The sequence below is a fragment of the Halichoerus grypus genome, chromosome 11 (genome assembly GCF_964656455.1).
Source record: "Halichoerus grypus chromosome 11, mHalGry1.hap1.1, whole genome shotgun sequence".
Classification (NCBI taxonomy): domain Eukaryota; kingdom Metazoa; phylum Chordata; class Mammalia; order Carnivora; family Phocidae; genus Halichoerus; species Halichoerus grypus.
Genome location: NC_135722.1, coordinates 5,613,613 through 6,162,134, shown reverse-complemented (window position 1 = coordinate 6,162,134; position 548,522 = coordinate 5,613,613). Strand labels below are relative to the sequence as shown.

General features: G+C 48.5%; 19 protein-coding genes, 1 long non-coding RNA gene and 2 pseudogenes across 54 annotated transcripts; 13 read left to right on the top strand and 9 right to left on the bottom strand.

Moving 5' to 3' along the window:
• Window positions 1-632: 632 nt before the first annotated feature.
• Window positions 633-3,708, bottom strand: MRPL11 (mitochondrial ribosomal protein L11). The gene is made up of 5 exons (XM_036121518.2): window positions 3,480-3,708; window positions 3,022-3,117; window positions 2,346-2,439; window positions 2,100-2,259; window positions 633-922 (listed from the first exon to the last, which is right to left on the bottom strand). The coding sequence occupies exons 1-5, from the start codon at window positions 3,600-3,602 to the stop codon at window positions 817-819; spliced, it is 579 nt and encodes a 192-aa protein (XP_035977411.1). The 5' UTR covers window positions 3,603-3,708; the 3' UTR covers window positions 633-816.
• A 9,711-nt stretch (window positions 3,709-13,419) lies between these two features.
• On the top strand, window positions 13,420-22,197 carry PELI3 (pellino E3 ubiquitin protein ligase family member 3). 3 transcript variants are annotated; one of them, XM_036121516.2, is made up of 8 exons: window positions 13,420-13,582; window positions 14,726-14,875; window positions 15,410-15,481; window positions 17,517-17,646; window positions 18,293-18,394; window positions 19,184-19,378; window positions 19,700-19,888; window positions 21,193-22,197. In XM_036121516.2, the coding sequence occupies exons 2-8, from the start codon at window positions 14,727-14,729 to the stop codon at window positions 21,760-21,762; spliced, it is 1,407 nt and encodes a 468-aa protein (XP_035977409.1). In that variant the 5' UTR covers window positions 13,420-13,582; window position 14,726; the 3' UTR covers window positions 21,763-22,197. The 3 variants fall into 3 exon arrangements, with proteins under 3 accessions (XP_035977409.1, XP_077913882.1, XP_035977410.1); XM_078057756.1 differs by lacking the exon at window positions 15,410-15,481 and having other exon boundaries at window positions 14,726-14,851; XM_036121517.2 differs by lacking the exon at window positions 15,410-15,481 and having other exon boundaries at window positions 13,421-13,582.
• Window positions 22,198-25,652: 3,455 nt separating this feature from the next.
• On the top strand, window positions 25,653-62,610 carry DPP3 (dipeptidyl peptidase 3). Of its 4 annotated transcripts, none has more exons than XM_036121509.2 (18): window positions 25,653-25,776; window positions 26,833-27,110; window positions 37,369-37,458; window positions 38,002-38,139; window positions 38,606-38,680; window positions 39,297-39,390; window positions 42,246-42,376; window positions 42,489-42,619; window positions 42,695-42,753; window positions 45,994-46,188; window positions 46,366-46,478; window positions 46,800-46,892; window positions 48,299-48,361; window positions 48,459-48,583; window positions 48,698-48,818; window positions 49,927-50,106; window positions 59,090-59,252; window positions 62,063-62,610. In XM_036121509.2, the coding sequence occupies exons 1-18, from the start codon at window positions 25,725-25,727 to the stop codon at window positions 62,233-62,235; spliced, it is 2,274 nt and encodes a 757-aa protein (XP_035977402.2). In that variant the 5' UTR covers window positions 25,653-25,724; the 3' UTR covers window positions 62,236-62,610. The 4 variants fall into 4 exon arrangements, with proteins under 4 accessions (XP_035977402.2, XP_035977403.2, XP_035977405.2 ...); XM_036121510.2 differs by having other exon boundaries at window positions 25,686-25,776; window positions 26,836-27,110; XM_036121512.2 differs by lacking the exon at window positions 25,653-25,776 and adding an exon at window positions 25,791-26,080 and having other exon boundaries at window positions 26,836-27,110.
• A 658-nt stretch (window positions 62,611-63,268) lies between these two features.
• Window positions 63,269-81,771, top strand: BBS1 (Bardet-Biedl syndrome 1). Of its 2 annotated transcripts, none has more exons than XM_036121514.2 (17): window positions 63,269-63,355; window positions 63,694-63,770; window positions 63,870-63,904; window positions 66,507-66,779; window positions 66,894-66,940; window positions 67,082-67,120; window positions 67,240-67,312; window positions 69,154-69,285; window positions 69,798-69,904; window positions 71,420-71,540; window positions 71,705-71,863; window positions 73,188-73,257; window positions 73,693-73,851; window positions 76,323-76,456; window positions 77,420-77,554; window positions 78,214-78,300; window positions 78,524-81,771. In XM_036121514.2, the coding sequence occupies exons 1-17, from the start codon at window positions 63,309-63,311 to the stop codon at window positions 78,608-78,610; spliced, it is 1,782 nt and encodes a 593-aa protein (XP_035977407.2). In that variant the 5' UTR covers window positions 63,269-63,308; the 3' UTR covers window positions 78,611-81,771. The 2 variants fall into 2 exon arrangements, with proteins under 2 accessions (XP_035977407.2, XP_035977408.1); XM_036121515.2 differs by having other exon boundaries at window positions 63,320-63,394.
• A 2,207-nt stretch (window positions 81,772-83,978) lies between these two features.
• Window positions 83,979-84,138, top strand: LOC118554168 (U4 spliceosomal RNA; annotated as a pseudogene).
• A 1,578-nt stretch (window positions 84,139-85,716) lies between these two features.
• Window positions 85,717-93,236, bottom strand: ZDHHC24 (zDHHC palmitoyltransferase 24). The gene is made up of 3 exons (XM_036121508.2): window positions 92,952-93,236; window positions 91,366-91,643; window positions 85,717-88,179 (listed from the first exon to the last, which is right to left on the bottom strand). Exons 1-3 carry the CDS (start codon window positions 93,230-93,232, stop codon window positions 87,884-87,886), a joined length of 855 nt encoding a protein of 284 aa, XP_035977401.1. The 5' UTR covers window positions 93,233-93,236; the 3' UTR covers window positions 85,717-87,883.
• A 910-nt stretch (window positions 93,237-94,146) lies between these two features.
• Window positions 94,147-107,275, top strand: ACTN3 (actinin alpha 3). Of its 3 annotated transcripts, XM_036121502.2 has the most exons (21): window positions 94,147-94,293; window positions 97,918-98,032; window positions 98,204-98,323; window positions 98,639-98,725; window positions 98,808-98,895; window positions 99,372-99,450; window positions 99,535-99,616; window positions 100,358-100,443; window positions 100,769-100,861; window positions 101,336-101,566; window positions 101,693-101,840; window positions 102,919-103,069; window positions 103,660-103,768; window positions 103,865-104,005; window positions 104,252-104,434; window positions 104,898-105,032; window positions 105,128-105,307; window positions 105,708-105,854; window positions 105,943-106,008; window positions 106,745-106,903; window positions 106,987-107,275. In XM_036121502.2, exons 1-21 carry the CDS (start codon window positions 94,147-94,149, stop codon window positions 107,143-107,145), a joined length of 2,706 nt encoding a protein of 901 aa, XP_035977395.1. In that variant the 3' UTR covers window positions 107,146-107,275. The 3 variants fall into 3 exon arrangements, with proteins under 3 accessions (XP_035977395.1, XP_077913880.1, XP_077913879.1); XM_078057753.1 differs by lacking the exons at window positions 94,147-94,293; window positions 97,918-98,032; window positions 98,204-98,323; window positions 98,639-98,725; window positions 98,808-98,895 and adding an exon at window positions 98,939-99,225; XM_078057754.1 differs by lacking the exons at window positions 94,147-94,293; window positions 97,918-98,032; window positions 98,204-98,323; window positions 98,639-98,725; window positions 98,808-98,895 and having other exon boundaries at window positions 98,938-99,450; window positions 99,535-99,657.
• A 145-nt stretch (window positions 107,276-107,420) lies between these two features.
• CTSF (cathepsin F) lies at window positions 107,421-112,432 on the bottom strand. 2 transcript variants are annotated; one of them, XM_078057752.1, is made up of 14 exons: window positions 112,102-112,432; window positions 111,807-111,905; window positions 111,450-111,519; window positions 111,281-111,342; window positions 111,077-111,152; window positions 110,375-110,488; window positions 110,107-110,252; window positions 109,923-110,019; window positions 109,762-109,842; window positions 108,910-109,029; window positions 108,759-108,823; window positions 108,570-108,660; window positions 108,067-108,125; window positions 107,421-107,985 (listed from the first exon to the last, which is right to left on the bottom strand). In XM_078057752.1, the coding sequence occupies exons 1-14, from the start codon at window positions 112,309-112,311 to the stop codon at window positions 107,911-107,913; spliced, it is 1,365 nt and encodes a 454-aa protein (XP_077913878.1). In that variant the 5' UTR covers window positions 112,312-112,432; the 3' UTR covers window positions 107,421-107,910. The 2 variants fall into 2 exon arrangements, with proteins under 2 accessions (XP_077913878.1, XP_035977398.2); XM_036121505.2 differs by having other exon boundaries at window positions 111,435-111,519; window positions 112,102-112,431.
• A 22,688-nt stretch (window positions 112,433-135,120) lies between these two features.
• On the bottom strand, window positions 135,121-137,706 carry CCDC87 (coiled-coil domain containing 87). The gene has a single exon (XM_036121503.2). The coding sequence runs from the start codon at window positions 137,704-137,706 to the stop codon at window positions 135,121-135,123; it is 2,586 nt and encodes an 861-aa protein (XP_035977396.1).
• Window positions 137,707-137,845: 139 nt separating this feature from the next.
• CCS (copper chaperone for superoxide dismutase) lies at window positions 137,846-148,661 on the top strand. Of its 2 annotated transcripts, XM_036121506.2 has the most exons (8): window positions 137,846-138,004; window positions 138,335-138,407; window positions 143,136-143,273; window positions 143,491-143,668; window positions 144,236-144,296; window positions 147,972-148,049; window positions 148,121-148,224; window positions 148,339-148,661. In XM_036121506.2, the coding sequence occupies exons 1-8, from the start codon at window positions 137,966-137,968 to the stop codon at window positions 148,490-148,492; spliced, it is 825 nt and encodes a 274-aa protein (XP_035977399.1). In that variant the 5' UTR covers window positions 137,846-137,965; the 3' UTR covers window positions 148,493-148,661. The 2 variants fall into 2 exon arrangements, with proteins under 2 accessions (XP_035977399.1, XP_077913877.1); XM_078057751.1 differs by lacking the exon at window positions 138,335-138,407 and having other exon boundaries at window positions 137,893-138,004.
• A 14,552-nt stretch (window positions 148,662-163,213) lies between these two features.
• On the top strand, window positions 163,214-179,144 carry RBM14 (RNA binding motif protein 14). Of its 4 annotated transcripts, none has more exons than XM_036121488.2 (3): window positions 163,215-163,677; window positions 169,073-169,183; window positions 171,314-171,474. In XM_036121488.2, the coding sequence occupies exons 1-3, from the start codon at window positions 163,341-163,343 to the stop codon at window positions 171,334-171,336; spliced, it is 471 nt and encodes a 156-aa protein (XP_035977381.1). In that variant the 5' UTR covers window positions 163,215-163,340; the 3' UTR covers window positions 171,337-171,474. The 4 variants fall into 4 exon arrangements, with proteins under 4 accessions (XP_035977382.1, XP_035977381.1, XP_035977379.1 ...); XM_036121486.2 differs by having other exon boundaries at window positions 163,216-163,677; window positions 169,073-170,537; window positions 171,314-172,197; XM_036121487.2 differs by lacking the exon at window positions 163,215-163,677 and adding an exon at window positions 163,802-164,177 and having other exon boundaries at window positions 169,073-170,537; window positions 171,314-172,197.
• On the top strand, window positions 179,135-186,967 carry LOC118554132 (RNA-binding protein 4). 5 transcript variants are annotated; one of them, XM_036121493.2, is made up of 5 exons: window positions 179,138-179,342; window positions 180,148-180,570; window positions 183,782-183,860; window positions 184,191-184,475; window positions 186,530-186,967. In XM_036121493.2, the coding sequence occupies exons 2-4, from the start codon at window positions 180,159-180,161 to the stop codon at window positions 184,465-184,467; spliced, it is 768 nt and encodes a 255-aa protein (XP_035977386.1). In that variant the 5' UTR covers window positions 179,138-179,342; window positions 180,148-180,158; the 3' UTR covers window positions 184,468-184,475; window positions 186,530-186,967. The 5 variants fall into 5 exon arrangements, with proteins under 5 accessions (XP_035977387.1, XP_077913876.1, XP_035977386.1 ...); XM_036121494.2 differs by lacking the exon at window positions 183,782-183,860 and having other exon boundaries at window positions 179,135-179,342; XM_036121491.2 differs by having other exon boundaries at window positions 183,782-184,475.
• Window positions 186,968-208,543: 21,576 nt separating this feature from the next.
• On the bottom strand, window positions 208,544-219,365 carry LOC118554133 (RNA-binding protein 4B). Of its 3 annotated transcripts, XR_004926384.2 has the most exons (5): window positions 219,220-219,365; window positions 218,116-218,539; window positions 211,586-212,262; window positions 209,829-209,990; window positions 208,544-209,236 (listed from the first exon to the last, which is right to left on the bottom strand). XR_004926384.2 is itself a non-coding variant. In XM_036121498.2 (4 exons), the coding sequence occupies exons 2-3, from the start codon at window positions 218,525-218,527 to the stop codon at window positions 211,595-211,597; spliced, it is 1,080 nt and encodes a 359-aa protein (XP_035977391.1). In that variant the 5' UTR covers window positions 218,528-218,539; window positions 219,220-219,365; the 3' UTR covers window positions 208,544-209,990; window positions 211,586-211,594. The 3 variants fall into 3 exon arrangements, 2 of the variants coding, with proteins under 2 accessions (XP_035977391.1, XP_035977390.1); XM_036121498.2 differs by having other exon boundaries at window positions 208,544-209,990; XM_036121497.2 differs by lacking the exon at window positions 209,829-209,990 and having other exon boundaries at window positions 208,544-209,155.
• A 6,690-nt stretch (window positions 219,366-226,055) lies between these two features.
• SPTBN2 (spectrin beta, non-erythrocytic 2) lies at window positions 226,056-263,066 on the bottom strand. 4 transcript variants are annotated; one of them, XM_036121484.2, is made up of 37 exons: window positions 262,786-263,066; window positions 256,027-256,205; window positions 251,198-251,349; window positions 250,579-250,752; window positions 249,650-249,741; window positions 249,410-249,490; window positions 248,994-249,109; window positions 246,824-246,936; window positions 246,497-246,684; window positions 245,602-245,719; window positions 244,854-245,012; window positions 244,234-244,536; window positions 242,990-243,143; window positions 241,898-242,768; window positions 240,052-240,189; window positions 238,924-239,680; window positions 238,117-238,319; window positions 237,647-237,737; window positions 237,267-237,413; window positions 234,818-235,081; window positions 233,408-233,632; window positions 233,012-233,101; window positions 232,396-232,656; window positions 232,179-232,309; window positions 231,737-231,941; window positions 230,856-231,230; window positions 229,930-230,174; window positions 229,701-229,839; window positions 229,334-229,418; window positions 228,882-229,078; window positions 228,380-228,522; window positions 228,211-228,286; window positions 228,074-228,124; window positions 227,626-227,846; window positions 227,194-227,367; window positions 226,567-226,609; window positions 226,056-226,304 (listed from the first exon to the last, which is right to left on the bottom strand). In XM_036121484.2, the coding sequence occupies exons 2-37, from the start codon at window positions 256,181-256,183 to the stop codon at window positions 226,071-226,073; spliced, it is 7,173 nt and encodes a 2,390-aa protein (XP_035977377.1). In that variant the 5' UTR covers window positions 256,184-256,205; window positions 262,786-263,066; the 3' UTR covers window positions 226,056-226,070. The 4 variants fall into 4 exon arrangements, with proteins under 4 accessions (XP_035977377.1, XP_035977378.1, XP_035977375.1 ...); XM_036121485.2 differs by lacking the exon at window positions 262,786-263,066 and adding an exon at window positions 262,116-262,222; XM_036121482.2 differs by lacking the exon at window positions 262,786-263,066 and adding an exon at window positions 261,896-261,997.
• A 14,568-nt stretch (window positions 263,067-277,634) lies between these two features.
• On the top strand, window positions 277,635-378,998 carry TOP6BL (TOP6B like initiator of meiotic double strand breaks). 2 transcript variants are annotated; one of them, XM_078057747.1, is made up of 16 exons: window positions 277,635-277,746; window positions 279,798-279,939; window positions 285,059-285,112; window positions 333,738-333,847; window positions 339,029-339,112; window positions 340,496-340,551; window positions 341,207-341,278; window positions 342,472-342,671; window positions 351,143-351,289; window positions 353,649-353,795; window positions 357,782-357,903; window positions 358,872-358,982; window positions 360,756-360,854; window positions 374,306-374,381; window positions 378,541-378,728; window positions 378,826-378,998. In XM_078057747.1, exons 1-16 carry the CDS (start codon window positions 277,717-277,719, stop codon window positions 378,889-378,891), a joined length of 1,704 nt encoding a protein of 567 aa, XP_077913873.1. In that variant the 5' UTR covers window positions 277,635-277,716; the 3' UTR covers window positions 378,892-378,998. The 2 variants fall into 2 exon arrangements, with proteins under 2 accessions (XP_077913873.1, XP_035977363.1); XM_036121470.2 differs by lacking the exons at window positions 351,143-351,289; window positions 353,649-353,795 and having other exon boundaries at window positions 342,472-342,647.
• Window positions 378,999-379,115: 117 nt separating this feature from the next.
• On the top strand, window positions 379,116-382,239 carry RCE1 (Ras converting CAAX endopeptidase 1). 7 transcript variants are annotated; one of them, XM_036121481.2, is made up of 8 exons: window positions 379,116-379,323; window positions 379,461-379,563; window positions 379,663-379,746; window positions 379,998-380,076; window positions 380,581-380,748; window positions 380,877-380,948; window positions 381,176-381,282; window positions 381,571-381,712. In XM_036121481.2, exons 1-8 carry the CDS (start codon window positions 379,139-379,141, stop codon window positions 381,577-381,579), a joined length of 807 nt encoding a protein of 268 aa, XP_035977374.1. In that variant the 5' UTR covers window positions 379,116-379,138; the 3' UTR covers window positions 381,580-381,712. The 7 variants fall into 7 exon arrangements, with proteins under 7 accessions (XP_035977374.1, XP_035977368.1, XP_035977369.1 ...); XM_036121475.2 differs by having other exon boundaries at window positions 379,121-379,323; window positions 381,165-381,282; window positions 381,571-382,239; XM_036121476.2 differs by having other exon boundaries at window positions 379,121-379,323; window positions 381,220-381,282; window positions 381,571-381,948.
• A 1,808-nt stretch (window positions 382,240-384,047) lies between these two features.
• On the bottom strand, window positions 384,048-481,793 carry PC (pyruvate carboxylase). 4 transcript variants are annotated; one of them, XM_078057744.1, is made up of 23 exons: window positions 481,664-481,793; window positions 476,718-476,755; window positions 410,565-410,914; window positions 407,119-407,254; window positions 406,778-406,962; window positions 406,397-406,562; window positions 406,125-406,270; window positions 405,848-405,965; window positions 405,492-405,643; window positions 403,844-403,962; window positions 401,146-401,308; window positions 398,719-398,901; window positions 388,707-388,851; window positions 388,261-388,350; window positions 387,950-388,171; window positions 387,342-387,498; window positions 386,589-386,829; window positions 386,220-386,469; window positions 385,778-386,022; window positions 385,514-385,693; window positions 385,189-385,437; window positions 384,764-384,904; window positions 384,048-384,670 (listed from the first exon to the last, which is right to left on the bottom strand). In XM_078057744.1, the coding sequence occupies exons 4-23, from the start codon at window positions 407,252-407,254 to the stop codon at window positions 384,422-384,424; spliced, it is 3,537 nt and encodes a 1,178-aa protein (XP_077913870.1). In that variant the 5' UTR covers window positions 410,565-410,914; window positions 476,718-476,755; window positions 481,664-481,793; the 3' UTR covers window positions 384,048-384,421. The 4 variants fall into 4 exon arrangements, with proteins under 4 accessions (XP_077913870.1, XP_077913869.1, XP_035977348.2 ...); XM_078057743.1 differs by lacking the exon at window positions 410,565-410,914; XM_036121455.2 differs by lacking the exons at window positions 410,565-410,914; window positions 476,718-476,755; window positions 481,664-481,793 and adding an exon at window positions 432,033-432,162.
• Window positions 391,660-395,723, top strand: LRFN4 (leucine rich repeat and fibronectin type III domain containing 4). 2 transcript variants are annotated; one of them, XM_036121457.2, is made up of 3 exons: window positions 391,660-392,522; window positions 392,982-394,340; window positions 394,880-395,723. In XM_036121457.2, the coding sequence occupies exons 2-3, from the start codon at window positions 392,992-392,994 to the stop codon at window positions 395,439-395,441; spliced, it is 1,911 nt and encodes a 636-aa protein (XP_035977350.2). In that variant the 5' UTR covers window positions 391,660-392,522; window positions 392,982-392,991; the 3' UTR covers window positions 395,442-395,723. The 2 variants fall into 2 exon arrangements, with proteins under 2 accessions (XP_035977350.2, XP_077913872.1); XM_078057746.1 differs by lacking the exon at window positions 391,660-392,522 and having other exon boundaries at window positions 392,637-394,340.
• Window positions 481,794-492,362: 10,569 nt separating the features above from the next.
• LOC144379494 (small ribosomal subunit protein eS25 pseudogene) lies at window positions 492,363-492,976 on the bottom strand (annotated as a pseudogene).
• A 377-nt stretch (window positions 492,977-493,353) lies between these two features.
• C11H11orf86 (chromosome 11 C11orf86 homolog) lies at window positions 493,354-495,073 on the top strand. Its single transcript, XM_036081048.2, has 2 exons — window positions 493,354-493,688; window positions 494,247-495,073. Exons 1-2 carry the CDS (start codon window positions 493,419-493,421, stop codon window positions 494,340-494,342), a joined length of 366 nt encoding a protein of 121 aa, XP_035936941.2. The 5' UTR covers window positions 493,354-493,418; the 3' UTR covers window positions 494,343-495,073.
• A 12,008-nt stretch (window positions 495,074-507,081) lies between these two features.
• On the bottom strand, window positions 507,082-508,276 carry LOC118534578 (uncharacterized). The gene is made up of 2 exons (XR_004916765.1): window positions 507,910-508,276; window positions 507,082-507,238 (listed from the first exon to the last, which is right to left on the bottom strand). It is a non-coding gene; the product is annotated as an uncharacterized LOC118534578 (long non-coding RNA).
• An 18,895-nt stretch (window positions 508,277-527,171) lies between these two features.
• SYT12 (synaptotagmin 12) lies at window positions 527,172-547,991 on the top strand. Of its 2 annotated transcripts, XM_078057741.1 has the most exons (8): window positions 527,172-527,460; window positions 533,241-533,297; window positions 536,874-537,067; window positions 539,033-539,425; window positions 542,430-542,645; window positions 543,306-543,426; window positions 544,311-544,444; window positions 545,846-547,991. In XM_078057741.1, the coding sequence occupies exons 2-8, from the start codon at window positions 533,264-533,266 to the stop codon at window positions 546,017-546,019; spliced, it is 1,266 nt and encodes a 421-aa protein (XP_077913867.1). In that variant the 5' UTR covers window positions 527,172-527,460; window positions 533,241-533,263; the 3' UTR covers window positions 546,020-547,991. The 2 variants fall into 2 exon arrangements, with proteins under 2 accessions (XP_077913867.1, XP_077913868.1); XM_078057742.1 differs by lacking the exon at window positions 536,874-537,067 and having other exon boundaries at window positions 527,173-527,460.
• The last annotated feature ends 531 nt before the right edge of the window (window positions 547,992-548,522 follow it).

Sequence of the window (548,522 nt, the reverse complement as noted above, 5' to 3'; positions counted from 1 at the left end):
CCCATTTCCGCCCCATCTCCTCCTCTCTTTGAGAAGACAGGAACCCTTGATGTTCTGGATAATGAGAAAAACAAAAGGCCAAGGGGTTCCCAAAGACCTCCCCCAACTTGGGCAGGTGCCTCCTGAAGCTTTGCTTCTTCTGTGGGTCCGCAGCCATGAACTCCACAATAGTTCATGTTCAGCTACCACCTGCCCCAGGACAAGGGTCAGCTTGGTAGAGGGGGCTGAAGTAGCCCTTGGGATCTAAGGTGCCCTGGGCAGTAAGTCTGCTTGGGGCTGTGACTTAGTGCCCACGGCAGTCTGTTTCTGTGGAAGTGCTAAGTCCCAAAGAGATAAGAGAGATTTCTGATGGAGGCACAAGCTAAGCCTCCGTATCCATGGCCCCCACCTGTTCTCTCACCCCTGGGGAGGAGGACCACACAGGACTTTGAATCAGAAGGCTGGAGCTCTAACTCCTACCTCTGCCCCCAATTCAAAACCTGGGCAAGGTGCTCTGCTTGGCTGAGCATGGGATTACACAGAATGAGAGCAGCATGAAGACCCGGCCTCCTTCGGGCAGCTGGTATCTGCCCACGTTGGCTACCATTGACATTGGTCCTCTTCCCCTTGGGTCCCAAGACAGAAGCCAAGGGTGGGTGACAAAAGGTTGTTTATTTAAGCTTGATCTCTTGAGACTGTCATACATGTAAAAATATATAATTTAAAGTCAGGGAAATAATAATCAGCTTGGTGTCGCCTCCCTTCTGCCCCTTTGGTACAGCTTTTCCAACTGGCCTCCATTCCAGCTTCAAAATCCTGGAGTGTGGGGGACAGGGGTCATTTCTTGGCAGCTTCTGCCTGCGCTGCCAAATCTGCCTCTTTCTGGGCAGCCAGGAATTCAGCTCGCTCCTTCTGGAAAGCTGCCAGCTCTTCTGAGCTGAGGCTGCAGGTGCAAGGAAAGAGAGTGAGTGAGTGGCCAGTCACTGCTGGGGAGCTCACGAGTGCTCACAGCACTGTCTCAGGGCCCCTTCTGCCTCCCTGGACTCCCCAGCCTCCATCCCTTTGCCACCCCGCCCCCAACCCTACCTTATATTCCCTTCTCAAAGCCCCACCGGTCCTTTGAGGCCTCAGCTATACCCCAGTCCAGATTAAATGCCCCTTCCTCTGGCCCCCAAACACTTTGTACAAAGAAGTCATCGGGCTGTGTCCCTGTGCCTCCCCACAAGCGGGAGTCAGACTGACTCACCTCTGCACTCCTAGTAAAAGTAAAGATTTGCGAAAAGTCAAGTCTATCCCTGTACCGTGCTTAACCCCCACTTCTCTGGAAACAACCGTTGGCCTCAGCATGGGATGTGACGTGAGCAGCAAGAGGCCCGTGAAGGGACAAGTGCTGCCCCTGCTGTTGTCTGAGTCAGATGCCCCCCCCCCCCATCCAGCATCTCACTTCAAAGAAATAATTCCAGAGGTCATCCTAAACTCTAGGAGAGAGCCCCCTGTTGGCCTCGGGATCAGTTCTGAACTTGCAGCTGGAAACGGCCTTCAGCCTTCCCAGCTGGTCCTTCTGTCTCACCTCTCTTCCTATTCCCCACTATGCTTCTAGCACCATATGCCAGAGCACACTGCACTTCTTTGCTTCACTTTGTCACCTTCTGTCCTTCACAGGATCTTTCCACTTCTTGGAATGCTTGACCTCCTTTTCCAAGTCTCTGCTTAGATGTCACCTCCTCTATGAAGTCCTCTTTGAAACACCAGGCCAAATCAGGAGCTCTAATCTCTGTTCTCAAGACACCTGCAGTTCCTTTTGTCAACAATGACCATCCAGCAGCCTGATGATCCACTTGTGCATCTGCCTCCAGCTCTGACCTCTGAGCTCCTTCAGAGTGGGGCCAAGCATGGCTATCTCGTTCCTAGCGGTATCCAATGTCCGGAACAATGTCTAACCCATAACAAGTACTTAATATTCTTATTCCAAATGGATGAATAAGGCTCCCCATTCCCAAAATCTAAGGTCCTTGACTCAGAAGCTCACTCTCCCACTGTAATGGGCCCTCTCAGCTTTGCCCCAGAGTCAAGAACTTTCCAAGCCCTCCCCTCGCATTGCACCTTCCCAGGACACTCACTCCTTCACCACACGAATGCCCAGGGAACGGGCAGAGCCAACGATGGAGCGAACCACAGAGGACAGGGGCGCATCCTGCAGGGCGAAGGCCTCGTCCTGGGCTTTAACTCGGGCGATCTCATACACATGCTTCAAGGTCACCAGGCCTGCCACTTCCTTCCCTGGGAGGAAGAAACAAGTAGACCTTCAGGTGTCCCTGCTTCCTTCCAGAGCCCCCAGAATCCCGGGTGCCCGTCCTGACCCTTACCTGTCTGCCGGGCCCCCTTCTCAATCCCAGCAGCTGCTTTCAGGAAGTAGGAAACAGTGGGTTGTCCAATTTTGATTTCAAATGTCCTGTCAGGCTTAATAGGAAAGAAAATATGAGAATATGTCTTGTCTCCCCTAACCCGTACCGCCTCAGCCCAGAGAACTTCTAACTTCTGTCCTCCCTTCCCTTGACGCATCTTCCAATGGTGTCCCTCTAACAGACCATGAAACCACAGGGAAAATAATCTGTAGCTACCAGCTTTGTCACCCCTAGTCCAGGCCCAACTCTGCTCTAGAAGCCCCAGTGAAATGGAGAGGCAAAGGGAGGAACTGCAATATGGCAGGATGGGCTCAGAAAAGATATGGTCTAGTCTCCACTGTGTAAACGGGGAAAGTGGGACTCATAATAGGAAGAGCCTCGCCCAAAGTTAGAAGCAGAGTAGCAACCCCAGGTTACCAGCCCCTCAGGAACTAAGGAGAATAGCGAGAAAGAAAAAAACAGGATCACTAGGTGATGGGGATTAAGGAGTGCACTTGTCGCAAAGAGCACCGGGTGATGTATGGAATTGCTGAATCACTATATTGTACACCCAAAACTAATATAACACCGTATACTGACTGACTGGAATTAAAATAAAAACTTAAAACCAAACAGGATCAGAGTCCCGACTGTGCACCTTCACAAAAATCTTGGTGGGCAAAGGAATGCCTTCTTTGATGTCCTTTGTCTTCTCGTTGAACTCCTTGCAGAACTGGTTGATGGAAACCCCTCTCTGGGTGGGAAGCACAGGCGTTAGCGTGGGGAAGACATCCAGGAGATTCTTCTATCCGTTTCCTCCTCCGTCTTCACTTCCTTACGTTCCCATCCTCCTTCTGCTACCCAGATTCAACTAACACTTGACGCGCCAGATGATTTGTATGCATCATCCCGCTACCCTCCCAACAGCCCGCTGAGAAAGGACCGAGGAAGCTGAGTCCCGAAGAGGCCATGGAACGAACGCAAAGACAAAAAGCGTGTGGGCAGCAGAGCCGCGCTTTAAACCGAAGCCTCCCTGGGTCCGGAGCCCGCACCCTCCACCGCGTATGAGCTCCCACCCCACGCGCCTCCCGCTCGGGATTCCAGCCACGGGTGCACCTGACCCAGGATGGGACCTAGTGGGGGCCCGGACATGGCCTGGCCTGCCCGCACGATGGTCCGGATTACGCCGCCGGCCTCGGGCTTCCTGAGGGCCCGAGTGGCCCGATTCAGCTTCGACATGACGCCGGGTTCCTGGCCTTAGTTCACCTCAAGGCGACAGCAAGAGCAACAGCTTCAGGCGCCGCCATCCTGGGTCAGAGGTCAAGGGTCCTCACATTAGGTTTGGGCAGGCGAAGCCAATAAAAAGAAGCGTTGTTTCGGCCCTTCTATCCTCCAACCAGTAAGACAAGGAGAGTAATATGAAGGGGAAAAATCTTTTAACTCGCGATATGCAGATAGGGGAACGCCCAATGGTTCAGATGCACACATTCCTCCTGAAGAGCACTTAGGCAGTACCTCGGACAGCTAAACTGGAGAAGGATCTTAATCCCGCACAGCATTGTGGGCATGGTAGTTTTGACCGCTTATGCAAATCTCGCACGTTGCTATGCTCTGGGACGCCATCTGCTGGATATGATTATAATCCTTGGGTTTGAAAGTAACATACAGCTTCTCAGGCATGAGAATCTCTTTCTGAGCCTGTTTCCTCACCTGTTGTTGAAAGGCACTATGGTTAAGAGTACAGACCCGGGAAGCAACTACCCGGTTGCTCCTCTTGCTGGCTGTGAACTTGTTCAGATTACTTATGTTCCGTTTCCTCTCCCTGTTCAAAGAGGATTATAATATGTAGACATAGCTTTAGGGATTGTTGTGAGGATTGTTAGCAAAGTGTGTTAGAACAATGCCTGGCACCTAGTAAGCATGTGCTATGCACTGTACAACGAGGACAAAACCTTCACAGGGCTGTTGTGAGGCTTAACAGGCCCAGAACATATTTTATACATCATGCCTGATAAAATAAAATAACAAAATAAAAATAAGCCAGCATCTTATTATGTCATTTAATTTTTTTTTTTTTTTTTTTGAGCAGTTGCTACATTCCGGGCATGCTGCTGAGCGCTTGAAGGGCATTATTATCTCATTTAATCCTCACAATGGCATGAGGTAAATTCTTTTATTATACCCCTTTTCAAACGAGAATGTTGAGGCACAAAAAGGAGGTTAAAAATACCTACCCTGTGTGTGACAAGGCTGGGAAATAAATATTGGTATTATCTGATTCTAGACCTTGTGCCATATACCATGATTCTATATTGCCTCATCTAGTAAGAGGAGATAATCTGTGTTAAACCACACTGTAAACTGTGAGATTTTTTGTTATGAATATTTTTGAACTCCGCTAATTAAATGTGATTGTTCCTGCCTCTGAAGTTTATCAAGTTCTTTATAACGCTCTACCTCATTAGCTTTAGCAAGACTCTGGAATCAAGCTGGCTCTTTGATTTACTAGTTGTAAAACCTTAGGCAAAATAATTAATTACCCTGTGTTTTGGTTTACTCACTAATAACATGGGGCTAATAATAGTACCAATGTCCCAGGAAATTAGTTAATTCAGGTAAAGCACTTAGAAGAGAGCCTGGCCCAGAACATGCCCAGCTAGGTATGATTTATCTCTGGGTGCCCCACAATGCCCAGCATTTATTTACAAATTTATTTACAAATAAAGACATAGATCCTTCCTAAATGAAGGAATCAGGAAACAGATGGGCATGGTAGGTGCTCAGAGAGCCAAGAATCCTGCCTGGGACCCTGGGCTCTGTTCCCAATGTCCACTTTCTGTCAATGAAAGGATAGTTTTGATTATTCCAGCTCTTGCAGATTATAAGGAAACAACTCCCTAGTCTAGCTTTGGAAATGTGTGAGGTCAGAGTGTTCAGTGGTGAAAATGCGGTGCGACAGGTGAGTGGGGGTCAGATCATGCAAGTCTTGTCAGCCCTTTGTAAGGCTGTGGCTTGCAGTAGAAGTCACTGGAGAGGGTTAAGTAGTTGCATTTTGAAAGGTGACCTTGGCTTGGGTATGTAGAGGGATTGGAGGAGGGCAAGCCTGGATGCAGGAAGACCCATCAGGCCAGGGCAGGAAGACAGTGGAGAGATGTTGGTGGCTTGGGACCAATTCAAGAGATACTTAGAAGATAGAAATATATTTTAGTCAAGAAATGCTTGTGCAATATGTACTGTGTCCATCTTTATGAATAGTAACTCATGTAAACTTCATTATAATCCTATCAAGTATAGGTGCTATTATTATTCCCCACTTTACAGACTAGAAAACTGAAGCCCAGAGCGGTCAAATCACTTGTCCAAACTTATGCTACTAGAAAGTGGCAGAGTCAGAATTTGAACCCAGACCTTTGGCTCTGGTGCCCCTAACCACTCCCTAGGCTGCCTTGCCAATCAACAGAACTTAGTGCTTGGTGGGTGATTTGTCGGGGGAGGGGGAGAGAGGCATCCAGGGTGATGCTCTGGGTTCTGCCATGGAGAGTTTGGGCAAATGAATGATAAGGTCTTTTACTTTCAGTGTTGGAACATGGGAGCTTTAAGTGTGGGTAGAAGATTGTGAGTTGTGTTAGGAAGTATGGTGTAAGCCTTGACAGTTGGTTTCTCTTTTTGCAATGTCAGGGCCTGGCTTAAGCTTTCACTGAGGAGGCATCCTCTTCAAAGAGACATCCATTTCAGAGATGGCTATCTAAATACATTGTCAGCCACAAGTCTAGATAAAAAGGCTCAGCTCAAGTGCCCTCTCCCCCTGAGGCTCTTTGTTTTAGAGATCTTGGTAACTGAGCACTCGAACTGCGTGATTTTACTCTTCGTGTGCTTTAAATTCCAGCTCTTCTGTTTTAAATTCACCAATAAATAGTGAGCCTGTGAAATTTTAGGCCCCCAGTCAGGACCCCAATAAAAGCAGAACCCAAGGTGCTCCCCCTTCTCTCTCTCCCTCTGCAAACTGTCTGTGTGGCCCCAGGTCTGCCATGCAATTTCCAGGACCTGTGAGTAATAAACCAAAGTTCCCTAATGGTTATTACCGAGGGCATCTTGCATTCACAAACCACAAGGTGGGGCACCTGGGTGGCTCAGTCATTAAGCGTCCGACTCTTGATTTCAGCTCAGGTCATGATCTCAGTGTGCTGAGATCGAGCCCCACTTCAGGCTCCATACTGGATGTGGAGCCTCCTTAGGATTCTCTCTCTCCCTCTGCTCCTCCCCCGCTTTCTCTCTCTCTCTCTAAAAAACAACAACAAACAAAAACCCACAAGGCCAGTCCAGCCACAACATTGGTTGTCAGTAACTGAGACCAGCACACAACAGGGGTGCCTGTGGGCCACCAGCCACGGGGCCTGGTCTGGGAGAGAAGCCTGAGCTGCACACAGAAATGCTGGCATCTGTAGCATAGAGACTGATAGTCCTTGGGGCCAAGGCCAGGAGTGAGCTCACCCAAGGAGGAAAGAAGAGAAGTCAGCATTTAAAGAGGGGAAAGAAGAGAAGAGAAAGTGAGCAAAGGAAACCAAAAAGGAGCAGCCACAGGGTTAGAAGGCCAGGAGATGGGGCATCTGAAGCTGCAGGAGAACAGTTTGAGAAAAAGAAGTGAAGAAGTAGAAATCAAGCTAAAACTGAGCCTGAGCCCAGCAGAAAATGAAGAAGCCTGGACAATACATTACAAGTAGCGGGTTTTACACTGTGACCTCCAATGTACACAGTATAGAAAGATTCACTGGGTTGCAAGGAGGAGGAGCAAAGAGGGATGTGGAGTGACAGGGAGAGAGACTTAGGAGGTCCCAGGTGCAAAGCCTGCAGCCAGCTCTCCAGATGAGTAGTGGACCCCAGAAAAGCAGTTAAGGCCAGGAGTCAATGGGTGGCTAATCCCCTTCCCCAAGGAGGCAGCAAGACCTTAAGAGGGAATAGCTGTGTAGTGACCAAGGCATGCTTGGCAGAAATCCCGTGCACTTGTGCAGCAGAAAGGCTCCTATGCTTGGAAGTGTAATGTGGAGAGAGCAGAGAAGCCACCAGCCCTGGAGATTAAGGCTGCTTGAGCAGAGGCCTTCTTAGGGTGGAGGTCCAGTTGGGCCATCTCATCAGGGACCCGTGTGAACAGACAGCATTGGGTGCCAGTTGTGTCCTCCTGGGGTAAGGGGAAGGAACTCCAAATTTCCACCAATGGAAACAGAGATGAAGTTGAGTCAGAGAAAAGTTCTGTATCTTATATGCAGCAAGTATGAACTAAGATCTGTACCTGTCACACAAACAATGCTCAGCCCTGTTCCTGGTACTCTGGGAGTCCCCCTGGAGCAGCGTAGAAGGGCAGGCAGAGAAGAGGGAGGCAGAGGGAGAAGGAGTAAGCTGAGCTCCCTTCCACTTTTGATTGCAGATATAGGGAGTTAGGGACCTAGAACTGCCCACATACTGTTCACCCCTCTACCTTAGCCCCCGTGTTCAATCTGTCCCGAATCCCACCCACTTCCGTTGCCACGGCTCTCACCAATTCTGCCATCTCCTCTGTGATTGTCATCCCAAAACACACACTTCTCCCTAGCTGTGTGACTTGAGTCAAGTCCCTACAGCTGTCTGGGCCTCAGTTTTCTTAACTGTGAAATAAGAATTAAAAAGTACCAACCACACAGGACTGTTGAGAGAATTTAACATAATTACGTAGACAGGGTACTTAGCTCAGGCCTGACTAAGGCATAGAGTAAGCACTCTAAGAAAGCTAACTACTAGTATTGTCAGCTGGACACTCAGGACAGCCCCCACTATGCCCTCTCTGCCTCCATTCTAGCCCCTCCAGTCTATCCTCTCCAACTCAGCCAGTGTCGGGCCCCGTCTGAAGCTGGTCAGTGACACCTACAGCTTCTTTTCCCAGAGTGTGGGTCTTGGTCCATCTGAAACACTCGTCAAGTTCGGGTTTCTGGGATCTCCCTCCAGTGTCCCAGGGGATCCTGCTGGGACTCATCACTCTTCAAACTAAAGTCTACACTTCATAGCCCCTGCCACCTTCTCCAACCTCATACTCCCTACCTCACTGTCCAACCAACCAGAGTGTACATTTCCCTGATGCCCTGAATGCCTCCCCATTTGTAGATGTACAGACATGGACACTCTTTCTCCCTTTTCCTCCTGACTCCTCTGCCTCCCTATCCCTCAGGAAGGTGTCACTTATGCACTGAATTCTCTCCTTTCTGAAGTAATATCTTGAAGCTCTAAACCCCTCAGCATGTGACTATGTTTGGAGATAGGGCCTTTAAAGAGGTAAGTGAGGGGCGCCTGGGTGGCTCAGATGGTTAAGTGCCTGCCTTCGGCTCAGGTCATGATCCCGGGGTCCTGGGATCGAGCCCCACGTCGGGCTCCCTGCCCAGTGGGGAGCCTGCTTCTCCCTCTGCCTCTGCCTCTCTCCTTGCTCATGCTCTCTCTCTCTCTCTGTATCTCTGTGTCTCAAATGAAAAAATAAAATCTTAAAAAAAATTAAAAAATAAAGAGGTAAGTGAGGGGCGCCTGGGTGGCTCAGTCAGTTAAGTGTCTGCCTTGGGCTCAGTTCTTGATCCTGGTGTCCTGGGATCGAGCCCCCATCCCTACTCAGCAGGGACTCTGCTTCTCCCACTTTATCTACCCCTTCCCATGCTTGTGCTCTCTCTCTTGAGCACTCTTTCTCTCAGATAAATAAATAAAATCTTTAAAATAAAATAAAATAAAACAAAGAGGTAAGTGACTTAAAATGAGGTGATTAGGTTGGGTCCTAACAATCTGACTGATGTCCTTATAAGAGGATATCAGGACACAGACATGCACCGACGAAAGACCACATGAGGACACAGCAAGAAGGTGGCCATCTGCAAGCCAAGAAGAGAATCCTCAAAAGAAACCAGACCTGCTGACACCTTGATCTCAGACAAGACTTTTTAAAAACTAGCATTGGGGCCTATCAGTCGGTTATTACATTGATTTTTTGAGTTCAACTGTCATTTTTAACAACATAGAATGGAACAGAATAGAAAATAGCCAAGTACATCACAAGGAGTAAAGATATGTATTGTCTTGTCACACTGGTGTTTCCCTTGTGTGCCTGTGTGTGCATTGGACCATAATAAAAATGTCTTTCTTACTAATGCTCATGGGCAAAAAAAAGAAAGAAAGAAAGATGGGCGCCTGGGTGGCTCAGTTGGTTAAGCGACTGCCTTCGGCTCAGGTCATGATCCTGGAGTCCCGGGATCAAGTCCCACATCGGGCTCCCTGCTCAGCAGGGAGTCTGCTTCTCCCTCTGACCCTCCCCGCTCTCATGTGCTCGCTCTCTCTCATTCTCTCTCTCTCAAATAAATAAATAAAATCTTTAAAAAAAAGAAAGAAAGAAAGAAAGAAAGAAAGAAAAGAAGAGAAAAAGAAAGCCCCTGTAGTTTCAGCTGGAACAAGTCCTTGCCTGTTCAAATTGCAGAGTGTAAGGCTTTGGTTGAACCAGCTCATCTTATTTTAAACACTTCTATTTTAAAATATCATAAACAAACAAACAGCCTACACGATATAAATGTACAGTTGACTATTATAAAACAAGTACCCAGGTGAGTACCACTCAGTCAAGAAACTGAACAGCACCACGGACAGCACCCTGATGCTTTCCCGCACGAGCTCCTTCACAATTAATGACCACCTTCCTGATTTTTGCGCTATTGACTTCTTTGACTTTCTTTATTTCTAACATTGCATTTCTCTTGGTATACACCTAGGAGTGGAATTGCTGGCTCATGTGGTAACTCTATGTTTAACTGCATGAGGCACTGTTCCTAAGCGGCTGCACCATTTTACATTTCCCTGAGCAGTGTGTGAGGATGCCAAACTCCCCACATCCGGACAATGCCTGCCTGCTTTTATCCCAGTCTATGGGTCATCCTTTCCTGTTTCGTTGCTTGAATTATATTTTTTTGTTGTGGGGAATTAAAGATTTTAATTAATATATTGTAGCAACTCAGTACTAGTCTACCCCCTCTGAGGCTTGTTACTGTCATTTGTCTGATTAGTGTCTGGCTGGGTTATTTTAGTGAAGTCTATCTCCGCCCTCCCCCCCACTTCCCAGTCTAAATATAAAGCCTCTGTGTTGATCCTCAGGAAGTGCAGCCTTGGATATGCCCACAGTCACCCTGGGATGACAGTCATCTGGGCTCTCCCTGACTGACTCTTTCCCTGGCCACACCTAGCTGTTAAGCTCCACTCAATGCTGGCTGAGTCTCTATTGTTTTCAACAATGTCCTGGGACATAAATTGCTCCATAAACTGATCCAATCAAATTTGGTCTCTTTAAAGGAATAGGGTTTGGATCCCCAAATCTACCTGAGGGTTCAATCTTTTCCCAGCCCCCATTCCCACTTACAAGGGGCTCAAAGGCAGAACTCAGCATCTTAGCCCTTCCTGCTTCTCTCCAAATCTCTTAGGCCAGAGAGTTCCTTGTTGTTTTTCCTTCAACATCTTTTCTGAAATAGATACACAAATCTTCTTCCAAACTGTTTATGCCAGCCACTTGTCTTCAGACACTTGAACCCAAGAATTGAAGAAATAAAGATTGTATCTTGTTCCTTTCTTTGTTGCCCCCCCCCCTTTTTTTTTGCAAGATCTAGATTGAAGAGAGAGAAGGCAGGGGTTGAACAAAGGGATTTCAGAACAATACTGCAAATTTTTATCCCACGATAGGTAGGCAGTATTATTATTATTCCCATTTTTTTTAAAGATTTTATATATTTATTTGAGATAGATAGAGAGAGACCAGGAACAAGGAAGTAGAGGGAGAGGGAGAAGCAGGCTCCCCGCTGAGCAGAGAGCCTGATGGGGGACTCCATCCCAGGACCCTGAGATCATGACCCTAGCCGAAGGCAGGCACTTAACTGACTGAGCCACCCAGGCGCCCCTTATTCCCATTTTATAAATAAGGAACATGAGGTCTAGAGAGATTGAGAAGCTAGAGTTCTTGAGACAGAGCCAGAAGTCAAGGCTGGAACTTGGGCACTTGTGTCTCTTGATGGTGTCCCAATTCTCCCTTCCTCTCCCCCACCTGGACAATGCTGGGACCAGGCTCACCCCAGGTTTCAGGAGGCCCCTTGTGGTCTGGCCGTGCTCATCATGCAGCTCTGGTCCCCGTGCACTATACCACAGGAGAAATCTCTGTCTCCTGCAGTACTCCGGAATCTCTCTCAATCCTTCCTCCCTGCACTCTGGTGTCAGATGGTAGCACTGGGGCTCTGATCAATCCTCAGCTACGTGCTTGCATCACTGTGTGACCTGGGGCAAATATCTCTTCCCCCATTCCCCGAGCCTCAGTTTCCTCATCTGTAAACTGGAGACTCTAATAGTTATTGAGCACGTGTTCACTGAGGGCCTGCTCTGGCAGGCAATGTGCTGGAAGCTGGGAATGCAAAGGGGAGTGAGACTGTCCCACTGTCCCCGTGTCCCATGGTGGCTGTGCGAACCTGGCATGGAGGTGGGCACACAGCAGGCATTCAGGGATGGGAGCTCTCCTGTGGTGTAGGATTTGTATGATCTGCTGCTGACAGCCCAGCAGTCCAGCCTTCTCAGTGGTGGCCTCTCAGGGAGCCTCTCTTTGTTTAATGAGTGCCTTTGTCCCTAAAGGACGTGCTGTTAACTGCCTTCTTGTTTCATCTGGCTGCTGGGGCCCCCAAACAGTTGGCAAAGCAGTTGGTATCATGGACTATTTTTAGGTGGGGGAGTTAGTGGGGTGTGTGGATGTGGTGGGGCCCAGGGGGATCTAGGAGACAGGGAGCTTCACAAGCAACAAGATGGGGGGAGAGGAGGAAGGATGCTCTCTCTCAGGAATGTATGGGCAAACTTTCACTTCTCCTTCATGACTGGGGCCAAAGGACACCTCCTCTGTACAACCTTCCTTGATTTCCTCAGTAAATACTCCAAAGACCCAGTTTAAGGGTCTATCTTCTGGTCTTCCCCCAGCCCTTGGTTATGGTTCCAAACATACTGAGAAATAATGTGCTGTAGGGATCTTATCTGATGCATTTCTGGGTCTCTCCTGCTCTGCACCTCTGATCCCCATCCTGCCATTCTTCATCATAACAAGGTATAGAAGTTAGGAGTCCAGATTTTGGAGTCACACAGCTGAGATCTGCCCTTGGTCCCTTTCTAGCAAGATAACCACATCCAAGTTAGGTTTGTACAATTCTGTTTTCTCATCTGTAAAATGGGGGATTATCGTGCCTGCCTCCCAGAAATTAAAGGCCTTATTTTGCTCAAAGCACAGGGCATGGCACCTGGCATAGACTGATAGATCTCTTGAAAGCCCAGGCCCAGAAGGAGCTGCGTGCTCCCAAAGGTCTCCATCCCCTTTGTGGCTTCTCAGGTAGTGTGTGTGCTAGAGGGAAGGAGGGAGGTGTTCCCGGACACCCCGGGGCCCAGAGCCGTCCAGAGGTCACCCAGCGAGAAAGTGGCCGAGCTAGGCTGAAGACAGGTCTGTGAGTCGAGTCAACTGCAGCATTTTCCTCGGCCTCCCTGCTAACGGACACCCCCTCCTCCGATTCCTCTAGTATTTTCCTTCTCTCTTTCCAGCCCCCTCTTCTCTCCTCTAATTCCGCGGGTTCCCATTTGGGAGGCGGGGTCTCAGCCTGGAGGTGGAGAATCCCAGCCAAAGGTGGGGAAAGGGGCCTCACGCCCAGTGCGAAGGCTCCGGCTTGCAATGAGAGAGGGGGCGCCCCTGTCTCTGGGAGAACCCGGAAGTCCCCAGAAATGAGGGCTGGGTCTGGGAGCCTGAACCGGGGGATGAGGCTCAAAGATACCGGAGAGTCCCCGAACCAGCGAAGACTGGCTAGGGAGTTCCTGAGACAGAGTGGTGGGCGGAGCTTCCCAGAGTCTGGGGCGGGGTGAGGGAGGGGGCGTGGTCTCCCCAGAGGGGCCGGGCTCTGTTGACTAAAGTTAAGCCTCGCCGCAAGGGGCGGAGTCTCGGGTGGGGCGGGGCTCCGGGGGGCGGTCCCAACGGGGCGGGGCATCGGGACAGGGGGCGGAGTGTGGCGGTTCGCGTTCGCCCCCTCTCCCGGCCCCGGGTGTCCCCGTGACGAGGCAGCGCGGAGCCGCCGCGGGCCGGGCCCATCCCGCCGCAGCGGCCCCGGGGCCGAGCAGGGGCGAGGCGCGAAGGGAGCGGCGCCGAGAGGGACCGGGAGCGCGGCCAGGTGAGACCGCCGGGGCGGAGGGGGCGGGGGCTGCGCCGGGCGGGCCCCGGCGGGCGCGGGGGGCGTGTTTGCGTGTCTGGGGGTGGCAGGGGGAGTGGGTCCCAGGGCGGGCGTGGGGGGCTGTTTGCGCGCTCTCGGGTCCCGGGTGGGCTCGGCGCCCGTCTGGGCACTGCCCGCGGGGCTCGGGGTGTGCGGGACTGTGTGCGTGCGCGCGCGTGTTTGTGGCGAGGGGCCGCCGGGTGTGTATCTGCGTATGCGCTGGGCCGTCATTGTGCCTGCCCCGGGCGCGGGGCGCGGGCCTGCCCCAGCGCAGTCCCTCCTGCGCGGGGATGTTTTCCAAACAGGCTTCCTGCGGAGACGGGCTCTGCTGCAGCCCCAGCCGGAGGGGGGAGCGCCGCCCCCACAGGCCTCCAGAGACCCGGGCGGCCCTGGGACTGCAGACAGACACCTGGGGGAGGGAGTGGGCGCGCACCCGGGAGGGGTCCAGAGGCCTGCCCGCCGGGTGAGGCCAAGGTGGGGAGACTGAGGCAGATGGATGGGGAGAGGAATGTGGCCAGACAGACGGAGATGGGGAGGAGGGTGGGAAGAGAGACGGTGAAAAGGACAGCCCAGGAGGACAGAGAGTCATTGAGAAAAAAGACAGACAGACAGAGGCCTAGACCTGCAAAGGGGCTGAATGATTAAGATGGATAGATAGATGCCCAAAACCCGACAGAAGGGTTACTCAGAGGCACTGGGCCCAAGAGCCAAATCCAGGAGCTGAGTCTAAGATGAGGAATAAGGGTCCTCTCTAACTCTTGAGGTGTCCCTCTTCCAAGCAGATCCCAGACTGGCGTCCTGGCCAGAAAGAAGCCTCTGGCCACCCCATGTTGGTCCACCGGCTGGCCCCACCAAACATCCTGACCCTCTGAATGTGGGGCCCTCTCCTCTTGGTTCCATCCCACCCATTTCCCTTCCCTGGTATCCCAGCAACCCCGGGACAGTTTAAAGGAGGCAGAGGTGGAGCAGTTGCCATAGCAACAGAGGTGGTGAAAGGTCACTTTGGCCTTAGCCTAGGTGGCCCTGCAGCAGGCCTGAGCTGGCGTTGAGGGGGTTGGGATGGGAGGTTGCAAAATTCTTTTTCTCCTCTCCCACTCTGCCCAGAATGGTGCTAGAAGGAAACCCTGAAGTGGGGTCTCCCCGAACCTCAGATCTCCGGCATCCAGGGAGCCAGGGCTCTTGTGTCCTCTCTTCTGGTGAAGATGCACAGCCAGGCGAGGAGCCCATCAAGTATGGCGAACTCATAGTCCTGGGGTGAGCGACCCTGGTCCAGGTGGGGCAGGGCACCAGGCACCCCCAGGGCAACCAGACCAAGGGCCCCAGCTCTCCCCACATATGACCTTCTGCTGTTTGTCCCTTCTCACCTTCCCAACTGAGAGACAGAATTGACCAAACCCACCTCAATTCCTGTTATTTTATTTTCCCATTTTTTATAAATTGCTGAGAAAACTCTAACTGCCCACCTAAGTTTCTGATCAGAAAAGAAGTAGCACCATCTGCCTTTCATAAAGCACCTAGCGTATGTAGTCTGGGGTGAAGAACTCTGGTTCTCCAGCAAAAATGCTTGGTTCAAATCCTGCCTCTGCAAGTTGCTTAACTTCCCTGTGCCTCCATTTTCCCATCTTACAAATAGGGACGATAATAATACCTCAGAGGGTTGTCAGAGGAATGAATGAGGTGATTTCTGTAAAGCACGTAGGACGGTGCCTGGCACATATCCAGTGTTCTGGGAGGCAGGCTTGTGCCAAGCCCTTTCACGGACATTATTTCATTTCAATCTTCACAAAGATGCTGTGAGGAAGGAGGTGAGGAAACCGAGGCTCAGAGAGGGGAAGTGACTGGTCCAAGGGCACACAGCTGGTAAGTGGCAGGGCTGGGATTTGGACCTAGGTCTTTCTTACTCTAGGTCTAGTGCACTTTGACTAAGCCGCAGCTGACCCTCATGCTACAGATGAGAAACCTGAGGCCAGGAGAGGGGAAGCGATGTGAGTTGGTGGCTAGACCTCACCCCTTCCTGGTCTCCGCCTGACCAGGATCCTTGCATCACCCAGTAGCACTGCCCCCAGGCACAGATCCCTCTTCTTATTCCCCCATCCACACCTCCTTTTGGCCTCTCTCTCTGCCATCTGCCCAGAAGATATTTGATAAGCTATGCTATCATTATGATTATTTAGAAATAATAATGGCCACTGTTTGCTGACATGTATATACCATGTGCTTTTTCCTAATAAGTTAACATTTATCAACGGCTTGCTATATATGTCAAACCCTGTGCCAAGCATTTTTAAATGCTTTATCTCATTTAGTTCTCACAATGAACCTGCGAGGTAGGTCCTGATTAATTAGCACCATTTTACAGAGGTCATGTGATAAGTGGAAGAGCCAGGATTTAAGCCAGGCCCATCTGAGCCCCGAGCCTGTGTCCAGAACTGCCCCACACCCCATAAGTGGGAAGAACTTCTGAGGCCAAAAGTGATTTTGCCCCTCTCAGGGCTGCTCGCAGGAGAAAAACAGCTGCTTGGTGTCCCAAAGGAAGGGCAGATTTTCCAGCTGAGGGCGAGGCCACCGATGAAGGAGAGTGCAGACCTAAGGGTAGAGGCCCTCTTGGCAGCTGTTTTTTCTCAGTAGAGCAGTGAAGCCCCACACTGGCTATAGAGCCACCCAGAGAGCATATTGAAAAGCCCCACTGATAGTCCCATCCCCAACCTACAGAATCTGAATCTCCATGGGTGGAGCCAGGGAATCTACATTTTAACAAGCTCAAGAGAAAACTCTGATTCAAGTGGTCTTTGTGTGTATTTAGCAGCTCTTCATCCTGCTACTCCCTGCTCCAGAACCTTCCGTGGCTCCCTAGTCTCGCAGAATAAAGTCCAGACTCCTAAGCTTGGTGTTCAGGGCCCTTCCGCCAGCTTCATCTGCCTCTACTTAAGCTCACACCCAAGTCACCACTCCCTGATCTCACCAAACCCTGCCAGCCTCAGGCCCTTTGCTTGGGGTGAGCCTTCCCTCTGGAAGGGCTTCTGCAAGAGAGGCCGGAGTCAGACAGACCCGAGTTCAAATCTCTGACTTTTTCACTTACTAGCCTGGGACCTCGGGCAGGTCATTTTACCTCCCTGAGCCTCAATTTTCCTCATCTGTAAAATGGGAAGAAAGATACTTGCCTGGCAGGACATTGCATGGATTCCATTAGTAATTAATAACGTGAAGCACCAGGAACACGGGAGGCTCCACTACATGGCAGTGATCAAGGCTGTGACTCACCCCATCTTTGCCTTCCACAGTCAGTCCCTCCGGATAAAAGCTGGAAGGAAGGTAGAAATTTGACATGTATGGATATATGGAGGTGGTGGCATTGTGGGTCTGTTTTTTCTTTCATTCTGGTTTCCAGTCGTACTTGTGGTGTCGTAAATGACAGTTTGCTGTAAAGGTGAATCCTTTCCAGTTCTTCAAGGCCTAGTAAATGGGTTAGCCCTCTCAGAAACCTGATCTGAGCATTCCTTTCTCCTGCCTCTGGGCCTGTGGTGTAGTTGGTGCCCAGCTTCCTTGAAAAACTCAGGACACCCCTTCTCTTCTCTGCCAGCGAGGGGACAGAACTGACCTGCGATGTGCGCTCTGTGGCACCCCAGGGCCCAGCAGCTGACCAGTCAGGTGTCCAGGAAACCTGGATAATTGAATGAAAGGCCTTTTAAGATATTCTGCCCCTCACCCTACTCCCCAAGCGCACTGATTTGATAACGTAGGGTCTCCTAGTTTCAGGTGGTTGTAGGGCTTATTTATGAAGGGAGACTCTGCCCAGAAGTTGGCAGTTCCTCCAAATCTCTCAGGGGCTCACCTTCTCTATCTCTCTCTCTCTTTCTCCCTGCAACCCTTTCTTTTTAAACCCCTACATCCACAGCTACAATGGGTGTCTGGCAAGTGGGGACAAGGGTCGCCGGAGAAGCCGCCTGGCGCTGAGCCGCCGGCCCCACGCCAACGGCGTGAAGCCCGACGTCATGCACCACATCTCCACACCGCTCGTATCCAAGGCAAGCAGCTTGTCCCAGTGGACCTGGACAGAGGTCCTGCGCTCCCCACCCAAGTCCCAGGTCTTTGGCCTTCCCGGTCCTACCCACCCACGGCCCCACCAGAATAGGGGAGCCCACCATGTCCTCACTCGCTGCCTTGGGCTACCAGAGAAATGGTGCCGAGGGGAGATCCTTTGTAATGTACTATGCGTTACAGTTTGCAGAATGTTTCTATGATGACCAGACCCCAGCCACTGCATGAAAATGATCAGCATCATTTCGAGGCAGCCACAGCTCAGAGAAGGGACGTGACAATCACACAGCAATGACAAAGGAAAAGCCTTTGGCTTCAGAGGACTTGGGTTGAGATACAGGCTCTCCCGTGTCCAGCTGTGTGTCTTTAGGCCAGTTTCTTCTCCCCTCTGAGCTGCGGTTCCCTCCACTGTAAAATGGGCATGATAATGATGTCTCCTTCTTGGGGTGGCTATAGGGGTCAAATAAGGTAACCTGCGTATAGTGCCAGCTGCCCAGTACATCCTCGGCAAGGGTAGAGCTGCGCCTTCGCTGGCCTTGGCCAGTGGGCTTTGGGTTCCAGCCTCTGGCTCCGAGGCTCACACTCCTCCTGGCCACATGCCCTGGGAAGTGACTTCTCCTTTCTCCCCACCAGGCACTGAGTAACCGCGGCCAGCACAGCATCTCGTACACGCTGTCCCGGAGCCACTCGGTCATCGTCGAGTACACACATGACAGCGACACGGACATGTTCCAGGTATGGCTCAGGCCCCTCTGTGCGCCTCTTGGCCACTGGGCCACCAGGCCTCGACGTGCAGCTCTGCGGGCATTCCAGGGTGAACCTGGAAGACTGAAGGCCGTGGTGAAGTTGCTTTGGGGGCACTCAGTGTAATCGACTACACTCCAGATGAAGAAGTGGGATGTCCAAGGAGGGCTGTTGACTTCCTGGAGTCACACAGCAAATCAGTGGCTACATCAAAATTTAAAACCCAGGACCCGACACCCAGGCCACGGGAGGTCATGCAGCTTAGGGGTTCAGAGTGTGGCGTGAGAGTCATACTGCCTGGGTCAGATCCCAGCTCCATCACCTACCAGCTAGGTGACTTTGGGCAAGAGTCACTTAACGTACTCGCTCTGGGCCTCAGTTTCCTCATCTGTACAGTGGGGCCAATAACGTACCCACTCCATGGAATTATCGGGTAGATTAGCGGAGGTATTGTACATGAAGTGCTTGGCATGGTAGCTAGTACATACAAAAAATTTGCTATTTGCTGCTAATGTTTGGGCACTCCCAGACTGGGTGTCACCTTTTCACTGGTCTATCAAATAAATCAACTCATTTTTATTGAGTGGGGGAGACAGAGAAGACCCCAGACCCCAGTGACTGGATTTGGCGACTCCAGCTGAGAGCCCAGAGGGCTCCTCCTCATTGTTTGGTGACCCTACAAGCAGAGCAGCTGCTGGGAACCCGGTGGGAGGGTTGGGAAGCCCGTGGGATTGACCTGCACACATGGCACCCCTGTGCTTGCTCTCCCCTTCCTCACAGATTGGCCGCTCCACGGAGAACATGATCGACTTTGTGGTAACAGACACATCCCCTGGAGGAGGGGCTGCCGAGGGCCCCTCAGCCCAGAGCACCATCTCCCGCTATGCCTGCCGCATCCTCTGTGACCGCCGGCCACCCTATACTGCCCGCATCTATGCCGCTGGTTTCGATGCCTCCAGCAACATCTTCCTTGGAGTGAGTGAGCCCACCCCCAGACAGGGACTGGCACCTCATCTGAGAGTGAGCAGAGGGGTAGGGGAGGGAGGGGCAGCGCCCTGGGGGGATGGACCAGCCCGGCAGTCATCCTAACCATGACCTGGGCTGGCATTAGTGATGCCACTTAAAAAATGAGCACCGTGAGGCTCCTAGAGTTCAGGTGATGCCCGTGGCCATGCAGCGTCCATTCTAGTCCTCTCTGGGCCACCTCTGACCATGAGGGTAAAGGGGCAGCATCCCTGGCTCACAGCCTGCCGGGGGCCACTCGGAGATATGATCTGATCCCACATGTGGTCCCAGGAGCGGGCGGCCAAGTGGCGGACCCCTGACGGTCTGATGGACGGCTTAACCACCAATGGGGTCCTGGTGATGCACCCAGCGGGTGGCTTCTCTGAGGACTCGGCCCCGGGTGTCTGGAGGGAGATATCGGTCTGTGGGAACGTGTACTCTCTGAGGGACAGCCGCTCCGCACAGCAGCGAGGGAAGCTGGTAGGTGGCCTGCTCCATGCCCACCCCCTCCCCTCATCCCTCCCGGGCCCTTCCCCCTGATCTCCTGCCCTCCGATACAAGGGAGCCCCAGCAGGCTCCGTCTGGGGGCCATGCACCACTTGCCCCACAGAGAGGGCCAGACCACGGTCCCCAAAACATAGCCCACATACTGCTGGAGGTCCGTGGGGTGGCGTGTGGTAGAGCAGACATAAACACTGCGGTACCAAGTGACTTTAGGGATGCCGGCAGCTGAAAAAATCACAGCCTCTTACGAGGATGACACTTGGCCCATGTGTGAGCAGTTTATAGCCTAAAGTGTTGACAGTCTGTAACATGTCTCTCACGTTCAGACGGATTTAGCCTTATTATCCTCGCCTAGCGGGGAAGGGCCCTTGGAGGAGTTCTGACAGGTGACGGTGGCACAGATCAGAGAACCAAGGTTCGGAGCCAGGAGAGAGTCCTAGAGAGACGTCGGGGCCAGCCCAAGGTCATGTGGCCAGGCTGCTCAAATGGGCCATGCAGAGCCCTTCCAGCGTATGAGCACATGGGGCCAGTGGAGGCGAAATCTCAGGGAAGAGCACGGCTTCTCTCTCCAGAGCATCGATTCTACCGGGAGAGTTGGGGAAACGTTATTTTTAAAAACTGTGCCTGTGAATTTCACTAGCATTCACTTGTGGAGTACCTACTATGTTCCAGGTTCCGTTCCAAGCGTTTGCAATGGTTGATTCGTGAGAACCACTTGAGATAACGGAAAGCATGGGAAGTAGCATCCATCCTGAGGATAAGGGAATTAAGACCCAGAGAGGTTGAGTTACTCGACCAGGGATGCAGAGTTAGTCAGCAGTGAAGCCAGAATTCACACCCAGGCCGGCTAGCTCTAGAGTCCTTGCTTTTAACCACAGCCATGAGGACAGCTGCCGTGGGCCGAGTCCCCCGTGTTTCAGATAGAAGAGTTTCCCACTGTGCCCTCAGAGGAGAGCCTGGGTCTCATTTTGGTCCAGATCTCCTGATTTGACAGATGAAGTGATCAAGGCCCACGTCCCACTGTGAGGGACAGCGCATGCCTGGGAGCATTGACTTGCCCTCCCACGTGGCTTCTCAGCCCTCCTGGCTCCTCTGCCTCCGTCCTCACCCCTCCTCTGCCCCAGGCCTCCCCTCTCCTCTGCCCTAGCCCCCTGTCCGGGGTGTTCTGTCCAGGGAGGTTTGGTGGGATGGACAGGTGGCTTGGCTGGGGTGATGGCTGCCTGACGGCCAGGGGTTTGGTGCCCTCTTGAGCAGTAAGGCCCTTCTGCTGTCTCTGGCAGGTGGAAAACGAGTCCAATGTGCTGCAGGACGGCTCCCTCATTGACCTGTGTGGGGCCACTCTGCTGTGGCGCACACCAGCGGGGCTGCTGAGGGCACCCACACTGAAGCAGCTGGAGGCCCAGCGGCAGGAGGCGAACGCGGCCCGGCCCCAGTGCCCTGTGGGCCTCAGCACCCTGGCCTTCCCCAGTCCGGCCCGGGGCCGCACGGCACCCGACAAGCAGCAACCCTGGGTCTACGTCCGGTGTGGCCACGTCCACGGCTACCACGGCTGGGGCTGCAGGAGAGAGCGGGGCCCCCAGGAGCGAGAGTGTCCTCTCTGTCGCCTCGTGGGGCCCTATGTCCCCCTGTGGCTTGGCCAGGAGGCCGGCCTCTGTCTGGACCCTGGGCCACCCAGCCATGCCTTTGCACCCTGCGGCCACGTCTGTTCCGAGAAGACTGCCCGCTACTGGGCCCAGACACCACTGCCCCATGGCACCCACGCTTTCCATGCTGCCTGCCCCTTTTGTGGGGCCTGGCTCACTGGCGAGCATGGCTGCGTCCGCCTCATTTTCCAGGGACCGCTGGACTAGGCTCCCCCAGGCCCCGGCTGCCATGCCCACCTGCCCACCTAGGTCCCCCACCTCCTGCAGCCCAGAGGGAGCTCTGCATGTGGGACTCTACCCGCTGGTGCATAGCCACACCAGATGGACGTGTTGGATGGGCTGTGCTCCTCCCCTCTTAACTCTGGTCCCTGAAACCCCTACCCCAGTCAGAATGACGGGGCCCTCAGCACCAGCTCTGTCCTGGGCTGATGGAGGGAAGCCCACCCCTATGCCCTGGCCCTTCCTGGGGTGTCCCACATCATGCCGCCTACACTGTGTCCCTGGGGGAGTGAAGGGGCCATGGGTCCCTGATCCCCAGCTTAGGCTGGCTATGCCCTGAGCCTGCCGACCCAGCTCCAGATATTCACCCTGCTGCTGCCCTGGGTTCCTCTATAAACCTTGCTGCTCAGCTGCCCTCACAAATCCCACGTGTCCAGCATGCGTGCAGTGCCGCCAGCCCCCGCATGAGTGACGGGTGGGCAGCAGGCTGGGGCCGGCATCTGCTGATACCCACTATGGGCTGGACTCCGTGCCAAGTGGGCTCTGGAAACACAGAGACGATCAGACTTGGTTCCCTGCCCGGTGGAATTCACAGTCTAGCGGACGACAGACCAAATTGCCGGACGACAACACAGTTTCCTGTGTCCCAGCAGTAGAGAGTCATCAAGGGCTGTGGAGCAGGTCTCCCAAGCGGGCGGGAGAGTGAGGGGGGCTTGCGTGGGAACTCCCCACCGAAGGGGTTGGTGCTCTGGGCAGGGGGGAGGCTGAGTACAGGCTCAGGTGTGAGGAAGCAGGGACCTGAGTGAGGGGTTGAGCTGCTGGAGCAGAGGCAGTAGTGGGGGCAGAAAGAAGGCTGGAGCAAGAGGTTACGGGCTGCGCTGACGCTGACGGGGAAGATGCTGGATGGAGGCTTTGGAACCTCGCTTGTGGACAGTCAGGAGCAGAGGGAGGAGAGAGGACTTGCGCTCCCAGAGTGCTGGCTGTGACGGAAGGGCTACTATTACCAAGTGCCCACCATGCCCTGCGCGGTGCTACTTCTGCTCATAACTACGTTAATGGAGCACGAACCAGGAGGCTTTGCTGTTTATCCTCACAGTAACCCCGGGGAGGGGGAGGTGTTACCATTTCTGTTTACGGGGAGATTAAGGCACATGCGCCAAGTCACACAGCTAGAAAGTGGCCAAGCCGGGATTCAAACCCGCGACTGCCTGCCAGGCCTCAGCCTGGCCTCCTCCATCACACCGTGCTGCTTTCCTTGGACGGGGGTGGGAGAATGGGGAGGGCAGCTCAGGTCACCGGAACTGCATGTGCAAACATGTGGCAGGGAACACCTTGACCGACCAAGGGGCCCGGTCTGGAGCAGCAGAAAAGAGACATGGGGTGTGAGGACATTGGGCTGAGGCCTGGTGGCCCTCAGTTGCCATGGAGACCAAGTCCGAACTGGACCCTTACTCATCTTGGCTAAGTGGCACCTCTCCCTGAGAGCCAAGGCAGGCTCAGTGTGCTGCTGGGGTTGCTTTCAGACAATTTCTGGGGGGGGGAGCAAGCTAGGGAGACCGGCAGATGGAGGTTCTGGAGTATAAAAAATTTCTGAAAATGAGGCTTCTAAGTACAGGCCTGACCTGGGCATATCCTCAGTTGAAGACAGCCGCTAGAGCCTTAGGGAGTATAGATTCCAAGGGGAGGGCCTGCTGCAGCTCACACAGGTGGTGGGGGCCACAGAGACCAGACCCAGGGCTCTCGATAGGACAGAGGGCTCCTGTGGGTGGTGAAAAGGGGATGTGATGAGATTCCGGCTCCCGGAGCATCACATGCCACAGTGGGGGAGCCAAGATGGGGCTGCCTGATCAGGCAGATGTGAGAATACTGCAACCCCTACACACACACACGCACATACCACTGGGAATCCAGTTCTCTCTTCTGACCCTGTTGGGAGCCAGGTAGGGGATGTTCCGCTTCTGTTTCCAGCAAGGAGAGGAAGGAGGAGAGACAAGCAAAGAGCATGGTACCACCCCAGGGAGAACTTGGAGGTAGTGGTGGAGGGTAAGACAGCCCTGATCTTGGCCCACCTCTGCCCCTTTCCAGCTCTTGGAGCCTCAGTCTCCTCACCTGTTAAATGGAATAGCAATTCTTATATCACCAGATGGCTGTGAATGTACTGAGAGCCCTGTAATACAGTAGGTATTTAATGTCACTTCCTCACCTTCCCTTCCTGCATTGCCATAGGGAAGAACCAAGCCTAGGGATGGTCGTGACTCCAGTGAGTAGACTTCGTATGATTATATGCGTGTGTGCACTGGGGCCAGTGGAGGGGACAGTGTGGTGGAAGTTCTCAGGAAGGCTAGATCCCGGTTCAGGGACACCTGAGGATAGCCTGGGTGTCCTAGGGAAGTCAATGAACCTATTAGCCTCAGTTTCCCCATCTCCTACAATGGGTAAAATGATGATATCCTATCAGGGTTGTTACAAGAATGAAATATCCTCCATGTCAAGCTGTTAACACAGGACCTCGTGTATTAACTGTGAACATAAAAACGCTGCTTGTTTGAGAATGCCAGGAATACTGGGATCTTTTACTAGCCTGAGCTGCCCATTGGTGGCTAGAGAGCACTACCTCCTTTGCTGGTGCCCATCTCAAATTCACCCAAGTCAGGGGAGTATACCCATTTTAAAGACAATAAAAATTGAAGCATAGGAAGAAGAGGTGGGACTTTCCTAAGGACACAGAGAATTTATTGAGCTTGAGCTCCTCCCTGTGATGATAATGGTCACTGGAGCCAACAGCAGCACTGTTGTGTCAAGCAGGCCTTTGGGCACTTTCATAAATGAGAAACTGGCATCAATGGTGGGCAGATGCTGCTGTGAGCCCAGACACAGGTGTGGCAAAGGTAGGGCAAGGAGAGTGTGTGGATTTCAGGTATTCCCTTTCTCCAGCCCCTCTGGGCATAACACTAGGGAGCAGACTGCCCAGTCATCAGTTCACTCAGGGCTACAGCATCCTTCGGAGTGGAGTCAATTGTTAGCTGGGTTTTCTGGCTGAGGAAGACTCAGAGAGGTAAAGTGTCCCACCTAAGGCCACACAGCCAGTAGATGATGGGGGCCTGATTGGACCTTAGATGGCCTGCCTCTGCCCACGCTGACCCAGGCCCCTCTCAATGCTCCCCACTGAGCCCGGGCCTGGTGCCAGCACTTGGACATGCCATGCCCAACCCAGGTCGTCCTCTTGTGAGTCCATCCAGACGTGCAAAGGTGGACCTCAGGCCCAGCTCTGTCCTGGGCAGCCTTTTGGGGTCACAGGCAGCTCTCCCTTCCATCAGGCATCGGGCAAGCACCAACCAACTCCAGGCCCCTCGCCCCTTTGTGCTGAGGAAACTGAGGCTCAGAGATGTTTAGCGGCTGCCTTCCAAGCCCCCGCGAATCGATGGCGGTGCAGTGAAGTACTTGTCCCCGCACGGGGGTGATCGCCTCAGCTCAGGCCCGGCAGCTGGCCTTGTAGGTTCGCAGTGTCCTAAGAGTCTCCACCCCTAACCCTCGAATCCAGTGAGGGAGAGGGAGTCACATCACTTCCAGAGCGCAGGTACCTGCAAAACTGAGGTCCGGGGACCCAAAGGAGAGCGGCGCTGGGGCTCTGTGGGGAAGTCCCTGCCGGTCCGTACTTGACACCCATGCCGCCCCGCACGGACTCGAAGGGACCCTGTCAGCCCGGTCTGCCGGGACTGGGCCGCGCCCAGGCCGGCCACTCAGTTTCCCGGCCGCCGAGCCTGCACCCTCGCGGACAAAGGCTAAGGCCGCAGGGGCCGTCCCGCCGGCGGCCCAGTAGGGCCGGGGAGCGGGGAGCCGCGGGCCGGCGGAGCGCGCCGTGGTGCGCCTATTGGCTGGAGCTCACGCCCATCCGGGCCCCGAAGCCCGGCAATTGGCCGCGGGGGGCGGAGTTCGTGGAGCCCCAATGAATGGGGGAGCCGGAAGCAGGAAGTGAGTTTGCGATGAGAGCAGCTGCTGCAGGTGAGGAGCGGCGCCCGGGTTTCGGGGTCACAATGCGTCATCCTCGGGGGACAGGGCGAGTCTGGACCGAACGCAAGATTATTCTCTTTCTGCCTTTCATCCAGTACCCCTTCCACATTCATCGCGGCCCCGAGGCCGAGGAACCCTCCCGGGCAGCAAAGAGTTAACCCCGAGGGTTGTGCTACTGGGGCGGAGCATCCGGAGTGGTGGGGGAGGCTGGACACTCATTCGGGTTAAGGGAGGGCGGTGTGGAAAATGCGCTGGGTTGGGAGATCCCGGGTCCCAGCGGAACTGTGAGACTTCGGTAAGTTTCGTGGCCTCTCTAAGCCTCAGTCTCTCTGTCTGTAAAATGAGTTTTCTTCCAGCTCCGAACTAATGTGGCTCTGGAGCTCCCCTGGCGAAGCACAGGGAGACGGTGGGAGGAGGGAGGGCCAAAGAAAAGGCATTTAGAAGGATGAGAGTGAGACGGATTGCGCGCCCTCCTGGTGAGGTTGGCCTTATTATCACCCCCACTTTACAGAGGTGGAAACTGAGGCACAGAAAAGTGAAACAACTGACTTGGTTTTAGGAGTCTAGGGTTGAACCAGGTTTGGAACCTGGGTCTTCCAGCTGGTAGCCTGGAACTCTATCCTTGTGAACACAGTGGTGAGTGGAATTGAAGAACTTACAGGAGAATTCTCAAGAGGAGGCTAGGAAGTCAGAGAAGGAGAAGGGGAGCCTGAAGGGCCTGGGCTGGGAGTCTAGAGATGCAGGTCTCTGCTTCTGACCTCTCCCTTGTGTTAGTAGGCAAAGCTCCTAGCCTCTCTGGGACTCAGTTTCCCTATCTGTAATACTAGGTAGTTGAATTCAATCTTTAAGGTTGAGGGGCCGCAGGCCAAATATGACCCACCAGTGTATTTTGTAATATCTTCGCATGAGTCACCTAACCTCTGAGCCTCAGTTAGCGTATCTGTGAATGGGTTTGGGGGAGGATTAAATGAGACCATGAGAGTGCTTAGCTAGGTGTGTAGTTGGTGTGTGGTAAATGATAGCTGTGATGATGGTGATGGTTCTCAGCAGGGCCCATGGCGGACGCCCAGTACATCCTGCCCAATGACATCGGTGTGTTTAGCCTGGACTGCCGGGAGGCCTTCCGCCTGCTGTCACCCACAGAGCGCCTCTATGCCCACCATCTGTCACGGGCCGCCTGGTATGGAGGCCTCGCTGTGCTGTTGCAGACCTCCCCTGAGGCCCCCTACATCTATGCGCTGCTCAGCCGCCTCTTCCGCGCCCAGGACCCCGACCAGCTGCGCCAGCATGCCCTGGCTGAGGGCCTTACCGAGGAGGAGTATCAGGTCAGTTCTTTTAGGTCATCCGGCATTTCCTGAGTGGCTTCTGGGTATGAGGGACCACAAGCAGAGGTACAAAGGTCTTTCTCTGTAGATTAGACCAAGGGCTACAAATACAGGAACCTCTCCTGGAGCCTCAGTCTTCTCATCTAGAAAATGTGCGTGAGGATCTGTACCTCCTAGGGTTGCAGTGACCTGACTCCAAGATAAATAGTGGCTGCTGTGAGTAAAGGAAACAGCTATGGACACTCAGAGATGGTAGAGGAGTGAGTCCAGGCTAGGAATCAGGAGGTCTGAGATCCGAACCAGATCTTTCTCTGGCATGTTGTGGGTCCCTGCCTGTCCCCTGGCTTTTGTTTGTTTGTGGGTCTGTTGGCCAAGTAATGCTTAGATGTATTTGTAGTGCATTGCCGCAATGCAGAAAGGCACAAAATGAAACACGAATGTCACCCGTTGGATGGTGGGGTGTACAGCCTTTTGAGTCCTCTGTCTGTGTATTGCATTCCTACACATGTACATGCACACGTGCACTGGTTCCTCATTTTGTCTTTTATGTAAATGAGATCATGCTCTCCATGTTCTTAGGAGTTCTGCTTTTTTCTTTTCTTTTTTTTTTTTTAATTGAACACCATGTCTTGGAGAACTTCCATGGGGTACATATAAATCCAGTTCATCCTTTTTGTTGACCGTGAAGCACTCCACTGCAGTGTATACCATAATCAATTTAATCTTTTCCTTATTGTTGGACATTTGGATTGTTCTTGATTCTTCCTAGAAATAGTGCCACAGTGAGCATACTTGTGCCCCTGTGTGAGTAGGATCTATTTCTAGAAGCAGCATTGCTGGATCAAAGGCTCTGTACGTTTACAAGTGATTGATGTTGTTAAACCATCTTTACAAAAGTTTCACCAAGAATGTATGAGAAAATGGGCTGTGTTTCTACATGTAAAATAAAGGGATTGGATTGCTTATCTCTGAGCTGAGGCACAGGCTGTTTCTTCTCCCTTTCTTTAACTTAGTAATCACATCCCATTTCTAGACCTTGACTTACTCATTAAAAGAGTTAATGGCTGAGGAAAGTGCAAGCTAAGTATTACTGTTCTCAGTGGGATACTTGTGCTTGCAAATAGCAGAAATCCACCTCAAATTGGCTTAAGTGAAAATAAAAATCATGACTTCCGGTTTCTAGTCCAGCATGTAAGTAGCTTATAAGTCACCAGTCTGTCCTAGCAAGTAAAATGTGGAACTAACTGGTAAAATCAATAACGTTTCTTACGTCCTTAAGAGAAGTGAGGGCACAGGGCTAACTGCTGCCCCCAAATTGGAGAGACAGACAGGTGGGTACAGAGAATCACAACTCACCAGCGTAAAAATTCACGAACAGAAGCCTCCCCCAGAGCCGGTGCTGGAGTCGGAAAACCTGAACTGTGATTGACAAATCACTGGAGGCTCAGTGTGGACAGCTCTGAGAGTTAAAAACTCCAGGAGGACCCACGCAGAGGAGGGGCCTCCACACTTTTGGGAATTTGGGGAATTTTACCTCCAGGATCTTGGTCCTCACAATGAATTTCAGAGAAAAAGCCCCTTGTGCTTCTGGCAGGGGGAGGGGAAAGGGAATCATTTTTGAAAAAATGCCAGAACATTTCTGTTCTTCACAGTTTGCTCTCAGGAGAAACTATATCTCTAGAACCTAGCCTGCTAGGGTTTTATCAGAGCCTAACTGACCTGGGTGGAGGAAAATATCCCATTCCAGACAGTTCTCGTCATCCTGTCCCACCTAAGGGGGAGGGTGGGGACGCGGGACTAAGAAGCACATGTAAAGTTCAGTGAGGTAAAAGCTCACTGAAAGACTGCTGAGACCTAATCGTGGGACTGGAGAATGCTTCTCCTGCTCCCACACCTTACCATCGCATTACTAAAGGCCTATTTACAGCAGTTCCTTTTACCCAGTGCATCATGTCTGGCTATCAGGAAAAAATGACAAAACATACTAAAGGCAAAAAATGCAGTTCGAAGAGACAGAGAAAGCACCCGAAGCAGATTCCGACATGGCAGGGATGTTGGACTTACCAGACCAGGAGTTAAAACAACTGTGGCTGATATGCTAAGGGCTCTAATGGATAAAGCAGACAACATGCAAGAACAGATGGGCAGAGAGATGGAAATCCTAAGAAAGAACCCAAACCGCTAGAAGTCAGAAGACACAGAAATGAAGAATACCTTTGCTGGGCTTACTAATAGTCTCTGTTAGTAGACTTGACACAGCTGAGGAACGACTCACTGAGCTTGAGGATATCCCAATAGAAATCTTAAGAACTGACCAGCAGAGAGAAAAGACTGAAAAACACAGAACAGAGTATCTAAGAACTGTAGGGCAACCACAGGAGGTATAACGAATATGTAATGGGAATACCAGAAGAGGAAGAAAGAGAAAACAAAGAAATATCTGAAACAATAATGATTGAGAATTTCCCCAAATTAATGTCATATAATAAACCATGGATCCATGAAGCTCAGCGAACACTAAGTGGAATATTAAATGCCAAAAAAACTACATATTTTCAAACTACAGAAAATCAAAGTAAAAGTCCTAGAAGAAGAAGCTGGAGGAAAAATGGATCCTACCTTTAGAGGAGCAAAGATAAGAATTGCATCCAACTCCTTAGAAACCACACAAGCAAGAAGAGAGTAGATTGAAGTATTTAAAGTGTTAATACAAAAAGCTACCAGCCTAGGATTCTGTACCTGGTGAGATTATCCCTCAAAAGTGAAGGAAAAACAGATTTTGTCAGACAAACAAAAATTGAGGTCATGTATTGCGGTGGACCTGCTTTGCAAGAAAGGTCAAAAGTTCTTCAGGGAAAAGAAAAACGATAGAGGTCTGAAACTGAAATCTACGTAAGAAAGGGAGTGCATTGGAGAAGGAAAAACTGAAGGTAAAAAAAAAAAACGTACTTTTTTTTTTATTCTTAATCTAAGAGATACCCATTTGTTCAAAATAATAGGAACATGGGCTCCTGGGTGGCTCAGTTGGTTAAGCGACTGCCTTCGGCTCAGGTCATGATCCTGGAGTCCTGGGATCGAGTCCCGCATCGGGCTCCCTGCTCAGCAGGCAGTCTGCTTCTCCCTCTGACCCTCCTCCCTCTCATGCTCTCTGTCTCTCATTCTCTCTCTCTCAAATAAATAAATAAAATCTTTAAAAAAAAAAAAAATAGGAACAGTGTATTTGATTATGCATGCTTATGTTTATCTACATTATATGTAATTTACATATTTATACCTATATAAAACTTATGTGTGCTTTTATATAGGTGAAATAAATGACAGCAGTGATGCAAGGGAGAGGAGACAGGAATTAGAATTACTTTGTTATTATAAGGTTATTATAAGGTATCATGCTATCCATGGGGCAATATAGTGTTATATGAAAGTGGACTTGGATTAGTTATAAAGGCATATTGTAAAATCTAGGGCAACACTAAAAAGTAAAAAAGTATAACTGATAAGCTAAGAAAAGAGAGGAAATGGACTCATGTAAAAGGCTCAGTTAAAACTACAAAAGGCAGAAAAAGAATGGAAGACAAAAATAGGAACAAAGAACAAGGACAACAAATAGAAAACAGTAACAAATATGGTAGATACTAATCCAACCATATCAGTGATCACTGTGAATGACAGTGGTCTAAATGTACCAGTTAAAAGACAGAGATTGGGGTGCCTGGGTGGCTCAGTCGTTAAGCGTCTGCCTTCGGCTCGGGTCGTGATCCCAGGGTCCTGGGATCAAGCCCCACATCGGGCTCTCTGCTCAGTGGGAAGCCTGCTTCTCCCTCTCCCACTCCCCCCTGGTTGTGTTCCCTCTCTCGCTGTGTCTCTCTCTGCCAAATAAATAAATAAAATATTTTAAAAATAAAAAATAAAAGACAGATTGTCAGAATGGATCAAAAAACAAGACAAATATATCTTGTCTACAAGAAGCCCACTTAAATATAAATGGATAGAGAAAGATATACCATGCCAACACTAATCAAAAGAAAGTGGGAGTAGGTATATTAATTTTGCAAACTTCAGAGCCTGGAGAGTTATCAGGGATAAAGAGGGCATTACATAATGATAAAAGGGTCAGTTCTCCAAGAAGACAACAGTCTTTAATGTGTATGTCTAACAGAGTATCAAAATATTCGGGACAAAAACTGATGCAACTATAAGGAGAAATAGATGAATCCACTACTATAGTTGAAGATTTTAACACCCTTCTATCAGACAAATCTAGCAGGCAGAAAATCAGTAAGGACATAGTTGAACTCAACAACACCATCAGTCAGCTGGATATCAAGACATCTATAGTCTACTTCATCCAACAACAGCAGAATATGTATTCTCGAGCTTATGTGGACGATCCACTGAGATAGACCACATTCAGATCTATAAAACACACCTTAACAAATTTAAAAGAATGGAAGTAATACAATGTCTGCTCTCAGATCAAAATGGAATTAAATTAGATACCAGTAACAGAAAGATAACTGGAAAATCCTCAAATACTTGGAGATTAAACAACACACTTCTAGGGGTGCCTGGGTGGCTCAGATGTTAAGTGTCTGCCTTTGGCTCAGGTCATGATCCCAGGGTCTTGGGATCGAGCCCCACATCGGGCTCCCTACTCAGCAGGAAGCCTGCTTCTCCTTCTCCCACTCCCCCTGCTTGTGTTCCCTCTCTCGCTGTGTCTCTCTCTGTCAAATAAATAAATAAAATCTTAAAAAAAAAAAATAAACAACACACTTCTAAATAATCCGTGGGTCAAAGAAGAAATCTCAAGAGAAATTTAAAAATATTTTGAACTAAGGGGCGCCTGAGTGGCTCAGTCAGTGAAGTGGCTGACTTTTTTTGTTTTTTTTTTTTTAAGATTTTATTTATTTATTTATTTGACAGAGAGAGAGAGTGAGCACAAGTAGGGGGAGCAGCAGAGGGAGAGGGAGAAGCAGGCTCTCCGCCGAGCAGGGAGCCTGATGTGGGGCTCGATCCCAGGCACCCCCAGCGGCTGACTCGATCTCAACTCAGGTCTTGATCTTAGGGTTGTGAGTTCAAGCCCCGCATTGATGGCCCAGTGTGGAGACTACTTAAAAATATATGTATTTTTTTACAGGCACCTGAGTGGCGCAATCAGTTAAGCATCCAACTCTTGGTTTTGGCTCAGGTCGGGATCTCAGGGTTGTGAGATTGAGCCCCGTGTTGGGCTCTGGGCTCGGCACAGAATCTGCTTAAAACTCCCTCTCCCTCTCCCTCTGCCTCCTCCACCCCCATGCATATATATATATGTATATATTGAACTAAAATGAAAACAAATTATCAAAATTTGTGGGATGCAGCAAAAGCAATGCTTAGAGGAAAATTTATAGCATTGAAGCATATATTAGAAAAGAAGAAAGATCTAAAATCAATCGTCTGTTTCCACCTTAGGAAAAAAAAAAAGAAGAAGAGCAAATTAAATCCAAAGTAGCAGAAGAAAAGAAATAAAAAGAATTAGAGCAGAAATCAATAAAATTGAAAACAGGAAATCAGTAGGGAAAATTAATGAAACCAAAAGCTGGTTCTTTGAAAAGATCAGCAAAATTGATGTCTTAGTCTTTTGGGGCTGCTATAACAAAATACCACTGAGGGGCTTATAAACAGAAATTTATTTCTCATATGATAGTCCAAGTTCAGGGTGCCAGCTCGGTCAAGTTTTGGTGAAAGCCCTCTTCCGATTTGCACACTGCTGACTTCACTGTGTCCTATCATGGTGGAATGGATGAACTAGCTCTTTGGTGTCTCTTGTAAGGGCACTAATTCCAATGATGAGGGCTCTTGCCCTCATGACCTAACCACCTCCCAAGGGCCCCACCTTCTAATACTATCACTTTGGGGGTTAGAGTTCAATGTATGAATTGGGATGGGGGACACAAACATTCAGACCACAACGATTCATAAGCCTCTGACCAGTCTAAGGGAATAAGAGAAAAATCATAAACTATTAATATCAGAAATGAAAGATGAAACATCACTATAAATCCCATGGGCCTTAAGGAAATTGAATCGATAATTAATAATCTTCCCAAACAGAAAACACCAGGCTCACATGGGTTCACTGGTGAATTACACCAAAACATTTAAGGACAACATTATACAGTTCTCTATAATCTCTTTCAAAAAGAGAGGAACAGAGGGAATCCTTCCTAATTAATTCTGTGAGGCCAACATTATCCTAATACCAAAACCAAACTAAGGCATTACAAGAAAAGAAAACTACAGACCATTATTTCTCATTTACATAGATGCAAAAATCCTCAGCAAAACATTAGCAAATCAAATCCAACAATGTATAAAAAACCAATGACCAAGTAGGATTTATCCTGGGTGTGCAAATCTGGTTCAACATTTGGAAATAAATAATTCGTCACATCAACAAGCTAAAGAAGAAAACCACATGATCATATCAATAGATGCAGAAAAAGCATTTGATAAAATTCAGCACCCATTCATGATAAAACTAAGTAAATTAGGAATAGAGGGGAGCTTCCTCAACTTGATAAAGATAAAGCCTATCCACAAAAGCCCTACAGCTAACATCATATTTAATGGTGAAAAGCTCAAAGCTTTCCCACTAAGATCAGGAACAAGGCATGGAAGTCCCCTCACCACTGTTTTTCAGCATTGTACCAGAAGTCCTAGCTAATGCAGTAAGGCAAGAACAGGAAATAAAACGTATGCAGATTAAGAAGGGAGACATAAAACTGTCTTTGTTCGCAGAAAATACGATTGACCATCTATGTACAAAATCCAAAAGAACTGACCAAAAAATTCCTGGGACTCATAAGCGATTATAGCAAGGTTGCAGGGTACAAAGTTAATATGAAAAAGTCAGGGGATGCCTGGGTGGCTCAGCCAGTTAAGTGTCTGCCTTCAGCTCAGGTCATGATCCCAGGGTCCTAGGATTGAGTCCCACATTGGGCTCCTTGCTCAGCAGGGAGCCTGCTTCTCCTTCTGCCTGCCTCTCTCCCTGCTTGTGCTCTCTCACCCCCTTTGACAAATAAAGAAAAATTTTAAATATATATATATATATACAAAAGTCAGTTGCTTTTAATATACCGGAAAGGAACCATAAGAATTTGAAATTAAGGGGCACCTGGGTGGCTCAGTCATTAAGCATCTGCCTTTGGCTCAGGTCATGATCCCAGGGTCCTGGGATCGAGCCCCGCATCGGGCTCCCTGCTCCGTGGGAAGCCTGCTTCTCCCTCTCCCACTCCCCCTGCTTGTGTTCCCTCTCTCGCTGTGTCTCTCTCTGTCAAATAAATAGATAAAATCTTAAAAAAAAATTATAAAAAAAAAGAATTTGAAATTAAAACCATAATACCATTTCTAAATAGCACACAAGAAAGTGAAATATATAGTATAAAAATACAACAAAACATGTACAAAACTTAAATGAGGAAAACTACAAAGCTGATGGAAGATACCAAAGAACTAAATAAATAGTCCATGTTCATGAATAGGAAGATTCTGTATTGTCAGGATGTCAGTTCTTGGGGCGCCTGGGTGGCTCAGTTGGTTAAGCGTCTGCCTTAGGCTCAGGTCATGATCCCAGGGTCCTGGGATCAAGCCCCATGTTGGGCTCCCTGCTCAGTGGGGAATCTGCTTCTCCCTCTTCCCCTCACTCTGCTTGTGCTCTCACTCTCTCCAATAAATAAATAAAATCTTAAATAAAAAAAAAAGATGTCAGTTCTTCCCACCTTTATCTATAGATTCAATGCAATGTGATTAAAAATCCCAGCAAGTTATTTTATTTTCAACACAATATTGGGGAAAGAGTGAAGAAGAAGAACCAAGTTGGAGGATCAGCACCACTCAACTTTAAGACTTACTCTAAAGCTACAGTAATCAAGATAGTGTGGTGTTGGCAAAAGGGCAGACAAATAGATCAATGCAATAGAATAAAGAGCCCAGAAATAGACCCCCATAAATACAGTCAACTGATCTTTGACAAAGGAGCAAAGCAACACAATGGAGTAAAAATAGTCTTTTCAGCAAATGGTTCTGGAACAACTGGACATCCACATGCAAAAAAAAGAAAAGAAAGAAAGAGAATCTAGACCAGACATGGACCTTACATCTTTCACAAAAGTTAATTCAAAGTGGATCACAGAATTAAATGTTAAATACAAAACTGTAAAACTCCCAGAAGATAACATAGAAAATCTAGATGACCTTGGGTATGGAGATGACTTTTTATGGTACAACACCAAGTATGATCCGTAAAGAAATAGTTGATAAGCTGGGCTTCAATATAATTAAAAAGTTCTGCTTTGTGAAAGACATTGTCAAGAGAATAAAAAATCAAGCCACAGACTGGGAAAAAATATTTGCAAAAGATAATATTTGATAAAGGACTCCTAGCCAGAATATATAAAGAACTCTTAAAACTCAACAGTAAGAAAACAAGCAACCCAATTAAATGGGCCAAAGACTGTAACGGATACTTTCCCCAAGAAGAAATGCAGATGGCAAGTAAGCGTGTGAAGAGATGTTCCACGTCCTATGTCATTAGGGAATTGCAAATAAGTAAAATAATGAGATAACCACTACACAGCCATTAGCTTTGCCGAAATCCAAAACATGACAACACCAAATGGTGTTGCCGATGTGCAGAAACAGGAACTCTTGTTCATTGCTGCTGGGAATGCAAACTCATACGGCCACTGTGGAAGGTAGTTCGGCAGTTTCTTGCAAAAGAAGTCTGCTCTTACTATATGATCCAGCAATCATGCTTCTTGCTATTTACTGAGGTGAAATTCGAAAGGAGGTAAAAACTTATGTCCACACAAAAGCCTGCACATGGGTGTTTGTAGCAGCTTTATTCACAACTGCCAACAGTGAGAGCAACCAAGATGTCCTTCACTAGCTGAGTTGACAAATTGTGATCCACCCAGACAATGGAATATTATTCAGTGCTAGAAAGAAATGAGCTATCAAGCCATGAAAAGACAGGGGGAAGTCAAATGCATATTACTAAGTGAAAGAAGCCAATCTGAAAAGCCTACATACGTTTGATTCCATCTATATGATATTCTGGAAAAGACAAAACCATGGAGATCGTAAAAAAGATCAGTGGTTGCCGGGCATTGAGGGGAGGGATATATAGGGCGGTGAAACTACTCTATAGTATAATGTATCGTATGTAGGAGTGGATATATGCCATCCATTTGTCCAAACCCATAGAGTGTACACCAAGAGTGAACCCTAATGTAGACTGTGGTCTTGGGTGATGATGTGTCCAGGTAGGTTCATCAGTTGTCACAAATGTGCCACTCCAGTGGAAGACGTTGATAATACGGAGGGCTGTTCGTGTCGGGGGGCAGCAGGTACATGGGGAATCTGTATACTTTCTTCCCAGTTTTGCTGTGGATCTGAAATGCTCTAAAAAATAAAGTCTACTTTAAAAAAGAGAGCATTACTGCCTCACATAATTGAAAAGTCCAGGGCTAGCGCAGGCTTCAGTCACGGCTGGATTCAGGGGATCAGGGATACCATTTTGATGCAATCTTCATCTCTCAGCCCTACTTTCTTTCTTCACTCCAACAGGGGAGCTCCAGGGGCTCCAGGCTCCATGATCCCTAGTATAAAAACAGAGGCTCTTTGCCACTAGGAAATGCCTGGGTAGGGCTCTTACTGTCTGTCTAGCTTGAGCCTGGGACTACCCCCGGAGTCAGGGAAGGGAGATCCTCCCTTCCCAAGAGGAAGATTGAGGTCTTGTTGCCAGAGGAAGGGAGACTAAGTTTTCGGCCTGCAAAAGCTATAGAGCAGATGATCAAGGCCCCTCCAGCTCTAACATTGGATGCTTCCAGTTCCAGCTGCCTGGCTGGTTGGGGGCAGAAGACAGGCTTTCTGCAGAAGGAGGCAGAGGCAGTGTTTCAGCAGGGCTTCAGAGCTCATACGGAATGGCCGCGGGAGGCTGAGAGGGTGCTGGGCATAGCGGGAACAAAGGTGGGTGTGTTTGGGGGCTGCTGAGAAGACTGGTTTGGCTGGACACTGGGTGTGTGAAGACTGGTCTGTGAAAGTATGTTGGGGCCAGACTGGGGCCTGCCGGGATCTGGGTCCTGCCCCCAGATTTCCCAGCCTTGCCTATACTGGTTCCTCTGGGTGTCATCATCTCAGGAGGGAACCTCCCTGGGGTGGGGTCCGGTTGTGGGGGGGCTGTGTTTCCGGGTCTCTGATGCCCACCTCCCCCCAGGCGTTCCTGGTCTATGCTGCAGGTGTCTACTCCAACATGGGCAACTACAAGTCCTTTGGCGACACCAAGTTTGTTCCCAACCTGCCCAAGGTGAGTTGAGGGACGGCTGGGGAAGGTGAGGAATTTGGGGCCGGCGGGATGGGAGTGGGGGCCTAAGTGGAACCTTGACCCTGTCACTGCCATGCCTGTCACATATAAAGGGAAAGCAGTGTCTCTTCCTGACTATGCTGACCTGAGGGCGTACAAGGGGAGGATGTATGAACTTAAGTGCTTGCGAAAATGGAGCCTGGTCATCTCATCACTGGGGATGGTGGAGAGGCCCGGGCACGGTGAGTCCCTCACTGGCACTGTGAGCTTGGGCCCATCTCGGGCAGAGGCCACTCTTACACCTGGGCTCTCAGCACTCGCACACACAAGTTGCCTGGCCGTCTTGTTGAAATGCAGCTTCCGACTGAACGGGTCTGCTGTGGGGCCTGAGGCTCAACATTTCTCAAGCAATACCGATGCTGCTAGTCCATCAGCCGCACTTTGAGCCAGGTCTTAGACTGCAGGAGAAGAGCTGGGGGGTGGGTGTGGAAGGTCCAGAAGACAGGCTTGGCGGTGTGGCCGAGCCAATGGCCTCTTCCCCTGCAGGAGAAGCTGGAACGTGTGATCCTGGGGAGTAAGGCGGCTCAGCAGCACCCGGAAGAAGTCCGGAGCCTCTGGCAGACCTGCAGGGAGCTCATGTTCTCTCTGGAGCCAAGGCTTCGACACCTCGGGCTGGGGAAGGAGGTGAGGCCCCCCAACCGTACAGGAGAGTGGAGGGCATCCTTTGGAGTCACCTGGCATGGAGGGAAGGATACTGCATAAGGAGGCAGTGGGCTTCAGTTTTGTCATTTGTAAACTAGGAAGCAAGTTGGATGGAATGCTTTCTGAAGCCCTTCTGGTTCTGACAGCCTGGGGTGGTGTGTGCAGAAGGGAAGAAGAGAAGAGCTGAGAGCTCAAGGGAGCTGAGGAGGGGAAGATGGGAAAGGAGCAAGCCTTCGGGGTGGGCCAGCTGGCAAAAGGCTGGAGCAGAGCTGCAGGAAGGCTGGAGATGGGCCTCTGTGTGTGATTTGTGTTACGGTTTTCTCCCCTGGAAAGAGATGAGAGGGAGCAGGGTGGAGGCTGCCGGGAGGAAGTGCGGGAAGCCAGGGGCTGGGGGCAATGTGTCCCGACCTCGGCAGTTCCTCCTCCCATCTGTCCCTTTCCCCGACAGGGAATCACCACCTACTTCTCTGGGGATTGCACCATGGAAGATGCCAAACTGGCCCAAGACTTTCTGGACTCACAGGTTTGAGGGTTGGGGAACTTGGGACAGTGGGTTGACAGGGCCCCCTCGCCATCGGCACCCACTCCCAGGTTTCAGCTTGGGTCCGGAGACACGGCATCCTGGGCGTTTGAAGTAGAAAAGACTTGGGAATCCTTGTCTAAGAGTTGGCCTGGCTCCAGCGAGGAAGACGTTCCCACACGTGCCAGTGATGGAGCTGCCCCTGCCCGCCCCAGGCCGAAGGCCTTCGTGACAGCCTGAGGGCAGGACAGCGGAGACATCAGAGCTGCTCCGATTAGGTCCTGGAGTCCTTCATGGGGTTTACCTCCCAGCAACAGTTTCCACGTGCTCTGCCTCGCGTAGCCCGCCTCGCGTAGCCCTGGGTCAGCTGACACAGTGGGGTCAGCGCTTAGTAAACTTAGTGCTCAGCGTATAGAGCAGAGCGTCTCGGGGAGCCCGGCCTGGCCTGCCCACCTGCTCTCTCCCCATCGCTGCGGACTCAGGCACGATCCCCCGGACGCCCTAGCCTGCTTTGCCTCTGTACCTTTCTCCCTGGTGTGAACCCGTTTCCCTCCTCCCACCTTGCGGCCCCCTCTGGACTTACTCTTCTTCCCCAAACCCCTGCCCTGGTCTTTTCCAGAACCTCAGTGCCTACAACACGCGACTCTTCAAGGGCGTCAGCCAGGATGGGAAGCCCTGCTACGAGGTGCGGCTGGCTTCTGTGCTCGGCATGGGTGAGCTGCTTCACACACCCCTTTACTCCCTCCTCAGCACTCCTGGCCCGGGGAGGGGGAGGGGGCCGGACTGAGGACAGGGGTTACCGGGCCCCCCAGGGAGTGACGGACCTAATAGTTCCGGCACACGTTGACTGCAGACCTACTAGGCGCCGTGCTCCCTGCTGTGCTCTGCGTCCGGTGGTACCTAGGAGGGGGACACGAGCCCCGGGGCTGGCTGCGACAGTAAAGATACAGGGGGAGACATGAGGACAGGGAGAGGGTTCCAGGCCACTTGGTGGATGTTACTGCCGCAAGCCTCTGACGGTCCCCGTCCTTCAGGCAGTGGCACAAAGGGTAACAATCCGTGTGAACAATGGGAACAGAGGCTGGGCCACCTGCCCCGTAACAGGCTAGAAGAGAAATCCAAACTGCGCATCAGTGAAGGCTTAGTGGAAGAGGTGACGCTATGGGTCTTGGAGGTTCGGGAGAATAGAAAGGGGGAGATGGTGAACGTACTGGAGTCCGCTTTCTAAATATGTCTCAGAGTACCCTCGGGGTAAAGCCCAAATCCATCTCCGAGGGCTCTATCACTCAGAACTCTTCACAAGTGAAGACTCTATCGTACATTTGCCTAAACCAGAAGGGAACTTAACAGGCTTGGGTAATTAAGAATCCCAGAGTAGGATGGCTTCAAGCACAGCTGGACCCAGCTGCTCGGACGGTATTCCGAGAGATTTCTCTCTGTGTCTGGGCTCCGCTCTCTCACTTCATCCATGGCGTGTTCCTCCCACACAGGGCCTGATAGACACCAGCCTGGCCACTCCAGCAGAAAGAGGGCCCTTTTCTCCCAGAAGTTTCTTCAATAAGGTCTGGGAGTGGCTCTAGTTTCTCTATTTTGGGTCCCGTATTTATCTGTGAACCAATCCCTGTGGTCAAGGGACAGATAGATCTCTGATTGTCTGGACCCTGATCCCAAGCCTGCCTCAGAGCCAGGTGATGATGAGGTCAGCCCCTCCCATGCACCTGAATTGGAGGTGGGGGGAGGAGGATTCTCAGAGGAAAATTGGGGTCCAGACCCCTATGAGGACCTTTGCAGCCTGGCCCTCCCTTTTCCACTTGCCAGCCCCCAGCCCCATATCCCTGCCCGCCTCCCACTTAGACTCTGTGCCCCAGCCGTACTTGGTAGTTTACTGAAAACCCCGTGCTGTCACATTTGCTGTCCAGAACTTTGCACGGTCTGAATTGCTTCTCGGCCTTTTGGCTAAGATCAAGTGCAGAACTTTGCACGGTCTGTCCCCTTTCCCACCTCGAAGTCCTCCCTCTCGTCTACACATTCACGTGATGAACACCTGCTCATCACCTTCCCCAGCACCCTGCCCTGTCCTTCCATGACTTTCTCTTTTCCCATCAGCACACCCAGTAATTGCCCAGGCTTTTTTGTTGTTGCTGTTGACTGCGGGCTCCTCAAGAGGAGGAATTGTGTGTTTCACTGACCACTGTCTCCCCAGTGGCTAGCACTTGGTAGAAACTCATCTTTGGTGTGGGAATAGATGAAGATGGCACCCTCTGATGGAGGGAACGGTGTGAGTCCCAGAGCATGGTGGAGGGAAAGTTTAGGGATTGGCACATCGTTGGATTTGACCGAGGAGAGTGAGGCTCTGGAGCCAGGCTGCCTGAGTGCTCCTGGTGTATCTCTCGCTATGTACGGATGACCCCCAAATTTAGGGTTATAAACCCACCTCTTCACGCTCACAGACTCTGCGGGTCAGGAATTGGGATGGGGCACAATCGGAACAGCTTGTGCCAGGTGACAATGTCCGAGGCCGCAGCTGGGGAGACTCGGAGGCTGGGGTGCCATTCCAGGGGCTGGAATCACCTGCAGACACACTCCCACGGCCGGCCGAAGATGCTGGCTGTCACCTGGGACCTCCGCAGGGGCTATGGGCCAGAACGCCTCACGTGGCTTCTTCACGTTGCCCATGTTGGCTGGCCTCCACCAGTGAGCATCCCAAGAGAGCCACCTTGGGTGGCTTGGTGGACACCCCAAGAGAGCCATCTTGGGTGGACAAAAGCTGTGTCACCTTTTATGACCTGGCCTCGGCAGTCCTGTGGCATCACTTCTGCTAGAGTCACAAGTCTGCCCAGCGTCAGGAGGAGGGCCAAGAGCCCCCACTTCCTGATGGGGGATGTCACCTTGGGAGGTGCGAGACACTGTGCTTATCTTTTTTCTTTTACAACATAACCTAGAAATATATCCTACTGCTCAGCGGCAACAAGCAAAACACAACAAATCACCCCAAATGTAGTGGCATAAAACAACATAAAGTTATTCTGTTACTGCTCTGGGGGTCCAAAGTCTGAAACAAGACTCCAGTTCCTTCTGGAGTCTCCAGGGGGCGATCTGTTTCCTCGCCTCTCTCAGCTTCAACTTCTAGAGGCTGCCTGCTTTCCTTGGCTCATGTCCCCCCCCCCCCCCCCAGCATCTTCTCTCACCCTACCTCCTACTTCCTGTTCACCCTCTCATCTCCTTATAAGGCTCCTTACATTTCGGTGATGGCTGTCTCTCTAAATACAGTTTGCCACCCTAGGTCTGAATCTTGCTCTGCCACTTGCTGCCCGTGTGACCTTTGGAAACTTACTTTACTTCTCCATGCCTTAGTTTCCCCATCTGTAAAATGGAGATAACTCCCCCCAGAGTTGATGTCAGGCTTAAATGAGTTAACTATATACATATTTTTTGAAAATGAAAGTTTATACTAATTTCTGTAGGCAGTGGGGAGTCATTGAAGATCTTAGAGTAAGAGTGTCACAGTGAGAAGCTTGCTGGGATGTCTTACGCTAGCCTTTTCCCTGAACGATCCTTCTTCCCTCAGAGCCTGCTCTGCATTCTGAAATGACTTCCAAGCTGAAGAGCTACGAATTCCAGGGGAGCCATTTCCAGGTGACTCGGGGGGACTATGCCCCTATCCTCCAGAAGGTGGTGGAGCACCTGGAGAAGGCCAAGGTAGGGCTGGCTGGGGGCTGAGGGGTGCAAGCTCCAGATCCCTCTGGGCAGCAAAGACAGGCACCGAGACAGGTGGGTGGCCTGAGGCTGACCGACCCCTGCTCACCCCCAGGCGTATGCAGCCAACAGCCAGCAGGAACAGATGCTGGCTCAGTACATAGAAAGTTTCACCCAGGGCTCTATCGAGGCCCACAAGAGGGGCTCCCGCTTCTGGATACAGGACAAAGGCCCCATCGTGGAGAGGTGAGGCACCAGCCTTCACCCTGGCTGCCCCCCTCCTGCCTGCCCCTCTTCCATCTCTGCCCTTTACTCCCCCAGTTACATCGGGTTCATCGAGAGCTACCGAGACCCCTTTGGTTCCCGTGGAGAGTTTGAAGGTAACTTCTGGGAGGAGGGGGGTCAGCTTGCAAACGCTTACCCTGGTGTCCCCTGAAGGTTCTCCCCTCCCCCCTTGTCCATAATAATACAAATAATCAGAACCAGTGTTGATGATTTACCAGGCACTGGGCACTTAGCTATAGGAGCTTGTTTGGACACTGTCCTGTGACAATTACTATCCTCACTTTATGGAAGTGGTTATCGAGGCAGAGCTGGCGAGTGGCTGAGCCTGGCACCTTGGTTCTGAGCCACTTTGCTGCCTCTGCTGTCTCATCCGGGCACAGGCTACGGCTGTTCCAAGCCCAGCTTTGCCACTCACCGGCTGTGTGACCTCCCCAGCTGGGTAAACCCCGTATCTGAGCATCGGTCACTCCCTTCTGGGTGTCGTGGGAAGTGAGGTATTATATGCAGGCTGCTGAGCACAGCGCCAGGCACATAAAAGGTCCTGGGTGAATGGGAGCATAATTAACATCATGCCTGTGAACTTGACTTGGCTGCTGTCATCCCAGGGCAGGTGCGAGGCCGCCTTGGCCCCCCACGCCTATAGCCATACCCCCACCAGGCCCACCTGTTCGAGGCAGGGCATCCAGCCCGAGGATTTAGACTTCTATGCCAAGCCTTATCCTCCCCAGCCCCTGGGGATAGAGTCTGGAAAATCCAACTGCGAGAAGCCGGAGAAATTAGCTTGGGAGGAGAGAGGAAAGCCCCAACAGCTGGTGGGGGGCTTAGATCTGAGCCCAAAGATGCAGGCCCAGGGCACAGGTGGTACAGGGACCAGAGGGGAGGACAGGTGTGCACACCTACAGCTTCCCTGCCTGGGTCCTGATTCTCCAGGCCTTTCCGAGGGCCAAGACCCCAGAACATCCTAAGCAGCCTTGATCTCAGAGGCTCCCCTCTTTACCTAACTCATTGTAGTTATTAGAAAAGTAGTCCAGGGGCACCTGGCTGGCTCAGTCAGTAGAGCATGTGACTCTTGATCTCGAGGTTGTGAGTTCGAGCCCCACATTGGGTATAGAGGTTGCTTAAAAATAAAATCTTAAAAAAAAAAAAAAAGGAAAAGTAGTCCATGTTCACGGTCACAGATTTTGGAAAACATACTAAAGAAATCATCCGTGATTGCTCCCACCTCAAGGTTAAAATTGGGAGTGTACATTGTGGGGTTTTTTTGTTTTTATTTATTTATTTTAAGATTTATCTATTTATTTATTTTAGAGATAGAGTGCAAGCAGAGGGAGGGGCAGAGGGAGAGAGAGAATCCACAAGCAGGCTCCCAGGCTGAGCAGGGAGCCCGATGCGGGGCTCGAGCCCAAGACCCTGAAATCATGACCTGACCTGAAACCAAGAGTTGGCCACACAACCGACTGAGCCACCCAGGCGCCCCTGTTTTTTGTTTTTATGTAGAGCTATAAATGCTTAAAAATATGTGTGTGTGTGTTAAAAAATCCATGTTTGTTTTAAGTAATTGGAACAATACAGAAATATGTAGGATAGAACGTGAAATTGGTCCCCTGTGACACTCCCCTCCAGAGGTCACCACAGTTCACACAGTTGAGTACAGGTCTTTCCAGAGCTTTGTTTAAGCACACGCACAAAACTTTTAATTTATCCAGGTTGGTTAGATTATGCTCTATGGATTGTTCTGCCACTTGCTTTCTTCACTAAATATTTTAGATATATAAAAAAATATATTTTAGATATCTTTTCATATCAGTATGTATAGACCTACCATGTTCTTTTTATTTTTACTTCTTTATTTTTTTAAATAGGCTCCACGCCCAATATGGAGCTTGAACTCATGACCTTGAGATCAAGGGTCACGTGCTCTACCGACTGAGCCAGCCAGACTCCCCCATGTTCTTTTTGGTTTTTATTTTTTTATTTTTCTTTTTTAAAGATTTTATTTATTTGTTTGAGAGAGAAAGAGAGCAAGAGAGCACAGAGGGAGAGGGAGAAGCAGACTCCCCTCTGAGCAAGGAGCCTGACGTAGGGCTCGATCCCAAGACCCTGAGATCATGACCTGAGCCAAAGGCAGATGTTTAACCGACTGAGCCACCCAGGCGCCCCCCCCATGTTCTTTTTAATAGCTGCGTAATATTATAATTTCCCATGACATCTGCTATTGTTACATGACTAACAGTTGCATGGTATGCCATCGTATGGCTGCCCCCTAATTTATTTAACCAATCCCGGAGGTTGCGTTTTCTTCTTTGCTGTTTTAATCATCCTGTCTTCCTGACCTGGTATGCCAATTCCACCCGACCCAGTGGCTCCAGACAGGGAGGCTTTGCCAGGTCTAACCCTTGGCCAAGTTAATCCGTTCTTTGCAGGAGCCTGACCACGCAGTAGTCTAGGCCAGGCCTTTCCAGGGCATAGCTCGTGCAGGGTTCACAGGAATTACACCAAGAAGGGTTCAGTTCTAAGCAGTAAGGGGTCTTGCCTGCAGGACTCTTCAGTACCTCTAATATGCAAATGTACATTAAGAATCTCTAAGAAGTTAGCCTTCGGCTCAGGTCATGATCCTGGAGTCCAGGGATCGAGTCCCACATCGGGCTCCCTGCTCAGCGGGGGGTCCGCTTCTCCCTCTGACCCTCTTCCTTCTCATGCTCTCTGTCTCTCATTCTCTCTCTCTCTCAAATAATAAAATCTTTAAAAAAAAAAAAAGAATCTCTAAGAAGTTAGAGATAGAGCAAATAGTATTATCCAAACTTATTTGACCAGGAAGCTCTTTCTTTATGAAGGCTCTCATAGAAACTACATGTTACGGAGTGCAACTTTGGAAACAGAAACAGAAGCTAGGATCTCCAACCGCATTAAACCTAAAAGGATCAGTCCCAGGCCTCCTGCATAGTATACTGCCTCAGTCATCACCTCATAAGCCAGACGCTCTAGCCTTGCAGGACAGTTCAGTTGCCCCCAAAAGAACATGTTTTTTGCTCTTGCAGTCCCTTCCACTGGGAATCTGATCTTTACCCACCACCCTCTATGTGCTCCCTGCCATCTCCTTTAAGATCCATCTCAGATGTTACCCAGTGAAGCCGCCTCTATATCCCACCCACCCCAGTGACCTCCACAAAGACGAGACCAGGCCTGGGTCCCTCTTCTCCCCACTGGCCCGCAAAGGGTACTGCACACAGCAGACATGTGGTACCTGCATGATGGCCAGAGGGGTCACGGAGTTGAGTGGGGTACGGGACCCCTCCCAAACCCTGCCAGCCCACAGCCCACCTCTCTCCCTACAGGCTTTGTGGCCATGGTGAACAAGGCCATGAGTGCCAAGTTTGAGTGCCTGGTGGCAAGTGCAGAACAGCTGCTGAAGGAACTGCCCTGGCCCCCGACCTTCGAGAAGGACAAGTTCCTCACCCCCGACTTCACCTCCCTGGATGTTCTCACCTTCTCTGGCTCTGGCATCCCTGCTGGCATCAACATCCCCAACTGTGAGCTTCCTCAAGCTGCAACAGTGTCCCCTGAGTCGCCCCTCCCCCTGCACACAGTTGCCCTGGCCCCATGCCCCGCTCCGTTCTCCATCCCAGCCTGGTCCTCTTGTCTAGACTCCTTATCTGTGGCCCTTGATGTTTGCCCCTTCTCCCTGGTTCCCTCCCTACCTTCTCCAGATGACGACCTGAGGCAGACGGATGGCTTCAAGAATGTGTCACTGGGGAACGTCCTGGCTGTGGCCTACGCCACGCAGCGGGAGAAGCTGACCTTCCTGGAGGAGGAGGACAAGGTGGGCACCAGCCGCCCGAGGGTTTGGGGCGGGCCTGGCCTGACGGCTGACACAAGAAGGCGGAGGGCCCAGCGCAGGGAGAGGAAAGAGCACGGCTACCAGCCCGGTGGCCCTGAGACTTGGCCTGTTTGCTCACATGTCAAACTGTGGAGGCAGTCCCTTCCTGCAGGTTGTTGTAAGGATGGGATGGGCCGCGCGGGGGCCCCCGTGGAGCCCGGCAGGAAGGAGGCTACAGGCCCTCGGTTTGGCAGCAGGGGCATCAGCAGGCCGTGTGGCTGTGGTGGGGCTGCAGGCGGCATGGGCCTCTGCTTGTCTCGGCAGGACCTGTACATCCGCTGGAAGGGGCCCTCCTTTGATGTGCAGGTGGGACTGCACGAGCTGCTGGGCCACGGCAGCGGCAAGCTCTTCGTGCAGGTGAGAACGCGCCCGCAGCTCGCCTCCCCCACGATCAACCCCACCAGGGTGACGCTGCTTCCGTCTTTGTCCTCACGGGCTTTGGCTTAGGTGGGGAAAATGGCCCCTAAAGGAGGGAAGTTCCTATCTCACCCTCCCCCGAGATGTCCCAGGAGCCCCAACGGTGCAGGGCCCTCAGGACAGTCCAGCTGAGGTCTCCTTCACAGGAGGAGTGGCTTGGCTCAGGCCAAGGAAGCCTGCCCTGGAGGTGGGACTCCGACAGCCCAGGGACAGGGAGGCTGTGAGGCGCAGTCTCTGCAGGCTCCCAGTCCTGAGGCTGCAGCATGGTCTGTCTTTGGACTGCCATTCCCTAGAACCTGTACCTTTCCAGGTATTAACAGGGAGTGAGTCACTTCTTGCGAGAGCAGCCCCTTCCTGCCAGCCAGTCAGAGTGGCTGGAGCCCCTGGGACACCCACTCAGGGGATACAAAGAAGACAGACAGCCTTTCTGGCAGGCTGAGGAGAGCCCATGATGGACCCCTAGCATGGAGCTGCACAGACGAGATGACCAGCGGGGAGCGGGGCGTTGGGGGGGGGGTAGGGCCAGGGCATCAGAGAGAGCAGGGTTCTGGTTTGGGTCTGCTCCCTGTGAGGTGGGGCACGTCACTGAATCAGGAGGGGCTGGAGGTCAGGACGATTCAGAGAGCAGCTAATGGGGCAGCAGCCTGGCAAACTGTCCTTGTCCAAGCTTTGAAGTCACAGGGAAATGGGGACAAATGTGGCCACTCTGTGTCCTTGCACAAGTCAGTTCTCCTTACTGAGCCTCAGTTGGCCCATCTGTGAAACAGGGACCCTGACTCCTACCATATCGGCCATCATGAGGAATAAAAGCAAAGCCCTAGGGCTTGCCTGACACAGTAGGCCCTCTGGAAACGGGTTTACTGTAAAGAGATAGTGTGCGTGGAGGTTATGTGCTCTGATTCCACGTTGGGGCTCATAGTCTCTGGACTTCATTTTCCTCCTCTGTGAAGTGAGGTAATAGAACCTTCCTGGGGGGACGTGGTTGTGAGGAATAAATGGATGGAGCATGAAAGACACTTGGCACGTGGAGTGGATCGCAAGGCTGATGCTTACTGGAGGTAGAGAATCACGGGCTGTGGCCTCTGCCAGCATGGGGAGAGGGCCTGGGAAGCGCGTAGGGGAGCAGCATCCCAGCTTTCTAGCCCATCCACTGGCACATATCTGGGGTCCAGAGATCCTGGGTCTGGGTTTTCACGTGCTGGGGGCTCTGAGAGGGCAGCCGGGGTCAGAGGACTCTGGTTTGGAGGCGGCAGCACGAGGATGGCGCTCAAATCCCTGGGCTGAAGCACTGGGCTGGGGCAGAGGCACCTTTCCCTCACTTGCCCTATGTCCTGACCCTTCTGCAGGATGAGAAAGGAGCATTTAACTTTGACCAGGAGACAGTGATCAACCCAGAGACGGGGGAGCAGGTGAGGGCGGCCTCGGCGGAGCCCCCAGGTGCTGGGGGGCTGGGCATGCTGGGGTGGCAGCTACTCCTAAGCCTACTTCCCGGGCTTCCCCTCCCAGATTCAGAGCTGGTACCGGAGCGGGGAGACCTGGGACAGCAAGTTCAGCACCATCGCCTCTAGCTACGAAGAATGCCGGGCTGAAAGTGTGGGCCTCTACCTCTGCCTCAACCCCCAAGTTCTGGAGTACGGGCAACAGGCATGGGGGGTGGGCCTCCCTGTGGACAGAGGGCGTCCTGGCGGGGGTCAGGACCCAGGCAGCCTCTGACTGCCCCTGCCACCTCCCTGTCCCTCCCCCAGGATCTTTGGCTTCGAGGGGGCTGATGCAGAAGATGTGATCTATGTGAACTGGCTCAACATGGTTCGGGCTGGGCTGCTTGCTCTGGAGTTTTACACCCCTGAGGCCTCCAGCTGGAGACAGGTGGGAGCCAGCAGAGAGCCGGCAGGGGGAGGCCTGCAGGGGGGGCCAAGGTCAGGATTCTAGGTGTAAGGATGGGACAACCTTATCTACCTAAGAGGCACCTGAAGTGGGTTTAATCCCAGACTCCACTGCTTATGGGGGTAAGTCACACTGTTGTGAGCCTCAGTGTCCCTGTCTGTGCAATGGGAATAATAATCTCCCTGCCCACCTCTGAGGGCGAAATCAGATGAGGTGATTTTATATGACTGCTAATAGCTGACTTGCGTCAGACTTAACTCTGCAACACACAGTTCTAAGCACTTTATCTGAATTAACTCTTTGTTCCCCACGTCAACCTCAGGAGGTAGGTGCTATTATTACTCTCATTTTAGAGATGAGGAAATTGAGGCACAAAGACATTAAGTAACTTGCTGTTAAGTAGCAGAGCCAGGATTCAAATCCAAGCAGTCTATCTCCAGAGCTGTTAGGCTAGGCTGCTCAGTTATGATATGTACTTTGGAAATAGGATAAACAACAGGAATGTTCTTAAAAGTCATACAAGTCTGTTTCGAGGAGGCAGTCTTATGTCATCAGAAGAATACACGTTTTAGAGTCAGGAAACTTAGGTCTGAGTCCTTGATCTCCCTTAATAGCTGTGTGACCCTGAGCAAGTCACTTCACCTCTCTGGGCCTCTGTTTTGTCATCTGTAAACTGGGGTTCATGATGCCCACTTGGTCCCACTGTTGAATGCAAACAAGATTGTAGAAGAGAAAGTGCTTGGTGACCTGGATTGTGGGGGACCCCTGGGGGTATCTGCTATCATCAGGGTGGGGTCTGGAGCAGCAAAGGGCATGGTGGTTGGCAAGGGGGGCACAGGGCTCTGGGACCTGCCTGGAAATGGCCTTCCTGTTTCCCAGGGCAGCCTGCCTTCCCTTAAGAGCAGAGAGGGGAGGATACATTTAAGGGGAGAGGAATAGGCAGAAAAAGACCCACAGGGGTGAGGGAGAATGAAGGGGTAAGAATAACTGACAATTAATGAGCACATACTGTGTATGAGGCTTTGGACCAAGCTTTTGATATGTCTTATCTCAGGGATGTAAATAATTCCTTTCTTCTTGGCTCCGGCAGGCCCACATGCAGGCCCGGTTTGTGATCCTGAGGGTCTTGCTGGAGGCTGGCGAGGGACTCGTTACTGTCACTCCCACCACAGGCGCTGATGGGCGCCCAGATGCCCGGGTCCGCCTTGACCGCAACAAGATCCGGCCTGTGGGCAAGCCCGCCCTGGAGCGGTTCCTGAGGAAACTTCAGGTAAGCGGAGCCCTCTTGCCTTCCAGCCTCACCCTGTCTCCTCCCCTCTAGTACTGCCTCGTAGCCTTCTGATCATCCTTTTGTTTGTTCGTTCGTTCATTCATTCATTCATTCATTCATCAGACAAGTGTGTATACTGAGTGTTACCATATGCCAGGCACTGAGCATAAGTTGTAAGCAGTTTCTTATGTTGTAGCGAACATGTAAACAATAAGCGAATGAGGCGAGAGCTGTAAAGACAATAAAACTTGGTGATACGATAGCAAGTGAAATTGGAGGGGAAAGGAATGCAGAGCCTCCTTAGCCTGGGTGGTCAGGGAAGGCTTCTTGGAGGAGATGACGTTTAAGCTGAAATTTGAGTGCCAGGCAGGAACCAGCTATGAGAAGGTCTGAGAGCAGAAGAAACAAAGCACAAAGTCTGGTTTGGGGACTGGACTGAGCTTTGTGGGTTGAGGGACAGAAGGAAGCCTGGAGCTTAGTAGGTGAAGGACAGTGGTCAGCATGGCCTTGGCTTCCCTCCCACGTAGGGATGCTTAGAGTCGGGACCGTTTGGGGTTCTGATGTCAGTATTAACCAGCCACGTAATTGGGGCAACATACTCTGCCTTGCTGGGCCCCACTTTTCTCATCTGTTAAATGGGATACATTGCCTACCTCACCTGGCAGACAGCAAATGACACGACATACTGAGCAAATAGAATGTTGTGAATCCAAGCCCGTGTGACATTAAGTGTGGTCCACGGACTAGCAGCATCAGCATCACCCAGAAGCAGCCTCCAAATGCAGATTCCTGGGCACCACCCCAGACCTGATTCAGAAATTGTGAGAGCAAGACCCAGGAATCTGCATGTTTACCTGCCTGCCAGGTGAGTCTGACATTCAGCAAAGTTTGAGAACCACTCAAGGCCCACTCTTCACTGCAGTACCTTCCAGTGGAACTGGGTCCTGCCAGCTTTTTCAATTGATAAAAGGCCCAGCCTTCAGTTCAGCAAATACCTCCATGATTATACTCCCACCTATTTCCAGAAAGGATTTAAGGCACTTTTTATTTTTTTTTAAAGATTTTATTTATTTATTCGACAGAGAGAGAGAGAGACAGTGAGAGAGGGAACACAAGCAGGGGGGAGTGGGAGAGGGAGAAGCAGGCTTCCCGCCGAGCAGAGAGCCCGATGTGGGGCTCGATCCCAGAACCCTGGGATCATGACCTGAGCCGAAGGCAGACGCTTAATGACTGAGCCACCCAGGTGCCCCTTTTTCTTTTTTTTCTTTTTTTAAAGATTTTATTTATTTATTCGACAGAGAGAGAGAGAGAGACAGCGAGAGAGGGAACACAAGCAGGGGGAGTGGGAGAGGGAGAAGCAGGCTTCCCGCGGAGCAGGGAGCCCGATGCGGGGCTCAATCCCAGGACCCTGGGACCATGACCTGAGCCGAAGGCAGACGCTTAACGACTGAGCCACCCAGGAGCCCCTCAGATAAATAAAATCTTAAAAAAAAAATCAGTAGTGGTGCCTGGGTGGCTCAGTCGTTAAGCGTCTGCCTTTGGCTTAGGTCATGGTCCCAGGGTCCATGCTTCTCCCTCTCCCACTCCCCCTGCTTGTGTTCCCTCTCTCCCTGTGTCTCTCTCTGTCAAACAAATAAATAAATAAAATCTTAAAAAAAAAAAAATCAGTAGGGGGCGCCTGGGGGGCTCAGTCGGTTAAGTGTCCGACTCTTGATTTCAGCTCAGGTCATAATCTCAGGGTCCTGGGATCGAGCCTCGCATTGGGCTCTGCACTCAGCATGGAGTCTGCTAGAGATTCTCTCCCTCTCCCTTTCGCTCTGCTCCTCGCCCTGTTCATGCACACTCTATCTCTCTCAAATAAATAAATAAAATCTTAAAAAAAAAATCAGTAGATGCAAAATACAATATGGGTCTTAGATCTGGAATAGAAAAAAGGTCATTAATGGGACAACTAGTGAAATCTAAAAATGCCTAGAGTTTAGTTGATAGTAATGTACCAATTTTGTACAGTGTTAACAGGAGAAACTGGACAAGGGGCATAGGCAAACTCTCTGTTCTATCTTTGCAACTTTTCTATCTATCTTGAATTATTCTAGTTTGTTAATGATAATAAGTCACTAGATGAAGGAATCAAATCTGCCAAATCCTAGTCCAGTATTGAACTGTGACTTAGTATTGAACAAGCACAGAATGTTCCATTCTAGGGAGTGAACCAGTTGGGTCTCTGTACGAGAGGAGTCATTCAGCAGGACAGTCACCTCAGCAGTAGCTTTTTTATAGAAGATACGGAATATGGAAGCATTGTTGGTGCGGCTGTTCGTCTTACCAGCCCCCTAGCAAAAGCCAAGAGCACAGCAACGAGACAGCAAGTAGCAAGTAGGGAAGATGAAGGCATTTCTACAAGGAGAGGCTTCTGCCAGCGTCACAAACATGGGCCATTTTGGCCCACCTTGTATTGTGAAAATTGGCAGGGTTGGGTGTAAATCTGTATTTCTGGCTTCTTGGAAGGACTGGCATTAATAGGCTCAAATCCCATGTAAACAACTGGCTGAAACTGAGCAGTAGCCACCACATTTGGGCATTTGGACATGGCATGACTCTCCAGTTTGCCAGCCTCCTCCCTATTATCTGTCCTGCCTCCCATTGGCATTGATGTTACCAGCTGTCTGGTTTAAGCTGGTGGGATCTAATGTGTCGGCTTGATGAATGTGTCTCCGCTACTTTCTGTGTGCTCAGTACTATTGGGAAGAGAGAAAGAAGAGATGTTCTCTTTAACTGTCCCTCTGGAGTTTCCCCCCCATCCCCTGGAGAATCCTTGTAACCCTGGGTCTTACCTGGAGGAAGCCATAGTAGGAGTCCTACTTTGCCACCTTCAAATCAGTACAAGTAAGGATCAGACCCACAAAATGTCAGATATTTGGAAAAGAACCAAATGGAACTCCCAGAAATAAACTGTAACACCGCTGAAACTAAAAATAGGCAGGATAAACAGGTTTGAGATCCAGCTAAAGATAAAAGAAAATATATGGTATGTAGCACAGAGACCAAGATAGAAAATTTAAGAGAAGTGAAGAGTCGTGGGGGACGGTGTGGAAAGGTCTAAGGTACGTAAACAAAGCTCCAAATGAAAGGAGAGTGAGAAGGTGGGAAAAGGCATATATTAAAGGAGATAATGGCTGAGAATTTCCTAGAGCTGATTAAAGGCCCAATTCATAAATTCATCAAGTTTAAGAATTCAGGAAAGAGAAGGAAATTAAGTAGAAAATAGAAGGAGGAGGGGTGCCTGGGTGGTTCAGTTGGTTAAGGGACTGCTCTTGATCTCAGCTCAGGTCTTGACCTTGGGGTTGTGAGTTCTAGCCCCGTGTTGGGCTCCACGCTGGGCAAGGAGCCTAACTTAAAAAAACAAAAAGAAAATAGAAGGAGGAAAATTACAAATATACTAGTTGACACACAGGAGCTGAAATAGAAGTATAGAGAAGACCAAAAAGCCCAAAGTTGGTTTTTGAAAAGATAATGAAACCGACAAACATCTGACAAGATTTGTCAAGAAAAAAAGAGTGAAGGCACAAGTAAGAGTAGAAACTTAAAGGGCACATAACTACAAATATAACAGTAACTTATGGCAATAAAATTCACAACTTTGGTGAACTGGACAACTCCTGAGAAAAATAAAACTTGTTAAAGTCCACTCATGAATAGATGACTTGACCAGTCTATAGCCATTATAGAAATTAAATCAGTGGGGGCGACTGGGTGGCTCAGTCGTTAAGTGTCTGCCTTCGGCTCAGGTCATGATCCCGGGGTCCTGGGATCGAGCCCCGCATCGGGCTCCCTGCTCAGCAGGAAGCCTGCTTCTCCCTCTCCCACTCCCCCTGCTTGTGTTCCCCTTCTCGCTGTGTCTCTCTCTGTCAAATAAATAAAATCTTTAAAAAATAAAAAAAAATTAAATCAATGATCTAAAGTCTTCATACAAAAAATACTAAGCCTACAGAGTTTTAAAGGTGAATCTTTCAGAATATTCAAGTAACAGACGGTATCAATTTTACATAAACTCTTCCAGGTAATAGAAGAAGAGAGAATATTCTCCACCTCATTTTATTATGCTAGTTTGACCTGGATACCAAAATCAAAAATAGTTCCAGAAAGGAAAATATAAATGCCAAAATTCTAAACAAAATCCTAGCAGACCAAATCCAGAACATACCAACGTGGGTTTATCCCAGAAATGCAAGGTTTATCTAACATTAGAAAATATATTTTTGAGGGGCACCTGGGTGGCTCAGTTGGTTAAGCGTCTGCCTTCGGCTCAGGTCATGATCCCAGAGTCCTGGGATCGAGCCCCACATCGGGCTCCTGGCTCAGCGAGGAGCCTGCTTCTCCCTCTCCCTCTGCCTCTCTCCCTGCTCATGCTCTCTCTGTCTCTGTATCTCTGTGTCTCAAATGAATAAATAAAATCTTTAAAAAAAAAAAAAAATATATATATATTTTTGAAAATAACCATATTAACAGATTAAAAGAGAAAAACCATGATCATCTCAATAGATTTTTAAAAAGCTCTTGAAAGTCATTTATATCCATTATGATAAAAACTTTTTTGAAAACTCAGAATTGAAAAGAATTTTTTTTTTAAAGATTTATTTATTTGAGGGGCCCCTGGGTGGCTCAGTTGGTTAAGTGCTGGACTCTTAGTTTTGGCTCAGGTCCTGATCTCATGGTCCTGAGGGTGAACCCCCGCATCACAATCCACACTAAGTTTGGAGTCTGCTTAAGATTCTCTCTCCCTCTCCCTCTGCCCTTCCTGCTTGTACTCACTCACACTCTCTCTAAAATAAAATAAATTGGACACCTGGGTGGCTCAGTCCGTTAAGTGGCTGCCTTCAGCTCAGGTCATGATCCCAGGGTCCTGGGATCGAGTCCCACATAGGGCTCCCTGCTCAGTGGGGAGTCTGCTTTTCCCTCTGCCCCTCTACCCATTTGTGCTTGCTCTCTCTCTCTCTCTCTCTCAAAAATAAATTAAAAATAAATAAAAATAAATAAACCTTTAAAAAAAAAGTAAAGATGGGGAAGGGGCAGCGGGAGAGGGAAAAGGAGAGAAGCAGAATCCCCGCTGAGTGGAGTGCGGAGTCTCGGGTCTCAATTCCATGACCCCGAGATCATGACCTGAGCGAAAACCAAGAATCAGACACTCAACTGACTGAGCCACCCAGGCACCCCAAAAAGAATTTTCTTAACTGATGAAGAATGTCTCAGAAATTGAAAGTACAGTAACTGTCATCTGTTCAAACACTAAAACATTCCCTTTAAAATCAGAAAAAAGACAAAAATGCTCCCTATTTCCACTTCTGATCGACAGTTTGCTGAAGGGCTTAGCTTTTGAGAGGAAACAAGATAAAAAATGTAAAGTTTAGGCATTAGGCAGAAATAAAACTCTTCATGTTGCAGATTATATGACTAGGCAAGTCAAAAGAATCTACAAACAAACCGATGAAATCAATAACAGTTTCACAAGGTTGAATAAAGTCCCAGGAGGGGGGCGCCTGGTTGGCTCAGTCGGTTAAGCATCTGCCTTTGGCTTAGGTCATGATCCCACGGTTCTGGGATCCTGTTGCCTGTCCAGAGGAGAGCCTGCTTCTCCCTCTCCCTCTGCCCCTACCCCACCCCCCGACTCATGTGATCTCTCTTGCTCATTCTGCTCTCTCAAAATAAATAAAGTCTTTTTTTTTTTTTAAGATTTTATTTATTTATTTGACAGAGAGAGAGGCAGCGAGAGAGGGAACACAAGCAAGGGGAGTGTGAGAGGGAGAAGCAGGCTTCCCGCGGAGCAGGGAGCCCGATGCGGGGCTTGATCCCAGGACCCTGGGATCATGACCTGAGCTGAAGGCAGACGCTTAACGACTGAGCCACCCAGGCGCCCCTAAAATAAATAAAGTCTTAAAAGAAAAAAGTCCTAAGAGGGTTTTCCATGGAACTTGACAAGCTGATTGTGAAATTTATTATTTATTTGTTTGTTTGTTTATTTATAGTTTAAGAGTGTGCAAGAGTAGGGGGGAGGTGCAGAGGGAGAGAGAGAATCCCAAGCAGACTCCCCACTGAGTGTGGAGCCCCGTGCAGGGCTGGATCTCACAACCCTGAGATTATGACTTGAGCCGATGTCGAGAGTTGGGACACTCAACTGACTGAGCCACGCAGGTGCACTGATTGTGAAATTTAGACGGAAGCCTAAAGGAGCACCAGTAAGAACCAAGACACTCCTGAGGCAAAACAAGCTGGGGACTCATTCCACCAGATACCAAAATTTATTCTAAGATAATTAAGTTCAGTGTAGCCCTGGGGCAGGAATAGACAAATTGACCAGTGGAACAGAGCCAAGAATCAGCATTGACTCTGGTATGTGACAGAAGGGACACTGCAGACCACTAGAGAGGGAGGGACCATTTAATAAGCCATGCTGAGACGAACTGGATTTCTACCTTCTACCATACACAAAGTCAGTCCCAGCATCAACAGCTTACATAGAAAAGGCAAAATTTTTAACAGAGAAGAATATCTTTTTTTTTTTTTTGAAGATTTTATTTATTTATTTGAGAGAGAGAGAATGAGAGATAGAGAGCACGAGAGGGAAGAGGGTCAGAGGGAGAAGCAGACTCCCTGCTGAGCAGGGAGCCCGATGCGGGACTCGATCCCGGGACTCCAGGATCATGACCTGAGCCGAAGGCAGTCGCCCAACCAACTGAGCCACCCAGGCGCCCGACAGAGAAGAATATCTTTATGACCTCAGAGTGAAGGAAAATTTCTCTAAGCACAAGAAGCACTAGCCATCAAGGAAAAGATCGGTTCCTTTAACTACATCAAAAATAGCTTTTTGGGGGGCCGCCTGGCTGGCTCAATCGGTGGAGCACGTGACTCATGATCTCGGGGTTGTTAAGTTCAAGCCCCACATTGGGTGTAGAGATTACTTAAAAAGAAAGTCTTTTAAAAATAAATAAATAAATAAAATTAAAAATACAAATAAAAATAGCTTTTATTCATCAAAAGTTACCATAAAGAATGTGAGAAGAGAAGTCTTAAGCTAAGATAGGGTATTTACCACATAATGTGTGAACAAAAGGTTAGTACTTAATATATAAAGAACTCAAAAAAAAAAAAAAAAAACAGGAAGAAAAGACAACCCTGCAGGAAAATAAGCAAAACTCATGAACCGAAGAGGAAAATGAATAACACATCAACTTATGGGAAGACGTTCAGCCTCTTGAGCAATCAGGAAAGCACAGCTTAAACCACATGAGCTTTATACCCACCAGCTTGGCAAAAATGGAAAACTGCCACCACCACCTGGCATACAGAGCGGTGAGGACTGCCAGCCGCTGCCTCCGGGAATGTCAGCTGGTGCAGCAACTTTGGAGAGCAATGTGGGCTTGTCTAAGGTGGAACATTCACCTGACCTCCAGACCATTGATTCTCCCGGGGAAACCTGCATCTCGTCCTTCTGTCCATCAGGAGGCGCGCAGGGTGTCCATGGCGATGCTGAATGGCAGACAGCACAAGCTGCCCCCATCATGGGAAGGGATTCACCTGTGGGGTGTTTCTAAGTGGAACAGTGGACAGCAGTGAGAAGGGTGAACTATGGTTGCATGCCCGAACACAGACGAATCTCACATATACCTCAAGCGGAAAAAGCAAATCACAGGACACAAGCAAAAGTTAAAATAACGTGGTCCAGAGCAGAATTCAGGGAACATAAGGGAATGATAAGCACAGAATCAAGGACTATTTATTTCCTCAGACAGGAAGCCCCAGGATGCAGTCAAGGGAGGAGCTAACTTGGGGTGCTTGGCTGGCTCAGTTAGTAGGGCATGCGAGTCTTTTTTCTTTTTTTTTTTTTAAGATTTTATTTATTTGAGGGGCGCTTGGGTGGCTCAGTCAGTTGGGCATCTGCCTTCAGCTCAGGTCATAATCCCAGGATCCTGGGATCAAGTCCCACGTCTGGTTCCCTGCTCAGCGGGGAGTCTGCTTCTCTCTCTCTCTCCCCCTCTACCCTTCCACCCCTGCTTTTTCCCTCTCCCTCTCTCTCAAATAAATAAATAAAATCTTTAAAAAAAAAAAAAAGATTTTAGGGCGCCTGGGTGGCTCAGATGGTTAAGCGTCTGCCTTCGGCTCAGGTCATGATCCTAGGGTCCTGGGATCGAGTCCCACATCGGGCTCCCTGCTCAGCAGGAAGTCTGCTTCTCCCTCTCCCTCTGCCATTCCCTCTGCTTGTGCTCTTATATCTCTCTGTCAAATAAATAAATAAAAAATCTTAAAAAAAAAAAAAAGATTTTATTTATTTGAGAGAGAGAGGGGGGTGAGGGGCAGAGGGAGAAGCAGACTCCCCGCTGAGCTGGGAGCCTGATGCAGGGCTCGATCTTGGGACTCCAGGATCATGACCTGAGCTGAAGGCAGAGGTTCAACTGACTGAGCCACCCAGGTGCCCCAAGCATGCAACTCTTGATGTCAGTGTTGTGAGTTCAAGCCCCACATTGGGCATGGAGCCTACTTAATTAAAAAAATAAAAATTAAAAAAAATTTTTTTAATTTAAAAAAGGGAGGAACTAACTCTTAAGCTGGGTGCTAGTTATATGGGTGTCTTATTGTTTTTTATAACCTATGTGTTATATTCTTTATAACCTATTATTATAACCTAATATGTATATACTATATATTTTGTATGTGTGAAATCATTTTTTTTTTAAAGAGGATGATGGTAATGCTTTCTCTGTCTCCAGTTCAAATGAGACAACCAAATGAGAAACATTAGCTTCACTTTACTAGGCACTTATTATCAGCTAAGCCCTTGATCTGTATTTCTCCCGTATTCAGCACAGTAACACGGTGAGAGAGCAGATACCATCCAGGGTGAGCACAGCCGGCTGGGGCCCCTGGCAAAGCCCCATGGAGGCATGAGGGGTGCCCATCATAGGCACTAATTCCTTCTGCCTTCCCACAGGTGTTGAAGTCCACAGGAGATGTGGCTGGAGGCCGGGCCCTGTATGAGGGGTACGCAGCGGTCACTGATGCGTCCCCTGAGTGCTTCCTCACCCTCAGGGACACAGTGCTACTCCGCAAGGAATCTAGGAAGCTCATCGTTCAGCCCAACACTCGCCTTGAAGGTAATGGACACCGAGCCCTCTTTGATGGACAGAGGCCTGGAACCCATCCCTGGGCTCAGGAAGGGCTACCTGGGGTGACTCCTGCCTCTCTCCCTCCCTGCCCCAGGCTTCCCCATGCCAAACCCTAGGCCCCAAACCTTGGCATCTGTTACCACCACCCCACACATGCAGGGCTGTGCTGCTTATAAGACAGCAACCAGGGGCGCCTGGGTGGCTCAGTCATTGAGCAGACGCTCAGGGTCCTGGGATCAAGCCCCCCGCATCGGGCTCCGCGGAAAGCCTGATTCTCCCCCTCCCACTCCCCCTGCTTGTGTTCCCTCTCTTGCTGTGTCTCTCTCTGTCAAATAAATAGATAAAATCTTAAAAAAAAAAAAAAGACAGCAACCAGAGGTTTCCAGAAGGCCCGCAGAGCAAGGGCTAGTGGAACAAACAGACCCCAGGCTTACAGGGAGGCCAGGCACGTTCCTGGAGGATCAGGCCTGTCGGTGCCTGGGGACAAGGTGAGGGGCAGGTATGAGTTGGAACCCAGCAGGCTGGTGGAACCCAAGGGACAATGTGACTGCAGAGCCCGGGAGAGAGATCAGCAGCCCCATGGGCCCCCTCCCTTCTCAAGTGATGACTCTGTTTCCAAAAGCCTTGACCCTGTCTGCGCTGCACTGTCACCTGTTGTATTAGAGGCCTGTGCTGCGTTCACTTTCCTCTCACCTCCTGACCCATCTTTCCTGACGCCCGTCACGTGAGCCACCTGAGCAGAGGAGGTGCCAGGCAGCTGCTCCGTGACCTTGTCTTCATCCATAAAGCCAGTGTGGATTGTGTGCTGACAATTAGCTACTTCCTTCAAGCTCTTACTGCTTTCCATGGCTTCACTCTTTAAATCCTCCCGACAGGGGCGCCTGGCTGGCTCAGGCAGCAGAGCATGTGACTCTTGATCTTGGGGTCGTGAGTTCAAGCCCCACATTGGGCATAGAGCGCACTTACAAAAATAAAATAGAATAAAATGAATCCTCACCATAACCCAATGAGGTAGTTACAGTTTACATTTTACAGTTAAGAAAACTGAGGCACAGAGACAGAATCATTCAAGGCTTACAGCTCTTTACCAGAGGAGCCTAGAGTCAGATTAAGGGCGCTCCTCACTCCCACAGTCACAGGCAGTTGTGAAGGTTAAATGAAATAATTACCTCCTACTGGCAAGGAAAACACATTTGAAAGGCTTATTTCCAACTCTTTATGTTGCACTCCAGAGGCCCAGGGGATTTGGCCCCGACCCCTGCCAGGCCTCAGGGACCCCTCCTGGCTCACTGGCCTCCAGCTCATGGCCTTTCCATTTCTCCAACACCCTGAGCTCGCCCCACTCCCATAGCCTTTGCACTCACTGTCTCCTCTGCTGGGCACAGCCCTCCCCCAATCTTTGGCTGGTCCTTCCTGTCATTTTGGTCTCTGTTAAATGACACCTCCTGGGAGAGGCTGTCCCTGACCCCTCAACCTAAAGCAATCCCTTCACGCACTGTCACTCTGCTATTTTCCCGTCTGCCTTGCTTCCACATGAGCAGCAAGCACCTAGCATAGGGCCTGGCACAGGAGCTGCTCAATGCATGTCAAATGAGTAAATGGACAAATCATGCCAGACACATCGTAAGTGCTCATTACAACATCATTGCTTTGATTGTCCAGCCCTGTGCGGGCCCTTGGGGATGGAGAAGTGAATCAGACCCAGGCCCTTGCCTCAAGTAGTCCACAGTCCATTAGGAATATGACCTAGGGAGAAATGATCACACCCAGGGAGCATTAATAAGCACCCAAGAGGCCCAAACGATGGTCAGAACACTTAGAGAAGGGAAGACCACATTCCCCTTTGAGGGAATCAGGGAAGGTTCTGAGGAGGAAGTGGTTAAACTAAGCCTGAAGAGCAGGTGGGGTTTTCAAAGGTATGGTGGTGGTGATGATGGTGATGATGGTAAAGATGATGAATAACTTTGGAGGACTTTTATGTGCCAGTCACTGGGTAAAACTTTGCATGGATTAACTCCCAACAACCCCAGGGGGAAGTTATTGCCCCCATTTTTCAGCTGGAAACTGAAACACTGAGGGGCCATGTATTTGCCTGAGGTCAACAGTTAGTGGGCGGCAGAACCAGGATTTGAACGTGTGCTGTCTGAACCCAAAGCCTGTGCTCTTAGCTGAATACACCCCACAGTGCCACAGAGCACAACAAGGCTCTGTGAGTGGGTAGAGCAGTGGAAGTATGTTGGAGGGAAATGCTTCCCGTGAGTATTCAAGGGACCCTTGGAACAGCCCACGAGTTAAACTGGTACCCTTTTGGCTCTGCTGGGTGCTCGAGATAATGATGCTAGTGATAGCTAGCACTTGAGAATTCACTCAGGGCATTATTGTATCTAATCACTGTGGGTACTGTGCTCACCCCCACTTTATCGGTGAGGAAAATGAGGCTTAGTGAGGTTGTGAAACTTGCTCAAGGTCCCACAGTAGATAGAGATAACGCAATTGTTGGACTGTAAGCTCCTGGGGCCCAAGGGCTGTGTGTTTAACCTAACATGGCACCAGAGTATATACTTATTAAGTGAATGAATGAATGAATGAATGAATGCAACAGTTCATTGAATCCTCCCCCTTTAATGCTTCCTTCTTCATAGAGTTACTGTAAGGATTAAATTAGATGATAAAACACTGAATACAATTTTTGGCACAAGATAAGAGCTCAGGAAGAGCTACCTGCTCCTATGATTATGATTGTGATTCTCTGCTTCCTATTAAAACCTTTTCCTGCTGCTTTTTCTCTGTCTCCCCAGGCTCAGAAGTTCAGCTTCTCGAGTATGAGGCCTCGGCTGCTGGCCTCATCCGATCCTTCTCCGAGCGCTTCCCAGATGATGGGCCCGAGTTGGAGGAGGTCCTCACCCAGCTGGCCACAGCTGATGCCCGGTTCTGGAAGTCCCCCAGTGAGGCCCCATCTGGCCAGGCTTGAGACAGATTTATGCAGCTCCTCCCCCAGCTCCATCAAACCAGGGCTGCCAGTGGCCCCCCCCTTCCTGTGTGTGCCAGGGGAGGAGCAGGAGCTCGGACCTTGGTGCTACCTCAGCCGAGGGTGGTGACGCTAACCCCTTCCATTTGTCGGCACTTTCCAATTTACCGAGTGCTTCTCCTGTGTTATCTCATTTGATCTGCTCTGCCCTTGGTAGAGTGGGCAAGGCCCGGCTCCTTATCCTGCTTCCCAGGTAAGGGAATGGAAGTTCTGAGAAGTGACCTATCTAGATGCTACAGGACTCAAAGCCTCTCCCAATCCAGTGCTCTTCATGTATTACTTTTATAACCAGAAAATAAACATAAGAAATCACCACCATCTTTGCGATTTGTGTGAATCCTTGCCTTTGCCACACTTCTCATTTGCTCCCAGCAGGGTGATGGGGAAGGGAAGGAAGGTCAGTTTTAGGTTCCCCTCCACAACAGGATTTTGGTATCACCTCTAAACAACGAGGCACAGCCACAAGGAGGAACGTGGCACAATTTTTACAGTCCTTTGTGGCATTTCCTGTATTTTAAAATACTCCAGGAACCTAAAAACTGGAAACTCTCAATTTCAGTCAGTCCTAGGATTTAATCTCTTAACCCCGTGCTTTGTTTCTCTGAGCCCAGACCTCTAGAATAAGATGGGAAGAAAGGACATGGCCCCTTTTCAACCGGGTTAACCATGAGGAGGAAGAGGGTGTGGTATTAGTTTTGCTCCTCAGAAACGCTAGAAAGGCTGCTCTCCAGGCCAGAGGGTCCTGCCAATAATCCAGAGATCGCAGGGCCCAGAGATTCCGGCTGGGAAGGAGCAAAGATAAATCCTACGAGCTGGGATGAGGGATCGCGCCTCGGCAGGCAGAAACCCAACTAAGGCCAGCGTATCCTGCATGGCGGCCTGTTGGCCCCGGGCCGGAAGGCCGAGCGCCCGGAACCTTTGTACGCGCTCTTCCCAGCACGCTTCCCGAGCCCGGGCTCTTTTCGGCGTTGCGCAGCAGCTGGCCGGAGCCGGTTGCCACGGCGACGCCTGCAAAGATGGCTGCTGCGTCTTCGTCGGATTCCGACAGCGGCAGAGCTGAGAGGTGAAGGCCGGGGTCCTCGAGCCCTCCTTTCCTACAAACGTAAAGAGGGGGGCTTGGCCCCGGAATCTGGGCTCCTGCGCTTCTCAGAAAGCGCTGGCAGTCCTTGAAGGGATCTGAGGGTTCAAACAGGGAAACTGAGGCCCAAAGAGTGAATGAATGTGCGTGTGTGAGTGACTCTAGGTCACTCAGTGAGCTTATGGTGGAGCCTGGACTTGGCCCCAGACGTCCGTACCCCCATTTCAGAGCCCCCTACACACCCCACTCTCAGAGACTAGCTCCCGCAAAGTTTTCTTCCCCTCCCTTGGGACTCAGCCGCCAACTCTTCCCTTCTCTGCCAGCAACGAGGCCAGTTCGAAATGGCTGGACGCACACTACGACCCCACGGCCAACATCCACACCTTTTCCTCCTGCCTGGGTAAGTCTCTGGGACCAGGAGATGGAGTCAAATGACGGTTCTGTAGCGAAGTCTCAAGGATTGGGAAACCCTGGCTTATGGCCCTTTTGTGTTTTCCAGCGCTGGCAGATTTGCATGGGGATGGGGAGTACAAGGTAAGCATATCACCCGGCAGAAAGAGAATTGGGGCGCGGGGAAGCATCAGAAGTGAGATTTCCTGATGGCTCCAAAGGAGTTCAGCATCATCTGGAACCCATGTGTACCCTGAACAAGTACATTTAGTGTTGTGGGTTTTTTTAAATTTGTTTAATTGACAGAGAGAGAGAGAGCACAAGTAGGCAGAGCGGCAGGCAGAGGGAGAGGGAGAAGCGGGCTTCCCGCTGAGCAGGGAGCCCGATGCGGGGCTCGATCCCAGGACCCTGGGATCATGACCTGAGCCGAAGGCAGACGCTTAACGGACTGAGCCACCCAGGCGCCCCTAAATTTTATTTTTATGTGGATGGTGAAGAGAACCTGTTGATTCCATAATACAGACTGCAGAAGGAAAGCAGAACAAATGCTGCTGGGGATTCTGCTAAGACAAAGCCTCTTAATTTTGTTAACTTGTAATTCTTTGCTGGAAGGACAAATCCCTGGGGGGGGGGGCGGGGGCATTGGAATCTGGAGAGAAAGTAGAAGAAAGGGAAGTGAAAGTTTTATGTTTATTAAAAGGGCATAGATTTTAAGATTTAAGATTAGCCATGAAGCTAATCTTCATTGTTGGATGGCGGGTATTTGGAGGTTCATTATATGAATCTCTCTGCTTTTGTATATGACTGAAACTTTCCATAATAAAAAGGTTGAATTTTAAGTTTAAAACATAAAGATAAATAAAAGGTAAATTAATTAATTAATTTAAAAATTAAAGGGACAGGTTTTTAAAAGATCGAGAAATATTTTGGGCTTACAGAAAGGAAATTAAACCTATATTTAGTGTCCATTTCTGGGCTAGACCCTCTTTGAGCATTTTCACATACATAGATATTATTTATTACCAATTTGTTAATGGGAAAATAGATCCAGAGAGGATGAGTAAGCTTAGTAAATTTGTAAAAAGTGGCAGACCTGGGCCTGTCACATTCCCGGTCATGTGTTTGTTCCACTGTTGCTCAGCCGTGGGCAGTGAACCCACAGTGGGCATGCTATTTGGGCCATTAGAAGATAGCTCTGGAATCATACCCTTCGTGGTGAGTACAGTAGAATTCGGTGGACTTTTGACTCCAAATTCCTGTCCATAAAGCATTCTGCAATTTGGCAAGTGTACAGCGAACCCCTACTGTGTGTCAGGCATTGTACGGACACGAAACTAAGAAATGAACCAGTACACAGTCGGGAGGAGATACAGACGCTGGCCTTAGTTTATCATTTATCCATGATATTGACTGAATACCTAGTGTGTGCTTGCCAGTTAAAGGTATAGAGATCACAGCCTCAATAACTAGCATGAAATATAAGATGCTTTTGTGTAATAATTTCTTTAATGGCTAGTTTGTTGATTCCCAGCATCTAGCCCAGTGCCTGGCACAAATTAGGTAGTCAGTAAATATTTGTGGAGTAAATGAGTGGATGCTAAAATCGAATATATGAAAAGTATGGGAGCAGCAGGGAGAGAATGGTGAGATCTATCGGGACGTACCAGGAGGCAGTAATACGTGAACCGGGTATTGAAGGATGAATGAAATGTATCAAGAAGGTACAGAGGGAAGGAGGGGGAAGGCATTCCAGTCAGAGGGAACAGCACAAGTGGAGGCGCAGAGGCTTAGAAGTTTGTAGCATATTTGGAAAGAGTAATTTGGAGTTAGAAAGTGAAAACCAATATAAAATAGTAGTTAAGACCACTGGCTTGGATTCAGACAAACCTAGATTCCAGTCCCATCTCCCCAACTTACTTGAATGACTTTTACCTAACATCTCTGAGCCACAGCTTCACCATCTGTGAAATGGGGCTAATAATAGTACCTGTCTCATAAATTGTTGAAAGGATGCATGTAGTTCCTGGTGTGGCTCCTGGTACACTGTGCATCCTCAGAATCCAGACGTTCTGTGGCAGCCCCCATTCTGGCTGGAGCATAGCATGGATGGGAAGGTGATGGAAAACAAGCTGGAGACCAGATCAGAGAGGCCTTGAAAGCCTCACGCAAGAGAATGGGCTTGCATGGCAGCCACAGTGGCTTGGAGGATGGATTAGAGGGCAGAAAAGAGAGACTGAGGAGCTTGATTCTCCTCTCTGTCCACAGATCACATCCCAATCTGCATGCATGCGTGTGCTTCTTTAGCTCTGTTCCCATTTGGAAGCCAGGCCTCAGAGGCCCAGATAGGAGTTTCTGGCACCCCACTGACTTCAGCCACTCTCCACTGTACAGAATAGTGCCTGGCATGGAGCAGACTCTGAAGAAATGTTTACTGAATGAATAATGAAAACATCATCTGCCACGTAGTCCTCACTAGCACTCACCAGGTTCCGTAATTCATTATCTCATTTGATTTTCACTACAAGTGTCATGAGGTAGATATTCCCATTTTGTGGGTGGAAGACTGAGGGTCAGCAAGTTTAATCAACTTTCCCAAGGTCACACATCTTGCAAGCCTTATTACAAATTCTCCTTGCCCCCCACTTGGTGCACCAGTGTGGCAGTGAATGAATGTGCACTAGTGAAAAGGAGTCAGTGGAGGGGTCTTTAGACCTTGAGCCTGGAATAAGCCAGCCTCTTTCTACAGCTGGTGGTGGGGGACCTTGGCCCCGGTGGGCAGCATCCCCGCCTGAAGGTGCTCAAAGGACCCACAGTGCTGACTGAAAGTCCCTTACCTGCACTGCCGGCTGCCGCCGCCACGTTCCTCATGGAGCAGCACGAGCCCCGGACACCAGCTCTAGCACTCGCTTCAGGCCCTTGTGTGTATGTGTATAAGAATCTTAGGCCCTACTTCAAGTTCAGCCTGCCCCAGTTGCCTCCAAACCCCCTGGAACAAGAGCTTTGGAACCAGGCCAAGGAGGTAAGTGATGTCGGGGATGGGAATAAGAAGGCAAAAATGGCGGCCACTGAGTCATCCTCATTCCCTGCCTGACTGTGGAGCTCACAGGCTTACCCTTTTTCCTTGCTGTCATAGGACCGGATTGACCCCTTGACCCTGAAGGAGATGCTGGAAGGCATCCGGTGAGAACCCACTTATCTGTTCGTATGCTTCCCACCCCTCCTTCAATCCTCCAGCCCCTCTTCTTCAGCCCATGCTCTCCGTCTGACCCCCAGGGTCCTGTTCCTCAACTAAATCTGCCATGATTGCCCCTCTCCTTTCAGGGAGAAGGCAGAGGTGCCTTTGTCTGTTCAGTCACTCAGGTAAGGGCCCTGTGGAGGGCCAGGGCTCCGGAAGCTCCAGGGGGAAGGGAGTGGCTAAGGAGTGGCCTGTGGAGGGAAGTAGCCCAGGCCGTGCAGATGCCAGTTCTCTGTGTGTGCAGGTTTTTACAGCTGGAGCTGAGTGAAATGGAGGCATTTGTGAGCCAGCACAAGTCCAAGTCCATCAAGCGGCAGGTAACATCCCTTCTCTCTTTATTTCCCTGTAAAGAATATGGACAATTTTTAAAATAGACAATGTAACATCAGTGGTAGGTTCTACAACCAAACCCGACTAGTTTCACTTTGCAGTTTCCTTTCCAGCCTGTGCCACACATAATACGGTCACAAAGCTGCAGAGCCTTCTACGTTTCCAGCTGACAGTGGCAGCTTTGAATTGATATATAGTTACACAACTTTATATAACTTTTATTGTCTTAAGAGTAAAGGTAACATATTTTCATTAGAGAATAAAGAGAAGTATAAAGGAGAAGTATAAATGACTATAATCTCACCATCCAGAGGTACTTGTTCTTACCATTTTGGTACATTTTCTTGATAAATATGCTTTATAATTTGCTTCCCTTGAGTACAAAACATTATATCTTGAGCATTTAAATAGTCTTTAAGAACTCTATTCTTAATGGCCCCTTAATTATTTCATTGATTATTAATTATTTCATTCATAGTTTATGTAACTATTCATGTATACTGGATAAGAAATGTATCCCTTTTAGATTCACTTCATATTTTTCTTTTCTTATAATTTTAATGGTTTTATTGATGAACCTATTCATTAAACTCTGGTGGTTACTGACCTGGGGGCTGACCCTCAGTCTAGTCCCAGGGCTGCTCTTTGTATTTTAGAAAGCCTCATGAGAACCCTCCAATTCCTGTAGAAGCCACTTGAACCAAATGCATGGACCAATGCATGCCTCAGTTTTTGGCTAGCCTTAGACCAGTGCTATTCTCTTCTGCTGATCAGCAGCTCAGATCCACAGTTATCAATATCTTTGAGTTCTTACAAAATCATGAAGTGAATTAATTATTGCTTAAAAGATGCAGTTTGGGGGAGGGAGGAAATCTTTCCAAGATATATATGTCATGATTATATAATTGGACACCATTACCATCCATGTTTCTGTAACCTCTTTCCACTAAGCATTGAGAATGATTCCTCTTTTTTAATCTTAAAGATAATCACACAATAAGCAGCTTTATCCAAAGAAATATTTTGGTCCTGCTAAATTATTTTCATAGGAGAAATTCCTAAAAAAGGGATCATCCTCTTCTCTTTTGTTTTTTCTCCAGTCATAATCACAAAAGGAACATGTGCCCACTGTAGAAATTCTAGAAAAGCACAATGAAGAAATTAAACATCACCTGTGATTTCATTGTCCAGAGATAACCAGTTTTTGTATTTATGAGTATTTATTTATGCCTTCTAGCATGTTTTTTTATTCAGATATTTTCTTAAACTAGGATTATACTAACATAACACTTTACCTGTTTTTTTTTCTTAATACATTAGAAGTGTTCTACAAAACATTAGAAGCTGAGGCTTCTTTATTTATTTATTTATTTATTTATTAAGATTATTTATTTATTTATTTATTTATTTGATAGAGAGAGACACAGCGAGAGAGGGAACACAAACAGGGGGTGTGGGAGAGGGAGAAGCAGGCTTCCCGTGGAACAGGGAGCCCAATGCGGGGCTCGATCCCAGGACCCTGGGATCATGACCTGAGCCGAAGGCAGACGCTTAACGACTGAGCCACCCAGGCGCCCCAGTTGAAGCTTCTTTTAAAATGTGATTTTTACATGGCTTTTGATCAAATGGAAACTTGTAATGGACTTAAGCCTCTTTTTTAGAAAGTTAGGTTTGTTGCAATAAACACTTTTGTACATAAAACTTCTCCCACATCTCTGGTACTCTTCCTCCTCTTTTGCCATCTTTCTTCCCTCCTTTGGTATCCTGGGGGTGTCTGTGGGGATGGTGTGTGGGGATCTCCTGGGTGACTCTTGAAGTCCTTCTGCAGACAGTCATCACAACCATGACCACCTTAAAGAAGAACCTGGCTGACGAGGATGCTGTGTCTTGCCTGGTGCTGGGCACTGAGAACAAGGAGCTCCTGGTGCTGGACCCGGAGGCCTTCACCATTTTGGCCAAGGTCAGTGTGGGGCCTGGCCCTCGGCACAGCTGAGGCCCAGGCTGCATTCCCTCCCTCTGTTCCCCTACATCTCCTGCCCGTAGTTCTTGGTAATACATGTTGTAGAAAACTTATAAAATGTAGATAAGCATAAAGAAAATAATACATGTCCAAGAAAATACCACCACCCACAATATCTACTATTAAAGTTTTGGTGTGTCTTTCCAGAATTTTCATATTGAGACACAGATATATAACTTATAAATACATTTTTTTTTTTTTTTTACAAAAATGACTTAGTGGTAGAGGATCACGTAACCTGCTCTTTTTACATACTAGTAGCCCATCATTGTGGGCTTTTGCTACATGTTGCTGAGTTTCCCTCCAGAAAAATTGAACAAATTTAAACTACGACCCACAGTGAGGGAGGAGATTGGGAATTTGGACAAGGAACCAACTCAGAGGAGTTACTTCAAGGTAAGGAAGGACAGGGGTGCCAGAAAACCTGGGATATTTGAGCCTCTCCTTTGCAGATGAGCCTACCCAGCGTGCCCGTCTTCCTGGAGGTTTCTGGCCAGTTCGATGTGGAGTTCCGGCTTGCTGCTGCCTGCCGCAACGGGAACGTCTATATCCTGAGAAGGTAGCCGCGTCGTGGCCTCGGGGCCAGGAGGAACATCTCAGAACCCGGGTGATATTAGGGGCTTTGGAGCTGGTATTTGGGAGTGGAAAGAGCTGGGAACTTCATAGAGAAGGCTGAGCTCACGTGCCTAGGGGGCCATCTGGAGGCTTGCATGATGGGGACTGGCAAAGTGAGAGACTGGGCAGAGTGACTATTACACGTGAGCGGTGCAGTCAGAGATGGGAAGAAGTAAAAATAGCCTCTTGTTGCTGTAGGCTTTATAGGTATGTAACACTTCTCTACGCATTAGGTTGATACTCCTTACAACATTCATCTTCTAATTCAAGAAATATCTTTGAGCACCAACTATGTATTAAGCATTATATAAGGTATCAGGAATGTATTGATGTATTGTTAAACGACATAAACATAATCCCTGTGTGCTTTGGAAAAAATACAAGCTCCATGGGAAGAAATAACGGGGCTAGGGTGATCAGTGAACACCTGTCTGTGGAGAGGATGTGGAAGGTTAAGAAGCAGCCAGTTGTTCTAAAAGTGGGGAAGAAGGGGCACCTGGGTGGCTCAGTTGTTAAGCGTCTGCCTTCAGCTCAGGTCATGATCCCAGGGTCCTGGGATCGAGCCCCGCATTGGGCTCCTTGCTCTGCAGGAGGCCTGCTTCTCCCTCTCCCACTCCCCCTGCTTGTGTTCCTGCTCTCGCTCTCTCTCTGTCAAATAAATAAATAATAAAAAATAAAAGTGGGGAAGAAGTGTTGTAGCCAGAGAAAACTTGAGCAAATTCAAGATGGAAAAGACACTGATGTGTGCTCCTCAAGCTTGATGGGCAAGGAGGAGGGCAGAAAGAGGTGTGTGGAGACCAGATCTGGCTCATGCATGGCCTGTTAGGACATGGTAAGGATTTAGAATTGGAAAATTATTATGGGGTTTTAATCAGAAGAATGATGTGAGCCATTTATATTTTTAAGAGATTGTTCTGCTGGGTGGAGAGTGGATTGGAAGGAGGCCCAGAGACCAGAGGGAGGCTCTCAGATGGGTCATCAGATGGGATATGATCATCAGACTTGGTTATGAAGAAAGGGGAGCCATAGCCTGTGATTGGTAGGCTGGAATTACCCCTTCTTTCTGGATGAGAGAAACTAAGATTCAGAAGCCAGGAAACTGAAAACAGTGCATTTACACAGAGCAGACTTCTCGTGCGTTTCTGATGAGTTGCTAAACTGCCTAAGTCCGCTAGCACCTCATCTAGCCTAAGGTACACTCACTGTAAACTGTTCAGTGCCAGGTTCTCACACAAATCACTGCAGTAAAGGCAGCAGGGAGACCGGGAAAGAAAGCCCACTTCATGTTATCCAAGGTCACACAGGGGCTAAGTGGTAAAGGTGGAAATAATACTATGGTCATCTACTTTTGGTCCAAGGTTCCTTCTGGGATAGTTTGTGGGGATGAGAAAGAGGAGGGTCAGCCAGGGAAGGAGAGGAGGTTTCTCTGGGGCTTGGAGAGTGTGTCTTTATTCCACAGAGACTCCAAGCACCCCAAGTACTGCATCGAGCTGAGTGCCCAGCCTGTGGGGCTTGTCCGGGTACTCAAGGTCCTGGTGGTGGGCAGCACCCAAGAGAGCCTGCATGGCTTCACCCACAAGGTGCGGCTTCCGGGCAAGCATCATCCCCCACCCCCTCCACGTATGTCTCCCTGGTTCCCCTTTAGCAAGGGATTCCTTCTGGCGTCCCTTTCCCTGCAAACTCCAGCCACCCTTTCCACGTTGTGCCCTGAACCCTCCCAAGGTAAGAAGCTCTTCCCTCCCAGGGTAAGAAGCTGTGGACAGTGCAGATGCCAGCAGCCATCCTGACCATGAACCTCCTGGAGCAGCGCTCGCGGGGCCTGCAGGCCGTCATGGCTGGGCTGGCCAATGGTGAAGTCCGCATTTACCATGATAAGGCCCTGCTCAATGTCATCCGTGCCCCGGTGAGCTGCTCACTCCTCTTTGCCCCCCATTCCCGCCTCTGGGGCTTCTTAGCTGCCTCTTCTGATCCCACTCCACCTGATAATCTTGACTTTTGATGTTTTTTTTTTTTATGATTTTATTTATTTATTTGAGAGAGAGCATGAACATGAGCGGAGGTGGAGGGCAGAGGGGGGGCAGGCAGAGGGAGAGGGAGAAGCAGACTCCCTGCTAAGCAAGGGAGCCTGATGTGGGGCTCAATCCCAGGACCTCGAGATCATGACCTGAAGGCAGATGCTTAACCAACTGAGCCACCCAGGTGTCCCTTGATGTATTTCAAAAACATTTGTTGAGCATCTCATAAACACAAGTCACTGTTGTGTGGGGGTAAAAATGATGTCTAAATCCTGCCTTCACGGAATTTATAATCTAAGGTGACAGCCAGACAGAGACACAGCTAATTCAAATACAACCGAGACTTAAAGCAGAGCAGAATACTGACAAAGCACAGAGAGGGCCTGGTGACTGGGGTGGTGGTGAAGGATAGATGGGGGTGGAACTCATGAGTCATTTCCGAGAGCAAGTGACAATTCTACTGGTCCTCAAAACAGTTTGCCAAGTGGATACATGGAGGAAGAACATTCCAGACTGGAAACAGCATGAACAAAGGCTGAGAGGCATGGGTATTCTTGATTAAGGAATCCAGGTGGCTTGATGAGTTTGGACTAGTTTTTCAAACACTAAGTTGTGAGTCATTAAATTAATTTAATGGGTCACAACCAGCAAAAAAAAAAGAAAGCTCAGAGTATATCACATGTGAACTTGTGTGTATGTACGTATAAAGTGCCCTATGTCACAGTATCAAGTTTAAAAGCCGCTGGTTTAGACCGCAGGCTTCTGGGAGACAGGTGAGGTGGGGTTTGGGGAAATGATAGAGGAGAACAGAAAAGGCAGGTTGGAGTCAGATGTGGAAAGCCTTGAATTGTTCTAACAAGGAGGACAAACGCCATTGGAAGTTTTTTGGCAGAAAATAGACATGATCATGTTTGTATTTTTGAAAGGCAGAAATGTGAAGGACAGACTGGGAAGAAACACTAGGCTGAGGGCCTATTAGAAAGCTGACCCCAGAAGCCCGGTGACATTTATTCTGGAACTCTGGCCGTAGCAGTGAGGTTGGAAGGCAGATGAGAAATACAGGGAATATTTCGGAGGCAGCATTGCCCCAGGCCTTAGCTCACATCTCTTCATCATATCATATCTTGGGTCTCCCAAACTTATCACCCCACCCCAGTCTTGCTCTCCTCTCCAAGATATTTCCCCCCCTAAACTCTGGTGTCTCCATCCTAGGATGCAGTGACCAGCCTTTGCTTTGGCCGCTACGGGCGGGAGGATAACACCCTCATCATGACTACTCGGGGTGAGCGGACTCAGACCTGGCAGGGGTTTTCGAGTTAGGCACCAAGGTGACGGGCCAGATCCTGGGAAGCAAGAGGTGGCTGTGAAGCACAGGCAGGCCTGGGTTTGGAAAGCAAGGCCTGCAGACACATGTCCTGTCTGGGGCTGACTCATCATCAGTGTGATTGCGCTACCCACGGGCCAGTGTCTCCAGGTCCCCCCAGTCTCAGAGCTTGCCACGATGCCAGGAACATCACAGTCAATAAGTAAGTGCTGAATGAATGGTAGGACATTGTTAAGACACACTTTATTCCTTCTAGAAACCCAGAATCTCGGCAAGAAGACAGACATGGACAGAGATGGCTCTATCTGAGGCAGATGGTTTGGGGAGGACAGACTGGGAATACTGGGTAGAACTAGGAAGGACAGATCTATTTCTGTCTGTCCACTTTCCTAGGCGGTGGCCTGATCATCAAGATCCTGAAGCGTACAGCGGTGTTCGTGGAAGCAGGAGGTGTGGCGGGCCCCCCACCAGCCCAGGCGATGAAACTCAGTGTGCCCCGCAAGACCCGGCTTTATGTGGATCAGACACTGCGAGAGCGGGAGGCTGGCACCGGTGAGACTCAGACCAGGTCCTTCCTCTTCCTTCTCTGTGGCTCTGAAGCAGCGAGAAACGGGTGAACCCTCCCTGGTTCGTGCCCTAAGCACTGGGAGACCTGAGCAGCCAGGCAGGTCTCCTGCCTCTGGAAGTCCAGAGACAGCCGAGGAGGTATACTCTGCCTACAATACCTGCCTCACGGTAGAAGACGCTGTGGGTGAGGGCGAGCACCCTGTGAATGCAGAGGAGAGAACAGTCGCTTCTAGATGCAGAAATTCTCATGAGAGAAATAGAATTGGACCAGGGTTCTTCCTTTTCCTCCTCGGTTTTATCCACTCTTGCACTCATTCTTCCATTCATTCAATACCTGGGATTATGCCAGGCGTTCTGCCAGGTGCCTTGAAATAGGCTAGGCCCGACTTGAGGAGCTCAGTCTCCCTCGCTAATTTCACGCTGCATGATGGGTGTAGAAGGGGTCTCTGGTGAGGCTCACAGGAGTGAGGAAGTTGGCCTGGGAGCCTGGGAGAGGCTTCAGAGAGAGGTGACATTGGACTTCGCCCTGAAATGATTACAAGTCCACCAGCCAAAAGGGGTGGGGAAAGGAGATCCAGGCCAAGGTGTGAGTAGAGGCACAGGACCCTAGCTGGATTCAAGCAACAGCTGCCGTGTAGTGACAGGCGCCGTGCAGGAAGGCTGGATGGCCAAAGCACAGACTGGCAAGGCAGGTCAGAGCTGGCTCTGGAAGGGCCTGGAATGCAAAGCTAGGATATTGGTTGATTCTAGGTGGTGGGGGCTGGGAAAGATGTCAAACATAAAAATACAGTAACTCAACCATCTCTATCTCATAAAGGGACCTTGCTTATACTTTTAAGGGATAACTATGAGGATAAAAGAGCTAGCAGGCTCTTGTAGCCTAGAGAATCCAAGAGAAGCAATTGAAACATTTGAGAAATAATTAGGAACTTATCTAAGGTGACCAAATATAAAATATACCAAAAATCAATAACTTGGTATATACCAACTGTAACCAGTCAGAAAATATAATGCAAAGTTTCCATTCACAATAGCAAGAAAATCCGTAGAAATAAATTTAACAAAAGAAAATGGCAGTCTAAGAAAGAAAGTTACAGAACTCTCTAGGACATAAAAGACCACCTGAATATTTCAATGATGAGACTTCCCAAGTCTCAGGGTAGCAAGACCCAATGCCTTAAAGCTACTGATTGATTAATTAATAGCTTCTAAAATTAATCTAGGAACATAGTGATGTTACAGGGAAAATCCCAGTAGGGTTTACTTTGAGGACTTGGCCAGTTGATTCTAAGAGTAAATCTAAGAAATTTGGGGGGGATTTAAGAATGAGGGCTGGTCAGCAGAATGACCTTTGAAGCTGTAGGAATTGGCAGGTGTGGTAGGACTACAGGAACCGCCGCCGATCCAGGGCACATCTAGAAAGTCCAAAAACAGACCCTCCTCCATGTGGAAGGTCCATATGTGTTAAAGGTGTCATTTTAGATTAGCGGGGAGAGGAGAGACTGTCCAAAAAGCATGATTAGGACAACTTGCTTCTAGAAAAACAAACAGAATTCTACTTCAAACCAAACACAAACGTTCATTCTGGGTAAATTAAAAATAAGTTGTAAAAGTACCAGAGGAAAAAGGAAAGATTAATGGGTGGGGTACCATAAAGACATAAAACTTCTGAGTGGTAGAAGGCCCCTCACACAAGGAAAGGAACAGGAACAGGCTGGGAAACGAGCGTGCGAAGTCTGGAAGTGTCCCGGCGGGAACAGAGGGGGCGCAGGCTCTGGAGACGGCTTTGAGGAAGAGGCCTCAGGCCTTGGCAAATGACTAGCCGTGAGGGCAGAACCTGGGTAACTTGGTGGATGGGGACGTGGTGACGGAGGTAAGGCGATGAGGTGGGTTTCCGCAGTGCTGAGTGTGAGGTGTTGGTGGGACGTCCGGATGGAGGGGACCATTAGGCAGTTAGCAGCAGGAGGCGGGCCCAGGCACCAAGCAGCGGGAGATGCAGCGCACAGTGTTGAGAGTGGACGTGGGTCGGGCCCAAGTGGGGCCCTGCAGACTCAGTAGTGACGAGTCCCTGCCCTCAGGAGCTCGAGGTTGTTCCTCATTGGGGTGCTCACACTGGGGCAGGGCAGAGGAGGAGGATGGAGAACAAGACTCAAGGGGGTACCAGCCCTTAAGGCAGAATCGCAGGAGCCATCCAGGAGACTGGGCTTGTGCGTGCGGGTAGCGTGGTGGTAGGAAATCAGGAAGGAGGGAGCAGCGTGTGGCCCACAGCATCCTGTGTCACTGGAAGGCCAGGCTATTGCACTCTGTCCTCCCTTTCCCCAATTCCCCGTCCCCGCAGACCCGGCCTTCCTCTTGCGTGTCTGAGCAGCTGCCCACACAGGACACCCCTCTCCCCCACCTCTGCCCCTCCTACCCTCCTGACCTCCAGCACCAGCCCTTTGTGTCCCTCTCCTCAGCCATGCACCGGACCTTCCAGACCGACCTCTACCTGCTGCGCCTCCGGGCCGCCCGTGCCTATGTGCAGGCCCTCGAGTCCAGCCTGAACCCTGTGTCTGTGACGGCCCGGGAGCCCCTCAAGCTGCACGCTGTGGTGAGTGAATACCCAGGTGTGGGGGGAATCAGGCCACCTCAGGGCCAGAGGGGCAGAGGTCAAGGGTGAGTAGGAACCCCTCAGCCCCAGAGCCAATTCTGAGCCCACTAGGCCTTGTGCCTGCTTCTCACCTCCCCTAGGCCCAGAGACCAAGCCGCAGAGTGGGCCATACCCTCCAGCTCCTTTGGCCCGTGCTGTGCCTCAGACAAGCCCCCAGATTTGGGGCAGAGCACGCAAGTAGTCACCTTGGGACGTTTCTTCCCAGGACTGGAGGGACTCTCACAGCAATGGTGTGAGGAAGAAAGCTGTTGATTCCAGTAACCGCGGGCAGCCTGAGGTGTTAGGACTGCCTGGTACAGGGAAGGGAGGTCCTGGGACTGGCCCAGGCACAGCAGGAGGAGCCCCTGCACTCAGACACAAGTGACCACGAGGTCGTCTGGGCTCTGGCCAGTGCTCAGTGCGTCCCGGAGGTGTGCCGTCTGACCCACTGGGTTTCCGATTTCTCTTTCCCTAAAGGAAGTGGATAGATAGAGAGAGGAGGAGGCTGCAGAGCAACTGAGGCTAAGAGAGAGGAAAACGAAGTCACTGTGGCCACCACAGGACGAGAGTGGGCAGTGGAGAGAGCCTGGGAAGACAGGGGCAGGGACAGTGGTGAGTCCACGGGTGGGAGCTGGGGCATGCACCCCCGGGCCAGCTCTGCCTCCGACCGACTTGCTCAGTGGCCTGCGTCAAGCCCCTTCCCCTCTCTGGGCCTTTGCTGATCCCCGTACAGGCAGGAGCCAGCCTTCTGTGCTTCCCAGGGGCCCCTTGATGAGGGGCAGGACAAAGCATTAGAGCAGGTGGGGAAGAAGGTGACACGAGGACATTGATGAGAAGGCCGGAGGGCAGGACCAGGGCACATCAGATTCAGTGCCCAGGGCTGCTGGTTAAGGGCTTTCTCCACCCACCCCACCTTCTCCACAGGTTCAGGGCCTGGGCCCCACCTTTAAGCTCACACTTCACCTGCAGAACACCTCAGCAGCCCGACCCATCCTGGGGCTCCTGGTCTGCTTCCTGTACAACGAGGTGCTCTATGCCCTGCCCCGGGCCTTCTTCAAGGTACTGGGCCCACCTCACTGAGACATGGCGTGAGAAAGACCAGGCCGGGGCCTGAGGAGGTGCCCACCGAGCCAGAACAGATCAGTGGTGAGGGAACTGGCGGGTGGCTACAGCCACAGACCAGGCTGGCATATGACAGAGATCTGGGGAGAATGCCCAAGCCTTGCCTCGCTGCCTGAGAGAGGTCTTGGGGAGCCACACAGAAGGTTCTGGGAGAACAGCTAGAGTCAGGCTCCCACCTGGGCCTCTCTCAGGAGCCTGTTGGTGCTGGGATCCCAGAGCCCATCCTGCCTCACAGCCATACCTGCAGTGGGAGTGGGAGCTTCTTTCTGCCCCAAGGAGAATTTTCCACAGTGAAGGGCCTGCTTTCCCACCAGGGTCCAGGTTTGACCCTAAGTTGGGAGGACCAGAAACTGAGAAAGACTCTGGGACTTGGTTGGGAGTCAAGAGGTCTGGGTTTAATCCTGGACATACATGTGGTCCTGGAGCGTCCACTCCCCTCACTGAACCGCATGCCCCGTGAATGGGCCTGTCAGCCCTGCCCGCCCTGCCCCCTGGATTGTTCAGCTTCTATAGCAGGCATGAGAGCGCCCTGGAATCTGCTAAACACTGTCCAGGCATGAGGGCTAATTTCCTTACCTCTTTGTCCCCAAACTCAGGTCCCCTTGCTGGTGCCAGGACTCAGCTACCCCCTGGAGACCTTTGTGGAGAGTCTCAGTGACAAGGGCATCTCAGACATTATCAAGGTAGGTGGCCCATTGGTACTACAAGGGAGAGGACAGTGAGAGTGAGGTGGACAAGGCCCCCGGGTGGCTGCTGGCTCAGAGTGGGTATCTGCAGCCCTGTCCCCTTTGACACAGCCCTGGTCACCTGTGACTGGGCCCAGTGCAGACCAGGCCAGGCTTGTGTTTGCAGGGGGCAGGGAGGACAAGGGGCCTGCCCCTACTGCCGTGGGTACCTCCTCTGTAGGTGCTGGTGCTCCGTGAAGGCCAGAGCACACCCCTGCTGAGCGCCCATATCAACATGCCCGTGAGCGAGGGGCTGGCAGCTGCCTGACCCCCGGACTGGTGTTGAAGCCCCTGCGGAATCAGGACCAGGAAGATCCAGCCCCTTGCACTGAGCTGGCAGAGCCAGTGGCCCCAGGCCCATTCCCCGAGCAGCAGTGTGCTGGGGCTACAGTTTCCTTCTCCTCTCCTCGAAGGGTCTCCTTTCTCACCACCCTGACTGCTGGGTGACCTATAGAAGCAGGTCAGTGAGGTTCAGCTCCTTCCCCCTCAGGAAATCCCAGGGGACTTCTCTGCATCCTCCCCACTTTTCTCCAGAAATGACACCAGGTCCGAAGGAATATCTCTGAAGTGGTTAATGTGTGATGAGGGGCATAGGCCCAGTCTTCTCCTTTGCTGCTTTCCTTAGTCACATTACTCGTGTGTGGCTGCAGGCCCAGGCCAGAATTGGCTACGGCCTGACCTGGGATAATCAGAGGCTTTTCTTGGGCAACACTGAGCCCTCTGTTGCTGCCTGGGGTTCCAGAGGCTTGGCTGATGCTAGCTCAGCTTACAGGCAAAACACATGCTCTGATCTCTCCTTGTGAGCTAAACAAGGGACCCCCTCTTTCCATTCATGGGGCTCAGGGAATAGCTGCCTCCCCACAGGGGGCTTTCCTGAAATTTGGGCTCAACCAAGGTCTCAGGCCTGTGATGCTCCATGAGGGTTGCCAAGGGAGGAACTGGTGCAGGAAGGCATAGAGTGCCCATGCAGGGAGCTAGTGACTCCCGCCCCCACAAGGCTTCTGAAGACCACACAGCTTCTGCCCCTGACTTGGATTTTATGCCCAGAAAGGGCATCCCAGGAGAGGAAGGCCCAGTTAGAGCAGAGGTGGGGCTAGGGTGCACAGGAGAGGTGTTTCTGGAATCCTGGGGAAGCGGCACAGGAGGCAGAAGCCCGGAACAGCTCTTCTATGCCCTGGAGCCCAGGTCAGTCACGTAAGTGGGAAGTTCACTGGGCAGGGCCATAGTGTGAGAGAATGAGCTGGAAAGGCATGGACCAGAGGCATTGAGTGAGGCTTAACCCTGAGGGAAGGCACATATTTAGACCACAAGGACCAGAGACCCACAATCCTGGCCTTCGGTGCCTCCTTGAGCCCTGGCCGGTCTGCCTGGCCCACTCTCAGCCTCTGTTAGGCTCGTGCTACCAGGGCCGCCCTGAGCCACTTTGTGAGCCAGGAACCCTGCTCTTTGAGGACCTGTATCTTCCTCTGTCTGACCAGGTGCAGCCTAGCATGTGGTAGGTATCTCAGGCTTGTAGGAAGTAACCAAATCCTTCTGGGTTAGTTTCCCCACATGTAAAATGAGGCAGTTTGACCAGATTCAGCTCTAGCATCCTATGAGCTGAGCAGCCTCTAGAGGAGATGAGGAGACGACTCCAGAAAGGGGATATTTAACAGGAGTAACTGCAGAGCTTTTGCCCTTGATACCAAGGGCCCCACCTAACTGCCGTGGCCAGGCAATAGCCTCTGTGTCCAGGACACCAGTGAGGGATTGGGGTGACACAGCTCACAGCCCACTCCCTAACTCTTCCAAGGAATGCATTCTGGGGCCAGGTTAAGAGAAGCATTGGGGGAGGGGGGTGGCTCAGTTGGTTGAGCGTCCTACTCTGGATCTCAGCTCCGGTCTTGATCTCGGGGTGGTGAGATCAAGCCCCGCGTTGGGCTCCGAGCTGGGTGTGGAACCTACTTAGAGAGAGAGAGAAGCATGGGGTCTGGACCAAAGAAAGAGCCCATCCCCCTCCTCTGTGCACAGTCTGGCCACTCGCAGACATAGATCAACTGGATCAGAATGGTGAAGGGTCTCTAGATCAAGCCAAGTGAGGCACAGTTAGAACAAGCAAGAGGTTTAACCTGGAAATGGAAAGAATAATAAAGGGAGTGTCACTGTCAGTCAGAGAGATTTCAACTTAACCTGAAGAACTTCCTGAGAGAGCTTATCAGAGATGGAAAGGCCTGCCCTACAAGGTAATGAGCCCTTTGTCACTGGGGCTGGGCTTCACAGGGTTGTGTGCTGGGCCACATGACCATAGAATCTCTTCTACCCCAATCAAGTGATGACTATGTGAACTTGGAACGAAAAGTGTGATCTGGATTCTGTTCGTAGCTATTCATGATGATGAAAATGGAGAGACTTCCAGCGCCTAATGAGAGTTTGTATGATGTAATACTACATACCGATGTGAACTGTGTCGATGTGGACAAGTATACATAAAGCAATATGAAATCAGGGACAGTGCATGGTACCCAGTGTCCTCACTAGTTAGAGCTTCAAGAGATTGTGGACATTACGGATGAGGGGAGTTGGTATCTTTTACATGTACCTACTTAGTACTATGGAGTTAGTTTATAACAAGAAAATAACCTCTCCCCATTCCCCACTACTGCTCTCTTACTACAATCATTTTCAGTTCTCTTAGCTGTTATTTTTTTCAGTAACTTCTGAGTCCAATCTGGGGCTTAAATTCACGACCCCAAGATCAAGAGTCACATGCTCCACTGACCGAGCCAGACAGGTTCCCCATTAGCTATTTATTTTAAAAAATATGCTTCAGGACACCTGGGTGGCACAGTTCATTAAGCATCCAACTCTTGATTTTTGGCTCAGGCCATGATCTCAGGGTCAGATCGAGCCCTGTGTCAGGCTCCACACTGAGTGAGGAGTCTGCTTAGGATTCTTTCTCTCCTGGGTGCCTGGGTGGCTCAGTCAGTTAAGCGTCTGCCTTCAGCTTGGGTCATGATTCCAGAGTCCTGGGATTGAGCCCCACATCAGGCTCCCTGCTCAGCGGGGTGTCTGCTTCTCCCTCTCTCTCTGCTCCTCCCCCTGCTTGTGCTCTCTTTCGCTCACACTCTCAAATAAATAAAATCTTTAAAAAAAAAGATTCTCTGTCTCCCTCTATTCCTACTCTGCCCCCTGCTCATGTTCTCTAGCTAAGGAAAAAAATATATTTGTTTATACTACTCTTGCTTGACTTGTCATTCTAGACACCACCTGTCGGCTCTCTGTTGTAACAGATGAGGCTTGAGCTCTCCTGTGACAGGACCTTGCTCCCTTCTCTCCCCCGTTTTTAGGTAAATCAATACTCACTGTTTAAATAGCTATTTATATTACTATGTGAAAGTTACCCACTGCAGAGTCAAAATTGGGATATAATTAAATTACTTCTAAATTTTTCGTTGAGTTAAAAATTGCCATTCTTCTGTTTCATTTGCTTAGTTTTTTGTATATACCAATTGTTAGTTCTTCCCCTACGGTTCCTCTTTTTATCCGGACGCTTTCCTTCATCCCCTGGCTCAGTGAGGACTGTTTGCTCCCTGGAACTGCTGCAGAGCATTTCTCCTGATTTTGATCCTCTGATTCCTGAGCCCCATGTCTTCATCTTTCATAGATCTTTTACCCCTCCTTTGGTGACGTATATCCACAAGTACCTTCTCTAAAAAGTCACTAGAGTTAAAAATTTTAAAACATGGTCTAAAGAAATCTTTATTCCATTCATACACGTGTGATAGCAGGTCATAAAATTTGAAGTTGAAAATAATTTTCACACAAGAAAATCATTTTTAAGGCAGTATTCCCTTGTGTTCACATTTTTGGTAATGCTGTTGAGAAGTTCCATGCTATTTTTGCTCCTGACCTTCTCTTTCTCTGAGGTTCTGAAATGTCAGGACGTGCCTGACTGTGTGCCATTATTCGTTGTGCTGTTGGGTGGAGATGTATATCCTTCACTCCCACAAAATTTTGTTTTCTTGAGTGATTTTTTCCCATTTTCTCTGTTCTCTCTGGAATTCTCATTGAACCCAGCACCACCTGATAAATGGTTAATTCCAGAGAGAACAGGATTGATCATGTTTTTCTTCTCTTTTCTCATATTGTCTTTCTATTTTCTGAGGGATTTTTAACTTTCAGCTCTTCTCTGGAACTGTTTTTATTTTTTATTTTTTATTTTATTTATTTACTTGACAGAGAGAGAGACAGCTAGAGAGGGAACACAAGCAGGGGGAGTGGGAGAGGGAGAAGCAGGCTTCCGGCTGAGCAGGGAGCCTGCTTCTCCCTCTCCCTGCCACTCCCCCTGCTTGTGTTTCCTCTCTCGCTGTGTCTCTGTCAAATAAATAAAATCTTAAAAAAAAAAATAATAAAAGATTTTATTTATTCATTTGAGAGAGACTGAGAGAACACAAGCAGGGGGAGGCAGGGAGAGAGGGAGAAGCAGACTCCCCGCTGAGCTAGGAGTGCCATGTGGGATCCAATCCCAGGACCCTGGGATAATGAACCATGCCAAAGGCAGACGCTTAACCATCTGAGCCACCCAGGCACCCGAAACAACACACTTCTAAAGATTTTATTTATTTATTTGTCAGAGAGCAAGACAGAACACAAACGGGGAGAGGCAGGCAGAGGGAGAAGTAGGCTCCCTGCTGAGCAAGGAGCCCGATGTAGGACTCAATCTCAGGACCCTGGGATCATGACCTGAGCTGAAGGCAGCCACTTAACTGACTGAGCCACCCAGGCGTCCCAACAACACACTTCTAAATAACAAGTGAGTCAAAGACGAAATCTCAAGAAAAATTTAAAAATCTTTTGAACTAAATGAAAACGAAAACACAACTTACCAAATTTGTGGGACACAGCAAAGCAGTGCTTTAAGGGAAATGTATAGCATTGAATGCATGTTTTAGAAAAGAAAGATCTAAAATCAATAATTTAAGTTTCCACCTTGGGAAATAAGAGCAAAATAAGTCCAAAGTAAGCAGGAAAAAAAAAAAAAAAAAGAATTAGAGCAGAAATCAATTAAAATTGAAAACCAAAAATTAGCAGAGAAAATCAACAAAACCAAAAGCTCGTTCTGGGAAATCTCATCAGAACCAGCAGGGCAATTGTCTATCTCCAAGCCAAGTGCAAGGTAGAAGCAGGAGAAAAACCTCTCCTGAGATTTTTTTAACCACAGCCAGCCTGAATAGGTTTACACCTAAATTGACAATACCTGGGCGGTCCAAAAGACCCATAGCTGAAAATTTAGTATAAAGTGGTGCAGGATTTGTTTGTCATCAGATGACTGAGAAACACCTATCTTCTCTGGAGGAATTTACTGACTGTTGACCCAATCTCAAAAACAATCCCCTTGATAAAATGCCAAGAAAAAGGAACTCACAGTCAAAACCCACAAATTGCAAGAAAATAAGACATTGTGGGGGCGCCTGGGTGGCTCAGTTGTTAAGCGTCTGCCTTTGGCTCAGGTCATGATCCCAGGGTTCTGGGATCGACCCCCGCATCGGGCTCCCTGCTCAGCCTGCTTCTCCCTCTCCCACTCTCCCTGCTTGTGTTCCCTCTCTCGCTGTGTCTCTCTGTCAAATAAATAAAATCTTAAAAAAAAAAAAAGACATAGCTTTGCGCAGTGGCAGTATCGTAGCCAATGAGATTTATCCGAGGCGCAATTATTGCTAATTGAAAAAAAAAAAAGACATTGTGAAGAGGAGCCACCATAAACAATAGCCCACGTACTCAGGCCTCAAAGACTTAAGATATTGGAATTACTAAACAGTGTAAGATGTGTGTCTTCAATATATTTAAAGCAAAAACAAACAAACAAACAAAACAAAAACAAAAACCCTGAAATATAAGTAGAGAGCAAGAGAGGATATAAAATGACCAAGCAAATCTGAAAAAGAACCAAACAGAACTAGAAACGAGAATAAAATATTTGACACGTAAAACTCATGGGTGAATGGGCACAACCACTTAAAAAAGAAAAAAACTCAATAGATTGGTTTTGCAGCTGAAGAAAGACTTAACTGGAAGGTAGAGCTGGAGAAATTATCCAGAATGCCAGAAACAGAGATAGAAAATGTGAGGATGGAATAGGAAGGTCTCATCAGAGCTTCACTAGGGACAGAGAAAATACATGTAGTGTAAGAATCTTCTAGAACTGATGAAAGACATCAATTCATAGAATCAGGAAACCCAAAGAATTTCTTTAGGGTAAATACAAAGAAAACCACACTTGCGCACATCACAGTAAACTGCAGAATACTGAAGACAAAAAATCCTAAAAGCATTGGAGACAAAAGTATCTTCAAAGGAAAAACAACAGATGACAGTTGACTTAACAGCAACAATGGAAACCAAAAGACAGAATAATATTTTTAACATTGAGAGGAAATAACTATTAACCTAGAATTCTGCATCCAGCAAAAAGTAACTTTAATTATAAAAAGGGTAAAAAACTAAAAACTACAAAAAGTGAGACAAACAGAAAGCACAAAATAAAGTGGTAGAAATATACCCAAGTACATTAATTGCAATAAATATAAATGACCAAATGTTTCAACTGGAAGACAGTCTTGTCTAGATTTTTAAAACTCCATCTACAGGGCGCCTGGGTGGCTCAGTCAGTTAAGCGTTTGCCTTCGGCTCAGGTCATGATCCCAGGGTCCTGGGATTGAGCCCCATGTCAGGGTCCCTGCTCATCGGGGAGTCTGCGTCTCCCTCTCCCTCTGCCCCTCCCTCCCCAAACTCGTGCTCTCTCTCTCAAATAAAATCTTTAAAAAAAAAAAAATCCATCTATAGGCTGATCTCAAGAGACAAAACAATTGAAAGTAAAAGAATACAAATTATTAACATATTTGGACTAGAAGGGAACTTAAGGGGCATCTATTTAAAAAGAAACCCATGCTGGGTGGCTCAGTTCATTAAGCGTCTGGATGTCAATTTCAGCTCAGGTCATGATCTTAGGGTCGTGAAATTGAGTCCTGCATCGGGCTCCATCCTGAGCATGGAGACTGCTTAGGATTCTCTCTCTCCCTCTCCCTCTGCCCCTCCCCTCCCCCCACTCGTGCACTCTCTCTCTCTCTCTCTCTAAAAAAAAAAAATAATAATAATAATAATAAATCTAGGGGCGCCTGGGTGGCTCAGTTGGTTAAGCGACTGCCTTCGGCTCAGGTCATGATCCTGGAGTCCCTGGATCGAGTCCCGCATTGGGCTCCCTGCTCAGCGGGAAGCCTGCTTCTCCCTCTCCCACTTCCCCTGCTTGTGTTCCCTCTCTCTCTCTCTGTCAATTAAATAAATAAATAAAATCCTTAAATAATAATAATAATAATAAATCTAACCAAAAAAGGCATGATCTTTATGAGAAAAAGTATATAACTTTATTGAAAACATTTAATGGACACGCCATGTTCATGAACTGAAAAATGCAATTTCAATTTCATATGGATGTTGATCTTTAGATTCAGTTGGGTTTCATTCACAATCTCAAAGGTATTTTTTATTGGTGGAACTTGACAAGTGGATTCTAAAATGTATATGAAAGAGCAAGGACCAAGAATAGATCTTAGGGAGTCCTACAATAGGGGTGACAGTGGAAAAATAAGTTGTGGTATAGTCAATGGCTCACTATACAGCAAGGAGAAGGAATGCCCTACAGCTCTACACGTTCATCTGGATAAATCTCAGAAACATAATAATGAGTGAAAAGGCAAGTCACAGAAGAATAAACACAGTATGATTCCATTTATATAAAATTCAAAAACATGCAAAACCAATACAAACCTAGGTAATACTATTACAAGGCAAAGCAAGGGAATGATTCAGACAGTACAGTGTTTTCTCCACCGGGGAGGGGCACAGTGGGGACTTCAAAGGAAGTAGTATCCGTTTCTTAAATGGGGGGAAGGAGGGAATTTATTTTATAAATATTTTCTTGCATCTCCTTACTATTTAATAAAAACAATAGAAAGCGGAGGAGGAGACAAGAAGTCGGCCCATGCTTCCGTACAGCACAAAGTGCCAGGCACACCACTTTCCTAACCATTAAGAACTAGCAGTTGAACGTGCCATTTGGGAAAACAAAGAAGTCCTAGCAGCTCAAAGGTTTGTGGGTATGGGCAGGGCCTCTCAGAAGGATGGGCTTCTCTGAGGGTTCCTGGGTGACAAGCCTGCCATGTCCTTGGATGACATCTCCACCACCCAAGGCAGCATCTGTAGACTTTTTCACTTAACCCCATTTTTGGTCCAGCCCCTCACCCCCAACCCTCCCCTGAGACCCAAAGCTTCTTCGAATAGCCCCCAACTGTACCTCAGAGGGGTAGCTGCTTGGCTGCAAGGGGGCCCCGGGGTGGGGGAAGGGGCAATTAGCTGCTCCTCATACAGACTTTGGGTCAGTCCCTACTGTAAGTCCCAAACCCTGCCTTCCATGGTGCCAGGAGAGTTCCTGAGCCTCTCCAGGGCCCTGGGGGTGGGGGTGGGGGGCAGTTTGGCTGCCTCTTGGCCCCTCCCTCTAGGAATTAACTTCCAATTCTCTGCTAAGAGAGGAAATGAGCCCCCCATCCACTTCCCATCTTTCAGAATGTCATCAGGCTCTTTGATCTATTCCTGTCTCCCTTCTATTTTCTTTGTCCTTGTAAATTTATATCTGTTTCATGTCTTTACTATCATTTTAGATTTTAAAAGGAAACAGAGGTAAACCCATGTGTTTAAACCTGCTACATTTAACTGGAAGTCTATTTACTATATTTAAATAAAAATGTTTAACAGGTAGCTTCTGAAGAGTTCAGAGAGGAAGAGCTTAGCCTTCTGAGCACCATCCTGCAGATGCTTGAACATCCACCTGATTTCTCTGCCTCGATTTTGCTACTCACTTTCCTCAGCTGTGCAAGGGTGAAGGAGAAAGCACAAAGATCTGGGTTCAAATCCTGACTCCTCCATTCACTGCCCCATGATCTTCTCACATCAACCGTCATAATTGCTGCCCCCCGGTACCAGAGTAGCCAGAGGGAGGCACAGTGAGTGTTATGGAGAGGCTTCTAACCACAAAGCACTGAACCTGGGAAAGAATGTTGGATTCTCGTTCCCTGGATCACCACACGCCACCTTGGTCTGCTGGTGCCCCAGCCCCCCACACCAAAGCCACAGGAAGAGCCCTGGTCCCTTAAGCCCTCAGGCATTCTGTGGTTCCCATGCGTGACAATCAGAGGAAACCAGAAACAGCAGCCTGGGCAACAGCAAGGGACCAGAAACCCAGAAAGATGGAGAGAGTCCAAGAACCAAGTGGGCGCTTTATTAACCCAGCAAAGGGGTGACTGGGCTGGCCAAGCAGCCCCTTACCAACTGTCCACTCTACTCGGGGGGCCAACAGAGGCAGAGTTGCAGGACCCAAGCCCTGGACACTGGAGTCCAGGCTGGGCAGGGGCAAGGCCAAGGACGGGACGGGAGGCTGGGGATGGGCCCGAAAGGAGTTAGGAGCCTCCTTTCCTGCTACCCTCTCCCTGAACAGCTCCGGCTCCTTCTGGAGTCAGGAAGCCACGAGGCCCGCATCAGCTGCAGTCTGGAAGGTGATCCCATCCCCAGGCAATGGGGAGGCCAGGAAGGGCCAGAGCCAGACGAGGACCCAGCGGGGCCCCAGGGCCGCCTGCAAGTTGTGGCAAGGGCCCAGGTCATAAGAGTGCTGGCCCCGAGCCCACTCCCATGTGGTCTGGCCCCTCAGCAGCAGCATCCCATGGAAGAGCAGCCCGGCCCCGCACAACAGTGCACCTGCCACACACGTGTCGGTCACAAAGGCCAAGGCAAACTGAGCCAGAGACACTCTGCCTGCAAGAAGAAAGCAAGAGGGTCAGGGGGCAGCCATGGGCTCAGCCCTCCCAAAGCTCAGCTCCCGCCCTTCTTCCACTCCCTACCCTCCACCACGAAGCAGGGCTCATTTCCTCTGCTCAGTCAACGCTGAGTGGCTACTCCCGGGCCAGCCCACGCCGGTGACCTGGGCAGACGCAGCCCTCTGCCCAACATCCGACTTGCATTCATCACAAACTTGTGAGCACCTCCCACGTGCCAGACGCGGTGGCAGGCACCAGGATGAACGGTGGACACCAGCTCTGACCCCAGGGAGCTCACAGACAAGTAGTTAAGAGACGACTTCTCAGTTACTTAATTACGGATGTGATGTGTGTTCCAATGGGAAAGTACAGCACCTTCTGGCCCACAGTAGCTACTAAGTATCTGCTGAACTAATGAACTACAGGATGTCATGAAACATTCTGCTCAGTGAAAGACGCCGGACACAGAGGGCACATAGATGATGTCATTTCTGTGAAATGTCCCAAACAGGCAAATCCAGAGACAGACAGTAGATGAGTGGTTACCAGGAGCTGGGGGCCTCAGGGAGGAGTAGGGAGTGACTGCTCAATGGGTATAATAGGGTTTCTTTTTGGGGTGATGAAAATGTTCTGGAATTAGATAGTGGTGATGGTTGCACCACATTGTAAAGGTACTAAATGCCACTGAATGATATACTAAGAAGTGGTTAAAATGATGAATTCCATGTTATATGAATTCTACTTCATTAAAAAAGAGAGGCTATGTGGGGAAATGCCAAGCTGACTTATTAGGAGGCTAAAGGAAGTGGATTTCATCTGCTTTAATTAAGTACATCTTGGGTGGCATCTGAAGGAGGTATTTGGTAGGTGAAGAGGGGAGAAAACATTCTGTTTGAAGGTCCTGAGGCAGGATGGAGAGATGCCTGTGAGACGAGTATGTGGATGGTTCTGGAAGCTCGGGAGAGAAGCCCAGGCCCAACACGCAGATCTGCAGGTGGTTGGCAGTTCCAAGACCCGCCAGAGTGTAGAGTGGGATGGGAGCAGCACCACGCCCTCAGCATCAGGAAACCAGGTCCTTTGGGACCCGATCAAGAAAAGAGAGGGAAACCAAAAATTTAGGAGGAAACCCTGCAGTAATAGTTGTTGGAGATGCCCAGGGTACAGCCTTTCCAGGAGGTTGAAGGCCAGCAGTATTAATGAGGCAGAAAGGTCTCGTGAAGCAAAGAGAACTCAAAAGGGTCCTCTGGGCTTTGTGGCGACCGAGGCATTCTCAGGAAGGGGAGGGGGGACAGAAGCCAGTTTGGAGCAGGTACAGGAGTGAGTGGGAGGTGAGGAAAAGCAGCCTATGAGCCCAGGTAAGTCCTTCAACAAGCTTGGCTGCTAAGAGAAGAGCCAAGAGGCAAAAGATAGGGAGGAGGAGGATGTGGCGTGAAGAGAGGGTTTGTACAGGTGGGAAAAGCCGAAGAAAGCCAGTGGAAGGGGGACTGGGTCAGCAGGAGGAGAAGCAGGCCATAGTGAGGCTTCCAAGCAGGGAGGAAGGGCCAGACACCAGGAGAAGCTGGGGGCAGTCAGCCTGGCTTCCGGATCTGAGGATGAGACAATTCTGGATGTACCCACTGACATCTCATTTTCTGTGATGGATTTCAAGAGAGGTGGAAGCTTGGAGAACAGGAGAGTGGGAAGGTTGGAGCTGCAGTCATTCGGGGGAGCAAGCTTATGAGAAACCAGGATGGCCACCCATGACTGAAGGCCTGTTGGGGTCAGCAGCGCCATGAATGTGGCATGGGACCAACTGCCACCAAGTACCAGCTCTCAGCGACCAGCGGCAGACTCAGAGAAGACAGGAAGGCACCGTGGAAGACAGAGCCAAGAGGGTTGAGATGTTGGCAGGAGAATGGTGGAAATGAGGATTCTAAGCTGGATGTGGGGGCAGTGAAGAGGGAAAGTGTTGACGGAAAGGTGAGGGCAGGAGCTCATGGGGTAGAAGTGTGAGAGCTGGCTAGGAGAGGAGGTGGGGAGCAGACGGAGAGGGGTGAATGGCTCATGGCGTGATTTGGGAGGTGACACGCTTTGGCTTCTGACAAGGTGTAGGGTGGATGTGGGAGTAAGTAAAGGAAGTCAAATGGAGAGAAGGTCAAAAGCTGACCAACTGGGCACTGGGAGGGCCATTAGCCCGGACTTCCAGATGCCCACGATTTCAGCAGGGCCCAGGGCTGGAGAAGGCGATGGCTGCAGAGGGGCGGGGTGCAGGGAGGTGCGGCTGGAGGGCTTGTGTCTCAGTGGAAACAGGGTCATCAAGGAGGCAGAGGAGGGCTGCTCAGGGAGCCAGTGTGGTCAGAGCGAGACAGTGACAAGCCCACTGGGCCTCCCAAGGCCCTTCCCCCGCCCACCCCTCCGGGCTGTAGGGACAGAGCTGGGCTTGGATAGGACGAGACACAGCGACTACTCAGAGTACTCAGAGAGTTTAGTCACTGCAGGACAAGGTTACAGAGGGGACCATGGAGGGGTCAAGAGGAAGGAGTCAGGGGAGAGAAGGCATTTCAGGCGGAGACAACAAAGAGTATAAAAAACAGTGGGGCTTTTATCTCAGGGAGGGGAGGGTGTCAGAAGAAAGAGGAATAAATGTGTCATCCAGAACATGGCCTCTCAGTCAGCCTCCTGATCCATGTCTTCCCCTCCCAGCTTCCGAAGACTGGAACTTCCCTCTGCCTATAGCTTTCACTGGCTCCCTACTGTCCATTCAAGTCAGGGCTCTCTCCTCACACCAGCATTCAGGGAGGGTCTCCACCATCCAGTCTGAACCTACTCCTTGCCCAACCTCCACGCCTTTGTTCTGTCTGCAACCCTCACTTAGAATGCACCCCCACTTAGAATGCACCCCCACTTAGAATGCTCCCTCCCCATCCCAACCCCCCCCCCCAACTCCCACCAGTCCTTCCTTCTCTGCCAACACCTAGAATCCTTGCCTGATTCTCCTAGCCAGAACTCTGTACCTGGGTCAAGGCCCAGTATTTTACTGTACTGCACACCCAGTTGAATCTCAGGCTGCCCTCACCCCCCATAAATGACATTGGAACTGGGATCCCCGGACATCACCAGGAGAACCAGCGGGAAATCCCACCCCCCACCAGAATGGCCCACTGCAAGGGCCTCTGCGTCTGTGGACGCCTCCCAAGCTCCCCACCTGTGAGCAGCATGAGCCAGGGCAGCAGGAGGAGGGCGGCGGTGTGGAGGGGCGCGTGGGCTCGCAGGAGGGCTGACAGGGCAGGGCCCAGCAGCACAGAGACATGCAGCAGGACGCCCGCAGCATGAAGCAGCAGGCACAGGAAGGGCCGGTAGTTGCGGAACCCCACACAGCGGCCCAGGAGGCGGCAGTGGTGATCCCGGCGAAGGATGCAGACGCGGCAGGAGGAGCAATGCCCACTGCGGGGCGGCACCTGGCTTTGGCACTGGTAGCAGTAACTGCAGGGAAGGAACCACAGCGTCAGTTCTGCCAGCAGCTCTGAGCGCCCCCTACCATGCCCGGTCGGCCTCTGAGCCCAGCCTGGGGAAGCAGGCAGGCCACTGCCCTCAGTAAGCCTCAGCTCCATCATACATAAACGCAGGCCGAACACCCCTGCCTGGGCCCTTCCAGTTCTAGCACTGCAGGTCCGAGGGCTCTTGCAGCTCAGACACCCCAGTCCTAAGGCCTTTCTCTGGCCTCTAACATCCAGGGGCAAACTTCTCACTTCCTCCGCGGTCACCACATTGGTCCCAATCACCATGCACTCTCCCCAGGATTACTGCTTGAGACTCTTAACGACTCTCCCTGATTGATTCCAGCTTTGGTTCCTCCTGGTATGGTCTCACCCCAGCAGCCAGGCTGATCCTTAAAAATCTAAGTCAAGGGGCGCCTGGGTGGCTCAGTCGGTTGAGCGACTGCCTTTGGCTCGGGTCATGATCCTGGAGTCCCAGGATTGAGTCCCATGTCCGCCTCCCTGCTCAGCGGGAAGCCTGCCTCTCCCTCTGACCCTCCCCCCTTCTCATGCCCTCTCTCTCTCAAATAAATAAAATCTTTAAAAAAAAAAAATCTAAGTCAAAACCCTACAATGGCTGTCCATCTCACTGCCAGTAAGAAGCTAAACCTTCAATGTCCCACAAGGTCTTTCTATCTCTACCCTCCCTCCCCTCCCTCTCTCACTCCACACCAGCCACACTGGCCTTCTTGCTGTTCCTGAACATGCAAGGCACATAACTGCCTCAGTCTTTGCACTGTCGTCCCCTCTACCTGGAACACTCTCCCCCAGATTCCCACATGGCTAACTCCCCCACATCCTTAAATTAAAGTCTTTGCTCAAATGCCTACCTTGACTACCCTATTTAAAACTGCAACCTGCACACCCTTTACCCTGCTCTACTTTTTGTTTCCATACCACCATCTTCTAACACTCTATATAATTTCCTTATTTATTATGCCTGTAGCTTATCATCTGCCTCCTCCCCCACTGAAATCAGCTCCAGGAGGTCAGGAATCTATTTTATTGAACCTTCAGTGGCCGGAAGAGTACCTTGCACATAGTAGGTGCTCATTAAATATTTGTAAGTGAATGAATGATATTTCTTCTGGATCTACCATCCCAGGCTGTAAAAGAGTGTTCTGGCTCTAACAAGCAGATCCTATTGTAATCTGGTTCTAATATCTTCTGGTTCTAGGGCACCTCCCGCTGTCCAAGGCTCCTGCTTTCCCCCCCCCACCCCCGCGCCAGCCCCCAGATCCCGCGCCCCACTCACGCCCAGCCCTGGCCCAGACCGCGGCCGGCCAGCATCACGCCCCGGATGCTGGGGTCCGAGCGCAGGAAGAGCCCCACGTTGCCCAGCAGGTTGAGCAGCTGGAAGGCGGCCAGCACTAGGTGCAAGGCCCGAGCCAGGGGTCCCAGCGGGGGCGGCCCGGGACCCAGAACCAGCACATAGGCCAGCTCCAGGCCCACAGCCGCGGCCCACAGCGCAGTGAGCACGAGAGGCAGCCGCGCGGGCGCCCCCTCCGCGCTCCCCACCGCCCAGAGCTGCCCCATGGCCTGGACCCACCGGCTGTCGGATCCCGAGTACCCCTCCGCTTCCGTATTGGGGCGGGGATAGTGGCAGACGGACGCCTGCTACGACCAATAGAAGCTCCGAAGGGAGTTTCGAGTCACCGGGAGCTGCCGGCAGATGCAGGCATGTGATTGGACGGCTGCATGAGCCACGGCCAAGCTTGGAATCCCGTTGGCGCTAGAGCCGGGTAGGGCAGCACGTTATAGCCCCGCCCAGCCGCGGAGCCCCGCCCCTCCCGCAGAAGCCCCGCCCCCTGGTCTCGCTAGCCGGTTTGGAGGATTGAGTTGCAGTCTTCGGTGGCGTCGGGGTTTCCCGGCTCAGCACATTCCCCCTCAGCCCCCAGCCGCCCCGATATTAATAGCCCTGCATCGCCTCATCCAGCTGGCCTGGAACCCCTCCCCATGCTCGAGTGTCTCCATCACCCCAGAAAACATTCAAACAGGTCGGCGCCTCGGTGTGTCTGACTGTGAAATGGGGATAGGGCTCTCTGTTTCCCACCTGCGCGGCACCAGGAGAGGGTCAGGAGGAGGCCTAAGGGACCGCTTCTAGAGCGGTCTACAGTCTCTACTATTATCGTTATCTCCGTTGCACACGTGAGGAAACAGAGAGGGCCATGGCTTTCTCACGGTCACACAGCGCCCAAGAGGCGGAGCCAGAACGGGAACCCCGAATCTCCGCCTTGGGATCCACCCCAGCGCCCCCAAATCCTGCAGTCCTCTGGTCCCAGGGCAACCTCTTGCCTGGTCCCGACCCGAGCGCCCTCGCCCCCATCCGGCCCCACCCTCCTCCCCCATATTTAGCGCGAATTCGATCCGGGGCTGGGCCGGGCGCTACTTAACGCGGCCCCGGTGTTCCGGAGAGCGCCGAGCGGAGCGGAGCCAGGAGCCCGAGCAAGATGATGATGGTGATGCAGCCCGAGGGTCTGGGGGTCGGGGAGGGGCCCTTCGTGGGCGTCAGCGGGGGCGGCGAGTACATGGAACAGGAGGAGGACTGGGACCGCGACCTACTGCTCGACCCGGCCTGGGAGAAGCAGCAGCGGAAAGTGAGTGCTCACCCATTTCCAGATGGCAAAACTGAGGCCTGAGAAGCCGGGCGATTTGTCCTTGGCAACTCAGCAAGTCGGGGGCAGAGTCCGTCTAGACCCAGAGCTCGGCCCATCAGTCCTCCGCTGTCTCCCAGAGCTGGAAGAGAGGGCTGGGAGCCCTCATGAGGGGTTTAGGATAACAAGGAGAATTTCTGGGGTCCCACCCCCCGGGAGTTCATTACCCTGGGCCCACTGTCCCACTTCTGCTGGCGAAAAGGGGTTGGGTGAAGCCCAGGAAATCCAAGTTTGGGGGGTGTCGGGAAGATAATCTTTCTCCCCAGGCCCCTGACTCTCTAGTTAAATATCTTAGACCCCACCCTGAGGACTTGCAGCCGGCACCTAGTGGACTTGGGAGTGTGGGGAAGGAGAGAACCATCCCAGACCCCTCCCCACTCTCTCCTCTCTATTCTCTCCACCCTGGGGTTCATTGCCACTCCATCCCAATTGTCAAATGAGGAAACTGAGGCCCAGAAAGGGGCAGAGATAGGACCCAAATCATATACTGTCAGAAAACAGGACCCACCCCCCCACAACCTGAGGGTCTTTGCCCCTTGCTTGCCCCACCCCCACTCCTTCCCAAGATACCCCCCCCAACCCAGGGGCCCTAAGTCTGCTGAAAAGGCCACAAGATCAAGGAGGAGGGGAGCCTGGGTCCCCTTACACAGTAACCTGACTCTCCGGCCAGATGGACACTTTGTGCTGAGGCAGCGGCTTGGGGAAGCTGGAGTGGGGCACATGGGCAGCTGCTGCCCAGGCCCAGCCTTGTAGGGCACTGGGGCCCCCTCCCTGATCTATTTTCACTCCCAGACTTTCCCAAGTGGAGGGGGCAGGACACCTGGGTTCCCAAAAGAGAAAATGATCCGGGCTGGAGTGAGGAGACTTTGGGGAGTGGCAGGCCAGGGGGAGGGAGGATGCCGTGAAGTCATTGGACCCTGCTGAGCATTTGCCAACAGTGTGTGACTCCAGGAAAGGGCAGGGAACAGGAGTGCTCAGTGGAATTTGCAGGATCTGAGAATCCCAGGATTTAGAATCAGAGCGCTTCTACTGGGTTAGATGACAGGAGATGACCCCAGAGTCCGGGAGGCTCAGCTGACTCGGCTGGAGCGCCCCGGGTGACATGCTTCCCCTCTAGTTCCTCCTGCACCTGTCTCCAAGCAGGGCTGCGGTCCTTGGGTCTGGCAGTCTCCCAGTGATGTCATCCCTGCCCCTGGCTCCAGCTGCCATCTGCTTGGCACCCACCAGGTTTCCCTCAGATCCAGGTCCACATGCCCTTCAGGAGACACACACTAGTCTGTGACTTGCCTGCATCATTTAACAAAATATCAGGAATACCCTTCCAACCCAACCTACGGCCACCCACTTCATCCATTCATTCAACGGCTGCACAACCGTAGATGCTCTGTAAATTAATCAGCATCCCTGGAAGTTGGCCATTCCGGAGTTTCTTTCTCCTCCAGCCTGAGCATCTCTGTACTCAGCTTAGCCCCGCCCTACACCTGCCCTTCCCCCTGGTGTCTCCCTCCAGCTCCTGCCTGATGCCTGAGTCCTCTTCATTCAACCTCATCCCAAAACATTCATTCAGTATTTCTTAGGGAGCTCCTACTCGGGGCCAGGCATTGTGTTAGGTGTCAGGACTTCAGCAGGAAACAAAATAAGTCCTCTGCCTTAGGAAGCTTATACTTCAGCAAGGAAGAGTGTTTCTATCCCATCGCTCTGACCCTTCCTGACACCCTTCCTCCCCGCCTCTCCCCCCTACCCCCTCACCCCATCCCAGTCGCCACCTTCTCACTTCTCCCTCCTGCTCTGCCAAGCCATTTGCCTCCACTCTGCCACCAGAAAGAGATTTCTAAAACACGGTTCTGCCCACCTCCCTCTGCCCAAAATCTTCCCTGATGCCCTGTTGCCCTCAGGATCAAGTTGAAACTCCCTGGCTTAGCACCCAAGATCATGCATGACCTGGCCCCTGCTGCCCCTCCGGCCTGCCTCTCACCACTTATACCCCAACACCCCCAGCTTCATTCCAGTGGCACCCAGATAACTGTAACCCCACAGACCTAGCAGCTGTTTCTCACTGCTGAGCATTTGCCTGTGTGGCTGCAAAATGCCCTTGCCTGCCCTTCTCTATCCGAATAACTCCTGCTTTTCCGTTGCAGCTCAGATCAAATATTAGCTTTCCCCAAGAGGTCCCCCACCTGATCTGAATCCCTCTTCTCCCTGACACTAGTCTCTCCCAGCACTTCTCAGACCAACACGACCCTTTGGATTGACTGCGAGCTCCTATAGGGCAGGGACTACATCTTATTAAGTTGTGTTTGTCAAATGGAGGGATGCCCTTTCCTCCACCATGGAAGCCCCACCCAGTCCCGCCTTTCCCCCTGCTTTATCTAGACCCAGAGCATCTCAGACTCCAGGGCTGGAGGGAACTACGGAGAATCCAACTACTTTCTCCTGTGCTTGGGGCCCCATCGAGTAGTGTTCAGCACTCGCTTATACACCTCCAGTGATAGGAAACTCACTCCCTTTCCTCAGCAATGACAGTCCCTGACATATTTAAAGCATCATCTTTCATGTCCAGCTTCTAGGGCAGCTGAAAAGCTGGTCTCAGGAAGGGAAGCTGGGTGAGGGAAATAATTCCAAATAACTTCCAGGGTCATCTTCCAGGATTAATTGCTTTGTGGTGGGGGGAATACTCTGAATTCTAGAATCCTACCAGATTGGAGGAAGAAGGACCTTGGGACATCATGAAGTCTGGCCAGTTAATTATACAAATGGGGAGACTGAGCCCAAGAAAGGGCAAAGGGCATACTCCAGGTCACAGTGAGTGAGCATCTCAGCCGGGCTTGGAGCCCAAGTATAGACTCTACCAAGGACCCCACAGATGATGGCCGAACGCAGGGCTTGAGGGCTTCGTAGATTGGTGGAAATGTATTATCAGGCTTCAGGTCACCCCCACCCCCAATAGAGACAGAGCTGCATAGCAGCCCTCCCGTCCCAGATGGAGGCTGAGGCTGAGGCTGACTCTAGGGAGAGGGGAAGGCAGTCACCTCCAGGCACTGGGTCAGGCTGGTCCTTGCGCCCAGCTGGTCCTCCATGACTTGCAAAGCTCTTGTACCCTCGCGTTCTACTTGGAGGCCAATTCACAACAGCCCTGGGCGGTCAGTGGGGCTGAGAGGACAGTAATACAGGTGCACAATCCCTCAGGCAAAACCCTCAGAACTGGGTAGGCTTTGGTCCAGAATTTTGCAGGCCTTAGAAGGGCAGTTATCACCCTGCATTGGCCCTTGTGTGTCAGAGGGTCCCCACACTTTGGAGCATATGCTTTACAATTTTCTAAAAACCCCTCCAGTGCTTGAGACGGGCCAAAGCTGGCATACCCCAAGTCTAAACTGGGACTGTGTGGGCCCTAGAGTCTATGTGTCCTTTTCCAGGAGAACGAAAGCTCAGGGAGAAAAGGGACTGGGTCCTGGATGCACAGCAAGTCAGTGGCTGAGCCAGGACTTGACTCTGGGGCGGGGGCTCTGAGACCTACCCCGATGTCCCCCAGACCCAGGGCTAGGGTCTCAGTGCTGTCTCTGCCCCCAGACCTTCACTGCCTGGTGCAACTCACACCTGCGCAAGGCTGGCACCCAGATTGAAAACATGGAGGAGGATTTCCGCAATGGCCTCAAGCTCATGTTGCTCTTGGAGGTCATTTCAGGTGAGGAGTGCAAATCAAGGCATGGGGACCCCAGGACCTAGGGGAATCCAGGGAGCTGGGGAAACATGAGAGAACCTGGAGGGGACGTGGTGGGGGAGGGGGAAGTTTGAGGACAATGTCTTCAGCTTCTTCTTGTGACCTTTGACCCCTGACCCCTCCTTTTACACCCAGGAGAGAGGCTGCCCAGGCCAGACAAAGGCAAGATGCGCTTCCACAAAATCGCCAATGTCAACAAGGCCCTGGACTTCATTGCCAGCAAGGGGGTTAAGCTGGTGTCCATCGGTGCTGAAGGTGAGGGGGTGGCAGGGGGAGGCCCTGGGGCTGGGGGAGGGCCGTCCTGACGTCAGCAAGCCACTTCTGGGAGCCTGTCTTCTCAACTGTGGGGTTAACTGTCCTTGCCTCATGGGAGGGACTGTTAAGGGGCAAATGTGCCCTAAGTGCTGGCTCAGGACCCGGGAGTAGCAGGTGTTCATGATTGAACAATGACTAAGTAGGAGTTCTGGCACGGGGGTCAAGGGCCAAGGAACGGAGCAGGGGAGGGAGGCAGCTGGGGCAGCACGGGCCTTGAACGCCAGATGGAACCTGTCCCCTTTCCTCACCCTACAGAGATTGTCGACGGGAACCTGAAGATGACGCTGGGCATGATCTGGACCATCATCCTCCGCTTCGCCATCCAGGACATCTCTGTGGAGGGTGAGTGGCGGGGAAGCTGGCCGGGGGGAGAGGGCTGGCCCAGACCCCTCCCCAGCCGACACTTGCCCGCATCCCCACCCAGAAACCTCCGCCAAGGAAGGCTTGCTTCTGTGGTGCCAGCGGAAAACAGCACCGTACCGCAACGTCAACGTGCAGAACTTCCACACCAGGTCTGTCCGCGGCCGGCATGTGCGCGTGCACGCGCGCGCACGCCCCCGCTGGGCTCTCCCTGCCGCGCGCCCCGCGAAAGGGCCCCGCACAGCCAGGCTCCCGGAACGGTGGCCGAGAGTGGGAGGACTCAGCCCACGTGGAACGGAATCCGGGAGGAGGAGGGAGGATCCCTGAGCGCGCGCGTTGGAGACATCCTGGAAGGGCATGCCAGCCAGGGAGAACTTTGTGAGCCAAAACCTGGCTGCCAAAAACATCCAGATACTGGTGTGGCCCAAGCACAGGGTATGGGAAGGAATCACGATGCGCTTGGAGGAGACGGTCTAGATCTGGTAATGAAGGGCCTCCGATGCCAAGCCAAGGAGTTTAGACGACTGCATTTTACTGACGACGCTGTCCTGATGGGGATGCTCCTGGAGTGAGGGTGGGACACAGCCTCAGCTTGAATCCAGGCCTGACTGCCCTTCTCCCTGTCCAGCTGGAAGGATGGCCTGGCCCTCTGTGCTCTCATCCACCGACACCGCCCCGACCTCATCGACTATGCCAAACTGCGCAAGGTAGGCCTCTGCCGCCCCCAGCCCCGACTCCCCAGCCTCTGCCCGCGGCCGACATTTCACCTCTCCCTGCTCCCTCCCACCTAGGATGACCCCATTGGCAACCTAAACACTGCCTTCGAGGTGTCAGAGAAGTACTTGGACATCCCTAGGATGCTGGATGCAGAAGGTGAGAGGAAGCGAGGACCCCACTTACTGACCAGAGGCATGGTACAGCCCTCACCTCTTTGCCCCTGCTCTTCCCTCCTCCTGGAATGCTCTCCCCCTCCACCTACCCTCTAGTAAAAATCCTTCCTGTCCCAGGCCCCTCTCTCCAGGAGCCCTCTATCCTGCTCCCCTGCCCCTGTCCAACCAGTGGAAGCAGCCTCTCCTGCCTTTTCCCTTATGGCACCACCCTCTGCCTCATATCTCAGTTACTTGGGTCACCTGGGAGCATGGGAGCTCCTTAGGGGCAGGTCCTGCCTCTTGTCCTTCTGCCCAAGCAAGGCTTTAGTCAACTGAGGCAGAGAAAACGTTTTCTGAGCACCCACTGTGTCTGGTGCCCTAGATGTGTGGGCATCAATGGATGAGAACTTGGGGAAAAGACAGACAGATGGACCCACAGAGTGATGGGATGGTTAGAGACACCAGGCAGCGTGGGCTGGTCCTTCTCGGGGGCTGCAGCGTCTGCTCACTCACCTGCTCCCTCGCGCCTTTCTCACCCCATAGAGAACATGTTCCTGGGCCCTGGGGTGATCAGAGAGGGCTTCAGGGAAGAGGCAGACGCTGGGTTTGGGGTAGCTGGCATCTCTGGCTGTGACTAGATGTCTCCACCCCTCCCGTCTCAAGGGAGCTCTCTGCCTGGTTAGGGGCGTGAGCCCATTCTCCAAGCCTGGCTTTGGCCAATAAATACCTCACTGCTGTCCCCTAGACATCGTGAACACCCCAAAGCCTGATGAGAAGGCCATCATGACCTACGTTTCCTGCTTCTACCATGCCTTCGCCGGGGCTGAGCAGGTAAGGGCCCCCCCCACCCCGTTCCCCGCTGCTGCTGCCGCCTGGGCTGGGCGTGTGGACCAAGGGGCCCAACCGTGGTAGCATCCCAACATTTGGAGGTGCTGGGTCCCACGTGGGTGGGAGTGCCACTGTCCCATCTGCCTATACTCAGTCTCTGGGGAACTCAGGAGCAGAGGCTTCTGGCCTGGAAGCTCCCTCCTCATCTAAAAAGATGTGCTGCCCTATTTGCATGGACCCAGGTTTTAAGGGCTTTACAGAGGAAGGCGGGGTTGGGGTGTCTGCAGCGGCTGGTTCTAGTGCCCATCTTTTCCAACTCCCACAACAGGCAGAGACGGCCGCCAATAGGATCTGCAAGGTGCTGGCCGTGAACCAGGAGAATGAGAAGCTGATGCAGGAGTACGAGAAGCTTGCCAGTGAGGTGAGTCTGAGGCCAAAGAAGTCCCTCCCCTTCCTGTACCTGTGCTCTCCCAACCCTGGCCAGCCCAGGCCTGGGCCTGTGGAGCCTCCCTCACCTCACAGTGGCCTTGGCCTGCTCCTGCCTCCTCCTGCAATCTTCACATCTCCTGCCCCTTCTGCCTATCCAAGCTCCTGGTCATTCATGGATTCACTCATTCGTTCATTCCTGAACTCATTCATTCATGCGCTCCCTCGTCCCTTTATCTGTTCACCCATATTTAGGCAATCTCCTGGCCCTTTGCTCTGTGCCAGCCTATATTGCTTCCTGACCAGGCTCAGACATTGACCATCTGACTCCTTCCCTGATTAGTGGGGACCCCCCATTCTGCTTGAGGCCTGGCCTTCTGGCCACAGCCTGGGTGTGGGTGGCGAGGGGTGGGCGGGGTGAGCAGGCCAGCTCAGAACTCTCTGCGCTGCACCTGCCTGGCCTTGGCAGCTGCTGGAATGGATCCGCCGCACCATACCATGGCTGGAGAACCGTGTGGGCGAGCCCAGCATGAGTGCCATGCAGCGCAAGCTGGAGGACTTTCGGGACTACCGGCGCCTGCACAAGCCGCCCCGGGTGCAGGAGAAGTGCCAGCTGGAGATCAATTTCAATACGCTGCAGACCAAGCTGCGGCTGAGCCACCGGCCCGCCTTCATGCCCTCCGAGGGCAAGCTCGTCTCGGTGAGCCAGGCCAGGGAGGGGGTGACCCCCCCATTCTGCCCACATCCTCCGGGTGACATGGGGCTCTCTGTCCCCACCTGTACAATGGGCAAACCATGATGGAAGGTGCCTCTGCCGGCCCCACAGGACATCGCCAACGCATGGCGTGGGCTGGAGCAAGTGGAGAGGGGCTATGAGGACTGGCTGCTCTCGGAGATCCGGCGCCTGCAGAGGCTCCAGCACCTGGCGGAGAAATTCCAACAGAAGGCCTCTTTGCACGAAGCCTGGACCCGGGGTAGGTACACCTCATGGGGCTTGAGTCTGTCCTGGGGTGGGTGGAGACTGGTATGATGATGGTGGGGGTCCTGGCAAAATGCACAGGTCAGGAGTAGGTGTTCTGCTGGGAAGGTGGACCTGTTTTCTAGAACCGCCCTGACTTGCTATGCAGCCGTCACTGCTCCTCTCTGGGCCCCAGTTTCTTCATCTGTAAACTCCGGCCCCTGTCTCCTGGCTCTGGCCTTCTGTAGGTCTGCTCTGATTAATTGGTCATGTAGCATTTTATTTGTACCTGTGGCAGGGGAGTCCCCAACCTTAACAGCACTTATGTTGGACTCAGAGCATATTGATGGCAGAAAACTGCATGAGTCAGATATATCACTCTATATGAAAACATTCATTCTGTATTCTATCAGGGATTTTAATCCTACAAATAAATGAGCCCTGCCTAAAAATAATGAACAAACGTTAATAATGGATTATGGGCATGAAGGATAACAATGGTTTGATATAACAAGAATTCCTTAAGTATACAGCTATTTATGGGACTCTGAGGAGGTTTCTGAATCTTTAAGCCTGTTAGCGTCTCTGCAAAATGCAGAGGCATTCAATAAATAGTAGGGGCTGCGATTATTATTATGGTTTTATTTGTGTAATGTAATTCATTCTCAAAGCACTTTTACATTCATCATTCATTCATCCAACAAATATTTCTAGAAGGTCTCCCAAGTGCCAGGCACTGTGCCAGGCTCTGGGGAAACTGGTGAGCTAAGGAAACCAGGTCGGGGGCTCACTGGGCTCAGAGTTATTGGGAAGTAGTTTGCGATCCAGTAAGACCCAAACTGTACCAGGGCCACCCTGAGATGTGCAGGATCAGGGACGCTGAAGCCATTTACAGGCCATGCCCAGAACAGGAGTTTCACTTAACTTTATCAGTCTGGCATCGCAGAACAGACCCTGAGGATAGGCTGAGCAGGTGTAATCACCTGCATTTCACAGATGAGGGAGGACTCCGCAAGGTCACCCAGCTCAGCTCGAACCCCAGCTCCCGCCGCGGCCGCCGGTGGGTGACCTGAGCCGGGCCTCTCTCCGAGTAGGGAAGGAGGATATGCTGAGCCAGCAAGACTACCAGTCGGCCTCCCTGCAGGAGGTGCGGACATTGCTGCGGCGCCACGAAGCCTTTGAGAGCGACCTGGCGGCGCACCAGGACCGCGTGGAGCACATCGCCGCGCTGGCCCAGGAGCTCAAGTAGGCGTGGCCCGCTGCTGGTCCCGCCCCCCGGGGGACAGCTACCCTACCTGGCTTCTCCCCTCGCCCGCCCTGCTCCCCACTGCCCTCCGCAAACTTCGTTCTCCCCAGTTCTCCCTCCACATCTTTCCCCCTCACCACTTGCTCCGTCCCTCCTCCAGTAACCCTGTCCCCATCGCGGGGTCCACACTCTTCCCTACCCGTGTTCGGCCGGCCCCACCCCCGTGGCCTACCCCTAACCTGGCCACCCCCTTCGGCTTCAGGCCCTGGCCTGCTAGCTCAAAATCTCCCCATCAGCCTTGGCTTTCCCACCTCCTCCTGTAAACCCGCCCCTTCTCGCACAATCCCACTCCCCCTCCCTATCGAAGCTCCCCAGAGGACTGGAGCTGAGGACCCGCAGGCTCCCCCTACCCAAGGAATGTACTGGAACCCCCACTTCCACCCCCCAGGAATGCCTTGCTTCACCCACACCTGCCCTGGCTGCCTTGCGCCTTCACCATCTGGGGCACAGCTTCCAGTCCCAGGAGGGCAGACAGGAGGAAATCTAGGCTGTGGTCTGACCCCCTTGTCATCCCCTTCCTCGCCCCCAGTGAGCTGGACTACCACGAGGCAGCCTCAGTGAATAGCCGCTGCCAGGCCATCTGCGACCAGTGGGACAACCTGGGCACACTGACCCAGAAGAGGAGGGACGCGCTGGAGGTGGGTTTGGGGGCCAGGGAGCTGGGGGCTGGAGACCAGAGGCTGGTGAGGGGCCCGTTGGGCAGGCTGCTGACTCGCCACCCCCGTGGCCCCTAGCGGATGGAGAAGCTCCTGGAGACCATCGACCAGCTGCAGCTGGAGTTTGCCCGGCGGGCAGCACCCTTCAACAACTGGCTGGATGGGGCCGTGGAGGACCTGCAAGACGTGTGGCTGGTGCACTCGGTGGAGGAGACCCAGGTGGATGTGGGGGTTCCAAGTGGGGAGGGGGCCTGGGGGGGGACAGGGAAGCGGGCCTAGAACCCCATCAGCCCTTTCTTTGGGTTCCTGGGGAATGGGGTTGGGAAACCGCAGTTCCCAAATGCTAGGCTGGCAGACAGGAGGCCCGCAGCAGACCCACCGGGTGGCCTGCAGCACACTGTTGCCCTCGCCGTTGCCCGTGGGAAGTGGAGGGTGCTGCTCATGGGTCCTGCCTGTCGCTCCCAGAGCCTGCTGACTGCACATGAGCAATTCAAGGCTACGCTGCCAGAGGCTGACCGAGAGCGAGGAGCCATCCTGGGTATCCAGGGTGAGATCCAGAAGATCTGCCAAACATACGGACTGCGGCCCAGCTCCACCAATCCCTACATCACCCTCACACCACAGGACATCAACACCAAGTGGGACATGGTCAGTGGTGCCTGGGACCTCTCCTTGCTTCTCACCCACTCCTGTGCTTTCTAACCACCCCGGAACCTCACGTGTCCCAAGCTATGGAGACTCCAGTCCACCTTCGGATCTGGGGTCTGTCACAGCCTTTGTGGGGCACTGGATAGGTCACCCTGCCTGTCATGGCCTCTGCTGCAAAATGGCCTTAACAGCAGCATTTTCCTGTCGGGCCCGATGTGAAGTGGAATTAAGCCTGGGGTGTGGACATCTTTATAAAACCACTACAGTAAATCACCGGCCCCATTTTACAGACGAGGAAACAAGCCTAGAGAGGTCGTGTGACTTGCCCCAGAGCTTGTCCACGTAAGCCCAGACCTCTTGGCTCAGAGTAGCCGGGGCTCTGCTAGGGGTTGGAGCCCATGTCCCCTCAAAGCCATCTTCTGGCTCCCAGAGCTGCCCCAGGCACAAGCACCCTTCCTCCCAGGTCCGGAAGCTGGTGCCCAGCCGTGACCAGACACTGCAGGAAGAACTCGCCCGGCAGCAGCTCAACGAGAGGCTCCGGCGACAGTTTGCGGCTCAAGCCAATGCCATTGGGCCCTGGATCCAGGGGAAGGTGGAGGTACGGCTCGGATGGTGGGGCCCATCTGGGGGAGCGAGGCCAGGGCCGGGGCCACAGGGAGCTGGGAGCTCTCATCCTGCCCGGGCCCCCGACAGGAGGTGGGCCGCCTAGCCACGGGGACGGCCAGCTCTCTGGAAGAACAGATGGCTGGGCTGCGGCAACAGGAGCAGAACATCATCAACTACAAGAGCAACATTGACCGGCTGGAGGGTGACCACCAGCTGCTGCAGGAGGGCCTGGTGTTCGACAACAAGCACACAGTCTACGGCATGGAGGTGAGAGGCACCTGCTTAGAAGGGGCGGGGAGGCGGCACTGGCTGGGGAAGCCCGGGGCAGCCATGGCTGGGCCCGGCACGTCTGCCCCAGGAGGGGCCCCGGTTCAGCTTGGCCAGGTCCCCCAGTGCGCCCACGGGGACACTGAGATCAGGTGAGGGAAAGTGACCCGTCCAGAGTCACGTAGCAGTCTGAAGCCAGGCCCGGACTGGCCACAACTGGGTGATCAACACTTAATACACAGTAAGTCATCAAATGTCAAGGCAGGAAGGGCTGCTGGCAGACACTCACGCCCAACAGGGGGAAGACCTGCCCAGGGTCACACATGGGCTGGGAGTGAGGCTAGAACGAGGGGCCAGGCACCGGCCGCCCACTGACTTGGCTTGCCCCCCTGTTCTCCAGCACATCCGCGTAGGCTGGGAGCAGCTGCTCACCTCCATTGCCCGCACTATCAATGAGGTGGAGAACCAGGTACTGACCCGAGATGCCAAGGGCCTGAGCCAGGAGCAGCTCAACGAGTTCCGGGCATCCTTCAACCACTTTGACCGGGTCAGCAGGGGCCCAGCTCTGTGGGGTGGTGGACCTGGGGGCTGGTGGGGTTGGATGACCAAGTCTGATACCTACTCATGCGCCACAGAAGCGGAACGGGGTGATGGAGCCTGACGACTTCCGGGCTTGCCTCATCTCCATGGGCTATGACCTGGTGAGTGCCCCCAACTGCGTTGCAGGAGTCCCATCAGTGCCTCTCCCCTACATCGTGATCACCTACTGTATCCCTCCTACCTTCACATGCATTTCATTTCCCCCTCATCACGCCCACTGGGGCTAGGCAGAATGACCCCATTTCACGCAGGGGCTATCAAAGGCTCAGAGAGGTAAATTAACTTGCTCAAGAACACAGCTAGGGGGGTGCCTGGGTGGCTCAGTCGTTGAGTGTCTGCCTTCAGCTCAGGTCATGATCCTGGAGTCCTGGGATCGAGCCCCGCATCGGGCTCCCTGCTCGGCGGGAAGCCTGCCTCTCCCTCTCTCACTCCCCTTGCTTGTGTTCCTTCTCTCACTGTGTCTCTATCAAATAAATAAAATCTTTAAAGAAAAAAAAAAGAACACAGCTAGGATTGGGACTTGGTCGTATGTGACTTGAAAGCCTGAGTTTGCAATGTTTCTACCCAGAGAAACTGCACTACAGAGAGCTCCAGAGAAAAAGATCAGGGTCAAAGGGCAATAGGGGGCATTGCCAGGGGCAGGATGCAGGCTTCAGCTTAATAGAAAGGACTCCCCCATAAAGCCAGAGCTAAGGCTGAAGCAGTCTATGGAGGGAAGAGAGCACTTTGTAACCCGGGTTGTCAAGCCAAAGCTGGACAGTCCCTAGGAGGGGACATGAGGAGCCTTCTGGCTTTAGCACCCACGATGGGCACGGTGCCTGGCCTCTATCCCTGCAGGGAGAGGTGGAGTTTGCTCGCATTATGACCATGGTGGACCCCAACGCAGCCGGCGTCGTGACCTTCCAGGCCTTCATCGATTTCATGACCCGAGAGACAGCTGAGACCGACACAGCTGAGCAAGTTGTGGCCTCCTTCAAGATCCTGGCAGGAGATAAGGTGAGTCCCAGGTGGTGGAGGGGGCTGGCGGGCTGGGACAGGGAACAGGATCTGTGGGTCCTCAACAACCTTTTCTCCCCCAGAACTACATCACTCCCGAAGAGCTGCGGCAGGAACTCCCCGCTGAGCAGGCCGAGTACTGCATCCGGCGTATGACACCCTACAAGGGCTCCGGGGCTCCGGGTGGAGCCCTGGACTACGTGGCCTTCTCCAGTGCCCTCTACGGGGAGAGTGACCTCTGACCTCAATCCCTACGCTTCTCTACATGAGTCGGAGAGAGGGAGCTCCCTCTGGCTGATCCCATCCATCTCTTGGAGCAAGGGCCTCAGAGAATGGCCAGCCACGTCCTTCTGAATAAAGACCGATCCATGACATTCTCTCCATCTCTTTTCAGTTCCCGAAGCAGAAGCTGGGTCCTCAGGCTCCTGGGCACGACCAGCTGCCCAACCTCAACCCTCCAGGAGTCCCTACCACCCCTCTTTGCCCTTAGGTACCAAGCACTCACACCACAGTGGGGCCTAGGACACCTCTTTATTGCTGTTAGAAAAAGGAAGTTACAATAATTTCTCTAGATGTGGAAAGAAACACTGTCCCCAAATCCAGGGGGAACCAGAAAAGTTAGAGCATCAGGCAGAGGAAAGGCAGGGCAGAAAGCCAGAGCCTGCTGAGGACGAAGCTGGGTTTATGACCAGCGTAATTCTTCCAACCTGCTCCTGACCCGAGCCCAAGGTTCTTGCCCCAGCCAGCTTCAGCTGCCAGGACATCATCCTTTACCCCAAGAGCCTTCTAGCTACCACAAATCAACAAAGGTGCCGTTGGGGAACTTCAGGGTAGGGGTGGGGTGAAAAGGGGTAGGGGTGTTGCCCTAGCCCAGGGCCTTTTGCTCACCCTGAGGTACCCGGTGCCTGTCCCTCAGCCAGCTTGCCTCCTGGGAAGGCGCCTGGACACGCAGGTCAGGCTGAGGAAGGGGCTGCTCTGGTCAGCACCAGGTCCTGAGCCGGTGCTCCTCAGTTCACCACTGCCGAGCTGGCCATGGTGTTCACACCACAGGCCCCGGACCCACGATGCAAGTAGTAGTAACCCTGGCGGGAAGGCAGGGGGGCTGGTGAGTGCGCTAGGGCAAGGTGGGGCTGGGGAGCCGGGGCCAAGGACACAACACTCACCTCCTCGCCCCAGTCAGTGCCCCAGCTGTTCTTGATGGCCCAGAAGGGAATGCCAGAGCCTGGGGAGCAGTGCAGAGTGCAGGGGGTCAGGGGCCCCCAATTCTCCAGTCAGGGCCCCCAGCCCTTTGCACTCTCCCACTATCTGCTGCGGCCTACTGCGAAAGGAGCAGAAAGGCAGACAGGCCGACCTGCCACCCTCCTGGGGACCTGGTGTGGCTCTGGGTGGGGGAGGGCACCCAGCACCACACACACCCCACCCCCCCACCCCCGCCCCGCCTCTAGCAGGTCATTTATTTGTAACAGTTCAACCTTCCGCTGCCTCAGCATTCCCATCCAGAGAGGGAACAGATGACTCCTGCCTGGCCCATGGACCGCAGCAGGGGTAAGGACAGGGTTCCCAGGAATTCCCTCAATTTCCCTCTCCAGAGGTCCTGAGAGGCTGCGGTTCAACCTCTGCCCGTGATCTGAGGGGGGTGGGCAGAAAGGGGGTCAGTGGAACTCACGGTTGCCGTAGCCCACGAGCAGCACAGCATGGTCGATGAGCCAAGGGCTGCAGAGGGGCCGCAGCGGGTGGGAGATCCCGTGGCGGTAGAACTGGGGGTGGGGAGAATAAAGAGTAGGGGCCACCTCCAAGGAGAAGCGGGAAGGGAGCTGGCAAGGGACAGGAAGGGGCAGCCGAGCTGGGGCCTTACCTGCATGCCAAAGGCATTGATGGCGACAGAGATGGGGCCCTTCTTGGCCAGCCAGGCCACCAGCTCTGAGAAAGGCGAGGAACGGCGTCAGGGACAGCCAGGCCCCAGCCCCACCTGGTCTGTCCCCACCCTCACCCTGGCCCTCACTCACTCTCCTCATTCCGGCTCAGCTCCACTGAGTCGTTGATGTAGACCCTGGCCTTCTTTTCGGAGAAACTGCAGGTCTGCACGTGGCCGCGGTAGCTGTAGTCGTCCTCTGTCTCCAGCCCTCCTGGGGAATGGTGGGGGTGGGATGGGGTGGGGAGAGAAAATATGGACCCCCGTGTACCATACACTCGTCTTCTCCTAGCCAGGGGCTACACCCAGCCCCTTCTGTGAGGTCTTAAGGTCCTTGCCCGCCCCAGACCAAGGCCATGCCCTCTGAACAACAGCCTCCCTCTAGAGATGACAAAACAGAGACTAAGGGGGCTGAGGGAAGAATCAGGGAGAAATATGGCGGGGGATGGGACTCGATGCCCAACTTCTGATCCTTACTCATCCCGGCACCCCTGGGGCTCTTCATCTTGGCTTGCTTGTCCTGCTCAGACAAGTCTGCTCCCAGTGTGGCCCAGACCCACCAGGCTCCCAGTCTCCGTACAGCCACCCCAGTCCCTCAGCCTTTCATCCCATGGCCGCTGAGGCCCACCACTGAATTGAACTGCCAGTTTAAGTCACTACCTCCTCTCAAGGGTGAGATGTGTTGCTACCTGACTCAGTGGTATTACAGAAATATGGACCTCCAAGCAGCAAAAACACCAAGACCCCTGCTATGCATCAAGGACTTTATGTATTACCTCCTCACTTGATACTCAGAGCAATTCTATGAAGTGGGCAAGATGAGCCCCATTTCACAGATGAAGTCAAAGAGCTGACTTGCTCAAGGTCTTCATTAAGGGTCAGCATTAAGACCTGAACCCAGTTCATGCTAAGTCCCACTGCCCCTCCCGATCCCATGAATGCATACCCAGAGTCTTTATGGCTGAGTAGGCATTGGAGGGCAAGCCACCCAGGCAGGCCTTGTCCAACTTGTCACAGTCCAAGAGCTCTAGGAGACAGAAGGCTGGTCCTGAGGAGCCCTCTGGAGGGGCTGGGCGGGGGGGCAAGGGTGTAGAGTGGGATGCTCACCCTGCTCAGAGAGGGAGAGCAGGGCCCCCCGTTTCAGGAACCACTGGCCCTCCACATTGCCGGTGACTGAGAAAGCCCAGCAGGAGCCACACATGCCCTGCAAGAGAGGGGCAGAGACGGGCTGGGTCCCCTCTCAACCTCAGTGCAGTCCTCATGTCCCACCATTGCCTCTTAGGGGTCCAACCTGGTCCTTGACTTTGGTGACAGCCCCCTTTTTCCTCCAGTCCCACTCGGGTGGGGCAGAGCTGCTAACGGACTTGTCTAGGTGCATCTTCTTGCCGCGGTTCTCTCTTAGGAGGGGATTCAGGTAGACGGTACGGAACTCCTCCTCTGTGGGTAAAGGTGGGCAGGGGATGGGGGCGGGGGAGAGTATAAGGCAGCCCTGATCAGGGGCCTTGGGAGCAGACCCTGACTCTTCCAGGCTCCATGAGGGCTCTGGACACCACTTCTACCTGTGAGGTCACTGAACTTGGTGATCCCATACTGAGCTGTGCCACGGTCCAGTGCCTGGATCTTCTGCGCTCGAATCATGTTGTTGGAAAAGACAGACATGCGCCACTGGGTTTCTGAGAACCAAGGAGCAGGAGAGGAAAGGCTTGGACCCCAGGCAGATGATAAAAGGAAAGGCACTTGGGTTTCCCTGGGGAGTAGGTGGGCTCTGGATCAGGCCTGAAGCTCTTTACAAGGACAGAACTCTGGGGAGGGCTGGAGGTGAGGAGGGGTCCAGACCTGCAAGTGATGAGGGGGAGGTGGGAAAAACTTTTGGGGCCACACTGAATTGATGGTATCCCAGGAGTGAAGGCATAACCAAAATGGGCTCCAAAGGGCATCCTCAGACAGGGGGTCATGGGAAAAAGACTATCATGCTGGGGAGGTGGAGGCACCAGCAGAGAAAATCTGGCCTTTACCCCTTCCCATTCTATCCAGAATGATGAAGACCCATGCTTTCTGATAAGAAAAACAGATGGGAGAAGGGGCCAGGTACCTGAGGTAGAGGTCTAGTCCTGTGAGGCTGGGCAAGAACTTGGGGATTTAAGGGGTCCCTGAGTGGATGCTCTGCCTCGTGTGTCCTTCCCCTCCGCAACACCAAGGTACCAAGTGGGGGGAAGGTCCTGATCTGACTGGGCCAGGTACAGCCAAGGCTGGGTCCTCACCCTCCTTCGTCTCATATGTCCGATTATAGGTGGTAACGAACTCCTTGAAGATTGAAGCCATTTTCACAGAAAAATCCTGTAAAGGGCACAGGGGTCTTTACAAGGAATCCTTCACAGATCCACCAGGGAGCCCAGGCCAGGGGGAGAGAAAGAGAAGAGGAAATAAAGCAGCAGCCAGCTGCCAGATGGAGATGGGCGCCTCACCTGGGGCAGGGGTTCCTTGTTCAACAGTGGAAGGACTGAACTCAAAGTCTCATTTTCGTCATCTGAATAGGGTTGGAACAGAGAAGAAATCAAGGTTGAACCCTGCGTGAAGTCTGGTCTGAACTATGCCAGCCTCCTTGGGCTCTCCCAGCACCTGTAACCTTCGTACCCACTGGGCCACAGTCTCGTCTCAGCAGCATGTGTTTTCCTAGCTCATCCAGGACTTGGAAGCTGCAGAGCTGAAGGGAGAGGAGGAAGCCAGTCTGGGTGCTGGGATGGGAGCTCGGCCTTGGCCAGATGGCGCTGGAAGGGCCTCATGTGAAGACCACCTCCAAGGAACAAGGCGATCACCCCCACGGTGCAGAGTGAGGCAGTCAGCACCCTGTCATGCCCACTCTTAGGGCATTTTAGTCTCTGGCCCTCCGAGCCTTGGGAAATGACTCAGGGTGGGGTAGTTGCTGCCTCCTCAACACTTGACCCAAACTCATCACGGGAGCGGGGGAATCACAAGAGCCCTATCACTCACCAGCGTTTTCTTGGACACAGGGAGCTGGCACACCGTGGGGTCATTGCAGGGAGGCTCCTCTAGGGTCGCCTTCAGGGAGTACAGCGACCCCTTGCCCGCCTGGATGGAGGGGCGGGTGAGGCAGGCGCGTCCACTCCCTCCCCAGCCCGTCCTTCCCACAGCCCCGCCCTACCCCCGTCCCTTTCCCGAGCGCCAGAAGTTCGTCTCTCCGGCGTCCAGGCCAAAGTTCCCAACCCTCCGACCAGGGCCCCCGCGCACCGGCCCCGGGAAGCCCCCACCGCCGGCGCGTCCTCACCCGGCGGGCGCGACCGCGCACGGCCCCCAGCGTCGCCCGCATCCCGGCTGCCCGGCCGCGGTTGTACATCTCCAGGGCGAAGCGGGCGGGCCCCAGCAGCTCCGGGTACGCCGCCTCCCGGGCCTGAGCGTCGGCTGCTCGGCGGGGCGGGGCGGGAGCGGCGCCCAGGAGCAGCCCCAGCAGCGACAGCAGCGGCAGCCAGGGTGCCATTGCGAGGGCGAAGCCGGAGGCCCGGACGCACCGACCGACAGACGCGCGGACCAACTGACGGGGCGGAGCAGCCCGTGGCCAGAGGGGCCGGCGTCCCTCCCCCTGCTCCCGGGGCGGCGGGGCGCCGGCCAGTGGACGCGGGCCGGGGGCGCCTGCGCACTCGCTTATTTACGCGAGGCACGTGGGGCGCGCGCGGCGCAGGCGAGTCCTCGCCAAAGCGGGGGAGGGGAGGGGAGGGGTGGGCGGGGGAGGGGAGGGGAGGGGTGGGCGGGGGAGGGGAGGGGAGGGGTGGGGTGGGGTGGGGTGGGCACCCTGCAGTCTCGCAGCAGTTCGGTAGGTCTGTGGACACACGGGCCGAGCTGCAGTCTTGGAATAATCCTCTTAGGTCTTAGAGACGTTTAGGGAGGGGAAAGGATGCTGGCCTGGGAATGACGATAGTAACTAACAGTTGGCTTTAGAGGCTCCTCCACTCGCCAGCAAAATGGCAGGTGGGATCCCCTGGACTGGCAGAGCCTCCGGCTGTTGTGGGATCTAACACAAACACGCAAGCATTCGGTAACCACTGAAGCAAGGTGCCGGGTGTAGGACTGTGCTTCGGTTTATTCAAGCTTTCACAGCTGTGTGCCGGGGCCTAGCAAGAAGATAGATGAATAGATGCGTTAGGCATGGTGCTGCCGGCTTGGAGCTCGCACTCTAGTGGAGAGACAGATGAGAAAGAGAAATTGCCCTGCGAGGTGTTCCCAGCTGGGGAGGGAAGCAGGGAAGAGGAAGTTTAAGGGAAGTGAGGAAATCCCAGAAGGGGATGGAGAGTTCGTTTAGGCTTAGAGAGTGCGGAGAACTAATAGTAAATGTCACCCGGTCCAAACCTGACTTGTTACAGCAGCAGAGGTCTATCTAAAAAGGTGAAGTGACTTTCCAGCTACGCAGAAATAAGTGCTGGAGCGAGACCAGAGCTGGCTTTGAGCTCCATCCCGGCTGAGCTCTGAGACGGGATGGCCTGAAGGATTCCAGCAGGTGCTTATCTCTCCCTGCTGTGCAGTTTAAGCTCTTTGGGGCACCATCTGTGTCTCTTACAGGAGACAATCCCAGGTCCTTAATGCGGCGTCTAAAGAAAGCCCCTCGAGTGCCATCCAGTCGGTCCTGTGCTGTGCGCTTGAAATGTCAGCCTCCCTCTGTTTGTTAACTCCTCAGAAGTTCAAGCTCTTGCACACCTCGGAAAACTTCACACTGTTCTTCCCTCCGGCCAATACCCAGACACCTTTCATTTCGCAGTGTAGAGGACACTTCCCCAGGAAGCCCTCCCTGACCCACCCCCACTGCCCCTGGCTGGGCTACTGCCTCTGTACTCCTAGATGCCTGGCTCCTGAACTTCCTCTCACACTGGGCTGCAATTTCCTTTTCACTTGTGTCTGTCCTCCGGTAGGCCAGGAGCTGGTCAGGGCAGGGACCTTGTCGTCCTGTTCACTGCCGCTTCCTCGGCACCTAGCACGGCGCCCAACACACTTACTGCCTGCTTAATAGATGTTTGTTGAATGAATCAATGACTCCTTCGGCAAGCCCTGGAGTGGACATGATGTCACCCAACTGTTATTTAATGCACAGCTTCATTTTCTAGAAAGATAGATGGTGTGAAGCATCCCGGAAATGCCTGCTATCGTTAACCCAGGCCCCCTACCAGCGTCTGTGGCAGGTCACATACCCACGCTCACACACACTTCATCTCCTGAAAGGTCTGAAGCTGAATGAATTAAAAATAGGGATTACTGGGCGCCTGGGTGGCTCAGTTGGTTGGGCGACTGCCTTCAGCTCAGGTCATGATCCTGGAGTCCCGGGATCGAGTCCCGCATCGGGCTCCCTGCTCAGCAGGGAGTCTGCTTCTCCCTCTGACCCTCCCCCCTCTCATGCTCTCTCTCTGTCTCATTCTCTCTCTCAAATAAATAAATAAAATCTTTAAAAAAAAAAAAATAGGGATTACTGAGTCCCCAGCAGAGGCAGTGGACTTTTCTTAGATCCAGGTTTCTGGAGATCCACACTGGCTTTTGCGGGAAACAGTCATCTTTCTCAGAGTTTGTTCCCTGAATGTCGGAACCACCTGAAGAGTGTATGGGGAAGAGGGTGGCTCGTTTTGTCACCAGAGTGAGGGGAGAGAGCGTAACGATAATTAATAGGGGGTGGGATATTTTTTTAAGGTGCACATGTTACCTTGGGCAATTCTCACAACTTACCTTCTAAGTAGGAAACTGAAACCGAGACAGGGAAACTGAGGGGACCCCATGAGAGAAAAAGCTTGGGCTTTTTTCTTTGCTCCTTTTTCTGCACCCCTGACTTACACAGGCCTTAATGTATGTCCTCTGGGTGAAGGTCAAGGAGTCAGTGATTTCTTTTCTTTTTCTTTTTTTATTTCTTTTTAGACATTTTCTTCTTTTTTTTAATTTATTTTTTAATTTATTTGAGACACAGAGATACAGAGAGCAGAGAGCATGAACAGGGGGAGAGGCAAAGGCAGAGGGAGAAGCAGGCTCCCTGCTGAGCCAAGAGCCAGATGTGGGGCTCCATCCCAGGACCCTGGGATCATGACCTGAGCCGAAGGCAGACGCTTAACTGAATGAGCCACCCAGGTGCCCCTCCTTTTTTTTTTTTTTTAAGATTTTATTTATTTTTGTGAGAGAGAGAGCATGCGCAAGTGGGGGTGGGAGGAGTGGGGGGGTGGGAGAGGCAGAGGGAGAAGCAGACTCCCCACTGAGCAGGGAGCCTGATGCAGGACTCGATCCCAGGACCCTGAGATCATGACCTGAGCCGAAGGCAGACGCTTAACTGACTGAGCCACCCAGGTGCCCAAGGAGTCAATAATCTCTTTGGAGTCTTCCAGCACAACAGATAACATCTAAGGAGTGACTGGGCGGGGTCGTAAACTTCTCCAAGACCCCTGACTCCAAATACCTTAACGCCAAGACCCCTGGCTCCAGGTATAAGTGACTTACGGAGGACACCAGACCGCCATCTTCAATAAAAACTCCAGACCCCCAAAGACTCACTCTTCTTCCTTTCCGAGGCTCATGGACATTCCACCTGTTTCTGCTCTCTCTGTGTCTTCAATGAACTCTGCTTTCACCTCCAGCCAGCTCGCGTTTGATTTCCATCCTGTGTGAAGCCAGGGACCCTCTTGGCTGGTCCTGCGGGACCCCCTCTGGGTCCTTGGACGTGGCCTATCGGCACCAAAACCAGGGGCATGCCAACATTCAGAAGCTGGGTAGGAAAGAGGGAGGTAGCAGAGGAGACTGGGAGGAAGTGGACATTGAGTGGGGAGGAGGACTGAGAAGGTCGTGTCCACAAAGTGGGAGAGGGTGTATTTCAAGCAAGAGGAGGTGGCTGGCTGTGTCAAATGCCACCGAGAAGGCGAGTAAGATGAGAGAGACGTGACTTTTGGATTGGGTGACATGTAGGTCACTAGAGACCTCACTAAGAGTGGTGGGTTGAGGGGAGAATTTGAGAAATGTGGACAACGGCTAGAGACAAGGATGTCAAGAAGTTTTGCCATGTAGGAGAGTAGAGAAACGAGGTGATAACTAGCCAAGTAAGAGGCACTGGAAGAGTATCTTTTAAGATGGCAGATTCTACGGTTACGCGGCTGCCTTTGGTTCATGTCATGATCCCAGAGTCCTGGGATCAAGTCCTGCATTGGGTTCCCTGCTCAGTAGGGAGCCTGCTTCTCCCTCTGTCTGCCGCCACCCCCCCCTGCTGTGCTCTCTCTGACAAATAAATAAAATCTTAAAAAAAAAAAAAAAAAGATGGCAGACCCTAGAGCATGCTTACGGGTTGGTGTTAGTGACCAAATGTTAAGGGAGATACTGATGATTCAGGAGAAAGGGGACAGAATTGCAGGAGCAAAGAGATTGGAAGGTGAGGGGTGGTGTATTAGTTACCTGTTACTGTGTGAAACATTATAAAATGAATCACAAGCCTGCTTCACAAGGCTGCAGTGTCCTAGGAGGCTGGCCTGGGGAAGGATCTGCTTGGAAGCTCAGTGGTTATTGGCAGCATTCAGGTCCTTGAGGACTGCCGGACCGAGGCCTCAGTTGTTTGCTGTCTGATTGGCAATCAGTTGTCCTCAGTTTTTGGCCACGCGAGCCTTCCCAACATGGACTTGCTTCCTCAAAGCTAATGTGGTTTTGGAATATAGGTGAGGTTCAGTGGGGTGAGGTCCGGAGCCAACGACCAAGAAAGAATTCTTGAGACGTCTTTGGTGCAAAATAGTGGTTTATTAAAGCACGGGGACAGGACCCGGGGGACAGAAAGAACTGCTGCACTCGGTCTTGAGGAGTGGTGATTATATACTCGGAGTTGGGAAGTAAGGAAAAGGGAGGTTTCTTTTTTTTTTTTTTTTAAGATTTTATTTATTTGACAGAGAGACACAGCGAGAGAGGGAACACAAGCAGGGGGAGTGGGAGAGGGAGAAGCAGGCTTCCCGCAGAGCAGGGAAGCCCGATGTGGGGCTTGATCCCAGCACCCTAGGATCATGACCTGAGCCGAAACGGCTGAGCCACCCAGGCGCCCCTGGAAAAGGGAGGTTTCAAAAGAACTTTCACATGCTAAAGAGGACTAACCTACAAAATACCTACAAGACACCAGAGGCCTTGCCGTTTTGTCAAGTTAAGGTTGTTTTCCCCTCTAGCAAAGTATTAACAATAAGATAGTTGGGAGATTCCTGGAAGAATGTGACACAGGTCCCACCCAGGAGTGGGAGGGGGGGAGGTCGCAGGGTGTCAGCTCATGCTTTGTCTTCAGCTAGCTTTCTGCTCCCTCATCAAAGCCAGTAAGGGGAAGTGAGGATGTTACAATCTTGTAATGATTGTAAATAATCACGTACACGTTATCATGTATCTATCACCTCTGCCCTGCTGTGGTGTACTCTTACCGGTTTTAGAAGCAAGCCACAGATCCCTCTCACACCCAAGGGGAGGGGGGAATGTGGTGTCTCTCCCTCCTGGATAGGGAGGAAGCTGGGGTGTGGGCGGTGAACCCGAGGCAGGACAAAGGAGATAGAAGTGTATGAATACAGCAAGGGAGCCGAGGATGGGACAGCGAAGCAGAAACTGCAACAAAGCCGTGGGTGGGGGTCGTATTTAAAGGAGGAAGGTGAGGGGTTATAGGGGCTTCTCCCTTTTTTGGTAACCGTGCCTGGCTGTAAGTAGCCCGTTGGTCAGTTAGGGCCTATGGAGGTGGGTGTATTCAGCTCAGTGGTGGTTGCTGTGGGCCCTTTCTATATTCCTTTGCTCAAGCCTGTTGCCTAAAAGCGGCCTCTACAGGGCAGACTACACAAAGATGTGAATCCCAGGAGGCTGGGATCATGGGGATCACCTTAGTGCCTGCCTGCCACAGGCGTTCCCCAGGAGAGTGCCCGGCACACCAAAATATTAACAGTAAAAATAATGGCTAACGTTAAGTGAGCACTAACTATGTGCTAGGCCCTCAGTGTCCTCACTATGTACTTGCACTAGCCCATGTAACCCCACAACCGCCCCCTTGAGACAGGAAACACAGGCAACAAGAGAATCAGTAACTTCCCTAAGTTGCAGAAATGGTAAATAAGGGAAGCAGGGTTTGAATCCAGTTCTAATACCAATAAAGATTCTGCTTCTCAAACTGGCCTCTGCAGACCCTGAGGGCTATTGAAAGCCAGAGCATAAAGGGAGCATTGTTCCTCCAAGCAAGCTAAATGGACTAAGGGCTGGGTCACCTGGGAGCAACGGGGTGGGGGAAGGGTGGGAGAGGAATTGACAATGCAAGGTCCCAGGTTCGGCTTCAGGAGGTCTAGGTAAGGAATCTGGAATATGTGATGAATCTTAGGAGCACTCGTGTTTGAAAAAGTATGCCTTCATACATGACTTTCTACACTAAAATGAAGTTCATTTTATTTATTTTTTTTATCTTATTTTTATGTATTTACTTTTAAGATTTTACTGATTTATCTGAGAGAGGGACAGAAAGAGAGCACAAGCAGGGGAGAGGGGCAGAGGGAGAGGAAGAAGCAGGCTCCTCGCTGAGCAGCACCCTGGGATCATGACCTGAGCCAAAGGCAGATGCTTAACCAACTGAGCCACCCAAGCACCCCCTTTTTTTTCATTTTTTAAAAATGTATGTTCTATTAGGGTATGCCCCCAAAATATTTAAGATGGTGTGTAAAATTTGCAGCACGTCTTTTAAGACCTGAGTTTTCAATGAAATGGTAGCTGCTTGCAGCTCATTCTTAAGTCCCAGACTAAGGGGTTTATTTCACTCTCTTCTGCCCCTAGGGTCTGAGAAGGTCTGCACCATTTACACTGAGGCAAATGCTGCCCAGAAATGAAAATATCCAGGAGATGAAGCAATACCCAAGTCATGGCCAGATGGGACAGACCTTCCTAGGACAGGGGAGCGAACAGCGGGGTTTCCTTCCGCAAATGCTGACCTGATTTATGAGAACGATGATTAACAACTGTATGGTCTGAGCACATTCCAGACCCCTCTGAGCCTTGGTTCCCACCATAACAGAAATCTTCTGGGACTGGGAAATGGAAGACAGTGACAAAGGATTAGAAAAGATGGTAAAATCCCAGGCTTTAGAGTCAGATTGACTGACCTGGGTTCTAATTCTAGTTCTGCCACTTCAGATTGGCTCCATGACTTTAAGTAAGTTACTTCACCTCTCTGAGTCTTTTTTTGTAGAAATAGGAAGATAGAACTGTACCTCATTTACGATGAGGGAGCAGAAGGCAAGCTGAGCGCAAAGCACAAGCTGACATCCCGCAATCTCGCCCTCCCAGGCGGCATATGTTTGACGTTTCTTAGGCACTCCTGGCTGCCCTAAAGCTAAGGGAAGGAAAAACAAATGATTAACTCATAGAGCTCACAGTCCCGCAAGATCTGTGTCTCCCTCAGTTTACAAATGTCTTCGTGATTTACAAGAAAAAAGCATTCTTATCAATAACCTAACTTCCAGAAGGAAACTCCCAACTGTCTTTAATGTTAATGCTTTGCTAGAGAGAGCAACAAACTTAACTTGATCATGGCAAGGCCTCCCATATTTTGTAGGTCCTCTTTAGCATACAAAATTTTGTTTGAAAACCTCCCTTTTTCCTTAGCCCCAACTCCCAAGTATATAATCAGTCACGCCTCATAACCCCGATGCAGCAGCTCCTTCTGCCCCCGGGTCCTGTCCCCGTGCTTTAATAAAACCACCATTTTGCACCCAGAACATCTCAAGAATTCTTTCTTGGCTGTCAACTCTGGACCTCACCCCACCAAACCTCACCTATGTTCCAAAACTATATCATTTATCACATCAGTTCTAACCTTCTAGCAAAAACAAAACAAAACAAAAAAACAAACAAAACCAAAAACCACTTGCAGAGAGAATCCTAAAGGGAGGGATGAGAAGTAAGTGTCGAAGCCCAGGTCTTTGGGAGGGCCCCTGAAAGAGGGAAAGATCAACAGAGCTAAGTGTAGACATTTGGGCTTTTAACATACCAGAAGTCTCAAAGGGACATCTGCTGTCCCTGGAAATTTGGAATTGGAAATTTGTAGGGGTATTTTTGGTTATCACATTGATGGGGCTCTTCTTGTCCTTAGCAGATAGGGACCAGAGATTCCTAACATCCTTCAATGTTTGGGATGGATCCACATTACCGAGAATTGTTCCATGTCCTACACAACTTCCTAATGTACCACCGGTCATTTAAGTAAGTGGGAAAAACCTGTTTCTAATTATCTGCACCAAGTACCTTAACGCCTGTTATATGTGTTTTAGTATACACTGAATTATTCAAAAATGCTACTGAAGGGTAAATCAAGAGAATTTTCCTCGTATGAGTCCAGATCTTTACAAAGGGCATTCACCATTTCAGGAGACCCTGTCTCCGGAGCTACTCAGTTCACAACGATGGATTCAGTTATATCTTCTCTTGTGATCCTGACTGGGCATGTACATGCGGAAATGCAGATTTCTTTTTCTTTCTTTTTTTTTTTTTTGATAGAGAGATAGCAGAGCAGGAACACAAGCAGGCGGAGTGGGAGAGGGAGAAGCAGGCTTCCCACGGAGCGGGGAGCCCGATGCGGGGCTCGATCCCAGGACTCTGGGATCATGACCTGAGCCGAAGGCAGACGCTTAACGACTGAGCCACCCAGGCGCCCCGAAATGCAGATTTCTATAGCACAAATTATTTCCATTTTATTTTCCCTTGATTTTTAAAATTATGTGGGTAGGTAGGATAATATCTATAAATTTCATTTCGTTCATTTAACAAACACAGGCCAGTGCATGTTATGCACGAGGCACTATCTAGATGCTGGGGGTGTAGACAGGGCGCCGCAAAATATCTGTTGTTAAATAGCCTGTTGGATCTGACTCAGCTGAGATCCACTGGTAGGCTAAGCTGACTACTACGTGACTTGAGACACATCTTTTCACCTCTCTGAGCCTCAGCGTCCTTGTAGACTGAATGAGATCACGCAGCCTCTCATACGCGCTCCTTGAATGGTAGCTTCAAATTCATTTACCATATAAATCCATTTCTGTATGGCACTCTTATACTAAAACTCGTGTATCTTTCTTAAATAATTCCTCAAACTCCATTGCCTAGCTATGTCTGTAGTTTGAGGCTCCTCCTCTCCCTCCCGGCTCTAAGTTGTCCAGAATCCTCACTGATTTATTCAGTCCGAAATAGCGAGTGATGGGGCTGGGCGTGTGAGGCTCTGGCTGTGGGCAGACCTCCTCCCGCACCCCTCAGGGGCCTGGGGTCTCGGACTGCCGTTGTGACTCATCACCGCCACACGGTGGCGCTCTTGAGGTTCGGTCCTGGACATTGCGAGTGCCGGGATTCCTACAAGAAGTTGCGGGACACTATCCCTGTGCCCGCTCACCTCCTACGCAACCACTGTCTTCCAAAGTACAATCCCTGAGCCGGGGAGGCAGGGCCAGAGGGGAGTCTGGCATCACTGGATGAAAATTAGCCCGAATTCACATCCCCTACACGCATCTAAAAATTAAAGCAGTGTTCTGGCTTCTGAGCTTCACACTAAGCTTCTTGACGTCCACTCTTGGATCTCAAACTTGGCCCAAACTGCATATCGTTTTAATCCCCGCCACACTTCCAGAATCCGCCATCTTAGCATAGGGCATCACTATTCCCCCAGTGGTTCAGTCCACAGGTGGGAAGTGTCCTTGATTCTTCCCTTCCATGTCCCACATCTAACCCATTTTCAAGTGCTCTGGATTCACCTCCCAATATCTCCCAATTTATCCACTTATCTCCATTCCCATGGTGGCCGCTCATGATCAAGCCACCATCATTGCTTGCCTGATTGGATCCACTCCTGCCCCCAGTAATTTACTCTCCATGCGGCAGCCAGAGGGACCTCCTTAAACATAAATGGGACCGAGTGTGGGCTATGATGTGCAGACCAGATCCCCCTTTGTGAATGAACTTGGTGTCCAGCTACTGGGAGTGCTTCCCTCCCTGTCAGCTCCTCAGGGATTGTCGTGCTCCCCGTCCCCAGGCAGCTGCCACCTAATGACAAATCTGAAGGGTCACCCTAGCTTCAGAACCTCCTGCAGGGTCAGGAACAGTATCCACTGAGACTGCATAGCAGCTCAACCTCTCTCTCTGCCCAGTCTTGCCTTTTTTCCCTCTCTTTCCTTGGTGTTGATCCTGAGAGCACCCACTAACAGACATCCTGCCTGCCAATATCCATCTCAGAATCTGCTCCCCGGGGAGCCCAGCCTAAGTGACATCCTGCACTTAGAATGAAATCCAAGCTCCATCCCATGACCTGTTAGGCTGGGCATGATCTGGTCCCTCACTCCTGTCTGAACTCATCTCATGCCTCTCTTGCCACCCCTCACTATGCCCCTGCCACAAGTCGCCCCTTCCCTGTCCACAAGCTAAGTGCTTCCCCGTTTGCACTGTCTGTTCCTTCTACCTGGAGAGACTTCTGCCCTGTAGACATCACATTCCTTCCCAACTGTCCAGTTTCCACCTAAACACTATTTCTTCAGAGTAGGACCACCGCATCTAAAGGAGCCCCCCTCCCTCTATCTCAGAAACTTTTACTGAATCCGAAGTTTTCTAAAAAGTAAAAATTGCTTTCTATTTAACTGAATGCCTACAGAATAAAGTCATTTTGTGAACCATATTGCTGAACTTGATATTCATAAATATTTCAGTATAACCAAGAAGGATTTTTGAGTTATAATCTCTCAACCCAAGACCATCTGGAGTATACAGGATGAGTGCTTAAAAACACCACAGCAAATCAGAATTTAAACAAGTTACATGAAGTCAGATAATTTCAAAAGCAAAACTATAACATTCCTTTCAAAACATTTTGCAGCAAAATATTATTTAATTTGGGACATGGGCGCATTTGAGCAGATGTGACAAGGTATGAGGTGAGGAACTAAGACCAACAAGGGTCAAAAAATGATGCTGCCTTGACCCTTAGTGGGTTTGCTCTGGTATTTGCTGAATGACCAGATGGCTGGCTGGCTGGCTGGCTGGCTGGCTGGCTGGCGATTCTGGGCCCCAGGTCTTGAGCCCCAACTCTTTTCCTGGAGGTGAATTTATCTCAGGGGCCGTCTCTCAGCCTTGAGTGAGCAGCTATGGTCCACTTCCAGGTCTCCCTGGCTGAATCATCAGGCTAAGGGTCAGGGTACCGACCTTTCCCGCCTCCACCCCCAAGTGCTCCAGATCTTTGTGCATAAATTGATTCATATCCTCCCTACTTTGTGGCCAAAATCCCAGGCTACAGCAGCTTTGGAGAGCCTCAAAAGATTCCTGCTACACCCTAACCCCAGAATGACCTTAACTCACTGTTGCACAACTAAGAAGAGTCACCAATCACAGCAATAATAACAACGCAGAGCCAGTGCTTACTCGGTGCGGTGCGCTACACCCTTCGCAGGAATTATCTTTTAATTTAAAAAAGGTCATCTGCAGGTGATCTGAGGCCTTCAGGCCTAGGAGGGGCTGACATCTTAAGACTTCCTCAACGGAAACCACTTAAATCTCTGCTTTAAGCAAGTTGTTATTTTGGAGGGTTTGGTCAAATGAAGTATAGCAATTTAAAATCTGAAACTAGGGCGCCTGCCTTCAGCTCAGGTCACCATCCTAGGGTCTTGGGATGGAGCCCTCCATCGGGCTCCCTGCTCAGCGGGGAGTCTGCTTCTCCCTCTCCCCAACACCCCCCCCCCGGCCCCCGCTCATGTTCTCTCTCTTTCTCTCAAATAAATAAAATCTTAAAAAAAAAAAAAAAAGAGTTAAAAAAAATCTGAAACTAGACCCAAGTCTAGGCCAGTGCCACCATTTGTGGGGTGGGGGTTGGGGGAGCGAGTGCGGGAGTCTGTGTGCAAGTGCTGCAAGAAACCAACCTGTCCGAGGAAAACCAGCATCGGACAGTATGGTGGGACTGGTCGTAGGCCAAGCTGTCCACAGGTGGTGTGGGGTTAGCTAGCGTAGAGACTCTCCTGGGGTCGGGGGGAATACAGACCCGTGCGAAATGACAGTCACTTGGCTTCCATCTGCTGGGGAGAAGGACAGAGCACACCCATCCCCAAGTCCTGGTCCAGAGCCTTGGGGGCCAGGGTCCCTTTCATGCCCACAGTGTAGCTCAGTGCCAGCCTCCTCCCCCCTCCCTGGGAAGCCCTCTGGCCATGCTCCTCCCTGCCCCTGTCCTCAGGCTGGCTCCAGACTCCAGGCAGCAGCCTCCTTCCCCCAGGGCCAAATCCTGGTCCTCAGTGGGTATCTTTCTATAAACAGATTTCCCAGTAACACCTGAGCCAGTCCTGGGCTTCAGGGAGTGCTCCTCTGTCACCAGAGCCTAGCTCTTCTGAGCTCGTGGCCTCTGAGACTGAGAGATTAAGTTGTCTGAGGGCTGCAGCAAAGCTCCCCGAGAGCCTGTGTTCTTGCCCTGAATCGTGCTATGAACCCTGGAACCCAACCATGGTACCTCTCGTCCTCATCTCTAAAACAGGGGCTGATGTTGGTGTGATGCAGGTTAGAAAGAGTTCATGCCTGAAACACTGTCAGGACAGGGCCTGGCGTGTAGTGAACCCTTCAAAACGTTAGTTCTTGTTTTATGAATCTGTCACACTTTTGTGAGTAGCTTTTTTTGACTCGTTTATAGAGACTGAGCAGGTCAGAGTTGGAGCGGACCTTGGAGATGGTCCACAGCCACCGTTTCAGCTGACAGATATAAACCAAGAGAAGCGATCTGCCCAAGTTCCTAAATGGCAGAAATAAGGTTGGTTCAGGTCACTGCCTTCAAGGCAGCATGGCTCTGCGAAAAGAATATGAGCTCTGAGATTTAGGGGATCCTCATGAGCATTAAATGAGAGGATTGTGGGAAACTCCCTACCTGACACAGTGACTTGTCCAGCACATTGTTGGTGCTCTGTAAGGTTGGTTTTTCTTCTTCCCTCGCACACCAGTGCTCTAGTCTCTTCGCTGAGTTCAGAGGTAAGAGCTGACACAAATTAGGAGACTGGAGGAGAGTCTTGGGGGAGGCGGGGAACGCAGTCGGTAGTGGGGACCTCTAGACAGTCAATGAGTACTGGGCCCTGGTAGAGGGAAGGGGGCACCAATGTCAAAAGGGATCTTCTGTTGTCTCATTCTCCCCTCCCCATGTAGTAACAGAAGGACATAGGCTCTGGAGTTGCCCAATCTCTACCACTCATTTATTTTTTTTTTAATGTGACAGCTTTATTGAGACATAATTCACATACCATATGAATCACCCATTTAAAGTATACAACTCAATGGTTTTTAGTATATTCTGAGTTGTGCCTGCATCACCACAATAATTTTAGAATATTTCCATCATTCCAGAATTAGCCCCATACCCATTAGCAGTCATTCCCCACTTCCCCCAGTCTTCCCCCAGCCCTCGGCAACTACTAATCCACTTTTTCCCTCTATGAATTTGCTTATTCTGGATATTTCATATAAATGGAATTATATAGGATGTGTCCCTTTGTGCCTGGCTCCTTTCACTGGACATCATGTCTTCAAAGTTCATCCATGATATAATGTCAGTGCGTGGTGACTTCTTATTGCTGAATAGCATTCGATTGTACGGAAACACCCCATTATAATAATATATTTTTTTAAATTTAAATTCAATTAATTAACATATAATGTATTATTAGTTTTAGAGGTAGAGGTCGGTGATTCATCAGTTTTATATAATACCCAGTGCTCATTATATCACATGCCCTCCTTAATGTCCATCACCCCGTTACCCCATCCCCTCACCCCCCTCCCTTCCAGCAACCCTCAGTTTGTTTCCTATGATTAAGAGTCTCTTATGGTTTGTCTCCCTCTCTGATTTCGTCTTGTTTTATTTTTTCCTCTCTTCCCCTTCTCTGATGGACTTATTTTGCTTAGCATAATACCCTCTAGTTTCATCCACATCAATGTAAATGGTAAGTTTTCATTTATCTGATGGCTGAGTAATATCCCATTGTGTATATATCCACCACGTTTTCTTTATCCAGTCACCTGTCGATGGACATCTGGGCTCTTTCCACAGTTTGGCTATTGTGGACATTACTGCTATAAACTTTGGGGTGCAGGTGCCCCTTCAGATCACTACATTGAGATGCCCCATTATAGATAATGCTGCCATGAACATTCATGTGCAAATTTTTGTGCGAGCATCTGTTTTCATTCCCCTTGGGTGTATCCCTACCAGTTGGAATTGCCAGGTCACGCGGTAACTCCGTGTTTAACACTTTGTGGAACCGCCAGACCATTTTCCACAGTGGCTGCCGTGTTTCACATTCCCACCAGCAGGGGACGCAGGTTCCAGTTTTTCCACATCTTTGTCAACACTTGTTGTCGTCCCTTTATTATTGTAGCCATCCTCATGTTTGTGAAATGGTTTCTCATCGTAATTTTGATTTGCATTTCTCAAATGAATAATGATATTGAGCATCGTTTCTTTGGAGAAATGTTCTCAAATGCTTTGCCTATTTAAAAATTGGGTTGTTGGGCACCTGGGTGGCTCAGTCGGTTAAGCGTCTGCCTTCAGCTCAGGTCATAATCCCAGGGTCCTGGGATTGAGTCCCACGACAGGGTCCCTGCTCAGCGGGGAGCCTGCCTCTTCCTCTCCCTCTCCCTCTGCCACTCCCCTTGCTTGTGCTCTCTCTCTCTGTCAAATAAATAAATAAAATCTTTTAAAAAAATTAAAATTGGGTTGTCTTTTTATTATCGAGTTGTAAGAGATTTTTAAAAAAATATATTCTAGATACAATTCCCTTAGCAGGTATGTAATTTGCAAATATTTCCTCTTATTCTGTGAGTTGTCTTTCATTCATCACCCCATCTAACCCTAATTACCTCCCAAAGGCCCCACCTCCAAATACCAGCACATTGGGGGTTAGAGCTTCAATATATGAGTTTGTAGGGGACGCAAACATTTAGTCATAGCAATGCCCGACTCAGTGGTATTAGGTATTGGGTGAACTTCGTATTAAGCTTTTTAAAAAAGTATAGCCTTGGGGCGCCTGGGTGGCTCAGTCGTTAAGCGTCTGCCTTCGGCTCAGGTCATGATCCCAGGGTCCTGGGATCGAGCCCCGCATTGGGCTCCCTGCTCGGCGAGAAGCCTGCTTCTCCCTCTCCCACTCCCCCTGCCTGTGTTCCCTCTCTCGCTGTGTCTCTCTCTGTCAAATAAATAAATAAAATCTTTAAAAAAAAATAAAAAATAAAAAAAATAAAAAAGTATAGCCTTGGTAAAAGTTTATTTTTTTAAAAGATTTTATTTATTTATTTGACAGAGAGAGACACAGCGAGAGAGGGAACACAGGCAGGGGGAGTGGGAGAGGGAGAAGCAGGCTTCTCGCCGAGCAGGGAGCCCAATGCGGGGCTCGATCCCAGGACCCTGGGATCATGACCTGAGCCGAAGGCAGACGCTTAACGACTGAGCCACCCAGGCGCCCCTAGCCTTGGTAAAATTTTAAACCAATCATTTCTACATGTATTTTAGGTCCCAGATTGATACTTTCACTTTAAAAATAGCCTAGAAAATTACAGATTTGAGATATGAGAGGAGCTACACAAGGCATATGTGGATAAGCATGCTGTTCAAAGACGATTCCTATCTTTAGCAGAGTTTCTGTCAGAGTCTATGAAAAAACACGTGTCCCTGGATCTCCACTTGGATGCCTGGCAGGCACCTCAAACTTAACCTTTTCAGGGCTGAACTCAACATCTTCCCTTACCCCCATCCCACCCCACTCCCACCAAACCCTTCCTCTCCCCATCTCAAGAAGGGCTTCACCAGAGCCCAACCCAGACACACCCAGGAGGTGCACTTGACTCTCTGCCCTCATCCCCACACCCAGTCATCACCAGATGCTGCCAAATTTGCTTCTGAAACACTCCACTCCTGCTCATCATCCCAATGCAGTGGCTGTGCTCCCTCGTCTGCCCACCTCCAGCCTGGCAGCCTGCTAACCATCACCCATGGCGCCGCCAAATGTCACCTCTCTGACTAAAGCCTGTTAAAACCCCATTATTTCTCCGACCTAATTCCCAAACATTCTCCACCTGGTTCACGCCATTCAGCAACACCAGCCTCCTTAGACCCACCAGGCACACACCTACCTCAGGGCTTTTGCACTTACATGAGTTCCCCCCCTTGAATGTTCTTTCCCCAGATATCACAGGGCTCCTCCCACTCCTTCTAGTCTTTGCTCAAATACTCCCTCCTCTGACCCCCTATTTTAAATTGCTACTCTCTGAACTTTCTGTTGCCCTTTTTGCTTTTATTCCCTCATAACATTTGTCATCATAACACATACAATTTGTTTTACCTGTACGACTGCTGTGTCTCACCCACCAGAACATGGGAGAGCCTTGTCTGCATTTTTTTAAGATTTTTATTTATTTATTTATTTATTTGAGAGAGAGAAAGAGCAGGGGGAGGGGCAGAGGGAGAGAGAGAAAATCCCAAGCAGACTCTGCACTGAGCATGGAGCCTGACGTGGGGCTCAGTCTCAGGACGCTGAGATCATGACCTGAGCCAAAACCAAGAGCTGGATGCTCAACCGACTGAGACACCCAGGTGCCCCATCCCTGTCTGTATTTTTTTTAAAGATTTTATTGGGGTACCCGGTGGCTCAGTTGGTTGAGCATCTGTCTTCGGCTCAGGTCACAATCTCAGGGTCCTGGGATTGAGCCCTGCATCAGGCTCCCTGCTCGACGGGGAGCCTGCTTTTCCTTTTCCCTCTGCCATTCATCCACCCCCCTTTTGTGCTCTCTGGCTCTTTCTATCTCTCTGTCAAATAAATAAATAAAATCTTTAAAATTTTATTTATTTATTTGAGAGAGAGAGAGAGAGAGCACAAGTGGGGGGTGGGGGGAGAGATAGAAGGAGAAGCCAACTCCTGACTGGAGAGGGAGCCCCATGTGGGGCTCGATCCCATCACCCCCAGCTCTGTTGAATGTCCTTTTTGTGGGGTCCCACTGTGCCCTTTACTTGCTACATTATTGAAATTATCTTCCCCACTAAACTTTAAACTCCTCAGCAATAGGGAGTAGGTCTCTCTGGTTTCCTCCAGTTTCCCACCTCCCTCCCCCAGGCAGAGCATCTGGCCCTCGGGAGAGGCTCAGGCAAAGGGCTCTAGACCTGAAAGAATCATGCTGAGGGCCTCAGAGTCATTTCTGGGAATCAGGTTGACTGAGAGCCAGATTTCCTCAGGGTACAGGCAAAAATGAAAGTCAGAAATTTGATCATATACAGAATCATCCATGGCCTTCAACTGGGCAGACTTGTTTTCTAGATTTTATGATAAGAAACAGTATAGTGGTTTAAAGTATGTATTTGGGAGTCAGACCCCTGGGTCTGAATTTAGACTATGTCCCTAGTTGTGTGACCTTGGGCAAGTCATATAACCACTCTGTGCCTCAGTTTCCTCATCTGGACTTTGAAATAATAGTAGTACCTACCTCATTGCATTGCCATGAGGACTAAATCAATTACTGTGTGTAAAATGTTTAGAACTAAGTCTGGTGCCTAATAATCACTATATAAGTGTTAGCTAGTATGATTTAAATTGCCTTTTTTTTTCTTTTTTAAAGATTCATTTATCCATTTTGGAGAGAAAGAGAGCGAGCACAGCAGGGAGGGTCAGAGGGAGAGGGAGAGAATCCTAAGCTGACTCCGAGCTGAGCTCAGAGCCTGACTCAGGACTTGATCCCACGACCCTGAGATCATGACTCGAGCCGAAATCAAGAGTTGGATGCTCAACCGACTGAGCCACCCAGGTGCCCCTCTTTTTCCTTTTTTTAAGTAGGCTCCACACACAGAGTGGAGCCCATTAAATTGCCTTTTAAAATAAGCTTAAAAAGTAAGTCAACATGAAGAAAAGGGGTAAATGATAGGACAAGGAAAAGATGGACCAACGCAGAAACCTCAGGGCCAAGAGGGGTGGGGCTGTAGGCTTAGTGGAGTTAGAAACACCTGGGCTCAGATCTGGTCCCCGGTCGCCACCAGCAGCTGTGTGCCTCAGCACTTGGTTTCAGGTCTCAGCTTCCCAGCTTCCCAGAGTGGCCAGATGGCCCAAAAGCCAATCTGCTTGTCCAGTAGATAGATGATTGATTTTTTCCTTTTTCTTTCTTTCCTTTCTTTCCTTCCTTTCTTTCTTTCTTTCTTTCTTTCTTTCTTTCTTTCAGATTTTATTTATTTGTCAGAGAGAGAGCACGCACAAGCAGGGGGGGCTGCAGGCAGAGGGAGAGAGAGAAGCAGGCTCCCCATTGAGCAAGGAGCCCAATGCGGGACTTGATTCCAGGACCCTGGGATCATGACCCGAACTGAAGGCAGATGCTTAACCGACTGAGCCACCCAGGCGTCCCTCCGATTTGTTTTCTTTTAAGTTGTAGTTTGACTTCTGGCCTTGCCCTTGACACTTTATAAACAAACAGACATTTCCTCTTGAACCAACCCTTCCCCCACGTCTACTGCCCTTGCCCCAGCAACTGCCCAGGCCCCTGATCCAACATGTCCCTCTGCCCCTACCACCACCCTCACGACTGCCTTTGTCCCCATGTCTGCCCCTTCTTCTACTTAAAACAAACAAACAAACCCCAGACCCTTTCTGGGGTTTCATGGTGTCAGAACTTTTTTCATAATATCGCTAAGACATTATTTGCCTTTTCTACTCTCACACTCTCCTGAATAGAGAGTTTTCCAGAGGCTACATGACCTCTGGATATTGCAACAGATGTGTGCAGAAACAGGCAGGAGAATCCAGCTCTCTCTCACTAAGCCAGACATTAAAAAGATTTGCAAAAGAGTAAAACTGCTTCACTACTTTTTGTTTGTTTGTTTGTTTGGGAAAAGTTATATTTTATAAAAACATGTTATTTCTGTTCATATATAATGAGATTCATGTTAATGTAGAGTCTGCCTGGGATTCTCTCTCTCCCTCTGCCTCCACTCGTGTTCTCTCTCAAAATAAATAAATAAAATCTTAAGAAAAAAAAAAAAGACGGGGTGCCTGGGTGGCTCAGTCGTTAAGTGTCTGCCTTCGGCTCAGGTCATGATCTCAGGGTCCTGGGATCGAGCCCCACATCGGGTTCCCTGCTCAGCGGGAAGCTTGCTTCTCCCTCTCCCACTCCCTCTGCTTATGTTCCCTCTCTCGCTGTGTCTCTCTCTGTCAAATAAATAAAATCTTTAAAAAGAAAGAAAGAAAGAAAGAATATCCTTAAAGCACCTGAGCACGACACCTGGCAAACAGCTGAGTTTGCCGGGATGGGGTCAGGGGCCTCTGGCTACAGGGAGGCTTGGCGAGGAGCAAGGACCCCCACCACAGCCGGACAGGCAGGGCCAAGAATTTGAAGTCCCCAGACGTGGGTTTAAGTCGAGACTCTACGACTTCGGGAGCAAGTTATATTTAATTGGTTCTCACCCAAATGAACGTGAAAAGCACTTTATCGGGATCACAGCCATGGGCTTAGGTCTGAAACTTTGGGAGAGGCGGTCCTAGGTCTATATATTTCCACATCTGAACGCCTGGTAGAAGGGCAGAATCTACTGAGGGAGTGTTTTGAAGCAGGCCTAAGAGTCTCCATCTCCTGTGGCTTCTCATCTCAAGCCTGTCTTGGGTTTTAAGATACCTTTTTATGCCACTTGAGACCCAGATATCCCAACTAGGCCTGTGTGTCTAGGAATGTATCCTCCCTGTCCTATCTCTGGGCACTAACCCTACCTAGAACTGTCAGTGGGAATTCCAAAGGACTAATTCACAGTGAGGTACTGTTTCCCAAAACTTACTTCCCAGTAATCATAATGGCTATCAAGGAATAAAAGGGTTCTTTGGTCAAAGTTAAACAACTGTATTTTTTGCAAGACCCATCAGAGCTTTCAATATGCTAATATGTATTGTCAGTCTCTGAGGGAATGCAGAAATGCATATGCACTGTTCCCCAAAATTATTTGACCATGGAACCCTCATTCAAGGACTGTCACCCAGAATTAGTTTATTATGCAACACACTTTGGGAAATGGCTGCACAAATTTCCTATCTCGCTCCTCCTGAGTGTCTCTGCTTTTTACAGAGGTTGATGCAGGGCGCCTGGGTGACTCAGTTGGTTAAGTGACTGCCTTCGGGTCAGGTCATGATCCTGGAGTCCCGGGATCGAGTCCCGCATTGGGCTCCCTGCTCAGCAGGGAGTCTTCTTCTCCCTCTGACCCTCCCCCCTCTCATGCTCTCTATCTCATTCTCTCTCAAATAGATAAATAAAATCTTAAAAAAAAACAATAAAGGGGCTCATGCGCTGGTGTTTGGTTAGCAAACTACAGCATGAGGGCCAAATCTGGCCCTGTTTTTGCAAATACAGTTTTATTGGAACACAGCCCTACCCCATTTATTCAACGTATTGTCTATAATTACTTTCACACAACAAAAGCAAAGTTGAGCCTCGTGAGAGAGAACATATCACAAAGCCTAAAATATTTCCTATCTGGCCCTTTACAGAAAAAGTTTGCGGACCCCTGCTGTAGTGTTTCTTGCCTGGGTTATGTGTAACTTCTGGAGAATGCAGCATTATGCCAGGAGAGATGGGAAGCCATAATATAAATACTAAATATAGCATAGCTACCTGGAGGGCCAGTTTAATTCAAAGAGAAGTAATTTCAAGCGTCATTTTTATATCTAAAAAATGGACATACTATGGAGTAGAATGCATATTTTGCATAAATTTCAAAAATCAAAGACTTTATAAAGAAATTGCTCAGGCTTCAGGGCGCCTGGGTGGCTCAGTCGTTAAGCGTCTGCCTTCGGCTCAGGTCATGATCCCAGGGTCCTGGGATCGAGCCCCGCATCGGGCTCCCTGCTCCGCGGGAAGCCTGCTTCTCCCTCTCCCACTCCCCCTGCTTGTGTTCCCTCTCTTGCTGTGTCTCTCTCTGTCAAATAAATAAATAAATAATCTTTAAAAAAAAAAAAGAGAGAGAAATTGCTCAGGCTTCAGGCTAGTTAGCACTGCTTCCCTCCACCCACACACCCTCCCCGACCCCAGTCCCTCAAACCTGACCAAAATGCTTGTGTTCCTCCCTTCTAAGGGGAATTGGGTTGGAAGCGCTTGAGAAATGCTGTTTTATTGGGAAAACAAAGTGGAAGTTAATGTGTCAGCCAATGATGAGTGAAGGAAATCAGAGGCGTTCACAATACCTATGCAGGCAGATAAGCTAGGCTGTGTCTAAGAGCTCTTTTACCATATCTCACAGAATCAGTATACCAAAAAGACACCTGTAGCCTTCTGGGTCAGTCAGACCTGGGCTCGGGTCCTGGCTCTCCCATTTACTACCTTTATGACCCTGGGTAAGTTACCTTACCTATCCGAGTCTTCATTTCCTCAGCACAAAATGGCAATTAAAATATGTACTTTACAAGGTAATTGTGAGGAGTCTAAGAAATCATGTAGGGAAAGTGTTCTGCACAAGGTAAGAATTTAGTGTTAACTACTAACATGTTAGCTGAATTTCCTGAATACATAAAGAGCTCTGAAAAATCAAGAAAAAGTCAAAACCAGTTGAAAAGTGGGCAAAGCACATGGGCATTTTATGGAAAAGGAAATACAGATTTTAAACATATAAAAGATGCAACTTCACTCATAAGAGAAATGAGAACACAGCTCAAATGAGATACTATTTTTCACCTGCTAGATGGTAAAGGTTGAAAAATTTGATAACATTCTATTGGTGCGTGGGGAAAGAAATATACTCATGCAATGTTAACGATACTGCAAATTGTTATCACCTCTGTGGAGGGCAATCAGTAATATCTTATCAAAATTACAAATGCTTATGCTTTTATGTAAATGCTTATACACAATTCCACTTTCAGGAACTTATACTATAGAAATAGTTGCACATTCTAAATAGATGAACAAGGATGTTTTCTAGAGCATTTTGTGTTTGTAAATGTCCATTAATGTGGGACTAGTTAAATAAAATAAAAATACACACAGTGGAATACTATATAGCTATCATGAGTATAAGGCAGCTCTATGTGTATTGATAAATGAGCTCAAGGCATGTTAGGTAAAATAAGAAAGGGGCAAAATAGCAGAATAGTGTCCTACTATTGGTGTAGTTATACACATATGCATGGATAATATATGCCTACATGCTCATATATGCATAGGCTCTCTCTGAACTAGTTCATACAATAGCCTACGAGGCCTTACATAATCTAACCTGCCCCTTCGCATCTTATGACTGCCCTGACTCCTCTCTCCCCCTTGCTCTGTTCCACCTGCACTGGCCACCTTGCTTTTCTGGAACACTCCATGCACCTGTCTGCCTTAGGGCTTTGTAGTGGGTGTTGAGGAAGTTATCCTCGATGTCCACAGGGCTCACTTCTTTTCCCCTTCAGGCCTTTGCTCAAACCTTCCCTTTCCAGTGAGGCCTGCACTGACCACCCTAATTAAAACGACATCCCTCAGTCTTTGTTTCCTTACCTTACTCTCCTTTTTCTTTTGTCTGCAGTATTTACCACCTTCTGGCACTCTATTTTTCAGTGTGCTTGGGTACTATGTTTACGGCTTATGGTCTGTTTCTCCTGAGTAATGTAGATGTTTACAGTTCCCCATGGAGGGGAACTGAGGTATGGGAGGTTGAGACAGGAAGGAGACTTCCTTTTCAGTATATACCCTTGTGTTCTCTGTACCATGTGCTTGTGTTAACTGGTAAAAATGTAATACAAATTTTTAACTCTACCAACAGGATCCTAGAAGTGGTAGTGACAACCTGGACTCAACCCCTTCAACTTATGATGGTCCAGGGGCCAAGCAGTTAGGGAATTTGCCTGAGGTTACAAAGCAGGATTTAAATCCATATCTCCTAACTCCAGAGCCCTAGCTCTTAAGCATCATGTCATAGAACCTCTTGATTTGGGATTCTAATCAGCCAACTTAAATGTAGTGTGATAAATGCTAAGCTGAGGGGTTCCAAAGGTGAAGGTCGGCCTCTGTCTGACATTTCCCATTACGATGAACTCCAACAGATGGTCTCAGTTTTTTGGATGTATGAGATTTCGGCTGCAATGTGCCTGGCTTGAAATAAATGGGAATACTGGGTTTCTGGGCTTGGGGATTCTTTTATGAGCACTTTATAGTCAAAATAAAGTACTAATCTCAGTCCCTTGGTAGTTGGAAGCATAATGTTCCCCAATCCTGCACTCCCAGATAATTTGTCTTCTGAAGCGGTCAAGAGGTCTGGAGGATCTGCCGGGTGTTTAGGGGTTAGGGAGGGATGAGAGGGCACTTGGCCTTGTCACAGAGTAATGGGAGTATTCCCGGGAGTTATTAAAGGCTGGCTGCTGAGCTTCTTGAACAGCCTTGGCTGGTGGGAGGCCTTCCGACCCTGGGTCAGGTGGCGGACCCGCTGCCGCTGCTGTAGGCAGTAGAGCATCTCCACCTTGTCATGCTTCATCTTGTCCAGGTATCGCCGCCCCTTGAAGGTCACTGGCTCCCCAAAGATTAATTCAATCTCCTCCAGGAGGGAAGCCAAAGGAGCCTGCACTAGATTGATCTTCCTGTGTAGACGGTTACGGAACTGATTCTCCTCCAGGAAGCGACTCAGGCCCATGTCAGTCTTCTGGAAGAAGCGGTTGGGGTCAGAGGCTTGTTGCTCAAACGATTCTAGTCTCCCCAGCAACATCTCCCGCAGCTGAATGGGCTTCAGGGCTTGCTCCCAGGCACTCACCAATGAAGGCAGCTGCCTCAAACGGGCGTTGGAGCTGTACTTGATGGCCAAGTCCAGCCGGTCCTTGTTGGGGACCTCAAGCACGGACCACAGGTGCTCCAGACGCTTCTGTAGGCTCAGGATTTTGTAGGGTTCTCCCAGGAGGCTGATCCTCTTATTTCCCAGGCTGTGCCCTAGCACTGTGTTCCAATCCCATTCTCCTGGCACAAAGTCTGGCTCTTCATCTTCCAGTAAGGGAGGTGGGTACTGAATCTTTAGGGACTCTCTGACAGGGGCTATGGTCTCCACAGGAACCTCCTCTTCATACATTTGGAAGATGACATGGAGGAAATCTGTCTCCTGGCTGGTGAGGTACTTGAAGTAGTCATCCACAGACAAGGTGGTTTTCCACCAGTTCATCCATGAGATTTTGTTGGACCACTTCTCCCAGCCTTTGCTTGCTTGGAGTGATGTGAGGGAGGCTGCCTTATCATAGGACTGTAAAATGTTTGCTCCCTGGGAATAAAGCCCAGCTAACTTGGGATTGATGATGCGATACTGTTTTTCTTGACGTAGAAAGGCTGAGGACAGGAAGGCTGACCAGTCTTTATTGGCTGAAGGCTCAACCATGGGTCCCTGGTCAAAAGAGAAGTGGTCAAGAGAGACACGGCTCATCAACTCCTTGTAGACCTCTCTGATGTTATTGCCAACAAAGCAATCAATATCCATTTCCTCGATAAGTTTGGGTTCTAGTTCACCAGCCAGGTGGTTGTATAGGACTCCGGCCCCGTCAACGTGGAAGGAGTCCAGAAAGTTTCTCTCAGAGATCTGCACAGCAGCTGCCTGGACCACAGCCTGATTTCTTAGCTTCAAAGTAACAGTCACTGGCTGTGGTTGAAGTGGAAAGGATTTGGGGCACCGGAGGCCCCACTGCCCAGTGGCTTCTTCCTCTTCGAGGCTCTTCAACATTCTCTGCAGTTCCTGCATGCGATGTGCTGCAGCTGGGCGGCGGGTCAGGGCCCCCAGGAGTGGGGGTAGGCCTGAGTCCAGTGGTGAGTAGTGAGTCCTCTCCAATTTCATGTTCTTTATCATCTGCTTCAGGTCCTCAGCCACTGTGTCCCCTGCCAGCTCTGTTTTGCTTTCTGGAACCAGGACCAGTGGGGTTAAGGGGCAAGGGGGGAGTGGAGGAAGGCCCAACTCATCTGCTAGCTTCCAGCCCTCACGCAGAGAGGGCATGGAATGGCCCCTCCGGAGCTGCGAGTAGAGGGGCAAGTGGGGCGAGCTGGAGGGAGCCCTGCTGGTGGGAGTCACAGAGTCCTTGGGCAGTGACACAATCTGTGCAGAACTGAAGTTGCTCTCTCTCTTCTTCTGCATAGAGGACAGCCATTGGAGAGGCTTTTTCCTCTTCAGCTGGGGGATGGACTTCAGTTCCTTCACTGGATCCAGTTCAGGCTCACTGAGAAACTCCCGCGGGCGGCTGAGTTGGATGAGGTAGTTTAGGTTGAGGTTGCTGCTTGGTACTTGGGCAAAGCTGGTGCTATGAAGCCATGGGATAGGGTAAAGCTTGAAAGCCCCAGTAGGGCCCACCGGGCGCAGCTTATGCATGCCACCGTGGGCTTGTTCTACTTTCAGCAGGGTGAGGAAGTCGGCGAGCAGGCAACGGTAGACCTCAGGGCTGGTGAGAAAGATTGTGCAGTCCCTGGCGAGGCTGGCGGTCAAACGGGTGAGTGTGGCTGATTCAGTGAAGACCCCTCTGCGGGTCGACATGGTCTTCAGCAGGTGCAGGTAGCGTAAGAATAGCTGCTCGCTGCTGAGCAGGACGTAGACCAGGAGCCGCTTCCGCAGTCTCTGGTTGTTCAAGTGGCTCAGACTAGGTTCAGTGGGAGGCTCCCGCCAGCTGCACTTTAGCTCGTCCAGGATGACCTCAGTGAAACGGAGTCGGCTTTCGGTAGGCACGCGCACCGACAGCCCACTGCGGGCCAGCCGCTTGGTCACTTGGCTGCACAGCGACGCCACCGTCAGCCGGGAGACCGGCAAGGGCAACAGCATCGGCACCTCCGGCGGGAGGCGCTTCTGAGATTCTGGGCGCGTCGCCTTGCGGGGGAAGAGCGACAGCGGGCCCAGCAACCGGTGGTAAAACCGCTGAAGCTCGGGCTCCGCTTTATAGGGCTCCATTTTTGCCCTGGAGGCGCGGAAGGTCTGGGCAAAAGAGGCCAAGCGGTTACTAAGGCAACCAGGGGCCGAAGGGCCCGAGCGCGCGTGCGCAGCCAGTACCGACCACCGCCTGACGTCGGAGGGCGGGCCTGACGCGCGCGCGCACCAGGAGGCGGGGCAAAGTGCGGCTTCCGAAGCTCCGCCTCCCCGCGACGCGGTTAGGGGTTTGCACCTCTGCGCCGGAGCAGTTCAGGTCCAACGGGTGGTGGCTGGGTCCGGGATGGCTTCGGACTCCGGGGACCGCGGGACCGCCTGCACGGTGAGGGTCGAGGCCTCGTGTGGGAGCCTCTCTGGGCAGAGAGCCTCGGCCCCTGGGGTGATTGTTAACGCAGAAGAAGGGGAAGGAGTAGGCACCTGGGGCGGGGCCTGGGGCCTCCGCGGGAAACGGGTGCGAGACTAGCAGGGCGCTTGGCGTTAACGTTGGGGGTTTGGTCTTGGACCGATCACGACTGATAATGAGGGCGCTTGAGAAGGGGTCACGTCAGAGCGTTTCCCCAGGCCTTAGGGGTGGTCGTAGGGGAGGTAGTGAAACAGAGTCACGCAAGAGGGGTCCCCGACTCTCATCAGCCAGTCCCTGCCGCCCTTGCAGCTGGAGTTCACAGTGCAGATGACCTGTCAGAGCTGCGTGGACGCGGTGCGCACGTCCCTGCAAGGGGTGGCAGGTAAGAGCCAGAAAAACTTGTGCGGACAGTCTGGAGGCCTCTAGAAGGAGCCGGCAAATCTCTTAGACCAACAACACTACTCCCATTTACAGATGTAGAAATTGAAACCCAGAGATGGGAAGGAATGTCCTCAGAGTCACATAGAGACCCAGAGGCAGAGCCTAGAGTACGATCTCAAGCCTGCCCTGCCAGAGCCCTCTACAGGCTCTGACGCACTAGTGTCTTAATCTCAGGTGCCCAGGGAATGAGGAGCTAGGCTGAGTATAGATAGCCCCACCTACAGAGGGGGTTCCCTGGATAGCAGGCAGCTCTTGCTTGCGAAACTGCGTAATCTTGACAAAACAAACAGCAGCCCTGGCCATGTTCCATCCTAGGCAGCTCCCCATTCTTATAAGCCAGCTAACTGGTCTGGAGGTGACCTTGCACAATCAGAAATATCTGAGAAGGCAGAGCCACCAGCACGGCACTGGGAACTGCCTGCCTTTGATTCTGTTAAATGTTCGTCCAGTCATTCAGCATGTATGGACCAGACCCTGGGGGCTTTTTAGGGAGAAGTGTTCACACATGTTTCAGATACAGTCCCTGCCCTCAGGTAAGGATGAGCATGCAAGCATTGCTCATGGAAGAGCAGTTCTGGGAAGAGAGAAGATGGGTTCTAAGCTGGGACAGTGGTGGCACTTGGCCGGTGTAGGGCAGCAGTAGTGGATAAGGGTATGTGCCCCAGAGTCAGACTGTTTGCCTTCAAATCCCTTCTTTGCCACTTAGCGGCACTTAGACTTCATGCATGGTTACTACTTTTGCCTGTTTCTTCAGCGTTTTAATGGGCATAATAATAGAAGCTACTCCGGAGGATTGTCACGAAGAGTAAGTTGGTTAATACGTGTAAAGCACTTTAGAAAAATCTTTGGCATGCAGTGAGAGCCCACTAAATCTTAGAAATTATGAGAGGAAGGGCTTACAGGTGGCAATCTGATTGGGCAGAAGCATTTGGGGACAGATACTGAAGCAGAGCGACAGAGGGAGAGAGAGAAAGAAATTTGCCCTTTCCAGGAGGCCTGGGGCTTGGGGAAGAGGGTTCTGCTCCTCTAGGAATAAGTGGGAGGAGCTAGCTCCCAGCCCAAGGCCCACTTCCTTGAACCCTTATCACACACCCTAGAGTTCCCTGTGGCCTTACGTTTTCTTTCTTACTGGGCTTTGAGCTAAGCAAGGGCTGGCCTGGGCACACTCTGCACCAGCCGCACTGAATCTTGCTCAGCTGGGGAGCCAGCCTTCTTGGTTCAGGTGCAGTTCAAGAGTTCAGGAAGTGCATAATTATGGGGAGCTGCTCCACTGGGCTCTCCCACTTGAGGAGCAGAGAATCAGACCCCAGGACAGTAACCCACCTGCGTGGAAGTCAGTCCATCAGAAAGTCTTGTCTGCTCTGTATCTAAAATATATTCAGAATTCAGCCTCTCTTTTCCCATACTTTGGCCTTCACACGAATCCAAGCCACCTTACTTCTCCCTGACCCACGCAAGAACCTCATCTTTGGGCTTCCTGTTGCCTCTGTTGCCCCCTCCAATATGTTGCCTCCTTCATACAGAAGCTAAAGTGATTTTTAAAATTATACCTTAGATAATATCACTGCCCTGCTCATTTAGGCCTTTAATAATCCTCTGAGGTAGGTAGTAGTATTATCTCCTTTTGCAGATGAAGCAACTGACTAGAAAACTCAACAGAAAGGTTGAGTAACTTGTCCAAGGCCACACAGCTAGTATGTGGCAGACTCAGGATTTCAACTCCAGAGTCCACACTCTCAACCGCTGTACACTGTGCCTTCTCCCAATGGCCTCCCAGTGCATTAAAATTAAAATCCAGATTCTTTCCCGTTAGGCCTTGCTTGACTGGTCTCCACTTGCAGCTCCCTGTCCTGCTGTTCTCTTTACTCCCAGCTTTAGCCACACTGGCCTTCGTCTCTTCTTAGAACATGTCAGTGTTGCTCCTGTCCATGCTGTTCCCTCTGTTGGAAGGCCCTTACCTGACTACATTCAGGCCTTTGCTTAGTCTCAGAGAGACCTTCCTTGACCAGCCTCAGTGGCTCACCCCCCATTCATTCCCTAACACCCATTTCATGATGACATCTTTCACCGTCTGCATCTCTCTTGCGTGTTTATTTGGCATTTGTATCCCTGCGTTGGAACGCATGCTATTTCATGGGGCACAGACGTCACCTGATTGTTCCCTGCTCTGCTTCCACAGCCTGGAACACTGCCGGTGACAGGTGCTTACTGTCTGCTTGTTAAATGAGGCGAGCAGACAGTTTCTCGCACTGTGTGCTGCACTGGGCCCTGGGAGCCTCCGAAAATCAGCCTTGAGGGCTCAACCGTGCCTTCTCTGGGGCGAGGGGACTGAGCATCAGCTTGGGGGTTGGACAGGCTGCCTTCTAAGCTTTATGACCTCAAGCCAGTGGTATCACCCTCTAGCCTCGTTTCCTCACCTGTCAGATGAGGACGGTATCATCATCCTGATGTGTGTAAGGCAGAGCACAGCTCTTGGCATCCCCTGGAGGCTCAGACCACAAGAGTTCCCCCGTCGTCCTCCCTGTACCTCCTTTGCAGCTATGGACATCCAGAGGCATCTCTAGGTGGACCCAGAGCTCCCGACGCTCCACCGGCTGCCTACTGGCGCAGGATAAAATTTTGTGTGAAGTGAGGGCCAGTTTGGTAACCTGGGGGGTTTCTTCTCACAGAATACCCTGTACTTGTGTGTGGGGGGGGCTGCGTGTGTTCCTCTGGTGTCTTACAAATTCCGCCCCTCCCCCGACAGTGTCCCTGCCACCACCGCAGGGGATCTGGAGAAACCAGCCTGTGAGAGCTTTTGTAGCCACATGCCAGATACTCCTCTCTCGGGTGCTACCTCTCCCTAATCGCCCAGTTTTGCCCCCTTTTGAGCTGGACAGAATCTGAACAGCTAGAGTACCTTGCCCGTACCCTGGGGGTTGTGACTTCTGTCTCTGCCTGATGGTTAATCCAGGAGTAGCCTGGCTTCTCCAGCAGGCTGTGAGCTCCCTGAGGACAAGGACCAGTGCTTTTCCTGACCCTGGCCTCCTCCACGCCCAGCACACATTTGTTGAGAGAATACGGAAGAGGGAAACCAAAGAGGAGGGGGACACCAACAATCATTGTAGCCTTTGGTTCACAGAGCACCATCTCAACAGCGTTAATCGGCTTATTTAACCTTTGTCTTCTGGACTGCCCAGGGCTCCCCTGGGCTTTACCCTGCAGAGCAACAAACACTAAGATCAAAGAGAGAATGGTGTAAGCCCTGCAGGTGAGAGCAGCATTATTGTTCCCAATCCATCGCCTGTGCACTGGCTAAGGGTTGGAGAGTTCTCTTAAAAGGCTTGGGAGCCCTGAATATCTGAATGAAAGAGAAGCCCCTTCTCTTCCTTCTCTGAGTTGGGTCGGTGGCCCCGAAAGCCGAGCGTGTGTCAGAATCATCCCGTAGTCTCTGTGCACACAGGGTGATGTCGGGGATTTGGCAGGCAATTGAGACACACTAACTTTTGAACCTGACCCTTACGGACCACACAGAGCTCCTGCACGCACAGAGGATTATAATCAGTGCAGCGTGCGTTACTCAGGGGAAGAGGGAGCTGCTACAAGAGGACAGAGGAGGGGGTCCCAACCCAGCCTGGAGGGTGGGGGCTGCTGCTCAGGGTGAGCGGTGTCCGGGTAGGCGCCAGAGCTAGGCTGCCTGAGATGAATTCCCAGTTGCACAATTTACTACGCTGCCTTTGAGCAAGATTCTTAAATCTGTGCCTCAGTTTTCTCATCTGTAATACAGGGATAATAGGACCCACCTCACAGGGTTGCTTGAGTGTCTAACGAGCTAATATGGGTAAATTACAAAAAAGCCCACAGTGCACTTGCGGTTGATGTGAGCTCTCACGATGATGGTGATTGATAGCTCACCTCTCTTTTTTGATGTGTATAACAGCTTTATTGACATATAATTCAAATATCATAAAATATTCCCATTTTAAGTGTACAGTTCAATGGTTTTTAATATGTTCAGAGTTGTATGGCCATCACCGTTATCACTTGTACATTTCAGCCCCTCATGAAGGAATCGTGCCCTTTAGCCATCAGCCTCCTATTCCCCCACCCCCTAATCTACTCTCTATCTCTGTAGGTTTTCCCTGTTTTGGACATTTCATCCATAATGGCATCACCTACCATTTGGGCTTTTGTGACTGGCGCTCACTTAACATCATATTTTCAAGGTGTTTCCCTGTGGTAGCCTTATGAACAATTCATTCCCTTTCATCTTTTTATGGCTGAGAAATAATGGATACACATTTTCTTTATCCATTCATCCATTGATGGGCATTTGGGTTATTTTCACCTTTTGGCTATCATGAGTAATGGACTATTTATTGATGGCCCGCTTTTATAAAAACATCCTAAAATAATTATCTATGTTTCTTAAGTTATAAAGAACGCCTGGCACGTAATAAGGACAAACAACACTCCTGGGGGTAAGGAGGCCTTATCCCCACTTTATTTATAAAAATACAGACTCAGAGAGGATGAGGGCTTCACACAGCCAGAAGGCAGCTTCCGAGCTTACCTCCAGCCATGGGAAGGTTGGTGAAGATGAGGATGGGGAATGACCTTCTGTTTCTTCCTTGCTCCCAGCGCAGGGGTGTCAGCCCTCTGCTGCCTTCTCCCCTCTCTCTCCTTCCAGGTGTCCAGAGTGTGGAAGTGCAGTTGGAGAACCAGATGGTCCTGGTGCGGACCACCCTGCCCAGCCAAGAGGTGCAGGCCCTTCTGGAAGGCACAGGGCGTCAGGCAGTGCTCAAGGGCATGGGCAGTGGCCTATTGCGTGAGTAGCCACTGTGGCCCTGGCCTTGGCCTCTCTGGGAGGGAGGTGGCCTGGAGCTGGTACACATATAAACCATAGGATTTGGGCGTTTGGGGTTCGAGTGGCTTTGGGGAAGGCATGAAAGTTACGTGGAGCTCTCTCCCTGCCCTTCCTGAGCTGATGGAGGTGTGGGGCTAGCTGAGGTGGTGAGCCAGCCTGGGGATCTGATACCTTACAGAGAATCTGGGGGCAGCAGTTGCCATTCTGGAGGGCCCTGGTCCTGTGCAAGGGGTGGTGCGCTTCCTACAGCTGAGCCCCGAACGCTGCCTCATCGAGGGGACCATTGATGGCCTGGAGCCTGGGCTGCATGGGCTCCATGTCCATCAGTTTGGGGACCTCACAGGGAACTGCAACAGGTGAGTCATCTGTGACCTCCCCCATGGCATCCTCATCCCCTCACTCGTGCATCCACAATGTGCTGGGGCTGTATTCAGCCACCTGCACACACTTTCACACCTGGTCCTCACAAGTGCCGTGAGGCGTATACACCCAGGCCCAGTCTACAGACAAGGAAACGGAGGCTCAGAGGGTTAAAGGACTTGTCAAAGGCCCCAGGGCACGTGAATGGTGGGGTGGGATTTGAACCCAAATCTGACCTTAGCGTTCCTATTCGTAACCACCTTATTGCCTCTGAAGTGGAAGTGACTCCTAGACACAGAAGGGCAGGTCCCCATGCCATGGTGTTTGTCGTGCTGTGATGCACTTAGTTGCTTCCTCATCTGCGTCTCCCCTGAAAGCTTACTGAGGGCAGGACCCACATCTGATTCTTGGTGCCCTCACCCCAAAGCCTGGCACAGAGTGAGTCTGTTTGTTGAGTGAGTGAGTGAGTGAGCAAGTGAAATAAATGGAGTTAAAGTGAGAGGGTGGGTCAGCTGGCCTGGGAGCCACTGTCTTGCTGCCCACCTGCTACCTTTTCTTCTCAGCTGTGGGGACCACTTTAACCCTGATGGAGCATCTCACGGGGGCCCTCAGGACTCTGACCGGGTAAGTGTCCATCTGGGTGAGACTTAGGCTATGAGAGGGCCTGAAGCCTCAGGCAAGGCAGGCCGCTCCCGGGGCCTTAGCATGCGATTCCTTTTTGGTGGGGTCCCCTTGCTTTATTTTGTTCCATTTAGAAATATCAACCCTTTCTGTGGTCAAGGCCTACCCCCCAGGAGCTCACAGTCCTGTGAGGGAGACCCCTGAGAACCCCGTGGTTGCAGGGCAGAGAGGTGATCCTTGCAGGAGTCTGTAGGAGGCCGTGGGAGCCCAGAGTAAAGCACCGATCCAGTCTGAGCCCCAGGACATGGGCAGTGGGAGGAAGCTTCCTGGAGAAGCTGAAGGTGTGGAAGTTGAAGGTCTTACCTGAACTAAAAAGGCCATTCCTGATGGTGCAACTCCCGGCCTGGAGTTTCACTTTTCACCAGTTTCCCATCGGCAGTGAGTTGCACGCTGCCTTGGTTTTTGCTTATCTGCGTACGGCTTGTTCTGTTAGTTAACGTCGCATTCTGCTGTAAGTTAACTCAGTTTTTTCCTGAGGTAAATTTGGTTATTTATTTATTTATTTTTTAAGATTTTATTTATTTATTTGAGAGAGAGAGAATGAGAGAGAACACATGAGAGGGGATAGGGTCAGAGGGCAAAGCAGACTCCCTGCCGAGCAGGGAGCCCGATGCGGGACTCGATCCAGGGACTCCAGGATCATGACCTGAGCCGAAGGCAGTTGCTTAACCAACTGAGCCACCCAGGCGCCCAATTTGGTTATTTTTAATGTCTTAGTCCAGCATGGAATGTTTCAAACATTCCAAAGTACAGAAACTTGTCCCAAGCTCCTGTGTCCTGTGTCCCCATCACCCACTTTCAACAGTGACCAACTCTTGGTCGGTCCTCTTTCATCTACACCTCCAGCCTTTCTCCATCATTATTTTGAAGCAAATCAAGACATCATTTCGTGTAATTAAGGTAGACTTGTTTTTTAACGAGAGAGACGGGAAAACCAGTTCTTGTAGCCATAGGAGTAGGCTCATTGTAAAAACAGTCAGTGGTGGTCAAATAAATGTTAGTAGAGTCCTGCTGGATTCTGGCCTGCAAGGTCTGGGGACTACGGAAGGCCTGCTTTTTCTTCTTCCTCTTGTTCTTCTTCTTCTTTTTTTTTTTTACAGTTTATTTATTTATTTGAGAGAGAGAAAGAGCGAGCACACATGTTGGGGAGGGGCAGAGAGAGGGAGAGAATCTCAAGCAGACACCCTGGTGAGCGCCCAGCCCGTTGTGGGGCTCGATCTCATGACCCTGAGATCATGACCTGAGCTGAAAGCAAGAGTCCGATGCTTAACGGACCGAGCTACCCAGGTGCCCCTATGGTGCATGTTTCTTACTTCACATACCTGATTTTTTGGACAGTTCTGTGACATTTCAAAGGGTTAGAAGTTTGACTCCTTTCCCCTTCTGCCCTGGGAAGTTGGAGAAGCCAAACAAGTTTTTGTTGGGTCCACTGTGTGGTGCTCTGGTTGTGCTCAGTGTAGCAACGGTTTATTGCTATGCATCAAATTACTCCAAACTTGGGGGTTTAAAACAAAGAAACATTCATCATCTCAGTTTCTCTGGAGCAGGACCCGGGGTGCAGCTTTGCTGGGGGCCTCTGGCTTAGGGTGACTTGTAATCAAGGCGTTGGCTGGGGCTGCCGTCATCTGAAGGCTCATGTTGCTGTTGGCAGGCCTCAGGTCCTCCCTGGCTTCTGGCCAGAGACATCAGTCCTTTGCCACGTGGGCCTTTTCCTAGGGCGGCTCACGACACAGCAGCTGGGCTTCCCTCAGAGCAAGTGCGTGAGAGAGGGCATCCAAGATTGAGCCAAGCCGTTCTCTTTTTGTAACCAAATCTAGCAAGTGACACTAGGTCCAGCCCACACTCAGTGGAGGCACACAAGGATGTAAATACAAGGGAAGGTGCATCGTAGAGGCTGTCGTCCTCATCGAGCCTTGAAAGGTGCTACACAGAAATTAGGCAGGTGAAGAACAGAGAGTGCGAATGTCAGGCACGGCGGGGAAGACCCCATAGGCAGCGCCCTCCAACCAGCAGGGGGCATTTGGGAACTGGGAGCGCTGCGTCTCTTGTGGAGTCGAGATGAGAGGGGTGAGAGACTGCCTTGCCACCTGTGCCTTGGCCTGCTGGGGCCCGGGCCCCTCTCAGGGCAGGGAAGCAGAAGGGGCTGGAACCAGCTGCCCTACCGTCCCCAAGTCCTTGGCAGAGGTGGAGGAAGACTCGAGTAACATCTGGACTGCCAAGGCCACCATGATGCCTGATGAGTTCCTTTGGGATTTCTGCATCTGCTGTTGCCCAGCAGGAAGTGAAGTCAGTGTGGGCATTTACCCCAGAGCCTGGTTGTCCCTTTGCACATCTCCTAACTAATCTCCAAGGTGCCTTCTCTTCTCTCGCCTCCCCCCAGTCCTTCCTCTTCATGCACTGTGCTAGAGGGGTTGCTCCAAAGCACAGTAACCATGGCATGCCCCTGTCCACAGCTGTTTTTGGCTCCCCAGTGCCTGAGGGTATATAGGCCCAGCCCAGCCGCTTGGTGTGACATTCAAGGCCCTGTGGCCCAGTTCTTCCTGGCCAAGTGCAGGGGAGGGACAGGACCCTGCTGCTGGGTCATGCCTTTGAGCCACACTGCCAGGCAGCTCGCTCCTTCAGCCCAGTCCTGAAGATGCTCCTCAGGGCTCGGTATCCCCTCCCTTTCCTTGATCTTTCCTTGATCTTTCTACCAGAAAGGCTACCAGTGCAGGGTAACACAGAGGGCCAGGTGTCAGCACAGATGTCTTTCTGGAAAACGGAATGAAGCAGAGGCGGTGCATCTTGCTGCTTGTCAGCCCCGCCATGCAGTGACATACTTTGACCGTGCATCACAGCAAGGCCCGGCCTGAAGTGTCCGGTTGGCGACGGCTTATTGGCACAGATACGGGTCTCTGACCCGCCAGTAGGGTCTGGTCAGCAGAAAACCTACTCCCCGCTGTACTCAGTCTGTGTTTCATACTCACTGGTCTGTTCGGTGTCTGTCTCCCCACCATGCTTTGAGCTCCTTGAGGGTGGGCACGGCACGCGTACCCCACCCCCATGCCGGCAGCGAATGTCTGACGTAGGTGCTCGGTAGATGTGTTAGGACATTTTGTATTACCTTAAAAGGGAGAAGGTAGGCAGAGCCAGCTTCGGGGTGGGGGGGAACAGGCCCCCTGCTCCTTGTGTTTCTTCTCTCTGTTCCTGGAGGCTGGGAGTCAGGGAACGATGTTGGCTGCTTTCTGTGGTCAGGAAGCCAAGCCTGGCCAGCTTATGCCCGGGGGAATTATAGACTGCCAAGGGCTTAGAGTCAACAAGAGCCTGGAGAACTGGGCTCTCAAAGCAGCAGCGACCGCTTCTGAGGCTGAGATGCAGCGAGGGCAGTAGCCTTGCAGGAGACACAGTGTGGTCCAGTGGGCATGACTTCCTAGGAAGGGAGTCGCTGTCCAGGATTTCAATTCCCTGGAGGGAGCATCCAGTTGCCTTCCTGGTGTCCTAGGTCATCCCTTTATCCTACCAGACTGTACCCAGAGGAGGACACTGGTACTTTCGGGAAGGGGAATCGGATCCTGGGAAGCCAGAAGCTAGCAGCTGTGCCCCATGCGCCCCTCTTCTCTCCCCTGGGTGTCATTGCAGCACCGTGGAGACTTGGGGAACGTCCACGCTGATGCTGATGGCTGCGCCAGCTTCAGGATAGAGGATGAGCAGCTGAAGGTATGGTGGAAAAGAAGGTGGGGACCTCTTCTAACAGGTCGACTGTCTGAGGCTGTTATGTGCCCTCAAAGGTATGGGATGTGATCGGCCGAAGCCTGGTCATCGATGAGGGAGAAGACGACCTGGGCCGGGGTGGCCATCCCTTATCCAAGATCACGGGGAACTCAGGAGAGAGGTGAGTGATGCCACCCCCAGCAGGAGGCTGCGCTCGGCCAGCAATGCGTGGCCAACCCCGGCGGAGCCCGGACCAGCGCCCAGGGCCCGCTCCTGACCACCCGTTCTTCCTCAGGTTGGCTTGTGGCATTATTGCACGCTCTGCTGGCCTCTTCCAGAACCCCAAGCAGATCTGCTCCTGCGACGGCCTCACCATCTGGGAGGAGCGAGGCCGGCCTATCGCTGGCGAGGGACGAAAGGAGCCGGCCAAGCCCCCTGCCCACCTCTGAGCACGGCCTCAGCCTCGGGTTTATGACTGTTCCCCCAGCTGAGCACCATCCGCTTCCAGAGAGAAGGGAGGGAGGCCCTGCTTGCCCGGCCCCAGGAGAACTCGGGTACAGGGGGTGAAGGTCGCTGTAATGTTCCCTTGGCAAATTAAAGTTTTATTTTCATATAGAACTTCGGGTTTTGTCCGTGTCCCAGTGTCCCTTCGTGGGCTTGCTGAACACAGCCCCTTGTGCCTCTCTCCTCCCTTTGAGGACCACCTGTTGGCTTTGGAGCCAAGCAAAACTGGACCCAGATCTACACACGTACTGAGGGCAGCATCCTCCTCATCGGGGTCATAGTGCAGGACCACAGCCGTCGTGTTTCTGTCAAAGCACATCCTGCTTTAGTTTCTCCCTGTGGTTGGACCTGTAATGTGGGACTTTGGGAGCCGCAGGTGGCCCTCTGCCTTGTCAACTGAGTATCAGAGAAAGCCTGTCTGCTGAGGAGAGGGATGAGGCAGATGCACAGGGAGAACCTACAAGTTGTTGGAAAATGTCCGACGCCCCCGAGTGCCCGCTCTGGGCCTTTCCTGAGGCCAGCTGCTTCCTGACCTGGGGGTCAGGAGATGCTCCTGGATTTTCCCCACGCATCCCCTCCTCCTGCTTTTTAAATTAATTCGGCTTGAGTTGATTTTTTTTATTCACAAGTAAAAGACTTTTTTTTTTTTAAAGATTTTATTTACTTATTTATTTGAGAGAGAGAGAAACAGCATGAGAGGGGAGAGGATCAGAGGGAGAAGCAGGCTCCCTGTTGAGCCGGGAGCCCGATGCGGGACTAGATCCCAGGACTCTGAGCCAAAAGCAGTCACTTAACCAACTGAGCCACCCAGGCGCCCATAAGTAAAAGACTCTTAATTAACCTAATAAGCAAAGTGCTTGGTGCAGACCCAGCATGCGGGAAGTTAAGGGAACAGTGGCTGTGCCTCTGAGGCCAAACGGGGCCCCTGGAGGCTGCCCCAGCCAAGCCCCCATCTCACAGGGATGGCCAGTATCCAAGCACTAATGTGCGGGGCCAGGGATTCTGGGCCTCCCCACTTGTCGTTTTGCCCCCCCCTCCACCTCCCACTTGACTTTGTCAAGCTTGCTCATCCATGACAAAACTGTTTTTATAACACAGTGGGCTGTCAAAATACAAACTTTGCCCCTCACCGTGTCTGCTTGGAACTAGGCAGGTGATTTTCCAGATAGCTGGCCTTGCTAAGATGTGCCTGGCTCTGCTCCCATTCCCTAGGCTTGCCTGTTTCTCCCTCAGGGCTGCTGGCTCTGCATCCAGTCCTAGCCCTTGGACCCTGCTCTTTCTTGCCAGCCTATGCTGGTTGCTTTCCAGCTCCCTTAATTCCTGGGAACCAAACCCCTTTTAAGCCTGGGGCCCAGGCTGTCTTTCCCCGCCCCAGATCATTGCAGGAGCTCCTCTTGGACTCTGCCCACAGCCAGCCCCTGACCTCCTCTCACCTTTGTTCTGGAATGACAGCTGGTTTAACCCTCTTATGGCCAAACCTCTTATCAAACCCTACCACTCTATTTCCGCTCTTAAAGAATCAACATCCCCATTAGCTTTTCTCTCTTTTAAACTCTTAACCATGTAGGTTTTCTTTTTTTTAAAGACTGTATTTTATTTATTTTTTTAAGATTTTATTTATTTATTTGAGAAAGAGAGCAAGCACAAGCAGGGGGAGAGGGAGAAGCAGGTTCCCCACTGAGCAGGGAGCCCAATGCGGAGCTTGATCCCAAGACCCCAAGATCATGACTGGAGCCGAAGGCAGACGCTTAACCAACTGAGCTACCCAGGCACCCCAAGATTTATTTTTAAGTGATCTCTCCACCCAACGTGAGACTCGACCTTATAACCCTGAGATCAAGAGTTGCATGCTCCAGGGTGCCTGGGATCGAGCCCCGCATCGGCCTCCTTGCTCCACGGGGAGCCTGCTTCTCCCTCTCCCTCTGCTCCCCCTGCTTGTGCGTGCTCTCTCTCTCTGTCTGTCTAATAAATAAATAAAATCTTTAAAAAAAAAAAGAGTTGCATGCTCCACTGACTGAGTCAGGTGCCCTTTAGCTGTGTAGTTTTTATTTTTTTATTTTATTTTTATTTTTATTTTTATTTTTTTTAAAGATTTTATTTATTCATTTATTTGAGAGAGTGAGAGAGAGCACATGAGAGGGGGGAAGGTCAGAGGGAGAAGCAGACTCCCCGCCGAGCAGGGAGCCCGATGCGGGACTCGATCCCGGGACTCCAGGATCATGACCTGAGCCGAAGGCAGTCGCTCAACCAACTGAGCCACCCAGGCGCCCTTATTATTATTTTTAAAGATTTTATTTTTTTTATTTATGAGAGAGAGAGAGCATGAGCAGAGGGAGAAGCAAGCTCTGGGCTGAGCAGGGAGCCCGATGCAGGGCTCGATCCTAGGACCTCGGGATCATGACCCAAGCCAAAGGCAGCCGTTTAACCGACTGAGGCACCCAGGCGCCCCCTAACCGTGTAGTTTTTTAAACTTTGGTTTTAAACCACAGAACACGGTTCAGACATCTTGAAGGCCCAACTGTGAAGCAAGTGTGGAACTGCGGCTAAAGAGGCCCAGTCCTTCTTAAATTTATAACTGCAGTGAGACTATTCTGTTTACAAACTTAAAAAAGATTATATGTGTTAGCTAAAAATCACAACCCAAAAATCAGGTTTTAGAAACTTTTTCTTTTGAAATTATATTAGAGTAACAAAAAAATTGCCGTGTGGATGAATCTTGAAAACATCCTGCTAAGTGAAAGAAGCCAGTCCAAGAGCCATATATTTGTATGATTCTATTTGAAATGTCTTGAATAAGTAAATCCAGAGTCAGAAAGATTAATGGTCACCAAGGTCTAGGGCAAGGAGGGAATAGGGAGCTAATGAGTAAAGGGTTGCTTTTTTTGGGGTGATTAGAATGTTCCAGAATTAGATGGTGGTGATGGTTTCCCAACCCTGTGAATATACTAAAAACCACTGAATTGTACATTAAAAGGGTGAATTTTATGGTATATGAATTATATCTCAATATTTTAAAATCATGTACATAAGAAAGACAGTAGAGAGTTCACTGTTCTCTTCACCCAGCTTCTTCTAATACTAGTTTATGTTAAGTATAGTGCAGTTATCAAACCCAGTTAATTAACATTGACACAAGCCTAGTAACTAAACTGCAGACGTTACAGATATACGGCTAGTGATCGCTTTCTGTTTTTGGATCTCATCCCGGATGGCACGTTGCTTTTAGCTGTCCTGTCTCCCTGGTCCAATTTGTGACGGTTTCTCTGACTTTCCTTGTCTTCACTTTCTTGGCTTGATACTTCTGATGAGTCCTGGTCAGGTATTTTGTAGGTTGTCTTTCAATTGGGTTTGTCTACATATTCTTGTGATTAGGTTGAGGTTATGTCTCTTTGGCTTGAATACCACTGAAGTGAAGTTGTGCCTTTCTCAGTACATTGTGTTGACGTATCTTATTACTGCTGTGATTTAATGGGATCACTTGGTTAGGGTGGGGTCTTCTGAGTTTCTTCACTATAACCTTAAAATTTTTCCCTTTGCAGTTAGTAAATATCTTGTGGGGAGCTGCTGCCTGGAGACTATGTAAACGTCTCGTTTCTCATCAGACTTTTGCCTACTGGTTTTAGCATCTAAAATAATTTTATTGGCAGGGGGCCGCGGCTGGTTAAGCATCGACTCAGTTTTGGCTCTGGTCGTGATCTTGGGGTTGTGAAATCAAGCCCCGCCTTGGGCTCTGCACTTAGCAAGAAGTCTGCTTAAGACTCTCTCTCCCTCTCCCTCTGCCCCCCACTCTGCTCCCTCCCTTTCTCTCTCTCTCTCTCAAATAAATCTTTAAAAAAATAATAAAAATAGGGGCACCTGCGTGGCACAGTTGGTTAAGTGTCTGACTTTTGGTTTCGGCTCAGGTCGAGATCTCAGGGTCTTGAGATCATGCCCCGCATTGGGCTCTGTGTTCAGCGTGTAGTCAGCTTAAGATTCTCTCTCTCCCTCTCCTTCTGCCCCTCCACCACGTGTGCTTACACTGTCTCTCTCTCTAAAATAAATAAAAATCTGGGGCGCCTGCGTGGCTCAGTTGGTTAAACGTCTGCCTTCGGCTCCGGTCATGATCCCGGGGTCCTGGGATCAAGCCCTGCATCGGGCTCCTTGCTCAGTGGGGAGCCTGCTTCTCCCTCTCCCTCTGCCACTCCCCATGCTTGTGCTCTCTTTCTCCCTTTCTGTCAAATAAATAAATAAAATCTTTATAAATAAATAAATGAATAAAAAATCTTTTAAAGAATTAAGTAAATAAAAATAAATAAAATTTTAAAAATCATTTTTTATTATGGCAAAATAAAAATAACATAAAATTTACTATTTTAACCTTTTTTAAAAAATATTTTATTGGTTTGAGAGAGAGAGAAAGAGCAAACACAAGCAGGGGCAGCAGCAGAGGGAGAAGCAGACTCCCCACTGAGCAGGGAGCCTGATGCGGGGCTGGAACCCAGGACCCTGGGATCATGACCTAAGCCAAAGGCCGATGCTTAACTGACTGAGCCACCCAGGCATCCTACCTTTTTATTATTTTTCCTTGAGAGAGAGAGAGGGAGGAAGGGAGAGAGCGCACATGCCCCCGAGCAAGTGGTGATGAGGGGAGAGGGAGAGAGAGGAGAATTTTTTTTTAATTAATTAATTAACTATTTTTTTTGCCAGAGAGAGAGAGAGAGCGAGCACAAGCAGGGGGAGCAGCAGGCAAAGGGAGAAGCAGGCTCCCTGCTGAGCAGGGAGCCCGATGCAGGACTTGATTCCAGGACCCTGGGATCATGACCTGAGCCCAAGGCAGCTGCTTAACCGACTGAGCCACTCAGGTGTCCCAGAGAGAGGAGAATCTTAAGTAGGCTCCACCCCCAACGGGGAGCCCACAGCAGGGCTTGATCTCAGGACCCTGAGATCAGGACCTGAGTGGAAATCAAGAGTGGGACACTTAAGCAATTGAGCCACCCAGGTGCCCCTATTTTAACCATTTTTAAGTGTACATTTTTTGGCTTACCTGCATTCACATAGTTGTGCAACCAATACCATCATTCATCTCCAGAACTTTCTCATCTTCCTAATCTGAAATTCTGTCCCTGTTAAACACAAACTTGCCATTCCCCCTCCCCCAGCACCTGGCAAGCACCATTCTACTGTCTGTCTCTATGAATTTGACTACTCTAGGGACTTCATGTAAGTGGAATCATACAATATTTGTTCTTCTGTGATTGGCTCATAAAATCAGTTTCTTGATTACGTCTTTTAAATTAGAAAACCAAGACTGATCTGTCAGATTCTCTAATATGTCAACATTTCTTTAACATCACACATATTTTAAATGCCAAATATATTCAGGTTTCCCCAAATATGACAAAAATCTACTTGTGAGCTTAAAAATATTACCACTATGTGTTTCATTTACTTCAGCATGTTTGGTTTTAATTCTACATCTTCCCAGTATTAAGATAGATTACCCACTAAAGGGACACTTTTTCAGCTGAAAAGAAGTTGGGGTTACAGTCCCCAGGACAGGGGCTACTCACCTCTGAGGCCGCACATGTCAAGGCCGATTCTTCCTACACAGTAAGTGTACCTGCTGGGTCTTCTTTAAAGTTGCTGGGGTAACAGGGAACTCCAAGGCCAAACCCTAAAGATGGCATTGGCTTTACAAACTATGGTCCCTAAATTCAGATTAAGCCTGTAAGGTATGTTTTCATAATCTCTTAATTTTATTACCTGATTTAGGCAATAAAAATTGTGTAAGCTGCCTCCTCGTCCCCACTCCCCCACGCTTATAGATTTCTTCTTGATTTGATCAAATTAAACCCAAGTAATCTATTAGAAGCTGGCTTTTCTTCTTCTTTCTTCTTTTTTGGCCATAATCCTAAAGACATTCCAAGGCCAGATCTTTTTCTGGCTCTGAAAATGTATTTACCACAAAGAAGCATCTTTACATAATGAATGAATTCCTTGCTAGTGTTATCAACGCTGCATTTATGTTCTATGTATGGCCATGTTTAATAATCATTCTTACTCGGGGCGCCTGGGTGGCTCACTTGGTTAAGCGACTGCCTTCGGCTCAGGTCATGATCCTGGAGTCCCGGGATCGAGTCCCGCATCGGGCTCCCTGCTCAGCAGGGAGTCTGCTTCTCCCTCTGACCCTCCCCCCTCTCATGGTCTCTATCTCATTCTCTCTCAAATAAATAAATAAATAAAATCTTAAAAAAAAAAAAAAATCATTCTTACTCATGCATATACGCAGCGATGAGCCAGGCTTTGGGTCCAGATCCCAGGTCTACTGCTTTCTAGCTGTGTGACCTTGGGCAATGCCTCTCAGTCTTCTCTGTGAAATGGGGATTACAATAGGCCAATCTCATGGGCCTACTATGATAATCAAATAAGATTGCCTGTGCAAAGAATAGCACCTGGCAAATTTAGTTCATTGTTAACTATTATTATTTTGTTATTCACTCACTGTTCATTCGTTCATTCATTAAGGAATTAAGGAAGAACCTGCAACCATCTCAGGAAGCTTTCTGCTGCTGCTTATTTACATGAGGAGGTAGAGTCTGTATAAATGTAACATTAAATAAGATCTTTCCCCTATCTCTCTGATCTCTTTGTTTCTGTGCTTTTTACGTCAGCAAAATGTACATGTTGTCCAATGTTAATTTATTTGATAACAAACTTAGTACTTTAAAAATTAAATTTGAGGCACCTGGGTGCTTGGTTTCGGCTCGGGTCATGATCTCAGCGTTGTAAAATTGAACCCCCCCCACCCCCCCATCAGGCTCCACGCTGGGTGTGGAGACTGCTTAAGATTCTCTCTCTTCTCTGGGAGCCTGGGTGGCTCAGTCGTTGGGCGTCTGCCTTTGGCTCAGGTCATGATCCCAGGGTCCTGGGATCGAGCCCCGCATTGGGCTCCCTGCTCAATGGGGAGCCTGCTTCTCCCTCTTCCTCTGCTGCTCCCCCTTCTTGTGCTTGATCTCTCTCTCTTAAATAAATAAATAAAATCTTTAAATAAATAAATAAAACTAAAAGTTAGGGGCGCCTGGGTGACTCAGTTGGTTAAGCGTCTGCCTTCAGCTCAGGTGGTGATCCCAGGGTCCTGGGATCAAGCCCTGCATGAGCCCTGCTCAGTGGGGAGCCTGCTTCTCCCTCTCCCACTTCCCCTGCTTGTGTTCCCTCTCTCGCTGTGTCTCTCTCCGTCAAATAAATAAATAAAATCTTAAAAAAAGAAATTGGAAGCAATCTAGATGTCCTTCAACTTGGGAATGGAAAAACAAACTGTGGTAACATCTAGACAATGTCAATCATTGATAAAAAGGAACTAACTACTGAAATAGGCAAGGACATTGATGAATATCAGATGCATTATGCGAAGTGAAAGAAGCTAGACTCAAAAAGCTAAATACCCTATGACACCATTTGTATAACATTTTGGAAAAGACAAAACTAGAATGAAAGATAACAGATCATTGTTTTCCAGGGCCTAGGGTTTGAGGGGAGGTTGACTGTAAAGGAACAGCATAAGAAAACCTCAGGGTGATGGACCTGTCTTTATCTCAACTGTGGTGGTGATTCTGTATGTGTTGTCAAAACTCAAAGAACATAAAAGAAGAGAGATTGTTGTTGTATGTAAATTATACTTTAAAAAACAAAATCCAGCAATTTCACTTCTGAGTATATACTCAAAAGAAGTGAAAGCAGGGACTTAAATAGATACTTGTACACCTGTTTTCATAGCAGCATTATTCACAGCAGCCAAAAGGTAGAAGCAGCCCAAATGTCCACCGCCAGATGAATGGATAAACAAAATGTAGTATATACATACAATGGAACGGTATTCAGCTTTAAAAAGGAAGGAAGTTATGGGACGCCTGGGTGGTTCAGTCAGTTAGGCATCTGCCTTCAGCTCAGGTCATGGTCCCAGGGTCCTGGGATCCAGTCCCACATCGGCCTCCCTGCTCCTACCTTTGCCTGCCACTCCCCCGTGCTTTTGCTTTCTCTCTCTCTCAACCTCTCTGACAAATAAATAAATAAAATCTTTTAAAAAAAAATTAAAAAAAATAAAAAGGAAGGAAGTTTTGACATATGGTATAGCATGGATGAATCTTAAGACATTATGCTAAGTGAAGTAAGCCAGTCACAAAAGGACACATATTTGTATGATTTCACTTATATGAGGAACTTAGGGTAGTCACATTCATACAGGCAGAAGGAGAATGGTGGTTGCTGGGGGCTGAGGGGAGAAGGGAATAGGGAATAGAGTATAATGGGTACAGATTTTCACTTGGAAAAGATGAAAAAGTTCTGGATATAGAGTGTGGCAGTGGTTCCACAACGATGTGAATGAATGTACTTTATGCCACCGAACTCTGTCCTTAAAAGTAGTTATAATGGGGGGCACCTGGGTGACTCAGTTAGTTAAGCATCTGCCTTCAGCTCAGGTCATGATCCCAGGGGTCCTGGGATCAAGCCCCATGTTGGGCTCCCTGCTTGGGTGGGGAGCCTGCTTCTCCCTCTCCCTCTGCCACTTCCCCTGCTTGTGCTTTCTCTCTCTGTCAAATAAATAAATATTTAAAAAATAGTTATAATGGTAGATTTGATGTCATGTATATTTTTACTGCACACACACACAAAACTTGTTTAAAGAGAAAACAAGGGGCACCCGAGTGGCTCAGTTGGTTAAGTGTCTGAGTCTTGATCTCAGCTCAGTTCTTTTTTTTTTTTAAAGATTTTATTTATTTATTTGACAGAGAGAGACACAGCAAGAGAGGGAATACAGGCAGGGGGAGTGGGAGAGGGAGAAGCAGGCTTCCCGAGGAACAGGGAGCCCGATGCGGGGCTCGATCCCAGGACTCTGGGATCATGACCTGAGCTGAAGGCAGACGCTTAACGACTGAGCCACCCAGGCGCCCTCAGCTCAGGTCTTAATCTCAGTGTAGTGAGTTCAAGCCCCAGTATGGGCTCCATGCTGGGTGTGGAGCCTACTGAATGAATGAGTGAATGAATGAATGAATGAATGAAATAAAGAGAAAACAAAACACAAAAATCCTTGTAGGAAGGCCAGTTATTTTGCAAGGAGGTGATCCTCATAGATGTGAAGAATCTTGCTCAAGTTTTCACAAGGCAAATTGTGATTTGAATGAGGATCTAACTCTTTGACCTGGCATAATGGAAAGAATATCGAATTAGCTCCAGTTATCACCACCAGCTTGATGGTGGGCTATTTTAAAAAAATCCCAGATACATCACCAATGTTGAAGTTCTGCTTTTCCAAAGGATGTCTCTTCAGGATCTGAAGGCCATTTCAGGAGGAAGGCTCAACCCGTAGCAGCTAATAACAGCAGACACTAGCCACATGTGGCTACTCAATACTTGAAATGTAGCTAATCCAAACTGAGATGTAAGTGCAGTTGGTGTACAATACACAATGAATTTCAGACTTAGTACAACGAAAAGAATGTAAAATATTAATAATTTTTATATATTGATTACATGATGATAGTTTTTTTAGATATATTAGGTTAAAATATATTGTTAAATTTAATTTTGGGGCGCCTGGGTGGCTCAGTTGGTTAAGCAACTGCCTTCGGCTCAGGTCATGATCCTGGAGTCCCTGGATCGAGTCCCGCATCGGGCTCCCTGCTTGGCGAGGAGCCTGCTTCTCCCTCTAACCCTCCCCCCATCATGTAATCTTTCTCTCTCTCATTCTCGCTCTCTCAAATAAATAAATAAATCTTTAAAAAAAAAATTAATTTTGCTTGTTTCTTTTTCTTTTGAAAGTGGATAGCAGAAAAATTAAAAGCACATATGGGTTTTACATTATATTTCTGTTCCACAGTATTCTGACTCTACACTCTACCAGCATTATAGGAACAAACATAGAACTGCCCCACAATACCCTTAAAATGGCTGTGCTTGCTTGGGTGGCCAGGGGCCTGCTGATACCCAGGCTGGGAATACTGCCAGCAGTTAGGATTTGCAAAAATACCAGAGTGGTATCAAAATGGTACTTTTTTAATTGTAAAAGAATTAGAAGTTTTAAAGAAGAAGAATTAAAAGTCTAATGATACAGAAAAGTGTAAAAAAAATTAAACCCATTTCATCCATAACCAATGTTATTTCTCTGCTGAAAAAACATATGCACCTACATGGAGGATTTCCCCCCCTATAGCTTAGAAAGATGTAACATTATACAATTACATTGTATTTTTCTCCCTTAAATTATGGTCATCCTTCCTTGTCAATAAACTCTGAACTACTTTTAGTAGCAACATAATATTCCATCTTTTTTTAAGGTTTTATTTTTAAGTAATCTCTACACCCAACACAGGGCTCAAACCCACAACCCCGAGATCAAGAGTTGCATGCTCTACTGACTGAGCCAGCCAGGCATCCCCATAATATTCTATCTTAAGGCAATACCTTATTCCCTTATTTACAGACATTCAGGTTGCTTCCATTGTTTGCTACTACAAACAATGCTACAATAAATTTATACCAATATTCTTATTGATGAGTTTTTTTGTAGACTAGATTTCCAAAGCAGGATTACTATGTTAAAGAATCACCACATTGACTGGGGCGCCTGGGTAGCTCAGTTGGTTAAGCGTCTGCCTTTGTCTCAGGTCATGATCTCCAGGTCCTAGGATCGAGCCCCACGTTGGGCTCCTTGCTCAGTGGCGAGTCTGCTTCTCCCTCTCCCTCTGTGATCTCTCTTGCTCTCACTCTCTCTCTAGTAAATAAATAAAAAAAAAATATTCAAGAATTACCACATTGAAAGTTTTGATATTGCCAGAATAGTTCCCAAGAAGGATGTAGAGTTTACACTATCATCAGCAATATGCATGTACTTTTCTCACACCCTTACCAGCGATAGATATAAATCTTTTTTTATTTCCATTTTTTTCAAATTCGAGGGTGAAAAATGTTCTCATTTTCTTAGGAAACTGCATTTCCTTGGCTACCAATGAAGTTTCTTGTTTATTAGCCACTTGCACTTCCTCTCCTATAAAATGGCCTGTTTATATCCTTGGTCCATTTATCTCATTTTTTTTTTCTTATCAATTTGTAGGAGTTCTTTGTACAGTACAGATATTAACTCTTTAGACTCCCAAATTTATATATTCAGCTCAGACCTCTGCCTTGAACTCCACACACATATCTAATTGCTCATTGCATCTCCACTTGGGTGACTTAGAGGCATCTCAAACTTACCATGTCTCAAACTGAATTTCTGGTCTTTCACAGAAAATCTGTTTCTCCCACAATGTCCCGCATCTCAGTAAATGACAATACTGTGCTCCCAAGTTGCTCATTGTCATCTTTGACTCCTCTTTCTCTCACAACTCACATTCGGGTGCATGTTGTGTTAGCTCTACTGTCCAACTACATCCAAATCTGACCACTTCCTCTGAATTCTACTGGAGCCACCCTGATCCATGTCACTATCATCTTTCTCTTGGATTCTAGCAATAGTGTTCTGAACAAACAACTGTTTTCAGCTTTTCGCTCATTTCAATAGCAGCCAAAAAAGGTACTTATAAAACTATGGAAGATAAGCCATAGCAGATGAACCCCCCTGCCCTCTGCCCTCCACAGACTTCCAGCCTCACTTAGAAGTAAAACCCAGGGTTTTTATCATGAATGGATGTTGTACTTTGTTAAATACTTTTTCTTTGTCTATTGAAATGATCATATGGTTCTTATCCTTTCTCTTATTGATGTGATGTATCACATTAATTTGTGAATAGTGAACCACTCTTGCAATCCAGGAATAGAAAATCCAGAAATAAACCCACAATTATATAGTGAATTAATCTTTGACAAAGCAGGGAAGAATACCCAATGGGAAAAAGTCTCTTCAACAAATGGTATTGGGAAAACTAGACCACTTTCTTATACCATATACAACAATAAATTCAAAATGGATTAAAGATCTCAAAGTGAGACGTGAAGCCATAAAAATCCTAGAAGAGAGCACAGGCAGTAGCTTCCCTGACATCAGCCAGAGCAACTTTTTACTAGATAGGTCTCCTGAGGCACGGGGTACAAAAGCAAAAATAAACTATTGGGACTACATCAAAATAAAAAGCTTCTGCACAGCAAAGGAAACAATCAACAAAACTAAAAGGCAACCTATGGAATGGGAGAAGATATTTGCAAATGACATATCTGAAAGAGGAGTCAAAGATGACAATGAGCAACTTATAAGTTGTATAAGTTATAATTGTATAAGTTACAATGTTATAATTGTGTAATTTCTACAACTTATAAGTTGTATGAGTTATATAGCAACTTATACAACTCAACACCCAAAAAACACCTAATTAAAAAATGGGCAGGAGGGCGCCTGGGTGGCTCAGTCTTAAGTGTCTGCCTTCAGCTCAGGTCATGATCCCAAGGTCCTGGGATTGAGCCCCGCATCGGGCTCCCACTCCCCCTGCTTATGTTCCCTCTCTCGTTGTGTCTCTGTCAAATAAATAAATAAAATCTTAAAAAAAAAAAAAAGTTAAAAATAGAACTAACCTATGATCCAGCAATTGCACTACTGGGTATTTACCCAAGGAATACAAAACACTAATTCAAAGGGATACATGCACCCTTATGTTTATAGCAGCATTATTTACATTAGCCAAGATGATGGAAGCAGCCCGAGTGTCCATCGATTGATGAGGGATAAAGAAGCTGTGAGATATATAGATCTATCTATCATCTATCATCTATCCATCCAGCCATACTGGCACTTTGCTATTATAGCATATATATATAATAGCATATATATATAATGGAATATTATTCAGAATGAAATCTTGCCATTCGCAACAACATAGGTGGATCTAGAGAGTATAATGCTAAGAAAAATAAGCCAGTCAGAGGAAGACAAATACCATATGATTTTACTCATATGTTGAATTTAAGAAAAAAACAAAGGAGCAAAGGGAAAAAAGAGAGAGACAAACCAAGAAACACTCTGTCTCTTTTTTTTTAGAGGGAGAAAGAGAGGGAGGTGGGGAGGGGCAGAATCTTAAGCAGGCTCCACGCCTAGTGTTGAGCCTGATGTGGGGCTCCACCTCACAACCCTGAGATCATGACCCGAGCTGAAATTGAGTTGGACGCTTAATTGACTGAGCCACCCAGGCCCCCCAAGAAACAAACTCTTAACTATAGGGAACAAACTGGTGGTTACCCAGAGGAGAGGTGGGTGGGGGATTGGTTAAATAGGTGATGGGAATTCAGGAGTGCACTTGTGATGCATACCTGGTGAGGTATAGAATTGTTGAATAAAATAAACACTTAAAAAAAAGAAATGAAAACCAGTCATTTTACTGGCTACAACCTCCCCTTACATCCTCATGCTCTATTATTTACTCCGTTAGTCTCCAGCTATACTGGCACTTTGCTATTCCCTGAACAGGCAGACATAGTCTTGCCCCAGGACTTTTTGACTTGTACTTTCTGGCTGGAATGATTCCCCTTCGGATGGCTTGCTCTGTCTTTCAAATCTTTAGCACCATCTTTTTTTTTTTTCACTTTTTGCTTTTTTAAAGTAGGCTCCACACCCAGCAGAGCTCAACGCTGGGCTGGAACTCACAACCGTGAGATCAAGACCTGAGCTGAAATCAAGAGGGGGTCGCCCATCCGAATGATCCACCCAGGCGCCCCTAATACCGTCTAACAGTCCGTATGTTTTACTTAATTGTTTATTATCTGTTTCTCTCCACCATAGTATAAACTCCAAGGTCAGGATTTTTGTCACTTTTTTGTTCACTGCTATATCCTTGGTGCTAACCGTTTGGTAGGTGCTCAGTAGAATTAGTAGAATGAACATGTAGGTAGATATTTTCCCGAGTTTGTCACATGTATTTATGTTTTTGATGTCTTCTGCCATGCAAAATATTTTTATTTACATACATCTATTGGTTTTGATTTTTTTTTTTTAAGGCTCAACTTTTGTTCCCTCGGGGACTGTTCTGACCTAATACTGTTTCATTAAACTTTTTATTGTGGAAAACTTCAAACGCACACAAGAGAGATACATCTCATTATTCCTCTTTTGGAAATTCCATAAAGGCAGAGACGAAACTCCGCTTTTCAGTCTCCATCTTCTGCCACGACTTCAGCAACATCAGGGAATGTGTTTCCAAAGAATGAATTAACAGCACGAGGGCTCTCCGGGGCAGATGCCTCTCAGGCCCCTCAGACAGCCCAGCGCAGTCCTGGAGGCGGCAGTTCGCTGACTGAAGGCGGCTGTCCTGGTTTCTTCCGCCAGGCCTGACCCTCTCGTAGACACGCTCGCTGCCACCTCCTGGTTTGGCCTAGGTTGCCAGAATGGGAGGAGCTCTGACTTCCGACCGAACAAAGTTTTTCCTTCGGCCCGCCGATCCCGGCCCCACCCGGGCCAGAGGCCCCGTCTCACCGACTAGGCCTCTCCGCCGCCGACGCTCCCCGCGCGCGTTCCCCCTTCTCCAACCCTTCCTTTCCCCCTCCCCCCGGCAGTGGCGGTTGGTCGCGCGCCGTCGTCCCTTTCCCGCCCCCTCCGCCAACGAGCGGGCTCCAGACCCTCTGGGATTGGCTGCGCCTGAGCGCATCTTCTTTCAGCCTCTCTGATTGGATGTAGGACGCGCGGGATGTCGGCCCCGATTGGCTAGGTCAGAGCGCCTGCGCGGCGGGGTTCTCGGTCGCCAGCCATTCCTGGGGAGGACTGCCGGCCGGTCGGACGTCTCGCCTGTCGCTGGAGGAGAGGTCCCGGCTCTCCGGGAAGGCGGCTGCGGCGGCAAAATGAAGATATTCGTGGGAAACGTCGATGGGGCGGATACAACGCCAGAGGAGCTAGCAGCCCTCTTCGCGCCCTACGGCACGGTCATGAGCTGCGCCGTCATGAAACAGTTCGCCTTCGTGCACATGCGCGAGAACGCAGGCGCGCTGCGCGCCATCGAGGCCCTGCACGGCCACGAGCTGCGGCCGGGGCGCGCGCTCGTGGTGGAGATGTCGCGCCCACGGCCTCTTAACACTTGGAAGATTTTCGTGGGCAATGTGTCGGCTGCGTGCACGAGCCAGGAATTGCGCAGCCTCTTCGAGCGCCGCGGACGCGTCATCGAGTGTGACGTGGTGAAAGGTAACGCGGGGGCGCGCGGGGGCGGGGGCGCGGGCGCGCTCTGGGCACTCTGCTTGTTAGCCACGCCCCTTTCCCGGGGGTCGGTCACGGCGCGGTTGGGGAGGGTGGGGAAGTCCGCGGGAGCGAGGCCTGAGATGTTGGGGGAGCGTTGGGTAGAGCCACCCTCCTCCCCTGCGGTCCAAGCACCATTCTCCAGATGGGAGGAAGCGGCTCTGGGTGGGTTCGGCGGCCAATGTGAGCCGAGCTACGGGGCCGGGGACGCGCCTGAGAGACTTGCGAGTGTACCGGGGGCGCGCCTTCCACTGGTCTCCTGGGCCTGGCACCGAGCGGAAATTGGGAAGTGACGGGCACAAGCCGGATCATGGAGCGGGGAAGATTTCGCCACTTCCCCACTTTCTCTCCAGACGTCGGTCAGAGAGCAAGGGAAGAGGGAAAAGGTGGGGGCTGACGCCCCAAGGCCACCCTCGTGTTCCCTCCCGATGAATGCTCCCGAGCGGAAGGTAACGGGGCCCTTGGACGTTTCTCGGGCTGGGATCTTAATAGCTTTGTGTGGCATGGGTCTACTCATGGGTGTAGTTACTCGTGGGTACAGAAGGGGCCCCTTCCGAATCACTTTGGCCTTTGAATATTGTTAGGTGGGTTAGGCGTGGCAACGCTGTTTTCCAAGTCCCTCAAACTTGGGTTTTTTTCTTTGGGCTCGATTTTACATCTATAAACTGGAAACCCGGACCTTTTGAATGTGGAAGGAGGCTTGTTTTATCAAGGCCTCTTCCTTAGCTTCTACTTGCCAGCCCATGCCCTCGGGGCAGTGTTCTTTTATAAGGTCGGTGATTTTGCGAGGGGGCATACTCTGTGGCTGAGGGGGACATGGAGAGGGGTGCGTGAGAGGTCTTCGTTAAACATTGGCAAAACAGATTTACTTGCTGTTCGTCTTTGCTGGAGTAGTCTAATCTTTAGGGTAGATCCCTAGTTTGCCTTCGAGAAAAATGTATCACTGTAATTTAGGCCCGACTTCCTTTTTGGGACCCAGTTGACTTTTGTAGTCTAGGTTTCTATCCTGTAAGTTCTTTTTCTTTTATGTTGGCAAGGTTTGGTGGGATAGCCCTTGTGGTTGTGGCCAGTTTCTTTTCCTCTGGGAACAGATCAGAGTGAACTTTGCTTTGCCATCTTGAAGCATGCAACCTGGGGGAGCATCTGATGCCCTGCTCCTGGTGTTGGATTCATACCTTCCCTTACCCTGTGTGAAAAGTTTTGGGGATAGGAAATAAATGAGTGCAGGTGCTTATTTCCACCAAGACACTTCATTTGCTCTCCTGGAAAGGCTTATCTTTTGGGCCATTCTTTGTCCTTTTTATAACTGGGAGAGTGTAAAGGGTCATAGTCTCCACTGCTAGGAGCAATTCCTTGCTCTGCATTAATACCACATTCTATTTCCCTCAACTCAGGTTATGCAAGTCTACGAATGTCCGGAATCAGGCTTTCCTACTGGGTGCTCTAAGGCAGGCTGTATGGTGCACTGATTCTTGCTTTTGTTTAGAGTTAGAGTAGGAAGGGCATCTGGCCAGGAAATGGATGGGGGTACATGACTCATTATGAGAGTTTTGTGTTTAATTGATCTACCAAGTTTCTTTTGTGCTTCTCAGGCAAGATGACTACTAGATTGGGAATCTAGAAACTAGCATCTGAGGGGACAGTCTCCATGGAACTCATTGGTCGAGAAGCTTGCTTTCAGGTGGTAGAGAAACCAAAAATTTGCCTGGATTCGCTCTGGACTGAGACCAAGTGACAGTGGTGGGGAGGGTGAAGTGGATCACTGCATGTGGTTTATAGAACTCCTGGCTCACTCTTAGTGAGAAAGTGAAAGTTTTGTCTGTTTTATCCTTTTGTAAACATTGAGTTAGGAGAAATGTGTTAACTGCATCAGGGAGTAGTGGTTAGCTGTTATTGGTAGTTACCGTGGTACATAACAGAGGTCCTGATATACTTTGCTGTAAGAGGCTCTGGGAAAGATTTGACTATCATATTCTCCACTGAGGCTTTTCTGTCTCTCTGGGGTGAAAGAAAGTGAAGTTTTTAAGTTGGGAATGTAGCAGAAAAGACTGGTTCTGGCTTTATAAAAACTAATTTCTTGGGTTGGGAATGGGCGTTCGATGATCGAGTCTTCTGGTGTTGGGCTGTGAGGTCTTTGAAAAGCACAGAAGCTTGGGGTTGCACAGGACCATCAGTTCTGTTTTATTTCACAGAGGAAAAACATAGTTGCTTGGTTACCCCTGAAGCTTAGATATGATTTGATTTATAGAGCAAAAATCTCCATAGCAACAGTGGATTGTAACTACTGTCCATGGGTTACATTCTGTTGGGTGTTCAAAGATGAAGTATGTAAGTTGCTGACAGCTTTAGGAACCATTTAGGCTTCAGGGGAGGTCTGAAAGGCAGAAGAGGAAACGGTTTCCTCTATTTTTTTTTTTGTAGGTGGCCATTTTACCCTCCTGTACACAAATCTGTAGTTTAAAGTTAAGAGATTTCTACTCTTCTCAGGATAGGAAAATTCATTTTTCTGGATTCTCTTAACTTTGATGCTAGAGGAATTGTGATGCCACCAGATCAATAGGTGATCTGTGTAAAACATTGTTTGCTAGTGCCTTTAAATGCAGTGGATTTCTTTCAGTGGTTACTAGCCACTGAACTAGCTCTTCAGGCAGGTGGGTTCCTGGAGTTCTCTAGATTTCTGGTTTTTCATCGTCCTAGGATTAAGTGGGTTCCTGGGCATTTTTGATAGGGCTAGGTCTTGGTTTGGCTACTGGCGGTGATAGGGTTAGCCCTGATGTGATTGAATCAGCTGGACAACCCAAGTCCCACTTCTCTTTATAACGTCTGGCTTAGGAACTTTTTGATGTAAATTGGTTATAATTCTGTCTGATGGCTTTTTTAAAAACCAGTGATAAAAATCAGTGATATAACTCATCTGGGTGGTCAATTGAATTTTACATGTGAAATCTCAGTTTTCAAATTTCAAATTGGTCCGTTTCTTAACAAAACCCAGCTAAATAGGGAGTAGACAGTGGGATGTCCTGTTGCTCTTGTAAACCGTTTGAAGTTTTTGTTTTTGGGTGTTTTTCCCTAGCTTGTTACAGTCTCAGGAATCTGTGGGTGGGTTAGCCAGGACTATAATACCATTCATTAATATTCTCTCATAGTGCCTGGAGATTTTTTTCCATTTACCTTAATCTGCCTACAAGCTCCCATTTTCTGTTTGCCATTGCATTCTCTGGAGGGTCAGCCCAGCCTCTGCTTTTAAGGAGATCTCTGACCACCACTATCTATTTTTAGCTACCTTTACCCAAAGTGGAGGTGAGAGACCATAGGAGAGTTCTAGTACCCTGTGGCTAAGCTAAAAGGAACACTTTTGCCTTAATTGGTAGATAAGAAATCAGGTTCTGACCATGGGGGTGTGAGGACTGAGAGTTGTGATGGTTCATTTTGTTTTTTTTGTCATCTCTGGCAGTTCTAAGTTTGCATATACAAACGGTATGGTAGCTCTTGTTTTTTGTTATTACAAATGAAGGATAATATTCTGTCGGGAGAGAAGCCTATGGTTAAATAATCATAATCAGGCTTAAATAATCATCATAATTCTTTATCATTATATAGCTATTTATATTTTGCAAGGCACTTTTATTTTCTTATTTGAATCTCCTAACTCTGAAGTGGGTAGGACAGATTTGGCAAGTCAGTGATATCAGGATCTATAACTGAGGCTTTTAAGTGCCTAACTCAGGATTCCTTGTGCTATACCATACTTCTGACTTGTTGATTATATTTTTATTTTCATTTGTAAGAGGTGCAGGTTGGTGGCATTGCCTCCCATTGAGAAAAATGACTTGCTCTCTCAGGACAGCTAGAGAGGGCATCCCAGTATAAAAATTTCTAGAAATTAGAGGATACTTATTTCAAGGCTATTTAAAAGGATTTCTTATCTTCAAGAATGGAATTTTAGTGATTTCATTCAGGTAGTTCTTCATTTCCTAAACTGATGTGAGAGATGGGGTCCTGGTACTTGGTACTAAGTAGCCACAGATTCAGATGGGTTTAAGTGCATGACCTTATTTCCCATGAGCATGATCTTGTCATTGTTTTTCATATCCTGCTTGCACCATTGTGGTTTGTGAGTTTGGACATGAATAAGAATTTCTTCCCACTCCTCCCCCTTTTAATCTAATATAGTCTCCTTCTGTGTGGTAGATGAGTAGGACATTGAGATCAGCGTCCTGTCTTAAGTATATATCCCACCACAGCTCATTCAGATCCTGAATGAGGACCTCAAGGGTAACCTGCTTAGCAGAGACTGCAAGCTGCAGTCGTTGCAGCTTCTCACCTTGAAGCTAGGAAACTAGCTCTTTCCTGTAAACAATCGCTCTGTGAACAGGCGTGCAAGGGGTAAGGTATATTTCTGTCCTTTGAAGAGGAACAAGTAGAGGATATGACGTAGCCTGGGGGAGGGGGCTTGAGCCTGAACTCAGCCAGGAGGCTTGATTTCCATTCCCACACCTCATTGGCTTAAATGGGTTCCAGCTTTTCCTGTTCTAAGTTTAAAATTTCTAGTCATGTTACACGGTCCTACCTTACACATTGACTTCTCAGGGATAGACTGGTATAGTGAAGGGGCACGGAAGAACTGAGATTCTGTTCCTGGCTCTGATTTTGATTTAGGGCAAGCCATATAAATTCTCTGAGCATGTTTGCCCACCTGTAAAATGGAGATAATGATCCTTTGCTCTGCTTGCCTCACAGGATTGTTGTGAGGCCCAAATGAAGGCCTGTGCATGGAAATACTTTGAAAATGGAGGTACTCTGAGAAAAGGGGAGATCACATTGGAGGAATTTAATGAACTGTGTGTTGCAGTCTAGCTCTCCCGCTTTAACTGGACCCTGGGCTGAGACATGGGTCATGCTAAGACGTAGTGGTCATTTCTAGTGTTTCAGAGTTAAGCTTCAAAGGTGAGCAGTAGTGTTTGGTGACTTGGGTTAGAGAACACTAAATAATTGAGTGATCCAGGAACCCTTTCTGTGTTTTGGCTGGTGGTTTACACTTAGAGGAGCTGGAAAGATTTTTCTCCTGTGTTAGTTCATCTTTGTTCTTTCTTCTCTCGCCAGAAAGGTAGCAGGGGGAAAGGGAAGAATGGGGAGAAGGCCATAGGGAAAGGTGACTGCTTGGGACAGTCTGGAAGCTTTGTTATGTGGGAGCCATGTTTTATGACATACTCCTGGAGAGGAGGGTTTGGAGGCCTGGAGGTAGCTGGCAACAGCTGGGTGCTGTTGTGTGTCCAGTTTGGGACCCATCAGGTAGCATGCCCTGCCCCCCTAATTGCTAACCCTCTGTCTGCTGCTTTATCAGACTACGCGTTTGTTCACATGGAGAAGGAAGCAGATGCCAAAGCCGCCATCGCGCAGCTCAACGGCAAAGAAGTGAAGGGCAAGCGCATCAACGTGGAACTCTCAACCAAGGGTCAGAAGAAGGGGCCCGGCCTGGCTATCCAGTCTGGGGACAAGACCAAGAAACCAGGGGCTGGGGATACGGCATTCCCTGGAACTGGTGGCTTCTCTGCCACCTTCGACTACCAGCAGGCTTTTGGCAACAGCACTGGTGGCTTTGATGGGCAAGCCCGTCAGCCCACACCACCCTTCTTTGGTCGCGACCGCAGCCCCCTGCGCCGTTCACCTCCCCGAGCCTCCTATGTGGCTCCTCTGACGGCCCAGCCAGCCACCTACCGGGCCCAGCCCTCAGTGTCGCTGGGAGCTGCCTACAGGGCCCAGCCTTCTGCCTCTTTGGGTGTCGGCTATCGGACTCAGCCCATGACCGCCCAGGCAGCCTCTTACCGCGCTCAGCCCTCTGTCTCCCTTGGGGCCCCATATAGGGGCCAGCTGGCTAGCCCTAGCTCCCAGTCTGCCGCAGCTTCCTCGCTTGGCCCATATGGTGGAGCCCAGCCCTCGGCCTCGGCCCTCTCCTCCTACGGGGGTCAGCCAGCTGCGGCTTCCTCGCTCAACTCCTATGGGGCTCAGGGTTCCTCCCTTGCCTCCTATGGTAACCAGCCATCGTCTTACGGCGCGCAGGCTGCCTCTTCCTATGGGGTTCGCGCGGCTGCCTCCTCCTACAACACCCAGGGAGCAGCTTCCTCCCTAGGCTCGTATGGGGCCCAGGCAGCCTCCTATGGGGCCCAGTCTGCAGCCTCCTCACTAGCTTATGGGGCCCAGGCAGCTTCTTACAATGCCCAGCCCTCGGCCTCTTACAATGCCCAGTCCGCCCCGTATGCTGCACAACAGGCTGCTTCCTACTCTTCCCAGCCGGCTGCCTATGTGGCACAGCCAGCGACAGCTGCTGCCTATGCCAGCCAACCAGCTGCCTACGCTGCACAAGCCACTACCCCAATGGCTGGCTCCTATGGGGCCCAGCCGGTTGTTCAGACCCAGCTGAATAGTTATGGGGCTCAAGCATCAATGGGCCTGTCCGGCTCCTATGGGGCTCAGTCAGCTGCTGCGGCCACTGGCTCCTATGGTGCTGCAGCTGCCTACGGGGCCCAGCCTTCTGCCACCCTGGCAGCTCCGTACCGCACTCAGTCGTCAGCCTCATTGGCTGCTTCCTATGCTGCCCAGCAGCATCCCCAGGCTGCTGCCTCCTACCGTGGCCAGCCGGGCAATGCCTACGATGGGGCAGGTCAGCCGTCTGCAGCCTACCTGTCCATGTCCCAGGGGGCCGTTGCCAACGCCAACAGCACCCCGCCGCCCTATGAGCGTACCCGCCTCTCCCCACCCCGGGCCAGCTACGACGATCCCTACAAAAAGGCTGTCGCCATGTCGAAAAGGTACTGTATGCCCCCCCGCCTCTGCCCCCAGCTGGGGCTTAGGGCAAGGGGCTGAGGTTGGCATGGGAGGGAAAGTGGAGCCATTGGCCCCTCCCTTGGTCTTCTCTCCTGTACTCCTGTGGGATGTCCAAAGGCCGAGGGGGTTGATGTCTGTGAACTTCTCTGGTCACCAGGGTTCAGGTGGAGCGTTAGTGCTCAGCCTGGGGTGGTACCAGCTAGTCAGGCTGGGATAAGTGTCACCTGTCTAGGCTAGCCCAAGTGCCATTGGAGCTACTGCCTGCAGGATTGTGGCCCATAGCCTTTCCCACCGTCTCAAGGATCCTTAAGCCTGTTATGTGGTTGTCCTGGCTTTGGTGGGGTGGGTTTGAAAGAGTAGTCCCTTCAGCACTCACTGGCTGAAGGCAAGGTGTATGAGGTGCGTCCACTCTTTGGGAAGTTGGGGACCTTGCTTTTGTCCGCCGTTCTGTTGATAAACAACCAAGGTCTTTCTGTGCAGGGCCCAGGGGGGATAGTTTGTTTGTGGTTTGGGAATGTAGACCAAATCCACCTTGGCCAGTTGAGAAGGGAGGGCTTCAGTGGTGGGCTTGGTTTCCCACTGAGTTGAACCAGGCTTGATTTCTTGCCCTGGATAGGGTGATGAGCCTTCTGACAAAATCTTGTTTGTTGGAGACCAATCTGATCACACCCTCCCTATCCCCATTGGCATCTCCCCCATGCCCACCTGGAGCCCTCCCCTCAATTGTCTCATTCACCAACTGTCTTCTTCTCTCGACTAGGTATGGTTCCGACCGGCGTTTAGCCGAGCTCTCTGATTACCGCCGTTTATCAGAGTCGCAGCTTTCGTTCCGCCGCTCGCCGACAAAGTCCTCGCTGGATTACCGTCGCCTGCCCGATGCCCATTCCGATTACGCACGCTATTCGGGCTCCTATAATGATTACCTGCGGGCAGCTCAGATGCACTCTGGCTACCAGCGCCGCATGTAGGGCCGTCCTGGGATGGGGCACCACAGGGAGGGAAGGAGAGGAAAGGTGGGGTAGGGTGCAGACCCAGGTTATAACCACTGGCCCATACCTCTCCCGTTTGCGGTTTTTCATCCCCTCTGCCCTGTGGGCCTTCCCCAGGAGATGATCCTTTTGAGTGTTCGGCAGTAACCTACTTTGTTCCTTCGCCTCAGCAGCAAATCTTGCTACTGGCTCTAGATCTGCGGTTTCCCCTCTCCCCTGCCTCCCATCTCCCAGGATGGGAATTTCTTTTATGTTTTTATTTTTTCCTGGCTCCCTTTTATTTTTCTGCGCGATATTTAAGGTCGTCTGGATGGGGAAGCAACCTGCAGCTGAGGTCGGCGGCGCCTTTTTCTTTTTAGATGTGAGGGAGGCCAGGAAAGGGTTAGCTTAACCATTTCCTATGCGCCAAGCTGTGCCAGCAGTCCAGGGGACCCTGACTTTGTCCCTCTATAGACTGTGTTGAGACTGAGTTCCTGTCGGGACAGTTGGTTGGTATATGTCCAAATCCCTACTGACCCCCTGATGTTCTAGCTGATGCTGAGTGGCACAGTCCCACATCCCCATCTCCCCAAGTAGGTGGTGTTAGAAAACCTTGATTTTTTTTCCCTTTTGTATGGAGTACAAATAAAACTTGGGGCAATTTGCAGTTTGGAAACCTGGTTGTCATTGTCTTGATTGCACTCAGTTTCAGAGGAGCCAGTTTGACATCCAGGAAGACATGATAGCTAAAGGAAAGGCAGCTGGAGAACCCAGGGCAGATAAGGAAAGGGGTTTGAATGTGGGAATTAGTGATTTTCCTGCTGCCCAGAGGGATTTAGGTCATCATCGTCCTGCTAGTCTGCCATCTTTAGGACTGGAGAGTCCAGACCAAGTTGCTTGGACTTTTCTCAGCCCTTAACTTGAATTGATCACACCAAGATGCAGCATATTTACTGCCCATTTTCCCCTAATTTGTCTCCAGTTCAGAAACAACCTGTGCTCCAGCAGGGTGGTTCTGGGGTATGGCTTCTCAAGTGAAAAGTGAGGAAATGGGCTGCTTTGGTGCTTACAAGTCTAGTGGATCCTCCAGGGGGTGGACTTGAGTGAGTGCTGGAGCTGGGACCCAGAAGGGAGCCAGTGGTGGGGTAGGGGTGATGTCAGCGTCTGGTACTTCCCTGTGGTTAGAGAAAGGAGCAGGGACAATCGGAAGCAGGTATGGGGGATCTGGCCATAGACCTGGTATTCCGCCTGTTGAACCATCACCATGGAGCGTCCTTCCTGCGTCCTGCCAACTTCTGCCACATTGGTGCCCTGAGACTCACTTACCCTGTCTCCATTTGTTAGGGTTTCCAGATGTGTTCTTGCTGGGTTTATAGTTGAAGGTATCCTCACAGATTGGGAAGGGGGTGAGGTACAAGCATAACCCAAGTAGGGATGCTGGGTTAGAGTGAGGAATTGAAGATTCTTTTTATACTTTTATTCTGGGATGGGTGGGCTGGGGTGAGGGGGAGAGGGGCTGTTGAGAGGGCCTGGCAAAAAAAAAAAAAAAGTTCCAGCCAGGGACAAGATGGAGGCTTGGGCTTACTAATAACGAGTGAATAGAAGAAGACTGGCTGGGGATGAACCTATTGATGTTCCTTTTGGAAAGGGGGCTTTAGAGATTCAATTTGGGAGCCTGCTGGGGCGAGGCGATTTTGGGGACTTGTGTATGTCAATCAAGTGGAGTTCAGGTGGGTTCTTTTCTGCCTCTCACTGGTTTCTCGTGAATTTGCCTGTGACAGAGTAGCTTGCCCCCAGATGTTCTCTTCCCTCTGCCCAGCAGGCAAAAGTATATGATCTTTATAACCATGAGCTCTTGTGGATGCTAACTGGGGTAATTTCAGGGGGTTACTGGGGCCATAGCTCTTTTCCTTGCTTCTCTTTCTGCTCACTGCTTTGCCTCCAGGTGCTTTGCTGTTCCTTTTCATTTCTTTACAGGACTGGGAGGGGGAGTTCATAGGTTTCTTGTTACTTTTCTGCAGGGAGGGTGGGGTGATCTGAGGGCCAAGCTAACAAGCTTAGCTCTGGTTATTACTCCGGAAAATAGAGGGTTGGTTGATTACAGGGCTGTGATTGTGGCCTGTGTATTTGTAATATTTCTTTGTCATGTGGCTTTCTGTCTTCCTTTTTCTCCAGTGAGGGTTCTGCCACTACCCCAGTCCCAGGGTTCCTGTGAAAAACAGCTTAATGTGCTCTTGGGGCCAGTGTTCTTTATTGCAGCCCAAGTTCTTCAGAGTGACCTGGCCTAGATGATCACTCTGCCTGTCATCTTCAGATCCTGATGCCCTTGCTGTCTCAGCCCTTAGGTTTTTCGTTGTTTAAGTAGAAGAGACTACAAAGCTAAAACATTTGTCATTCTCTTCTTTCTTGCAGATTGTTTTAAAATTCGCTTCTCCCTCTTTTATTTAAATTATGCCATCTGTGTTAATCCTATAGCCCACTCCTCATACTTTGCTTTTAGTGGATTTCTGAGTTCCTGGGTCCTGTAACTTGGAGATGGTTGGGTTGAGTGAATGGGAGGACAGACATTTAATGTGTGTTTTGGGGTAAGAGGTGGGGAATATGGGCTCCTAGTGTCCTTCAGATTTTTGCACTTCTGCATCTATTACCTCTACAACTTGGCCTTCATTGGAGAAGTTTAAGATGGTTTATTCCTGGAACAACATCACATAGAGGCTTCTAACCTTGTCAGTCTGCTCTCTTCTGAGGTTTGGACTTTGTTTCAAATTCTGTCCGGGGTAGGCCTGGGGCCCCATCCCTTGTACTGGAGGTAATGGGACTGTCCCTAAGAGGTCAGCCTCTGGGTAGGCTGCTTTTCTAGTCATGCCCATCAGCTAAGCTCTACCAGTGTTTGCATAGACTGTTGGTTCTCCAGTCATTTTGTCCTATCAAGCCAAGTAAGCTGACCGTAATAGGGATGACTGAGGTCATAATGAAAATAAATTTCCTAGATTTATGGACTGTATGTAATAGAAGGTTGGGTAATAGAGAAGATAAGATGGAGAGCAGGTGAGGGCCGCCTGGGTGGCTCAGTCGATTAAGCGTCTGCCTTCGGCTTAGGTCGTGATCCCAGGATCCTGGGATCAAGCCTCCTGCGTCGGGCTCCCTGCTCAGCGGGGAGTCTGCTTCTCCCTCTCTCTCTGTCTTACCCCCCCTGCTTGTGCTCTCGCTCTCTCAAATAAATAAAATCTTTAAAAAAAAAGATGAGCAGGTGAAAATTTTATATTCACCTAAGTTTTATATTTATCTTTAGAGAGATCATAAAGGGTAGAATCTAGAGTATTCCAAGAAAAAAAAAGGAGTTCTTAAAATTATTTCAAGTACAGCTCTAAATCATTTGGAATATTGTGTGTCTCTAGTACTGGAAATACAGTGTTCAAGTAGCTGAGCCCTTGTGCTGGCCTTGAATTTATAATCTGGGGAGTAAGGACCTACCTCAATGAACTAGTTACAGTTAAACAATACTAGGGTAGTGGAAGATGAGGAAGAGGCAGTTCCACTAGTTAAAACTTTCTGGAAATGGGATTTGTTTGGTTGGAAAATTGACTTGGCACAGAGAGAATGACTAAGGGTGTTGGCTCTAAAATCAGGTTTCCTGAGTTTGAATCGTGTTTCTATCACTCAGCTGTGTGATCTTGGACATGTCAGGAACTCTGCCTCAGTTTTTTCATCTATAAAATGAAGGTAATAGCTAACATTTATTGAACACTTGCTAAGCACCGTTAAAAGTGCATTTCCTACAGGAATTTCATTTGATCTTCATTGCAATCCAAATGCCATTAAGTATTTTTAAACCTCTTTTATAAATGAGAAGTTGAGGCTGTAGGTTAAATAACTTTTCTTAAGATCACATAGTTGGAAAGTAGATCAAGGGATTGAATCAGTATTTTGAATTAACTATCCAGGACTTTGCTTGTAATCATAATACTGTAGAAGGATCAAATGAGAACATGTGTCAAGTGTAGGACCTCATAAATAGCCACTGCTCTTTAATGCTAGCTATCTCACAGACATGAGTTAGAACATTCTGGGGAGTTGGGTGGCCTAGTGGAGCACACATCTGAGCAAAGGACTTTGGATGTAGGTGTGAGTGAGTGCAGCACATACGAATAACAGTGAAGCATTGGATTTTTTAAATGAGTGGTACCTAGGAGTGAAGTAGGACGTGGACCACACTAGTTTTTGTCACTTCCAGTCTCAGGCAGCACTTCAGTGTCCTGAGATCAGATTCTCCTTGGGTATGGAAAAGAAAGGTATGGGGTAGGAAACCTGCAAAGACAGTAAGGGGAGGGTAAGAGAGTGTAGCTGCCAGTGGAATTGGAGGCTTAGGAAGCTTGCTTGACTGGCCTAGTCAAGGAAGGCCAGTCTGGACATCCCTGGAGAATACTGGTTTTTAATTTGTGCTCTTATTAAACTAATAACTCATTTCTGGACAGGAGCCAGAGTTATTAATATGTATAAATTACATATATTCACCCCTAAGGGTGTGAAAGTAATAGATTGTTTCTTCACATTTGAATGGTTTTCACTGACATCAGTGTTTCTCCCCGTCCCCCAAGTTTGGATTTTTCCCTTATTTCTCTTTCAAGAGTCCAGGCTCCAGGCACTTTTGTCTTTTCAAGATCTGCAGTGAGAATAATGTATATTTATGCTTGGCTTTGACAGATATCAGCTTTCTAGATGACTTTGGACAAGTCACTTTACCTTTTAGGTGCTTGGTAACTTGATCAGCAAATTAAAAATCACCCAAATGGCATCTAAAGTGTTCTGGACACGGTGCTTTTAAAACTCTGCATTCAATTGTTTTGCATAGTTGGGTTGGTAAGGTAGAGGATTTGGACCAGATGTTTTTAATTTATAAACCTTAATGGTTTTTAAGGAATGAGTATTAAGCTTCTTTAGTACTCAGTAAAATAGAGTTGGATAGGTCAACATTAGTATGGAGATGCTTGAACTACAAACAGATCTTTCTACCTAAAGCTTCATTTTTTTAGCATTTGTCAAGCTGGTCATCCTGATGATCAAAAGCTGTAGCATAGGTTACCCCCTGGCTTTTGGGCACCTGCTTTTTCTGTTTGAGGGAGACTGGAAAGCATACTGGGTAATAAGGGTAAAAGTGCTTGTTTTTAGAACTAAGGGTCCATGGTCTTAAGCTGATACTGACTGAAAATCCAAAGTATTTCTCCTTTTGGTTTCCAAAAGAAGTTAAGTCTTGCATTCATTCACCCTTGTGTTAACTTAGTCTACAAATAATTGAGTGTCTACCATGTTCCAGGTGCAGTTAACATTGAGGATAGAGTAGGGAAGAAGAAAAGGTCCCTGCCTTGAACAAGTATTTGATGGGGGAGGGAGGTAGGAGAAATAAATGGAATGAACAAATAGGATTTCAAGTGGTGGTAAGTATTTGGAAAAATAACATGAAGTCATGGCATGGAGTTCCAAGGTAGGGTTGGAGTAGGGGGATGTCTTTAGATGGGCTGGCCATCGAAGGACCTTGGGGAAAGAACATTCCAGTCTGAATGAACTTGGAACAAAAAGGCCAGTGTACTGGAGCATAGTTGGGGTTTGGGGTGTGTGGGGGTGGAGCATAGTGTGTGTGTGGGGGTGGGGTGGGTGTTTGTTAAAGAGATTGGGAGATTCTGGCAAGAACCAGGGTGAGTTTGAAAATTTTCCAGTTGCAGTGGGTTTTAAGAATCAGGTGATGATTTAATGTGCTTTTACTCAGTTGGATGAGCTTGCAAAATGAAACTTACTACTCCACCTTAAAGGCTTTCAGAAGGTAAATTAATTAGATTGAGAGTGTTGGGGGCGGGGCAGGGGGAGGCTGTGGTCAGCAAACTGGCATGGATTGTGATCCTGAGATTTATATTCCCAGTCCTCTCCCCTTTGGGCTTGGAGAGATTCTTAGTTTATAGAGTGAGTGGATCTCATCTGCTTTGGTATTTTGGGAGAAAGTTTATCTCCAGGGCTGTTGGGGCACACAAAATTTGGAAGATCAAACTGAAAGGAGCTGAGAGAATTTCTATACCAGATGCGTTTCCCTGCAGATCGAGTGGTGACCCTCATCTGATGGCTGGCCCCCTTAAAAGGGCACACACACAGCTGACTAACATGGAATTGATTTTCTTCATCACGGATTATATGGCCTTTACTCAGTCTCAGAGTTTCAGTATCAAAATCCACAATGAAAACGGACCACGATTAGTGACCACCACATCTGTAAATATTGTGATGTTTTTAGGTCCTTTGCTCTTCCCACCCTAGAGTAAGTCTTGACCAGATTTCCACCATTTGATTCCTGAGTCATGTCCGGTTTTAAAACTCATTTCCACAACTTTGACTCCTTTCTTTTTATGGCCCCCACCCCCCTTTCTGGGGCTACTTTGGACGGTTGTATGTTATGTCATTTCCACTCATGATCCCTTTCCTCATAGATAACCTCACTGCTTTTAAGTTCTTTCATCCAGCACTTTTCCTCACTCCCGCTTTTAACTCTCTCTTCAAAAGCTGCCTCGCAAAGGGTCATTGCTTGCTCAAAGAATATGGGATTATGTGAAGAAGCCAAAGGATGAGAAAGAAAATGTGATGAGGGAGCCGGACGCTCTGGAGAATGCTATTTTGATTGTATTTTGTTTATAGCTGGATGTGATTAGGCTCCTCTAAGGTCGGTTCTAGGAGTTTAAACCTACAGCTCTGGCTGATGGCGCCCAATAAAATAAAACAAAAAACTTTCGCTGCTCCAGTTTTTTCTCAGGGCGGGGTGGGGGCCTTTTCAATCTCCAAGGTCGCACAGAGAAGCCGTTTCTTCATCTTGGACCCACCCTGGGAGACTGGTTCCTCGCGGGAACTGGTCTCAGCGCCTCCTGAGTAACGCAGCCTCCAACCGGGCCAACTTCGGGGCCGTTATAACCTAATTGAAGCCGCGCCCATTAACCGTTTCCAGAATTCCTTTGACCATCTATGACAGTAGTTTTGATGCGAGGGGAGCTCCGGGACTTCTAGGGCTACGGTGTGGATTCTTGGGCAAAGGAGGAGGTTGGTTCTTCAGGTGGGGAAGCTTCGTTATTTTTCTTCCTGGCGTTTGGGTCTAAGCTATCGTATAGCATCCTGACTGCGAGGGGTTGGTGGTTGGGAGTGTAGAAGGAGAAATTTGGAGAAGGCAAAATGGAGCGGGGGATACTGTCAGGATGTGCACGTGTCGGTGGCAAAACGTGGAAGCTTCACAAAGTTGGCGCCACGAAGCTAAAGACCGCCACACCGGGGCCCTAGCTCGCTCCGCCTAATGGCGGGCCGCACCCCGCCGGCGAAGCCCACGTTTGTAGTTCCTCCCTCACGCCGACCTCTTGCCCAATCAGTGACTTCGGCTTCGCGAGATAGGCGCTCATTGGCATTCGCATAAAAGCTCCGGGGTTACTGACGTTTCCACCTCTTCCCGGCCTCTCAGGTAATTGGCGTTGGTGATAACCAATCAGGAAGAGGATCTGTGGGAACGCCTGCCTTTAACTTAACTGAGCAGCCAATCCGGTGGTACACTCACCTCCCCTTCTACCCAGAGTCACTGCTGCGGCCGCCGCCATTTTAGCGTTTTGTCAGAAGCGTCTGCGCCGCGAGGAAGAGCCCCTGCTGATTTCCGTGCGGGTGAGAGACTCCAAGCCCCTCCGCTGTCTTTTTTTTTGCCCTGTTAAATCTCACCTCACTCCTTTGGGCTTCAGAGGTATCGTGGTGGGGTATTGGCCTGCGCACCCGTCTCTGAGAGCCGACCTCGGTGCTGGGCATTGCGCGGTAAGCCTGAAGCAGCCCTTCCCCCACGTCCTCCCCCGAGAATACCCTTTCTCCCCACCTTGCCTTCTACCCGACTTGGCTCGGTTTCCTGCCTTGAGGTTTCCATATAGATAACCGCATTTTCCTTAGACTCAGGAAAATTAAAGCCCTTTTCGAGAATTTCTTGGGCTCTGAGACATTGTTGTCTGGCTGATGAGTCTGAAGCCCCGTTCTCTGGCCACGCATTTCCCCATTCTGCAGGAGCTCGTTAGGATGGCACCTCGGGAGAGGCGTTCCCCAGTCCTGCACTTCCTGTACTCTCCTCATGCCTTGCTCTCTGGCCCGGGTCTCCGGTTCACTTCTTCCAAAGGAAACCCGAAAACGTAGCTATTATAAGGCCCAGTTTTCCGGAAATGGTGGCCACTCGCTCGGTTGCGAGAGGAAGAGCTAATTCATAATTTCAGTAGACGGTTCAGCCAGCCAGTAGTTAGACTTTCGTTTTCTGACCTCACAGTGGATAGAAAAGCCCAGTACCTCTAGCCCTGCATGTATGCCCTCGTTTTCATTTCCATTTTGGTTAGAAGCTTTCCAGCTCTTTTCAAACCCTTTGTCTACTAAGGACCTTTCTATTACAGACATTTTCTTATTCTTACGGGTTCTACAGTTTGTACTGTAGCAGGCCTCCATATTCCCACTTTCCTTTGATTGTTCTGTGGAGGTGGGCATGTAAGAGAAAGGGAAAATTGGAAATATTTCCTAGAGTTTTTGGTTTTAATTGACATGAGCCTTAGGTCTTTTGTTAGAAATTTTGTTTCTTCCCATGCAGGCTGTGTCGAGATGGTGAAGCTGTTCATTGGAAACCTGCCCCGGGAGGCCACAGAGCAGGAGATCCGCTCACTCTTCGAGCAGTATGGGAAGGTGCTGGAATGTGACATCATTAAGAACTACGGCTTTGTGCACATAGAGGACAAGACGGCGGCCGAGGATGCCATACGCAACCTGCACCACTACAAGCTGCACGGGGTGAACATCAACGTGGAAGCCAGCAAGAATAAGAGCAAAACCTCCACAAAGTTGCATGTGGGCAATATCAGCCCCACCTGTACCAACAAAGAGCTTCGGGCCAAGTTTGAGGAGTATGGCCCAGTCATCGAATGTGACATCGTGAAAGATTATGCCTTCGTACACATGGAGCGGGCAGAGGATGCAGTGGAGGCCATCAGGGGCCTTGACAACACAGAGTTTCAAGGTGAACCACCCTCTTTGGGAAGAGGGCTGAACACAGGCTGTATGCAGAAAATAGGTTGGATAAGTAAAGGGAGGGGTTTGGGGTAGAGATACAGCTGTTGGTGTTGATGGTGAAGCATTGTGGGTGATGGACTTAAAATGGAGAATACGTGGGATTTAGAGGCTTTACCTTAGTTAGGTCAGTGTCTACCACATGGCTTTAGTTTGGAACTCCTAAGACTTTTATGCCTGTTAGCACAGAAATCCTTTCCTTTGATTTCCCCAATTATCTTTTTAATTTTTTTTCCCTTTTCTTGGTAGAGCATATTCCGTTGGTTCAATCTGAATTTATTGCCTCAGCCCAGTATCAGCATTATACCTCATTTTACATATAAAGAATCTGGTAAGAGCATCCTAAGCAACACTTTGGGGAGCAGAATCCCTGTTAAACCACCCCCACAATCCCAACTCATAATTTCCCCGTAAAGATAAGTAGTCATTAAATAACTAGTTTTTAGGTAACTGGTGTCTTTAAAGGGCTGTCGCTCTTGTCGGTTTTCTATTATGCTTTTACCAAGAGGTTCTGTTGGTGGAGGATGAGGCCCCTCCAGAATAAAAGTCTGATTTTAGAAGTTTCTGAGGAGGAGATATTGGGGCTTGGGGGGCAATAATGGCAATGCTTTTTCACTGTACTGGAGGGTGGACTCTTAACATCCTTGGTGAATAGAGCATTTAGATGGCTGTTAACCTTAGAGCATTGGCTAGATTGTTAGTGTGTCTGGAGGGCAGCATGAGTAATGGTATGGATTGTCCCTTTATATGGAAGGTTTTGTCTTTTCTTGGTTTAAGATTTGAGCTCCTATGGCAAGAGTGGCAATCGGGGAGGGTGAGTGTGGTAACCATGGTGAGTTGCTGACTCTTCTCCCACCCCTCCACCCCTCCCTTTTGTGTCCCCAGTATCAAAAAAGAGCCTTTTCCCTTTGGTTGTAACTATTTCCAAGTTACGGGATACTCCCACAGTTCCTTGTATATTTTTAAAGTATATTCCAACCTTTTTAGCCCAGACAAGGTAGTTACTGCTTCTTTTCCTGAGTACTCCTCTTGTTAAGAGTCATTGCTGTTGTTTTGGGTGTTTATTTCCCTTAAATTGGACCTTTCTTAGAGCTGGAGGTCCGATCATCATTCCCCCAAGTAATGGGTGCACTGTGTCGTGGGTATTGCTGTGCATTATTAAAGAAAAGTGTCACTGGTCTCTCAGGTCTAGTTTGTTTTTCTTTTTTAATTGGTAAGTTGAGAATTATTTGCTGTCAACAACTTAATTGGGGTCAAGGCTGCTTTTGTGGAGGGTTTGTGATATGATACCTAATTTTTGGACACTCTTCTCCACTTTAACCCAGTCATAGAATGGGTGGCTGTATCTGCTTGTAGTAGTTACATGTGTAAGGGGAGGCCAGGGGAGGCCAGTGTGTGTACTGATTCAGGACAACTTGTCCTTATGGCATAACTCTTGGCATATGAACTGTAGGCTCTCTGGTGCTACTTATGCTTATTTATATTTTCACTGCTTTTCTTACTATTAGTCATTCTCCTTAGTACTGTTCAGGTGTACAGGGAGTAGCAGTGTTTATGAAGGTGGTCTTTTGACCCTTTTAGTTATTCAGTGTTCGGTGTATTCTCTCTTGTTTGCTCATTTAAAAGACATCAATTGTAGATATTTTTAAAGACTTACTTTCTTTTTCTGGCTTTGGAATTGACAGATCCTTAGATCAGGGCGTTAGTTAATGACCTTTATGTCATGAATGTGCAAGGTTAGTTCCTTGGTTGCACTTGTTTTGTTAGGTGCCAAAATGGCCCCATGGGCAAATGCCAGAGGGACATAGGTGAGCACTTTAAAACAGTTAAGTACTTAATTGCTTATTTTAGCTCCTAACTTGCAGTCTATCTACACTGTAATGTTTACAGCAGGATTTTTTGGGGTAGTTTGATCCTTCCACCTCCTTTTCTCTTTTCCAACTTCCCAGGACTTTAATTTTGCATGTGAAATTGTCTGTTTACCAGTTTCTGTATTGTTAAGATGAGTAGAAGACCTATTTTTTGACTCTCCCTTGCTTCTAACCGTTCACTTTTCATATCTGCACGTTTGGGTACATCATAGCCAATTGCATTGGAAGTTTTTGGTGGAATTTTGCTTACCAATAAATTGGTAGATCTTGTTAGCTGGAAACTTTCTGTGAAAAGATTTAACCCTTAAACTTCTTGAAAAGTTTCTTCTTCTGTTAAGTTTTCCAGAAGTAGTATTTTTTATTTCCAGAAAATAAATTGTAATTTTCATCAAAAGATAGTATTTTTGTGTATTCTTAGAATTTCTCTGATCCCTAGTTTAAGTAGAAAAAGTATTTTAATCTTATTAAAATGAACTCTTTGATCCACTGTATTACTGGTTATTCTCTGTTTTTCTCACCTTCCTTTCCCCTTTTCTTCCATGTTTTTCAAAATTTTTCTAAAAATTCAGGCATCTTGTGAATTGTCTGTTCTGTTTCCTTAGGAGGTCACTAAAGTTAGCTATCAGATTTTAAAGAATCTTTGGTGGAATGACTGTCAGAACCAGCAATTTAAAGGACTCCGTTAAGGGGGAAGGCAGTCCTTCAGTGTGTATTTATTGTCCCTTTTCCCCCAATTCATGAGTGTTTTTCCTAGAAATCTTGAAACTTGCCTATCACCTTCAGCCACAGATGATATTTGGGTCATATTCTCTATCAGTGGTAACTTTAGGGTCTTACTCTTTGATTTTTGGGGTGGGGAGCTAGGGGACTAGCCTTTGCATTGTCCTGCTTAATGAATTCAGTCTTGGTAGTGAAGATGGGAAACGTCAGAATCTTGTGGAGGAGTCTTACTGTAGTTTCTTTTGACAGTAGGCCATTGTTCAGGGTAGTTTTTGTCTACAATTACTTGGCAAAGGATGAAAGGCTTTTTTTTGGGCACAAGCATTAAACTAGTGTTAGAGTTGAAACATTTCTTCATCTAATTGATCTTTGCCTGAAATCAGGTCATTATATTGAATTTATATAGTGGACTCTTTTTTTTGTTTTGTTTTTGTTTTGTTTAAATCTTTTGGCAATGAGTTCTGCATTAGAGTTGTCTAGGTAAAGCCATTGCTATGACCGGTGTCTGGGGTAGGGGCGCGGGCTATGACTAAGAGTGATAGCAACCCTTCTTGCGTCTGTTTCTTCAAGGCAAACGAATGCACGTGCAGTTGTCCACCAGCCGGCTTAGGACTGCGCCCGGGATGGGAGACCAGAGCGGCTGCTATCGGTGCGGGAAAGAGGGGCACTGGTCCAAAGAGTGTCCGATAGATCGTTCGGGCCGAGTGGCAGACTTTACCGAGCAATATAATGAGCAATATGGAGCAGTGCGTACACCTTACACCATGAGCTATGGGGATTCGTTGTATTACAACAACGCGTACGGAGCGCTCGATGCCTACTACAAGCGCTGCCGTGCTGCCCGGTCCTATGAGGCAGTGGCGGCTGCAGCTGCCTCTGCATATAATTACGCAGAGCAGACCCTGTCCCAGCTGCCACAAGTCCAGAACACAGCCATGGCCAGTCACCTCACCTCCACCTCTCTTGATCCCTACGATAGACACCTGTTGCCGACCTCAGGAGCTGCTGCTGCTACAGCTGCTGCTGCTGCAGCAGCCGCTGCTGCTGTTACTGCAGCTTCCACTTCATATTACGGGCGGGATCGGAGCCCCCTGCGTCGCGCTACAGCCCCAGTCCCCACTGTTGGAGAGGGCTACGGTTACGGGCATGAGAGTGAGTTGTCCCAAGCTTCGGCGGCCGCGCGGAATTCCCTGTACGACATGGCCCGGTATGAGCGGGAGCAGTATGCGGATCGGGCGCGGTATTCAGCCTTTTAAGGCTTGAGGTGAGAGCGGTGGGGTGTCCCCTGTTCTGGTTTTGCCATCCCTCCTGCAGCCTAAAGGCTCCACTTAGGCTGCCCTGCTTGCTTGCTTTTGCTGGGTTAGGGTAAGGTTACTAGCATGGTTCAGAGGCTAGGGAGAAGTCCTTAACTACCTAACTTTTTGAAATACATAAATAAATATCCTTAGCCCTCATGGCTATGTTTCCAGGGCTCCTAGTAGTGGGAGTCAATGTGATGCTATTTGTGCCTGGAAAAACAGAATGGTGTGATGAATCTTGGGTCACACCTATGTGCTGTAATTGAACTGAACCTGGGACCCATATATTCAGACTGAGGTGTGCTGTTTCTCAGAGCCTTTGTTGAAATTCCTAGGTGTGCAACATTATTAAGGTTTGCAAGTTTCCTGTTCTGCTTCGTGCTATGTAAAAGGTCAGATATGACCTATAGTAATACAAAATTGATAATTAGTTAACTAGTCATCACTGCTCGGGTCCCAGTTACTATGAAGACTACCCAGGTGGCATCCTCTTAATCTTGAAGCAGCATTTTTCTGACATTCCTGAACAGTTCACTCCCTATGAGCTTTACAGAAAAAACTTCTTTGATGGTAAGTTGGGGCAGAGAGCAGAAAAGATAGCTTAATTTTTATAAAGCTTTCAACAAGGAGTCTGGGGCATAGACTCAAATCCAACTTCTCCACTCAGCTCAGATTCATTCCCTGAATAGAGTGCCCACTCCATTGCTCTGTCTTTGAATCTGTCATGTAAGAGCCTATTTACTTTGTTCATTTTTTTTTTTTTTTTAATTAAAAACAGTCCCGTAGTTGGATATCCCTACTCCACTTCTTCAAGGTATATAGTAATACAAATCTGCATGAACACCAGGGTTGGGAGCTTCGCCTTAAGCAGGTCACTCCCTTCATCTTCCCACTAATTATGGGCATTTAATACTTTTTTTTTTTTTTTTTTAAGATTTTTATTTATTTAACAGAGAGCACAAGTAGGCAGAGTGGCAGACAGAGGGAGAGGGAGAAGCGGGCTCTCCGCCGAGCAGGGAGCCCGATGCGGGGCTCGATCCCAGGACCCTGGGATCATGACCTGAGCTGAAGGCAGACACTTAAACGCTTAACCGACTGAGCCACTCAGGCGCCCCTGGGCATTTAATACTCTTGAACCACCAGCTCTACCTTGAGTCCTCTGGCTTTTTCTTCTGCTATACATTTTGAGCCTCATGATCCATTTGGGTCTACTTGAGTATATTCTTTCTGATGCTTGCCAGCTTTGGGCTCTAGGTGTTTGAGATTGCTGTTGTATTAAAGGGTGGTTCTCAACACCCTTTGTTTTGGGTAGCCCCCAGTGTATCCCAGACATTACCTTCAGTCCGTAATTTTGTAATGACAGGCTGAGTGATATTCTCTCATGTTTCAGTTAAGGCAGAAGGTATATGACTTACCCAGGATTATTGGATAGGAAATCACTGATAGGGCTGGAAAAGAAAGAATGACTTGATAGGTAGCTTACACATACCCTCCACTACATTCTTTTAGTTTCTTCACTAGGCAGAATTGGATGCCCTCACGTCTTAAAGTTTGTTCAGTTGATGCTACTTTTACCTAGACCTTGAATGATTTTTAACTTGGAAGTTGGTAGTAAACCCAGATTCAAACATACTTTTGACTTTTACCCCAGAGAGCTAATTGAAACCTTTCTTTTTTTCCTGCCCTCTAGTGATAATTTGTGATGTGGACATAACCTTTTCTGAGGAATGCTAATGTTAACATCAAGAGAAACACACTGTCTTTGCTTACTCTCATGAAAAAATATTTGCTATTTAATTTAGAGAAAGGCCCCAGCCTGGGATTGCTTGACCTTCCCAGTTACTCTCTGGCCATCATGCTCTTTTCACTTTTAGAGGTTATTGTGATACTGGGGATGGGTACAAATAAACTTAAAAGGAGTGTCAAGTTACCAGACTTCATAAAGATGTTCTTTGAAGTTTTAAGTAGGAAAGCCCTTTTGAGTTTTGCTGTAAAGCCCCTGTATTGTGCTCTCTTTCAGGTGGGATGTGTGTGGGCTGAAATTCCGAGCTGCGGTTGTGCATGAGAATACACCCTTCGTGGTACCCCATCTCCGGGACGTTCTCGGCTCTGTACGTTCAGTCCCTCAGGAACCGTGGACCTTAATTTACCTTGCTAAGTTCAGACCACCTCTTCCTTTCCTCCTTCCTGCCCATTTTCCCGTTCTTCCTGTTCTTCAGTACTTCTGTAGTTTCCCATTTATGTTCTGTTCTCCCAGCAGGCCTCATTGTGTGCAGAAACTGGTGGGGGTTGTGCTGTCTCCCCGCCTCCTGCTTCCAGTGGGTGTTGGACTTGGGAATGACCTTGATGAGAGTGTCCCTGTTCCTGAGTCTTTTTGGCCCGAAGGCTTGTGGCGGGTAGACACATAGAGTTGGGTAACTTTTTTTTTTTTCCGTGAAATAAATGGTTTTTCAACTTAGGGTATGTGTGCTTTGAGAGAGTTCTTGCTTGGGCTTGTGTCTGGATTCTTTATTTGTTCCTGGAAGAGAAGGGGAGGGTATAAAGTTTGACATTGAGCTCTGGGTGAACGTCATTGCAGTTACTTTATTGTAGATAGGACTTACAGGTGCCAAAGGAAAAAGAGGTCGTGTGCAGAAGAACCCAGGCAGGTAGCCTTATTCCAGTAAAGACTTCTTCCCACTAGTCCACCTTTGTAATAAAACCAACTACTTAATAGTAGTTTTGAGATACAGGTCTTTCCCTGCTTGCAAAGCAGTCATCACGTACCTCTTACTACCATTCTAACCACCCAGTCAGTCAGTACATCTAGCCTGATTTATTGCCAAGATAGAGTTCTAGGAAAAAGAAGCGTTTGAAGGAATAGGTCAGCTTTCATTTTTCATGCCATATGGAAAAATAAAGTTGTGGTTCTGTCAGCATTCTGCTGCTTCTCTAGGCCAGTGAGTAACATTTTTTTGATGCCTTTCACCATCTGTTTTTATAGCTCTGCCAAAATCCAAAGAATACCTGAATGGTACCACTAGCACCTCATTAACTTGTACTTAGAGCCTTTAGAATGATAGGCACAGAAAAAGGACCCAACAGTGAGCTTCAGAGTATTTAATAATGTGCCTGGGGATGAGTGCAAGAAAGAGCCACTGCCTCTTAGTTCCATGTTTCTATCAAAATAGAATGTCTTCAGATTTTTTTTCTTGTCTGTACCTTGCTTCCAGTTTTAACATCATAAATAGTAAGGCATTATGTAGGATATTTTCTAGAACCATTCATTCAATAAATATTGAGCACCTACTGTATGCCTTTTGGAAAGGTGGGTTGTGATGGGAGTTAAGAAAAAGGATCTGGTCTTTAGTTGGGTGATTTCTCAATTTTTCTACTTAAGGCTTCTACCTGACTGGTTCTGATTCATAGATGGCCAAGATGGAAATAACCCTGTATGTATATAACTTGTAACTTACTGAATGTTTGCTCTGTACGAAACCCCATGATTGGTCATTTATGTGTTCTCTCATTTAACACTCCCAGCCACCATTTTTCTGAAAATGATGTTTTATTTCTCTAACCCTCAAAATACAAATAATTGCTGAACACAGAAGCTGTCTATGATAGGGAGGTCTAGTGATTTAAGAACAGTTCCAGGAAAACTATTGGTGGAGTTAAGGGGATTAAGGTTGAAAAGAGTTACTAGCTTCTACAGATAAGAAGTGGTCTATAACGGGAAGATTATGAGTAAAGTCTATAGTTACTTTACTTGCATTTGTCTCTTTTATCTTCCTTGGCTGGGTCTGCCATTCCCACATCTTGGAGGGTGGTGCCTACTTTGATCCCCTTTTCTCTGAAAAGCTGGACCCATCACTCTTCGGCACTTCCATTGGTACACCCCTTGGTGTACCAAGGGGTGGAATTGGCAAGTTTCAGAAGATGGAGACTAATAGTATTCATTGCTTCAACAAATAATTTGATATTTTGCAAAGTATTGTTGCAGGTGCTGGCTATAGTTCTGGAGCTTATGGTGTAGGGGGGACAAAATGTCAAATAGGGAATTTTACTTAGATGTGAGTAGTGGGAGAAAGTTTTTCTGTGGTGATGGCATGTCATAGATTAGGTATGGAGGTAATATATTTCTGCTCTATAAAATATAGTGTTTGGTTAAAATTTTAAAGTACATAGTACTTATCTATGTACTGATAAGTACATAGAAAATAAATGAAAACACATAAGTGTTTTACCAAAACTTCCCTTAGATTTTATTTATTTATTTCCATGCACCTTTGAGAGTATGGTCTCCCTCTAACAGACAACCTAAGAGCAGGTTTTCATGATTGTCAAAATCTGGGCTGGTTTAATGCTCCATTCCTGTTGTACTCTGTAATTATTGTTAAAAGGCAAAACACTATTAATAGTGGAAATGAATTCTAAAACTTAATGTTGAAATATCAGCAAGTCCAATTTAAATAAAGTTTTTTTAAATTAGTGTTTAAGCTTCCAGTCAGGTGTACCTCTGAGTTGAGGCTACGTAGTCTGCTCTGTGTAATAGACAAAATTATACTATCACTTAGCTCAGGAGTCCTACAGTAGTTTAAGAGTAATGCTTTCATACATGGATTTTCTGTAGCCTTCCACCATTCCTTCTGTTGAGTAAAGTGTGCTTAGCATCCACCTGAGAGCTGGCTTTGTAGTTCATGAAATACTTAACTGGTCACCTACTATGTGTAAGTACACTTGTGGAGACTACAGAGATACCTGTCCTCACCTTGCCTCTGCAAGTAGCTTTCTGTCTAGGTCTTGGGTGTGCAGATGATTGTTGTATCACTGGAAGTCAGGTGGGGATGGGAATGGTCACACTATTCTGTAGCGTTGGCATCTGGCCCAGATATGACCCATCTGATTCTGGATGGGTCATAGGACTTAGGAGAGCTGTTTTCAGGGTGATACTGGGGTTTGATTTGGTGTTAGGCCTTAACTTTGACGTAAAAGAGTCTTCCAGGCATCAAAATTGGGCTTGACTTGGGTGAATGCCAAATTAAGCCAGGCTCCTTAGCCCAGAGCTACCGAAGCACATAAACTAGACTGTAGGGGGATAGAGTCCTGAGAGGTTGAGCATTAGCATTGTTGTTGTTTTTTTTTCCCTTAGATTTTATTTATTTATTTGACACAGAAAGCGTACAAACGAGCAGCAGAGAGAGGGAGAAGCAGGCCCTGATGCAGGGCTTGATCTCAGGACCCTGGGATCATCATCCGAGCTGAAAGCAGACCCTTAACAAACTGAGCCACCCAGGCGCCCCAGCATGCTGGTATTAAGTGCTGTTGCAAACTACTGGAGTAAAGTTTGCTCAGTACTGCTGTTTTCCATGTGGTCTCATGCTGAGGCAAAAAAAGAATTCCCAGAATAATGACAGTGGGAAGTCCCGGGAGTCCTTTGCTTTGGGCTTGGAGAACAGTATAGTCTTGGTTGAAGCAAGGCAAAGTAGAGTTACAGAAGGGAATTCCAAGACAGAATTTAAAAATTCCTGTATTTTAATATTTTGAGGAAATTTTTGGTTCATTTGAAGAGTGTGGAGCTTGCATTACTGATAAGTACATAGAAAATAAATGAAAACACATAAGTGTTTTACCAAAACTTGTAAAATAGAATTATGGGGCTCAACCTAGTCATGATCATGGCAGCAGTGTTCATCAAGTAATTGTCAGCTAACTAAATTGGGAGAATGGGGAAGTGTGGATGGGTGAGTTACGAGATCTGTAAGAGCAAAACTCATTCAATAATAGAAATTAACAGATAATTTTAAAAAGTGGTAAATGGAGAATAATGACGATCTTATTGAGTCCCATAAAGGTAAGAACAGCTAAAAAGTTGTTTTCTGGGGAGGATGAAGCAAGAGACTTGAAAACCTTGTACTATTTGTTAAACCATGTTTATGGATTATTATGATAAAAGTAAATTTTTGTCATGCTAACAGTTCTTTTCTCTTAAGCCTGAGGTGATGGCTAAACACTCAATGAACCTTTTCAACTGACAGGAGCAGGGACTTGTATTACTTTATTGACAAGTAAATAGCATTTCTGAGATAACAGGGCAGAGATGGTGCTAGCAGTCTATCACAGAGATAAGACACCAAAGAAGGAAGTGCTTTAGCTAGTGGCGTAAACCTTAAAAACTGAATTGAGCATTTTATTACTGCTCCTGTTTTGTCTAACTTCTCAAGGCCAACAGAGGGAAACAGTACTCTTTTCTTTGTGCACGAGGGCTGGTTCTTCCTTTAAGGGCTGAGCCTGCTGGTTTCATTGAGTACCTCTATCCAACAAGCTGAGTTGTTCCTACTCCATTATGCAACAAGATGGGACCTCTCTCAATTTCACTATGTAAGAAATGTTAAAACCAGCTGTGAGGGTCTGGAGCTTCCTTAGTACAGAGTAGAACTTCCAGTCTTATCTATATCATCCATGCTTTTGCAAGAGGAGGAAGGTAGTTTTTACCCACTGGCTTGAGCTGGTGTAGGACCCTTCTGATTTATTTATAGACGTGAAATGGTTTGAAAAACAGGCTTGAGTAGTGAACAAAGAAGTTTTTCCTGGAAAGCCTGGAAGCTAAGATGCCAAAAAACGTTTCCTGTAGAGTTTGAGCATGGTGCCATCTATAAAAATGCAGAAGACCTGGCAAAGATGGGGAACCAGATTTTGAATATATACTTCAATTTAAAAGAAAAAAGTTTTATGGAATGAAATTAACATGAAGTTACAGGATTACATAATCAGTTCTTACATTTTCCTCACGTTTTCTAGTATCTCTGAAATTTGAATGTATTTTGATATCCATAGTTTAATTAGCAGTGCCTTGGTTTTAGTGGTATTTGAAATAATGATGCACCTTAAAAATCGACATTTTGTATTAAATGAAATATGGTTATGTTGCATGAGTGCAAGTGTATCTGTAAGCTATATTCATAGAGGTGGAATGGCATTTTACATTTTGGTACATGTGAGATTCTCAAAAGCTATACAACTTAGTCCATTAGGCATCTGACTCTTGGTTTCGGCTGAGGTTATGATCTCAGGGTCGTGGGATCGAGCTCCGCAATGGACTCCATGCTCTGCTTGAGATTCTCTCCTCTCCCCTTTTCTCCCTCCTCCCCTTTCTAAAATAAATAAAATCTTGGGGCACTTGGGTGGCTCAGTCGTTAAGTGTCTGCCTTCGGCTCAGGTCATGATCCCAGGGTCCTGGGATCGAGCCCCACATCGGGCTCCCTGCTTGGTGGGAAGCCTGCGTCTCCCTCTCCTACTCCCCCTGCTTGTGTTCCTGTTCTCCCTATCTTTCTCTCTGTCAAATAAATAAATAAAATCCTAAAAAAAATTAAACTCTTTACCAAAAAAAAAGTTACTACAGTTTATATTCCTGCCAGCAAGGTAATGAAAATGTTTTCTTAAACCCTGATCCAGTGCATTGTTGATCTTTTCCAACTTAATAGATGCTGTTTTTATTTATTTATTTACTATTTTTAAAAAATATTTTATTTATTTGATAGCACAAGCAGGGGGAGCAGCAGAGGGAGAGGGAGAAGCAGACTCCCCACTAAGCAGGGAGCCTGATGCGGGGCTCGATCCCAGGACCCTGAGATCACGACCCGAGCCAAAGGCAGACGCTTAACCGACTGAGCCACCCAGGCGCCCTGCTGTTTTTATGAGTGCAGTAGATCATCTGTATTTTTTTTTTTTTTAAAGACTTATTTATTTATTTATTTGAGAGAGAGAGAGAGAGAGCGAGAGTAAGCACAAGCGGGGTGAGAGGCAGAGGGAGAAGCAGACTTCCCGCTGAGCAGGGAGCCCGATGTGGGACTCGATCCCGGGACTCCGGGATTATGACCTGAGCTGAAGGCAGACACCCATCCGACTGAGCCACCCAGGTGCCCCGATCATCTGTATTTTTAACAGCTATTTGTATTTCCTTTTTGTCTTCATATCCTTAGTCCTTAACCTTTTTAAAAACACGGTATTGGTTTTATTAATTTGTGGAAGCAATACATAAGTGTAGGAATCTAACTTTGTGATCTGAGTTGCTAGTGTTTTTTTTCCAGTTGGTCACTTCATGATGTTTTTGTCATGTAGAAAAATTAAATGTGTGGTAGTTGAATTTCCAGCCTTTTATTAGGATTTGAGGAATTTGCATCATACTTGGGATTTCTGCACTTGAAAAAGATAAGAAAATTCTTAACTTTTTTCCTGGTACTTTTATGGTTTCACTTTTTAAGTTTAGAATTTTAATCTTTGGAATTTATTTGTATAAAGTGTGATGTAGATCTCTAACCTTTTTTTCTGGATGGCCTCTCAGTTGGGGAACAAATTGAAACAAATCTCAGTTTAATTGCAGTGGAACGAAGGGATGAAAATAATGCTATTTAGAACATCATATCTCCTTTTCTGATTGTAAGAAGGAAGAAATTTTAGCACCCTTTTTGACGAAAGACTGGAATGAACAGGACATGGATGCCTCCTACCTTCTCTAACAAACCCTGCTTATCCAGGGAGGAACCACTGCCTTAGACTAATTATTAAATCATAGCCTCTAGGGGTTGGCCTGGCAGCAAAATCAACCCTTGTGAATCTGTACCTAGAGTGCTTAAAATAAAGTACTTAGGTTTTACTTTATGGAGTGTTAATCAGATTTGTTGGGGTTGGCATGCCTGTCCTTCAGGATTCATTCTGTAGGATTCAGCCTACAGAACTTGATGAAGAACTGGTGGTGCTCCCCAATCCATTTGTGGCAATGCCCAGGACTTCTCTATCAGGGTTGGGCCTACGGGGACCCATCTTGGCTCTTAATCAAGATGGATGAGACTGATTTTTCTCTCCTCACCCGTTCCTTCTCTATAACACTGTTTCTAGCTCTGGTGGAAAGCATGCATACCAACTTGGGAGCAGACACGTAAGTTTTAACCCCTTAACTTTTGAAATTTTCTTTGGCAAATTATACTCATTGGCAATCTTAAGACAAAACTTACTTGCTTATATTTGGTGAAAGGGCTCATTTTACTTGATTTGGCTGCTCCTGTTGCATCTGTGCATTGGCCTATTTGGCCTTTTCTTATATTCGCTCTCTTAGGAGTTATTCTTTACCCAGGTCTTATGGCCTTTTCCTTGAAGTAGGCCTTTTACAATATGTAAGTTATCTGACTGCAAAATACATCTTAGACTTGGCCCAAGTTATGCGTCATTATGTTGTCCTGAGTGGAGATCTTAATCTCCCAGGTTTTCAGCTGAGGGTAGACTTGCTGAACCTTTACCCAGGTGGCTTTTCCATACTGGTTGTAGGTCAAGTTATAGATTATAGTGCTATATTAGCAGATGTCTTAATTTCTTGGGTGTCCAGAGCCATGGGTTTTTTGTTTTGTTTTTATTTTCCCTTCTTGGCATCTAGTTCTTGTACATTCTTAAGCTACAGCAAAAACAGCCCCCTTCCCTTCCTTATTTCACTAAACTAAACTATTTGACAGACTTTACATGGCATGATGTATTATGTAGACAAGCATTCCTATTGGTGGGTGGTTTTTCATCAAAAACTAATCTCTTACGTAGCTCATATAAGTGGATTTAGAAAGTTATGTTAGAACCATAATGATGGGCTTTTATCAAACTGAATAATGGAAATGGTAGCTGGACATCATCAAAAATCAGTTAAATTAGTCATAAAAATGTTTCTTAAAACAAATTTCCTTTAGGTTTTAGTGTTGGATATCTTTTAAGATAGGAAGTGGATAAATCTGACTAGCATTATTTTCCCCCTTCACCAATGGGTAAATCACATCAGTGGTGCACCAGCTGATATGGAAGGGTGTCTTGGGGTTTTTTTTTTGGTTTGGAAACCATCCTTCCAAAATGTCAACCTCTTAATTTTTTAAAATTTACTTCCTTTTCTTATGTCAGCCATCTTGTGTCTTTCCAGATTGCTTTCTTCAATATTTCAACTCTTCGATCCCATTGGAACTTCTAATTCATTGGTCCAACTTTTCATTGTCCCTCATCCTCTTATATTCTCACTTCCTTACTCAACTTGAAATACATGCCAGTCATTATTTCTTTGCTTACATCCTTTTCCTTGCAAGCCTTGGGGCTACCCAGCCCCCCAGCTTCATCATACACACTTGGCAGAACCACATCCCAGATTAAATCCAGTTCATCTGTTCATAGTCACTTGATGAGGCTGAAGGTGATGGAGAAAAACAGTCTCAGTGACTGGTCTCACTTGGAAGAATGTTCACAAACCTTGTCTCGAGTAGACCCGTGGTTCTGCCAGGCAATCAGGAGCATAGGTCCCTAGTCCGTTCTTGGTCTCTTTCACGTCCTCTCTTAGGCTTACTCAGCTACTGGCCTACTTTCCTCTTACTTTACTGAGAAAATAAGCAATTGGAAGGGAATTTAGTTTTCTCATCACAGTTGGGCCCCTCCAGCATCTGCAGCCACATCACATCACATTCCCTCTGGTTAGCTTGCTGCCAGTGCCACCACTTAATACCTTAGGGCCCAATTCGCTGCTGCTGTTCTTTCCCTCTCCTATCATCCAGTTTTCCTCTTTACTGGGTCAGTCTTACTAGCATTACAAATATTGTTACTCCCATTAAAAACATTTCTTGAGTATTTCTCTTGCTTGTTACCACCACTTTGTTTCTTCACTCCTTTTTGTAGCAAAACTCTCCTCAAAAGCATTTTCTATGGTTTTTTTTTTTTTTAAAGATTTTATTTATTTATTTGTAAGAGAGAGAATGAGAGACAGAGAGCACGAGAGGGAGGAGGGTCAGAGGGAGAAGCAGACTCCCTGCTGAGCAGGGAGCCCGATGCGGGACTCGATCCCGGGACTCCAGGATCATTACCTGAGCCGAAGGCAGTAGCTTAACCGACTGAGCCACCCAGGCGCCCTCTATGTTTGTCTCTTAATTATTGTCTTCCATTTTCTCTTAAACCCTCTTTATTTTTTAAAGATTTTGTTTATTTGAGATGGATAGAGTGAGCGGGAAGGAGAGGGAGAAGGCTTACCCCAGAATCATGACCTGAGCCGAAGGCAAATGCTCCCCTGATTGAACCACCAAGGCACCCACTCTTAAACCCTCTTTATTTCTTTATTTTTTTAAAGATTTTATTTTATTTTTTTTTAGATTTTTTTAAATTTATTTTCTGATGGAGAGAGACACAGTGAGAGAGGGAACACAAGCAGGGGAAGTGGGAGAGGGAGAAGCAGGCTTCCCGCGGAGCCAGGAGTCCGATGCGGGGCTCGATCCCAGGACCCTGAGATCATGACCCGAGCCGAAGCCAGACGCTTAACGACTGAGCCACCCAGGTGCCCCTATTTTTTTAAAGATTTTATTTGTCAGAGAGCGAGCACAAGCAGGGGGAGCGGCAGGTAGAGGGAGAAGCAGACTCCCTGCTGAGCAGGGGCCCAATGCGGGACTCAATCGCAGGACCCTGGGATCATGACCTGAGCTGAAGGCAGATGCTTAACTGGCTGAGCCACCCAGGCATCCCCTTAAACCTCTTTAATCAGACTTTCACCCCTACCATTCCACAAGAACACTGCTTGTGATTTTATGTTGCTAAGTCATGTGGTCCCTTTTTTTTTAACTGAAAAGATTGAGGCTTATTTCTTGCTTATGTCACATGCCCATTGTGGTGGTGTGGTGGTTCCTCTGTGTTAGTCCTCATGACTCAAGGAAACAGTGAACATAGGAAGTTGTGTGTTAGGAAATAGCTTTGTATTAATTTTTTCTTTTTTAAGATTTATTTATTTGACAGCGAGAGACGGAACACAAGTAGGGGTAGGAGGCAGTGGGAGAGGGAGAAGCAGCCTTCCCGTGAGCAGGGAGCTCCATGCAGTGCTCCATCCCAGGGTCCTGGGATCATGACCTGAGCTGAAGGCAGATGCTTAACGACTGAGCCACCCAGGCGCCCCAGGAAATGGCTTTGTATTAAAAAGGGAAGAGCTGAGTATGGAGTGTTAAGAGTGAGAGCAGTGTATGTGTGCAGATTGCAGTGATAAATAGGGGGCCCAGCCTCACTGAGAAACTGAGATTTGAGCAGATTTGAATGAGGTAAGGGTTAGCCAAATAGACTTCTAGTATTCTTAAGTGGAGAGAACAACTTGAGCAAAGGCCCAAGGTGGGATTGTAGCTGGCCTTTTTTAATAGTAAGGCTGGTAGGGGCAAGAGTGGAGTGACAGGGAGAGAGTAGTAGAGGAGGTTAGATCCTTAAATGATAGGGCAGATCATCTAAGACCTGTTTGGTCTTTACTCTTTTTTTTTTTTTTTAAGATTTTATTCATTTGACAGAGAGAGACACAGCGAGAGAGGGAACACAAGCAGGGGGAGTGGGAGAGGGGGAAGCAGGCTTCCCGTGGAGCAGGGAGCCCAATATGGGGCTCGATCCCAGGACCCTGGGACCATGACCTGAGCCGAAGGCAGATGCTTAACGACTGAGCCACCCAGGCGCCCCTGGCCTTTACTCTTGAGTGAAATAGTCTTGTATTGTTTTTAAGGGTGACACACCTTTTATAAAGAAAAGGGATTTATTGAGGTGTTCTTTCCGTGAAGTAAAATAACACTGGTTTTAGGAATACAGTTTGACAGACTGATAAATTACAAGATGAAGAACATTTTTGTCACCTCAAAAGGCCCTAGTGCTGCTTTGCAGTTAATCCCCTCAGCCCCTGGTCAATTTTTAGTTCTCATCTACCTACTTCTATCTTTGGTATTAGTATTTGACATAGTTGATTACTTTGTTCCCATTTGACTTCCAGGACACAACACCTGGTTTTTCTACCTTTTCAGTTTCTTCTGCTGGTTCCTCTCTCTCTCTGGTCTCTTGATGTTAGAGGCTCCATAGTTCAGCTCTGGGTCTTTGGTGATCCTGTGGATTCAAATGCCATCTATATATCAACATTCCCAAGTTAAGTCTCTGGTCCAGATCTTCCAAATTTCAGATTCATATCCTACTTGCCCGTTTGATATTTTTGCTTGAGCATCTGGTATTTTCCAAAACTTGTGTAAATTTGATCTTCTGATAAGTATCCCCTTCTATCACCACTCCTCTTGTACCCTTCCGTCATCTCAGTTGATGGAGACTCCCATCTTTCAGTTATTGTGGCCAAGAACTTGGTTACACCCACATTCAATCCATTAGGAATCTTGCTGGTTTTACTTCTCACAATCTTCTGGACTGTTGGCCCTCTGGTAAGAGCCACTGTTCTCTCTCACTTGGATTTCCTAAGTTCTTTCCCAGTTGATGTCCCTGCTTCTGCATTATCTACTGTCTGTTCACGATATAGCAACCAGAGGATCCTTTATCTACCATCTGTTCACAATATAGCATCCAGAGTGATCCTTTTTTAAATTTTACTATTATCATTATTACTTAATTTATTTAAGTAGGCTCCACGCCTAAAATGGGGCTTGAACTCAGGACCCGGAGATAGAGTTCCATGCTCTACAACTGAGCTATCCAGGTGCTTCCCAGAGTGATGCCTTTAAAATGCAAATCATATAATGTCAAACACCCCACCCCTTAATCCCTCTACTCCATCTAGGGGCTCTTCCTTTCATTCATTCAGGGTCAGAATCCAGTGAAAGGCTTGTAAAGCCCTGCATGATCTGCCCCACTTCTCAGCTCTCTCTGTCCTACTCCTTTGCTCACTGGGCTTCAGCCATACAGTATCTTGGACTTTATACAGCCAGGCCCCTTCTCCCTTAGTATTTAACCTGGCTCTAGATGTTTCTTAAAATCCCCTCCCCCCCTTTTTTAAAACAGCAGGTTTGGGTTTTCAAGGTGAAAAGCTGATACGATTTCAGGGCAGTGAAAATGAAGCTGGGGCTCTATTTTCTCTTTTCTCTATGCTCCTCATTTTATGCTCCTCATTTAATTCCCTTGGCTTTACCTATCTATATTCTGAAGATTCCCAAATGTGCATCTCCAGCCCCCGACTTTTCTTCTCTATGCTCAAGCAGGCAGTCTGTGTCAAAAAGGCAATGGAAGGCGCTGCTGGAACGCCGTCCATTTCTGTATCAGTTAGGGAGGACGTTAGGTTTGAGGTTAGTGTTGAAAATAACTACCATGACTTCCAGTGCTTTGAGGAAACCTCAGATGCGAGGCCTTCTGGCCAAGCGTCTGTGATTTCAATTGTTGGAGCGTTCGCTGTATCCCTGGGGGTTGCAGCTTTCTATAAGTTTGCTGTGGCCGAACCAAGAAAGAAGGCATACGCAGATTTCTACAGAAATTATGATTCCATGAAAGATTTTGAGGAGATGAAGAAAGCTGGTATCTTTCAGAGTGCAAAGTGATTTTGGAATGTAAAGAATTTCTTTGGGTTGAGTTCCATTGAAGTCTGTCACCGACCTGTGTTCCTGAACTATGAAACACGAATATTGGCTTATGGAATAGTTTGTCTTGATAAATAAACAACTAACAACAACAAAAAAAGCAATGGAAATTTGAGATTTGAATTTGTTCCCATGGTTTCCTCTAATTTGGATAACTGCCACTGTCTTCCAAAAAGGTATATGGAATTTTTCTTTGAGGACAGTCAGTGGTCTTTGGTATATGCTTTTGAAACTTCATGGGTATTCCTTGGTCTAGAGGGAAAGGGTCAGAAAAGAGGAGAAAAACTTATTACAAGTGATGGTGGGGAGACTTCTTGATGTAGCTGTTATAGACATTGGTTGTTTTTTTTTGATGTGCTAGAAACTGGATCTCTCAGATCTTAACGCTAAATCACCACACCCCTTCCTTCCTTTTTGTTCCTTTTAATTCCCCTATGTATACTACCTAAGGTGGATGCTAAGTCTGGACGTTCCCAGAGTTCTCCTGGACCCTCTTCTATCTACAGTCTCTTTCTGGGTCCATAGTTCTCAATCACTGGTGATTTCCCCTCTTCCGCTCCCCACCATCTGCTGGGACATTTGGCAATGTGAAGTTTTTAATTGTCAAAACTGGGGGGATGCTCCTGGCATCTAGTGGGTAGAGTCCAAGGATACATCCAAGCATCCTACAATGCACAGGGAAGAATTCCTCCCCCCAAAGAATTACCTAGCCCCAGATCTCAATAGTGCTAAGGTTGAAACCCTGTTCTAGGCAATTTTATTAATTCCTTTGGTTTTGTATACGAACTGAAGTTGTGCTGAGCAATAGGATAGCCACACACCTATAGGGTGCTGTGAGTGTAAAATACCCATGGGGTTTCAGAAGCTGAGTATGAAAAATAATGTAAGACATTCATTTTTAAGTGCTCATTATATCAAATTACATGAAATAATACATTGAATATATATCATTTATTTATAAAACAAAATTATTAAATAGTTAATTTCACCTGTTTCTTTTTACTTTTCTAAATGTGGCTGTTAGAAGTGTTCAAATTACAGTTGACCCTTGAACAATATGCGTTTGAACTGTGGGTTCACTTATCTGTGGGTTTTTTCCAGTAAAATACAGTATAGTACTGTAAATGTGTTTTCTCATCCTTACAGATTTTCTTAGTATTTTCTTAGCTTACTTTATTGTAAGGATACAATGTATAATATATAAAGCGTACAGAATTCATGTTAATCAGCTGTTTAATGTTATCAGTAAGGTTTCTAGTCAACAGTAGGCTTATTAGTGGTTAAGCTTTTTGGGAATCAAAAGTTGTATGTGGATTTTTGGCTACACAGGGGGTTAAGGGTCAACTACATATGTAGCTTGCATTTGTGGCTCACGTTCTATTTCTGTTGGATTACGCTGATCTGGATGCTGAAAAATGAAATTTACTTCATTTGTCCCAAACCTCTCCTCTGTGCTCAGAGTTCAGGGATCCAGAGACCTACAGAGAGTTCTCTTTGGTTGTCTTCTTTTTATTTTTTTTAAAGACTTATTTTTTAAGATTTTATTTATTTGAGAGAGAAAGAGAATGAAGAGGGGGAGAGGGAGAAGCAGACTCCCTGCTGAGTGCTTGGAGCCTGACGCGGGGCGCAATCCCAGGACCCTGGGATCATGACCTGAGCCTAAGTCAGATGCTTAACCAACTGCGCCACCCAGGCACCCCCAAAGATTTATTTTAGTGAGGGTGCACGAGTGGGGGCGGGGGGGAGAGGGAGAGGGATAAAGAGAATCTCAGGCAGACTCTGTGCTGATTGTGGAGCCTGACCCAGGGCTCTCATCATGAATCTGAGATGACCTGAGCCAAAACCAAGAGTTGGATGCTTAACTAACTGAGCCACCCAGGCGCCCCTCCATGGTTGTCAATACACTCACACTTGATATGTCTGAAATAGAATTCCTGAGTCTTCCCACTCCGAAATGACTTCTCCTCCAGTCTTTCCCATATCTTTATTTCTTAATTTTTTTATTTATTTTATTTATTTTATTTATTTGACAGAGCACAGTCAGGGGAAGCCAGCAGGCAGTGGGAGAGGGAGAAGCAGGCTCCCCATGGAGTAGGGAGCCCGATGCGGGGCTCGATCCCAGGACTCTCGGGATCATGACCTGAGCCAAAGACAGACGCTTAACTATCTGAGCCACCCAGGCGCCCCTCCCATATCTTTAAATAGTATTTCTATCCACGAAATTGCTCCAAGGAGATTGCTGGTAGTCATCCTTGATTCTTCCCTCATTTCTCATTTCTTTTTTTTTAAATTTTTTTTTTATTTATTTATTTGCGAGAGAGAGAATGAGAGACAGAGAGCATGAGAGGGAGGAGGGTCAGAGGGAGAAGCAGACTCCCTGCTGAGCAGGGAGCCCGATGTGGGACTCGATCCCGGGACTCCAGGATCATGACCTGAGCCGAAGGCAGTTGCTTAACCAACTGAGCCACCCAGGCGCCCTCATTTCTCATTTCTTATCAGTTCTTTTGTTCATTTTATATCAAATATTGCCACTTGTGTCCATGTCTGTGCCACAGTGATAGTCAAGACCATATACTCATCTCCCACCCAGGACTACTACATACAGTAGTAGCCTTCTCCTGGCCTGACTTCTATCTTCCTGTTTTTCCTCTTCAGTTTATCTCCATTCAATAGCTGGGATGATCTTGTTAAATATAAATCTGATTGTTACTCCATAACTTAGAACCTTTCAGCAGTTTTCCATTTTTTTTTTTAGAACAGTGCCAATCCTCTACTTTAGCCTAAAATGCTTTGAAATGTCTGGCCTCAACCCCACTCTAATCTCAGGACCTTTCCCCCTCACCCATCTTTTTCTTTTCTTTCTTCCTTCCTTTTTTATTTCTTTTTTAGAGATTATTTTTTGAGTGTGTGCAAGTTGGGGGGGGGGCGAAGGGGGAGAAAATCTTGCTCAAGCAGACTCCCCACTGAGCGTGGAGCCCAAAGAAGACAGCTTAATCCCAGGACCAAGATCATGACCTGAGCTGAAATCAAGAGCTGGCCGTTCAACTGCCTGAGCCACCCAGGCGCCCCCCACCCATCTTTTTCTAACCACACTGGCCTTCCTTTCAGATCCTAGTTCACGAAACATTTTTCCTCCCTCAGGGCCTTCTTTCTGTCTGGAAGGATTTTCCCCTTAACCACTTTAGGGCTAATTTCTTATCCATAAGATCTTAGCTTCGGGATCAAGCATCAGAGAGTCCTCCCTGTCAACCTCTAAGTAGATGCCTCCTTCCATTTTTCCCTACCATTGTGCCCAGTTTATGTGTTTTGTACTTAACCCACTTTCTTTGGTTATTTATTGAACATTTTCCTCACAAAATTATAAGCTAGGGGAACAGGGATTTGCCCCTGTGCCAGGCAACAGTGCCTGATGCATAACAGACAATAATAAATGGATATTTGTAAGCTATCATTTGAATTTTGTGCTCCTCTTGAGAACATAATACCTTCTGCCCTTGTCCCCATCCATTCATTGCCTTAGCAGTCATAGTCTTTAAAGAAATGAGTGCCAGCATAGAACCAGGCCCTGGGGTAAGACCAGAGGATTGGTGGATAGCCACTTTTAGGGCTGGAGTTGTGGCCTATCCCATAAGAGTTCAGTCAGTAAAAAGCAGAGAAAGAACTGTTTGATACCCTAGGCGGGCCCTTTAGCTTTGAGATTTGATGATCCCTAAGGGCTGAGCAAGTGGGTTTGTCTTTAGGTCTCATAACTGGGTAAGAAATGGAAGGACGGGGAGTTGGAATCCTTGAAGGACTAGAGAGAGCGTGATATCCGCTCTCCTTCCTCTACCTTTCTGCACACATAGCCCTCTTGATAGTTTGTCATTATAGATTTGTGTCTTTGAGAGTACACCTACTCCACTAACTGGTGAGCTCCAGAAGGGGTGGAACCTTCTCTTTTGCTTGCCCACATCACAGTTCATTTGTGATAGGAATGGCCAGTTGAGTGCTTTACATTTACTCCAAACAGCTCTTTTTTTTTTAGATTTTATTTATTTATTTGACAGAGTGCACAAGCAGGGGGAGCGGCAGGGAGAGGGAGAAGCAGGCTCCCCACTGAGCAGAGAGCCCGATTCGGGGCTCAATCCTAGGACCCCATGATCATGACCTGAGCTGAAGGCAGACGCTTAACCCACTGAGCCACCCAGGTGCCCCCTCTGAATAGCTCTTAACAGGAAGGTTATTCCCATTTTATGATGAAACAGGCTCAGAGTGGCGCCTGGGTGGCTCAGTGGGTTGAGCGTCTGCCTTCAGCTCAGGCCGTGATCCCAGGGTCCTGGGATTGAGCCCTGCGTTGGGCTCCCTGCTTCCTGGGGAGCCCGCTTCTCCCTCTCCTCCCCACTCGTGTGTGCTCTCTCGCTATCTCTCTCTCAAATAAGTAAAAATCTTTAAAAAAAGAGGCTCAGAGAGGTTAAGTAACACACCTAAGGCACAGAAAGCGGTTGTATTTCAGTTCTGGCACTCCAGTTCGAGAGCCCAAATTTCAGCCTTTAGTCTAGTGAGAGTGCTGAGGCTGGTGGCAGTGCAAGCTCTACTCTTGGGTATGAGCTCTATTGTGAGTTGCACCCAGGATTCTGGCTTCCTTGTGGGGCCCGGGGCTCTGTGCCTGTCTGATGCAAGCCTGGCTTGCCCAGCCCTCTCCAGTGCATTGTGATTCCAGGTGGGGACACATACCAGCACCAATGTGGTTCCTGAAGTGTTAGCCAGTTGCCCAACTTAAATGATCTTGTCTAAAATTCTTCATTGTGTCTGTATGGAGAGGTGGAGTACAGTTCACACAACCACTGAAGCACGCCACACCCCAAGATGGAGGGAATATAATGGTACCATCGGTGGAGAGAACTATTTTCCTAACCACTCACTTTCCTAATTCTCATGGCCACTGCCCTGCTTCAGAGATACCAGAGCCAAGGGCAGGCAGTCCAGGGCCACCGTCGCTGGCAGTCTGGTTCACCTTGCCAAATGAAGAGGCTTAAAAAACTTCCATTGTATCTCCTCCATGTGGATAGGATCTACCCCTAAGACTGCTGGGGTCCCTTTGTCAACTGCTCCTCTCCAGTAGCTTCTTACTCTGGCTTTCTGCTATAGAGAGCAAGCACTAGGAATCAGAAGTCTTTCCCTCAGTACTGTGTTGGGGAGGGGAGCGAAGTCACTAAACCTTTTAAACCTCTGTTGCTTTAATTACCAGGGCAGCCAAGCATGTTACCTCATTGGGTTCTTACGGACTAGCAGCGATGATGGATAAGTCATCAAATCTGTAGGGTCACTGTGCAGTTTGAATTTGGCTGGGATCTTCAAAGGGCCTGCAAAACTAAGGCACTAATTAAAATTATCTTACCTGACCTTAACCTCTTCCTTTGTGGGTTCCTGGGGCTAGTCTTTCATTTCTGGTACTTCAGTTCTTCTCAGCAGTAGAACATAGCCCAGATCTTAAAGTCCTGAGATCGGTTATTCTGACAAGTTGACAGCTTTTCCTAGGAATGCATTTTGATCTCTGCTTTCCTCCCAAATTTCCTAGGGCAGGAGACTCTTCAAGGACCAGATTTGTGAGGCAAATTCTGACAAGCCATGAAGCCAATCATGGGCAAGTTGCTTCCTTTTCCTGGGCTGTCTTGCAGCCTACCAACCCTTTTTTGCCCTTCAGACAAGCTCTGTGCAGTGCATTAAGTGCTGAGGGCCTGGTATCTTTTTGTGCCCCATTGTCTAGCTCTACAAGGCTGTGGCTGGTCTGTGTCTCTCCTACCACCCCAGGGAAGGTGGTGTAGTAGAAGTCGGAGTTCTCAGATACCATCTAGGGGAATCTGGATGCCTTTCTTCGGGGCAGCAATATTTAAATCAGGCTAGGATTGATTTTGCCTTGTACTTGAAGTGCCTTACAGTGCTGCTGCAATGGTGGGGCCTTGCGTGGGTGGATGCTCGGAATCCCCCCTCAAATCGTGGACTGCTCAGGGAGAAATTCATGGAGATGGAAGACCTGAGATATTCTTCATTCCCATCCCCCACCCCCAGGTGGGGTCAGGATTATCCCTCCATTTTCACTGTCTCTGTAAACTGCTAAGTTTGTTTCAAAGGAGAGAGGTCTTAAGGCACAAAGAATAAGCAATGGAGTTTTGGTAAGATTGCAGAAGTAATTGCCCTTCTCTGAACTCCACACAATGCTTTTACATTTCTCCTAGCAAGTAACATTTTCATCATACCATCCTCTCAGCTGAGACCTTATCTCCCCTGACCCTCAGCGGTGCCTTGTGCAAAGCCCTTGGGGCCTGGCCAACAAGAGGTGCTCAGCAAAAGTTAGGGTGGGAGAGGCACAGCTCATTCTGTTATTTATGGGTTGATTAACCTCAGGGATTTAAACCCTGCCCCTTTGAGTGCCCCTTGAATCACATGCCCTTATGAATGGTCCTTTTCCTGTCTATAGGGTATTTTTTCTCCCTTTAAAATGTCACCTTTGGCTTCATGATTAGGGGAGAGAGACCTCTGTTACATACCACATAAATTTCACATTTATAATGCTATTCATTTTTTTTTCCTTTCCAGAGTGATCTTTTAAGAAAAACGAATCTGGTCCTGTTAACCCCAAATTTGAAACCCTTTAATGGCTTCCAGTTAGTCTTTTAGGGTGAAGATGAAATTCCTAACAGCCTGTAAGGCTCTAATGAACTGTGCCTGTAACTTACCTCTTCAGATGCCTACTGCAGTTTCTGCTTTCTGGTTCCTAATGGGTACCACGGTCTGCCTGGTCACGGGCCTCACATGCTGCTTCCTCACTTGGACTAGCAACTGCCCCACTCCCCCATCCACCAAAATTAGTCACTATTGTTTTCATGGCATCCTGTACTTGACACTCCACAGTACTTACCAGAGATGTAATTAAGGTTTGCCTCTCTGCTAGGAACCACATAGGCTGCCTTCATCACCCAAATCCTGACTCAGAGTAGGAATTCAGTCACTGATAAATGAATTCATGGGAGCTTTTAGTGTGGAGAGGCCTCATGGGACTCTGAAATGGTCTACAATGAGAAACCTGGTCTTAGTGAATAAAAGGGGATTTATGTCCACAACGTGCAATTTCTCATGGTAATAATGGAGATTTAGAAATAAACACATTTGTTCCTACTCAGCAGTCCTCTTACATTGGCTGAAAACTAACCCTTTTCCCAGTGTTACCTATTTTGGGAGGAATTGAAGGATTTTAAAATTTATTTACTTATTTTAAAGATTTTGAGAGCACAAGCAGAGCAGAGGGAGAGGGAGAAGCTGACTTCCTGCTGAGCAGGGAGCCGGATGCGGGGTTCAATCCCAGGACCCTGGGATCATGACCTGAGCCAAAGGCAGACACTTAACCAATTCAGCCACCCCGGCACCCCATGAAAGTTTTTTAAGATTTTATTTGACAGAGACACAGTGATTTTATTTGTCAGAGCACAGGCAGGGGAAGAGGCAGGCAGAAGGAGAAGCAGGCTCCTGCTGAGCAGGAAGCCCGATGCAGGACTCAATCCCAGGACCCTGGGATCATGACCTGACCCGAAGGCAGGCGCTTAACCGACTGAGCCACCCAGGCTTCCCATGAAAGATTTTTTTCCTAATTTTTAAAAAATTTACTTTTCTAAAGATTTTATTTGACAGCAACACAGGGAGAGAGGGAACACAAGCAGGGGGAGTGGGGGAGGGAGAAGCAGGCTTCCCGCTGAGCAGGCAGCCCGATGCGGGGCTCGATCCCAGGACCCTGGGATCATGACCTGAGCTGAAGGCAGACGCTTAATGACTGAGCCAGCCAGGCATCCCGAAAAATTCTTTTTAAGGGAAAAATACTTTGTAGGATTCTACAAAGCTTTTTTTCCCCTCCTCATACAAGGAACTTACTTTACCATCTAAACTGTGCTGTCCAGTGTAGTAGGCACTAGCCACAGGTAGTTAACGGCTATAAATTGAGGACAGCACAAACCTAGAACACTTCCAACACTGTCAAGTTTTATTGGACAGAGCTGATGTAGAACTGTTTTGCATACTCCCATTTTTTTGTCTTGCCAGTAAGGTATTAAACTGTTAAATTAAAAGTTGGCGCTCAGGCACCTGGGTGGCTCAGTCGTTAAGCGTCTGCCTTCGGCTCAGGTCATGATCCCAGGGTCCTGGGATTGAGCCCCACGCCAGGCGCCCTGCTCAGCGGGAAGCCTGCTCCTCCCTCTCCAACTCCCCCTGCTTGTGTTCCTTCTCTCGCTGTGTCTCTGTCAAATAAATAAAATCTTAAAAAAAAAGAAGCGCTCATGCACACACACAAAAACCACAGAAGAGGTACCTGAGATTTTGATGAGGCCAACAAAACCTGTACATATTTCTCTTTGTTCTGCCTAGTGACTTATGTATCAATTACAAGGAAATCCCAGTACCTCTGCCTTTTTTTCCTTTATGTAAAACAGCCCTGCCTCTTTAGGGAATGTTGAAGGCAACATGGGCCTTGTGTACTTTTACCACTTGTTGTAAGGGTGCATGGACAGGTTAACCTCTACAGACTACTGTATCCTACCCCCAAAACGGAAATTTTGCTTCACCTGTCAGGATTTTTTTTTTTTAAAGTAGCCTCCACGCCCAGCATGGAGCCCAATGCCAAGCTTGAATTCATGACCCTGAAATCAAGACTTGAGCTGAGATGGAGAGTTGGATGCTTAACTGACTGAGCTACCCAGGCGCCCCTATGTCAGGATTATTTTAAATATAAAATATGTGGGGGAAATGCTATAAAATTAGATTAAAATTCACAGAATTTACACATTAGCATTTCCATATAGGTTTCAATAAAGTCCTTAAGTAGGACTCAGTCCATCACTAAACTTGTTTTTATGGGGACCTAAGCAATGATAAAATAAAATGTCTATAAATCTTTAAAAAAATTCTATGGACACATTTAATTGCAGAATGTTGTCACTGCTAATCATTAATACCCTAGTTTTCTGTTAAAAATGTGACCTGTTCTCCCTCTTTGACCTCTTGTAACAATTTTTCATTTTAGCTATAGTCTAAACCTAGCAGAATATTAACACCACAGGAGACCTCTTTAAGTAGCTTGTAAGTGAATTTAATTGAATATATACTATGAAGTCAAATTGAGTCAACCTGATAGGTCCTTGGTAATATTCTGGCTTAACTTTTTCCTGATACTAGGGGTTCTAACCTGGGTTTGCTAGCCTGAAAAGTGGAAGGAGTAGCTCTGGTTGTTACTATTTATTTATTTAAAGATTTTATTTATTTGTCAGAGAGAGAGAGACTGAGAGCACAAGCAGGGGGAGTGGCAGGCAGAGGGAGAAGCAGACTCCCTGCTGAGCACGAGCCCAATGCGGGACTTGATCGCAGGACTCTGGGATCATGACCTGAGCTGAAAGATGCTTAACCGACTGAGCCACCCAGGTGTCCCAGCTCTGGTTATTTAGAAAGAAGGAACCTGCCCATGAGCAGTAGCATACTTACCAATGTCTCAAGATACTGGATAACTTTTCTCTACCCATTGTTGAGGCCTATTACTTAGACCTCACTAAATCCTTCCTTCTACATCTAAATTTCCGGCATCTACTCATTCAAATTTTAGAGTTTCAGCACAACTAAGAATGAACCAGAAGATACTGGTGGTAAATAACAACACAAAAAGGTACTTAAGTGTTAGAAACGTTTATTTGTCAAAATATTAAAAAAAAAAAAAAGTGGGAGGAGTGGAGTAAAACAAGGCTAAATTTCAGCTAATGCTGTACCACGATCACAGGTCAGACATAAAAAAACAAAACAAACAAACAAAACAACAACCCCCACCCCCAAAACCCCAATGGTCCTAGCAGTTTCAAAAGATTAGCTTCAATGTTAGAGTCCAGAGCTAACAGAGAAGAGTAAAAGGTTGCTTGCCACTACATGGTCATTTTAAAGGGAAAGGAGATGTTGCAGGTAGACAGGGAGAAGGGTTCAACTCCTAAGGAAAGCAAGATAAGAGGGGTTCCCCTGTACAGGAAAAAGGGGATGCCAGCATAATCCTTACCTAGGGCTGCTCAGAGGCTGAGAATGTAAGGAATAGAGTGAAAGGCTACAGAGACTAGTATCAGGAGGAAAGAAAAGTCAACTTAGAAGAATTAAATTAAGAAAGAAAACATAGTTGGTCACAAACTCCTTTGTTTACTGAAACATGAAGCAATGGAAACATCCCGGCAAAGGGGACCGCGCGGAGCAAGTTCTCATATATGACCGCAGCCCGAGGGTTCAGTCCGCAATTATCCTACCTGAAAGAGAGCACAACACAAGAGGCTTACACAATGCCTGGAGAGCAGCTTGGCTCCGAGTACAAGGGCCCTGGTCCCGTCCTGTATTCCAGGGGGAAAAGAACAAAGAACAAAACAAAACCAAGTCAGACTGGATCAAACTTATATCCTGTGTAATTACCAAGGAATCTACTTATAGCTATATATAGAATAAGAAGCAATCTATCTGGAAGACCGCTGTGTTGGTGATAAAAGGCTACTGTCACTGCAACAAAGGGCATACACAGATACTATCAAAAACCATAATTTAGTTTTTATGTCCAGAAAAAATAGATGATGTCAAGATCTAAAATATGGCCAATTGTACTACTCTACATTTGTTTCATTTTATTCTTTCATAGTAAACAAGTTTTCAGAAATGACAATCACAAAGGGTATCAAGGAACAGTTCATTCACCCTCCGACATACCTATATGTCATATTGTCACAGATTTAGAGCCATAACTCCAGTAGTTCCCCTACTTGGTGAAATCACCCTTACCAAATCAAAAGAAGAAATCCTAAAATTCTCTAATTCTTCCATTGATGATGGGAACTCCAGACACCAATGGCTGGGGGAAAAAAGTTAACTCACACCAAGTTCCTCTACTTATTACAGACAAAGGGCCAAATCTTGGTCTTGATCTGTACCAACCGACTTCAAAAGTTGTGACGTTCTTGAATCAGTTCTGCTAGGGTGAGACCCAAATTCAGATCCCCAACAGTTCTGGAGTATTTCATCCTGGCAGCCTCATTAACATCAGGCTCCTGGGACTGCAACCAACTCAGGGTTATTCAGTCCATTTGAGGTTCACACCTGGAAGGTAAGTTTCTTTAAAAGTCATCACTAAAAAGAGGTTAGTTGAACAACCACTGCTTGCAGTCAAAATTCACTTTAAAATACCTTAGCTATACCCTTCTTTTAAAGACTACAATATACTAATTTAACTATAAAACACATTCGAGGAAAACAAGTTATCTGGTAGATGATACCACCTTTAGAGAAATATCCCACTTCGTGGCAGATCCAGCTGCATTAAAAGTAAAAATTAAGGCAAACTACACAAGCTGTAAGCGCATGTACTTTACGCACATGAAGACTCTGCTACACAATGGTCTCAGGAGATCCCAGTCTTGTCATGGTCATTTAAGATACAATTTATCACAGGTTCAAACCATTATTTGCTTCCCACTACATAAAAGGACAAATTCCTATTGCTTTTTCTTCTTCTACACATATATACCAAAGGGATAAGTTAGGAAACGTGGAAACTCCTGTTTAACTTGAGTAGGCCTCCTATTCAAGTGATGCTCAATTTCAAGGTACAAGGAAAAACCATGAGAATAGAAAGTTGTCATGATGCCATTTCCACTCAGATGAAATTTATCTAGATAATCCTACTAATTATTCTTGCCATTCCAACATCTTTGGTATACATTTTCTGAAGTAGGAAAAATTAAATTTCTGGGGTCACCACCAGTGGGATTTTATACACACTTATCTAGTCCCTTACGTGTTCCTCTTGAACAAAAACCAAAACAAAAATTGCTGGAAAAAATGAGAAGTGCTGGGGCTCTAAATGATAGTAACAGGCCATGCAGAAATATGGCTTCAAGTGCTCATGCAGGATAAAGTGCTCTGGATTATTAATAAGGAAAGGACTCCATGGGAAGTGGCACCAAAACACTGCTTTCAAGGGCCTTAGAACTAAACATCTAAAGCTTATAGGACTTTATCTGGCTTACAGATTTAGGATTAGGATATTAGAAGAGTTTCCTCTGATAAAAACTAATGACCTAAGGAGGAGTACTACTAGCAAGTGAGAAGTCTAAAGTTGTAGTTAAAATTCTCACTGTGATATTCATTACTAACTCCTGAACCTGTACTCTTCCGCTTACACCACAATGACTTTTCTAGTGGGAAGAGAATGGGGTTTTGGAGTCCACATGGTTGAGTGTGAATTCTGACTACCTCTCAATTATCAGATGACTTCAGGCAAAGTACTTAATCTCTCTGAGCCTTCGTTCCCTTCTCTGTATAAGAGAAAATATCTTAAAGGCTTTTTGTGTAGATTAAATGACATAACGTACAGAAAGGGCACTCAACAAATGTTCTTTTAACTATGTTTCTGTAACCCAGATTGCTTACACTTGATTAAATAATATTCTCACTGAGTTTGTTGTTGTTCTCTCTGAAGGAACAAGTTGGCTGGAGTCATATACTAAAAAACCTCAACAGGCCAAATGAACCTCTGGCCTAAGCTAGAGAAATATTTAAGACTAATACATAAATTTCTCTCTCTTGGATACTGTCCTGACAGCAAACAAACAGGTGGCTTTAGCCTCCTCTATGCAGCACAGATCCCTTTCAAGGAAACTATATTCTCTTAACCACACCGGCCCCACTCTCACCTCCAGTTTTTAAAAGGCTGAGTACCGCGCTCGGTCCACATACTGCTCCCGCTCATACCGGGCCATGTCATACAGAGAATTTCGTGCAGCTGCTGAAGCCTGAGACAGCTCACTCTCTGGCCCATAACCGTAGCCCTCTCCAACTGTGGGGAGCACAGCTGCAGCTCGACGCAGGGGGCTCCTGTCCCTTCCGTAATAGGAGGAAGTGTTGGCAGCGGCAGCGGCCATAGCAGCCGAGGTGGCAGCAGCACCTGAGTTCGGCAACAGGTGTCTGTCGTAGGGATCAACAGAAGTGGAGTTGAGGTGACTGGTCACAGCTGTGCTCTGGACTTGAGGCAGATGGGACATGGTCTGCTCCGCGTAGTTGTACGCAGAGGCCGCCGCCGCCGCCGCCACCGCCTCGTAAGAGCGGACCCGGTACCGCTTGTAGTAGTCGAGCGCTCCGTACGCATCGTTGTAATACATGGATTCCCCGTAGCCCATGGTGTAAGGCGTGCGCACCGCTCCATACTGTTCATTGTACTGCTCAGTAAAGTCCGCCACACGACCTGTACGATCTACGGGACACTCTTTGGACCAGTGCCCCTCTTTCCCACACCGATAGCAGCCACTCTGGTCTCCCATCCCAGGGGCAGTCCGAAGCCGGCTGGTGGACAACTGCACGTGCATTCGTTTGCCTTGAGGAAACAGATGTAAGAAGACTTTATTATAACTCACTGACATTCTTTAATCCTCCCCCAAATGAAAGTAAACTAGTTGGCGTAGGACACACATACATACACACGCTCCTACAACCCTTTCTCAGCAATCCCCTCCAAAAGAAGTTGAAGTGAAGTTTTAATACAGATGAGAGCTAGAAAATGTGAGTCCTCAGAGACCAGTCAATACTTTCTACTTACATCAGGTAGCCGGATTCCCTACTTCTGTGTCCGCAACTTTCCCTTCCTTTCCCCTGGCCCCCAACACAGAAACTGAAAAATTTTCCATTTACCACTGCTAAGACTTGATTATAACTGTAATGATTCAAGACCTGCCAATTCTTCCAAATCAAATCGCCAACAAAACCTCAGTTATGCCAGATTTGAAAAGCTTCTTACCAACCTCTCACTGATTTACTCAGGGCAATATAAGGCCTCAGCATTTACTGTAGCTTAAAAACCACGGCAATCTTCTCTCCATCTCGTTTCCTCCAGACATCTTTGCAGGTGTCACCAGAAGGCTATGTTGGATACACAAACCACACCTGGGCTCATCATCTGCTTCACCTCAGTACCTCTAGGAGTTATGCGACCCTTCAGATTTCAACCCCACCCCCATGTTTTTCAGCAAGGGCGAATCCATGCCTACTGCGGAAAAGAAAGCTTGACCAAGGTCTCTCAACAGCAAGAATTAGAAAGATACTGAAGCAGTACTGGTTTCTTAGGGACCGTGTGTTCCCATGTAATTCAGCACTTCATCCTGCCACGTAGCTTACAGTTCTTCATAGGGGATTATCTACTTGTTAGAAAAATGCAGCATTTGCCTAAAAGCCTCTGGGCACCCATACAAACAAGCAACATCCATTCTTCCAGGAATGGCCAGCACTACGAACAGCTAAGAGAAGAAACAATCTTTGCTGATGAAAGCATCCAAGGTCTTGAAGAGCAGTTTGAGGAAAGGAATATTGTTGGCAGTATTTAGTCCCAAACTGCCTAAGACTTTGGAGATCAAGTCAGTATTTCTCAAATTGCAGCCAAAAGGCAGCCACTACAGATGCAGAGAACAGGGGCTTCACATCACTCTTAAGGGCTGCTCAGAACAAATCCCCCCTCCGCCATCAGCAAGTTGCTCTCTCTTTAACAGACCTTGTTGTGGATGCAGCTATGCGATAGGAGGCCTCGTGCTCCACCATCCTGTTGGAAACAGCCCGACTCAGGACGGCAGCCAGAACAGCGCCATGCACTGACCCTGAGAGGGGAGCGGGTTAGTGCAGTAATGTCACTTTAGTCACACGCAGTTCTGCCCAATGTCTAAGATTCCTACCACCCCAGTTTCAAGTAGTTGCCACCTCCAACTTAAAACCCCTTCTTTAGCAGAAACAAAAGTGCTCAGGTTTTTACTTCTAGCTGCTAGCAGAGACGCAGCATCCACCATCACCATTGATAGCCAGCAGATACCAAATGGCAGTAATTCTCTGAATGGAGCATTTAGCTACCCATTGTTTTCAGAGATTTAAATACTCCCATTCTAATTCTTAGGGCCACATGCTAACTATGCTTAGAATAGAAACACAGATTTTTTTGCCCCAATTTATATCCCAAATGTAAAGTTCCCTATGATTTAGACTGGAAGACTAAAAGTTACTTGGTTTTCAAACATGCATGGTGACATTAACCTGTGTGATAGACACAAGCTGTTTCCATTCTGAAGTCGGAGTAACCATGCCAATCTAAAAAGCCGCCAATTCAGAGACCTAGAAGTACATTAAAAAAAAAAAATTCAAGGGGCGCCTGGGTGGCTCAGTCGTTAAGCGGCTGCCTTTGGCTCAGGTCATGATCCCAGGGTCCTGGGTTCGAGCCCCATGTTGGGCTCCCTGCTGGTTGGGGAGCCTGCTTCTCCCTCTCCCTGCTGCTCTGCCTACTTGTGCTCTCTCTCTGTCAAATAAATAAATAAAATCTTAAAAAAAATTTTTTTTTAAATTTCAATTTAATTTGCTTTTTACTTTTATAGATTCTGGCCCTGTTACTGGATTTTTTTTTTTTTTGAGAAACAAAACCCAGTGATTTTTCCTTGGTATTTGTTACTACATCCAATCTTCATTCCTGTATTGACAGAACTCCTAAGTTTATAAACATCTGTGTTTATAATCTACCTCTGTAGCAGCTGTAAAAAGCATTCAGGTAAAAAAATTTTTTTTAACTAGAACTAAAAAAATCTGTAATAGAAGCGATAGTTGTTTGTTTTTTCCCCCAATCTTTCCAAAGGTTGTAACTAGGTTGTTTTTTTTTTTTTAAATTTTATTTGACAGAGAGAGAGAGAGAGACAGTGAGAAAGGGAACACAAGCAGGGCGAGTGGAAGAGGGAGAAGCAGGCTCCCCGCGGAGCAGGGAGCCCGATGCAGGACTCAATCCCAGGACCCTGGGATCATGACCTGTGCCGAAAGCAGACGCTTAACAACTGAGTCACCCAGGCGCCCCTGTAACTAGGTTTTTAATTTAGTTCTTACAGTTAAAAAATCTATGCTTCTATTTATTACCTTAAGGAAGCAGGGCAAAGAAAACTGAAAGATTAAATTCTGCCACTCTGCTACACTTGGAGAGGCCAAAAGTTTAAAGATTTTCTGAGAACTCCAAAAGTTAGTGAAATATGCTGCCAACATTTCCCAGAAAGCCAGCCTAATAGAAGTGTTTTCTTTTGAAAGCTGGAACAGAAAAGATTATTAAAATGCTGAGAGATGGGCAACCTGGGGTCCTAAGTGCTGAGCAGCTATCATGTGCCAGGAGCCAGAGAAGGCTGGGGGTGTAAATAGCACTCCAGTTTAGTGCTTGTTTACATTTGGGGATAAGCAAGACACCTAACCTCTTATGCATCATTCCCAATTCAGTTGCTTGAACTGTTACTTGGGAACAGCTTTTTTATTTACTGTCTTCCAATGCAAACTGCCAACTCAAGAGTGGTTCAGTTCACTGCTGCTTGTGGAGAGGAAACACGTCTTGAAAGACCCAGGTTAGCTCAGGTTCTGCTGCTTCCTTTTATAAGTCATAAATGCAGAAGCCTAAATAGCAACTGTTGATAAAGGTTCAAAAGATATTCAAGGTGGCACTTTTTTTTTTTTTAAGACTTTATTTATTTATTTGACACAGAGAACGCACAAGCAGGCAGTGGCAGGCAGAGGGAGAGGGAGAAGCAGACTTCCCGCTGAGCAGGGAGCCCGATGCGGGGCTCGATCCCAGGACTCTGGGATCATGACCTGAGCTAAAGGCAGCCGCTTAACCGACTGAGCCACCCTGGTGCCCTCAAAGTGGCACTCTTAAGAGGCCACCTTCATTAGGAGCTGACTAAAAAGGCTTTATAGACAAATGTGACAATCTGGTATATGGATTATATTTTCTGTAAAACTGCAACGTATTATCCCGTGCTAAACTTTCTCTGGTCATCTGGAAAAAAACAGAGCTGGTGGGGCGCCTGTGTGGCTCAGTTGGTTAAGTGTCTGCCATCGGCTCAGGTCATGATCCCGGGGTCCTGGGGTCGAGTCCCGCATTAAGGAGCCTGCTTCTCCCTCTGCCTCTGCCTGCCACTCCCCCTGCTTGTGCTCTCCCTGTCAAATAAATAAATAAATAAAATCCTTTTTTTTAAATTAAAAAAAAAAAAAAAACAGCTGGTTATAAAAAATGTCTATATGTATAACTCAGAGTAGAGTGCTTTCTCCAGAGCGGAAGGCTAAGAACATCAAAGCCAAATAAAGGATTCTTCTTTTCCAATGATGTTTTTCAAACATTCACTTCCTAGAGTAAACCTGCTTTATTAAAACACACACTCTTCCCAAGCCAACTCCCTCCCAACTAATTGACTTCTGTATGCATACTTTTGCCCTTATCCTTTTATTCAATTGTATATTAAAAAAATAAGGACATGCAGTATTACATTACTAGGACATCTTTGCAGAGTTTGGACCCGACTTAAATTGCATAATTTTGTTACCTGTCAAGAGAGAACCCCTATTTTCCCCCCACACTGTCCATTCATGATCCCATCTCCATCAAGTGAAAAATAATTAAGAATATTCTTAAAGCTGTCTGAAGTGCAACAGCTTTCCAAATTAATAAAAGAAAAACAAATATAAATAAGATAGGTAAGTGAGGAAAGTGAACTATCACATTTTAAATAAGCTTCTAACCATAATGGAAACACACTCATTGCAAACACCACTCACCTTTCATCATATAGTGTTTACTGTCAATACACTTTCACATCTATTACCTCATTCTAGCCTCACTACCATCATGTGAGGGAGGTATTGCAGGAATCATTAATTCTATTTTATAAGTAGGGAAAATGAAGCACAGAGAGATTAAAAACACTTGTCCAAAGTCACACAACTCGTTAATGGTAGCAAGTTATCTATGACTTTTGCCCTATGCTTTAGAGAGGAGCTAAAGGCCAGGACACCACTGGCTGAGCCAGAGAGATCTGACGCAGTATTTGCAATCTACACTATTTGCAAACTTTCTTACCCTTTTCTGGTCAACTTTTCCTCTTCTGCCATTTCTTTTCTCACTGTTTTCTAGGTTTAGCAGAAGACACTTAAGTCCTTTTCAACAAACCTTTTAGTGGCACTCAGAAAAAATGGTGTTAACTTATGAACCTGAGAAGTGGCTGTAAATGTGTGGCTCAAGATGACACTGTCAACGAACAGCGCTGTCCAACAGAACTTTCTATAATGATGCAAATGTTCTCTATTTACACTAATACAGGCACGAATAGCCTCATGTGACTTCTGAGTGCTTCAAATGTGTACAGTACAACTGAAAAACTGAAATTTAAAATTTAATTACTAGCCACCTGTGCCTAGGGGCTACCATATTAGACAGCACAGCGGCAGTCTTCAGACAACCCTGGGGTATTAACGATAACCTAAGTATCTTTATAATTGGTAAAATTATACAATATGCTCCATGACACCCTTCTTGGAACCTTTCAGAACAGGACCAACGTTTCATTCAACCTACTATTTTTAAAAATTTTCTTTTTTTCCTATTAGGGTTAAATAATCGTCAGTGGAAGGGAATAGTCCGGTGGCATGGGTTTGGGCCCTGCTTGTATAGTTGACAGACTGAACACATTTGAATGCACTCAAAAGATACATCCCCAAATCCAGCTTCACCATCCAGAATTATAATATAAGGATCCCTCTAGATGTCTCTGCTCCTCTTTCCCACAACAACCTATCACCCCAGGCCATAAAGAGTATAAACCCTAAGCATTTAAACTCAAATATAAGGCTTTCTGATCATAACAAAGAAGCAGGGGGCGCCTGGGTGGCTCAGATGGTTTAAGCGACTGCCTTCGGCTTGGGTCACGATCCCAGGATCCTGGGATCATGTCCCGCGTCAGGCTCCCTGCTCGGCGAGGAGCCTGCTTCTCCCTCTGCCTCTCTCTCTTATGAATAAATAAATAAAATCTTTAAGAAAAAAAAAAAAAAGCAGGTAATCCACAGACTTTTCTCCTCCCTCCTCCCATGAGGTACTCATTTGCCAAGGCAGATTAACTTCCAACAGCACTCAAATGAAGACTGCGTGATAAAGTAACCCAGTCTGTGACTCTACACAGTTGTTGAGGACCATCTTGGCAAATAAATCTGAAAAGGGCATGTTTGCTTCTCCAAGAGTAAACTGTACTTAAGAGTAGTAAATGTGCAATCTTTCTATTATATCCAGCTAAAATAGAATGGAAGACATCACCCTGCCAGCCGCCTGGTCCTGTGTTCTTGTCTCTGTCTTGACCTAGACTCCACTACTCAGTTCTGCCACCCAGACCCCAGAGCAGTTCACCTTGAAACTCTGTGTTGTCAAGGCCCCTGATGGCCTCCACTGCATCCTCTGCCCGCTCCATGTGTACGAAGGCATAATCTTTCACGATGTCACATTCGATGACTGGGCCATACTCCTCAAACTTGGCCCGAAGCTCCTGGTTGGTACAAGTGGGGCTGATGTTGCCCACATGTAACTTGGTGGAGGCTTTGCTCTTATTCTTGCTGGCTTCCACGTTGATGTTCACCCCGTGCAGCTTGTAGTGGTGCAGGTTGCGTATGGCATCCTCGGCCGCCGTCTTGTCCTCTATGTGCACAAAGCCGTAGTTCTTAATGATGTCACATTCCAGCACCTTCCCATACTGCTCGAAGAGTGAGCGGATCTCCTGCTCTGTGGCCTCCCGGGGCAGGTTTCCAATGAACAGCTTCACCATCCTGACAAGAGCCTGGGAGGGAAGAAATAAGATTTCCAAAAGTTAGGGGTGGAGTGGGAAATTTCAGTGCATTGCATTTGGTTTAATCCTCCAAAGAAGTTCTTGGCACCTTCAAGATTCAAGACCCTCACATAAACGTTTATTATTTTCTTAATAGAGAGGAAAGGTTTGTACATAAGAATGTGAGATGCGTGTGACACCCCAACAGGAGGTCGGGGTCAGCATGCACTGCACCGTCTATCACCTCCGTGAAATGAGGCGCGTTAAGTAACAGGGTTGGCTGTTTTATGTCTTAAAATACTCTTTTTGGGGGGGGGCAGGAAAGAGAAGAGCTCAAGAAGGGGGCAAGAGGCATATATCTCGAGTGTCCCTAGTAACGAGGTTTTGGAGGGAAATCGGTGTACCTCTCCTCCGTGCAGTATTACCTTCAAAGATACTCGAAGAATAAAGAGGCTTCCTTGGCCCCAATCCGGGACCCCCCCAGCGACCTAACCTTCAGCTCTTTCGCCCCAACAAAGACTCGACCCGACCCCTGCCCCGCCCCCTCCGGAGACCCGGCCCCGCCTCCTCCCGTTGTCTTCCCCGGACTTCCCGCAGCAAGAGAAACCCAAGCCGTGGGCTGGTCCCGTCCGCCAGAGGCCCAGCCCGGCCCACCCTCGGGCTCCCCACACACCCAGAAAACCCCCTCGCACCTCCGGGTGGCGGCGGCGGTGGCGGCGGCTCCCGCGTCAGAGAGAACCCTACAAAATGGCGACGGCCGCTCGAGCCTCGGCGCGACCGGGCCCTTTCTCGCGCGCCAGCTCACGCACGCGCGAGTGCGCGCTGCCTCCTTCCCCTCCCCCTCGCGGGAGCCGGGCGACCAATCCCGCGGCGGCATACAAATGGCTGCCCCAGGCTGGGCTCCCAGTCGCCCCGACACGGGGGCGGGGCCAGCTGGTGACGACGCTGCGGAGCGAAGGTCAGCCCGCCCCCAGCCCCGGCTAGCCAATCAGCACCCTGGAAGCGGGGGGTCGGCGCTCAAGCGTCAGAAGGGCTCCGGACGCAACCACTACCTGGGTGTAATCAGAAGTCCGGGGAGTCGCTAACCATCACAATGGGTCGTGCTATTGGGCCAGTTGGGGCGGGGGTGGGGGTAGGTAGCTGATGACAAAGGGTTACCTCACTGGGTCCTCTAAACGGGGGCTTTCTTAGCGGGCTGGTCAGCCACTTTGGTAGCTTGGGTCAACATGTTGGAGACACGGAAGGGCCACATTTTAAGCAAACGTAGTCAATTTTTGTAGAGCTTTAAATATAACTTAATATTTTTCATTGCAAGCATCTTATTCGCTGGCGAGGAAACAGCACCAAAGATGGCAGAGCTGGGATAGCTCTAAGAGGCATTGTATCCAGCCTACATTTATCGGTCACATTTTGTTTGCTCATGCGTATATGTGGGCTGTTTTTCTCTAATTACAGTATTGGCTCTAATAGTGTGTCCTTCACAGTTCCTGGTCCGTGGTGAATACACCAAAGGAATACTTGGTGCAGAGGCCCAGAGAAGTTCCTTGTTTGGGGCGGGGCGGAGGGACAGGGGTGAGAAAGGGTCTCCAAGTCCACACCAAGCTGCTGGAGGTCTAGGCAGCTGGGACTCCGGGCACTTTTCTAGCATTCAAAATTCAGCTGTGTTGCAAGGGCGCCTCCTGGTGGTAAAAGAGAAGCTATTAGGATTACTCACTGTCACTCTTGAACAAAGAATAGACGTTTGTGGAGATTGATGGATCCAGCTTATCTCTGAGTGGAGCATGCCAGGGTGGTTGTCACCATTCTTCATTGTGGTGGCTCCATAGAAGCTTTTCTGATACCATCAGGCACAAATTCCCCAGGCTTCTCTCCTCCTCCCCAGCTACTTTGATATGTTTCTTTCACCGAATTCTTTTTGTTTCCCAGCCGGCTATTTCAGAAGAGGCACTGTCCTTCCAATTTTAATACAACTCATGATTTCTCCCAGCTAATTCTATCTACCTCTCCCCTTCCCTCCTCCTCTTGGTCATTCCCTGTTTCTCTCCACACTCAGATTTTTTAAGCATGTATGGGGACCTCCTCACCCATTTCTGAAATAGCTCCCACTCATCTTCACTATTAATGTTTTCTATCTTGGGTCCCTTCCCTGTGTTCCAGGCCAGACTGCTTTGCAAATGGAGAGTCTGAACCTGCTATTGCCCACCTTCGTACACTGTGTTTTGGGTTCTGTCCACCTCTCCCAATTCCCCATATTTTCTGAGGTCACCAAAACTAATGTTCTTTTAAGTTTTCACCCTTCTAAGGTTTTCATTTCATTCACCATCCTTTTCTCCCGTTTTTATACTGTTCCTTCTCATGACTGCACCGTTCCATCTCCTTCCCTCCTTCTATTGCCCTACTCTTTATTCCCTTTTATCTCACTTCCCCTTCCCTCGTAGGCAGCCATTCTAATGAGTTTAGTGTGTATTATTTTGTTTGTGTTCTTGCCAGACATGTCTTTTCAGTGAGCATTTGCTTTATCCATTTTAAAAAATGTTTTATTGTGGACATTTTCAAAAAGGCACAAATAGAGGATATTATGATGAACTCTTTTGGACCGTTTCTTGACCCAGCTTTGACAGTTATCAACATTCTGCTGACTTTATCTATCCCCTGTACTTTTTTTTTTTTAATTTATTTATTTGTCAGAGAGAGAGAGAACACAAACAGGGGGAGCAGCAGGCAGAGGGAGAAGCAGACTCCCTACTGAGCAAGGAGCCCGATGCGGGACTCCATCCCAGGACCTTGAGATCATGACCTGAGCCAAAGGCAGATGCTTAACCAACTGAGCCACCCAGGCATCCCTGTACTTTTTTTTTTGGACTGGAGTTTTTAAAAGCAAATCCCATGCAGAGAAAGGGGAACCCTCCTACACTCTTGGTGGGAAAACATGCTGGTGCAGCCACTCTGGAAAACAGTATGGAGGTTTCTCAAAAAGTTGAAAATAGAGCTACCCTAAGACCCAGCAATTGCACTACTGGGTATTTACCCCAAAAATACAAATGTAGTGATCCGAAGGGGCACGTGCACCCCAATGTTTATAGCAACAATGTCCACAATAGCCAAACTATGGAAAGAGCCTAGATGTCCATCAACAGATGAATGGATAAAGAAGATGTGGTACACACACACACAATGGAATATTATGCAGCCATCAAAAAAAAAGAGAGAAATCTTGCCATTTGCAATGACGTGGATGGAACTAGAGGCTATTATGCTAAGCAAAATAAGTCAATCAGAGAAAGAATTATCATATGATTTCACTGATATGAGGAATTTGAGAAGCAAGGCAGAGGATCATAGGGGAAGGGAGGGAAAAATGAAACAAGACGAAATGAGAGAGGGAGACAAACCATAAGAGACTCCTAATCTCAGGAAACAAACTGAGGGTTGCTGGAGTGGAGGGGGGTGGGAGGGATGGGGTGGCTGGGTGATGGACATTGGGGAGGGTATGTGCTATGGTGAGCACTGTGAATTGTGTAAGACTGATGAATCACAGACCTGTACCCCTGAAACAAAGAATACATTATATGTTAATAAAAAGAAAAAAAAAAGCAAATCCCAGACATGATGTTATTTCGCCTATAAGGACTTTACTATCTACCTCTAATTAGAACATCAGGACTATGCTAATATTATCTAATCTTTATATTAAAATTTCCCCTAGATTGTTGCAAATGTCTTTTTGCAATTGATTTCTTCTAATGTGGATCTAAACAAGGTCCATCGATTGTGCATTTGGGTAAATTATGTAGATGTTTATGTAAACTGTGTTGCATGGCTCATTGTTTTAGTTTTTTCACTAAGCACCTGTGTTGCCGTGTGCTCTCTAACCACTGGGTAATACTCCCTAATGTGCAACCACTGTGTTTTACCTATCCGTCTCTATGTGTAGGACACTCATGTTGCCTCCAATGCCCCACTATTATAAACAAGGTTACAATTATTAGCATCATTACAGTAATTATGTGTGCCCCACTGGATCCCTGTGAGAATTTGAGGGGATATAAACCCAGGGTGGAATTGCTAGGTTGCTGGGTCACTGGGTATACATGGAACTAGTCTAAGTAGTGCCAGGTTGTTCTCTGGAGAAACTGTACCAGTCTACCCTGTCACCTGCAGCACGTGAGGGACCCTGTATATCAATGACTCTGCCAATGTTGGACATTGTCCAGTTTTCTAATTTCTGCTAGTCTAATAGGTATAAAGTGATATAGCACTGTTGTTTTAATTTGCATTTCTCTGATTACTGATGATTTTAGGGATCTCCTCTTTTTAGTTTTTTTGAGTTTGCTCTTCTGTAAATTTCCTGTTCATATGTCTTGCCCAACTTTCTTAGTGGTTGCAATCTCCTCTTTGTTGTTGATTTGCAGGATTTTCTTGTTTATTCTAGACATTGATCTCTAAATATTTTCCGTCATTCCACTAATTATTAACTTTGTCCATGGTGCCCTTCATTGAACAGAAATTCTTAATTTTTTATGGAATCTAATTAATTTTTGTCTTAAAGTTTGTGCTTTTGCAGTTTTGTATAAGCTGTCCTTTTCTACCCCCCTGAGTCACAAATGTATTCTCCTACATTTTCCTCTATTAACAGTAATGTTTTTTACTATTTACGTTTAGGTCTGTAGTCAATTTAAAGCGGTACCATCCTGGGGCGCCTGGCTGGCTCAGTAGGTGGAATGTGTGACTCTTGATCTCAGGGTCATGAGTTCGAGCCCCACGTTGGGTGTAGAGTTGACTTAAAAATAAAATGTTAAAACGAAAAACAAAAGCAGGGCTGTCCAAACAGAAATATATGGTCAGCCATCTATGTAATTTAAAATTTTCCAGTAAAGACATTTAAAAAGTAAAATGAAACAGCTGAAGTTCATTTAAATACTTTTGAAACCCAATAAAGCTAAAATATTTCAACATATAATCAGTATAAAAAGTATTTAATGAAATATTTTAAATTCTTCTTTTCCTCTTCAGTTTTTGAAGTTGGTGAGCATTTTACACTTAAAGCACATTTCACTTTGGATTAGCCACATTTCAGGTGCTCAGTAGCCACATGTGGCTCATGGCTACCGTCTTGGACAGTGCAGATCTAGAGTTCACCCTCGGAGGCCGTGTTTGGTGAGAAGGCAAATCCATTTTTCTCCAAATAATCCACGTTTAGCTGTCCATATTTCTCAGACCTGCACGTACTGTATTTTTGTGCTCTAATCTTTCTCATAGCCCTCACTGCTCCATTTCATTTGGTATCTTTCTGGAACTTTCCTTGTCTTCCACTCATGTCTGATGGTGTCTCTCGAGACTTACTTCCTGACCTTATGTTTATCCTCTTCTATGTCCTGCCACCTAGATGATGCTCAAAGCACATCTTCATGACTTCTCCATTCACAGTGACTGACTGTGTACTATAAGACTGCTGTACTTGGCTGCCCAATTTCCACTCACATTTTACATGCTAAAATGAGCATTTCTTCATTAATGTCTCACTCCCATGTACATTTCCTTCTAAAATTTCCCATTATTGCTTCCCCTCCTAGCTCCCAGGCTTGCCACGTTGCAGTGGAAAAACCCTGTTTCCCTGAGCGCTCTACAATGTATGACTTTTTCTTCCTTTGCACAGTTGTACCTGAAGAACAAGAGAAGGTTGTAGTGCTGATGTATTATTCCATTTAGTCCCCCAACAGATTGTTCCAGTCACATTTATCCAACATGTTGACTGTGGAATACTTCTGAATCTGCTTTTCTTAAGAGAAAGGGAGAATTATTTTGTGGGCTGTCTGGTCTACCAGATGTCATGTTTGGAGACCATTCTGGGGCTGTGTTGTGCGAGTCCCGGGCCTGCACACACCTGACCCTGTCTTAGTCATGGCTGATGATGGTCAGGGGTCTACTCAGCCAGGGCCCTTGGCCAATTATGCTAAAGACACGGCTGCTTAGGGGAGGGGGTGGGGGGATGGGTGAAATAGGTAATTGGGATTAAGGTGTGTATCTGTCGTGAGGAGCACTGGGTGATGCATAGAAGTGTTGAATCACTGTATTGTATGCCCAAAACTAACAAAGCACTGTATGCTAACTATACTGGAATTTAAAATTAAAAAAAAAATTACAGATAGGGCTGCTTCTCTGGAAAGATCTTCTCTGAGCTCCCAAAAGAAATGGTTGTTTGTTTATGGGAAACAGCGAAAGAACAAAGCTTTTCCTGTAGGAGACCACCAAGGCAATACTGTTGCCCTGAAACTTCAATTGCCAAGCCAGAGACAAGGGAGAAAGCTACCTACTCTTTTTTTTATACTTCACCAGATCTAGAATATATTCTGTGTTTGTGTGTGTTTACACACTTGTGGCTTCCCAGAGTGATGTCATCCTATTGGTCAGTGGATTGGAAACTTGCCACTTATCTGACCCCTGTCTGAACTCCCTTGATCCTCTCTACTGGGGAGGAGACAGAAGATGGGGTCAGTAATCACCCCCACGCGCTCCATTCTCCACTGTCGGGCTGAGCAGTGGCTGAGACTTGCTTGGGCAATTCAGTCTTTCATTTTTGGAAAACAGTCGAGAGAGTCATGAGTAAAGAAAGTTGTGTACCAGGGAAGGAGTTGATCACTGCCTTTTAACATTAGTAGTGCTTGTTACCATCACCCTGACCCATGGCGAACTTCTTGGGTCTAAAAAGAGGCTTGTCATTGGTCAGCCCAGCAAACTGGAGGTCATGATCATGGGGAAATGAGACCGGGCTAGGGAGGCTCTCAAAATAATGTGGTTCTTTGAGGGCTGGGAGGCTGGGGGCAGAGAGGAAACCTGACATACAGGAGACCAGAGCCAGAGGCAGGGAGGCTTGTGGTCAGGAAAGCAAAGACACCCGGAAGCAGAAAGAGAAGCTGAGCTGTTTAATCACCTCCTTGGCCAGACTCAAGGCTGTGGCTGCCCCCGAACCACTCACACCTGGAAGCCACTGAGTGTCGCTGGAGATGGAGTGGCCGCTTGAATCAGAGGGTAACTTAGGATGGGAAGGGGGAGCTTCGGCGTCTCTGACTCGGTCATCTGGCAATCTTGCCCCCAGGTCCCGCTTCAGCTCTGAGAGGTTCCTGGCTGGTCCCCAGGGGCAAGGAACTGAGGGGCATGCCCTTGCTGCGGTGGGAGAATGACCTGAGGCAGGGGCAGCCGTGCCCACATGGCCTCTGTGGAGGGTGCAGCGCTGCCCGCACCCGGGTCGGGGTTGGGGTGTAGGACCGGGGGGAGATGGAGGACGTCAGGAGGTGGGAGTGGAATTGGGGGTCGCCTGGGTCCCACCACCAGTCTGGAATTAAATAGCAGAAGAGGAGCGTTGCCCTTGGGAACACTGACTTGTCCTCCGAGACAGTTCCTGGTGATGGGCTGACCTTGGCAACAGACCCTAGCAGCAGGCAGTTGTCCTGACAAGAGGGTGGTCCCTGTTGACGGTCCCTGGCAGTTTCCTGAATTGAGGGAAGAAGCTGGCCCGGGAGCCTTGGGCCCCCCTCCCCCCCCACTACTTGCTCTTCTTGAAGAAGCTGAAGCGTTTTTCTCTCTCTCGTTCTCGGCCATCCTTGCTGCGAAGTACGACAGGCCCCTCGGCCCCAGCCGGTGACACTGGGGGCATGGTCATGGCCCGGGTCATGCCGCGGGCAGCACTGGGCACCGCCGGCTCCTCGGGCTCTCCGGAGGCGGAGGACGCCGTGGCAATGGCGGCGCTCACCACCCGCAGCCAGGAGCTCATCTCCGCCTGCACAGGGCGCAGAGGGGTGGGTGCTCAGCCGCAGGGCAGCCGGAAGCTGCCTCCGAGAGCTGGCAGAGAAGCGACGGGGCGATCAAGACGGGGAAGAGGTTTGTGTGCGGCTTTCACCGACATCCAGGTGGCCTGATCGCGGAGGAGACCCTTACTCGAGGAAAGAGGGAGGAGAGGGAAGAAAGGGGAAGCTGCAACTGGACCGTTCTGAGAGTGGCGCGGAGAGACGGGGGCGTGGGAGGAGAAGGGGCCAGCTCACCTCATCCTTGGCCTGGAATAAATACTCCTTCCCATCCTGTAAGCTGTTGGGAGAAAAGAGAAACGTCAGGGCAGAGCTGAGAACGTGGGATGGCTGCACGAGAGCTGGGGAAGAGCTCGGTTACAGGCCGAGGCCAGGCCGGGGAACACGCGGCTACAGCCCCGGGCGCCAGACCAGACACGTCCTGCACATTCTTCAGATTCCCAGGACTGTGCAGAAGCAAACCCTTGCCGTTCAGCTGCCGAGGATCACGGTGAGCTCATCTGCACCCCAGGCCATGCCTCCTGCTCTGGCTGCTCGCTGGCAGGCGGGGGCAAGCCCTGGGAGGCCGCAGCGGCCGGGAAGCGCCCGCACCCTCCCTTCAGATTTCCCATCCGGGATCGTTATCTTGCTTGCCATCGTCAGCAGTCAGGCCTGCATCTTGGGGCCCCTGCTCCCCTTAGTGTGGAATACGACCAGAGTCCCCCACCTTTCCCTCATGTACATGGCTGGCCCCAAACGCCCAGCCCTATAACTCTATTCCCTCTGCTTCTAGCCTGTGGCTCCCCTTTCCTTTGTATCGCCCCCAGCTCCCCGCCCGCAGCCCCCCCCCCGCCCCGCCTTCCCCAGGGCACCTCCCACTCCTACCCCAGCTTGAAGACGTGTTTGCGTTTTCGATAATCAAAGGCGACGCTGCCCTGGGCCCTGGCCAGGCTGACAGGCACTTCTCCGTGGTATGGCACTCCCGTGCTGGCTGCCTTGGCGTCCTTATAAAAGCCGAGACTCCCACGCCGCAGGACGCAGTACACGTTTTGCCACGACCTGGGCGGGACCGTGGTGCAGGTGACACGGGTGACCAGTCTCTGCGGGGGCCTAGAACCCTGGGACTAGCTCGGATGTCTGAGGACTGCCAGTACCACTCCTATCTTTGAGCTCCTCGTCTTTCCCCCCTCCCCCGACCCTCACCTGAGGCCCCACTCTTCTCCTGGGTCCTCCCCCGTCCCAGAGGAGCCTCCTCCTACAGGGCACCTCCCCGCTGTCTACGGAGGAGGAGGCTGCAGGGAAGGCCAGGCCCAGTACCTGTTGGCAGCCTTCTTGCCGAAGGCTTCCATCTCCTGTTTGCGACACAGCATCCCCTCCATCTGTTCCTGGGCACAGAGCTCGGGGCCTCGAGGGGGCAGAGTGGCAACCCGGGCTGACTCGGATGACCTGCTCTGGGGCATCATAGGAGGGGCTGGGCCCCGCGTCCGGGCCTGCTTCTCTCCCCGGGGCCCATTGGCCTCATCCCCGGTGCCGGACCCCTGTGGGGAAAATGGAAAACAGTGTCGGCGTCAAAGGAGCAGATGGGAAATACCTCGCCTGAATGTCATGACGCTTGAAGTCCAAGAGCTGGTCTTCCTGGCCGCCGCGTGTCCTTTGGGCCCCCACCCTCTCCTGTGCCCAGCACCACCACCACCACCTGGCTCACGCCCGTCTGCACGCCTTCATCTCCCGGTTACTAACACCCACACTTCTGGGAGAAACTCACAGGTCCTTCTGCAAAGCTGCCGTGCTCAAGTCTCTGTTGTTCCAACAGGGGCTACAAGGACAAGAAGCTGTAAGAGGACGTGCAAGACGTGGGGGGACTAAGATCCTGATGGGGGTGCACAGGGCAGCGGGGGTCACCTGTGGGGACTCTGCATCTGCGCAGACTCCGTTAACGCTGGCCTGCTGTGTGGACGCCGGTAGCCGGGGGTGGGTTCTAGAACAGCAGGAGGTGACACAGAGCGTTAAGCCCTTGCGTTGCCGAGACTCAGCCTCCTCCTCCTCCTTCCCCAGGTGTCCCAGCTCTCACCTGTCCCAGGCAGCATCAGGAGCCGTCTGGCCGTCCACCAGGTCCCCTTCAGGCTGACTGGCTGTGGGCTCCGGAGCAGGGGGCTGTCTCCTCCGTTCCTCCTCCTCCCTCTTCCTTTTCCTCTCCTTCTCCTGCTCCTCCAGCTGTCAAAACAGTCTGGGATCAGAGCACAGAAGGTCTCACTTAAGAGGACCAGGGCACTGGGGAAAGCTGAAAGGCCTCTGCTCCAGCCTGATGAAATAGAAAGGATAGAAAATAGAATTCCAAAAGAAGGTGGGGATTAAAAGCAACGGGGCAGATGGTGTCTGTTAGCGTCACCCGGTGGAGGGGGGGGGGGAGGACGGATGGCTCCTAAAGCTGTGGTGACAAGCGGCACTCTTGGCTCACATCGGGGAGAGGCTGGTGCAGCAGGAAGAGAAGATGCGTGTCCTTCAAGCGGGAGAGATCACAGGCCTGGGGCAGTGGGAGGGGGCGGGCGTTCCTGGGGTCCCGCAGCCCTCACCGCGGTGAGCTTCTCCAGCGCGCTGAAACGCTCCTCCCAGGCCACCGCGGACTTCTGGAAGGCCTCGTGCCGCTTGATGAGGCTCTCAACTTCGTCGACTGTGCGACCCAGCTCAGCGCTTCGCACCAACGGCTCCTGGCTGCACAGCCAGGCCTCCGCCATACCCGCGTCTCGCCCAAATACGAGCACTTCCAACACTGCAGGGGTTGGGGGGGCCACAGGGAGACGGCAGGTCAGAGCACCAGCAGAGCCCTGTAGCCACAGCCCTCGGAGAACAGGGACACGGAGGAAGCTAGTGCCCCAGAGCAGGGGCACCGAGCAGAGCCAGGCAGTGCTGAGGGCGGGCACCTTGAGTTCCATGCCCAGGCCTCTTGGTCTTACCTACTCTGGAAACGACAGGTTACGGGACCCCCAGCCCCTTCTCCCGAGGCCTGGCCCCCGCCGCAGCTCACCAAGCTGGAGCCAGTCCATCTTCTCCTGCCACTTGTCCGCTGTCTCCTGGCGCCGTGCCTGCAGCTGAGACAGCTTCTCCGAGATCTGGGCGGGGGGGGGGGGGGGCGCGCAGAGACGTGAGTTAGCACCCAGTGGGACCTTTCCAGGGTCCCTGGAGGACTCACACAGGGAACTGGTGACTTCTGATGTCAGGAGGCAGACGGTTCTGGGGGAAAGTTGGACTGGGGAAATCCCTGAACAGCACTGAGGGGAGAGAGGGATTTCTACGAAGGAAGACTGAGAGGAAGGAAGGAGACCCAGAGGAGCAGTCAGCATTCAGGCCTCCCCACCGTGAGGATGGCCTGGTGGCGCCCACACCCCCCCCACCTCCTCAGCTGCATAGTGGCTCCTGGCAAGCAGGCCCTGGCCCATGTCGATGCACGAGGAGAAGCGGTCGGCCCTGGCGTCTATCTCTGCCTTGATGCCCTGATGGTTCTTGATGACCAGGTCTGCAGAGGACACGTCCCTGGGGGCACAGAGACCATGTTACTGCTGTGTCCATAACCCTCTCCTGGCCACCAATCCCCCGGAGGCCGCGGAGCACCGGGGCCCTCACCGGGGCCGTTCCTGGGCGTCCATCTGCAGGTTCACCCCATCCATCCACAGCATCAGCTCCCGGACAGCCTTGAAGAAGCGGAACTTATCCGTGGTGTCCAGCAGCAGCTGACGGCGGGCAGCAGAGCTTCCCTGAAGCTGGGTCCAGGCCTCGGCCACAGCCTGCATGTGACGGCCGATCTCCTCAGCCTTGTCTCCGGCATAGGCCTTCTGGAGCCGGTGGCCATCATCCTGCACCTGCTGGACCTGCGGGACCCCGGCTCGGAGTGAGGTAGTGCTGGGTGGACTCAGGAGCTGGGGTGTCCCCAGGCCCGGTCTCTGTTCTCCACCTCCTGTCCATTTTACCAGCCAGAGAGGCAGAAGGCAGAGCAGAGGGTGGGGGGCTGGGACAAATGAAGGCTGGTGCCCAGCATAACCCTTGTCACACCCTGCCCTGCTGGCTCTCAACAGGGGGCCTGGGGAGTGTGGGGGAGCAAGCCTTTAACGGGACCCCTGGCCAGTCGAGGTTTTAGAGGCCTGTCCGGGACACATGGGACCTCAGAGATCGCTAGACTGGGTTCAGCTAGAAGGGACGTGGGTAATGGCTGACTGGGTTTAAACAGTTGGAGGAAGAACCTATGCTTATTTGGTGGAGGCCTGGAGCTCCAAGCTGGGTGGGACCAACAGGCGGATTTTAGTACAATATGAAGGATCTAGCCTTTGGGACCATCTGAAAATGTCACGGGCCCTCCAGAAGGCTTGTGGACGCCGTGGCTAGACACCCCCTGGCCAGAGAGGTTTTCCTGGAATCCTTCTAACCTCGTCCCTAAGTGTCCCTCCAGAGGATGCCATCCTCCCTGCCTTTCTGCGCCACCGCCCCACCGTTCCCCACCAAGTCTCCCTGGAGCCAGCCCCCACCTCGCCGCACCAGGGGTCGGGGGGGCGGACCTGGGCGCTGAGGGCCTGGATGTCGTGCTCGAAGGCGCAGTGCCGGCGCTGCAGGGCCTCGGCCGCGTTGAGGTCGCGGCCGGTCCCGTCGGGAAGCTGCTGCTGCTTGTGCTGCGCCCGCGCCAGGGCCTGGCGGGCCCCGTGCAGGAAGCGCTGCAGCTCGTGGGCCGCGGCCAGCACCTGACCCCGCGTGTCCAGCAGCTCGAGCAGGTCAGCCCAGGCCTCGTTGAGACTGTCTTTCCACTCGGCCACGGTGGCCCGGGCGGCGTGGCCCCCGGCGATGAGCCCGTTGGCCAGTGCGTTGGCGCCGTCCACGCGCTCCTGACCGATGGTACTCGTGTCCCGGGAAAATTCTCGGAATTTGTCCCGGAGCATCTGGAGGAGACACGGACAGTGCCGTGACGCCGGTGGACGCGGTCCCCGCCGAACGCGTGAGTCTTCTCGCCCCAAACCGAGAACCCACTCCTCTCCCTGGGCCACACAGGCCAAAACAGGTTTCTTCCGCAGGGCGGCTGGTTTCCATTTACCCCGGATGTGACTGATGCCCCCAGCCCCCAGCAAAAGCCCTGGGGGCGCTTGGAACCTTTGGCCTTCAGACGAGGATACCCTAACTATGGTCCATATATCTGCACTCATGAGGGTCCAAGCCCCCAAACTGTGCAGAGGAACCTCAAGTCCCCCGTGCTGTTGAGAATGATTGGAAATTTCCTTTTTGCCCACATCTACGTACAGGCCCCAGGACCTCCGTTCTGCACAGTTCTTCAAATACCCAAGGACGGCTCCTGCTCAGCCTGCTCTCGTGCCCCTGCCCCTGGGCCCTCCCCGGTGGGTCCTCTACTCCGCCCAGGCTGCCCTGCGGCTGGTGTCCAGCCCGCACTCACAGTCACGTGCTCGTAGTCCTGGCCCAGCTCGTGGGAGGCTGCCACCACCTCGCGCTCCTGGATCCACTGCTCCAGGTCGTCCAGCTCGCGGCGGAGCTGGCAAAGGCGCAGATGCTCCTGCAGGCGCTCCCGCCGCTCTCCGGCCAGCTCCTTGAGGCCGGCATACAGCTTGTCCACCTGGGCTTGGCGGATCGAGAGCCGCGTGCTGCGGGGGCGGAGCAGGCACCGCGGGACTCAGGATGCCGGGCTCTGGTCCGTAGCCTGTTCCATAGAGTCCTGTCCGCTCTGGCCCCCCAACTTCCTGCCGGGTCCCTGCCTGTCCAGCTCTCTAGACAGGTCTGTACACACGCAGTACCGAGGGCTCCGCAATCCCCGCACCACCCCGGAACCAGCTCCCGTCCCCCCAGGGGCTGTTCTCCCCTCTGTTGGCCGCTGTGCTCACCTCTCTGGGTGGTTGTGGTCAATCATGTCTTGGCTGCTGGCTGCCAGCTGGTGGATGGTCTGAGCGTAGCCGGCCAGGGCCTGCTCCAGCCCCTGATGCTTCTTCACCTCCGCCTGGGCGCTGAGCTCGTCCTGGGGACGACGGTGGGCATCAGGGAGGAGGGTCTGCGGGGAGAGAGCGGCAGCTCCCGCAGCCTGCGCTCTGCCCTGCCTCTCACCTTGGCTTTCTCTTGGCCCATCATGTGTAGCTCCTGCTCACCCATCCAGGCCTCCGCCTCGGCGGCATCGCGGTAGAACTGCTGGGCCCGCAGGGCCTCCTCCAGTCGCTTTCCTCGAAGCTCCAGCTCGCAGCTCAGGCGTTTCCACATTTCCTGCAGCTCAGCCAGCTCGGGGCCTGCCGCCGCCGCGCCCAGAGCACGCTGCCGCTCCGTGAGGTCCGCGATCCGCGGCTCGTGGCCCTGGATCTCCTTCTGCAGGGTCTGGCCACAGCGGCGGAAGAGGACACTCTGACAGGGGACCGCCTCAGCCTCCCGTCCCCTACACCTGCTCCACATCCATCCGGCCCCTCACTCCCAGTCCTCTCTCTCCCTGTGTCCTCCTCACTTGCCCCCTTCTCTGGCCTAAGGTTGGGATGGTAGCACCCCTTCAATCTGCCTGATCTGCCACGGAGGGAGCCCACCCTCCTGCGGTGAGGGACGGCCCACCACTGAAGTGTAGGATTGCACGCAGCCTCGAGCGGAGCCAGAGAAACCCCAAGGGTTTTTAAGAAAAGACAAACTTCCGAGTCTGGGAGGCTCTTGGGACCTTTTCTTTTGCCTTTAGCCTCGGCCTCACCTGGTTTTTCTTCATGAGAAGCTGGACACTGGGCAGGTCCTTGCCGTGCTCCATGGAGCTAGCCATGGGCAGCCGCTCTGTCACCCACAACTGCATGAGAAAGAGGGCGTCCGTGGAGGTCCAGGGGGCAAAGCAGGAGTAGGAGTTGGACGGTGGGGAGGCCTGGGGGGAGGTTTTCTAGGGCTCCTGGTGTGTGTGTGCTGGGAACAGTCATCTCCGAGTCTGAAGTAAAGGGACCTCGAGGGCATCCCCAAGGCATCCCGTGTTCAGTGCCAGAGGGAAGAGAAAACAGCACCGCTGGCATCTCCCCAGCATCCAGGAAGGAGACTAGAAAGCGAATGGCAGGGAGCAACTTGCCCTGGTGACACCACCCCATCGCAGACCCCAGGGACTCACGATCTCGTCCTCCACGTCCCGGTGGAACTGGTGCTGCTCTCGAGAGGCCTGCAGGCGCCGGCAGCGCTCTGCCATGGGCCGGGACAGGGCCCGGAACTTCTCCTCCACGGCCCTCGAGGTCCGCTCCACCTCCCCCGCACCCTGGTCCTCCTGGGCCAGCGCTGTCGCCTGGGCCTGGATGGCCTCCACCTCCTTCTCTCGCACAGCCATCTCCCGTTCCAGCATCTGCAACCCGGGCGGGGGGATCAGCGCACGTAACGCTGGTGTAGCCAATGGAGATTTCTGATCCCCGGAGCTCACCCTACGGAGAGCATCTCCTCGTGGCCTAGCTCGGTGGATCTCAAACTTTAATATCCCTAAGAGTCCGAGGCTGTGTGATAACTGGGCCAGTTATCAGTTTACTGCCTCTCAGGCCCAAATTCTCCTCGGTTCCAGGTACATCTTACCCTGTTTGGGCCGCTGACCCGGGGCCACATTTCTCATTGCCAGCTGGTGCAACGCTAGGCCTTGTGAGTAGGGGGCGCTAGAGGGTCACCCCAAGGCACAGGAAGGGAAGGTGCTATTTCTGGTTCCAGTGTGCCTTTCTTCTTGCTCCTGAGGCAAAACTGCCCATGGCGTGCAGGGAATCCAGTGGTTCTCGCCCTCCAGCAAGTTTTGCTGGCATCCCAGTGGCAACTTCCTACTGGTCAGTCTTGGCCTGCCAGCTCTAGACCGGCTTGGTCCCATGATAACCCCAGCAAAGTTCTACAACATCCAGCGGGCCTCGGCCCTCTCCACGGAGGTCTGAAACTCAGCCTCGGGGGGTGGGGTGGGGGTGGGGGGAGAGCATCTTGTTCCTCCTTGGGTACCCCTCCTCAGCCCCGGAGAGAGTAGCTGCTCCCTACATCTGCTATTCCCGTACTCTTTACAGCAGGGACCAGCAAACCCAGCCCCCTACCTGTTTTTGTAAATAAAGTTTTATTGGCACATAGCCACATCCATTACACATACAATTTTACGTATTGCCTATGGCGGCTTTTGCCCTACAAGAACAGAGTTCTTGTGACAGAGATTGTATGACCTACAGAGGCCAAACTGTTACTGTCTGGCCCTTTATAGAAAAATGTTTTCTGATCCCTGCTTTTGATTTCTCTTTACCCTTTTTGGTGAACATCTTTTACTAATTGATACTTCTTTTTATTAAAGTTTCCTTGTTTAAGTTGGAACGTGGGTTCTGTCTCCCGACTTTTACTCTGACTGATACACACTCCTAGAGATTCTGATACGGTGATCCACGGACCTCGCTTTGAGAACTGCCGGGAAAGATGTTGTCTGTGAGGCCTTAGAATGACCTCCCAGATCTCAAGAGCTACAGACTCCCTCCTCCTTTCTGCTGCCGTTCCCCATCCCCCTCACAGGCCTGCAGAGCACCTGCTGCTTCTTGAGCAGAATGTTGACGCTGGTGAGGTCCTTGCCGTAGTCGTCCGAGTGCAGCTGGGCCTGCAGGCTCTCCAGCCAGCTCTCCAGGGCAGAGCAGCTCTGGGCAAACAGCTCGGCTCGGTTGGCATCGAAGAGGCTGCGGGCCTTGGCCTGGGTGGTGCTCTCCAGCCTGTCCCAGCGCCTGTGCAGGTCCTCCAGCTTCTCGGACACCAAAGCTTTCAGCTCTGGCTTCTCGAGGGTCAGTTCCCGCCCTTCCTGGGGGATGGGACACAGAAGGGGTCAGCGTCAGAATTAGATATCACTGAACTTTACGGGTCAGTAGCAGACCAGGGAGCTAAAGGGCAGTAGGAACCTGAGGTGTAGGCAATAATTCCAAGTTCTTGGGTATTCTCCACAACACACTCATCTCAAAGGTTTCAAACCCCTTCTAAACTGCTTCGCCTCCAACCCCCCCGCCGGCTGATTACACCCTACTTGTTCAAGGCCCAGCTCAAAACCTCATCTCAATGAAGAAGCCACAGAGACCTTCACTGTGTCGGGCTCCCTTGTGCTTATGGCTTCTGGGGTTAGGCACACATGGTCTTGTGTATTTGCCATCCCCTCCTGTTTCTCAGTGAGTCACCCCTCACCTGGGTTATGTACACGTGAGTCCCACCGCTCTCCCCCCTCCCAGCTTTTCTGCTTGAGGACTTTGGTTGCTGGGGAGGTGAGGGAAGCATGGTCTCTTGATCTGTATGCAAGGCAGACGGGAAGTGCCCGAGAGTTAGTGCCCTAGGAAGCAGCCCTCAGCCAGTGACAGACGGGGAGCTGGTGGGCAAGTAGTCGGCGTTCTTGTGCGTTGGTTGGGAGAAAGTGGCTGCGTGTTCTACAGTCTCCCAAGGTGCCTCATTCGGACTGAGTGCCAGTTGCCTCCTGGGGTGACTGGTATGTCCTTGGACCCATTATCGAACGCCTTGCCTTTTCCATCGCAGCTTCCCACTCCCCTACTAGTGTTTTCTGTGCTCATCTCCCACATACGTGGCCTGTACTGGAAGCCTTGTTTCAGGGTCTGCTTCTAGAACACAAACCAAGGCACTGCCTTGAGGCCACTTTATGCATGGCTGTCAGGATGAACAGTTAGAGTCTAGCACTGCCTGGGTAACTTCATGAACCTTCTGCACGATCCACACGTTGACGCACAGTCCTGACGTGTGATCAAGGCTTTTCATGACCTGGCCGACCAGGCTTTTCCCACCTTTTTTTCCATGGGGCCCCTTTCCACATTCTGTGTTCCTGCCAGACTGACTTACCCCCTTGTTCCCATACTGGCACCCCACTTCCACACCTCAGGTTTCCTGTTTGCACTGTTTTCTCTACCTAGAAACATCTTTCCTCCAATATCTCTGCTTGTCCAAATTTTACTCATCCTTTAGGGACTGCCCTGGAGGCTCCTGCCTCTAGGATTCCTCTACCTCCTCTCTCCTTGTAAACAAAGTTTTATTGGCACAGAGCTTTACGGGCACACCCAGAGGGCCCAGGCTTTATCAGGCCCTCTTACTGCAGTTGTCATATTATGCTTTGGATTTAACTTAGGTGTTTGTGGATCTGTCTCATATCCTGGCTGTACTGTCATTCCTCAAGGGTGGAGCCCACAGTAGAATTGCCTTCATTCCCCCTCTTGGTGCCCAACACAATGCTTTGCGTATAGTAGCACCCAGGAAATATTTGCTGAACAAATGGAAACACTAGACATATACTGGTCTCCTCCTCTCCCCAACCATCATGACCTTGAGGGAAGGGAAGTGTCTTTTTACGTATCTTGCAGGGTGCTGAGCACACATAATGTCGCCCGGGAACACTTGCTGAGTTGAAATAAAGTTTTACCTATGCTCAGCTCTAGAAGAAGTGGTGGGTTTAGACACCAAGTACCAGGAACAGTAAAGCTCAAAAGCAAGGGTTGGCAAATTGTGCTCTGTGGGCCAAATGCGGCCCCCACCTGTTTTTATAGATAAAGTTTTACTGGAACACAGCTATACTCAATCATTATATATTCTCTATGACTGCTTTTGCGGAGAGTTGAGTAGTCACAGCAGAAACTGTGTGGCCCGCAAAGCGAAAATATTTACCATCTGGCCCATGGCAGAAGTTTGCTGACCCCTGCTGAAGAGTGGCATCCTGCTCTGGACCCAGGCATAGTTACCGTGCTGACTCAGAGCTGCAGTTTGGCTCCCTACTCATTTGTGCTTTCCCAAAGTTCTGGAGTCACTGCCTCAGAGACCTAAGACTTTTGTTCCCCAGACCGTAAGTTTCCATCTTGGAGGTTTGGCACCAGAAACCCCATGACCTCTATCCCTGGAAGAACCATAGCCTGAAGCCAGGATCCTCCCCTGCACTGTGGCCAGGACCGTGTCCGGAGGAGGACCCAGGGCTCTCTCCTTGCTGCTGCTGTCACACCACTCACCTTATCCACTTTGTCCAACCAGTCTTTGTTGGCGGCCAGCTCGGCCATGAACGCCTGGTGCTTCTGCCACTTGGTGTGCAGGTTGCGGGCCTCATCATAGGACACGTCCTGGGCTGTCAGCATCTTCTCGTCAATCCAGAGCTTCAGCTGGACCAAGCACAGAGCAGGGGTGGAGAAGGGCAGAGGACATTTCAGATGCGGTGAGGCATAAGGGGGTGAGGTGAGCTGGGAGAAGTGGTGGATGTGGGGGGAAGCCAGGCAGGGGTCCACTTACTCAGGTGATACTGCAACGGTCTTATTCTAGGCTCAGAAAGCTGGGGAACATTAGCAAAGGGATGGCTGGGGAATGTGGGAGGGGACATGGGGGAACAGAGCCTCACCTCGTGACAGTCCTGTAGGAAATGCTGCTGCCCTCGGTTGTCCCGAAGACGGCCCAAAAGCTGCTGCACCGCTTCTTGATTCTTCTTGTGTCTGTAATGACAGTCCCTTGTGAGGCCCTCGAACTCACTGTCAAAGGGCTATGACCCTGTAACTAACCTAGAAGCCTTCAGTCCTCTTGCTACGGGGACAATGCCTTCTGGGAGCTCTGCAAGACAACCCGGGATTACGGATGTCTGCCATCCAGCTAGGCCAGTGGACTTCATCTCCCCTGGTGTGGGGGAAGCAGAGCTTCCCAGCTCATGGCTTAGTCCCTCTCTGACCACTAAGTTCTTCCTCCTCTACTTTTCGTCAGCCCCCACCACCATCTGTCTGTGCTGCGTTCTCCAACTTCTTCATCAGTGGAACCGGCCAGGCTGTTCTCGCTCACTTCCCCACCAGGGCTCCCATGTACCCACTGTCTTCATCATACCTCCTCTCGATGGAGTCGGCCTTCTCCTGGATCTTCTCGGCGTGGATGTTGCCCCCAGACACCAGCTGGCGCCCAGCCTCCAGCAGCCCGCGGATCCGCTCTCCGTTGGCATCCATGGTGCTCATGAAATCTTCCAGTTTTTTTATGGCGGCATCCGCAGCTTGGAGAGTCCCCGGCATCTCCGTGTGGGACAAAACGTATTCCTGTGTGGGAGGGGAGGTACGCAGCTCACTTCTCAAAAGTACTTGTCGACTTTTCAGAAGGGACCTACTGAAGGATGCATCAGACGCGGAGCCCAGCTGGGGAGGGGAGGGTGGACGGTCTGGTTCTGAAGACAGTTGGGGGGGGGTTCCTGATTAATGCCACAGGCTCGCAAAGTATCAAGGGAGCTGGGCAGGAGGACCTGAACAGCCCAAATCCTGTTCCAAATTATTTCTGGCCAGTGATTTGATTTAACAGTTACATGACAAGTCAGGTTTTTTATTTCTCCTCAAGTCAGTTTCGGCAGGTTATATTTACATATTTTTTTTTTTAAGTAAGTGCTAAGCCCAACATGGGCCTTGAACTCACAACTCTGAGATCAAGAGTCACATGCTCTACTGACTAAGCCAGCCAAGCACCTACATCTTGTTTTTTTTTTGTTTTTTTTAACTCCTATATTTTTCTTGCACGTTCTCCCTGTCCATCCTGGTTCCTCAATTACTCCACCCGCTGCCATTTCCTCCTCACCCACCTCTCTCTCATCCACACTTCCCTGTCCCTAGTCCCCTCTTCTTCCTGGGTGGGACTCTGTGTCCCTGCTCTCACCTGGCTGCTGAGCACGCCCTCGGCCTGGCGCGCATCCCGCAGGAAGCCTTGGAAGCCATGGGCCTGGGCCAGGCGGCCTTGCCGGCTCTCCCACATGCGGCCCAGCTCCTCCCAGCCGGTGCCCAGGGCTTCCAGTCGCTGCCGCAGGAAGAGGCACTGAGGATCAGCCTGGTCACGGGTCACCTCCTCACCCAGGGCCCGGAGCCGGCTGTACTCCCCGCGGGCCCGCTCCACCTCTCCCCGCAGGGCTGCGTGTTGGGCCAGGAGGGCCTCCGCCTCGGGCAGGGTGGCTGGCCCTTCTTCAGAGGCCACAGAGGTCTGCGTGCGACCGAGCCATGCCTGGAAGTCATCTAAGCTGCGCAGGAAGTCCTGCAGCCTCCGCGCCTCACCCAGTGACTCCTCCCGGCGTCGCATGGTGGCCCGCAGGTCTTCCCAGCCAGCTTGGACCTCTCCAAGCCGGGCATGGATGGCAGGGGCTTGGGCGGGGTGGCCAGCGGCCAGGGCATTGGCCTCTCGAGTCAGTTCGCCCACCCGGGCGGCAATGGCCTCCAGGTCCCGCTCGGTGCCGGCCAGCTTCCGCTGCAGTGCCAGCACCCCGGCCAGGTCATTGCCCAGGCCCTGGGTGGACTCGATGACCTTGGTCTTCTCTCTCATCCAGGCCTGGGTCTCTGTGCATTCTAAGTGGTAGTTCTGGATGCTCAGGGCTGACGTCAGAGCTGCCTTCTTGCCATCGGCCAGGGTCCGAAACTGCTGCCACCTGAGGGTGGGGGTGGGGGGGTCTGGTGTCTGGAGCTGCTCAGCTTCCCTGCGCTGTCCAGGTATATCTGGAAGCTTCTTCCTTGCCTCTCCTTTGGGATATTCTACCACCTGCTTGTGCTGCATTAAAGAGGCTGCTCCCGGCTCATCCTCCCTTGACTCCTTGATTACTCCCCGTCCAGGCACAAGCCTTTTTGGACTACCTTCACCCCCTTTCATTCCCTTCCTCATTTCCCACCTCTGCCCCACAACATACTCCAGATGGCCTTCCTTCCTCATTTTTAGCCTCCGTACCATGCCCTCTAGGACTCTCCCTTCTGGCTGCCATCCCTGTCTGCTGCAACCTTTCTTGGTTCCCCTCCCCAGGCCCACCTGTGGTTGAGCTGCTTCTGGGTATTGACAATGCTGTCCTTGCCCGGGGGGTTGGCCTTCAGCAACTGTTCCGCAATGTCGTTCACGGCAGTGATCCGGGCTGCGAGGGCGTTCATCTCGGGCTCCAAGGTCTCGAACCTGAGCGGGTGGAGGAGGGTGCAAGAGGTGGCCATGGGTCGTGGAAGTGGTGATGTACCAGCCCACCTCCCCTAAATGCCCAGGAAAATGCCTCTCTGTCAACGTGCGGCTGATTTATAGGAGTCTCTGCACATCTTAACCTACGCGGTCTGCAGTATCTGTGGGTCAAGTGGGGAACCCCAAGTCCCCCCAGACAAGTAGAAAAACAATAATCTCTAGAGTGCTCAAGAAGATGGTGGAAGTTAAATATCAGGAACAGTTGCAGAAGCCAAAGTAACACCTGGCCCAATACCTCATTCTTTTTTTTTTTTTTTAAAGATTTTGTTTATTTATTTGAGAGAGAGAGCACGAGAAGGGGGAGGATCAGAGGGAGAAGCAGACTCCCCACCGAGCAGGGAGCCCGATGCGGGACTCGATCCCGGGACTCCAGGATCATGACCTGAGCCGAAGGCAGTCGCTTAACCAACTGAGCCACCCAGGCGCCCAACAACACCTCATTCTTTATCAGAACCTCCCTATTCCTCCTGGGACTGATCCTTTAGGCACCTACCTGGGTCCCATCCTAATACCAGGGGTTAAAAAACGAACTGACAACCAAAAATATTTGTTTGAGTGATAAAGATGTGAAGCATAACTTCTGTGATATTCTCACGGTCTGCAAATGGTTTCTGTAAAGGGCAAATATTTCAGGCTATGTGGGCCATAAGGTCCCTGTCATCTGCTGTTGTAGTGCAAAAGCAGCCAGGGATGATATGCAAATGAATGAGCCTGGCTCTGTTCCAATAAAGCTTTATTTAAAAAAAAAAAAAAAAAAAAAGGCAGCAAGCTGGAGTTGGCCCCAGAATTATAGTATGCTGATCCCTGTCATAGGATATCTTGAAAGCTTAAAAAAAGAAATCTTTAAATACATTTTTAAAACCACCAGGAAATTTGACTATAGAATGAGTAATCGATGATATCAAGGAATTGCTAATTTTATTCTATACGATAATTAATGGTATAATGGTTCTACATGAAAAACGTCCTTTCTAAATCATTTTAAGATGTATTATTCTGTAAATAAAGCTACTTGATAAGGTTAATCAGTGTATCTGTCTAAAGGTCTATAACATCAAAGCCCTAGCTATTTTAAGTCCACACACATAATTTACTATATTTGAGAATACTTCTTCCTTTTTCTTAGAGGACATATCGTGGGGAGCCCAGAAGTGAAATGATAATCTGGGGATTTGCTAATTTTTAAAATGAAAAATAATCAAATATAGCAAGATACTGACAATTACTGAATCCGGGTGATGGGAAAATAGGAGTTTGTGGTATGTTTTCTCCTTTTGAGTATGTTTGACATTTTTCATGAAAAGCAAAACCCAGACAACTGTTAAAAGACTCAAAGGGTCGGGGGCGCCTGGGTGGCTCAGTTGGTTGAGCCTCTGCCTTCGGCTCAGGTCATGATCCCGGGGTCCTGGGATCGGGCCCCGCATCGGGCTCCCTGCTCAGTAGGGAGCCTGCTTCTCCCTCTGCCTCTGCTGGTCTCCCTGCTTGTGCTCTCTCTCTCTCTCTCTCTCAAACAAATAAATAAGATCTTAAAAAAAAAAAAAAGACTCAAAGGGTCGTAGCCAGGGCAGGCGGTTTACAGCAGGGCCCACGGCCCACACGTGGGCTGTCCCACTCGCCAGGCCCTCCTGGAGGACGTCCGCAGGGGGCCTACCTCTGCTGCACCACCTCCAGGTCCTCCAGGCGCTCAGGCAGGGCCAGCCCGTTGAGCCACTGCTCCTTCTCCTCCACCCACAGGCCGCAGGCCCCGGCCTCGCTGAGCATGGTGTAGAGCGCCAGGGCTGCTTCCAGGGCCCGCGCGCGCTCGCCTGCCCGGGCCTGCAGCTCCTCGTAGTGCCGTTCCAGGCTCGGCACCCGGCCCTGCACGTCTGGTGTGCAGCTCAGCGCAGGGGGCAGGGCGGCGGCCTGTTCCCTCAGGGCATCCAGGGCTGGCCGGTGGCTCCGGATCTCCTCCTCCAGGGCCCGATGCTGCCGGGCCAGGGCCTGCGTGGAGAACTCGTCGTGCCCCAGTTCGGGGCTGGACACCAGGCGCAGCGCGTCCACCAGCCAGGCCTCCATGTCGTTTGCGTCGGCCTGGAACTGATAGAGGCTGGCGGCCTGGGCAAGCCGCTGGGCACGCTCCTCTGCCAGGGCCTCCAGCCGCTCCCACTGGGCCTGCAGCTCGGCCATGCGGGCGGCGGCCTGGCTGGCCCCGGGATGGCCCTCCGCGACTAACTGCTGGCCCTGTTCCAGCGTCAGCTTCAAGGGCCCCCGCCGGCCACTCATCTCGCCCCGCAGGGCCGTGTGTTTGTTGAGCAGGCGGAGGACGCCAGTCAGGTCCCGGCCAGTTTCTGCGGAGGCCAGTAGGTGTTGCTGCTCCCGAACCCAGGCCTCGGCCTCACCCACCTCCCAGAGGAAACGCCACAGGCGCCGGGACTCCTCCAGCCGGGCCCGCCGGGCCGCTGCTAACTCGCACAGCGCCTCGTAGCTCTGCTCCAGGGAGGCCACCCGCTCTGACACCAGCTGGGGGTCGCATGGTTTGTACTCTGAAAAGGTCGGGGCGGAGGGTTGAGAGCTGTCGCCCAGCCATCCCGCTGCCCCCTACCCGTCCCTGGTTATGAATCTCTACACACACCGCCCCTTAGGCCTCCCTCCCTAGCTCCGTCACCTCCCACCCACCCCTCATCCTTCCTGTCCCCAGTTTTCCCAGTCTGGCTGTTCTCCTTCCTGAGCCGCTCCCTGCTCGGCTCCTTCCCCCAGGGTTCACCTTTGCCTGGGTCACAGAAGCGCAGTGCAGAGGCGCTGACGGCCCGCACCCTCTCAGCCTGCACGGCGATGTCCGCTTCCACCAGCTCGTGCAGCTGCAGCAGGTCCTCCACTCCGGCCAGATGCTTGCCCAGGTCGTGAGACTGCAGCCGGCCCTGCCGGGACAGGCGGCGTGCCCGTGCCCATCCGAGGGCTCCCCAGGTCCCTCCCCGCCAGGCCTCTTTCAAGCCCACCGCACGCGCGGGCCAACCTCGCTCCCTTTTCCTGGATCCACTGCACCTCCCAGCCTCCTTGGGTGGCTGCAGGGGTCACACGCAGATGAGCACAGCCGCTCCTGTCTGTCGGCCCCCACTCACACACGCAGTGACGCCCCAGTTCTGTCCCGGCACCCTGGCCATCTTGTACTCAACTCCCCTCCTGTGGAACGACTGACTTTCTTACTAAATCTTGCTCCCGAAATCTCCGTTCTGACTCATCTTCTCAGCCCCAGAATTATCGCCACCCTCCTGCGGTCACGGCTCAGCCCCCAGCACCCCAGCAATTCCAGGGTCTCTCCAGACCCACCCTCATCCCCATCCTTTGCCTAGATCGCTGCACAGCCTCTAACTGGCCCCTCGGCCCCCCTTGGGCTGTCCCCTCCTTCACATTGTGGTCAGAGTGACCTTTGAAAACATGAAGGCAGAACCACGTCTCTCCTTTCCAAAACCTTCTGATGGCGCTCAGTGCTCCATGTTACTCTGAACAAGACCCATACCCCTGAGCAGGCCGGGCAGGCCCTGTGGGAGCAGGCTGCTCCACCTTGCCTCATCCGCGGCCCCTCCTGTTCTTGCAGTGCCCCTGGCCCTCCTTCCTATGCTGAACATAGCACGCCTGTGCAGGCCCAGGGCTGTTCCTTCTGCCTGCAACATTCCCTGCTCACAGCCCCCGCGCCGGCTCCTTGTGTTAGTCTGTGTTTCCTCAGAGGCCTGCCAGGACCCCGTCACCCCGTGGCCCTGTTCAGTTTCCTTGTAGGTTCTATGTCTGCCTGCTATTTTGTTTCATGTGGGCCCAGGGGTTTCCTCCTCAGCCTCCTCCCACTAGAACGCGAGACCTGCGAGGGCAGGGCCCTGTTTGCTCCGTGTGCCCACATCGGGGTCAGGGCCCGGCACCGAGACTTACTCCACCAAGATGCGCCACGGGAATGGACCCCCCGTCGCACTCCCACGGTCCTGCTCCCCCCTCCCCGCCCCCTCGTCCCGCTGTTACCTTCATCTCTTCCATCCAGTCCATGAGGTAGAGCAGGTCCTGAAACACCTTCTGCAGCTCCAGGTTGAGGAGGAGCCGCTCCCGCCGGGCGGCCACCATCTGCCGCAGGAAGTCCCAGAGGCGCGCCACGTTGTGCTGCCGCGCCGCGATGCGCTTGATGTCATGGTAGCGCTCAGCCGCCAGCTCGGCGGCCACGGCATCCACGGCCTGCACCCGGCCGCTGTAGGCCACGATGTCCGTCTCGATGGCCTCGTGCTTCCGCACGGCCGCCTCGACGGCCGCCAGCTCCAGCCCGAAGTTGTCCTGCGGCGGAGGGCAGGCGGGGGAGGTGGGGGAGGTGGGGGAGCTCAGGCACCCCAGCTCCGCCCACTCGCCCCTTCTGCTCTCGGGGGCACTTGCGCCGCAAGATGCCAACTCCACACGGTGGCTCTGTTTCCTCTCTATCCTGTCCCATCCTGTCCCCTTTCTCCTGTTCAAGCCTCTGGCCCTGATTCGGGGGGGGACTCTTGGTCGTCTTCTCTGTGCGATGGATTCCCCCATGTTACAGGGCTCGTAACCCACCGCTCTCTCTCCCATTTCTCCTGCCCACCCGCGCAGGCCAAGAGCCCCCCCCGCCCTACCTGGGACACGAGGCGCTGGTTCTCGCCAAGCCAGGTCTCCCGCATGGCGGCTTTGCGGTCGAAGCGGGCGGCCAACTGCTCCAGCTTCTCCTGGCGGATGAGCTCGGTGCGCAGGGCCAGCTCGCGCTCGTGCTCCGCTTTCTCCAGCCGCTCCCAAGCCTGCGAGGTGGGGGGACAGGATTGGTGCCAAAGGACTAGGGCTCAGGAAGTGAGGGTGGGGAGGGGTCATTGCGACTGGGGGGCACACGATGAGTCCCAGGGAAGCTTGGTCTAGTGGGTCTGCGGCATGTGGTCAGTCAGACACCTGTGCACGGAAGCATGAGAAACGGACAGCGGGAGTGCCACGGGGCCACACGAAAGCACGTCTGCTTACGGACGAGGACTGGAGGGGGACAGGGTACAATGAAAACCACTGGATTTGTCTGTGGTGGTGGGACCGTGGGTGAACCCTATTACTGATATTAATCTTACAATGTCATCTGTGAAAAAGATAAAATAAAAGCAGAGAGAGTAAATCGGGGGCATGCCGAACAAGATAAGCGACTGGGGTCTGAGTTTATGATGCGCGCTTGCAAGGAGAGACGGAGGGAGGAGGAAGGGGGATGTTCGGGGCGCACGACAGCATGTGTGAGTCACGTCGTTGGGACCACGGAGGGCCGCGGGCAGCCGGGACAAGCGTTCCGGTCAGGGCAGTGGGGGCTGGTGTCAAGGATGGGACGTCTGTGGGGCGGGGAGGGAGGCTGTGCACCTTGTTGATGTCAGAGATGAGCCGGCCCTCGCGGGGCGTGTAGACCTTCTGATTGTTGGCCCGCAGCTTGCTCTGGATGGTGAAGAGCAGAACTTCCAAGTTCCCCTTCTCAGTGAACCTGAGGCAGGAGGCCGGGTTGGGGTCAGAGTCAAAGGCCACCCAGGCACAGGGACTCTACATTTCAAAACGAAGTGTCCTGTGGTGCTTTTCTTCTCATGATCTCAGTGCAAAAGCCAGAAAATATGGACAAGCAAAAAGAACATAATTTTAAAACAAATGAAAACCAGAGAGAAGTGACCAGTTACACTTTGGCATGCACCTCAAATCATTCTTGGGATGTGTAGGAGCAGATGTTTTCTGGATTAGTATTAGTTTTGGAGCTGAAACATACTAACTCCGAAAGAGCTCAATAATAGACAAACTGAAGCTGTAGCATGTACTGTACAGAGCTGCGTCCTGGCGATCCCACACTTGAAAAAAAGTCCATTTCTAAAACAGGTAACAGTCAGAACCTTTGCAATGTGCACGGCACCAGCCACACTCCCGTGTTCCTGGTGATGACCTGCCCGTCAGATCCAATCCCCCTGTCCCCAAGCTGGGAGTGGGTTCCAAAACACCCGGCCAGTAATCTTATCTGAGCGGATCACACTGATTCTACCTGCCGCAGTAAGCCTCTCCCGAGCATGACTTTTTTTTTTTTTTTAAATGGATCATCATTTAAAAAATTTATCTTGGAATTGCTTCTGGCACTTCGAGCTGGGGGAAATGAGCCTTCACTGCATTTATGTTCTGCCAAATTTCCCTCCCAAAAGGCCACCCTGATTTAGGCTTCTTCTCCCATGAGCACGGCTCAGGGCCGGCATGCTGCAGCAGGGGGCGGCCCAGGAGCACCTACTTCGGTGGCTTCTCCACGGTGCGGTAGGAATTGAAGGACTGCAGCTGGTTCTGGACCCCACTCAGGGAGTTGGCCAGCTGCCGGTCATTGAGGGTGACAATTGTTTGCTCAATCCACTGCAGCAGCTCTGAGGCCAGGGACTCATACTTCTCCACCAGGCGCTCGGCCTCCATGGCATGGTCCAATACCTGTGAGACAGCGACAAGGGGGTCCTGCCTACGGGGTCCCTGGCCCAGCCCTGCAGCTCCCCCCGTCTCTGCTTTCGGGGAGGAAGACTCCTAGGCAGGACCTCTGTTCCGACCACCTTGTGCGGGGTGGGGGGGGTACCTTGCCAATCCTTTTGCCTTCCACAGCCAGGGCCTTCATCTTGGAGAAGTAGTGATAGTAAGTAGCCACGTAAGTGATGATTGATTTCTCGTCTGGTTGGTCCACATTCACATCTGAGAGAAAGGACCACTCAGGTCAGGCACTGATGTTTAGAGATTAGAAACCTGCCTCCCAGAAAAACAAACTGAGGGTTCTAGAGGGGAGGGGGATGGGAGGATGGGTTAGCCTGGTGATGGGTATTGAGGAAGGCACGTTCTGCATGGAGCACTGGGTGTTATGCACAAACAATGAATCATGGAACACTACATCTAAAACTAATGATGTAATGTATGGGGATTAACATAACGATAAAAACATTTAAAAAAATAATTAAAAAAAAAGGATGATAGAAACCTGCCTCCCAGAAGAACACCTGCAACTTGGATTGCTTACCCCAATCCCAGAGCCGTCCCCCCCCCCCCCCCCCCCCCCCCCCCCCCCCGCCCTGAAACTGACATCCTTCCAGCTCCTCTCAGGGCAAAATGACAAATAAATCATTTGGACTAAAAGGACATGAAAAAGCAAAGTTTCTTTTTTTTCCCCTCCTAGGAACAAGCAGAGGACAAAATGCAGAAGCCCGAGGAGGCTTTTACCCAGTATTTCCAATGGAGACCAAAATTACTGTCGAGGGCAGGAAAGGCAAGAAAAGAAACAGTATTCCCGTTTGGGGATGGATCTTGTACTTAGAGGCTGGAAAGATGTCTAAGAAATCAGTGGATTCAGGGGCAGCAAGATGGGAGATACAAACTAAGCTTCCCGAAGCCGGGATGTTCAGAGAGACAGGCCCAGCAAGCCCCAGCAGTTCTCAGGGCCATCTTGGGGCATGGTCATGGCTATTTCTGACCTCAATCCCAAAGTTCAGCTGCGAATCCAAGGAGGTGAGTGTCCTTCAGGCAAATCAGCTTCTACCACAAAGACCAAGGCTGGGACTTGAAATGCCTGGGTTCTACGCCCAGGCAGATTCCATCCTACCTACAGGGAAGACTATAGGGCGGGAAGACTATAGGGCTGGAAGCCCTTGTGACCCCCTCTGAAAGCCCACAGGCAAGAAGGACCCATTGAAGTCATGTCATAAAGTTACAGGAGACTTCGCTTTACTTAAAATGTTCTTTATCATAACTGTGCCTCTCAAATGCTGTCCCAGGAACCTATGTTTGCCTGACTTCCATCGCTAGATGGCTGACGTGTGTCACTCTGGACTGAGATGGGGCTACGGTGGGATGGCAAACAGGGAGAAAATAACCGAGACCCAAGTCTGCCCAGTGAGCTTAGGATGGAGCGTTTCCAGCAGGGAAGCCCCTTGGCCCTTCTCTGCCTCCCGTTTCTGGCGGCACCAAGACTGCTCTCCCCGAGAAGTGGCTGAGGAAACAGGTCTGGAGTTTGGATCTCGGCTCCACCCGCTGTACGACCTCGGGAAAGTCACTTAACCCTTGGATAGGTCCCCATCTTCTCTTCCATAAACTGAGGACTATTAATCATGGCCTTGATTTCCAGGGGGTGTTGTGAGGATTGAGTTGAGTGAAGCATGTCGAGTGCAGGGCCAGGTCCAAAATAAAAGCCCAGGGGCTCCTGCCAGTCTCACCAGCATTAAGATCAGAACCACAGGGGTCAGTAAGCAGGGCCCGCTGACCGTAAGGCCAGAGTGGGGTGAGATCTCGGGGTCATGCAGCTTAATTTAGAACCCTAGAATTTTAGAGTGAGAAGGGCCCTTAGAGACCACAGGGACCAATCTTCTCATTTTAGAGACGAGGAAAATGAGCCACAGAGAGGCTAAGCGACCGGCTCTAAGTCACAGAGCTGCTCCATGGTGGGGCTGGCCTAGAACCACATTCGAGGGCTCTTTCTGCCACAGGGCTGCCCCTCTTCCTACAGCTTTTTTTTGCAGGGGGGGGGGATATAATTTTCACATAAAATTCACCCTTTTACAGGAGACTAGTCAGCGGTTTTCGGTACATTCACAAAGTTGTGCAGCCCTCACCACGATCTACTCCAGAACATTTCCATCACCCCCAAAGGAAACTCCGTACCCATTAGTGTTCACCTCCCCCCAGCCCCCCACCCTCAGCCCGACACCCACTCATCTGCCTCTGTCTCTATCCCACAGCATCTTCTTTACAGCACTCTGCCCCACCTTCGGGATCCAGCAGCTTTGTGAGCCCCAGCTCCTTCTCGGCCAGATTGAACGCATTTTGCAGGTTGTAGTGTGCATTGCACTTCCTCAGCGACTCAAAATCCAGCAGATCCGGCCTGCGAGGGGAGGCAATGTAGAAGGTATCAGGAGCGCATGAGCTCCTAAAGAGGAAAAGTAAAGCCACCCCTGTCTTTATCCCTGTCACCAACTCCATTTTGTCCTGAACCAGGCACCCCAAACCCACACCCACTGCTCCCACCCCCGTGGGTCCCATCACAGCCCTCTGTGCAGCGTGATGCCCCCACATCCTGGCCCTTCTCTGAATGTTCGCCTCCCATAACTGCCGTGGAGCCCAGCTCACGGTCCATCTAGGCGCCTGCGCGCCAGGGCCCCGAGCCCGGCCAGCGGCTCCTCACCGGTGCTTGTGCACGATGGCGTTGAAGGCCAGCCCGTCCCTCCAGCTGGTGGTGAAGTTGTGCACGTTCACATTGGGATACCTGTAACCGGAGACCGGGAAGAACGGGGAGTAGGGCCTAGCCCTGGTCTGTGACTCAAGGATGGATCCCCAGCTTGTGGTTCCGGGAGCCCATCCCTCCTTTACCGCACAGCCTCGGTGCATCCAACCCTCCAAGGCCACGGTCCCCGGGCAGCCTCACCCCGCAGTCTTCATCTGGCACCACAGCAGTAGGGCATCCTTGGCCGACTTCTTCTCCTTGTTGTCTTCTGTTTCCACGCTGATGTCTTGGATCTAAGAAGGAAAGAAGGAAGATCCTCACTCCCTGAACAGGGGCTCCTGGAGTTATTGGAGATACTCCGTGAGACATAGCAGGAAACTGCTCGAGACTCCTGTAAGAGGGGTGCCGGGACAGAGCCGGGGGACCTCTCCTCCTGGGCTAGGGACCACAAAACATCGGTTCAAAAGGATTTGAGGCAGCAGGATGTGGTCAGAAGTCAGAAGAGTGGAAGCGCCTCAAAGCGAAGGATGCTGGCTCCTCCGGGTGGGGAGCTGCGAGTGGACGGGTGAGCATGCCTGAGAGCTGGGTTTCCAAGGGGGTGCTGATGGAGCTCTGCTCGGGGCTGAGAGAAGCAGGACAGGTTACACCCAAGGAGGAAGGGGACAACTGGAAGAGTTGTGATGGCATGAGGACAATGGGCTACTTATGCTCAGAGCATAAGAAGCAGTAGGGGGACTGTTTTAGGGAGGCAAGCAGAGTTTGAGGCAGAGGTGGACCAATGATCAGGCTCCAAGTGCGGTTCTCAAACTCTCAGGGGTGAAGGTCGGTCCAGTTTGTAAAATCTCCAGTCCCTTGTGGACCAATGTGTGGTCCTACCACATGTGGCCAGTAAACAGACCAGGCCACAGGGAACCTGCCACAGAAGTATGACAACACCCACACTGGTCTCTACCCTGTGTAAGGAGGAGGGTCTCCAGGTCTGCTGCCTGGATGTCACAGCAACCGTAAACTGCTATACAAGGTTCTAGACCCTCTGTGTTTTTATCAGTCACGCCGTGGACCAGCGGTGCCCGTTTGCGGTACGGCACCGATGTGTGAAGGACACTCTGCGTGACGCTCTGCCAGGCTACCTGGAACCGAAGGATGATGGTCCAGACCAGCCCAAGGGTCAGACGGTGGTTTCCGTCCACAATGTCATGGGAGCCCATGTTTTCCAAGTGTACTTTCTGCTCCTTCAGGAACTGCAGAGCCTTGTCCACATTCTCCAGACAGTGGATCCGCATTCGGCCTTTCGTGGGCTTTGGCTGTTGAGGGATAGGAGACAAAATGACATGGGACCATGGGCCTCCTCCTCCTTCCCTTAGCCTTCTCAAGGCCCTGCTCTGCACACCTTCCCCGTGACCCCACTCAGGAACACAGGCACAGCCCTCAAGGCTGGGCCAAAGTTCACAGAGCCAAAGCTGAGGTTCCAGAGGAGGCTTGAGCAGATTAAGATTCCCAAGGGAATTAATTGCACCCAGAGTGGGTGGGAAAAGAAGTGTTTTCAATGGGGCCACTGTTCCTGTCTTCGTGAAGCAATGCTCCTATTTAATCCAGGCAGCAAAGCCTCTCAAAATGAAACCATCCTCTGAGGAGAGGGCAGCCAACTGCTTCCCACTCTGTGCCGTCACTCTTCTAAGGGCAGCTCCCAGCTTGTCCCCCTGACCACTGTTTCTTGGGCTCCCTCCTCCTTCTGTAACCATAGCTCACCAGTGTCTCTCCCGAGAGCACCTCGAGGAGCCTCAGGAGGTTACGTCCATCCCGGAGGTCACTGTAAAGGTCTCCCACCCGGCACGTCACCCGGGCCAGGTGCGAGTTCACCCACTTGGTGAAGGTTTTCTTCTGTACGGCTTCTCGCTCATCTGCGGTGGCAACATGGGGTCATTTCTGTCCTTCAAGTACAGTGCACCTGCTTCTAAACACCAGTTGATGGGATTGGGGGGCTGGGGGATGCTTGAGAGCCCAGAAGTGAGATCTGGGAAGGAGGAGGGGAAGGAAGCTGCCTAAGACGAAAATCCCTAACTTAAAAAGCAGGGAATAAAGAAATTGGAATGAGCTCATAAGGTAAAAAAGAAAAAAGAGCAGGGCGCCTGGGTGGCTCAGTTGGTTAAGCAACTGCCTTCAGCTCAGGTCATGATCCTGGAGTCCCTGGGTCAAGTCCCGCATCGGGCTCCCTGCTCGGCGGGGAGTCTGCTTCTCCGTCTGACCCTCCCCCTTCTCATGTGCTCTCTCTCATTCTCTCTCTCTCAAATAAATAAATAAAATCTTTAAAAAAAAAAAGAAAGAAAGAAAGAAAAAAGAGCAAACAAGCTTTGAGAAGAAAGGATGAAAGAAATTAGAAGCAGTGAGACGTGTGGGGAAGGGTTGGGGTCTGGGATCATGGCTGTCCTTTAACAGTGGAGAGACACTGTTACTTCACCAGAGCCTCGCTGTCCTCATCTGTAAAACGGGCATACTACTTGACTTTCTACTTCAACCCGTGACTGTTGATGAAACGAGACAATGTACGTAAGATGCCTGGCACACGTGATGAGTTACTCTTTGGTGAGTTACAGTTATCCAGGCACCATCTGACCTGAAGGAAAGACCCAGAGCTGCTCAGGAGCAGCAGGAGGTGTGGCTGTTCTCTCTGCTGACGGACAGGGCGTGGACTTAAATTAAACCAGCAGCTTTTCCAAGTGGTCATTAGAAGGACACGATATTATAGAGGGTCTAAGCCTCCTGAGTCAGCTTGCTCTCCTGGGATAATTTAAAGAAAAGACGGGCTCCTCTACTTCTGGGGTGGGTTCATTCAATTGGTTACAATGGGATCCAGTCCCGGGACATCAGCATTCCAATGCTAAGAAGGAAAACAATCTTGAAAGTTGGGAATAGGGAAAACACTGAGCCCAGAAACACAGTGGGGATAAAACAGGCAGAGTTAGGCACAGATCTGAGAGAAAGTGAGGAAAAGCCTTGCTGGCTGGTCCACAGGAGAGGCTGCTGATGGGCGCATGCTTTTTAGGTTCCACGGAAAAATTAAAATTTTAGACGTTATAAATGACAAAGTGAGGGAAGAGGCCCAGGCCATTGGAAGCTGCTCGGGCCGTTCGGATTTCTGCCCGTTTTCCCCAGAGAAGCCCAGTGCAAGGACCCAATCCAAGTGGCTGGGGCCTGAAGAGTCACTTTTGTTTCCTTCTCAGCACCAGCGTCTCAGAAACCGAAAAGACTCATCCCTGAATTTCACATTCCTGTGCACCTCACCCATAAAACATAACGACACACCCACGTCTATTCCTGTCTCTCTTACCTCCAACTCTTGTACAACCTCTGGGTTGTAACAACGGCACCAGCAGACCCCTGCTCTGTGGACCTCCTTTCAGGGTCTCCAGGCCCCCTTGCCTGAGCTGGGGATTGCCCAGAGCAGTGGCCTTACTGGATTGGTGAAGACCGCCCTGATGTCAGGCGCACTGGGGTGAGGCCATTTTGGCCCACAGGTGGAATAAGAGAGGAAGACAGAATCGGTGGCAGCTAGGAGAAAATGGGGCAAAGCCAAGGACCAGAAATAAAGCATGACTTTACAAGGTGTCCACAACACCCACAGACACATCCCCCCGCCCCAAAACACAGTGGGTCCCAAATACACGGAAATACGGGGGCCAGGATGAACACACGCCTGCTCTGCATCTGAGCCTCTCTGCACCAACTCCCTTTGACACACTCCCTGGATTCCACACACACACTGCTCCTCACACACGTTTAGACACCCACTCAGAAACCCAGGGTGACAGGGACAAGCCCTGGGTGGCTCGGCCTCCCGGCTGACGGCCCTCTCTCCTAACAGCTATCCTAGCAGGTGCTTCACCTCCAAACGCTCCGCGCCTCCGTGCCTCCCCGTGTGCTGACACGGGCGCTGCCACCACGCTCACTGTCCCTTCTTCGGGGGGGGGGGGGCCCAAGCCTTTCCCGTCTCTGTCAGCACCCATGTGTTTCCCGGCCTCTTGTAACGACTCCCTGCGCACACCGTCTCCGAGCACAGACGGCCGAGCACGGACCGTGTCCCACTCGGCGTGCTTCGCTCCGGCCCCTCCGGCCCGGGGCCCCTCCGTCCCCGGGGCCCCTCTGGTCGGCCGCTCACCTTGCAGCTGTTTGAAGCGGCCTTCCAGCACGCTGGCGTACTGAGCGGGGTTGATGAAGGCGGCTGGCGACAGCAGGAGGTCCCCCGGGCTCTGAGCCCCTTCCACCGCCTCATAGTAAAAGTCGCCCGCGCCGTTGAGGCCGGGCCCGTGCGGCCGGCTCACCCCGTTCCCATTCATGCCGCCCGCAGCCTCTCACGCGGCCCGGGGCCCGCCGTCCATGCCCTGCCCGCGCCGGGCGCCACGGGTCCGCCCCCCGCCGCCCCCGGAGCCCCGGGTCCCGAGCGCCTGCGCTCCCGGCGGGGAGTCGGTTCAAAGGCGGGGAACGTGTCGCGGAGCGCGGGGGAAACGGAGCGCCCGAGCTCGGGGGCCAGTCGGCAGAGCACACCTGGCGGCGGCGGGAGCAGACGGAGGCGGCTCCCGACAAACAGGTCGGACGGTGCCGGGGGAGGGGCGGGAGGCGGAGCGCGGCCGGCGGCGGCTGGCCCGGCCCTGCGGGGCGAGCAGGAACTGCCGATGCCCGGCTGATCGGCCCTCCGGGCCCCCAGCTGCTCAGCGTGGGCCCCCAAAGCCAACTCCTGCTTCCCGAAGGGCTGCGGGTGGGACAAGGATGGCCCCTCTTGGGGTGACTGCGGGAGGTGCCCCCTTCAGGACCTGAGCTTTGATCCCCAGCTCGGAGAGCAGAGAAAGAGAAATCCTTGAGGAGGAGAAACCAGCTCCGTAGGTGCCCGGCACTCTGCTAGGCGCTTGCTTAAGTTCTCTTATCTGTGAATTGGTGTTCCAATCTTCCCCCACTTGTTTGTCACCACCTCCAGTTCCGGCCCCTTTCCTGCCGCTGGGCTCACCAGGCCCTCCTCAGCCAGGCCATCCCAGGGCCCCAGTGCATCCCGCTGCTGCTGCCACATCTGCCAGATTCTCTTCCCACCTCTCTCTGGGCTTCAGCTCATGTCCCTTACAGCCTACTCTTGCCTCTCTCCTGTCTTCATTCATTATTTATCTGGCACCTACTGGTGCCATGTGCAGTGCTAGGTTAAGCCCACACAGACATGCCTCCAGGAGAGCCCAGTCTGGTGGTGGAGAAATGGCAGCTCAAGGTGGCATGTGTCACATGTGCACAAACACGGGGACAGTCCTGGGTGGCATGTGGCATGTGTACAGACATCATGACAGTTCTGGAGGCAGCATGCATCCAAAACCAGGGTGCCAGGGAAACTTCTCCGCACAGAGGTGACATTGTCCACAACCCACTGTTCTGTGTCCTCTCGTCTATAGAAACACTGATATGAGTATTTCACAGGCCAGCCTGAAGACTCAACCAGAAGGGCAAAGAGAAAATACACAGTAAGGGGTTCCCAGAGCTAAGGCCACCACACAAGGGTCCTCGGATGCTGTGCTGCCTGAAAAGAATGAGCTGGAGAGCTTTTTAAAAATCCTGATTTCTGGACCATAGGTCCAAAGATCCTAATTCAGTGTGTCTAGGAGGGGGCTTGGGAATGTGTATTTGTAAAAATGTCCCTGGGTGATCCTGTAAAAAGTGCTGCCCGGTTTGGGAACCACCCCCTCAGTGTCTCCCTTCTTCCGGGAGGCCACCCACTCATGCTGGGGGCACTGCCTACGTTGGGGGGGGAGTAGATGCGGCCTCTCCCACTGCGTGGGGCTGGGAGGCCAGTAGGTCGGTGGAAGAGATAAAGGTGGGATGGAGGAGGAGGGAAGCCAGACGGGGTGGGTGGCCTTAGGGTGTGTGGGTGACTCAGCCCCACGCCAGCCGCTGGTGGTGTCAGGTGGCAGCTGCTCTCTTGTTGCCATGACAATTCCTCCCCGGAACGCAGGGAGGCCCGTCAGACGGGTTTGTTTGTGCTCAGAAGAGCTGAGGGAAGAGCCCAGGCCGTAGGGGAGGGCAGAGGCTGAGGTGGGTTGAGAGCAAACCCGGGAGAATGGGTGGTGCAGAAACCAGCGGCGGGTGGAGGGAACCTGCTTCCGGGAACAGGTAGATGAAATAATGGAAGGAACAGGCGGCAGGTGGAAAGAACAGGTGGGGAGGGAGAGGGGAGGATAATGGACTGGGACAGAGAACAGGTGTGAGAGGTGACAGAGAAAGCCAAGGAAGACCCAACAGGGGGATGAAAGGTAAGGGAGAGATGGGTGGAGATGGCCGTACTAAATGGAAAAGAGTTAAGGACCATGACTCAGGGACAGAGGGGAACAGAGCTGAGTCCTGTGCTTGGGGGAAGGGAAGCTGGAGAACATTCTGGATTGTATGAAGTTTGTTCTTGGCACTGCAGTTGGGGACCAGGAGCTTGATGGGGTAATCTGGATTAGCTGGCAGCTTAGAAAGAAAGCTGGTCTTCCCACGAAGTTGGAGGACTCTCCCCGACAAACTTCTCTCCCTCCTCAGCATCTCCCCTGGCCCTCCCCTGACCTCACCTGCCAGGGCCTTAATTCGAGACCTCTCAAAGAGGCGGGCTGAGCTGCTGTCATTGTCCCAGTCTGAGTCGGGCAGGTCCCAGCGGTTGTTGATGTCACTGTACTGGCCCTGGATCTCCAAGCTGTCGAAGTCTGTGGGTGACAGGGTGCTGCTCATGGTGGTAGGTGGCCTCCTCCTCCTGCAAGGGGGAACGTGGCTGGTGAGGGGCATCTCAGGACCACTGAGCCCACTACTTACCATGTCCTTCTCTCCTCTTGCCTTAGATCTGCTTCACTCTCCTGAGGGCCAAAGGCTGTGGTTGGTTTCTCAGTCAACAGAGATCAGCCCCTAGTGGGAGAGGGGAAGCTGTGGTGGGGAAGCAGAGGGACAGGAACCCAAGAGATGAACAAGGAGTGAGACAGGAAGGCAGGAATGTCTCAGAGTGTTGTGGCAGAGAGGAAGGGCTCCAGGGGGGACAGTGGGCAAAGCTGGGGGCTGAAAATGGCGATGGCTAACAGCATGGCTCGGGAGGGCAGTATGCAAACCAGGGTAACGCAGGAAGCAGACGTGGGACCCCATGGGCAATAATGAGTATAAACTGGAGTGCTTTCATTTCCTGGTTCCACAAACTGTTCTGAGCTCCCACTCCACACAAGACAACCTCCTATACCCAGTAGGTGATTTGAGATGAAAAGACCCTAATCCTGCTCTCCAGCTGAGATACATTTATGATACACCAGGAAGCCTGTGATGTGCTCTTAGGTGAGTATAGACAAAGTGCCCAGGAGTTCAGAGGAGGACACAGTATGGTTCTCTCCCCCTTTGTTTCCTTTTGTTTGTTACAGGGAATACCTAATAGGTGCTGGATAAATGTCCGCTGTGATACGTGGCCCTGCTATGTACGTGCATCACCTCATCACAACCCCTATGGGGCAAGGGTTCATTGTCATCCCCATTCATAGAGGAGGAAGCCGCACCATGAAAGTTAAGTCATGGTTCAAGGTCATGTGGCTGGAAGGAGCAGAGCTGGGTTTTGAAGAGAGGTTCTTTCTGACTTTGGGGAACAAGCTCTTAATCACAGCATTTACATGTTCCTCGAAAATCCTGGAGCCCTTCAGAGCTCCCTGGGAGAGATCAGCACCCGTGGCTCCCTTCTAGGGTCCAGGCTAGGGAAATTAGGACCACATATGCTTGCCAGCACTACTCAGGACTCTACGTTATGCAAACTCTGTCCTTCTCAAAACTAACAGATGAGCTTCAGATGAGCTGCTAGGGATTAAAAAAACCCTCTGCTGTCTAATTTCTTGTGTAATTCAGCATTCAACAGCCATTCAAGGGAACGGAGGGTGCTGGGTCTGCAACTTTATTAGAACCCCAATTCTGCATTTCTCGTTTTCCTGGTACAAACACAAAAACATTTTAACCCTTAGCACTACTTCCTAGGGTGGAGGCTATGATCTTGGCAGTCTCTGGTTCTGGAAAGGTAGACAAGAGAAACTCGCGTGTGGTTCAGGGAAAGAAGAAGGGATGGGTGGTGAGTTGTGGGTGGGTAGGGAGGTGTATTCCCCTGGGCACACAAAAGCAGAACTTGGCTTCTGTCATTAACTGGTTCCATGAAGCCGAACCTGAACCTGACCCACAGGAAGCCAGGATTGTTTGCACCTCCCCTTTCTCTCAAAGAGAAATCAGGCACAGGGATTTCCCTGGGAGTAGCATTCATGAGGTGTGAGGGAGCTAAGGTCTAAGGTTCCTAGACTGGGTTTTGCATTCCCTGTAAAAGGAAAGAGAGCTTAATTTCCACTAGCCTGGGACACTTTCTCCTTTAAAATCCATCATTTCTCTTAATCCCCAACAGATTCTTTGTATTTGCTCTGTAAATATTTATATAAAAATAAATTATAGGGCGGAATTGAGCCACCCTGAGCAAAGAGTGCTGTGGGCAAGGTGTGACCTGAGCTAGAGTCACCTAATACTGGCAGGCACTGAACAGGGAAGCAGCCAAGCCCCAAGACCGGTACCAATCCCGTTTCTCTCAGCCCTACAGATCCAGGCTTCCTCGCCAGTAGCCATGCTCTCTCGCACTTAGCTCTGGGGTTGACATTTCCAGCACTCACACTCTCTCTACATAGACCTCCCCACAAAAACTCCTACATACGATACCCTCAAGCCTTCTGTTTCCATAACTCCTTTTCCTTTCATTAGGAGTTGCAGACCTACTAAAGCCAGACCCCAGGCCTATGGCCAATAAACTGCTTAAAAATAACTGATTTTGGGGGTGCTTGGCTGGCTCAGTCAGAAGAGTGTGTGACTCTTGATCTCGGGGTCATGAGTTCGAGCCCCACGTTGAGTATAGAGATTACTTAAACAAATAAAACTAAAGAAAACAAAAACAAACAAACAAAAAGACCCAACTGATTTTGGATTCCCTTAGGTGGGCCTGCACTTTCCAGTTCTCCACAGACCCCACCATTCCCTTTTGTCTCCTTCCCAGCCATGTCACGTATTTTTGTTAACTGCCGGGGCCCTGAAGACCTCTGAGGTTTTCAAATCCTCCTTTATATCTTAGTACTCCACAAAGAGCAGACACTTAAAGAGGCAGACTGTCTTACTCTGTCTCCAAACCACTGTGTGTCCTTGGGACCCCATAAACGGCACAACACCTAAACATGTATTATTCTGGCTTCCTTTCAGTGATCCAACCTGGTCCTCCCCTACTGGGACCCAGGCCTGGGATCCAGACCTCCCAATGAGGTCTGGCTGTTAGAGTGTCTCCATGGAATCCTATAATTTGGGGGAGAAAGTATAGAGTTGGAATCTCCCCTCCTCCCAAATAAAAATGCAGCCACTTAAATGTTCCTTTGGCCAAATCAAATTTTGACACACATGCTTTGTGTCCAGAGTTCCCAGGGATGCCATCATATAGATAAGGAACCAAGATGGCACTGGTGTCCTTAGATCATGGATCTCTATAGGGCCACATGTTGGGACTCCAAGGAGTTTGTTCCCATGGACTTGCATGTGAACGGTGCTCTCTGGTGGTGTTCAGTGCCATGGTTCTGAGGGTCTCTTAGTTTTGGTTTACAAGCATTTGGGCTCTGCAGTCCCTGGCCTTTTGGACAATACTCTGTGTTCTCTGTTCCTGCTGCCATCTCTAGATTCCTATAGTTCTCTATGGAGTTTCTTTACATAGATCCGGCTCTGGGTTCCTTCACTGAGTATATCATTCCTCACCTATGATCTGGGTCTCCATACTCACATTTCCTTAGTCTGCCTGTCCAGCAGCCTCATGACCCCTTGTCTCTCTGTACGCTGGAGAATCCTCAACCTTATTCTCCCCGTGGATTCCCAAACTCTGGCAAGAGGACGGCACAGCCGCTAATCCAGATTACAGTTTCACCGGCACCTTATTCTTAGCCACTGACCTCGAGGCCAGGCCCAAGTAGCTTACGTTTTCACGCTAGAATAAAGCCAACTCCCACCAGCTGCAAGCCTGGGGGTCCTGCTCGATTCTCCACCCGCGTGCTGCTGGATGCAGACTCTGTTCAGCCTGGGGGGGGGGGATCCTCAAGGGCAGGTGCCCCACTGCCCCTTTCCTCCTGTTTTAGCTGGCAGGCAGGCTAGAAATCTTATCCCCCAGCTAGAGCCTGTCTTGTACCCTAATTCCTCCTCTGGCCACATCCTGCTCCTGATGAATTCTTTACCTCCCTCAGAGAGAGTTGACTGTTCCCTCCCTCTGCGCTCCCACAGCACTTCTGATAGCGGCTATTATTGCCCCCATCACATTGTATTACATTTAGTTGTTTATGTGTCTCTCTGCTTGCTCCATTGTTAACCCATTGAGGACAAGGGCTGTGTCTTACTCAAGTTTGTCTTTTCCAAGCCCGGTACAATAGGTATTCGGTAAAGAAATAGTGAAGGACTTGACCATAATTCTTTTTTCCTGTTTCTTTTTTTTTGCCAGCAAATTACTGTCTTTCTTAGAGCTGGAGAAAAACGCAAGGAAAGAATAAAAACGGGATTGGAGAAGACACTCTGTTGGAGCACTCTCAGGGTTAAACTCTACAGTTCAGGATCAGGGATTCTCAAACTTGCATGAATTACAATGACCTGGAAGGCTATTAAAACACAGACCACTGGGCCCTGCTCCCCGCACCACCCCCCTGCCCCAGGGTTTCTGATTCAGTAGATCTGGGGTGGAGCCCAGAAATTTGCATTTCTAACTTGTTCCCAGAGGATACTAAAGTACTGGTTTGGGGATGACACTTTGAGGGCACTGTTGTCCAAAGATAGAGGAGCGGTAGAATTGGTTAGAGGGGCTATGAGGCGTGAAGAGACATGAAGTTTTGGGGGTGAGTGTGACCCGAGGTTAGCTTCTGGGTGGGTTCAGGCTCTATCCAATGCTAAATTCAAAATATAACTTCTCTGAGAAACCGCAAGACCCACAAAGAGCCAGAAGCCTCAGGCGATGAGAGAGGAAATGAAGATGGAGTGGACTCTAGATCTAATGAGACAAATAGAGCTGATGCCCTGACACAGGTGAATCACAGATGTGTGGAAGGACGATGATATGGCTGGAGATACTATGGGGGGGGGCGGTAGAGTTGAACAAATGACAGCAGGATGAATAATAGATGAGAAGAAATGGGGACCTTGGCCAAGTAAAAATCTTATTTGACTCAAAGTATAAGTGGGGTGGCAGAGACATAAAAGGAGAAAGGGATCACAAATAAACTCAGGGCTCCTAGGAGGGCAAAAGAAAGATGCACTCAGGGCAATCAGAGACCCTTGTGGAGAAACAAACCCTAAACCATTTCCCTCAATGCTGTATTCCTGGTGAAAAGCAGGCACTCTCCTCCGTGGAACTTAAGGACCGGGCTGAAGAGTGGCACTGAATTTTTGTTTGATCTTCTTTGGAATCCTCCACTCAGGGCACAATTATTCAGACTAATTTTCACTCCCTTGCTATGCCCCTCCCCCAAGCCTGTACCGGCTGGTTTACATCAGTTTCTCCAAGGGACAAATCTAAGATCCATATTAACTTTTCCCTCTCTAAACCTTTCCTCTTCTGAATTGGCCAGGAGGTTGGTCCAGCACCCGACACCAAGACACATATTTGGAACTCACTCTGGCCCTTTCACCTTCAAGGAGAACTGGTTTGTGAATACCCTGCCCATGCCTGCCTGAACCGACCGGCTCCCCAGAGCTAGAATTGTGGTCGCTCCAGGGAGAGGGAGAGGAGGAGGGCGGCTGAGAGGCAACCCACGGAGACAGCATGCAGCAGGTTAGGAAAGGGACAAACCCGCAGCGCAGCCGAGCATGCATGCAACGCCATGGGGTCAATGGGGTAAAGTCGTCCCGCGCCAGAGTGGACAGTAAATGCCCACCGTGGTGCTGGAGTTGGAACACCCCAGCGAGGAGGCCTTGCCCGGTAGTTCTGTGCGGGGCGGACTCTAAGCCATCTGGACGTCCCGGCCACAGAAACACCTTACGCCGCTCCTTCCCCACCGCCCGAAGGGGCTTCATTCTCCCTCTGCCAATGTTCTGGTCACCACAGCCAGCCGTGTCCCCTCTCACACACACTGTGAGAAAGCATAAAGGAGAGCATGGAGCTAGCTACCAAAGAGGCGAGGAGGAGCCCCCTCGGCTCCAGAGGGAAGCTCCCAACAAGCTCCCGAGCGGCAGCCGGGCGCGTCCGCAGCACCTCGATCCGCGCCGGCCGGTCGGCGGAGGAGCCGCGGCGACCGGAACAGCCGGCGCTGTCAGACACGCTCGGAGCACAGCCGACCCGATCCCTCAACGCGTTTGTCAGCCCCAACTCTTGCAAGACTCTTCTTTCTCTCCGCTCCGGAAAGGCCCGCGTTCCCCACGCCTCGACCCTCACCCCGGTACCTGGGTGGCCGGCACATGACTCTCCATCCTGTCCCCGGGACCGGCGGGAGCGAGGGCCAGGCGCCGCATCCTCTCTCCCGGGCTCCCCCGGCCGGCCGGCCCCGGCCCCGGCCCCGACCCCGACCCCCGACCCCGACCCCAACCCCGCCGCCCGCACGCGGCCGCACAAAGCGCGCCGCCCCGCCGCCGGGACAAAGCGGGCCCGGGCGCCGGCACCTACCTCGGTGCGGAGCGCCGGCCGGGCAGGCGGGAGTGCGGCGGGCGGGGGCGCACCGGTCGTCGCCGCGCCCGCAGCCCGGCCGCGAGGGGCGGTTGCGGGCGGCGGCGGGTGGCCGGGCGGCGGCGGGGCGCACGGCGAGCGGCGGCGGGCGCTGTCACGGGGCGCGAGCGGCGCGGGGGGCGCGCGGGGCCGGCGGCGGCGGGGCGCGTGGCGGCGCGCGGGCGCGAGCGGCGGGACTGCGGCGCCGCGGAAGGAGGACAATAGCCTCCCCCTGCCGCAGGCCGCCGGCTCCCGCGGGAGGCCCGGGACCATCTGGAGCCGGCGGCCCCGCGGGGCTCGGGGCGGGGCCCGAATCACCCCCTCCCCGCCCGGCGCCATGGCAACCGCGGCCCCTCTCAGTTCTCCGCACAGCTCCCCGGCCCGGGGTCGCTGACCTTCCCCGGGGCTAACGCGGCGGCCGCTCTGGGGCCAGCTCCCGACCCCCGCCACTTTCCGTGTGTGTGCCCCCCATAATGCCGTCTTCCGGTCAACCCTGGGCTATCTGGGTACCCCCCACAGCTTGCGGGGCTCGGGCTCCGCAGTTTGAGGACCCCCACCTTTGTCCCTACTCCTGCTTTCCTCCAAAATCTGTATCCCCGAGACACGCAATCCTTCCTTTAACGGCACTCACCGCCCAGGTTTCCCAAAATTCGGCCTCTGTTTTCCTTTTCAAATTTTCCTCTTTGGGCACCTCCAGTTCATCTCCCTTTAAGCGATTCTCTCATCCATCCCCTCTCTCGAGCATCCTTCTTCAGGCAGGTAGGCCGGCTCTCTTTCCCAAAGCGTCTCCATGGTATACGTGGTGGAGATTCGCCTGCTCGCAGATCAGATTCTCGGAATAGTCATCACTGCAGCTTCTCTCTGCTCCTTCTCAGCTCCTCTCATTTATCAACCAGGAGAATTCTGGCCTACTCACTGTCTTAAAAGGGAGTGGGGGTGGGGGTGGACATTTCTAGGCCTGGCACAGCTGGGTTTCTCCTTGCTTTAGTAGCATCTGAGTGGTCGAAGGTCTTAGGTCCTTAAGCAAGGTGAACTGCTATCTGCTTGAGAGAGAAAAAAATTATGCTCAAATAATAATGAAGTTATAAAGTGTCAGCTGGGTATTAAAAGTGCATTATCCCATGTGACCTCCCACCCCACTTTCCAGCTCTAAGAGGTAGGTACTGATCTTTCAGACTAGGAGACTAAGCTCGCAGATGAACTAGTTATAATAGATTGGGCTTTGTACAAAACAATCAGAATTTAACCATTAGATTATTCTGTTCCTGAAGATGTGGGCCTATTTCCAACAGGGAAATGCCTGAAATGGCTAAGTAAGGGCAATGAGAAGAATAGGCTTTGCATGAATTATTGCGTGTAAGGTTTTATTTATTTATGGGTAATGAAGTTGTAGGATTTTGCTCCTTTCTGAAAAGGCACACTTAGTGAAACAAATTTGTGATTGAAGTACTTTCCAGTTATGATTTTGGCAAGGTGAAATTATTTGTTTTAAATTTATTTGAAAACATTTTCAAGGAAGAAAAAGAAAAAAAAGCCCTGCTACCAATCCTATCTGGTTTTATCATCTCACCTACCTGGCCTTGGTTTTCCTAATCTATAAAATGGGTTGACAGGGGTATCAGGGAGTTGCACGAAAAGATGACCTTGAACCTCTTTTCTAGCTCTGATAGTCTGATTCTACCACTAACCTGGAACAGTGATTCCACCACTGAACTGGAGCTTGATCTTCTGGGATGTACCTCACCAGTAGCTACAATTTGGGCTATTTATTACTTATTTTTAAACAGTCACTCCTTCCAGCAATGGAATCAAAGAAGTGAGGGCATAAGCTGCAACTGTTTCCAAGGGTAGGAGTGTCTTCAGGGGGAAGGGGGAAATGAGGTATGTTTTTGGTCATCAAAGAGACTTGGTCAGGGATGTTAAAGCTGTTGGGGTGACAATCAGCTGATCTCCCAAAGGAGCCAGAACACCCAACCGGCTGCTGCTGTACTGGTATGGGAACCAAGGGTCTCCACAACAGCTATGGGATTGTGACCCAGTTCAGAAGACAAGGGTATTAGGTGTTATGGGCAGCATACTAATAAGATCTTTTCTACAGTATTTCCCATTTTTAGCATTTCATAATCCTTTAAAAAGCCTTATAGGGTAAACATTATCATTCTCATTTTCTTGATGAGCAAACTGATGTTCAGACACCTAAGTGAATGCCCAAGTTCAGAGTTAGTTCATGGTGGAGACGTCAGGTCTTCCAATTCCTAGTATGTTCTTTCCCTTCTGCTAGAGAGAGTATAACGGAGTGGTTAAAGGCAACTATTTTGGAGTCAGACTCTTTGGGTTTAAAAGTGGTTTTGCCACCTACTTGCTGTTGACCTTGGGCAAGTTACTTAACCTTTCTGGGATTCAGTTTGCTCACCTGCAAAATGGTATCATAAGGTGGGGATCAGATGAGTTATTGCAGGTAAAGTACTGGAACGGTGCCTGGCACATAGTAAGCCCTCAACCAGTGTCAGCCATTGTTATTTTACACACTATCATTTTACCATACTATTTCCCAATTTGGGGAGGAAGCATGCTGGATAAAGAGAACACTGAGATCACTGGTTTCAGTTGCTTTGGCAACTTGTTATTTTGCTCTGTAGTACATCAGTATAGTCAATGATGAAGAAAAAAAAGTCTGCTTCCTTTTTATGTGAGTTGCAGAAGTGAATGGAATGAAATCCACCAACTGTGCTGAGCTTCTCAGAGAATCCAGATTTGCTACTTATGTTACCAAGATTCATGGAAAGGTCTTGGTAGCACTTCATGCCACCAAACCTACAGAGGTAGCGGAATGTTCATCTCTCATTCCTGTACCATGGAAGAGGTGTCTCTCCTGAGAATGGTTCTTCTGGCTTCTGCACGAAGTGCCAACCCCTCCTGCAGTCTCGTGGCTCCCAGTCATTCTGGTGAGTTCCCTCTCTTCTGGCTCCTTCCCATCAGCATTTGAACATGCTAAAGTATCTGCCAGCTTAAAAAACAAGTGAGAGACCCTGATCCTCCTCCATGTCTTGCCCTTACTCTTTATGATCACAACCTTCTTGAGTGATTTGAACGCATTGGCTCCACTACCTTTAAAAACTTTTTCCTCGGTGGCACAGTAGGTTGAGGGTCCAACTCTTGGTTTTGGCTCAGGTCATGATCTCCGGGTCCTGGGATTGAGCCCTGTTTCAGGCTCCGCATTCCACAGAGTCTGCTTGAGATTCTCTCTCTCTCCCTCTGCCCTTCCCTGGAGCTCTCTCTCTCTCAAATAAATAAATCTTAAACAAACAAACAAACAAACAAACAAACAAAAACTGTCTGGCTTATGTGTCAGGCACCATGCTGGGATCTGGGGATCTAATGGCGAATAACATGGACAGTCTCTATCTTCTTGGAGCTTATATTCTGGTAGGGTTGACAGACATTAATAAAATAACCCCTTAGATACGTAATCACAAATTATAATGAATGAAAGTTTCAGGATGCTAGGTGAGAATCTAACAGAGAGTCATAATCTTGTTGGGGGCTGTCAAGGAAGACCTCCCTTAGATCATTTGAGCTGAGATCTGACATAAGAGAAGTGTTAACTAGGCTGAGAATGGGGGATGATAGTAGTGGTAACTAACACTAATTGGGGACTATATTTTTAATACTTTATGCATGTTATTTCATTTCATTCTTGTAAAAACTGACAGGTAAATATTAACCTCATTTCACAGAAGAAAAAATGGAGGCATAGAGAGATGAAGTGTCACGCCCAGGGTCATTTAACCAGGCTTGGGTAGGGCTGGGAATTTTAACCCAGACGTCTGGCACTTGAACCACATTCTTAGCTACAGAAACACAGAGCGTGTGGATGCCAGGCCTGAAGCAGAAGGATGCATGATGTATGTAGGAAATGGAGAGAAGGGCAGTGGGAGGGAAAACAGAGAGCAAGAGGGAATGTGTGGTAAATTCTGGCTGGGAAAATCGGCAAGGGCTAGATCATGCAGGGCTTTCCAGGTCATTTAAAGAATTTTGGTTTTCACCTTTGGAGCCCTGGGAAACTATTGAAGGATTTGAAGCAAAGAAGTGAAGTGATCACCTATGTATTTTATTTATTTATTTATTTATTTAAAATACTATTTTATTTATTTATTTGAAAGAGAGACAGCAAGAGCGAGAGACGGAACACAAGCAGGGGGAGTGGGAGAGGGAGAAGCAGGCTTCCTGCTGAGCAGGGAGCCCGATGCAGGGTTCGATCCCAGGACCCTGGGATCACAACCTGAGCTGAAGGCAGACACTTAATGACTGAGCCACCCAGGTGCCCCCAACTATGTATTTTAAAAAGATGACTCCAAAACTAATGATGTAATGTATGGTGATTAACATAACATAATTAAAAAAAAAAGATGACTCCAGCTGCTGTGTGGGGAATGGAGGGGTGTGCCCATTGACGTGAGAAACCAGTGAGGAGGCTACCACTGTGGTTTAGATGAGAGAGAAGATGGTAGCTTGAATGTGACTGTTGGCAGTGAGGATAGAGGAACACATAGGTAGAAAGAATTGACAAGACGTGATGATGACTTAGATACAGGGTGGGGAAAGGTTTGTCATGGATGGATCGTGCAGCTGGAAGACTGGAGGTACCATTTGCTGAGATGAGGTGCACTGGGGGAAGACCAGGTTTGGGTGGGGAGAATGTAGTAGGTCTTGGAACCTGCTGGGTTTGAGATACCTTTGAACCAATCAAGTGGACATTCTGAATAGTCAATGGTATCCGGGTGTGCAGCTCAAAGTGGGGACCTGGACTTACGATGCACATCTGGAAGACATCAGTGCAGAGCCAGATGGTGAGTGAAGGAGACGGATGAGTACTGATGCAATTGATTTAGTCCAACGCAATATAACTTCTATTCCTCTGCAGCTGCTTTCAACAAAGTCATCATTAATCCTCTTGCTAAATCCAGTGTTAATTTCTTTTTCTTTTTTTTTAAATTTTTTTATTGTTATGTTAATCCCCATACATTACATCATTAGTTTTAGATATAGTGTTCCATGATTCATTGTTTGTGCATAACACCCAGTGCTCCATGCAGAACGTGCCCTCCTCAATACCCATCACCAGGCTAACCCATCCTCCCAACCCCCTCCCCTCTAGAACCCTCAGTTTGTTTTTCAGAGTCCATCGTCTCTCATGGTTCTTCTCCCCCTCCGATTTCCCCCCCTTCATTCTTCCCCTCCTGCTACATTCTTCTTCTTCTTTTTTTTCTTTCTTAACATATGTTGCATTATTTGTTTCAGAGGTATCCAGTGTTAATTTCTGATTACTGTTCCTCTTGGCAGTGGTTGACTTTAATTATGCTTGCTTCTTGAAATTTTCTTCCTTTGGTTTAGGGTTGCCACACTCCTGGTTTTCCTTCAATCCCTGTGGTCCCTCCTTTGATCCTTTTGTGAATTCCTTTCTGCTTGTCACTTAATTGTGTTGTTGCCATTGGTGGTGGTGTTTCATTCTAGGCCCTTTCCTCATTCTGTGAGTTCTTCCTGGGCCCCCTTATCTACAACTCTGCTGCCAGAGCATCTTTTTAATACAACATTCTGTCAGATCGCTCCTCTGCTGAAATCTCCTCAGTGACTCCCCAAGTCTTTGGGATAAAGTCCAGAGTTCTTAATAGAGTTGACACACACTGCTTACCTCTCCAGCCTCATTGCTGACCACTCCTCACTTGATAATCTATGTCCTAGACATAAGGAATCCGTTTGAGTTTTTCCAGTGTTTGTGGGATTTTGAACATGGTATTCCCTTTGGAAACTCTTCCTTTTCCATTCACCTAGGATTTACTCATCTGTTAGGTCTAAATTTAGGTGTCACTTCTGGACTCCAATTCTGGGACAGGGCCCTTCTGATAGTGCTCCATGTGATTGGCACTGCCCATTGTGTTCCCTTTTGGATGGAGAACTCTGTGAGAGAAGGGAGCACACCCATTTCTCGGTTGTGTCCCAGTAGAGCAGATGTGTATATATCTGTGCGATATATTAAAGAATGACATAAAAGACTTTGGGAGAGGGGCGCCTGGGTGGCTCAGTCGTTAGGCGTCTGCCTTCGGCTCAGGTCATGGTCCCAGGGCCCTGGGATCGAGCCCCGCGTCGGGCTCCCTGCTCGGTGGGAAGCCTGCTTCTCCCTCTCCCACTCCCCCTGCTTGTGTTCCCTCTCTCACTGTGTCTCTCTGTCAAATAAATAAATAAAATCTTAAAAAAATAAAAAAAAAAGACTTTGGGAGAGACGGGGATTCCTTGTTGTATAAAGATAAAACTTGATGTTTTCATAGCAAACAATGTGTTTTCTGTTTCTTCTACCCTGAATCTATCCCCCATCATTAAGCAGCAGCAAGTGCTTTCTAGATGCAGTATCCTCTGCACAGGGATGATACAGAAAGATCAGGGTCAAAGTCTTGTGCTTTTGAATTCTTTTTTTTTTTTTTTTTTAAGATTTTATTTATTTATTTGACAGAGAGAGACACAGTGAGAGAGGGAACACAAGCGGGGGAGCGGGAGAGGGAGAAGCAGGCTTCCCGCTGAGCGGGGAGCCCGATGCGGGGCTCGATGCCAGGACCCTGGGACCATGACCTGAGCCGAAGGCAGACGCTTAATGACTGAGCCACCCAGGCGCCCCGGGCTTTTGAATTCTTAACTAGACCTTTTAAAATCGATTGCAGAGGAGATGTTCTTTTTTTTTTCTCCAAGATTTTATTTAAATTCCAGTTAGTTAACATACAGTGTAATATTAGTTTCAGGTGTAGAATTTAGTGATTCAACACTTACATACAACACCCAGTGCTCATCACAAATTAATCCGTATCACCCATTTAACCCATGCCCCACCCCCCCACCTCCCCTCCAGTAACCATCAGTTTGTTCTCTATAGTTAAGAATCTGTTTCCTGGGGGTTCCTGGGTGCCTCGGTGGCTCAGTCATTAGGCGTCTGCCTTCGGCTCGGGCCCTGATCCCAGGGTTCTGGGATTGAGCCCCACGTCGAGCCCCACGTCGGGCTCCCCGCTCCGCGGGAAGCCTGCTTCTTCCTCTCCCACTCCCCCTGCTTGTGTTCCCTCTCTCACTGTGTCTCTCTCTGTCAAATAAACAAAATCTTAAAAAAAAGAATGTTTCTTGCTTTGCCTCTCTTTTATTTCCCCCTATGTTCATTTGTTTCTTAAATTCCACATATGAGCGAAATCATTTCCATAATTTGGCTATTGTAGATAATGCTACTATAAATATCAGAGTGCCTATTGAATCAGTATTTTTGTATCCTTTGGGTAAATACCTCGTAGTGCAGTGGTTGGATCATAGGGTAGCTCTATTTTCAACTTTTTGAGGAACCTCCATACTGTTTTCCACAGTGGCTGCACCAGTTTGCATTCCCACCAACAGTGTAAAAGGGTTTCCCTTTCCCCTCATCCTCGCCAACACCTGCTGTTTCCCAGGTTGCAGAGATGTTCTTGAAAGCTCCAGTCTTTAAATTGTTCTTGAAAGTGATTTTTTTTTAAGATTTCATTTATTTATTTGAGAGAGAGAGAGAGCGCGCGCGTGCACGCATGCACGAGCGCGGGGGAGGGGCAGAGGGAGAGGGTGAAGCAGGCTCCCCGTTGAGCCGGGAGTCTGATGTGGGCCTCAATCCCAGGACCCTGGGATCATGACCTGAGCTGAAGGCAGATGCTTAACTGACTGAGCCACCCAGGCGCCCCTAGAGGGATTTTTTTTGTCTTTCAGAAGTTTCTCTTTAAATATCAAGAGACAGAACCTGATAAACTTAAAGCTTAGAATTTATGCCATTATCTCGTGAAATGGGAAGGACTTGTGAGTTTCCCCTCCACAAAGAAATACAATCCTTTTTGAGCCTGCAGCAGAATTGGAAAAGACTGGAAAAAGAGGGAAAGAGAATTTAGATGCTCCTTTGGGCTCTGTTTTCTGTGCTCATCACGAACAATGGTAGACAGAAGGGGCTTATGCTCCATTCCGTTCCTAGAACTCTGAGAAGACATAGCATTTCAAAGTACCCTGTGCTAACAAGGGACAGCTGCCACAGAGTACAAGTGGAATTGTCACCTGCGTAGGCAAAGCAGGTCTGAGATAAATTGCATTTCCTCACTACCCGTAGCCTTTTCACTCCCTAAACCTGAGTCTACTTGGCTCCTTGACATTTGGAAGAAATTTGAAAAATTCCTTGGTGCCCAGCCCCTGAGATGGGTGTGAGAGTGAGCTGAGAGCCAGGTGCCTGTAGGGATTGCTGTGGAGTGGGGGAGTGAACCCCCCAGTTGAGGCTGAGGGCTGCATGACCCAAGCCAGGGGCCGGATGGAGACTCAGTAGTACCAGGAAGAGCTGAGATGGGAGCCACTGAGCTCCTCATGAAAGCAGCCACTGTACCTTTCTAATCCACCCGCCAGGGGATGCTGTAGCAGGTGCAGTGGCAATGGAGTCCAATGGCCAAGATCAAGTGAAGCAAGAGAAACAGAAAATGGTTCTTGACCTTGGTGCCCTTTCCTGATGTTGGAATGATATGTGAACCCCCGACTGGAACACTGTGGGGAGAAGGAAAGAGAATCCTAAGAGACCGGGTTCAAAACTTGGAAAGATTGAGTTGTCCGGAATTGGCAAAGTTCATTATTTTTTCTGCCATTAGTAGAAATGTGGGTTGAAGAGCTCGGTTAAGAAATACAGAGAATTGGGTGCCTGGGTGGCTCAGTCAGTTAAGCATCTGCCTTCCGCTCAGGTCATGATCCCAGGGTCCTGGGATCAAGTACTGCATCAGGCACTCTGCTCAGTGGGGAGTCTGCTTCTCCTCTACGCTTCCCCCCCCTTGCTTGTGATCTCTCTCTCTCTCTCTCTCTCACTCTCTCAAATAAATAAAATCTTAAAAAAAAAGAAATACAGAAAATTGCATATGTCCTCCCCTGGGTCTATGACTCAAGGCTATAAACAAGCCTGGTATACAAAGTAAAGGTCAGAAAGGTGGACTTGCAAAGGAGAGTTCTGGTGCCTTACAAGGACTGACCTGATTTCCTGACAACTGTGGACCAGGAGGCTTGGACAAGATTTGCAAAGAATGATCATGTATTTGAAAGCAAAGTCTGCAGATGAGCCAAGATAAAATCTCAAGTCAAACGGGGCGTTCTGATGCTAGGGTGGGTAGAGGAGGGGCTCAGAGGACAGAAGAATACTACCTGGAGCTCCCTTATATAGTGTAGAAAAGTTTGAGGTTCTAGGAGCCTTGAGGGGCGCGTTCCGAGCTGAGCAGTGGTGTGTGTGCATGCTGTTGGTGACTAAACTGAAGACACTGGAACTGATTTGAGGACATAGAAGTATTATATCCATTTGTCTTTGTCCAGTTTGAATTCAAAACAGCACTTTATTTATGGATCATCCCTCCCCAACTATTTTTAACTTGCAACCCTAAACACCATTAAAAACTAGACCTAAAAAAACATTTGAATGATTTCAACCCATCTAGGAGCAGATTGGGATCAACCACGATGCCAGTACTTTTGATTTCACCTGTCAATAACAAACCACTTCTTTCTAAGAAGTTTCTGCCACAAAGCCCTGAGAATACACAAATCCTTTGAAAAAGTGTCTGATCACACCCATCTGCCTGAAATAAATTTTGGCAGCATCTGCTTCATACTAACAGCTGAAGGGAAGTTTTTGGAGTTCCTTGATCAAATTGCACTGAGAAATGTGAGTTGTGCGGGAAACTTACAAAGAATAGATTTTTGGGGTGCCAGAACCCCAAATGAGAAGATATAGTGTACATCTTTGAAGCTGTAAACGTTTTAGGTCAGTTTTCTGTATCATAGCCTAATTTACTTGTGCGGTAAACAGCTAGGTAGGTACACAGCTAAGTAGCCAGTCATTTCAATTATTATTGGCATCTGAAACTTCCTGGTGGTTAAGATACAAGACTCTGGAGTCTTATGGCCTTGTTGGAATCTGAGTCCATCATTTTCTAATTCTGTGACCTTGGATAAGTTATACAACTTCTCTAAGCCTCGGTTTCCTCATCTGTAAATAGGGGATAATCTTAAAGGAGTTGTGGTGAGAAATTGACTAATGCATGTCAGGTGCAGCTTAGGGCTCAATAAATGTTAGCTATTGCTATTATCATTATTTTACCTGTTTTGTATGCAGGCAAATCTTGCCTTAAGTAAAATATAATGTATGAAAATCTAGATTTGTATAAAGTTTAATGGGGGAGATCTTTGCATTACAACAAAATTCTTCAGTCTATGAAAGAACAGATAACAGGGTTTCTTTTAGACAGTCAGCTTCTCAGTGTGTCTAAAACAATCTGATTCACACACAACTAGGTTTACACAATACATTAAGAACATAGCTAGTGTACAAAGCACAGGACATCTGTAATATAATCATTCAGGCCAAGTCTGAACCACTGTGACAAGTTAACAATAACAATCCTGGGTATTTCCCTCTGCCCTTTACAAAAGGATTAGATGACTTCTCTGTGGTTTCAAAGAGCAGAGCTGGGACCAACGGGTGGAAGATACAGTGGGGGAGTTTCAGTTCAATATAATGAAAAACTCCCTACCAAACCACTGCTGTCCAAAACTGGAATGGGTTGCCTGTGAGGTGGCAAATTTCCCAACACGAGGTATTCAAGTAAAAGCGAGATATCAACTTGTCAGGACTGTTGGAATGACTATTACATAAAATAGGGAGGTGAATTAGGGCAGTGTTTCACAACCATAAGCACACAAAATATATTGTGCAAACTAGATCAGTTCTCTACCTTGGATACCAGGGGTTGAGGAAGGAGGTAGAGAAAGGCTGTTCAGAGGAGGGCTGGGGATAAAGGAAATGAATTGGAAAAAAAAAAAATATTGCTCCTCTGGTTGGGAAATACTAGATTAAATGACTTGTAAGATTTCCTCTAATTTAAAGATTCTAGGGGCTCCCGGCTGGCCCAGTTGGTGGAGTATGCAACTCTTGATCTTGGGGTTGTAAGTTCAGAGCCCCACGTTGGGTGGAGAGATTACTTAAAGATAAAAAAAAAAATCTTAAAAAAATAAGATTCTAAGACTCTCAAATTGTTTCACAGATGTTATTTTAACTATATTCCTGGGATAATTTTCCTATTTTAGTTGAGGAAAACTGGAACATAACACCAAAAGCGAGTGGTAAAATTAGAAAAGAATTCAGACATCCTCACCCTTTTAGACTTCTGATCCCACAGCCTCTTTTCAGCTGGTGAGAAAAGAAGTTGAAGAAACAGAAGATGATAGCGGCCTTAAAGCTAGAATGGATGAAATCAAGTCAGCTTCAGAGATCAGGGGAAAATCAGCTTCAACAAGGCTCCATATTACTAGCTTTAAAGACTCCATACACAGCATGCCTGGTAAATCCTTAGAGTACTGTAACCAGACAAAGATGCAACCAAGACTAAACATGTGGAGCCCATGTCCTCTTGAATGTGGCTTCTAGAAGAAGAATCTTTTTCCCAGTTAGCCTACTTGTTTTTGAAATAAAGTTGATCATCTGGCCTTTGGATCAATAGGTTTACTCAGCCATATGTGACCAGATTCCACTGCTATTTCCATTCCTAAGGCTTCTATGCCACAAAGGACACCTACCATCCAGTGGACATCAGCTAGCGGGACAAATCCAACCCTGCCTAGAGAGAAAGTTAAAAGCCAATTAGAGAGAACAAGCTTTGTGATATAGATTTTATTGGTTATCTAGGAAGAGTAGAAATTTGACATAAACGGGGAAGGAATGAAATCTCCTGGGCTGGCCCGGGAACCTATTACTGATGGATGAGGAATCAGACTCTGTACACAGGGGGATTGTCACCAGGAAAACAAGGAAGCTATCTGGTATCACAGTCAGTCATTCTAAGAAGTAGAGAAAGAAAACATAGGGGTGAAGAAAATAATACTCTAGCTATACAAACTCTAGTGTTGTCTTGGGGGAGAGTCATTCCTTTGCCCATAAGTCTTAGAATGAGGAAGGACAAATGGTGTAGTCCAAGAATTGGCACAAAAGTCAGCACCACTATGGCGACAACCTAACATACCTCTGTGAGAACATCCCTGTCTGACCCCAGATAGCAGAGGGAGGTGAGTAGAGAAGCTGCCCCAGATTCTGTGCTCCAGGTGGAGAAGGCCTCAAGAAGGTGAAGGAATGAGCTAATCTGAGCTTCCTGGCCCCATTTCCAAGGATGTGATTAGTGGAGTGGCACCTGGGACCTGCTCCATTTCAGGAAACCCGGTTATGGGAACTGGTGGGGGACAGACTTGGCTCAGGACCCGAGAGAAGCAGTTAACCCTTTCCTATTGCGTGTATGGGAAACAGCCTCTTTTAATTGTTTCCCAGGGGAAAAGAGACTTCTCAAATGGATTTAGTTTTGCATTAGCCTCATAAGGGGGACTACAGGGATATTTTCCACTTAAGTTCCTATGGTCAATCTCTTCAGGGCCTTTGAATGCTTTAGGGGAGACTGAGAGCAAGGTAGACCTAAGAGGTGTCTAGGAATGATATACACAGAGAGGGGATATTGAAAAGGGAAAGACAGCTCAGCAGTTCCTAAAATGTCACTGTTCACCTGGCAGCATTTCTTAGGATGTTCTTGGTTCCACTTAAATCCTTGGGTTTGGGTCAGAATCAATCTGGGCTCTTTAGATGGGGTCTCTTCTATCCAGACAGGGGATTTCTCCTCAGAATAAACAGGATGTTCAAAGCAGACATGCAGCACTCTTCCAAATGCTGAGGTGGGTGGAGAAACGCAAGCAGAATTAATATGCCACTAAGTGTAAGGACTGGGGATAACTGACCCCCTGAAGATGGGCTCCCAGGGCTGAAAATGTCCAGAGCAGCTTCCAAAATCTCCTTGGCTGACCTGGTTGACTAAGGTGAACTTAATCTTGGGCAGGTCACTTAATTTCTTTGGACCTCAAATTTCTTCATCTATTGAAGATAATTGATAACCTCTACAGTCCCTTCTGACTCTGACATTCTATTGCTCTGAGGATGGGGTCTGAGTAAAAACAATTTTAATAATGTGGAATCCAATAGTATATTAGTTACTAGACCCCAAGCAGGATGGAGGCACCCATTGATGGGTTGGGGAAGGGTTGGGAGCTGTGTCTCATTCAAACCTTAGTTTGTGGGAGAGAAGGGCATCTGAGTTCATTGGCTCCTTAGTTTTTGAATGGAGGGACTGGCTTTTCATGGTAATGTTAATGTTCCCATACTACAGAACTCTGAGACAAGCAATCACATCCAGGTGGGAGACGAACTGGGTAGCTGTAGGGGGGTGGAAAGAGGTGTTAAGAGATGTTGTTTGTTTCAGATTCTGGCCCTACCATGTACAACTCACTGTCATACAACCTCTTCTTGAAATCTCATCTTCATTGTTTATAAAACAATGATAATACCTTCCATACAATGTTGGGAGGATTACTTAATATAAATAAGAAAAAGTGAAGACCACTTAGCACAGAGTAGATGCCCACCAAATGTCAAGCCTTCATCAAACCTTGCCTAAAAGGAGCACCTGGCTAGCTCTGTCAGTTGAGGATGGGACTCTTGATCTCAAGGTTATGAGTTCAAGCCCCATGTTGGGCATGGAGCCTACCTTAAAAAACAAAACAAAACAAAACAAACAAAACAAGCTTGCCTAACTGCAAGGGTTTATACTATGGAAGTCCTGATGGCAGTCCTCATATCAAAGGCTCCCTTCCTCACTTCTGTCTACATCCAGTATGGAAGGTGGCTCTGTCCTTGGCCTGTGTCAGGCCTCCCCTGACTCTAGGATGGTGCTGGGTGTTCCACTGCATGTTCATCCCTGAGTCTCACTCCAAGGCCAAGGGCTGGAAGCCAGGACAACCAACTCATCTGAAGTACTTCTACATTGGCAACTGTTCCTCCACCCTTCATTTCCAATGCCACTCTCAAGGTGGGGCATTTCCTGCTGAGCCAGAACTCTCTATGGGAAATACTTTGAAGAGCCATCCTCAGCGCCTTGGTTCCTCACTGACGGATAGTGAATATAGTGAAGATAACAAGTATCTCACAAGATACTTGTGAGAGTGAAAAAACTTGTGTAAAGAGCCAGTGGTTGGACAACATGCAGTCGAATACTCAATAAATGTGAGCTCCCTTCTCCTTGGCAACTCCTTTGCCTAAAGGAACACTGGAGAGAGAAGCAAGTGAAAGGGAGAAGCAGGCTCCAATGATTCCCCAAATGCCAGCTCTCTTACCAAGTCTGAGATGGTTTTATGATGAATTTTCCAGAAATAAAAGCCAGTAGGTCTACCTGTGAGCAACTGAGACGGAGAGGGTGGTCAACGGTGCTGAGCATGGACTGGCCAAGGCTATGATTCAGGTCTCAGCAGACATGTTCTTTGGAGTGGCACCAAGGCTGTATACTGGATGGGCACTCTGCCAGCCCCCAATCTGTTCTGTCCAATCCTGGCTTCTTGGAGCTGGGGTGGAAGAATTTCCCCTGAAGGAAAGCAGCTAACACCCTGTCCAACGCTTCTCCTTGGGCAACTCTTTGCCACACAGGAATCTCTCTCACCTGTTCTTTCAGCTGCCTGAGGAACCAGCTGCCAGATCAGCAGTTTGGGCTCAAGCCCCGCTCACCTCGTCCCTCCCTGAACCTGCCCGGAGTCCAGCAGCTGGTCTGGAGTAATACCTTCCTTCTAGCTGGGAACACTCTCTGAAAACCCCAGAGCTTGTCCCGTCAGCTGGTGCCCAGGAAAGCCAGCTCCTGCCGTTGGCATATCTAGTGCAGAGCCAAACGTGGGGCAGGGCCTATTCCCTGGCGGGGGAGGGGGTTCCAGGTCCTGCCTAAGGCTGATCAGGCACCTTGGGATTGGGCTGGGGACATGCTTGGGGCAGGTTAGCAGATAAAATACAGGACGCCCAGGTTTGAATTTCAGATGAATGAATGATTTTTTAATATACGTATGTCCCAAATATTTCATGGGATATCTGTGTGCTTAAAAAATAATTTTTTTTAAAAATCCGAAATTCAATTTTAACTGGCCGTTCTGTATTTTTATTTGCTAAATCTGGGAAGCAGAGGTTGGCCTAGAGCATTTGGGGCAGCCCCCGCAGGAGCTGAGGCCGCTCGGGAGCCAAGAACCGGCTTGGGGATCCTGCACCGGGCCCCAGCAGCTTCTCCCGGCTGAGGGCTGCACCTCGGCGGGACCGTGGGAAAGTCCCTTTCCGGAGGAAGGAGAGTCTTGGCCTGGCTTCATTCTCGCTCGCCTCGAGCTTCAGTCGCCACCCGCGGGTTCTCCCCAGCCGGACGGCCCGCCCGCCCACGGGCCCTCGCGGCTCCCCGCACCTCCCCACCGCTCTTGGCAAGCCCCGGCGGTTCGCGGCCTGAGGGCGGCGCGGCGCGAAGTGCGCAAGCGCGGCGGCCCGGTGGGCGGGGCGGGCGCGCGCGGGCGGGAAGAACGCCGAGCGACCGGGCGTGGGCGCCGGCGGAGGTCGACGGCCGGGCGGGCAGCCGGCGGTGGGCGTCGCTGCTGCTGCCTCCGCGTCATGGAGTGCGCTGCCGTGGCAGTCTGCGAGGTGATGCCGGGGAGGGAGAGAAAACGGAGGCGGACACTCTGGGAAGGGTTTTGTGAGGGGACCGCGAAGTTTGGGCCGAGGGGTCAGGCGGTGCCTGAGGTGGGAATGAGGTGCTTCGGTGAAAGCCCGCCGGCCCCACGCGGGGCTGTGAGGAGCAGATGAGGGAGCGCTTGGGCAGTGTGGAACCATTCCCTCAGGTGGGGGGACACCCCACCTGGCAGCCCAGAAAACCGAGGCCCCGGAGGCTCAAGTGTTTGCCAGGCGTTAGCGGACCAGGTTAGGGCCCGGAGACTGGCCGGGGGAGGGGGGTCCTCGCGGGCCGAGGGGGCGCGCAGGAAGGACGAATGGGCAGCCCCGGGCGGAAGGCGAGACCAGTGCGGGCGAAGTGGGCGTGAGGGAGAGTCGTGTGCAGCCGGCCGGTGGGCCACGGTGTGGGGCGCGTTCCTGGGTCGGGCCCCGAGCAGTCGGGTGGTGGGTGGCTGCGGTGCAGAGGCCTCCCTGAGCTCCGACCACCCCGCGGCCCGGAGAACCTTCGTGCCCTGGGGGGTGGGGCGGATCGCCCGGCGCCGCCACGCCACGTGGGTTCAGCCGTGGCAGCACCCTCACAGCCGCCACCTGATCGAATTCTTCGCCACTGGTTTTGTAAGGGGGACTAGACAGATCAGAACCACAGGCCAGACGGGGTTGACCTGACGGTCCTCTTGCCTCCTTCATTATCCTCAAAGTTGGAGGATTCGATTTTACAGACGACAGACGCTAGGCTAGAACCCAGAACTTCTCACTCCAAGCCAGTCTTCTTTTCCCAACTGCTCTCTCACGGATAAAGACACTGCGGGAAAGTCTTAGCAGAGGGGAGCACACTGCGTCAGAGGACGTGTGAAGGAAAGTGTTAGATTGTAGGAACGCCTGGAAACCATTTTTATAAACTCTCGTACACATTAGGATCATCATTCCCAAGTTCTCTTACTGAGATGAGATCTCTTTGCCTTTAAGAAAAGGGGTAGTAATTTTCCTTGTGGTACCTTAGTGTGGAAGTGAGAGGGTACTTTCATAAATAATGGAATTAAATACAGTATATTTTAAATTTGTCTCATCAAGATTGAATGTTTTTGTTTTTTTTTTAAAGATTTTATTTGTTTTTTGACAGAGGGAGACACAGTGGGAGAGGGAACACAAGCAAGGGGTGTGGGAGAAGGAGAAGCAGGCTTCCCGCGGAGCAGGGAGCCCGATGTGGGGCTCGATCCCAGGACCCTGGGATCACGACCTGAGCCGAAGGCAGACGCTTAACGGCTGAGCCACCCAGGCGCCCCAAGATTGAATGTTTTATCTAGACATCTTGGAACCTTAAAACTTAAAATATTGTGTGCGGTCTTCACTGCAGATGAACTTACTCTAAATAAAAGCTAATGTCTATTAAGCATTTACTATTTTCAAGGCACCGTGTTAAGCACTTTGCTCTTATTTTGTTTACATTTCACAGCAGCCATAACTGGTGGTTTTGTCCTCATTTTGGTAAATGAGGAAGCTTAGGTAGAGAGGAGTTAAATAACTTGCCCAAGATCACATGGCACATCAGAGATTCAAACCCAGGCGTCTGCCTCCAAAGCCAGTGCTCTTAACTATATTCTGATCCTCAGAAATGATGGTTTAATGAAAGGTAAAGATGATTCATAGCCAGATGCCAGTCTTATTCATAATCTTCATATTGGTTTTTACTTGGGGAGAAAAAAAGAAACAGGAAAAACAAACTCCCACTTAATTTTTCCAAATTATTATTTCCAGATGAACTTACCCTTTGAATAAAGCAATTTATTGTCTCCATTTCCTGTCTTGTTGGGCATTGTGTTAATTTCCCATGTCTCCTTTCTTATGTCAGTTTTCTGGTTATTTCTTCTGTGTAGACACAATGCTTTGTTCTGAACAAAATGTAAATCTGACATTTTGCAAGCAAGAATATTATTTTTTAGAAATTAGGATTGTAAACTATCATCTAAATTTGATATTGCCATGATTTCTAAAGATTTGTTTTCTTTGAATTGTGCCCTTTTCAGATTTTGAAATATTTAATAATTCACTGGAAGTGTGAAACAGCAGGAACATCAAAGGGAGCATTGCTAGAAGGACAGCTAGTGATTTCCATGGAAGCATTAAATTCTAAGCATCAGGGAAATACTCTTCATTGTGTAACAACTAGTAAGTAGAGGAAGAAATATTGATTTTCTGTCTTTGTTTTGTTATGATTTGTTATAGTTAATTTAAAAATTTAAGTTAGTCATAATCTTTTATCATGTTATCACTCCAGGGTTATTCCATAGTTAAAAAGATTAAATAACTATGCAATAAAGTATCTGGTGATAGATTTACAAATGTGTTCTACAGGAAAGGTGAATACAATGACATCAGAGGATTATTTATTTTACTGGCTTAAGAATTCTCAGAAACAATCTCCTTCTTAACCTCCTCTTTCACAACAAAATTATATTACATTGAATTTTATCTCCTTTTCCATGTCCAGCCTTTGATAGTTGGAAGAGAGCCAAAAAATAAAGGAAAAGGAAAAGAAAAAAATGATAAATGGTGCATACTTTCATAATTCTAACTTGCAGTTAGTTTGAAAATAAACCTTTTCCATTTGGCTTTTATTCTCATTGTTTCTGCCTACACTCTTGAGCTGATGCATTGAGTGTCCCTGGAAGAACTAACTATTTTTTTTTTTAAAGATTCCATTTATTTATTTAGGAGAGTGAGACAGAGATAGTGAGAGAGCATGGGTAGGGAGGAGAGGGAGAAGCAGGCTCCCCGCTAAGGGAAGCGGGGAGCCTGATGCGGGGCTTGATCCCAGGACCCTGCGGTCATGCCCTGAGCCAAAGGCAGAGGCTTAACCAACTGAGCCACCCAGGCGCCCCAACAACTAACTTTCTTGAACTTTTGAAGTGATAACTTTTTTGTTTGGTTGTGTGTGTGTGAGAGAGAGAAGAGAGTGTGTATGTGTGTGTCTGTAGGTTTACTGAAGGATACTTTGGGATGAAGTTGTTCTGTCAGCCTTACAGGAGTCATCCTGAGTCCCAGCTGAGACTGAATAGTACTTTAGGCTCTACAAGACATTGTGTCACTGAACTGGAAAGCCATGTCTTCTCTTTGGGTACCTAGCATTAAACATCCTTGAGAGAGATATGACAGGTTGGTTTGCTATTACTGTGCGTGAACTCCACATTCTGACTGGACAGAGTTCCCACAGTTCATAAGAGAGTTTTGGTTAGCTAGATGGCTAGGGTGATGCTGGTCTGTATATGGTTGTGTTAGTTTATGCATTGATTCTAATCCAATAAACTGGCCAAGGTAGCAGGATGCATTTCACTCAAAGCGGAGGACTTAAGCCATAGTAGCTTTTAGCAAAAAACCCAATTCCATAGGCATTTTGAACCTAATGGATTTGTTCAGCCCGTATGAAATATAGGGGCCTTTCTCTTCTCTTTATTGTTTTTATTGTCTCTGATCTTCATGTAATAATTTTCATAATTTTTTGGTAGAAGGAAGGGTGATACATGTTTATCATAAAACATTCGAACATTACAGACATATATATTATGGAAAGTGAGACTTTCTAGTCATTTCATCCCTTGAGATAATTGTTAATTAACGTTCAAAAGCGTTCTGCCAGACTTTTCTATGTGTAAATTCATAGCCTCTCACCAGGTAGAGAAAAAGCCAGATTGCGAGTGTTCTGGGATGGAGGGGTAAGAGAGATAGCTCAGCATTCAGTCTTTATGTTCATTCAGGCCAATTATTTTTAATACAACTTTGGTCCTCAACTCAAAAACCCATGCTTCTTCCTTTTCAAAGAATAACCCTTCCCCCACCCCCTGCCAAGGTTAGGAAGGGTCAGTCCCTAGAATGCTGAGTGGAGGAAAGAATCTAAAGACCCGACTACTTTTTTTTTTTTTAAGATTTTATTTATTTATTTGACAAAGAGAGACAGTGAGTGAGGGAACACAAGCAGGGGGAGTGTGAGAGGGAGAAGCAGGCTTCCTGCTGAGCAGGGAGCCTGATGTGGGGCTCGATCCCAGGTCCCTGGGATCATGACCCGAGCCAAAGGCAGACGCTTTAACAACTGAGCCACTCAGGCGCCCCTGCCCGACTACTTCTTAAATTCATTTTTCCAACTATCTCTCCTTATTTTAGCTCCCACCCCACCTCTAATTCCAAAAGTTCCTGATTCTACCATTCCTGAGTCTTTGGGGGATTTTGTTGCATCATTTGGGTTGTTTCTTGGCCTTTCCCTTTTCTGGATTATAATTCAATTTCTAAGGTCCCCTGAATCCAACCTACTAGTCCTTCTGCTTTTCAGTTTCTAGAATTTTACTGTCATCATCTTTGTCTCTAATCTGTCCTTGTGGGTTTATTCCTCTAAAAAATACCCCTTCTATTGTTTTATTGCAATTTCAGGAGGTAATAAAAATAATGGGTATGTTCAATCTGCCATCTTTTTTTTTTTTAAGATTTATTTATTTATTTTAGAGACAGGAGTTAGAGAGAGAGCTAGTGGGGGAAGGGCAGAGAGAGAGAGAGAGAAAGAATCTGAAGCAGGCTCCATGCCCAGCCCGGAGCCCCAAACAGGGCTCAGTCTCATGACCCTGATCAGGATCATGACCTGGGCTGAAACCAAGAGTCTGATGCCTAACGACCTACACCACTCAGGTGCCCCTGAGTCTGCCATCTTTACTTGAAAGTATGAAGTGATGTGGTTGGTCTGAAATCTCTGATGATGAAAAACAATGTTATCTAGGGCTACTATAACAAAGTACCACAAATGTAAATTTATTCCCTCACAGGTATGGAGGCCAGAAGTCCAAAATCAAGGTCTAAGTAGGGTTGGTTCCTTCTGGAGACTCTGAGGGAGGAATCTATTCCATGCCTCTCTCTTTGCCTCTAGTAGTTGCCAGCAAGCTCTTGGTGTTGGCTTGTAGGCATATCACTCCAATCTCTGCCTCTGCCTTCATGGGATAGTCTCTCTCTCTGTTTATCTGTGTCTGTGTCTTCATGTAGCCTTCTTTTTTTAAAGATTTTGTTTATTTATTTGACAGAGAGAGACGCAGCGAGAGAGGGAACACAAGCAGGGGGAGTGGGAGAGGGAGAAGCAGGCTTCCTGCTGAGCAGGAAGCCCGATGCGGGGCTCAATCCCAGGACCCTGGGATCATAACCTGAGCCGAAGGCAGACACTTAACGACTGAGCCACCCAGGCGCCCACCCTCCTTTTTTTTTTTTTTTTTTTTTTTAAATATCATCTTCTGTTCTTTAGAGGGAATTTTGGGGAATGCTGTTGCTTTAAAAATAATGTTTTACAAATAAGTCTCTACTGTTATCTTTGTGTTTGAAGGATAGCACTTTATTACTTTAGTACAGAGACATTAGAAGTATAGCTAAAAATTGGGGGCTGGAAGAGGTGTGGAGCAGGCAGGATAATTGCTGAGTATGTTCACCAAAAGTGACCCATTTTCAAAAATTTTTTTGTTTTTTTAAAGATTTTTTTCGTTTATTTGACAGAGAGAGAGATAGTGAGAGCAGGAACAGAAGCAGGGGGAGTGGGAGAGGGAGAAGCAGGCTTCCCGCTGAGCAGGAAGCCCGATGCGGGGCTCGATCCCGGGACCCTGGGATCATGACCCGAGCCGAAGGCAGATGCCTAATGACTGAGCCACCCAGGCGCCCCTCAACAATTGTTGATACGGTCGGTACTTGTTAAAATTAAAAAAGGATGTATGAGGAAACAGTGTGACATACACAATTGAGAAACATCATGGACACACTGTGAGATATATAGGTTGTATTTTTTTTCTTATTAATGTTCATTTCCTCACTAATCACTAGTGTAGGCCTGCTACCACCTGCCATCCCTGTCCCAGTGACCCACTCTCCTTAAGTTAGAACCAGTGTATGCCTGTGAGGAATGTTAAGAAAAAGATGATTGTCTTTTTTTTTTTTTTTTTTAAGACTTTACTTATTTATTTGACAGAGCACAAACACGGGGAGCGGCAGAGGGAGAGGGAGAAGCAAGTTCATGTGGGGCTGCATCCCAGGATGCTGGGATCATGACCTGAGCTGAAGGCAGACACTTAACTGACTGAACCACCCAGTCACCCAAGATGATTGTCTTTTATTGAATATTCTGTGTTACTTGGGCTCAGGCCTTTTGAAATACCATTTGTCTAGAATCATTCAAAATCTGGAAATGTAAAGCCCTGCTCTCATTGCATTTCAGTAGAACTTTTTGTGATGATAGAAATGTTCTCTATCTGTGCTGTTCAGTACAGTAGCCGTTACCCACACTTGGCTAACGACCACTTGAAATATGGCTAGTGTGACTGAGGAGTCTTATTTTTAATTTAATTTAATTTAATTTAGCTAAATTTAAATTTAAATAGCCACATGTATCTAGTGGCTACTGTATTTGGACAGCACACATTTAGAGAATGGTGTTGCCTCTCACTGTAGTTCAGTTATTCTCAACCTTTTCCCCCTGCCTGAGGAATACACATTTCTAGAGAGAGAGACACATTTTCACTGGTTCCTGTGGCAGTGATTCTTAGATTCTTAACTGTGGGTTGACCCTCTGGGGGAGAGATGTTCAATTTAGAAAAAGTCTCCAGGTGGTTCTGATCTTTTTTCCCTCTTAGGTGCCTGCTTCCTTCCTCACCCTCTTTCCCTGAAGAATCATTGTTCTAGGGGCACCTGGCTGGCTCAGTTGAGCATGTGACTCTTGATCTCAGGGTTGTGAGTTTGAGCCCCACGTTGGGGGTAGAGTTTACTTAAAAAAATTTTTAAGAAAAAGATTGTTGGTCTAAATGTTCTGATGTTCAGAGTTAGAACTCTAGATATGAAGAATTCTTACCTGATAGTCTAATGTTTTCTACTAGAGAGTAAATTGTTTAAAAGAAGGGCCAAAATTTTTAATTGAATCTTATACTGGAATATGGGTTATTGGCATGATATATTCTGATTACTTGCTACAGTTTGCAGTCTTCCTATAATCCTTTTCTCTCAGGAATAGTAATACCTAAAGAAGCAGTCCTGGTATTGGATGTAGGTGAAAAGACTTGCCATTTAGTTCTCATCTCCAAGAAGTTATCTGCTGCCAGAGAGTTGTTGTAGCCTCATAATGCTTCTTTGATGCCTCCATTTTTAGTAAACTCATTACAGAGTGGTCACCTTTTTTATGTTCTGTATCTATAAACAGTGTTTTTAGGCTTCCATTAGATTCTTTAGATAAAATCTGTTTAATTGTTTGTGATATTTCTTTGTGTTCTGTTTCTTACAGTTGCTTCTGCAGGAAGCATTTATGGTGGTTTGGTTCTCAAGAAGTTCCTAAAAGGTAAAGAATTACTCTACTTTCATGAGATTAAGTCTCTTCCTGGCAGTGAATTTGGTATTTTCTAAAACAGACAAACTGAACGATAGTGTTGCCAGATTTAGCAAATAAAAATATAGGATGCCCACTTAAATTTTAATTTCAGATAAACAATGAGTAATATTGTAGTGTAAGTATGTTCCATGCAGTATTTTGTCCTGTATTTTATCTGGCAATCCTACTGAAAGACGATCTATAAAATTGTATAGATACAGGAATGAACAAGATACCTAGGTTTCTATAGTGTCTCTGAATACTCTCTGTACAACCTCAGGCAAAATTATCCCAGATATAAAATAAAATTATTGGTAAAGTATTTGTTTCCATCTGCCTCAAAGAAATAATGTGTGGAGAAGGCTTTACTGTAAATTGTTTTGGCTAGTATTAATATTGTACTCCACATGCCAAAGTTGGTATGGTTTAGGAGCTTTTGTTGACCTTGGTTTTAGTTCTTCTTTCCTTTGACTTGAGAATAATCTTAAGCAAAAGGACATACATTATTTTAAGGAGATCAAAATGATCTGAGAAGTGTTGTGCTTTCATATTTATCTTTTATAGTTGTGTGGTTTGTAAATTATCCAATGGCCCTGTCTTTTCCTAATGTGTGGTTAATTTACAGATTTTACAAAATATTTTTTAAAAGAAACCTTCTCCAACTAAATTTAAAATATAAGTAGATTGTGTTTTTTTTTTAAACTGTACATTTGTCATTAAGAAAATGTGCTGTGTGTTAAATATGGAAACAATAAAAAAACTACATTAGAGCAGTGTAATATTATAAATGTTTATGAAATGTATTACCATTGGACTATTTATTTATTTATTTATTTTACCATTGAACTTTAAAAAATGGCAGTGTTCCTTGTGCTTTTTAAAAGACAATCAATTAAAAATTTTATTTAGATCCACATTTCCAGTAACCCAATTACTACATAAACCAAAGTACCTTCCTTTATCTTGGTCATATAAAAGAAAAAGAAGAAACTATTTTTGCATCTCACAAGATGAGTGACCCTAGGGACATAAACGTATAGGAAATAATTTTCCCTTTTGGAACTTCTTTTTTGAAGTAATTTTAATTTTTTAATTATTATTTTTTTAAGTTTTTATTTAAATTCCAGTTAACATACAGTGTAATATTAGTTTCAGGTGTACAATTTAATGATTCAGCACTCACATATAACACTCAGTGCTCATTGCACTAAGTGCACTTTTTTTTTTTTTTAAAGATTTTATTTATTTATTTGAGATAGAGAGCACAAATGGAGGGCAGAGGGAGAGGGAGAAGCAGGCTCCTCGATCCCAGGACCCTGGGACCATGATCTGAGCCAAAGGCAGACGCTTAACCAACTGAGCCACCCAGGTGCCCCCCACCAAGTGTACTCTTTAAAAGCCCTATCACCTATTTTACCCATCCCCCCCCCACCTCCCCTCTGGTAACCATCAATGTGTTCTCTTCTTGTTCTCTTCAGTCTGTTTCTTGGTTTGCCTCGCTCTCTTTTCTCCCCTATGCTCATTTGTTTTGTTTCTTAAATTCTGTATATGAGTGAAATCATATGGTGTTTCTCTGACTTATTTTGCTTAGCATAATACTCTCTAGTTCCATCCACATTGTTGCAAATGGCAAATTTCATTCTTTTTTATGACTGAGTGATATTCCTATACACACACACACACACACACACACACACACACACACACACTCTTCTGTAGCCATTCATCAGTCAGTGGACATTTGGGCTGTTTCCATAATTTGGCTATTGTAGATAATGCTGCTATAAACACTGGGGTGCATGTATCCCTTTGAATTAGTATTTTTGTATCCTTTGGGTAAATACCTAGTAGTGCAGTGGTTGGATCATATGGTAGTTCTATTTTTAACTTTTTGAGGAACCTCCATACTGTTTTCCAGAGTGGCTGTACCAGTTTGCTGAAGTAATTTTTAGTTTAAGCATGGGGATTTAAAAGTGTTTGCTTGCTAAATTAAGGGTCATCAGGTATATTTCCCTTTGCCTTTGAAATTGTCTTGGCCCTCTGAATCTACTTTCTGGTAGTCTATATCCTGGATTTTTTTTTTTAAAGATTTATTTATTCATTTGAGAGAAGGTAAGGGAGGAGAAAGAGGGAGAGGGACAGGTGGGCTCTGCACTGCCCAACACAGGGCTAGATCTCAGGACCCCGAGATCATGACCTGAGCTGAAACCAAGAGTCAGACCCTTAACCGACTGAGCCACCCAGGTGCCCTTGTGTCCTAGATTCTTTTTTTTTTTTTTTTAAAGATTTTATTTATTTATTTGACAGAGAGAGAGACAGCGAGAGAGGGAACACAAGCAGGGGGAGTGGGAAAGGGAGAAGCAGGCTTCCCGCCGAGCCGGGAGCCCGATGTGGGACTCGATCCCGGGACCCCAGAATCATGACCTGAGCCGAAGGCAGTTGCTTAACCAACTGAGCCACCCAGGTGCCCGTGTCCTAGATTCTTAATGGACCTCAGGTTTTTGCTCTGTGATCCTAATCTTTTTTAAAAAGATTTTATTTATTTGAGAGAGAGTGAGAGCGTGCACGAGCCGGGGTGTGGGGAGGGGCAGAGGGAGAGGGACAAGCAGACTCCACCAAGGAGGGAGCCTGATGCGGGCTCAATCCCGGGACCTTGGGACCATGACCTGAGCCAAAGGCAGACACTTAACTGACTGAGCCACCCAGGCCCCTGATCTTAGGTCCTTCTTGGTGTGCACATATTTGAAAGCAATAATTGTGGAGGAAAAGTAATAGCTCCATAACAAATATTCTGTGGGAGCTTGGTTAGAATGTTCTTCCTGTGGTAATCATCATGATGATTACTGAGGCTTGTGCTTGACATGGAGGGATTACAGAGATGATCAAGACAGATTTGGTTTCTCCCCTTATGCATATACCTAAGATATTTTAATCACTTAATTCTACTGCCTCCCAAAGCCTATGTCTAGAAGAAAGGGAGAATCAGTGTATTGTCCTGGAGAGTTTGCTCTGATTCTAAGACTTTTGGGAAACCTGAGTCCAGCTTTAAGAATGATGAGTTGACTGCCTCAAAACCATCTAGTCTATTTATCAATCTTTAGTCCTCTTCTCTTTTTGAATTCTGCCCTTTGGATGGTCAAAGAATGGAAAGATCATTCCTAATGCCACTGCTTTAGTTAATATGTGTAAAAGTGCTTTGAAAGAAGTGAAAATCCACATAAATAACAGGGAGTATGTTATTATTAGCACTAAGGAGGAGATAGGAATATTTCCTGAAACATAAACCTATACTTACCATGCCTGTACAGTCAGTGGTCAGATCGTACATAATACAATTTCTTCAATTAATATTTGTGAAAATGCTTTGAAAAAGGTGAAAACCTATACAGGTACAAGGGAATGGTTTTATTATCACTGTTAATACCTGGAGAGAATGTATTGAATTGAATTTAGGTTATGGAATAACCACCTGTTATGCTAATACAAAATTTAGACAGTTTGTGTCATGGTAACTTAGTTTTTTTTTTTTTTTAAGATTTTATTTATTTATTCGACAGAGAGAGAGCGAGAGAGAGAACACAAGCAGGGGGAGTGGGAGAGGGAGAAGCAGGCTTCCCACTGAGCAGGGAGCCCTGTGCGGGGCTCGATCCCAGGACTCTGGGATCATGGCCTGAGCCGAAGACAGCTGCTAACGACTGAGCCACCCAGGCACCCTAGTAACTTAGTTTTAATTTAATTATTTTAAAAGCTCACAGCAATTTTATGCATATTTATCTCTTTTTATATCCTTGTGATAAGGTGCAGGTGGCTAACTTTTTGTACAAAGAAGAAGTACTGCATATCAAGTACACAATAAAAATTGAGTCATTTAGGGGTGCCTGGGTGGCTCAGTCGGTTAAGCATCTGCCTTCGGCTCGGTCGTGATCCCAGGGTCCTGGGATCAAGCCCCACATCGGGCTCCCTGCTCAGCGGGGAGCCTGCTTCTCCCTCTCCCTCTGCCTGCCTGCCTGTCTGCCTACTTGTGATCTCTCTCTCTCTGTGTCAAATAAATAAATAAAATCTTTAAAAAAAAATTGAGTCATTTGATCATAGTCAATCACATTTAGTAGCCAACTTCAGCCTGTCTACTTTCCAGGCTCATAATACTATCCTCCAGTCAATAATGCTATTTATTTTTATTAATTAGTAACAAAAATGACTCAACTGAAACTCACAAAGGAAATTGTCCAAGTTTAAGATTTAAATCCCTTAGCTCTCTGGTTTATGCACCATTAATTATGCCTTTATTACTATCGTTATTTATTTAGCATTCCTGTAACATTATTAACAAACTGCTTTAAATTGGTCCATTCACAAATCTTTACACTGTTTAATTAGCTTCGTTAGGAAGTCTCTGGTGGCTGATTCATTAACCATCAGATTTCCAGATGTTAAAAAAAATTACTTATCTATACCAAATTAATAGTATGCCTCTGAATTCACTTTAACTATGTTGTTCTCTTTGTTGCTTGGTTGATATCTCTCAGTGCCTAAAATAAGGTCTGATCTCTCTTTGGGGAACTGTGCTGTTGTCGAGCCATCCAGCTTCGATTTTCTTTACTTTTCAGTCTATTCTATCAGGATTGTATTAAGGTACTTTTTCTCTGGATCTGGAATACTTCAGATCAATTTGTATACAAACAGGCTCTTATTTTTGAGTGTTTTATTTATGTTGGGTTAAGAAATAGTGACCAAGGTAATCTCCCCATTTTACTTCTTCTCTAATGGTTTATGTTCTCTTTCTTGCTCACTTTCTTCTCTGGTTTCCTAACTATTCTTTTATCTAAAAAAACCTTTAATTGAACATCTACTTGCCACAGGAAGTCATAGGGAGAGGTAGCTCTGTAAATAAAATATAATCTGATAAGTACTGTAATGGAGGTATGTATATTCAAGGTGCTTCTTTGGTAACCTAGAGGGTAGTCCTTAAAGTTCAGTCACCAGTATGCCTTTCTTCCATTCATTATTCTGTATTATTATTTTTTTAAAGATTTTATTTATTTATTTATTTGAGAGAGCGAGAATGAGAAAGAGAAAGAGAGAGCACACAAGAGGGGGCAGGGTCAGAGGGAGAAGCAGACTCCCTGCCGAGCACGGAGCCCGATGTGGGACTCGATCCCGGGGCTCCAGGATCATGACCTGAGCCAAAGGCAGTCACTTATCCAACTGAGCCACCCAGGTGCCCCGTCTGTATTATTATTCTATATTTACTTAAGATAGCTTTTCTAGGGCGCCTGGGTGGCTCAGTTGGTTAAGCGACTGCCTTCGGCTCAGGTCATGATCCTGGAGTCCCGGGATCGAGTCCCACATCGGGCTCTCTGCTCAGCAGGGAGTCTGCTTCTCCCTCTGACCCTCCTCCCTCTCATGCTCTCTGTCTCTCATTCTCTCTCTCTCAGATGAATAAATAAAATCTTTAAAAAAAAAAAAATAGCTTTTCTACTTTTAAAGTTTTAATATCATTTCTATGCTGATGAGACTTATTTTTTTCCTCTCTATCACTAACATGTTTCCAGCTTTGATTGTCAATTAAACTATTCCATTTAAAGGTTCCGTGGAAATACATGTGCAACATATCTAAAATGGGTTTCATTTTCTTGCAACTAACTTGCTCTGTAATGTCTCCATTTCTTTCAATGATACAAACATTCATAATTTTCCAGGCTTATAAATTTTGAGTTTTTTTTGGCATCCTCTCTTTTCTCCATTATCTAATCTAATTGAATTTTTGTTAATTCTCCTTTTATTATGTAGAATTATTATTTATTCAGTTATAAATGAATTTAAATATATCTTTAAGTTCCTAACTTAATGATTCCCAGGTGCTTATTAGGATAAGACACCTCAGACCAGATGTGAGGTCTTTTGTCAATCAGAATACCTCTGTACTTTGAAGGATGATGTCCATTAATATAAATTCTTATGTGTTTAAAAATTCTCATTACTTCATATTAATATATGTACTATTATTCTGCATGATATGCTTATCCATTTATATAGAAATTCATTTTATATCCATTTATATATCTACTTATCCATTTATGTAGAACTGCTTCTATCATAAATATTTGGCAAAATGTGATGGTTTTAGTTTGTCCTTCTTGTCCAGATCTAGAAGCTACTACCTATTATGTCCTTACTCTGGTGAAGAAAAGAAAAAAAAAGAAAAGGTAGAAGAGAGTGATAAGATGAGGGAATATGAAAAAGGCCATGTTTATAGGTCCCTGTTTTGCTGTTTCTTTCTTGTTTCTTCCATTCATATTATTGTGATTTCTTTTTTATCTTTTTATTTTTTTTAAAGATTTTATTTATTTATTTGACAGAGATAGAGAGAGAGAGTACAAGCAGGCAGAGAGGCAGGCAGAGGGAGAGGGAGAAGCAGGCTCTCCGCTGAGCAAGGAGCCTGATGCGGGGCTCGATCCCAGGGGATCACGACCTGAGCCGAAGGCAGCCACCTAACCGACTGAGCTACCCAGGCGCCCCTCTTTTTTATCTTTTTAATTACCACCTCCTCATTCCCATGTTTATTGACATAATTTAACTCTTCTGTAAAATACAGTTTAACCAGTCATGTTCAAGTGTTTTTCCCAAGTCAAAAAATTTACAGCCCTTTTTTTTCCTTCAGAAGACCAGATAAGAATAGTAGCCCTTGAAAGTAGGGAAGACAGCTGTGCTATTGTTGTATGGTTATGATTACGATAGTCTAGTTTTTGTCTCTTTGTACTCTACCACTTAATGACTGAGCCACCCAGGTGCACCAAGACTCAGTATTCATCTAACACTTTTTCCCCAGGAGCTCATTTTGTAGACATGATCTTATTCATTCTCCAGAGATAGGTCAGACTTATGTGTTATCACGATTTCTCTTTCCAAGATGAGGAAACTGAGCTTTACCTCAGCCTCATATATTAAATTTAGAAGTAAGGGAAGAATTTGTGGGCTCCTAGGTCATTGTTGAGTCCACATTTAATCCTCAAACTTCGATATGTCCTAAACAGTCTCTTGCTGCTAAATTTGCATAACACGTGGCAAGATTTTATAAAGAGAAGATTGATTGAAGATCAAGAGAAGTTAAGATAAATGAATTTGTTAGGATGCCTGGCTAGCTCCGTCTGTGGAACGTGCGACTCGATCTCAGGGATGTGAGTTTGAGCCCCATGTTGGGTGTAGAGGTTACTTAAAAAAATAAAATCTTCAAAAAAATGAATTTGTTTTCTTTTGCTTCCAAAATATTTCTTTACTCTTTTCCCTGTTAAATGTATCTAATCATACTTCACTATTGAGAATATGTTCAAGATTTGATGTGAAGGGAAAGGAAATGGAAAGGACATGAACATTGACATGTTTCTCTTCCTTTTGAGGTTGGGTAGGTAGAGGAAGAAGAAAAGGAGAGCTCTTAACATCAGAGATCCTGGAAGTTGGCTCATCCTGCAGGCAAGTGGCTTTTATTCAGTAGTTAGTGGGAGCTAGCCTGCATTGTACCTGCTTTGACTTAAAATCCTTGAACTGTTGTTATCCCTCATTGTGTAATCAACTGGGCACTTACTGCTCCAACTCTGGCCTCTTGGATTATCATATCCCTTTCATTTCCATAGCAGACAATGTTAGCAGCCTATGGCAGTGATTTGGCTGGTATGGGAAGAAAGGACATTTTGAATATTATTTCCTGAGTAGACTTTATGGTTACCCACTTAGCACATTTAAAAAAGTCATATGACACTATATATAACAGTTAACTCAAAATGGATCAAAACCCTAGATATAAGAGCTAAAACTATAAAACTCTTACAAGAAAATAAAGGTGTAAATCTTCGTAGATAGGACACTTAAAGCACAAATAACCAAAGGAAAAATAGATAAATTGGACTTCAGCAATATTAAAAACTTTTGTATTTCAAAGAACACTATCAAGAAAGTGAAAAGACAGTAATTATGTGATGTGATGGAAGTGTTAGCTGAGGCTAAGGTAGTAATCATTTTGGGACATATAAGTATCAGATTTACAGGTTGTACACCTTAACCTTACACACTGTTATATATCAGTTGTACCTCAATACAACTGGGGAAAAAAAACTTTAAAAAAAGAGAGAAAAGACAACCTACAGAATGGGAGAAAATATTTTCAAATCATGTATCTGATAGGATTTTTTTTTTTTAAATTAAAGATTTTATTTATTTATTTGACAGAGACACAGCGAGAGAGGGAACACAAGCAGAGGGAGTGGGAGAGGGAGAAGCAGGCTCCCCGCCGAGCAGGGAGCCCGACATGGGGCTCGATCCCAGGACCCCGGGATCATGACCTGAGCTGAAGGCAGGCGCTTAATGACTGAGCCACCCAGGCGCCCAAATCATGTATCTGATAGGATTCTAATATCCAGAGTACAAAACAACTTTTACAACTCAACAATAAAAAGACAACTAATTTGGGGCGCCTGGGTGGCTCAGTTGGTTAAGCGACTGCCTTCGGCTCAGGTCATGATCCTGGAGTCCCTGGATCGAGTCCCACATCGGGCTCCCTGCTCGGCAGGGAGCCTGCTTCTCCCTCTGACCCTCCCCCCTCTCATGTGCTCTCTCTCTCTCTCTCATTCTGTCTCAAATAAATAAATAAAATCTTTAAAAAAAAAAAAAAAAAAAAAAAAAAAAGACAACTAATTTTAAAATAGGCAAAGGATCTGAATAGATGTATGTGATGAATTGAATGTTTGTGTCCTCCCAAAATTCTTATGTCGAAGCCCTAATCCCCAGTGCAAGGGTATTTGGAAATGAGGCCTTTGGGAAGTAATCAGGGTTAGATTAGGTCATGAAGGTGGGGCCTTTATGATGGGATTAGTGGTTTTATAAGAAGAGGAAGAAAGAAAAATCTCTCTCCCAAGTGCACCTACCCAGGAAAAGCTATGCGAGGACACAGTGAGAAGGAAGCTGTCTGCAAGCCATGAAGAGAGCTCTCACTGGGAACTGAATTGCTGGCACCCTGATACTGGACTTCTCAGCCTTCAAATCTGTATGAAGTAAATTTCCATTGTTTAAGCCACCCAGTCTGTGGTATTTTGTTATGGCAGCCTGAGTAGATGAAGACAACATTTATCCATATAAATGGCCAATAAACCCATGAAAAGATGTTCAACATCATAGTTTTTAGGAAAATGCAAACCAAAACCATAATGAGGGGCGCCTGGGTGGCTCAGTCGGTTGAGCATCTGCCTTCGGCTTGGGTCATGATCCAGGGGTCCTGGGATCGAGCCCCGCATCGGGCTCCCTGCTCAAGGGGGGAGCCTGCTTCTCCCTCTCTCTCTGCCCCTTCTCCCCACTCGTGTGTGCTCTTTCTCTCACTCTGTTCTCTCTCAAATAAATAAATAAAATTTAAAAAAAAACCATAATGAGATACCACTTGATACCCACTAGTATGACTGTAATAAAAAAATAAGTGTTGGCAAGGATATAAAGAAATTGGGACACTCATACTTTGCTGGTAGGAATGTAAAGTGGTGCAGCCACTTTGGAAAAACAGTTCGGAAGTTCCTCAAATAGTTAAACATAGAATTATCTTCACTCAGCAATGCCCACACAAAATCTCATGCACTAATATTTATGGCAGCATTATTCATAATATCCCCAAACGGAAAACAACACAAATGTCCATCAGTTAATGGGTGAGATGTGCTCTATCCACACAATGGAGTAGTATTCAGCCATTAAAAGGAGTGAAGTCTTGGTATACGTTACAACATGGATGAAAACTGGAAATATGCTAAGTGAAACAAGCTGGATACAGAAGGCTGCACATTGTATGATTCCATTTATATGAAATGTCTACAATAGGCAAGTCCATAGAGACACATCCAAAGGAGATTAGAAGGAGGAGGGAGGAATGGGGAGTTGGTATTAATGGGTATGAGTTTTCTTCTTGGAGTAATAAAAATGTTCTGGAATTAGATAGTAGTGATGGTTGTATAACCTTGTGAATATACTAAAACTCACTTAGAATAGTGAAATTTATGGTGTGAATTATATATCAGGTTTAAAATAATTCCCTCCCCCCACCGGGGTGCCTGGGTGGCTCACTTGGTTAAGCGTCTGCCTTTGTCTCAGGTCATGATCTCAGGGTCCTGGGATCGAGCCCTGCATTGGGCTCCCTGCTCAGTGGGGAACCTGATTCTCCCTCTCCCTCTGCCTGCCGCTCCCTCTGCTTATGCTGTCTCTGTCAAATAAATAAAATCTTTAAAAAAATAATTATTAAAAAAATATAAATAGGGGCGCCTGGGTGGCTCAGTCGTTAAGCGTCTGCCTTTGGCTCAGGTCATGATCCCAGGGTCCTGGGATTGAGCCTCACGTCTGGCTCCCTGCTTGGCGGAGGCCTGCTTCCTCCTCTCCCACTCCCCCTGCTTGTGTTCCCTCTCTCGCTGTCTCTCTCTGTCAAAAAATAAATAAAGTCTTTAAAAAAATATATATATATAAATAAATAAAATAATCCCCCCACCAATGTTTATAGCAGTACTATCCACGGTAGCCAAAATGTGGAAAGAGCTCAGATGTCCATTGACTGATGAGTGGTTAAAGATACGGTGTCCACACACACACACACACACACACACACACACACACACGAATATTACTCAGCCATCAAAAAGAATGCAATCTTGCCATTTGCAACAACATGGATGGAACTAGACTATTATGCTAAGTGAAATAAGTTAGAGAGAGACAAATACCATATGATTTCACTCATGTCAAAACAGATGAACATAGGGGAAGGGAAGGAAAAATAAAATAAGATAAAAACAGATGGAGGCAAACCATAAGAGACTCTTTTTTTTTTTTTTTTTAAAGATTTTATTTATTTATTTGAGAGAGGATGAGAGGAGAGAGAGAGCACATGAAAGGGGGGAGGGTCAGAGGGAGAAGCAGACTCCCTGCTGAGCAGGGAGCCCGATGCGGGACTCGATCCCGGGACTCCAGGATCATGACCTGAGCCGAAGGCAGTCGCTTAACCAACTGAGCCACCCAGGCGCCCCTTCCATAAGAGACTCTTAACTATAGGGAACAAAGAGTTGCTGGAGGGGAGGTGGGTGGGTGGATGGGGGTAAACAGGTGTTGGGTATTAAGGAGGGCACTTGTAATGAGCACTGGGTGTTATATGCAAGTGATGAATCACTAAATTCTACCCCTGAAACTAATACTACACTATATGTTAACTAGCTTGAATTTAAGTAAAATCTTGGAAGAAAAAACAAAGAAGTGGTTATATGAAATTGAAGTTTTTTGAACTCTCATCTTCCCCTTTCCTTCTCTCCTCTTTATATTGACACTGCTCTGGCCTCCCTACCCATGGTTAATTAACCACTTGGCACTGTATAATCCCCTGCTGCCTTGACTTTCTATCTTTCCTTTCTTACAGTCTTCAAGCTTGGATAATCCCCACTCTTTGCTTTTTCCATTCTTATTTCCAAGCTGCCACATGTTGCTAGTATAAATCATAACACTGGGCATTGGGCACACTACACATTGAAGTAGAATTTCTAACTTTGTTAGGATTGTTCAGTAATTATTCTTTTATTTATTCTTTTAACTTTATTATCCTTTAATATAATTCGAATAGTGTATGTTCCAACCTACCTGAACTCATCTAAACAAATTTCTTTATCTTCTGTTTTTACTGAGAAGGTTGAGATTGTCCAAGTGGTATTTCTTCAAATTCTCTTTGCAACTTAAATTTAAAATACTAAGTTGTAATGAAAATATCTGTCTCTTATTAGCTCCATGGCCTTAGACAAATCATTCTTATGGCAACTACTTCATCTGTAATACATATTTTCAGAAGTGTGACTATATGTAGAACCTAATTTGTAATTGTTTTATTATAAAATGCTTTTATATTACAAGAAAGTGTTTTTGATTGAGTAGGTACAAGGTGTTTATTTTTTTTATTTTTTTAAAGATTTTATTTATTTATGACAGAGAGAGACACAGCGAGAGAGGGAACACGAGCAGGGGGAGAGGGAGAGGGAGAAGCAGGCTTCCTGCTGAGCAGGGAGCCCGATGCGGGGCTCAATCCCAGGACCCTGGGATCATGACCTGAGCCAAAGGCAGACGCTTAACGACTGAGCCACCCAGGCGCCCCGGTACAAGGTGTTTATAAAAGAACACTTCCTACAAAAAGGTCACAAACTTATCTAAATGTCTATACTCAGCATTAAGATGTAAAATAAATATTGGGGTGCCTGGGTGGCTCAGTTGGTTTTAAGCACCTGCCTTCGGCTCAGGTCATGATCCCAGGGTCCTGGGATAGAGCCCCGTGTCAGGCTCCCTGCTCAGAGGGGAGTCTGCTTCTCCCTCTGCTCCTCCCCCACTCATTTTTTTCTTTCTCAAATAAATAAAATCTTTTTTTAATTTTTGAAGATTTTATTTATTATTTATTTGACAGAGAGACAGCAAGAGAGGGAACACAAGCAGGGGAGTGGGAGAGGGAGAAGCAGGCTTCCCGCTGAGCAGGCAGCCCGACCAGGATCATGACCTGAGCCGAAGGCAGACGCTTAACAACTGAGCCACTCAGGCGCCCCAATAAATAAAATCTTAAAAGAAAAAGATGTAGAATAAATTTTGAAGAATATGGGTTGTAGTCCTGACTCTGACATTAACTACTTGGTGTGATTTTGGTTATCTTGATCTTTTTGTACTTGGGGTTCTCAGAATGTAAAACATAGGGATTCACTGTATAAAAAACTTTCAAGATCCAGTTTTTAAATTCTGCTTTACATCTCTGTACCTTAGTTTTCTGATATATAAAATGAAAAACATGGTCTCTTTTACAGGTAGCTTTGATTTTGTAATGAGAAAACAATTTGAAAAAGTATAAAGCACCATGTAAATGAACATGAACAATATTCTATATTTCCAGAAGTATTTCTCATCCCATAAAAAGAATAAATGTGCTATTTCTCTGGACTCTAGTCCCTTCCTGTTGAAGCTATGTCACATCAGTTTTGCTATTTAAATCTTTGCCTCTGTTATACTGGCTTCTTTGCCCTATATGCATATGTTACCAAGTCTTTTCCAGTCTTACAAAAGAATGAACAAAGACAACCAATCCTCAGTTTTTCTCCTTTCTTACATAAATTTCTTAAGGGAGCAATCTCTACTCATTGCTCTTATCTAGTCTTGTTCACTCCATTCCCTAGTCCCTTATAAGTTGACTCTTCCCTTTAACCATTCCATTGAATTAAAGTTATATGTTTATTGTAGAACTGCAGGAAAATGTAGTAAAATAAAAAGAAAAAATAAAAATCATTCGTAAGTCCACCATTCAGAGATAATAATTTTTAACATTTTGATGATTTTTCTTCCAATCTTTTTTTTTATTTTTATTTTTTTAAGAGAGTGAGTGTGCATGCACGTGAAGAGGGGGTAGGTGCAGAGGGAGAGGGAGAGAGAGAATCTTAGAGGTTCCACACCCAGCACGGAGCCTGATGTGGGGCTCAGTCTCATGACCTTGAGATCATGACCTGAGCTGAAATCAAGAGTCAGATGCTTAACCAACCTAGCCACCCAGGCTTCCCTCCAGTCTTTTTATAGTAATAATTATACACAAGCCCAGACAATATATCAAACATAAATAATATGTTTTTTAAACAAAATTATAATCAAACTATATATAGAGCTTTGAAACATACATTTTTTTCTATTCTTGACATATTGTGAACATTTTCTATTTTAAAAATTGCTCAACATAGAGTCTTATTTTGAATTTTTGTACCTTTCATCATGCTTTGTATACAATTAGGTAGTCAAAAATTATTTGTTGCATGAATAGATAGCTTAAAAAGCAGAGAAATTTAGAGGAGGAGCATATGACTATACAATTTAGTCATTCTGGTTAGCCATTTACTAGCTTTGTGATTATGCACAAGTTATATAACCTCCTTGTGTCTCAGTTTTCTCATTTGTAAAGTGAGAATAATGACACTTAGGGTTGTTAGGAATTGAAATTGAAAAAAAATTATTTAAAATAATTTCAAAGCACCTAGAATGTGGAAGGTGCTCAAGGCTTCTGTTTATGCCTTTGACCACTCCATCTCCCTTCTCTATATTGCCAGCCTAGATGGGGCTCGATCCCAGGACCCTGAGCCAAGGGCAGATGCTTAACCAACTGCACCACCCAGGCACCCCTCTATAATTCTTTTCTCAGTTCACTTGTTCTCCAGCCACACTGACCTAGGGAACAGAAGTTCCTTAACACACCACCCTCTCTCATCTCTGAGCCTTTGTACTTGTTCCCTTTACCTGTAATAATTCTTCTGCTAGTTTTTCATGTGACTGGTTGGTTCACTTCCATTTCTATTTCTCAGCTCAAATGTCACCTCCCCAGAGAAGCCTTCCCTGACACCCTATTTAAAGTAGTTTATCTTCCTGCTCTGCTTATTTCTTTCACTGCACCTATTATGTCCTGTAGGAATCTTGTAGGGTTTATTGTTTTGGTATTTATTTATTGTCTTTTTCAACTGGAATGTGAACTCCATGAGGAGATGGGTATAGTCTGCCTTAATCATCCCTGTGTTTCCAGAACCCAGTACAATGTCTGGCATATAGCAGGTGTTGAATAAATACTGGTTGAGTCACTTTAACCTCTTTATCTCTTCTTTCTGATCAGTCTATAACAGAGGTTCTTAACTTTGGGTCACTGATCTAACTAAAATTTGGTCAGTTTTGTGTTTATGTGTCTCTATCCCTACAATGGTCCTAATTCAGAATCTTATTATTCTTGCCTATAATAATTTCCAATTGGTCTTCTTATCTCTAGTCTGGACCCTAAAATTAATTTTCTTCGAAGTTGCCAGACTCCCAAGTCTACACTTTTAGCCACTACTCTATAATTGATTCTCTTATTAAAATGATCTGTAAATGCATCTGTCTCCCTTACTAGACCATGAATTTCTTGAGGATAAAAGTTTTGTCTTAATTATCCATGCATTCCCAGTGTTAAGCCCAGTGCTGGCCATACAGTGGATACTCAGTAAATGTTTAAAAACATCCAGAAAATGTTTAAAATATGAAATATTTGCTTAAATACATAAAATAACAAAGGATAATATAAATAATTATACTCATTACACAAAATGAGCAGATGCTGAGATTGTGATACATTTTCTTCAAACTTTTTAAAAATGATAACACATTTGACATAAAGTTGAAAGCTCCTGTTCCCTAAATGTTTTTTTTTTTTTTTTTTAAAGATTTTATTTATTTATTTGAGAGAGAGAGAATGAGAGAGAGCACATCAGAGGGGTTAGGGTCAGAGGGAGAAGCAGACTTCTTGCCGAGTAGGGAGCCCGATGCGGGACTCGATCCAGGGACTCCAGGATCATGACCTGAGCCGAAGGCAGTCACTTAACCAACTGAGCCACCCAGGCGCCCCCCCAAATGTTTAAGTATACAATTTGATAAGTTTTGAAATATGTGCTTATTTGCGATCCATGTGTTTTCTTTGGTGAAGTGTATATTCATATCTTTTGCCCATATTTTAATTAGGTTCTTTGTTTTCTTCTTACTGAATTTTGAGAGGTTAAAAAAATATATTCTGGATAAACCAGATATGTGGTTTGAATATATTTTCTCTGAGTCTTTGGCTTGTCCTTTAATTCTTTTAAGTGTCTTTAGAAGTTCTTAATTTTTATGAAGTCAAATTTATCATTTTGTTTTTTATGGATCATGCTTTTGGTGCCATAACTAAGGAAATGTCACCTAACCTAAAGTCACACAGGTTTTCTTCTCTACATTCTTTATAAAGTTTTGTAATTTTGGGTTTTACATTTAGGTCTATGACCTATTTTGAGTTTTTTTTTTTTTTAATTTTATTTATTTATTTGACAGAGAGGCAGCGTGAGAGGGAACACAAGCAAGGGGAGTGGGAGAGGGAGAAGCAGGCTTCCCGCTGAACAGGGAGCCCCATGCGAGGCTCGATCCCAGGACCCTGGAATCGTGACCTGAGCCGAAAGCAGATGCTTAACGACTGAGCCACCAAGGTGCCCCTTGAGTTATTTTTTTATATATGACACAAGAATTGAAGTTTGTTTGTTTTTTTTTGCATATGGGTATCCCGATTGTTCCAGCATCATTTATTGTAAAAGCCTATCCTTTCTCCACTAAATTGCTTTTGCACCTTTGCTGAAAACTGATTGACCATACCTGTGTGGGTCTATTTCTGGACTTTGAATTCTGTTACTTTGGTCTATTTGTCCATCTTGATTACTGTAGCTTTAAAATAGGTTTTTAAGTCCTCCAACTTTGTTCTTTTTTTCAAAAAAAAATTTTTTTTTAAAGATTTTATTTATTTATTTTGACAGAGAGAGAGAGAGACAGCGAGAGAGGGAACACAAGCAGGGGGAGTGGGAGAGGAGAAGCAGGCTCCCCGCCGAGCAGGGAGCCCGATGCAGGGCTCGATCCCAGGACCCTGGGATCATGACCTGAGCCGAAGGCAGACGCTTAACGACTGAGCCACCCAGGCGCCCCTTTCCAAGTTGTTTTGACATTCATGTTTGTTGAAGGCCCTTGGCATTTCTATGTGTATCTTTATTTTTTTAAAGTGGGGTGCCTGGTTGACACAGTTGGTTAAGCATCTGACTCTTGGTTTTGGCCCAGGTCCTGATCTCGGGGTCGTGGGATCTAGCCACGCGTCGGACTCTGTGCTCAGCAGGGAGTCTGCTTGGAGTTCCTCTCTCCCTCTCCCTCTGCGCCCCCCCATAAATAAATAAATCTTAAAAAAATATAAAGCTATTAAAATCTTCTCTGCCACAGGTGAAGTCTACTAAACATTTATTTTTTTTTCTTTTGATTTCAAGTTTTTATTTAAATTCTAGGTAGTTGTCATATATGGTAAAATTGGTTTCAGGTGTAGAATTTAGTGGTTCATCACTTACATATAAGACCCAGTGCTAAAAAAAAAAAGAAAAGAAAAAGAAAAAAAAAAGACCCAGTGCTCATCAGAATAAGTGCCCTTCTTAACACCCATCCCCCATCTAGCCCATCCCCCACCCACCTCCCTCCATCAACCCTTAGTTTGTTCCCTGTAGTTAAGATCTGTATTTTAGACTCTACTTGTCAATATCTACAGAAGCCTGCTGGGATTTTAATTGAGATTGTATTGCATCGATAGCTCAATTTGGGGGAGAATTAACATCTAAGCAATATTCAGTGTTCTGATGCATGAACACAGTATATCTATATATCTATCCATTTCTTAGGTCTTCTTTAATTTCTCTAAGTGTTTCATAGTTTTCAGTGTACAGATGTACCTTTTTGGTCAGATTTAACATTAAGTGTTTAATATTCTTGATGCTATTGTAAGTGATATTTTTGAAATTTTTAACTTCCAATTGTTCATTGCTAATATTTGAAAAACAGTAGATTAAAAATTGTCTCAACCTTGCTAAACTTTCAGTTCTAATAGCTTTTTTGTAGATTCCGTAGGATTTTCTACAGTAAGGATCATAGCATTTGCAACTAAAGAGTTTTACTTCTTCCTTTCCATTCTGGATACCTTTTATTTCTTTTCTTGCCTAATTGAACTGGCTAGATGCTCTAAGTACAATTTTGAATCTATATGGTGAGTTCAGACTTCCTCACCTTGTTCCTGACCTTAAAGGGAAATCAGTTTTCACCATTAAATATGCAGGTTATCTAATTTTTCTTGAGTAAGTGTGGGTAGTTTGTGTCTTTCAAGGAATTTGTCCATTTTGTCTAAGTTGTTGGATTTATTGGCATAAAACTGTTTGTAATACACCCTTATTATCTTTCCAAACTTTGTAGAATCTCTAGCAATATCACCTCTCTCACTCCTGGTATTGATAATTTATAGTTGTTCTCTGCTTCTCTCCTTCCCTCCCTCCTTCTCTTACCTTAATCTGTCTGGCAAGAATCAGGTTCTTTTTGTTGTATTCTATTTAATTGATTTTCACTCTGATCTTTTATTCTTTTCTTTTTTCTGTTTGCTTGTGTCTCATTTGCTCTTCTGTTTCTAGTTTTTTAAAGTGGAAGCTGCAATCATTGATTGACACCATTCTTTTCTGCTGAATCATGATATTCTTTAATATAGTTCTAAAGTTTCAAATTTGTATTTAATTATTACAGTTAGTTTATTTCTATTTATGATACAAGTTAGGAATATAATTTAAATCTTTTGTTTCCCCCAATAATTTGTATTCCTATCCTGTCATATACTAAGTTTCTGTATATGCCCTGTTTCTGGATGCCCTAGTCTTTATGTCTGTTCCTAGGCAAGTACCAGAGTCTTATTTCCTAATGCTTTAGAATAAATCTTGCTATTTGATAAGGCAAATCTCACCTCCTTGTTAATCTCACCTCCTTGTTGTTTTTCAGAATTATCTTTGGTTTTTAAAACTGTTACTCTGGTCTATGAATTTTATAATTTCAGTTCTATGAAAAATCTTGTTGTGATCTTGATCGTTATTTTACTGAATTTATAGATTAATTTGGTAGCTGTTAGTATTTTTATGCTATTAAGTGTTTCTATCTATGACTTGATCTAGCTTGTCATTTATTTAGATCTTCTTTTTAAAAATGTTACTTACTTTTTTTTTAAGTTTTGTATTTTTTTAATAATCTCTACACCCAACATGGGGCTCGAACTCGTGACCTTGAGATTAAGAGTCACACGCTCCTCTGACTGAGTCAGGTGCCCCAAAAATGTTACTTAATTTTAATTGTCAAAACTAGGAGGTAGACACTATAATCTCCAGTATAAGGATTCTACAGGAAAATAAGGAGCTTTCCCAAGAGCACATGGCTAGTAAAGCCAAAGGTAGCCTGACTCCAGAGACCATTTTGCTAGATTTTATTATTTGTTCAAAATATTTTCTCCCTGTGGGAGAATTATACTTCTTGCCCCATTGATATAAAGCTGGGCCATATAACTTGCTTAGGCCAATGAAATATGAGGAAGTGATATGGGCCACCTCCCAGGAGAAGCTTTAAGGGCCAATGTGTATTGTTTTTAGCTCCTTTTCTTCTGCTTTTCTTCTGTTGCTAGGATGTCTGAGACGGAAGATACTCCTTTAGCCCGGATCCTGCTCTGAAGTGGCTCTTTTTTGCACTTACCTGGAGTTCTGGTTTCTTAATTCTCACAAAGGCAATTTGGTGTTGTTAAGGCAGTATCTCCAAGGGGGAGCAAGGGCCTGGGACTTCCTCTTCTGCCATTTTGCTGATGACACTCCTATTTAGATCCTATTTTATGTTAACACTGTAATTCTTCTCATAACAGTCTTAGACATATTTTGTTATATTTAACCCTAGTGTCATAATTTTTGTTGCCATTGTGAGTAGTAGTCATTGTTTTCTCAACATTGCTGAATTGAATTGTTAATAATTTTGGTAGTTTATCTGTAGATTATCTTGGATACTCTATATGGGCACTCAAAGCATCTCTAAATTATGACAGTTTTGTCTTTTCCTTGTCACATATGGCTTCTTTTCCTTGTCATATTGCATTGGATAGAACAGTACTAGTACTGGTTAGAAGAGTAGGGGTGATATTAAGTATCTGTGTCTTGCCTTCCTTTAATGAGATTACTTAAAATTCCACCATTGAGCACATTTACTGTAGTTTTTTGGCACTTGCTCCTTGTCAGGTTAAGGAATTTCTCTTCTTAATTTGCCAGTAGTGTTTGTTATGAATGAGTGTTGTATTTTCTAAAATGCTTTCTCTACATCTTTTGGTATTATGATACGGTTTTTAAAATCTGTTAATATGATGACTTATAGTGGTAGACCTTCTTATGAAACATTCTTGCAGTTCCATCACAGTTTTATCATGAAGTTTTGTATATCCTGGATTTAGTTTTTACGTCTGTATTCTCAGTGAGATTGGTTTCTATTGTCCTTGTCCTGTTTTGGTAGTAAGATCATATTAGCTTTGTAAAATGAGTTGGGTAGGTTTATCCATTTCTGTTGTGGAACTTTTTATATCTGTTCTCTGAAGATTTGATAAAACTAACCTGTAAAAAAAAGTCATCTGAACCTGGTATTTTGGGGTGGAGGGAGGTGAAGAGGGAAATATTTTTGATAACCAACTTGTGTTCTTTGATGATGTTTGGTTTAAATTTTCTGTTTCTTCCAGAGTCAATTTTATAGATACATATATATCTTTATTTTTTATTTATTTATTTATTTAGAGCGAGGGAGGGGCAGAGGGAGAGGAAGAGAGAGAATCTTATGTAGGCACCACACTCAGTGCAGAGCCTGATGTGGGGCTCGATTTCACAACCCTGAAATCATGACCTGAGCCAAAATCAAGAGTCAGGCGCTTAACCGACTGAGCCACCCAGGCGCCCTGAGATACATATATATCTTTTAAAAAAATACACAAACACACACAAATTATTTCTTACTCCCTTTCAGTCATTCATCCAGGACATATTTATTGAGCAAACTGCTATGTGTTAGGCATTTCATCTTTTCAAATTAATTGATACATTTTTATGATTTAAAAATATTTGTATTCTTATCTCTTTGGGATTTCTTATGTTGTTTTTGTGCCTTTTTCTTAGTGGTGGTGATCATAACACAAATAGCAAACATTTCATTTTATACATGAAAAGGTTAAGTAACTTGTTCAAAGTCACAAAGCTAGTAAGTGGTTGAGTGGGTTGTATGAACCTAGACAGACTGGCTCCAGAGACTGTCTTAACCACTATTCCATAGTATTTTGGTTTACTCTATAGTATACTGTTTTGCTACAGGTTTGCCTATTAGCTTTTCAGATAACCAACTCTCATTTATGCTCAATAAATGAACAGATACTAATTTCTCTCTTCCTTTGACAACTTTTTACTTTACTCTTAAACCACAAGTTGAAGAAATCTATAGCCTGTATCACATTTAGTGGTCGAGTTGTTGAGGTTATGTGAAGAGGCAGGTGTACATTTGGAAAAATGATCAAGTTTTTTCTCCCTCCGTTCTCAGTTTACATCCTTTTGGTTTGGGAACCAATAGTAGTATGAGGCTCAGGTGTATATTCCTTTGTTAGAAACTTGAGTGATCACATCTTTCCTGCCTGGCTTGCTTGGCTGGATGAGCCCACTGAATATGCAGCAGTGGCTACTAGTATCCCTGCTTTTTTGAGGGGAGTAAATGAAGATTTGACACAATATTTTGAAAGGTTTCTGATCCTCCATTAAAATGTTCTGCTTTCTATTTCTTTCTCTAAAGCATGTCTGGGGGACGCCTGGGTAGCTCAGTTGGTTAAGTGTCTGCCTTCAGCTCAGGTCATGATCCCAGGGTCCTGGGATCGAGTCCCAAATCAGGCTCCTTGCTCAGGGGGGAGCCTGCTTCTCCCTCTGCCTGCCACTCCCCCTGCTTGTGCTCTCTCTCTGGCAAATAAATTAAAAAAAAAAAAACATGTCTGGGGTTGTTTTATAGTGTGGAAATAATTAGCCAATTTAACTAATGACATGAAGCCACAGAGCCAACCAAAGAACTTTTCATCTTTTGGCTTAATTAGCTTCCTTCTTTAAAATGCTTGATATGGCTGCTTTATTTACTGGTACATTACTTGCAAGCATTATGATAAAGCTATGTTAAAGGACAGGAGTCAGGCCAAGTGAGACCAAATAGTTACTGGTTTGCTGAGTCTCTTGGAAAAGTACAACAACATGCAGCCAGATCTCAACTTTTGCCCCCATCAAATAAATTATTATTATTATTATTATTTTTAAAGATTTTATTTATTTATTTGACAGAGAGAGACACAGCGAGAGCAGGAACACAAGCAGGGGGAGTGGGAGAGAGAGAAGCAGGCTTCCCGCAGAGCAGGGAGCCCGATGTGGGGCTCGATCCCAGGACCCTGGGATCATGACCTGAGCCGAAGGCAGACGCTTAATGACTGAGCCACCCAGGTACCCCGAAATAAATTATTTTTAAAAGGAACTTTCTGTTAATAGAAGCAATATTACCCATTTTAGAATATTAGAAAAACAGAAAAAGAAAACACTTCTTGCACAATAAATGTTGGCATTTTATTATATTCTCTGCAAACTCCCCCCCCCCCACGAATTTTTAATGCAGTTGTAATCACAATATATACACAGTTTTGTCCTACTGTTTTTTTAACTTAACATGTAAGCATTTTTTTTCATGTTATGACATAGTCTTCTAGTCCTTATTTTTTTTTCTGCTTTTTTTTTTATTATGTATGTTAATTCTAGTCCTTATTTTTAATGGGTAAGTTGTCCATAAGATGTATCGTTTTCATTTTGTATCATTAATCATTTTAATATTTTAATATTAATCATTTTAATCCTTTTTAATTTAATCATTTTAATAGTTTCATTTAATCATAATCATTTTAATATTTTTAGGCATTTAAGTTTAGTTTTTCCTTCCGTTATTATGAATAGCAGTGTTTTGCAGTGATTAGGAACCCATAGGTATGTCCTTGAGCAAGTTATTTGATCTTTTGAAAGAACCTACCTCATAAAGCTGTTTTGAGGATTAAATGAGGTAATACACATAATGCATGTAGCATAGTGGTTATTCTGAGTACATAGTTCTCAATAAATGCTAATGTTAATGTCACTGGGATGAATATCTTAATATATATAGCTTTTTACTTAATTGAGAAATTTAGGGCTAATTTCCCTAAGGTAGAATTAACTTAAAGTCTGTATATATTTTTATGGTTCCTGAAATTGCTTTTAAAAAAGTTGTGTCATGTAATGTAGCATTTGTAAGTGAAGATACCAACTTCCTATACTTTGCCAGCCTTAGGAATTTCAATTACTTAAAATATTTTAGCCAATTTACTAGTTAATGAAATGGTATATAATTTTAATTTGTATTTGTTTGAACCTATTTATAAATGTTTACTATCTATACTTTCTTTTTTTCTCAACTTTCTCCATGTCTTTAGGGCTAAATTTCTAATGTGAAATTTAGAATAAATTTGGTCATTAGCTATGTGCTATGATCAGAATGTTTATGTTTCCCCAAACATCCATATGTTGGAATCCTAATGCTCAGTGTGCTTGTATTAGGAGATGGGAGAGGTGCTTAGGTCATGTGGATGGAACCCTCACAAATGGGATTAGTACCCTTATAACAGAGACTTCACAGAGCTTTCTAGGTCCTTATGCCATGTGAGAATGCAATGAGAAGTCTGGACCTCTAAGAGGGTCCAGAATCTGATAAAGCTAGGACCCTCATTGTGGCTTCCAGCCTCCAGAACTGTGAGAAATAAATATCTCTTGTTTATAAGCCACCCAGTTCTGTGCTTTTTGTTAAAGCATCCCAAATGGACTAAGATACTATACAATTTGTATTTTTAGGCTTGACATCGTGATTTACAAATTATTAAGATTCATTTCACTATTGTAATGCCATTTTGTTTTAAGGTGCACAGTTGGCTATGGAATGATAGGTCTAATGTAATGATTTCCCAGATCTTCTTTTCTTTTCTTTTCTTTTTTTTTAAAGATTTTATTTATTTATTTGACAGAGAGATACGAGAGCAGGAACACAAGCAGGGGGAGTGGGAGAGGGAGAAGCAGGCTTCCAGCTGAACAGGGAGCCCGATGTGGAACTCGATCCCAGGACCCTGGGATCATGACCTGAGCTGAAGGCAGACGCTTAACGACTGAGCCACCCAGGTGCCCCAGATCTTATTTTCTTCTAATATTTTACTGATATAAGAGTATCACTGTGGAAGTACTTGAAGAACTAGAATATTTTTTAAAAATGTTCTTTAAACAACAGCTATTTGTATGATGATGTTCTTTTTCCAAAGAGATTAAAATGATGTTTATACTGTGTTACTTACATTTATTAGAATTTATTTTACTCCATAAATATATATAGTGATTAAAAACACAGGCTTTAAAGTCAGGTCAGTGCTAGAGCCCTAACTTTTACATGTGATGTAACATTTGAAAACCAGTTTTCTCAGTTGTAAAAATGGGGATAATGAAGGAATTTCTGTCTCATAGAATTAAATTAATTTAGTTAGGTAATATTATAAAGTGTTAGTATAGTGCCCAGTACATAGGAAATGCTTAAATAAATATTACTTGTTATTAATAATAATAATAATTAATAATAATATTTAGTTTTACTTTGAGTAGTCAGGCTAAATGTTGACTAAATAGTTGCTCTTTATTTTGCTCCAAACTTTCTGAAAAGATTTCTTGAATATAAATCACTTGTTTTGGGGAAGCTAAAAAACTAAATGGCACCAATTTTTTTTTTTAAAGATTTTATTTATTTATTTGACAGAGAGAGACACAGCAAGAGAGGGAACACAAGCAGGGGGAGTGGGAGAGGGAGAAGCAGGCTTCCCGCGGAGCAGGGAGCCGGATGTGGGGCTCGATCCCAGGACCCTGAGATCATGACCTGAGTCGAAGGCAGATGCTTAACGACTGAGCCACCCAGGCGCCCCCAATTGTTTTTATTTATTGAAAAAACCCATAACAAGAAAAAAAAGACCACTTCGATTTCTCCATACCTTTTATTCTCACTCAAAAAGGAATAATTTCTTTGCATATTAATTACCAGATATAAAGAGCATAAGCTGTATAGCCTAATAATTGGCAGGAATTTTATTTTTTAAGGTATTCTAGACTTTTTTGTATTTATTTGATAAATCAAATCCGAGTTCTTTAGTATTTAATTACTCTATGGACATTTAAAAATTAATTTTTTCTTATTTATGAACTATTTTATATGTATGATATAAAACAGAAGAATGAAAGAAATATCACCCATACTTCTAGAGATAATTACTATTAACATTTAAATATTTTTCCTTAAAGTCTTTTTTCCCTCTACCTATATATTTACATAAATACCATTTTCCATAGTATATCTTATATTTCTCACTTATAGTAAGCATTTTCTTATTTCATAAGAAGTCTTTGAAAATATAATTTAAAAAAATCACAGTGGAGGTCCTAGCTAATGTAATAAAGCAAGAAAAATAAAAGGCATAGAAGTTGGGAGGCATAAGTAAAAGGCATAAGTAAAACTGTCTTTATTTACAAATGAAATGATTGTTTACAGAATTCTAGGGAATCTGCAAAATAAGTATTAGAAGAAATATGTGTATTTAGCAAGGTCACAGGGTATAAAGTCTATAAACAAAAAAATTATTTTGATATACTAGCGGCAAACAAGTAGAAAATAAAACTTAAAAAACAGTTCTGGGGTGCCTGGGTGGCTCAGTTGGTGGAGCATATGACTCTTGACCTTGGGGTTGTGAGTTCGAGCCCCACTTTGGGTGTAGAACTTACTTAAAAAAAAAATTGCATTTGGGATTCCTGGGTGGCTCAGTTGGCTAAGCGTCTGAGTCAGTATCAGCTCAGGTCATGATCTCAGGCTCCTGAGATTGAGTCTTGCATTAGGCTCCGCACTTAGTATGGAGTCTGCTTCTCTCCTTCTGCCCCTGCTCACATGCTCGCTTTCTTTCTCTCTCTCTCTAAAATAAGTATTTTAAAAAAGTACCTTTAAAATATTTCCATTTATAATAGCATCAAAAAACATGAAACACTTAGGAATAAATTTAATGTAAAAAGAAGTTCTCGGGGCACCTGGGTGGCTTAGTCGGTTAAGCATCTGCCTTTGGCTCAGGTTATGATCCCGGGGTCCTGGGATTGAGCCCCTCGTTGGGCTCCGTGCTCAGCGGGGAGTCTGCTTCTCCCTCTGCCTTTGCCACTCCGCCTGCTTGTGCTCTCTCTCTGTCAAAATAAATAAATAAAATCTTTAAAAAAATAGAAGTTCTCTATGCTGAAAATTACAAAACATTGTTGAGAGAAATTAATGGAGATATATATTATTGGAAGATAGGAAGATTCAGTACTTCTAAGATGTCTGTTCTTCCCAAATTGATCTATGAATTCAACACAATCATAATAGTAGTAGACTTTTTGTAGAAATTGACAAACCGGTCAAAAATTTATGGGGACTATATATAGCAAGGTGGCAGGCTATAAGGTTAATGTACAAAAGTTAGTTGGTTTTTTATATACTAGCAATGAACAAGTGATTTTTTTTTAAAGATTTTATTTATTTATTTGACATAGAGAGACACAGCGAGAGAGGGAACACAAGCAGGGGGAGTGGGAGAGGGAGAAGCAGCCTTCCCGCAGAGCAGGAAGCCCAATGCGGGGCTCAGTCCCAGGACCCTGGGATCATGTCCTGAGCCGAAGGCAGACGCTTAACGACTGAGCCACCCAGGCGCCCAACAAGTGATGTTTTAAATTAAAAACATATTACTGCTTACATTACCACCCCCCAAAATGAAATACTTAGGTATAACGTAAAAAAAATGTACAAGATCTATATGAGGAAATCTATAAAGCTTTGATGAAAGATATCAAAGAAGAACTAAATAAGTGGAAGAGATATTCCATATCATAGATAAGAAGATTCAATATTGGCATGACGTCTGTTCTTTCCAACTCGATGTATAGATCCAGTGCAATCCCAATCATAATCCCGCAAGTTATTTTGTGAATATTGACAAACTGATTCTAAAGTTTATATGGAGAGGCAAAAGACCCAGAATAGCCAACTCAGTATTAGAGGAGAACAAAGTCAGAGAACTGATACTACTTGACTTCAAGACTTAATATAAAGCTACAATAATCAGGACACTGTTGTGTCGATGAAAAAAAAAATAGATAAATAGATCAATGGAATAGAATAGGGAGCCCAGAAATAGAGCCCAGAACAGAATAGAGAGTCCACATAAATATAGTCAACTGATTTGTGACAAAGGATTAAAGGTGCTACAATGGAGCATAGGTAGTCTTTTCAACAAATGGTACTGGAACAACTGGATATCCACATGCAAAAACATGAATCTAGACAGATATTACACCTTTATAAAAATTAACTCAAAATGGATCATAAATGTAAATGTAAAATACAGAACTATAAACTCGTAGAAGAGAAAGTAGGGGGAAATGTAGATGACCTTGGATATAGAGATGACTTTTTAGATACAACAACAAAGGAATGATCAATGAAGGAAATAATTGATAAGCTGGGCTTTATTAAAATTAAAAAGTTCTGCTCTGTGGAAGATAATGCCAAGAGAGTGAGAAGGCAAGCCACAGACTGGGAGGTAATATTTGCAAAGGACACATCTGAAAAAGGACTGCTTTCCAAAATATACAAAGAAATCTTAAAACTCAACAGTAAGAAAACAACCTAGTTAAAAAATGGGCAGAAGACCTGGATAGGCATCTCACCAAAGATAAACAGATTGCAAGTCAACACATGATAAAATGCTCTTTATTATATGTTATTAGGGAATGGCAAATGAAAACAATGAGATATCACTACACACCTGTTAGAATGGCCAAAATGAGAATACTGTTAACAAATGCTAGCAAGGATGTGGAACAATGGAACTCTCATTCATTGTTGGAGCCACTTTGGAAGACAGTTTGGCAGTTTCTTACAAAACTAAACATACAGTATGATCCAGTAATCATGCTCTTTGGTATTTACCCAAATAAATTGAAAACTTATGTCCACATAAAAGCTTCTCCATGGATTAGCAGCTTTCTTTGCCAAAATTTGGAAGCAATCAAGATATCATTCAGTAGGTAGTAGATAGATAAACTATGTATACCTAGACAGTAGTGGCTTTACTGGATAATATGGTAATTCTATCCTTAATTTTTTGAGGAAAATCATCTGTACTGTTTTCCACACTGGCTGCACTAATTGGCATTCCTATCAGCAGTGCATGAGAGTTCCTTTTTCTCCACATCCTCACCAACACTTATTTCTTGTGTTTTTGATTTTAGCCATTCTGACAGGTGTGAGGTGATATCTCATACTTTGGATTTGTATTTCCCTGATGATGAGTGATATTAACATTTTTTCATGTGTCTGTTGGCCATTTAAATGTCTTCTTTGGAGAAATGTCTGTGCATGTCTTCTGCCCATTATTTAATTGGATTATTTGTTTTCTTGAGTGTTGAGTTATATAAGTTCTTTATATATTTTGAATACTAACCCTTTATCGGTTGTGTCATTTGCAGGTATCTTCTCCCGTTCAGTAGTTGTCTTTTAGTTTTGTTGATTGACTTTGTTGTGTAGAAACTTTTTATTTTGAAGTAGTCCCAATAGTTTATTTTTTGCTTTTGTTTTCCTTGCTTCAGGAGACATAAATCTAGAAAAATGTTGCTATGGCTGATGTCAGAGAAATTACTGCCTGTGCTCTCTTCTAGGATTTTTATGGTTTCAGGTTCTTAAACCATTTTGAGTTTACTTTTGTGTATGGTGTAAGAAAGTGGTCCAGTTTCACTTTTTTGCATGTAGCTGTCCAGTTTTCCCAACACCATTTGTTGAAGAGACTTTTTCCCATTGCATATTCTAGCTTCCTTTGTTGAAGATTAATTGACTCCATTTAATGAATGGAGTCAATTAATAATTTAATCATGGGTTTATTTATGGGCTCTCTATTCTGTTCTATTGGTCTATGTGTCTATTTTTGTGCCCATACCAGGCTGTTTTCATTACTACAGCTTTGTAATATAACTTGAAGTCTGGAATTGTGATATCTCCAGTTTTGCTTTTCTTCTTCAAGATTGCTTTGGCTATTCAGGGGTCTTTCGTGGTTCCATACAAATTTTAGGATTATTTGTTCTAGTTCTGTGAAAAATGCCTATGGTATTTTGATAGATATTGCATTAAATCTGTAGATTGCTTTTCATAAGATGGACATTTTAACAATGTTCTCTCAATCCATGAGCATGTAATATCTTTCCGTTTGTGTCATCTTCCATTTCTTTCATCAGTGTTTTATAGTTTTCAGAGTATAGGTCTTTCATCTCCTTGGTTAAGTTTATTGCTGTATGTTTTATTATTTTTGGTCTAACTGTAAATGGGACTATTTTCTTAATTTCTCCTTCTGCTTCATTATTACTATATAGAAATGCAATGGATTTTTGTATATTGATTTTGTATCCTGTGACCTTACTGAATTCATTTATCAGTTCTAGTAGTTTTTTGGTAAAGTCTTTAGGGTTTTCTAAATATAGTGTATGTCATCTGCAAATAGTGAAAGTTTTGCTTCTTCCTTACCAATTTGGATGCTTTTTATTTCTTCTTCTTGTCTGATTGTTGTGATTAGGACTTTACTTTATTGAATAAAAGTGGTGAGGACGGACATCCTTGTCTTGTTCCTGATCTTAGGGGAATAGCTTCAGTTTTTTCGCCATTGAGTATGATGTTAGCTGTAGGTTTTTCATATATGGCCTGTTTTATGTTAAGGTATGTTCCCTCTAAACCTACTTTGTTGAGGTTTTTTATCATGAATGGATGTTATACTTTGTCAAATGCTTTTGTGCATCTATTGAAATGATCATTTAGTTTTTATTCTTTTTCTTGTTGATGTGATGTATCTCATTGATTGATTTGTGAATATTGAATTACTCTTGCATGCCAGGAATAAATCCCACTTGATTGTGGTGAATGATTTTTTTTAATGTATTGTTGGATTTGGTTTGCTAATATTTTGAGAATTTTTACTTCAGTGTTCATCAGAGATATTAGCCTGTAGTTCTCTTTTTTTGTAGTGTCTTTATCTGGTTTTGGTATCAGGATAATGCTGGCTTCACAGAATGAATTTGGAAGCTTTCCTTCTTCTTCTATTTTTTTGGGAATAGTTTGAGAAGAATAGGTAATAACTCTTCTTTAAATGTTTGGTAGAGGGGCATCTGGGTGGCTCAGTTAGTTAAACATCTGCCTTCGGCTCAGGTCATGATCCCAGGGTCCTGGGATCGGGCCCCTCATCAGGCTCCCTGCTCAGTGGGGATTCTGCCTCTCCCTCTCCCTCTGCGCCTTCCCCCCACTCATGCTCTGTCTCTCAAATAAATAAATAAAATCTTTAAAAAAAAAATGTTTGGTAGAATTCACCTGTTAAGTTGTCTGGTCCTGGACATTTGTTTGTTGGGAGTTTGTGGATTACTGATTCAATTTCATTGCTGGTAATCAGCCTTTTAAATTTTCTATTTCTTCCTGATTTAGTTTTGGGTGGTTATGTTTCTAGGAATTTATCCATTTCTTCTAAGTTGTCCAATTTGTTGGCATATAATTTTTCATCATATTCTCTTATCCTTTGTATTTCTGTGGTGTTGGTTATTTCTCCTCTTTCATTTCTGATTTTGTTTGAGTCCTCTCTCTCTGTCTTGCTCTCTCCTTTTTTTTTTTTTTTAAAGATTTTATTTATTTGTTTGACAGAGAGAGACAGCGAGAGAGGGAATGCAAGCACGGGGAGTGGGAGAGGGAGAAGCAGGCTTCCCACTGAGCAGGGAGCCCGATGTGGGGCTCGATCCCTGGACCCTGGGATCATGACCTAAGCCGAAGGCAGACGCTTAATGACTGAGCCACCCAGGCGCCCCTCGCTCTCTTCTTTTTTTGATGATTCTGGCTAAAGTCTTTTTTTTTTTTTTTTAAGATTTATTTACTTATCTGACATAGAGCACAAGCAGGTGGAGTGGTGGGCAGAGGGAGAGGGAGAAGCAGGCTCCCTGCTGAGTAGAGAGCCTGACCTGGGGCTCAATCCCAGGACCCTGGGATCATGACCTGAGCCGAAGGCAGACGCTTAACTGACTGAGCCACCCAGGCACCCCTCTTTTTTTTTTTTTTTTAACAGATTTTACTTATTTATTTGAGAGAGAGAGCACACGTACAAGCAGAGGGAGAGGGAGAAGCAAGGAGCCCAACTCGGGGCTTGATCCCAGGACTCTGGGATCATGACCTGAGCTGAAGGCAGATGCTTAACTAACTGAGCCACCTAGGAGCCCCAAGTCTGGCTAAAGTCTTACCAATTTTCTTGATCTTTTCAAAGAACCAACTCCTGGCTTCATTGATCTTTTCTATTGTTTTTTTAGTTTCTCTTTCATTTATTTCTGCTCTAATCTTTTTTTTTTTTTTAAAGATTTTATTTATTTGACAGAGAGAGACACAGCGAGAGAGGGAACACAAGCAGGGGGAGTGGGAGAGGGAGAAGCAGGCTTCACGCCGAGCAGGGAGCCCGATGTGGGGCTCGATCCCAGGACACTAGGATCATGACCTGAGCCGAAGGCAGACGCTTAACGACTGAGCCACCCAGGCACCCCTATTTCTGCTCTAATCTTTATTATTTCCTTCCTTCTACTGGTTTTGGGTTTTGCTTGTTCTTTTTCTAGTTCCTTTAGGTATAAGGTTAGGTTGTTCATTTGAGATTTTTCTTGCTTCTTGAATAGGCCTGTATTGCTATAAACTTCCCTCTTAAAACAGCTTTTGCTGCATTCCAAAGATTTTGGACTGTGTTTTCATTTTCATTTGTCTCCATGTATTTTTTTTTTTTTAATTTCTCGGTTAACCCATTGATTGTTTAGTAGCATGTTATTTAACCTCCATGTATTCGTGTTCTTTCCAGATTTTTTCTTGTGGTTGATTTCTAGTTTCATAGCATTGTGATCAGAGAAGATGGAGGTATGACTTCAGACTTCCTGAATTTGTTGCGATTTGTTTTGTGGCCTAGCGTGCGATCTGTTCTGGAGAATGTTCCATGTGCATTTTGAAAAGAATATGTCTTCTGTTGTTTGAGGGTGGAATGTTTTGAATATTTCTTAGGTCCGTCTAGTCCAATGTGTCATTCAGAGCCACTGTTTCCTTGTTGATTTTCTGTTTGGATGATCTATGCATAGATATAAATGGGGTGTTAAAGTCCCTTACTATTATGGTAATACTATAGATTACTTCTTTTGTGTTTGTTATTAGCTGCTTTGGGTATTCGGGTGCTCTCATGTTGGGTGCATAAATATTTGCAGTTCTTACATATTTTTGTTGGATTGTTCCCTTTATGGTTATATAGTGTCCTTCTTTGTCTGTTGTTGCAGGCTTTTGTTTAAAGTCTATTTTGTCTGATACAACTAGTACTACCCTGGCTTTCTTTTCACTTCCATTTGCATGATAATTGTTTTTCTATCCTTGCACTTTCAACCTGTCTATGTCTTTAGATCTGAAATGAGTCTCTTGTGCGCAGCATACAGATGGGTCTTGCTTTTTTATCCATTCTGTCACCCTAGGTCTTTTTTTAAAAAGATTTTATTTATTTAAAGAGAGCGGGGGGAGAGGGGCAGAGGGGAAGGGAGAGAATCTCAAGCAGGCTCCACACTCAGCACAGAGCCTGACACGGGGCTTGATCCCAGGACCCCAAGATCATGACCTGAGCCAAAATCAAGAGTTTGACACTTACCTGAGCCACCCAGGCACCCCACCCTATGTCTTTCTTTCGATTGGAGCATTTAGTCCATTTATATTCAAAGTGGTTATTGATAGGTATGTATTTATTGCCATTTTGTTCCTTCTTTTATGGTTGTTTTTGTAGTTCTTCTCTGTTTTCTTCTCTTGCTCTCTTTTCTCACAGTTTGCTTGTTTTCTTTAGTGATATTCTTCGATTCCTTTCTCTCTTTTTTTTTTGTATATCTCTTACCAGTTTTTGATTTGTGGTTACCATTAGGTTTATATATAACATCTTATGTATATAACAGTCTATATTAAGTTGATGGTCACTTAAGTTTGAGCCCATTCTTTTTTTTTTTTTTTTTTTTGAGATTTTATTTATTTATCTGACACATGAGAGACACAACGAGAGAGGGAACACAAGCAGGGGGAGTGGGAGAAGGAGAAGCAGGCTTCCCGTGGAGCAGGGAGCCCGATGCGGGGCTCGATCCCAGGACCCTGAGATCATGACCTGAGCCGAAGGCAGACGCCTAACGACTGAGCCACCCAGGTGCCCCGGTTTGAACCCATTCTAAAAGCACTAAATATTTACTCCTTTCCTCCTATGCTCTGCATTTAGGTATATGGTGTCACATCCTTTTATTTTGTGACTCTTTGACTGGTTGTTATACATATACTTAATTTTACTTTGGTGCTTCCTACTTTTCTTACTCCTGCTTAGGATCTTTCCATTCAAAGAGTCACCTTTAACATTTTTTGTAGGGCTGGTTTAACGGTGATGAATTCCTTTAACCTTTGTTTGTCTGGGAAACACCATCTCTCCTTCTATTCTGAATGATAGTTTTGCTGGATAGAGTATTCTTGGTTGCAGGTTTTTTTTTCTTTTAGCACGTTGAATATATCATGCCACTGTCTTCTGGTCTGAAAAGTTTCTGCTGAAAAATGAGCTGATAGCCTTATGGGGTTTCCCTTGTGTGTAACTGTTTTGTTTTGCTGCTTTTAAAATTCTCTATCACTACTTTTTGCCATTTACTATGTGTCTTAGTGTGGACTTCCTTGGGTTGATTTTGTTGGGTGGGGGGGGAGGTCTCTGTACCTCCTGGATCTGGATTTCTGTTTCCTTCCCAGATTCAGGAAGTTTTCAGCCATCATTTCTTCAGATAAGTTTTCTGCCCCCTTTCTCTCTCTTCTCCTTCTAGGACCCCTGTAGTGCAAATATTATTATGCTTGATGGTGTTGCAGAGTTCCCTTAAGCCTATTTTCATTTATTATTATTATTTTTTCTCTCTCCTGTGCAGCTTGATTGCTTTCCATTACTCTTCCTCCAGGTCACTGATCCATTATTCTACTTACTATAGTCTACTATTTATTCCCTCTAGAATATTTTTAATTTCAGTTATTGAGTTCTTTGTCTCTGATTGGTTCTTCTTTTATGTTCTCTTTCACTTTGCTGAGGGTCTCACTGAAGACCTCTACTCTTTTCTAAAATCCACTGATTATCTTTATGACCATTATTTTAAATTCTCTATCAGGTGTATTACTTATCTCCATTTCGTTTAGCTCTTTTGCTGTGATTTTGTCCTGTTCTTTAATTTGGGACATATTCTTATGTCTCCTCATTTTGTCTAATTCTGTGTCTGTTTCTATGTGTTAGGAAAGTCAACTATGTCTCTTGCTCTTGAAATTAGTGGCCTTATGCAGAAGAGGTCCTATAGTACCCTGTAGTGCAGTATCCCCTGTTCACCAGAACCTGGCACTTCAGGGGTGTCTGCTATGGGTGTTGTGTGTTGCCCTACTGTTGTTGCTGAGCTGCATTTGCCTTCAGTCCAGTCTTCTGCAATGGCTCTCTTTGCCTTTTGTAGGCAGTGTTTGGTTCCTGTGTTAGTGGGCCAGGGTGGGGCCACCTTGGGTTTGAGTTGAGTCTGACCAGGCATTTGCCAGAGCTGTGGCAGCCCCGAACTGTAGGGCACTTCCCTGTGTTGTCCTGAGAAGTTTTTGTTGGTGGGTGGGGCCTGCAGTCAGACCAGCTGCAGTCAGACTGGTGTGTGTGGTTATCTTCCCCTCTCTTCAGGTCAGGAGTCACTTTGGAGTTGTGCTAGCCCCTCCAGGGACTGCTTGCACACTGCCAGGGTTTTGGCACCACTCTGGATGGGCTCCTGCCAAGGATGTGTTGTTGAAGGGGGTGTGTCCACAGGAGAATACAGGGGCAGGGCCCATGGTGCAAGCAAGGTCTTCCGGTCTGCTGTAAGAATAGACCTGCAGCCACTGTGAAAAACTCCTGCCCAGGCCAGGATGGAGGGGGGGCACTTCAGCAGGAGAATCCTGGGGGTGAGACATGCTGTTAGCAAGCTAGGTGGGAAGTGTTTGCTCTCTGCTGGTTCTTGCAGGAGTCTCTGTATTTAGGCTGGGAGTTTAGGGGAGGGAAATGGTGCCTGCCAGCTCTTTTCTTCTTTTTTTTTTTTTTTTAAGATTTACTTATTTTAGAGAGAGTGTGAACAGGGGGAGGGACAGAGGGAGAGGGAGAGGGAGAAGGGAGCTCGATGTGGGGCTCAATTCCAGGACCCTGAGATCATGACCTGAGCTGAAGTCAGACATTTAACCTACTGAGCCACCCAGCCCACCCCAGCTCTTTTATTCTTGGAGAAGTCTCAAGTGTTTTTCAAACTGCTGTTTCAGGGGCGCCTGGGTGGCTCAGTCATTAAGCATCTGCCTTCAGCTCAGATCATGATCCCAGGGTCCTGGAATCAAGCCCCGCATCAGGCTTCCCTGCTCAGCGGGAAGCCTGCTTCTCCATCTCCCACTCCCCCTGCTTGTGTTCCCTCTCTGGCTGTCTCTCTCTCTCTCTCTGTCAAATAAATAAATAAATAATCATTAAAAAACAAAACAAAACAAAAAAACCCCTGCGGTTTCAATGCTGTATCTCAGCAGGGCTATTTGTTGTGCTCTCTCTTTAAGGATGGTAACTCGGTTTCCTATCCCTTCCAGCTCTCCCAGAGCTCAGCTGCTGATTTTTAAAGTTCCAGGCATTAAGCCCTACAGATTGTAAGAACTTGTGAAATTAGGCCCCTCTGGTTTTCAAAGCCAGTTGTTATGGGGATTTGTCTTCCTAGTACAGGTTGCTTGTGCCTGGGGTGCCTGGCATGGGGTCTTGTCTCCCCTCTCTATGCCCTGGTGTCCCTCCCTCCCATGGACAGTCCTCTGGGTCATTTTGGCTCTCAACCTTTTCTGCCCTTCCTACCCTCTTTGATGTGGTGTCTTTTCTGCATTTAGCTGTCTGTGCTACCAGTGTTCGGGTCATTTTCTAGGTTATTTATACTGATGTGGGTGTTATCTAGGTGTATCTTTGGGACAAGGTAAGCCTAGGATCCTCCTACTCTGCCCTCTTCCCCAGAAGTCTCCAAAAATTATTAATTTTTTAAAAACAAGGAAAATAAAGAATCTGGGTGGCTCAGTTGGTTGAGCATCCAACTCTTGATCTCAGCTCAGGTCTTGATCTCAGGGTCATGAGTTCAAGCCCCGTGTTGGGCTCCATACTGGGTGTGGAACCTACTTAAAAGATAAACAAATAAGGGGCACCTGGGTGGCTCAGTCAGTTAAGCATCTGACTCTTGATTTCTGCTCAGGTCATGATCTCCGGCTGGAGAGATTGAGCCACATGTCAGGCTCTGCACTTAGCGGGGAGTCTGCTTGAGATTCTCTCTCTCCCCCGGCTCATGCTCTCTCTCTCAAAAAATAAGTAAAATCTTTAAAACAAACAAAACAACAACAACAAAACAGGGAAAATATATGTAAATGGAAAGGAGCTAAAATAAAACAAACTTGAAAAAGAACATTACTGGAGGGCTTAAGCTACCCTGCAAAGTACTTTCTATAAGACTACAGTAATTAAGACAGTGTCGAATTGGCATAAAGACAGAAAAGTGAGAAAGAATAGAGTCCAGAAATAGGCCCATTCTTATGTGGTTACTTGATTTTTTTTTTTATAAAAGCACCAAAAATCCAATGACGAAAATTTTTTTAATTGAGGTATTATTGATGTATAACATTATATTAGTTTCAGGTATACAACATAATGATTTCACATTTGTATACATTGTGAAATGATCACTACAATAAGTCTAGTTAACATCCATCACCATATATAGATAAAAATTTTTTTATCATAATGATAACTTAAGGTCTATTGTTTTAGCAACTTTCAAATGTGCAGTATAATATTAACTGTAGTCACCATGGTGTACATTACATTCTCTTGACTTACTTACTTTATGACTGGAAGTTTGTATCTTTTGACCCCCTTACCACCTCCACACCCCCCCTCCTGGGAACTATCAATTTGTTCTTTGTATCTATAAGCTCATGTTTTTCTTTTTCTCTTTTTTCTTTTTAAGATTTTATTTAGTTGAGAGAGCGTGCACAAGCAGGGGGGAGAGGGGAAGGGCAGAGGGAGAGGGAGTAGCAGACTCCCCACTGAGCAGGGAGCCCAACATAGGGTTCCATCCCAGGACCCTGGGATCATGACCTGAGCCAAAGGCAGACCCTTAACCTACAACCACCCAGATGCCTCTCATTTTTTTCTTTAAGATTCCATGTATAAGTGAGATCATATGATATTTGTCTTTTTTTTAAAAAAGATTTTATTTGTTTATTTGACAAAGAGAGACACAGCTAGAGAGGGAACACAAGCAGGGGGAGTGGGAGAGGGAGAAGCAGGCTTCCCGCTGAGCAGGGAGCCCGATGCGGGGCTCGATCCCAGGACACTGGGATCATGACCTGAGCTGAAGGCAGACCCTTAACGACTGAGCCACCCAGGCGCCCCAATATTTGTCTTTCTATGTCTGACTTCACTTAGCATAATGTCCTCAAGGTTCATCTGTGTCGTCACTAATGGCAAGATTTCATTTTTCTAAAGGCTCAATAATATTCCAGTGTGTGTGTGTGTGTGTGTGTGTGTGTGTGTGTGCGCGCATGCGTGCGTGCCACGTTTTCTTTATCCATTCATCCACTAGTGGAAGCTTAGGTGGTTTCCATGTCTTGGCCATTGTAAATAATGCTGTAGTGAACATGTGTGTGCATTTATGTTTTCAAATTAATGTTTTCGTTGTCTTTAGATAAATACCCAGAAGCGGAATTGCTGGATCATATGGTAGTTATATTGTTAATTTTCTGAGGACTCTTCACTCTTTTTCATAGTGGTTTCAGCAGTTTACATTCTCTTTAGCGCACAAGGGTTCACTTTTCTCCATATCCTTGCAACACTTTATTATTTCTTATCTTTTTGGTAATAGCCATCCTGACAAGTGTGAGGTGATAGCTCATTGTGGTTTTGATTTGCATTTCCCTGATGATTAGTGATGTTGAGCATCTTTTCATGTACAATAATTATTGGCCATCTGTATGTCGTCTTTGGAAAAATGTCTATTCATATCCTTTGCCCATTTTTAAATCAGATTGGGTTTTTGCTATTGATTTGTTTTTTTGTTTTTTGTTTTTTTTTTTTAAAGATTCTACCCATTTATTTGACAGAGAGAGCAAGAGAGCACAAGCAGGGGGAACAGTAGAGGGAGAGGGAGAAGCAGGCTCCCCACCAAGCCTGATGTGGGGCTTGATCCCAGGACCCTGGGACCATGACCCGAGCCGAAGGCAGATGCCTAACCATCTGAGTCACCCAGGCACCCCTTTGCTGTTGATTTGTATGAGTTCTTTTTTTTTTTTTTTTAAATATTTTATTTATTTATTTGACAGGGAGAGACATAGAGAGGGAACACAAGCAGGGGGAGTAGGAGAGGGAGAAGCAGGCTTCCCCGCGGAGCAGGGAGCCCAATGTGGGGCTCGATCCCAGGACCCTGGGATCACGACCTGAGCCGAAGGCAGACGCTTAACGACTGAGCCACCCAGGCGCCCCTGTATGAGTTCTTTATATATTACAGATATTAACTCCATATGAGATACATGATTTGCAGTTTTTTCTCACATTCAGTAAGTTGCCTTTTCATTTTGTTGATAGTTTCCTTAGCTCTGCAGAAGATTTTAGTTTGATGTAGTTGCACTTGCTTATTTTTATTTTTGTTGCCTTTGTTTTTGGTGTGAAATCCCAAAAAATAATCCCCAAGACCAATATCAAGGAGCTTCCTGTTTTCTTCTAGGAGTTTTATGATTTCAGGTCTTACATTTAGGTCTTTAATCCATTTTGAATTAATTTTCGTGTATGGTGTAAAATAGTGGTCCAGTTTCATTCTTTTGCAGAGCATTTACATTTTTCTAGTATTTATTTTTTTAAAGATTTTATTTATTTATTTGACAGAGACGCAGCAAGAGAGGGAACACAAGCAGGGGGAGTGGGAGAGGGAGAAGCAGGCTCTCCGCTGAGCAGGGAGCCCGATGCGGGACTCTTATCCCAGGACCCTGGGACCATGACCCAAGCCGAAGGCAGACGCTTATCGACTGAGCCACCCAGGCGCCCCAAGCATTTACATTTTTAATTTGAAAATAATTTTAGACTTACAGAAGAATTGCAAAAACAATACAAAGAATTCTTACATACTCTTCATCCAGCTTCCCCTACAGTTGATACTTTAAATACCTGTAGTGCAGTTACCGAAGTTGAGAAATTAACATTGGTAAAATAGTATTAACTAAACTACAGACTTGATTAAGATTTAACTAGTTTTTCTACTAATGTTCTTTTTTGGTTCCTGGGTCCATTACAGGATCTCGCATTTTGCATTTAGTTGTTCTGTTTTATTAATCTCTTTCAGTCTGTGACAGTTTCTCAGTCTTCCTTTTTCTTTCATGACCTTGATTCAAAGTGGAGTTACTTTTTGTAATTTTTAAATATTTGGGGGAAATAGTATGAGACTTTGCAGATAACTTGTTTTTCCTTAAATGTTTGTCCAGTAATTTAGTATTCATTGGTGCATCTTGCCTGCAGCAATTATTACTGTAGTATTTTGTGATTTCCTATGTCCTCATTTCTTCTACATTTATTTATTGGAATTTATCTTTAAGGAAGAGCTATTCCTTCTTCACCTTTTATTTATTAATCCAGTTATTTATATCAAGATGAGCTTGTGGATATTTATTTCATTTGGGGTGTTATAATTCAGTACTATTTTCTGTCCTATTTTGAGTGTTCTCAGATGTTATAATTCCTGTCTTACAACGTTACTGTTTTTGCTTTAAACTGTTAGTTGTATGTTAGGAAAAATATGAAAAAAAAAAAGTATCTTTTGTATTTACCCACTTATTTATTTATGGTGCTCTTCATTTCTTCCTTCCTTCTGGGTTTTCTTCTTCAGCCTAAAGAACATCCTTTAACATTTCTTGTAGTCAAGACTTCTGCCAACAAATTATTTAATCCTCTGTTTATCTTAAAACGTCTTTATCTTGGGGTGCCTGGGTGGCTCAATCGGTTAAGCGTCTGCCTTGGGCTCAGGTCATGATCCTGGGGTCCTGGGATCGAACTCTGCATCGGGCTCACTGCTCAGTGGGGAGTATGCTTCTCCCTCTCCCTCTGCTCCTCTCTCAGCTCATGCTCTCTCTCTCTCTCACACAAATAAATAAAATCTTTAAAAAACCTAACAATTAAAATGTCTTTATCTGGGCGCCTGGGTGGCTCAGTTGGTTAAGCCACTGCCTTCGGCTCAGGTCGTGATCCTGGAGTCCTGGGATCGAGTCCCGCATCAGGCTCCCTGCTCAGCGGGGGGTCTGCTTCTCCCTCTGACCCTCTTCCCTCTCGTGCTCTCTGTCTCTCATTCTCTCTCTCTCAAATAAATAAATAAAATCTTAAAAAAAAAAAAAAATGTCTTTATCTTACCCTTGTTTTAAAAGGATGTTTCAGTGGATTTGAAATTCTAGCTTAACAGTGTTTTTTTTTCTTCCTCAAAGATTTTTTTTTTTTTGACAGACACAGCAAGAGAGGGAACACAAGCAGGGGGAGTGGGAGAGGGAGAAGCAGGCCTTCCGCCGAGCAGGGAGCCCAATGTGGGACTCAATCCCAGCACCCCGGGACCATGACCTGAGCCAAAGGCAGACACCTAACAACTGAGCCACCCAGGCGCCCGCTTAACAGTGTTTTAAAAAATGTCATTCCATTGTCTTCTGGCCTCCATTGTTTCTCAGAAGAAGTCACCTGTAATTCATATTATAGTTCCTCTGTATGTAAAATGTGCTTTTTCCCCCAGCTTGTTTCAAGATTCTTTAGGGGCACCTGGGTGGCTCAGTTGTTGAGCGTCTGCCTTCAGCTCAGGTCATTATCTCAGGGTCTTAGGATCGAGCCCCGCATTGGGCTCCCTGCTCTGCGGGAAGCCTGCTTCCCCCCTCCTACTCCCCCTGCTTGTGTTCCCTCTCTCACTGTGTCTCTCTCTGTCAAAAAAAAAAAAAAAAACTTCTTTTTTTTTTTTTTAAATCATTTTGTCCATTATCTTAGGTGTGATTTTCTTTGCATTTATCCTGCTTGGGGTTTGCTGAGCTTTTCACATCTTAATAGTTTTCATGAAATTAAAAAAATTTTATCCATGAGTTTTTCATATTTTTCCTGTCCCATTCCACTTTCTTTTCCTTCTGGAACTTGCATTATACATGTTTGTGATTGGTTGGTATTGTTCTATAGGTCTCTAAGATACTATTCATTTTTCTTCAATCTCTTTTCCTCTGCTGTTCGGATTGGATAATTTTCTTTGTTTTCAATAATTTCACTGATTCTTCTTTCATATCTAATCTATTAAACTGTCCAGAAAATTCTTCATTTCAATTATTGAACTGTTCAGTTGTAGAATTTCCATTTGGTTCTTTTTTACAGTGTACATTTCTCTGCTGATATTTCCTATTAGTTGACTCATTTAAACTAACTTTGTCTTTGAACATATTTATACTAGTTTGTACTTTAAAGTCTCTCCTAAATGTAACATCTATTACAGGCTTGGTTTTTTTACTGCCTTTTTTCTTGCAAGTTACATTTTTTTTCTTTGCATGTCTAGTAAATCATTATTTTATATTGGGTAATGTGTTCATATTTTATATTCGGTTTTACCTCTGAAGTGTTGATTTTTGTTCTAGCAGGCTAATCACCTTAACCTTGTGTTGGCTTGTTTTTGTACATTTTATAGAGTTGATATGTAGAAACCCAAGTCATTTTCCAAACTCCTCTAACTTGGATAGAGTTGGATACCACTCAACCTCCAAATTATCTTTTCTGTGGATCTTGTTGAGGCTTGGTTTTTTTTGTTTCTGTATTTTTTAGGTTAGATCAGGAGCAGATTTCCATCTACAAAGTGTTTTGTTGTTTTTTTTTTCCTTCTAAAGCCTTACCTTTTTGGCCTCTTAGCTGGATACCATCAGTTTTATCAAGGTCTCTCCATTCTGGTTGGACCTGAAAGCCAACATTTTCTAGCACTGCTTGACCACTTATATCTTGTTCCATTCTCAACTCCACTGCACCTGCTCTCTGGAGAATTTTATATAGTCTCACCTCTACGTGCATAGTCCACCTTTTGGCCAAGGACTCATGGGGAGCTCCCACACAGACTTTCAGTACCCACTTCTGCATAGGTCCCTCCCCTCCAGTGCTCTGCCTTGTAGATTCCAGGTACTTTTGCAACTCTGAACTCTGTTCTGTGTCTCCTCAGCTTACTGGAACCACTGTACTCTGCTTGAGTTCTGGGTCCCTGCTCAGTGGACAATAAAATTTCCACAGGTAGACATCCAGGGCAATCGTATAATTCACCTCAGGAGTTTTTCCTTTGTCAGGGATCACAGTCTTGGGCTACATCTTATCCAGTGCCTGAAAACAGCTGACTCATATGTTTTATAGTAGCTTTTGGTGGGAGGGCTGATTTGGTACCTGTTATTTCATCATTGCTGGACAGAGAAATTTCAGTATATTGTTTTGATGTATGTTCACATTGCCACATGATTGAAATTTTGCTACTTCATCTTTAAAAGTTGAGGAGTTAAGTGAAGAGATAGTTTGATATTGTTGATGATATAATTCTTTCTTCCTTATCCCCACAGTATCTCAGCAAAAAGGTGCAAAAAATTTTTAAAGATTTTATTTATTTATTTGAGAGAGAGAGAGAGAACATGAGCAGGGGGGAGGGGCAGAGGGAGAGGGCAAGGCAGACTCCCCACTGAGCAGGGAGCCCAATGTGGGGTTCGATCCCAGGACCCTGGGATCATGACCTGAGCCAAAGACAGATGCTTAACAGCCTGAGCCACCCAGGTGCCCCAAAAAAGGTGCAAGTTTAAACTCGTTTTTGAGTGGTAATGCTGGTTTATTTATTTATTTTTTTTAAAGATTTTATTTATTTATTTGACAGAGAGAGACACAGCGAGAGAGGGAACACAAGCAGGGGGAGTGGGGGAGGGAGAAGCAGGCTTCCCGCGGAGCAGGGAGCCCGATGCGGGGCTCGATCCCAGGACCCTGGGATCATGACCTGAGCCGAAGGCAGATGCTTAACGACTGAGCCACCCAGGCACCCCATTGCTGGTTTATTTAGTTCTTTCATCAAGAGCTTGTAGAACATAACATTTAAAGTTTCTCAGTCTTTAATGATGGTTTGATTCTCTTTTTTTTAAACTTTTTTTTTTTAAGATTTTATTTATTTGCGAGAGAGAGAGAGAGAGAGAGAGAACATGAGACAGGGGAGGGTCAGAGGGAGAAGCAGACTCCCTGCTGAGCAGGAAACCCAATGCGGGACTTGATCCTAGGACTCCAGGATCATGACCTGAGCCGAAGGCAGTCACTCAACCAACTGAACCACCCAGGCGCCCCGATGGTTTGATTCTCTTAAAAGTCCAGATTCAAAGTTAATTTTTTTCTGGTCTTTGACGATAGTACTTAATTTTCTGGCATCTAGTATTGCCAATGAGAAGTCTAACTCAGGTTTCTTTGAGATAATTTCCTTCTCTTTTGTAGAGTTTAGGATTTTCTCTTTATCTTTGTTATTCTGGGTTTCATTGTGATATGTTCAGCTCTGTGACTTTTTTGTGCCTTTTTTTTTAAAGAAATTTATTATGCTTGGCATTTGGTAAATTTATTCAAACTGTACTTACATCTGTCTTTGTTATAATTCTCAGTTGTTATTTATTCTGGACCTATTTTTTATTTTTTATTTTTTTATTTTTTTTTAAAGATTTTATTTATTTGACAGAGAGAGACACAGCGAGAGAGGGAACACAAGCAGGGGGAATGGGAGAGGGAGAAGCAGGCTTCCCGCGGAGCAGGGAGCCTGATGCGGAGCTCGATCCCAGGACCCTGAGATCATGACCTGAGCCGAAGGCAGACACTTAACCGACTGAGCCACCCAGGGGCCTCTGGGCCTATTTTTTTATTTAAATTTTTTAGTGTCTTTTTAAGATCTATCCTTAATGTCTTTATGGATTTGCCTATTTTGGACATTTCATATAAATGAAATAATATAATATGTAGCCTTTTTTGTCTGTCTTTCTTTCTTTGTTTTTTTGTTTGTTTGTTTCTTTCTATTTTATTTATTTGACAGAGAGATAGAAAGAGCCAGAGAGTACAAGTGGGGGGAATGGCAGAGGGAGAAGGAGAAGCAGGCTCCTCTCTGAGCAGGGAGCCTGATGCAGGGCTCAATCCCAGGACCCTGGGATCATGACCTGAGCCAAAGGCAGACGCTTAGCCAACTGAGCCACCCAGGTGTCCCTTGTCTGGCTTCTTTCATTAAGCATAATGTTTTCCAGATTCATCCATGTTGTAGCATGTAACAGTACTTAATTTATTTTTATGGCTGAACAATATTGCATATTTTGTTAATCTGTTTATTTTTGATGGACACTTAGGTTGTTTCCACTGTTGCCTACTATGAATCATGCTGCTATGAAAGATTCAAGTACTATCTTCTTTTTTTTTTTTTTTAAAGATTTTATTCATTCATTTGACAGAGAGAGACACAGTGAGAGAGGGAACACAAGTGGGGAAGAGGGAGAAGCAGGCTTCCCGCCGAGTAGGGAGCCCGATGTGGGGCTCAATCCCAGGACCCTGGGATCATGACCTGAGCCGAAGGCAGACGCTTAACCAACTGAGCCACCCAGGCGCCCCCAAGTACTACCTTTTTTTAAATGTGTTCTTTAGTCACAGACAGTCACTAATCTGCCTTCCATAACATTTTCATTTCAAATACTGTATCTTTAATTTCTAAAATTTCTAACAGGGTTTTCCCCCCTTAAGCTTTCTGTTTAATCGATGGCAGTATATTCTTTTTTGAAAAATTTTTTTGAGTATAGTTGACACACAGTGTTACATTAGTTTCAGGTATACGGCATGGTGACTGAACATCTGTATATGTTATGCTATGCTCAGCACAAGTGTAGCTCCCATCTGTCACCATACAACACTATTACAACATCATTGACTATATTCCCTATGCTGTGCCTTTTATTTCCATAACCTATTCATTCCATAACCAGTAGCCTGTAACTGTTATTCCCCATCACCCATTTTGCCCATCTCCCATCCCCCTCCCCTCTAGCAACCATCATTTTGTTCTCTTTTATTTATGATTCTTTTTGTTTTTTAGATTCCAGTTATGAATGAAATTTATATGGTATTTGTCTTTCTCAGTCTAACTTATTTCACTTAGAGTACCATCCATGTTGTCACAAATGGATGTGATTTTTATGGCTGTGTAATATTCCACTGTGTGTGTGTGTGTGTGTGTGTGTGTGTGTGTGTGTGTGTGTGTACCACATCTTTATTCATTCATCTGTCAATGGACACTTGGGTTGCTTCCGTATCTTGGCCATTGTAAATAATGCTGCAGTAAACATAGTGGTGCATACTTTTTTAAATTAGTTTTTTCCTTTTCTTTGTGTAAATATCCAGTAGTGGAATTATTGGATCATATGGTAGTTCTACTTTTAATTTTTTGAGGAAACTCCATATTGTTTTCAACAGTGGATATACCAATTTACTTTCCCACAAACAGTGCATGAGAGTTCCTTTTTGTCCATATTCCTGCCACATTATTTCTTTCTTTTCATTTGAGCCATTCTGACAGGTGTAAGGTGATATTTTACTGTGGTTTTGATTTGCATTTCCTTGATGATGAGTGATGTTGAACATCTTTTCATGTGTCTGTTGGCTATCTGTATGTTTTATTTGGAAAAATGTCTATTCAGGTCTTCTGCCCATTTTTAATTGAATTATTTGTGGGTTTTTTGGTATTGTTCTTTATTTATTTTGGATTTCAACCCCTTATCAGGCATATCATTTGTAAATATCTCCTTTCATTCAGTAGGTTGCCTTTTTAATTTAATTTTTTTTTTTAAGATTTTATTTATTTATTAGAGCAAGAGAGCACAAGCAGGGGAAACAGTAGAGGGAGAGGGAGAAGCAGGCTTCCTGCCAAGCAGGGAGCCCGATGCGGGGCTCGATCCCAGGACCCTGAGATCATGACCTGAGCCGAAGGCAGATGCTTAACCATCTGAGCCACCCAGGTGACCCTAATTTAATTTTTTTTTTTAAGATTTTTATTTATTTAACAGAGATGGCACAAGTAGGCAGAGCGGCAGACAGAGGGAGAGGGAGAAGCAGGCTCTCCGCCGAGCAGGGAGCCCGATGCGGGGCTCGATCCCAGGACCCTGGGATCATGACCTGAGCCAAAGGCAGCCGCTTAACCGACTGAGCCACCCAGGTGCCCTCTAATTTAATTTTTTTAATTTAAATTTTAGTTAGAATAGGTTGCCTTTTGGTTTGTTGATAGTTTCCTTTTCAGATTGTTTTGTTAATTCTGTTTCCTCATGTATAAGTTGGTGTTTCTAAAGATTTTATTTATTTGTCAGAGAGAGCGCACACAAACAGGGGAAGGGGCAGGCCGAGCAGGCAGAGGGAGAGGCACGCTCCCTGCCAAGCAGGGAGCTGGATGTGGGACTCGATCCCAGGACCCTGGGATCATGACCTGAGCCGAAGGCAGACGCTTAACCGACTGAGCCACCCAGGCGTCCCTCCTCATGTACAAGTTTTATTAGTTGATATGTGTCACATTTTTCATGGTATTGATCTTTGTTGGTTGGTAACTTTTAGTTTAGAGTTAATTGTCCATTATTTATTTGTTTTGAACACATCCTGCGTTGACAGACTTCCAGTAGGAGGTTCTCTGTTGCTGAGCTCTAATCTTGCAGGATTATATATAATATATATTATCTATTTATCTATATATATGTATATATAAATTGGTTCAAATTTTGCTTGAGTGGCAAGATGCAAAGCTCTTGCATCTTAATAGATTATATAGTTCTGAGTCTTTTTCCACTTGTATGACATAGCTGTTAAGGCCCTCAACCTTCATCATTGATGCTGCTACTAGCATCACTTGGCTTTAACCAACTCTCTGGCAGGCAGGTGAAAAATCTCTGGCCTTTGTTCGTGTTTTGGTTCCTTGTTTAGATCTCCTATGTGTGGCCTGTGTGGATCTTGCTCTTAAATCTGTGGCTGTTGCAATATTAGCCCCATGTTTTTTTCCCTAGTCCAAGCCCCAAATATGGTGTGCATCTTTGGTCCTTTCCTACCACTGTAGATTCTCTTTCTTTTTCCTTTCTGAAGATGAGGGAAATATACCTCTCCATTTCTGGTCTATAAAGTTTTCTCTGTTTTTCTTACCATGATTATGTATTTATTAAGTTTTAGAAATACTTGTTTTAAAGGTGATGGGGATTAAGGAGTGCACTTGTGATGGGCACCGGATGATGTGCAGATGTTGAATCACTATATTGTACACCTGCAACAAATATTACACTGTATGTTAACTAACTAGGCTCTAAATTAAAAACTTAAAAATACCTGTTTTATCATTTTATGTGTTTGAATGGGAAGATGCAGTTTCAACATATGCTCAACTTATCTTGAAATAGGCTTTTATTTAGTTTTATTGTTCTGCCTTTCACATTTAACTCTAGTCAATCCATCTGGATTTTTATTTGTGTGTATGTGTGTATGAAGAGAGGCAATTGAAATTGATTTCCCTCAAATCACCGCACATTTTATTTAAATTGTTGTTAAGATTTCTGGAGAATTTAGTTATTGACAAGACTTTTTCTCACATATCTACATGTTTTCCCCATTCTTCACTGTATCAATACTTCAAAGACAAGGTAGGATTCAGGAACAAGTTTTTTTCTTATTTCACAGAAAGGTAATTTAATCACAGTAAAAAGGGGGTCACCTAAGGTCAGAAAGTTGGTAAGTGGTAAAACTGAAGATTGATGCAAGGCATCTTGGTTCAGTGCCAAGTTCACTAAACTTCAGTGTAGCATAACCTTGCTGCTATGTTATCCCATGCTTTATGACTGAATTATATTTGAAAAACAAATAATGGCAAGAAAAATACTACCCATTAAGATTGATAGCTAGTACTTGATCTTGTTAATATCCGTACTTTTTGAGATGGTTAAAGTTTTATTAGGTATGTAGTATGAATGCTATAGGAGAAAGTTGTGCTATTAGGATGTATTTTGTTGTTAGGTTTTTAAAGTTGAATTCTTGTATAATATCAACATTGTCAACCTCATTTACAAGGTAGAGCTTGCAGAGACTGGAAGCTCTCTTTATTCATCTGTAGTTCTTTATTATAATAGTACTTTAGGGGGGAAATAAGGGATAACATTTTATAGAATGGGAGATTTGTTTTTTTCCTTTATAATATGAGTGCCAAGGTACAGAAAGGAAGAACCATGATGCCAATTTTGATGATTCAGGACCCGTTGGTGCTTTGTGGGAAGATAGTTCTAGGTCCACGTATGTAAATACACCAAATGGTTAACTTATGAATTAAATTAGCAAGAATTTGCTTACTTTGTTAAAGACTGCCTTTGCTTTGTTAAAATCTGCTATAAATACAGTTTGTTGTTAGCAGACATACTGTATTAGGTAAATGCTTGAGAGGGTCATTCTTGAATTTTTCTGCTTTCAGTTCTAAATTAGCTCGCTCACTGGATTTGTGTTTATTAAATAATGAGTTAATTTATTAAAAACTACAAGAATATAAGCTAGAGCTATCAACTTTGAAGATTTCTGGCTTTGGACATGACCTTGTGGAAATTAACTGAACATACAAATTGATTTAGCAAATGTGAAAAATTGAAAACACGAGATGAAATGTCTTAACCACATAAAGTAATTCTAAATGTTCAAGCAATTTGCTGATGCATAGCCATTTCCAGTCATATTTTAAATTCTGCAGATAATCTTTTCATCAGGGAAATGCTTTCTTGGCTCATCAGTTTAATAAACAATTCCAGAAATTCTGGTGCTTATCCAAACTGCTTTTTCTTTTTGTCGCCATTTCTTCTTACACAGAAATACAATCTATACTGCCCGGATTCTCTGCAAAACTGAATTGGACTTCAGAGGAAGCCAGCTATTCTCAGGACATATCAGGGGTAACACCATTCCAGATGATTTTTGAGGTAGGTTTTGTTGTGGTTCTATAAATTACTGATGTCTTAATTCTTATTTTTCTACAAATCCAGTAAAGCCTAGGTCCATCACAGTTCCAAGTTGAAATGAAATAAGGCATTGGTTCCCGAACTTCTCTGTGCAGATGTTAAAACACTTGGTAACTTCCAAAATACTGGTATTTGTGTCCCACTCCAAGAGGTTGTGATTTAATTGGTCTAGGGTGCTGGATTAGTTTGGTCAGGTTGTCATTTAAAAAAACAAACAAACCACGGATTGGGTGGTTAAACAGTAGAAACTTATTTCCTCGTAATTTTGGAGGCTCATAGAAGTTTAAGATTAAAGTGGCTTGTCATTGTTCCCTTACATGGCCTTTCCTTTGTATGTGGAGAGAGAGCTCTGTGGTATTTTTCTCTTCTTATAAGGACGCCTGTCCTATCAGATTAGGGCTCCATGTTTATGACCTCATTTAATATGTCTTTAAGGCTCTGTGTCCCAAGTACAGTCACATAGGGGGCAAGGGCTTCAATGTGTGAATTTTGGGAGACACTGATGTGGCCTGGGCTTTGGAATATTTTTGAAATCCCAGATGGAAAAAAAATCCCAGATGATTCCTAATGTGCAGATAAATTTGAGAACCACTGAAACAAGCCATTATTTGAATTTGGATCTCCTGAAAAAGAAAATAAAAATGGATTCTCAGTGCAGATCCTATTTGGATACATTCTTATTAGGTTGGTTTAAAGATCTTCATTGATTTATTTGTAGCTCAGATTTATGAGAGTGACAGTTGAGTTCTCCATTCCCTTTAACAATTCTCTGATCCCCTATCTTTCTTTCCTTTGTTTGTGGAGACATAAAGAATTAGAATATTTTCTTTTATTTTTTTAAGACTTTATTTAGGGGCACCTGGGTGGCTCAGCCAGTTAAGCGTCTGCCTTCAGCTCAGGTCATGATCCCCAGGTCCTGGGATCAAGCCCCGCATTGGGCTCCCTGCTCAGTAGAGAGCCTGCTTCTCCCTCTCCCTCTGCTGCTCCCCCTGTTTGTGCTCTCTCTGTCAAATAAATAAAATCTTTAAAAAAAAAAGAGAGATGTGACAGCACGGGGCGGCGGCGGGGTGGGGGGGGAGGTTGGGCAGAGGGAGAAGCTGACTCCCCGCTGAACAGGGACCCCAGTGAGGGGCTTGAGCCCAGGACCTGGAGATCATGACCTGAGCCAAAGGCAGTTGCTTAACTGACTGAGCCACTCAGGAGCCCCAGAACTGGAGTACTTTAAACATTCTCCCAAGAAGCATTTGGAAGGCCTTTCTTTGTGTTTGGACAATTATATGCTCCTTGTCAAAGGAAATGGGTGCAGTATTGCGACAATAGATATCCCTGGCTGTGCCTTATCTTCTTTAGGGGAATGATGGGTAAAAAATCTGGAGCAATTAATGGTTAGTCAGCTTTGAAACTATTAATTTCAAGTAGCAATAAAAAAAAGCTGATTTCAGTGAACCAAGGAGAGCAGTTCTAGAAAAGGAGATCATGTGTTTTAGCCAGTTTAAACAAAGAATAATTTTGGGGCACCTGGGTGGCTCAGTCGTTAAGCGCCTGCCTTTGGCTCAGGTCATGATCCCAGGGTCCTGGGATCGAGCCCCACATCAGGCTCCCTGCTCAGCGGGAAGCCTGCTTCTCCCTCTCCCACTCCCCCTGCTTGTGTTCCTGCTCTCGCTTGCTCTCTGTCAAATAAATAAATAAAATCTTAAAAAAAACCAAACAGCTCTGATATTATCTGTGATATAAAGGTGAAGGCTGGAACATATGATTCAGTAATGGTTTCTGCTGCCCAGGGCTGGCAGCATCTATGTTTTCCTAACAACACTTAAGTAAATTCACTGCTTCTATATGTATGTCAGGCTGGGGTACTGGGTTTCTAACACCCAACTCTAAAAGGCTTTAAAAGACTTTGTAGACATAGACACATATTTTCATTCTCTTTCAATAATTTATGAGTCGATTTTAAAAGGAATATTTGCTTTATGTTAACTATCCTCTGCTGACATGGTATTAGGTCACTTTATCTTCTCAGTCTGGATTAGGTACCAGTCCTTCTTGTGTATTTCTTTAGCATTTCTTAATATATGTAAATCATAGGACTTTTCACATTGCATATACGTTATTTATTTGTCTTTCTTTTCTACTTAACTGTGAACTCTTTAACTTCAGATTGTTTTATTTACCTCTGTAGGCCCAGGTTACATAATAAACTCCATTCAGTGTTTTGAGTGGGTAATTCAGTAGTTTGCATAAGCATTGCCTGTCAGGCTCCATAAAAGTGATGATAGATTACATAATATCCAATTCTGAAAGCTGTATGCACAGATAATGAACTTTCTTGGAGAGACAGCATTGCGTGGGCTTTGAAGTTAGATCTAGGTTTGAATCCCAGTTCTGCCACTTAACTAGCTATGTGTGACCTTGGACAAATTAAACAGCTTATTTAGTCTCATTATTCTCATAAATAAAATGGGGGATATTTCCTACTTGCATATAAACTGTTTGGCATGTAGCAGGTGTTCAGTAAGTGGTAGCTCTCATCATTATTAATTGTAGCCCCTCTCTGGTAGCCGCTCAAGGAATTTTCACTTATTTGGTTGCCTTACTGCTAGATTTAATTAGCCCTTTCTGTGATGTACCCTATAATAACCAAGGCTACAGAAGTTTGAAATTGTTCCAAGAAGTTGTTTTGTAAGTGCTAAGTACAAAAAATGCTTTGAAGAGATCATTGCTTTTCTACTATTTGAACATTTTATAATAAAGTTGTTTTTTTTTTATTTTTTATTTTTTAAAGATTTTATTTATTTATTTGACAGAGAGAGAGACAGCGAGAAAGGGAACACAAGCAGGGGGAGCGGGAGAGGGAGAAGCAGGCCTCCCGCTGAGCAGGGCGCCTGATGCGAGGCTCGATCCCAGGACCCTGGGATCATGACCTGAGCCGAAGGCAGACGCCTAACGACTGAGCCACCCAGGCGCCCCGTGTTTTTTTTTTTTTAAAGTAGGCTCCCCACCCAGTGTGGAGCCCAACACAGGGCTTGAACTCAGGACCCTGAGATCAAGACCTGAGCTGAGATGAAGTCGGACACTTAACCGACTGAGCCACCCAGGCGACCCTATAGTAAAATTTTTTAAATGAAGGATGTGACTGATATGTATGCGGCAGTTACTGTTTAATCACTACTATATACATGCATGAATAATCCTAGATCTGTTTCTAGAATTTTCTAATAATTCCCATCCACTTTTCTGATAATTTTTTGTAATGATTCTATAATAATCTTTCTAATTTTCCCCACTCATTGCATACTTCTTGATCTCATTTTCAGTGTACTTACAAAAAGTATTATAGTAATTTGTTCTTTCTGTTTCTTCCTCATTGTGTTATGATATGTTGAGGTCTAGGACCATTTTTTTCTTTAATGTGTTCCTACTACATGGCTCTGTATTCTCTGAGCCACCAATAAGAACTTACTGATTTTTTACTCTATTTCTTCTCATTTTCCTAGACTCTCCCATTTTCTAAAAGACTCCTTATAACTTTGGTTTTAGGGACACTGTATTAAATATAGTGAATCATTATAGGAAAGTGGTTATTACTAAAGCTTTGGAGCCAGATTTGGTAACCTTGAGAAAATTGTTTGACCTCTTTGAGACTCATTTTTTTTTTCATCCATAAAATGTGGGTTATATGTACCTAATAGGGCTTTTGTGAGGGGTAAACGAGGTAATATAAGTAAGATATTTTAGCTCCATTCCTGGAATAGAGAAAGCCCTCATTAAATTATAAATTTTATTATATTTGTAGGGAGGTATCTGGGTATATTGGAAAGAGTACGGACAATTGGTATTAGACAGACTTAGGATCAAATTCTGGGTCTGTCACTGAACAGCTGGGTAACCTTGGGCAAGTTGCTTAACTTCTCTGAGTCTTGTTTAAAAAAACAATCTACAAAGAAAGGATAGTAGTACCTGCCTCCAGGACTGTTTGAGGTAATGTTGAAATAAGACCTGCACAATACTTGCTACGTAGTAGGCATTCAACAAGTGATATCTGCTATTGTTGCCATGTATAATATATACTTAAAGATTATTATCTGATCCTTAAAACAGTTCTGTGAGGTGGAATGGCTAACTTTTTTTTTTAAAGATTATTTATTTATTTATTTATTTTTTAGAGAGAGAGAGAGAGCACAAGTGATGGGGAGACACAGAGGGAGAGGGAAAAGCAGACTCCCTGCTGATCAGGGAGCCCAACATGGGGCTCGATCCCAGGACCCTGAGCTCATGACCAGAGCTGAAGGCAGACACTTAACTGACTAAGCCACCCAGGTGCCCCTAGAATGGGTAACTTTTATCGCTGTTTTACAGATTAGTAAACAAAATTCAGAGCAATTGAGTGATTTTTTTTTTCATGGTTACTTAAGTAACTTTTATAGAGCCAGTACTAGAACACAGGTCTTCTGACTTGTGAGCTTTTTGCTTTACAGCTTTTCCTAAAAAAAAAAAATGATTAGATAAATGGATTGATGTTGAAAAATAGTTCCTTTTAAAGGTGTCTGCTCCTTTCACTCCATTCTTAATACAGATCAACTCACATCAGGTTGGTAGAGCTAAGATAGAGTTACTCTTCTTAGTTCCAGTCTGAATTACTTCTAAATTTGTTCCAAAAGGTGGTTTTGAAATTGTGGGTTTTGCTCTGATCTTTGTTCATGTGTCTCCTGAAGTTCCATGGAATAGTTTAGCCCAAGAAATGATACCTAATTATTAGATTGCCTTTTATGTCCAATTCTTAGATCCAAAGGTGTTTCCCCTTGGATGTCTGAAAAGCTTTCTGAGGGGTAAGTTACCTTTATAGGAAGAAATACCATTATTTATTTATTTAAAGATTTATTTATTTAAAAGTTTATTTATTTTAGAGAGGCAGGGAGGGGCAGAGGGAGAGGGAGAGAGAATCTTAAGTAGACTCCACGTGGAGCCGGACATGGGGCTTGATCTCACCACCCTGAGATCATGACTTGAGCTGAAACCAAGAGTCAAATGCTCAACTGACTGTACCACCCAAGACTGTACCGCCTCAAGAAATACCATAATTTAATTCATTTGTGCTCCTGGGTTTGTGTATTTGTGGTGGATGTTTTTGTTGTATTGTTACAGGTTGATGAAAAGCCCAGAACTTTGATGACAGATAGTTTGGTGATAAAGAATTTTTTACATAAAATTGTCATGGTACACCCTAAGGTAAGCTGTTCTTTTGCACAGTGATGCTTCTCTTGTCATATGTTTTCAGGAGACCTCTACTCTGTAGGACATGAAAGGATATGGTTGGTCCTCTTTCTTTTCATGGTAATGATTACAACTTTTAATATTGAATTGATTTGATTTCTTTGTCCCTAACACAGAGTTGACGTTGGTCATGTGACATAGCTAAGAGCCCTTGGATATAGAGCTTTCTTTGGGTTCTTGTTTTTACTTCCTTACTGTCTTATTATTCAGTTTAGATACTTTTTTTTTAAAGATTTTATTTATTTGACAGAGAGAGACACAGCGAGAGAGGGAACACAAGCAGGGGGAGTGGGAGAGGGAGAAGCAGGCTTCCAGCTGAACAGGGAACCTGATGTGGACCTCGATCCCAGGACCCTGAGATTATGACCTGAGCCGAAGGCAGACGCTTAACAACTGAGCCACCCAGGCGCCCAGTTTAGATACATTTTTTTTCCTCCTCTGTGCTTCATTTTTCTATTAAACCTGGATAATAAACCTTGCTGACTATCTCCTTCTTTTCCAAAGTGACTAGAAGAGCAAATCAGGAAATTTTGATAAAGTACTTCAAACTTTGGAGAGCTATAATTTTTATTATTAGCTATAGTTAGGTATGTTTATAGGGATGCATACCATTAAGTATGCTTTATAACTTCTCCTTTTTTTTCTCTTGCTAGCTTTCTACTTTTTCTGTCTTCAGCAGGGTTCAGTGCTTATTATGCCAGTCACTATTCTGAGTGCTTTCTACGCACTCACTCACTTACCCCATGCAACAGCCCTTGTGAAGTAGGTTTTATCATCATCATTCTCATTTTATAGCTGACGAAACTATAGTACAGAGGTTAAGTAACTTGCAGAGCCAGGATTTGAATTCAGGCAGTCTGGCTCTAGAGTCCTTTATTACCCATTATGTTACATAGAAAGAAAAATGTAGGTCAAACAGTGACAGTGAAGAACAGTGAAGTAAACTGGAGGGAGGACAAAAGTCATATGGGGGCAGGGGAAGAAAAAGCAAAGAAAAAAGCATGGAATGTTCTATGTACAAAAACAATGGAAAGAATAGAGAGAAAAATTGATAGTTCCTTTAAGGGGGAGAAGAGATAACATTGGGAGAAGAGCAGAGAACAAAGGGTAGGATTTACTGATAATCTATGGCCACTTGGAATTGAAGTGTAGGACTCAATATATTTAAGATGCAGAGTTTGAGCACAGATAAATGTTAATTGTGTTAATTATGTTTAGGGAAAGTGCAAGTGAAAAAAAGGGGATATAAAGAATATCTTCCCCTTCAGGAATTAAGTATGGAAGTTTTTAATCTCTGTCCTGGTTCGTGTTAAATCTCATACTCCATTTACTTTGCAGATTAAATTTAATTTCACTGTAAAGGTGAATGGAGTCCTTTCCATGGAAGTCTTTGGGTAAGTCCTTAAATCCATGGCTTAAGTTTATGCTGTGGCTTTATAGTTTTTCTCAGTCATTATTGTCCTGTTTCTAGTAGCTTCACAGTTTGACTTTTATTTTTTTTTTAAGATTTGTTTATTTATTGTAGAGAGAGTGAGAGCTCACGAGCCTGTGTGTGGGAGGGAGGGGCCGAGGGAAAGAGAAACCCAAGCCGACTCCATGCTGAGCGCAGAGCCTGACACAGGGCTCCAGGAAAGTCTCAATCTCATGACCCTGAGATCGTGACAGGAGCTGAAATCAAGAGTTGGACACTCAACCAGCTACGCCACCCAGTTGCCCCACAGTTTGACTTCTTGACCCAAAGTCACCCTGAAACTAGTTTTGAGACCCCCCACATTTTCTTATTCTATGTTAGCTTTAATTTTTTTTTTTCAGATTGAATAGATTTCTTTTCCTATGTTAGCTTTTAATGAGCCAGTAGATTCATCTAAACATTTCACATCTTTTCCTCTCACTAGAGTGGGTGATCTTAAAAGTTGCCATTTTTCCCCTTGGTTAATTGGTTATTGAATTCTAGGAATCTTTGAGGGTGGTGGTAGTCATGGGCCAAAATTTATATCAGGTAAAGATTGGTTTTAGAATCTCTGAAATAGGCTTTTTCTTTGTTTGCAGGACAAAGAATGAACCCACTTTGAACCTATCAAATGGAATTGCTCTTGTTATAAGCTGTCAGCATTATGTGAGGTGAAGGGTAAAAGCATTGTGGTCCCTCTCCATGTTTTAATCTCCTGTTATGAGTATGAATGTGGGTAGAAATTGAAAATAGCCTCACTTATCATTTCTTAGTGCCAGGTATCAGATTCTCTATCAGAAAAGTGGAAGTAAAACTTTGAAGCTATTTTTATTGAAAACTCTTATTATTTCTGGCTCCTTGAATATATTCTAATTGACCCAAGGACATGTGCCTTCTCTTTCCCATCTGTAAGTAAAACAAAATAAACCCTGCTAATTTCAATCTTATTTACATATGAGAAGAGAGGAATGACTTTAGATAGTAGTTACTTAAACTCTTGGCTAGAAAGATACTATGAATACAAAGGAATTCTTTGCATGTTATTTTTTGTGCATCAACATTTTGCATATGTTCAGAAATCATCTCTCTACCTCCACCTTCTTCAGACTACAAAAAAAATCCATGGAGAAGATGGTAAATAAATGGAATAGAACCCTCTGCCTTGCCTTCCTATGCTGTCCACCTACCACAGAATCCAAAGTGAACATGCATTATAGCAAGAAAAAAACTAATTTATTATTAAGTCCAACTAATTTATTCTTTATTCAGTAGTTTTCCACTCCGTTTGTATGCCCTGAACCGTCACTGGTAGTCATAGGATCTTAAGGCTTGAAGAGATTGCCCATGGCTTTTTAGTCTGTTTTTTCACTCTTAGAATTACAATTCAGATTAGATTTTTTTTATTCTTTAATATGTGCAGGAAACAAAGCCCCCACCCCTTATCTTTCTTTAGTAGTCCTCTGCTGTCATACAATCTTTTCAGATAGACAGCTCATTATCACAGATTTACTGAAAAATTTTAAGCCTCTGAGCCAGTGTTTGTGGACATATCTTCCTGGATGACCTGATCAGTTTAAAGAGAGAGGTAAAGAAAGCTTCGTTGGGTGTGGAGCCTACTTTATTTATTTATTTATTTATTTATTTATTTATTTTTAAAGATTTTATTTTAAGTAATCTCTACACCCAGTGTGGGGCTCAAACTCACAACCCCGAGATCAAGAGTTGCACACTCTTGATCTGAGGGAGCCAGCCAGGCGCCCTATCGTGGAGCCTACTTTAAAAAAAAAAAAAAAAGAGAAGAAAAGAAAAAATAATTTCTTAAGAACCAAAAAAAGCTAAATTTGTCTTACCTGTTTTTTGACAGTAGACCAAAATTTGGTACAGCTGAATTACTCTGCAGCAGAATCCATCCTGTGCTAGGACATCCAGTAATGCTTCTCATCCCTGATGACATGGCTGGCCTGGGCTTGTTGGGAGAGCTGATACTGACTCCAGCGGCTGCTCTGTGTCCCTGCCCAGAGGTCTTTTCGAACCAGCTGAGTAGGATTTCTTCGGTTTCCATATCCTTTTGATGATAGAGTCCATCAAAATCTTCAAATTCATTGTCTTGAAAAATGAATTTTTTAAAGATTTTATTTATTTATTTTAGAGAGAGAGACAGTGAGTGGGGGGAGGAGCAGAGGGAGATGGACAAGCAGACTCTGAGCTGAGTGTAGAGCCCCATGTGGGACTCAATCCCATGACCCTGAGATCATGACGTGCACTGAAATCAAGAGTTGGATGCTTAATTGACTAGGCCACCCAGGCACCCTGAAAAATGAATTTTTCTATCTCAATTCTAGAAAGCCCTTGGCATATAAACTCTGTGCCTAGAAGCCAGTATGATTTGTATAAAAACAAAAATCCATTATGAAAGCCAAGCTTGAGAATTTTTCAAAAAAATTGAAAACTATAAAATGTGACACATGTGCCACATACTTTTCATGTAATTTAGTATGACTGAAGCATGGAATGAATGGTGCAAGCAGGAAAGATGAGGCTGGGAAAGTAGTTGGAGTGGAACATGGCTCTTGTGTGCCACACTAAGGAGTGTGAACTTCATTCTCTTTATAGTGGGAAACCATTGGATGTTTTAGGAGTCTCAGGCAGCATCATACAGTGGGGTAGGAGAGAGAAGTCAGCAAACACTAAGTAAATAAGTAAGTGACCTGGCAAGAGATAATGCTTGCCTAAGTTAAACGTGTGATGAGCATGGAAAAGAGAAACTTACCACTTGAAGGAATCAACATAATGAGGCAACCAGTTCATTGTTAGGGTAGGGAGAGATTAGGGGCAGGGAATAGCCAAAGTTGATGTCAAGATTTCTACATCCAGAAGAGGCAAATCTATAGAGACAAAGTGGGTGGAGAGGGATTTTTTGGGGAGTGATAAAAATGTTCTAAAATTGTTGGTGGTGATGGTTGCACAATTTTTTGAATATACTACTACCTATTTAATTGTGCACTTTAAATGGGTCAATTTTATGTTATGTGATATGTTTAAAACTCAGTAAGCTGTTTAAGAACATTTCCATAGATGACTGATAGAATAATGACACTGTCAATTAGATGCAAATCATAAATGGCAGATTTGGAAGGTAAAGAAGATTAGCTTAGCTTTAAACATGTTAGGTTTATGGTTCCTGCAGGATGTCCCTTGAAAATGGCAAACAGCTACATAGAAATTTTGGTCTGGAAATTGGAAATGATCAGATTTAGAGATAAATTTTAGAGCCTCAACATTTCCTCCCATGGATTTAGTATAGCATAGTGCTTTGGTTAGAGCATGGCACAAGAGTGTAAATGCTGGATTCACCACTAATTGGCTGTGACTTTATGCAACTTACTTAACCAGCCTAAGCTTTTATTTCATCAGCTTTAAAACAGAGATAATAATACTTTGTAGATTTATTTATTTCCCCTTGCAAAGGTTTTGTTGTTGTTACAGCTGTTCTTTTGGGATTTGTTTGTTTGTTTTAGGATTGATTATATACTAACCTATGTGAAGCTCCTAGCATACTGCCTGAGATGTAGTAAGTGTTCAATAAATATTAGGTGTTGGGCGCCTGGGTGGCTCAGATGGTTAAGCGTCTGCCTTCGGCTCAGGTCATGATCTCAGGGTCCTGGGATCGAGTCCCACATCAGGCTCCCTGCTCCTTGGGAGCCTGCTTCTCCCTCTGCCTCTCTCTCTCTCTCATGAATAAATAAATAAAATCTTTAAAAAAAAAATAAAAAAAATAAAAAAATAAAAATTAAAAAAAATAAATATTAGGTGTTGTTATATGATTGAAGCTATAAGAGTAAATGTAGTTATATATAGTAGAATATAAAGAATAAGAACAGAAGAAGGCCAAGACCAATGTCAGCTGAAAATATCATTAGGGAGGAGGAAGGAGCGGGATGGTGATAAAGACTATGCATGGACTTTTGGATTTTAAAATCTTAATATCTAGGTCATATAGAAGAGTATAAAGTAAAATATAAAATTTTCTCCTTCCTCCTCATCCCATTCCCCAGAGGGAATAAGGCACATTTTTCTATCCTCTTGAAGTTTACATTTAGTGGGACATGTTAATAAATAGATGTCAGGTAGTGATAAGTACGGTAAAGATAAAATAAAGCAGGTAAAGAGATAATGATAGGGAAGTTATTTTAAATATTATAGTCAACGGAGACTCTAGGGAGGTGATGTTTTATTTAGTGAAGAGAAAGAGAGCTAACGAAACTGGTAGGATTTCAGTTTCTGAAAATGGCAAACTAGGTAATTTAGACCCACCCCCCCATTGAGGACAAATGCTGGATGAAATGTTAAAACATCATAAAAGAATCTAAGAGCTCTAGTGAGTAGGAAGGAATTTCTGGGCCAACATAGGAAAGAACAGGAATAGCAGAAAGCTTGAGCCCAACACTGGGGGCTGCTTTTGCCCTGAGGTCATTTGCAAATTAGAGCAAGCAGACAAGAGGCTAATATGCACTTCTGAATCAATGTAGGACAAGAAGGCCAAAGAGTTTAGGGCCTGCTGAGCTGGGGTGCTGTTAAAAGCACCTCTTGTTTTGGGCAGGGATAACTAAAAGGTTACACTTTAAGGAGTAAGGTGAACCTGAAATAAACCATCCTTCACATGAACTCATATATTTTTTGGGTCATCTGGAAAGGCTAGAAAATCTTAAACTTTCAAAATGGATTAAAATGATTCTAGATTTCTAATTCTCCCAGATGCCTTGTAGAAGCAAACAAAAATTCTTTCTAGCTAGCTAGATAACCACATCTGTGCTTCAGATTATTTAACAAATACTTTCTCAAAATGTCCAGCTCATGTGCATATTTCTCTCTCTCTCTGTCATACACACACACACCCCCACACCCTCCCACCCCCACACCTAGATAAAAGAGTGGACAAGGTAACATGAATAAGAGCTAGCAAAAACAATAGCAACAGAAGCACCCAGTGGGACTCCAGATGTTGGTAATATCAGACATTGATTTTAAAAATAAAAAATTATGTTTACTATGCTTATGAAATTGAAATCCAAGCTTAAAAATCTTGCCAGGGAACTGTAAACTATAAAATGTGACATAATTTTTTAAAAAACCAAACAAATTATAGAACCAAAAAATACAATGACCTGTATTGAAATTAGGAAGGTTTAACAACAGATTAGATATAGCATAAGTGAATTTGTGAAGTAAAAGATGAGGATAGCAAAAACTTAGTAAAATAAAGCAAAGAGAGACAAAAGTATGGAAAATACAGAAGAGAGGTTAACAGGTGAGAGGAAACAGTGAGACCATTTTAATGTACATTTAATTCATGTCCCAAAGGAGAAGAGAGAAAATGGGGCAGAAACAGTCTTTGAAGAATTAATGGCTGAAGCAACTAAGACAGATTTCAGAGCTTAATAATCAAGCAGGATAAACAAAAAGATATCTATATCTGTAGAAAATCAAAAACAAGGAGGAAAATCAGCTAAGGAAGATGGATTTTCTTCAAAAGAGAAACAAATTGACAGCTGATTTCCCCATACCAACAGGATGTAGTAGTATAATAGTATTAATGTCCTGAAACTAAAAAATCAAGCTAGAATCCCATAGCCAGTAAAAGTATTTCTCAAGATAAAAGATAATGAACTTACCTATATAGATTAATGTCATAATTCATACAGTAAGAAGAATTAATTCAACTGACTTTAGAACATAGTGTTTTGGTGTACATTCTTGGTGGGATATACTCTAAGGATGAAGTGAACTGTAAAGCACTCTTGAAATTCATTTAGTGGTCTTGATTCTTTTTTTTTTTTTTTAAGATTTTATTTATTTGACAGAGAGAGACAGAGTGAGAGAGGGAACACAAGCGAGGGGGATGAGAGAGGGAGAAGCAGGCTCTCGGCAGAGCAGGGAGCACTATGCGGGGCTCCATCCCAGGGCCCTGGGATCATGACCTGAGCCGAAGGCAGACGCTTAACGACTGAGCCACCCTGGTGCCCCTAGTGGTCTTGATTCTTAATAATGACATTGGTATTATACTGAAATTATCGTATACGTACTTATTATAAAACAAGTAATTACATTAACATTGTTGGGAACCAGAATTTTTAGAATAAGATATAGGAGTTTAAATTCAAAGAAATATTTTTATTTTGAAATAAAAAAATATTGGGCGCCTGGGTGGCTCAGTTGGTTAAGTGACTGCCTTCGGCTCAGGTCATGATCCTGGAGTCCCTGGATCGAGTCCCGCATCGGGCTCCGTGCTCGGCAGGGAGTCTGCTTCTCCCTCTGACCCTTCCCCCTCTCATGTACCCTCTCTCATTCTCTCTCTCAAATAAATAAAATCTTTAAAAAAAAAAGAAATAAAAAAATATTTTAAAGTAATCTTAAAGTGGAATTGAAGATACCAATATGTACCCCCAAGTTTTCTGACTTTTGAAATTATATATTTCTTAGCTTTGTCTGCTAAACAAACAAAAAACAAACAAACATAGAAACAGTGAGCACTCCTAGTACCCAGAATGTGTTCTCTAAATGTCATTGCTCACTAAAAAGGAGGAATGACTGATTCCAGGTCTAAAGTAGAAGATGAGGGGCGCCTGGGTGGCTCAGTCAGTTAAGCATCTGCCTTCAGCTCAGGTCATGATCCCAGGGTTCTGGGATCAAGTCCCACATTGGGCTCTCTGCCCAGTGGGAAGTCAGCTTCTCTCTGCCCTTTTTCCTCACTCCCCCCCCCCCACTCATACTCTCACTCAAATAAATAAAATCTTAAAAAAAAAAAAAACGTACAAGACGAGCCTGGGTATCTTATGTTGATACAGAAAGCAAAGAAGCTATCAAAGTCCATGAGATTATGTCAATTTCAGAAATTCTGTCTCCAGCCAAGAACAAATAACAGGGACTGGATCCAACCTCCTACCTTGAACAATTTTAAAAAATGGACAAATTATATAAACAACAGATAGTATAGGACAGTAGGTCTAGAGAGAGGAGAAACAGACAAACCCTGTGTGGCACCACTGTACTACCTAGAGAGAAGTTCATAGGGAGGGCGTATCCAACTAGAGTCTAGTGGATCTCTCTGAGTTGAGAAGACAAAGTTCAGAGTTCAGGAAGGTTTAGGCAGCTAGAAATTATAGAGAAGAGTACCAAAGAGGAGATAAATACACAGAGAGAGCTCCAGACAGAGGAGAATTCCTGGGGAACACACAGAGCTGGGAATGGTTTCTGTTCTACCACGCAGGATAGAAAACCTCGTATTTCATAAAATATCAGTTGGAGTCCTAAGAAGGGTTTGCCTGAATATAGTGAAGGAGTTAGCCCTAGCCCTAGCTTCCCTGGTCCCACCTAACAAAGCTTAAAAGTAAGACTCAAAAGACTCAAACTATTATTCCCAAGTAACTTTATAGTGTCCCAGAAAAAAAATTCAAGAATATTTACAGGAATGCAAAAATGTCCTGCATTCCACTAGATAAACTTTGCAATGCTGGGCATCCAATAAAAAATTACTTGGCATGCAAACAAGCAGGAAAATAGGACCCATAATGAAAGAAAAAAAAAATCGGTCAATGAGAACTGCCCAGAAATGACAGAAGTAATAGGATTAGTAAACAAGGACATTAAGACAGGTATAACTGTACCCATATATTCAAGGTGTAAGAGGAAAAGATTGAACATATTAAGTAAAGACACAAAAGATCTAAAAAAAACACCCAAATTGAATACCTAGACATAGAAATTAGAATTTTTAGGATGAAAATACGCTGGATGAGATCAGTGACAGATGTACACATTGCAGAGGAAAAGATTAGTGAGCTTGAAGACATGGCAGAAGAAACCAAAATGAAACAAAAAAAAGACTAAAAAAGTGAACAAAGCTTCAGTGAACTGTGGGATAACTTCAAGTGGCCTAATTCAGGGACATGTGATTGGATTCCTGCAGGGAGAGAGGGCAGATAAAATATTTGAGGAAATAATGTCCCCCAAATTTCCAAATTTGCTGAAAAGTATAAACCTGCAGATGCAAGAAGATAACAAACTTTAAACATAAGAAACTTGAATAAAATTATATCAAGACACACCATAATCAAATTGGTTAAAGCCAATAATAAAGAAAAAACCTTAAAAGCGGCTAGAGGTAAAAAGACATATTAACATACTGGGGAACAAAGATAAGAATTAAGATTTCTCATTGGAAACTGTAATCTAGGAGAAAGTGAAGCAATGTTTTTATTTTATTTTTTATTTTTATTCTTTTTAAGAGAGCACGTGAGTGGGGGGTGGAGGGGCAGAGGGAGAGGGAGAATCTTTTTTTTTTTTTTTAGATTTTACTTATTTATTTGAGAGAGAGCACATGAGAAGGGGGAGGGTCAGAGGGAGAAGCAGACTCCCTGCTCAGCAGGGAGCCTGATGCGGGACTCAATCCCGGAACTCTAGGATCATGACCTGAGCCGAAGGCAGTCGCTTAACCAACTGAGCCACCCAGGCGCCCAAGATAGTTGACTTTTTAAAGCAAAAAAAAAAAAAAAAAAAATGCCATCAGTATATAAGATTTATAACGTATGTCGAAGTAAAATGAGTGACAATAGCACAAAGACCAAGAGGGGAGAAATGGAAGTATATTATTGCAGGATTCTTTTTTTTTTTTTTTAAGATTTTATTTATTTATTTGACAGAGACAGAGACGGTGAGAGCAGGAACACAAGCAGGGGGAGTGGGAGAGGGAGAAGCAGGTTTCCCACTGAGCAGGGAGCCTGATGTGGGACTCGATCCCAGGACTCTGGGATCATGACCCGAGCCGAAGGCAGCCGCTTAACGACTGAGCCACCCAGGCGCCCTTATTGCAGGATTCTTACACTTTATGTGTGTGAACTGTTATATCATTTAAAAGGAGATGGTGATAAAGTTGTATACTATAAAGCCTAAATTTATAGTATAAATCCCTAAGTTTCTACAACAAAGAATTATAATGAATAAATCAAAAAAGGGGATAAAATGGAATTACAAAAAACCCCCAGTCCAGAATAGAATCCAAAAATAGAAGAGGGAAATACAAGGAACAAATGCAAAACACGTAAGAAGATGGTAGATTTAAACCCAACCATAGCAGTATTTATATTAAATGTAAATGGTTTCAACAACCCAATTAAAAGATAATCACACATTTTGACTCTTGAGACACTCCACTCTTACTGAGTTTGCAGTACCTCAAAGCTCCCCTGGCTCTAAACAGTGAATGTGTTGGCCTTAGCTCCTGTGTAAATGTCTTGGATTTGTGATGGAGACTTCATTTATGGGTACTGTCTCCCTTCGTTCTGCTGTGACTTTTCATAATGTCCCAGTGCCTACGAGTGAGGATTTTAATCTTCTTCACACTTAATGCTTCATGTTTACCCTATTAAAAAGAGGATGAAAACAAACAAAAAGATAAAGGAAAATATATTTCTGGTTTCTTTAGCCTTGGTTCAGGGGACAAAAAGGATTAAGTATTAGTTTTTTGGTTTTTTTTTTAAGATTTTATTTATTTGACAGAGAGAGACACAGCGAGAGAGGGAACACAAGCAGGGGAGAGGGAGAGGGAGAAGCAGGCTTTCCACTGAGCAGGGAGCCCAGTGCAGGACTCCATCCCAGGACCCTGGGACCATGACCTGAGCCGAAGGCAGATGCTTAACGACTGAGCCATCCAGGCGCCCCTAAGTATTGGTTCTTAACTGGATAATTTTGCCCTCAGAGGACATTTGGCAATGTCTGGGGATATTTTTTGACTGTCATGACTCAGGGGGAGGGTGCTACTGGCATCTAGTGGGTAGAGGCCAGGGATACTGCTAAACATCCTACAGTGCACAGGACAGCCCCTACAACAAAGAATTATCTGGCCCAAAGTGCCAGTAGTGCCAAGGTGGAGAAACCCTAGGTGAAAAGCAAGGCGAGGGTAGGAGTGAACTCAAGAAAAGGAAACCATTTCAGAGGCCTGGCCGCCTTCGTCTTGGTTAGAGAATAGGGTTAGAGGAGGTAAGGAGTTTCCTTTTTAATCTGAATATACTCAAATACTTATTGAAAGATATTTTTGTATATACTTCTAGCATGTATCACACCATATTTTACTGATTTTTACCTGTATCTCCAGTACTAATATATATGATAACTCAAAGGTAGGTATTAAATCTGGATGTTGATCTTTGTATTCTCTGAACTTAGTATGGTGTTTAGCGTGTAGTACCACTCAAACCTACGATGGAGTGAGTGGGATGAATATATAAACTAATCGTCCCAATACTATACCTGTCGCACACACTTATTAAACCCAGAATAAATTTCTAGGAATTCTAGTGGATCTATCTCTGGTGCCTCACACGTATATTCAATGTGGAAAGCCTTAATACATAATCATCTGGCACCCTAGTTTATTTCTGGGAGTGTGAGCCAGGTCAGTGTTATGTTTGTTTTATGCAAATGAATACATAGTCATAAAAAACTAAAATTTGGTAGTTTTCTTTAGCAACTATACATATTTCTATATGGACCCTCAGGTCTGCCTCTGATATTGCCAAGTCAGGAGCAGCCAACTACTACTGTCTTCAAAGATACCTCTTATTTCATTGACTGGAAGAAATACCACTTGTGTATGGTGCCCAATTTGGATCTCAATTTGGATAGAGGTATATCTCCCTCTCTCTGCACAGGAGTAAAGAAACCTGGAGAATATTAGAGAAATGCAAGGAAATATAAATAGCAGGTGTACATAAAAAATAGGACACAGTGATCTGATGGTTTAGGTTGGGGGCCACTGGTGGGGGTCTGGCTAAGTTTGAGAATCTACGTGAAGTGCGGCAAACAGGTCAATAGTCAAAGCCGCATTAGAGCCTAACTGTTTTGGTATTACATGTTAATGCTGGTTTTCCTCATTTCCTCTACTGCCTCCTCTCTTCCTGGTCCTCTTGAGGTAGTCAGTAGGCCTCCGTCTTGTAAGGACTTGTTCAGAGGGTTTCTGTTGTACCTTAATCTGTCAACTCTGGGGTTTTAGAAAGGTTAGTAACATCATTGAACTATTATGGAAGAGAAATGTTTCCTGATGAAATGAGAAAATGCATATAAAATTACTTATAAAAAATTAAAACACCATATAAATTCAAAGCAGGAGTATAAACCATGTAGTAATCAACCTAGGAAGCTGGCTGTAGTATTCCTGTAGAGCATAACCATATTAACTTTGGGTGAATCACACTGAGAGGTGGACGCTTAATAACTGGACCAAAAAATAAAACTGGAGAGTAGGGATATGCAACCATGAGGTGATATCTAGGAGGTTTACAATCTTTTTTTTTTTTTCTTTTTAAGATTTTATTTATTTATCTTAAAGAGAAAGAACAAGTAGGGGAGCAGCAGAGGGAGAGGGAGAAGCAGGCTCCCCGCCAAGCAGGAAACCTGATGTGGGGCTTGATCCCAGGAACCTGGGACCATGACCTGAGCTGAAGGCAGATGCTTAACCAACTGAGCCACCCAGGCGCCCCAATTTTTTTTTTTTTTTACCCACACATCCTTCCCTTTATCAGTCTCTCTATTGGAATCTTACATCAGCATTTAAATTGGCTCACGTCTTCCTCATTTGTAAAACAGAAGAGAACTCCCTCTGCCCTCCCATCTACACCCGTCTATACCGTCTACACCGAGTGCATCCCTTCCCCTGTCTCCACCTCTCCCTAGGGGCCCCACAGGCACCACCTCACTGCACACTTGCAGAGGGAGTGGGGGGTGGGTGTAGGAGGTTTACAGTCTTGAGCTTGACTGTTGTTTGCTAGAATCCTCTGAAATTTAGAAAGTAGTCTGGTAAACTGGATGCTGAGGAAGGTGACCAGTGGGGAAGAGGCATTCTAGAGCTGTGACTGGTATGAGAAGACTGAAGCCTCCTGGGATGGAGAAGTATCTCAGGGGGAATGATAGAATCTTCTCTAGGAAGTAAGACTCAGAGTAAGGATTTTTTTTTCTTGAGTAGGTAGTTGTTCCAGAGGGTGCAATGAAAGGAGGAGGGTGTCTTTGAACAGGGTCTGTGGAGGTGAATGGTTTTGTGAAGAAAGAATGCCTGGTCTTAACAGGTGGGATGTCATGCCTTTAGAATTTTTGAATCTCTAGGGCTCTCCATATCTCCTTTTCTCTTTGAATTTTTATTTTCATGCTTTGTTGGTTTCCTTCGTTTTTTGCCAATTCCTGATGCCTGAGCTTGCTCAGTTTACTTTGGAAATGAGTAATGTAGAAAATGTCCCCTCATCTCCTTCCCTCCCTCATTACTCTAAAGGACAGAACCAGAATCCACATGGAGATACTTCTCTGTATGGATCTGGGTAGAATTTAGGACTATCATGATTGTATTCTAAAGGATCAAGGTGCTAGAAAGTGACTGTAGGGCATCAGATTACCTGGGAATACAAATATAATATGGTAATGTGGTTAAGAACACAGATTTTGAGTCTGTCTAAAACAGTTCCACCACTTACTGCCTCATGTTGGGCAATGTATTTAATCTATTGGTGCCTTTTTTTAAATCTGTAAAATGATATAAGAATAGGTCCTATGTCATAGTGTTGTTGAGAAGCCTATATTTAGATAGACCATGTGAAGAATTTAACACAATAAGTGGCATGTAGTAAGCATTTAATACAAATTAGCTGTCGTCATTTTCATTACTCAGGTTTGACTCTGACCTCTGCCTCTTACTAGTGGTATCTATCTTAGACAGTTGTATGGGGAATTAATAAATGTATTAATGTTTCCCAATAAATTCTAAGGAGTGCTGTTTGATTTGCATTTTACACACCCAGTTGTTATTTTGATGTTTCTTTTGTGAGTCGCTATTATTTCCTTCCATCATGTGGATAGAAAAACAGGTTCAGGAGAAGAAGGGAGTGTTCTAATATAGATCTGTCTCAGATCCTTCTTTGTTTGAGGTATAGGTTCTTTATTTACGTAGCATTCTGAGGGCTTTACTTATCTTAGAATACTGTGTAATATCTTGTCCTCTAGATTTGGTGCTTCCAGATGTGAGTTATCAGGTGGAATCCAGTGAGGGAGATCAGTCTCAGAATATGGACTTCCACGGACAAACTCTGCTGCTTTTTCTCTTTGTGGATTTTCACAGCGGATTTCCAGTCCAGCAAACAGAACTGTGGAGTAGGTATAGGGGCTGCCAGTTTGGGTGTGCTTAAATGTTAAGAGAGTAAAGAAAGGGAGATGTTATATGATGCACATATCTGAATTACATATATTTCTGTAGAATAATGAATTTTAATGAGAAACCTTGCCTAAATAAGTTAAATTATATGCTTTATGGAAAAGATACGTATCTTGAAACATCACTTAAATGATGACGTTCCCAGATTTAGTGGGCCAGAAATTAGTGGATACTTCCTATAATGGTCTCTACAGAGTCTATTACCTTAGATGAATGGTTCTCAACCTTAGCTGCTGATATATTACCTGGGGAGCGTCTATAAAATGTCCAGACCTCACCCCCAGGGATTATGATTTCCTTGGACTGAGGCAGGATTCAGATATCAGTATGTTTTTAAAGCTCAGGCCTGAGAACTGTCCACCACGTTATCGCTTTTCCAGGTGGAATCAAGAAACATTACTGGCGTTACTTGGCCCTGATGCAGCATCTCTCTCAACTACAGCATAAGGACGTGTGGGAGTAGTATTGGTATGAATGACTTTATGTGATTGCCACGTAGACCTCTGGAAAGGGAGAAACTGTCCTTGTTCAGGCATACAAAGGGGGCCTTTACAGTTTATGTGACAAAGTGGTGATAACCTGTTATCAGAAAGGTTCTCTCTGTTGGTCCACGAAACAGATGCACCAAAATCACCTGCAGTATTTGAAAATGAGCTGCTTCCTGAGCCAATGATTAACTCATTGTTTTGTTACAATGTAAAAATATGGTATGGCTCAAGAATCTGCATTTTTAACAAGATACTCAGGTGATTTTTAAATATAGTAAAGTTTGAAGACCACTGAGTGTGAGTGGGAGTTGGCTTATGTGTTTAATCCAATAAACACTGAGATATAAATTTAAGTGTTTCTTTTTTTTAAGATTTTATTTATTTATTTGAGAGAGAGTGCGAGCAGGGGGAGGGGCAGAGGAAGAGGGAGAAGCCAGCTCCCTGCTGAGCAGGGGGCTTGATCCCAGGGCTTGACCAGGGATCATGATCTGGGCTGGGCCCAAGGCAGACGCTTAACCAACTGAGCCACCCAGGGGCCCCAAATTTAAGTGTTTCTCAATGCCCTCCTAAACTTAAAGGGAAATAGCAAGAAGTGGAGCTTATAAATGTCTGGGGAAAGGTTCATAAGCCTCTCCTTTGGTGCTCCTGATATGTTTCTGTGTTCTCTGTGAGCCAGTGTTTTTTCTTGGGACTCTACTCTCCAGCCATTCCAGTGCTTGTTTGGTGTGGCCCTGCTCCCACTGAGTCATGAGAGACAGGAGACAGCTTACATCCCCAGATCAGAAGAGCTCGTGTGGACTGGTGCCAACTATTTATTGAACAAACTATTGTCAGCTGTGGGATTCTTCCTGCTGCCTGCCTTCTGTGCTTCTCCTGTCTTTTCCCAGTAACTATATGTTGTTTAGGGGAGAAGCACACTGCTTTCCTGGGCTCTGGCTTGCAACTCTTCGTTTGAAGAGCTGTTGTTGTCTGGTGCTCCACTGTTCCATTCATCAAGGCCCTGGAATGGGAGCATAGAAGTGACCCACGCTAATGAGGCTTCCAGCAGGGAGGACAAAGTGAGGATGCCTAGGGTTGTTACCTCCTGCGCTCATATGGACAGAGGCTGATAAGAGGAGCATCTTAGTGGAAAGGACTTCAGGGTAGAATCAAGAAAGCTGGGTTTAATTTTAGTTCTGCTACCAAATTCCTCAGTGATTTTTGGGAAGCAAGTCACATAAATCATCTGATCTTTCCTTTTCATATATTTAATGTGAGATTGTTAGACTAGGTGCTATCAAAGGCCCTTCCAAGTCTAAAGACCCATAAGACTTAAGATCTACTGTCTTGGCAGGGCTTTCTGGTTGGTTGTTATTTGGTTTTGATTTTGTTTTGTTTTTGTTTTTGTTTTTTGAGGTGTGCTAGAGGGATTACCACATTCAGTCTTCCCTAGGATGACATAAAGTCTCATACCACTTTCTGAATCCTATTGAACACACCTGAAGGACTGATTCCTCAAAAACCAGTGTTTCCTGTCATTCTTGTAGTAATGTGAGAGTTTATACATCTTTGTTTAGCTTGGCTCTGAAGGCCTGTAGCATCTCAGGTAGTGACATTCGATATTGGATTAAATAGAAATTCATCACTGCATTAGTAAACATACTAAGTATCTTTTTTTTAAAAAAGATTTATTTGAGAGAGAGTAGGGAGGGGAAGAGAGAGAATATCCTGAAACAGACTCCCCGCTGAGCATGGAGCCCAATGATGATGATGCTGGGCTTGATCCCAGGAGCCCAAGATCATGACCTGAGCTGAGATCATGACCTGAGCTGAAATCAAGAACTGGCCGCTCAACTGACTGAGCCACCCAGGAGCCACCCAGGAGCCACCATACTATCTATCTTTTTAAATTCCCTTACACATCTGGTAGTTTAGGACGAGCCTTTGGAAAAGGATGTATGGTGAAGGTAGGTAGATATAGATATATGGATAGAGATACAGTAATTATATCTTCTTTTTCCCTTATTCTTTCTCATATCCTTGAAAGCTTTCTCTAGAGCTACTTTTAGGAAACAGATTGTGCAGAACTACAGTCTGTTTCCATGTGTCTTAAAAAAATCACTTAACTGGCCTCCTGCCCACCTTGTCATGGTAACTTTTCTATGATTAACTCATTATTTTGCTACAACGTTAAAGGCATCTGGTAGTATCAGCAGTTTTAGGGGAACAAACTTGTAGCTTTTTAATTAAATGTCTGCTTTCAAAAGGGGCCTAACTGATTTCTTGAGGCTATTCTTAGCACCAAACAATAGAAAACAGTAACCCATACGATTTCATCATAGCAATAGCGATATTTTCCCTTTGAATATTGCAATGTACATTTCAAAACACTTCATATATATTATCCCAGTGTATCTGCACAACATGCCTGTGAGAGCAGGTGGTATAAAGCCAATTTTAGTTTTGAAGTGAGAAAAGTGAAGGGACTTGGTCACCACAAGTTAGAGGTAGAATTCACTCTAGAATCTGTGTTCTCCAGACTCCAATTTCAGACCCCTTTTGAGCAGACCACATTTTACATTCCTTTCTGGGAAAGCATCATGGTGCGTTGTGGTAGAAAATGTACCTTCTGGTTTGCATTTTTAATGCAGCCCTGAGACAAGCCAGCCAGCTGTAGGCTGCTTCACCATAGTGCCTTTGAACAGACTATTTAGGGAAGAATAGAAAAACACTGAAAAAGGAAAGGTTAATTAAGGAGTATTTTCTCAGGTGTAAAGTGAATTTGTCTTCCCGTGTCTGTTGTCTCCGGGTCATCAATGCTAGCCTATTGTTGGATGACATATTTTGCCTATCACTCTTACCTGTTAGCTTTTCTTCTGAGCAGTAGTGCCTATGGTTACTTTATCAGAAATAGCCCCCATTTAAAAAGACCCTTATACCAGCAGTCTCAGAGTCATCATTGTGAGTGTTAACTTTTTCTGTATCACGGCGTATGTGAAAGGATTGAGACCCTGACAGTAACAGTGGCTCACCACAACAGTGATGCTCACACAGGAAGGGTGTAGGGTAGACACTCTCCAACAGGCCTTTCCTTTTTCTCTTCCTCCTCCTCCTATCCATTGGGAGTCACCAGTATCATTGTTTATAGTATGTGGTATATATTTCTGTTTCTGATATGAATTAAACAGGATCCCTCACTTGTTTCTTCAAAAATAATGTCAACCTTCACATTTAATTTGTGAAGTCTCTTTCATTTGTAAGTGAAATTGGGTGAGTTTATAAGTTGCTGGGTTTTTTTTGGGGGGGGGGGTTGGTCTAAAAAAGTAATTATTTGTGGATAGGCAAAAGTGGTCTCTTCTTCCAAGAAGCCTCTTTCTCATTCCTGACTCACAGCGCATAACAGCAGTCTTGAAGTGGCCATTCTCATTCAAGGTTACCAATATTTTCCCTCCCCTTAGGAGTCCACACCTTGCTCACCACTCATCTCAGTGCCATCCTCACGGAGAGCCACAGTGTAGTGCAAGATTCCATCCAGGTTGCCGTGGACCAGGCCTTGGAACAGCATCACCAGGCTACCAAGGTAATAAGAAATTCATAACTCCTTGTCTCCTACTCTAAGAAAAAGAACTAGAGGATATGACAGCCTGAGGGCCCTTCCTCCCTTAATGCCTCTTCCTCTTTTGTCACCTTGGCTGATCCTTACATTGCCTCTAGCCTAGGAACTCAAGCTTTAACTTAGGATATGTCACTGTAACCAGCTTGCATAGTCTTACCTCCTAATAGGTGAATTTGAGTAAATAGGGACAAAATAATAGAGAAAAATGACTAATAATGAGCCTTTTCCTTATCTGTCTTCCCTTCCCACACATACTTCTGGAGCTACTGCTTCACTAAATCTTACATTCTTCCCTCATTTCTAATGCTTTATAACATCACTTTCTCTCTCTTTTTTAAAGATTTTTATTTATTTGAGAGAGAGAGTGAGCAAGAAAGAGCAAGTGAGCATGAGCGGGGGCGGGGGGAGCAGGGGAGAGGGAGAAGCAGACTCCCGCTGAGCAGGGATCCTGATCCTGGGACTCCAGGATCATGACCTGAGCTGAAGGCAGAGGCTTAACCAACTGATCGACCCAGGCACCCCATCATTTTCTCTTCTTATCTGACTTACTGATTTCCTCTATCCTTTATACTTTCGGTAACATATTTCTTAACTTCATATGGCCCCCTTTCAGGGAAAAAAACACACTAAGAGAGCAAAGTTTAAAGCTTTTTTTTTTTTTAATAGTAAGCGCATCTATTTTATTGCCTAGTGTCTCATGGCTTATCTTTTCTGAATGTGTCTGTGTCAATAAGTCATGTCTGTAAAAGAGGAGAACATTTTTCAATCCCTAAGTGTCCTTTATATGGCATGATCTCAGTAAGTATTGTTTATGGAGGGGGAAGAGTTGTTGAAATCCTGCTGTTACTGAAATCTTTGATTCCTTTGGGATTCTCTGAACCAGCAGCTTGGGATTATTATAAACTGCCATCTCTCCTTATTATGTTCCTTAGGATCATCAGAAATTGCAGGTCTCACTCTCAGTGGCTGTGAATTCCATAATGAGTATCGTGACTGGAAGCACCAGCAGTAGCTTCCGAAAGATCTGTCTCCATGCCCTTCAAGTTAGTAGGAGATTGGGGCTGCTTAAAAGTGCCAGGGTTTTAATGATGTTCTACTACCTAACGTAGTATTATGTACAGAGCTTTTAGAAACATTATTTCATTTTACCCTACTGTGGTCCTACATAGTATCAGGCCTGTGGTGTTTTAAGAAATATTTATTGAATGGATAGTTACGTGTGTACTATTTTATAAATGAGAAAATAAGTTATCTAAAATTTCTACTTGCTTTAGGTCACATAGCTAGTTACAGTTAGAGCTAAGACTAGACAGTGATTCCCAGTTTCTTATTGAAGAATGTTTTGTTACCTCATGGTGACAGAAAACATTGGAAATAACTGAGTAGCCTTAAGTATTACACATATTTGGCAGTATGGAATAGTGTAACAATTGAAATCAGAGGCCTGAGTTCAGTTCTTGGCTCATTTACTTACTGGCTATGTGGACTAAGGCCTGTACTTAATTTTTCTGAGCTTCATCTATAAATTGGAAAAAATAATAGTACGTCAGAGGGTTATTACGAGGGTGAGGGCTAAGTGTGAACATGCATAGCACATGGTAGGTTCTGAATAAATGTTAGTTTCTTTCCTTTTAGGAATGTGTGCTGACCAATTGGTATTATCAGTGGGGTGACCCATTCATTCCATGTCTGTTGCTTTATTTTTTTTGTACTTTTTTCTTGAAAAAATAGTGTAATACATTCAAAATTTAAAATAATAGCTAATAATATTTATCACTGTATTTAAAAATTTTTGCATATTTTCTCAAGTTATATTGTATAGTTGTAACTGAAGAATTCTATATTCATATATAATTTGACATTTCCCCATTTCAGCTGTTTTAAAATTTGTATCAGTTACCCAGTTCTACTCCATTGGTTTAATCTAATTTAATAAACCATTCCCTTAATGAGAGACATTTAAGTTGCTTATGTTCTTTTTGCCAATATAGATAGTATTTCAGTTAATACCTCTGTGTGATATCTTGCTTCTTCTGAATTATTTCCTAGAATAAATTTCTATAAGTGGATTTACTAGGTCTAAGAGTATAACACCTTTATAATCTAGTGCATCCTACAGCTTCAGCTTTCTGGGTCATGTGGATAGCACAGGGTAATGAGAAGAATGCTACATTGGCAATCCTAAGATCAGCCCTAACTTTTGTATTAATAAGCCATGCGATCTTAGGTGGGTCACCACTTCTTTTTGGATTTTAGTTTTCTCATCTATAAAATTAGTGTGTTGTATTAGGTGATTACTCTTGTCCCCTTTAACTCTAATATCCTGCAATTCTATACTAAAATGTAGAGGTTATTACCCATTCCTTATGGATGCTATTATCTTCTTCCTTTCTTCCCTAAAAGCCTTACCTGAGGGGAAGTTCTTATATCAGCCTTAGTTGAATATAGTGGAACCTCTGCTCTCCTGGAACTTGTTTTAGAGGAAAGCAGTTTATATAACCCCTTTATGAACAGATAGATCTCTGGGATATGTATTTCCTATAGAGATAGGAGAACAAAGGCCTTGTGTGAAAGATCTTGCTTAGGTAACAGAAATTGGAAGACCTAGGAGCCACAGCTACCTATCTCATGCCATGTATCCCAGGCCTTCTCTCTACTCCTGTATCCATAGGAGTTAAGGATACTCCTAACATAACGTGAGGGATGTCAGTGGTTTGCCTTCCTCTTTGTCTCATCCTCTTCCCATATCCTGTGGGTACCTTCCTTTTGGTTGCCAGTACTGGAATTCAGCATGTTTCATCTCTGACCCATTTTAGGCAGCTGACACTCAAGAGTTTGGGACCAAACTGCATAAATCATTTCATGAGATCACCCGGCACCGATTTCTTCCCTACTGCTCATGTGAGATGAAGCAGGTAAGTATAAAGTAATAATCAGTACTTTGGTGGAAATCTTCCATATTGATGTGTGGGAACTCTGAATACAGGGTGGTTAGGTGCAGGTACTTTAGATTGCACAATCTGAGGTTAGCTTTCAGCAAGGAAGCCTATGGTTCAGGAAAACTTTATAGAATATAGTATTATACAGAGATCAAGAGCATGGCTAGATGTTGCTCAAATTCCATTTCTGCTACTAACTAGTTGTGTAGTATTGTGAAAGCTATTTAATCTTTCTAAGCCTTAGTTTCTTTATCAATAAAATAGGAATGATGCATACCTAAAATGATTGTTGTGAGGTTTGGAAGGCAGCTATGCTCACCACTATACCACCAACGCAGATTGTTGTGAGATTTGAATAAAATAATGTATGTAGAGTGCTGAGCACATAGCTACCATTACAGTGGTGATGATATAGTGGAGTATTTATGTTTAGTTTTGTCTAATCAAAACCATACTTTATTCACCTTTCTGGATGCTGGAGATAGAGAATTGCATTAGTTGGGATCTCCACCCTCAAGGAGCTCAAACAGCTTCATCTGGTTTTGTGACAGACTCCTCTAATGAGTGAAAGAATCGTAGCTGGGAAATTCTCTAGATCTCCAGATTCCAGGTATAGCTGGTAATGGTGTTCCAAGTAAAGCCCACTCTCTGGCTCTCTTTGCTCCAATCGGTAGGACTGGCTTTTGTGGAACTAAAGGATAATATGAGAAAATAAAGGAGATCACGGGTGATATTATTATACAGTGGCTTCTGGCCAAGATGGAGTGACAGGAACTAGATTTACTCTCCTGACTGAAATAACAAAAATCCAGACACAACATATAAAACAATGGTTCTCAAGACATTGGGCATCAATGAATAGGATAGTCTTTCCTGAGACATGGAAAATAAATGAAGTGAAGTGAGCCCTAGGATTACCCTAACATACTGCCTAGAGAAAGTACAGAGGCCATTGAACAAGGAGAAGGTATCTAGGCAAAGCCTAGTGGTCTCCCTGAGTTGAATAGATGAACCTGGGAGTTCCAGGATGCCAAGGCAGCTAAAGTTTTCAGGGTAGAGTACCAGAAAAGAGAGAGCTCCATAGAGAGAGAATTCTGGGAATCTGCAGGGTTCCTTCTCTTTTATTCAGATGAGAATGAATCAGCTCATTCTTGTGAAGAAACTATTCAGGTAAAGAACCGACTAGAAGGATTAAAGCGAATGATAGGCAGAGTTTACACGGGGCCAGGAATAGTGCATATTTCCATCAACCAGAGAAGAAAGCTTTATAATTTATGGAACATCATGTAGAATACTAAGAAGGGACTTGCCTTGGAAATGGAGAAAAATTAAACCTCTGCCTAATAAACACTCTCCTGGTCCTGCCTAACAAAGCTTAAAAGCAGAAGCAAGACGTAAAGGAATCAAATTGTTTCCAAGTAATTCAATAGCATCACAGAACAAAGGTCACGAATATTTATAGGACTATTAGAAATATCCAGCACCCATCACGGTAATATTCACAGTGCCTTGCATCCAATCAGAATTAACAGGCATGGTGAGAAGCAGGAATATACAACCCACAATGAAGAGAAAACCCAAGTCAGTTGATCAATCAATCATTGAATCAAAACTGATCCAGAACTGACACAGAAGATAGAATTAGTAGACAAAGACATTAAAAGATTTATTATTATAATGTATTCCATATGTTCAGGAAGCTAGAGGAAAGACTGAACATATTAAGTAGAGTGTGGAAGGTATAAAAAAGACCCAAAATGAACTGTAAAGATGAAAACTATGATGTCTCCAAGGTGGAAATTACACTGAATAGTACGAATGGCACATTGGACACTTAAGGAGAAACACATAGCAGTAGAAACTATCTGAAATGAAACACAGAGATTTAAAATAATAATAATAATAACAACAACAACAACAGTAGGGGCGCCTGGGTGGCTCAGTTAAGCATCTGACTCTTGATCTTGACTCAGGTAGTGATGTCAGGGTCATGAGATTGAGCCCTGCATTGGGCTCCATGCTCAGCATGGAGTCTGGTTAAGATTCTCTCCATCACAAACTAATGATGTACTATATGTTAGCTAACTAAACATAATAAAAATAAATAAATAACATAAAATAACTTAATCTGTTAAAAAAAAGATTCCTTCTCCCTTCCACCCCTCCCCACTCCACTCACCCCACCACTCATACACGTGCAAGCTCTCCCTCAAAAATAAATTAATTAGTTAATTAAAAGGGTGAGATTTCTTTACAAATAATAATAAAACATAGAACATCTGTGAGTTATGGGACAGCTTCAGGTAGCCTAAATATATGTGTAATTGGGGAATCTGAAGAAGAAATGGAGGCAGAAAATATATCTGAGCGAAAAATGGCTGAAATTTTTCCAAATTTGATGGAATCTATAAATCCAACAGATCTAAGAATCTTAAGAAACACCAAGCCCAAGAAGCAAAACTACACCAAGACACATCATAATTAAATTGGTTAAAACCATTGGTAAAGAGAAAATCTTAAAAGCAAACAGGTGGGGAAAGCTTATTTACAAGGATAAGGATTACAGAAAATTTCTCATCAGAAACAGTATAAGCTAGAAGAAAATGGAGCAACATCTTTATAGTACTGAAGAAAAAGCCTTCAACCTAGGATTCTTTACCTAACAAAAATATCTTTTAAAAAAGAAAGATGAAATAAGGACTTTTTCTGACATACAGGAGTTGAAAGAATTCATTATCAGATGAGAAATGTAAAGGAAGTCCTTCAAGTAGAAGAAAAGTGATACCAGCTGGAAACGTGAATCTACACAAAGAAATGAAGAGTACTGAAAATGGTGACTACATGGATAAATATAAAGACTTTTTTCTTATTACTTTAATCTCTTTAAAACATAATTAACTTTTTTTTTTTTTTTTTAGAGTTTATTTGACAGAGAGACAGCGAGAGAGGGAACATAAGCAGGGGGAGTGGGAGAGGGAGAAGCAGGCTTCCTGCCGAGCAGGGAGCCCAATGTGGGGCTCAATCCCAGGACCCTGGGATGATGACCCGAGCTAAAGGCAGACGCTTAACGACTGAGCCACCCAGGTGCCCCAAAACATAATTAACTTTTAAAAACAAAAATAGCAATAATGTGAGGTTTATAACCTATGGTGAAGTAAACTGTATGACAACAGCACAAAAACCAGGAGGAGAAAAATGGAAATATACTGTTGTAAGGACTTATACTGTATGTGGAGTGGTATAATATTACTTGAAGGTAGACTGGTAAGTTAAAGATGAAAGGAACCATCAAAATAATACAACAAGGAGTTGCAACTATTGAGCCAAGAAAGGAGATAAAATGGAGCCGTAAAAAATATTCAGCCCTCCAGAGAATGAGAAGACAAGCCACAGACTGGGAAAAAATAATTGCAAAAGACACATATGGTTAAAAGACTGTTATCCAAAATATACAAAGAACTTTTAAAACTCACAATTAAAAAAATTTTAAAACAGGCCAAAAACCTTAACAGATACCTCACCAAAGAAGACACAAGATGGCAAATAAGGACATGAAAAGATGCTCCACATCATATGTCATCAGGGAAATGCAAAGTAAAACAATGAGATATCCCTACACACCTATTACGATCACCAAAATCCAGAACACTAATAACACCAAATACTATAATGGGAGAGGCAAGGATGTGGAACAATAGGAACTCTCGTTCATTGCTGGTGGGAATGCAAGATGATACAACTACTTTGGAAGGCAGTTTGGTAGTTCTTAAAAAACTAAACATACTCTTTACCATGTGACCCAATAATTATGCTCCTTGGTATTTATCCAAAGGAGTTAAAACTTAGATTCACATAGAAACCTGCACAGAGATGTTTATAGCAGCTTTCTTAATAATTGCTAAAACTTGGCAGCAACCAAGATGTCCTTCAGCAGGTGAATGGATAAATGAACTGTGGCACATCCAGACAATGGAATATTATCTTACACTAAGAAGAAATGAGCCATCAAGCCATGAAAACACATGGAGGAAGCTTAAAGGCATATTATTAAATAAAAGAAATCAATATGAAAAGGTTACATACTATATCATTCCAAGCAGATGACATTCTGGAAAAGGCAAAACTATGGAGACAGTAAAAAGATCAGTGATTTCCAGGAGTTAAAGGGAAAGGAGGAATTAATATACAAAGCACAGAGGACTTTTAGGGCAGTGAAACTACTCTTTATGATTCTGTAATGCTGGGTACATGTCATTATACATTTGTCCAGAGCCATAGAATGTACAATACTAAGAGTAATCCCTAATGTAAACTATGGACTTTGAATGATAATGATATGTCAGTGTAGGTTTATCATTTGTAACAAATGTACCACTCTGATGGGGGATGTTGATAATGGGAGAGGCTATACATATGTGGGGCAGAGGGCATATGAGAAATCTCTGTACCTTTTGCTCAGTTTTGCTATAAACTTAAAACTGGTCTAAAAAATAAAGTCTGTTTTTAAAAATAATCAAAGAGAGGGCAGAAAAAGAGGAAGAAGAAGTAAAGAGAACAAAGTACAGATGAGACAAATAGAAAGCAGTTAGCAAGATGATATATTTAAACTCAGCCATATCAATTATCGTATTAAATGTAAATGGTCTTTACAACTATTTCCATTAAAAGGCAGAGATTGTTAGATTGAATAAAGCAAGAGAACTATATGCTGCCTATAAGAATCCACTTTACAATAAAGACAGAAATGGGGCGCCTGGGTGGCTCAGTCGTTAAGCGTCTGCCTTTGGCTCAGGTCATGATCCCAGGGTCCTGGGATCGAGTCCCATATCGGGCTCCTTGCTCAGCGGGGAGCCTGCTTCTCCCTCTGCTGCTCCCTACCACTCTGCCTACTTGTGATTCCTCTCTCTCTCTCTCTGTGTCAAATAAATAAATAAAATATTTTAAAAAATAAAAAATAAAGACAGAAATAGACCATGTAAAAGGATAGAAAAAGATATACCATGTTTAAGATATATATTATATCACTAATAAAAAGAGCACTGAAGAGGGGCACCTGGCTGGCTCAGCTGGTAGAGCATGTAACTCTTGGTCTCAGGATTGTAAATTTGAGCCCATGTTGGGTGTAGAGATTACTTAAAACAAAACAAAATCTAAAAAAAAACACTGATGGGCACCTGGGTGGCTCAGTCGTTAAGCGTCTACCTTCGGCTCAGATCATGATCCCAGAGTCCTGGGATCAAGCCCCGCATCGGGCTCCCTGCTCCGCGGGAAGCCTGCTTCTCCCTCTCACACTCTCTCTGCTTGTGTTCCCTCTCTCGCTGTGTCTCTCTCTGTCAAATAAATAAAAAAAATAAAAATAAAAAATAAAAAACACTGAAGAGGCTATAAAGTAGATTTCAGAGCAAACAGTATTACTAGGGGTAAAGAGGGTCATTTCATAATGATGAATTCCATACAGTGAGTACAATGTAATGAAGATAATAGCCCCAAATATTCATGAGACTTTTTTTTTATAAAGTGGTTTTTTTTTTTTAAGATTTTATTTATTTGAGAGAGAGAGCATGAGTGGAGGGGAGGAGCAGAAGGAGAGGGACGAGCAGACTCCCCACTGAGCAGGGAGCCCGATGCGGGGTTTGATCCCAGGACCCTGAGATCACGACCTGAGCTGAAGGCAGACGCTTAACTGACTGAGCCACCCAGGTGCCCCCATTCATGAAACTTTTGAGAGAACTTTAAAATAAATGAAGAAAACTGATAGAATTGTAAGGAGAAATAGACAAATCCACAATTATATTTGGAAATTTCAACATACTTCTGTTAACAATTGATAGAACAATAGACAGAAAATCAGTAAGTCTATGGAAATCTTAAGTAACACTATGAATTAACTAGACCTAACTGACATTCATAAAACACCCTGCCCAACCACAGCAGAATATTCTTCTCAAGAACAAAAGGGACATTTAACAAGAAAGACCATATTCTGAGCCATCAAATACATCTCAATAAACTTAAAAGAATTCAAGTCATATAAAGTATTTTTTAAAAAGATTTTATTTATTTATTTGACAGAGAGAGACACAGCGAGAGCGGGAACACAAGCAGGGGGAGTGGGTGAAGGAGAAGCAGGCTTCCTGCAGAGCAGGGAGCCCGATATGGGGCTCGATATGGGGCTCGATATGGGGCTTGATCCCAGGACCCTGGGATCATGACCTGAACCAAAGGCAGACGCTTAACGACTGAGCCACCCAAGCGCCCCATATAAAGTATGTTTTTGACCACAGTAGGATTTAAGTAAAATCAATGACAGAAAGATATTTAGAAAATTCCAAATATTTGGAAATTAAATAACACACTTATAAATAACCGATGTGTCAAACACAAAATCAAAAGAGAAATTAGAAAAATATTTTAATTTAAATAGAAATGCAAATTATCAAAATCTGTGAGCTGTCTCTAAAGCAGTACTTAGAGAGAAAAATGCCTGTGTTAGGAAAGGAAAAGGTCCCAAATCAATGATCTCAGCTTTCAACTTAAACTAGAACAAGAAGAGCAAATTAAACACAAATTAAACAGAAGAAATTAAATAATAAAGTCATGGGGCGCCTGGGTGGCTCAGTCGTTAAGTGTCTACCTTCGGCTCAGGTCATGATCCCAGGGTCCTGGGATCGAGCCCCGCATCGGGCTCCCTGCTCCGCGGGAAGCCTGCTTCTCCCTTTCACACTCCCTCTGCTTGTGTCCCCTCTCTCGCTGTCTCTCTGTCAAATAAATAAATAAAATCTTTTTTTTTTTTTTTTAAAGATTTATTTATTTGACAGAGAGAGAGAGACAGCTAGAGAGGAAACACAAGCAGGGGGAGTGGAAGAGGGAGAAGCAGGCTCCTGGCTGAGCAGGGAGCCCGATGCAGGGCTCGATCCCAGGACCCTGGGATCATGACCTGAGCCGAAGGCAGACGCTTAACGACTGAGCCACCCAGGCGCCCCTAAATAAATAAAATCTTAAAAAAAGAAATAATAAAGTCAGAGTGGAAGTCAGTAAAATAGAAACCAGAAAAGCAGTAGGGAAAAATCAATGAAACTTAAAGGTGGTTTGTTGAGAGGATTAAGAAAAATTTTTTTTCAAGATTTTATTTCTTTATTTGACAGAGAAAGATAGCGAGAGAGGGAACACAAGCAGGGGGAGAGGGAGAGGGAGAAGCAGGCTTCCCGCTGAGCAGGGAGCCCGATGTGGGGCTCGATCCCAGGACCCTAGGGTCATGACCTGAGCCAAAGACAGACGCTTAACGACTGAGTCACCCAGATGCCCTGAGAGGATTAATAAAATTGATAAACATTTAGCCAGACGAATCAGGATAAAAGAGAGAAGATACAAATTTCTACTATTAGGAATTAGAGAAGTGACAATCAGATATTAAAAGGACTATCAGGGGCTATTATAAACAATGTTAAGTGTTACCATATGTTAAATGTTAAATATCATATCAGGAAATTTGACAACTTAGATTAAATGGACAAATTCCTTGAAGGACAGAAATTACTAAAGTTCACTCAAGAAGAAATAGCTCTTGGGGCACCTGGGTGGCTCAGTCGGTTAGGCATCTGCCTTCAGCTCAGGTCATGATCCCAGAGCCTTCATCAGGCTCCCTGCTCAGTGGGGAGTCTGCTTCTCCCTCTTCCTCTGCCCCTTCCCGCTCCTTCTCCCTGCTCATGTGCACGCGTGCTCTCTCTCTCTGTCTCTCTCTCTCTCAAACAAATAAATAAAATCTTAAAAAAAAAGAAGAAGAAGAAATAGCTCTATATACCTGGTCTATTATACCTGTGTCTATTAAAGAGATTGAATTTATAGTTAAAAACCTTACCTTAATATTGAGACTATTTTAAAACTCAAAACTTAAGCATAAGAAAACCCACTTTTTAAAATGGGCGCAAGATTTGAACATACATTTCACAAAAGAAGATACACAAACAGCAAATAAACGTACGAGAAAGATGCTTAACATTAGTCATTAGGGAAAATGCAAGTCAGGAGCAGTTTCACACCTATTTGGAATGAAAAGACTGACCGTACCAGGTATTGCCCAGGATGTGGAAGAACTGGAACTCTTATACCCTGTTTGTAGGAATAAAAAGTGGTACAATCACTCTGGAGAACATTTTGGCAGTTTCTTAAAAAGTTAAACATATACATCATATCCAGCCATTCTGCTCCTCTAAGTATTAATCCAAGAGAAATGAAAACATATGTCCACACAAAAATTTATATACTAATGTTCATGGCACCTCTGTCATGTAACCCCAAACTGGAAACAACCCAGTGTCAACAGGTAAATGGATAAATAAATGGTTCATTCAATGGAATACTACTTAGCAATAAAAGGAATGAACTATTGATATATACAGTAGCATGAGTGAATCTCTAAATAGCCATGCTGAATGAAAAACCTTGAAATATTGGATCAGGTGTGATAGCATCCAGGAAAAAGAAAACCCTTAAATACAAAAGGACATACTGTTTGATTGCATTTATATAAAAATTTTCAAAATGCCAACTAATCTTTACTTACAGATTAGTGGTTGCTTAAAGATAGGAGGTATAAGAGTTGGAGGGAATGATTATGAAGGTCAGAGGATACTTTTGAAGGTGATGGATGTGTTCATTATCTTGATTGGGTGATGGTTTCACAAATACGTATATATGCCCAAACTTACCTAATTGTACATTTTATATAAATACAGTTTATGTAAGTTATATTCCAATAAAGTTGCTATAAAAAATTACAGATACTGTTTCTGACAAAATAATAGGCCCTTTTGCACTTCTGCTACTTCTTTGCCTGATTAGATGGGGAAGTTCAGGTGCCTAGACACCCAAGGATCACAGCATCTTATCAATTTGCTTATCCTCCTCTGCTTTATAGTTAGAAAGGCTAGAAGATGGGAGTGAAATCCCTATAAATGCTCCCTTCACCACACCTTTTATGTACCTTCTAGGAAGCACATTCCTTGGAATGCATCTGCCATTCCCTTCAACTAGTTCACTGCAAATACTCTTGCTGGTTTCCCTCCAACTTGGAAATCTGTTGCCCACAACTTGAACAAACTAATTTCCACAAAATTCATGGTTTAAAAACCAAAAGTTTATTATCTCATGGTTCTGGAGTCCGGAAGTCTATAATCAGGGGCACGTGGGTGGCTAAGTTGGTTAGGCTTTGGAGTCTGATCGCACTTCAGGTCTTGATCTCAAGCCCAGCATGGAGCCTATTTAAAAAAATAATAAAAAAGAAGTCTGAAATCAAGGTTTTAGGAGAACTATGCTCCCTCTAAAGGCTCTAAGAATCTTTCCATTCCCCTACCAGCTTCTGGTGGCTCCAGATGTTCCTTGGCACAACACTCCAGTCTCTGCCTCCATCTTCAACACATGGCCTTTCTCCTGTGTCTCTCAAATTTCCCTCTGCCTCTTTTATAAGGACACCTGTCATTGGATTTATGGCCTACTCTAAATCCGTGATGATCTTATCTTGAGATCCTTAATTACTTTTGAAAAGAATTTTTTTTCCAAATAAGGTCACATTTACAGGTTCTGGGGGTAAAGACTCGGACATACCTTTTTGGGAGCCACTGTTCCATTCACTATAGCCATCCACACCTTCAGATTTCTAGGGATGGGTTCAGAGTAAGGCATGTACCATTATCATAGGACCTAGGATATATGGGTAGGATCTAGAAATGTTTCATCCTGTGAAGACCTTTTGCTTGGGCCTCTCTGATATTCTAGTGAGATTGCAAAAGGAAATGATCTGACCTCTTTTGCCCCATTCTGTTGCCATAGTGATAGCTCATAGCCTCAGGGCCATTCATAGCCCAATTAATTTAGCACATGGGTAGTGAACTCAAGGTCTTACCCAGTAGTCGTAGGTCTTGGAAGGAAGGAACATTCATTGAATCCTTAATCTGTGCCAAGATTTCCACTTTAATATCAAAAAGATCCTACAAATAGGTTGTAGTTTTCCCATTTTATAGATGGAGAGACTGGTTAGAGAACTTTCCTAATTTGCTCAGGATCCCATAGTCAGCAAATGTCAAGGCTAGGCTTTGCACTGAGGTCTCCTTGTTCCAAAGCCTAGTAACATTGTTACCATATAGGACTGGTATAGGAATGTTCCACACCATATAGCCCAGGGAAGATGAGTGATCAGAGGCACTCATGAGCAGAACCTCTGCTTCTGCACTCAAGATCATTATTGTTTCCCTCTGGTGATGTCCTTTTAGTGATAAATAACTTGTTAGTGGCACAAGAGTGGCACCCAATGGCTTCAGCTAAAAACTACAAGATCAATGATGATAGGTCAAATTCTTTTACCTCTGGACCAGTCCCTCAGTTTCCACTTTTATTTTATTTTATTTTTTTAAAGATTTTATTTATTTTTGACAGGGTGAACAAGCAGGGAAAGCGGCAGGCAGAGGGAGAGGGAGAAGCAGGCTCCCCACTCAGCAGGGAGCCCGATGTGGGGCTTGATCCCAGGACCCTGGGACCATGACCCGAACCAAAGGCAGACGCTTAACTGTCTGAACCACCCAGGCGCCCCAGTTTCCACTTTTAAACAGATAAAGTAGAATGGCTGAACTCTTGAATAATATAGAGTAAAACAATCTATGGCTATTATATAGTTTATGGAGAAGTAGAAGAAATGAGAGAATATGTATTTAGAGTTTTATAGAATAGGAAAAGGCCATGCCTGGAGTGAATATTTAGGGGTGTTGGCACATAGGACGTGGGCCATGAAGGAATAGACAAAGTAGTTCTCCAGGGCTAGTGTCACAGATGTGTGTAGCAGCTGAGAACATAAACCCATAATAAATAAGAGCAGTAACAGGGAAGTAGTTTTGTTAGGAAAGGTATTGTTTTCTGGGGGTGGGGGGTAGACCACAATCAAATGTCTCACAGTGTTAAATCCAAGGAGGTGTATCCCAGAGATTGGGCTGTCTCATCTGGGGGGATTGATGATGAATGAAGGGTATGCAAGATTCATCTAAGGCTGAGAGCTTTAAATCTGAGTGTGGGTATTTCCTTGGTGATACCAGTTTCAGGATAGGAGAAAGGTTTGTCTATTACATGAGATTTTCTAGGCAAGAATGAAGTAAAAGAATAAGCTTTTTCTCAAAGAAGGAAAAAAAGTGCCTGGAAATTTTTTCTTTTTTTCACACCATCAGGGCCATCTTTACCTTTCTGTGTTCCTTGGAATGTACTTAGATGTTGAAACTTTAAATAATACATGATAAGAGTATTTTTTGAGTTACAATTCACATACCATTAAATCTACCATTTTAAATTGTAGGATTCAGTGGCTTTAAATATATTCACTGTGTTGTGCAACAGTCACCACTAAATTCCACAATATCTCCATCAGGCCAAAAAGAAACCCTGTACCTATTTGTACTCAGTCCCAATTCCCCTCCTCCCATCTTCTGGCAACCACCAGTCTACTTTCTGTCTCCATGGATTTGCCTATACTGGGTATTTCATGTAAATGGAATCACATAATAGGTAGCCTTTGGCTTCTTTCACTAAGCATAATGTTTTTAAGATTCATCCATGTTGTAACATGTGACAGTGTTTCCATTTTATGGTTGAATAATACCCTTTTGTATGGATATACCACATTTTTTCTGTACATCAGTTGATGGACATTTGTGTTACTTGCACTTTTGGTGATTATGAATAATACTGTGAACATTTATGGGTGGACATATGTTTGTAATTCTCTTGGTTATGTATCTCGTAGTAGAATTGCTGGGTTATATGGTAACTCTGTGTTTAACTTTTTTTTTCTTTTTTAAAGATTTTACCTTTAAGTAATCTCTATACCCAACATGGGGCTCGAACTCACAACCCTGAGATCAAGAGTCACACGCTTTACTGACTGAGCCAGCCAGGTGCCCCACTATGTTTAATTTTTTGAGGAACTTTCAAATTATTTTCCAAACTGGCCATTTTACTTTCCCACCAGCAATGTATAATGGTTCCAATTTTTCCACATCCTCCGAGTATTGTCTATTATTACTGTTGTTGTTACTACCACCACCATCCTACTGGGTGTAAAGTGTCTCATAGTGGTTTTGATTTGCATTTCCCTAATGAATAATGATGTTGAGCATCTTTTCATGGGTTTGTTGGCCATTTGTATCTCTTCTTTGGAGAAAGGTCTCCAAATGTATCAAACCCATTTTTAAAAAAAAGATTTTATTTACTTATTTGACACAGAGAGAGAGAGCACAAGTAGGCAGAGTGGCAGGCAGAGGGAGAGGGAGAAGCAGGCCCTCTGCTGAGCAGAGAGCCTGATGCAATGTGGGGCTTGATGCCAAAACCCTGGGATCATGACCTGAGCTGAAGGCAGACGCTTAACCGACTGAGCCACCCAAGTGCCCCAAACCCATTTTTAATTAGGCTGTTATTTTACTGTTGAATTATAAGAGTTCTTTATTTTAAATACAACACCCTTATCGGATATGATTTGTAAATATTTTCTCCCATTCTTGTGGGTTGAGTTTTCGCATTATAGCCCCCTTTGAAGCACAAAAGTTTTTAATTTTCATGAAGAGGATGTCTATTTTTATGTACTTGTATTCTTGAAAAACAAGAAGCTAGGAGGATTGGGTTCTTACCTTAGTAAGAACTTTCGTTTCTCTGTCCAAATCAAACCAAGTGTGGCAGGCTTTGAAAGGCTACAGAGAACCACAGAATGTGCCCTGTGGCCTCCCAGGTTTGACCTCAGGCAGTTATATGTTGAGCACTTACCTGTGCAAGGTACACTATGCTAGCTGTAAAGGGATGCAGGCACAATGAACCTTACCTTTCAAGGAATTTAAAGTGTGGAAAATGGGGCACCTGGGTGGCTCAATCATTTGACTCTTGATTTAAGCGTTTGACTCTTGATTTCGGCTCAGGTCTTGATCTCAGGGTCGTGAGATTGAACCCTGCGTCAGGCTCCGCGCTGGGCATGGAGCCTGCTTAAGATTCTCTCTCTCCCTCTACCCTTCCACCCTTTTGTGTGTACTCTCTACATACCTAAATAAATAAATAAAATCTTTTTAAAAAATAATGTGTAAAACACACAAACAAAAATGATAAACAAGGGCAGGCAGTGCATCTTCAGAGCCCAAGGAGAGAGGCAGATGGTAAGCAGGTGACCAGAATTCGGAGGAGGAAGGAAATGCCTGGAGTGCCTGGAATGGGTTGCAAAGGCTCTGACAGAAGGAAGCTTTGATTGGAGCTGGGTAGGGGACTCACATGAGCCAGGAACAAGTACGAGGGAGTTCTAGGTGAGGGAAGACAGCCCTGTGAGGTCAACAAAGCCACCAGGCACACTTGTCTCATTGGGGCTTTTTCATGTTCCTGCAAAACTCACTTACTACTTCTGATTTTTAAAGCAGCTGCTCCCAGAGAAAAATGCAGAGCAGAGCACAGAGGATGCACATGAGAACAGCAGCCTGGAACTCCTTGCAGGTAAGGTTTCAGCTTTTCAGGTGAGCCCAGGACCAAAGCTGAGAAGTAAAAAATGTTGACTTCAAGCTTTCAAACTGCATCTTCCACCACAGCAAAATCCTGGGATTTGGTTGGCTCCCACTGCCACTAGGGGTGTTCTGGGGCAGCAGGGGGCATTCTCTCCCTAAAGCTGGTATGATAGAACTAGAAATTCCTCATAAAGTTTGTGCAGTTAAAGATAGTTGTACATGGAGGGGCAGGGCCCTGAATCCAGTTCATCCCTTTGTGTCTTTTCTCGATCATTAGTGCTGATAATGCAGCTCTCCTGGTTTTGGTTACTGCTCTGTTTGGGGCTCTAGAGATTACTCCTGGGTGCAGAACACCTCAACCTTGATGTATGTTTTGGGGAGTTGTTGTGTGTGATATGATTATACTGGTTGTTCCCCCTCCCTTCCCTCCAACACTTACACAGCCTTCAGATCCAGCAGTGGCAGAGGATGTGTGTATGGCTGGAAATCACCGTAGCCACTGGTGCCTGAGCCTGATAGTGCAGGTGCCAGGCACTATTCTGAAGTTTTAATGATTTTTTTAAAGATTTATTTATTTATTTATTTATTTATTTATTTATTTAGGGGAAGGGGTAGCAGGCACGGGGGGAGGGGCAGAGGAAGAGAGAGAAACTTAAGCAGACTCCCCACTGAGCGCAGAGCCCAAGGCGGGCTCCATCTCACAACACTGAGATCATGACCTGAGCCGAAATCAAGAGTCAGACGCTTAACTGACTGAGCCACCCAGGCACCCCGATTCTGAGCTTTAAAATGTGTTAATGCTCTTAATTCTCAAAACAATCCTCTGAGGTAGTGTTACTATTCCCATTTTACAGATATGTCAGTAAAATTACTGAAGGTCACACAGGTAGTAAATGGGAGAGCCAGAATTCAAAGCTAGATAGCCTGGCTCCAGTCTGTCTCCAAGAGCCAAGACTAGTAGGAATGCACCGTCAAAACAGTACCTGGGCTTGAGGGAATTTGGGGACTGACTTAAGCACCTATACTTTGTTGGTAAAATTCCTCTTTCCAAGGTCACAACTACAACATGCTGCATGTTGTCCAGACTTAGGCCTAAGAGGTGTTCCTGAATCATTCTATCAGTTGAGCCTTGTTTGAAATGTTGTGGGGGCTGTTGCTACTGAAAACCCTGCAGTGAAGGCTTGTATAAAGCAAAGAATCTATTTATATAAATATAGATTTGGAGATTTAAAAGAATGGATACAATTCAGTATTTATACAGTGAAGAGTAAAAAAGGAATTTCTTCCTTTCTTTAGAAGGGAGAAATTAACATTTTATCCAGCACCTTCTGTGGACGCAGGATGCTAGACTTTCCCACAGTGACCACTCTGACAGTGGTCCCCTTTGGCATGGGCAGCATTGGTCCCATTTCACAAGAGACAAGCCAGGCTCAGAGGTTGCTTTGCAGGCAGATAATCTGAATTTCAGTCTATGCTTTTTCCACTGTGCAATATAAGCCTTAAAATCTAGGTATATGTAATCCGGTGCAACCCTCTGGAAGGCTGGGTGAGCTTCTCTGCTTGATAAAGCTGCAGCTCTAGTCACCATCAATCCTATGTCCCACGTGGGCAGTTCTGCTAAAGAAAATCACTGAAAGTTGGATGATGCCACCATGTATCCACGGTCTATTCACTGGGTAGCCCTTAGCTATCAGTCCTTTATGTCATCTTCCTGGCCTTCTTGTCAGTTGCTACTCCATTCTTTAAAATGTCTACCCAGCTTCTGCCTACTGACTTAGCATCCTACTTCACACTTAGTGCCCAAACTATCAGCATGGGGCCCCATCCCTGCTAGGCTCAGGGGTGGCATTAGCCCTACTGCTTTCTCAGAACCTACTTGCATCAGCTACCACTTCTGCACCTTTAGTTTCTCTTCTGAGTTCTCTCCCCTCAGCAGGGCAATCTCTCAGTACTTAAAAAAATCTCCCATGATCTTGAACAACTTCTCTTTCTCTCCATCACATCTCAGCCAGGGTTCTCAAAAAAGCAAGCTGTACCCTCTCCCTTTCTTCCTCCCATTCTCTAATTCTAACCCAGGGCACTTGCTTTCTTTGTGGCGTCTGCGCTGCAAGGTCTCTTGTTTGGGAAGACTTCCTAAGTACCAAATTGTACATTTATCTTTACTGTGCCTGAACTATTTACAGAATTCAGCACTATAAGACTGTGACTCACCTCATTCTCCCCTCTGATCTTTCTCTTCAGCCAGCTTCCTTTGGCCACCCCCTAAACAGTGCTTGTATAGCACTCCTTCCCTAGCTGCTCTCTTCTATCCCAGGCATTGAACCTTGCCTCTGGAGCTCAAGACTTTCCAGTTGGTGTGAATAGCCCAGGCCTCTCTTGAGTGCCAGATGGGAGATTTATCTGCTCACTAAGCAGCTCCATGTGGAGGTCGCATGGTCCTACCTCTGTCAGGATTTTTTTTTTTAAGATTTTATTTATGAGAGAGAGAGGGTGAGAGAGCACAAGCAGGGGGGAAGGGCAGAGGGAGAAGCAGACTCCCCGTCAAAACAGGGAGCCCAGGGACCCCTGGGTGGCTCAGTCGTTAAGGGTCTGCTTTTGGCTCAGGTCATGATGCCAGGGTCCTGGGATCGAGCCCCATATCGGGCTCCCTGCTCAGCGGGAAGCCTGCTTCTCCCTCTCCCACTCCCCCTGCTTGTGTTCCCTCTCTCGCTGTGTCTCTCTCTGTCAAATAAATAAATAAAAATCTTTAAAAAAAAAAAAAACAAAAAACAGGGAGCCCAATGCGGGACTCAATGCGGGACTCGATCCCAAGGACCTGAGCCAAAGGCAGACACTCAAATGACTGAGCCTCCAGGCGCCTCCCCTCTGTCAGGATTAATAGCACCACTACCCATCCAGTTTTTCACATCTGAAATGAGATTCATTCAAGATGCCACTCATTCTCCTGTATCACACCTAATCTCTCACCAAGGCCTGTTGGTTTGGCCTCATGGATATACTTCTTAACCTGGTGGTGCCTCCGTCCATTCCTGCTGCCTTCACTCTCTGGGGCTCTTGAGGTCTTCATGTTCCTTTTTTTTTTTTTTTTTTTTTTTTTAAGATTTACTTATTGAAGAAAGCGAGAGAGCGCGTCGCGTGCCTGCATGCACAGGGGGTAGGGGGAGAGGGAGAGAGTCTTAAGCAGACTCCATGCTGAGCACAGAACCCCATGTGGGGCTCCATCTCATGACCCTGAGATCACGACCTGAGCCTAAACCAAGAGTCAGATGCTTAACCAATTGCACCACCCAGACACCCCAAGGTCTTCCTGTTTCTAGTTTGACTCTAAGCCACACCTGACAGAATAATCTAAAATACAAAATTAACAATACATCTCCAGTGCTTACTAAAATTCTTCACTGCCTATTTTCTACAGATAAAAATGCATTTCTTAGTCTTCTCTGATTCCTACTAACCCTTTCAGATTAATCTCCTAGACGCCCCCCACCATTTTGCATTTTATGTGGGATACTAATTAATGCCTTTGGGTATTTGCATCTTTCCACCTGGAATTCCTTTCCTCTCCCTTGTTGGTCTGGCATATTTCTCTTCATCCTTTAAAAACCCAGCTCAGACATCTCAGGGAAACTTTCTTCACCTCTAGGGATGATTAGCAGCTTCTTTTCTGTGTTCTATCGCTGGGCTTTGTACACACTTCTGCATTCTTCCTAGCATTTGTGAGCCTCACCCAGAAACAGCTCACTGAGCTACATTCTCAGGACCTGCTCAGAAGGAATCTGTGGGTACAAACTCACTTTAAATTTGCACAAGTCCATCAGTTAATGGGCACTGCTCAATGTACTGTGAGCTACGAAGGGAGAGGTGAGGCTGGCTTTCGGGCAGGGGGAATCACAGCTTGTCAGGGAGGGAGGAGCTGGACTCCATGAGAAATCTGTGTGCAGTGAATGAGTGGGCGTGAGCCCCAAGTGAGGACTGAAACCATTCTGCTGCCTCAGCCTTAAGGCCCGGAGCTGCGTTTTGATCTGGACCTGATTGAAAGGAATTTGAGGTGGGAGGGCAAGAAGAGCCGGGACCAGTTCCTCCCTTTCTTCTGCCCCAAGGGTCTTTCTAGCACGGGCCGTAGGTGCAAAAGTGGGCTTGTTTTCGCCTAGGGACCAGCGGGCAAGTGGAAAACAAGAGGCTCAAGAGGGGCTGCCTCCGGCAGGGCATGGACGAGACGCGGGCCTTCCACTCTGCCAGTACCCGGGGCCCGTCAGAGGCTGCCGCGTGCCGCACGAAGCCCACAGGGCCCTCCCTGACGCCTAGCGGGAGCAGGGGGAGCCCCGGGGGCGGCCTGGAGGTAACCGGGCGAGGGCCGCGCAGGGGAGGGCGCAGCGGGAAGGCGGAGACGGCCGCTGTCGAAGGGTCCTCACTCCGGGCTCCCTTTCCTCCCGCAGGACTCGCTCTGGCAGCAGGAGGTCTCCAATCTATCCGAGTGGCTGAGTCCCGGCCCTGAGTCCTAAGCTGGGGAGTCCCACCCCCCCAAAACCCCAAGCCCCGTGCTTCCACGCCTCCCCGGCAGCTGTTGGCGCCGCGTGCTGTCTGTTGTTCAATAAACTTGCTCGGCGCGCGCCGCCTCTGCTTCAGTGTTGGGGGCGGGGTCAGGGCGGGGCACCCGCGCTCCCGGATGACGTCGTCCGCGTTTCCGGCACGCGCGGGTCGAGCGCCGGCGGGATCGCGTCACTGGTGCGCGCCGCGGGTCCGGGCGCGATGGCGGCGCTGGGCGGGGATGGGCTGCGCCTGCTGTCGGTATCGCGGCCGGAGCGGCAGCCCGAGTCGGCGGCTCTGGGCGGTCCAGGCCCTGGGCTGTGCTGCTGGGTGTCAGTGTTCTCCTGTCTTAGCCTTGCCTGCTCCTACGTGGGCAGCCTCTACGTCTGGAAGAGTGAGCTGCCCAGGTGCGGGGGCTGCGCGCGCGGCCGGAACCCGCGCCTCCGCGAGGCGGGGCTGTGGGCGGAGCTTGGGCGAACCGGGGGCGGGGCCGCGCTATCCGGAGGCGGCTGTGGGCCCCCAGAACTTACTGCTCCCTCCGTAGGGACCATCCTGCCGTCATCAAGCGGCGTTTCACTAGCGTCTTGGTGGTGTCCAGTCTCTCGCCCCTCTGCGTGCTACTCTGGAGAGAACTCACAGGCATCCAGGTGCGGAGGAGGAGGCGGGGCAGAGGGCAAGAGGGGGAGGATCTCTGGGGTCTCTAGCGGGGAGAGAGCAAGACTGATGCCTCCTTTCCTGTGGCTCAGCCAGGCACATCCCTGCTCACCCTGATGGGCTTCAGGCTGGAGGGCATTTTCCCAGCAGCACTGCTACCCCTGCTGCTGACCATGGTGAGTGCTCGTTTTATTTTTCTCTTGTTTTTAGCATGATGTTCCTTTCCATGGTCTTTTTTTCTTTATTGTGTCCGTATTTTGACTGATGGGCCGCAGAAGTTGTGAGATGGTCCTTGGCCCTCGGGTATGCATGGGTGGGAAATCCTGGCTGAGAACAGGAGGCTTGAAGTCTCATGAAGTCTTTTCTGAGCAAGGGTGTGGATTATGGTTTAAGCCTTTCCTTTGATCGCTCGTTTTTCTGTCCCCAGATCCTTTTCCTGGGCCCACTGATGCAGCTCTCTATGGATTGCCCATGTGATCTGGCAGATGGGTTGAAGGTTGTCTTAGGTAAGTCCTTAGGGCTGAGGGAAAAAGTAGGCACAGGCAGCCCAGCTCAGTGAGAAAGGGAGTAGGTGGGCTCATGGCGGGACGTGGACACGAGATGTAGGAGATACCTGTTTCCTTATCAGTAAAATGGGAACATGTAGCAGATGGCCTTAAGAGTTGGTTTCTGACATCCAGGGAGTCCCCTAGGAAGCCCCAACAGTACTTTGTGTGGACTGAAGAACATTTGGCTGCTTCAAATCAGAGCTGGTTTTGAGTTCTGATTTTGATGTTTCCAGAATTTACGACCATGCCTCAGCTACTAATACTTTTCCTTGCAGTCCTCTTGAAACATTGTTTTGTCCTGGGTGTGATGATAAAGCTTGACTCTTATCTGTTGTCAGGAATATTGATGCCTAATCTGAGTTTGGCCAGGGAGAGGTTGTGGGAGGGGGGGCCTTTGGGGCCTCTAGGATCTCTTTGTTCAATAGCTAGTCACTAATTCTTGGTCCTGAATCCCCTCCCTAGCCCCTCGCTCCTGGGCCCGCTGCCTCACAGACATGCGTTGGCTGCGGAACCAAGTGATTGCACCCCTGACAGAAGAACTGGTATTCCGGGCCTGCATGCTGCCCATGTTAGCACCATGCACGGGCCTGGGCCCTGCCGTGTTCACCTGCCCACTCTTCTTTGGAGTTGGTGAGTTTGTCTAACCTGGTCCTGTTGAGATGTTCCCAGCATGAGAGCCAAAAATGGGGTTTGGAGCAAGGGCGCGGCCTATAAGGCAGTTGTAGAGGAATGTGACCTAGTTCTTGCCTTCCTCCCAGCCCATTTTCACCACATTTTTGAGCAGCTTCGTTTCCGCCAGAGCAGCGTGGGGAGCATCTTCTTGTCTGCAGGTGAGTCCTAGAAAGCTTGCCTGGGGCAATCCTGGGTTGGGGTGTGTAAGGGTGTCCCTGATAGCCGTTCTGGAGGAAGACTTGGGAACAGGGGGCTGTAGTACTGGAAGGGCCCCTTGCCATGGGAGTTGGGGTGTAGAGGACAGCCATAGGTCCTGGGGCAGGCAGCCACTGCCCTCAGGGGGAAGGGGATGTCTCTGGCTGATGGTTGTGCAGTGCTGGGGCAGGAAGAGCATGCAGGTGTGGTCACTCGAGGCCTCCCCGTCTCCAGCGTTCCAGTTCTCCTACACAGCTGTCTTCGGTGCCTACACTGCTTTCCTCTTCATCCGAACAGGTTGGTCCTCAGTCTCTCATGGGTCCCCCCCACCCAGGGGCTCAGGGGCCCACAGGAGTGGGTGGGAGAATGGGAATGCTGTTTGTTGTAGGAGGGGCAAGTTTCTTCCACTGTGGTCTGAGACTGGCAGAGCCAGGGCTTTTAGTCTGGTGAGGTCTGAGAGGTGGAAGAGAGCAGCGGCTGTGTGGTGTGTGTGGGCGGTCACTGATGTCCTATTTCAGGGATGTGGGTGATTAGCCCTGGAAGGGGTGGGGCTGCTCCAAAAGCTGCTCTGTCTCCCCTCCCTAGGACACCTGATTGGGCCGGTTCTTTGCCACTCCTTTTGCAATTACATGGGCTTTCCTGCCGTGTGTGCAGCCCTGGAGCATCCGCAGAGGCGGCCCCTGCTGGCAGGCTATGCTCTGGGTGTGGGACTCTTCCTGCTTCTGCTCCAGCCCCTCACGGACCCCAAGCTCTACGGCAGCCTTCCCCTTTGTGTGCTTTTGGAGCGGGCAGGGGACTCAGAGGCTCCCCTGTGCTCCTGACCCATGCTCCTGACCCATGCTCCGATGAACTCTCACGGGCTCCCCAGCCCCTCCCCACCAAGGGGTACTGCAGGGGAGGAGCTGGCTGGGGTCCCCGAGATCTCAGGAATTTTTGTAGGGGATTGAAGCCAGAGCTAGTTGAATCCCAGGGACCAAGAGAAAGGAGCAGATATCCAAAGGGTGCAGCCCCTCTCCAAAGGAGGTTGAGGAACAGCTGGGAGTGAGGGGACAAGGGGCAGGTCCCATGAACCGTGCACTCCCTTCCTCACTTTGGACTGCTGCTTTTCTGAGCTCCTCTGCCCCCATCTGCCTCTGAAAAGCTGCTCGGGGGTGGAATTTACAAAATCCCTCCCCCCAACTTCCCAGGGTTTTCTCATTGTCTTTTTGCATCAGGACTTTGTATTGAGATATTAAAGAGATTTAACTTGGGTAACATGGCCTTGAACCTTTGGAAATCAATCTATTTGGGGTCTTTTGAGTGTGCCCACCACCTTTCTTGGCTACTTTGAACACTAACCTCTGGGCAGTTCAGCCTGGTAGGCACAATTCCCTGAAGTAAAGGACAGGATGGGGTCCTCTGGATGCCTTGGGTCTGCAGCTTCCTCTCTCAGCCATGCCCCAAGTCCCAGCACAGGTGGACCTGGGACTGCAGGTGCCACATGTGAACTCGGCTCAACCTAGGGCCTCTTGGCTCCCAGGATCAGGGAATGGAACCTAGGGCCCTGACCCCAGTGATGGAGCCTCCAACCTGTGTCCCCTGAGAGGGTAGAGGGTCGACTGTAGGCTTTCCACCAGGACCTCCTCAAAGTCTACCAGCCTCACATTACACAAGGGAGAATAAACAGGTTTCAAATGGGAGGGGAACCAGCTCAGAGTCACCTGGGAGTAGAGGCTTTTCTGGCTTGGCCTCTGCCACTGTGTGGTTAGTCTGGTCTCTGGAGGAACTCAGAACAAAGACTGCAGCCCGGAGAGCACTAAGGACCCTGCTGAGCAACACTGGAACTCAGGGTTCTTTCTTAGAACTTTCTAGTGTTCTACCTGCCCTTCCTCTTGTTTTTTGAATGGTTTTCATTTCCTTGTCCCTGGGACTTTAACTTTTAAAAGAATATCATACTTTGAGGTCTCGCTCTAGACTGAAAGAGGTGGTCCCAAGTCCTGTCCCCTGAGGCTGGTGGTTGAAAGGAAATGGGTGTGCGGTCACTCCCCAGGGCACCCCCAGTTTGGCTGTGACTACACTACATTCACCTGGATCTAAAAGGTCGTCATGACAGTCACACACCTACCTTGCTGTGGAGAGCTTTCCTGTCTTCCGGCCTGTGTAGCAGCTGTTGGGGAGCCAGAGGGGGGTGAGCACGGCCCTGTTTTAGAGTGTACCTTTGGGATCTTGGGGTCCAAAGAGGAAACCCAAAACTGCCCCCCAAATTAGGTTGTGGTGCCCCAAGAGCCCTGGGCTGGCAGGGTGCTGGGGGTGTACTGCCTGCCTGGTCCCCCTGGAGACTGGGAGATCTGGGCTGTGCTCTACCCCTTCCTCATGCTCCTGCTCGGGATTGCCTGGCGCCCCCATTTCACCTCCCCTGTGGGGGCTGGGGGTGGGCAGCAGTGCAGTGACGCATGCAGGGTTGCTGTCCCCCTGCAGGTGAGGGATTCTCCCGAGGGCTTGGTTATGGGAATGGGCAGGCTTAGATCCTGAGACTGAATCCAGTACTCCTAACCTCCCACTAAACCCTCACCCACAGGTTCCCACATCCAAGGGTTTTGCCCACCTCCAGAAGTTGGCGTCTGTTTGTTTGCATGCAGTCCTCGACTAATGGGGTGGGAGGCTGGCCCAGGGTTTAGGAAGTAAAGCAGTGTGGTTGGGAAGCAGGTCTACTGACAGCTTGGGTCTGAACCCTCTGCTTCCTTACCAGCTCTGGGGTCCTAGACGAGTTACTTAACCTTCCTAGGACTCCATTTCCCTTTACATAAAACACGTGATTGATTCACTGCGTTAATGGGTGTTCGGTGCTTAGAACAGCACCCCTCTACCCAAGTTCTCAGTACAACTACTCCTGTTTGGGGTGCACGTACCACAGGTACTCCATAGCGGCTGAAACCAACACCATTCTCCCTACCCTCTGAGGAGGAAGATACAACTGACCTGCCCCTGCCATGGGGAGTCCCCCAACAGGCAGGCCGGTCCCTCTGCTGAGTGGCGCTGGGGTGGGGGGTGGGGGGGGCTGCTGCACAGGACCCGGCAGGGAGGGCAGGGGAAGCCAGTTTTATTGAGCAAAGTTCTCAGGACTGGACCTGGAGCCTAGGTCTCCTCCCAGGAGATAGGACCCCTAAACCTGCTCCCCTGGGCCTTAGGCCCACCACCTGTAGTCTCCCAACAAGGAGAGGACCCTTGTTTGGCAAGAGAGGACTATGTGAGCAGCTGTCCGGCAGGGAGAAGACAGACGGCCGGAGGAAGGGAATGAGCCACAGCAGGCAGAGCGTCTCCTGCCACGAACAGCTGAGGACAGGAGGTCCCGTGCCTCTGTGCCCTCGGGCACTGGCTGGCCTGGGCCTGCCCCGGCAGCGCAGTGTCTATGGAAGGGCTGAGGTGGGGAGGGCCAGGCTGCCAGCCTGGGGCAAGATCACTCAATCTCCAGGATGAGGTCATCGCCCTCCAGTGTCATGTCTGTGGTTACGTGGACCTTGCGGACAGTGCCCTCCATCGGTGAAGTCACCACAGTCTCCATCTTCATTGCGCTGAGCACACAGAGGGGCTGGCCCTTGGCCACCTTGGCCCCAGCTGCCACCTTGATGTCTATTACCTTCCCAGGCATGGGTGCCCCGATCTGGCCCTTCACGTCCTTCAGGGCCTTGGGGTGGAAGTGCATCTCCTGCAGAGAGGGCAGAGGGGAGGAGACCTGAGGCACAGGCCCCACCCGCCCCTGCTGCCTGGCTGGCCCTGGAGGGGCGGGGGGGGACTGTACCTTCATGGCCTGAGTGTCCTTGACCAGAATGGACCGCAGCTGTCCATTGAGCTCAAAGAAGACCTGTCTCTGGCCAGCCCGGTTCAGGTCACTCATGGCGAGGGCTTTGATGTGCAGGGTCTTGCCCCGCTCCAGCTCCACCTGCAGGGAAGGCACGGGGGCTCAGAGCTGGGGGTGGGGGACAGTAGAACACACGAGTCTGGGTAGAGCAGCACCCCGACCCAGTCCCAGGCAAGTCCCCCAACCCTGGGCCTCAGCTCCTCACTTGTAGCCTCCTGGTCTGTCCAGGGTGTTTTGGGTACCCACAGCCTGTGAGGCGGGGTGACAGCCAAGCCAAAGCCTGGAGCTCTAGATGTGCTGGTGTCCTTAGGGACGAGGGGCAGGGGTGCTGGGGTGGAGTGCAGACAGATGCCAGAGCCACTGACCTCAAACTCCTCTGCAATTTTGGGTCCCTGCAGGAAGAGGCGGGTATTGAGGCTATCCAGGGGGCCAAAGGTAGCCGTGAAGTCCTTGAAGTGGGCAAAGACGTCTGGGTATATGGCCGCTGAGAGCACATCCTCCGGGGTCACCTCCTCCCCATGCCGCTCTATCAGCTCCTTCTCCAGCATCTGCAGATCCAGTGGGGGGAGGGAGGCTCCAGGCCGCCCCTCCACCCTTGGCAGGTCCTTTAGCACCTGGGGAGCAAAGCGGAGGGTCAGGTCTGATGCCTGCACCCAGCCTCCACCCTCACACTGTGCTGGGCCTTCCTACCTTAGAGCGAAGGGGCTCAGGGAACCCCCCGTGGGGAATGCCGATGTAGCCCTGCAGGAACTCTACCACGGAGCGGGGGAAGGACAGTTCTTCTGCCTGGGCTTCAGCCTCCGCCCGGCTCAGCCCATTCTGCACCATGAACTGGGCCAGGTCCCCCACGATCTTGGAGGACGGTGTCACCTAAGAAGAAAAGCCCCTGGGTTAGGATGCTCGGCATCTTATGGAGGCCCAGAGGCGGGGATAAAAGCACTGGGCCTAGCTCACCTTGATGAGGTCGCCCAGCATCTGGTTGGCCTCCACATAGGCCTTCTTGACCTCCTTGAACTTGGAGCCAAGCCCCATGCTGTGTGCCTGGAAGTGCAGGTTGGTGTACTGGCCCCCCGGGATCTCGTTCTCGTACACGTCCGAATTGCCAGACTTCATGGTGGCCGTGCAGTCAAAGGCCGCATACAATCCCCGGGCCCCCTCCCAGTACTCACTGTAGTCAAACACATGCTCCAGGGGCACCCCTGCAGGGAGGCCAGGAAAACATGCTAAGCTCCCAGGTGCTCCTCCCAGGACCCCAGAGCCAGCTCGGGCCCCGTCTCAGATGTGGGTGAGGAAGGCAAGGTCAGCAAACCTGGATTCTGGCATAGGCCAGACGCCACTAGGACTACTGAGGACCACACCTGTGAGGGGAGTGGCCGCGGACTCCCGCTGTTCCTACCTGTGTCCAGGGGAGTCCCTCGGGTGCAGGCCACCAGGGCCCCCATGCTGGGCTGTGAAGTCATCCCGGACATGGAATCAGCTGCCACATCTACCACGTCGGCCCCAGCCTGGGCACAGGCCAGCATAGCTGCCACACCTGCCCCCGATGTGTCGTGGGTGTGGATGTGCAGCGGGAGGTCGGGGAATCGGTCCCTGAGGGAGCTGACCAGCATGGTGCAGGCCATCGGCTTTAGCAGCCCCGCCATGTCCTGGGGCAAGAGGGAAAGAGAAAGGCGGTGAGGAGGGGGCATGATGAGGGGGACATATCGGGGGGGTGATGGGCTAGGGGCTGGGGGAATCCTGGCGTGGGGTGCAGGGCTCCAGGCACCTTGATGCACAGGATGTGGGTGCCAGCCCGCACCAGCTCTTCGGCCAAGCCCATGTAGTACTGCAGGGAGTATTTGGTGCGGCTGGGGTCGGCCACGTCCCCGGTGTAGGAGATGGCGGCCTCCACCACGCCACCAGCGTTGCCTGCGGCCTCCATGCCCAGTAGCAGATTGGGCATGTAGTTGAGGGAGTCAAAGACCCGGAAGACGTCCATGCCGTTCTCTTTGGCCACCTCACAGAACCTGCGTGGGTAGGAGAGCCCAAGGGTCAATCCCATCTCACTGCCCCCCTGCACATCCCTCTCTGACCCTGGCCTGGCAGGGGGAGCGGGACCCACAGAGCCAGTGTGTGTGTGTGGGGGGGCGCCCCAGTGTGGGCTAGGCAGGGTCACCCCAGAGGCATGTGGCCTCCAGCAGAGCTGTCCTGCCCTAGTCGATCTGTACCGTGCAGCTCAGTCTGCCCAGGTCAGAAGGATCAGCTGGAGATTCTTGGCAAGAGTGACAGTCTGAGGGAGAAAGAGCACCGAACGGAGGAGCCCTGAGGCTTCCACTGCCCCATGAGTTAGCAGTCCTCCCAGGTCTCCAACCATAATTCTCACTCCATGAAACTGCCAGATGGCAGCCCTTGCTGGGGACAGCTACGAGGCTCGGTGTCAAGCCCTCCGCGGGGCGTGCAGGCCATTGCAGTGTGGCCCAGCACCCGCAGGGCCCTGCGGTACAGTGACCGCAGCCCCCCCCCCCGACCCCAGGCTCACTTGAAAACCACATTGTCGGGGTAGTTGGTGTAGCCCACGGCGTTGGCCCCCCGCAGCAGCATCTGGAATGGGATGTTGGGGATGAGCTCCCGGAGCTCCTGCAGCCGCCGCCAGGGGCACTCATACAGGAAGCGCATGGCAACATCAAACGTGGCTCCTGCACAGGGACCAAGAGGCCCGGGTCAGCCCCTCACTCCCCCGGGGCCTCCACCACACCTGCAGCTCCGCGGCCTGAGCCTCCAGCCCTCACCCCATCCCACGCATCGTCAGGTCCCTCATGTCCCTGCCCCAGCCCTTGCAGACTTTTCCCTTTGCTGCTCTCAGGGTAGCTCAGCACCAGTGTCCTCTGTGCCCCCTTTCATAGTCCTGCCACCAACTCTCTGTGCCGTAACGAACAGACCTTGAGCTACCAGGGTCTCAGCTCCGTGAGGCGCGCCCGGAGTCGGCCCCAGTCACTGCTGAACAAATGAACACCATGCCTTGTTCACTTCTCACTGGTTTCCTCGCTGTTAACATCTCTAGCCTCCGGAGTGGCCGGGGGCCGGGCCACACTGGATACCCAATTCCTTCCAGGTGCTGTCCCACGTTCCAGCCCTCCTCCAGCCTACCTCCCCAGTTCTCCATGCTGAAGAGGTTGCTCAAGTTGTGGGCAACATAGGGGGCAATCTTTTTGAGATCGTGGGTTCGCACACGAGTGGCCAGCAGTGACTGGTGGGCATCCCTGAAGGTCGTGTCCATCAGCAGCAGCCCCTGGTGGTTCCGCACAGCTCGGGCAAAGCCCTTGGGCCCCTCCCGCAGCAGGATGTCTCTGAAACCGGCCGGGGGTGGGCCTAGGGCAGAGCTGGGCATTAGCACCCATCCTTCAGGCAGCAGACCCTCCTCTTTGTCTCCTCGAGTTGGCAGAATGAATCTCACCTACCTATGGGCACAGCAGGGACCACAGGGTCTGTGGGGCTGGGGCTGGCCTTTACGGGGATTGGGGTGGTTGGGCCGTTCACCATGACATGACCTAGGGAGAGAGTGGGTAGCGGGATCAGGAAGGGCTAGGGACAGTCTGAGTTGAGGGCAGAAGTGACAGTGGACGGGCCTGGGGATGAGGGCTTCCTCCAGGATCCCCAGTCCTCTCCAAAGCCAGGGCCTCCTGGGTCTAAGCAGTGGGGATCTACTGAGGGCCACGTGGACGGAAAAGGGGGCATTTCTAAGATCAGGAGCAAGGAAGCTGGGCAAGGTGGGAGGGTGAAGCAAAGGAGGAGGGTGTCGGACCAAAACGAGAGCAAGGACAGTGGGTGCTAGGAAGCTCTTCTAGGCAGGGGGCCAGGAGCAAGGCATCTGGGAGCGGAGAGAAGGGCCATCTCGGGGCCAGACCGAGGTAATGCAGCAGCTTCTGAGCCCGGTTCTGCGCAGGCCGCAGCTGGAATAGGTCCGGGTTCTCATCGATGAACTGGGTGTCCACGGTGCCTGCCAGGAACTGCTGGTTGTTGAGCACATTCTGCAGGAAGGGGATGTTGGTCTGCAGGACAGAGGTGGGTGGGAGGGTGTCACCGTGTAGCATGGCTGGGGAAAGAAGAGGCTGAAGGTGCCACCCTGGGCCAGCATAGCTCCCCCCACGGTCCCCAGGATACTAGGCTGAGGTCTGAGGCCTCCCTGTGGGATGACATTTCCCCATCTCCTCACCAACCCCCTATCCTGGCGGAGTCCCCTAAGTTGTTCGGGGGCTGAGCCCACCTCCTCCCCTTTTGATCACCCCAGAGCATGTGCCGAATCACCTCTTCCTTCCTCAGGGACCTGGAAATTAAGTACCTCCCCTCCACACAGCCCAGAAAACGGGTCAGGCCCTTCCCACGGCACCGTGACATAAAGCGGCCATGCTTCTTGACAAATGTCCCTACCTTCGGCGACCCCCTTCCCTGCAACCTTCCACCCCCAAGAGCCACACTTTGGTATCCTCACTAAGCTCCATCCTGGTGGCTGACTCCTGCGGGCCCTCTCCCACCCTGCACTTGCTAACAGCTCCCACCTGGGCATCGGTGCCCTGGGCTTCCAGGACCCCCTGCTCTCCTCTTCCCCATCCCCACTGGGGGCTCCTCTCACCCCTGCAGGATGGAGTTCTCAGAGCTGTCACTGGGCCTCTTCTCCTCACTCAGCACATTCTCCCTGGGTGGCCCCATCCTGGGCATCCAGCTCCAGAGCCAAGACCCTAAAGTGGAAATGCCTCCTGGGCACCTCTCCTTGTGTGGCCCTCACACAAGCTCATCAAGTCCAAAGTCCGCTTCCCTCACCCAGTCCGCCTCTGCCTTCTGCTCGGTGCCTCACTGTCCACCCGGTTACCCAAACCTACGCTCCATCACCCCCAATACCCACTCCTGTGTCACTGGTCAAGCCAGATGGTTCTACCATGGCCATCTCTAGACTCTACGACCCCTTGTCTCCAGGCCATGCGTCTGCCAGGCTCCCAAGTCACGGCCCCCTCCAGCCACACCAGACTTCCTGTGCTCTCACGCAGCCACAGCTCTGCGCCGGCCTGGTAGGCACTTCCTCGAAGTCTGAACTGGAAGGCCTTTGTCTGTACCTCCTGCCCTCACAAGAGCCGGGCCCTCCCCCCTTTTTAGTAGGCTTCTGTGGGATCAGCTGTTGGAAAGCGCCTCCCTAGGCCTCAGCTTTTGCTTGTCTGCATTCTTCCTACACCTGGGAGCCCTGGGAGCGTTCTGGGGGCAGGGGTGCTGTCCGACGGATCTGTGTCCACCTGCTTTGTGCACAAGGGTCATTTCTGCTCACTGAACTGTTGGGAGACAGCATGAAGCTGGAGCTGGCCAAGTCCCACCTAGAGGCCATAAGGGAGCCTGGAAGGCAGCATGGAGCCATGTCCCATGACTGCCGGGCCCCGTGGGTGGAATTCGAGCGTGCATGTGCCTGTGACCACATGGCTGTCACTTCAGATAAGGCATCCCGTGTCACCCACTCATGACCTCTGTTGGCAACTTCAGTAGGGACTCATGCTGCTGGGCCCTGCGGCCACTCTGAGAAATTCTACCTGTGCCCCTCCCCCCCACCCCGCGCTCCTATCACCTGGAGGTCCAGATGCGAAGGGTGCCTCCCCCACAGTCACTGCAGAGTGGGACCCAGCCAACACTGCCTCATGCCTCTCTGGTGTGACAGATCTGCCTATCTGTCCCTGAGACTAGTCCCTGCCCCTCCTAAAGGGACATTTCAACTAGACCAAGGCATGGCATTTGAGAAGATAAAACCAATTTAAGCCATCTAAAGAACCTAGAACCACACAGTGTTAAGAGGGATTCTCAGAGGCCTCCCCTGTTCCACCTTACATTTCCTATTTGTAGGCCCCTCCCCCTTTGTGATTTTGTGGGGGATCGGTCGTCCCTATGTACTGTGAGGCCTGGTGGGGGCAGGAACCAGACCCATCTGGTTCTTGATGTACCCCAACTCTCAGCACAGAGCGGCTTGTGATGGATGCTAGTAGACTGGTTTGTTTAGAGTGAATGAAGACATTCTTGAAGGTGAAGACAGGGACAGAGATATCCCATGCTTCTGAGCGTCAGAGTTGACCTGGGCTAGAATCCAGTGCCTTCATTTTACAAATGCAACAGCTGAGGCCCTGGGAGTGGCAACAGTTAGGAATGGCTTCCAGCTGCCAGGTGGCTGCGCCCCTCACAGGCTACACTCTCCTCTCAGCCCTATGAGGCACGTGACTATGTGTAATTAATACCCCTCGGCCAAGATGAGTCAAGTGTTTTAGCGGTTAAATAACTTGCCTAAGATTAACCTGCTGTACCAGGCAGAATCAGAATTCCGTTTCCCAGGGGTCCTGGCCCACCCAGCCCCTAGGCATCATGTCTGCAGGGAAGGGAAAGGGACGGGGGTGGGGGTGTCCAGGTAGCCTGAGAACTACGAGATACCCGGAGGAAGTGGCGACTCCCCTTGTTTCCCGAAGAACCAGAGCGCGCTACCTGGTTCCGAGCACTCAGCGCTCCCACCCAAGCCCCGGCGCTCGGAGGGAGGCAGCCGGGAACTCTTCCCCCCACCGCACCCCCGCCGGAGCCCTTTCTCGGCCCGGACGAGCTCACCCTGGGCCGCTCTCCCAGGAAAACGGCCCGACAGGGGCAGAAGGGGAGGGAGGGGCTGCCGGCGCGGCGAGGACCACTGACGCACAGCTTCGAACAGCGTGCCACCGCCGGCCTGCTGGGAAACCGCGCGGCGCAGGACCAATCGGGCCGGAGGCGGAGGCCGGTTGGCTCCCGAGCACGCCGGGCGGGGCAGGGAGCCGGGAAGGGGAGGGAGGGGCGGGGCACGGCGCCAGCCCGGGGGCCGAGCCCTCTCCGCCCCACCCCGCAGCCGGCCTGCCGGGGGCGTCTCCCCAGCCCCTCACCCCCGCCCCCACCCCAGGCCCCGTGCCTGTTGGGGACCCTCCACGTGACTCGGTGATGCAGAACGGTTATGACCTTCAGCGTGTGTCTGTGAGGGTCCCAACAACAGTGCGGGTTTGCGCCCGGCCCTGCCTGTGGGTGCGGGGACGTGTGGGTGTGTGGGCATGTGTGGGTGTGCCGGGGAGGGTGCCCAGCGACATGTGACAAAGGCTCCCGTCTCTGGGAGATGGTGAAGGGGCCCGCGAGCTGGCGCTTTGTCTGGCTGTCTGCAGAGTGACGGTTCGCGCAGCGGCGGCGGGCGCCCGTGCGGTGCAGGATGCCGGGGCGCCAGGGTGGCCGGGGGCGCGCGCGCCTGTGCCGGGGTGAGTGCGCTGCGGCAGCGCCGGGGGACTGCGCGGCGGGCCCGCGCCGGCCCGGGCCTCGGGCGTGACCGGGAGCCACCCGTGGGCGCTGCGGTGGCCGCGTGTCCCCGTGACCTCGGGAGCCAGCCGGCCCGGGTGGATCCCCGTGCGCCCCTCCCTGTCCGCCCTCCACGTGCGTGTCCGCGGAGCGCGTGCTCGCCGGCGCGCACCCGCCTGCCTGTCGCCGCCGCCGCCGCCGCCGCCGCGAGCCGCCGGGAAAAGGTGCCGGGAACCGAGTGAGCCGGGGCCGCGGGCCCGAGCGCCATGGGCAGGAGGGCGCGCGGCGGGCGGCCGGTCAGCTCCTGGCCTCGCCCCCGCGGGAGAGCCGCCTGGAGTCGGCGGGGGCTGGCCAGGCCCACGGGGAGGCCGGCCCGCGCCCCCTGAGCTACAGACACCAGGTGAGGGGCCGCGGGGCACAGCAGCGGTGGCTGGCCAGGGAGGGGCGACGGGCCACGGGAGGGGCTTGGGGGGGGTGAGGGCGCCTTCCCTGGCGGGGGAGGGGATAGGCGCGGAGGGAGGGGGCTGGCGGTTCCTGGAGACGCCAGAGAAAGGAAGTTCCGGGACCCTCCCTGCTCTAGTGCCCACCTCCGCTTCCTGCCTCATGCTGCACCTTGTCCCCAGAGCCAGGACCCCCCTACCGGCTTGGGAAATGTGACCTTTACTCTGGGGGGCCTGGCCCTGCAGGCCCCAGCCTTCTTTCAGCCCAGGGTGGGGGGCCCCTGGGGCCTCTGACCCTGACACCCCCCCACCCCCGACCCAGGCCACGCTCTGGAAGCTGGCCCTTGGGACTGGGCCGTGGGCACAGCGGGCACCCGCACCCGCCCCACCTGTGCCTGGGCTCTGGCCCTTCCCTACAGGGCGCTCACCATGGCCCCCCCACTCCTGCTACTGCTGCTGGCCAGTGGAGCGGCCGCCTGCCCGCTGCCCTGTGTCTGCCAGAACCTGTCCGAGTCGCTCAGCACCCTCTGTGCCCACCGAGGCCTGCTGTTTGTGCCGCCCAACGTGGACCGGCGCACCGTGGAGCTGCGGCTGGCTGACAACTTCATCCAGGCCTTGGGGCCGCCAGACTTCCGGAACATGACGGGGCTGGTGGACCTGACACTGTCCCGCAATGCCATCACCCGCATCGGGGCCCGCGCTTTTGGGGACCTGGAGAGCCTGCGCTCCCTGCACCTGGATGGCAACAGGCTGGCGGAGCTGGGCGCCGGCAGCCTCCGGGGCCCGGTCAACTTGCAGCACCTCATTCTCAGCGGCAACCAGCTGGGCCGCATCTCGCCTGGGGCCTTCGACGACTTCCTGGACAGCCTGGAGGACCTGGACTTGTCCTACAACAACCTGCGGCAGGTGCCCTGGGCTGGCATCGGCGCCATGCCCGCCCTCCACACCCTCAACCTGGACCACAACCTCATCGACGCGCTGCCCCCGGGCGCCTTCGCCCAGCTCAGCCAGCTCTCCCGCCTCGACCTCACCTCCAACCGCCTGGCCACGCTGGCCCCCGACCCGCTCTTTTCCCGGGGGCGCGACGCGGAGGCCTCGCCCGCCCCCCTGGTGCTGAGCTTCAGCGGGAACCCCCTGCACTGCAACTGTGAGCTCCTGTGGCTACGGCGGCTGGCGCGGCCCGACGACCTGGAGACGTGCGCCTCCCCGCCGGGCCTGGCCGGCCGCTACTTCTGGGCCGTGCCCGAGGGCGAGTTCTCCTGCGAGCCACCCCTCATTGCGCGCCACACGCAGCGCCTCTGGGTGCTGGAGGGCCAGCGGGCCACGCTGCGGTGCCGGGCGCTCGGCGACCCCGCGCCCACCATGCACTGGGTCGGCCCCGATGACCGGCTGGTTGGCAACTCCTCCCGAGCCCGGGCTTTCCCCAACGGGACCCTGGAGATTGGGGTGACGGGCTCTGGGGATGCAGGGGGCTACACCTGCATTGCCACCAACCCTGCCGGGGAGGCCACAGCCCAGGTGGAGCTCCGGGTGCTGGCCCTGCCCCATGGCGGGAACGGCAGCGCGGAGGGGGGCCGCCCGGGGCCCTCGGACATTGCTGCCTCGGCCCGCACTGCTGCCGAGGGCGAGGGGACACTAGAGTCTGAGCCAGCTGTGCAGGTGACGGAAGTGACCGCAACCTCAGGGCTGGTGAGCTGGGGGCCGGGGCGGCCAGCAGACCCCGTGTGGATGTTCCAAATCCAGTACAACAGCAGCGAGGACGAGACCCTCATCTACCGGTGAGGAGGCACTTTGCAGCCCTCAGCCCCAGCCTCGCTCCCAGCTGCCCTCTGGGCCCCTCTCCACCCCTCCCGGACTCCACTTCCACACACCCCTCCTCAGCTTCTGAGCTGCCTGCAGGGGCAGGGGAGGGGCAGGCACCAGGGAGAGGTGGGGAGTGCCCCAGGAGCTCTCTGTCCAGGCTAGCCGGAGTTGGGTCTCTGTGCGGAAGCACACAAGCCTGGGCCACGCGGACGTCTTCTTTCTGGCTTTGGCCACGTGACTGCACCGCCTCCCTGGCTTGCCCTGGGCTTGTGCGTCCACACACACTCACACGCCGTCCGTCCCCGTGCTCTGTCCCCAGCTGCACACATGCATGCCTGCCTTGGCTGCTCTGCCTTCTTGAGTCAACAAACGAGGCCCAAGTGGCCCTAGGGGAGGGAGTGTCCCGAGCTGGGCCCTGGGGAGCATGCGGTGAGGGTGGGGGGTGGGCAGTGAAGGGGTCGGGGCTGGGGTCAGAGCCTGGAGCTAGGCTCTGACCACCCACCCCTGCCCGCAGGATTGTCCCGGCCTCCAGCCACCACTTCCTGCTGAAGCACCTAGTCCCTGGTGCCGACTATGACCTCTGCCTGCTGGCCCTGTCACCCGCCGCTGGGCCTTCCAACCTCACAGCTACCAGGCTGCTGGGCTGTGCCCACTTCTCCACGCTACCGGCTGCACCCCTGTGCCACGCCCTGCAGGCCCACGTGCTGGGCGGGACCCTGACCGTGGCCGTGGGGGGCGTGCTGGTGGCTGCCTTACTGGTCTTCACTGTGGCCTTGCTGGTTCGGGGCCGGGGGGCCGGGAATGGCCGCCTTCCCCTCAAGCTCAGCCACGTCCAATCCCAGACCAATGGAGGCCCCAGCCCCACTCCCAAGGCCCACCCGCCAAGGAGCCCACCACCTCGGCCGCAACGCAGCTGCTCCCTGGACCTGGGAGACGCCGGCGGGTGCTACGGCTACGCCAGGCGCCTTGGAGGGGCCTGGGCCCGGAGGAGCCACTCTGTGCACGGGGGGCTGCTCGGGGCAGGGTGCCGGGGGGCCGGGGGCAGCACGGAGCAGCTGGAGGAGAGTGTGGTGTGATGGGAAGGGAGGCGGCCCGGAGCGGGCCGGGGTCGGGGCAGAGGGCATGGGGTGGGCAGCTGCGGGGCCCGGTGGGTCAGCACTGCCTGGGAGCCCCTCCTGATCTTACCCTTGGTACCTCAGGCCCCCTTTGTACCTGGCAGGACGGGGGGCCCTTTCCCTGGTTCTGGCCTCCAGACCCGCATTCCTCCGACAGGTGCTCACAGCCACCGAGGCAGAGGGCTGCAGCCACCACGCGGGAGTCTTGTTTTTCTTTATAATAAAATTGTTGGGTACACCTCAGTGCTGGCCTTGACTTACCCGGCTAGGCTCCCTGAGAGCGGCGGGGAACGTGGGCCAGCAGAGGCACAGACAGGACAGGGTCAGGCCTGGGGCTGTCAGGCCTGGGGCTGTGAGCCCCACAGAGGTGGCCCAAACAGCCCGGGGTGCCCTCAGCCTCCTCTAACAGCCAGGTGCTTGGGGCTGGTGCTTCCTGTCCCAGGTGAGCCGGACCAGCCCCTCGAGAAGGGGAAGGGCTGTGCCTGAGCCCTCTGGGCCCTAGCCTGCGTCTGTAAGTGCAGAGAACACCCCTTCCTGGCAGGATGTGGACAAGATGTGACATCCTCGTGGAGGCATGGACGCCAGGGTGCACAGAGTGGCAACAGGGGCAAGGGGACCATGGCACAGCTCTTCAGGGCGTACGGACCTTGGCTGGCAACACTCTAACTCAGTAGGAAAGTCCTCATGGCTTCCACTGGGGACAACCTCATTCACCATCTCCCAGGGCATCTTCTGGATTTGTAAAATGTTATCCCAGAACAGTTGGAAAAGGCTTGGAATCCCACTGCTCTGCTATCAGCCCAAGACCTTCTGGAAGGTTCGTCAGTGCTAGAGGCCCTGAGCTCCCAGCTGCTCCTCGGATTCCCCGCCCCGCACGGCTTTGCTCTGGGCTTGTCTAGAAAGACTGAGTCAAACCCTTGCTGGACACTGGAGGGGCTAACACCGGGGCAAGAGGGGGGTGCCCACACCCGCAGGGCCACTGCCCTGCTCTGCCTCCTCGACCAAGATCCCTGTCAGCCTCCGGCCCCGGGCACAGCCTCGGCCAGCCTCTGAACAATCACGGCTCCCGAGCGTCAGCTGGGAGGAATGATGCTCCAGACACAAATGCTTGCAGACGTGTGGCTCCCCACGGTGCTTGGCAGCCCGCCCCCCACCGACGCTTTAAGAACATGCAGGTGCCTGGGCCCCACTGCGGAGGGCGGACACTGGCCTGTGATGGTGCCCAGACTGCGGCGGCCACCATACCTGTGGCCAAGGGGCGCGTGGCGTCTGTGTGTGAGGCCCGCCGTGGCTCTAACGGGCAGCCCGGGAGAACTGCACGATAGGTGTGTGCGCGTACACGTGTGCTGGCCAAGCTCACACACTGGTGGGTCTGCACAGTGTTCACACACACGTGCGCCTGCCCGCCCAGCCGCAGAACACATACCTGGATGTGGCCCAAGAGAGATCCTGGTTTAAATAAATGAAACAAGGTCCTCAACAGAATAGCAGGAGAGGATGAACCCTCCAAGGGGCCGTGGGGAGAAGGCAGAGGTGGCACGGGGCTGAGGGGAGACAAGAAGGAGCAAGGAGCTGCCAGGTGCCAGGTGCGGGAAGCTCTAGATGTGGCAGGAGCCAGCAGCCTCGTCAGGGTGCACATCTGGGGAGGACTCTGATGCCCCACGGAACCAGAAACACGTGTCCCGCAGCTGGCCTTCCCACCTTCCTCCTTGTGGGCCCCGTGGCCCCTTCTCTGCCCTCAGGGATCTAAGGCAGGGGGTCCTCATGAGCCTGCTGGGCTGGGGGACAGGTGGAAGGTCCGGTGGCCCGGGGGGTCACAAGCACAGGGGCCAGCGGGGGGGGGGGGGCACCAGTAAGGACGACAGAGCAACAAGGGCAGGCGGGTGAAGGGTGGGGCAGTCGGGCTCCACACTAGGGTCATGGTGCATGCTGGCCACCCGGCCCCAAAAGCTCCCCTAGGACACCGTGTTGGGAGCACCGAGGCCCCTCAGAGAGCAGCAGGTTGAACACAGGACGACACATCTCCGTACATGCGCAGGAAACAGCCCCCAGGCCAGGAGCCCTGAGGCTTCCCATGGGAGAGCACAGAGACCCCGACACCCCGGAACACCATCCCCTCGGAGGTGGGCCAAGGGCCTGAGGGGAGACAGCTGACCCAGCACCGGCCCCGCAGGTTCCCTTCCTCCCTCTTTCCCTCCCAAGTGCTTTTTCGAAAGCCTTCTGCACCCCCTCGGGGCCCCTGCCAGGACGCATCACAGAGCCGCGTCAGCGGGTGAGAGGACAGTGCCGCCCGCAGGCCCTGACCCACCGACCGAGCCCGGACCCCAGGCAGGCCCGGAGGCAGCCAGGAGGAAGTGACACGAAGGGGCCGTCAGCCAGGGCCCCAGCGCACAGCGTGCACGGCAGGCCAAGGAGGGCATCCCCTGCCTTGGGCTCCATCCTTTGGACAGGACAGGATGAGGCGCGGGCCTGCCCAGCAGCCACCGCACGGTAGGGCCGGGCAGCACAACCCACGAAGGGCAGAGCCCTCCTCCCTGCTCTTCCTGTGCTGCAGGGCGGCTGCCGGCAGCATCTGCCCAGGGGATGCCCGCGGGCATGTGGGCAGGGCTGGCCTCAAGGACAAGACAGCACGTGGCTGTGGTTTCGTCTCTAGCTACGCACACGGGGAACCAAGAGGCCATCGAGCATTTCAGGTGCTTGCCCGGCAGCTGGGCCCCGTGCCTCCCTCTGCCCTGGCTCAGGCCTCCAGCTGCAGCCTCCCTTCCCAGCGGTCCCAAAGGCACCCAACACGACGTCATTATGTGCCAGGCCAGGGGATGAGGGCAGTGAGGGCAGACAGGGGGCTCATTTTATGCAAAGTGACCCTGTCCACACAGGCTTGTGCTCTCTCACCCAGGGTTTTCCTGGGGTTCAGAACTACCCAGACAGCTTATTCAAAACGCAGGCTCTGGGGCCCCCACCTCAACCTGTGGGATCAGAACTTCCAGAAGGGAGGCCTGTAATATGTGGGTTGAACACAGACTCCAGGTGATCTCACCTAAGAAGGGCAAGAAGGAGCGTGGGGCTCCCCGGAGCAAGACTCCTGGCTCTGGCCGAGGCCCCCCCTGAGCATGAGGAGCCCAGGCCCACTCCCAGGGCAGCTGAGGGGCCAGGCCCCAGCAGAGGCAGAGCGGCCAAGGGACAGGACTGGGGCGGGCCCGAGAGCGCCTGGAGGCAGGCAGGACCGACAGCCTCTCACCTTTACACCTCGGACTCGGAACTCAGCAAGGGCTCTGCTCATCTTGGTGGCAGCCGTGGGGTGGTCTTTGCCGTGGGCGATGACTTTGACGAGCAGGGAGTCATAGTGTGGGGATATGACAGCCCCTTGGAAGGCAGACGCGTTATCCAGGCGGATGCCCATGCCCTCTCCGCTCCGGAACACCTGCGGGCAGAGGCGAGCAGAGTCAGGAACTGGGCCAGGAGCAGGAGTCCAGATGCGGCCCCCGGGCCAGGCTGGACGCGTGGGAACGTGGCAGGGCGCCGGGCCCCGCACAAGGGCGCAAAGTCTGCTAGCGAAGTTCCGCCTCATTTCCGCCAGCGAAGCCAGGGGCATCCCGCCTTCTCTGGCTGCCACACGGTCACTGCTTCCTTCCCCTGAGAGGAGCTGGCAGGGGAGGGGGCAAGAGAGGGTCCAGGACAGGACCTTCCCGGCCAGCCCCAGGGCTGCAGGCCCAGAGCTCAGCAGAGCACGGAGAGCGGCCCTGGGCAGGCAGGGGCCGAATCCGCCTGACCTTCCACCCGCCTGCCTGACCAACCCTCTTGCCTCTCATTCATCCCCCCAGACATTTGTGCCCACCACACGCCAGGCACCGGAGTGAGTGGCTAAAAGAGGTGTGTGCCCCCTGCTGGGCAAGGGGGCGGACAAACAAGGAAAACCGGACTGGGGACAGGGACACTGCAGGATGCAAGCTGGGCAGGGCGGGAAGCAGGCCAAGGGGTTTTTGTTTTAACACACACAGTGAAGGGATGGGGAAGGCCTCAGTGTCCCCCCCCACCTTCCCTTCCTTCCAAAAGGGGAGAATGGGAGGGAGAAGGAGGGGAGGCAGAGGAGATAAGATCCTAAGAGCAGGGAGAAGGGCCGGACATGAGGTGCGTGCCCGCATGCCCAGAGAGGGAAGCAGGGCAGAGAAGGACCTGGGTCCCGGAGGCAGACTCATGGGGGTGGGCGGGGGTTCCAAGTAGCAGCTGGACGGAGACAGGGTCCTGCGGGGACAGAGGTTCTGTTACCCCACGGTGTCTGGGGTAACAGGTACACACACGAACATCCGTGATGCGGGCTGGGCTGGGCCCCAGCAGGGCGAGCCTGCACCTGGGCCAGGGGACCCCTGTGAGGCTGAGGGAGGAGGACGGGGAGTGGGAGGGACCGCCCAGGGGGCTTGGGACACCCACTGCACCATGTTTCCGCTTCTAAGGGACACAGGCCTATGTTCGATAAAAAGGAACTTAATAAAATATTTAAGGGTGAACGCTCAGCTGTGAGCAGGAACTGTCAGCTAAAAATATTCTGTGGTAAACCAGGCTCAGAGGAGCCGGGCCTTGGACGTGGAGGTGGAGGAAGGCAGTGGTGCGTCGCAGGGCTGCCCCTTCCCCACTGAGGGCAGAGAAGTCAGGGGCCCCCGCTGGACAGCACTCCAGCCTTCAGGCTGGCCCCCACCTATGGACTTGGATTGTTCCAGAAATGGAATTCCAGTGGCAGCTCTCTGCCTCAAGCCTCCCAGCTCTGCAACTTTCAGAATCCAGATCCTCCCTTTCCCTCCCCGCATCACTTGTTTCTCAGAAGCCCAGTATCTGTCTCCAAATCATCCTGGCCCTCTCCCTGGGCCAGAACCTGAGCTCCCGCGCATGTCCTGCTTCCTTGGAGGCTCAGACCAGATGGGGAAGCAGTAAAGCAGCGGAGCTGGTAGGAGTGCTGCTGAAGGTTCCAGAAGTATTCTGAGCCAGCGTGAGCTAGAGGGCCAGGGGACAGGCACCCCAGCGGTTCAGAGGGCGCCTGCCCCAAGCAGGCCCAGAGGCTGGGAGTGGGGAGGGGCGGGGGAGGGCTGTCTGTGCTGAGAAAAGAGAGGGGGAGCAGGACATACTCCCGGGGGCAGAGGCACGGCAGGGCCGACCTCCACGTCTGCCCACCCAGCCCCGGGCGGCCCCGAGCCGGCCTCCTCCCTGCCTTCCACCTTCTCCCTGCCGTATGACTGCGGCATTGATCCATAATGGGCGCCTCGCTCAGCCTGTCCTCTCCACTGGGACATCTGGGCCCCAGTCCTTTGCAGCAACCCCCAGGTCCTGCCTTGCCAACACACTCCCTCAGACCGAAGGCAGGACAGAGGCCACTGCTCTGTCCTTGGGCTCTTGTAAGAAGCCAAAATCGAGGGCCTGGGCTTCGTTTCTGGGGACCCTACATTTGGCTCCACCCAGCTGGTCTGCTCCCTGTTCCGCACGATTCACTCCCTGGTTTTTTAATCTGTGCTCATGGCTGTCTCCCCCTGGAATGCTCTCTCCTTACTCTTGGACAGAGCCTGGCTCCTGCGTACCCTCAGCCATCCCAAGTGAGGGTTCCCTCGCCCCGCTGGGCACACAGGAGGGTCTCCCCGCCCACGAGACCAGGGCGTGTTCCGTGGGAAGGCTGACGTACCTCAATGCGGCCAGTGTCCGGCTGGAAGCTGCGCGCAGGGTCCTCCGTGGTGACCCGGCACTGAATAGCACAGCCGTTGATACGGATGTTCTCCTGCCGCAGGCCCAGGTCAGGCAGGCTCCGGCCCTCGGCCACGTGGATCTGGGCATGGACCAAGTCCACACTGCAGGGGGGCAGGGAGGAACGGAACATGAGGCAGGGGATGGATGAGGAGGGTGGTCCCCACCCCTGCCTGCCGACTCTTCATCCGCTCCTTCCCACCAGACCAGCAGCCCCTGCCCGGTGCCCACTTGGGTCGGGAACTCCAGGCAGTCTGAATAAGGAGGTGGCAGCCAGAGAGGGGCCAACTGGAATATTTGCATCTACCTGTTCTGGTACCCACCACCAAACGGCCCCTCCCCATACCCTGCCCTACTTTCTCCCTAGGGTCTCTGTCCTCCTGCCTCCCCCAAACCCTCGCTCGATGAAGCCGGACTTGAAGGCTCAGACACTCCGTGCGGAGAGCGATACGCACTACACCCCGACAGAGGCAGGGGGCGGTCTGCAAGAGAGCGGGGTTGTGACCACGGGGCTTGCTGAAATGGGAAACACAAGCCGTTGGGAGGGTCCACGAGGGGATGTGCCACGGGGAGGGTGCCGTCCTCCCGGGATCTGTGCGGTGGCTGGGCTTGTGCCCGAGACCCCACCCCACAGGAGATCTTAGTGCACAGAACTCTCCAAGTGTGCATGATTTTATAAGCTCAGCCTCACTGACTGCCATGCTCCTAAGGACAGCGACAGATTTCGAAAAAAACAAAAACCAAAAAAACTCAAGATTTTAAATGTATTGTCACTGAGTCTTGTGACAGGGACAGCCTGCAAATGGCACTGGCAGATTTTCCCCAGTGTCCTATAGAGCACTTCACAGTAGTGACGACGACTACCGTGCATCCCCGTATCCACACACCACGGACTTAAGGCTGTGTTCTTTTCAAGCTTGATCTCCACGATGATGCTCTGAGAGTCTGTCATTTCTATCAGAGGAGGAGGAGCCTGAGGGTCAGAGAGGCTGCAGCTCACCCAAGCTTTGTGTGGATAGTGGCCGGGGAGGAACCTGCACCCTGTGTCTGTGGGGTCTGTGTCTTTCTGACACAAAACCTCTACTCCTGAGCAAGCACAGACTTCCACCCTTAACACAGCAGGCTTGTGGCAGGCCCGAGATCGACAACAAGTTTACAGCGGTGCAATCGGGCAAAGTCTCATGGAGCCAGAATCCAAAGCCAGAGCGTCCACCTCAACTCAGCCTTTACCTCGAGAGGACAAGGAGTCTGGAAGCCTCTGTGCACCTGCTGAGCAAAGGCAGGCGCCCCCACAGCATCCTCAATCTCAGGTGGGGGTCGGGGGAGGAACAAACTGTCAGAAAAGTTCCAGGGTGAGGTGGACCGGCCCAAAGCCAGGGCTTCACACTTAAATGGCTCAAAATAGGATCTTGAAACAACTGAATGGTTTATAAAATGGGCAGATTTTTAAGTGTCTCTACTCAATGCTTATGGGAGAACAAACTGATACAAGCAATCTGGAAACCTGATTAGGCTTCGCTCAGGTAACCACATGGAAAGTGTCTATCCCCAGAACTCTTCAGAGGGGAAGGCAAAGAGCTAGGCACAAAGATGGTAACTGACCACCCTTACGAGCTGCAAAAACCAGAAACGACCTGAGTGTCTAGCAACGGAGGGCCATGTACCTAAGTTATGAAACACACACCTACAGTTTCAGAAAGAACAGTGGCCTGGAGGATGCTTTCAATTAAGTAGACTAGAAATTCTACACATAACATGTCAATTGTGTCAAACTATTTATATGGTAAAATAAATAAAGATAGGGGCGCCTGGGTGGCTCAGTCGTTAAGCGTCTGCCTTCGGCTCAGGTCATGATCCTAGGGTCCTGGGATCGAGCCCCGCATCGGGCTCCCTGCTCCGCGGGAAGCCTGCTTCTCCCTCTCCCGCTCCCCCTGCTTGTATTCCCTCTCTCGCTGTGTCTCTCTCTGTCAAATAAATAAATAAAATCTTTAAAAAAATAAAAAATAAAAAAATAAAATAAAATAAAATAAAATAAAATAAATAAAGATGGAACAAAACCAGGAGAGTTAGAGCACGCACAAGCAATGCTGCGCTGGGCTGGCAACTGTCTTGCCCTGAGCCTCCGGCTCCTCATCTGAAACCCCGGAGATGAGACCTTCCCCCGGCATACCCGGCCCGAGCCGCCTCAGCATCCTGGTTCTGAGGGTGGAGTTCTCAATCTTTTTATTTGCTCCTTAATTCTTACAATAGGCATATAATGCTTTCCTTTCCTTTTTCTTTTCCCTCCTTCCTTCCTTCTTTCTCTCTCTTTTTTTTTTTTTTTTGAGAAAGAGAGAATCTTAAGCAGTCTCCATGCCCAGCACAGAGCTAGATGCAGGGCTCTATCCCACGACCGAGATCATGGCCTGTGCTAAAGTCAAGAGTTGGACGCTTAACCCACTGAGCCACCCAGGCGCCCCAAATATAATGCTTTTCCAATAATAATTTTTGTAAAAAGTAAGTACCTAGATCCCTGACTGCTCTCTAGCATAGTGGAGATACGCTGAGCTCCCCAGGAGCTGCTGACATGGATTTCACCAGAAACCTGGAAGCTGCCCCTTCCCAGAGGCTGCCGCCCCCACCACCCCCGCCCCACTCACTCGGTGATCTCCTCGGTGACAGTGTGCTCCACCTGCAGGCGGGAGTTGACCTCGATGAAGTAGTGCTTGCCGTGTCTGTCCACCAGGAACTCCACCGTGCCCGCGTTCTCGTAGCCCACCTGCGGGGCGGTCGCGTCAGCGGGGCCCGACTGATGGGGCCTGGCAGCCACTCTGGCTCAGCCTCAGCCATCGGGCCGGTTCCAAAAGGAACAGACCGCCACATGCCCTGCCCCAATGGAAGGCACAACCAGCCCTGCCCCGAGGCGAATGCCCGCAGCCCACGTAGCCCGCGGCTGGGCCCCTGCCTGGCTGGCTCCCCAGGACTCCGCCTGAGCCTCTGGTGGCTGCACTGGCTTGTCTGGGGCAAGATTCAGCAGCTGCCACGGGCCCCAGACTCGGCACCCTCTCCCCGGAGGACAGCATCCCAGCACCCTCTCAGCCACGTCTACCCCGGCCTCTGCTGGACCTCCTCACTCTCAGAGGGTTTTCAGAAAGTTCCCCTCTGCTCTACTCGTCACCACCTCTGGCCATGACCCAAAGAGGTGTCTGCTGAGAGGAACCAACAGTGATGATTCTAATGCAAAACTCAACCCTCATTCCAGTCTCACTCTGGTCCTACCAGAACCACAAAACAGACTTCAGTTAGCTCCCTCAAATCTGTTATAGAGTGACACGTGGCCTAATAAGCCAATAAATTAGACCCAGCTCCAGGTAAGATTACTCCTCATATGAAATAACCCAAATGTCAACTCTAAACTAGAGCCTCACCAAGCCTCATATTAACTGTGGCTGAAACCTCTCTGCAGAGTGCTGCCCCTGTCTTTCAGCCAGGTAAGGTCACAGAATCATCTGCTGTGAGAGGTCTGCGGGAGCACAGCTCTGGAAGGAGAGCAGGGCCGGCCCACCCTGTCTGCTGGGGAAGGCAGATCTGAGAAGATGCTCTCCCTCGGGGCCCCGGGAAGGGGAGGCCGGGGTGGGGGCAGGGTGCCTGGACTCTGAGAGGGGGTGGGCTCTCTTCCGAACAAAGAACAGACAGCGGGACCCCTGCTCCAGGCCTGGCCACGGCAGGTGGTCTCCGGGGCAGGCCTGGGGGGCAGGTCACTGCTGGGGAGCCAGTATGCCATCTCCCGCCTCCATGCCCAGGAGAGCGAAGACTGGCAGAGGAGGACCTGAGGATCAATGGGGGGCAACAGATGTGATGCCGGGGACGGTCGAGAATGAATGAGAAGAAATGCCTTAATAATGTTTCTTAATCTTGCCAGAACCCACTGGATCTCATTCCTTTTGTTCCAGTGGTTAGTCAGTGCCACGCAGAAGCTCCATCTGTGCACAGTGGCCAGTGGCCTCTTTCCCTCCCTCTTCTCAGCCTTTCTGGACTCCAGGCTTGGGTCTCTGGGCCTGGAACCTCTGCTCCTCACACAGCGAGGATCCCAAAGAGCCCGTGTCAGCCCTTTCTCCTCCCAGACGGGCCCTACCCCACCCTCCCAGAGCCAGTCACTCTGGGCCCCCCTGCTCCCTAGCAGACCGTCCCCATCCGGGCAGGACCCCTGGCATGAGGCCTAAGCCAGCAGGAGCTCAGAGGGAGCCTCTAGGAACAGGCTCCTTATCTCCGCCTGGGAGACTGTCCCCAAAGGCCCCTGCCCTTCACCTGCTTAGCAAGTTTGACAGAGTCACTGGTGAGCCGCGTCCGAAGCTGGGGGTCCAGGTGGGCGGCAGGGGCAATCTCGACCACTTTCTGGTGCCGCCGCTGGATGGAACAGTCTCGCTCGTACAGGTGCAGAATGTTCCCGTACTGGTCTCCTAAAGTGAGAGGGAAGCTCGGCTTCTCCAGGGGTCTAAACACTTCCCTAATACCCACCAACCCCCACACAACTACTAGGGCCGGTCAATGCCGGCTCCCAGCAGTCGGAGCAGTGAGCAGAGAAACCACCACCACCAAGGCCTGGGCCCTGACCAGTCCAGCCTCCACAGCCTGCCTTGGGCTGTGGCCCCGTGAACGCTCACCTAGGATCTGCACCTCGATGTGGCGCGGCTTCTCGATGAACTTCTCCACAAACAGCGCTCCGTTCCCAAAGGCGGCCAGAGCCTCCGAGTAGGCCCGGTTGTAGTTTTCCTCCAGCTCCTGAGAGGCAGGCAAGCGGAGCAGACACTGGGCCCTACAGCTCTGTCTCACCCTCTGCAGGACCCCACCCACTCTCGGAACCCCAGGGTCTGCTCTGTGGGTGGCCTCACAGTCCAGCTGGGCTCCCTGCTCTGCTCCCAGCCCTGGGCTTCTGCTCACCTCATAGCTGTGCACGACCCTCATGCCACGCCCCCCGCCCCCATAGGCGGCCTTGAAGATAATGGGGAAGCCGTAGGTGTTGGAGAACTCATGGGCCTCGTGCAGGGAGGTGATGGGGGCGTCTGTGCCAGGGACCACGGGGACACCTGTTGGGAGACAGGCACGTGGGTCCTCTGTAACAGGCTGGAATCCCTGCCCAAACCCGCCAGCCCCCTCCTCGGACAGCCCCTCCTGAGCCGTGCGGCCCCTGGTGGCCTCTCGGCCACACGTACCTGCAGCAATGGCAATGGCCCGGGCCTCCACCTTATCTCCCATCTTGCGGACCACCTCGGGGCTCGGCCCGATGAAGCGCACACCGGCATCCTGGCAGGCCTGGGCGAAGTCCGCTCGCTCCGACAGGAACCCGTAGCCAGGGTGCACCGCATCCACGTTGTTTTCCTGGGGGCAGGAGCAGTGAGAGGAGTGCAGCAGCTCTCCAATTCCTTCACACAGGCCCAGAGCCAACCCCGTGGCCCGTGCACCTCCCCCCACCACACTTGGTTCGTTCGTTCATTCATTCATTCATTCATTCATTCATTCATTCCCCTATTCACAGACACTTACTGCGGTTGGCCTGGAGGCCACGCATAGCACCCAGGCCCCACCCTGATCACCTTGGCCACCTTGATGATGTCTGGGATGTGCAGATAGGCCTGCACCGGCGCGAGGCCACGGCCGATGAGGTAGGCTTCGTCTGCTTTCTGCCGGTGCATCTGGCCTGTGTCCTGCTCCGAGTAGACAGCCACAGTGCGGATACCCAGCTCTGTGCAGGCCCGGAACACGCGGATGGCAATCTCACCTTGAAGGGAGCGGGCAATGGACAAGACGCTAGATTCCTGGGTCCTTACAGAAGCAGAAGCGAGGCGGGGAGCTGGTACGCAGGGCAAGGGCAGAACAGGAATGCTAAGGCTGGGCTGGATACGTGGTTCCTCTCGCCGGCCCCAAGGGCACTCACCTCTATTGGCCACCATGACTTTCTTGATGGGCTTGTACTCCAGGCGCCGGACATTTGGGGAGGCAGCGGGGGCGGTGGAGGCTCGGCGGATACGCAGGAGCCTCAGGCCCCCACGGACAGTTTGGAACTTCAGCATCTGGGAAGTCAGAGCCGGGTTAGAGCAGATTCGGCAAAGAGGGTTCCCCTCAGGAAGAGTGAGGGTCCCGCCCCAGCCCCCCTCCCCCACTGCCCCTTAGTGCCCCACACGAAAGCCAGCAGGCTCACCCTCAATCCCTGGCCAAGCCCAATAATCCCTGGGGTACTGACTGGCTGTAGGGAAGGGAGCAAAGTCAAACCCAAACAGAATCCAAGCTCACCCTAGCGCTCTAATAACTTTCAAAACACTTCAAGCTCCTAAAGCAATCCTGCGTGCCCTCAATGTGTGTTCGTCAGAGTCCCCTTCGGTGCCCTCTCCGGGGCCCAGCAGCCTGGGTTTTAGGACCTCCCCGCGCCACACTGGCCCCTGTGTCCCTCCATTGGGGTTCCGCCTGGCCAGGCAACGAGGTAACGGCAGATCTCTCAAGGAGCCAACCTGCATCAATGTGCCGTCTCAGGAAGCAAAGCCTCCGCTCAGACTTCAGGAGCACGACTTCCTCACACAGTGGTAGAAGCCTCCTTCTCTATCAATGGCCACCTGAGGTGCACTGAACTCCAGATATCACCCCGTGATCTCCCCCACAGATCCACTAGCAGCCTGATCCCCTGAGATCTGCTTCAGGTAACCGGCCCACTGGGAGGGGCACGCTCTCCTGGGGGAGCCACGGGAGCCCACCGCCCTGGCAGACGACAACGGCGCACACACCAGAGAGCACCCACCTCACCTCGTCCTGGGCACCGAAAGCCTGCTCTGCTCGGGGCCACAGGCAGCTCTGCGGTGGGGACAAGGCCCCGTAGAAAGAGTCCAACCTACCACATAGGGTTAAGTCAAGAAGAAGCAAAGCGCTCCTTCAGGACAAGCTCAGAAACAGAGCAGTAAACAGGAGTGGTTAAGAAACCATTAGCAGTTTCACCACAGACAAGAGAGAACAGTGAGGTGACACTTTGCCTATTAAATTAGCAACAGTGTTGTAAAACCACCAGATTTAGTGTGGGTAAGGCCTATGGGAGACAGACCCACCAGGCGAGGTCCGGGTATCACGGCAGCTCTCTGGAAAGCTCCCTGGAAATTCTATCAAGAGCCTTTGAAATATTTCTGCCCCTTGGTCCTGTGGTGACCATTCTAGGAAGTTAACCCAAGGAAATATTCTAAAATGGGAACCAAGATGGATGCAGAAAGATGTTCAAAACAGCATTATTTACAACAGCAAATAATTAGAAGCCATTTAAAGATCCAACACTAGGGCATCTATACGGATGTTATGTACATTAAAGATGCTTGTTTGCACAGCTCTGACGACAAGGTGAATGCTTGTGACACAACGTGATGCTACGGAAATTAAAACGGTAAATAATATGATTTCAGGAAGCTTTTTTTAGGCAAGGAAAATAACCGGAAAGAGCTCTGTCAGACAGCATGTCACTCACGCCCATGTTCTAGAATTGGTGCAGTGTTGTTCTTTTCCTTCTTTATGCTTCTCCATACAGTCTACACCTTCTCCACTGGGGATGTCATTTACAATGAGCACAATGGAGACATATATGGAAGGGATCGGAAGATCTTTGTGGAAAAAAGCTAAGTGGAATGTCTGAATCGTCTCCCTGGGGGAGGTGAAGGACTCCCATATATCCTGCGAAACAACAGTGAGGCTGGGCCCCCTCCCCCCACACACAGTGGGGCCACCTCACCTTCCTCACCTCTTGCCCCAGGTGAGCCAGCTCCAGGTCTTCTTTACCTGTCTACAGGTGAGCAGCCTCATGGCCCGGGCCAGTGGCACCAAGATTCTCAAACCTCTGGAAGTTTCAACTATTTCCGGGGAGGCCCAATTTTTCCTCCCACCTGGGTGGGTTTGCTCCTGCTATCCCTCAGGCACTTACCCCGTCATCTTGTGTATGAACACCCCCTCATACTCCCTGCTTTTTCCAGATACAGAAAGGGATCCCTGGAAGCTGTGCAGAGGGTGGGCACCAAGTGCCTCCCAGCTCACAGTGAGGAAAAGAGGGAGCCTAAAACACCCACGCAGGCCTCAGAGCGCCCTCCCCCCACCACACACACTCCCATGTCTGATTCTCACAGACCCTGCAGCCTGGCCTTCCCCGGCGATACCACCTTACACACCAAGAGCTCTGGACCAGGGACAGAAGGACCAGGGATGACGTAAAATGTCCTCTCATTCCCAGAACATGTCCACCCTTCTTAGAACTTGGCTAGCTCAGCACCCAGCCTCTTCCCTTGTCAAATCCTACTCTCCTCCTAGACCTGAAACCCAGGGGTGGGCGGTCAGTTGCCTGGTGCCTCCTGAGGCCTTTCCAGAATCAACTACAGCTGGAGGAAACCTGAAGGACAGAGGTGGGCTGCCTCACAGAACCCTCTTCGTCCGGGAAGCAGGACATTCATGGGTCGTGTGTGATGAGTCCACTCTGGGTATGTTGAGCTTGTGGGCTCTGGGATGGGCCAAAGGGAGGTGCTGAGTGGGCAGATTCCACTGCTCCCTGAATCTCGCCCCCTCTCCCAACCCAGAAGGGAGGAGAGGCCCCTGTGCAGTGCTTGGTGGGGGGAGGTGGGACGGAGGCAGGAAGCTTCACTGTCTGAGGCACCTGGCCAGACCCACCAGTAGAAGCAGAGCCCCTGGGGTGGGAGCGGAGGGCAATGGGGAGGCCGCCGGGTACCAGACTCCCTTCCCACAGCCCTCCTAGAGGGGCTGCCTCTGGCATTAAATGGGGCCCCTTGCTCAGAGATCAAGCCCTGGCCTCGTGGGGTGACCTGAGTGCCAGCCTCACCTCACACCGGCACTTTCCCAAAAACAGCCTCCGGAGTGCCGGCGTTCCCTCGGGCGCTGTTCCAGGTGGCATCCTTGTCATCCTCACACCAGGGCAGAGAACAGCCACAGGTGCTGGTCACAGGTGAGTGGTGTGGGGCTGGGGCCAGGCTCCCAGCGTGGGTTTTCGGTGGGTGGATGGTAACTAAGAAATCCTCAAACTCACGGACAGTTTGGCTAAGAATCTCCCTTAAAAGCTCCAAGGGCCTCGTTAACCAAACCTGGCATCTTGGAAAGCCCTGGAACCCTTGGGCCGGAGAGGCTGCTCTCCCGGACAGGACAGCCTCGCCGGCTGGATCTCCTCAGGAGGAGAGGCCGCTCGGATGCTGCCCGAGCACAGCAAGCGCCTGGTTACCCGCCCCAGGCGCACCATGTCGCCTTGCTCCACACGGGGCATGCACAGGAGCAAACATCTCCTTCCCTGGCCTCAGCGATGGGGAAAGAAGCCGTGAGTAAGAGCAAAGCAACAACCATCACCCGCAGACCCCTTACCCTGGTTTCCTCTCCAGAGAGCTGACCGTCCCAGAGAAGCCTGTTCGCTATTTTTTGCAAATGCCAGCTGACAGATCCCTTTCCTTGGCCTCGGGGTGTGCATTAGAGACAGGGAGCAAGACGGCTTTGACTCTCACTCGGGCCGCATAAACAGCGCCCTGCCGGCAAGCTGAGGCACAGTGAGGCAGGGGGTGTCTGCAACACCCGCTTTCTCCCCGCCGCCTCTCAGCACGACTCCACACTTCCTACTTCTCTCCGAGCTTCGATTTCTCCTCCAACACTGGATCAATAAGCTCAGCGCTCTCCTTCGAGAAGGCAGTGGTGACAATCAGGAAGGTGCCTACAACAACCTGTGGAAGGAGGGAGGGGAACGGTCGGGGCGCCTTCTGCCCAGTCTTGATGGCCCGCCCGCTTGGCTTTGAGGACACGCAGCACTCCCCAAGCTCTGCCTACGTGCCAGGCCAGTGCCGGCAGGTGGGGACCTGTGCCAACCGCACACCGAGCAGCGCCTTTAGTCTTCACCAGGTACGGAGCTACGCACGGGATGTTCTCAAGTGCTAACTCAGGCAACTCTTACCATTCCTCATCACACCCTTGTACAGGTAAGGAACCACACCCAGGCCACCCAGCAGGGCTGGTTTTGAGCCCAATGTGTATGCCGCCCTCCAGAGCGGGAGCTCTGATCCATCAGGGCATATGGAGTCTTCACCAACTAAAGGAGTAAGTTGTGGCTTTCATCGAAAGCACAGCGTGACGGGCACTTGGAAACCAAAACCCCAAAAATCCCACTCCTGATAAAAACCCTGTCACTGGCCTGAACTTCCAGCAGGGCCACCAGTGGCCTCTGCAGGTCCCACCAGGGAGCAGGCCAACAGTGCCAGCAATCCTGTGTCCCCAGTAAGCTAGGGTAGCTTCAATTTGTCCAATAAGTCACCAAAATGTCACTAGAAGTACCACCACTGCAGACCTAAACTACATCTCCCAGGCTGCCTCTTGCAACCAGGAACAGCACAAAATTCGGCTGTCAGGCCATCGTCGTCCACATTTTTGTCCACACAATACAGCCACTGTGCTCAGGGTGGGTGTGCTCTCAGCCAGAGGAGCCCTGCTGGGACCAGGGTAAGGCTGCCACCTTCGTGGTGGAGCCAAGCGTCAGGCCCTGGAATGCTCCTTCAAGGATCTGTCAGGGGTGCCTTCGGCTCAGGTCATGGTCCCAGGGTCCTGGGATTGAGCCCCACGTTGGGGCTACCTGCTCCGTGGGAAGCCTGCCTCTCCCTCTCCCACTCCCCCTGTTCCCTCTCTTGCTGTGTCTCTCTCTCAAATAAATAAATAAAATCTTTAAAAAAAAAAAAAAAAAAGGATCTGTCCAGAGTTTCCACCCTAAATAGCTGTCAGGTGGCATCTCCTACAGCCTCGGAGGGCAGCTGTGGGCAGGAGGCACACCGGAAGGGGAAGCCATGGCCCTGCTGTGGGGGCGCCTGGCTGATGGAGGTTTTGGAAGCCCACAGTCTGGGCTCCCCGCCGCCCGTTCCCAAGCCCCTCGGCACATCCATGTAGGAGGGCAGCCAGAGGGGGTGAGAAGAAGGGAGAGTGGCTCAGAAACAGGCCCCAAGGATCTCCAAATGAACGAACAAGATTCCCATACATCTGCTCCCCCGACCCTCCCAGCACGCACACCCCCACCAGGCTCCAGCCCCGGCCCCCAGCTGGCCTCAGCAGTGCCAGCAAAAGCAGGTCAAAAGCAGAAGGAAGGAGCTCTTGGCAGAGGACTCCAGCCGTGGCAGAAGCGAGCCTCTGATGGATGGGGCTGCTCCCGGGGAGCTTTCTCTCCAGGCAGCTCTGCGCTGTCCTAACCGTGTCCAACGGGGGCCCCAGGGCTGGTGGCCAGCAGGGACAGATGAAAGGAAAGAACTCAGCCGGTATCAAAGCGCCCAAGAGAGGCTTGACTAAGGCTGAGATGTCTGGGTAGGGGGAGCTGAAGAGAGGACACAAAAGCAGGGAAGGTGACAGACAAGAAGAAAGGAGAGCAAGAATACCAAAGTCAGAGATGGGAGAGGAAACAGCACGTGGCCTGGGGCAGCTCAGCTGCCTGCTACCGTGAGTGGCCTCCGTGGTTCAGAGCCACGCCAGCATGGCCCCACAAGCCCTTGATTTAAGGCTGCAGGGACAGGGGAAGAGGGTGGGACAGCCACACTGGGACAAATGGTGCTGCGTGGGCTGCCAGGATATGTAGAGGCAGGGGCGTGGATCAGGCTCCGAGGAAGGAGGCGAGCCAGGGGTCTGGGCCTGAGGGCAGTGGCAGGGAAGGACAGGGATGAGGAGGGTGCGACTGGCACAGCAGGGGCTGCCCTGACCCAGCCTCTTTCAAGGGCAGGGGAGACTGGCAGGTTGAACACTGCCCCCTGGTGCAAAAGGAGAGCTACTGCCGACCTGCGCATGCCTGCCCAGGTACCAGAGTGTCAGAGGGCCACTGGCCCTGACAGCTCCACATCCTTTAGGACTCACTCAGAAGGCATTCCTGGACATCACACCTCCTCAGCGAGCTCCACACCCTCCCTGGAAAAGCTCTGTCACTGTCCTTGCCACACCCCACTGTCTTCCTGTCTATGGAGGATGTCTGTGAGGTCACATCTGTCCTCGGGAAGGAGCACTTAATGTTATAATGATTCGTTGACCCATCTCACAAGACACTGGGAGGACCTTGGTGACGGGATCCTCGGTTTATTTTGTCCTTCGCTGTCTCCCTTGTCCTCTGTACTGTGCCTGACGCTGTGATTAAATGTCTGGGGAACGAATTAATGAACGAACAAATGAACGAATCCTTCAGATCACGAGTTTCCAGAAATACTACGGAATGCTGAGACAAAGAGTCACAGCCCCTCCTAGGAGCAGCACACACAAGTTAGTGGGACATACAAGTGCCCCTTACACACAGATTAGAGCCCAAAGTGTTAACAAGGAAGTTTAGCTGAAAGGGCAAGTTCAGCAAAAAGCCCCTCCCAAACAGAAGATAGGAACCAGGAGGGCTGAGCAAGGCAACTGGCACTCCATTCTGGACAGTGGCTGTGCAGGGAGACAGACCCCAGAATGCAGCAGGCACGCGGGTGGGCCAGGAAGCTCCCTGACCCCTTCACGGCACACCACCCCCGCTGAAAAGTCATGGAGGACACCCTCCCCACTTGTTCACCCAGTTCACCCCAGTCCCAGGGTGGCAGGAAAGTAGATGCCAGTGTATGGGCTGAACCGTGTGTTCCCCAAGGAGGCCTATGGAAGCCCCAAACCCCAGGGTCTCAGAATGTGACCTTAGTTGGAACTGCATGGGTATTCAGTGAAAATGAGGCCCTTAGGGTAGGCCCTAATACAATATGCTTGATGTCCTTATAAAAAGGGGAAATTTGGAACCAGAGAAAGACAAACACAGAGGGCAGATCCTATGAAGACACACAGGGAGAAGACGGCCATGTGTCCAGAAAGATTCATCTAGAAGGCTTGCTAGAAAGTACCAGAAGTCAGGAGATAAGGAAGGACCCTCCCCTACAGCTTTTGGAGGAAGCAAGGCCCTGCCGACACCTTCTTGATTTTAGACTTCTGGCCTCCAGAAGTGTGAGATAATAAATCTCTGTTATGAGTTTCGGGGACTTTGCTTTGGCAGCCCTAGGAAACAAGCAGACCCAGGTTCTCCACTGAGGACCAGAACCTACTGAGACCCTAAAACCAAGGACCAGGACAAGGGAGGACATAGGCTGGTAAAAATGTCCCCTTCTTTCACCTGCTCAGGCTGACCCAGGCCACAGCAGGGCCTTCAGAGTATGGAGCTATTTAGGATTGTGGTCAGTGTTCCCTCCAGGGAAGGCCGAGTGGGAGGCAGCGACCACGAGCTGTGAGCAGCGCCAGCACGAGCACGCAGCTGCACGGAGAGCGGGCAGGCAGCAGGACGACCTCCTGAAGGACACCAGGGCCGAATCTTCAAGGACGAGGAGAAGGGGGAGGCGGTTCAGGCGTGGGGCAGCTGGAGCAAAGGCAAAGGAGGGAACAGCCTAGTAGTGGCTGTGCACTGAGGCCAGAGGCAGGAGTGAAGGTGCTCAGGAGGAGGTCAAGGGCCAGCACCTGGACTCTGACACCAGGTCAGGAGCTTGCAAGCACAGCAAGGGACGAGGACCGTATCCCTGGGGTCGGGAGGTGCCAGCCAAAAACCAGGCAGGGGAGAAGAGACCTGCAGTGTGGCGGGACCCCTCCGGCCGTTCTGAGGAAGCTGGATGTGAGGAGGAAAGACTAGAAGGTGGAAGACAAATGAGGAAGATGTTCTAATGTAGGCCAGAGACAGTGAGAACCCAGAAACACGGCGGCAGCAGTACCGCCACCACCTCTTAGACGAGGGGTGGTGGCCACAGGTGAGGAGGACTCGTGGCTCCTGCCTGAAAAGCAGGAATGAACGGCAGTGATGCCTAGTGATGCCCAGTTAACACCGAAGTGTAGGTAGCGAGCAGCGAGGAAGAGCAACACCCGCGGCCCCTGGGAGGACCGCTCGGTCCTGAGACCCCTCAGGTCCCATGCCGGGTCCTCCCAACCCCCCGCGACAGTTCCCTGTGCCCCGAGGGCAAGGGTCTAGAGTCGAGGTGAGACCCAGGCAGGCCAGATGGCGCTGCCCCTGGCCCCCAGGCCCTGGAGAGGCTCCACCTGGGGGGGACAGGTGGCAGACAGAGCCCGGGGAACCGGGGAAGGGTGGCCAGGCAGGACAGGGACGCCACACACCCCTCAGCTTCCATAAAGCGGCCCCGGGCTGACAGGCAGGTGGCATGGCGAGGACCCCTCTCAAGGAAGCCACCAGCCCAGGGCAGAGCGGCAGTGACCGGCAGGTGCTGGGGAAGCGGCTGCCTCAGTCTCTCCTCCAAGGGGTGTGGCGGCCGGCCAAGAGCAGCCCTCGAGTCCCACTGCACCCAGGCTTTCCGACCCGTGTCCGTGTCAGTCTTCAGTATGAATGGACAGCCAAGATCACCAGCTATTTGAGGCGATCACCCCAAACTCACCAAAACAAATGGGGAATAAAACAGGGAACTCTGAGGAGAAGAGTAATATGGAGAGCAGATAGTTAGGAAAAAAACTATAATTAATCTCAGAGAAGTAAGAGAAGCTATTGCATTGAGAGGCGGCAGCTATTTTAAAGGCAACGAGAAAGAGCTCTAGGAAATTAAAAATAGAGTTGCAGACATTTTTAACCATAATAAATAGAAGAATGAGAAGACAGTTGAGGACATTGCCCAGAGAGCAGAACAGGAAGACTGGCACAAAGCAGTCCCGGTGCTGGGGACGTGCACTCTGGCGGCGGTGGCGAGGGCGCTTGGAGATGCCAGCATGACGCCGCAAGTCCCACCTGGCGAGGGGACCGGGCGGGATCCACCAGCTTCCTGCATGAGTTTGCTGGTGCAAGCGTCACAAATCACCACAGACTTCGTGGCTTAAAGCAACAAAGATCTATTCCCTCTCCATTTTGGAGGCCAGAAGTTCAGCATCAGTTACATGGGCTCAAATCAAGGTGCTGGGAGGGCCATGATCCCCCCCAAAGTCTTGGGAGAGGGTGTCCTATCCCACGGCCCCCTGCTTGTGGTGCCTGCCAGACACCTCTGCTTGTGGCCACATCCCTCCAGTCTTGGCCTCTGGGGGCACTTGGCCTTCCCTGCCATGTGTAATCTCCTACCTCTCTCTCCCGAGGACACGTGTGACAGCATTAAAAGGGTCCCCAGGTAATCTGGGGTCATCTCCCCATGTCAAGGTCCTTCCCCTCATCACCTCTGCAAAAACACTTTTGCCATTTACAGCGTCCAGGGATGAGGACCCAGAGATCTTTGGGGGCCACTATCCAGGCTACTACACTTCCAAAAAGGAGAACGAGAAGGTGGTCACGTAACGGTCTTTGACAGGGACACTGAGCCAGAAGCTACTTCTGAGGGAAGATGTCCTCCAACCTAGAACTCTCCACCCAGTTAGACTACCAATCAAGTGGGGGGGGGGCAAAATAAAGACCTTTTTGGGCACATCCAGCAAAGGCAAGCTCACTGCCCATGAGCCCATTTGCCTGGGAAGCTCCTGGCGAAGGGGCACTAACAAGATGAGGGAGTAAATAAACCAAGATGAGGAACGTGGGAGCCGGCACAGAAAGAGGCAAGGGGGGGCTCTCGGAAAGATGGTGACAGAGAACCACTGCCCGGACTACAGCAGAGGCCAGGAGAGGGAGAGAAAGGGGGTACTAGATTGCCTGAAGCCCCTGAAAGAATGGAGAGTAGATGGCAATCTGCAATTTAGGGATGAAGAGTGAGGCAAACAGTAACTCCAGGAAACTGAGAGGTTATACAAGAAAATGTTACCACATATGCACCTGGGGTTCTCAAGTGTGAATATTTACTTGATTTTAATAATGTACAAACTGAAAATGTACTTAAACAAAAATGGTTACCTAACCAGGGAAAGTGGTACAGGTCGGGGGCTGGGGCGGAGGGAGCGAAGTCTTCCACAGCAGAGCCCAGCAGACAGAGTCAAAGGCCCTGTGCAAACAGGGGTGTCAGCAGCTAGGAGTAACGTGTTTGCCTCTGGGGAGACAATCAGGGAGGGCAGGTTGGGCAGGGGACTGGTGGGAGTTTTTACAGGCCTCCTGACACAATTTGACTTCCCCAAGTGTCCACATATATTATTTTGATAAAATTACAGTTAAAGTTAACAAAAGGAAAAGCAACTCAACAAACAGCTGCAATTTTTCTTGCTCTTATTCCAATCCCATCCCCCACCCCTTTCCTCCTCCCCTGATCCCCAGGGGCTACCACAAGCCAGTCCCTCAGGGTGCTCCCCCTTTGTGGATTTTACACTGATTAGATAGATTCTGGATACACATCTACCTAGATGTGTATCTAGAACATACACTTGTGTTTTAATTTTTCCATAAATGATATACTGTCATTTTTTAACTCACTTTTTTCACCCAACATATTTGGAATCTATCCACATTGATACAAGTCAATATAGGTCGTTAATTTTAATGGCTGTATAATGGTATACATACTACAGCTCATCCATGCTCAAATTAGGGACACAGACCAGAGGTTGTCTCCAAATTTTAGCTATTAAAGACTGTGATGTGGGCGCCTGGGTGGCTCAGTCGTTAAGCGTCTGCCTTCAGCTCGGGTCATGATCCCAGGGTCCTGGGATCAAGCCCCGCATCGGGCTCCCTGCTCCGCGGGAAGCCTGCTTCTCCCTCTCCCACTCCCCCTGCTTGTGTTCCCCTGCTCTCGCTATCTCTCTCTCTGTCAAATAAATAAATAAAATCTTTAAAAAAAAAAAAACAAACTGTGATGTATAGATTGGCAAAGGGATCATTGTTGAAACCAGGTTACAGGCACATGAAATTCATTGTACTATTTGCTCCATTTTTATGGATGTTTGGAAACAACCATAATAATCTCAATTAAAATGTTAAAAAATGAATAACCTTGAACCCATATACAAAATGTGCAGGAATTTCTCCAGCGCCTACACATAGAATTGGAACTGCTGCCTCAGATGGCAGGCACATTTTACCTTTTTTTTTTTTTTTTTTTTTTAGAGAGAGTGCGTGTGTGCACAAGTGGGGAGGGGGGCAGAGGCAGAGGGAGAGAGAGAATCCCAAGCGGGCCCACACTCAGTGCAGAGCCTGACACTGGGCTCAATCTCACGACCCTGAGATCATGGCCTGAGCTGAAATCAAGACTCAGAAAGTCAACTGACAGCCACCCAGGTGCCCCTGGCAGGCACATTTTAAATGTCAATACTGCCAAGCAGCTCTCTAAAGCAGTTGTCCCAATAACTGATGTAGCCACCAGAAGCACAACAGAAATTCTATTTCCCTACATCTCTGCCAACTCTTCTGTCAGACTTTGATTTTTGTCAATCTCATGGGTAGAAAATCATTTCTCTGATTATTAGTAAAGCTGGATATTTTCTCAGAATTGTTGAGATTATTTTTAGGTTTTCTCTTTTATGAATTGCCTGTTCATATTATTTGCCCCTTTTTCTACTGGACTGGTTGTCTTTTTCTTACTGAATTGTAGTAAGTCTTTATGTATTCTAGATATGAACCATGCTCCATTATATACATGGCAGGCATCTTCCTGCATGACAGAGTAGTTACTAAGTCCTAGGAAGAGCAGAGGAAGAGGAAGTGGGGAAGGCAGTAAGAGATGGAGCAAGCCCAGGGCGGGTCTCCCTGGTACAGGTGAAAGACTGACCCTGAAGTCGATAGAGAATGCCTCCCTACTCTGAGACCAAAGCACCTGCACTTGCTGGGATAGTCCCAGGGGAAATATCCCAGTGCCCGGCCACAGGCAGCTATAATATGTAGCTGGCTGGGACCCACTGTCACCTGATGCACTGACCGGGCCAAGGCCTGAAATGACCAGCAGCTCTTGCACGGTGGCTCTCCGGGCTGAGAAGCCCAGACATCTCATTCCAGGAGGCACAACCGGAAGAGCAGCAGACCAAGGAAGATAAATCTGCAGATGGCAGGGCATCCTGTTCACATCCAAACTCCTTGTTAGCAGCAGCTGTTCCAAGAACCAGGAATAATGAGTCCAAGCTGCATCAGAGATGACTGATATTTAACTTTAAGAAAAACTGTCTGGCCAGTCAGATCAGCAAAAGATACAGATTAGACAGAACAGTGGCATTTCCCTCTGAGGGGGTTTTAAAAGAATTTAGACAGTTCTCTGAATGAGTCAGTTTAGGTCAAGTGACTCTTTTGGAATAGCAAAATGTTAGACTGGTTGTATGAGACTTCTTCAATTTCTGTTGTGATTATCCTCGGAGAATGGGGAAGAAAGCAGTTTCCTACCTGTGTTTTGGCATGTTCCTACAAAATGCTGTTTTAATATTCTTTCTTTAGAGGAACAAAAGCAAAAGTTAAACATGTTTGGAGTTTAGATATTAAGTATGTTTTACTTTACAGCATACTGTGGACCAGAGACCTGTAGCCCTCAGCACAACCTGGCCAGAGAACCACGAGCAGCAAGACCGCTCACTTCAGTCTCCTCTCACACTCCCGACTCTGTTCTCAACCAACGTAAAACTACCGGAGGGCTGCCATTCGGTCAAAATCTGATTGTCAGATAAATAACATTTTTTTCAAAGTTTGAGTATATCCCATGCACTATTTGGGGCATATTACAAAATTATTTGTTGTTTATCCGAAAATTAAATTTAACTAGGCATCCTATGTTTTATCTGTATTTTACCCCAACAAACCAGCGGTGCTGAGGACCGACTGGGTGTGAGGAGGAAAGAAACATGTAAAGAGAATTCTCAGATGCTGGCACAGAGGATGGGGATAACACTGGTTAAGATCCCAGGGTCCCACTGCCTGGGTTCAGATCAGGGCTCCACCAAGCCCACTGACTCTGGGCAAGTTGCTTAACCTCTGACCATCAATTTCTTCATCATAGTGACAGCAACAGCACGGGCACGTGGGGTTGTTACAAAGACCAAACGAGTTAATGCTTGTGAAGCCCTCGGATTAGTGCCTGGCCCAGAAGCAGCCTTTATTACAACTGTCAGCTTCTAGAATTAGAAGCTGGACCGCGGGGCTGGCCCTGCTTCTGATGGACAGAGGTGGCGGGGGAAGGGCTGTGAAGGGAGAGCCAGAGGACAGCCGAGGCCCAGTCGGGGCTGGGGCTGTGCCATGAAGCACTCTGTTTATTGCGAGGACACTGAAACACGCCTCGACCCCAACAAGACAACCTAAGAAACAGTCCATCTGCCCAGCCGTATCACGTCACCAAGGACCCACCGTGAGGATGCAGCTCACTCCTGCTCACTCCCACTGGCTCCCTGACTCTGCTTCTGTCCAACTCCGTGCTCAGTGGCATCACACTGGAGGCCTACACTTGGCCACAGTGGGCAGATGTATGCCCCAGAAATTGGCAAACTTAGCGATCAGGGCCCTTTCCTCACCTCCTGGACAGCCGCCGAAAGAGCACCAGATGGCCCGAGCAGCCCACCTTGACGCAGAGATGAGGGTGTGTGTGTGCATGTGCGTGTGCGTGTGCGTGTGTGTGTGTGTGTCTGGGTGAACAGCACCCCTTCTCCATTTTCTCTTTTGGCTACAGAACCCAATAAAGAGGCCTCTGTTTTTTTTTGTAAAAGCCTGATGTACAAGTGCTTAATTCAGTTAAAACATGGGGGTGAGCTAAGGAAGAAATGAATTTGGCACTCTCTCCATGTCTTAAGGCAGCTCAGAAGCCATTCCACAACACCAATTAACCTGTGAGAATATCAAACTAAAGATTCTTTTGATAATCTCATTTAACAACATGATAATTATTCTTTTGTTTTCTAAGGACTGATTTCTTTGTTCATATCCTTGACACCTTGTCTTGCCCTCCCTCTCTCTTGACCAACATAGGCATTTGCAGGTTGAAGTGTTAGGATTTAAAATAATAGCTGTTGGATGTACATGTCAAATGTCTATTCTGTAACAGAACTTATCCCCTTCCTCCTCACCCTCCTCCTGCTCCCCCAAATGACACACACCCCAAAACCCAAATCCAACACTTCTTCCTGTCTTCCATCTCCCCAGGGACTAGGGCTTCAGTTTGGGGATCATCTTCAGCTCTTCCCTCCCCCGTACCCACCATCTGGCCAAGGAGGCCTGTCAGTTCTCTTAAAGCCTTCATGGCCTCTTTCCTTTCATTTCTATGAACACACCCTAGATTATCCCCTTCGTGTTACTTCAACTAGTACGAAAGCCTCCTAACCATTACCAACCATTACCCTTGGTTAGATTTAGCTACCAATCTGTGCTATATACTAGTGGTAGTTAGCACGCCCAAATACAGGCCTTATTTCACTCTCCTCTAACCTCCCCCCCCCAACTACCCACAAGTAAGCTCTCCCTCCCGCAGGCCCTCTCCTATTGTCAGTGCAACCTGCCTTTCCAGCCTGATTGCCCATCAGCCTCCCGAATCTTGTAACTCCAGCCAAACTGCCTCTTTCTTGTTCCCGAAGAATCCAAGCACTCTCCATCTCCCTTGGAGCACATCTTTCCCGGGATGCCCCCACCTCATCACCCTTCTCCTTGTGCTGATCTGTGCAAAGCCTACTTGAGGCATCTCATTTTCCTTTCTCCTGAAATCCCACCAAAACTTGAGTGAAGAGTTTTTTGTTGTTGTTTTTAAAGCTCTAAAGCCCCAAGGACAGAGAGACCAGGAGAGGAGACCACAGCCATGCAACTCTGGAAGCTGGAAGGCAGCTCTTGATACCTGACCTTGAGGCCCCTATCGGGTGGTGGGGAAGGCTGCACATCCAGCAGTTTCCTCCCCAGAATCCACGGAAGACTAGGGAGCCGTGGCTCCGGGGCCCCTGGGACTGGGATGAACTGCTCCTCATGTGGCTGGAGACCACCCCTCTCCTGAAGAACAGACGTTTACTCTCTGGAGAGGGCAAAGCCCAGGGTCTATACTGGGGGTTATGAGGCACAGTTGAAGGCCTGGTTACCTTGTCAAAAATGGTGGAGGAATGTTAAGTAAGCCTGCCTGTCTTGTCCCTTTACCCCACTCTGCTCCCACAACACAGCAGCCCGCTCCTCCCCTCCTCGGACACCTGACACAGCTGAAAAGGGAAGACCTCAGGATATTGACACTGAGGTTCCCCCACAAACGACACACATATCACCTACCATGCAGGTTGGAAACCGGACTCCCAGGCAGCTTTTAGCCCCTGTGAGCAACCATGAGCGGCAACCAAAGGTCACTGGGCAGTTGAGGACAGAGGCCCTCAAAGGTAGAAACCAAAAGAAAGCAGTAGAAAAAAGCAACTGGAAGGAAACAGCCTGCACGAGGGAAAAAGAAAAAAAAGACAAACACGCATTGACATCCTCCACGAAGTACGCGAAGGCTACAGGACCAGCAAATCCACAGGCGGCTGTGCACATACTGTTACAGGCCCATTCCGAGAGCAAACAGAGCTCTTGGAAATTAAAAATATCATGGGAGAAACAAACAAACGAATCAACAGAAGGGCTGGAAGACAAGGTAGGGGAGACCTCCTAGAAACGGAAGCAGAAAGACAAACGGAAAATAGGCCCGAGAGCAAAGAGAATCAGAGGGCCTGCCCAAGAGCGTCCGGTGCTGAATGACAGGAGTCTCAGAAAGCGAGAACAGAGAAAAACAAAGGGGTTCCAGCAAATTCAAGAAACTCCCAGCACAGGAGCACATTTCCACACGGAAGGACGTACCGAGAGCCAACAAGATGGATGAACCCACACCCACGCCAGGCATGTTGTGAAATTTCAGGTCCTGTGAGTTTTCAGAAAAGGGGGGAAAGGACACAAAGAATCAGACATCGGCGAGGTTTGGATTTCTCAACAGCAACTCGAGAGGCCAGAAAAATTCAAAGCAATCCTTCAAAATTGCAAAGGAAAAATTATTTCAAACCTGAAACTCTCATCCAGTTGAACTATCAATTATGTATGCAGGTAAAATAAAGATAGGGGCTGCCCCACCTGACCTCCCTGGCACTTGGCACTCCTTCTCGGGAAGCTACTGTAGACAAGCTCCACCAAAACAAGGTAGTGGCCCAGAAAGGGGGCAGGAGCTGCAATGAGAGGCGGCAGGGGGGCCCCCGGAGAGCACACCATGCAAGGAGAGGGGGCGTGATGGGCAAGGCAAGGACTAGGCAGGACCCCCTCCATGGGCACCCCTCTCTCCAGGGGACCTGAAGGAAAGCGGAGCCAGCATTCCTACTGATGGGACCCATGGTGAGCCTGGCTGAACATGACTGGGAGGCAGAGAGGGTGGCATGAATGCCACCTTAGCCCAAGCCTTCCGTGCCCATGCACCAGCAGGGGAAGATGTCAAACCTGCCCCACTGACAGGAGCTCTGCTATAGAGATGTACATTTGCTTGTATGTGTGTAGAATATTCCTAGGAGGAGACTCAAGGCGTGGATAATAGCAGGTGCCTTTGGGGAAGAGACATTAGGAAAAACTCTTTACCATTTACCCTTCTGACTTTACATCATAGGACTGCTTATTCAAAATATAAAGTAAATACAGGGTGCCTGGTGGCTCAGTCAGTTAAGCGTCTGCCTTCGGCTCAGGTCATGATCCCAGGGTCGTCGGACTGAGTCCCACATTGGCTCCCTGCTCAGCAGGAGTCTGCTTCTCTCTCTGCCCCTCCCCCGGCTAATATTCTCTTTTCTTCCCCTCTCCCAGAAATAAATTAAAAAAAAAAAAAAAAGTAAATACAATATACGACAAGGGGATCCTCCCATTCTTGAAGCCCCCTCCCACAGGGAGCCTTCCCTGGGTCCCCAACCACGCTCCAGAGCCAGCCAGGTGTCTGGTGTCCTCTTCCTGCCTAACTCTCACTGGGTGCTACGTAGCTAATGCTGGCTGAGGGTGGACCTCAAGCTCTTTGTGGTCACATCTCACTCATCTTTAAACATGCTCCAGGAGCTCTGCAGGGGAACTTTCATTTTCTGCCTATTGGATGCCAGGCCCCTTCTAGTTGGCTTAATTCACACCACAATCCCAGGGGTTCAACCCTCACTTTACTGATAAGAAAAAGCAGCCTCAGGAGGACCCCCAGGGAGAAGCCAACTCAAGAATCACCAAGCCCATCCAAATCCAGACCCCGTTTTTCACGAGAGTACCCAGTTTGGTGCCTGGTTCACGGTAGGGTTCCAGAACTGTTTAACCAAACCAAAATGCAAATTGGGTTGGAATTAAAATTTTCCAGGGGGTCTTCCCATGCTCTGAGACCCAGAAAAAGAGGCAGAGGGTGCTCGGTGGCAGGAGGCACCCCCGCCCAGCCAGGAGAGCCAGCCGTTACAAAACAGTAGGAGTTTCCTCATGAAGTCACAGACTTAGCCTACAGGAGTACCCCCCGGGGCCAGGTCTGTGTGGGGTTTTTTAAACAGCTTTATTGAGGTCGAATTCACATACCAGACAGTTCACATACTCAAGTACACAATTCAGTGGCGTTTAGTCTATGGAGCTGTGCATCCATCACCACAATCCATTCCAGAACACGTTCATATTGCTTAGCTGTCATTTCCGCCAACTCCCAGCTCACTAAGCTAACTCTCTGTCTCTCTGATTTGCCTACTCGGGACGTTTCATATAAAGGGAATAAGAAGGTCCCTCGTGTCTGGCTTCTTTCCCTCGGCATAAGGTGTTCGAGGTTCCTCCACGTTGCAGCAGGGGCCAGACCTTCATTCCCTTTCACTGACAAGTACTATCCCACTGTAGAGACAAACCACGTCTTACGTAATACCCGTTCATGAGCTGATGGACATCCGGGTTGTTCCCAAGTGTTGGCTGTGAGGAATGGTGCTATGAGCATGTGCGTGCAGGTTTTTGGGTGCACATGTGTTTCCTCTCTGGGCTAGGGACATGCAGCTGGATCTTACGGTGACTCTATGTTTAACTGCTTGAGGGGCTGCCGGACTGTTTGCCACAGCAGCGGCCCCATTTTATAACCCACCAGCTCCTCCACATCCTTGCCAGCCCTTGTTACTGTCTTTCTTTTTGAGTAGCCGCCCTAGAGGGGATGAAGTGGTATCTCATTGTGGTTTTGATTTACATTTCCCTGATGGCTAATGATGTTGAGCATATTTTCATGGGCTTACTGGCCATGTCTATCTTCACTGGAAAAATGTCTATGCAGATCCCTTGTCCATTTTTATTTAAGATTTTATTTATTTGAGAGAGAGTGCACACGTGTGAGCACAAGTTGGGGGGGGCGGAGGCACAGAGGCAGAGGGACAAGCAGAAACCCTGCTGAACACGGTGCTCAATCCCAGGACCCTGAAATCATGACCTGAGCCAAATTCAGACGCTTAACCAACTGAGCCACCTAGGTGCCCCTTCCTTGTCCATTTTTAAGCGGAATGATTTGTCTTTTTACTGAGTTGTAAGAGTTCTTTATATATTCTAGATACAAGTTCTAGATAGAAGTTCCCTATCAGATATAAGATTTGCAAAAATTTTCTCCCATTCTTTGCGTTGCCTTTTTGCTTTCTTAACAGTGTCCTTTGCTGCACAGTAGTTTTTAATATTGATGAAGTCTGACTGATCTATTTTTTATTTTATTGCTTGTGCTTTTGCTGTTGTAGCTAAGAAACCATGACCTACCCCAACATCACAAAGATTTATGATTATGTTTCCTTCTGGAAGTTTTATAGTTTTAGCTCTTGCATTCAGGTCTTTGATCCATTTTGATTTTTGTCTGTGGTATAAGGTACGTGTCCAATTTCATTCTTCGGCATGTGGACATCCAATTGTTCCAGCACCATTCGTTGAAAAGGCAATTCTCTCCCCATTAAATTGTCTTGGCACCCTTGTCAAAAATCAATTGACTGTTAAGTGTGAGGATTTATTTCTGGGCTCTCAATTTTATTCCATTGATCTATATGTCTGTCTTTACGCCAGCACCACACTGTCTTGATTACTGTAGCTTTGTACAAAGTTCTGAAATCAGAAAGTGTGAGTCCTTCAACTGTGTTTCCCAAGACTCTTCTGGTTGTCTGCTTCCCCCTTGCATTCCCATGTGGATTCTAGGATCATCTTGTCAGTTTCTGCACTAAAGGCAGGTGGGATTGTGAAAGACCCTGTATTGAATCTGTGGCTCATTTTGGGGAATACTGCCATTTTAACACTATTAAGTGTTCTGATCCATGAACATGGGGGGTCCATTTATTTAGATGTTCTTAAATTTTTTTCAACAATGTTTTATGCTGTTATCAGTTTTACATTTCTTTGTTAAATTTATTCTTAAGAATTTTCTTCTTCTTGATGTTGTTCTATATGAAATTGTTTTCAATTTGTTCACTGCTACTGTATAGAAATACAGTTGATTTTTGTATTGATCTGATGTCCTGCAACCCTGCTGAACTCTTTTATTCATTCATTTTAATAGGCTTTTAGTGGATTCCTTAGGTTTTCCTATACAAGATCATGTCAGCTGCAAATAAAGATACTTTTACTTCTTTTTTCCCAATCTGTATGCCTCTCATTCATTATCTCTCCTAATTGCCCCTGATGACCAAATTTGAAACTGGTGACTAATTTTGATTTGGAGGTAGCCCCTTCCCAAAAAGCAGTAGTTGCTCTGACCTACAGGAAGCCAGAGGCCTCATTCCTCCCCTTGTCACGCTTGTTGAGTGGATGTTTCCATAGAGATTTCCTTTAGGAGAGGCTTCCTGGTTGGTTATACTCTCTGCTCTGCGCCCAGGGAATCTGAGACCTGTGAAAGGGCTCCCTTTGCAGGCTGGCTTCCTGCACGTTCAGCCACTGGGAGGCACCAGCAGGAGAGAGAGCATGGGTTTATCTTTCCCATTCTCTACGGGCTTGGGTGCCACAGTCCTGACTGGGGGTGTGTCCCGCCACTATGACAGTCCCTGCTGGGCGTTCCCACCTCCATGCTGCCAACCCGCCCTGGAGTATAGAGGAAACTGTGTTTCCTCTCCCAACCTGGAAGTAATGGCTTCCCACTGCTGTCCATCCTGGGTGCCTCAACTCCCCTGGTTCGGCGCCTGATTTGCTTTGCCTGATTAATTCAGTTTCTCAGCATCAGTGTGTGACCTCAGCTATTCCTAGCCAGCCTTTACCGCTATTCCTCTAGACACCACCCCCCAAGCATCCCTTTGGGAGGAAGGGATAGAACCTGGCTCACTAGAAAACTTGGTTCTCTGGGTAAACAGATCAGTGTGTCCAGTCCATGAGCCAAGGAGACAGTGAGGAAGTTCAAAGGCCAAGTGCTTCAGTTCCCAGAAGGAAGAAAGTAAACAACAACCCAGACAGGATATGACCTTGACTATGGCTGCCTCTACTTGCTCCCCCCTATTCTTGACCCCAGGAAAGCACACGTGGGCAGCCCCCTGATCTCACCCTCTGCTTTGGAATTTGAGCACAAAACCTGGACTAAAGACTTTTCCAAGACGGAGTCGTAGACCCCCCGCGATTGTTGGTTTCATCCTTACGACCACAGCCACATGGCAAAGCGTCAGAGCCACTGATAATATCTGCCTGGGGCTTGCTACTGGGTGCCAGCCACTGCATTAAGTGCTTTACATCATCCCATTTAATCATCCAAAACCTTGTCTGGCGGGTGTTACGGCCCCAACTTTGTAAGTAAGGAAACAGAAAGTCGCGATAAATAGCTTGGCCATGGCTTCAAAGCCCAAAGGCACCCATACTCCCGTCTGCCCATCACCCCACACCGTGCCTCACTCATAGCACTAATTCCCAGGAGCCACCCGTGGACCCCATCCTAGCTATGTTACCAGTTACCACTCTCTCCCTTCCCTGCCTGTCAACCTCCAACTAGTCTTCCTCAACCATCACACTTGCCCTGGGCCACACCTGGGCACTCCATCGCTGTGTGAAGAGCCTCCTCCCCCTCTAGCTGGATCAGCACCACCCCTGCGTCACCCCTCTACTACAGCCTTCCCTCGCACACTGGCTGTGCCCCGTCCCAGTTGTGCTGCCCCACGGTGGTGGGAGCCCGACGAGCACCCAGCTAAGTGGAGCAGAACCTTCCCCTAGGGTGTTTCGGAGCTCTGCAAAAGTGACCAGAGGCTCCCAGTGGCCTTTACCCTGGTGTGCACACCCTGGGAGGGGAGAGCAGGGTGCCTGCCAGGAGCTCCGGCAGCTCCAAGCCTTCACCTCTGGAGCAGGTTCTGACTTGCCAAGACTCACTTTTCTGCTCTCAGATAGCAGGGGACATGTTCATTTGAATATACTAGTTTCTCCTCAGTGTTGAGAAGAAGGAAGACGCCTCCCAGCTGAGAACTTCAGGCTTCGTGGGAGACAGGCTTTAGGGACCTGAGGTAGTAAGTGAATTTCGAAAGTCCCAGGTGACAGACTGCCCTTCTCATCTTCTCAGTCCCAACCCAAAGGGTCCCCACTCCAGGACGTCTCCTCAGTGCCACCCACCCTCCATCTGAGGGAAGAAATTATGTGTTCTAATAGTTACAAAAACAATACTCTGGTTTCTCTTCAGATCGCATAAATCTTTCGCCTTTTACTAATAGTTACAAAAACAATAATTAATTATAGCTCTAAGTGTCTGTGCAGTGCCAGACCGCTGGACGAGGTCATTTCCCGACGCTTAGGAGGTGGGTATTGCTCCATTTGACAGTTTTATTGAGCTGTAACTTGCATGCTATATTTACATTCAACAATATACTTCTGGCTCTCTGCAGTTTATAAGGTACTTTAAAAGACTTTAGTCATTTGCTACTAACAACGACTTTGCCTCGTAGGAAGGGCAAGCATTACCTCCGTTTTATAGATAAGAGAAATGCGGCTTTCCAGGCCCATCTGCCGACCCCCATCACTTCTTAGAATTCCTTGCTGCTTCCTGACACCACAGTGTTCCTTCAAGCAACTCACCGTGTCAACAGTCCCAGGAGCTGGGGCTTTGGAAGGATAAAGGGAAAAACAGCCAGGGTCCTGCCCCACAACCCCGCCCTGCTTAAGTCAGGCAGGAACCTCCCTCCCTGGAGGGCGGAGAAGCCTTGATGAAGTGGAGGTGGGGCCAGATGCTGTTGTGATTCCCTGGAAAGGGCAAAGTCTTCGAGTCTGAAAAGTCAGGTTCAAATTCTAGTTTTGCCACTATCTGGTCGAATGACCTTGGGGAATCACTCCACCTCACTGCCCTTGTGTGATACAGTGATGTAAGAACTATAGAATTTGGTTTTCCTCCCTGGTTCCTGGCACAAAGCTCCTAAAACCCTTGGAATTTCTTGAGTGGTAGGGGAGACAGGAGCAACTTTTCTTATTCATAATAAGCCCCTTTCAACCACACCTGACTTTATACTAATGAAGTGACCCCTGGTGGACCCCTAGATAGCTTCAGGCAGGGGCTGCTTGCCAGAGGAACCAACCACATGAGTAGAAGGTTGGAACTTGCTCCGGGAAGGGGTAGGGACCAGAGATTGAGTTAATCACCAACGGCCAATGATTTGATCAACCGTGCCTACGTAAGGGAGCCTCCATAAAAACTCTAAACGATGAGGTTCAGAGAGCTTCCAGGATGGTGAATGCATCCACACACCAATAGGATGGTGCACCCCAATCCATGGGGACAGAAGCTCCTACACTCAGACTTTACATATGTACCTCTTAATCTGGATGTCCATCTGTATCCTTTATAATAAGCTGGTAATAGTAAGGAAAGCAGTTTTCTGAGTTCTGTGAACAGTTCTAAAAAATTATCAAACCTGAGGAGGGGATCATGGTCATCTCCGATTTATAGCTGGTTGGTCAGAGGCCCAGAAGGCCAGGCCAGGTCTTGTGACTGGTGTCTGAAGTGGGGGCCGTCTTGTGGACTGAGCCCTTCACCCATGGGGGTCTGCGCTAAATCTGGGTAGTGTCGGAACTGAACTGAGTTGAAGGATACCCCGTTGGTGTCTGAGGAGAACTGAAGAATTGGTTGATGTGAGGAAAAAACCCACATATTTAGTGTCAGAGGTGTTATGAGTAAAAAAACCAGTTTGGAACCTGTTAGTCCGTCGACAAAACAGCCTTATCCCCCAGCACAGGCAGCTGACAATTAAGCAACCTGCCGTACGAGAAACCTCAGATTGTCCCCCTTAAGTTTCATAATCTAGAAGCTGCAATTCGTACTCCAAGGACTAGGATTAGATTTCATACAATTGGAGCCATCACGTGTTTATTCAGCACCCACTGCCCGTAACACACACTTGAGGGACAGAGGATAATATAAAAACCCAGGGCCTCTGCCTTCATGAAATTTTCTGTCTGGTGAGGAGACAAGACTAGCACACTTGAAATATAAGGGATATTAAACAGCCAGCATATGTGAAGGAACCGCTTGGGGGGAAAGGGAGATTGGAGAAGGGTAAAGCAGTTGAGGAGAGTTAAGTAAGTGGCATGGAGGAAGGGCTTGACCTGGGCTCAGAGGAAGGATCCACTCCAGAGGCCCCGGGGCGGGGGGCGGCACGTGTCCTGCAGGACATCAGCACCTGCTCAGTGTGGACCAGTGGTGAGAGGGAACCGCAGGGCCCACCGGCCTCTCCCTGTAAGCATGGTCTTGCCTGATTAGTTTAGAGTCACGGCTGAGTGACACCAAGTAGATGCTGATCAGGTGAGAAGTCTGCTATAGAACCAACAAAAGATGAAATTGGAGAGGTTTAGTGAAATGACAGGCAGAGAAAAAGTGTTCATTCATTTATTCACTCAATAGTGATCAAGCCTTCGCAAGACACCAGGTACTGTTGGGCACTGGAGATAAGCTGAACAAGAGAGAAGAGGTCCCTGCCTTCATGAAACTGAGGGTTTCATTTCTAGCCAGGACCAAACCAAGTGCATTCCAGACCCAGCCCTTCAGGTTTGTAAGCACGGACTGTCCTCTTGCCTTAGACTTCCTGCTGATGACAGGTCTCCCTTTGAGTCACGCAACAGGGAATAAAGTCCAGAAGCCACATCCCTCCATCCCTGGTCCACAACACCAGGAGAAAAGGCACATTTCTCACCAACTTCTGCAAGGGAAATTAAGTCCTCCTTTTCACTTGTTCCTCACACACACACACACACACACACACACACACACACACACACACACACACACACACACACACAGTCTGTTACTCCCTTCTTAAATTCTTATCCCATGACCTGGAGAATCTGGCCTGTTTGCAGTGAAGAGAACCAGTAGCCATTTGAGGCCCTTAGTCTCTCCGCCACTGGAACTGAGGGAAAGGTTTTCTTCTAAGCAAAAGTTGTTTCCCTTTACACCTCAGCAGTGGGTCCTGCTCAAAGCCAGAAATTTGTTCTCCCAAAAGGTGGGGAGTTACATGCTTTCCCTTCACTGCTCTCTAGGACGTAATCACAAACTCACCTCTTGAAGAGAACTGATGTTGGCCCTTCCATTTCCCAGATTCCTAAAGGAGAGCCAGGCCTCCCTGTTCTGCAGCTCCAGAGCATGTCGTCAAGGCCCAAGCTGGCCAAGGAGCTGGAGCACAGCACGTGTGGGCTCCTGAGCCCCTAGCCTGGTGCTGTACTCAGAGCAGACCCTTCTCCTGACCACTTGTTACTTCACCATTTCCATAAGGGATCTTTCCCACCACACAAAGGCATTCTGGCCCAGAGCTCTGGGACCCATGGCACATCTTTCTCTGTCCTCAAGGTCTCAAGCAGAATCCATTTTCATTATCAAGTAGGGTTTGCCCACTTTGGGCTCCTTGGTTTCGACCATCACTCACCAGAGCTGTCCCCACAGGCCCGTGAACAATGATCCAGCCCACCTGTCCCCTGGATTCCTGTCTCCAAGGACTGTTCCCAGAATCCCTCTGCCCTTTTCTTTCTAGTAGCAAAAGACTGCCAAGTTCCAGAGGGAAGAGAAACAAGTGGTCTGCCACCAGGGACCACCAGTGCACACCCCCACCCAGGACAGTGTGCCCAGGACTGCTGAGAGGTGGTCTTACCATGGCAGCTGGTGTGCAGAGGTCCAGGGAGGCCACGGCGTTCCTGGTACCAGAATACCCAAATCTAGGCCCTCTGCCCACTGCCTGTTTATAATTGACGTTCTAGGTTAAGCCTGTCAATGACTTTCCAGAATTATCCCCTCCCTACAGCTCAGAGGAGAGAGAGCTGCTTGTGAGCCAATCTCTGGCTCAGCAGTAGACCTTGAACAGCTTGTTTGAGAGAATGGAAAAAACAAAACCAGGTCAGCGGTGAGCTGGGAGAGGGCGGTCAAAACCACTGCCTATGTGTTAGCGGGAAGGATTCAAGGGCAGTGGTGTTTGGCCTCTACCGAGAAAAGAGGGCAAAGGACAGGAGACCCAGCCAGGTGAGAGACCTTCTGGCCTAAGGAAAGGAAGAGAGGTTCTGACAGGAGAAGAAAAAATGAGGACTTTGAGGTCTTCCTCCTCCTGCTGAGACCTCACCAAATCTCAGGTTGTCCCCCTGGGATCTGGAGACATCCTGTTCCTTTCTCCCGTGGGGCCAGGAGACAGGATTCCTCCCAAGGGCACATGTTACCTAGTGGCTCTTGTGAGCTCTTAGCCTGGTCTGACTTCATTAGCAAGATTTTTAAATGCTTGAACATATTATTAAACCCACTCAGATAAATTATTTAACGTAGTGTTATCCCAAAGACTACTCCGGTCCAGAACAGGGATAGAGTGCCTACCCCATAGATGCCACCCCACTATCACCAAAATAAAAACCAGCCCAGGCTGAGCTCAGACAAGAGTTCTTGGAGGAAGCACAGTCCATAAGTCACTGTTCTATCTTTGCTTAGCTTCCTGAACCTGAGGTTTATTAGTCAGAGAGAGGCCTTCCCTACTTGAGTGCTCACTCCCGGACAAGGCAGGTGGCATCCAGAGAAACAGGAAGGATGCTCCTGCTAATGAAATGTGGGCATGCCTAACCTGGGCAGAGGTTCTAAGTCAGGTGCGAGCCTGACCGTCAGGAGTCCCTGGGAGACCCGCAAGTTAAATGCAAACTCAGCACGGGAAGGAACCTGCTTACTCCTCTCAGATCCAGGACCTCACCCAGTACAGGTACTCTGCTTTCTCCAGAGCTGACAACAAGCAGCTTTCCCCCTCCCCTCTAGCCCACCAAGGAAGGGTGCTAACCACTAATAAACCCTGACAAAGGCAGGCAGTTGCAGAGCCCGGAGGAGGCCAGTGATACTCCAGAGGGGGCCCCGCCCAGGAGCAGGAAGAGTAGAGGGTCGGCTGGGATGCCGGGGTGGGAAACCAGCAGAGGCTCCCTGCATACACTGCTCCGGCTTCTGAGCTATGTCAGGCCTCGTCCTCCTGAGCCATCGGGACAGGCACCCAGGGCGGCTTCCCCAGCTGAAGGCAGAGCAGTGCCACAGGCTCCCACATCCACCTTGAGAGTGGCCGTCTGGCTGATGAACTGCTGAGAGGGTGAGCAGGAGGGAGAAGCTGGCAGCAGGCTGGCACATGGCCTCGGCCTCATTTGTGGCAGGGCCAGGAGCAAGAATGGTCTGAGGGACATCTCTACAGCATGAGATCTTAGTCCAGCGCTTGCACACACCTTACCTCAATCTCCCTACGCCACAGGGACGAAGACAGGATAGGGACATTTATCCCCACGATGGAGGGGAACGGGGCCCCTCCCGACACAATGCAGAAACAGTGCCGAGAAGGACTGGACAGTCGGAGGCTACCTGGGGAAAGGCACAAACTCTGGGTGAGGGCCCCCGGATAGGAAGTGGCCGAAATCAGGGAAGATGGGACTCCCTTCACCTACGTTCTGGATGTGCTGACAATATGGGTTATAGAAGGGGTTGATGCTTGCTGCGCACGAGGATGAGCGGGCATGAGAGAAGAACGGGGCTTCGCAGTGAGATGCACCTGGGCTTTGATCTTAGCTCGGGGGTGTGTGTGTGTGTGTGTGTCCGACCCTGGGTAGGTCCCTTAAGTGTGTGTGTGTGTGTGTGTGTGTGTGTGTCCGACCCTGGGTAGGTCCCTTAAGTGTGTGTGTGTGTGTGTGTGTAGCTCTGCTGTGTGTGTGTGTGTGTGTGTGTGTGTGTGTGTGTGTGTGTGTGACCGACCCTGGGCAGGTCCCTTAACCTCCAAGCCTCAATTCAGTTATTTGTAAAACGGTGATCAACAACACATAGCTTGCAGGGCTGCTTGTGAGGGCTCGATGGATCTGATCACTGTGAATGGCCAGCTTCCACTTCCAACTGTTCAAGTAGAACATTCTTCATGAGAGAAGAGCGCAGTCCAGAAGGAGAAACATATCCTAACATTCTACTGTTTCTCCAACTTCTGTTAGTTTCCCAGCATTGAGGAACTCAATGCAGGAGGACGAGGGCAAGGGGAAAGACTGGTGGTCGAACAGGCCCGGTGAGAAGGTTGGGCACACGTCCTCCTTTCTCTGTAACCTCCTGGACACCCACAGCCATCGCAGAGGTGCCACGAAACCTGGCACCTCTCTCCCCACAGCGCCCGGGGCGGGACAAGATCAAGGAAGCAAGTCACCTAGCTTTGAGCAAGGATAGTCCCAGGAGCAGAGACCTGCGTTCTGAGAGCTAAGAGGACCTTTGGGCCTCCCTAGGGTCGGTCGGAGGGGGCTGGGGAGGGGCGCTGATGCCACTCCCCATGGGACACTTCTCATGAGCCCCAGCTGCCTCTGCGCATGCTTCATTTCTAGCACTCGGAGATAAGGCAGAAAAACAGGAACCTTCAGAACAGGTGTCTCTACTTGTCCAGATTAGAAGCTGCCCGGGACTCGGCCTGCGGCGGGCACTTCACAGGCTGTTACTGAACTGCACCAAGAATACCACTGCCGGGGCCGCAGCGCCTTGTTTTGTGTTTCGCACAGTGCAGCCTGCCCAGCTGTCTCTATCAGCAGTGGGGACACAGAGCGACAGAGGGCCAGGGGTGGGCCTTGCCCTCACGGCGTTAGGGTCAGGGAAGACACTAGACATGTAAAGAAGTGAAGTGAACTGCTCAGCACAGTGACTACAGTAAACGATATCGTACTGTATATTTGAAAGCTGCTAAGAGAGTAGATCTTAAAAGTTCTCATCACAAGAAAAACAAATGTGTAAGTATGTATGGTGATGGATATTAACTAGACTTACTGTGATTATCTCACAATACATACTGTACATACATACATACTGAATCATTACCTTGTATGCTGGAAAGTAGTATCATCAATTGTATCTCAATAAAAGAAGGAAAGGGGCGCCTGGGTGGCTCAGTCCCTTAAGTGTCTGCCTTTGGCTTAGGTCATGATCTCAGGGTCCTGGGATGGAGCCCTGGATTGGGCTCCCTGCTCGGCAGGGAGTCTGCTCATCCCTCTCCCTCTGCCTCTCCCCTCCCCCTGCTCATGCTCTCTCTCTCTCAAATAAATGAATAAAATCTTAAAAAAAGAAAAAGAAAAAGAAACAAATAAAGGGGAAAAAAGTCAAATGAAGTGTGGTGGGGGGCGCCTGGGTGGCTTAGTCATTAAGCGTCTGCCTTCAGCTCAGGTCATGATCCCAGGGTCCTGGGATTGAGCCCCCCATCGGGCTCCCTGCTCGGCGGGAAGCCTGCTTCTCCCTCTCCCTCTCCCCCCTGCTTGTGTTCCCTCTCTCGCTGTGTCTCTCTCTGTCAAATAAATAAATAAAATCTTAAAAAAAAAAAAAATGAAGTGTGGTGGGTACTATCATATAGAAATAAGCAGCAGGTGTCGACTCTAAGCTAGGGGTAGGCTAAGGGTGATTCAAGGATCCAGAAGGGCATCACAGGAGGGAGCCTGAAAGATGAGGAGAGGGACAGGTGGTCTGGAGGGAAAGGAGGAAGGGCAAGCATCCAGGAAGAGGGAGCAGTGTGCTAGGGACACCACCTGGCTTTGTGTGTTCACAGCCATGCATAGCTTGGCGTGGCTGGGGCAGCAGGTGCCAGAACAAGGCTGGGGAGGAAGGCAAGCTCACTGCATCACAGAAACATCATCACTGTGCCACTGTTTTCAATCCAAGCAGAACATCCAGCATCAAAAACTGTCCCAGTCAGGGCGCCTGGGTGGCTCAGTCAGCTAAGCCTCTACCTCTGGCTCAGATCATGGTCTCAGGGTCCTGGGATCGAGCCCCACGTCAGGCTCCCTGCTCCGAGGGGAGTTTGCTCCTCCCTCTGCTCCTCCCCACCCTCGTGCTCGCTGGCTCGCTCCCTCTCTTTCTCTCTCAAATAAATAAAATCTTTTTTTAAAAAACTGCACCAATTAACTTTCTAAACAGTTGTAAAATACTGTCAAGGCCACCAATTACTACTACTTCATAGTTGTTTTCTTACTTTAGAAAAACAGAAGTGGGAGTAGGGAGTAAGGGTCTGGCTCAGTTAAACCAATGGCAAAGATATTCAGTGCTGTTCTGGTTCATGGGTCACTCAGATGTGTAAACAACACCGTAGACCCTGGGTGTGACAGACCAGATGTCAGCTCTGCTCTGGGGGTGCAGATGCGGCCGACAAGAGCAGCTCTTGCATCTCTCCTGTGCCTCTTGTCTCACACCAGCAGGGCAGCTGGGACCCCTCTAATGGCCTTGTCCCCCATTCTTCTATATCACCCCAAATCCAGCCATAGAGGCATTGAGGTTCTATGACTTCTATGGAGCAAAGGAGGCAGGCAGAATGTCTTTCATTTATTCAAAAAGCTTGGAAGGAATGTCCACTGGGTAATGAAAATGATGCTAGGTGCTCTAGAGAAACAAAGAGGGAGAGAGTCACCCCCAGAAAGGAGCAGCAAGCCAATCATTTTGAGATACCAGCTCCAGGCCAATGATCAAATACTTCTGGATTGATCCAAATCAATCTTGGTGTTGATGAGCCTCAGTTTCCAAGAAAGGCCCCCATTCCCTCCCTCCTCCCCACACCTCCCCCTCTTTCAGCACAACTGGAGACAGTTGGAACAGTGTTGAACACGTAACTCACTCTTTGACCTGGGAGTTTCCATGACTCGTTGAACTTTCACCTCCTGGTCTATATAATGCAGAGTGATCTTGTGGAGTTGTTTTCAGAACTTAATAGGTCACGTATTTTGGAAATACCTAGGAGAGTTTGGCATAATAGAGATGCCCAGAAAAGTGATCCCAGTGGTCAGCCCTTGTGATATGAGCCTTAATCCTTCTCTTCCCTTCATGCCCTGGGGCTCAATATAAGAGAGGTAGAGACACAAACACAAGTGGGGGGTGGGGGGGCAAGAATAGAGTATCGGGGCACCTGGAGGCTTAGTCCGTTAACAGTCTGCCTTTGGCTCAGGTCATGATCTTGGGGTCCTAGGATTGGAGCCCTGTATCAGGCTCCCTGCTGGATGGGGAGTCTGCTTCTCCCTCTCCCTCTGCCCCCCACCCCGTACTCACTCTCTCTTTAATAAATTAAAAAAAAAAAAATAGAGTGTCAGTCCCATGCAGGATGATGCCTGGAAAGAGGAGTGGGCTGTGATTCAGAAAAATCCTGGTCCTACTTCTGCTACCACTAACCAGTGCTGTGCCGAGAAGCAAGTCACCTTGCACTCTGAGCTTCAGTTTCTTCAACTACTAGGCCAGGGACAATAAGACCATGCCTTCTTCACAAGGGCAGTAACAAAAAATAAACAAGAAAATCTCTACTGCAGTGCATTGTGCTACCAAAGTGCCAGGCCTTATGGAGACTCGGTCTAGTTGAAGAGACAGTCGGGCGGGGGTGAGGGGGGGTGTATTAAACAATAAAGTTAAATCAATATACAGTAAGATAAGAATCAAAAAGAGGGGGATGGGAGGCATCAGGTGGCTGGGTGATGGACATTGGGGAGGGTATGTACTATGGTGAGCGTTGTGAATTGTGTAAGACTGATGAATCACAGACCTGTACCCCTGAAACAATACATTATGTTAAAAGAATTTTTTTATAAAGAATCAAAAAGAATAAAACACTGAGGAACAAATTTAACAAAAGAAGTGCAAGATACACTGAAAACTACAAAATATCACCGAAAAAATTTGAAGACCTGAACAAAAAAGAAAAACACCTCATGTTCATGGATCAGAGACTGAAACATTGTTAAGATGGCAATACTCCCCAAAATGATTCAACACAAACCCTAACAAAAATTGCAGCTTACTTTATTTGCAGAAATTGACAAGATGATCCTAAAATTCATAAGGGAATGCAAAGGAACCAGAACAACCACAAGAATCTTGAAAAAGAAGAACATAGTTGGAGGATTCACACTTGCCAATTCCAAAACCCACTAGAAAGCTACAGTAATCAAGATGGTGGCTGGGGGGGTGGGTAGTGACGGTGTGGTACTGGGATAGGGATAGAGATACAGATCCATGGGATAGACTTGTGAGCCCATAAGACCCTCATAGTTACAGTCAATTGATCTTCAGCAGGGTGTCAAAATGATTCAACAAATGGTGCTGTAATGACTGGATAGCCACAAGCAAAAGAATGAATTTGGACCCCCACCTTACACCATTTAAAGAAATTCACACAAAATGGATTAGACTTAAACGCAAGGGCTAAAACTATAATTCTTAGGATAAAATATAAATCTCTGTGGCCTTGGTTTCTTAGCTCTGACAGAAGACTTGTGAGAAACCAAAGAAAACAGATAAATTGGCTTCATCAAAATAAAAAACCTTTTGTGCTCCCAAGGACACCAAGAAAGAGAAAAGACACCACCACGGGATGGGAGAAAGTTTTTACAAATCATGTAATCTTCTAAGGGTCTAATATCCAGAATATATATTAAAAAAAAAAAAAAAGCAACTCTTATACCTCAACCACAAAAATACAAACAGCTTCATTAAAAATGAGCAGGAGATTTGAACAGATATTTCTCCAAAGAAGACATACAAATGGCCAATAAGTACATGAGAAGAGATGCTCAACATCATTAGGAAAATGCAAATCAAAACTACAATGAGATATACTTCATACCCACCAGGGTGGCTATAATCAACAAGCCAATCACAAGTATTGGTGATGATACAGAGAAATCAGAACCCTCATACACTACTGGTGGGAACAGTGCAGCCACTTTGGAAAACTGTTCGGAGTTCCTCAAATGATTAAATACTGAGTTATCATGCAATCCGGCTCCTAGATAGATTCTCAAAAGTATCACAGCAGCATTGTTCATAATAACCAAAAAGTGTAAACAACCCAAATGTCCAACTGATAAACAGTGAATAGATAAACAAAATGTGGTATGTCCATACAATGCAATATTATTCAGCCAAAGAAAAAGATAACATACTATTATTTGTGACAAAGTGGGTGAAACTTGAAAACATCCTAACTGAAAAAAGCCAGACACAAAAAGCCACATATGGTATGACTCCATTTATATGAAATGTCTGGAATAGGCAAAACCACAGAGACAGCAAATTAGTGGTTGCCAGGGGCTGGGAGGGGGGTGGGTAACAGAGAGTGATTGCTGATGGGCACAGGGTTTCCTTCTGGGGTCAGGAGTATGTTCTGGAATAGTGGTGTTGGTTACACAACATTGAATATACTAAAGCCACTGAATTATACACTTTATTTTTTTTTTAAGATTTTATTTTTATTTATTTGAGAGAGAGAGAGAGACAGTGAGAGAGGAAACACAAGCAGGGGGAATGGGAGAGGGAGAAGCAGGCTTCCCGGCCAAGCAGGAAGCCCAATATGGGGCTCGATCCCAGGACCCTGGGATCACAACCCGAGCTGAAGGCAGACGCCCAACAACTGAGCCACACAGGCACCCCTGAATTATACACTTTAAAAGGGTGAATTTTATAGTATGTGAATTATATCTCAAGTAAAGGTATTATAAAAATGAATTTTTAAAAGTAATGTATGTTAAAGTTTCTTGAAAAGTTAAAATCCTTGCATAAATAAAAATTTTAACCACCAATCAGAAGTCTATATGGCTCCTTGACCTCAGAGAGTCTTCTAGTAAGGGGAAGAGAGCTTTCTGGGGGCAAAGCAAATTCAGTGCAGGGTTATTCTGGGATGTGGTACCCTCATTTATATTTATTAATGTTTTTAGATAATAAATACATTACAGGTTAACAATACTTTTCATAAAACATAACTATATTTTTAAAAACACTGAGAAGAGTGGTATTATTTTACATTTTTGCAAATCTCTTTAATGTCCAGCTTAACAGAAGATACTGGATTCTTCTATCTGTGCTTCTGCATTCAGTCTGTTGTTGCTCATGAAGAAAATCTGGACGACTCACCCAGACATGTATTAGCAAAAGGGAGGAATATTTTAGTAGCCATTTCAGACAATGGTGGATACCCCTGTTTGATACTACACCAAAACTTTACCAATAGTAATTAATGATAATGTGAGATAGGAAACCCTATGAACCTTGATGTACTCTGTTATGTTAAAATCCACTGGCCTATCTTCAAATATAAACAGACCTTTACCCAACATGATTTTGTAACCTTACACACCACACTGGTCATTTGGAAAAATACTAGTTCATGGACTTACGCTGATCTTCAAGATGGGGAAAATGCCAAGACATCACATGTGTAATATTACCACCAACATCATCAGAGAAGTCTAAGGACTGAAAAGCTGCCGAGCTCATGATGGTGGATAAAAGCTTTCCAAAATTCTGTGGCTTGACAGCTCGAATTTGGCCACTGGCAATAAATGCTATTAGCGGGGTTTTTTTGAAGCAACAGGTTTGCTACATCCATTTTTTGAGAAAAAGTCTGTCGAATACCCAAGTCTGAATAACCACAAGTGCCAGCTGTTCTTTCAAGTAAAAACAGCATTCCCTGCAAAAAGCAGTTAGTTCAGCTCGCAACCCAAACAACCCCAGAAGTGCTTGTCCTCAAGCCACGCAATGTGGTCAGGCCAGCGGAGTGACTTCCCACCTCACCACACAGGGTAGGAAGGACGAATTCACGAAATGGCCATTTTCCTGCTTCGTCAAGGCCACTCCTAAGTGACGCCGGCCCCTGGCCCGGCAAGCGTGTGGAGGTGAAGGGCTCCGTGCCTGCCGGACAGTCAGTCTGCCGCCGCTGCCCGGACTCCCGCAAAGGTGCCAGCAGTCTTGCCACCTCTGCTTTTGCACATTCGGCACAAATGTCAACACAGGGGAAAAGACAAGTCATCCCTTGGTACCATTATGACCATCATTCTGACTCAGGCACCCCCTTGAAATGGGCTTGAGGACCCCACTTGAAGAGACACTTGTGTAGGAGGCCACTCTGCAGACTGGGAGAAGGGAAAGCCAGCTTTAAAAGAAAACAAACAGCCTTCCTCGGCTGCTGACATAAGGAGAGGCGTCCGAGGTGAGCAGAGACGAGACATGATTCCTGTTCTGAGTCAGGACAGGAGGGCTGACTCAATGCCCTGTAACTGACAGCCTCAAAGGGCCCGGGAGCTTGCGCGGAAAAGATCGCTTGCTGTGCTTTCAAAATCTTACAAACAAGCTCCCTGCCTGTTTGCTCTCTGACCCCTACTCCGCCTTCCCATTCCTTTGACCTCAACATAGAAGAGGCACCTTCCATTCTTGGGATTGTTCTCCCGTTTCCACACCAGAGAGGGAGCGAAGTGGTAAATGTGTGCAGTTGGAGGAGAGCAAGAAGGCAAAAAGAAAGGAGGGCAGCAAGTCGCATCCTCTGCCTTGGTCCAGCTGCCCCCAGCCTCGGCTCACCCCGCATTCCCACCACATTCCCTTCCTGCCCATTCAGGGCAGGCCTACATTCCTGCCAGCTAGCTCCTCAGTTCAATGTGAACAAAGGGGTCTCCCCACTTTTCCTTCTGCCACAGCTAAGCTCTCCTGGTAGGGAACGCCCCTGCTCTCAGCATTGCCATTATTAGCTCCCACCCCACAGCAACTAACACAAGACCCCAAGCTGGCTCACAGTCCTACTCTCCCAGGATATTCCCTAGAACGTGAAGTCAGAATGGGAATGGATTTCTCATCCAGGACATGACCTGCTGCAAGAGCAGCCGCAGAAAAGCCACCGCCTGGGAGTTCAAATGCAGAAAACAAAGTGCCATTCAGGCCCGGGAACAAACAATAGGCCCTTATCCTCTTTTCTGGTGCAGGCCAAGAGCAGCTAAGCAGAGCTGGAGGGCCCAATGGGTAGTCCTTGGACAGGTCTGCCCCTAGGATGTGCAGGGCCCCAGGCAAATATTTTGGGGGATCACCTCGTCTATATAAAAAACAAGAGTCACTCACACTTAACATTGTCAGCACCATCTTGGCTGCCCGACCTCACGTGAGCCTAGAGAAGAAACACTGCAGCCACCAGTGGGGGCCACCCTCCTGGAACTGGGCCCAGACATGGGACTCCAGGACAACCTCTTTAGACATCTGGTTGTCCCTGCACAGGGCAGAGGGTTGAGAGCACCCCAAAGGCGCGATGTGGGTCCCACTCAGGGTTGGGAATGCCCAGCCAGAACGGCACTGTAGGGGGACACAGAAGATTCACAGGGAGGTACTCCCAGAGGTGCGGCCCCCTGAGGTGTGAGTTCCAGGCAGGGACGACACACTCCTGGCCCAAAGGTGGAACTGGCCCTTGGACACAGCCACAGTCGTGGACTTGATGGGGTAAAGGACGGCCTTCAAAGAAAGAAATCTAGGAACTCACAGCCGGGGTGCTTCCTGTTTCCCAGTTACCCAGCACCTGGGTGACCCGAAAACGGCTCCATCTTCTCCGCCAGCACCCATCCCTGCCCTTTTCTCTCAGTGAGGGCAACAGTTAAGAGTCCAGAAGAAAACCCTAAGAAGACTTTGCTGGGAGTTCTTTGAGGGAAGGACTGAGCCTGGCCCAAAGTAAATGCTCAACAAATATGCGGAAAGAGTAAGCCGGATAACCCGAAAGCATGCAATTCAACTAGAAACAGACCTTGTCCCCTAGAGGCATTTCTGCTGTCACCTCGGTGACACCACAGGGGCTGGTTCTAGGGTGAGCCTGTGGAAAGGGGCTCACCAGGCCTGCAGACAGCTCCAGGAACCCGACTCCAGCCAGCAACTTGGGGAAGGGGGTGGCTGCCATAGCTCCTCCCACCCTCCATTCTAGTTCATGGAGAGTTCAGTTGGAGTCACTAAAACCTACCCAAGGTTCCCTGTGTTCTGCCAAGATCCACACCCAGCCGCTGCCTGCTGTGGAGGCAGATAACTGCTTGGCTGGCCAACGCACTTAAGGTGCTCTCCTTCCCCACAACGCTTTTCTTCCTAGTATTTATCCCAGCCGTAATTAAACAGTAACTGGCCTTCCGCCTGTCTGCCCTGATGTCAGGTGCCCAGGGCTCCATCGTTACAGTTCCCTGCTGTGTCTCCAACAGCAGCATGGGGCCTGGAACACGATGAGTACTCAGTAATTAGCTGGGGGGCACATGCAAGTCTCTCTCAGCTACACAGTGGCCCCCTGAAGGTGAGGGCCAGCTGCAGACCACTCCATGCCCAGTGATCATGGACCAAGGACTCCAGACGGGATTCACCATTCAGCCCAGCCCACTGTCTCCTCTTAGCAATGGGCAGGCCAGGTTCATGGCTATGGAGAGAAGGCCTGTTCGGCTTGCTGCCAAGCAGTTTTATATGTGTGATCTGTGCTCCTCACAAGGTGAAATAGAGCCTTTCCCAAGTGACAAGACTGGCTGGAGGCAGCAAGGAGCTCACCCCATTGCCAGGCTGGAGACCACAGCTTATTCATCTTGGCATCCCAAACTAGCAGAACAGGAAACCAAGCAGGCACTGGGTAAATGTCTGTGGATGTAATAAGCCCTTAAGGGAGAGACATAGCTTTGCAGACTGTCCAGGGGATTTGGTGGCAGATTACCTGGATCCCAGGCCTGGGTTTTGTGACCATCTGCAAATGACACCCCTAATTCCCCTCAGGAACATGGGTGAGAGTACTGTGCTTGGCGTAAGGGTTTATGCAAACTGGGATCAGTTTCCAGAGATGGCCCTCACCTGCCTGGGATAAGGAGGAGATGGAGAACTGACGAGCTAAGAAGAGAGGTCAAGTCTGAAATTCCAGAACTAAGCTCCAAGGAAAACTGGAACCAGGCCTGGAAGGCTGATTGTATGTTATAGCAGCTGATGTGTCCGTTGCTTGTACACTGCTGTCAGGCCGTGTCTGGTATGTGGGTTTTGCCTTAGCTAGGCCTAAGCTTCAGAGTAACCTAACACCTAAATAAATGCACATCAACTGCTTAGATGGATATAAGTCACCACAAAGGGGAAAGGGTCTGGAAAACTGTTGTCATTCTTCATAACAAGGCCGAGATTATTTTTTGGCCTGGACTTGGGTGACCTGGGGCAAGAGGTGTCTCAGCTGTCTGGGACAGCAGTACTCATAGCCAACAGCGGCTGTGAGGAAGGCCTTTCGAAGGTCCGGGAGCACCTCCAGCTACAAGGAGGTGAGAAACTGGAAACCTGTCAGCTAAGTTACACATGTTTTTATCCCTATGGAACACCCACCATCCACTGCAAAATCTTGACTCAAAATGCCCAAGTCCCTTCCCTGGCAGTAGCCTGAGAGCTCTCTAGGTGGTAAGGAAAACAACAAATGAAATCCTCTCTCCTCCTAAATCATTTTGCATTAAAGGAAAAGTCACATGAAGGCAATTAGAATTCTTGTCTCTGCCAGCAGCTCCTGCAGAAGGCAGGTGAACAAAGCACCAAGCCTCCCGTCTACTTCCAATGGTCTCTTTTTGGGGGTGTGGGTGGGAAGATGAGAGGCAAAGGGATAAATAAAGAGAATGAATAAAAGGCTCCTCCACCCCCTAAGCCTCCAGATGTTCTGTTGTTCACCCTAGCCTCAAAGCAGAGCCCCAGACAAATGGAGGCCCACAACACTCCTGTCTTCTCCCTGAAGACACCTCTATCCAGAAGTGCCTCTAACGTAAGCCACTCAGAGGAGACAGACCGAGCCCCACAAGCCTGCAGGCCCACTTAAGCCTTCAGCACACACATAAGCCAGAGGGTTTTAGGAGAGACCCTGGAAAAGACTCAGACGATCCTGGCACCATGGGCCCAAGCAGACTGTCTCAAGCCATCAGGTTGGTCTCAAAGGATAAAATGAATGAAGAAAAATTTTCTGTTTGTTCAAGTTCCCCCTTCACTCATACCCTTAAAGAGCATCTTTTTGGAACTTGGGGGAGGGGCTTCCCCTGAGACCTCCAGGAGCTGACAAGCTGCGAAGGAACAGAAGCCACTGCTTGGGGGGAAGGGGTGGGAGAGACAGGGTAGTGACAACAGGGGAACAGGCTCTAGGCCAGAGGCAGTGAATGGGCCAATCCCGGGGATCTGTGCTAGGAATAGCAAACAAATAGCAAAGGGAGGGAGGGGGCTCTAACTCCCAATGCTGAAAAAAAAATGAGGCCTGGCAGTGAGGTCTGAATGAGGTCAGAATCAAAATCTAGGCCTCAGCTCCTTGGGGGAGAGATACCATATTACTCAGGAGGAACATGAGTTTATAAAACAGGCATCAGGTCAAAGGCACATACATCAGTGACCCAAACTTCTGCAAGCGATAACGGTTTGATAATGGCAGATACAGTCTTGAGAATGCGGGTTACCGCAATGCCTGGCACAAAACGCTCGTGGAATGAATATTTGGATGAATGGATTCAGAATGAGGCTGGTTTGATCTGGAGTAATCGGAGTAGCAGAGACAGAGAGATGGTGCATATGTAAGTAATCTGGAACAAGGAGGCTCACTTTACCATGGACCCAGAATGTACCATGCCTCTAGCTGGGGTATAGAGGGAAGGGGAAGGGAGGAGGGGGAAAGCAAGGGAGATGTGTTCTCAGACTCCACATGCCAACAAGACGAACCTCAGCCGGCACAGTAGACACCCCAAAGAAAGGTGCCTGGCTATTCATCAACAGACCTCGGCATATGGGGCTGGGAGAAATATGGGGGGATCGGGGGCGGGGGAGGAGAAATGGCATGGACCTAAAACCAGGTAGTGTGTGGTCTGTCTTCCAGAGACCTGTTGCAGCTTCAGAAAGAGCAAGGGGCCAACTCGGCAATGGTTTCCTGTCAACTCCAGGCTCTCAGAGGCACCCCTCTGTCTTCACCACACCCTCCTCCAAGCAACCTCACCCGCGGCTCTCTTCCCTCTATGGGGGAGAACTCTGACCTCCTTAGGAAATGGCACTGGGCCTGGACTCATGTTTGTTCAGTGCAGAGAAATGTGACGCAGTGTGGCCAAGGACAAGATGCCTTCCCAGGTCAGTGGCTTGACTGCCCCCCGGATTGCATCCACTCATACACGTGCCCCCACTGTGTCATGAGGAAGACAACCCGCTCTCACTAGGGCATCGAGAAGCATGGCAACAACTTTACTGAACGCTTAACTGCTTAAAAAAAACTCCTGCTTTACACGTCTTCAAACCCTCGGGCAGGCTCATCTTTCTCTTCATTACAGTCTAAAGCAGCATTGCACAGAGGAAATAAAAGCAAAAATAAAACAGAGGCCAAGGAAAATTTTGTAAAACAGAGAAGAACCAAGATGTCCTGAGCAAAGAATCCTGCTTCTACACCCTGGGCATCATGTCAGATGCCAGCAGGGAAGGAAAATAAAAGGAAGGAAAGGGGGCGCCTGGGTGGCTCAGTTGGTTGAGCGACTGCCTTCGGCTCAGGTCATGATCCTGGAGTCCCAGGATCGAGTCCCACATCGGGCTCTCTGCTCAGCAGGGAGTCTGCTTTCCCTCTGACCCTCCCCCCTCTCATGTGCTCTCTCTCTCTCTCTCATTCCCTCTCTCAAAAAAATAAATAAAACTTTAAAAAAAAAAAAAAAAAGAAGGAAAGGCTTTGCGAAGGACATCAGCACAGAAATGGACAAAGAGAAGACCTGGGCCGTTCAGAGAAAGAAGCAAACGCGTGGCCTTCTGGCAGAGGGCTGCAGCTTCTTCTGTGGACAGCGGCACCGCAACAGGGCCCGGGGCGCAGCCTGGGTGTCCCCGAGCTCTGCCACTCCGCCCCTGGACAATTTGGGGCAAGGAGATCACTCCCAGGAGCCTCAGTGTCCTCAGGGTAACACCTTCAACCTCCAGAAGAGACCCCAGCAGAGCAGAACAAATGTAGCTGCTGTTATGACTTTACTATTGATTTCTATTATGTACATTTAGTTTTAAATGAGAAAAAAAAAAAAATCAACCAGCAGATACAAACCCACCCAAGAATTCTGCTCTCATTTTTCCCACACTTTGGAACGCTCCCTGAGGATTTCAGACTGACAAGCTCTACAAAGAGAAAGCTGCCTACCCCCTGCATCATTCACAAAGGGGTTCCTTCCCTAACCCCACCTCAGTTAAATAGGAAAAAGGAGACCCTACATCTTCCTCATTACAATTCCCCTGTGCTTGTGAATGAGGCTGTGGGTCCCTTTGTCTGCATGAAGCTCACCCAGCATCTATAATCCCAGAATAGACTTTCTGAAGAAGTAAGGCAGTTTCCGACAGTCTTACTTTAAATCAGAGTGGAGAGGCGCTTCAAATCTAAATAAACAGAATAATGACAAGAAGGATGAAGAGGCAGCTATAGACAGACGTACTTCCATTCAACAAGCACCTGCCTCAGCCTAAGATTAAAACATTCTTTCAGGCTTCCGAGCGTCAGCTAGGAAAACCAGCTCTGCTGGATGTATGTCTAAAACTCCAAGGAGAAGTGCCTGCTTATCCAGTACTTTACCCTTTCTTTCCTATCTCTGGTCCACATCCCTTCACGGCTGCAGGTGACGTGGGCACGAGTTGTCTGCCGTCCACAGGAAGCCGAGGGCCACTGGCCTCTCCATCACTGAGAAGGCCTGTTAGTTTCGGCCTAGGTCCTGGGCTCCACCCTCACCCTGATGAACTGTCCTGCCCAGGTTTGCTGTTAGCTAAAAAGGGGGTTTCAGAGAATGACACAAGGAGTGTGTGAACATCCTCATTGCTGGAAAAGAACTCCCAAGAGAAAAGCAAGGTACAGGTCAGTAACATTAGCCTCGTAAGTAGACAATGGCCTGTCACTGCTGCCACGTCTCACCTCACTTGAGGCTGCTGAGCTGTGAGTGCAGCAGAAAAAGGGGACCAGATGCCACTGAGTGGCAAGAAGGCAGCCTAGTGAACATCTCTGCCACAAGCAAAGGGAGAGGAAGAAGTCTTAGAAGTCCACTGCTTCCTTTCCACAAAAGAGCCATGTCATAAATGAAGGTTTTAAATGGGTCACAGAAAAGCACACAGCTTCGGGATTCAGAAAATCACAAGGCAAAAAAGAAAAAAAAGAGAGAGAAAGAAAAAAGTTAGGAATTAAGGGGACATTGATGTGGCAGAACAAATGGCAAACACTATTCTTTCTTCTTATTTGCAAACAAGACAGACGTGATCTTTGGACAAGAGGACAATGGCGTCCTAGGCTCCTGTCTCAGAGAAGGTATCTAAGAAGCTATTTGGAAAGAAGTGATGAAGGCCAAACTAATTCAAGATGCAGAGTAGATAATTAAAAGAATGATAGGACAGAAAGATAAAAAAAAAGAGAGAGAGAGAGAGAAGCTCCTTTGCTGATTTGGAATTGTCTGGAGGCTTCTAAAAGCTAAAGGCCACAGTCCAGGCAAGACCATTATCTGAATCTTGCTTAAAATTAGCAAATATTACCTTTGTGATCAGAAAAGCCAAGCACACTATTTTCTATCTGGAAAAAATATAGACACAGCTTACAAATGTAAAATGTAGAGCTCTTACTGAAAGGCATATAATTTAAGAGATATTATCTCTTTTTGAAACAATCTTGAACAAAAGGTAATTATAGCTAGCCTGCAATTGTCCACACTAATGAAATGCGAATAGCAAGCATAAGTAATTCAGTAAATGTTGATAGACTACCTCTTAAGTGCCTGGCCTAGTGTAGGAAGTAGAATTTTTTTTTTAATTATCAAATCATGGTAAATTGATAAGACCAGTGACTAGGTACATGACCAATTAGAACTGTTTGGCACATGGGCCTAAAAACGTACACATAGTGGTTACAAGTGTGTACAAAGTGCTTAAGTGCACTGACAAAGAGGAGAAGTCAGTCTTATGTGATGTGGATTAAACTTTCAGTTTGCAGCTTTAAATTTTTTTCGTTTTTTCCCCCCATTTTAACCATTTTAAAGTGCACAATTTAGTAGATTTTAATACTTCACAATGTTGTGCAGCCATCACCATTAATTCCAGAACATTTTTCTCACCCCAAAAAGAAACCCAGTACTATTTTTTAAAAAGATTTATTTATTTATTTTAGAGAGACACAGAGAGAAAGAGAGAGAGGGAAAGAGGCACGGGGGGAGGGGGAGAGGGAGAGAAAGAATCTGAAGCAGGGTCCAACCCAGCATGGAGCCTGACGTGGGGCTCGATCCCACAACCCATGAGATCATGACCTGAGCCAAAACCAAGAGTCGGACGCTCAACTGACTGAGCCACCCAGGCACCCCAGAAATCCAGTACTATTAACAGTCACTCCCCACTCCCTCATCCCCCCAACCCCTCAGCCCCTAGCACCTACCAATCTACCTTCTGCCTCTATGAATTTGCCTACTCTAGCCATTTCATATAAAGTCCATACACTACGTAGCCTTTGCACTAGCTTCTTTCACATAGTATGTTTTCAAGGTTCATCCATGCTATGGCATGTATCATTCCTTTTTATGGCTGAATAACATTCCATTTCATGGATATACCATCTTTTGCTTATCCACTCATCTTAAAATGTTACCTATGCATGCATGTTCATGGCAGCATTATTCATAACAGTTACAGTTAAAACATTTGGGTTGTTTCTACTTTTTAACTGTTATGAATAATGCTGCCATGAACATGCATGCATAGGTAACATTTTAAATATATAATTTTTAACCATCCAGGCTGGTCTCCCTAGTTATGCTTTAATTAGTCAGGGACTTGAACCCAGTAGTCTGACTCCAGAGCTCAACTCCTAGTCACATTGCTGGACTCCTCTTCATTCCTATGCTCTGATATGGAAAGTAACAGCAGCCCGGAAATGTGCTAGATGGCAAAAGGAAGCTGCAGAAATTTGTAGTCACTGTTGACAATCTATACACATGAAGCACTTAGCTGCATGGACAGAAAACCATCTGATTGATTGCACTCCTTCCTGTCTTCACAGACCAATAGAAGGGAGATTACAGATTGGGAAACTCTATAAGCTGACCTTTTGAATCCTGTAGTAAAACACACTGCTATGAGGCTAAATGAGACGAGGGGAACTAGAAGTGGGCAAGTACTTACTCAACTCCCAACACACAACATGCTTTCAGTAGAGGTTCAGTTGCTCATGCAATAAAGAAAAAACAGAATTTGGGGTGCTAACTTTGGGTTCTACTTTCCCCACCTGGAAGGCCTGGCTGGTGTCAAACCTACTGAAGGTGGGAGAGTGGTGATGAAGGCAGGAAACCAGAGCATGGGAAACAAGCAATGTTTGTAGAATCAGGACTATGAGAAAGAAGAGAAGTATGTAAAGAATAGGAGAAACTCACATGAAGGAATAGGAAGGGAAGAAACTCTAAGACAATAAAAACAAATAGAAGAATTTATGTCTAAATTGGCCCAGACAGGGGCGCCTGGGTGGCTCAGTTGGTTAAGCGACTGCCTTCGGCTCAGGTCATGATCCTGGAGTCCCGGGATCGAGTCCCACATCGGGCTCCCTGCTCGGCGGGGAGTCTGCTTCTCCCTCTGACCCTCCTCCCTCTCATGCTCTCTGTCTCTCATTCTCTCTCTCGCAAATAAATAAAATCTTAAAAAAAAAAAAAAAAAAAGTAAAAGTTATTTAAAATAAATAAATAAATAAATAAATTGGCCCAGACAACAACAGGCTGATGGTGTGTGATGAGCACATGACAGGCAGATACCAAAGGGACTAAAGAGGACAAAGACCACCTGGGAGCAGGGGCAGAACCACTGAGGAGGTTCATCCTCCAAAATGTATAGGCAAAGTAGGCACTGAACGAAGTCACATATGAAAGTGCACTGGAGATGGTAAGGTACTACAAAAAGATGATAATTTGTATGCATACAAAATAATAAGTAGGAGGATTCTGGGAAGACGGCAAAGTAGGAAGTACCAGGAATCTGACTTCCCTCCTAGACAACAACTCCTGGCAGAATCTTCTGATGTAACTATTTTGGATCTCTGGAGACTGGTGAAGTCTGAAATCTGCAATTTCCACATAAGTCTTGGGAGGTAAATTGCAGTTAATTTCTGTCAATTTCAGCTCTTAGCACAGTAGCCTCTATGCATCCCCAACCCCTAGCCACAAGGCAGGCAGCTGTGCATGTGTTCCGGGAGCAGGGTGCACACAACATGTAGGAACCAGGGCAAAGAGGACCCTGACCTTCAAATATTGAAAATCTGTACTCTGATCACTGATTGCTGTTTCTGATCACAGAGATACAGACAAAGAAGTGGGTAGCCATGGTTACTGCGCTTCCCTCCACTGTTGCAAGCCCCCTCCCCCTCCAGTTGAAGTGACTGCCAGGGGACTTAAAGGGCATCTACCCTCTTTCCTCCCCTTCATTTTTTTGCTTTTTCTCCTTTGGGGAGCCAGACATTAAAGACTAGAACATCCAGAAACAACTGCACACACAAAACTGGAAAGTGACCATGCATGCTGGGAAGATGCACAGAAAACACCTAAAAAGACCTTACATATACACCTCAGGATGATCCTCAGCACAGAGGCAGCCTACAATAATAATCTTAAAAAACAATAAACAAAGACAGCAAACCCTGGGAAACAGGGGGTCTGACTGCCAGAGTACCACACTATTAGACTCAAATGCCCAGTGTTCAACAACAACAAAAAAATCACGAGGCATACAAAGAAACAGAAAAGTATGGCCCATTCAAAGGATAAAATAGATACTGTCCCTGAAAAAGACCTAACAGCAGATCTACTAGACAAAGACTTTTAAATAACTGTCTTAAAGATTCTCAAAGAACTAAAGAAAGATGTGAAAAAGTCAAGAAAAGTATGTGGAAAATACCAATAATGATATAAAAAACCTAAAAAGAAACCAAAAAGAAATTCTAAAGCTGAAAACTACAATACCTGAAATGAAAAATTCACTACAGCAATTCAAAGGCAGATTTGAGCAGGCAGAAGAAAGAATCCATAAAGACAGGACAATGGAAATTATCAAATGTGAGGAACAGAAAGAAAAAAGACTGAAGAAAAGTGAACAGAGCATAAGGAACCTGTGGGACACCATCAAGCACACCAATATATGCACTGTAGGAGCCCAGAAGGAATAGAGAAGAGAGAATATCTGAAGAAATAATGGCTGAAAACATCCCAAATTTAATGAAAAACATCAATATGAACATCCAAGAAGCTCAGTGAATCCCAAGTAATATGAGAATATGAGAAACACAAAGAGACCCACACCAACACATTATAATCAAATTTTCAAAGGACAAAAACAAAGAGAATCTTGAAAACAGCAAGAGAGAAGTAAATTGTCACATACAGGGATCTCCAACAAGATATTTAACAGATTTGCCATAAGAAACGTTGGAGGCCAAAAAGCAGCGGAGCAATATATTCAAAGTGCTAAAAGAAAAAAAACCCGGGGCGCCTGGATAGCTCAGTCGTTAAGCGTCTGCCTTCAGCTTGGGTCATGATCCCAGGGTCCTGGGATCGAGCCCCGCATCGGGCTCCCTGCTCTGCGGGAAGCCTGCTTCTCCCTCTCCCACTCCCCCTGCTTCTGTTCCCTCTCTTGCTGTCTCTCTCTCTGTCAAATAAATAAATCTTAAAAAAAAAAAAAAGAAAATAAAAAAAACCCTATCAACCACAAATTCTATATCTGGCAAAACTGTCCTTCAAAAGTGAGGGAGAAATTAAGATATTCCCAGGTAAACAAAAACGGAAGGGAGTCTGACGACTAGACCTGCCTTGCAAGATATGCTCAAAGGAATCATGCAAGATGATATGAACAGATACTAGAGAGTAATTCAACGCCATGAGAAGAAATAAAGATCTCAATAAAGGTAATTACATGGGCAATTATAAAAGCCAGTATTATTGAAACAATGGTTTATACTGTACTTTTTGTTTTCTACATCATTAAGAGGCTTAAACATTGGAAGAAAAAACAATTACTAGTGTAAACACTAGTATTATTGCAACTTTAGTTTGTAACTTCAAATCTTTTCTACATAATTTAGGAGACTAATGCATTTATAAGAATTATTAGTTTATATTTTGGGGCACACAACATATAAAGATGTAATTGTGACATCAACAACTGCAAAGGGTGGGGACAGAGCTATAAAGGGGCAGTTTTTATATATTACTTAAGTTAAAATGGTATAAATTAAAATTAGAGTGTTATAATTTTAGGATGTTAAATGTAACCCCCATAGTAGCTATAAAGAAAATAGCTATAGAATATGTTTCACTACAGGGGCGCCTGGGTGGCTCAGTCGTTAAGCATCTCCCTTTGGCTCAGGTCATGATCCCAGAGTCCTGGGATCGAGCCCCGCATCGGGCTCCCTGCTCCGCGGGAAGCGGCTTCTCCCTCTCCCACTCCCCCTGCTTGTGTTCCCTCTCTCGCTGAATCTCTCTCTGTCAAATAAATAAATAAATAAAATCTTAAAAAAAAAAAGAGTATGTTTCACTACAAAAAATCAACTGAGGGTGCCTGGGTGGCTCGGTCGTTAAGCGTCTGCCTTCGGCTCAGGTCATGATCCCAGGGTCCTGGGATCGAGTCCCACATCGGGCTCCCTGCTCCGCGGGAAGCCTGCTTCTCCCTCTCCCACTCCCCCTGCTTGTGTTCCTGCTCTCGCTATGTCTCTCTCTTGTCAAATAAATAAATAAAATCTTAAAAAAAAAAAAAAAATCAACTGAACACAAAAGAGTAATGCAGTAAATAAAGGACAAAAACTACAGGGCAGGGGCCTGGGTGGCTCAGTCAGTTAAGCATCTGCCTTCATCTCAGGTCATGATCCCAGGGTCCTGGGATCAAGTCCCACTTCAGGCTCCTTACTCATCGGGAAGCCTGCTTCTCCCTCTGCCTGCTGTTCCCCCTGCTTGTGTCCCCTCCCTTCTCTCCGACAAATAAATAAATAAAATCCTTAAAAAAACAAAAACAGAAAAACTACAGGGCATACAGAAAACAAATAATACAGTGACAGAAGTAAGTCCCTCCTTATCAGTAATTTCTTTAAATGTAAATGGATTAAACTCTCCAATCAAAAGACAGAGACTGGCATAATGGATAAAAATACATAATAGGGGCGCCTGGGTGGCTCAGTCGTTAAGCGTCTGCCTTCGGCTCGGGTCATGATCCCAGGGTCCTGGGATCAAGCCCCGCATCGGGCTCCCTGCTCAGCGGGAAGCCTGCTTCTCCCTCTCCCACTCCCCCTGCTTGTGTTCCCTCTCTCACTGTCTCTCTATCAAATAAATAAAATCTTAAAAAAAAAAAAATACATAATAATCCAACAGTATGCTGTCTACAAGAGACTAACCTGAAATCCAAGACACGAACTGGTTTAAAGTGACAGGATGGAGAAAGATATTCTGTGCAAATAGTAACCAAAAGAGAGCAGGGTGGCCACACTAATTATCAGACAAAATAGACTTTCAATTTTAAAAAAGTTATAAGAGACAAAGATATTATATATTAATAAAGTAGTCAACACAGCAAGAAAATGTAACACTTATAAACATTTACACACCTAATGACTGATCATCAGCTGACAAAGTGGAAGGGAGAAATAAACAGTTCTACAATAATAGTTGGAGACTTCAATACCCTACTCACAATAATGGATAGAACAACCAGACAGAAGAGGACTTACATAACACAATAAACCAAGTAGATCGAATAGATTTATACAGAACACTCTACCCAACAACAGAATACACATTCTTCTCAAGTGCACATGGGACATTTTCCAGGACAGATCATACATTAGGCCACAGATTAAATCTCGATTAAAAAGATAGCAGCTATCCATACAAGTATCTTCTCGGACCACAATGGGATGAAGTTAGAAATCAATAACAAAAGGAAAAGTGAGGGCGCCTGGGTGGCTCAGTTGGTTAGGCGACTGCCTTCGGCTCGGGTCATGGTCCTGGAGTCCCTGGATCGAGTCCCGCATCAGGCTCCCTGCTCGGCAGGGAGTCTGCTTCTCCCTCTGACCCTCCCCCCTCTCATGTGCTCTCTCTCATTCTCTCTCTCTCAAATAAATGAATAAAATCTTTAAAAAAAAAAAAAAGAAAAAAAAAACAAACAAAAGGAAAAGTGAAAAATTCACAGATTTGTGGAAATTAAACAACACATTTGTAAACAAACAACGGATCAAAGAAGAAATCACAAAGAAAATAATAATTGCACAAATGAAAATGAAAACACAACACACCAAAACTCATGAAATGCAGTGAAGGCAGTGCTAAGAGGAAAATTTATAGCCATAAATGCTTACATTAAAATACAAGAGGGGTCAAAGACCTGTACCTCTGAAACAAGTAATACATTATATGTTAATTAAAAAAAAAAAAACAAGAGGGGCACCTGGCTGGGTAAGCTGGAGAAGCATGCAGCTCTTGATCTCAGGGCAGTGTGTTCAAGCCCCATGTTGAGTGTAGAGATTACTTAAATAAACTTAAAAAAAAAAACAAAAAACCCACAAAGACCTCAAATCAAAAACCTAATTTTACAACTTAAGGAACTAGAAAAAGAAGAACAAACTAAACTCAAAGTTAGAAGGAAGGAAATAATAAAGATTAAGAACAGAGATAAATGGAATAGAGAATAAAGAAACAATAGAGAAAATCAGTAAAACCAAAAGTTAATTCTTAGAAAGATCCACAAAACTGACAAAAATGTAGCTAGATAGACTAAGACAAAAAGAGAAAAGACTCAAATTACTAATATGAGAAATAAAAGTGGAGATATTATTACCAATTCTACAGAAATAAAAAGGACTGTGAGAAAACTACAAACAGTTATACATGACAAATTGGATAACCTAAATAAAATGGACAAATTCCTAGAAACACAAAACCTACCAAGACTAAATCATGAAGAAATAGAAAATCTGAATATAACTAGTAAAGAGATTGAATTGTTAATCAAAATTTCCCAACAAAGAAAAGCCCTGGACCTGATGGCTTCACTGGTGAACTCTACCAAACATTTATTTATTTATTTATTTATTTTAAGATTTTATTTATTTATTTGAGAGAGAGAGAATGAGAGACAGAGAGCATGAGAGGGAGGAGGGTCAGAGGGAGAAGCAGACTCCCTGCTGAGCAGGGAGCCCAATGCGGGGCTTGATCCCGGGACTCCAGGATCATGACCTGAGCCGAAGGCAGTCGCTTAACCAACTGAGCCACCCAGGCGCCCCTCTACCAAACATTTAATAGATGAACTAATACCAATCCTTCTCAACCTTTTACAAAACACTGAAGAGGAGGGAGCCTTCTTAACTCATTCTATAAGGCAAGCAGAACCTTGATACTAAAGCCAAAGACACTAAGAAAACTACAGATTGGGACGCCTGTGTGGCTCAGCTGGTTAAGCATCTGCCTTCAGCTCAGGTCATGATCTCAGGGTCCTGGGATCGAGTCCCACATCAGGCTCCCTGCTCAGTGGGGAGCCTGCTTCTCCCTCTGACTGCTCTGTCTGCTAGTCCCCCTGCTTGTTCTCTCACTCTCTGACAAATAAAATCTTAAAAAGAAAAAAAAAAAAAGAAAACTACAGATCAATATCCCTTATGAACACTGATATAAAAATCCTCAAAAAAATACTAACAGAATTCAGCAGCATATTATAAGAATTATACACCCTGACTTAGTGGAATTTATTCCTGGAATGCACAGGTTCAATATATGAAAACAGATCAATGTAACAGGCCACATCAATAAAATGATGGGGAAGAAAAACACGTTATCATCTCAATCGATGCAGAAAAAGTCTTTAACAAAATTCAACACCTTTCAAGATAAAAACACTCAATAAAACAGGAATAGAGGGGCACCTGGGTGGCTCAGTTGTTAAGCGTCTGCCTTCGGCTCAGGTCATGATCCCAGGGTCCTGGGATCGAGCCTCACATCGGGCTCCCTGCTCAGCAGGAAGCCTGGTCCTCCCTCTCCCACTCCCCCTGCTTGTGTTCCCTCTCTCGCTGTGTCTCTCTCTGTCAAATAAATAAATAAAATCTAAAAAAAAGAAACAGGAATAGAAAGAAATTACCTCCACATAATAAAAGCTATATATGAAAAACCCACAGCAAACATAATACTCAATGGTGAAAGACTGGAAGTTTTTCCTCTAAGATCAAGAAAAAGGCAAGGATGCCCACTTTCACCCCGCTGGAAGTTCTAACCACAGCAATTATGCAATAAAAAGAAATCAAAGGTACCCAATTTGGAAAGAAGGAAGTAAATTATCTCTGTTTGGATATGATCTTATATGTAGAAAACCCAAAAGATACCACACACAAAAAAAAGCTATTAGAATAAATAAATTCAGCTAGGTAGCAGGATATAAAAGAAGAACAAAGTTAGCTGCATTTCTATACATAAGCAATGAACAATCTGAAAAGAAAGTTACAAAAGCAATTTCATTTACAATGGCCTCAAAAAGAACAAAATACTTAGGAATTAACTTAAGGAGGTAAAAAACTTGTACAATAAAAACTACAAAACAATGGGGCGCCTGGGTGGCTCAGTCGGTTAAGCGACTGCCTTCGGCTCAGGTCATGATCCTGGAGTCCTAGGATCGAGTCCCGCATCGGGCTCCCTGCTCGGCAGGGAGTCTGCTTCTCCCTCTGACCCTCCTCCCTCTCATGCTCTCTGTCTCTCATTCTCTCTCTCTCAAATAAATAAATAAAATCTTAAAAAAAAAAAAAAAAAAAAAAAACTACAAAACATTGCTGAAAGAAATTAAAGAAAACATAAATAGATGGAAACATCCCATGTTCACGGTTTGGAAGACTTAATATTATTAAAATGTCAATACTACCCTAAGTGTTCTACAGATTCAATGCAATCCCTAACAAAATCCTAATGAATTTTTTTGGCAGAAATAGAAAAACCCATCCTAAAATTCATATGGGAACCTCAAGGGACCCCAAACAGCCAAGATAATCTTGAAAAAAAAAAGAACAACACTGGAGGACTCACACTTCCTGATTTCAAAACCTACTATGAAACTACAGTAATCAAAATAGTGTGGTACTGGCATAAAAACAGTGGAAAATAGACCAATGGAATAGAAGTGAGAGCCCAGAATTAAACTCACATATATGATCAAAGGATTTTCGACAAAGATGCCAAGCCCACTCAATGGGGAAAGGATAGTCTTTTCAACAAATGGTGCTGGGAAAACTGGATATCCTCATGCAAAAGAATAAAGCTGGATCTTTACCTAACACCATATGCAAAAATTAACTCAAAATGGATCAGGGACCTAAATGTGAGTCCTAAAACAAAAAAACTCTTAGAAGCAAACATAGGACAAAAGCTTCACGACATTGGTCTTGGCAATGATTTCTTGGATATAACACCAAAAGCACATGTAACAAAAGAAAAAATAGACAAAGTAGACTTCATGAAAATTTTTAAATTTTGTGCATCAAGACATTATTCCCAGAGTAAAAAGGCAACCCACAGAATGGAAGAAACATTAACAAGTAATACATCCAATAAAGGACTGATATCCAGAATATACAGAACTCCTAAAACTCAACAACAAACAACCCAATTCAAAAATGGGCAAAGGACCTGAATAGACATTTCTCAAAAGAAGATATATGAATGGCCACTAGCATATGAAAAGACAAAGTATAATGGTGGTTTCCAGGGAATAGATGAGAGGGGAGAATGCAAGTTATCGGTTAATGGAAACATGGAAACAGAGGTTCACTTATACAAGACAAAAAAGTTATGGGGTTGGATGGTGATGACAGTTGCACAGCAATGTGAATATACTTAATACCACTGAACTTTACATTTAAAAATTATTAAGACGGCAAATTTTATGTTATGCGTATTTTACCACAGTAAGAAAAAAAAAGGAAGAATGAGTAGCTTCTTCAGTATCCAGACAGCAGGGCATTATAAAAAAGTTATGAAAAGGTTTTGTTTTGTTTTATTTTTTTTAAAGATTTTATTTATTTATTTGACAGAGAGAGAGACAGGAGAGAGGGAACACAAGTAGGGGGAGTGGGAGAGGGAGAAGCAGCCTTCCCGCTGAGCATGGAGCCTGATGCAGGGCTCGATCCCAGAACCCTGGGATCATGACCTGAGCCGAAGGCAGTCGCTTAACCAACTGAGCCACCCAGGCGCCCCTGTTCTGTTTTTTTGAGAAAGAGAGTGTGAGCCAGGGCGGGGGTGGGGGGGTGTCGAGCCTAGCACAGAGCCTGATACAGGGCTCAATTTCACGACCCTGGATCATGACCAGAGCTAAAATCAAGAGCACTTAACTGACTGAGCCACCCAGGCACAGCAAAAAAAAAAAAGGTTTTTAAAAAAAACAAAAACAACAATCAGGCCAGCCTGAAATTAACACCTACCAAGATCAACTTGGCAGCAGCAGAATGACAATGGGATATTCACAGTCTCCCCAGGAATGTGAAAAATGTGAAAATTATGGAGAATTTCAGAAATCAAAAGGGCAAAATATTTGAAAAAGCAACTATGCCAAAGTAGGATCTGCAACCAGAAACAAGGGGGACCAGGGTCTAAAATAGAATCATATCATTTTAAAACTCCATTAAGACAGGTATCAATAGGGGCGCCTGGGTGGCTCACTTGGTTAGGCGACTGCCTTCGGCTCAGGTCATGATCCTGGAGTCCCGGGATCGAGTCCCACATCAGGCTCCCTGCTCAGCAGGGAGTCTGCTTCTCCCTCTGACCCTCCCCCCTCTCATGTGCTCTCTCTCTCTCTCATTCTCTCTCTCAAATAAATAAAACCAAAAAAAAAAAATTAAAAAAAAAAAAGACAGGTATCAATAATTGCCTGTGTGTTATTCCTGCTCTCTAAGCAACCCTATCTATGTAGTGAATGCTAGAGTGGACCTAGCCCCCAGCAAGACCCCAGCAAGATGGGCCAACCACAGGTCTTTAAAACAAGAAGGGTAGACCCCAGGGATTCTATCTTCCATTATAAATTCAAAGTGGCCTTCCAGGACAAATCAATGGCGCGTGAGTTTAAAATGAGTGAGTCAGATTTCCAGGCCCAACCCAACCATCAAAGTACTACAGTTTGGAGTGGTCCAAACCACTTCCATAACATCACTATGATGCTGGTGGTTTTATTCTCAAGTGTTAAAGCCAAAGACCCAGGACAATGGGAGCCACATCCTAGGGATGAAAGGGCCCTGCCTCAAAAGCACCACTTCAAAGTTAAACAAGAATTTCTCTAGCTGGGTTAGATAAACGTTGATGGAAGAAAAAGAAAGAAACAACAGGCCCCAAATGGAGTCACTTGTGCCGAGCCCTACATCAGCAAGCCAAGATTTAATACCTAACCTAATTGCAGGTTCCACCTCTCCCAGGAAGGCAATCTTAAACCAGTCCCTCTGGGCTTTTCTTTGTCAGCTTTGTGAAGTATCTGCCTGACAGACCCTTCCATCCCTCAAAGAAGGTCAAGGTAACCCACTCTTTCCTTGTTCCTGTGCCCGCTGCTACAGAAGTCTCCCATTCTGTATAGCTCTTTGCAGCTCCTTTCTACTTGCTACATGAGATGCTGCCTGACTCGTGAGTCACTGAATAAAGCCAATTAAATCCTCAAATTTACTCAGTTGAACTTTTGGGGTTTGTTTTTTTTTTAAACACCATCTATGCCTCCTGCAGATAACTAAAAATGCTGAATAAAATACCTGTATATATATGCATATACTTCTTAAAACTTTTTTTAATTAAAAAAAAAACCTGAATTTTTAAAATTTTCTTAAAAGTGTTGACAAGTTAGCAAGCAAATAAGGAACAGCCAGACCAAAATCTGAGTGGAGGAAGAAACCCAGAGAGACAAGTAAACATTGAAGCCTTTGTCCTGAGGGCATCTACAGAACCAGGTATTCCTTCAAAGCTTCCACAAGCACAGGAGCACAGCTCAGAGCCCACACAAGGTGGGGAGTCTGTGGAGGTCCTAACCCCAGTGAAGCTGGGATTTCAAAGGATACTCTCTTTGCACGAGAGTGAACCAGAAATAAACCTGATCTACCTCCTCACCCACAAGAGGTACCTGCAAAAAAAAAAAGCAAGTGTCTTAACCCGAGCAGTTGGAGAAACAAAAAAACAAAACAAAGAAACAAAAGACCCCACCCCCAGTTGTCATCACAAAACAGCCCTCACAGGTTTGCGGTCCAAATTCCCACTACACGGGTCATCAGAAAACACTTAGTGCTCTATACCGCTGGTGGGAAGTACACCACATTAGTACAACCACATTGGCAAAGAGTTTCCTGTAACCCAGAGGGGTCAGATGTGCCATCAATTGCACTCCTAGTATATCCCCTGGAGAAACTCGTACTCATGGATACCAGGAGCCATGGAAAAGAATGTTCACAGCAGCGTTGTTCCTAAGGGCAAAAACATGAAAGTAGACCAAAGGATTCTTGGCAGTGGAAAGGATCAATGTGCTGTAGCACATTCATACAGTGGAAAGTTACAGAATAGTGAAAATGAAGGGAGTTATGTGCATCCACATGGACACATCCCAAACATGCTAAGTGAGTCAGAGGGCTACAGTATGACTCCATGTCTAGGATGTTCTAAAACAGGCAAAACTAAACAGTAAGTTATTTAGAGACTGGTCACAGGTGGTAACACTATTGAGAAAATCACGAGATGGGGCACCTGGGTGGCTCAATCTGTTAAGGTGACTCTTGATCACGGCTCAGGCCATGATCTCAGGGTCATGAGATCGAGTGCCGTGTTGGGGCTCTGCACTCAGCAGGGAGTCTGCTTGAGATTCTCCTTCTCTAAGTAAATCAATCTGGAAGGAAGGAAGGAAAAAAGGAGGGAAGGAGGGAGGCAGGGAGGGTGGGAAGGGAGGAGGGAAGGAGAAAGAAAAAGAAAAAGAAAAAGAAAATCAAGGGGCGCCTGGGTGGCTCAGTCGTTAAGCGTCTGCCTCGGCTCAGGTCATGATCCCAGGGTCCTGGGATCGAGCCCCACATCGGGCTCTCTGCTCTGCGGGAAGCCTGCTTCTTCCTCTCCCACTCCCCCTGCTTGTGCTCCTGCTCTCGCTGTGTCTCTCTCTGTCAAATAAATAAATAAAATCTTTAAAAAAAAAAGAAAATCAAGAGAATGATTATTACAAAAGAATAGCTGTGGGGGTAAGGCCCTTCAATTGGGGGGGGGGGGCTTGTATGGCATAGTCTTTTTATTCCTTAACCTAGGGGATAGAAACATAGATGTTCATTATTTTGTTTTAATGTATGTGTGTGTATATGTTTTAAATACCTCTTCTGTGTGATATATTTTGTAGTAAACATATGGCCAAAAAAAGAAAGAAAGAAAGAAACTATGGAATGTTACACAGCTTTTAAAGAGTGAAACGGACATCTGTACTGATATGGGAAGATCTCTAAGACACACTGACAAGTCAAAATGGCATGGAGCAGAGAGAGTGTAGGAGGAAAAAAGAATAGAAATAGATTTATGTTTTATTTATTTTTTTTTTAAGATTTTATTTATTTAGGGGCGCCTGGGTGGCTCAGTTGTTAGGCATCTGCCTTCGGCTCAGGTCATGATCCCAGGGTCCTGGGATCGAGCCCCACGTCAGGCTCCCTGCTCGGCGGGGAGCCTGCTTCTCCCTCTGTCTGCTGCTCCCCCTGCTTGTGTTCTTGCTATCTCTCTGTCAAATAAATAAAATCTTTAAAAAAAAAAAAGATTTTATTTATTTATTTGAGAGAGAGATAGAGAGCATGAGCTGGGAGGAAGGGCAGAGGCAGAGAGAGAAGCAGACTCCCCGCTGAGCAGGGAGCCCCACACGGGGCTCGATCCCAGGACCCCGAGATCATGACCTGAACCGAAGGCAGACACTTAACCAACTGAGCCACCCAGGCGCCCCAGAAATAGATTTATATTTTAAATGGACCCATCATTTCTAAAAGGATAGACAAGATACTTTAACTGAGGTGGCCTCTAGGAAGCGGAACTAGGTTACAAGGGAAAAAGAATAAAACAAGGCTTTCATATATAAATGTTGTGTCAGGTGCCAAGTATTACTTAGCTAAAATACTTGGTGTTTTTTTTTTTTTTTTAAGTTAAACCCTAACTCTCTGGTTTACCACTTGGTGAACTGGTTGTAGACTGTCAGGTCCGTGTGTAGTACCTCTGAGACCACTGCCCGGGTCACAGCTGGGCGTCCTTTTGACTCCTCCGTGGCTGTTCCACCAGACCTCAGTTTCCAGGGTGGAAGGCACTCCACCATCCCAGAGATTTCACTGCACGGGTACACCAGCCCATCCAAGCCCAGAATCCTACAAGGACCCTATGATATGGTAATATAATAAACAGGAATTTGGTCTTTATTCCAGGTTTCCCGGGCACAAGAGATTCTAAAACCCTTGGAATGTCCTGAGTGAGAGGGGAGTCTTTTCTTATTCACAACAAGCCCTTTTCAACCACACCAGAGTCTATGCTAATGAGATGACTCTTGGTGGGCACCTCGACAGAATGCAGGAGGGGGCCGGTTGCCAGAGGAACCAGTGGTGCGATCAGAGGGTGGGAACGTTCAGCCCCCCCCCCCCCCCCCCCCCGGGCCTCAGGAAGGGGAGAGAGGCTAGAGAAGGAGTTAGTCACCAGTGGCCAATCATGTCTATGTAATGAAACCTCCATAAACACCCTAAACAACAGAGTTCAGAGACCTTCTTGTTGGTGAATGCCTCTGTGTGCTGGAAGGGAGGCATCCCCACAACTCCACCGGGACAGAAGTTCCTGTGCTCAGAATCCTTCTGGACTTCACCCAAAGTACCCCTTCATCTGGCTGTTCATTTGCACCCTTTATAATCGATCAGTAAACATAAGTAAAGTGAAGTGCCTCCCCGAGTTCTGTGAGCCATTATAGCAAATTAGCAAACGCGAGGAGGTGGTCATGGAAACCCCCTATTTACAGCCAGTCGACAGACGTACAGACGGCAACCTGGCACTTGGGACTGGCATCTGAATGGGAGACAGTCTTGTGCAACTGAGCCCTTAACCCATGGGGTCTGCACTAACTCCAGGTAGTTAGTGTCAGAACCAAATTAAACTGTAGGACACCCAGTTGGTATCAGAGAGTCAGAAAATTGGTTTGTGTTAGGAAAAATATCACACATTTAGTGTCTAAAGTGTTGTGGGTGAAAAACACCATGAGAGATCTTTGGATGCGAACCCATCAATGACTGGACCCTTGGGCTTACTCTGCTTGGCTTGCTGATCTGGGACAAAAATCTCAAAGAGACAGTGGCTGAAATGTCTTCCTGAGACTATAATTCTGCTAGGAATGGCTATACTTGCCCTCTGCCCTTGTTCTGCCTCCTGGGGAATAAAACCTCTTTAAAGCTGCATTCTCTCCAGTGGGAGAAGTGAGCTAGGAGGGGCAAGAAAACAGACTCCAAGTTGTAAAAACAAGAGAGAAAGGCCAGCTACAGGACTAGACGCAGATCTTTGCTTAGAAGGTAAAGCATACCATAAGGTAAAGCATACCATCCCCTCACTCACGACCAGTCTCAATGTACTCACCACCCCTCTCCTCCGCAGGAGCCCCACCTGTCTGTCCTACTCACCAAATGCCATTCCAAAGTCCCAGCACGTGAAACATGAAAACAAAGTAGTTGGAAGAAAAACAGAAGCCAGAGTTATAAATGCATATGCAGGGTGTGCTAGGAGGCTCCCCCTCTCCAAAATGCCTCCCTCACCATGCACCTAAAAAATGCAAAGAATAAAACCTCTCGAATTTAACCTCTACAAATCCGTTGTTTTGCTTAGAGTTAAGTCCCCGTGCTGGCAGGCAGTTTCAGCTTCCACCTTCCCTACCTTGGAAGGAAAGGGAAAGCTCCAAGTACCTGGAAGCCGTTTCTCTCCCCAGTAGCCCTGCCGGCCCACCTAACCAAGCAGGAAGGGGCTCTGACAGGCTCACCATGCAGACGGCATGCTGGTCTCTCACCTGGACCCTGTCAGCAGCTCCTGCCCTAAAATCGGGAGAAAAGGGAAGGCCCTCGATTCAAGAAGTAGGAGGACTCGGCTTGATTTCTCTCTGGATTCCAGGTGCGTTCTCAGGACTAGCTGCTCTGGTCTCAAGCAAACTCAATTTTCTCAGGAAATTGTGAGTTGTGCTGAACAGCCCAGTCCAAAAAGGGCATTCCATTCCAATTCCCTTGTCTATGCCTGTCCAATTCGTCTCTTCAGCTCGATGAATGTGGTTGCTTTTCCAGCTCTGCATCTCAAGATGGAGGCAGAGTTGAAAATTCGAGCTGAGTCCTTTCTGCACTCCACCATGGCAACCTTTCTCCTGTAGCCGTCTGTATTTGCTCCTTCCTGCCCATCACCACCCTGTCTGAGTTACAACGACCTCTCAGAGCTGGTCTCCCACCCTGACGACCTGCCTCTCCCCATTCCAGGCCAGCCAGCATGCTACTTCCCGAAGAGTTTTTCAAAACCCCATTCACCCGTGGGTGGTTGCCCGCTCAAGCATCTCAGAGGTTTCTCATCATCTCAGATCCCAGCAGGCAGCTGGGCATTCACAGAATAAATCCCCCAACAGCAGCCATTCTTTCAACAGGGTTTCCTAAGCACAGGGTCCTGTGGGTTCAGCAGTGAACATAGCAGGTGCAAACCTCCACCCTCGTGGGGCTTCCACCATCTTCCTCCCACCAGCGAGGCTGGGGCATCACCCTTCCCGATGCCCGCCTTTTCCCATCATCATGACTTTTGTCTGTGTGCCACCACTTGGATGCTGTCCTCTCCTCTCTGTAGAGGCAGCTTTTAGGCAAACAGGCTTAAGCGATAGAATGGAGAAAGGGCCCACAGTGACCTCCTGGCTGAATACAGACAGGCCCATCGGGCGACTCACCTCAAAATACCCATAGGCCCTAACTAACCAATGGGCTACTTACAGCCACAGTTTGGCACAGTTACTAAAAAAGGGAGAATTCTGTGCGTCCCATACCTCACCTCCCCCCTTTAAAAACAGCCCCACTCACTGCCTCGTTGCAGTCTCTGCTTTGCTGTCCTGTCCTCCACTCCCTTGCTGTATTCAATACACTTCTATCTCCTTTGTTCTGCCTCGGGTGAATCCTTTCACTGCCCAAACCCCGGCTTCCACCCCACATTTGGGGGCCCTCATCTGATCAGGAGAGACACCCCACTTAGACACCACACTCTCTGCCAGCCCAAACAGGGCCCCCCTGTCGCACAGCCAGCTCTCCCAAGAAGTCCTTCCTGAGTAGCCACCCACCTGACACCATCCCTTCAACTTGCAGGCCCTCGGGGTCCTGTGCTCTACTCCTCGCTGTGTTCCCCTGTGGCTGTCCTCCCCCAGTACCACCAACACAGCCACCATCGTGATGTGTCCGCTGGCTGCCACGTCACATAACGTGATCTCGTTTAATTCCCCCAACAGCCCTGTGAGGAAGGTCTTATTGTCCCTATTTTATAGATGAGGAAACCAAGGCTCAAAGGGGCTCAGGAACTTGCTAGAAGTGACAGGGCTGATAAAGGGCCAAAGCCCAACTCCACCCCGACTGCCTGACTCCAGAGCTCTGCTCTTAGCCACGTCTCGTCATTTTTGCATTGAGCATCTATCTCCCCCGGCATAGAAACAGCCCTCGGTGAGCGCCAATTACGGCAGCTCCTCATTCACAAGCACTCCTTGAGCAAGCATGTATTTTGCGCCAGCACATGCCTGCCTTCTCTCCCCAACCATGGGATACATGACCAAGGGCAAGGGCCACACCGTCAGACCCTCCCTCTGGCAGCCCCACGGCGTCCGGCAAAGAGCAATGCCTGCCACAGTAAACGTCTGAGGAACAATTTCTTGGAATACTGCACAGTAATAACTTGTGCCCTTCTTAAACCATTCAATTGTGAAACGCAGCATTAGGTCATGGGGAATTTGTTCTGCCAAATATTCAAACTGCCATTTAAGACTATTGGGGGTAAAAAGGGAGGGAAAGATGGCTTGGGTCAGTAAAAACAAACAGCGGCTTTGCAACCGGCTGGAATGGAACAGTCAAAAGCCTGCAAGGCGGAGCCAAACCTTCAGGTCTTACAGAAGTGACCCTGGCTTCAGCCTCGGGCAACACAGCAGGGAGGAGACCCTGTCCTGAGTGGAGGCTCTCAGTTGGCCTGGAAGTCCAAGTGACCACAAACAGCTCTAATGGAAGAAGCTGCAAACCCCCATCAAGAAATGAACTCAAGTAAGACAGACTGAGTTTCAGAGTGATCTCTTCAGCCCTGCGCACAGTGATACGGCCACATCCCATTCTAATCCTGTGTGTGACAGCAGGAAGGACTCCAGGCCAGGAATCAAGGTGCTGCTTTCAAAAGCTTCCTGGCGGAGCTGGTTGAGTCACTGAACCCCTCTAACCTCTGCTGTCATCCGTAAACAGCGAAACCATGACCTTGACCAGTGCCAGTAAGAACTGTCTGACGAAATGATAAAACTGGAAAGTGCTATACGCATATGAGGAGTGTTACCAACAAGAGAACCAACAGAACATCAGTAGGTGGCTCAACAGTGTCCTGGGAAGCGCTGGTTGGGATTAGACTCCAGTATTTGTTGACACGCTGATGGCTTACGGGCAGGGGAGAGGCTGCCACTATTAGGTTATAGCCGCTGTTCTATTTTTCTTGAGGCAAAACTTTTTTTTTCCTGTTTTGTAATTCCATTCTGCTATTTCCCAAGCAGTCAGTAAAATTTTGTGAAACGTCCAGTAATACTTTTAAAAGCTGTACTTTGAGAAGTTATTAAACTGGTTGGTCTGCATCTTTCAGGCAAAATGGTATGAGGAGAGAGACAATAACCCTGAGACAGGGAGAACCAGGTGACGTGCACAAGAGTAGATAGACAGCTGGCCAAAGAAGGAAGCAACCCAGACAGATTTCATTCACTTAAATATTTGGGGGGCCTATTACGTTCTCAGCTTGGTAGAACATAGAATAAGCATTTCTTAGGCATTTCTAGAAATACTTGCGGAGGGGAACTTGGTAAAAGACAGACTTCCTGCAGATCAAGTGTGAAAAGACCTCAATTGTTATTTAGGGACTAAACAGACATGTTGTCCCTGAGGACTGAAGAGATCTGAGCTATCTCAGACTCAAAGATCAAATACACTGAAAGTTTGCCTCATTCGGCATCTGTGTTCATCCCACTGCCTCTGGCCTCTGTGGTTTGCAGGGAGAAATGAGCTCTTAATCTTATCAAAGATCCCTTGTTTGTGATGAGTTGCTTAAAAGCTGCTTTCAAGAATCTTTACGTGATGCCTAGGTGTGGTTCTCTTTGAGTTTTCCTACTTGGAGTTCGTGGAGATTCCTGGGCACGTAAACTATTGTTTTTCATCAAATTTAGGAAGTTTTTGGCCATTATTTCTTCAAATATTCAAATATTCATTCTGCTCCTTTCTCTCCATCCTCTGCTGCTAGGACTCCCATATGCACACACTTTACAAGAAAGCCACGGGGAGGGGGGGGCGGCGCTGGCTGCTTAGTGGGTACAGAAATGGACTCCTGATCTTGAGGTTGTAAGTTCAAGCCCCACATTAGGCCTAGAGCTTACGTTAAAAAAAAGAGAGAAAAAGGAAGAAAAGAAAAGCCACAAGCTCAAAGTGGAGTCATCACTTGCCCCCAGGATGGGCAAACCAAGACTTAATTGCAGTTTCAACCTCTCTAGAAGTGGAATCTTAAACCAATCAATCTGGAATCTTCTGGTCAGCACAAAAGAAGTAATCTGTCCCGTGGGCCTTTCCATTCCCCAGAGAAAGATAAGGTAATCCATCTAAAAAGACCCTCTGCTGCACCCTCTGAGGAAAGGTGACTGGTCTGGAACAATCTCTTCTTTTCTTCTGCTAATAACTCCTTGCCTCACCCTCCCTCCTTTAAATACCTGGTAGCACTCCCCAGAGCTCTCCTCTACTTGCTAGACGGGATGCTGCCAGATTCAAGAATCATTTAATAAAGCCAATTAGATCTTCAAATTTACTGTTGAACTTTTTTTGTGTAATAATATTGATAGGTTTGATGGTGTTCTGCAGGCATCTGAGGCCTGTTCATTTTCCTTCATTCTTGCTCCCTTCTGTTCCTCCAACTGGATAATCTCAATTGACCCATCTTCAAGTCCATGGATTCTTTCTTCTGCCTGCTTTATTCTGCTATTAAGCCCCTGTAGTGACTTTTTTCATTTCAGCTATTGTATTTTCAGCTCCCGAATTTCTTTTTGGTTCTTTTTTTATAATTTCTATCATCTCTATTCGGCGAGGCACTGTTCTCATAGTTTAGCTCTTTAGACATGTTTTAACACAGCTGATTTAAAGTCTTTATAAAAGTCCAACATCTGAGCTTCCTTAGGGATAGTTTCCACTGGCAGCTTTTCCTATGTTATGTGCCATTCTTTCTCGTTTCTTTGCATGACTCATAATTTCTGTTGAAAATAAGATTCGGCCATTTCTCTTGAGTAAATGCTCCTTGGATTGCTCCAAGCCATTAATTTCCAGAGTTCTGAAAAAGATGATTTTGACAATTTTTGCCAGTTTTTTTCATTTCTTTAGGGAGAAGCATCTTTTAAGAAGTCTTTATTCCACTATTCCCCAGGAATCTATAACTTGTATGGCATTTAGAAAGAGGTTTTGATCCCCCCAAACAATCTGCTGGAGAACAGGAGTAAAAGAGAGGAATTATTTTGTTGTTGTTGTTAATATCTTATTTATTTGTCAGAGAGAGAGAAAGAGAGAGTGCACAAGCAGGCAGAGGGAGAAGCAGGCTCCCCGCTGAACAAGGAGCCCAATGCGGGACTTGATCCCAGGACCCTGGGATCATGACCTGAGCTGAAGGCAGACGCTTAACCAACTGAGCCACCCAGGCATCCAAATGAGAGGAATTCTGATAGTTAAAATTCTGTCCCTGATCTTAAGTCCCACATCGTATTATAAATTGCACCCTTCTCTATTTTTTTTTAAAGCTGATTATTCAAAATTAAAAGACACAGCAAAACAAAAAAATTTTAAACACATAATTTTATAATTCTAGCAACTAGGAAAAAAATTTTGGTATAGCATTCCAAAATAACCAAAAAGGAGATGCTACACATTGTTTTATAATATACCTTTCTCATCTTGTTCTAGGGTAACAAATTTAGAGCAACCATTTGATTGGGGTACAAGGGCTATTTTTAAAGCTGCATTGTAGGACACTGAACAGACTGCACGTGTAGCAATACTTTTTTGAGGTACATTTTGGTGGTTTCCCATTTTCTTTTTTTTTTCCTTTTTTAAGATTTATTTTTAAGTAATCTCTACACCCAATGTGGGGCTCAAACTCACAACCTTGAGATCAAGAGTCATACGTTCCACCAACTGAGCCAGCCAGGTGCCCCGGTTTCCCATTTTCTGCTATAAGAGTGCTGATCTAAGCAGCCCAGTTTGTGTGCTTGCCCCGTTATACCTTAGGTTACATTTCTAGAACTGACACTGTTGTGTCGTATGCTCTATTTATTTATTTACTTTAAGTTTTAGGTGTGATCTTCTCTATATCGCCTGCCATTTAATGCCCTGCCCTGTGGTGGAGCACATCTTCCTCTCTCTCTGAACAGAGATTCTGTTAACTCAGTGATGTCACTGCCATCATCAATATACTCCCACATGCTCTTTATTATCACACAGTGCTGCTTCACCACCTGAGGGGGAAACTCAGAGCCAAAGCTAAATAGAGACTGTATTTCAAACTGCAGAGCAGGAATCTAAGCAGTCCCCCACTCAAATTTCCTTTCCTTGGAACTCCACAGACGTTCACTCTTACACACATGGGGTGACATCAGCATCAGCCATCATGGGAGAGGTCAGGCTGCATTAATAATTTTCAACCAGGTTTCCTGAGGCCACACATAGTGACCAGGATGGGAATACAAGTCCAAATCCATTTATCATCTAACATCAAATCTATAAAAATAATTTGATGGTAATGGGCCTCCAAAGAGATTGGTAGCTCTCTACTGCAAGGTCAGGGAGAAGCCAGGGTTCTCACCATTTCTAGGAAGGTGAATTGAAGAAAAGCAAAAGGCAGGCATGGGTTCTTGGTGCCAGGATTTCTTGGTAACCAAGCATGACCAGAAACCACCAGTACTCTGAAGTACCACCAGACTCCCTTTCTCTTCATTTGAGAAGATGTAAGAAATGGGGGAGGGGAGGGTGTGGAATGCCAGACCTAGACTCAGAAGACTAGGACTCAAATTCCAAAACTGCTGGGTCACTGGCCTGATTTTACAGCTTGTCCTTGGTAAGACAAAGCCTTGGAAGATACACAGAATTTCAATTCCACCTAGTTCGTACTTTAATTCCACCTATTTTGTGGCCATAGTGCATGAGAAATGAAGCCTTAAATAGGTTAATTGAATCTAGTGATCCAGTCACACGGTATGGCAGCCTGGGTGGAAAAGTGCAGAGTTCCATGGGAAGAGGATTAGGCAATGTGATGTTTCAATCTGGGGCTTATGGGCTGTGAGCCTATCCCCATTTGGGGGCAAAACAGTGATGAATCAGGACTCTGCCTAGCAGCTGGACTCAAAGGAAAAGACCTAGTTTCATCCTGGCCAGGAATCTCTTGAATTATAAAGAAATGTCATCTAGTGGAGAAAGAAACTCCTGAAGTTGCTTAGGAAAATAATTTACTACAGTTTGAAATCATAGCATTATTTCTTTGTTAGGTAAGATTCTTTAATTCCAGGAAGTTAAAGCATTAAGAATAAATATGCCCAAGAAAATAAAAACTATAGTATTTATAATTTTGAGTTAAGAAATCTGTGTGTATCTGTTATTTTACGTACTTCAAGGGAGTTCAGTCTGTTCAGAATAACAAGTCAGTCTCAAGATTCCAATTAAAATATGTAACTGAGTTTGGTTTTTAAGTAAGAATTTTATTAAGTTTAAAATCAGTACGGCAGATGACAAATAAGCTCAAAGATGCTCAACATCATTAGTAACCAAGGAAATTCACATTGAAACCACAAGACACAATGGGGCGCCTGGGTGGCTCAGTCTTGAGTCTGCCTTGGGCTCAGGTCATGATCCCAGAGTCCTGGGATCAAGCCCCGGCATCGGGCTCCCTGCTCGGCGGGAAGCCTGCTTCTCCCTCTCCCACTCCCCCTACTTGTGTTCCCTCTCTCGCTGTGTCTCTCTCTGTCAAATAAATAAATAAAGTCTTTAAAACAAACAAACAAACAAAAAAAGAAACCACAAGACACCAACACACATCTTTTAGAATGGCTAAAAAAGACTGAGGACTGACCATATCCAGTGTCGGTGAGGATGTGGAGACTACAGCTCTCGTAGGCTGCTGGTGGGAATGTAAGATGGTACAGCCACTTTGGAAGAAGGTTGGGCAAGTTCAAGTTACATATACACCTATCATATGCTCTAGCCACTCCACTCCTACACGTTTGCCCAAGAGAAAAGGAAATATATGTCCACATAAAGACTTGTACACAAACATTCACAGCAGCTTTATTTGGAACCACCAAAAACTGGAAATAACTGAAACGACTAACAACATGTGAATTAAATAAACTGTGGAGTACCCACATAATGGAATACTACCCTGAAGCAAAAGGGAAAGAACTACTGATGGATGCAACAACATGGACAGATCTCAAAATAATTATGCTGAGTGAAAGAAGCCAAACAAAAAAGGATACATACTCTATGATTCCACTTACGTAAAATTCCAAAAAATGCAAACTAATCTACAGTAACAGAAAGCAATTCAGTGGCTACTTGGGGATGGGGGAAGCAGAGAGGAATGGGAGAGAGGGACTACCAAGGGGCATGAGGACACTTTCAGAGGCAATGGATGTGTTCACTATGTTAACTGTGGTTAAGGTCTCACAAGAGGATACATATGTGGAAATTTATACATTTACACTAAAGATACGCAATTTATTATGCTAGAAATACCTCAATAAAGTGAGTAGAATAGCTTTAAAATGGTAAAACATAAAACAGTATAAGAATGTTTAAGAAAATTTAACAGTCAGCTTAATTTATTAGATTTACAGGAATCATTTAAGCATTAGCGATGTTTGTTAAGCAGACAATTGGAAGCGTTAAAATAATTAAAGCAAGTTGAACGTAATTTACAAATTCAATTTAAAATTTTCAAATGAGTTAAGTTTGCAAATGGAATCAAGTATTAATCAAAAGGGGGGCGCCTGGGTGGCTCAGTTGGTTAAGCGACTGCCTTCGGCTCAGGTCATGATCCTGGAGTCCTGGGATCGAGTCCCACATCGGGCTCCCTGCTCAGCAGGGAGTCTGCTTCTCTCTCTGACCCTGCTCCCTCTCGTGCTCTCTCTCATTCTCTCTCTCTCAAATAAATAAAAAAAATAAAATTAAAAAATTAAAAATTAAAAATTAAAAAAAAAAGTATTAATCAAAAGGTCCCTTCAAACTGATTTGTTAAAATTTTCTAGAATCATAAATAGAACAGAAAGATCTATAGGCTTTACTTAAAAGTGAAATTTAAAAGACTAGAGACACCTGGCTGGTTCAGTCGGTTAAGCATCTGACTCTTGATTTCTGCTCAGGTCTTGATGTCGGGGTTGTAAGATCGAGCCCCACGCCAGCTCATGCTGGGCATGGAGCCTGCTTAAAATTCTCTCTCTCCCTCTCCCTCTTCCCCTCTCTACCCTTTCCCTCTCTATAAATAAATGAATAAAAATAAAAATGAAAGACTAGCCTTTGGGGCACCTGGCTGGCTAGAAGAGGTCATGACAGTTGATTTCAGAGTTATGGGTTCAAGCCCCACATTGGGTGTGGAGATTAAATAAACTACAAAAAAATAAATAAATAAAAAATAAAATAAATAACAAAAAGACTAGCCCTTAAAGGAAGAAATTGATTTTTGAGCTTGTGACTTTAACAAATTGAAAATCAATTTTTTTTTCAACCAAAGTAACTTCCAAATTATCTTTGTGTTACACAAAAGCCCAGGGGGAGGGGAGGGGAGGGGTGCGCCATCCCCACCCAGACATTCCAGTCACCTGAAACTCAAGAGGTCACTTAATCTCTCCGAACTTCAGTTTCCTCATCCTTAAGAGAGAAATCCGGAATAAACAAAACATTTCTTTTTTTTTTTTAAGATTTTATTTATTTATTTGAGAGAGAATGAGATAGAGAGAGCATGAGAGGGGGGAGGGTCAGAGGGAGAAGCAGACTCCCTGCCGAGCAGGGAGCCCAATGCGGGACTCGATCCTGGGACTCCAGGATCATGACCTGAGCCGAAGACAGTCGCTTAACCAACTGAGCCACCCAGGCACCCCAAAACATTTCTTATTAATGATTTCATATTAATAAATTTCATGCTGATAAACAGCACATTAGTAAAAGCACTCGGAGAAGCATACAGTGATGTACAAATACAACAGATTAGCAGCATGATATCACTCCCGGGTAAATGCAGCCCTTCCCAGATGCCTGGCTGACCAGTGACAGACATGCGAAAGGTACCACACAGATCCTCGGAGACTAAGCATGACTCAGCACAGACAGATCACGGAATTTTCCTTAAGGCCTCAGCCAGGGATGGTTGTCTGTGGGGAGGGGAGCTGCCACATGTGGAGTCTGGCCCCATTCCACACACAGCTGGTGGAAATGTACTTAGAGCACCCTTGGCTATCCGCCCCCCACCCCTTCTCTGGCCTGCTGGCACATCAGGATAAGGAGCTACGGGACAGCAGCAATGAGGGGGTGCTGGGATGACCTCAGTTACACCTTCTGGCATACTACTTAAAACAACAACAACAACACAAAGCATCCCCCTCCCTCCAGGATCACCAAGGAGATGGCAAAGGAGGAGGGCAGGGCGGCCACCTTCCATGGCAGTCTTAGTTCCAGTAACTAAGGAAAACTCTGAGGATTCAGCAGGGACTTAGGGATGAAGCGCCAGACAAGCCTTAACAAATTAGATAACATGGTAAAAGGCAGCCCTTCTTGGCAACTAATTTTCCCTTGATACTGATGGGTTTGGGCGAAGACATACAAGAAAAGAGGGTACTCTTAAAAAAGCAGGGGGAAGGTCAGAATCTTGGATTCTGCTAATCAGCCTTCTCTGGGCCCCAATTTCTCAGCTCCGTAAGATAGCTGGTTTGGAGCCTTCACCAACTCACCCACCTCTCCGCACAGGGATGCAAGTAAGAGCAATAACATTCAACTCTACCAACCAAGAATAGGAAAATGAGAGCAAGCAGAGAGAACAGGGCAGTAGAACCTTTGTGGAGGGCAGAGTCCATCAAAAACCCATCTGCCTTTACTCCACCTGCTTTTCATTTGATGAGAATTTTTTTTTTTTTTTAAGTAGGCTTCACGCCCAATGTGGGGCTTGAATTCACAACCCTGAGATCAAGAGTCACATGCTCTACCAACTGAGCCAGCCAGGTGCCCCACTCCACCTACTTTTCAAAGCAAACGCAATCCTAGATTGGAAAATGGCCACTGCTGGTCCAAGACCTAGGACTAGAGAGGACTGTGGGAACATCTCAGAAAGCAGAACAACTCCCGGGTCATGACGGGTCACCTGAGAAAAATCCCTACACAATGGGTGGAAGCCAAAGAAAAATCCCAACACAAAGGAATCTCCACTCTGAGCACAGAACATGAGCTCTGGGGAAGGCTGTCCCTGAGCCACAAAGCCCCCAGGGCACCTGGCTATAAAATGAGGATAGCCAAGTGGCCTGCCTCTGGATGTGGGGAACAGCAACATTATCAGTGTCTGAAATACAGGGAGACGCTAGACAGACAGCGAGGATCGTGCCGGGCAGGACGTTTGTGTTGGACTAGCAGAGGGAGATAGGACTGGGTCATTAGGTGGACTGCAGCCCAGACGGCCTCGGCCATTAGGCTGAGGAGATGCACCCAGATCGGTGCACTGGGGAAAACCTGTGTGAGAAGCAGAGGGTCATATGGGACAGTGCTGCCTGAGCACTATGTGGGCAAAGAAGGTCCAACTTCACCCCTTTACCCCCTTATCACTGGGACTCCCAAAGGTTGAGTGTCATTGTCTGGAAACACAGATCAAGGGTCTTTACAGCCAGCAGACAGAGCCACCTCCCATGTCCAGCTTCACACTTCCCCAAGTCCCCCACTGCCCAGCTGCCTGTTCTACCCATTGACTCAAGGGGTCTTCCCAGAGGCTGCCCAGCCCTAAACATGCTTCTTGTGGTCCTGAGAAGCCCCGCCACCCTCCCCTTGACCAGCTTCCCAAGCCACACCCTTCCAGAAGTCAGGCCTCCTGTCGAGGTTGCCGGCTACTTACTGGGGCCAGCAGAGAGCCAGATGTCACTTTCCTGTGTAAACCAAGGGAGATCAGGAACAGACAAGGACTGCTTATACTTTCTAAAACTCAGAGCTTGACCTTTCTTATTTATTGAACTTGATGATGGACATGCCAGGACTGCTTACACCTACACCTGCTCCTGAGGAAGACCCATGCGCATCCCACCAACCTGGAATCAGGCACAGACTTACCCTCAGTGTTCTGTCAGCTCTCAGAAGGCAGCTGCTATCTAAAGTAAGACAAAAAAGAAGTGTTATCCTCATTTCTCCAGGCATTCCCCAGAGAACCTAGGAGTGGCAAGAACATAGATTTAGAACCCAGAGAACTGTTCCTTTGCTTCCATCTTAGGGACTTGGGACGGCGGCGGGGGTGGGGGGTGGGGGGGAGCTGAGAGTACCCTGGCTCTTGTCCAACTGTCTGGGCCCCACCCCTTGCTGCTCAGACACCCATTCCCATAACCACTCAAAGCCTGTTTCCTCATCTGTGAAATGGGAATAATAACAGCATCCAGCTTGGAGCGTTCCCAGTGAGGTAAGACACGCAAAGCACTGGCACCAAGCCGGGTACAAAGGACACTCTCAGACATTAGCCAACGTGCTCAGTAAGAAGCATGAAAGTAAAACCCTTTTCTGGCACCCACTACACAAGAACAAGTTCTGGAAACTTTTACTGTTTTATCTGAAGTGTTTTCTCTTCCTGCCCACCTCCATTCAGCCCCAGGCCCAGTTTCTCCGCAGAGCTGTCTCTAATCCTTCAGGAGGTAGCTCCCCTTTGGATTCTCTGAGCCTGGTTCCTATTTCACTAAGTAACTTGACACTAATTAAGAACTGTCTTACGTGACCTGAGAGCTGGTATGTTTCCTATTTCCCTATTTCCTCAGATCTTCTCCTTTTTCTTTTTTAATTTAAAAATTTTATTTATTTATTTGACAGAGAGAGACACAGCAAGAGAGGGGACACCAAGCAGAGGGAGTGGGAGAGGGAGAAGCAGGCCTCCCTCTGAGCAGGGAGCCCGATGCGGGGCTCGATCCCAGGACCCTGGGATCATGACCTAAGCCGAAGGCAGACACCTAACAACTGAGCCACCCAGGCAGCCCCCTCAGATCTTTTCCTGCAGAGATAACACACACAGGAGAGCACACCTCTTGTTTAGGCCCATGGAAGCCCATCATTTTTTGGAGTTTTACAGACCACTTGGGTTTTTTTGTTTTTAAAGATTTTATTTATTTGAGAGAGAGCGAGCACGAGCCCAGGGAGGAGCAGAGGGAGGAGCAGCAGACTTCCCACTGAGTGTGGAGCCTGACAGGGGGCCAATCCCAGGACCCCGAGATCATGACTGGAGCTGAAGTCAGACGCTTAACCGGCTGAGCCACCCAGATGCCCCTTGACCACTTGTTTTTGAAAGGCCACACCTGTCAGTAAAGAGCAAAATGGAGACACAGGCCAGCAAGCCATCAAATGGACTGAATCCATGTTGTAAGAAGATCAGTTGCCTTGATAGATTACGTAAAGGCTAGAAATGAATGTTTGGGGCATTCGGTTCAATAAAATATTTATCGAGCACATACCTTGCATGAGGCAGCCATGCCGGGAGGCACAGGCTCTGTTCCCAAAAAGCCCAAGAGCAAGTTGTTGAGGGCTCCTAACAGGGAGTGAAAATGGGGTAATACATGAGAGGTAGCCAAGCAGGGACTACGAGCCTGGCAGCCTGGGACAGACATTAAATGAGGGCCTAGGAGTACCTTTGTTGTAGGATTGTTGTCATGACCAAGTGACGTAATACGTGTGGTGGGATTAGCAAGGCCCCCTGCCACCTTACAGTTACAGTAAGAGTGCAATAAAAGTTGACTTTTATTATTAATAACAATAAATCATTAGTTATCATTATTAATAGAGAGAGCCCACATCCAACTGAACAGACTTGGCAAGACTTAATAATGCAGGAAAGCCTGAGTCTTGAAGAATAATTTCACTTTGATAGGACAAGGTAAGAGGAAAAGTCCTGCAGAAAACAAGGTCACCAAGGAACAAGACCGGGGGGGGGGGGGCGGGGCAGGACACTAAAAAGCAAGTCTGGGATGATGGCAAGCCGTCTCAGACATGGGCTAAGGCAGAAGATGGTACCTGTGATGTCAAATGGAAGAAAAAGCCCAAGAGATGGCCTCACATCTTTTCACTCAGTAGGTAAGAGGAAATGGTTCTTCTCTCCATCATTTCCCACTGTCCACTATGGTGCCCTACTCCTTTGGCAGTTCGACAACGTGTCCACAACTGAGACTAGAAGCAGCTAGGACAGAGACCAAGGGATGGTCAGTCAGGCCCAGGTGAGGTTTCAGAGTAAGCAGGCAAAATGGCCCACTTCTGCAAAGGAGGTCTCTGGTGAGAAACTAGCCCCCAAAAAGGCATACTCTCTGGATATGAGGACTCGGGGCCCATTCAGAAGAGGGTCAGTTGTTGCTGGGAGGTAGTCAACGAGAAGGCCCACCTTACTCCTCAAGGAAAATGTCTACTCAAGTGAGGCGTCCAGCTCATGCAGAAGAGTGCTAGTGACAGATCTGCATGGTTTGGGGCCTATCCAGGCCTTCCTCCCAGATTCACTGCCCTATGACAGTCACCCACGCAGCTCCCAAACAGGACTCCTTTCCTCGTTCCCCAATTTCTGCCCTTCCTTCCTCACTGGTTTCCAATTTGAGCCATTTCCAGTAATTCACCTGAAACATCTGCCAACAGCACTGACAGGTCACAGGGCAGAGGGACACAGAGAACTGCAACTTGGAACGACCTGGGTCTGAGGTCTACCCTGCCATGGTCCCAGGGCCTCTGTGAGCAATGCTGGGAGGACTGGCACCTGGTACAGGACCTGGGTTACTGGGTGCCGGAAGTCAAACAAGCAGAAAGCAAAGAGCAGGGCACAAAAAGGGCAGGTGGCCTGTGTTGGTACATGAAAGGCAGCAGGGGTCCAACTGGCTACAGCCACCAGGGCGAACCTCCCTGAAGGATGATCTTGGAAGTGAGAACTGGCACAGAGAAAGTCCATCAGGCTGGAGCAGGCTTTGGGAGAGAGAACAGGAAAGAAGGCACAGAGGGGACTTTGGGACAAATTGTGGAAACTGGCTGGCAACCGAATTCAATTCAACAAACAGATATTGAGCAACTATGGTGAACAAAGCCCCTTCCAGCAGGGCAGGGCAGCCACTAAGAAACACAGGATGTTTGCTCACAAGCTGCTCACTAGAACACAAACAGACACGACCTGTAGCTCAGGCCTGCTGCTGGGTCCCTGGAGCCCAACCAAGCCCCATGGCACCTGCGGAACCCAATCCCACTTCTGACTTTTGTGCACCTTAGCACCTGCCCTCACCTTTGTTACATCTCCTGGACAGGCCTCTTCAAAGTGCCCGACCAAACTTCTACTCAACTGGGAAGTGCTACTTGCCCCACCTTCTCCTCCCACCTTCCTCAGCCTTTCGCTTGCAGGTTTTAGTTGCTTAAAACTCACCTCTCCTCCATTAATAAAACCTGGACTGCTCAAATCCAATCACTGCTTCTTCACTGAAGGCTTTAATGGAAATGAAGGAGACTCACCACTCACCTCCTCCAAAAATCCTGCCCCAGTCTCGCCCACTTCTCCTTTCCCTGGCCTTAGTGTGTGGTCTGCCTGGATTTGTGGGCCTTTACCGAACTTCCCAGAGGCCTCCTAGAGGCCATACCTCACCCACACTGGGCTCTCCACAAACATCCGTGGCACGCTGACTCGCTGGTTAGGTTCCTTCTTTTTCTCTCCCCAGTCTGCCAGCAGTCCTAGGGCAAGGATTAACCTCACGTCCCAAGTCTCTCAATGCCCAGTCTAAGGCTCCCAACATGGTAGGTGTGCGAAAGAATGCGATGGAGAGTTCCAGAGTCAGGATGAGGACCGGGCAAACAGAAGAGCTGTCGCTGAGAGTAACTACAAACGCCGAGCACAGCCACCCCCACCAGAAGTGTCTGCATCACAGGCAGGGGAAGGGTGGCACGGGCAACCAGGACTGCTGGCAGCGGAGAAGGCACAGCCTTCTTGGTAAAGACGCTGGAGGCGCTAACTGCGATCTGGCAAACGCCGGCATCACCTGGAGCCTCAGCTTTCTCAGCTGCAGAATGGGGACAAGGAGCCCTGGCCTACTCTCTCTCTCACAAAATGAACATTTCGATTTTTAAGAGTTTCAAAGCTGCCGGGCACCTAGGGACTTGGCCTCACCCCAGCATTTTGTGCGATGAGGAAAGAGCTCGCCAGAGGTGAAACAACTCACTCAAAAGTACACAAAACAAGTCCCGCTGGAAAGAACCTGCCGCGGCAGGTCCTCAAAGCCAGGGCTCCCGATTCCGTGCCCAGGAGGGCACTTCCAGAACCGCCCGCTGCTCCTCACCGCCCCCGGCCAGTGCACTTTGCAAACTGCTTCCAGCCCGAGAATAACGGGCTGAGTGCAGCCCCACCTGCTCCTCACAAAGCAGCCTCGGACCAATCACTGCTTGGCCTCTGAAACCAAGTGGAACCGAGATGCCCGACAGGGTTATTACTACGAGACTCCCTACAGCAGGCGGAGGGCAGGCACTCGGAACACGGAAAACCCTCGCCGTGCACGCCGCGGCTTTCTTCAGGGCTGAACAACCTCCAGTACGCTGGGGAAAGCTTGGGCTCGCGATTCTGACAGACTTGGGTTCGAACCCTCAGGGACCTCGCCCGAGGCATTTGGGGGCTCCGTGCGTCAGTTTCTCCATCCGCAAAATGGGCCGGAGGACAGGAATAAGGCCGCCGGCCGCCGCCAGGGACGCGGGGCGGACGAAGCCCGGCGGGAAGGCGGGCCGGGGTCCGGCTGAGGGGGCCCGGGAGCACGGTCCCCCGAGCGCGTGCGTGCGCGGGGAGGAGGGCGGGGGCGGGCCCGCGTCGGCCGGCCATCCCCGCGGGAGGGGGAGGGGAGGGGCGGCGCACGTCGCGTCGCGCACCGCCCGCCGCCGTCTCCTCCAGCCGTCACTCGTGCAGCCCGCACCGCCTTGGCGCGCACGACCCTTACATAAGCGTCCCCCGCGGCGGCGCTGGCGCACGCCCACCTGCTCCGACCCGCCGCGAGTAGAGGAAGGTGCGTAGCGCCGCCGGCACTCACCTCCTCGCCTCCGCCGCAAGTCGTCGCCACCGTCTCTACCGCCGCTACCTCCACTGACAGGGAACAGCTGCGGTCTCCGCGCAACCGAACTTGCTGCAGTCTTGGCCCCGCCTTACAGACTTATTATTGGCTCAGGTAGCCCATCCCCTCCTGTTATTGGGCAGTGACTCCCGTCACTCACCGCTCCCCCGCTCAGGGCTCCTCCCTACCCCCCGCCTACCCCTCTCGTTTAAGCCTTGGCGCCCCACGTCAGCCCCGCCCCTCGCGTCGCCGGCGGGTCCCTGGATTGGTGAGAAGGCTGGGAGAGCCCGCCCCTGGCGCACCACCGCCTACTCCCTTGTCTTTAGAGCCCCACGTGGGCCGCACCGCCGGGGCCTCCACCCGCAATAGGCGGAAGTAACTGGGCTCCGACGCGCTGTGATTGGCTGTCGGCGGGGGTGGGGACGTGCGATTCATTCACCCGAGTAGCACGTGTCTCCCAAAACCGCAAGCATAACAGATCGCACGGGGACTCAGAGACCCGGGCTGGACGCAAATGCACGGAGTCGACGGGGAAGAGGGCGGAGGAAAAGCGTTTGCGAAGGGCAGGAGGAAGGAGATGGCGGTTGTACCACACGGGTGTGCGTGATTGTGTCCCTTAGCTGTGGGGGTGGTGGTGATGGGCGGGAGTCCGTCTCTGTGTGACCTTGGACAAGCAACCTCATCGCTCTGAGCCTCAGTTTCTTAATCTGCAAATTGAGGCCCCTCGGGACCTAGAAGGTTTAGAAGGCTTGATTAAACAGAAAGCTTCATAAGCTGGGCTCTCTGCCAGCCAGGGGATATGGGAGTGACCAAAACCAAGCAAAATCTGTGCTTTACAGTGAGAGAAAAGACAGACAATAAACAAAACATAGGGTACATCAGATGGTAATGAGTGCATGGAGGAAAAATAACCTGCTTCCGGACAGTGAGGAGGATCAAGGACTATGAGAACATCTTGTTAACTAGAAATTGCTTATTGAGGGGCGCCTGGGTGGTTCAGTCGTTAAGCGTCTGCCTTTGGCTCAGGTCATGATCCCAGGGTCCTGGGATTGAAACCCCGCATTGAGCTCACTGCTCCGCAGGAAGCCCGGTTCTCCCTCTCCCACTACCCCCCTGCTTGTGTTCCCTCTCTCGCTGTGTCTCTCTGTCAAATATATAAAATCTTGAAAGAAAGAAAGAAAGAGAGAGAGAGAAGGAAGGAAGGAAGGAAGGAGAAAGAAAGAAAGAAAAAGAAATTGCTTATTGTGCATGGAGAGATATTACAACTCCGTTCTCTGTTGTGTCTGTTACATTCTCTGTCTCTTGTTTTCTCTCCAACTTTTTGTCCTTCCTTCCACCTATCTGGCTGAGCTTCACCGTGATAGGTCAGTCCAACACAGTTATTTTAGTAGCAGAACAAGGATTAAAATCCCAATTCTGCAGACCCACATAGTCATTCGATTAACAATTCATTTGATTGTGCCCTACTATAAGCCTAGTGCTATGCCAGGACACAGTGGTGAAAAGACCTACCCTGTGGCATCACATCATAGAGCTCACATTCTTTTTTTTTTTTTAAGATATTATTTATTTATTTGACAGAAAGAGAGATAGCGAGAGCAGGAACACAAGCAGGGGGAGTGGGAGAAGGAGAAGCAGGCCTCCCACGGAGCAGGGAGCCGATGCTGGGCTCCATCCCAGGACCCTGGGATCATGACCTGAGCCGAAGGCAGATGCTTAACGGCTGAGCCACCCAGGTGCCCCTAGAGCTCACATTCTATTAGATGGCTAGGTTCTAGGACTCTTTCTACGTCAGAACTTTATTTATGTCAGAAAGAATTAAAGCTGTGTGACCTTGGCCAGGGCCCCTCCCTCTCTGGATTGAATTTCCTCTTAAAAGCAGTTGGACTTGGGGCTCCTGAGTGGCTCAGTCGGTTAAGTGTCTGCCTTTGGCTCAGGTCAGGATCCTACAGTCCTGGGATCGAGCCCCGCTTCGGGCTCCCTGCTCAGTGGGGAGCCTGCTTCTCCCTCTCCCTTTGCCTGCAGCTTCCCCTGCTTGTGCTCTCTCTCTCTCTGTCAAACAAACAAATAAATAAATAAATAAGCGGTTGGACTTGATGGACACAGAGTCCCTATTACACTGTTGTTCCTATTACTTCTCTAGCATGCCTACCTTGTGATTTCAACATTTCCTGCCTGTATCTTATATCCCTTGCTGTGTATGTGTAAAAAGTGGGCCCCGGTGTCCCTCAGGAAAGGCAAGGCCCTGCTCTAGGTCTGGCCATGCTGTAGGCGCTGTGACAGGTCAGCTCAGTCCTAGCTGGTTCCCTGTGAACCTGTGGGTCTGGAGCAAAGAGTGGGTGGCTCCAGCCAGCTTCAGGTGATTCCCGTGTCAACACCACCAGGTAGAGGTCTGAACAAAGAAACTATTGAGAACTAGAAACTGTGAACAAAAAAAAGTATGGATTTTGAACAGTTAGCTCAGGTACATAAATTATCTAGTTCAAGTTAGATTAGGAAACAAGACACCTCTCCATCGGGGCTCTGTCCTACCCCCAGGCTGAATTCCCCATGAGGACAAAGTTAAAAGTGGTATTCCATCCCAGATAGAGAAAACCACCCAGACAAAACCTGGGTGGAGAGCCTAATGTGACTTAGAGAAAGCATATCTCTGTGTGGGCTTCCCTACCACTCTGATGGAATCTCCTTGGGACAGGGTGTTTGCTAGATTCCTGAGCGCTACTCCATGGCTCTCACGCATATTGATCACCAACTCAGAGGTCTTAGAATGACCAGCAGAATACTACTTGGGTCCGTATCTGGGCAATGAGATCTCTGCATTGTATTGCTAGTTTAAGAAGCTCTCCAAATGGTTTTATTGTGGGTCAGTGTTGAGACCCACTAAGAGACCAAGAGAAGTTACTCTCTTGGCTTCCTGATAATAAGAGCCCCCCGCCCCGGGCTCTTTAAAAACAAAACAGATGGGGCACCTGGGCAGCTCAGTTGGTTAAGCGTCCAATTCTTGATTTTGGTTCAGGTCACCCTCTCAGGGTGGTGATTGTCCCTCTCCTTCTGCACCCCCCCCCCCCCCGGGCACATGTGCTCTCTCTCATCAACCGATCAACCAATAAAATCTTTAAAAAAACAAATAAAAACAAATTGCTTCTTAGTATCAATCACTTTCTGGAAAGTTCTTGGTTTGTGTTTGTCTTCTGTACTCCCATCCCTTTTCTCACATTTGAATGTTACCACTACAAGAGTTGAGTCTGCACACAGTAGATGCTTAATAAATAGTCAGCAAATGAAGGAATGGGAGTCATCAGCCCACACTTAATGGCTAAAACCCTGGGAGGGAATAGGACTGCCCCTGAGGCTGAGTGGAGTCCACCAATAGAGAGGGGAGTTCAGAGGGCACCACATTTAAGGGGAAGGGGAGAATTAAAGAGGGGGAGGGCACGGCCTGGTGGGAGGAGCAGATTCTGAGGAGGGAGGCATCTACAGTGCCCCAGACCAGGAAGGAGGAAGGGGTGGCATGAGAGACAATGAGGTACGGTCACTCTACGGCCGTTTAGAAAAAGGAGCTACTTGCCCCACACCCAAGCTGCTCCTAGACCAGAGGGGGAGATATACCTCAAAGCGTATGATTTCAAAACAGTGTGGTGCTGTGCTAGAGATAATGGCCAGAGTGCTACGAGAGTCCAAAGAGGGGGTCTCTTACCCCATGAGAGGGGTGTGGAGGGCTTCCTGGAGGGGGCAATGCCTATGCTAAGTTGATAGATAGATTGATTGATTGATTGATTGATAGGCAGGCAGAGATAAGTTGAGAGTTTATCAGGTAAATTTATTGGTAAAAGGAATCCCATACAAGGCCTAAACAAAGGCAGGGAGGCATGATAGGTTGGAGGCATAGAGGGGATCAGCGGGGACAGCCCCCCAGCAAGTTCAGGAAGCACTGCCTGAGAGGGAGCTGTGGGGAGGCCCGAGAGCAGTTAGGACTGAGGAGGATAAGCAGAAGTACCCAGGTGGATCCCTTAAACTGTAACAGCCACCATGAACCCACCTCTCTCTGTTGACAGCTCAGAAGCCTCACTTTGCCCTGAGGACCTCACAAGGACAACCTAGATGCCCCAGATCCCCTGTCCTGGGAGACAAAAGAAAATCACTTTTTAAAAACAACCAAATTCTGGCAGCTGGAACCTCAGATAGTTTGGCTGCTGGTGAGACCTCAGGGTTAAATCCTTCATGATGGAAAGAGGAGGCAAGAAGAATGGACAAAACCTGTCCTTTTTACTGGCTGGAGTTGTGTCTTCTATTCTTCGAAGCAGCCCAGAACCCCCGGGGTGTGTGATGGGGGTGGAGGTGGTTCAAGATCTGTTCTCCTCCCAGCAGGTCCTCAAGGGTCCAGGCTGCCCCACCTATATATAAACTCTGTTAACCCATGCTGTACCGTGTGACAATGAGGAAAAGATTCTCCTCTGGCAGCATGCTGGTGCTGAGGCCCTTCTTAGGGCAGTAGAGTCATGCCGGCATGTGACTGAGCTGGCAAAGCATGGGCTGGATTGCAGTCCCAGCTCGCCTAGAGTGTTTGTGCAGTGTGGAAACTGAACAGCTGTATGAAGCTGTCCTGTACCCTTGCCAGGGCCACCCGAATACTGTTTTGGGGTTTGGGGAACCTAAATCCCAATGCCTCCCCTACTACGGTCTCCAGGCTTATTAGTTAATGCCATAAACCTCCTACCCCCAGGGACCCACCCTATTTTTTTGGCCTCCTCCCACTCTGGTTGTCCAGTCCGCAGGGCCTATGGAGCCCATGACATCATGGGATCTCTCCAAAATGGTCAGACTTTCCACTTGCAAAGGTGGGCCTTGGTCTAGCAAATCCCAGCCCCCCAGCACTTCAGGCCCATACCAAGGCTGCTCACAGGTTGCTGAAAGGCTGAGGCAGATGAGGGTAAAATCCTCCCCCTCCCCACCCCGAGCCACAGCTCCTCAGGTTCTCACACTGAGGCTCAGAGAAAGGAAATGACTTCCCTCTGGATCACACAGCTAGTCAGAGGCAGAGCCAGGACTGGACCTCCAGTCCCCTGATCCCCAGGCTGTGGTCTTTTTGCTCCAACGGTTGCCCTGGGGGGAAAAGAGAAGGCAAGAATGTGCAGAATTCAGATTTCAAAGGCAGGGCTTTGATTTGAAATCTGAGTCCTAAAATCACAGTCCTCAGAGGCAGAAGGGCCTTGAGCAATTATGTTTCCAAGATTTCCCACAAGATATAGATCACCTGGGGCATGATTGTATAGACAGCTTCTCAGGCCCCTATCGGGACCTGTCCATGCAGGGGGCTTGTGATGGGGACCAGCAACTGGTGTTTTTTAACAAGGAAAGTTTGGGACACTCCAGCTAGACCCATTCATTTTTTTTTTTAAGATTTTATTTATTTATTTATTTGCCAGACACACAGAGAGAGAGTGCCCAGCAGGGGAGGCAGTAGGAAGAGAAGCAGGCTCTTTGCCCAGCAAGGAGCCCGATGTGGGGCTCAATCCCAGGACCCTGGGATCATGACCTGAGCTGAAGGCAGACGCTTAACTGACTGAGCCACCCAGGCATCCCTAGACCCACTCATTTTACAGATGAGGAAATAGGCTCACACAGGAGAAGGGACAGGCTCACCATCAATAGTCATCAGGTCCTGCATATTAGAAAAACTGCAAGAGCACCTATATTATGAGCTCCAGGACCCTACACGAATTGATCCCAATTGCTTGTATGTAACGTAGAAATAATCCTCCCCTGCTTCCTTGGGACTACATATGGGAAGCCCTAAGCACAACACCTGGCAGAGAATGGGTGCTCAGAACATGGGAGCTTTCATAATCAATAGCATTATTATAATTTATCATTCCCTTTGTTTGATTTCTCCAAGTGATAATGTGGCCAAAGTCTGGCATTGAACCTGATAGCCTGGCATTCTAGCCTCCTGTGGAGAAATGACAACCACAACCATGAACACATCTGATACCATTATTCCAAAGTAGAACTAGTTCCCCCCAAATGTACTGTATTATAAGAGTTGCTCAGGCAAAGAGATGAATTATCAGTTGAAACATACACAGACAATTTTAAATTAAATATGTATGTCTGCACAGCCCCTCGCCATACTGCTGGCGGGCAACATATTTTTAAGGAAAATTCTAGGGGCATTAACCATTTGGTTCATAGTTCTGTCTGATCATCCTGTAGGGTGTGTGAAGACCCAGGCCCGACCCACAAAGGGTGGTCACACATTTGCTAAGGCCTCTGTTTGTTGGCCTGATGCTGCAGTGATGAATTTAAGACCCACTACTCACTGTGTGTCCTTGGCAAGTTGCTTCACCTCTCTGGGCTTCTGTTATTTCATCTGAAAAATGGGGCTAATTTCCAGAGTAGTGTGAGGATGAAATGCAAGCACAGAGGTAAGGCTCCTGGAACAGAGGCCACACTCCATCTCCATCTCCAGGCCTCCCTAGAAACTGGGATCCATCTGCCTTTCCAGATTCTTCTCCCACCCAGGGGTAACCCTGTGTGTTCCCAGGCTCTGGTCACCTGTAGGATCTCACCCCCATCTCGACTGCACCAATCCTTCCTGCTCTAGAGGCTGAGCTCCAACACCACCTCCTCCTGGCAGCCCGCCCAGATTCTCCCTACCCCCAAACCAAATGTGGTATCCCATTCTCTTTCCTCCACTCTCAGCACTTGGTGTCTGTTTTAAGGTGCCTTCCTTTATGTATATGAGAATCCCTCCTTTTCTGGGGGCAGAGATTCTACCCTGTTCTCCTTGGCCTTACTCCTAGGTATCATCAAAAAAAAAAAAAAAGTCTTGCCCGAAGTGTGTAGATGTAGATTAATTTCATTGGCTCGCTAATAAGAATATCTGGGTGGCCTGCCCCCATTTGCAGCCTTTCTGTATATCTAAGTCGCAGAAACCACTTTAGGAAAGAGATACCATGTGTTTCATTAATTTCACGGCACGCCATTTCCCCCCCATTTTAACCTCTCTGAAATGGACTGTATCTTCCAATGAATGGGCAATGAGTACTTTTTTAAAAAAATATTTATTTATTTGAGAGAGAGAGAGAGCACAAGTTGGTGGGGGGGGGAGTGACCTGAGCCTAAGGCAGACACTTAACTGACTGAGCCACCCAGGCACCCCGAATATTCTTTTTTTTTTTTAAGATTTTTATTTATTTTAGGGGCGCCTGAGTGGCTCAGTCGTTAAGCGTCTGCCTTCAGCTCGGGTCATGATCCCAGGGTCCTGGGATCGAGCCCCGCATCGGGCTCCCTGCTCGGCGGGAAGCCTGCTTCTCCCTCTCCCACTCCCCCTGCTCGTGTTCCCTCTCTCGCTGTGTCTCTCTCTGTCAAATAAATAAATAAAATCTTTAAAAAAAAAAAAAAAAAGATTTTTATTTATTTTATTTGACAGGGAGAAGCAGCAGAGGGAGAGGGAGAAGCAGGCTCCCCCCTGAGCAGGGAGCCCGATGCAGGACTCGATCCCAGGACCCTGGGACCATGACCTGAGCTGAAGGCAGACACTTAACCAACTGAGCCACCCAGGCGCCCCTCAAGTATTCTTTGTTAATGATGTGTGAATTAATGCTACCTTTCCATCAACACCACCTTAGGTTTGATGAAATAAGGTATTTTCCCCACGTTGTAGCTGAGAAATTATAGGCACACGAGGGTAAGCCACTCATTCAAAGCACAGAGCTCTCACATAGAAGCGCCAGGCTCTAAACTCGGGCAGCATGATGGTTTAAATACAAATCTGGGGCACCTGGGTGGCTCAGTTGTTTAAGCGTCCAACTCTTGATTTCGGCTTGGATTATGATCTCAGGGTCTTGGGACGGAGTCCTCTGTGCTCAATGGGGAGTCTGCTTGGGGATTTATCTCCCTCTGCCCCTCCCCCTGCTCATGCTTGCTTGGGCATGTGCATGCAAACACACACACACACACACTCTCAAGTAAACAAATAAATATTTTTAAAATAATAAATAAGAAATTTAAAAAAATAACAAGGGGTGCCTGGGTGGCTCAGTCAGTTAAGCATCTGCCTTTGGCTCAGGTCATGATCCCAGGGTCCTGGGATGGAGCCCCACATCGGACCCCCTGCTTAGTGGGGAGTCTGCTTCACCCTCTCCCTCTGCACCACCTCCTGCTTGTTCTCTCTCTCAAATAAATAAATAAAATCTTAAAAAATAATAATAATAATAATTTAAAAATCCTGGTCTGTGGGTAAGCACCTCCGTGATGACCCCCAATGATCCCACCTCCTGGTGTTCAAGCCCTGTGGGGATCTCTCCCTGGAGTGGGGACTAGACCTGGTGACTCCCTTAGAAGGAACAGAAAACGGCAAAAGCAATGGGAGGTCACTTCTGAGACTGAGTTCGCTGAAGACTCTGGCTTCTGCCTGCCCACCATCTCTTGCCCTCTCACTTGCTGGCTCCATCTGAAGGCAGCCGCCATGGTGTGAGCTGCCCTTGGGAGAGGCCCATGTGGCAACAGCCAACAACCAACAAGAAACTGAGGCTCTCCACCTGCAAGGAACTGAGTCCTACCAACAGCCATCCGAGTGACCTTAGAAGCAGATTCCCCCCACCTGAAGCTTGTGATGGCTGCAGGCCCCTGATTGGAGCCTGTGAGGGACTTTGAACCAGAGGCCCCGCTCGGCCAGGCCTGGATTCCTGCCCCACGGAAACTGTAAGGTGGTACATGAATGTTGCCTTAAGCCACTAAGTTTTGGGGTAATTTTTTTAGCCGGCAATAGACAATGAATAGTCTCCAATATTTAAGACAGAGTATTTACTACGTTGTGTTCTGGGAACACAGAGATGAAAAGCCTTCAAGAGACACCTAGTGTCGGGGGGCGGAGGGGAGGCATACATGTGTGACTGTGATGAAGGGTAATTGGGAGGCAGGCAGGCAGGGACTGGAAGGCAGGCAGGCAGGGACAAGCCCCCCCCCCCCCCCCCCCCCCCCCCCCCCGCCCAACCTCCACCCTAAGAGGAAACCACCCTTAAAAGGATTTTACACTGCCCTGGAAGGAGCCCTCCACCCTTTCCCATATGATAGATAGGTGACAAAAACCTGATTGGATGACAGGCGCAGGGAGGGTTCATCCGATGAAAATAGCCCGCCAACAAGCCCGTAAAAACCCCTAGACTTAGAAACTCCGGGGGCAACCCCTTCGGGTCCCCTCCCTCCTTAGGAGCTTTGTACTATCACTTTTGCTATCACTCAATAAACCTTTGCTGCCCACCACTCTGTCTGGTCTACCTCTTCATTCTTCAAAGTGGCGTGACCAAGAACCGCGGGCACCAACGGAGAAAAAAAACATCCTGCAACAATTGCTGTGTTTAAACTGTGTTTATGGGGGTGGGACTGGAGGGGGGCTGCCTCCCTCACCCGTGCAGAGGGGACTTCAGGGGAGGTTATCACCGAGCACAGCAGCTTCTGGAGAAGGCAAGAGCTTCCCAGCTGACCAAGGCAAGGAGGCCGCAAGGGAGGGAAGGAAGAGAACACACATCTCCTTGTCCTCCGTGGATCTGGGAAGTTGTAAGATTACACACTTGGCGGGAGGGAATCGGGCAGCTATATGCTTGACGCAAGAGTCAGTGATTCACCCCAGCACGTCCCAGAAGTCTGAGTCAGCAAACTCTTCCCAGACCAGGTTTCAGTGAGTGTGGGTTTGAGCCCACTGTGCGGGGGCGAAGATGCTGACGCCCTCAGGCCCTGCTGCCTTTCAGCCAGGACCAGGGTTGGCCTGTGCGTTGGACATTAGAGGTGTGGTCACGGTTGGCGTGAAGAGGCCCGCCTGCAGGTCACAGTCCAACTTCGGGACAGGCTGGGACAGAGGATCAGGCCCTTCTTCTCCATGCTCCTCTTCACACCGGCCCTGCCTTAGCTTCTCTGGCTGGGAGATGAGCCTGGAGGATATGACAAGACCCTTCACCCAGGGAAGCCCTAGCAACCCCGAGAGAGAGAGGAAAGAGAGCCAGGCCAGGCCTAGGGAGAGGTCAGGGATGAGCCGAGAGTTGCAGCCCGCATGTCCCTGACCCCAGACAGGGGTCACAGAGGAGGACGCCCGGCCCTGGGTCCTACCTCAGCCACCAGAGCAGGGGAGTACAGTGGTCCGCAGCATGGGTTCTGACCAAGGAGCGAGTCCCAGCTCCGCCACTTACTGGACATACCCTCATGCCAAGTGCTTCATCTCTGAGCCTCTGTTTCCCCATCTAGAAAATGGGGATGACAATGCACACCTCATAGGACTATCATGAGGTTGAAAGAGCTGCTGCTGACCGTCTTGCCCTTCCACATTCATGATTTCATTGGATTTTCGCAGCGACCCGTTTTGTGGCTGACAAGACTGAGCAAGAAGGGGAAGGGATTCGTCTCAGCTAATGAATAATGTCCAGTTGCAGTAAAATACCCAGAAACGTAAAATTTAGCCATGTAGCCATTTTTATGTGTAATTCAGTAGCGTTAACACATATTCACGGTGTTGTTCAACCAATCTCCGGAACGTTGTCATCTTGCAGGACTGAAGCGCTATGGCCGTTCCTCCCCAGCCCCTCAACCACCGCGCTACCTTCTGTCTCTGTGAGTCTGACTATTCTAGGCTGCAGCCGTCCTGTTTCTTTCTTTCTTTTTTAATTTAACAAAGTTTTCTTTTTCAGGATGTACCGTTGCTGGGATCTGTGAGTGCATCCTCACCAGCAGCGGCGGCATCTCCACCCTTGGTGTTACTGGTGTAAATGACTCGAGCTCTGGGCTTTGAAACTAGTTTAATAAGTCCTTCACTAAGGAGATCCTGAAGGGCTGCCCTGGCCAGGGGACCTCAAATCTTCTCTCAGAGACAACAGCTGGGGTTCTACGCTTAGAGAAATTTTTTTTTTTTTTAGATTTTATTTATTTATTAGAGAGAGGGGGAACAAACAGGGGAAGCAGCAGGCAGAGGGAGAGGGAGAAGCAGGCTCCCCACTGAGCAGGGAGCCCGATGTGGGGCTCGATCCCAGGACCCCAGGATCACGACCTGAGCCGAAGGCAGACACCCAACCATCTGAGCCACCCAGGCGCCCCTACGCTTAGAGAACTTAAAGAGTTTGTCATACGTAGCTTTGTTGCACAAGACCAGGTCATTGAGCGTGCCCCGAACCATGCCTTTGGACCGTTTCTTTTTGGCCTTGCCCCCAGATCTGCTCACTAGGTCTTTCTCTTTCTTGGCTGACTTTCCTGCATCTTTCTTCTTGTTGTCCTTGGGAGGCATTGTGAAGCTCGGAGATCAGCGGCCACACTTACAGCCTCACTAAGATGTCGGACAAAAAATGGAGCTGTCCTGTTTCTTAAAGGCCCATCTCTGTTTTGCTGTTGAGCCATCTGTTCTCGGTGTCAACAGAATGAATTTGGATATCCTGGGCTGCAGGAGTTCAGGGGAGGCCAAGTGCTTCAGGGGTAGGGAGATCAGGGAAGGCTGCCTGGAAGAGGAGAAGGAGCAGGAGGAAGAGACCTGTACCCCTTGCCCTAGAAGGTAGAGAGAGGCAGTGGTGACGCTGACTCAAGGATGCTTGTCCCCCGTGGCCTGCCCTTTGGTTTACGATGGCCACCTCAGCCGTACCAACCTTTGCCCCCAAGTAAGTTCCCATCACATGCGTGGAGACTCCAGGCCATCTCAGAAGCCACTGGCTTGCCGAGGACCTGTAGCAGTCCTGTGCTCGCAGCCTCGAGAACCATGGGGACAGGCCCACGCAGCCAGTCCCTGCGAGGACCACGGCCCACCTACGGCAAACTCCAGGAGCCCTGGGGAAAGCCTCTAGAGAGCCGACTGCGCCGGGCGCTGAGCCTCAGACAGGGGCATGAGGAGTCCAGGCCCTCAATCGGAGGCCCAGAAAGGCTGGACATGCCTGGTCAGGAGTGGCTGCCAGGGGGCCCGGAGGACACGGAGCAGCTGATCCAAGCCCAGCGAGGAGACAGCCAGTGGTGGCTGAAGCAGTGTCAACAGGTTTGGCTGAAGGTTGATGGATGGACGGGGGAGGATGGGCACTCCACAGAGAGGGACCCATGGCTGCAAAGGCTCAGAGGTAGAAACTTATGGGGCCAAGGATCAAGAAGACAGCAGAGCTGTCTGGAGACGGGTCTGGAAAGAGAGGTATCCAGGCACCATATTTGCGAGGGCCCGAAAGGCATTTGGGATTTACCCCACAGGCACTGGGGAGTCACGGAAAGCTTTAGAGCAGGCTGGTGATATGGCCAGAGCTGTTTTAAAATGATTCATCTGGCAATGTGTTGGATGGGTGGATTTCGCTGGAGGCAAGGAGATCAGCCAATAAAACTCCCCCGGCGTTACATCTTGTGTTCCTCTGCCCCGGGAAAGGGGGCATCCTGACCCCCTTGGTGGGAGCTGCTGGCTCCTGGCCGGGCCTCCTTATTCTAGGAGAAAAGGGGCTCCTGTCTCTGGGGTCTACCACCACCTCGTGGCTATGGCTGGAACAACACTGAAGCCCACCGCACAGTTGTGAGATCAGGACCCTGATCCCCCCCCTCCCCTGTCTTCCAGCAGGTGAGGAGAAGGTGGAAGAGCTTTGTCTCCAGCTTCCCTGGTGTGACCCTGAGCCGGCCGGCCTCCCCACAGCCCCCTCTGGGCACCACCAGCTAAGGATGTTGGAAGTGGAGTTTGCCCCTGCTGCACCCAGATGGGCTGGCCATGCCTGCTGACCTACCTCTTCACGGCCCCCTGGACACCCCTGCGTGGACTGCTCCTGCATTCCTTACACGGTGCGCCGAGACCTCTGCCACCAGCTCACCCGAGGGTCCTGTGATTGCCCCTCGGCCCTGGTCCTCCACTCCAAGGCTGGCTCGCCACAAAGACCCCAAAAGGGCTGAGAAGAAGGGGGCTCAGTTCTGTTTCCTGGTGGATTCTGCCCTCTGGGCATGGGGGCACCCCTGGACGGTGACATGTGTGGGGGCCTTAGAAACCTGCCTAGAAGTAAGGGTATCGACAGCATGGGCCCCACACAAGACCAGTCATGAACTTCCAGGACAGAGCTCAGTGAAGCCGGACCCATGGCTGAGGGGCTCTTGCACATTGCCTGCCCACCACCCCCCTGCCATGCCCCACCTGCCAGCAGCTAGTGGTGGGCAAGGCTTGGGTCTCCCTCCCTGACAGCAAGCCCCCCCAGGGGCAAGGACTGAGTCAGGGAGGTCGTCAGTACCAGAGCTCTGTGGGGACAGGCCCAGGCCTGTGTATGGTCACTTGTAGCCTCACAGTGTCCCAGTGAAGGAAGCAGGGGAAGCCTTCCCTCCCTGTGTGACAGAGGTGGAAACTGAGGCCCAGAGCGAGGAAGGAATTACTGTCTTTGGGACCCCTGGCCCCACCCCCACCCAGCTCCCAACCTTCCGGCTGAACACAGGAATAAAGATTGCTGAGCTGAAGTAAACTATTTGCCTAGTGATTAACTTGCCTCGGGGGGGGGGGTGAGAGTGGGGGTGGGGGGTAGGCTTGGCTCAGAATTTGCCAGAATGGTGGAGCAGGGGCACCAGGGGCAGGTCCCCCATGGGTCCCCAGGAGGCTGGGTCTTTCCTGCCACTTCTCTTGACCTCACTCCCCAGAGGAAATGACCTCCAGCCAGCTTTGGGGGACTTGCTTTACCTTTGTGCTCACTCGGAGGCAGGGCTCACTCACTCTGAGGCCCAGAAAGAGCAAGGGGCTCGTCCAAGTCCACACAGAAGGGAGGGTCTTACCCCAAAGAGCCTGAGCTCTTTAAGAGATGCTGGTACTTCTTGCGGGGTCCCTGAGGCTCTCTTGGCTCAAGCAGACCCAAGGTCAGAGGTGAGGGGGCAGCTGCAAGCATCCTAGTGCAAGGTCTGTCCTGGGATGGTGGGGAGACCTGAGGGTCCAACCAGACAGAAAGGGGGGTTCCCTGTTTCCACAGAGCCCAGACCGTGGCAGGGCCACTGAGGAACAAGAGGGCTCCTGGGGAAATCTTGCCTCAGACAAGCCACTGAGATCAGAGACGGAGGTGACTGGCTTGGAAGCTGGACTCTGGGAGCTGACCAGAAGCTTCCAGCCCAACTAGTCACAAACTTTATTTTTTTTATTATTTTTATTTTATTTATTTATTTTTTTTTAATTTTTTATTGTTATGTTAATCCCCATACATTACATCATTAGTTTTAGATATAGTGTTCCATGATTCATTGTTTGTGCATAACACCCAGTGCTCCATGCAGAACGTGCCCTCCTCAATACCCATCACCAGGCTAACCCATCCTCCCCCCCCTCCCCTCTAGAACCCTCAGTTTGTTTTTCAGAGTCCATCGTCTCTCATGGTTCTTCTCCCCCTCCGATTTCCCCCCCTTCATTCTTCCCCTCCTGCTACATTCTTCTTCTTCTTTTTTTCTTTCTTAACATCTATTGCATTATTTGTTTCAGAGGTACAGATCTGAGATTCAACAGTCTTGCACAATTCACAGCGCTTACCAGAGCACATACCCTCCCCAGTGTCCATCACCCAGTCACCCCATCCCTCCCACCCCACCCCCCACTCCAGCAACCCTCAGTTTGTTTCCTGAGATTAAGAATTCCTCATATCAGTGAGGTCATATGATACATGTCTTTCTCTGTTTGACTTATTTCGCTCAGCATAATACCCTCCAGTTCCATCCACGTCGTTGCAAATGGCAAGATCTCATTCCTTTTGATGGCTGCATAGTATTCCATTGTATATATATACCACATCTTCTTTATCCATTCATCTGTTGATGGACATCTTGGCTCTTTCCACAGCTTGGCTATTGTGGACATTGCTGCTATAAACATCGGGGTGCACGTACCCTTTCGGGTCCCTACTTTTGTATCTTTGGGGTAAATACCCAGGAGTGCAATTGCTGGATCATATGGTAGCTCTATTTTCAACTTTTTGAGGAACCTCCATACTGTTTTCCAGAGTGGCTGCACCAGCTTGCATTCCCACCAACAGTGTAGGAGGGTTCCCCTTTCTCCGCATCCCCGCCAACATCTGTCATTTCCTGACTTGTTAATTTTAGCCATTCTGACTGGTGAGTCACAAACTTTAGATGCCCACTGCTCTGTCACCTTCTGCAGGAGCCCCTGGGGTGCCTCTGGGGAGCCCCAGGACTCCAGGAAGCATAGTTTGAGTCCATAGCTCTGGCAAACCCTCTGGATGTCTAGAGGAGGAAACTGAGGCCCAGAATGGGGAGGTGTCCTCGTTGCCCTCCAGGTCTCTGCCCTGGAGGCTCATCCTGGCCTCTGTGTCCCCAGGGACTTTCTAGCCCAACTCCTTGCTGTTCTCCTACTTGTCATGCTCTGTGACCAGTTTGTCCAGTTATGAACTTTTGTCATCCACAAAACAGAAGGTTCCATGGGGACCTGGCCTGCTCACCACTAGGACCCCAGTGCCTGGCTCAGAGCCCAGCCCATACTAGGTACTCAGTAAGCTGTTGTTGAATGAATGAGGTACTGGCCCAAGGTCACCCAGTAAGCTGATGGCTGGGTGGGCCTATAGCTCATGGGTTTGGGGGCTCCCACTCAGGCAGAATAGTTCAACCTCAGCCTCATCAGCAACCCCGTCATCAAGGAGCATATATCTGGGCCCCTCGGCTGAGGCCTTCACCAAAACACACACACACACTCTGATAGGTCGTTTCCAAAGATGGCCGCAACCCTCCATCCCATGGTGCATGCGTGTCCTCTTGAATTGCATCTTTGCCACACCTCCCATCCAGAGAGGTATTCTATTTTCCCTCCCCTTGAATCTGGGTGGGCCCTGTGACCTGCTTGGACTAACTGAATCAGTAGAAATAATGATCTGGGACTTCTGAGCTTGGGCCTTAAAAGGCCTTGCAGCTTCTGTTTCTGGCCTCTTGGAGGCCAGCTACCATGTGAAGGAGTCCAGGTGACCCTGCCCTGAAAGTGGCCCCTAAATAGATACATCATATTCTCATCCCCAGAACCTGTGAATTTTGCCTGCTATGGAAAAAAGATCTTTACAGATACAATTAAATTAAGGACCAGGACACCTGGGTGCCTCAGTCGGTTAAGCGTCTGCCTTGGGCTCAGGTCATGATCCTGGGGTCCTGGGATTGAGCCCCATGTCGGGCTCCTTGTTCAGCAGGAAGCCTGCTTCTCCCTCTCCCTCTGCCCCCTGCTCATGCTCTCTCTCTCTCTGTCTCACATAAATAAATACAATCTTTAAAAAATTAAGGACAGGGCGCCTGGGTGGCTCAGTCATTAAGCGTCTGCCTTCGGCTCAGGTCATGATCCCAGGGTCCTGGGATCGAGCCCCGTGTCGGGCTCCCTGCTCGGCGGGAAGCCTGCTTCTCCCTCTCCCACTCCCCCTGCTTGTGTTCCTGCTCTCGCTGTCTCTGTCTCTGTCAAATAAATAAATAAAATCTTTAAAAAAAAAAAATTAAGGATCTTGGGATGAGGAATCATCTTGGATTATCAGGGTGGGAGGGGCCTAACTCCAACAAGAAGCTTCCTTAAAGAGATGCACAAAGGAAAAGACGCAGAGGTTGAGGCCATGTGAAGGCGGAGGCAGAGAGTGGAGTGATGTGACCACAAGCCCAGGAAGCCTAGGGTCGCCCGCAGCCACCAGTGGCCACCAGCAGAATCAGGAAGGATCTTCCCCTGGAGCCTCCAGCACCTCAATCTCAGACTTCTGGCCTCCAGCCCCATGAGACAAGACATTCCTGTTGCTTTAAAGCCACAGAATCCGGGGAATAGTTACAGGAGCCCCAGGAAACTAACACAGTGTTTGTGTGACTCTGCCTGGCAGAGACTGGCCAGCTGTTCAAACCTGGATGTGCCGGCTAGGTGACATTTCCCAGACTTCTTTGCACTCTGGTGTGGCTGTGTGGCCAAGCTCTGGTCAGTAGAGTATGAAAGGAAGTGACATGCACGCCCCCCCAGACCCCACCGCTAAGCCTCCCCGCCCAGCCCTCGGTGCTTCCCTCTTCGCTCACAAGCCTGCCCAGTGCAGAGGACCCAAGGGGGCTTTAAGGCTGGGGGATGACTGTGGCACAGAAACAGAGCCCAAAATAGGCTGCAAAATAGGCCTTTGTTGTGTGAAGCCTCTGATTTGGGGTCCACTCGTGACAGCCACAAGTCTATCCCAACTATTTCATGTCAGCTCTGTGTGGTTCCTTTGGGACTGGAAACTTCCAGAAGGCGGGACAATTCTCTTTCCGCTCACTGTGAACAGCTCACCTTGGACAGTGTCTGCCTCCTTGTAGGTGCTCAGGAAATAGTTGAAGTGCTGAGCTGTCTGCAGCCGAAGAGTAGGAGTTAGCCAGGCCGAGGGAGGGAATAAGTGTTCCAGGTAGAGAGAGAGGCGTGGGAAGCCCAGAGAAGACACGGTGCATCTGGGAGGTGCAAACCATTTGAATGGTCTGCGACAGGACAAATGTCCCTGGCTCAGGCTCTGGACATACATGTGGCCAACGGTCCCCCTCCCCACCTCCCTGCCTCCCCAGCTGTGCCCTCCTCGGGCCTTGCTATCTTGGTTTTTCCTGCACATGAAGACTTCACTCTCCTGGGGTGGGCGGGCCACCGGGAAGGCCCCTGAGCCTCCAGCCAGGCTCTGTGACTGCCACTCACACACTCATGCCCCTGGGACCTCAGTTTCCTCATCTGTCAGAGAGAGAGGATAACCTTGCCTTGTCAGCTTTTGGGGGTGGGGTGAGGTGACAGGAGGAGGCCTGGGCACCACACCGAGCTGGGCCAGAGCCACAGCGGGGGCTTGGGTTCAAACAAGGTGAGAGGGAGGGGGTGTAAGGCTGCTTCTGGGCGGGCCAGCTCCTGAGCCAGCGAGCAAGCTGACCTCAGAGGACATGGCCGACCTCATGGGTCTAAGTGGGAGGCGGTGGCTCCCCTTGGAGGCCTCCCTGATGTGAGTGGCAGGGGTGACCTGGGTGGAGAGATGACCCTGTCAGCACAGAAGCTCCAGGCTCTCGAAGGGCTCCACCCGCAGGTCCACCTGTGCCCAAGGTCACATAGAGCAGAGCAGGCTTCGTGCCTCTGCGTTCTGTTCCTGCTGCCCACGAGGGCAGAGCCTCCCAGGCCTCTCCTATGCCATGGGGGCTCAGAGCCAGGAGCTGGAGGGGCCTGGGAACCTTCAACCTGCCCCCTGCCCCTCTGTGCATGTTTCCAGAACCGGAGAGCTCACTGTTTATCAAGCCCTGCTCTTTCCATGGGACCTCTGCCCTCGAGCTCACAGTCCTGCTTGAGAGGGAGACAGACAGGCAGACAGACAGATGACTAGTTGTTCTGTTTCGATGCAGAATGGGGTAGGAGCTCACAAGGCAGATCAAGCAGGAGGCCCCGATTCCTGAGCCAGTGGGACACTCTGGGCTTGGTGGGACATCTTTCCCCAGCTTCCTGCAGCTTGCAACCATGCCGGATGGGAGGAGGCCGCCAGCAGATGGGGGAAAATATCCTGCAGGGGAAATGGGGCCACTTGGTTGCCGTCATGGGGAAGGCAACAAGGCAAGCGGGGAACACTGCATCCCCAAGCACCTCTCAGAGCAAGGACAGCAAATTCAGCTGGAAGGGTACTCGGAGGCCAACGGTTCCAGGCCATTCATTTTACAGACGAGGAAGCTAAGGTCCCACAGCAAGCCAGAACTCTCCGCCCACCCTGTGCGCCCAAAGCCCCTTTCCTCGGGGACAGGGTGGGCCACAAACTCAAAGTGTCCAGGTAGTCAGAGGGGGCCAGGCTGGGCCCGAGCCTGAGCGTCAAAGCTGGGGCCCCAGCCCTTACCCTGCAACTAACTTGTGGAGTGATTTTGGGCCAATGATTACCCTCCTCTGTAAAATGGAAATTTTGGGCGCCTGGGTGGCTCAGTTGGTTAAGCGACTGCCTTCAGCTCAGGTCATGATCCTGGAGTCCCGGGATCAAGTCCCGCATCGGGCTCCCCGCTCAGCGAGGAGTCTGCTTCTCCCTCTGACCCTCCCCCCCTCATGCTCTCTCTCTCTCTCATTCTCTCTCTCTCAAATAAATAAATAAAATCTTTAAAAAAAAAAAATGGAAATTTTGATCTCTGCGTCTCCCTGGGCTGAAGGGCACATCAAGTGACAAGTGTGCAAAAGCTTTGCAAATCGGGGCATGCTGTGTCCTGAGAAGGAACACCGTTGCCGCCCCCTCCTCACCACCTTCATCATCAGGCAGGAGAGCAACATATTTAAAAGCTCTATAGCCAAATGTCCGAGTTAGGGCCCTGGCTCCGCCACTAACTAGCTGGGTGAACTTGGGCAAGGCGCTCATCCCTCTCTTTGCCTCAGTCTCCGCATCTGTTCAATAAATACAAAACCGGTCCCTCCTCACAGGGTTGTTGTATTCCCCAAGTTAACACATGCAAAGCACTTGGAGCATTTGGTCCTCGGTTCTTAGCAGCCAGTTCCAGAAGCTTCACTTGATGTGACCCCAGGTGGGTCCCTTCTCTGAGCCTTAGCAGCCTCCTCTGGGAAATGGGGGCGCTAATAATAGCATCAGACTAGAGGCATCTTGGGGATGAGATGGGCCAAGGCACACAGGCACTGAGCCCGGGGCCAGCACACAGAAGCGCCCGTTCAATGAGAACCTGGCACTCAGAGCTCAGTGTGTGCTCAGCTCACCTTGGCCTGGCTGGGCCTTGGCAGGGCCGTGGGCATCAGGATCCAGGGAAGTGGGCCCAGCCACAGACCAGACAGCTGCCTTGGGGCCTCCCAGGACACAGTCTCTCCTCTAGTGCCAAGGCAGGAACGGGCGTGGGAGGGGGGCCTCTCCTCCCCCTGCTCTGTGGTTGTCACTGAACCGCCCTGCCCCACCCCCACGAGGCCCCATCTCCCTTCTCTGAGCTCCAGACACAAGCAGTCAGTTCAGCCAACACTCAGAGCCCTGCTCTGGTGAAGACTTCAGACGGGATGACATGCACGGCCCCTGAATCCACCACGGCGACAGCCACGGAAATGAACCCGCATTCCAGGAGCTGGCTCGGGGAACAGGTGTGCCCGGAGATGGGTCCTTGGAGGGCGGGCATCGGAGAAGGCTTCCTGAGCAGCGGACAGCAGTGCAAGTGCGCTTCTCCACAGTCGAAGGGTTGGGAAGGGCGTGCCAGGCAGAGGGAAGGGCGCGGGGATGTGGCCCAGCTGGAGTGTTGGGAGATTCAGGCACACCTCAGTATTCCTGGGGAACAAGTGGGAGCGGGGGAGGTGAGGACAGATCCACAAGGGACAAGGCACAAAGGACCGGGGACACCACTTCACCTGGGGAGCCGTCACAGGGTTTTCAGTAGCTGAGGAAGAGGGATAGCTTAAAGATTCCCTGTGACCACTCCAGCCCAGAGGATGGTGGGGACCCTCTGGGCGGAGTGCAGGTGGACTGTTTCCATTTTGCAAATGAGGGTTTTGAGGCCCCGGTGGAGAGGCGGGCTTGAATGGGTCACACCCAGTGAGATGAGCCAGGCTGAGCGCCCTGTACTCCACACCAGGTCCCCACCATGTGCGTGGCACAGGTCCACCTTCTGTCTTCTTTCCTCTGCTGGGTTCCACCACCCCAGTGGGGAGCTCCCAGAGGGCGGGGTGCTTGGCCCTCCCCTTCCCAGGGCCGGCTTCAACCCTGACAGCTGGGAGTGGATGGGTTGGTGAAGACGGGCGCCAAGGAGGCTGGCCATGGGTCTGGGCCCCTGCTTCTGCTCTTCGCGCTGGACACCCTCTCAATCTTTCCACACCCTCCTCCTACTTCTGTCCTCGCCTCCACCCTGGAGCCAAGCAACCCACCTCTCCACCTTTGCTCGCACGGCTGCTGCCTCCTGGAACGCACACCGTGACTAGTCAGTGTGCTTATGTTAAATGTCCATAGACCAGGGATGGCTGGAAGGCTAGAATCCAAAGCTGTTCCCAATGTCTGCCACTTCACCTGCCACAGCAGAAGGGCCCTGGGGACGGGTGTAAACGTTCCACGGGGAGGTAAAGTGAGCTGAGCCTGCACAGTGGGAGTGGTCCCAGAGGACACTCCTCCTGGTCAGACTTCCAAGTTGCTCCACAACGGAGACTCCATTCCTGGAATGGGGGCTGGGGCAGCCTGTTCCCAAGCAAGGATCCTGGATCTTCAGAGACATCGAGTAGGGGGTTTGGTTGGTTGGCTCAAGGGGCTCAGTTACCCATTTGCTCACTAGTTGTGTGACCTCTGGGAAGTCTTTCATCTTTTCTGGGTTGTACTTTTTTTAATCTGGAAAATGAAAGGATTGGATGGTTTTCCAGGTACAGCTCTTTCTATTTCAATTAACAAGAAATTCAACCTAAACTAACTTGAGGAAGAAAAGAGTATATTGGTATACCTAACTGAAAAATTTAGACACAGACTAACTTCAGGTATAGCTTGATCAGGGGCTCAAAGCCTATCCCTAGGACCTGTGTTATCTCCCTCTCCCTCTCTCCATCTCTCTCTCAGATTCATTCTCTCTTCATGGTCTCCTCATGGATCTGCAGCAGCTCCCAGCCCTTATATCCAGAAACACAAAGGGAAAGAATGCTTATCTCTGTCCACGGGCTCATCTCTGAACCAGTCACTGTGGCAGGTAATGCAAGGCTCTAACTGGTCAGGTCTGAGTTGTCTTCCCTGGAATCACATGGGACAAGATGGATTCTCCAACTAAAATATAAAGCTCTTACAGGAAATAGTCAATTGCCCAAGGTCACACAACTCCCCCCTCTCCATGTCACACAGCCCCCCTTCAACATGTCCCAAACTGTCTTCCCAGTCATCTGGTCCAGGCTGCCAACTCCAAGCTTTCCATAGGAGGACCAGAAAGCTCAATGGTCAGCATACCTGTCAGGGTCCTCCAGAGAAACAGAACCAGTGTGAGACATATATAAATACGGAATTATTATAAAAATTGTTTCATTATAGAGGTTAAGTCTGCAGTTCGCCAACTGCAGACCCAGCAAAGCTGATAGTGTAAGTCCCAGTCCAAGTCTGGATCTAAGTCCAAAGGCTGGAGGAAATTGATGTTCCAGCTCAAAGACAGTTGGGTAGAGAGAGTGAATTCTGCCTCACTCCACATTTTGTTCTTTTCATGCCTTCAACTGATTAGATGAGGCCCACCCACACTGGGGAGAGCAATCTGCTATACTCAGTCTACCAGTTCAAATGTTAATCTCATCCAGAAACATCCTCACTCTCCATATGCCACTTCCACCAGCTAATCTTGTTGGCCTCATCTTCAAAATTCATCCAAATTCTGAGAACTTGCCCTCCCTTTTAGTACCACAGCCCAGGGCTAAGCCACCATCCCCTCTCATTAGGACCATGTCCACGGTTTCCTATCTGGTGGCCCTCTTCCAACTTGACCCTCTGCCATCTACTTTCCACATTTGTCCAGGGTTATGCCTCTAAAGTTAAAGTCAAATCCGGGCACTCTTCTCAAAACTCAGAAATGACTTCCCTGCTCATACACAGCAAATCCCATGGCATACACAACCCAACACTATCTGGCTACTTTTCCAACCTCATCAGGAGGCCTTCCCGCCTACACCTTGCCCCTCAGCTCCAATCACAATGACCTTGTTGTTCCTTAAGCATATTGATACACTATCCCACCTCAGGGCCTTTGCACTTACTATTCCCTCCACCTGCAATGTTTTCCTGCAATACCTGCCTCACTTCTCTGCAATGTCTGCTCATTAATTGGCTTATCACAGAGGAATTCCCTGACTTTTCTATCTAAAACAGTTCCTTCCATCCCATCCTTCCTCTCTGCACCTTACCCACTCATTCTGGTCAACATATGTTCTTATTCTTATTCTCTCTGCCACCAGAATGTCAACTTTATGAGTCAGGAACTTGATTTGCTTTGTGACCTGCTGTATCCCCAAAACCTTATGCATAGTAGGTGCTCAATTAATAGTTGTTGATGGTTTTAGTGATGATTTTTTGGATTTGACACCAAAAGCAAAAATAAACAAGTGGGACTATGTCAACTAAAAAGCTTCTGCACAGCAAGGAAACCATTAATAAAATGAAAATGGAATGGGAAAAAAATATATGTAACCCCTTATCAGAGGTTAATAACCAAAATGCATACAGAACTCATGCAGCTCAATAGCAAAAACACGATCTGATTAAAAAATGGGCAAAGGATCTGAATCAACATTTTCCCAAAGAAGACACACAGATGGCCAACAGGTACAAGAAAAGCTGCTGGGGGCGCCTGGGTGGCTCAGTCGTTAAGCGTCTGCCTTCGGCTCAGGTCATGATCCCAGGGTCCTGGGATCGAGTCCCGCATCGGGCTCCCTGCTCGGCGGGAGGCCTGCTTCTCCCTCTCCCACTCCCCCTGCTTGTGTTCCTGCTCTCGCTGTGTCTCTCTCTGTCAAATGAATAAATAAAAATCTTTAATAAAAAAAAAAAAAAAACAAAAAAAAAAAAGAAAAGCTGCTGGATGTCACCCGTCATCAGGGAATTGCAAGTCAAAACCACAATGACATGTCACCTCACACCTGTTAGAATGGCCATTAGCAAAAAGACAAGAAATAACAAGTGATGGCAAGGATGTAGAGAAAAGGGGGCCCATCACTCTACCCAGCCTCAGAGTCGTTAGCGGGGGTCTTCTCTGGATCCCACTTCTCTGGGTGGGTGGTAGATCATCTTTGGCTATTAATAATATGCCCCCTTTCAACCACACCCCAAGTTTGTGCTAACGAGGAGACATTTGGAAGGCGGGGGCAGGCTTGGTACCAGAGGAACCAGCCCTGTGATTAGAGGGTTGGAATTTTCAGTCTCACCTCTGGACCTCTGGGGAGGGGAGAGGGGCTGGAGATTGAGTTCAATCACCAATGGCCAATGATTTAATCAATCATCCTATGTAATGGAACCTCCATAAACATTCTAAACAATGCGATTCAGGGAACTTCCTGGTTGGTGAACACATCAAGGCACTGGGAGGGGTGGTTCTCCTGGAGAGAGCCTAGAAGCTCCACATCCTTTCCACATTCTTTGCCTCATGCTTCTCTTCCATTTGGTTGTTCATCTGTATCCTTTATCATATCTTTTATAATAAACTGGAAAACAGTGTTTCCCCGAGTTCTATGAGCCTTTCTAGCAAACTACTGAACTTGAGGAGGAGGTCTGGGAACCCCTGATTTATAGCCAGTTGGTCAGAAGCAGGTGACAACCTGTGACTTATCACTGGCTTCTAAAGGGGAGACAATCTATACAATGGAATATTAATCAGCCATCAGAAAGGATGAATACCCAACTTTTACATCAACCTGGATGGGACTGGAGGAGATTATGCTAAGTGAAATAAGTCAAGCAGAGAAAGTCAATTATCATATGGTTTCACTTATTTGTGGAACATAAGGAATAGCATGGAGGACACTAGGAGAAGGAAGGGAAAAATGAGGGAGGGGGGAATTGGAGGAAAAGATGAACCATGAGAGACTATGGACTCTGAGAAACAAACAGGATTTTAGAGGGGAGGGGGGAGGGGAGATTGGTTAGCCCAGTGATGGGTATTAAGGAGGGCACGTACTGCATGGAGCACTGGGTGTTATACGAAAACAATGGATCATGGATCACCACATTAAAACCTAATGATGTATTGTATGGTGACTAACATAACATAATAAAATTTAAAAAATAAAATAAAATAAAAAATAAAGGGGAGACAATCTTGTGGGACCCAGCCCTTTGCCTGTGGGGTCTGTGCTAAATCCAAGTGGTTGGTGTGAGAACTGAATTGTAGGGCACCTAGTTGGTATCTAAAGAGTTGGAGAATTATTTTTTTTAAGATTTTATTTATTTATTTGACAGAGAGAGTACGAGAGAGAGAGAGAGCATGAGGGGGGAGGCAGAGGGAGAAGCAGACTCCCCACTGAGTAGGGAGCCCAACACAGGGCTCAATCCCAGGACCCTGGGACCATGACCTGAGCCAAAGGCAGATGCTTAACTGACTGAGCCACCCAGGTGCCCCAAATTGTTTAATGTGAGGGAAAACCCACACGTTTGGTGTCAGAAATATTGTGAATATAGAAAGAAACTGTTTTTCTCTTAGATGGCTATGAAAGAGAGTTCTCAGGAGATAACAAGTGAAAGCATTTGGAGTGAAGGGCATAACGCTTGCAGCCCATTCTCAAATAATGTGTATACAGGTATATATATATGTACGTATGAATGACAAAATCAGTGTGGCAAAGATTGGTAAATCAAGGGGAAGGTACACCAACCATCCTTGCAACTTTCCACAGCTTTGAAATTTTTCCAAAACAAGAAGTTTTACAAATAAAGCAATACCACACCATCGCAAAAGGGGAGGCAATCGGACGGTATACGTCTCCTGATAGAAGAAACAGTACCACCTACGAAACAATCTTGCCAAAAAAAAAAGTCGAGCCTGTGTCTTCTGAAACTTCTATATTCCCAACTCCCAATTTACAAGATCCCCCCCGGGGTACAGAGAAACATGTTACATTACACCACTGAGCTGCAGTCAGCGAAATCCAGGCTATGGTGATCCCTACAGGACAGACTGCCAAGCTTTTTTTCAACAAATTAGCTGTAAAGAAAACAAGAGAGATGCAGGGGAACTGTAGAGTAAAAGAAACCTAATATGTTAGCCAATCACAGTGTATTAACCTTATTTGGATACTAACTCAAACTATTTTTTTTTAAAGATTTTATTTATTTATTTGAGAGAGAGAATGAGATAGAGAGAGCATGAGAGTGGGGAGGGTCAGAGGGAGAAGCAGACCCCCTGCTGAGCAGGGAGCCCAATGCGGGACTCGATCCCAGGACTCCAGGATCATGACCTGAGCCGAAGGCAGTCGCCCAACCAACTGAGCCACCCAGGCGCCCCTCAAACTATTTTTTTTTAAAGGAAATTCTTTAGGAAGTATCTGGCACTTGGAGTGTTGACCAGACAGTTGATGGTACTATAGAACTATTCCTTTTGCGGGGGGGGGGTGTGAAAATTATACTATTATATTAATGAAAAACTCCTCATCCTTTAGATGATCCTTGCCTTTCGTGGATGAAATGATGCACCCTCTGGGATTTGCATTAAAGGTGAGGGACAGCAATGGGAATGCATATAAAGTAAGATCAGCCCTGAACTGAAGCAACGGGGTGGAGACTGCCTGATTTTATGTTCACAATTCTCCACAATCAAGAGCTTTGGCAAAGCAATCCTCTCGGTCAGTGGCGACCGGGTGGAGGCAGCTCACATACCTCCAAGAGCTGTGCAGCCCAGTTCAGTCCCCGGGATGTGAGGCTGGGGGCGCTGGGTGCGGGAGACAGCCCTGGAAGAGGACCCACAAAGCGCTCTGTCTGATGACAAAGACACCGGTGTCCAGGACGACTGTGAAGAATTTGTTCCGGATCGTTCTGAAAATGTGAAGCGTAGATGACGCACGCGAGCCGAATGTGGCCGTGAGCTCCTACCGCTGTTACCATTGCTGCTGGTGGGCGTGAAGATGCCCCACAGGGCAGGTCTCCGCACAGCAGAGGACACGTACTGTCCTGAGGAGGACTCCAAACCCAGAACCTGACCCCGGGAGGGGCAGGAGCCGGGCGGGATGTTTGACGTTCCAGCCAGGCCCGGCGGAGGTGGGAAGGAACACTTATCTCCTTATATTTGGAAATCTGTGGGCGGTGTTTATTTGCTGGGAAGTCTGGGTCCCTTCCCCAGCTGGTGCTAGAAGCCGCAGCGGCCAAAGGACACGCACTAGGGGTGGCTCACGAGTGGGCAGCTTGGGGTGGCGCTGAGGGCAGGGCTGCTGGCCGAGGATTAGGTGCTGACTCATCGGGGTCAGAGGTGGTGGCCTGGCCGTGGGGGGACGTGGGCGAAGCCACCAACTTGCTGGGTGGGCTCAGATAAGCGCCCTCTCTCTGGCCCTTGGTTTCTACATTTAAGCAGTTCTGTTCAGGGGCGCCTGGCTGGCTCTGTCGGAAGAGCGTGCGACTCTTGATCTCCGGTTCGTGAGTTCGAGCCCCATGTTGGGTGTAGAGATTACTAAAAATAAATAAACTTAAAAAAAAAAAAAAGCAGTTATGTCCAGTGTCAGACAGACCCAGGTATGAATCCTGACTTTGCCGCTAGCTGGCTCTGGTGTGGCTAATGGCAGGCGGACTCCACTTTCTCTCCACAAAATGGAGACAAGAAAGGGACCAACATTACGGGTTGTCCTCAGGGGTCAGTGAGGCAAGTGTGGAAGTTCTTAGCATGGGGTTCGATGCTCCAGGGGCACTCACTACATCAGACCTGGTGGTGTCACTGACTCTGTCCCTTGATGAAGGTCCTTCCAGCTCCAAAGAGACCAAACATGTAAATCTTCCACATGAAAAGACATTGTAAAAAAAAAAAAAAAAAAAAAGGACACTAGAAACACAGGAGACAGAGGAATAAAGGAGTAACTTAACAGTGAAAAACCTGCCAAATACTACTTCAGTGAGGTCAACATCAACGATGATAAGCGATATGACAAACATGGCACTTTATCTCCGTGGTCTTCCCCCCAAAGCCCACGGATCCTACCTAATCATGAGGAAACGAACTGAGAGACATTCTACAAAATACTAACCATTTGCTCTCAAAACTGCCTAGGTCATTAAACACACACATACACGCGCGCACGCGTGAGGAAAGTCTTAGGAACTGTCACAGGCAAGAGGAACCTGACTAAGGGGCACCTGGATGGCTCAGTCAGTTAAGCATCTGACTCCTGATTTTGGCTCAGGTCATGATCTCAGGGTCCAGGGATTGAGCCCCGCATCAGGCTCTGAGCTCAGTGTGGAGTCTGCTTGAGGTTCTCTCTCTTCCTCTCCCTCTGCACACACCCCCTGCTCTCTCTCCCTCTCTCTTTCTCTCTCTCTAAAATAAATAAGTAACTCTTTAAAAAAGAAAGAAAGAGGAGCATAAGAAGGCAAAGGGACTAAAGGTAATATGGCATCCTGGATGGATTCTGGGACAGAAGGACATAGCTTAGAAAGGAAGGAAATCTGAAAAAGGTTGGACTTTTAGTTAATAATAATGTGTAAATATTGGCTAATTAATTGTGACAGTCATGCCATACTAATTCACACTAAGGTGTTAATAGAGAAACCTGGGTGTGGAGTATGTGGGAATTCTCTGTTCGACCTTCGCAAATTCTCTGTAAGCCTAAAACTATTCTACGTTAAAAAGTATCAAAAGAGAGGGGCGCCTGAGTGTCTCAGTTGATTAAGCATCTGTCTTCGGCTCAGGTCATGATCCCAGAGTCCTGGGATCGAGCCCCGCATTGGGCTCTCTGCTCAGCGGGGAGCCTGCTTCGCCCTCTCCCTCTGCCTCTCTCCCTGCTTGTATTCTCGCTCTTTCTCTCTCGCTGTCAAATAAATAAATAAATAAAATCTTAAAAAAAAAAAAAAGAGTATCAAAAGAGGAAAAAAGAAAAGAGACAGCGTGGGAGAAAATACGTAAATATCTAAAACAAGGACAAGGTCTGTGGCCAGAATACACAGGAGCTCCTGTACACAGGCAAAGGAAGGAAACGGGAAAATTCACAGAAGAGGAGAGAAACAGGTCAGTACTCACGTGAAGATGCCCTACGACGGATACAGATTAAAACAACAAGGAACCACCACCTTCTCACCTGATGAGAAACCGATGGTGTCCGGTATTGATGAAGGCACAGGGACAAAGTCAGTGTCTGCAGGAGTGTAATCTCTGGTGTAATCTCTGGAGGAGGCAATTTGGCTGTAAATTTTAAAAATAAATATGCTTGTGCCTGGTGTGTTTGTTGCAGCATTATTAGTAATAACCCAAACTAGAAACAGCTTTGGTCCATCAATAGAAGACTATCATGCTCCCATAAAATAAAATACTCTGCAATAGAGCAAAAGCATGAGGTTGGCCTTTGGCACAAATAGTGTAATAGTCACAGTTAACATTGTACCATTCCTCCTGTGGGCTAGCCTCTCCCGCGGTGTAATTTTCACAACTCTGTGAGTTCATCGCTATTATTATTCCCATTTTGCAGATGAGAAAATTGAGTCACAGAGATTAAGTAACTTTCCCAAGGTTGCACACGTAGTAAATAACAGAGTGGGGATTTGAACCCGGCAAGCTGGCTTGAAACAGCAAAAATAACAGCAAAAAAAAAAAAAAAAAATGTGGACACACAAATCTGGGTGCCTATATGTATATGCAAATGCATAAACAAACACCTGATAAATGTGCTCTCCTTTAGAGGGTGTCCCACAGGACCAGCCAAGAGGGTCCTTGGCTTCACACAGGATAGAAATCAAATGGGAGCTGAGAGGAAGTGAGAGCAGAGTTTATCGAAGACATAGAGTGCAGACAGAGACAGAGATCTGGGAGACTTGGAAAGGAAGTAAGAGTGAGTCTCCTCTTGGCTCGGGGCCTGGGGTTATTAAGGATTGTGGTGTGGTGCATGCGTCTTCTCAGGCATCCAGGAGCAAAGATAGGTGTTTACGTGTCCCCCATAAGTCACTTAGGCCCTGGAGCTAGGGGTCTCAGTGGGTCAGTGGTCTTGGAAAACATTCATGACAACCCCGCCCAGTCACTCCTTAGATGTTATCTGTTGTGCAGGAAGACTCCAAAGACATCATTAAACCCTTGACCTCTACAAGGAGGACACATTATCTGTTCTACAATGCTGCATGAGGCAGGAAAGTAGGGAGAGCAAGAACAGAAGCAGGAAAAGGAGCAAAAAAAGCAATTTTTCATGGGGTCTGCTTAGTTTCCTTATCTCAGCTGTGCTGGGTTTCAAAGTGCAGTGAATTTTCTTCCTTGAGCTAAGGTCAAAAATAGAAGCCAAACTTTCTCCAAGACTATAAAATCTAAGTGTAAATGGCAAGTGCCCAATACTAAATTGGCACTATTAGGATTTTGCTGTCATTGAGCAGAACTGTGGGCAAAGGAAGCTGAGCTCAGTTATTACAGAGTTAGAGATTCTGGTGTTTCATACCAAATTTCGTGTTTCAAATCTTAAATGACAGCCATTTGTTTGATGTTTGGTACATTGATAGAGCTTCTGTAATTTAAGAAAAAAATTTAATGTATTTCTTAAAGACTATCCCGACTGCAAGTCAAAAGCAAAAAGGACAAAGGCCATGAGTTTATCTGGGGTCTTTGGCAGCTCTAGTTTTGTTGTTGTTGTTGTTTTATGATTTATTAATTTTGAGAGAGAGAGAGCGCGTGGGGTGGGGGCAGGGGCAGAGGGAGAGGAGGAGAGATAATCTCAAGCAGAACCCCCCACTGAGCTCAGAGCCCGACGTGGCACTCTAGCCCACGAACCTGAGATCATGACCTGAGCCAAAATCAAGAGTCAGACACTTAACCAACTGAGCCACCCAGGCGCCTCAAGGCAGCTCTAATTTTTTTTTTTTTAGGTTTTATTTATTTATTTGTCAGAGAGAGAGAGAGAGCACACAAGCAAGGGGAATGGCAGGCAGAGGGAGAAGCAGGCTCCCCACTGAGCAGGGAGCCCAATGAGGGACTCCATCCCAGGACCCAGGGATCATGACCTGAGCCGAAGGCAGAAGCTTAACCAACCTAGCCACCCAGGCGTCCCGGCAGCTCTAATTTTTTAAAGCCAAATGATCACGAACCCAAGGGATTCTTCTCCCATTTGGCCTAGAAGTGGCCGGCTTCCTCTCTGTCCCTGCAGACGGTCCTCATTGCACAACTGGATACAATCAGAAGGGGATCAAAGGTGACAAGACTAAGCCCCACCTTCAAAGAGCACCTTACCATTTCTTGTGTGCACTCTGCATCAGGGTGAAGATGGTGACAAGAGTCGCTACCGTGGTAAAGACACCAGTGGGCCCAACAGGCACAAAATTGGCCACTGTGTGGGGTGTCCCAACTGGGTGGGGACCGGCAGTGCAGGCGGTGAAAGAATCCACCCAAGGCAGAACTAAAGAGATAGAAGTTTATTGAATACGCTGCAGGCAGGACAGCAAAGGGGAGACTGCCACACGTGGTGGGGACAGGCCACAGTTACAGGGTGGAGTGAGGGAGTACGGGGATGTAAGGAATTTTCCCTTTTTTGGTAACTGTGCCTGGTTGTCAGGAGCCCATTGATCAGTTAGGGCCTATGGCTTAATGCACCTGTTTGCATTCAGCTCCGTGGTCACTGTGGGCCTTTGCTTCATTCAAGTTTCCATTGCTCAAGCCTGTTGCCTAAAAGCAGCCTCTACAATAGGGTTTGGTGAGAGCTCTAACAGGGTGAGTTAAGACACACAGGAGGGAACTCTGAGGCCAGTCATGGGGGCAATGACAGGTGGGCAGAAACAGCATGCAGGATGAGGATGGGTCATGGCAAGTCCTGAAGATGGAGTACGAGTTTGGCAGGCATGGAAAACACCAGCCAGACAGCCCCCAAAGTCTCTGAAGGGTGTGAGTGCTCTTTACCCTGGAGGGCTGTGTCAGACAAAGTCAGGGGTAGACTGGGTTGAACAGGGCGCTGCCCAGGGTGAAGAAGCCAAGGCAAGATGATCCATGACCCAGAGTGAAAACCAGAGGTCAACGCCAAGGGCCAATGCCACCTGGTAGATCCAAGGGGGCAGGCATGAGTCTGTGCACGAGATGTGAGCACAGGGGCCAGGAACCTAGAAGGTTGGTGTTATGGGCTGGATTGTGTCCCCTCCAAATTCGTATGTTGAAGCCTTAAGCCCCACTGTGACTGTATTTGGAGACTGGGCCTTTGGGGAAGTAATTAAGGTTAAATGAGGTTGTAAGGGTGGGGCCCTAATCAGATAGAACTGGTTTCCTTATAGTAGGAAAAGACACCAGAGAGCACTTTCTCTCTCCATGGGGCATTTTGAGGTAAAAGGCCGCGTGAGGACAAAGTGGAAAGCGGCCGTCTACAAGTCAGGAAGAGAGGTCTCAGCAGAAACGGACTTTGCCAGCACCCTTGATCTTGGACTTCTGACCTCATAACTACGAGAAAACCAGTTACTGTTGTGCAAGCCGCCCAGTCTATGGTATTTTGTTATGGCAGCCTAAGCACACTAAGACGGTCAGGTTGGAAAGAAGATCTCAAGGTGAGGCAAGGAGAGGAGGAGGCCTGGCTACCTAATTTGTAGGGCTTTAGCAGAATGTAAACGCTGACTCTTTTTTCCAAAAATTATTGTGAACGTCAAGGCGGCAACAGCAGAGCATTAAACCATGCACAGGCTGTGCACCCACGAACGCAGGCCTGACGACGGGTTAGCGTGGAGACCTTGAACCGACACACGCACGGGCGAGGGGTCCGTCCGTGCCGCAGGCTGGGGTCCTCCTGCGGGCTTGCGCGCAAAGACCAGCACACACAACCAACTCAGAAAGCGAGCAGAAGAAGGCGGTTGGACTTTACACTGCGTTGCACAGGAAGCGCAGGAAGCACACGCAGAGAGATGAATTCTGCAGGAAGCGTGAGCGTGAGAAACGAGCACGCAGGCGGCACGGACACCTTTTGGGTGACGTCAACATCCCCTCCCGCGCAGCCCGGTGTGGACCACGTGACAGCACCACCGGCCACACTGGATTGGAGCAGGGCCGACCACCTGATCCACGCCAGCCAATCAGAGCTCTCTCCAGAGAAGGGGGCGCAGGTTGGGATTCCAGATGACGTTAACCCGGGAGCTTGGCGTGGCCTTTCTCCCTGGTGAGGGGGCTGCAGAGAAGCAAGAAGGGGGCAGAGCCATAGAGGGAAGCCATTAGGGCTCGTGACGGTCTCCCTATCCCTGATCCTTGTCATTTATGGACATCTGTCTGCATTGGCAGGGCGCCTTGAGACGCAGCATGTGTTTGAGACATTACCCTCTTCTGCTTCAGCGAGCCTGAGTGGGTTTCTTGTTCCTTGCTGGGGTGGGACAAGGCTTCCCAGAGGAGGGGGCGTGAGCCGGGTTTCCAGGGATGCGCAGGAAATAGGAAGTGGATGACATGGTGTGAGAGTGGGGTGGTGGGTGCTCTGCCGAGAGCTTCCTTCACACTCCCTCAGGTTTGCTATTTTTACCCAGAGCGCTCTCAGTTCTCAAGTGAGAGGCAATAATAAGAGGGAGAAGGAAGAATAGATTTATTAAAAGACTGGATTTGAATCAAAGGGTTTCTCTTCATTTCTGAGGGGGAACGTTTCCTTTCTGATCCTCAAGAAGTCCCTCTTCGTTTGATTTTTTTCCTGTGGGTCCTTTTAGTCATCTGTTCATTCATCAACTCATTCTTCCTCCACCTGTTTTTCCTCCTTCTTCTTATTATTGCTATTACTACCGCTACTACTCGTTAGTCATTTGTTTGAATCCCACCTCTGCTACCTGCTAGTGTTTGCTCTTGGTCGCATTTCTTCTTTCCCCCCCAGCGAGCACCGTGAGTCTGATATAGGAACTTTCATCATAGGAGTGTTGGGGGGCTTAAATGAGTCAAACTCGGTACAAACACTGAGAACTGCCTGCCACTAAAAGCCTTCATAATTGTGGGTTCTTGATTTTTAAATATTTTTTTGAATATTTTATTTATTTGTCATAAAGAGAGAGAGCACTACAGGGGGAGCGGCAGAGGGAGAGAGAGAAGCGGGCTCCCCACTGAGCAGGGAGCCGGATGCAGGACTCGATCCCAGGACCCTGGGATCATGACCTGAGCCAAAGACAAGACACTTAACCAACTGAGCCTCCCAGGCGTCCCATTGATTTTTTAAAATATTGACAAAGCATCTGCTGCATGCTGGGCCGAAAGGATTGAGAGATTTCTGAGAAATTGTACCTGCTCTCCAGCTGGCCAGCATCCTGTAGAGACAGGCACAGAAAGAAAGACTTTCGGGGCCCCTGCGTGCCTCGGACAATCAAGCCTTGGACTCTTGATTTCGGTTCAGGTCATGATCTCAGGGTCATGAGGTGGAACCCCGTGTCAGGCTCCATGCTGGGCGTGGAGCCTGCTTAAGATTCTCTCTCCCCCTCTCCCTCTGCACCTCCCCCCTCAAAAAAAAAAAAAAAAAGACAAACAAAAGAAAGACTTTCATTACAGACTTTATATGTTGATATGCTAAAAGGAAACCCAGGGTACTGTGGGCAAGGAGAATGACTGACCTGTTGGAACAGTTATGAAAGGCATTGCAGGGGCGCCTGGGTGGCTCAGTCGTTAAGCGTCTGCCTTCGGCTCAGGTCATGATCCCAGGGTCCTGGAATCGAGCCCCGCATCGGGCTCCCTGCTCGGCGGGAAGCCTGCTTCTCCTTCTCCCACTCCCCCTGCTTGTGTTCCCTCTCTCGCTCTCTCTCTCTCTGTCAAATAAATAAATAAAATCTTTAAAAAAAAAAAAGAAAGAAAGGCATTGCAGGAGAGGATTTTGAAGGATGAAGAGGAGTTTTACATGGAGAGAAGCAGATAAAAGGCATTCTAGGCAAAAGGAATTGCGTTGAGCAAAAACCCAGAGGCAAGAAAGGCTTGGTATGTTTGGGGAATAGTTAGTAAGGCGTCTGGCTGAAGCTTAAAATGTGTGGCCCTGAGGGACAGGGAGGGCTAGACAAGAAGCTGAAGATACAGGTGAGAAAATACCACAAAAATATCTGCCCTGATTTCTGGCTTCCCAAGACATTAAGAGAAAATATTTTGCCACCTCCCAGGCTAGAAAAAGAAAAAGCAGAGTCTTAAGAATTACCCAGAGGGGGGCGCCTGGGTGGCTCAGTTCGTTAAGCGACTGCCTTCGGCTCAGGTCATGATCCTGGAGTCCCAGGATCGAGTCCCACATCGGGCTCCCTGCTCAGCAGGGAGTCTGCTTCTCCCTCTGACCCTACCCCCTCTCATGCTCTCTCTATCTCATTCTCTCTCTCAAATAAATAAATAAAATCTTTAAAAAAAAAAAAAAAAAAGAATTACCCAGAGGAATCTTCAGTCATTCGTTTCTCCCCTTTGGAAGCATCCAGGCCAACTCTGTCCCAGGGGCCCTTGATGGGGAGGGTGTGGCATGATTTCTGGAGTTAGCCACCTTGCTGAAGTCCAAGTTCCACCTCTGTCGTGCTGGGTCCTAAGGGGTGGGTAGGACAGATGAGAGCCAAGAGGGGTGTCAAAGTCTAGACTGTAGGCATCATGATGTAGCTGGAGGTGTGCAGTGCCAACCACCCCCCCCAACCCGAGGTCCCCTAGCCCCCTTCCTGCGCTCATGCCCTTCATCTTGCCAGGACTGTTCTGGCTCTCTGTTAACTGCTTGCTCGGCACCCTGCTGCTGACGCTTGCCACACCTCCAAATGCTTTTTGTGCCTCACATCCTGCTCGTGCCTACAAGGCCCTGACTCCCCTCCCTGGGCATTCTGGGGAAGGGTAACCTCAGCTGTGGCTCAGAGTCTGGGGAGAAGTTAGGAGGTGCATTCCTGTGGTTCTTTTGCCCTATTTTAACAAGGGCTTTTGGCAATGGTGCCACACTTTTTTGGTCTTACCCCCAAACGTGCTGAGCCAAGGGAATTCCAGGCCTGGGGAAGTAGGGAAAGGATTTGGGGGCCAGGGTCATTTAAGCTTTTCCTAAGGCCCCACGTTCTCCTTCTCCTGAAGGCCTCATCCCACAACACATCACACAAAATGTGTCCACATGTTATAGTAAAGAGGATTGATTCTTAATCACACTATGTTATGGTACAGTTTACTAGTTGACAAAATATTTGTACATCATCAAATATTAACTTTGATTTTCTTTTCTTAGTTGGAAGGCAATAATTTTCCCAGGTGTCCGTGTTGTAGGCCCTTGCAAGCTGGGTTGGAAGCACTGGGCTGTCTTTGAAGAGCCTCCCACAGAGATCCTCCAACCCCTCAGCCCTCTGGTAGCCTCCCGCTCTGAACCCCACAGAGTCCCCTATCATAATTCCACCCTTTGTAACGAACCTCCTGCGAAATCAACATTCTCGTTAGGTATGAGGGACTGGTCTCCCAGTCTAGCCCAGGCACACAGCAGGTGCTTAATAAATGGGCCTTGACTCTCTTCTCATGAAACTGTTCCTCTTCCAGCAGGGCCTGGAGATGGAGAGAGTCTGAGCCTGCGGGACAGAACTGACCCCGTGTCCCACCCTTCCTGGGAGCTGCAACCCATCTCACAGTTCCTAACAGCAAGCCTGTAAGAAAGGATGAGGAGTGCCCATTGTACATATGGGAAAACTGAGGTTATTAGGTGGGGTCCCTAGTGGCAAGGCAGAGGGAGCCCCAGCTGCTGGTTGCATCAGCAGCCAGACTAACAGTAGAGACAAAGACTCAGAGTCAGTCTGTGGTCAGGAGAGCACAGGCCAGGGGTCAGGGGCAGGAGAAGGCAGGGGGAGGCCCAGGCCCTGGGAAGGAGGCCCCAGGGCTGGGTAGGTCAGCAGGCTGGAGCCTTGGAACTGAAGCCCAGGTGTCTGTGCTGGGTGGCAGAAACTCCAGATCTGCCCCTCACCCACTTAGCCCTCTCATCCCAGCTAAAAAAGATTCCTTTGGATGTGCATTTAAGGCCTTGAGATAAAGTCCAGATTACTGGGACCCACAAGACCCTGCTTGGCCCCTCTCCTCCTCCACAGCCCATCTTGCTCCATTCCCCTCCGAAAGTAAATTTCATTCCCTCAATACATATTTACTAGGCACCTCCCAGGTGCTGGAGATGCAGGGCTGATCAGGTCAGTCCCCCTTCCTGCTTTCATCGAACATATGGCCCATTTTCCTCTGATTGGAATGCCTTCTCCCACCCCCTTTGCCTAGCCAATGCCTGGTCATCTTTCGGCTCTTAGCTTAAAGCTCACCTCCTCCAGGAAGCCCTCTGGGAAGCCCTTCCCCCTCAGATTGAGCGAGCCACACTCCTTTGTGCTCCCATCATGCTCTAGACTCCTTCATCACATTGTCTTGTACCTGCTTGGTTACAAGTTAGCCTCCTCTATCAGCCTGTGAGCTTCAGGAGGGTAAAGTCTGTCTCATTCGTGGGCCCTCAGACCCACCTTTGTCTAAAAATGCAGGTACTTAAAAATGCCAGCAGGTGAACGGGGCAAAAGAGCCTTGAAATCAGCACCGGATCTGGTTTCCCCATTGGCCTTGAAGTGGTAATAAGAGCCATCGCTCAGAGCCACACTCCAGATTCTCACTGGTCTAAGGAGGCAGTTCGAGTTACTTTGCAGTTTGTGCAAACTGAGGCATAGAGAAGGTAAGAAACATCCCAGCTCACGAAGTGACTCTGGCGCTCTTAACCACACGTGCTGCCTCTGAGGGTTGTGGAGAAGGTTCGCAGATGTCAGGTACTTAGCGCGAAGTAGGCACATGCTGAAAAGGGGCCTCAATGGCTGTTCCCCCAGGAGAGGGGACTCGGGGCAGAAGTTGGGGCTCTGCGGTCCGGGAGAGTCAGCCTTTCTTTTGGGAGGTGGGAGCAAGAATCTACCTGTAATTCCTGAGTTCTGGGCCTCGAGGGATGGCATCCATGTCTTCACAGGTGATGGGCTGTAGAGTCTGGCAGGAAAGGGGGTGTGGGTGGCTTGAGCCAGAGTAATTCAGGGTAATCGAGTCGCTGAGCGGGGAGGTGAAAGGGGCCCAGCCGGGCAACGTGTAGGGTCTCCGGATGGAAAGAGGCCCTTAGGGACCAGCTGTCACGAGCCATACCCCGTGCTGAGATCTGTGCCAGGCACCCATGTTTACGCTCTCCTTTGATGGGGAGCTCAATACCTCTCGGGGATGCTTTCGATTTGGGAGACTCTGACCATGAGAAAGTTCTTGTTTGTGCTGAGTTTACCTCTGCTTCCCAAAGCTTCTTCTGGCAGGTGGTGCTCCATCTTGAGGTCCTTAATTACCTCAGCAAAGACCTGATTTCTAAATAAGGTTACATTCAAAGCTACTGGGGGTTAGGACTCAGACATATCTTTGTGGGGGGCACAATTCATCCAGCTACACAACCCCACTAGCCTAGGAGCATTCAGGGATCAGGAACAATATCTCCTTTACCTCTCCATCCCCATAGAAAATGCTTGTTGGGAGAACATTATTGACTGACTCAGTGACTGAGAATCCAAACAGTGTGCCCAGAGTAGATGCCTGGGGGGGGGGAGGGGCGGCTAGGTGGTGAGCCGATGGAATGGGGGGCCACAGACACCATAGGCTAGCCTCCCTGCCTCCCCAGCACCAGCTTCTCAGGAGAGGGCTAGAGAAGGGGCCCCTGTCAGCCTGCCCTCTGCCTGGACACTGAGGCCAGGCTATGAGCGAGGCATGTTGCCAGAAAGTGGGAGCTGGTGGGACCCTGGGGCCTTGTGGGTGCGGCCCAGGCTGGAGAACAAAGGCTGAGGGATTGCAGCAGGGGGAGGGGAGGGCGGGTGCTGGGCTGGTCACACAGCTGTTTTCACTTGAATGGAGGCAGCAACAAGGTTTGGCCTGGGGGTCTGAGGACACAGATGGGCCTAGGTGTCCCTGTCCTGCCCTCCACAGGCATCCGGGACCCCCGTGGCCTCCCATCTCATACATTGGTGTTTCCTGGCAGCTGGGAATGCCAAAGATGGGGGCGGGGGTAATACAAGGACAATCCCAGCCTGTGAACATGGGCCCTGGGAGCTGATGGGCGTGGGAGGTGGGGAGGAGAGTCACAGCCAACCTGGGTCTCTGAACTACAGAGGCAGATGGACAGATACCCATCAGGAGAGAAGCGGCTGGCTGACAGGTCTCCCTGGGCACATCCTGGGTGGCTGGAAAGGGCCCCCCAACCTGACCTTACATCCAGAGCTGTAGCCTCCACTTGAATTTCCTAATGCCAGTGGCAGCCCCCCCACCCCCAACCAAGGGGCTCTGAGCTACCCATGAATGAGGCAGGCTGGGTGTCTTGTGGGGGCAGAGACCGAGAGTCCCTGGCATGGAGGGTTACAACAGGGGAGCTGGGAGAACGAGTCCCTGCCCCACAAAAGCACTTGCATCTCAACGCCCTCCCCAGCCTGAGTCCCAGCCCCTTGGCCTCGTGCTCTCTGCATCCCAGTGGGCAACTCTCTTAAGGAGCTGTGCTGGAGACAGCTGCTCAAGGAGCCACTTCCTCACCCTCGGGTGGGGGAGGGAGGCACGCAGGATCAGGTATGGTGGGTGCCCTCGGGTAATGGTACGATGATGGGATCCCCAACTGGGAGCAAAGGGAAGTTAAGGGGCTCCTTGGAGAGCGGGGATTCAGGATTTGGGGCTTAGGCTCAGGGGCTCTACCTGGACGTGATTTCAGCTTTACTGGACTTGGGTTCTCTGTCAGCGACAAGAGTTAATTATAGCATTAACCTGTTGTGATTAAACGAGATAATGAATATAAAGAGGGTTTGAAACATGTCTGACAGATCCCAGCTGTTGTGGCTTTCACTGCTGGAATCCCTTCATGTTTGGAGCTTTAGAAAGTTCCTCCCTGTATGTGACCAGAAAAAAACTATGAACACAGGAGGGTCCAGTTGCTCCTTCCTGCCTTGCTGGTAAGGAGGGCTCTGGATCTTAACGGGGTGGGAATGGGAGGAGGGGGATTGGAGAAGCCAGGGGAGGCCGGGCTGGATTTCACTGGGAAGCTGGGGAGCTCATGGCTGGAGAGAAATCTCATCTGCACGAAGAGGGGGCATGAGGGCGGGCTGTAGGAGAGCCCCAACAGAATGCTCAGGAGTCTGGAGCCAGGTAGAGAGAAATTTGGGGAGCAGCAGGTATGGGTAAGAGAAGATAGGAGGAAAGGGTTTTTGCTGAGCATTATGAATGCGCTTCTTTGGCATTTTCTAGAGAGGCTTCTGGAAAAATGTAAATAACTTTTCAGCCATTTCAGATGCCAGACTAGTGTTTCTTTAAATGTGTAAGACAGAGTCTCCAAGTAGCATATATTATCAAAAAAGAGCATCACAAAATCTCCCCAAGGCAAGCTTGTTCGGGAACTACACTATTTTATGAGACTCATGAATGGCATTGCAGGAATGATAGCATCTCCTCTTCCTAACTGGTTGTTGTGCCCCCCAGATAGACCCTAAATCTGTCTATTCTTCTTCCTGAGAAAACTCTGTTCCAAGCTCTCACCTCCTCTGCTTGAATCCCACGAGAGCTTCCAAACTCTTGCCCCTCCATCCCTGTTCCACAGAGCAGCCAGAAAAGGAGTCACGAAAACTGACATCAGATCATGGTGGGCCCTGCTCCTATCACCCCAGATCTGCGACGGCCCATCTTGCTGATCCATCTCTCCCCACCACCGCCTAAAGCCACAGGGTCCTTGCCTGCACAACTCACCAGGCCCCCCGCTGCCTCAGGGCCTTGACACTGGCTGTTTCCTCTGCCTGGACTGCCCCTGGGTCCTAGCATGGTAGGTCTAGCTCGAATGTCACTTCCTCAGAAGCCTTCCTTGCCCACCTAGCCCCTCTCCGTCATGTCACCCTGTTTTATTGTTTTCATTACAGTTACCAAAGTCTGTAAGCATCTTGTTTCCCTTTTGGTTTGCTCCTTTACCTCCTGTCTTCCCCACCAGAGCGTAAGTCCCAGGGGGCAGGGCCCTGTCTGCCTCCTTCACGGTTACGTCTGCCTCACGGGACAGGAAGACTCTTGGCTGGCTCTACCTTTCCTGGGTCCAGGAAGGCGGCAAGTAGAGGAGAAGGCAGGGAGCCCCTGGCCAGGGCACAGGCCACACTCATCTCTTGCTATGCTGAGCAACATGATCCCAGGATGGCAAAGCACCAGAGCCACCAGAAAGTGAGGTTTCTGTCTTCCTGCTCCAAGATATCCAAGAGCAGCAGGCTGATGAGGAGGTAGACAAGAAAAAGGCCAGGCCTGGAGTCCTGGTGCCCCAGAAAAGTATGTGTTGGGGAGGCGGCCAGCAGAATCTTGGGGATTGATTCACACTCAAGCCAGCCCTGCTCCCAGACCCCTCCCCAGAGGGCATTGTGCCCCAATCCCCACCCCTGCTTCTGGCCTTCCCAAAGCTGGTTACTTAAGACCCCCTGGATGCGTTAGCTTCCTATTGCTGTTGTGACAAATTATCACAGAATCGTGGCTGAAATTTATTCTCTTCCAGTTCTCAAGGTCAGGAATCTGAAGTGGGTCTCACAGGGCTAGAATCAAGATCTTAGCAGGGTTAGTTCCTTCTGGAAGCTTGAGGGGAGAATCCATTTCCTTGCTTTTCTCCTGTTTCTAGAGGCTGTCCTCATTCCTTGGCTCATGGCCCCGCATCACGTGGCCTTTTGTCTCTTACCTAGTCTCTGATTCTGGCCCTCCTGCCTCCCCCCCCACACCCCCACCCGTGAAGACCCTTGGAATTACCCTGGGCTCACGGTGATAAACCGAGGACACTCTCATCACAAGACCCTTAACTTAATCACACATGCAACATGCGATTCCCTTTTACAATGTGAGGTAATATTCATGGTTTGGGGATGAGGATGTGGACATCTTCGGAGGGCCATTATTCAGCTACCACCTGGGCACCCCAAAAAACAGACCTCAATGGATGGAACCTCAAACTATGTTTCCCAGGGCCCCAGGACTGGGGAGAAGCTCTAGCTTCAAGGGGAACAGATCCCTTTGATTTGTTCCGTAGGGTAAGGAAAGACAGGATTTGGGGCATAAAGTTTGAAAATCACTAAAATGGCTGTGAGAGCCTTAGGATTAGCCCTCCTACTGCAGTGGCCTGGTCTCCCCCTGCTGTTCAGCACCCCTCCCCTCCACCAGCTCTGCCCCCTCCTCAGTTGCTTACTCTGCACATCTCCCATCCCCCAACATCCTGGCTACTGTCTGTGACGGCACCCCCCCCAGACCCAGGGGCCGCTGGCGCTGAGGGGTTAAGGGGTCCCAGTCCAAGCACAGTGATGACTGGGTCCCCCTGCACCCCACCCAGTTCCAAGTGCTTGGGGTCCCTGCTGGTCTCCCCAGGCTGCCTTTGCACCTCAGACCAGCCACGGGAAAGGTGAGGTTGAGGTTGGAGAGACCAGAGAAGGAGCGAAGGAGCAGAGCGTGGCCAAGAGGGCACCAGGGGTGGGTAGCCTGGGAAAGGGGTGGGGGAGGTGCCAGGCACCCTAAAGGGCCTGGGCTTTGGGGGTGGGGTGGGGACAGAATGTGCCACATACCCACCCACTGTTAACTCACGGCATGACTCCTCTCCTACTCTCTGAGCCTCAGTTTCCCCATCTGCCTTGGAGTATGACAGAGTGAATAAGAAAATAGGAGGCATGAATCCAGCCAGCCAGTTTGGGGGTTCTGGCAGGGAACTTAGCATCTCTCTCCCAAGCCCTGGCTGGCTGCTCTGTGCCCTTCATCTTGAGCTATTACCTCCGAGCGCCCGACTCTTTCATTTTTGGAGAGGCTCAGCCCAGTGCCCCTGGGCATGAGCTCTGAGGTCAGGCAGATGTGAACTTAAATTCCCATTATGGGTGAGCAGCTTCCCTTCTCTGAGCTCAGTGCCTTCATCTATAAAACAGGGATGAGCCTCACAAGGCTGGAGGGGCATTAAAGGAGGTCATGCATGGCATACAACAAGCCTTCAGCAAATGGGGGCTGCTGCTACCACCTGCCCCCACATTTTCTTTGAAATAATAATACAGGACTGGAATTCATATAATACTTGACATTGTGCAAAGTGTTTTCTTGGCTATTATACCATGAAATCCTCACAACAGTTGGTGATATTGGGGCAGATGATCCCAGTTTATGGAAGGGAATGAGATAACTGAGACCGAGCACAGAGAACTTTCCAGAACTCGTAGGTAGAACTGGAAGGTTCTTCTGGGGCAGTCTTGGCTTCTGGGGTGGGGTGGGAGGGAGTCTGAAGAGCTCTGATTTATTCATATAACAAACATTTATTGAGGACCTACTCTGTGCCAGGCACTGTCCCAGATAAGCTACAAGGAAGAAGACAGGCAAAACTGTCAAAGCGTAGAATTAAAGCAGAGACTCTGGAGCCAGGCTGCCTGGGTTCAAACCCCGGCTTCGCTGCTTTCCAGCTGTGTGACCATGAGCAGGTTACATAACCTCTCTGAGCCCCAATTGCCTCAACTGTAAAATCGGCCTAAGAATAGTATCTCCCCGTGGCGTTGGGGTGGGGACTCAATGCCTTAATATAATGTTAGAAGAGCACTTGGCAAATACTAAGTGTGGTGTGTGTTTATTAGTCTAGTGAGGGATGCAGAAAATGAACTCTAAACAAATAAAATAATTGCAGATTATGGCTGGTGTTTTCAAGGAAATAAACGACATGCTGTGGGTGGAGGACTCTCTGTGGGGTAGTCAGGAGGGCCTCTCGGTGACTGCTTTAGGGCGATGTTTAGGGGATAGAGGAAGCAGCCTTGGCAAGAGCAGGAGAAAGTGCTTTCCAGGCAGAGGGACCAGCAAGTGAGACTCCCTGAGGTGGAAAATGGCTTGGCAGGTATCAGGAACACCAGAAGGCCTGAGAGGTGGGAGATCGGTGGGTGAGGAGGAGGACAGCAGGACAGGTCAGAGAGGACAGCAAGGCCGTATGGACCACAGAAAGGAGCTTGGCTTTTATTCTAGGATGGTGGGCAGCCACACGAGGTGCTTCTGTTTTTGTATACAGAAGCGGATCATGCATGCAGAAACTCACACAATCTAAGTGTCCAACGCTGGGAATTTTCACAAAGTGAACACACCGGGAGCCAACACTGAGATCAAAGCCAGGACACGAGCGGGACCCCAGACTCCCCCTTAGGCCCTTCCAGCTGCAACCCCCTGGAAACCACCATCCTGACTGCTAACAACAGAGAGTAGTTTTGCCTGTTTTTTTTTTTGAACTTTCTATAAATGGAATCATATAGCTGTGTTCGTCTGTGTCTGGCTTCTTTCACTGAACATTATAAGCACCATTCACCATCACCTGCCAGTGAAATTCATCCAGCTTGTTGCAAGTGGTGGTAGTTTTTCTCTCCCTTTGTTGTGCACCTGCCACGTGACTATGCCCCGATGCTTTTACACACCTGACTGTTGACAGGCACTTGCAGCCCCTGACATCGGTGCACAGTGCTCTGCTCTTCTGTTCATGGAGGGGTTTTTGACATGAAACCTACAAGAGCTCCTTCCAAGCTCACTCCAGTTCCCGCATCAGCCTGACCGACCCCAGAACCAGAGGAGCCTCAACTTCAGCTTTTTGCTGCTCCCACAGAAGCCCACATCAAAGTTGCCCTTTTATGTGCTGATGGTGCGTCTAACTCATCACTCCCTCCCAAACAGGAACCCTGTCATTCCCTCAGGCTTTGGTGTCCTAAGAAGATATTATTCTTAGACCGACGGTGTTCCATGGAAAATGGGCTCAATCAATACAAAACTTCAGGTGGCTGTGAAGATTCAGTTAAATGAGAAATGTCAGTGAAAGCCCACAGCCCGGTGCCCAGGCCCTACCTCCAAGGGTCATAATGAATGCCTTCCTGTTTTCTTTCAGACCCGGAAAATAAGCGGAAAACGAGGGCGCCCCCTGTGGGTGCGGGTGAAACTGCATCGCTGGCTCCCCAGGGTCAGGTCTTCTAGGCTAAGGAAGCCCCCTCTGCGCAAGGCCAGCACAGACCCAGCTCCTACTGAGAGGGCAGTGCCCACAGATTGCTCTCAGCCCCAAAGGCCCAGAGAGTAGATGCTCCAGGAACCACTGCTGCCTTTACGCACTTGCTCCCCACTGAGATCCTCTCCCCTCTTCTCCACCTCATCCCAGATCGTCCAGGTCCTCCTGGAGGATGTCCCAGGTGCCCACGGCAGGTGGCATCTTCCCCCACACACCCCGGCCCCTCCTGATGCGTGCGTGCCTCCCTGCCAGACTGCGAGGGTAGGGTGGGACCTGTCCCCTTGTTCCGGGAACATGGGAGATCGCCCACACCTGGCACTCTGCCTAGAGTCCAGTGGGGGCGTCATAAATAGCTCCTGAATGATTCATTCATCACTTTGGGAGAGAAAGCACGACCTCTAAGGGGTTAAGAGCATGGGCTTTGAAGTCACACAGACGTAGGTTCAAATCTTGGCTCTGACCTTTGGCTCTGTGACCTTGGGAAGGTCATTGCACCTCTTTGAGGCTTGTTTCCTCATGTAAAAAAAAAAATGGTGTGACCACGACCCCATTAGGTCACTGTAGGCATTAAGTGGGATGATGTTGGCCTGCCTAAAAGCCCAATTACGGTGGGAGGGGTAATTATCCGTTCAGAGAAGGGGAAACCTCCCGCTGTTCCACCTGTTTTCTCAGCGGTTTCCAGGAGGCGCGCAGTATCAGGCCCGTTTTACGGAAAAAGAAACTGAGGCCCAGAAAGGGAACAGGATAACCCCGGGCGCTGCAGGCTAGGGCCAGAACCCGGGCCTGTCGACTGCGTCCAGTACTCCGCCTGCCTCTCAAAGCCACTGGAGAGCACATCCCCACCCCACCTCACCCCCGTCCCCCAAGCTGGGAGTGAGGGGCTGGCCTCGGCCTCGGGCGACCCCCCGGGACTGCGGGGTGCGCTTGGGGATCTCGGGCTCAGACCCCGGAAGCGGCGCGTGGCTCCCGGGAGCGGAGGGAGCGCTCGGGGTTGTCACTTTAAATTAAAGAGGGAGCGGGAGGGGGGCGGGCGAGCGCGAGGGAGCGCGCGGCGGGCGCCTGGGAGCGTGCCCGGACTGCGGCGCAGCTCCCGTCCGCCGCCCCGGCCCGGCCGAGCCCCCGGCCCGCGCCGCGCTGCTCCGAGGCGGCCGCCGGGCGACACTGCAGGGGTGGCGTGGCCGGCGACGGCCGGGCTCGGCGCCGGTGCGTGCGCGCTGCAGGAGGCCGGCCGGGAGCCGGGAGCCGGGAGTCGGGAGTCGGGAGCCGGGAGTCGGGAGCCGGGAGCCGGGAGCCCGGAGCCCGAGCGGGAGCTGAGAGGCGGCCCCTCCGCGGAGCCTGGGTGAGTAGCACCCGGCCGCCCCCGCGCACCACCGGGAGCCGGTCCGGCGCGGGGACGCACGTAGCGCCCCCTCCCAGCGCCGCGGACCCCGGCCTCCGCGCACCCTGCACACCCGCGCCGCGCTTGCACACGCACGCCGGGCACAGAGCACGCCGGGCGCCCTTGCCCGGCCCGGCCACTCGGCTCACTGCGCATCACATCGCGCCCCGCACGCCCGTCCCGCGTGTGCACACACGGGACTCCCCCGGCCGGTTACACGCCTCCCCGGCGCCCGCGCTACACGAGCGCCCCTTACTCTCACACTCAGCAGCCTGACTGTCCCCACTGCCCCTGCCCCACCTCACACCCTCTCCCGACTCTCCCACGTCAGTCCCCCACATTCGCGTCCCCATATACCCTGGGGGTTCCCTTGGCAGGGGTGCTGGGTCTTCAGGAAATGCTCCGATACGGAGAGGCATGTCACACCCTATCGCTGGGAGGCCCCGGGAGCTCGGGAGAGGATCCTCAGGCCCGTCCAGTGTCACTGGCCTTCGTGTGGGGCTTTCCGGGGGCTCCTGGGGACCTTTGATGCCGCTGCTCTTGCCGCGTCTCAGGGCCTCGGACTGTAGATTTGGGCTGATGAGGGGGTGGGAGTGGGGCCCAACGTGGGGACCTGGAGCCAGGCCTGTCGGTGGAGGAGCCCTGAGCCAGCCATCCTGGTGACCCCTCTTCCAGGGCTGCATGACTGTGTGCCCCCCTCCTCTGTCAGTGAGGCCACCCCAGAGTTACTGGGAAACCTTCACCCAGGAATGTCAGCCCCTTCTCCAAGCCAGGGAGGGGGACAGACTTGGAGAACAGTAGTTGTGCTCCTTACTAGAAATGGAGAAACTGAGGCTCAGAGCAGATAGGAGTTCCAGCCAAGTTAGCCAGTCTGGAGAAAGGTCAAGACAAGTATCCAAGCCCCCTGCCTCCCCACTCTGAAATCCAGAACCTTCCCCTAGCTTGGGAGAGTGGAGGTTCCCAGTCTAGGGTTCAAGCTTGGGCTCTGCCTCTTGTCGGCTCTGGTGACGCTGGGCAAGTCATTTCCTGCACGTCAGTTTTCTTACCAGTACAATGGGCAGAGGAGCAGCCCCCTCCGAGGGCAGCAGGGAGGACTTGCTGAAATAAACCATGGCGAGGCCTTGGTACAGTGCCTGGCACATGGTAGGTGCCCAGTAAATGCCAGCCGCCACCACCCTAGCCAGTCTGTCCTGCAGTTTCTGTGGGCTCTAGGGGGATGGGAGCAGGATGTGGTAATTTCCGTGGTGGGGGGGCGCACTTGAAAAAGATTTCAGACCTAAAGATCCTAAAGAGGTCCACAGCCTGGGAGGTCGAGGACTGCCCTGTGCCCACATCCTAATCCTTCCTATTATCTGATGACCCTCGGGGGGCAGGGGGCAGGCAACACCTTGCTAGCCACAGATGTGATGTGGGGATACAGTGAGCAAGGAAATAGGGTGGGGGGAGCAGAGACACGGGGCCCCTTTCTCCTGAAGAGCCACAAAATTCCTGGAAAGCCATTCCTCTGACAAGCCCAGGAGGGGGCCTCGACTGCGGTCACATTCCAGTAAGACCAGTGACAACTCTTCCCACCCACCTCCACCCCCCGAAAGGCCTGGTCAGGAGGTGGCATGACGGCCAAGAGCCCAGGCCCAGATCCATCACACCCTGACGCCAATCCCAGGGTTGCTACTCAAATCTGTGTGACCTGGGCCCCCGCTTCCTCATCTTGAAAATGGGGACCCATTTATCCAGTCAAGCATCGTGTCTGTATCGTGTGCCTAGTCCAGTCTAGGCTCCGTGCTGAGCACTTAGCATAAATTATGTCTAATGCTTACAGCAGTCGGTAGTTATTGCCAGGTAGGTATGATTAAGCCTGGATTTGAACTTAGAGCGGTTTCCAGTGAGCAAGCCCCATGCAGTTTCGGGTTTCGGGGGTTGGGGCCAGAATGAATAGACTGGATGGGAAAGGGTGCCAGAGAGGGGGACATGCATCTGAGGAGCTTGGGTGTGAGTTTGGGGCAGCTCTGGCTCAGCCGGGTTGAGCCCCGTTTCCTGTGTATCAGAAGCTCAGGGGAGCTCTATCATAGGCTGCCCTGGCTTCCCGGTGTGCCTTGTCAGCATCCTGATGTGAGCCGAAGCCGCAGCCCCTCCGCTGGGCGGACCTCCAGGCTGGCGATGGGAGCCTGCTGAGGTTGTGGTCCATGAGATGGAGCCAGGGCATTTCCGGGCCGATGAGGAAAGCCACTTGCTGCTGAGCTCTGGCTCAGTCTCAACTCCCTGCTTACTGTTTGGTTCACTTGGGCAAATTCACTGCCCTTCTCTGAGCCTCATCTTCCTCCACTGTGGACTGAGGTTCATAATAGGCTGTGCCCCATTGGGGTCTTGGGGGAGGTGTTGCGGGAGTCACATGTGAAATCCGTGGGGGCTGTGGCTACTAATGGGGTAGGGCTGCAGGACCAGCTCTACCACTGCTGGCTGTGTGGCTTTGGGCAAATCACTGAACCTTTCTGGACCTCTCATAGCTCATCCGAAAGCCTGCTTACCGGGCTCATGAATGGAGATGCTCCAGGGGCCGGCAGGTTCTGGAAGTGAATGGAGGGAGGGGAGGGGCCAGTCCTGAGGAATAAATACGCTGTCCGAAGGGGCGGAGCCTACTCACAATTTGGTAATTTTGCAGGGGTGGAGGGAGACCAACCCACCTGCCCCCAGATCTTCTAACTTCTAAAGGGAAGCTGTAAATCCAGCTTTTTTTTTTTTTTAGAAATCTATTTTTAATGGGAATTTTCCCAGTTTTTAAATGTTGGCAACTCCCTTTGATTGAAGACAAAACATATCTGCAGGCTGGCAGTGCGGCCCCCACGATTCTCCTGCTCAAACTAGGGGTTAGTTTGGGGGCCTTTGGGATGATTGTCAGGCCCAGTAACCACAGCAGCTAATATTTACCAAGCCAGACTACCCTTACTTCTCATTCTACCCTCCTGGCACCCTGATAAGGCAGTCATGAGCCCCATTTTACAGATGGGATGACTGAGGCTCAGAGCTAGTGAGGGGGAAGATCTGGGATTCAGAGCTGTGCTCAGGCTGCCCACCCCCTCCCCCACCCCAGTTTTCTCCTCCGTCCCTCGCTCCCTCCCTCCAGGCAGATGTGGTCTGGCTTCTGCCACCTCCCTGGGGACCACTGCAGAAATTTGGGGCTTGGGTGTGCCTAGAATCATTCACACTTTCACTGAAATTACAGCTCCCGGGGAAGGGGTCTTAGAATGAGGGGTGTGGGAAAAGTGGGCAGTGTGATAGTCTGGGGTCGGAGCTGGACCAGCCTCGGAGGGCTGGGGGCCCCTCAACGGCTCTAGGTCTGATGGAGCAGATACGGGGTTCTGTCCCGTACCAGGTGGTACTTGCCACAGGGGGGTACCCAGCGTGCTGCTGGCATTGGCTGTCCCCGGGCAGCCTCGCTCTGGAAGTCAGCTTGTGCCAAGTGAGCCGGAAAGAAAGCTGATGGCATTACTAGATTCCCAGCAAGGCAGAGGTGGGCTGGGACATGTGTGTTCACCTTAATGTGTGTGTGTTGGTGTGTCCAGACCCTGTTCTGCCGGGAACTAGGGCCACCCTGGACTTGTCCACAGTGACCAGTTTGGCCTGCACGTTCTTAGGAAAGTTCAGAAACCATATGCCTGTCTGCAGTAAGGCACGAAGTTAGGAGTGTGGAGCCAGATGGCCCGGGTTGACTGGTTTCTTAGCTGTGTGGTCTGGGGCAAATGATTTTCCCTTCGGGCCTCAGGTCTCTCCTCTGCAAACCGGAAATGGTAATAGTATCTACCTCCTGTGGTGGTTAGAGGATTAAATGAGTTAATATATATGCAAAATGCTTAGAACCGTGTTCTCGGGCATAGAGTGCTCATCAAGGTTAACTGTCATCAAGATCGACAGCCCAGGGTCCCAGGAATGAGCTCCCCGTTCGAGTCAGCATCAGTGAAGCCTCCCTGGTTAATACCTCCCTTCTATCACCATGGAAGACCCACGTCTTACTGGATCATGATCAGGGTAGCTGGGAGCAAGGAGCTGTCTGGGCACCTGACAGAGCTTTGCCCCAGGGCTCTGTCCTGCCCCATTTCTGAAGGCCTCCTGCCCTGAGACTTCTGGCACTCCAGTGTGTGCTGGATAACCCTGTCTGAACCAAAGCACCCGAACTTCTCGGCTCTAGAGCCATAGATTGGGGAGAACCCCAGGATTCAGGAAAATGCTTCCCCTCTGATTTGACCCCAGTCCCCAAGGGAACCCACAGGATCTTTCCAGGGGTTGCAAACAGACTAGCCAAGCCACAGCCCAGGAGCCTTTTACTCTGTGGCTGGACAGTGTTTACATTTTTTGTGAATTAGTTACAACATTTAAAAATCAAGAAACTGCACATTAAAAAGTCCAGGTATCTGGCCTTTCTTTAAAAAGACAGAAGGTAGGTAGGTAGGTAGAGAGAGAGAGAGAGAGATAAAATAAAATGCCAGGAGACTGGGGCTCCTGACTGGCTCAGTCAGTAGAGCACGCAGCTCTTGATCTCGGGGTTGTAAGTTTGAGCCCCACATTGGGTGTAGAGATTAATTGAAAATAAAATATTTTTAAAATAAAATAAAATCATATAAAGCCAGAAGATCCAGCAATGCTAGGTTGGCATTCCTGCAGAACAGAAAAACAGTGGCCCTTGGGTGGGCAAGCAACACCCTGACCTGTTTGCAGCCACCTCTGGGGGGGGCGGGGCTCTCCTATCCTCCCGTGCCCCTGGAGCTGAGGCCCATAGGGTTATCCCAGCCTCCCTTTTCCATTCCCTTAGCTCATGTCTGTGAGACAAATTTACTTCTCAGCAACAGTAATAAAACTATGAGCAGTCACCCGGGTTCAGGTAATGGCTTGTATGACTCCCAGACCTTTCTAAAACAACTAAGTCAGGCCTTCAACATTCATAAAACTTGGAATTGGGGGGGTGGGGGTGGGGAGGAAACCATCCTGAGCAGTGAAAGGACTGATAATAGAATATTACAGAAATGCAGCCTTTCCTTTCCAATTGAAACAAAAGCTTTTGGAGTAAGGCTTAGCAAACACCCCAAGGGCCCACACTAATGAGTAGCAAAGAATCAAAGAATTGTTGCTGGTAGGAAGTTGGTTGGATGGAAATGAGGTAGGGGTGCCAGATTTAGCAAATAGAAATGCAGGATGCCCAGGAACTTTTGAGTTTCAGATAAACAATGAATAATTTTTTTTTTAGTATAAGTATGTCCCAGACAATATTTGGGATATACTTATACTAAAAATGAATCAAATTCAAATGTCACTGGACATCTTGTGTTTTATCTGGCAACCCGGAAATTAAGATGGTCTTAGAGTGGTTGAAAAGAGCTTTAAACACCATTTTTTAAAAATGCCATTTAATGGGTGCCTGGGTGGCTCAGTCGGTTAAGCGTTTGCCTTCAGCTCAAGTCATGATCCCAGGCTCCTGGGATTGAGCAGGGAGCCTGCTTTTCCCTCTGCCCCCTCCTCCCATCCCCCCAACTTGTGCGTGCGCTTTCTCGCTCTCTCTCTGAAAAATAATTAAATAAAATCATTTTTAAAAAAATAAAAATGCCATTTAAAAGCCACCTACCTTGGGCTGAGCTCTCCTCACAAGTGAATGTGAGCTCCGGAAGGCCCATGGGCATCAGGAAGGTCAAGGCATAGGGTTGGGGTTGGTGGCCCTCCAAAGCCCCCTCTGCTGACTCTCTTTCCCCTTCCAGGCCCAGCTGCTTCAGTGGGCATCATGGCCATGGATGTGGCTGAATACCACCTGAGCGGTGAGTCCCAGCAGAAGCCTGTCATCTCACATGGCCCTCCCACCAGGCCTGGGGTAGGGGGGTGGGGGGGGCGGTCAGTGGGATGCCAGCAATGGCCCTATTTTACCAGTAAGGAGAGGGACTTGCCCAAGGTCCCACAGCCTTGGGGACATGGGGCTAGGAACTGGCATGGCCTTGGACAAGTGATGACACCTCTCTGAGCCTCCACTTACTCATCTGCAAAATGGGGGCGGTGAGGCCTCCCTCAAGGACTGCTGGGAAGATTCAGTGACCAAACTTACATAAAGTGCCAACTCAGGCCTTTGCCCGTGCCCTTCCCTTTGCCCAGAATCCTTCCCTGCCTCTGCCTGGCTAAGCCCTCGAGACTGGTGTGGAGGCCCCAGGGGCAGATCTAGCGCCAGACTGGCAGGCAGCGAATGTCTCCTCGGCCCCTCAGCTTCTGGGGTCTCAGTGGTTAATCTACAATGAAGTGCTGGACCAGGGCCTGGCGAATAGTTGACAGTCAAGGAAGCTTTTGTTACCTGCCACTCCACTGCCTCCTCCTCCTCATTTCTGGTCCCAGCGGAGACCTGGCTTCCCTGAGGAATTCTTCCCATACCACCCGAGGCTGGCAGTCAATAAAATGGATAAATAAATTTGCATTAATAGGGATCATTTTGCATCACCTTCCTGGGGCTTTTCCTCTTCTGCCCCCCTTTTCTGCCAACCAGGAAGCTGGCTTCAGTCCCTTAGCCCCCCTGGGATCCTAACTCTCAGGGGAGTCTGGCTCTTGCCCATCGTCTGCGGGGACCTCAGACCTCAGTGCCCACCTGCTTGCCCGCCCCTGGGAACCACCCAGGCCCTGCTGAGAGCCCACTGAGTCACATCCCGGCCGGAGCCCCCATATGTGCACCTCACTCTCCAGTTTACCAGGCCCATTCCCAGGCCATCCCTTATTCACCAGACTCCCAGAACTTTCCTGGCTCAGCAGGGCTTGCCTGGGGCCCTCTGTAGATCTCTATTGTGGTTTCAGTTAGCCCACAAATTACATTCTGTCAACAGAGATCAGAACACAGAGTTTGCTCACAGCCTCTCTATCCTGATTTCTTGCTCCTCTCATCTGTCCCTCGTCCCACCCAGCCCTTGTCCATAGGCTGTGTGATTTTTACATCAAAACTGTGTGGTTGGACCATGTCGTGGATTCATTTTTTTTTTCTTTCAACAATGCCCGAAAACGTCTTCCTGCTTTGCCACAGTGACATCCTAATGACCTCAATTCTCAAAGGCCAGTGATATTTCCCTCCCAAGTCAGCACCACCTGGCCCCAGTGACCCCGTCAGGCTGTTTGCAGATTTCTGATGTTATAAATACAGCCTCAGTGACTCACACCAGATATAAAACTTCCTGGGATTTTTGCCCCCGCAAGATAAATTCCCCAGGGCGGGACCATCTGCTTAGGGGGATGTGGTCATGTCCATTCTCTGGATCGGGAGGTTCAAGCTCACGGTGTCAAGGTGGCAGCCAGGCTCTGCATTTCTTACCCCATGGCCTTGGGCCGATGGCTGGGCATGCTCTCTAGCCTCTCCCAGCCTCAGCTGTCCTCCTCTAGCAGGTGGAGGTAGGGAGATCATAGGATGCTGAGTTCTGGATAAATGCCAGGGCTACAGGCCGGGCCCTGCCCTGATCCCGAATGTGATAGTGTTGTGGATTCTGGCTAGAGGTGGCTGGGCTCAAGAGAGCAGGGGCAGGCTGAGGTCTCCCACTGCCAGAGGGGCTGCCACTGCTGTGTGATCCCTTTGCAGCCTGGCTTCAGGGAAGGGGTGGCAAGGAGCTCCCCAGCCCCAAATGCCCCACTCCTTCTCTCCCACTGGACACTCTGAACACTCCAGGCTTTGTACATCCTCTCCTCTTCTTGCCCGAAACTCCCAGTCCCTGGAGCCTTGGCCTGGCACATTTCTTGCTCCTCCTTCGTATCTCAGCCTAGATGTCTCTCCTCCAGGAAGCCCTCCTGGACTGTTCTCATCACTCCGTTTTGTCTGTTTATTTGCCTATTCACCTCATCCCTAGACTGTGAGCTACTTAAGGACAGGGACTGGCCCTGGGGCTGACTCCCTCACCAGGGTGCTCGCACACAGTAGGTGTTCAACAGATGTTGTGGTGATACATCTCCACCCCTGAAGTGCCCTCCCACCTCTTTCCACCCTGCTACTTCGGAACTGTGCTGGGTCGAGGCTGGGTGGGGCAGAGGAGACTCCTGCTTGCTCTGAAGTCTGGCTGCCCGAGTTAGAATCCCAGGACCACCCCTTCCTGGCTCTGTGACCTTGAGCAAGTTCTTTATCCTTTGTGCACCGCAGTTTCCTCATTTGAACTGAGTATAGAGGCAGCACTGAGAATGGTCTAGAGAATTATATTTGCCAACAGAAGGTCACTTCTGCTAGGTGAGAGCTCACCCAACACAGGTGAGGGGGCAGTTAATTACTATGTCTGGGGACAGTGAGGCTCAGATAGGGAAAGTTCTTTACTTATCAGTGGAGAGAGAGCATTTGAGCATCTGGATTTGTGCCCAAGCCCTGCACTGCCAAAAAGCTACCTCTCACTTCTGGCTGAGATTTTTTTTTTTTTGGTAGTAGCTTTATTGAGATAAAATTCACATACCATACAATTTACCCGCTTAAGGAGTACAATTCAGTGGATTTAACCTATTTTGTACCCATCAACATTTTTAACTTTAAGAATACATTCATCATCCTCCAGAGCAACCCTGTATTCTGCATTGCCCCCTTAACCCCCCAGACAATCACTAATCAACTTTCTGTCTGTATGGATTTGCCTATTCTAAACATTTCATATAAACAGAATCGTATAACATGTGTTTTTTTTGTGACTGGCTTCTTTCACTTAGCATGACATTTTCAAGGCTCATCTATGGTACAACATGTACAGTACCTTTATGTTGCCAAATTACATTCCATTGTATAGATGGGCTCCATTTTATTTATCCATCTATCAGTTGATGGACATTGGGTTGTTCTAGATAAGGTTGAGGCAAAAACGGGGTCATTTCTTTTTCTCCCCAAACCCCTTCCCTCTTCCCCCAGACCTCAAAAGGCTGCTTTGATTATCTGGAAGTAAGAGGTCTTTGGAAGGCTATAAGGTCAGAGAACTCAAAAGTGGGAAGAATTTGTTTAAAGCCTAGGGAATGTTTAACCATTGTTCACAACTCTTCGTCTGATCTAGCCAAGCGTCCCCACCACCATCCTATTCCGGTAGAAATGCATGCTTTTGTGAAAAAGGGGATAGAAGCAGAAATCACAGAGTACACACTATATCTAAAACTAATGATGTAATGTATGGGGATTAACATAACAATAAAAAAAAGGAAAAAAAAAAAAAAAAAGAAATCACAGAGTACATATGTCTTATTCAACCCTGGATCCCCTAGCACCTAGCATGGAGCCTGGCACATAGTAGCCACTCAGTAAATATTTGTTCAGTGAATAAAGAAGTCAGTGCTGAACTACCTGCTCCTTGGGTGGGAGGCTATAACCACTGGGAGACCCCAGAGCCTACTAATGAGAGGCTGTCCTTGCCTTGCAGTAATCAAGAGCCCCCCTGGCTGGGAGGTGGGTGTCTACACTGCTGGGGCCCTGGCACTGCTGGGAGTTGCAGCGGTGAGCCTGTGGAAGCTCTGGACATCGGGGAGCTTCCCCAGCCCCTCCCCGTTCCCAAACTACGACTACAGGTACCTTCAGCAGAAGTACGGGGAGACCTACGCAGAGGCCAAGCAGAAGGTGAGGTTTCTGCTCTCTCAAGATGGCCTCCCCTCCCTCCCCACTCCCTTGTTCTCTCCTGGTTAACTTCCTCCTGTGAACAGGGACCCTTGTCCCCCTCCGTGTCTCCACCATAGCCCAGTGCTGTGAAATCAGGGGATACTTGGTGAGGGAATGAATGTTTTCAATTTTAAAAACCATCCTGTGAAAAAAACAGGAAAATACAAATAAGAAAAACCTCTCCCCACATGCCACCACCCAGAGGCAAATAACTGTGAACTGTATTTTAACTACTAAAATTTTGATTTATTTCTTTCCAGTACTTTTAATCTACCCGCCAGTCTTTTTTTCCGTGCATAGTTTTTATACGACGGGTGTCAATTCTACATAGAATTTTATACCCTGCTCTTTTTAACTCACAGCTAAAGCATTTTCCCATATTGTTGAGCACCCATCATAAAACATTTTTTAAAAGATTTATTCATTTACTTTAGAGAGAGAGAGAGAGAGCAGGGGGGAGGGGCAGAGGGAGAGAGAGTCTTAAGCAGACTCCGCATGACCCTGAGATCATGATGTGAGCCGAAACCAAGAGTCAGACGCTTAACAACTGAGCCACCCGGGGGCCCCATAAACATCATTTTAATGGCTGTGTCGGATTCCTTTTTATGTACGTGCCATGATTTACTAAGTGCCATTATAAATAATGCAGTGAATGTTTTATATGTAAAACTTTGTCTTCATTTGGGATTATGTACTTTGAGCGGATGCCCAGGTGTAGGATACTGTATCAGGGAGTACAAACATTTTTAGGGCTCTTGAAATATATTGCTGAATGTTTCATCATTAGACACTGGCAGAGAATTTTTCTAACATCATGTAGAGTTCCAGAGAGCACAGCCAGAATCTGTTATTGGATAGGGGCCCCACATGCTCATTCATTTGGGGTGTGAGGGGATTATCTCCCATTCTGTGGGGGTGGGGGGGACAGTACATTGGCACAACTTTTCCAAAGAGCATTTTGGCAACATGTGTCAGCAGCTTTCAAAAGGACCAGGTCCTCTGAGCTAGGATTTTAAGAAAGCTATTTGATCCTGCATTATTTATATTTGTGAAAAATAAGAAACAACATAAATGTACAACAGTAGGGGGATAGTAAAGTAAATTACAGCTATCCATTCAATGACAGATTGGGGGCCCATTAAAAATTATGGTAATGAAGACTATGCAGCAGCATGGGAGATGCTTAATGGTACAAAGGCTTTTGTTTTCTCAAATCCCAGGGTCAGTTTAGGGAAAAGAAATTTTTGAATATTAGGGCAAGTGTTATCCAACATGGAAGACTTCTCCTTTTGTAAATGTTTTGGTAAACATCCTCTGAGGCTGCTCGATCGTCTGTTGAATAGCTCTACTCTAGGATTCTTACCCATTCCCCTTTCACTGGAGCCTTAGATTGCTAACTACTTTCCCTTTTTATAAACATCATTACAGTGAACATCTTTATGTATGGAACTCAGTCCACATCACTAAACATTTTGAGAAAAAGCTTTCTTCCCTCATGGTTAGGGAAAGAAAACTGAGTGACACAAAATAGCATTAAACAAGGACCTTCCTGGGCGCCTGGGTGGCTCAGTCAGTTAAGCATTGGACTCTTGGTTTTGGCCCGGGTCCTGATCCCATGGGTTGTGAGATCGAGGCCCACACTGGGCTCCATGCTCAGTAGGAGTCTGCTTGGATGTTCTCTCCCTCTGCTCCTCCCCTTGCTTGTACTCTTCTCTCTCTCTCTCTCCCCCTCCTTCCCTCCCTCCTTCTCCCCCCAGATAAATAAATAAATCCTTTAAAAAAACAAACAAAAAAACAAGGACCTTCCTGACTAAGGCATGCATTATTTCTGCAAAAGGAGAACTAGAGGTGCCTCGAATGAACCAGGCTCACAAGACCATGCCTATTGCATTGTGATGCTCCTGTGTTCCTTTTTCTCACCCCCAGAGAGTGCCTGCTTGGAATGCCCAGCGGGCCAGCACTCGGGGACCACCCAGTCGCAAAGGCAGCCTCAGCATTGAGGACACCTTTGAGAGCATCAGCGAGCTGGGGCCCCTGGAGCTGATGGGCCGGGAGCTGGACCTGGCCCCCTACGGGACCCTCCGCAAGTCCCAGTCGGCGGACTCCCTGAACTCCATCTCCTCCGTGAGCAACACCTTCGGGCAGGACTTCACGCTGGGCCAGGTGGAGGTGAGCATGGACTACGATGCGGCCTCCCACACCCTCCACGTGGCTGTGCTGCAGGGCAAGGACCTGCTGGAGCGGGAAGAAGCCGGCTTCAAGTCCTGCTTCATGCGCGTCAGCCTGCTGCCTGATGAGCAGATCGTGGGCATCTCCCGGGTAAGTGGGGGCCGGGGCAGGGGTATGCTCTGGGCTCCCGGGAGTCCTCCCCAGGCAGGCGGGTCTGCAGGGCCAGGCCGGATGTGAGGAGAGTGCCGCAGGGCAGCTCTGGATGCTAATCCCAGAGCTGAAGGTGCTGCGAACCTGAGGACTCACACCATGCGCAGTTCTCGGCAATCCTACCACATGAGCCCAGTGTGTGGTAATTGTCCATTTCCACACCTGTCTCCTGGGTCAGCTTAGGGTCCTGGCAGGAAAGGGATGACATGTTCAAGTTGGCTAATTTGGGGAGAGCTTAATAACAGAACTGTTAACAGTGGTGTGGGTGAGGGGGGCCTGGGTGGCTGAGTCGGTTAAGCATCTGACTTTTGATTTGGGCTCAGGTCATGATCTCGGGGTCGTGGGATCGAGCCCGTGTTGGGCTCCTCGCTCAGCGGGCAGTCTGCTTGAGATTCTGTCTCTCCCTCTCCCTCTGCTCCTCCTCCCCCCGCTCTCTCTTTCCCTGCCCCCGCTCTCTAAAATAAATAAATAAATCTTAAGAAAAACAAACAATGGTGTGGGTGGGTGTAGGGTGATGTCAGAGATGGAGTGGACCCTCTTCTGAAGGGATAAGGAGAAGGGGAGGCTACTGGACCCAAAAGGAGAGAGGCGTGTGGAGGGGCCACCCTGATAGACGCTGTGTCCTTTGGTCAAGGGACATGACATGGTCAGACCACAGCAGTACTGCAGAGAAGGACCTAGGGAATAAGCACCCCGAGCTCCCTCTGACCTCTGGTTTCCCTTGAGTGACCCCTACTGTCTGATCCCACCAGAAGCCAGAGGCCAAGGGAGCCTGTTGCTCAGCTGATAGAGGTCAGTTCCTGGGGTGGAGAGCAGGTTGGGGAGGGCGAGGGGAGACACCCAGCACCCTCCCACACCAGGCTACCCCTCGCGGGTCCCTCTGTCTTGCCAAGAGGGAGCAAAGCCTTCATGAGACACACTCCCCTCCAGGCTGGATTAGGGGTAAAAGGGGTCCAGACGCCATGACTGGGAGTCCTCTGAGGTGGGCAAGGTTGACACTCCGTGGCCTCTAACTGGAGTAGAAAGAACCTGAGGGCTTGTAGGACCAAGTGGTTTCTGACTCCTCAGAAACCCACCTGTGTCCAGTCACTCTTACCATGCTGAAGTTGGCTGTCCCTCCGTGGTGGACAGTGTCATCCCTCTCCCACCCCACGCTGCCCCCCTCACTCCTGGATGGTCAACAACTGACCACGGCCCAGTACATGTGGGGCCCAAGAGAAGCAGTCCAGTGGGTGGTGAGGAGCAGGACCCTAAAACCTCACTCTCTGGGTTCCAATAGCAGTTTCCCACTTCCTAGCAGCGTGGCCTTGGATAAGTCATGTAAGCTCTCTGTGACACAATTTCCCTATCTATCAAATGGGCACCATAATCCTTGAGGAAGGGATATATTAATATATGCAAAGAACTCAGCCCAGTCCCTGGTAAGTGTTCAATAGATTGTATCTCAGGACCATGAAGTGTCACTGTTGAGCCTGGATCCACGCTGCCAATGGCCTGGACTGCCTAGAAGATCCTGAGTGGTTCCGGACACCTTCCTTGAAGAGGGACATTGGTAGACAGGAACCATCACAGCCTGATGTGTGCTCAGAACCTGGTTCACAGAGCCCATACATCCGTGATTCTCTCATTCGCCCCAGTGGGATGAACCGAGGGCATCTTACAGATGAGGAGGTTCAAGAGAGTGCTTTGCCCAACACAACGCCAGCAAGTGAGCAGGAGATCCAGGACTTGGCCCTGGAGTTCCCATTTTCCTCCCCCCATGTGCTCATAAAGCACAACACACAGAGAATGGATGGTCAGGGAACCTGAGCCCCTGTGGGCAAGGGACAGCAAAGTGGCCCATTTGGCAGGAGAAGGGAGATCATGAAGAGCCTGAATGCCAAGGTCAAGATCAGGGGGTGGACTTTATTCCACAGGGGAAGGAGCCCTTGAAGATCCTCAGGCAGGGAACTGGATGTGGGACGTGGCTCCCAGGGAGCGGTGGCAGAAGAATCTTCCCACAACCCAGGCAGTGACCAAAGAGCGTGCTTCAGTGCGCTCGGAGGTGTTGGCGGATTTATTCCCAAGAAGGCAGGCTTCTTAGCATTGTAGCCCAGTCATTCCCAGTAGGTAGGTGGCTGCCCCCAGGCTGGGCAACCCCCCAGCTTCAGGCACGGTGCCAGGGATGAGAGCTCCTCTCTAAATATTGCCAGGCAGTGACTAAGGCAGCCCCCAATGGAAGGGGGAGCCGTGCCCGCCAGGGCACCTTCCCAGGGGGCCTGCCCACGGCTTCCTGGGAGAAGGCCAAAGGCGCCCACCAGGCAGGACTGGACTTGGAAGTGGAGTCTGCCCAGCCTCGCCTCGTCACTCTATCCGTCCATCCATCCCACACATTCAGACCATCCTGGGCCAGGCTCTGCGGGGGCTGGGACATCAGCAGCTCCCAACTCCACGATTATCTGTACTTACTGCACGCCTGGCCCACAGCTGGACCTGAACTCGTGCAAGAAAGAGGAAACCGGTCCAGCCAGGACATCACAAGGGTTCTGTGGAGCCATGGGCACTGAGGCTGGGCATTAGTTGGTGTCAGATTATGGAAGCTTCAAATGCCACGCTACCAGATTGGCCACCACGGAGAGGAAGACGGGGGCTTTTAAATCCCCAGGGCTGGGGTGCCTGACTAGCTCAGTCAGTAGAGCACATGACTCTTAATCTCAGGGCTGTGAGTTCAAGCCCCACAGTGGGCATAGAGCCTACTTAAAATAAATAAATAAATAATTTTAAAGAAGTTCTCAGGGCTGAGCCACCAAAGGAAGAATTGGCATTGAGGTTGTGGGGCAGCAGAGCCAGGACTCCAGCCCAGGCCTCTGGACTCTCTGCCCAGTGCTCTCTCCCCACCATAGGCCCCTGGCTGCCACCACCTTCCCAGAGTTGGAGCTCCCTCCATGTCCCTTTCTCTCTACAGATCCAGAGGAATGCCTATTCCATCTTCTTCGATGAGAAGTTCTCCATCCCCCTGGACCCTGCCGCCCTGGAGGAGAAGAGCCTGCGGTTTTCTGTGTTTGGCATCGATGAGGATGAGCGGAATGTCAGCACGGGGGTGGTCGAGCTGAAGCTCTCTGTGCTCGACCTCCCACTGCAGCCCTTCAGCGGCTGGCTCTACTTACAGGACCAGAACAAGGTCAGTCCGCCCGTGAAGAGAGGGTCACACACACCTCTCGCAGAGGGGGGACCCCACTGTCCACACCCCAAACCCACAGCCCAAACCCCGGCATCTTTAGGAAATGAGAGAAAGAGGCCTGAGCCGCGTTCAAGGAAACTCCGTTTACCGCATGAAACGAAGATGCTCTAACCACTGTTTACTGCTCTTCTGCTCCAACCACCAAACCTTCAGAAGCTCTACTCCTAGAGGGTTTCTGCTGGGAGGTGCTCTGGCACTAAAGGGAGTTATTCCAGACAGAGGCCGAGCTGAAGTTTACCTCTATAAGTGTAGGCGTGCTTGGGGAGCATCACTGTTATTTAAGCAAATGATCTCCCAGTCCCAGTCCCCTGGGACCTCTATGTGCTACTACACAGAATGTTTTCCCTGGACTGGAAAGAGGGACCCTAACTGCGTTTGGTGGCCACATTTGACAGGCGACCTCTGGCCCTCCTTCCAAGGCAGGACCCACACCCGGTAGGAGGGAGAGATGACGCACCCCTCATGGAATGGGGGATTGGGGTCCCTTTCTCAATCCCACCAGTCCGGTGCCTGGTAGAAAGGCAAGAGCAACAACTTCTCAGTGGAGAAGGAAGCTTCTGCCTTTCCCTCAACCCCTTAAGTCACTCACGTGTCCTCCAGGCTGCGGATGCTGTGGGCGAGATCTTGCTGTCCCTCAGCTACCTCCCGACGGCTGAGCGCCTCACGGTGGTGGTGGTGAAAGCCAAGAATCTCATCTGGACCAACGACAAGACCACAGCAGGTAAGGCCCTGCTGGCTCCCCGGCTCTTTCATGTGGGCTGCCGGGAGCGGTGGCCCAGCTGATAAGCCGGGGACACCTGGGAGCATCAGCAGGTGTGGGGCACGGTGCCAGGCCCCTCCATCCCCGGTCTTGGCTGAGCTCAGGAGCCGTGCACAGTGGGGAAATCAGTCTAGCTGGGGAAAGTTGAGAGCAGCCGAGGGTGGCAGGGAACGCCCGGGAGGGACAGACTGGAGTCTGAGAGCAGGAGGCTGGGGCACTAGGAAGAAACCAAGGTGGACACCTGCTCCCCAGAACTAGAATTCATGGTGGAGGCTCCATTCCCAGGAGTTGGACTGCATCCCAGATCCCTGAATGGTGTGGGTACCGGGCAGGACCTGATGCCCCCAGCCTGCAAGAACAGGACTGAAAACAGAGGGCTGGTGGGGGGAGCCCGACCTGCCGGGAGCCGGGGAGACTCCAGGGTCCAGGCGGGTACAGCAAGGACACCCAGTGGGCGGAGGGTGACAAGTAGAGAGTGACTTGTTATTTCAAAGTCAGGCTCCACTGAGCGGGCGCAGGGTGACTCAGGGCTGACGTCTGTGCTCATTATAGAATGAGAAGTGGTGGGTCTGCCGACTCTGCTGAGCGCCATGGGCGGGGCGCACGTGTGGGGGCCAGGAGGCGGGCTGCCTGAGCCCAAAGCCCCGCTCTTCTCCTGACTTGGCGTGAGCCTCAGTTTTCTCATCTGTAAAATAGGAAAGAAATAGAGGCCCAATGGCAGGACGGCAGGAGATGGTGGCAGCAGTGAAGGTTTGGGGCATGTGGAGCCAGCGGGCCACTAGGGCTGGGCAGGCCTATGCCAAGGGAGCATGGCCCTGGTCCTGACCCCCACCTCTCGCCCACAGACCCCTTCGTCAAGGTGTACCTGCTTCAGGATGGGCGGAAGATGAGCAAAAAGAAGACGGCTGTGAAGAGGGACGACCCCAACCCAGTGTTCAACGAAGCCATGATCTTCTCGGTGCCAGCCATCGTGCTCCAGGTGAGGGGGGCACGGCTCAGGCGTGGGGGGCTCTGGGGCCACTCCAGCCACTCCAGCCTCACGTCTCAGGGCTCCCGCAGGTGGCGATGCTTTGCCTCAAGCCCTCACCTTTCTAGTGGAGAGGTATTTATGGAGCACCCACTAGGTACCAGCCCTATGGCGAGGGCTGGAGACACAGGCACTGCTTCCTTGGTGCTCACAAGGGACAGGCAGAAAGTCCCCAGACAGTCCTAATCCACTAGGAGCATGCCAGACTTTGGCGGTCCGGGGAGGCTTTGGCAGGAGGGGTGAGCTAAGCCGAGATCTGGGGGGAGACAGTTCCCCGTAGGAGCTACAAAGGCCTGGAGATGAGCCAGGGCTAACCCAAGCGCCCACAGCTCTGGCCCTAAATCTCTGCAGACGCTCCCTGCAGAGGCCCTGCTGAGCCCCCCACACTGCCGTGGCTTTCAGAAGGTCACGTGCTCCAGGGAGCCCCCCCCCCCCCGCCTCCCCGGCGCACATACCACAGACCAAGCCTGGGGGGTTACAGAGGATATGGCCTGTGCCACACCAGTGGCCCTGCTGGCATGCCTCAGAGGATGGGGAGCTTACCACCTCGCCTCCCTACCTCCTTCCGTCCTTGGGCATTCCTAACAGTGAGGACGTCCTTTTGTGCCTTGAGCCAAATCCTGCCCCTTAATCACGGGGCTGTACAGAACCCACCAGCTCTGACACCCCGTCTGAATTTGGAAGCCCAGAGCTCTGCCTCCCTCTGGGAGTTCCCGATCCAGGCAAACGTCCCAGCATCTCTGGTTGGCGCTGGGCATTGCCTTGTCCTGCCACCCTCATGGGACAGACTGTCCACCTGTCCCCTTCTTCCCCCAGGTGGCCGCAGCGTTACTACACAGCCTCTGAGAGCAGGAGACCTCTTGGGACCAGGGGGAAGGTGGGGGAGGAGGGGCGGGAGGAGGAGGAGGACGGAGGGAGGTCAGGCTGGGTTTCAGTTTCAGCTCAACCACTTTGATTTCAGGCACATTCTTTTCCTTCCTCAGCTATGAGTCCAACACGGGATTATATTAGGAATAATGAGACATCTAAAATACTCCGTGTGCAGGCTATTCTAAGCACTTGACACATTTTAACCTATTTTGTTCCCAGAACAGGTAGGAACTAATATTATTACCATTTCACAGATGGGGAACTAAGGTAGGAAGAGCCCGAGTCACTGCCCCAGGTCACATAGCAAGGCAGGTGGGGAGGCCAGCGTTTGGAGCTGGCAGTCCAGCACTGCCACTGTGTAGGGAGGCAGCAGCAGAAGCTGGGGGGCTAAGCAGATCAGGGGTAAGGATTCAGGGAGCCACCCCTGGCCCCCCGCTGGGACCTGGCACCTGGTCCCCAGCACCCATGTCACTTCCTCCCCAGGACCTGTCTCTCCGTGTGACGGTAGCTGAGAGCAGCAGTGACGGCCGAGGGGACAACGTGGGCCATGTCATTATCGGGCCGGCAGCCAGCGGCATGGGCACCACACACTGGAACCAGATGCTGGCCACGCTGCGCAGGCCCGTGTCCATGTGGCACGCCGTTCAGCGAAACTAGCAGTCAGCAAAACGGGCCGGGGTGGGCACCGAGCTGCCCGGGGCCTGGCCCATGCTCAGCTCCGATGCCCCTCCCTAGTCCAGTGGGAGCCATGAATGCTGGGGTCCCCCACCGGAGTCCCCATGAACCATCTTGGTCCTTCTGTCCAGACTGCAATGGAGGAGTGGGCCTGGCCAGGTGTCTAGGGACCCAGGGTTTTCTCCCACGGAGGGCCAGCTGGAACTGGGCCACGACCCAGGAAAGGCAGCCTGGCACTGGCCCATCATGCTCCCATTTTGAGATCCCCACCCGGCCTGTCCCTCGGCCTGGGGTGTTGGGGCTTAGTCTCTCAGGGCTCTCCACGCCCCACCCCTGCTGGGAGGCCAGGGCTAAGCTGGGTCATGTACGGGAAACTCGTGAGTCTCGGGGGCCAGAGGCTGTGCTAGACACCAGCAGACACGACATGAAGAGGACACGGCCCTTGGGATGGCCGGAAGACAAGACCCCCCTGCGCTGGGGATCCGCTCAGTGCTGGACGCGGCCGGGGCAGAGCTCTGGGGGCTGCAGGGACAAGATGGGAGCCGTGCCCTGAGGGGCAGGAGAGGAACTGAGTATCGCAGGCAGGCAGCCAGCCCAAGCAAGGTGGACATGAACTTCCCCGACACAACCTGTCCTCAGCCTCTGGGCAGGAGAAGTGACCAGGAGACCAGGCCAAGCAGAGGCCTGCAGGTGGACGCTGGCTCTGGAGTCATGCTCTATGAAATCCGCTCCCTTGATCCATAACCCTTGCAAGGCCCAGAGGTCCTTGTGTTCGGTCCCAACTGAATTAGGCATTGGCTCCATACCTCCAGGCCAGGCCCTATTGGGAAGAAAGATGCCTCAGCCCGTGGGCAGCTGGTGGGCAGCGGGGCAGGCAGAATACAGACTGCAGGGGGTCCGTGGGAGAGGCCTTTGTGGGCCTTGGAGGAAAGGGGCGGCCTGAGCAGGGACAGTGAGGGGAAGTCGAGGGGCATCCGGATTGAGGGCAGTGGGGGGGGGGGGGAGCAGGTTTGAATGCCAGACTGGGAAGGAGGTGGCACCCAGTGTCCTAGGTCAAGTTCTAGAAGCGGATCCTGAGATTCTCAGGCAAGAGGTTGGTTGGGAGGGGGGCAGGGAGCCTTTCTCCCTCTGGAGAAGACTGGAGGGCAGAGAGGAAAGCCATGAGCAGGGGCAGAAGCTAAGCATGTTATGGCTTCCGGAGTGTCTAGCTCTAGCCTGATGGCCTGAGGACCTCTGTTGTGTGACTGGCCCCCCAGAGGGGTCCTGCCGAGAAGCAAAGGGGCTGGGCTCTTTAGCCCCCACAGGGCTTTGGCTACCACCACCCCCCCCCGAGCTGAGGAAGAGCGTGCATACTTTCCAGCTGTCCCTGGCTGAGGCAGCCCCCATCCACCAGAGGCGGCCCCAGAGAAGCAGGCAGCTGAGGGGTGGGTGCCCCTGCCAGTTCAGAGGGATGGGGTGGCGGAGGGTGGTATCTGCTCCCTGGGGCCACCCACAGGTCAGGGCAGAGCTCTCGGGCTGGCTGCCTCTGGCACTGGTGAGCTAGGGAGACACAGGCCCAACCAGTCCCCTCCCGCCCAGTGCGGCTGGGAGAGCCCAGGGTGGTCATGGGACTGGAGGCAGAACTGTGGCCCTCCCCACCTGACACGGCTGTGGCCCAGCCCTGGGGCCGGCACCAGGAGGTCTGCACGGGGTCCAGGGACACCGCTGGTGAGCCTCTGCAGCCGGGGCGACCCAGACTCTTCCTGCCCCAGTGGCTAAGCAGCACAGGCAGGCCATTTACACCCACCTTCTCTTCCCCCTCTTTCCCTCCCTCTAACTGCATGAAATGTGGACTGTGTACCCGGGACGGGCACGGTGGGGACCGAGTCTGCTGACTGGAATGATTCTAGAACCAAAATAAAGCTGGGGCAGGAAGGAGGGGGCTTCCGGGGAGCCTGGCTCAGCCCCAAATCACCTTGGTCTCTTCTCCAGGAATCAGGGACTTGGGTCTCTGTGTGGGTTGCTCTGAGTGGACCGCCCTGCTGCTGGATACCCAGAGGGGAAGGAGGCCCCTGTCTGGCTGGGGAGACCATCACAAGGACCAATGCCATCAGACTGCTTGCGAAGCTCCGAGAAGGGGCCCTGAGCCAGGCCTGGTGGGGAGGATGGCAATAGAGAATACCACGGAGGGCTTCCTGGTGGTGTCGCTGAGCCGTCTTCAGGGCAAGAAGAACCATAAGGTTGAAAAAGGTAGACAAGGCCAAAAAAGCATTTTTGGAAGAGGGAACAATACACAAAAGGGCAGGAGTGGGCAACAAATGGGCCAACTCGTCAACCTTGCGAGAGCAAATTTGGGGGAGGCTGAGGAGAAGAGAACCAAAAGAAAGGCTTAGGGAGAAGAGGGTCGTCCAAGTTCAGTGGGTGCCGGTGCCAGGCTGCAATCCTGCAACCCCACCTACCCAGAGGGAGGTGCTGTTGTCATCCCCTTTTTTGCAGGTCCGGAAAC

Bases quoted from the DNA above. Each gene is read 5' to 3' on its own strand.
- MRPL11 (XM_036121518.2), bottom strand. From the start codon at position 3,602: ATGTCGAAGCTGAATCGGGCCACTCGGGCCCTCAGGAAGCCCGAGGCC. The intron at 2,260-2,345 runs GTAAGGGTCAGG...TCTTCCTCCCAG, and splicing joins GAAGGGGGCCCGGCAGACAG to GGAAGGAAGTGGCAGGCCTG. The intron at 923-2,099 runs GTGAGTGTCCTG...TTGCACCTGCAG, and splicing joins GGCATTCGTGTGGTGAAGGA to CCTCAGCTCAGAAGAGCTGG.
- PELI3 (XM_036121516.2), top strand. From the start codon at position 14,727: ATGGTGCTAGAAGGAAACCCTGAAGTGGGGTCTCCCCGAACCTCAGAT. The intron at 14,876-15,409 runs GTGAGCGACCCT...ATCTTCACAAAG, and splicing joins GGCGAACTCATAGTCCTGGG to ATGCTGTGAGGAAGGAGGTG. The intron at 18,395-19,183 runs GTATGGCTCAGG...CCTTCCTCACAG, and splicing joins GCGACACGGACATGTTCCAG to ATTGGCCGCTCCACGGAGAA.
- DPP3 (XM_036121509.2), top strand. From the start codon at position 25,725: ATGGGGGAGCCGGAAGCAGGAAGTGAGTTTGCGATGAGAGCAGCTGCT. The intron at 46,479-46,799 runs GTGGGCACCAGC...TTGTCTCGGCAG, and splicing joins TCCTGGAGGAGGAGGACAAG to GACCTGTACATCCGCTGGAA. The intron at 48,584-48,697 runs GTACGGGCAACA...TCCCTCCCCCAG, and splicing joins CTCAACCCCCAAGTTCTGGA to GATCTTTGGCTTCGAGGGGG.
- BBS1 (XM_036121514.2), top strand. From the start codon at position 63,309: ATGGCTGCTGCGTCTTCGTCGGATTCCGACAGCGGCAGAGCTGAGAG. The intron at 63,905-66,506 runs GTAAGCATATCA...CTCTTTCTACAG, and splicing joins ATGGGGATGGGGAGTACAAG to CTGGTGGTGGGGGACCTTGG. The intron at 71,864-73,187 runs GTGAGCTGCTCA...TCTCCATCCTAG, and splicing joins TCAATGTCATCCGTGCCCCG to GATGCAGTGACCAGCCTTTG.
- ZDHHC24 (XM_036121508.2), bottom strand. From the start codon at position 93,232: ATGGGGCAGCTCTGGGCGGTGGGGAGCGCGGAGGGGGCGCCCGCGCGG. The intron at 91,644-92,951 runs GTGAGTGGGGCG...CCTTCCCTGCAG, and splicing joins GGTCTGGGCCAGGGCTGGGC to TTACTGCTACCAGTGCCAAA. The intron at 88,180-91,365 runs GTGGGGAGCTTG...TTCTTCTTGCAG, and splicing joins CTGGCTCATGCTGCTCACAG to GCAGAGTGTCTCTGGCTCAG.
- ACTN3 (XM_036121502.2), top strand. From the start codon at position 94,147: ATGATGATGGTGATGCAGCCCGAGGGTCTGGGGGTCGGGGAGGGGCCC. The intron at 98,896-99,371 runs GTCTGTCCGCGG...CTCCCTGTCCAG, and splicing joins GTGCAGAACTTCCACACCAG to CTGGAAGGATGGCCTGGCCC. The intron at 100,862-101,335 runs GTGAGTCTGAGG...TGGCCTTGGCAG, and splicing joins ACGAGAAGCTTGCCAGTGAG to CTGCTGGAATGGATCCGCCG.
- CTSF (XM_036121505.2), bottom strand. From the start codon at position 112,311: ATGGCACCCTGGCTGCCGCTGCTGTCGCTGCTGGGGCTGCTCCTGGGC. The intron at 111,520-111,806 runs GTGAGTGATAGG...CTCTCCCTTCAG, and splicing joins CTGTGTCCAAGAAAACGCTG to CTCTGCAGCTTCCAAGTCCT. The intron at 108,824-108,909 runs GTGAGTGAGGGC...CGCCTTTCTCAG, and splicing joins GCTGAGCCGGAATGAGGAGA to AGCTGGTGGCCTGGCTGGCC.
- CCDC87 (XM_036121503.2), bottom strand. From the start codon at position 137,706: ATGGAGCCCTATAAAGCGGAGCCCGAGCTTCAGCGGTTTTACCACCGG.
- CCS (XM_036121506.2), top strand. From the start codon at position 137,966: ATGGCTTCGGACTCCGGGGACCGCGGGACCGCCTGCACG. The intron at 138,408-143,135 runs GTAAGAGCCAGA...CTCTCCTTCCAG, and splicing joins GTCCCTGCAAGGGGTGGCAG to GTGTCCAGAGTGTGGAAGTG. The intron at 148,050-148,120 runs GTATGGTGGAAA...GTGCCCTCAAAG, and splicing joins TAGAGGATGAGCAGCTGAAG to GTATGGGATGTGATCGGCCG.
- RBM14 (XM_036121486.2), top strand. From the start codon at position 163,341: ATGAAGATATTCGTGGGAAACGTCGATGGGGCGGATACAACGCCAGAG. The intron at 163,678-169,072 runs GTAACGCGGGGG...CTGCTTTATCAG, and splicing joins CGAGTGTGACGTGGTGAAAG to ACTACGCGTTTGTTCACATG. The intron at 170,538-171,313 runs GTACTGTATGCC...TCTCTCGACTAG, and splicing joins GCTGTCGCCATGTCGAAAAG to GTATGGTTCCGACCGGCGTT.
- LOC118554132 (XM_036121491.2), top strand. From the start codon at position 180,159: ATGGTGAAGCTGTTCATTGGAAACCTGCCCCGGGAGGCCACAGAGCAG. The intron at 180,571-183,781 runs GTGAACCACCCT...TGTTTCTTCAAG, and splicing joins TGACAACACAGAGTTTCAAG to GCAAACGAATGCACGTGCAG.
- LOC118554133 (XM_036121498.2), bottom strand. From the start codon at position 218,527: ATGGTGAAGCTGTTCATTGGAAACCTGCCCCGGGAGGCCACAGAGCAG. The intron at 212,263-218,115 runs GTGAACTGCTCT...TGTTTCCTCAAG, and splicing joins TGACAACACAGAGTTTCAAG to GCAAACGAATGCACGTGCAG.
- SPTBN2 (XM_036121482.2), bottom strand. The intron at 231,942-232,178 runs GTGAGCACAGCG...CCGCCCCCGCAG, and splicing joins GACCACAACCACCCAGAGAG to CACGCGGCTCTCGATCCGCC. The intron at 228,523-228,881 runs GTGAGGGCTGCG...CTGTTTTGACAG, and splicing joins CGCTGGAGAAGCTCACCGCG to CTGGAGGAGCAGGAGAAGGA.
- TOP6BL (XM_078057747.1), top strand. From the start codon at position 277,717: ATGGAGTGCGCTGCCGTGGCAGTCTGCGAG. The intron at 340,552-341,206 runs GTAAGTCCTTAA...CTTTGTTTGCAG, and splicing joins CTTTCCATGGAAGTCTTTGG to GACAAAGAATGAACCCACTT. The intron at 358,983-360,755 runs GTTAGTAGGAGA...GACCCATTTTAG, and splicing joins TCTGTCTCCATGCCCTTCAA to GCAGCTGACACTCAAGAGTT.
- RCE1 (XM_036121475.2), top strand. From the start codon at position 379,139: ATGGCGGCGCTGGGCGGGGATGGGCTGCGCCTGCTGTCGGTATCGCGG. The intron at 380,077-380,580 runs GTAAGTCCTTAG...TCCCCTCCCTAG, and splicing joins TGGGTTGAAGGTTGTCTTAG to CCCCTCGCTCCTGGGCCCGC. The intron at 380,749-380,876 runs GTGAGTTTGTCT...CCTTCCTCCCAG, and splicing joins CCCACTCTTCTTTGGAGTTG to CCCATTTTCACCACATTTTT.
- LRFN4 (XM_036121457.2), top strand. From the start codon at position 392,992: ATGGCCCCCCCACTCCTGCTACTGCTGCTGGCCAGTGGAGCGGCCGCC. The intron at 394,341-394,879 runs GTGAGGAGGCAC...CCCTGCCCGCAG, and splicing joins GACGAGACCCTCATCTACCG to GATTGTCCCGGCCTCCAGCC.
- PC (XM_036121454.2), bottom strand. From the start codon at position 422,511: ATGTGCACAGCCGCCTGTGGATTTGCTGGTCCTGTAGCCTTCGCGTAC. The intron at 388,852-398,718 runs GTGAGAGGCTGT...TCTGTCCTGCAG, and splicing joins TCCGAGTCCGAGGTGTAAAG to ACCAACATCCCCTTCCTGCA. The intron at 386,830-387,341 runs GTGAGCCTGGGG...CTACCCACGCAG, and splicing joins CCCGACAATGTGGTTTTCAA to GTTCTGTGAGGTGGCCAAAG.
- C11H11orf86 (XM_036081048.2), top strand. From the start codon at position 493,419: ATGGGGACAGGCCCACGCAGCCAGTCCCTGCGAGGACCACGGCCCACC. The intron at 493,689-494,246 runs GTTTGGCTGAAG...GTCTTCCAGCAG, and splicing joins GGCTGAAGCAGTGTCAACAG to GTGAGGAGAAGGTGGAAGAG.
- SYT12 (XM_078057741.1), top strand. From the start codon at position 533,264: ATGGCCATGGATGTGGCTGAATACCACCTGAGCG. The intron at 533,298-536,873 runs GTGAGTCCCAGC...CTTGCCTTGCAG, and splicing joins GGCTGAATACCACCTGAGCG to TAATCAAGAGCCCCCCTGGC. The intron at 543,427-544,310 runs GTAAGGCCCTGC...TCTCGCCCACAG, and splicing joins CAACGACAAGACCACAGCAG to ACCCCTTCGTCAAGGTGTAC.